We start from the raw sequence: 504,138 nt of genomic DNA on the forward strand, positions 1-504,138 counted from the left end.
AGCTGCAGTGGTCTCTTGAGGAATAGTTTGAGATGTGGCACTTATCTTTTGATGAACTAAGCACCGACAGGTTTGATTAGAGAACAGAAGGCAATAAAGATGCAGTGAGAGGTGGTTGAAGGAGGATGAACGAGGCATCTGTTGAAGTAGTGTGATGGAGTGGGGCAAGACGGAGCAGGAGAATGATAAGCAAAGTGTTTGATGGGAGTTTGGCAATGGGTAGGCATTTAGTGAGAGGGGAGCAATGAGAGGTGAACAGAGGGAGAGCAGTACAGAAGATTGAAGGCAAAGGATGAGTATAATAAGAAAGAAATGTGGCCAGAAGAAGGGGATGAGTAAATGATCAGTGGTGGGTGAGGGGCCAGAGAAGGAGGATTAAGAGACTGGAGGAGATTGATAGAACAAAAAGGACAAGTGGGGAGAGTGATAAAGAAAGAGAGGATACTGAGACCAGGAGAGACTAGAGGGAAAGACGAAGAGAGCATGAAAGAGGCAGCAACTTGCAGGTCACAGTTTAGGAGAAACAGTTTAGACTTAAGGTTAATCAAATTAACTATAATTTCCCTCTAGTTTCCCTTAATATACATTTCGCTCAAGAAAATGACAACCAAATATTTTTTCAGCCAAACAATGAGAAGTCCAGTCCTCAATCTCAGAAGCTCTACTCAGTGGGTAGCTAAGGGTAAAAATAGGCACACATTTGATGTTTGGTTGGTTCTCCTCAGGTTGTTGACTTTGTCTGGTCTTCCAATTGTTATCACACAGTAAATGTGCAGCAGTAGCCACTGTACACAACTTTAGAAGTTGTTCTTCTCCTTACTGTCTCTTTGAAACGCAATGGCGCCCTGATCTTTGTAGATCTTGTGCATGCTCATGAGAATGATTTGATATAATACATACAGGGAAACCGAAGTGTAAGGTCTGATTAGGCGCACCTGCACACCAACACAAGTACAGTCACACATGCTTGTACAGTAGATCAGGGTCCCATCTTTCCAACTTTTTACCCCATATGCAGCAACAGTGAAGGTGATACTGACAGAAGACAGTGAAGTGGAGGGAGAGGACTGTGAGATGGAGGGATGAAAAGGTGTAGCAAAGTAAGGAGAGGCTGATGGGTAGGAGTTAGGGGGCAGAGAGGTGTGTGAGTCAGAGGGAGGATATGGCGGAAGAGAGGGAAGATGGTGGCATGGAAAGATAGAGGAGGATGGGGCAGAGATTGGTAGGAGGGGAGGCCAAGCGAAAAAGGTAAGCTGGAGAGGGAATGGTGAGGAGGAGTCAAAAAGGTGAGGTGGAGAAATAGGAGGTCGATGCGCAGTAAGAGGATGGAAAGGTGGAATGAAAGCGGAAGGTGAGGCGGAAAGAGAAGGGTGAGGCGGAGTGAGCAAAGAAGGAGGGTAAGGCACACAGAAAGGAGGGCATGCCAAGGGGAAAGGAGGATGAGGTGGGAGAAAGGGAGAGGCAACGAAAAAGGAGGGTGAGGTGGTGAGAGAAGAGGGAGTGATGGGAGAAAATAGACGATGAGGTGGGCTGGAAAGCAAGAAGTGCAAGGCAAAGAGGGCAGAAGATCACATAGGTACAAAGCCCCACAAACACAGAATAAAGCGAGTTGGCAGAACCAGTACAGTAGATTCCTCACCCCCCTACAAAATTACCCTGCATGTCCCCAGCGAGCAATCAAACACCTAGAAAATGCTAGGTAACCCTATTCATCTTCCTGGCCCACCCATGCTTCTTCATGGCCCTCCCAGATCCTGAATCCTGGAAATGGGCCTGCTCCTAATTGTCATCTTGTCCGACCAGCTCCACTGTACAGTATTAGTTTTTTTAAGTGACGGATGCAATGATATGTAATATCAAAAACCAGTCAGTTTCCCAACACTGGTGCTATCCATACAATGATGCGGTTGTACATAAACATCCCACGTGCTGCAAAGAGACCACAATTTGCACAACCAAAATCTATTCTTTTTTAATTTATTAGGAATCTTCGCAAAGCGCAGGACAGTGGTATAAATCTGCCTTAGAGCAACTGAGACGGAAAGAAGAGATTATTCATGTTACTCAAGTCCAGGAGCTAACACACAACTTTCGTCATAACACTGTAAGATATACTGACGACCCCTCAGTTTGCATCACGGACCCTACCAAAAGTAAGTCTCAAGAAACCCTTTGGTTCACCTAAGAAAAACAATCATTTGGTCAACCTCCCTTTGTCTCCTGTAAAACCACCTTCTTATTTAATACAGCTCTCTCAAAGCATTCCCAAAACACTTTAGGTCCTTACACACGACCTTCCTTGTTGATGTCTGACTTTCACAAGGTCCTCAATCTTCATATCTATCTCCGCAGCACCTCACGTAGGACCAAAATGCAATTTGTTTTAATGTTGCTTCTCTCTCACCTGTCTCTACACCAGTTAATAATCTACTTCACACTTCCTAGTCTATCCAAACCACATTTGTTCCAAATTGTACCCAGCACACATTCTTACATAACCACAAAAGGTATCCTCTCTATGGTCATGTGAATTTGCAGCATACACACATTCACTAGCTCACATACATCTTACCAGTCCAAACTACTAACCTGCACCATTTGAATGCTTTCTTTCACCAAGCAACTTCACAAATGTTTCTGCCCTTTGGCTTGTGTGGGATAGAAAGATACAGGGAAAGGTTTGTTTAAACCCAAATTTCAAGTACCTTGTGAACAACATTTTATATGTTGCTAGTAGCAAGAGCGACTTTTTTTCACCAAAAGACCACAGAAGCCTGATCATGATTTTCTAACTCGCCTTCACACAAAATGTACATCCACTCTCCTACAACAATTCTTCACTAGCAACACACACCATATGCATTCCCCTAAATTATGTACTAATTGCATATCAATATCCATCACTAGCATCTTTATCATTGTTCAGGGAACTCCACATTTTGTATTTTGAGGCAGAGCTGCGAGCAGAGTGTGCAAGCCGTTGCGCCATGGTGCATGGAGTACTACGTGGGGGCACCTAACAAGGGGTGGTTGAAGAACGACCTCCAGCAGACCTGCAGATCAAAGAGGGCCTCCAGCAAGCTCCCAGCAGGGCAGCCAGCAGTCTGCTGCCGGCTCTGCAGACAGTTTGCTGAGCCCGAGGACGCTGTCCTCGACCTTGTAGGAGCAGGAACCGACCGGGAGATGAACCCCCAAAGCCAACACTCCCTTCCCCACCCTCACGCCCTCCCCCAGTGAACAGGAGTCTTTTGGGTCTTGGGAGCCCCTGGTGCCTTAGAGGGCAGAGGTTGTAGGCAGCCACTGCTAGGTGTGTGTGCCCCAGATCCCAGCAGAAGCGGCCCGGGTGTGGCTTGTGGGGGTCTGGTGAGCTTCACTCCAGCTTCTCACTTTCGCCTCCGCCCCCTCTGTGATCAACTGTGGGCCCTAAGCTCCTCCATGAGGTAACAATAACAAAGTTTACACTTCAAGTCTCCTGAAGCTTCTACCATGAAGCTGTCAGCAATACCCACCTCCACGGGACCCAAGAGAAAACCAGCAAGGATAGCTAACTCGCCTCCAGCCATCATAAGGTACACCAGGAGTACAGCCTACGTGTGTTCACCTTCTAAACTGTCATCTAAGGTGCCTTCTGGGGGAATATGATAGGCCTGCTCACCCCCAATCCTCTCTCATCCAGTGCAAAGCAAAGGTCATGGTTGTGTCCAGGGATAGGAGTTGTCTGAGCATGACACCATGGTGCTATGACAGGCTTTTAACCCTTCTTTTAACTGTCAAGGACATGAGCACCTAAAGCCAGTCACCGCAAACCCCCAAAACGTTGTAGGCATGGGGAAGCCTTGGATTAAAGCAGGAAGAGAGCAAGTAATGCAGCACAAATCCATGATCAAAGAATCTCAGGGTTTGAGTGGCTGAAGCCTGTTGGGCTGCTAACGCCCTCTGGCCCATTCTTGCCTGAGCCCACCCAAGCCAGCTGAGCTTACAGACACAGAGGAATTGACTGCTTCCTTCCTACAAAGCTTTGAGACTAAAGTAGAGAGAACACGAGAACTAACCCCTAAGCTGTTTAGAACACCGGAGGAGATAGGGTCCTCCTGCTTTGGAACGTAAGCATGTGATGGTAAGGAGGTTCTGCCGTTTACTGCCACAAAAGAAGCACAAAACACAATCGTCAAAGCTAGGATATGGCAGTCTACGAAAATTGAGCTCCAAGTAGATATAACTGCAGTCGATTGTGCAGTGCCTGGTGAACCTAGACACTAAGATCGACTCCATTGAAGAGAAAATACATAGCATACTGGCCACCAATTTGTGCTCCTGTGCAGCTATAAAAGACAAATTTGCAAAGCTGTCCGAGACGCTAGGCGCAATCGTTAAAACACTTAGAGGCAGACGGCCCTTTGGCACACTCCAGTTCGTGTGCAATCACTAATACACCTCCGGCTCTGCAAGTGGAAAGGGGATATCCTCCAGCCCAAGTTCAAACAAGCTGGATGGTGCTCTGCCCCACCAAGACTCATTGACTAATGTAGTATGGACTGATGCAAAAGACTGTCAACCACGTTCTGGCCTAACCATGAGGTTGCATGAAAAGGGGACAACAGTGACAAGAAACCATCTAGCCCTGCAGCTCAAGGGGCTTCAATGTCTAGGCGGGCCAAGATAACGCTGAGAAAGCAGCATAAAAAGGCAAAACTAAGAAATGTGGGGCAGCAGCATTCTCTCCTACCCTGCACCACACCTTGTGTATTCCCAATTTTAACCCCCAAACTGACTGGCAATAAACATCCATCTAGCATGGGTATCTCGCAGTCCTCTAAGCCTTCTTACCCTGGTAGGATCGCACAGGACTTTCATGCCCTAGGTGCAGTTTCCCTCTCTCCAGAGCCCACAAACGAACAAGCATCCAATGAAACAAAAATTAAGATGGTCGCCTGTACACAGTGTCATCCAGCAGCTGAAATAAGTTTGACACTCCACGAGCCAAGTCCTCCAGTTGAGCCCAAATGCGCACAAGCATCATTCAAGTTGAGTATAGAGCCCAGCAATCTGGTATCCCAGGTATACAAACCAAGTGCTGCACCTTCGGTGCCCCAACAAAGGCTCCCCCTCGTCAGCCTTCTTCATCTCCTTTGCTCAACAGGCAATTCACTGACTTGGTAGTGCCGGCAGTTAGCCATAATGGAAGCCGAACATCTGTTCCTCTGTGCTTGGGCTCTCCTATTCCAACTCAAAAAGCTAGATAAAACTCAGGAGAGCTCCCTGTAGCAGACAGTTTATAGTGTTTACAAGGTAGTGCTTACCCCCAAGATACCACATTCAAGGCTCACATGACATCTTAAACAGGTGCAATATGTTACGGTTATTCAAACATACCATCTTTAGCGCATATTCACTCAGAGGATTTGGAGTGGGTAGAATTTCAGAACCTGTCCGGGGACACCAATGGCAAATCAACTCAGGTGGGCTTTCTCCACCAATGCCACCAACTTGCTGTGTTCAAGGAAGCACCTGAACTGGCATAATGGGCGATAGAAAGCAATCTTCCTTGTACAGAGAAATACTTGCATGTCCTTATCCCCAAAAGGGAAGGGGGAAGTGTCAGTCCTGCGAGGCACAGACAGAAGTAACAACAGCATCAGAGCTTTCCATGCATGGCACATGGCTCCTATGGACCTTAGGATAACATGCATTGATAACCAACGGCCGTGTCTGTATGGACACTGCTGGCATTTTCTGCATGGGACACAGCCTCCACAGGCATTACTTCTAACAGCGACCTCAGACAGCCAGACAGGGGACAGTAACAGAGTGAAAGGCTGCCATCAACACCCGACAGTTATTTCTTGGAAAGTGCAGGTCTCAAGAAACGTTTGGAGGCTGAGTCAGCTCTCTCCTATCTACTCAGAAGTGACATACTCTGCCTCCAAGAGATAAGGGCTATTTACTATGTTGCTTGCTGGCTACTACGGCTTTCACCTCATGGCCACAAAACGTAATATATATGGACGTCCATCGGGTGGCCTTTCAATTTACATTAAACATGCCCAAAAGATACGGCCTTTGAAATGTCCAGTAACTCAGACTCTCTTCAAGCTCTGCTTATTAATGGTTTAAAGTTTAACTCTCAAGCCCTATAACTGCAGCCAATTGATTTCTATCCAACCCTGCCCAGTTTCAAAAGAAGGAGGCCTTATCTAGGCTAGCAAGCACGATCAAAGAGCTGCTGATCACATATGACTCAAATCAAGCCATAGTAGTAGGAGCACTTCAACTCTAGGGACGTGAATAAACTAATATCTCTATGGACCGCTAGGATAGTTTGCTCCTCTTCATGCTCTCCTTCACAATCACAGCCTCAGATCATCAGAGTCCTTAAAAAACTTGTTTCCCCCAATGGCGTATTAATCCCACGTTTAAGAACATATCTCCAATCGATTACATCTTTGTCAGCGCAGGGCTGCCTCCCATGCTCCAAAATGTTGAAGTCAATAACAGGGGCAAAAGTGACCATAGACCCCTGCAGGTAACCCTGCAGCTGGCCTCATTAAACTTGTACTCAGTACCAGCACTTCATGAATCAACAATAGAAGAGTGCTACAAGCATCTTCGCAGAATTAAATGGTTTGTCAGACTCAGTGACAAACTACTACTGTGGGTAGGGAATAGAAACGCTGCTAAGATAACAGCAAGCGCAAAAACTGTATTTTGACACTGGGAGAAACTTGCAGCGGACTTGCATCAGGGGTTGGAGAACTGGCAATGGTTTTCTCCATACAAACGCAGTATAGAGGTAGAGAGATCAGAAATCACAGTACTCAGGGCGGCTCACAAGCTGAAAGTTTGGCAGCACAAAAGAGTACATCAAAGCAGAATGGCTTAGAATCTTCACTTTAGTAAAAGACAAAAAACACTCTTTCTTGAGGCAGCGCCTCAACCACCTATGCCCAAGGAGAATCAAGTGCTGGAAAATGCCTGGATCAGCCACGTTGAAAAGCGATATACAATTGATCACGAGGTGGAAGCAGCCCCTCTTCCCGCTTCAGAGGTCTTGACTTTTTGGCCTCAGCAGAGGGCATTCCTCTCTGAAGGAGCTGTAAGAGAAGCGATTAAGATGATTAGGACTGACGTGACACCTGTTCCCAATGGGATTCCAGCAGCTGTGTTCAAAATGGCTCAAGATGTGTGTGTCCACCCTCACGCCAATTTTTAATTACATATGCCTCAGCTATGATTCCAGTCTCCTGGAGGATGCCATTCTTTTCCCCATTCATGAAAAGGGGACCATTCGATTCCAGCCAACTATCGACTGCTAATATTCCTTGACATTGAAGCCAATGCCTATCCCCGCATCCTTTTGAAGGACCTAGAAACATGGGTAAAGAAAAAAAAACATTCTTCTGCTATTTCAGTCAGGTTTTAGGCCTGAATGTTTAACAACAGACAACATTAAGACACTGGTGTACTTAGCCTCCCAGGTGGTTAGGAAGAAGCATCCCCCCTGTTTTGCTTCTTTGTCTATTACAGGACAGCCTTCAATACGGTGGAGAGGGGCAGGCTTTGGGGGGGTGGGAAGTTAACCATGTGGGGAATTCCACCTCAGCTCCTTAACGAAATCATAGCATTACATAATGGGCCAAAACAAGCCCCAATATTGTCACAGCCAGAGTTCCAACCTCCAACGGGATCAAATAGGGCTGTGTATTGGCTCCCCTTCTCTACAATCTCTATACAGCTGATTTGGTCGGTGGGCAGGGACAGGTGTGCTTGCCCATCCTGCAGTATGCAGACGACACCGTAATCATTGACCACACCAGAGCTGGGCTGCAGAGAGCTCTGAACGCACTACTGAGTTACAACCAGGTGAATCAGAGTAAAACCAAGATCATTGTTTTTGTCAAGTACTCCCACAAAAAACAATCACACTGGCAGCTGGGAGGACTAGTCTTTGACTGCTACCACCTACAACCATCTCAGAGTTTTGTTCTTTGAAGGGGCAACTTTTTAGCAGGTGCCCAGAGCAAGGCATATTAGAAAAAAGTCCTGCTTTCCCCTCAGCACGCTAGAAGAGCCAGGCTAAGATTGGAGCGGGGTCTGGGGAGTCCTGACCTTGCATGGCAGTGGGACATTATAAAGTATTACCTGAGGGTCCGACAAGCCCTAGAGTTCATGCTCAAATACCACCTTAAAGTAATCTTTGAGGAGCTGGGCTCCTCCATGGTAAGCATGGTTGGCAAAGGCAATCAGCTGCTTTAAGATCAAGGCCGACATGCTGCACACTCAAGAAATCACGTATTTAGTTTGGAAAAGCATTGTGAATAGGCAGGTGAAAATTGCCTCCTTAGAGCGGGATATCGACGGTTTCTGCGCTAGCACCCTGACCAAGGCCGTGGATGCATCCTATTCCCAGAGGAAAGCACAGCCTTGTCTTTGCCAAACTCTCTCAGCCCAGACCCGCAGTAAAATCCTTAACATGAGGTTAACCTCTTTACCAATCGTGAATTTTAACCCGATCTGGGCTTGTGGAGGGGAGACAAGCGGATGTAGATTTTGCAAATATCGTAAAGAACCACGGCACCATCTGCTGTGCTGCTGTCCTAATTTCGTTAAGGTGAGACATCATCTGCTTCTTTCTTTGTTTCGCTTTGAAGCTGTTAGGCATTGAAGGGAGGCCTCAGACTTGTGCCTTATGGAACTCTCCCCCCCCCCCCCCCCAGTTCCCTAGCTAGACTAGGGAAATTCACACACCTCATCCGACAATCACTCACTAAAACTGCTAGTTTTAGTCCTTAACTTGGTTACGTCATGTTAAGTGTGCTGCTAATCAGTCCCCCTAATTTCAAGGGCTGCACATCATGTAGTTTGTTCAGGTGCCTTTTTCTCCAGTTGGCTGATATTCTTTTAACAGCTATCTTTAATGACTGTCATGTCGATTCCTTCTCTCCTCAGTTTTAAGAACGATTAGCCCCTTAAAGCTGTTAAATTGTCGTTTTGACACTACTGCTTTTACTAATATGCGCTGGCTAAAGTAATTATTTTATGTGTTAATGATTTATATGTAATGATTTCAGTTAATCGAACGTGATTAAAATAAACTCATTACATTTTGCAAATGCAGTGCTTATTGTACGTTTATCTTGTCTCTCAAAATTCAAGCATAACCTTTCTTAATTGATTTTACCCAGAATCACAGGACGTTGAGCCGACGCTGGACTTGAACCTGACTTTCCATTTCCAAAGTGGGCACCTCTGGGCCTAACGCCACACCCACTTGCCCCTACACCCCAACAAAATACACCTTGCTTTTTGCCATTTATGGCGTAATAGTTTAGGGCTTCCTCAAGACTTGTAATCCTTTTACTTGGCCTCAAAGTGTTTTCTCAAGTATCACAAGTTAGCATGTACAGTAAGCAACAGGGAGAAGTTTTTTCAATATATATTTTGAGAATAGGTGTTTGAAATGTGCAATGAACAAAGCAAGCGTGAACACCAGAGGGAAATAGGATTTGAAACAATACGTTTACAGAGTTACAGGTCTAAGGAGGTCTCTGAGGCAACATTAATAACATAATTAAGAATTTGTAGCTTTACCTGAAATAATATATTACATTAAAGACTAGAAGTGAAACACAAATGTTGTTCTGTATATGCATTTAAAAATAATCAGTGAGGTGGGAAATCAGAGTTGGGAGGATTTGTGAACGTTAGTCAGGACAAAAAGCGTGATCTAGTATAAGATGTGGAATTGTTACTTATATGATTAGTTTTGTGTAGTTATGTTAGAGCAGTTCCTTAGATGTAAATGTTGCAGTAAATACAAGGTACTAAAGATGAGATAAAAGTCTAATGGGTAAGGCATCATTAGACTGAGACGCTTGCCTGTAAGAGTGCAAATGGTATAGGCTTTAATGCCATCAGTTTGTCTTATCACTGCTCGGTATTAGTCGTTATGCAACATGCCAGCTAAAGATATGCCTTGATTAGGTTTATTTAAACAGAGGGTGGCATAGGCCACGTGAGGAGGAGTGTTGATCATGTGAAGAGATCAGGACTTCATTTCACGCCTGGAGGGCTCTTCTGGGTCTCAAGATGTATATTAATCACCTAACCAATTTCAACTTAATTCAGAAATAGACAAATTCAGCGGGGGCTGCAGGATTATGGGGTCTCTTCATTTTATTAACCATTCTTCACCAATTGCTCAACCCCACTAGTAGCACGTGGCCTCCTAAATCCATCCTCATTGTACGCTTAGTCCAACTTCTAATCAAGTGCTCCTCAGAGCTATGTCAACTATCTTCAGATAATTCCCTTGTTTGAACAAACAGTTCTCCTCACCACACACTCCATGGGTCTAGAGCTAATGAACTTTTAAACAGGAAATATCCTTTATCAGTTTCATTCTTCTTCCTTCAGCCACTGCACTCTTAACATGGTAAGTTCAAAACCATTACAAGAAATCTCGATCTACGTGCCCTTATTTAGTGCAGCATCAACATCCACTGCCATAACAATTTCTTCCTCAGATTTCTATTGTGTCATCTCCCATCACAACACTGTGAAGCATGAAAAGCAGTCCTCCAAACAGTTCTATTAACTGGGACATATTCAATAACAGAACTGAACTTCATAGCAGGTCCTCTATCCATAGTGCAAATCATGGTGTCATCCTGCCAATCACTTAGTAGTCAACATATTCAAGACTGGCTTGTAATCGGGCTGATGCTATGCAGCATTTCCCATAAAACATCATAAAGCGTGAGGTGGTCCACCAAGCAGCCACGACTTCTCTCTCAAAGACAGAGTATTTTAATGTCAGCACTGCCTAATGCTCTTGAAGTATAAGCTGCAGTGGCTCATTTACCGCCCTGCAATGTGCACAAAACAGTTTCTAATACATTGTCACTAGGATAAGGTACTAAGAATGTCTGCCCCTTAATATCAACATTTTCCAAAGCTGGAGCATATGCTGTATATTTTTTCAACAAAACAACTCACATCTGGCATATTAACCATTAATTCGACCACATATTTATCAAGTCCTTGCATTATGTAAGGAGACTCAAGGGCAAGACTCATGGGAAACGCAATCCTGAAGTCAGATTTACCAAGCCACACAAAACTGCCTTGTGTTACTTTTCTCTGGGAACGCGTGACATGGATGGAGAGTGGGTGGTCTCACATATCCATCTGTGCTTTTTGCCACATTCCCAGATTTCCTAAAATTAGTAAACCTTGGAATTTGTCAAAACTGTATGCCTTCCCAATCAAGGCACAATGAGGAGGCACGTTCTGCAGCACACTTAAAAAAAAAAAAAAAAAAAAAAAAGCATCTAAGGATTGTTTTTGTGCAGGAAGGCATTCCTTCCTCACAAAAACAATCATGCCTGCAACACAGGCACCCTTGCCCCATGGCACAACGGTGCCTGCACTGGTGCCAGGCAGCACATAGTGGACCAGCACAATGCGAGTTGGAATGTGTTATATCTTAGTAAATATGACACATTCCTGCCCTCTCCATTTGACGCAGCACAGCAAGTTGCCTGACTTCATTACACTGCATTAAATATTGGTAAGTCTGGCTCCCTAGTGTAAATTTTGCACACTATTCCATTATTCCTACGAAGGACCCCAATTTGTCTTCATTGTTGTGCAGTAATACACCTAGCACTGCCATGACTCCTTTTAAAACAAAAATGCTCTTATGACAAGATGTGTGCCAAATAAATCACAATCCTCACCTACATTTAACTGTTGTCTCTTAGTTTTGGTAAATTAACTTCTATTCAGAATATCTATCATGGCTCACTGCCCAAGTTTGTACTTTTCGCAGTTCTCTCACTCAGCATAATCTCCACTTCGAAGAATGAGTCAACATGGTCTTTGAATCATAACACCACCTACATTGCCTTTATTAAGACAATTAAATCCACTCTGAAAGGCTTCAACAAGAACCAGGGGGCACAAAAGAGTGCAGCACAAGAAGTCACTTGATGCAAGAAGTATTTTGGTGAAGCCTGGAAACACCAAACATCCAAATCAGGGAGGCCCAGCCCTCCTCTTTCCCAGGTCAATTTCAATATCACCAGGTGGGCCCTCTTCCTACTACCCTTCGATCACAGCTTGACTTAAAGGTTGTTTCTTTCTTAAGAGACAGATTTCTGTATGGGCTACAAGGTTTTCTGCAACAAATAGAAACATCGGAGAAAGAGAAGAATTGTTGACACTACCCAAGAGTGAGAGGGAATTCCCAAAATTGATGGAGGCCCGAAGCTCTCCAAAATATTACCAATATTTTACTCATAAGCTAATTCAGCAGTATGACACATCCATATTCTCAAGTAGCAAAACACTATGTCCCCATTAGAGGTCCAGATCAGGTACTTCGGGTTGGGTTGTTCCTGCCAAGCCACCAATGGGTACTCTCTCTTGTTTATGAATGTGTAGCCCCGAGACTTCAGCAAGGCTGACCAATCCTTGCATGAGTGTGGGGATTGTTTTTTGGGGCCAGGTCAAGTACACCAAGGTGTCATAAACATACATGGACCCATGTATTGTGTTGGCCACTTGTATTCCCCCAGAGTTGCAGCTCCAGTCTCAACTAGATCACTGATCATTAAATTGCTAAGGCGAAAAATAGTGGCAACATGGGGCACCCCTGCCTGGTTCCTTTCTCTGTATTCCATCCCTGAGATATTCTACCACCCAATATGACTCTTGCAGTTGGGCATTTATACAGAAACCTTACCCCACTCAGAAAATAAGGGCCAAATCCAATTTTGGCAAGGACTTTGAACATGAACTCTGGGCTAAAGAAGTCAAATGTCTTCTCAATGTCTAGTGCCACCATGAAAGTCTTTACAGATGCCTCTAACAAGTCCACAACATGGTTTGGGCATCCAATATTCAAGAGGATGCTCTGCCCAGGAATGAAGCCACACTGGTCCTTGTGTATGAGGGCACCAAATCTGGTCACTACTCTATTGGTTAACATCCTTGCTGAAGGCCTATATGGAGGTTCACGGCAAGATAATGGTCAGTGTGATCCAGGCTCCTTCCTTACTTGATTAAGACAGTCTAATAATGATGGTTGGTTGGGTGTATATAAAAATAAATATTACTTTTCCTAGGCTGCCTAACAATTATATTTTTTCAATTGAATAACCCAAAAAAAAATGCATATCTCCTCAACCCATGAATTTGCATCTTCAGTCCTGATGAGTAAGTATTTCCCGACATGCACCTAGAATTTTTGTACAGAATGTTTTTAAGTGCATTCTAAAGCTTATGGCTTCAGTTTCTCAAAAGGACATCCTTTTCAGATTCGTAGAAGAGGTTTGAACACCATTTCCCTAATGAAATGGTGAGAAATTTATGAAATACTCAACAAGGTTTGAACGGACTAATATGTCCAGGTACAAAGGAGCAAGGACTCCAGGGACGCGCTAAAGACTTGAGAGGGACTACATATCCTAAGCTGCTTTGAGGCCGCAGGAGGTGGCCATTTTCACCTGCACCCACTTGACACCAACGAGCGCTATAAAGCGCGTGGGGGCACCTCGCTGCACGGGACGCGCTAAAGACTTGAGGGACTACATATCCCAAGCTGCTTTGAGGCCCCAGGAGGCGGCCATTTTCACCTGCACCTGCACCCACTTGACACCAAAGAGTGCTATAAAGCGCGTGGGGGCACCTCGCTGCGGGGATTTGCTAAAGACTTGAGGGACTACATATCCCAAGCAGCTTTGAGGCCCCAGGAAGCGGCCATTTTCACCTGCACCCACTTGACACCAACGAGCACTATAAAGCGCGCAGGGGCACCTCGCTGCGCGGGCCAAAGGTGGCCCCGTCCACGCCCGTCAGAGCCCGGAAGAGGCTGGGCTGGGCTGGGCCACCCCCCTAACATTGACCACTCAAGTAGGCATCATTGATCTTAGCTCTACGCGCTATTACCAATACTGTGCCATCCCGTAGGTTGCATCGTTCTATTGATACTCTATAGAACATTTTATCACCAATAACAGTCCCAAATGGGTAAAAGGAAAGCAATAGAGGCTGGGGCAGGGGTAGTGCTAAAAGCTAAGCGGAAAAGGCACAAGCATGTAGCTAGTAACTGCGTTATGGACAGAGTTGACTCTTTTGGGTGAATGCAAGGGAATTTTACCTACTCCTCAGGGAAATAACTTTAACAGTACTTGGGGGGGGGGGGGGGGGGGGGGCTATGGGAGCGCTCCCCAACCAAAAGGAGGGCTGGCCCAAAGAATATTGCAGAGAATTTTGTGAAACATGGGCAACAGGACACAGCCACTACAGGGCAGGGAGAGGGCAGGAATGTTATCACCGACACTGCTACATCTCTAGTGAACAAGCCACCACTGGGCTCTAACGATTTCATCCAGTGCAGCTAACGCTTTAACCCGTTAATTAATGCCCTAGAATCACATGATGACCTCGACCCAGGTACCAGGGTGGATGGGCTAGTAGCCACAAACACACATTTAACTCACATAAACCCACAGCACATTCAGTGTATACAAGAATTAAAAAAAGGAAGTACTAGAACTTAAGCTCATGGTTAACTCCTTAATACAGGGAGTGCAGAATTATTAGGCAAATGAGTATTTTGACCACATCATCCTCTTCATGCATGTTGTCTTACTCCAAGCTGTATAGGCTCGAAAGCCTACTACCAATTAAGCATATTAGGTGATGTGCATCTCTGTAATGAGAAGGGGTGTGGTCTAATGACATCAACACCCTATATCAGGTGTGCATAATTATTAGGCAACTTCCTTTCCTTTGGCAAAATGGGTCAAAAGAAGGACTTGACAGGCTCAGAAAAGTCAAAAATAGTGAGACATCTTGCAGAGGGATGCAGCACTCTTAAAATTGCAAAGCTTCTGAAGCGTGATCATCGAACAATCAAGCGTTTCATTCAAAATAGTCAACAGGGTCGCAAGAAGCGTGTGGAAAAACCAAGGCGCAAAATAACTGCCCATGAACTGAGAAAAGTCAAGCGTGCAGCTGCCACGATGCCACTTGCCACCAGTTTGGCCATATTTCAGAGCTGCAACATCACTGGAGTGCCCAAAAGCACAAGGTGTGCAATACTCAGAGACATGGCCAAGGTAAGAAAGGCTGAAAGACGACCACCACTGAACAAGACACACAAGCTGAAACGTCAAGACTGGGCCAAGAAATATCTCAAGACTGATTTTTCTAAGGTTTTATGGACTGATGAAATGAGAGTGAGTCTTGATGGGCCAGATGGATGGGCCCGTGGCTGGATTGGTAAAGGGCAGAGAGCTCCAGTCCGACTCAGACGCCAGCAAGGTGGAGGTGGAGTACTGGTTTGGGCTGGTATCATCAAAGATGAGCCTGTGGGGCCTTTTCGGGTTGAGGATGGAGTCAAGCTCAACTCCCAGTCCTACTGCCAGTTCCTGGAAGACACCTTCTTCAAGCAGTGGTACAGGAAGAAGTCTGCATCCTTCAAGAAAAACATGATTTTCATGCAGGACAATGCTCCATCACACGCGTCCAAGTACTCCACAGCGTGGCTGGCAAGAAAGGGTATAAAAGAAGGAAATCAAATGACATGGCCTCCTTGTTCACCTGATCTGAACCCCATTGAGAACCTGTGGTCCATCATCAAATGTGAGATTTACAAGGAGGGAAAACAGTACACCTCTCTGAACAGTGTCTGGGAGGCTGTGGTTGCTGCTGCACGCAATGTTGATGGTGAACAGATCAAAACACTGACAGAATCCATGGATGGCAGGCTTGTGAGTGTCCTTGCAAAGAAAGGTGGCTATATTGGTCACTGATTTGTTTTTGTTTTGTTTTTGAATGTCAGAAATGTATATTTGTGAATATTGAGATGTTATATTGGTTTCACTGGTAATAATAAATAATTGAAATGGGTATATATTTGTTTTTTGTTAAGTTGCCTAATAATTATGCACAGTAATAGTCACCTGCACACACAGATATCCCCCTAACATAGCTAAAACTAAAAACAAACTAAAAACTACTTCCAAAAATATTCAGCTTTGATATTAATGAGTTTTTTGGGTTCATTGAGAACATGGTTGTTCAATAATAAAATTAATCCTCAAAAATACAACTTGCCTAATAATTCTTCACTCCCTGTAGTAAAACAGTTAACTCTCTCAGATGACACGGCCACCATGAACTTTACCCAAAGCCGAACCCTAGTAGGCACTGCGAAGAATCTACCCATTTTTTCAGCACCCAGTTGTGATGGCCTCCTCACAGCCGGTGTTAAGACCAAGAACTTCCACCAGCCTCCTTTGCATAACAGCTTAGCGCAGGAAATGCACTAGACGACCATCACAAAATCCCCAAACTCGTGAGCAATTCTGTCCCAAAATACTCTGTACAGCCTGCCATTGATTGGTCTCAATCAGGAAATGTAGTTCTAATGGTCAACGTTCCCAAGTTAAACACATCGACACAAAAGGAAGGGGCCGACTATCAGAAACAAGGCAATTCACTGGATTCGCCATGTAAGAGGCTGTTGCTCTGTAATACGTGAGGACATAATTAATGTAGCAAGATGGCCTGACCCGGGAACACATTTTGACATTTTAAAACTGACACTCAAGGACGGGACCATGGTGGACAATTTGGTGGCCCCAGATGCAAGAACAAGCCCACCAGCACACTTGCGCATCCAGTTCAAATACCCTAGGCCACCCGGGCACTACGGGGATTGCCCGAGCTACTGCCTAGCAAATAATTTATCTACCCTTAGTGAGAACGATTGACTTAAAGCCTCATCTAAAATCTATGCTGAAAAACCACGCAACCAACATATATCAATCACCTCCAGGCCTGTTGCAATCCCTAACACTGCCAGTGCAAGTACTTAGTCTCCCTCTCATGACATTCCCCCAGACCTCTGATGGCTTACTGTGCAAATATGACAATACTGCATCTCTCACGTTGCAGGAATATTGCCCACCGAATCAAGAACCGATAGCTAAGCCTGCAAGCACTTCCCTCTCCAGGGCTAGGTCAGCTCCATTAGAGGAACATCACCACTCACCCCAGGTCTCACTGACCAACATTGGTATTGATCCACTTCTTCCCACTCAACCTCACCTGCCAAACCAACCTCTGGCAGCTAATTATGTAAATACCAGGCCATTAGACAGGATAGCTCCTCCACTCACTGGGGTACAACTGGTCTCATGGAACGTGGCAGGTTTGAAATCTATTCTCCCTCTTCCATCCTTTACCTCTTTTACTGAAGAACATGACATATGCCTTCTTATCAGACATGGTCAACTGATCCACCTTTTCGAACAGGCTATTCAAACTTCCACATCCCTGCCGTGCCCAGTACTAGAGGCAGGCCTTCTGGGGGCTTGACCATCTGGATCAGAACATCACTTAACTGTCATATATTACAGATACCCACCAATTCTCCCGACCTGTTAGGTCTTCGCCTATCATTCAGGCCTGACACTCTTGTGAACATCTTCAATATCTACACTTGAGGGGTCAGGGGGGGTCAAGTCTCCAAAACCCTTTGTGTCCTGGCAGCCCTCTTGCAAAACTGTCCCCGCCATCATAAAACCATTGTGGCAGGTGACCTTAATGTCACATTCGAACCTCTAGACTGGGATGACCTCAGGCCCACAGACGAGTAGGATCGAGCTTGGTCTATCCCCCACCCTGTCCATTCCACCCATCAAGAGATGGACGCAGGTCGCTGTCCAAGTCAAGCCACTGACCAGGGAATTTGGGCTCAAGGCATTAAATGGCAGAACCAAATCAGACGCCAAAGGCCATCACACATTCAACAAAACCATCCACACCAGCAGAATAGACTACTGTCTATTTGACATAAGATTATGGCCCCTAGTCATCGACATGACGATCATTGAAAGAACTGAAAATGATCATAATCCTCTCTCTGTCCATATGTTAGCTTTTGGCAACCACTCGCCCACGTTTAACTCCTCAGCAGCAGCACCCACCCGGGGTATTAGCCTGGTTAACGACAAACGACACCTAAAGTGAGACAGGGTTGCGGCTCGGCCCGCACTCATCAACGCAGCTAATAACACCCTAAAGACTAAATTAATGGACCTAGAGGTGGGTCCCGCAATCCCCTATAAGGAAATAAGTTTAAATCACACCTCATGCTTCAGGGATATCGCAGTCCACTTCTCAGTATCCACAGCCCATTATGGCAAAAGACCCAAAGGTAGGCACCGCTGGTTCAATAAAATGTGCCGGTCCCTAAAATAAGCATTTCATCCAAGCTATTAAATCCAAGGATGCCAACGCCATCCGCCTAGCTAGGAAGTCCTACAAGTCAGCAATACGCAAAGCCAAGTGTGACCAAGATGATAAGTGGTGGACAGCACTTAGCGACGCTGTGCACAAGAGGAATTGTAGTCTGTTCTGGTCCCTGGCAGCGCGAGGCCCAGAAAGCAGTGGATTGAACATTACAACCAACATCGCCCGAAAGACTGGGTAGATCATTTTAGTAGGTTGTATGACCATGATAGCCCCACTCCTGTTCACATGGACCCCTGCCTAAACTTTCTTTAGCACCCACCACTGAAGTGCCCCCGCTGTTCTCTCAGTGACATAATATATTCCCTAGGCATCATAAAATGCGGCAGGGCCCCCGGCTCGGATGGTGTTCCAGCAGACCTGTTCTCAACCGACATTGCATCCTGGTCAAGATACCTCACCATCATAGCGAACACAATAGCATCTGGGGCGCCGATCCCTGAGTCCTGGAATGGGGCTATCATTGTCTCGATCTTTAAAAAGGGCAACAGATCACTCCCCTGCAACTACAGACCAATTAGTCTGACTGTGTGCAAAAAGTATTCTGCCACTGCCTCTTGGGAAAGATCGAAGACTGAACATGATATCCTTAGTCCCCTCCAAGCCGGTTTCCAGAAACAAATATCTACCACTGACCAAGCCCTCCGGTTCCTATTTTTATACTGGAAAACAGTGCTCATTGATAAAGGGAGCCTATATGTAGCTTTTGTGGATCTAAAGTCTGCTTTTGACCTAGTACCTCGTAACAAACTATGGGACACTTTCTCCTGAATGGGAATCCCGGAGCATATCCTAGCACTATTGATACGGCTCCACAAGGACAACTACGCACGAGTCAGGTGGGACAACAAGGGGCAACTAACTGATAGAATCCATGTATCAAGGGGTGTGCGGCAAGGGTGTGTCCTTGCCCCGACCCTCTTCTCTCTGTATATCAATGAAATCGTCCCCTCCCTGCTTAGAGTGGAGGCTGACGCACCATCACTTGGCACACAAAAAATCCCTGTCTTGCTCTTTGCAGATGATACTCTCCTGATATCCAAGACCCCTAGTGGAGTAAGGAAACTCCTCACATGCTTTGAGAAATTCTGCTCAACGCGGGGACTTGAAATCAATGCCTCTAAAACGAAACTAATGACCCTCAATCCCCACAGATCTTTTAGAGGGAAGTTTACACTAGAGGGCACCACACTTGAGAAGGTGGGCATTGACTAACAACATGTCTTGGAAACCACACATAGGAAAGCAAGCTTTAAAACTAAAGCAAATAACAAGGGTACTATTAAAAAACTTTCACCTCTCGCACACAAAAACAATTCGCCCAGCAATACAGATATACGAAGCCCAGGGTGTGACCTCAGCACTTTACGGGGCTGAACTATGGGGTTATGCCAAAATCCAAGACATAACCATCGCTGAAACAACTTCCTAAGAAACCTTGTGTCCATTCCGCCAAGCACTCCACTGTTCCTCCTTTTTAAGGATCTTGGCATAAAACGCATCGGTCATAAAGCCCGCCTGTGCCCTCTCCTGTACTGGCGGCGTCTCTGGACTACCCCAGAGCTTGAAACCTTTACTGTAGCCCTGCAGGTTATTTTAAAAGCCGATCATCTTCACAGCATCTCCTGGCTACGATACATCAAGGGGTCACTTTACTCACTCAGGCTCAGTGAACTCTGAAATTCACCAACCACCTCCGCCTTTCCCTCGAAAAGCTAACTAAAGAAACTATATTGGCAAATGGCAGATCACAAAGATTTAGGGGCCGCACTTCACAATACATTATCTTGCGACTTTGTTAACTTAAGAAACATGCAAGTATGAGGCTTTTTGGGACATAATCACAGTCCAAAGAGAAAGGAAACTGTACTTTCAGCTCCGCATTGGAACGCCACCACTAAGACTTTTCACCAGCCGCTGGTCACACAAAGAATCAACCGCTTGTTCCATCATACTGTGTGAGTGTATTTTATGTTTATTCCATTTTTATAATTATATGTATTGTTACATTTATTACTTTATGTATTTATTTGTGTTTATTACTGCTATGCGCGTTTATGGCTCTTGTAACCAAAATAAAGTTCCTTTGACTTGACTTGACTCCAGGTTCATGGAGCTATCCTCAGACAAAACAGAAGCACTGTGAACCTGCAAAGGGTATTTCTGTATATTATTTCCCTGTGGAGGACCCGAAATTAAGACTTTAATGCAGTGTAATGAGAACAACATTTTTTTTTTTTTTTACCTGTACAGGTAGTTTTGTAGCTTGAAGAGTTTTCTGGATTCACATGCTGTGCATTACTCTGCCATCTAGTGTTTGGGTCCGGAAAGTTGTGTTCCAGTGTGTTTTTTTCCCCTTGGGGCGTTGTTGATCACCATTTGGTGCTTGGTCCGTCCTATGTGTGATGTCAGATAGGGACCCAGAAGTTCCTGTGCGTGGTCTCCATCTTCAGATTCCTTTTTTCTTATTTCTTCTTCCTTTTTCTATTTTTTTGGGTCCTCCCAGCTGTTTGCTTCTCATCCCATTTCCGGGGAGGTGGGTGGGTTGCATGTGAATTCAGAAATCTCTTCAAGCTGCAAAACTACTTCTACAGGTAAGAAACCATTTCGTTTGGCAGCATTATTCATTTGCTGGATTCACATTCTGTGCATTAGATTATACAGCAGTATCCCATTCTCTGGGCAGGCTGTGGTGAAATGTGGATGAGTTGGCAAATAGGTGTCACAATACCTTCTGTTCTACTTGTGCTTCCTTGTTCATTTGAATGTCCACAAAGTAGTGTTTTACAAAGGTGTGTGGCGATGCCCATGTCACTGCAGATTTCCTTGATGGGTACATTTGCCAGATAAGCCTTTCTTCCTAGTTGAGTGTGCTCTGGGTCACACAGTGAGATGGTGGCAACACTCCATCTGGTGAAGGCTGCCCTGGATACTGGGAATCCATTGGTAGCTTTGGCAAATGACACAAAAAGCTGTTTTCCCTTGAAAAATGCTTTGGTCTCCTGTAGGTAGTACATTAAAGAAAGCCCTTTGAATGTCCAAAGTGTGGAGGGCCCTTTCTATTTGTGTTTTTGGCTCCTGGAAGAAATCCAGTAGTAGTATGCTTTGATTAACATGAAACTGCGTTGCTACCTTTGGATTGTGGATTAGTTCTAAGGACCACCTTGTCTTTGTGGATCTTTAAGTATGGCTCCTGTACTGTTGCTAGTTGCAATTCTCTAACTATGTAGCGAAGTGATTGCTATCAGAAAAGCTGTCTTTAGGGTGATTGACTTTAGATCCGATATGCACATGGGTTCGAATAGTTCTGTCATCAGTTGCATTAACAACGTCTTCAGGTTCCACAAATGTGTTGGTGCTGATCTTTGTGGTGCCACTCTCTTTGATCCCTCTAGGAATCTCTTTACTACTGTGGATGTAAAGAGGCTTGGTCCTGATGTTCCCCTAGTGTATGCCACTATTGCTGCCACATGTACCTTTATTGAAGCCACTGTCTCGCAGGTGGATGAGGTATATTAGTACTGTGTCCAGGTGTGTCCTAGAGTTCATCTTAATGTTGTTTGCGCACCAATGGATGTATCTTTTCCATTTAGGTGTGTAGCATTCCTGTGTGCTTGGTTTTCTTGCTTCCCTCAGGATTTCCATTGTCCTTAGAGGTAGCTATAGGTGGCTAAATTCTATGTATTCAGGAGCCAAGCTGCTAGATTGAGTGCGTCTTGCTCTGAGCGATCTATTTCTCCATGTTGGATTATCAATAGATCCTTCACTAGTTTTAGTGGGACGATCTACCCCTGGACATCTCAAGTAGATCTGAGTACCAGGTCTGCCTTGCCCATTGTGGGGCTATGAGGATGATTTTGCCTCTCGAGAGCCTGGCCTTCTCCAGCACCCTGTAAATTAGGGTAATTGGAGGAAAAGCGTATGCAAATTTCCCCAACTAATTTATTGACAACGCATTCCCCTTTGAGCAGGGGTGTGGTAACATGGAGGCAAAATGTTGGCATTTTGGGTCTGTTGCTGTGGCGAACATGACTATGCTTGGATGACTTCTTGCTTTATTTCCCACTCATGGGAGATGTCATCTTTTCTGCTTAGTTTGTCTACTTCTGTGCTGAGTTCTCCTGGTAGGGTGAATTGATTGGAGAATTATTTGGTTCTATATTGCCTAGTACCAAGTAATAAACAGGGTCCCTAAATAGATACGGGGAGAGATCTAGGGAAACGTACCACAAGTAAGAAACATCTCTCTCCTCAATCCTACAAGAAAATCGACTTCTTTCAAATGATAACCAAACAGAGATGTCAAAATTCAAATTTAATCACAATATTAATAAATATCAAAACTTATACATCTAGTGAACTCATTCTACAACAAGACAACGCCCTATATATAGATCAGACAAACATTAGACTAAGACAGACAAGACCATACAAACACATGGACATAGACCACATACACATATTACATAACATATCAATGCAAACATAGGAACAAAATAATCTAAACACATTTCATACAACATTTACACTGTTATTCAAAACGTAATCAATATCTCAGGAATTACAAAAAAACAAAAACAAAACATATATCCAAAAACTCATAATCATGCTTCAAATGTTAAATGACTAAATTTGCTGGTAAAGATTCTTCAAAAGTTCACTGACCTTATTCAGTCCACTGTATCCTGCAAGTGAGAGACCTTTCCAACTCCCACTCTCAATTAAACATAATGAACATCCAAGTGGTCTTCAAAGTATCGTTCATTCCCATGTGCAACATCCAATTTGACAGTGAACCATCCAACTCGCCGACGTGCGTTTCGGTGGACTTGCGCAAACTATATGTACAGCTTAATTTCCGCCACCTTCCTCAGGGCAATCAATTCTTACTGGAGCATGGGATCTTCTGTCGTTCAATATCTAATGAAGCTGCTTATCAAGGTCAACAAAGACGAAGAAAACCGGCTTGTCACTTGATCATCCAATGCAAATGCAGTTGAATACTCTCCTTTTTGGAAACAGGGGTAGTCCAACTATCCAGTCCAAGTCAAATTGAATGAAATAAATTGCCGAGTGCCAAATGTCTTGGGCTAGCTTTGATAGGGTGAAGGATTTTGTTTCCCCTTGTTTGTTCAGGTAGTAAAAGGTGGTTTTGGTTGTCTGTATCAGAACTGTTCTGCCTGTCAAGTATGCTTGAAAGGCTTTTAGGGTTAGGAAGACTGTCTTCAGTTTTAGGCAGTGGGAAGCTGCCTGAAGAACGATGCCGGAACAACGAGGGTCATTGTCCACGAAAGTGGAACAACGCTTTTGTGAACAACGACCGTGTTTTTCTCTGCCTTAACCATGTATGTCTGGAACAACAAACATGCGTGGTTAAAGCAGAGGAAAACAGACTCGGGATCGGAGAGGACACGGTCAGGTAAGTGGGGCTGGGGTAGGGTTGGGGGCTAGTTTTAGGGGTGGGGGTAATTTTAGTTTTTATTGGCAGGGGTGGGGGTAATTTTAGGTTTTAGGGCTGGGGTGGGGGGGTTGCAGTAGTTTTAGGGGCGGCGTTGGGGTAGTTTAGGTTTTAGGGGCAGGGGTCAGGGTGGTTTTAGGGGCGGGGGTTGGGGTAGTTTAGGTTTTAGGGGTGGGGGGGTTGGGGTGGTTGTAGAGGCAGGGGAGGGGGGTCACGGTAAAAACAGCACAGCTTTATTCGGTTACTAGACCGTCAAAGCATAAATACAGTCAAAATATAATAAGAGCATGGTAAAAGAATAATATAGAAATACAAGAATATAAGTAAAAGTTTAAGATACTATACACATAATACTAATTCATGAAATGCTACCATTTAGAAAACTCTTATGTGCCATTCTGTCAAAAGAACTTACTAATACAAGTATAAAATATCAATAGGTTATTAAAAAGTTTAGATACTATGCATAAGGTGGGAATTCATAAAAGCTACTGTTTTATGCCATGCAGCCACAAGGAACTTGCTAACAGCGAGGAGCAAGGATTTAGATGTATTACTCCTTAAAATTCTCATCGCTACCCAATATTGGGTCACCCCTAGAGCACGACAAATGGTGCACATCCATTTGAATCGAGGAGCAGAATAGACTGAACAAAAAAAACAGAAAGTGCTCCTCGGTTTCTGGGCTACCAGAACAAGCGGGGCACAGATCAGACAAGGGAACAGCTCCTCATTTACTGGTAAGGGGTAACAGTGGAAGGCTCCCAAATCGGAAACGAGCATACAGCCCCTTCCCCTGCAAGTCAGGAATAAGGTCCAAATAAGGTTCAAAGTGAGGGATCGATTTAAAGTCCAAGAATGAGACAGTCAAACGGCCATCTAAATTGCTACTGGTTAGTTCATTCCTTACGTAAGACCAATAAGAAGTTTTCACAATAGAACTGTGTGACTTCACCAGACCCTGGGGATTTTCCCCAAAACTTGTAAATCCCAAAATGTGTAACCATTTGGACATGTGTTTGACCCATGGAATGGAAGTCACATTTGGTCTCTTCAAAAGGTCACGCAAGGAATCTCTATATATGGCAAGTTATGGTACCATCCAAATTCTCACCCAATATAGTAGTGGTTTTAGGATAATCAGATCCATTATATGTTTCAAACCCAGATATAGAAACAAAGGTTTTAGCGGGGTACTCTTTGGGCAAGCAACTAGGGCTCTGGCAAAATTATTTTCGCCAACCGATATTTTGCTGTAATCTGAAAATCTCCATATTTCCGCACCGTAAGCAGCTGCTCCCTGTGCTTTGGCTAAGTAGATTTTGATAGCAGGAGAAACAGCTTTGGACACAGAGCTTTTATAAAAGCGCAGGATAGCAGCTGCTCAGTTTTGAAGGAGCCCCACACTCTTCCCAATCTATTCCTCCCAAAGCATGCTACTAGAGATCCTTACTCCTAGGTAGTCGATAGAATTAACCCAGGTCAATACAAACCCATCTAAACCAATTTTACATCTACCCCGGGATCCTAGACCAAAGACCATAAGCCTAGTTTTGTCAACATTTAGCTCTAATCCATAATCCAGAAAAAAGGATTTAAAGTGGTCAAATAGTGTTTGGAGCCCCATCGGGGTCTTAGAAATAAGAAGAGAATCATCAGCAAAAAGTAAGATGGGTATCTTTTGGGAATTCAGTGTTGGGGCATCGTTCTGGCAAGCAAGCAATTTAGGAACTACCTTGTTGATAAAAAGAGAGAACAGCAGTGGGGCCAGAGCACATCCTTGGCGTACTCCCCTGTGGATGGGAATTTTATCTGTCAGTTCACCTTGGTCACCCCACCTCACCTGTGCATAGGTGTTTGCATGAAGTCGCCTCAGGAGTGCAACTATTTTGTAGGGTATTCTCTGCCTCAATAGTACGTACCATAACTTCTTCCTTGGGACCAAATCAAAAGCTGTTCGCAGGTCCATGAACACAACATATAAGGGTTATCAAGGACTACATACTTCCAATGCAGGAGCACCAATCTAAATACCTGGTCTATTGTGCTAATTTTTGGGCAAAAGCCCGCCTGCAAGGGCGAGAGGACTCGATTGTCATATACACATTCCATCAGTCTATCCAATAGTTGATTGGCGAATACTTTTTGTATATTGTCAATCAAACTAATTGGTCTATAATTGGCAGGTAGATTGCATTCCCCTTTTTAGGGTCGAGCCTTCGTTGCAAGCACTCGCGCATGCGTTTCGCAGCGAGACTCTTTTGTATTTAGAAAAAGGCTCTGAGCCCTGTCAACTTCACGTCAGTGTTTTTTATTGGTTGGTGGGCTTCCCTAATAAAATCTGCTTGCTTTCATTAGTCGAAAGCACGCATATGGCATGCCTTTTCCGGTGGCTAGCCCTCCTCCAGCGCAGCGACCAAGTACAGAAAATATGCGAGGCTCGCTGTTTTCCATCGGGCTCGTGGACTTTTTTTTCTCTAATTTACGAGCCCGATCTCGCTTGGCAGAAGTTGAGCGCTTTACATACTTGTTTTCACTTTTTCGTGTTATGTACATAAATGCACTTTTGCCCGATAGGTGAAAAGTCGGGTTAGGAGTTTACAACGCGATCAGCTCTAACATGAGCAAACGCGAGACCCGATGCATTGTAAATACTTGTTATATATTGGAATAATTTCAGCACCTTTCCAGGTGCCTGGGATTGCACCCCCTGCAGCAATTTTATTGGAAAGCAAATTTATATACCAGGACCATATTGTCAACTCAGATTTATATAAATCCCCTGGGATCTTATTAGGTCCTAGCGCCTTGCCAGGTTTTAAAGATTGAATTGCTTTTGTAGTCTCCTCCAGGGAAAAGTTGATAATATCCACAGATGCTTGGGGGTCCCGACTAATTCGCTTAAAGCTATCACTAGAGGTAGCTTGAGGTGAAGGGGCAGAGTCACACATGTTGCTGGTTAATGAGTCAAATGGGGTGGGATAAAGTTGGGAAGAGTGGGTCACCCAGACCTCTATTTGAATATGGTTCCTAAGTTTACTCCTGTTCCCCCTATATCTTTTAGATACCAGTTCCCAAAATAGCCTATTGTTTTTTACTTCGACTGCAATGAGCATGTGCCGCCAAACAACATCCTCCCATGACTTTTTTGCCTGCACTATTGCTTTTTTTTGTATATACATCTAGAAGAACGAACTTCACACAGGTCTTGAGTGCCAGCTTGGCCTTAGCACAGTCCGTATTGTACCATGCATTGGCTGCTGTCAACTTAGGGGATTTAGATCTAGGCTGGACATTTTTGTAAAAAATGCTCTGCAGCCTATTTAGCAATGACTCGTGTATAGTCAGAATAGGAATACTACTTACTTCGTGATCAGCATAATCCGATATCTCATCAATAAAAGCTTTGTAAATCCCTGAAAGTAGATAAGGGTTAGACATTACCTTGGGTCAACATACTCTAGTGCAATTAATAGTCTATAAAGGGGTAGGGACCTCAGACAACTGAGCGTGGGCGGACCTCCTAAATTCATCTCCACTCAGGGTAAGGAGTAGGGGATTATGGTCGCTCTCTGATCGAACATCCACCTTCATATCATTTAGCATAGGCCACAATCTAATGCCCACTATAAAGTAGTCGATGGTACTAGAGGAGATACCTCTGTTAAATGTCGGCATCATGTCTAAATCAGATGGCATGCGTCCATTACATGCCCTGAGACCATGCTTTAGACATAGTGCCGCCAACTGAGTGGCCACTCAGGATTGTGTACATAAACTAGTTTTCGTTAATTGCAGGATACCCCACAGATCGTCGTCTTCTTCCGTTAACCCGCTGCTCAATATGGATGGTTCAAAGGTGCAATTAAAGTCACCTCGGATTACCACCAGGGCTGATGGATGAAGAGAATCCAAAAATTCGGACAATTGACTTAACGTCTGGGATTCTAGGCCCCGCGATACTGTGCGGGCATAAACATTGATTGGGATAATCTTCAGGTCTGCACGAAAAGTAAGTTGGACTCCCATTAGATCCACTGAGTCTATATTTAGTAGTGAATGTTGGCAACATAGTCTCTTATTTAATAATAGCAATAGACCTCCTTTGGCACAACCCAAACCCTTAGCAGGTGGTTGAGCTGGAATGCTAAACGAAGTGAACCCTTGAATATAGGTCTGATACTCGACCCAAGTTTCTCGGACCAAACAAACATCCTGGCTGCTAATGTAAATGGACCAGTCTATATCTCCCAGTTTCTTAGCCAAACCTGCTAGATTCCATGACATCAACGATAATTTAGTTTCAATCAACTCGGTCATCAGACAGGACAGCGTCTCCCTCAGGACAAAGGACCCCGTTGGGTAACCCCGGGAGCACTTGGTAAGTGAGATTTAGTCATCAGGTTACTGAGGACAGAGGCTGGGGTTCCAGTTCTAGTTGTGGAATACAGGCAGGAGTGGAAATAAGTCTTCCCAGTGCCAGAATCAGAGGGCTGAGTAGCAAGACTAATGCCAATCCCACTCTGACGTGAACATACTTCGAAGTCTATCAGTTCCTCCACCAAAACCCTGCTGAAAAAACAAACAGAAATAAAATCATAACTTGAGCCCACAACACTATGCCTTTCCACCAAGGATATGTTGGAGCAAGGAAAGACAATTGCATCGGGTCCTAAGCCAATGAATAGTTTTGTTGGTCAAGGATTCTAAATCTTCAAAGGCACCTGCCAATAACTTTGGGACATCAATCATAAATTGTACGACCATTATGACCACGGCCCAACCTCTGATGCTGTTGTGGATAAGTTACTGTTTGGGGTTGTATGGGAGGGACCGAAGAAATTGAAGAATTTACCATCCTGTGAAGAAATGGTTGATTACCATCTCTCGTGGGTCCTACTTCTGTAGCACGGTACCGTATAGGGGCAGGAATAGAAGATCCCCGATGGTACCTAGCAATAGAGCCTTAGACATCTTGCCTCTGATCAACACTTGCATTTGCTATCTGGGGTTTAGACCCAGTACTGGAAGAGGAAAGAGTAGCAGCAGGTGAGGCCAAATCGGTCACATGTGGAAAATTGTCAATTCCTGTTACAGGCCTTATCACAGCAAAACTACCGCCACCACCTGCCTTCTGGCACAATTGCTGAAACTTGCAGCTGGAACACTCTAATAGATTATCTTTCATAAAATTCACTAAAAGTAGCAGTGCAGATTTAATCTTGTCGATTTTCTGGAGGACAGGAGTCAGATCGATAAAATTATTGGGTGGATGCGGGCCCTCAAGTGCAATAACAGTAGCAGAGGGTGCAAAAGTTGTAATATTGTCATCTACTAAAACTCCCGGATCAAGGTTTGCTGTGCTTATAATCAAGTCCTCTTCCACCGCCAAAGGCTCAAAGCGATTTGCACTGAGGATATTAGGGACCACCTTAAAAGCAGGGCTCAATGGAATGGGGAATGGTTCTGCCCCCAAAGCGGAGGCATCCTTTGTAGTTACAGGAGAACCCAAAGCTCCCCCTGAAAATCAGAGGGGTGTAAGAAGGAGGCCCCCCCCTATATCCTGGGGGGCCTTGACTTTATCAGTGTCGACGAGGGTGCAATTAGTTTGCATCCTCCCACTCTTTCCCTTGGTAAACAGATGGAATTTTCTTCCCCTTGGACGCTCTATTACCAATGCGTGGCAATTGGGAGTTGCCATGGAGGATAGCTTCGACCTCTTCAAATAATTGATTAATGGCATGGAGAGCGTTCATGTTTGCAGTAGGCCCTGAACTCATTTGGTCACTTAACTTAGTTTTGCTTTTTTTTTTACCTCACTCCGAGGAGCAGCAGTGTCAACAGCTTTCCTTGTCCCCATTTCCCCCACAAATAAAATGTTTTTTTAAACTTTCTTACTTTACAGCGATCCACAAGGGTTCATCCAGCCCAACCTCTTTCGGGAGGTGACAAGTGCAGCAGTCGGAAGCTCCTACCCAGGGACGCCAGTTAGTATTCCGACTCTCGTTGTTCGTGCTGGGAAAAATATAATCCAGGGCCCGCTAGGTGTAGCCGCTTAAGACTCAGAGGGGTTGCCCAGCCTGGCCTCTGACGGGCGTGGAGGCCCGCCCTTGGCCCGGGTGCGGCCCGCGCAGCAAAGCAGCACGGCGCATTTTCAAGCGCCTGCATCTGTAGTACGGCCGCCACCAACACCAAGTGAATCCTGGGAAAGCGAGCCCCACCAGGACGGGAGGGCACCAGGAGCAAGGGCGACCAGCAGCGCGGTGCGTTTTCAAGTGCCCGCGTCTGTAGTCCGGCCCCCGGCAACACCAAGTGACTCCTGGGACAGCAAGTCCCATCAGGAGGGGAGGGCACCAGGAGCAAGATCTACATCGATAAAAATTCTGCCTCACTTGTCAGCCTAAAAACGTTTTTTTTTTTTTTTCAAACTGCCCTTTTGGTTCCCCGTCAATTTTGACATGTTTTTGGTTCTTCCCTGTCACAACCACTTGGCCCATCTACACAAGTGAAGTATCATTTTTGAACCATACAAAGAGGGGTGGTTATGCTATTAGGTTTGCACATCCAATGTGTCCATACAATTGCCTGGGATAGTGATGTCCTGATTAAGGTGAAATTTGTTCCATGGGTGCCACACTGGTAGTTTACACCCAACCACCAAGGGTGTAGGCTGCGTTGACTGGAGAACCAATCAAACTACGATAATTGTTATGAATTGCCAGGGCACACCAAAGCAGTCTGTAAAAGTCCATGTAAATGATAGGGTAGGTCAATGAGAGTCTTGAACACGTCTTGTGAATGTTTTAGGTTTCTTCTTTCGAAAGCACGATACATCCAAGAAAACAGCCAGCATATGTTTCGTCATCTTAACTTTTTCAAGGCTATAAATGACTGTCACATGCTGGATAAATTCAGAGAAAGTTTGGAGAAATCTGAAGAGAGATGGCCATGATAAGCCTTCCATGTTTGTGCTGTGAGGGGCGAGACGTTTAACAGTTGGGGGATCACTGTAATTTTAGGGGCGGGTGGGGGATTGGGGTGGTTTTAGGGGTGGGGTGGTAGGTCACGGTAATTTTAGGGGCGGGGTTGGGTAATTTTAGGGGTGGGGATGGGGGGGGGGTCGCAGTAATTTTAGGGGCGGGTGGGGGTGGTTTTAGAGGCGGGTGGGGTTAGCGGTAATTTTAGGGGTGGGGTTGGTTTTAGGGGCGGGCTGGGGGGGTCGTGGTTATTTTAGGGGTGGGGGGCTCAGGGGAGTCGCATGCTGGAACCATGCATGCTATTCCACGCATGCCTTTACCAGGAATGCCTTTACAACTAAAAATCATTAAGGCATTCGTGGTAAAGGCATTAGTGGTAACAACGCGGTCGTTAAGGCATACGTGGTTCCAGCATGCATTGTTCCGACATACATTCCTAGGCAGTTGTGTTTCACTGCATCCGAGTCGTTCCATAGGCCCAGTACTTTTAGAAGGCAGGTGTGAGCTCCCCAGTCCTTGTGAGATGTGTCCTTTGTTATTGTCACAGTTGGAGCTGGTGTCTTGAAAGCTCTCCCTTTGCTTATGTTTGTTGTGTTCAACCACTCTATCTCCCTTTGTACTTTTGCTGTGACAACCACTAGATCCTCCCAAGCTCCATGTGGCTTGTGACCATTTGCTGCAGACCCATTCCTGGAATGTGTAATCTTGCGTGAGGGATCAGTGGTATGCATGATGCCATCATACCCATGAGCTTCATGACAGTCCTCACTGTCAGACTGACCCATCTGGTGCAGATGAGTTTGTTTCTCTATGGCTTCTACCCTCTTTTGGGCTGGCTAAACCCTTGCCCTCCTGGGGTCTACTGTGGCTCCTAGGAACACCTTTACCTGCTCTGGTTGAGGTGATGACTTCTTCCAGTTTACTGTGAACCCCAGGAGTTCTAATCTGTGCATAACCGTTTGTATGTTCCTCTTGCATTTGCTCCTTAATTGTACCTTTATTAGCCTGTCGTCCAAGTATGGATAAACATGGATTCCTTGCCTTCTTAAGTGTGCTGCAACTGCGAAAAGACCTTGGTAAAGACACTTGGTGCAGATTTCATGCCGAAAGGCAGCACTGTGAATTGGTGGTGTTCCTTGTTTAACACAGCGGTTCCCAACCTGTGGTCCGCAGACCCCCAGGGGTCCGTGACACATTCCCAGGGGGTCCGCAGGCCTGGGCCGGGAGAAAGGCACTTCTCCAGCGGAGGCCTCTAACAGTAACGTGTGTTTTTATTTGTGCAGCAATGTAAAAGCCCTCAAAGTTCAGTGTACAACCAGCAGCTTTCCAGAGAACATAAAAGTGTGAATATAACTCTTGTGATTAATGTACCTGCTGGAGCAAGATGGGAGTTTTGTCTAGTGGCAGTTTTGACTAATCTAAGGTAGCGCAGATAGTTAATATGCATGCTGCAAAGAATAGTATTTTATGTGCACAGCACAGTGGGTTACTGCTTTTGTTACAGAGATTCTTTTGTTACTATGCAGTTTATAAATTACAATCATAACATAGCAGAGTGAGCTATGAACTGCCATCAAAGAGCTGTATGCAAATTGCATGGCACAAATTAGAAAGTTTGTTTTTCCTTTTCTCATTATCCTTATGCTGCTAAAAAAAAAAAAAAGGGTTTGCTTTCGTAGAAATACATTCTTATTATTAAAGTCAACGCTAACCACTGTTATGTTCTGAAACCTGAGTTTGTGCTTTTCCAGACCAAGCCCTCTTAGAAAATGCCTACCAGTGCTGAAGACATGTAAATCCTGTACCTTGTAGTCCCCTGTAAAGTGAACCAACACCCAACAGTGGTATGAGAGGTGCTATATAACATGTGACAGAAAGGCTAAGGCGATATGAGAGGCTATTGTGGTCTTACTGCTATTCCCCACCACATTTAAATGAAAAAAGCTTTCTCAGATCTCATATACCTAAAAAATAAAAACAGAAATCGACTGGGAGATGTAGAATCTGACCTGAGGATTCAGCCTTCCTGAACAAAACCAAATATTGAAAGGTTAGTTGCCAAGATGCAGCACCAACCTTCCCATTAAAATATTTAGATTTTTGCATATTTTTTCAATATAAAATAATTATATTATTAACAATTCGAGTATTTGTTTGCTGTGAACTTGTTTATGTATTTTGTGCGAATTACTGTTTTAATGTTTGAAATGTAAATTGTGCAAATTGCTTGGGTTCCCAGGCTTCTAGTAGTGATTCAGTGGGGGTCCTCAGGAGTCAAAAGGTTGGGAACCACTGGTCTAACACAAACCGGAGGTATTTCTTGTGGCCTTGGTCCATGGAATATGTAGGTACGCATCCTTTAGGTCTAGGGTAGTTATGTAATTTCCCTCCTGCAGTAGTGGGATTACCTCCTGCAGCTTTGTCATCTTAAAGTGCTGTGTTCATATGATTTGTTATATATATTTTTTTTATATAAACCGGAGGTCAAGGATTGGCCTTAAGGTTAGATCTTGTTTTAGGACTAGGAAATATGGTGAGTATTTCCCCATCCTCCTCTCTCGTGTTGGAATGAGTTCTATGGCTCTTTAAAAGTAGTTCTTTCATTTCTGTTCTGAATTGCTTTAGTTCTCTTTTGGATGACCTCACCTATGGAGGTCTTTGTGGGGACTTTGTTTAGTTTTATGCAGTATCCGTAGAAGATAATATTTAGGATCTGTTTGTCTGTGGTGATGTTTCTTCATTCCTGGAGAAACCTCTTGATTCTGCCCCCCAATGGTGCTGTGTTGGGCGTCCTTGACCTGGGAGTCATTTGTTTGAAGATCCAGCACTCCAGGGGGATGTCCCCTTCCTCTTGCCCTTCCTCAAAAGGGCTGCTATTGTTGATAAGCCTGTGGTTGTGTGGCTTGGACGGAAGACTCTTGTTACTGGACTTGTGGCTGCCTTGTATTAAAGTATGCCCTGCTCGTGAGCCATCTGTTGGGGGTGCTCCTTTTATGCGTGTCCCTGAACTGTAAAGGCTCCATTGCTCTTGCTGTCTCATTGTCCTTTTTTATTTGTTGTAGGGTGTCATCTATTGCCTGTCCGAATAGGGCGTCCCCTGTAAAAGGCATGTTTATTATTGATGCCTGTACCTCTGGCTCGAATCCTGAGATCCTGAGCCAGGCGTGTCGCCTTAGGGTGGTACCTGTGCATATCTGTCTGCTGGCCATATCTGTCACATCTAGTGCGAACTTTAGGCATGCATTTGCGATGCCCTTCCCTTCCTGAATAATCGCCTTGGCTCTTTCCTTGTATTCCTTTGGGAGGTGTTGTATGAGGTCTGCCATCGCTGGTGTTGTAGGGGTTCATAAAGGCATTGGAGTTGGCTATTCTACATTGCATGGCAGCCTCCCTTTCAACTGTTTTTCTGACCAGGTCCAGTCTCTTACTTTCTTTTTCAGCTTGTGGACCCGTGGAGGTGGGTGCGTTGTTCCTCTTCCTCGCAGAGTTCATGATAATAGAGTCTGCAAGGATATTGCCCTTAAAATATGTAGGGTCCTGCGTGGAGTGTTTGTATTTTTTCTCCACTTTGGGAGTGAGTGCCTTTGCATTAGCTGTTTCCCTATACGCCTCCTTACCATGATCCAGGCTGCTGGGCAGCATGGGCAAGTAAAGGTTTCCCTTTTGGGGGGTGGCAATAGTGTCTCTAGGAGGAAGCATGATCCTTCCTTCTGCTCTTCTTCCAGCTGTTCCCCATAGGTGAAAGCACCAGGCTGTTGTACATGGCCAGGTCATCCGGTGGAGATGGGTAGTTCTCTATACCCTCTACGGGTGAATTGATGTTGAGATCCTGTCATGTGTCCTTAAAATGGCAGGAATTGTCCAAGCCCTGAGGGTACTTATCATCTTGCTTCAAAGAACTCTTCCTGCTCTTCCTCCTGTGGTTCTGGGGTCGCTGGTGCCTCCAGCGCCTATTCAGCCTCCTCCACTGCCGAAGTTTGAGGTTTTCAATGGGACACAGAATTTTTTCAAGGAATTGTCTAATTTGTTTTTCTCTGGATGACATCGGCCATTTCTGTTTCCAGCTTTCCCTTTTTTCGTTTGAGCTATTGTGTCTGCAGGTCTGCTTTGTCAGACGACGAAGCTTTCCTTTTAGGGGCTGTGTGCTCTGGTGTCTGCCATTCTCTCCTTTTCCTTCACATTCAGGGGCTTTCGCTGATTCTTTCGATGATGACTTTGGCACCCTTTAGTCAGGCTCTGTTTGGCTCTTTCGGTCTTTGCTGACCTTCGGTCACTGTTGTCTTTGGCGCCAAGGCTGGAATTAGGGTCCAAGCCTTTTGGCGGCTTTACCTTTTTATGGGCGAGCGCAAAGCTCTCCGTCACATTCTGTAATCTCTCTTTGGGCTTCAAACCACGCCCATGTGACGTCAGTCACTTACATTGGTTTGTGGGTTTGCCTTTAAAATCCGCTTGCTTTCATTTGTGAAAGGCATACATATTTCATGCCTTTTCCGGTGTTTAGCCCACCTACACAGCACTGGTAAACTACTAAAAACTTGCGAGTCTCGATGTTTTCAGCCTGGTGTCCGGACTACATTATCTGTTAATTTTCCACGCAGCGTGATCGCGCTGCATTTTACATAGTGCGATTGCGCTGCGTTGTTTTTTTCTTTACTACGCTAATAGCTCTAACTCGTTTCATTTGTGTTGGCTTGTTGATAGTCTGTGACTGCTTATTTACTCACAATTTGAAGAACTCTGGGGCACCCTAGTGGTTTGAAGCATAGGCCAAAACAGGAATGCTCGGGGTCACAACAGAAGGAACAAGTGACGTTCACTTTACCGGATGTTCCCAAAGCGCGTACGGGCCGTTCCATTCTTTCTTTTATCACACAGATACAACAAAGGCAAGGCAGGGAAGCCGTGAGAGACGTTGCACAGCACATGTATAGCAATTAAAGCGTTCCTCATCCGTGAGCATTTCCGAGCTCTCCCATCAGATGACTAGTACGACTATACCATATGACATGACTGCAGAGAGAGCAGGAAAAGAAAGGCGTCTGTGTTATCAAGCATACTCTATAAACATCGCTGCTAAAGTCTCAGTACCACGAAGTGTGCTAAACTTTAGTCACGGTATTGATGTCTCCAAACTTCTCAGCCATACAATGCATTTATTTTGAGTTTGTCATTCTGCGTTCACTGCGCAGTAGTTGTGCTCATGGTAAGATGCCAACCTTAAACTAAACAGAGTTTCTCCTTTACCTTTAGGTGTGACTGAGTGTAACTCGCAGTGCAACACAATTTAATTTGAAATATATGTATGCTTGCAGTGATATCACAAAGTGGTAATGGTAAATACCACACTGCAAAAGTATTTGCATGAAATATCCACGCCTGTCAATTGCTCCGCATAACCCCCAGCAGTGCATCAAGCCACCAAACTGGCAAAGGAAACTTCCAGAAATCAAGCAACATCTGACCTCACATACCATGAGGCTTGTGCTGCTCTTCTGTGCACATTGCTGGGGTGAATTAAAATCATCTTAAGAGGTATTCTGTTTGTTTTATCACATTCCTATTTTATGCACGGAGACATTAAGTGATGTGCACATTCACAGGCTAGTCACTCGACTCCAAGACTCGAACCTATTTCCCCAGCTGCAAAGTCTGAAGTTCTGCCCATAGTCACATCTCGATGCTTCATCCTCTGAGCTAAAGCCCTAAAGACTGTTTTACAGCCAGCAATGTATGTTGCTTTACGTCTCCTTTGAATCCAAAACAAACTCCTTGTAAAGTAAATGAACCGTTTTTTTTAGGGTTGAGCGCACAAGCGCTCCATCCATGTTGTAATGTCTCTTTAGGCTTTTAACCACGCCCATGTTACGCCTGTCACTTTCATTGCTTCGTGGGCTTGCCTGTTTAAATCCTCTTGATTTCATTAGTGAAAGGCATGCATACCTCATGTCTTTTCCACTCTTTAGCCCTCCTCAAGCACACCGGCTAACTACTGAAAACAAACGAGGGTCCATGTTTTCAGCATGGTTTCCGGACTACTTTATCTTTTTATCTTCTAAGCAACGCGATTGCTCTGGGTTTTACATAGCGCAATTGCGCTCAGTGTTTTGTTTTTCAATTTCAGCGTGATTGTGCTGCATTTTACATAGCACCATTGCGCTAGTTTTTTTCCTTTTAATTTGTGTGGCAAGAAAAGTCCGGTTAAGAGTTTGCAACACTAATAGCTCTAACAGCGAGCGAATGCAAGACCCGTTGCACTGCAAATGCTTGTTATTCTTGGCGTCCCTCGACCCCTTCTTCTGCACTGGACCTTCTCAGTTTGTGACTCAAAGATTTTGACGTTCGAGTCTCCCCCTCTTGCTGTTTGGGCCTCCTCCACATTCTCCTCTTTGTCACTCGAGAGGCCTAGGTGCCAGAATGACTCTGGTTTTTGGGACATGGTGTAGTGTTCTAGTCTTTGTCTGCGTCGTACCTTTAGTGTTTTCGGCAAAAATTCTGCGCAGTCCTCATCCTTGAGGTAAACTGGCAGGCAAAGGTTGCAGACCGTGTGGGGGTCCCTTTTTGCATAGTTGTGGTGGCACTTTGGGCAAATTTAAAAGGGGTATTTTCCATAGCCCTTTCTTGCCCCCTCTCTTCATTCTCAGTCAGTGGTGGGTCCGCTTTCTACCCTGGTAACCCTGATGGAGTACGCAGGTGTTTTTCTGTGGTGTCCTCCAAAGGGGCACGAGGCTGTTTCCCAGCAGCGTCCCCCAGTGGGTTGCGGCGAGGTCTCCCTTCTCCTCTTGCTGGTATTGTTGTCTCCTTCACGTAGACTTCCGAGTTTCCTTTCTTTTTCAAAAGGACCTATAAAAAAACGTATTTTTTCAAAAAGATTATCGGAGCTCCTCCATCGTGCCAACAGAGGAAAAAATAATCTGAAGATGGAAGCCACTCACAGGAACTTCCGGGCGCCATCTGGCGTCACACAGAGGACGGACCAAGCACCAAAGGAAAAGGAAAAAAAAAAAAAAAAAGACTAGAAAACAACTTTCCAGGCCCAACCTATAGATGGAAGAGTAATGCACAGCAAGTGAATCCAGTAAAGGATTCATGCTGCAAATCACAGTTGTAGGAAGTTGGCTCTGTATGTGCTATTTCAAAGTAAGGAATAGCATGCACAGAGTCCAAGGGTTCCCCTTAGAGGTAAAATAGTGGTAAAAAGAGATAATACTAATGCTCTATTTTGTGGTAGTGTGGTCGAGCAGTAGGCTTATCCAAGGAGTAGTGTTAAGCATTTGTTGTACATACACATAGACAATAAATGAGGTACACACACTCAGAGACAAATCCAGCCAATAGGTTTTGTATAGAAAAATATCTTTTCTTAGTTTATTTTAAGAACCACAGGTTCAAATTTAACATGTAATATCTTGTTTGAAAGGTATTGCAGGTAAGTACATTAGGAACTTTGAATCATTTCAATTGCATGTATACTTTTCAAGTTATTCACAAATAGCTATTTTAAAAGTGGACACAGTGCAATTTTCACAGTTCCTGGGGGAGGTAAGTTTTTGTTAGTTTTACCAGGTAAGTACGACACTTACAGGGTTCAGTTCTTGGTCCACGGTAGCCCACCGTTGGGGGTTCAGAGCAACCCCAAAGTTACCACACCAGCAGCTCAGGGCCGGTCCGGTGCAGAGTTCAAAGTGGTGCCCAAAACGCATAGGCTCCAATGGAGAGAAGGGGGTGCCCCGGTTCCAGTCTGCCAGCAGGTAAGTACCCGCGTCTTCGGGGGGCAGACCAGGGGGGTTTTGTAGGGCACCGGGGGGGGGACACAAGCCCACACAGAAATTTCACCCTCAGCGGCGCGGGGGCGGCCGGGTGCAGTGTTAGAACAAGCGTCGGGTTCGCATTGGAAGTCAATGAGAGATCAAGGGATCTCTTCAGCGCTGCAGGCAGGCAAGGGGGGGGCTTCCTCGGGGAAACCTCCACTTGGGCAAGGGAGAGGGACTCCTGGGGGTCACTTCTGCAGTGAAAGTCCGGTCCTTCAGGTCCTGGGGGCTGCGGGTGCAGGGTCTTTTCCAGGCGTCGGGACTTAGGTTTCAGAGAGTCGCGGTCAGGGGAAGCCTCGGGATTCCCTCTGCAGGCGGCGCTGTGGGGGCTCAGGGGGGACAGGTTTTGGTACTCACAGTCGTAGAGTAGTCCGGGGGTCCTCCCTGAGGTGTTGGTTCTCCACCAGCCGAGTCGGGGTCGCCGGGTGCAGTGTTGCAAGTCTCACGCTTCTTGCGGGGAGATTGCAGGGTTCTTTAAAGCTGCTCCTTTGGATAAAGTTGCAGTCTTTTTGGAGCAGGTCCGCTGTCCTCGGGAGTTTCTTGTCGTCGTCGAAGCAGGGCAGTCCTCAAAGGATTCAGAGGTCGCTGGTCCCTTTGGGAGGCGTCGCTGGAGCAGAGTTCTTTGGAAGGCAGGAGACAGGCCGGTGAGTTTCTGGAGCCAAGGCAGTTGTTGTCTTCTGGTCTTCCTCTGCAGGGGTTTTCAGCTAGGCAGTCCTTCTTCTTGTTGTTGCAGGAATCTAATTTTCTAGGGTTCAGGGTAGCCCTTAAATACTAAATTTAAGGGCGTGTTTAGGTCTGGGGGGTTAGTAGCCAATGGCTACTAGCCCTGAGGGTGGGTACACCCTCTTTGTGCCTCCTCCCAAGGGGAGGGGGTCACAATCCTAACCCTATTGGGGGAATCCTCCATCTGCAAGATGGAGGATTTCTAAAAGTTAGAGTCACCTCAGCTCAGGACACCTTAGGGGCTGTCCTGACTGGCCAGTGACTCCTCCTTGTTATTCTCATTATTTTCTCCGGCCTTGCCGCCAAAAGTGGGGGCCGGGGCCGGAGGGGGCGGGCAACTCCACTAGCTGGAGTGTCCTGCGGTGCTGTGACAAAGGGGTGAGCCTTTGAGGCTCACCGCCAGGTGTTACAGCTCCTGCCTGGGGGAGGTGTTAGCATCTCCACCCAGTGCAAGCTTTGTTACTGGCCTCAGAGTGACAAAGGCACTCTCCCCATGGGGCCAGCAACATGTCTCTAGTGTGGCAGGCTGCTGGAACTAGTCAGCCTACACAGACAGTCGGTTAAGTTTCAGGGGGCACCTCTAAGGTGGGGCGTATTTTGCAATAAAATGTACACTGGCATCAGTGTGCATTTATTGTGCTGAGAAGTTTGATACCAAACTTCCCAGTTTTCAGTGTAGCCATTATGGTGCTGTGGAGTTCGTGCAAAACAGACTCCCAGACCATATACTCTTATGGCTACCCTGCACTTACAATGTCTAAGGTTTTGCTTAGACACTGTAGGGGCACAGTGCTCATGCACTGGTACCCTCACCTATGGTATAGTGCACCCTGCCTTAGGGCTGTAAGGCCTGCTAGAGGGGTGTCTTACCTATACTGCATAGGCAGTGAGAGGCTGGCATGGCACCCTGAGGGGAGTGCCATGTCGACTTACTCATTTTGTTCTCACTAGCACACACAAGCTGGTAAGCAGTGTGTCTGTGCTGGATGAGGTGTCTCTAGGGTGGCATAATACATGCTGCAGCCCTTAGAGACCTTCCCTGGCATCAGGGCCCTTGGTACCAGAGGTACCAGTTACAAGGGACTTATCTGGGTGCCAGGGTGGGCCAATTGTGGAATCAAAAGTACAGGTTAGGGAAAGAACACTGGTGCTGGGGCCTGGTTAGCAGGCCTCAGCACACTTTCAAAGTAAAACATAGCATCAGCAAAGGCAAAAAGTCAGGGGGTAACCATGCCAAGGAGGCATTTCCTTACAACAGTGTAATCCGGCCAAAATATATGATAGAGACCACATAAACGGTGACTATCATGAAGTGCTGCTATGCATATGAAGGGGTAGCAAGGTAAACCCCACTCTCGGTCAGTCTTGCCCTGAGAGAGCTGGGATTATTAGGGGGATTCCATATGAACAGCTCAGGGAGGAGTACATTATCAATAATTCACAAACCTTTAAGTACATAGAGCTGAGATGTGCAGGCAGGTATATAGAAAGGATGCAAAATATACAGTAAATATCGACCTTGAAAAATACTGTCGGAACCCACGAAGAAGAAAGTGACTTACAGGTGTATGGGACGTAGGTAAATAACTCACTGAAATAAAAAAATAGACAAATGTGAAATGGGAAGAAGGGTTAGGTCTTCTGGCCAATGGGAGGAGGCAAAATAATCCGAAAGAGGTGACAGTTAAAGCAGGGTTTAAATTGGCGCAGTTTATTCTACTACACTGAACATATTACACCAGAGTCTGCCTCAGGACATTCAGATTTGTGCAACTGGATTGCTGCTGAGGGTTACTTTTACAAACTTGGGAGGGTGCAAAAATCAACAGGTTGTGGAGCAAAGTAAGAGAAAACCTGTCAAAATCATGCTACAAGGAACATGGGGTGAACAGTCACCCGAAATAAATAAAACAATTCTGTGATAAGACTAGTGGTCGCTAGATGAAGCACTGTCAAACTATGGGCGTGGAAAGCCAATACCCACTTTTAGAGACTGGTGTAGAAACAGGGATTGGTGCATGGCAGCGGATGAAATATACAAAACCACAGGCTGTTCCCGTAAACACTAAAAAATATGGGGAAGGTGGTGCGAACACCACACAATATGTCCACAAGAAAAACGCAGCGAGGGTGGAGATAGGAGGTGGGAAAAGCAGCCAGGAATAAACCTCCCTTCAAGGGATGACCTAATTGACATTACAATCTGCTTAAACATAACCTGTGTTACCATATTCCTACAGAAGCACTATGAATACTTGGAAGATATTATGTTACATTGTGCCTGCTGCAAAGTGTGTTTTCAAGTACGAATTGCTAAATGTATACTGTGTATGATGCTCAAGAATGTCATTCAGTTCAAATGCCCAAGTATCAGCACCAGAAATGCAAGTTATTTCAGATTTCCTGAGTAAATTGCACTTAAGTCATGAAAAAAGACACGAAATTCCAGAAGTATCAGTCATGTTTTTAATAACAAGTTTACATGTGTTTTGCTGTATTTTCCCAAAAAGACATTTTTAACAGCAGGAATAATTAGGCCATTTTCAAATGCTAATATAAAACAAGTTTTTAACACAACCCAAGACATACTTCTGGGATAAACAACTTGTAACAAGACAATGGGCATAATCTGACAGAAGTTGGCACTAAGTTTTAAAAATCAAAATGTATGGAAAGCCCTGCGAAAGCTTTAAGTTCCGTATTTCATCAAAACAAAATATCCGAACAGCCAGTCCCTGTTGCTTTTAACTCGATTCTCTTACTTCACAGAATTTCACTCCTATACTACAATGCCAACACCACCTCTCTTCCAGTCTCCACAGGACACCTAATTAGATCCAACTCTTCAATTCCACGACAACAAAATACTTGGGAATAGAAACAGTGCAGAGAAGAGCCAGACAGAAGAGCAGAGAATGCCTGAAAATACACTTCCTGTTGATTCACAGATGTACTTTCGCCCATGCCAATTACAAGATTACTTTAAAAAAAGAGACGAACAGCTTATCACAGCTGCAAGTTTGTTTCATTCACTGCTATGGCAGCACATTTAACCTCCCTCAAAATGTTTTACTATAGCCTTAGAACCCGCTGTAGCGGGATCTACCGGCTATTGGCCTTTAACAAGAGAGAGGGCCTTTAATATCCGGTAGAGCCCGCTACGGCAGGTTCTAAGGCTATTAGAACATTCTGCCATTAGAGGGCAGAATGTTCAATGTAAATAAAACAAAGGCTTCACGGAACCGGAGTGGATTAAAATTCCCTCAGACTCTGTAAGGCTTTGTTCACAGCCGTTGCTGTGAACAAAGAAGATTGGAATGTTGGTGCTCTGGGCTTTTACCGGCCAGTAAAAGCCCGGAGCACTCCATTGTTTTCAATGGAGCTGCCAACATTTCAATTAATTATTTTAAAAACACTATTCAGATTAGCATACCCTTTTCATAATGCAGATTTTAAATCTTATCTTTGCTATGATAGGTTATACTTAAGCACAGAAAATGTGCAGTACCTAATCAGGACATTCAGAGAAAGGTGGGAACCAAAGGTTGTTTTAGAGACCGGGGTTTTTGACGAAGATTGACTGCAGTTGCCGGTTCTTTCGGGGAACAGTGTTCCTGATCTACAGTCTCTACTCACTTCTCTATTAGCGATTCCAATTGTTCCTGGAGTGAGGACAGCTGTAAACAAAAGGGAGAAAATAAGATATTTCATAATCAACCTTTTTTTCTGTAAATAGTTTTAAAAGGCAAAAAGGGATGCCAGTGCTTCAAACTGTCTAAGTAAACATCACACAACCAGGCTGTTCAATTGCACAAATTCCAAAATTCCATCAGGTTTATGCCAACATACTGTCGAACGTTAGGTTTTACAACACAAAATAAAGAATAAAATAAATACTCCACTTCATTCTAAAATAGTTAATTTATTTTCTCATCCTAATATTGTTTTACTGCCATGGAGCAAAAACAAGAAAAACATTCTAGCTAAGGGGTGTAGTTGCCATGTGAGGTAACATGCAGTGACCAATGTTGCCAACAAAATACTGGCCATACCAAGGGCTTGCAAAGGTTGCAGCAAGGAGCCAGTGCACCGTAGAGTTTATCGTGTTCTCTGAGGAAGTGGCAAATACTGTGTGTGGCAATTTTAGAAACAAGTAGAATCACGTAATCCCATCTTCGAAAGAAGTCAGCCAGTTGCATACTCCAATACATGAAGACAATTCTATTACAATCTTCTTGAAGCATCGTGATCAATAGGCACTCATTCAAGAAGCCCAAGGAATCCACACCAGCCCATGTCCTGAGGGACCTCAAAGGTTAGAGGTCGAACCATGACAACATTATGAGGAAGAAGTGAATTAAACAGTGATTCACAAAGGAGTCCTCAGGGTTACATCTTACATCATAATGGAGACGGCCCTTAGTGAAACCTAGTGCACACCTTGACCACAGAACATTGAAGGTGGGGTGTCTAATAACGCAGACTCCTCCCCTACGTGGACTGCTTTGAAAATAGTGGACTAGTGACTCTGAACTACATTTTTTTAAATACAGAAACCTTTGTTTTTAAATTATTCAGGTGGAGGAAGAGATGGACTCACATCTGTTCAATTTGGAGTAATTGCACTCACTATGATTTATCACGGTCTGTTTGCTGTTGGGAGCATAGCTTTAGCACCCGTTGTCAAAAACATGCTATAGACTGGAAGTAACTTGTTAATGTGCTCTGTGGTAAACTGACAAAATACAAAAACAAAAGCCTAACTATAACATCCCTGTAACCTTCGTTTTTTTTTTTTTTTTAGTGAAGTTCTGTTTTTTGTTGTTTTTTTTAAGTAAACTAATTTTCATTACTATACGTTATTCCAACCACCACTGCGCATGGCTTTCAGCGAGGATTGGCCGAAAGGCTTGGCCTGTGGCCAACCCTTATAACCACCTAAAGCCACACTGTGCATGACCTCGGCCGAGCGCAGCGGGGGTTGGCCGTTGGTCGCAGGGCTTGGTCTGCGGCTAGTCCCTGCTGCCAACCCTTGTAACCGCCCAACCCTATACTGAGCACGGTCTTTGACCCAGTGGGTTTGTGAGGGCCTAAGAGAATATAAGTGGGTCTATGAAAGAGTTTGTGAGTGTCTGACAGTGTATGTATTAGAGTATGAGTGTGCGTCTGAATATATATATATATATATTTTTTTTTTAAATCAGCAGGGTTTGAGACTGTCACAACGTTACACAGGGTGCCGCGCTGACATTGTGACAACAAATGTTTAACCTTTTTAAACTAATAAAGGGTCCTTCAGGCACCCATAAATAATACCCATGGGGTCAGAGTACCTCTACCCTGACCCCTTCTATTGTTTTGTCCCTCAATTTCCATCCCCTGGGACTGTTGTCTTGTTCAGAAAAAGGAGGCTGCAGCTTTCTGAACAGGTTGCGGACAGCCAATCACACTATTCCTTCTCACATGTGAAGTCGCAACACTCCGCGCATGAGTCACGATGGATCTGTGCCCCTATATATACATAAATGTGTTTTCCACAAAATTACAAGAAAACCACTGAATGGATTCACACCAGATCACAAAAAGGTCGCTTTCCGGACCAGGACTTACCATTCTGCCAAATTAAATTCCGTTCAGTGGTTCAGGCGTCGTGATTGTTCAAAACCCCTATGGCAAAATTAATGGGGGAAAAGCATTTTGGGACCCCGCACCAGCCCTTTTTCTCACCCCCGCTTGACAGATCACCCCAAAACTTTCCAGACAGCAGCTCAAGTGAGCACCGTATTTTCTTTTCTATTCACTCTGCAGTTATAGTTAGGGTTAACAGAGATAGTGATTGCTTGGATTTTTGTCTCTTAATAACTGCACCCTTTTGACAAATCTCCACTAAACTTTGTAGAAGTGTTGCAGCGGTTATGTTTTCGGAGGATTGAAAGTTTTGTGGCGTTGGGTCAAGAGGGTAAAAAGAAAAAAGGGGAGGTCCCAAAACATGCTTGAAATCTAATACATTTTACACAGACTTTTGTATTTAAGGGAGCGGCAAAACAGCTGAACGGATTATAATAAAATTTCACAGCAATGTACTTTAGACTATGTAGATGATTCTTTAGGGTTGAGCCTGCGAGTGCATGCGCTAGTACATGATTCTTGCTTGTTTTGCTACTGCAAGTGATGTTATGAAGTGGTTATGAATTTATAAGGGACAGCAACTTAGTGATATATTGTAGCACAATACTACTTAAAGTAGCAAGGAAGCCTAAAAAATAAACTAGACTGCATATTTTAAGTTTCAGATTTACTACCTGAACAACTGAAAGACCCATTTATGGTCAAATGCAAATGGAAACCTAAAGAAATTACATAACAAATGGAATACATCTTAATCTATATAAGTTTTCTTTTCATGCTCTCTGGCTCAGAGGCTGAAAAAAGTGTGTAAGGAGAGCCGCTACTTTTTGAAGGTGGTGAAAAAATTGTAAATGAAAGTTATAACTATAGTTTCAAAATGTTTAAGGTTTGTGTAGTTTAAACTTTGGTTTGTATAGGGGAAAAAAGATTTCCTAGCTGTAACTAAGTTTTAACCTTTGTTTTCTCAATTTTAGGCGTAAAATGACAAGTCTTTACCACTCCACTCTGAAGAGCAGTAAAGATAGTGAAACATGTGTCAGGGATTGCTTTTATTCATTCCAGGTTGCCGTGGATGGAATTCTACCAATCCAAAGCTGTAATACTGTGCCTAGAGTGGTAAAAGGCTTTTGTCCTTTTACAGCTCAGCATGGGAGGCACTGTGCTAATCCTATGTTTAAAGACTTTGCTGTGCAAATAGCAAAATACTTTGCCCCTTTCTAGATCAGCGTGGACGGCGCTGTGCTAATCCTATGCCTGAAAGCACTGCTAGAAAAACAGGCATTTAGGTGGGCAGATTTAGAGTGTCGCTGGTGTGATACGGTGCTCTATACAAGAGCTGCTCTCCACCTAAACTTGAGAACTATCCACATGTATGTTTCTTTTTTGCTTAATTTATGTGGCACTCCAAGCCAGAAAGGGTATAGTTTTGAATATGGCAGTCAACAGTAGGTAGTTATACTTCGGACCTAGTTTCTATAGGAAAGCGTTGCTTGTTTTGCCAATAACGTGGGCACCATTTGACGCATCTTTGCAAAATTTTCGAAACTAGTAGGACAGTCAGTTCAGCTGTTATGTTGAAAGTTTCGGGATGATTCCCCATGCAATTTCCCATAGGGATTGTGAACATGACCACAGCCCGAACCACTGGACTGAATTACACCAAATTTGGCAGAAAGGTTTCTCTTGGTCCAGAAAGAGCCCTTTTTGTCATTTGGTGTCCATCCATTCAGTAGTTTTGGCGTAATTAAAGAAAAAATAAATATAGATATCTAGGTGAAGCCTAAGCACAGATCTCATGGTGAGATCCGATTGGCTGTTAGCACTTCAACCATGTAGCCATCTTGGGACCAATATACATGATAGCACACTCTTAATGATCTACAGAGCTGAAAACTAAAAACTTATATGTAGTGGGAAAAAATGCACTTCAAGGAGTATCAATCTATATCTATCGATATATATATCCATCCATCCTACTGGCAGTCACCAGTAGGTAGTTATAGTTAGGACCAAGTTTCTATATAAAAAACATTTTTTCCCCTTTCCTATATCTTTGGAGCCGCTTGACTTTACACAAAACGTAAAAAAAGAAAAAAAAAAAAGTCCCGTTAGCTGCTGCCTGGAATGCTACGGGGTGATCCGTCCGGTGGGGGCAGGGGGTGGGGACGAAGCCCACCCAGGACATAGCAGTTTGTTCTGATTTGGCAGGAAGGAAGGTCCTTATCCAGAAAGAGTGCAAAAATCCAGGGGCGGCTCCAGCTATGTCCTGGGGAGCCCACCCCCAGGACATAGCGGTTTGCTCTGACTTGGCAGCAGTTGCCACCAAGTCAGAGCAAACACTCCACTCGCAGCAAGTGAGAGCTGTTTAAACAGGCAGGGAAACCGAGGAAACAATTGCTCTCATGGAGAGGGAGCTGCATGTTTAACAGCTCCCTCTCTATGACAGCAATGCCAGGACGAGCCTTCAGGCTCCCCTGTGGTTCCCAACACACACTGGGTGCCCTGCTGCACTACCAGGATTGATGGGTGGGTCACCCGGGATAGGGTCCCAGGGGCTGAACATGGCTGGGGGAAGAGGGCCGCACGGTCTCCCTCCCACATATGCAAAAAGTAAATGGTGAGGCCCGGGCCCTGGGGGATGGGTCCCAGGGGCCGAAATAAGTTGGGGGACGGACCGTGTGGTCCCCTCTCCTAGAAAATAAATGAATATTAAAAAGCTGGGCCCCAGAGAATGGGATCCCAGGGGCCAAAAGCGGCCTGGAGAAGGAGGCCACACTACCGCCCACAAAAAAAAGAAGAAAAAAAGAAAGAAAAAGACAGGGCCGTTCTGGCTAGGATGCTCTGCTCACTTGACAGAAATTAAACCTTAACAGGACGTGCCAAACGTGGTGGAGTTTTTTTTTCTCATGCGTGGCTTGCCAAGGGCAAGTTAGCGAGCACAAGCGTGAAGTGGCGCCCCCAGCATTGTCTTCGGCCACTAGGAAGGCACTCATCAGGATTTTCTCACTGCAAATGGTCGCAGACAGTCATGATCATTTGCGGTGAGAAAGCTGACGCTCGCATAGAAAATCTACTTGAGTGGCAGCAAAATCAATTCGGGCAGCAGCACCCTCTGGTGTACCACGTGGTGCTGCTCTCGCTGATTTTTCAGCGCAGAACGAGCCCTCGAAGCTAAAAATCAGCACAAGCTATGCAAGGTGCCAATTTCCAACCAGTCACGGAACTCTGCAGAATCTCATGTAGCTCTGTAAAACTCCACAAGTGTCAACCAACCCACACTACAAATCACTTTCCAAGAGAGTGTGCAGTAACTGCACTCGAGGTAGTATTAATAAGAGATGTAAACATGTATCTCAAAAGTAGCACATGTATGTATGTTTAATTTTCAGTAACTACCAGTTATGTTATATTATTTGTTTTTCTAAAGCGCGCTATCACCTGTGAGTTTGTTAACAGCGTTGATTACACAAAGCTAGAGTTCAGGGATAGCCATTCACAATTGTAGTTACGTTTTGTTTTTTTTGTACAACAAACCATTTAAGATATCCCATTGCCTGCAAGAATTTACTACATTTCTCAGACCTGACTGATGGAGTGATGAGAAAGAAGTGTTAGAGACCTGTGTCCCAATCTCTGTGGAGACTTGAAGAGGACTATAATAGCACACTATCTCTAGGAGGAAATTAACATGACTATCATAACAATTTTTCTACAGGGACTTGAACTATATAATCACACACTATCACTGCAGGAACATGAATGTGATTATCATAAATCTTCTCTACGGGACTTCAAAATGACACGATATCTCTGTAGTGATCGGGGCACCCCGTAATCACTCATGGGTACCTGGGCATCACTATATTCACACACCAGCTATGCAGGGAATTGAGAATAAATAACCTGACACACTTCCTCAACAGGGACTTAAATAGGACTATAGTTAATTCACTATTCCTAGGGGGACTTCAGCAAGAGTTAAATCAAACACTACATCTGTGATGACCTGGGCATCAATACAATCACACACTATATCTGCATCAACTTTTGAATGACCAACAAACACTTTCTCAGCAGGAACATGACTATCAATAACACTATCTCTGCAGGGACTTGAACACAAGTTTAATGACACACTATCTCTGTGGTAACGTGGGCATCGCCATAATCACACAATATCTCTATGGTAACCTGGGCATCACTATAATCCCACACTATCTCTGCGGAAACTTGAGTATGATTAATCTAACATGCTATTTCAACAAGGACTTAACTAAGGGGAGAGGTTGTGGCATAACGGCCAGAGCTGACAAATGTGGAATCAGGATCGATTCTCGGTGTTGGCTCATCATCCTGTGATTCTTGGTTAATCACATAGGGCCTGATTTGGATATTAGCAGATGGGTTACTCCGTCACAACAGTGACGGATATCCCATCCGCTGAAATCTAAATCCCATAGAATACAATGGGATTTAGATTTCGGCTGAAGGGATATCTGTCACCATTGTGACTGAGTAACCTGTCCGTCAATATCTAAATCAGGCCCTTAATCTCCTCATGCCATGAGATTGCACCATATAAAACTGTGAAAAAACTATGACTATCATTAACAGAGTAAATCTACAAAGACTTGAACACGAGTTTAAGCACACACTGTCTCTGTGGAGATGTGGGCATCACTATAATCATACACTATCTTTATAATGACATGGGCATCACTATAACCACTCAGATGTTTGCAAGGACTTGTGAATGACTAACCTAATATATTATCTCAACAGGATATTAAATATGACTATTGCTAATGCACTAGCTCGTTGGGTGCTTCAACAAAAGTTTAATCACACACTATATCTGCAGCAACCTGGACATCCCTACAATCACACTATCTCTGTGGTGACCTGAGCATCATAACCACACACTATCTATATGGGAACCTGGACAGTACAATAATCACACACAATCGCTGCAGGGTCTTGAAAATTACTAACTTAACACAGTATCTCATCATGCACTTAACTATCAGTATCATTAACTCTATCTCTATATGGACTTGAACATATTTAATCACGTGCTATCACTGTGGTGATCTGGACATCACTATCATCAAACACTATCTTTATAGGAACCTGGGCATCACTTCAATCGCACATTATGTCTGTGAGGACTTGAGTATGATTATCATTAACACACCTTCTCAATTGGGACATAAAAAATGACACATTCTTTACAGGGACTTCAACACAAGTTTAAACACACCATCTCTGTGGTGCCCTGAGCATCACTACATTCACACTATCTCTATGGGTAGACATTACAATAATCACACACCACCTCTGCAGGGACTTGAAAATTACAAAGACAACACACTGTCCCAACAGGGACTTAACCATGAGTATCATTAACACACTACGTCTATAACTAAGTATAACTTGAGTGAAAGGTTAAACACCCACTATCTCTGTGGTGACATGGCCATTACTATAATCACACAGAAGCTCTATGGAGATCTGGGCACAGTACAATCACACACTACTTCTTTGGGGACTTGAGAATGACTAATGTTACACAGTATCTCAACAGTTACTTGTAAGGGACTTCACTATGGCTAGCGTTAACACACTGTGTGTATTGGTACCTGAGCACAAGCTTAATCACACACTATCTCTGTGGGGACCTAACCTAACACTACCTCAACAGGGATTTAAATATGACCATCATTGACACTATCTCTATGGGGAGTTAAACACAGGTTCAATACACACATCATCTCTGCAATGACCTAGGCATCACTATAATCACAACTGATCTCTATGGCAATCTGGACATCACTATAATCACACATTTTCTCATTGAGAACTTGAAAATGGCTAACCTAACACAGTATTTTAAGAGGAACTTAACTATGACTATCATTAACATACTATCTCAACAGAGACTTAAACATGACTGTCATTAACAAACTAGGTCTATAGGGATTTGAGCACAATTTTAATTACACAATGTCTCTGTGGGGACTTGAGAATGACTAACAAAATATGTTTTTTCAAGAGGGACTTAAAGATATCACTATTATTAATGCACTTTCTCCACATGGACTTGAACAGAAGATTAATCAAACAACATCTCTAGAGGAACCTGGGCACTGATATAATCACACACTGTCTGGGAGAACTTGACTATGGTTAATCTAATATACTCTCTCAAAAGGTACATACATATGGCAATCATTAATGCACTATCTCTAAGAGAACTTCAGTAGAAGTTTAAACACACACCACCTCTGCGGTGACATGAGCATCACTATAACCAGACACTACCTCTATGGGGACCTGGGCATTACCATCATCATACACCATCTCTGAGGGGAGTTGAAATAGCTAACAAAACACACTTTCTCAACAAGCAAGTAACTGTGAGTATCATTAACACACCATATCTATAGGGACTTAAGCACACGTTTAATCACATACTATCTCTGTGGTGACATGGGCCTCAATATTGTATTGTATTGTAATAGTATTTATATAGCGCTTACTACTCCTGACGAGGCGTCAAAACGCTTTTCGGCGAGTAGCACGCTACTCCGGAACCCAAAAGCAATTAGTGGTGGATTAGTATAGGGAAATAGGAGTTCAATTTTAGTATTATTATGAGTTAATTTGAGCCGCGGATATGTGAGTTTTTTATTTGGACTGACTGGAGTAATGGAGGGGTGGAGGAGGGAAGAATCCAGAAGTGTTAATTGGGAGTTTATGGTAATAGGATTTAGGCTTGGGATGAGTAAAAGGGGGGATGGAGGAGGGAAGAGTCTGTGGAATGGGTTAGAGAAATCATGAGAGCAGGGATTCATAAGTATCTAATACAACAACGTATCTAGGAGCTATGCAATGACCTATGAACATGTTAAGCATAGAATAATAATAAATGGTTTGGGAAGAAAAGGGTAAAGAAAACCTTTTATATAACAAACCACTAGAGGCGATCTAAAGCAGGAAGGTTGAACAGGAAGACATGGTCGCAGACAAGGCAGTCAATTAGCACTCACTAGTAACCACTGCCAGAACCATCTATATATCACACACTATCTCTATGGGGACCTGGACATTGTTCTAATCACACACTATCTCTTTGGGGGCTTGAGACTGACTAACCTAATACAGTTTTGCAAGAAGGACTAAAAATGACTACATTAACACGCTATCTCAACAGAGACTTAAGACTGTCATTAATGCACTATGTCTATAGGGACTTGAGCACAATTTTAATTACACACTGTTTCTATGGGTACTTGAGAATGACTAATGTAAGATGGCTTTTCAAGACAGACTTAAATATCAGTATTATAAACACACTATCTCCATAAGGGCTTGAGCAGAAGCTTAATCAAAAAGCATCTCTATGGGATCCCAGGGCACTACTATAATCATAGATTGTCTGCAGGGACTTGACTATGATGAATTTAACATACTATCTCAAAATGCACATAAATATGACTATCATTAACACACTATCCTTACAGAGACTTCAACGCAAGTTTAAATACCATCTATGTGGTGACCTGGGCATCACTATAATCACACACTATCTCTATGGGCACCTAGGCATCACTATAGTCACACACTATCTCTGAAGGGATTTGAGAATTACTAACTTAACACATTACATTAACAATGGTTTAAATATGATTTTTATTAAGACACTACCTCTACATGGACCTGAACAGAAGTTTAATCACACACTATCTCTCTGGGAACCTGGGCATCACTATAATCACAAATCTCCAAGGGAGTTGAGATGAAAGGTATGGGCCAAGGCTCACCCTCCCACAAAGCCATATACATAGACCTACCAGGAGACAAGCCCAGATAGATGCAAAGCTAACTCTCAAGGAACAGGAAAATGATTAGTTTCCAAGAAAACCCTCACCCACTAGGGTAACACCTTGGTGGCATGCTTCATCATCTGGTGCTTCCCATCAAGCTACGGAATGGGGTGTGCTGCGACCATCGGACTACATAGGAGCATTAGTTTGAGTATGATGATGCGGGAATAGGAGTGGGGGGAAGGGGGATCATGAAAAGGTTACAAATACCTGCCTCCAGGAAAAACCTATGTTTTAATACTTATTCCTGTGGCGGTATCATTAAAAATGGGGTAAATAGAATGGATAGGGTTATGCTACGAACCTGCTTTTCAAACTGATGTCTACACGTTTCATCACTATAATCACACACTATCTCTGTGGTAACCCGGGCATCACTTTATTCAGCCAGTATCTCTGTCATGACCTGGGCATCAGTTTAATCACACTCTTTCTATGCCTAACCTAACACACTGACTTAAAAGGGACGTAAATATGGCTATGATTAACACACACTCTAGCTGGGGACTTGAAGACAAGTTTAATCACACATCATCTCATCGGGGACTTGGACATCACCATAATCACACACTAGCTCTATGGGGAACTTGAACATTACTATAATCGCACACTATCTCTGTGGGGACCTGGACTTTACTATAATCACACAAATTCTCTGTGGGGACCTGGACATGACTATAATCACACACAATTTGTACAGGGATGTGAGAATGACTCACGTAATACACTATTTTAACAGGGTCTTAACTATGACTATAATTTACACATTATCGCTACAGGGACTTGAGCAAAACTTTAAAAACACACATCTCTGTGGTGATTTGGTCATTTCAATAATAATGTACTATCCCTATGTGTACCTGGGCATCACTTTAATCAGACACTATCTGCGAAAATTTGACAATGTCTAACCTAACACACTATTTCAAGAGATCCTTATATTGGATTGTCATTAACACACTATCTCTACATGGACTTGAACAAAAGTTTAATCAGACACCATCTCTTTGGTGACCTGGGCATTACTATATTCACACACCACCTCTGTGGATACTTAGGTATCACTATAATCATACACTATATCCTTGGTGACCTGGGCATCAGAATGATTACACACATCTCTGTGGTTACCACCTGTGCATCACTTTATTCACACTGTATCTCTGTGGTGACCTGGGCACCACTATAAATCACACACCATCTCTGTGGTTACTTAGGCATCACTATAATCACACACTATCTCTGTGGTAACCTGGGTATCAGTATAGTTACACATTATCTCTATGAGGACCTGGTCCGGACTATAATGACACTCTTTCTATGACTACCCTAATACACCGTCTTAAAAGGGACTTCAATATGGCTATCATGGGAACTTAAAGACAAGTTTAATCACACATTTCTGTGGGGAGTTGAACATCACTATAATCACATACTATCTCTGTGGGGACTTAAACATCACTATAGTCACACAGTATCTTCGTGGGGACTTGACCATGACTCATCACACGCTATCTCTGTGGGGACTTTGCACATGACTTTCATCAAACACTAACGCTGTGGGGACCTGGACATCATTATAATCACACACTGTGTTATCACACACCATTCCAATGTAATCATTAATATTACTGCTATCACAAACCATTCCTAATGAGAAGATGTGCTCAAGAGACAAAGGTTAATTGTCACAAAACCTCATTTGCAGGCACTGGTTAGTCCTGGGCCAGTGACTTCATTTCTAAATGCTTCAGGCCCCTTATTTCCTATCATGTGTGGGCATTCTGGAATAGGATAATGCTGGAATTATACACCTTTTAGTCTGCTTAAAATAGGACACGTTTGAAAAGCAATACTACTAAAATCCATCTGGTGATAGCAGAGGCAGATGGAGTTTCTCTTATTTGGAAAGACGATTCTGATTTTTGGACAGCACATTAAGGTAATCACAAAGTAATAAGCATACATTTATTCAATACCAAGTGATAACTATTTATTAAATTCTCACTATTTTTAACACAATATCTCAAAAACGATTTTCCCATTACTATCATCACACATCATCTCAATTTAGACACTAACATTACAGAACAATTCCAGAGAGTAAATGTAGTCTAGTGGCTAACTCGAGAAAAAACTAAACTAACTAATCCAAGTCTGGCATTGAAATTGACAACATTGTGTGAACCCTAGCATATCAATTATTTCTCCGACTGACAGTTTACTTATCACATAACAATTTGAGCACTTATTAGTGTGAAAAAAACTGGTGTCAACTACTTATCTGTGAACATGATGTAGCACTCTTTTCTTGTGAGAAATGTATTATTAGTAAAATCTATTATGTTTGTACGCTGGACTTATACAGAAATACTTTTAGGAATAGGCTACCTTGTACTTTTGTGAAGCATTTTGAAATACAAATGTAGCCATGTACCTACAAATACACTGACTCGCATATGTTAACTATGGAGCAAGTCCCCATAAGTATGGTTCTGTGCACACGATCAAATAAAAATATGTTTGCAAATTTGAAGCAGGATCTTGTAATATGATTTCTTTTTTACGTTTTTATGCTATCAATGTTTATTTATTTATTTATTTTTTTAAACCATGGGAAAGGCTAGCCCCCACAAGGCAGGTTATCACACATAATCCCCAAATCGGGTGGGGATGTGGAGGAGAGTGTGTGTGTATATATGGAAAATGCCACTTACCCAGTGTACATCTGTTCGTGGCATGTAGTGCTGCAGATTCACATGCTGTGCATATATCGCCATCTAATGTTGGGCTCGGAGTATTACAAGTTGTTTTTCTTCTAAGAAGTCTTTTTTCAAGTCACGGGATCGAGTGACTCCTCCTCTCGGTGATAGTGCGCATGGGCATCGACTCCTTTGTTAAATTGTTTTCCCGCAGGAGGGTGAAGTAAGGAGTGAAGAATTGTATATGTACAAATGTGTATATATATGGAAAATAAATGTCACTTACCCAGTGTACATCTGTTCGTGGCATTAGTCGCTGCAGATTCACATGCTGTGCACATCCCGCCATCTGGTGTTGGGCTCGGAGTGTTACAAGTTGTTTTTCTTCGAAGAAGTCTTTTCGAGTCACGAGACCGAGGGACTCCTCCCATTTCGGCTCCATTGCGCATGGGCGTCGACTCCATCTTAGATTGTTTTCCCCCGCAGAGGGTGAGGTAGGAGTTGTGTATGCTAGTAATAGTGCCCATGCAATGGAGTAATGTACATAATGTAGTTTAAAGTAATATATTTACAAATATACAGATGTTCAGGATCAACTTCTAAACGGCTACAGGCTCCCGGGGAGGCGGGTGGGCGCATGTGAATCTGCAGCGACTAATGCCACGAACAGATGTACACTGGGTAAGTGACATTTTCCGTTCGATGGCATGTGTAGCTGCAGATACACATGCTGTGCATAGACTAGTAAGCAGTTATCTCCCCAAAAGCGGTGGTTCAGCCTGTAGGAGTGGAAGTTGTTTGAAACAATGTTCGTAGTACTGCTTGGCCTACTGTGGCTTGTTGTGCCGTTAGGTAATTCTACTGTTTGATTTAAGTGGAACGGTGATATAACTTTTGGTAAAAATTTAGGATTTGTCCGTAGAACTACTTTATGCTTGTGTATTTGAATAAATGGTTCTTGTATGGTGAATGCTTGAATCTCACTTACTCTTCTTAAAGATGTGATGGCAATTAAAAATGCAACTTTCCATGTTAAGTATTGCATTTCACAAGAGTGCATGGGCTCAAAAGGTGGACCCATGAGTCGTGTTAAGACAATGTTGAGGTTCCATGAAGGAACTGGTGGTGTTCTTGGTGGTATAATTCTCTTTAGACCCTCCATAAATGCTTTTATGACTGGTATCCTAAATAGAGAAGTTGAGTGCGTAATTTGCAGGTAAGCTGAAATTGCTGTAAGATGTATCTTAATGGAAGAAAAAGCTAGCTTTGACTTTTGCAGATGTAGTAAGTATCCTACGATGTCTTTGGCACATGCGTGTAAGGGTTGAATTTGATTATTATGGCAGTAATAAACACTTATTTGCATAGCAATGTCTAGTGGTAGGTTTCCTAGCTTGTTTTATGACCTCCATACATTCATGTGTAAGGTCGAAGTGTCCGAACTCTAGGACTTCAGGAGCCAGATTGCTAGATTCAGCGATGCTGGATTTGGGTGTCTGATCTGTTGTTTGTGTTGCGTTAACAGATCTGGTATGTTTGGTAGTTTGACATGAGGCACTACTGAGAGGTCTAGTAGTGTTGTGTACCAAGGTTGTCTTGCCCATGTTGGCGCTATTAGTATGAGTTTGAGTTTGTTTTGACTCAACTTGTTTACTAGATATGGAAGGAGAGGGGGAAAAGCGTAAGCAAATATCCCTGACCAACTTATCCATAACGCATTGCCCCGAGACTGATCTTGTGGGTACCTGGATGCGAAGTTTTGGCATTTTGCGTTTTCCTTTGTTGCAAATAGATCTATTTGTGGTGTTCCCAAACTCTGGAAGTAAGTATTCAGTATTTGGGGGTGAATCTCCCATTCGTGGATCTGTTGGTGATCCCGAGAGAGATTGTCTGCTAACTGATTCTGAATTCCTGGAATAAATTGTGCTATTAGGCGAATGTGGTTGTGAATCGCCCAATGCCATATTTTCTGTGCCAGGAGACACAACTGTGTTGAGTGTGTCCCTCCCGGTTTGTTTAGGTAATACATAGTTGTCATGTTTTCTGTTTTGACAAGAATGTGTTTGTGGCTTATTATGGGTTGAAATGCTTTCAGCGCTAGAAATACTGCCAATAGTTCTAAGTGATTTATGTGAAACTGTTTTTGGTGAGTGTCCCATTGTCCTTGGATGCTGTGTTGATTGAGGTGTGCTCCCCACCCTATCATGGAGGCATCTGTCGTTATTACATATTGTGGCACTGGGTCTTGGAAAGGCCGCCCTTGGTTTAAATTTATACTGTTCCACCATTGAAGCGAGGTGTATGTTTGGCGGTCTACCAACACCAGATCTTGAATTTGACCCTGTGCCCACTGTGATGCTAGGCACTGTTGTAAGGGCCGCATGTGCAACCTTGCGTTTGGGACAATGGCTATGCATGAGGACATCATGCCTAGGAGTTTCCTCACCATTTTGACTTGTATTTTTTTATTTGGATACATGGCCTGTATTACATTGTGAAATGCCTGAACCCTTTGTGGACTTGGAGTGGCAATCCCTTTTGCTGTGTTGATTGTTGCCCCTAAGTATTGCTGTGTTTGACACGGCAGAAGGTGTGACTTTGTGTAGTTGATTGAGAAACCTAGTTTGTGGAGGGTTTCTATGACATACTTTGTGTGTTGTGAACACCTTTCTAGCGTGTTGATTTTGATTAACCAATCGTCTAGGTACGGGAACACATGTATTTGCTGCCTTCTGATATGTGCAGCTACGACTGCTAGGCACTTTGTAAAAACTCTTGGCGCAGTTGTTATTCCGAATGGCAACACCTTGAATTGGTAATGTATCCCTTGGAATACAAACCTTAAATACTTTGTGTGAAGGATGTATCAGTATATGGAAATATGCATCCTTTAGGTCTAGTGTTGTCATGTAGTCTTGTTGTTTGAGTAGTGGGATTACGTCTTGTAATGTCACCATGTGAAAGTGATCTGATTTGATGTAGGTATTTAATGTTCGGAGATCTAATATAGGTCTCCGGCTCTTGTCTTTTTTGGGTATGAGAAAGTAGAGAGAGTAAACTCCTGTTCCTTTCTGGTGTTTTGGTACTAATTCTATTGCTTCTTTTAGTAGTAATGCCTGAACTTCTAGTCCTAGAAGATCTATATGTTGTTTTGACATATTGTGTGTTTTCGTTGGGACGTTTGGAGGGAATTTGAGAAATTCTATGCAATAACCATGCTGGATAATTGCAAGTACCCAAGTGTCTGTTGTTATCTCCTCCCAATGTTTGTAAAATTGGCTTAGTCTCTCCCCCACAGGTGTTATGTGTTGGGGATGTGTGACTTGGAAGTCACTGCTTGTTTTGAGGGGTTTTGGGGCTTTGGAACTTCCCTCTATTTTTTTGGAATTGTCCCCCTCTATATTGCCCCCGAAAACTTCCCCGCTGATATTGGCTTTGATAAGTGGGCCTTGCTTGTGAGGTTGTGGCGTCTGTAGGTTGACCTCGAAATCCTCCCCTAAATTGTGTTTTGCGAAATGTGCCTCTGCTTTGTGGGGAGTAGAGTGCGCCCATGGCTTTTGCGGTATCAGTATCTTTTTTGAGTTTTTCAATAGCAGTGTCGACTTCCGGCCCAAACAACTACTGTTCATTAAAGGGCATATTCATCACGGCTTGTTGTATTTCCGGCTTGAATCTTGACATACGCAACCATGCGTGTCTCCTTATCGTTATTGCAGTATTTATTGTCCTTGCAGCCGTATCTGCTGCGTCCATTGATGACCGTATCTGATTATTGGAGATACTTTGTCCTTCTTCTACCACTTGTTGTGCCCTTTTCTGGAACTCTTTGGGAAAGTGTTCTATGAAATGCTGCATTTCGTCCCAATGAGCTCTATCGTATCTTGTCAAAAGTGCTTGTGAATTGGCAATACGCCATTGGTTTGCTGCTTGTGCTGCAACTCTTTTACCCGCAGCATCGAATTTGTGACTCCTTGTCTGGAGGTGGTGCATCTCCCGAGGTATGAGTTTGCTCTCTTGCGAGCTGCCCCAACAACCACAGAATCTGGTGTTAATTGCTGCGTAATATAAACAGGGTCTGTTGGTAGTGGCTTGTACTTCTTCTCCACCCTTGGAGTTATGGCTCTGCCTTTTACAGGATCCTGAAATATTTGTTTGGAATGTTTTATCATTCCTGGGAGCATAGGTAAGCTTTGGTATTAGCTATGAGTGGAGGAGAGTGTATTAAACAAAAAGTCATCCTCAATTGGTTCTGAATGCAAGGTGACGTTATGAAACGCAGCTGCCCTTGAGACCACCTGCGTGTAGGATGTACTGTCTTCAGGTGGCGACGGCCTCGCAGGGTAACAGTCTGGGCTGTTATCTGATACAGGAGCATCATAAAGGTCCCATGCATCAGGATCATCTTGACTCATTGCAGTATGAGTCGGGGATTGCATCAGTGGTGGAGTGGCTACCAGTGATGTGTGCATTGATGGTGGTGGAGATGGTGGTGGAGTTGTTTGTCTTGCCACCTTTGCCTGTGGCTGCTTGTCCTTTTCTTGAAAAGCAAGTCTTCTTTTCATTTTAATTGGGGGAAGAGTGCTTATCTTCCCTGTGTCTTTTTGAATGTGAAGCCTTCTTTGAGTGTAGTCTGGCTCAACAGATTCAAGTTCCTCTCCGAACTTATGTCCTTGCATTTGGGAGGACAATCCCTGTTCCTCTGTGTAGGAACCTGTTTTCGGTTCCGAGGCTGGATGTTTCGGAATCAAAATCTTTTCGGTCGCCTTTTTGGGCTCCGAGGAAACCTTCTTTATTTTCGGCGTCGTGGTGTCTTGGTGCCGAACCATTTCGGTGCCACTGTCTCGGTGCCGAATCTGCTCGGAGCCGCTGTATCGGGCCCGAGATTGTTGTGTGGCGGTATCTCGACCGGAGTCGGATGACTTCGTCACATGCATGCCCTTTTTCGGTGCCGATGATCGGTCACCTATTTTTTGGGTTAAGCCATGGCCTGTTGGCGGTGGCGTCCCCTGGGCTTTTGTTGTCTTCTCATGAGTCTTATGTTTCGACGTCTTACTCACGGTTTTTGGCGTTTCTTCTGGATCGAGCTCGTCCGAGTCCGATTTACTGGATGGGGAAGGTTTCTTCTTCCTCCTCGAAACGCCCTTGTCCTGTCGGCGCTGACGCCATCTGCAGTCTTCTCGCTCTTCGGTCTCTTAATGTCTTCCTCGACTGAAACGCTCGACAGGCTTCACAGGTATCCTCCTTGTGCTCTGGAGACAGACACAAGTTACAGACCAGATGCTGATCTGTATATGGATACTTGTTATGACATTTTGGGCAGAAGCGGAATGGGGTCAGTTCCATCAGCCTTGAAGAGACACGTGGCCGGGCCGACCAGGCCCCGACGGGGGGAATCGAAAAAACCCCGAAGGGCCACCGGAGCTCTTGCAAAGACTCACTCAAAAATAATGAAGGACAAGAAGATGCCACTGCAAACAGGCTATGGCTTAACCTGAAAACACAGTGACCAGACATCAGCACCGAAAAAGGCCTCCCAGCAGCCGAAGACATCCGACTCCGGTCGAGATACCGGCTCTGAACCATCTTGGCACCGAGAGTTCGGCACCCCTCAAGTCAAGAAGGTTTCCTCAGAGCCGAAAAAGACTGTACAAAAAGCTTCGGTGCCGAAACCTGCAGCCTCAGAGCCGAAACCAGGCTCCTATACAGAAGAGCAAGGCCTTTCAAGTCAGTTGCAAGGGCACAGATTTGAACAAGAACTGGGCATGGGAGAGCCAGACCATACCCAGAGGAGGCTGCATATACAGAAGGACACGCGGAAAATCCAAACACTTCCTCCAATAAAAATCAAGCGAAAGCTAGCATTCCAGGAAACGGAAATGCAGCCAAAAGCGAAAGTGGCTAAAGACAAACCACCACCAAGGTTCTCGCCACAGCAATCTCCATTACATTCGCCACACCTGTCCCCGGTAGCAACACCCCCAATGATGCAGTCGCCGACACACACGGGGATGACCTGGATGCATGGGACTTGTATGATGCACCGGTCTCAGACAATAGTCCCGATTGCTACCCGGCAAGACCGTCACCACCTGAGGACAGCACTGCATATATGCAGGTGGTTTCAAGGGCAGCTACATTCCATAATGCAGCAATGCATGCAGAGCCCATAGAGGACGACTTTTTGTTTTAACACCTTGGCATCCACTCACAGCTCATACCAAAGTTTGCCAATGCTGCCAGGCATGTTAAAACACGCCAAACAAGTGTTCCAAGACCCTGTAAAAGGCAGAGCCATCACGCCTAGGTTGGAGAAGAAATATAAACCTCCCCCAACGGGCCCTGTGTTTATCACACAATAATTAACTCCTGATTCGGTGGTAGTGGGAGCAGCCCGAAAGAGGGCAAACTCACAATCCTCAGGAGACGCACCACAGCCCGACAAGGAAAGTCAGAAATTCGATGCAGCAGGCAAGAGGGTGGCAGCACAGGCAGCCAATCAATGGCGGATTTCCAATTCTCAGGCTCTACTGGCTCGATACAACAGGGCACATTGGGATGAAATGCAACATCTCATTCAGCACCTTCCCAAGGAGTACCAAAAACGTGCCCAACAGGTTGTTGAGGAAGGACAAACTATTTCTAACAACCAAATAAGGTCGGCTATGGACTCAGCAGACACGGCGGCAAAGACAGTGAACACTGCAGTAACCATTCGTAGGCACGCATGGTTACGGAGTTCTGGTTTTAAGCCAGAAATCCAGCAGGCTGTGCTGAATATGCCGTTCAACCAAGAACAATTGTTTGGGCCGGAGCTGGATACGGCAAAAGAAAAACTCAAAAAGGACACAGACACGGCCAAAGCCATGAGCGTGCTCTTCTCCCCACAGAGCAGAGGCACTTTTAGAAAGCTGCACTTTAGGGGGGGGGGGTTCGTTCCCAAACCACAGAGCCTTCCACCTCACAGGTCAGACCCACATATCAGGGCCAGTATCAGAGAGGAGGTTTTCGAGGAACATATAGGGGTGGACAATTCCCAAAGACAAGAGGGAAATTCCAGAGCCCAAAAACCCTGCAAACCAAACCGTGACTTCAATGTCACAAACCCCCACCACTCAACACCGGTGGGGGGGAGACTTACCGCATATTCCCACAACTGGGAAAACATAACTATGGACGCCTGGGTCCTAGCCATTATCCAACATGGTTATTGCATAGAATTCCTACAATTGTCACCAGATGTGCCTCCAAGAGCACATAATATGTCCAAACAACACTTAGACCTGTTACAACTAGAAGTCCAAGCATTGTTACAAAAACAAGCAATAGAACTAGTACCCAATCATCAAAAGGAACAGGTGTCTACTCGCTGTATTTCCTTATTCCAAAGAAAGACAAAACACTGAGACCCATATTAGACCTCAGAACACTGAATCTTTACATCAAATCAGATCACTTTCACATGGTAACACTTCAAGACGTGATTCCCTTGTTCAAAAAACAGGACTACATGTCAACATTAGATCTCAAGGATGCATATTTCCACATACCCATTCATCCTTCCCACAGGAAATACTTAAGATTTGTAATCCAAGCTGTACATTGCCAAGTCAAAGTGTTACCATTCGGGATAACAGCCCCAAGGGTATTCACAAAATGCCTTGCAGTAGTAGCCGCTCACATCAGGAGACCGCACATGCACGTATTCCCTTACTTGGACGATTGGTTAATAAAAACCAGCACTCAATAACAGTGTCTTCTACACACACAATACATCATAGAAACCCTACACAAACTAGGGTTCTCTCTAAACTACCAAAAATCACATCTACAACCGTGTCAAATACAACAATACTTGGGAGCAACACTCGACACACAAAAAGCGATTGCCAGTCCACAAAGAGTACAAGCATTCCAAAACGTAATATTAAACACGTACCCAAATCACCACTACCAAGTGAGGTTTGTAATGAAACTTCTAGGCATGATGTCTTCATGCATAGCCATTGTCCCAAACGCAAGGCTACACATGTGGCCTTTACAACAGTGCCTAGCAACACAATGGACACAAGCACAGGGTCAACTTCAATATCTAGTGTTGATAGACCGCCAGAGACACTTCTCGCTTCAATGGTGAAATCCTATAAATTTAAACCAAGGGCGGCCATTCCAAGACCCAGTGCCTCAATACGTGATCACAACAGATGCTTCCATGATGGGGTGGGGAGCACACCTCAACCAGCACAGTATACAGGGACAATGGGATGTTCAGCAAAAACACCTGCATATAAATCATTTAGAACTGTTAGCAGTGTTTCTAGCATTGAAAACATTTCAACCACTAATAGCCCACAAACACATTCTTGTCAAAACAGACAACATGACAACAATGTATTACCTAAACAAACAAGGAGGGACACACTCATCACAACTGTGTCTCTTAGCACAAAAGATTGGGCACTGGGCGATTCACATTCGCCTAATAGCACAATACATCCCAGGGATTCAAAACCAGTTGGCCGATAATCTCAGTCGAGCTCACCAACAAACACACGAATGGGAAATTCATCCCCAGATACTAGAAACTTACTTTCTACGCTCGGGAACACCAGAAATAGACCTATTCGCAACAAAAGAAAATGAAAAATGCCAAGACTTCGCGTCCAGGTATCCACATCCTCAGTCCAAGGGCAATGCGTTATGGATGAGTTGGTCAGGGATATTTGCTTACTCTTTTTCCCCTCTCCGACTCCTTCCTTATCTGGTAAACAAACTGAGTCAAAACAGACTCAAACTAATACTAATAGCACCAACCTGGGCTCGCCAACCGTGGTACACAACACTACTAGACCTGTCAGTAGTACCTCATATCAAACTACCAAACAGACCAGATCTGTTAACTCAACACAAACAACAGATCAGACACCCGAGCCCAGCATCGCACAATCTAGCAATCTGGCTCCTGAAGTCTTAGAATTTGGACATTTAGACCTTACACTAGAATGTATGGAGGTCATTAAACAAGCTAGAAAACCTACTACAAGACATTGTTACACAAACAAATGGAAAAGATTTGTTTATTACTGCCATAATAATCCAATTCAACCACTACATGCTTCTGCAAAAAACATTGTAACCTACTTATTACACTTACAAAAAGCTAAACTAGCATTTTCTTCTATTAAAATACATCTCACAGCAATAGCTGCCTATCTGCAGATTACACATTCAACATCACTTTTTAGAATCCCAGTCATCAAAGCATTTATGGAGGGTTTAAAAAGAATCATACACTCTAACACCACCAGTCCCCTCGTGGAACCTCAATATTGTATTAACACGACATATGGGGCTACCATTTGAACCCATGCACTCTTGTGAGATGCAATACTTAACTTGGAAAGTAGCCTTCCTACTAGCTATCACATCTCTTAGAACAGTAAGCGAAATACAAGCATTTACTATACAAGAACCCTTTATACAAATACACAAACATAAAGTGGTTCTCCGTACAAATCCCAAATTCTTACCAAAAGTTATATCACCATTCCACCTAAACCAAACAGTGGAACTCCCAGTCTTTTTTCCACAACTAGACTCAGTAGCTGAAAGAGCCTTACATACGTTAGACATTAAAAGAGCACTAATGTATTACATTGATAGAACAAAACAGTTTCACAAAACAACTGTTTGTAGCCTTCCAAAAACCTCATGCAGGAAATCCAATATCCAAACAAGGCATTGCCAGATGGATAGTGAAATGTATTCAAACCTGGTATATCAAAGCAAAAAGAGATCTACCCATTACGCCAAAGGCGCACTCCACTAGGAAGAAAGGCGCTACAATGGCTTTTCTTGGAAATATACCTATCACAGAAATCTGTAAGGCAGCCACATGGTCTACGCCTCATACATTCACAAAACATTACTGTGTAGATGTGTTAACAACACAACAAGCCACAGTAGGACAGGCTGTATTACGAACATTGTTTCAGACAACTTCAACTCCTACAGGCTAAGCCACCGCTTTTGGGGAGATTACTGCTTACTAGTCTATGCACAGCATGTGTATCTGCAGCTACACATGCCATCGAACGGAAAATGTCACTTACCCAGTGTACATCTGTTCGTGGCATGGGACGCTGCAGATTCACATGCGCCCTCCCGCCTCCCCGGGAGCCTGTAGCCGTTATAAGTTGAATAAAACCTGTAAATTTTGTAAATACTTACTAGTTTTGTACACATTATGTGCATACATACTTACTCCATTGCAAGGGCACCTTTACTATATACACAACTCCTACCTCACCCTCTGCGGGGAAAACAATCTAAGATGGAGTCGATGCCGATGCGCAATGGAGCCGAAAGGGAGGAGACCCTTGGTCTCGTGACTCGAAAAGACTTCTTCGAAGGAAAACAACTTGTAACACTCCGAGCCCAACACTAGATGGCAGGATAATGCACAGCATGTGAATCTGCAGAGTGCGATGCCACGAACAGTACACTATATATATGTTCGATGGCATGTGTAGCTGCAGATACACATGCTGTGCACATCCCGCCATCTGGTGTTGGGCTCGGAGTGTTACAAGTTGTTTTTCTTCGAAGAAGTCTTTGAGTCACGAGACCGAGGGACTCCTCCCATTTCGACTCCATTGCGCATGGGCGTCGACTCCATCTTAGATTGTTTTCCCCGCAGAGGGTGAGGTAGGAGTTGTGTATGCTAGTAATAGTGCCCATGCAATGGAGTGAATACGTATGTATATAATGAATTTTACAGTAATATATTTACAAACGTACAAATGTTCAAGATATACTTCTAAACAGCTACAGGCTCCCGGGGAGGCGGGTGGGCGCATGTGAATGTGCAGCGACTAATGCCACGAACAGATGTACACTGGGTAAGTGACATTTTCCGTTCGATAGCATGTGTAGCTGCAGATACACATGCTGTGCATAGACTAGTAAGCAGTTATCTCCCCAAAAGCAGTGGTTCAGCCTGTAGGAGTTGAAGTAGTTTGAAATAATGTTCTTAGTACAGCTTGACCTACTGTTGCCTGTTGTGCAGTTAACACATCTACACAGTAGTGCTTGGTAAATGTATGAGGCGTAGACCATGTTGCTGCCTTACATATTTCGTTCATTGGAATATTTCCTAGAAAGGCCATGGTAGCACCTTTCTTTCTGGTTGAGTGCGCCTTTGGTGTAATAGGCAGCTCTCTTTTAGCTTTAAAATAGCAGGTTTGAATGCACTTAACTATCCATCTAGCAATGCCTTGTTTTGAAATTGGATTTCCTGTATGAGGTTTTTGAAAGGCAATAAATAGTTGTTTTATTTTTCGAATTAGTTTTGTTCTGTCAATGTAGTACATTAGTGCTCTTTTGATGTCTAATGTATGTAGTGCTCTTTCAGCTACAGAATCTGGCTGTGGGAAGAACACTGGTAATTCTACTGTTTGATTCAAGTGGAACGGTGAGATTACTGTTGGTAAAACTTTAGGATTTGTCCGTAGAACTACTTTATTTTTGTGTATTTGAATAAATGGTTCTTGTATGGTAAATGCTTGAATTTCACTCACTCTTCTTAGAGATGTGATGGCAATTAAAAATGCAACTTTCCACGTTAAGTATTGCATTTCACAAGAGTGCATGGGCTCAAAAGGTGGACCCATGAGTCGTGTTAAGACAATGTTGAGGTTCCATGAAGGAACTGGTGGTGTTCTTGGTGGTATAATTCTCTTTAGGCCTTCCATGAACGCTTTTATGACTGGTATCCTAAATAATGAAGTTGAATGCGTAATTTGCAGGTAAGCTGAAATTGCGGTAAGATGTATCTTTATGGAAGAGAAGGCTAGCTTTGACTTTTGTAAATGTAGTAAATACCCTACTATATCTTTTGGAGATGCGTGTAAGGGCTGAATTTGCTTATTATGGCAGTAATAAACAAATCTTTTCCACTTATTTGCATAGCAGTGGTAGGTTTCCTAGCTTCTGTTATGACCTCCATACATTCTTGTGTGAGGTGTAGGTGCCCGAATTCTAGGATTTCAGGAGCCAAATTGCTAGATTCAGCGATGCTGGATTTGGATGTCTGATCTGTTGTTTGTGTTGTGTTAACAGATCTGGTCTGTTTGGTAGTTTGACATGAGGTACTACTGAAAGGTCTAGTAGTGTTGTGTACCAAGGTTGCCTTGCCCATGTTGGTGCTATTAGTATGAGTTTGAGTTTGTTTTGACTCAACTTGTTTACTAGATATGGAAGGAGCGGGAGAGGGGGGAAAAGCGTACGCAAATATCCCTGACCAGTTCATCCATAGCGCATTGCCCTGAGACTGATGTTGTGGGTATCTGGATGCGAAGTTTTGGCCTTTTGAGTTGTTTTTTGTTGCAAATAGATCTATTTGTGGTGTACCCCAAATTTTGAAGTAATTGTTTATTATTTGGGGGTGAATCTCCCATTCGTGGATTTGTTGGTGATCCCGAGAAAGATGGTCTGCTAGTTGATTCTGAATCCCTGGAATAAATTGTGCTATTAGGCGAATGTGGTTGTGAATCGCCCAATGCCATATTTTTTGTGTGAGGAGGCACAACTGTGACGAGTGTGTCCCTCCCTGTTTGTTTAGGTAATACATTGTTGTCATGTTGTCTGTTTTGACAAGAATGTATTTGTGGGTTATTATGGGTTGAAATGCTTTTAGCGCTAGAAATACTGCTAACAGTTCTAAGTGGTTTATGTGAAACCGTCTTTGCTGTATGTTCCATTGTCCTTGGATGCTGTGTTGATTGAGGTGTGCCCCCTACCCTGTCATAGAAGCATCTGTCGTTATCACATATTGTGGCACTGAGTCTTGAAAAGGCCGCCCTTGGTTTAAATTTATACTGTTCCACCATTGAAGCAAGATGTATGTTTGGCGGTCTATCAACACCAGATCTAGAAGTTGACCCTGTGCTTGTGACCATTGTGATGCTAGGCACTGTTGTAAGGGCCGCATGTGCAGCCTTGCATTTGGGACAATGGCTATGCATGAAGACATCATGCCTAGCAGTTTCATTACCATTTTGACCTGTATCTTTTGTTTTGGATACATGGCTTGTATTACATTGTGAAATGTTTGGACTCTTTGTGGACTTGGAGTGGCAATCCCTTTTGCTGTGTTGATTGTTGTCCCTAGGTATTGCTGTGTTTGACACGGCAGAAGGTGTGACTTTGGGTAGTTGATCGAGAAACCTAGTTTGTGTAGGGTTTCTATGACATATTTTGTGTGTTGTGAACACTGTATTTGCGTGTAGGTTTTGATTAACCAATCGTCTAGGTACGGGAACACATGTATTTGCTGCCTTCTGATATGTGCAGCTACTACTGCCAGGCATTTTGTAAAACTTTTGGCGCAGTTGTTATTCCGAATGGCAACACTTTGAATTGGTAATGTATCCCTTGGAATACAAACCTTAGGTACTTTCTGTGTGAAGGATGTATTGGTATATGGAAATATGCATCCTTTAGATCCAGTGTGGTCATGTAGTCTTGTTGTTTGAGCAGTGGGATTACGTCTTGTAATGTAACCATGTGAAAGTGGTCTGATTTGATGTATGTATTTAATGTTCTGAGATCTAGTATAGGTCTTAGACTCTTGTCTTTTTTTGGGTATTAGAAAGTACAGTGAGTAAACTCCTGTGTTTAATTGTGGTTTTGGTACTAATTCTATTGCTTCTTTTTGTAGTAATGCTTGAACTTCTAATCCTAGAAGATCTATATGTTGTTTTGACATATTGTGTGTTTTCGGTGGGACGTTTGGAGGGAATTTGAGAAATTCTATGCAATAACCATGCTGGATAATTGCCAGTACCCAAGTATCTGTTGTTATCTCCTCCCAATGTTTGTAAAATTGGCTTAGTCTCCCCCCCACAGGTGTTATGTGATGGGGATGTGTGATTTGTAAGTCACTGCTTATTTTGAGGAGTTTTGGGGCTTTGGAACTTTCCTCTATTTTTCTGGAATTGTCCCACTCTATATTGGCCCCGAAAACCTCCCCGCTGATATTGGCTTTGGTAAGTGGGCCTTGTTTGTGATGTTGTGGTTTCTGTAGGTTGCCCTCGAAACCCTCCCCTAAAAGGTGTTTTGCGAAATGTGCCTCTGCTCTGCGGGGAGTAGAGTGCGCCCATGGCTTTTGCTGTATCAGTGTCTTTCTTGAGTTTATCAATAGCAGTGTCGACTTCCGGCCCAAACAACTGCTGTTCATTAAATGGCATATTTAGCACGGCTTGTTGAATTTCCGGCTTGAACCCTGACGTACGCAGCCATGCGTGCCTTCTTATTGTTATTGCAGTATTTACTGTCCTTGCAGCCGTATCTGCTGCATCAATTGAAGACCGTATCTGATTAGTAGAGATACTTTGTCCTTCTTCCACCACTTGTTGTGCTCTTTTCTGGAACTCTTTGGGTAAGTGTTCTATGAAATGTTGAATCTCATCCCAGTGAGCTCTATCGTATCTTGCCAAAAGTGCTTGTGAATTGGCAATGCGCCATTGGTTTGCTGCTTGTGCTGCAACCCTTTTGCCCGCAGCATCAAATTTGCGACTCTCCTTGTCTGGAGGTGGTGCGTCCCCCGAGGTATGAGAGTTCGCTCTCTTACGAGCTGCCCCGACAACTACTGAGTCTGGTGTTAACTGCGTTGTAATATAAACTGGATCTGTTGGCGGTGGCTTGTACTTTTTCTCCACCCTTGGAGTTATGGCTCGGCCTTTAACAGGATCCTGAAAGATTTGTTTTGAATGTTTTAGCATTCCTGGGAGCATAGGTAGGCCTTGGTATTGGCTATGAGTGGAGGATAGCGTGTTAAACAAAAAGTCATCCTCAATTGGTTCGGAATGCAAGGTGACGTTATGGAAAGCAGCTGCCCTTGCGACCACCTGTGTGTAAGATGTACTGTCCTCAGGTGGCGACGGCCTTGCAGGGTACGAGTCTGGGCTGTTGTCCGATACTGGAGCATCGTAAAGGTCCCATGCATCGGGATCATCTTGACTCATTGTAGTAACACTTGATGAGTCGGGGAGTGCATCAGTGGAGGAGTTGTTACCGGTGATGTGTGCATTGATGGTGGTGGAGTTGTTTTTCTTGCTACCTTTGCCTGTGGCTGCTTGTCCTTTTCTTGAAAGGCAAGTCTTCTTTTTATTTTAATTGGAGGAAGAGTGGTTATCTTCCCTGTGTCTTCTTGAATGTGGAGCCTTCTTTGAGTATAGTCTGGCTCTACTGCTTCAAGTTCCTCTCCGAATTTATGCTTTTGCATTTGGGAGGACAATCCTTGTTCCTGTGTATAGGAACCTGTTTTCGGCTCCGAGGCTGGTTGTTTCAGAACCGAAACTTTTTCGGACGTCTTTTTAGGCTCCGAAGAAACCTTTTTTATTTTCGGCGTGGTGGTGTCTCGGTGCCGAACTTCTTCTGTGCCGCTGTCCCAGTGGCGACATTTCTCGGAGCCGATGTCTCGGGTCCGAGATTGCTGTGTGGCGGTATCTCGACCGGAGTCGGATGACTTCGACACAAGCGTGCCCTTTTTCGGTGCCTTGGATCGGTCACCTATTTATTGGGTTAAGCCATGGCCTGTTGGCGGTGGCGTCCCCTGGGCTTTTGTTGTCTTATCGTGAGTCTTATGTTTCGACGTCTTACTCACGGTTTTCGGCATTTCTTCAGCCTCCGACTCGTGGATGGAGAAAGCTTCTTCCTCCTCGAAACGCTCTTGTCCTGTCGGCGTCAACGCCATCTGCAGTCTTCTGGCTCTTCGGTCTCTTAATGTCTTCCTCGACCAAAACGCTCGACAGGCTTCACAAGTATCTTCCTTGTGCTCTGGAGACAAGCACAAGTTACAGACCAGATGCTGATCCGTATACGGATACTTGTTATGGCATTTTGGACAGAAGCGGAATGGGGTCCGTTCCATCAGCCTTGAAGTCACACGTGGCCGGGCCGACCAGGCCCCGACGGGGGATCGAAAAAAAAAACAAAGGGCCACCGGAGCTCTTCAAAATTCGGTGTCGATCTGTTGTAACTAACCCGATACCGAACGCAAACAATACCGACGTTTTTTCCGAGATTCTAACTAACTTTCCAACCCGAAACACGGAGCGAAAAGGAACACGTCCGAACCCGATGGCGGAAAAAAAACAATCTAAGATGGAGTCGACGCCCATGCGCAATGGAGTCGAAATGGGAGGAGTCCCTCGGTCTCGTGACTCGAAAAGACCTCTTCGAAGAAAAACAACTTGTAACACTCCGAGCCCAACACCAGATGGCGGGATGTGCACAGCATGTGTATCTGCAGCTACACATGCCATCGAACATATATATATATATATATATATATATATATATATATATACACACACACACACACACACACACACACACAGAGTAAAGAAGATGTCCATGCAATGTATATGCATATTAACATAATAAAGTACTACAACGGCTACAGGCTTCCGGGGAGGAGGGAGGGCGCATGTGAATTTGCAGCACTACATGCCACAAACAGATGTACACTGGGTAAGTGCCATTTTCCGTTTGATGGCATGTGTAGCTGCAGACATACATGGCGTGCATAGACTGAAAAGCAGTCCCTCTCCCAAGTAAGCGGTTGTTAGCCTGTAGGAGTTGAAGTAGTATGAAATTGTGTTTTAAGCACTGCTTGACCAACATTTGCTTGCTTTCGAGATAACACATCCACACAGTAGTGTTTAGTAAATGTGCGCTGTGTGGACCATGTGGCTGCTTTGTATATGTCTGCCATTGGTATATTTCCCAAAAAGGCCATTAAAGCTCCTTTCTTTATAGTTGAATGTGCTTTAGGAGTTACGAATAGTTGCCTTTTAGCTTTAAGATAGCAAGTTTGAATACACATTACCATCTATCTAGCCAATCCTTGCTTGGAAATGGGATTACCCTTATGATATTGTTGGAAAGCCACAAAAAGTTGTTGAGATTTTCTAAAGTATTTTGTTCTGTCTATATAATACATGAAAGCTCTTTTAAGATAAAGGGTGTGGAGAGCTCTTTCAGCAACTGAATCTGGCTGTGGAAAGAGGACTGGCAATTCCCCTGACTGATTAATGTGAAATGGTGAAACTACTTTGGGTAAAAAATTTGGATTTGTCCTAAGTACTATTTTGTGTTTGTGTACTTGGAAGAAGGGTTCTTCTAAAGTGAATGCTTGAATTTTGCTTACTCTTCTCAAGGAAGTAATTGCTACTAGGAAAGCAACCTTCCATGAAAGAAACTGAAGAGAGCAAGAATGCATGGGTTCAAAAGGTAGACCCGTAAGTATTGTAAGCACAATGTTAAGATTCCATGCAGGAGCTGGTTGAACTATAGATGGAATAGCTCTTAAGACCTTCCATAAAAGCTTTTATGACAGGAATTCTAAACAGAGAGGTATGTTGTCTGTTTTGGGGGTAGGCTGATATTGCTGTTAAATTTATTTTAATAGATCAATATGCAAGATTTGCTCTCTGTAAATGAAGCAAATAACATACAATATCCTGTACTGATGCTATAAGTGGATAATGTTTTTAGGTTGGCAGTAATATACCAAACGTTTCCATTTATTTGTGTAGCACTGCCTGGTTGTAGGTTTACGTGCTTGCTTTAGAATGTCCATTCATTCTGGTGGAAGCTGTAGATATCCAAATTCTATGACCTCAGGAGCCAAATCGTCAGGTTGAACATACTGGGATTGGGATGCCTGCTCTGACCCGTGTTTTGAGTCAATAGGTCTGGTCTGTTTGGGAGCTTGTGATGTGGTACTACGGACAGATCCAATAGTGTTGTGTACCAATGTTGACGTGCCCACGTGGGAGCTATGAGTATCATAGTGAGGGAAGTATGACGGATCTTGTTGACCAGAAACAGAATTAACAGGAGCGGGGGGAAAAGCGTAAGCAAATATCCATGACCAATTGAACCATAGAGCATTGCCCTCGGATTGAGGGTGTGGGTATCTGGACGCATAGTTTTGGCATTTTGCGTTTTCGCTTGTTGCGAAAAGGTCTATGTTTGGTGTTCCCCACATTTGAAAGTAATGTTCAATTACTTGTGGGTAAATCTCCCATTTGTGTATTTGTTGCTGCATCCTGCTTAAGAGGTCTGCTAGCTGGTTGTGTATCCCTGGGATGTATTCCGCTATCAGATAAATGTGATTGTGAATTGCCCATTTCCAAATTGTTTGTGCTAGGAGTGACAATTGGGATGAGTGCGTCCCCCCCTGTTTTTGTAGATAATACATTGTTGTCATGTTGTCTGTCCTTTATTAAGACTTTTGTGTAAAATCTGTGGTTGGAATGCTTTGATGACTAAGAACACTGCCATCAATTCCAAGTTTTTTATGTGGTAAGTTTGCTGGATTGAGTCCCATTCTCTCTGTATTGTTAGAGTGTTGAGATGGTCTCCCCAACCTATCATTGATGCATCTGTGATGATCATGGTCTATGGCACAAGGTCCTGAAATGGCCACCCTTTTTATAAGTTAGTGTGATTCCACCATTGCAGAGATTTTTAAGTTTGGCGGTCCAACAACACTAGATCCTGTAGTTGACCCTGTGCCTGAGACCATTATTGCGAGGGACACTGTTGCAGTGATCCGATGTTTAGACATGCATTGCTATGCATGATGGCATCATTCCTGTAGGAAGTTGGCTCTGTATGCACTATTTCAAAGTAAGGAATAGTATGCACAGAGTCCAAGGGTTCCCCTTAGAGGTAAGATAGTGGCAAAAAGAGATAATACTAATGCTCTATTTTGTGGTAGTGTGGTCGAGCAGTAGGCTTATCCAAGGAGTAGTGTTAAGCATTTGTTGTACATACACATAGACAATAAATGAGGTACACACACTCAGAGACAAATCCAGCCAATAGGTTTTTATATAGAAAAATATCTTTTCTTAGTTTATTTTAAGAACCACAGGTTCAAATTCTACATGTAATATCTCATTCGAAAGGTATTGCAGGTTAGTACTTTAGGAACTTCAAATCATCAAAATTGCATGTATACTTTTCAAGTTATTGACAAATAGCTGTTTTAAAAGTGGACACTTAGTGCAATTTTCACAGTTCCTAGGGGAGGTAAGTATTTGTTAGGTTAACCAGGTAAGTAAGACACTTACAGGGCTTAGTTCTTGGTCCAAGGTAGCCCACCGTTGGGGGTTCAGAGCAACCCCAAAGTCACCACACCAGCAGCTCAGGGCCGGTCAGGTGCAGAGTTCAAAGTGGTGCCCAAAACGCATAGCCTAGAATGGAGAGAAGGGGGTGCCCCGGTTCCGGTCTGCTTGCAGGTAAGTACCCGCGTCTTCGGAGGGCAGACCAGGGGGGTTTTGTAGGGCACCGGGGGGGACACAAGTCCACACAGAAATTTCACCCTCAGCAGCGCGGGGGCGGCCGGGTGCAGTGTAGAAACAGGCGTCGGGTTCGCAATGTTAGTCTATGAGAGATCTCGGGATCTCTTCAGCGCTGCAGGCAGGCAAGGGGGGGGTTCCTCGGGGAAACCTCCACTTGGGCAAGGGAGAGGGACTCCTGGGGGTCACTTCTCCAGTGAAAGTCCGGTCCTTCAGGTCCTGGGGGCTGCGGGTGCAGGGTCTCTCCCAGGTGTCGGGACTTAGGATTCAAAGAGTCGCGGTCAGGGGAAGCCTCGGGATTCCCTCTGCAGGCGGCGCTGTGGGGGCTCAGGGGGGACAGGTTTTGGTACTCACAGTATCAGAGTAGTCCTGGGGTCCCGCCTGAGGTGTCGGATCTCCACCAGCCGGGTCGGGGTCGCCGGGTGCAGTGTTGCAAGTCTCACGCTTCTTGCGGGGAGCTTGCAGGGTTCTTTAAAGCTGCTGGAAACAAAGTTGCAGCTTTTCTTGGAGCAGGTCCGCTGTCCTCTGGAGTTTCTTGTCTTTTCGAAGCAGGGGCAGTCCTCAGAGGATGTCGAGGTCGCTGGTCCCTTTGGAAGGCGTCGCTGGAGCAGGATCTTTGGAAGGCAGGAGACAGGCCGGTGAGTTTCTGGAGCCAAGGCAGTTGTCGTCTTCTGGTCTTCCGCTGCAGGGGTTTTCAGCTGGGCAGTCCTTCTTCTTGTAGTTGCAGGAATCTAATTTTCTAGGGTTCAGGGTAGCCCTTAAATACTAAATTTAAGGAAGTGTTTAGGTCTGGGGGGTTAGTAGCCAATGGCTACTAGCCCTGAGGGTGGGTACACCCTCTTTGTGTCTCCTCCCAAGGGGAGGGGGTCACAATCCTAACCCTATTGGGGGAATCCTCCATCTGCAAGATGGAGGATTTCTAAAAGTCAGAGTCACCTCAGCTCAGGACACCTTAGGGGCTGTCCTGACTGGCCAGTGACTCCTCCTTGTTGCTTTCTTTGTTCCCTCCAGCCTTGCCGCCAAAAGTGGGGGCCGTGGCCGGAGGGGGCGGGCAACTCCACTAAGCTGGAGTGCCCTGCTGGGCTGTGACAAAGGGGTGAGCCTTTGAGGCTCACCGCCAGGTGTTACAGCTCCTGCCTGGGGGAGGTGTTAGCATCTCCACCCAGTGCAGGCTTTGTTACTGGCCTCAGAGTGACAAAGGCACTCTCCCCATGGGGCCAGCAACATGTCTCTGGTGTGGCAGGCTGCTGGAACTAGTCAGCCTACACAGACAGTCGGTTAAGTTTCAGGGGGCACCTCTAAGGTGCCCTCTGTGGTGTATGTTACAATAAAATGTACACTGGCATCAGTGTGCATTTATTGTGCTGAGAAGTTTGATACCAAACTTCCCAGTTTTCAGTGTAGCCATTATGGTGCTGTGGAGTTCGTGTTTGACAGACTCCCAGACCATATACTCTTATGGCTACCCTGCACTTACAATGTCTAAGGTTTTGTTTAGACACTGTAGGGGTACCATGCTCATGCACTGGTACCCTCACCTATGGTATAGTGCACCCTGCCTTAGGGCTGTAAGGCCTGCTAGAGGGGTGTCTTACCTATACTGCATAGGCAGTGAGAGGCTGGCATGGCACCCTGAGGGGAGTGCCATGTCGACTTACTCATTTTGTCCTCACTAGCACACACAAGCTGGCAAGCAGTGTGTCTGTGCTGAGTGAGAGGTCTCCAGGGTGGCATAAGACATGCTGCAGCCCTTAGAGACCTTCCTTGGCATCAGGGCCCTTGGTACTAGAAGTACCAGTTACAAGGGACTTATCTGAAGGCCAGGGTGTGCCAATTGTGGATACAATGGTACATTTTAGGTGAAGGAACACTGGTGCTGGGGCCTGGTTAGCAGGGTCCCAGCACACTTCTCAGTCAAGTCAGCATCAGTATCAGGCAAAAAAGTGGGGGGTAACTGCAACAGGGAGCCATTTCTTTACAATTCCCAATAGCTTCATGACCAACCTTACTGTGTAAGTTCGATTGACCTGCAATTGGGATATGAGAGTGTGAAACGCTTGGATTGGTTGTGGATTTGGGTAGGCTAATGCTGACTGAGTGCTCAGAGATGCTCCTAGATAAGGTTGAATTTGTGCTGGCTAAAGGCGAGATTTCTGGTAACTGATTCTGAACCATAATTTGTGTAGGGTATCTATTGTGTGTGTTGACCATTTCGAATGGTGCTGGCTTTTATTAACCAGTCGTCTAGATAAGGGAAGACACCTATGTACTGTCTTCTGAGGTATGCTGCAACTAATGCTAGACATTTTGTGAATACCCTTGGCGCTGTTGTTACTCCAAAGGGTAGTAGCTTGAATTGATAGTGCTTGCCTGGCATCACAAACCTTAATTGTGGTGTGCTGGATGTCTAGGAATGTGGAAGTAAGCATCTTTTAGGTCTAATGCAGTCATGTAATCTTGTTTTTGTAATAAGGGAATTACATCCTGTAAAGTAACCATGTGGAAATGGTCTGACAGGATATATGGATTTAAAGGTCTGAGATCAATAATTGGTCTGAGAGTGCCATCCTTTTTTGGTATGAGGCAGTATAGAGAATACACTCCTGTCCTTTGCTGACTGATGGGAACCATTTCTATTGCACCTTTGAGTAGAAGAGATTCAACCTCTTTTTTTAAACCAGGCAATGTGTTCTAGAGAAAGCCTGTGTGAACGGGGTGGAATGTTTGATGGAGTGGAGATCTGTTCAAGGCAATAACCATTCCGGATAATTGACAATGCCCATTGATCTGTTGTAATTTGTTGCCAGTGCAGATAGAAATACTGCAGTCTTCCTCCCACAGGCGATGTATGCTGTTTGGGGATGCAGGGCAAGTCACTGCTTTGATGAGGTTCTCTATAAGAGCCTCTGAAAGATCCCCTGGGATAATATTGTTGTCCCTGTGTAAGGAAATGCCTCCTTGGCATGGTTACCCCCTGACTTTTTTCCTTTGCTAATGCAAAGTTATGATTTGAAGGTGTGCTGGGACCCTGCTAACCAGGCCCAAGCACCAGTGTTCTTTCCCTAAAACTGTACCTTTGTCTCCACAATTGGCACAACCCTGGCACTCAGGTAAGTCCCTTGTAACTGGTACCCCTGGTACCAAGGGCCCTGATGCCAGGGAAGGTCTCTAAGGGCTGCAGCATGTCCTATGCCACCTTAGGGACCCCTCACTCAGCACATACACACTGTTACCCAGCTTGTGTGTGCTGGTGGGGAGAAAAAGACTAAGTCGACATGGCACTCTCCTCAGAGTGCCACGCCAACCTCACACTGACTGTGGCATAGGTAAGTCACCCCTCTAGCAGGCCTTACAGCCCTAAGGCAGGGTGCACTATACCACAGGTGAGGGCATTTGTGCATGAGCACTATGCCCCTACAGTATCTAAGCAAAACCTTAGATATTGTAAGTGCAGGGTAGCCATAAGAGTATATGGTCTGGGAGTCTGTCAAACACAAACTCCACAGCTCCATAATGGCTACACTGAAAACTGGGAAGTTTGGTATCAAACTTCCCAGCACAATAAATGCACACTGATGCCAGTGTGGACTTTATTGTAAAAATACACCCAGAGGGCATCTCAGAGATGCCCCCTGAAAACATACCCGACTTCCAGTGTGGGCTGACTAGTTTCTGCCAGCCTGCCACACACCAGACATGTTGCTGGCCACATGGGGAGAGTGCCTTTGTCACTCTGTGGCCAGGAACAAAGCTTGTAATGGGTGGAGGTGCTTCTCACCTCCCCCTGCAGGAACTGTAACACCTGGCGGTGAGCCTCAAAGGCTCACTTCCTTTGTTACAGCGCCACAGGGCATCCCAGCTAGTCGAGATGCCCGCTCCTCCGGCCACTGCCCCCACTTTTGGTGGCAAGGCTGGAGGAGATAATGAGGAAAACAAGGAGTCACCACTCCCTAGCCAGGACAGCCCCTAAGGTGTCCTGAGCTGAGGTGACCCTTACTTTTAGAAATCCTCCATCTTGTAGAAGGAGGATTCCTCCAATAGGATTAGGGATGTGCTTCCCTCCCCACAGGGAGGAGGCACCAAGAGGGTGTAGCCACCCTCAGGGCCAGTAGCCATTGGCTACTGCCCTCCCAGACCTAAACACACCCCTAAATTCAGTATTTAGGGGGTCCCAGAACCGAGGAAGATAGATTCCTGCAACCTAAAGAAGAAGGACTGCTAACCTGAAGTCCTGCAGTGAAGACGGAGATGACAACTGATTTGGCCCCAGCCCCACCGGCCTGTCTCCCTACTTCGAAGAAAACTGCAACAGCGACGCATCCAACAGGGTCCAGCGACCTCTGAAGCCTCAGAAGACTACCCTGCATCTAAAGAACCAAGAAGCTCCCGAGAACAGCGGCCCTGTTCAAGAAACTGCAACTTTCTGAAACAAAGAAGCAACTTTAAAAACCACGTTTCCCGCCGGAAGCGTGAAACTTTCCACTCTGCACCAGACGCCCCCGGCTCGACCTTCGGAAAACTAACACTACAGGGAGGACTCCCCTGCGACTGCGAGCCCATGAGTAGCCAGAGTTGACCCCCCTGAGCCCCCACAGCGACGCCTGCAGAGGAAATCCAGAGGCTCCCCCTGACTGCGACTGCCTCTAACAAGGAACCCAACGCGGGAACCAGCACTGCACCCGCAGCCCCCAGGACCTGAAGGAACCGAACTCCAGTGCAGGAGCGACCCCCAGGCGACCCTCTGCCTAGTCCAGGTGTTGGATACCCCGAGGAGCCCCCCCTGTGCCTGCCTGCATCGTTGAAGAGACCCCCGGGTCTCCCCATTGCTTTCAATACAAAACCCGACACCTGTTTGCACTCTGCACCCGGCCGCCTCTGTGCCGCTGAGGGTGCACTTTCTGTGCCTGCTTGTGTCCCCCCCCGGTGCCCTACAAAACCCCCCTGGTCGGCCCTCCGAGGACGCGGGTACTTACCTGCTGGCAGACTGGAACCAGGGCACCCCTGTTTCCATTGAAGCCTATGTGTTTTGGACACCACTTTGACCTCTGCACCTGACCGGCCCTGAGCTGCTGGTGTGGTAACTTTGGGGTTGCCTTGAGCCCTCAACAGTGGGCTACCTTAGACCCAACTTTGAACTCTGTAAGTGTTTTACTTACCTGTGAACTTAACAAATACTTACCTCCCCCAGGACCTTGATTTTTGCACAGTGTCCACTTTCAAAATAGCTTATTGCCATTTTTGTCAAAACTGTACATGCTATTGTGATTATTCAAAGTTCCTAGAATACCTGAATAAAATACCTTTCATTTGAAGTATTACTTGTAAAACTTGAACCTGTGGTTCTTAAAATAAACTAAGAAAATATATTTTTCTATATAAAATCCTATTGGCCTGGAATCAGTCTTTGAGGGTGTGTTCCTCATTTATTGCCTGTGTGTGTACAACAAATGCTTAACACTACCCTCTGATAAGCCTACTGCTCGACCACACTACCACAAAATAGAGCATTAGAATTATCTCTTTTTGCCACTATCTTACTGCTAAGGGGAACCCTTGGACTCTGTGCACACTATTTCTTACTTTGAAATAGTATATACAGAGCCAACTTCCTACACCCTGTTTTAGTTGAGACGTAGAGGCCTCTGAAATTTGTGGCTTAAAACCTTCTCTAAATTGAGGTTTGCGAAAGGAGCCCCGAAAAGGTGTTGTATAAAAGACTCCCATGGCCTTTGCTGTCTCAGATTCCTTTTTTAATTTACCAATCCTTGTGTCCACCTCTAGTCCAAGAGTTGCTGCTTATTAAAAGGCATGTTAAGGACTGCTTGTTGTATTTCAGGCTTAAAGCCAGAGGACCTCAGCCAAGCATGTCTTCTAATTGTGATGCTAGTGTTTATTCCCCTAGTTGCCGTATCAGCGCGTCTAGTGCTGGTCGGATCTGATTATTGGCAATGACTTGACCCTCTTCCACTACCTGCTGTGCCCTTTTCTTATGTTCCTTTGGGAGGTATTGCAAGAACACCTGCATCTCATCCCAATGTGCCCTGTCGTACCTAGATAAAAGGGTTTGGGAGTTAGCAATGCACCACTGATTTGCAGCCTGAGTTGCTACCCTTTTGCCTGCTGCATCAAATTTGCGGCTTTATCAGAGGGAGGAGCATCCCCTGTGGACTGGCTGTTTGCGCGTTTTCTGGCTGCACCAACTACAATGGAGTCTGGTGGTAACTGCTGTGAAATGAAAATTGGATCAGTTGGTGGCGGTTTATATTTTTGATCTATTCTAGGTGTTAACACCCTGGCCTTGCTGGTTCTTTAAAAATGTAATCTGCATGTTTCAGCATACCAGATAGCATTGGCAAACATTGGTACTGTTTGAGTGGAGGAAAGTGTTAAATAGAAAATCCTCTTCTAATGGCTCAGAGTGCATCTGCACACTATGACAGGCGGCTGCTCTGGAAATGACCTGATTATAGGCTGTGATATCCTCAGGTGGAGACGGTCTTGTAGAATAAAAATCAGGATCACTGAGTGGGATTGGGTCAGAGTCGTTCATATCCCATGGATCCATGTTATATTGTCCCCATGTGACGAAGCCTTAGAGTGTGTGGGTGAAGTTGGTGGTGGTGGAGAAGAGTAAAGATAAGGCAAATGTGGCGGAGAAAGCTGAACAGTCTTTGGCTTTTCCTTATGTTTAAATATTTTCGCCGGTGAAGGACCAGCCTCCAAACTCTCCTGGAATGCTAATTTCCTCTTTGTAATTGGAGAAGGAGAGGCAATAATCTTTCCAGTCTCTTTCTGGATGTGAATCCTTCTTTGTTTTTGGTCCATGGCCTCAAGAATGGGTCTAATGTCTGTGCCATCTCCCTCCTGTTCTGAAGATTAAACCTGTTTTCTGCCTCCTAATGAATGCCCCCAAATCTTGGTGGCAGTAAAAGTCATACAGGCCGAAAAAGTGATCTGCGCAGTAGGGAAAGGTGTTTTCGGCTCCGAAGATGGGCTTCAATGTTTCGACTCCGAAGAGGAGCATGGCTGTTTCAGCTCTGATGTAGTATGAAGCCGACTCGGTTCCGAAGTGGAAGCCTCCATCATTCGACTTGACGCTGAAACATTTGTGACAGTCTGTTGTTGGGAGTGAGTCTTGGCCTTTTTCGGCACCGAACCAGGGGGGGGTCGGTCGACGATTTGTTGCTTTCAGGTTGAACTATGGCTAGCAAGCAGTGGTATACCCAAGGCCTTCTGTGATTTTTCAGTTTGTTGGGAAGGGGCTGGTGTACTAACGTACTGCACCGCAGGGAGTACCTGGTTGTCCTCATCTGAATCTCGATCGGAGTCAGAGTCTCGAATGTAGACTGCCGTCTGTACCTGTTCCTCACCAAAGATGTCAGGCGTTTGCTCCCTGGACTTCGATGCCATCTCCAACTGCCTTGCTCTTTGATCTCGTAAGGACTTCTTCGATCGGAAGGACCGACACGCCTTGCAGCGCTCTTCTTCGTGGTCTGGAGAAAGGCAGAAGCTGCACACCAAATGCTGGTCAGTGTAGGGGAACTTGGCATGGCACCGAGGACAGAATCAGAATGGAGTCCGATCCATAAGCCTGTGACGCATTAGGCCCGAGAAGGGTCCGGGTGTCAGAAGGGGCGTTTAATCGAACCTGACGCTACAATTGCATCGAGTGTAGTCAGAAACCAAGTTCGAAAACTATACCGACGTTAAGACAAAGGAAAGAAAAGTTCAGATAGTATGAACCAAAAGTACCGGAGCGAGAGGGAACACGTCCGAACCCGATGGCGGAAAGAAAACAATCTAACAAAGGAGTTGATGCCCATGCGCATTTCACCGAGAGGAGTCGTCACTGGATCCTGTGCCTCAAAAAAAGCTTCTTCGAAGGAAAACAGCTTGCAACACTCCAAGCCCAACAATAGATGGTGATATATGCACAGCATGTGTATCTGCAGCTACATATGCCATCGAATATATATGGAAAATGTCACTTATCCAGTGCACATCTGTTTGTGGCATGTAGTGCTGCAGATTCACATGCTATGCATGATTCCGCCATCTAGTGTTGGGATCGGAGTGTTACAAGTTGTTTTTCCCGCAAATTGTGTAGGAAGGAGTGATCGAGGGTAAGAACATAAATGTTGTATAAAAGCAGTAAGTAAAAAAATAGATTTCCATGTAAATGTATCTACATATATACAAATACTAAAACTTACAATGACTACAGGCTTCTGGGGAGGAGGGTGCATGTGAATCTGCAGCACTGCATGCCAAGAACAGATGTACACTGGGTAAGTGACTTTTTCCGTTCGATTGTATGTGTAACTGCAGATACACATGCTATGCATAGACTACAAAGCAGTTAATCCTCCCAAAAAGTTGCAGTGGCTAGCCTGTAGGAGTTGAAGTTGTTTGAAATAATGTTCTTAAGACACCTTGGCCAACACTGGCCTGTTGCTTTGAAAATACATCTACACTAATGTTTTGTAAATGTATGAGGAGTAGACCATGTGGCAGCTTTACATATGTCTGCCATTGGTATATTTCCTAAGAATGCCATAGACGCACCTTTCTTTCTAGTAGAATGTGCTCTAGGTGTGATCAAAGTTGTCTTTTTGCCTTAATTTAACATGTTTGTATGCATTTAACAATCCATCTTGCTAATCCTGGTTTAGAGATAGGATTGCCTTTATGTGGTTGCTGAAAAGCAATGAAAAGATTTGTTTCCCTAAAATCTTTAGTTCTATCTACATAGTACATTAGAGCTCTTTTGAGGTCAAGAGTATGAAGGGCTCTTTCTGCAACTGAGTCTGGCAGTGGAAAGAAGACTGGCAATTCCACTGTTTGGTTTATGTGGAAAGGTGATTCTACTTTTGGTAGAAATTTGGGATTTGTCCTAAGTACAAGTTTATGTTTGTGCACTTGGAAAAACGGTTCTTCAAGAGTGAATGCTTGTATTTCACTAACTCTTCGCAATGAAGTAATAGCTTCTAGGAAGGCAACCTTCCATTTCAAAAATTGAATCTCACAAGAATACATGGGTTCAAAAGGTGGGCCCATGAGTCTGGTGGGTACGATATTTAGATTCCAAGTAGGAACAGGTGGTGTTCTAGATGGAATAATACGTTTTAATCCTTCCATGAAGGCTTTTATAACTGGGACTCTGAATAGAGAGGTGTGTTGAATAGTCTGCAAGTATGCAGATATTGCAGTAAGATGAATTTTAATGGATGAGAAAGCTAGATTTGATTTCTGCAAATGAAGTAGATGCATATGTAGGAAGTTGGCTCTGTATGTGCTATTTCAAAGTAAGGAATAGCATGCACAGAGTCCAAGGGTTCCCCTTAGAGGTAAAATAGTGGTAAAAAGAGATAATACTAATGCTCTATTTTGTGGTAGTGTGGTCGAGCAGTAGGCTTATCCAAGGAGTAGTGTTAAGCATTTGTTGTACATACACATAGACAATAAATGAGGTACACACACTCAGAGACAAATCCAGCCAATAGGTTTTGTTATAGAAAAATATATTTTCTTAGTTTATTTTAAGAACCACAGGTTCAAATTTTACATGTAATATCTCATTTGAAAGGTATTGCAGGTAAGTACTCTAGGAACTTTGAATCATTACTTTAGCATGTATACTTTTTACATAAAACACAATAAGCTGTTTTAAAAGTGGACAGTGCAATTTTCACAGTTCCTGGGGGAGGTAAAGTATTGTTAGATTTCACAGGTAAGTAAGTCACTTACAGGTTTCAGTTTTTGGTCCAAGGTAGCCCACCGTTGGGGGTTCAGAGCAACCCCAAAGTTATCACACCAGCAGCTCAGGGCCGGTCAGGTGCAAAGGTCAAAGAGGTGCCCAAAACACATAGGCTATAATGGAGAGAAGGGGGTGCCCCGGTTCCAGTCTGCCAACAGGTAAGTACCCGCGTCTTCGGAGGGCAGACCAGGGGGGTTTTGTAGGGCACCGGGGGGACACAAGTCAGCACAGAAAGTACACCCTCAGCAGCGCGGGGGCGGCCGGGTGCAGTGTGCAAACACGCGTCGGGTTTCCAATAGGAGTCAATGGGAGACCAAGGGGTCTCTTCAGCGATGCAGGCAGGCAAGGGGGGGGGCTCCTGGGGGTAGCCACCACCTGGGCAAGGGAGAGGGCCTCCTGGGGGTCACTCCTGCACAGAAGTTCCGTTCCTTTAGGTGCTGGGGGCTGCGGGTGCAGGGTCTTTTCCAGCCGTCGGGAAATGGGAGTTCAGACAGTCGCGGTCAGGGGGAGCCTGGGGATTCACTCTGCAGGCGTCGCTGTGGGGGCTCAGGGGGGGGACAACTTTGGTTACTCACAGTCGTAGAGTCGCCGGAGGGTCCTCCCTGAGTTGGTTGTTCTCCACCAGTCGAGTCGGGGTCGCCGGGTGCAGTGTTGCAAGTCTCACGCTTCTTGCGGGGAGTTGCAGGGGTCTTTAAATCTGCTCCTTGTAACAAAGTTGCAGTTCTTTTGGAGCAGTGCCGCTGTCCTCTGGAGTTTCTTGTCTTTTTCGAAGCAGGGCAGTCCTCGGAGGATTCAGAGGTCGCTCGTCCCTTTGGAAAGCGTCGCTGGAGCAGGTTTCTTTGGAAGGCAGGAGACAGGCCGGTAAGTCTGGGGCCAAGGCAGTTGGTGTCTTCTGTTCTTCCTCTGCAGGGGTTTTTCAGCTTAGCAGTCCTTCTTCTTGTAGTTGCAGGAATCTAAATCTTTAGGTTCAGGGAAGCCCTTAAATACTAAATTTAAGGGCGTGTTTAGGTCTGGGGGGTTAGTAGCCAATGGCTACTAGCCCTGAGGGTGAGTACACCCTCTTTGTGCCTCCTCCCAAGGGGAGGGGGTCACATCCCTAATCCTATTGGGGGAATACTCCATCTGCAAGATGGAGGATTTCTAAAAGTTAGAGTCACCTCAGCTCAGGACACCTTAGGGGCTGTACTGACTGGCCAGTGACGACTCCTTGTTGTTTTCTTTGTTTCCTCCAGCCTTGCCGCCAAAAGTGGGGGCCGCGGCCGGAGGGGGCGGGCAACTCCACTAAGCTGGAGTGTCCTGCGGTGCTGTGACAAAGGGGTGAGCCTTTGAGGCTCACCGCCAGGTGTTACAGCTCCTGCCTGGGGGAGGTGTTAGCATCTCCACCCAGTGCAGGCTTTGTTACTGGCCTCAGAGTGACAAAGGCACTCTCCCCATGGGGCCAGCAACATGTCTCTAGTGTGGCAGGCTGCTGGAACCAGTCAGCCTACACAGATAGTCGGTTAGGTTTCAGGGGGCACCTCTAAGGTGCCCTCTGGGGTGTATTGTACAATAAAATGTACACTGGCATCAGTGTGCATTTATTGTGCTGAGAAGTTTGATACCAAACTTCCCAGTTTTCAGTGTAGCCATTATGGTGCTGTGGAGTTCGTGTTTGACAGACTCCCAGACCATATACTCTTATGGCTACCCTGCACTTACAATGCCTAAGGTTTTGCTTAGACACTGTAAGGGCACAGTGCTCATGCACTGGTACCCTCACCTATGGTATAGTGCACCCTGCCTTAGGGCTGTAAGGCCTGCTAGAGGGGTGTCTTACCTATACTGCATGGGCAGTGAGGCTGGCATGGCACCCTGAGGGGAGTGCCATGTCGACTTACTCATTTTGTTCTCACTAGCACACACAAGCTGGTAAGCAGTGTGTCTGTGCTGAGTGAGGGGTCTCCAGGGTGGCATAAGACATGCTGCAGCCCTTAGAGACCTTCCCTGGCATCAGGGCCCTTGGTACCAGAGGTACCAGTTACAAGGGACTTATCTGGATGCCAGGGTGTGCCAATTGTGGAATCAAAAGTACAGGTTAGGGAAAGAACACTGGTGCTGGGGCCTGGTTAGCAGGCCTCAGCACACTTTCAATTCAAAACATAGCATCAGCAAAGGCAAAAAGTCAGGGGGTAACCATGCCAAGGAGGCATTTCCTTACAGCATACAATATCTTGTATTGATGCTGTAAGTGGATCAGTATTTTTAGATTGACAGTAGTAAACACATCTTTTCCACCTGTTAGAATAACATTGTCTAGTGGTAGGTGTACGTGCCTGCTTGAGCACCTCCATACATTCTAGTGGAAGTTTTAGGTATCCAAATTCTATGACTTCAGGAGCCAAATTGCTAAGTTGAGAGCACTGGGGTTTGGATGCCAGATTTGACCTTTGTTTTGTGTTAACAAATCCGGTCTGTTTGGAAGTTTGGAATGAGGTACTACCAACAGGTCTAGGAGTGTGGTGTACCAATGTTGTTGTGCCCACGTTGGGGCTAGGAGTATCATAGTGAGAGATTTCTGATGTAGTTTGTTGACCAGAGAGGGAAGTAGTGGGAGAGGGGGGAAAAGCGTAAGCAAATATCCCTGACCAATTGATCCACAGAGCATTGCCCTTGGATAGGGGATGTGGGTGTCTGGATGCGAAGTTTTGGCATTTTGCATTTTTGCTTGTTGAAAATAAGTCTACTTCTGATGTTCCCCACTTGTGAAAGTACTTTTGAAGTACCTGAAAGTGAATCTCCCATTTGTGGGTATTGGATGGTCCTGCTTAGGAGATCCGCCAGCTGATTGTGTATTCCTGGAATGTATTCTGCTAATAGATTAATGTGATTGTGAATTACCCATTTTCCATATTGCCTGGGCTAAAGCGGAGAGTTGAGACAAATGTGTCCCTCCTTGTTTTTTCAGGTAACACATGGGCGTCATATTGTTTTTATCAGAACAATCTTGTGGTTGAGAAGGGGTTGAAAGGTTTTTAGGGCAAGGAACACAGCTAATAATTCTAAATGGTTCATGTGAAAATGTCTGTTTCAAATCCCATTCCCCTCGAATGGTAAGGTTGTTGAGATGAGCTCCCCAACCTATTACTGATGCATCTGTTATTGTGGTCTGAGGCACATGGTTTTGAAATGACCGCCCCTTCATTAAATTGCTGAGATTCCACCATTGAAGGGATGTGTGCGTTTGGCAGTCCAACAACACTAGATGTTGCAGTTGACCCTGTGCCCGAGACCATTGTTGTGAGAGGCATTGTTGTAGTGGCCTCATATTGAGTCTTGCATGCTGTAGTATTGCTATACAAGATGCCATCATTCCTAGAGTTCTCATAATAAATCTCACAGTGTATTGTTGATTTGGCTGTATCTGTGGTATGAGATTTTGGAAACCTTGTATCCTTTTTGTATTTGGTTATGCTAGGGCTTTTTGCGTGTTTAAAATGGCACCTAGGTAAGGTTGTACCTGTGCTGGTTGAAGATGAGATTTTTGGTAGTTGAGAGTAAACCCTAGTGTATGTAGGGTCTCGATTACGTATTGAGTGTGTTGTTGGCATTGTATAAAATTGCTTGATTTTATCAACCATTCGTCTAGATATGGAAAGACATGTATGTGTTGTCTTCTTAGGTAGGCTGCTGCTACTGCTAGGCACTTTGTGAATACTCTTGGAGCTGTTGTTATGCCGAATGGTAGTACTTTGAACTGATAATATTTTCCTGCTACGACAAACCTGAGGTATTTTCTGTAAGCTGGATGGATGGGTGTATGGAAATACGCATCTTGCGGTCTAAAGCAGTCATGTAATCTTGTTTTTGTAGTAGTGGAATGACGTCCTGCAGAGTTACCATGTGAAAGTGTTCTGACAGGATGTACAGATTTAGGGATCTGAGGTCTAGGATGTGCCTGAGAGTGCCGTCCATTTTGGGAATAAGGAAGTATAGTGAGTATACTCCTGTTCCTTGTTGAGAATGTGGGACCAATTCAAATGCTTGTTTTAGTAGTAGCGATTGTACCTCTTGTTGTAATAGAAAATGGTGTTCTGGGGACAGTCTGTGGTAACGTGGAGGAATGTTTGGAGGGGTAGAAATCAATTCTAGGCAATAGTCATAGCTGATAATTGACAACACCCAATGGTCTGTGGTGATGTTTTGCCAATGAGAGTGGAATTGCTGTAGTCTTCTCCCCACAGGAGATGTGTGAGGTTGAGGGATGGTAAATAAGTCACTGTTTAGATGGTGTAGTGGCTTGTTTTGAGGTTTGGGGCTTGCCTCTGTTTCTAAAACATTGAGCTCTGTAAGACCCTCTAAATCCCCCTCTCTGGTATTGTTGCTGCTGTTGTCCTTGCTGTGTCTGGCAGGTAGAAGCCTCAGAGGATTGTGGCTTGAATCCTCCTCTAAATTGTTGCCTGCGAAAGGAGAGTCTATACAGTTTTGTGCATAATTCTCCCATTGCTTTGGCAGTATCTGAGTCTTTCCTCCGTTTTTCTATAATCGTATCAACCTCTGGGCCTAACAAATGCTTTTTATCAAAAGGAATGTTAAGTACTGCCTGCTGGATTTCTGGTTTAAAACCAGAAGAACGTAGCCATGCATGCCTTCTTATAGTAATGGCAGTATTGACACTTCTGGCTGCTGTATCTGCAGAATCAAGGGCAGACCTTATCTGATTATTGTACCCGCCTCTACAATCTGCTGTGCCCTTTTCTGATGATCCTTTGGGAGGTGCTGTAGGAGTTCTTGCATCTCGTCCCAGTGGGCTCTATCGTATCTGGCTAGCAAGGCTTGCAAATTTGCAATTCGCCATTGGTTGGCTGCCTGTGTGGCCACTCTCTTGCCAGACGCATCAATTTTCCTACTCTCCTTATCAAGGGGAGGAGCATCCCCTGAGAATTGGCTATTAGCCCTCTTTCTAGCCACACTCACTACCATTGAGTCTGGAGGAACTTGGTGTATGACATAATCGGGGTCTGTAGGAGCAGGTTTGTATTTTTTGTCCATACGGGGAGGGATTACTCTAGCCGTGACTGGCTCACTAAAAATTTGGTCTGCATGTTTAACCATTCCAGGTAACATAGGAAGGCACTGATGTCTAGAGTGGGTGGAGGATAGAGTGTTAAACAGGAAATCCTCCTCTAGGGGTTGAGTGTGCATAAGCATCCCATGGTAAGCAGCTGCCCTGGAAACAACCTGCATGTATGCAGTAGTGTCCTTTGGTGGAGAAGGCTTTGATGGTTATAAATCAGGGTCATTATCAGGACTAGGATCTGGGTCGTGTAGATCCCAAGGATCCACTGTATCCCCATGTGAATACTGTGAATGCGTTGGTGAAGGCAACGGTGGTGGGCTAGTGGGTGGAGGTGAAAAGGAAAGCTGTGGTCAATGAGGATGAGAAGTAGGGCCAGGTGCTGGCTTCTCCTGTTTATACATTTTTACTGGTGGTTGAGCCGTGTCTAATTGTCCTTGAAAAGCCAGATTCCTTTTGGTTTGCAGAGGAGGAGCACTAACTATTCTGCCAGTCTCTTTGTGGATGTGAATCCTGGGCTGTCTCGGGTCAAACCATGGCCCTCTGGCAGCGGTGTACCCAAGGCCTTTGATTTTTTTTTTTTTTTATAAGTGGGCGTAGGGGCAGATATACTCACGTGCTGTGTAGCAGTGATAGGCCTATCTTCTTCCAAATCTTGTTCGGAGTCGGTGTCTCAGATGGAGACCGCTGTCTGCGCCTGTTCTTCCTCCATGACGTCGAGATGTTCTGTACTTTTCAACACCCTCTCTAATCTTCTGGCTCTCCGATCACGCAGGGTCTTGTTGGAGCGAAACGATCGACAGGCCTCACAATAATCTTCTTTGTGATCGCGAGAAAAACACAGATTACAAACCAGGTGTTGGTCTGTGTAGGGAAATTTAGCATGGCACCGAGTGAAAAATCAAAATGGAGCCGGATCCATCAGGCTTCCAAGCGGTAGGTCAGAACAGGCCCAAGTCGGGCTCACGCGCCTACAAGGGCGAAAATTTAGATTTTAACTGTACTATCGGTTCGAGGCTAGATGGAAACGCGATCGAAACAATACCTATGAATAAGTGAGTTTTCTGAAGTTTCCTATTCAAAATCTCGTAGCGAGAGGAAACACGTCCGAACCCGACAGCGGAAAGAAAACAATCTAACAATGAGTCGATGCCCATGCGCAGTATGACCGAGAGGGGGAGTCACTCGATCCCTTGACTCCGAAAAGACTTCTTCGAAGAAAAACAACTTGTAACACTCCGAGCCCAACACTAGATAGCAGAATCACGCATAGTATGTGTATCTGCAGCTACACATGCCATCGAACACACACACACACACACACGCGCTTTTCCAAATACAATAAAGAAAAAAATAAAGTTACAGGAAATAAACTGAAGAAAAAAAAGACTACATTTAGGTTTTCCTCAGAAGTGTCTGCTTTCTTGCTGTGGACTTCAGAGAGATGCAGAACTGATAGTTTTATGTCTTGCGATGAGTAGGCATGAATCACAGCCACTAAACCACTGTGTAAGGGACCACCAGTTTCATTTTCCAATTTCTTTAGATGAATATGTTACTTACCTTCGGTAACACGTTATCTGGTAGAGACATTCTAGTTGCAGATTCCTTACCTTGTGAATTTTCCCCCAGGAGTCAGCCTGGAAACAGATTTTTGTCAAGCAGTGCCCCTGTGAGCCATTAGGCGGCGTTGATTGGCTCAACGTCCATCATCGGTGCCATATGCGCGAGTTATGACATTGCAGGTCCTATAAAGGTGCCACCCTGGCACACGGACATCAGTTTTTCACTACTTTCCATGCCAGAAGCGCAGAGCCATGAAGAACACTGACCACTGAATACTGACCATGAAAGGGAGAACCTGTCCCTAGAAATCAGTTCGCAGAGAGGGAAGGATGGGTGGGTCATATGTCTCTACCATATAAGGCGTTACCGAAGGTAAGTAACTTGTTCAACTGATAGAGACTTCTAGTTGCATGCAGATAACTTACCTTGTGAATAGATACCCAAGCAATAACATCCCTGGAGGTGGGTCTACAAAACAAGATCAAAATAGAAAGTCCTGCAAGACCGAACAGGCAAAGTACCTGCCCCTACAGACCTGAATGCCCAGGTAGCAGTGTTTGGTGAACATCTACAGGTATGCCCACGTCGCTGCCCGACAGATATCACGGACTGGAACTTAGCAAGCTAACAGTTGTCACCGCTGTTGCTCTAGTAGAATGAGCATGCAAATCTTCAGGTGGTTGCTTCTTCGCCAGTGCGCAGTAGATTTTAATACAGAGTATAACCCATTGGGAGATGGTCCGCTTCTGCACTGCTTGACCTTTCTTCGCACCCACATAATCAACAAAGACTTGATCATCCACCCGCTCTTTTGTATGGCCAAGGTACATTGCCAATGCTCTTTTTGAGTCTTTCCTCTTCCTTAGAAGGAAGTGGGGGTGCATAAAAAGTAGGCAAGATAATGGATTGGCCTACATGAAAGGGCATTCCCACTTTTGGCAGAAAAGGATGCCCTAGTGTGAAGCACCACTCAGTCAAGATAGATGGAAAGGTAGGGCGGCTTAGATGACAATGCCTGCAGCTCATTCACCCAGTGGGCAGATGTAATAGCCACCAGGCAGGCTAGTTTTAAGTGAGAAACCTGAGAGGACAACTAAGAAGAGACTCAAAAGGAGTGCACATCAGGCATGTCAGAACTAAAAATCAAATCCCACTGGAGCATAATGAATGGGGATGGAGGAAACATGAGTATGGCCTTTAAGGAACCTAGAACCAATAGGAGACTTAAAGAAGGTTGATCAAGCAACCTCAAAGACAGAAGATAAATAACCTTTGAGAATGCCCACAGCAGAGCCCTGCTGGGCCAGAGAAAGGGTAAACAGAACCTCAGAGAGAGGGGCAGAAAGGGGTTCAACTGACTTGTCTGTGCACAATGCCACAAATTTCTTCAAAAGACAGGCATATATCGTTTTGTTGGATGAACGCCTGACTGCCAAGATAATGTTACAGATTTTGGAAGGAAGGTCAAAAGCTGTCACCTGCAGCTGCTCAATTAACAAGCAAGGAGGAGGAGACTAGATAGGTTCAGGTAGAGAACCCTCCCCTGCTGCTGCAACAGAAGATCCTCCCGAAGGGGCAGTCTGATCGGAGAATTGATGGCCATGCTCAATAGCTCTTGTTACCAGACTCTTCGTGCCCAGTCCAGAGCCACAAGGGTTTCTTGGGCCTGGTTGATCATGATCTACTTAAGAACTCTGGGCAGAAGCGGTATGGGCGGGAAAGGCGTACAGGAGGCCTGAGTTCCACTCAGGGTGAAAAGCATTGTTGAGCAATTGCCACCTTGGAAACTCAATCATGCAATATGCTGACATTGCAAGTTCACTGCAGAGGCGAACAGATCTAACCAAGGCTCTTCCCACTGCTGAAAGAGACTTTGCACCAACTCCCGATGCAGACACCATTCGGGATTGATTAAGCATTGTTGGCTGTGTTTGTCTGCTCTTGGATTCATATAGCCTACCAGACGTTGAACCACAAGGGATTTTCTCTGTTCCAGCCATAGTCAGAGGCACAGAGCCTCCTGACAAAGGGTCCACGACCCTACCCCACCCTGCTTGTTGCAGTACCACATGGCAGTGGTGTTGTGCAGGAACATCTGCACTACCTTCCCTTTGAGAGAAGGAAGACATGCTTCTAATGCTAGCCCGATTGCCCAGAGTTTCAACAGGTTAATGTGGAGTCAAGACTCCACCGGAGACCAAATGCCTCTGATCTCTGCCTCTCCCACACGGCCGCACCAGCCCAGGAGTGACATCTGTCACTACTGTCAGTTCCGTGTGGGGAAGGGAGAGGGATCTGCATCTGACACAATCGTGATTCAATAGCTACCACTGCAGATCTTGCGCAGTTCCCTCCTGTAAGAAAGTACCATCTTTCTTGCAGGATTACCCCTTTTTCTGCCTGTTTGTGCATTTGGCTGTGTTCACTGGGATCCTGCTAACCAGGACCCCAATGATTATGCTCTCTCCCTTCTAATTTGGTTGCTAGAACCTTTGTAAGGAAATGCCTCCTTGGCATGGTTACCCCCTGACTTTTTGCCTTTGCTGATGCTAAGTTTTGATTTGAAAGTGTGCTGAGGCCTGCTAACCAGGCCCCAGCACCAGTGTTCTTTCCCTAACCTGTACTTTTGTTTTCACAATTGGCACACCCTGGCATCCAGGTAAGTCCCTTGTAACTGGTACCCCTGGTACCAAGGGTTCTGATGCCAGGGAAGGTCTCTAAGGGCTGCAGCATGTCTTATGCCACCCTGGGGACCCCTCACTCAGCACAGACACACTGCTTGCCAGCTTGTGTGTGCTGGTGAGGACAAAACGAGTAAGTCGACATGGCACCCCCCTCAGGGTGCCATGCCAACCTCACACTGCCTATGCAGTATAGATAAGTCACCCCTCTAGCAGGCCTTACAGCCCTAAGGCAGGGTGCACTATACCATAGGTGAGGGCACAAGTGCATGAGCACTGTGCCCCTACAGTGTCTAAGCAAAACCTTAGACATTGTAAGTGCAGGGTAGCCATAAGAGTATATGGTCTGGGAGTCTGTCATGCACGAACTCCACAGCACCATAATGGCTACATTGAAAACTTGGAAGTTTGGTATCAAACTTCTCAGCACAATAAATGCACACTGATGCCAGTGTATATTTTATTCTAACATACACCCCAGAGGGCACCTTAGAGGTGCCCCCTGAAACCTTAACCAACTACCCGTGTAGGCTGACTGGTTTTAGCAGCCTGCCACACTCAAGACATGTTGCTGGCCACATGGGGAGAGTGCCTTTGTCACTCTGTGGCTAGTAACAAAGCCTGTACTGGGTGGAGATGCTTATCACCTCCCCCTTGCAGGAACTGTAACACCTGGCTCACCCCCTTTGTTACAGCACCCCAGGGTATTCCAGCTAGTGGAGTTGCCCGCCCCCTCCGGCCACGGCCCCACTTTTGGCGGCAAGGCCAGATGAGATAATGAGAAAAACAAGGAGGAGTCACTGGCCAGTCAGGACAGCCCCTAAGGCAACCTGAGCTGAGGTGACTGACTTTTAGAAATCCTCCATCTTGCAGATGGAGGATTCCCCCAATAGGGATGGGAATGTGGCCCCCTCCCCTTGGGAGGAGGCACAAAGAGGGTGTAGCCACCCTCAGGGCTAGTAGCCATTGGCTACTGCCCTCCCAGACCTAAACACACCCCTAAATTCTGTATTTAGGGGCTCCCCAGAACCTAGGAACTCAGATTCCTGTAACCTAAGAAGAAGAGGACTGCTAAGCTGAAAAACCCTGCAGAGAAGACGGAGATACCAACTGCTTTGGCCCCAGCTCTACCAGCCTGTCTCCACCCCCTTCAAAAGACACTGCCCCAGCGACGCTTTCCCCAGGGACCAGCGACCTCTGAATCCTCAGAGGACTGCCCTGCTCTAGAAGGACCAAGAACTCCAGAGGACAGCGGCCCTGTTCATCCAAGACTGCAACTTTGTTACAAAGGAGCAACTTTAAAACAACCTGCGTTTCCCGCCGGAAGCGTGAGACTTGCTACTCTACACCCGACGCCCCCGGCTCGACTTGTGGAGAACAAACACTTCAGGGAGGACTCCCCGGTGAGTAGCCAGAGTTGCCCCCCCTGAACCCCCACAGCGACCCCTGCAGAGGGAATCCCAAGGCTCCCCCTGACCGCGACTGCCTGCTCCTCAGATCCAGACGCCTGGAAAAGACTCTGCACCCGCAGCCCCCAGGACCTGAAGGATCCGAACTCCAGTGCAGGAGTGACCCCCAGGAGGCCCTCTCCCTTGCCCGGGTGGTGGCTACCCCCAGGAGCCCCCCCTTGCCTGCATCGCTGAAGAGACCCCTTTGTCTCCCATTGATTTCAACTACAAACCCAACGCTTGTTTGCACACTGCACCCGGCCGCCCCCGTGCCGCTGAGGGTGTACTTTCTTTGCTGACTTGTATCCCCCCCAGTGCCCTACAAAAACCCCCTGGTCTGTCCTCCGAGGACGCGGGTACTTATCTGCTGGCAGACTGGAACCGGGGCACCCCCTTCTCCATTGAAGCCTATGCGTTTTGGGAACCACTTTGACCTCTGCACCTGACCGGCCCTGAGCTGCTGGTGTGGTAACTTTGGGGTTGCTCCGAACCCCCAACGGTGGGCTACCTTGGACCCAAACTTGAACCCCGTAGGTGGTTTACTTACCTGCAAAAACAAACTAACTCTTACTCCCGCCAGGAACTGTTGAAAATTGCACTGTGTCTAGTTTTAAAATAGCTATATGTGATTTATTTGACAACTGTGTATGCTATTTTGATTATTCAAAGTTCCTAAAGTACCTACCTGCAATACCTTTCATTTAAAGTATTACATGTAAAATTTGAACCTGTGGTTCTTACAATAAACTAAGAAAATATATTTTTCTATACAAAGACCTATTGGCCTGGAATTGTCTGAATGTGTGTTCCTCATTTATTGCCTGTATGTGTACAACAAATGCTTAACACTACTCCTTTGATAAGCCTACTGCTCGACCACACTACCACAAAATAGAGCATTGGTGTAGGAAGTTGGCTCTGTATGTGCTATTTCAAAGTAAGGAATAGCATGCACAGAGTCCAAGGGTTCCCCTTAGAGGTAAAATAGTGGTAAAAATAGATAATACTAATGCTCTATTTTGTGGTAGTGTGGTCGAGCAGTAGGCTTATCCAAGGAGTAGTGTTAAGCATTTGTTGTACATACACATAGACAATAAATGAGGTACACACACTCAGAGACAAATCCAGCCAATAGGTTTTTATATAGAAAAATATCTTTTCTTAGTTTATTTTAAGAACCACAGGTTCAAATTCTACATATAATATCTCATTCGAAAGGTATTGTAGGTAAGTACTTTAGGAACTTCAAATCATCAAAATTGCATGTATACTTTTCAAGTTATTGACAAATAGCTGTTTTAAAAGTGGACACTTAGTGCAATTTTCACAGTTCCTAGGGGAGGTAAGTTTTGATTAGTTTTACCAGGTAAGTAAGACACTTACAGGGTTCAGTTCTTGGTCCAAGGTAGCCCACCGTTGGGGGTTCAGAGCAACCCCAAAGTCACCACACCAGCAGCTCCGGGCCGGTCAGGTGCAGAGTTCAAAGTGGTGCCCAAAACACATAGGCTAGAATGGAGAGAAGGGGGTGCCCCGGTTCCGGTCTGCTTGCAGGTAAGTACCCGCGTCTTCGGAGGGCAGACCAGGGGGGTTTTGTAGGGCACCGGGGGGGACACGAGTCCACACAGAAATTTCACCCTCAGCGGCGCGGGGGCGGCCGGGTGCAGTGTAGAAACAAGCGTCGGGTTCGCAATGTTAGTCTATGAGAGATCTCGGGATCTCTTCAGCGCTGCAGGCAGGCAAGGGGGGGATTCCTCGGGGAAACCTCCACTTGGGCAAGGGAGAGGGACTCCTGGGGGTCACTTCTCCAGTGAAAGTCCGGTCCTTCAGGTCCTGGGGGCTGCGGGTGCAGGGTCTCTCCCAGGCGTCGGGACTTTAGGTTCAAAGAGTCGCGGTCAGGGGAAGCCTCGGGATTCCCTCTGCAGGCGGCGCTGTGGGGGCTCAGGGGGGGACAGGTTTTGGTACTCACAGTATCAGAGTAGTCCTGGGGCCCCTCCTGAGGTGTTGGATCGCCACCAGCCGAGTCGGGGTCGCCGGGTGCAGTGTTGCAAGTCTCACGCTTCTTGCGGGGAGCTTGCAGGGTTCTTTAAAGCTGCTGGAAACAAAGTTGCAGCTTTTCTTGGAGCAGGTCCGCTGTCCTCGGGAGTTTCTTGTCTTTTCGAAGCAGGGGCAGTCCTCAGAGGATGTCGAGGTCGCTGGTCCCCTTTGGAAGGCGTCGCTGGAGCAGGATCTTTGGAAGGCAGGAGACAGGCCGGTGAGTTTCTGGAGCCAAGGCAGTTGTCGTCTTCTGGTCTTCCGCTGCAGGGGTTTTCAGCTAGGCAGTCCTTCTTCTTGTAGTTGCAGGAATCTAATTTTCTAGGGTTCAGGGTAGCCCTTAAATACTAAATTTAAGGGCGTGTTTAGGTCTGGGGGGGTTAGTAGCCAATGGCTACTAGCCCTGAGGGTGGGTACACCCTCTTTGTGCCTCCTCCCAAGGGGAGGGGGTCACAATCCTAACCCTATTGGGGGAATCCTCCATCTGCAAGATGGAGGATTTCTAAAAGTTAGAGTCACCTCAGCTCAGGACACCTTAGGGGCTGTCCTGACTGGCCAGTGACTCCTCCTTGTTATTCTCATTATTTTCTCCGGCCTTGCCGCCAAAAGTGGGGCCTGGCCGGAGGGGGCGGGCAACTCCACTAGCTGGAGTGTCCTGCTGGGTTGGCACAAAGGAGGTGAGCCTTTGAGGCTCACCGCCAGGTGTGACAATTCCTGCCTGGGAGAGGTGTTAGCATCTCCACCCAGTGCAGGCTTTGTTACTGGCCTCAGAGTGACAAAGGCACTCTCCCCATGGGGCCAGCAACATGTCTCGGTTTGTGGCAGGCTGCTAAAACTAGTCAGCCTACACAGATAGTCGGTTAAGTTTCAGGGGGCACCTCTAAGGTGCCCTCTGTGGTGTATTTTACAATAAAATGTACACTGGCATCAGTGTGCATTTATTGTGCTGAGAAGTTTGATACCAAACTTCCCAGTTTTCAGTGTAGCCATTATGGTGCTGTGGAGTTCGTGTTTGACAGACTCCCAGACCATATACTCTTATGGCTACCCTGCACTTACAATGTCTAAGGTTTTGTTTAGACACTGTAGGGGTACCATGCTCATGCACTGGTACCCTCACCTATGGTATAGTGCACCCTGCCTTAGGGCTGTAAGGCCTGCTAGAGGGGTGTCTTACCTATACTGCATAGGCAGTGAGAGGCTGGCATGGCACCCTGAGGGGAGTGCCATGTCGACTTACTCGTTTTGTCCTCACTAGCACACACAAGCTGGTAAGCAGTGTGTCTGTGCTGAGTGAGAGGTCTCCAGGGTGGCATAAGACATGCTGCAGCCCTTAGAGACCTTCCTTGGCATCAGGGCCCTTGGTACTAGAAGTACCAGTTACAAGGGACTTATCTGGATGCCAGGGTCTGCCAATTGTGGATACAAAAGTACAGGTTAGGGAAAGAACACTGGTGCTGGGGCCTGGTTAGCAGGCCTCAGCACACTTTCAATTGTAAACATAGCATCAGCAAAGGCAAAAAGTCAGGGGGCAACCATGCCAAGGAGGCATTTCCTTACACAACCCCCCCCCAAACGAAAGAGGATGAGACTAACCTTTCCCAAGAGAGTCTTCATTTTCTAAGTGGAAGAACCTGGAAAGGCCATCTGCATTGGCATGGGCAGTCCCAGGTCTGTGTTCCACTATAAAGTCCATTCCCTGTAGGGAGATGGACCACCTCAACAGTTTAGGATTTTCACCTTTCATTTGCATCAGCCATTTGAGAGGTCTGTGGTCGGTTTGAACTAGGAAGTGAGTCCCAAAGAGGTATGGTCTCAGCTTCTTCAGGGACCAAACCACAGCAAAGGCCTCCCTCTCAATGGCACTCCAACGCTGCTCCCTGGGGAGTAACCTCCTGCTAATGAAAGCAACAGGCTGGTCAAGGCCATCATCATTTGTTTGGGACAACACTGCCCCTATCCCATGTTCAGAGGCATCAGTCTGCACAATGAACTGCTTAGAATAATCTGGAGCTTTGAGAACTGGTGCTGAGCACATTGCCTGTTTCAGGGTGTCAAAGGCCTGTTGGCAGTCCACAGTCCAGTTCACTTTCTTGGGCATTTTCTTGGAGGTGAGCTCAGTGAGGGCTGTCACAATGGATCCATATCCCTTCACAAACCTCCTGTAGTACCCAGTCAAGCCAAGGAATGCCCTGACTTGAGTCTGGGTTTTTGGAGCTACCCAGTCCAGAATAGTCTGGATCTTGGGTTGGAGTGGCTGAACTTGGCCTCCACCTACAAGGTGTCCCAAGTAAACCACAGTTCCCTGCCCTATCTGGCATTTGGATGCCTTGATAGAGAGGCCTGCAGATTGCAGAGCCTTCAAAACCTTCCTCAGGTGGACCAGGTGATCCTGCCAGGTGGAGCTAAAGACAGCAATATCATCAAGATAAGCTGTGCTAAAGGACTCCAAGCCAGCAAGGACTTGATTCACCAACCTTTGGAAGGTGGCAGGGGCATTCTTTAAACCAAAGGGCATAACAGTAAACTGATAATGCCCATCAGGTGTGGAGAATGCTGTCTTTTCTTTTGCTCCAGGTGCCATTTTTATTTGCCAGTACCCTGCTGTCAAGTCAAAGGTACTTAGGAATTTGGCAGCACCTAATTTATCAATGAGCTCATCAGCTCTTGGAATTGGATGAGCATCTGTCTTGGTGACAGAATTGAGCCCTCTGTAGTCCACACAAAACCTCATCTCTTTCTTTCCATCTGTGGTGTGAGGTTTGGGGACTAAGACCACTGGGCTAGCCCAGGGGCTGTCAGAGCGCTCAATGACTCCCAATTCCAGCATCTTGTGGACTTCCACCTTGATGCTTTCCTTAACATGGTCAGACTGTCTAAAGATTTTGTTCTTGACAGGCATGCTGTCTCCTGTGTCCACATCATGGGTACACAGGTGTGTCTGACCAGGGGTTAAGGAGAAGAGTTCAGGAAACTGTTGTAGGACTCTCCTACAATCAGCTTGCTGTTGGCCAGAGAGGGTGTCTGAGTAGATCACTCCATCTACTGTACCATCTTTTGGGTCTGATGACAGAAGATCAGGGAGAGGTTCACTCTCTGCCTCCTGATCCTCATCTGTTACCATCAACAGATTGACATCAGCCCTGTCGTGGAAGAGCTTAAGGCGGTTTACATGGATCACCCTTTTGGGGCTCCTGCTTGTGCCCAGGTCCACCAAGTAGGTGACCTGACTCTTCCTCTCTAGTACTGGGTAAGGGCCACTCCATTTGTCCTGGAGTGCCCTGGGAGCCACAGGCTCCAGAACCCAGACTTTCTGCCCTGGTTGGAACTCAACCAGTGCAGCCTTTTGGTCATACCAAAACTTCTGGAGCTGTTGGCTGGCCTCAAGGTTTTTGGTTGCCTTTTCCATGTACTCTGCCATTCTAGAGCGAAGGCCAAGTACATAGTCCACTATGTCCTGTTTAGGCTCATGGAGAGGTCTCTCCCAGCCTTCTTTAACAAGGGCAAGTGGTCCCCTTACAGGATGACCAAACAGAAGTTCAAAGGGTGAGAACCCTACTCCCTTCTGTGGTACCTCCCTGTAAGCGAAAAGCAGACATGGCAGGAGGACATCCCATCTCCTTTTGAGTTTTTCTGGGAGCCCCATGATCATGCCTTTTAAGGTCTTGTTGAATCTCTCAACTAAGCCATTAGTTTGTGGATGGTAAGGTGTAGTGAATTTATAAGTCACTCCACACTCATTCCACATGTGCTTTAGGTATGCTGACATGAAGTTGGTACCTCTGTCAGACACCACCTCCTTAGGGAAACCCACTCTGGTAAAGATACCAATGAGGGCCTTGGCTACTGCAGGGGCAGTAGTCGACCTAAGGGGAATAGCTTCAGGATACCTGGTAGCATGATCCACTACTACCAGGATATACATATTTCCTGAGGCTGTGGGAGGTTCCAGTGGACCAACTATGTCCACACCCACTCTTTCAAAGGGCACCCCCACCACTGGAAGTGGAATGAGGGGGGCCTTTGGGTGCCCACCTGTCTTACCACTGGCTTGACAGGTGGGGCAGGAGAGGCAAAACTCCTTAACCATGTTGGACATATTGGGCCAGTAGAAGTGGTTGACTAACCTCTCCCACGTCTTGGTTTGTCCCAAATGTCCAGCAAGGGGAATGTCATGGGCCAATGTTAGGATGAACTCTCTGAACAGCTGGGGCACTACCACTCTCCTAGTGGTACCAGGTTTGGGGTCTCTGGCCTCAGTGTACAGGAGCCCATCTTCCCAATAGACCCTATGTGTTCCATTTTTCTTGCCTTTGGACTCTTCAGCAGCTTGCTGCCTAAGGCCTTCAAGAGAGGGACAGGTTTCTTGTCCCTTACACAGCTCTTCCCTTGAGGGTCCCCCTGGGCCTAAGAGCTCAACCTGATAAGGTTCAAGTTCCAAAGGCTCAGTTCCCTCAGAGGGCAGAACTTCTTCCTGAGAAGAGAGGTTCCCTTTCTTTTGCTGTGTTGCAGTTGGTTTCCCAACTGACTTTCCTGTTCTCTTGGTAGGCTGGGCCATTTTTCCAGACTCCAGCTCTACTTTTTCACCCTGTGCCTTGCATTGTGCTCTTGTTTTCACACACACCAGTTCAGGGATACCCAGCATGGCTGCATGGGTTTTTAGCTCTACCTCAGCCCATGCTGAGGACTCCAGGTCATTTCCAAGCAGACAGTCCACTGGGATATTTGAGGAGACCACCACCTGTTTCAGGCCATTGACCCCTCCCCATTCTAAAGTAACCATTGCCATGGGATGTACTTTTCTCTGATTGTCAGCGTTGGTGACTGTGTAAGTTTTTCCAGTCAGGTATTGGCCAGGGGAAACCAGTTTCTCTGTCACCATGGTGACACTGGCACCTGTATCCCTCAGGCCCTCTATTCTAGTCCCATTAATTAAGAGTTGCTGTCTGTATTTTTGCATGTTAGGCGGCCAGACAGCTAGTGTGGCTAAATCCACCCCACCCTCAGAAACTAGAGTAGCTTCAGTGTGGACCCTGATTTGCTCTGGGCACACTGTTGATCCCACTTGGAGACTAGCCATACCAGTGTTACCTGGATGGGAGTTTGGAGTGGAACCTTTCTTGGGACAGGCCTTGTCTCCAGTTTGGTGTCCATGCTGTTTACAGCTATGACACCAGGCCTTTTTGGGATCAAAGTTTTTACCCTTGTACCCATTGTTTTGTGAAGAGGCTCTGGGCCCACCCTCCTGTGCAGGTTTTTGGGGGCCTGTAGAAGACTCTTTACTATTTTTAGTTTTGGTTGTCTCATCACCCTTCTGCTGGGGAGTCTTTGTGACCCCTTTCTTTTGGTCACCCCCTGTTGAAGTCTTGGACACCCTTGTCTTGACCCAATGGTCCGCCTTCTTTCCCAATTCTTGGGGAGAAATTGGTCCTAGGTCTACCAGATGCTGATGCAGTTTATCATTGAAACAATTACTTAACAGGTGTTCTTTCACAAATAAATTGTACAGCCCATCATAATTACTTACACCACTGCCTTGAATCCAACCATCTAGTGTTTTCACTGAGTAGTCAACAAAGTCAACCCAGGTCTGGCTCGAGGATTTTTGAGCCCCCCTGAACCTAATCCTGTACTCCTCAGTGGAGAATCCAAAGCCCTCAATCAGGGTACCCTTCATGAGGTCATAAGATTCTGCATCTTGTCCAGAGAGTGTGAGGAGTCTATCCCTACACTTTCCTGTGAACATTTCCCAAAGGAGAGCACCCCAGTGAGATCTGTTCACTTTTCTGGTTACACAAGCCCTCTCAAAAGCTGTGAACCATTTGGTGATGTCATCACCATCTTCATATTTAGTTACAATCCCTTTGGGGATTTTCAACATGTCAGGAGAATCTCTGACCCTATTTATGTTGCTGCCACCATTGATGGGTCCTAGGCCCATCTCTTGTCTTTCCCTCTCTATGGCTAGGATCTGTCTTTCCAAAGCCAATCTTTTGGCCATCCTGGCTAACTGGATGTCCTCTTCACTGGAGTTATCCTCAGTGATTTCAGAGTTGTTGGTCCCTCCTGTGAGGGAACCAGCATCTCTGACTATTATTTGTGGAGTCAGGGCTTGAGAAGCCCTGCTCTCCCTAAGTAGGACTGGAGGGGGGGAATTTCCCTCCAAGTCACTATCTTCATCCTCTGAGTTGCCATCCTCAGAGGGGTTGGCCTTTTCAAACTCTGCCAAAAGCTCCTGGAGCTGTACTTTGGTAGGTTTGGGGCCCATTGCTATTTTCTTTAGTTTACAGAGTGACCTTAGCTCTCTCATCTGTAGATGGAGGTAAGGTGTGGTGTCGAGTTCCACCACATTCACATCTGTGCTAGACATTATGCTTCTAAAAGTTGGAATACTTTTTAAGAAACTAAAACTGGTTCTAGAATCTAGTTCAAACTTTTACAAACTTTTAAACTCTAAAAGAAATGCTAAACAGGATCTAACACAAGGCCCTAGCAGGTCTTTTAAGAATTTAGAAAACTTTTCAAATTGCAAAAATCAATTTCTAATGACAATTTTGGAATTTGTCGTGTGATCAGGTATTGGCTGAGTAGTCCAGCAAATGCAAAGTCTTGTACCCCACCGCTGATCCACCAATGTAGGAAGTTGGCTCTGTATGTGCTATTTCAAAGTAAGGAATAGCATGCACAGAGTCCAAGGGTTCCCCTTAGAGGTAAAATAGTGGTAAAAATAGATAATACTAATGCTCTATTTTGTGGTAGTGTGGTCGAGCAGTAGGCTTATCCAAGGAGTAGTGTTAAGCATTTGTTGTACATACACATAGACAATAAATGAGGTACACACACTCAGAGACAAATCCAGCCAATAGGTTTTTATATAGAAAAATATCTTTTCTTAGTTTATTTTAAGAACCACAGGTTCAAATTCTACATATAATATCTCATTCGAAAGGTATTGTAGGTAAGTACTTTAGGAACTTCAAATCATCAAAATTGCATGTATACTTTTCAAGTTATTGACAAATAGCTGTTTTAAAAGTGGACACTTAGTGCAATTTTCACAGTTCCTAGGGGAGGTAAGTTTTGATTAGTTTTACCAGGTAAGTAAGACACTTACAGGGTTCAGTTCTTGGTCCAAGGTAGCCCACCGTTGGGGGTTCAGAGCAACCCCAAAGTCACCACACCAGCAGCTCCGGGCCGGTCAGGTGCAGAGTTCAAAGTGGTGCCCAAAACACATAGGCTAGAATGGAGAGAAGGGGGTGCCCCGGTTCCGGTCTGCTTGCAGGTAAGTACCCGCGTCTTCGGAGGGCAGACCAGGGGGGTTTTGTAGGGCACCGGGGGGGACACGAGTCCACACAGAAATTTCACCCTCAGCGGCGCGGGGGCGGCCGGGTGCAGTGTAGAAACAAGCGTCGGGTTCGCAATGTTAGTCTATGAGAGATCTCGGGATCTCTTCAGCGCTGCAGGCAGGCAAGGGGGGGATTCCTCGGGGAAACCTCCACTTGGGCAAGGGAGAGGGACTCCTGGGGGTCACTTCTCCAGTGAAAGTCCGGTCCTTCAGGTCCTGGGGGCTGCGGGTGCAGGGTCTCTCCCAGGCGTCGGGACTTTAGGTTCAAAGAGTCGCGGTCAGGGGAAGCCTCGGGATTCCCTCTGCAGGCGGCGCTGTGGGGGCTCAGGGGGGGACAGGTTTTGGTACTCACAGTATCAGAGTAGTCCTGGGGCCCCTCCTGAGGTGTTGGATCGCCACCAGCCGAGTCGGGGTCGCCGGGTGCAGTGTTGCAAGTCTCACGCTTCTTGCGGGGAGCTTGCAGGGTTCTTTAAAGCTGCTGGAAACAAAGTTGCAGCTTTTCTTGGAGCAGGTCCGCTGTCCTCGGGAGTTTCTTGTCTTTTCGAAGCAGGGGCAGTCCTCAGAGGATGTCGAGGTCGCTGGTCCCCTTTGGAAGGCGTCGCTGGAGCAGGATCTTTGGAAGGCAGGAGACAGGCCGGTGAGTTTCTGGAGCCAAGGCAGTTGTCGTCTTCTGGTCTTCCGCTGCAGGGGTTTTCAGCTAGGCAGTCCTTCTTCTTGTAGTTGCAGGAATCTAATTTTCTAGGGTTCAGGGTAGCCCTTAAATACTAAATTTAAGGGCGTGTTTAGGTCTGGGGGGGTTAGTAGCCAATGGCTACTAGCCCTGAGGGTGGGTACACCCTCTTTGTGCCTCCTCCCAAGGGGAGGGGGTCACAATCCTAACCCTATTGGGGGAATCCTCCATCTGCAAGATGGAGGATTTCTAAAAGTTAGAGTCACCTCAGCTCAGGACACCTTAGGGGCTGTCCTGACTGGCCAGTGACTCCTCCTTGTTATTCTCATTATTTTCTCCGGCCTTGCCGCCAAAAGTGGGGCCTGGCCGGAGGGGGCGGGCAACTCCACTAGCTGGAGTGTCCTGCTGGGTTGGCACAAAGGAGGTGAGCCTTTGAGGCTCACCGCCAGGTGTGACAATTCCTGCCTGGGAGAGGTGTTAGCATCTCCACCCAGTGCAGGCTTTGTTACTGGCCTCAGAGTGACAAAGGCACTCTCCCCATGGGGCCAGCAACATGTCTCGGTTTGTGGCAGGCTGCTAAAACTAGTCAGCCTACACAGATAGTCGGTTAAGTTTCAGGGGGCACCTCTAAGGTGCCCTCTGTGGTGTATTTTACAATAAAATGTACACTGGCATCAGTGTGCATTTATTGTGCTGAGAAGTTTGATACCAAACTTCCCAGTTTTCAGTGTAGCCATTATGGTGCTGTGGAGTTCGTGTTTGACAGACTCCCAGACCATATACTCTTATGGCTACCCTGCACTTACAATGTCTAAGGTTTTGTTTAGACACTGTAGGGGTACCATGCTCATGCACTGGTACCCTCACCTATGGTATAGTGCACCCTGCCTTAGGGCTGTAAGGCCTGCTAGAGGGGTGTCTTACCTATACTGCATAGGCAGTGAGAGGCTGGCATGGCACCCTGAGGGGAGTGCCATGTCGACTTACTCGTTTTGTCCTCACTAGCACACACAAGCTGGTAAGCAGTGTGTCTGTGCTGAGTGAGAGGTCTCCAGGGTGGCATAAGACATGCTGCAGCCCTTAGAGACCTTCCTTGGCATCAGGGCCCTTGGTACTAGAAGTACCAGTTACAAGGGACTTATCTGGATGCCAGGGTCTGCCAATTGTGGATACAAAAGTACAGGTTAGGGAAAGAACACTGGTGCTGGGGCCTGGTTAGCAGGCCTCAGCACACTTTCAATTGTAAACATAGCATCAGCAAAGGCAAAAAGTCAGGGGGCAACCATGCCAAGGAGGCATTTCCTTACAATTGGTATTATCTCTTTTTGCCACTATCTTACCTCTAAGGGGAACCCTTGGACTCTGTGCATACTATTCCTTACTTTGAAATAGTGCATACAGAGCCAACTTCCCACAACCTTTTTCACCCAACATTTTACACACTGGTACCCCTATGTAAGTCCCTAGCATATGGTACCTACGTAGCCAAAGCATTGGGGTACAAGGGAATCCCTATAGGCTGTAGCATATATTATGCCACTGTTAGAAATGGGGTCTTTGATTGGCAATCAGGTTACCCCCTGTTCAAGCAGGGACCCTCACTCTACTCAGGGTAAAGGACTCCGTTAACCCCCGCTCACCCCCTTGGTAGCTTGGCACAAGCAGGTAGGCTTAGCTTCAGAGACCAGGTGTAAAATATTTGTACCAACACACACAGTAATATAAGAAAAACACCACAAAATGACAACACAGGTTTAGAAAAATAGCCATTATTTATCATTTATACACAAGTCACGTTATGACTTTTTAAAGATTAAACTCAAAAATAACGCTTAGAAACACAAAATGATGAGGTGATAACACAGCGCCGTGACTGAGACATTCCCAACAATCCGACGCCAACGGTGCCAGGTTTGGAGTCACGCAGACCCCCCCCCAGGTACAGTATCTTAGTAAAGAGTGAAAACAAGCTGGTGCGCAAAGACATGGATCACGACGTCGCTGGATTCGAGGCGGCGTCAGTTCCGGTGCTGTGGGACAAAGGAGCAGAGGCGTCGGGTCCTTGCTGAGGAGCAGTGGAAATTAGGTGCCGTTGGTGCGAAGTGTTGAATCCGCGCACTTTAGGCGGAGTCGATATCTGGCGGTCACGACGTGGTGTGGCAACTTCCAGGGAGTCGTGGACTTCGGCGGTGCTGCAACGATGTCGGGCCTGCGAGGGTCATCGCACTCCAGCGAGGACCACAGAGTTGGTTGCAGGCAGAGTCACGGGATTCGGCAGCGGTGTCAGTCCGGAGTCATCTGAAGTCGGTTTTCTTAGATTTTCACCAGCTTTTCCTTTCAAGGGCCCAGGGACTAGATAGGGCACCACTTGTCAGGGTACGAGTCTCAGCAGAGAGCCCGGTTTTGTCACCTTTCACAGGCAGAAGCAGCAACTGCAGGATAGCCCAACAAAGCACAGTCACAGGCAGGGGCGGCACTTCTCCTCAGCTCTTCACTTCTGGAATCAAGACCAGCCTCTGCCAAGGAGATCTAATTTTCAGGGGTTTTGGGGGCTCTTATACCCCTTTCAGCCTTTGAAGTAGGCCTACTTCAAAGAAAGATCTCTTGTTTTCCTGCCTTGCCCAGGCCAGGCCCCAGACACACACCAGGGGGTTGGAGACTGTATTGTGCGAGGGCAGGCACAGCCCTTTCAGGTGTAAGTGACCACTCCTGCCCTCCTTCCTAGCACAGATGGCTCATCAGGATAGGCAGGCTACATCACAGCTCCCTTTTGTGCCACTGTCTAGAGCCTTCCTGGGCTTGAGCTGTTCAAACAGCAGGAGGGCAGAAACCTGTCTGTGGGGCAGGAGCTGCTTCAGCTGCCTGGAAAACCCTGGAAGACTAGCAGGAGCAATCCTGGGGGTCCTCTAAGGAGCCCCCAGAGTGCATGGAATCATACTTCCAATACTGGCAACAGTACTGGTGTATGATTCCAACATGTTTAATACCAAACATGCCTAGGTTCGGAGTTACCATCATGTAGCTGGACATCGGTAGTGACCTATGTCCAGTACCCAGATAAAATGGCATCCCCGCACTCATGAAGTCCATGAAAATGGCACTGGAGTTTGTGGGGGCACCTCTGCTAGTGCAAGGGTGCCCTCACACGCAGGTACTTGCACCCTGCCCTCTGGGCTAAGAAGGCGTGCCATAGGGGGTGACTAAGAGTTACCTGTGAAGTGACCTATGGTGAAAAAGGGTGCATGCACCCTTTCATGCAGGCTGCAATGGGAGGCCTGCAGAACACTTTGCATGGGCTCCCCATGGGTGGCATAATACATGCTGCAGCCCATGGGGATCCCTTGGGACCCCAATGCCCTGGTACCATATACTGGGGACCTACATGGGGGCAACGGTATGCCAAACGTGGGCTGAAAACGGTACAAGTTACCAGGTTAGAAGGGAGAGAGCATAATCACTGGGGTCCTGGTTAGTAGGATCCCAGTGAACACAGTCAAACACACGGACAACAGGCAGAAAATGGGTGTAACCATGCCAAGAAAGAGGGCACTTTCCTACAGTAGAGTAATAGGAAAATCTATGACTGCCTATTGAAAGATCACATACACATTTTTTTCTAAGTACGTAGCGTATTTTAATAAAAACAAACAATAAATGATCAATTTCTTAAGACAACATCCTCGTCCCAGGTCAACCTGTGTGAATACTGACTTTAAAAAAACAATGAAAACTACTTTAAAAAACAGAGAAAACTCCCAATATTACATAGTATAAATATATTTCAGACAGAGAGCACTTATGTAACAACCCCACAGAATGAAAGGATATTTTCAAGGACTCTATTACAGGAAAATGCAGCTGCAGATATCACAACCACTTTCACATACAAATGTGTCCTCCTGCTTAGGAAACTGAATAAATAAACTGCTTCCTCCCGCAGCTGTGGCACACTGTATGAGGTAGGTAAGCACTCAAATTGTTTTTACTAAAATTTGAATTTGAGTTACAGGGTACATACCATTTTACATTTGTAGCAAGTTTGGCTGTAGAAACACGTGCTCTATACAGATCGTAATAGCTAGAGTGTGGCTGATGAAAATGTCCAGAACAAAGCCCTTAAGACTGGCTGAACTACCAGAACCTATTGGAGGGCCAGGAGGTCCACCCAATAGTGTTTGGTAAATGTGTGTGGAGATGACTGGGTGGCCACTATGCAGATGTCAGTATGTAGGACATTGCCTAAGAAAGTCATGGTTGCTTCCTTCCTACATGTGACCTGGTTGGAACGGATGGGAATCTCAGGTAGCAGGTTTGGATGCACTTGACTAACCACCTCGCTATACCAGCCTTGGAGACTGGATGGCCTTGATGTTTTGCAGAGGCCACAAAGAGGAGATCAAAGTATCAAAATACTTTTTCTTTCTTTTTTTTTACCCCCCCCCAATAGACTATTGATTTTGAAATAAGAATTCAGCCCCTGGAGGCAGATGCACAAGTCACTCAAACATAGACTAATCACTGAGTGTGTACCCCTGCCCCACCACCCACAAATGATCCATAAAAGTAACATCTCTGAGAAGAGCACGAAGTGCCCCCCACCCTCGATCGTGCCTCATCCCATGAAAGTCCGAAGGTGGTTGTTCAGTGCTTGGCACACATGGAGGACAGGCTCCAACATAATGCCTCTGTAGTCTGCCCAAACCTTAGTGGGTTTCTTCAAAACACTTATTCTTATTGATATAGTACATGACAGTCCTTTCAACATCTAGCATGTTTAAAGCTTTTTCTGCTAACAAGGCTGGCTGCAAAAAGAAGACTGGGAGCTCTGTAGTTTGGGTAAGGTAGTAGGCACCTGAGCACCTACTCTACCACTTGCCAGTGGCCTCCAGTTCCTGTTGGTTCCAGCCCGATTAGGTTGCTGCCGTTTGAGCATATGACACCGCCGCTGCCTGGGTTTTCCTGCTAACCGTTCTTTCCACCAGCAGAAGCCCTGCCCGCCGCAGGACCTACTTAATGCAAGCCTTAGCCCGACTGTGCAATGTGTGTGCCTATTGAAGACGTGCCAACGGCAAGCCCTTTTGCACCCATCCGCAACTGTTAGCTCCAGCAACCCATGCCCCACGACCATCATATGCAAAACCAGAACCACAGCTGGAGCCAACAAATGCAGCAACTATTCCTCTACTACCCTCCGTGAAACACACCTGGAAATACTGCTGCCAAGCATCCCACAGCACCACGGTAGGACCTTTCTCCAGTACACCTGAGATGCCTACATCACCACCACACCAACTGTCTGCCATGCTCCTCAAAGTCCAATCTCTCCAGAAACACTCCACCGAAATCTGGGACCCCCTCAAAAGCAACACAACAGACCTTTTGTTCCTGACTGAAACATGACTCAACCCAGCCTTCAAACCAGACATCGCCACAGCTATCCCGCCCACCTACAAAATCATACACTAGGACTGAACTGAAACCAGGTGGAGGACTCTGCATCAACTACAAAAACAAAAAATTCACTGTACCACCTCCACGGATTTGGACACCAACCTCATGGAACACATCTACTTCAAAATACATATGTACTGCAATGCCACCCTGAAGGGAACCCTCACCTACTGGCCCCTGGGCCCCCAAGCAGAATTCTGCAACCACATCCCAGACTTCATCCTTCCCTCTCCATCAGATCAACCAACTACATCCTCCTCGGGGACCTCAAATCCCATCTGGAAGACACAACAGACCCAAACTCCATGGCTTTCCTGGACAGCCTCAGCAACCTCTGACTCACGCAGCTCCTCCAAGGCCCAGCCCACACAGAAGGAAACAACCTCAACCCTATATGAACACCCAGCAGGACACCTCCTTCATCAAAGAGCAAAGAGCAGCTAAGCAACTGGAACTCCTCTTGCGAATGAAGATGCCACCGTCCTGATGAATACCATCCACTAAGGAGCCCCTCCAGACCCACGCCCCCAATTCATAAACAACTGTAGAAGAACCATAATCTCCCCAGCGCTCACCGTTATAATAAACAGTTCCTTAACCACTGCCACCTTCTAGTCTCGTCAGAAAAATGAATTAGTCAACGCCCTATTGAAGAAACCAACAGCAGATCCCAACCCCCTCAGTAGCTACAGACCCATCTCGCTCCTGCCTTTTCTAGCTAAAGTAATGAAGAAAGCCATAAATACCCACTTCTCAGAACACCTAGAATTCAACAACTCAGACAGCTCTCAATCTGGCTTTTGACCCAAACACATCACAGAAACAACCCTCACTGCTGCCACCGATTGAATCAGAAGCATCCTTGGCTGAGGAGAAACAGCAACAAACACACTTGTAGACTTCTTTGCAGTTTTCGATAGTCTTTCCCACAACGCACGCATCAGAAATCTTCCGCACTTGGGTATCTACGGACTGGCCCCCAAGTGGATATCCTCACTCCTCAGAACCCAAGAATCTCATCTGCAGAGTCCCTCAAGGATTGGCTCAGCCCAGTACTTTTCAACATCTACATGAAGCCCCTCGTGGACATCGTCAGAGACCACGGCATCAACATAGTATCTTATGTCGATAAGATACAGCTCATCCTCTCTCCATTACCGGTTCAGCCAACACCACCAAAGCAAACGTCGACAACTGCATGACCAACGTCTCTGCTTGGATGAAAAACAACTGCCTCCACCTCAACACTGGCAAAACTGAAGTCCTAATCTTCTGCAACAATGACTCCCCTAGGATGCCTCATGGTGGCCCTTTAAACTTGGCCCCCCAGTCGCCCCTGTGGACCATGCCAAGAACCTAGAGATCATTCTGGAAACCAAACTCTCCATGAGCAGACAGATCAATGCCGTCACGTCATCATGCTTCCACATCCTGCCAATGCTTCACAAGATTTGCAAGTGGATCCCACTTAACACCAGATGAACAGTGACCAAGGCTCTTATCACAAGTAGAGTTGATTAAGGAAAAGGCCCTCTACTTCGGAATCCAAGCCCATGTTCTACACAGACTCCAAACCACCCAGAACGCCACCGCCATTTTCATCCTGAAACCTCCGTGAAATAACCACATCTCTCCACACCTCAACAATCTCCACTGGCTCACAGTCCAGGACAGAAGCAAGTTCAAACTACTCACCCACCCCTAAAATGCTCGCAGCCACTGCTTCAACTGCTACTAACCCACCAGACACATTTGATCTACGTGCCAGGAAAAAGCAGACCTCCCTTGCTTCAAGAAGGCCAGAAGTGGAGGACGCTCCTTCTCATAACCAGCAGACAAGACCTGGAACAACCTCCTGCAACACTTCAGACTCTCTCTGTCCCTCATGGTCTTCAGAAAGAACCTCTACACCTGGCTCTTCCAGACAAAACAGGCATGATCTACTTCTCTCCCCTCAGACCTGCCCTACTCAGTGCCTGGACACCCTCACGGGTGATTAGCCGTGCTGTACAAATCCACATTATATAGGGTGGAATGACGATACCACCTTGTGAAGATACTTAAGATTGGTTGTGAGAGCAACCCTATCTTTGTCTATCTGAATGAAAAGTTATTGTAAGTTGTGTGCTTGCAGTTCACTAATGCATCTGAGGGAAGTAATGGCCACAAGGAAAATGACCTTCCATAAGAGGAACTGAAGAAGGCATGAGCTTAAAAGGTTCAATGGGTGTCCCCATGAGCCTTGTGAGGATTACGTTAAGGTTCAACACAAGGGCAGGAGATATTCTGGGAGGAATGACTCTCTTAATACTCGCCATGAAAGCCTTGACTACTGGAAGACTAAATAGGGATGAATGTTACTGGTTTTGCAGACAGCCGCAAAAGCAGCTAGCGATATGTAGGTAAGGCCCGAATCCAGTAGATGTAAACGGTAGCAGATGATGTCCGGCTTTAAGAGGTACAGTTGTTTGGAAATGCAGTGAAAAGCAAACCTCTTCCAGTCTGCAAATGCTTCCAGTCAAACAGGATGTTGATGACAGACCTGCTGCTGGTCCACGGGTTTGAGCACGGAGATGCGAAGCCAAGCGTGGATTGCGAGGAGAACAATGGTGTGGATGCCTAGAGGCTGTATCTACAGCATAGAGCACCCAAGGAATGTCGGAGTTTGAGATGGTCTTGCTCTCAGACACCATCTTCTCCCCCTCTTCCTATGCTCATCTGGAAGCTGCTTTACCAGTTCCTGCATCTACTCACACTCGGAAGTATTGTAACAAGAAAGGAGCATGAAAGAGTTGGCCATCTGCCAATGCGTGGCTGAATCTACAGCTATCCTTTTGCCAGCTTCATTGACTTTCTGCTCTTCTTGTCAGGAGGCGAAACACCTGTGGCTTGGGGCAGAGGTTCTCTTACAGTCAAGTATGGGATACCACGAAGTCCGAAGCAACATGACTTTTTATGCAAATATGTTTGCTATGGGAGGGTTTGTATTTCTTCTGAACCCTAGGTGTCACTACCTTAGCTTTGAATGACTCCTTGAAGATGTCCAGGGGTTGATTTAAGCATGGGTAAAAACTGCTTGAAGCATTTGAACCTTGACTGAGTCTCCACAATGAAGTCCTCTTCTTCATGAACGAAGTGCATGTCAACCTTGTGATACGCCGCAGCCCTCTGAATAATCCCATGAGAGGTTGTGGTATAATCAGGCAAGGATGCCCTGAATGCGCAGTGTTTTATGTTGGAATCACCTGGGGTGGAGGAAGGAGTGGAGGTGATATATTATAGTCTATCCATGGGTAATCAGTGGGCTTTTGGTTTAGTCTTCCCAGGGGTAACTGATGGGCCCCTGGGTTTAAGGGCTTGTCATATGGATCAAAGGGGCTATAAAGACTAAAAAAGTATGCAGGACCCCTCAGGTGAATGCGCCAGAGGCAAAAGGCCATGGTGCTGGAGTATTTGGTGGCAGCAGAGGAGGAGAAACAAAAGGTAGAAGGCTTGTGCCCCTATCCCCTTTCAACATCAACTTGACATTTGGTGCCAACAATGTTCGACAATTGTTTGGTGGTGCCTTTAGTGCTGTTTCCAGATGTGAGCGTGAGTGTTGGATGCAGTAGAAGCATGCAAGGCTTGATGACCAGTAGTAGTAGACACCCTTGGGTGGAGCCTTGCTTGAATCCAAAGCCTTCTCTCTACCAACTGATTCCGAAGGTAGCAGCTTTTTGTGCCCATGCTGGGGGGCTCAATGCAGACTCCCTTGGGAGAAGTACTATAGCTTGGCATGAGGCTGTTTGCATCCTCCTTGCTTGGTGGCATAGGCCTTTAAGGTGGGAGGCATACTTATGACATTTGATGTGGTCTTTGTTTGTAGGTAGAGGGTCTTTGGCTCCAACAACATCGCCATCTTCCCAGTGCTCGGACATGCATGAGGAAACTGTCTCTGGACTTGGAGATGCCTAGGCTGCTGGGATACCAGATGGGCCGGCCATTTCACCTTCATCTCCATTGACAGGATCTTATTTTCCAAAGATGTCTGGAGTTTCGGAGGATGTCTGTTTGTCCATCTTGTGATGTGCCCAGTGGCTTTCCTTTTGGTACCTTAGGGTCTTGCGCAAACAGAAGACATGGAAGGGCTCACAGAAGCTGTTGCTACAGGCATTGTGATGGTCTGGTCTGACCACAGTATCTGGAGTTACACAGTGGGAAACTTTGAAAGGGGGCCATCATCCACGTCCAATCTGCCTTCTTTGGAGTTGAAGCCCAAAGGAGAACATGTGGGAGCCCTGGCATCCAGCATTGGTCATGGGACCTCCGAAAGAGTCTGGTGATGAAGTGTGGAGTAAAGTTGCTTAGGCATCGGCTGATTTTCCTGATGCACCGCGTCAAAATGCAACCGTGTGGGCCTGAAAAACATGTTGAAAATGCCACAAACTTGGAGCCCTCTCGGATGGAACCCAATAGTATGTCCAAACCGATGGTAGGGGGGAAAAATAATAATGCTAAAAAAAACATACCAAAACAAAAAAAACAACAATAGGTATTTTGGGGGGTGGGGAGGTTATATCACATGCCATTGCTTGAAAGACTTCTTTGATGAAAACCTGAAAACATCTGAGCCCAACACTAGCTGGCAGAAGTATGCACAGCATAAGCGTCTGCAACTGTACATGATAAGAAACATATTATAAGCTTAATACTCTCACCTGTTGTCTCTCATTGTCTTCTTGCTGTTTGAATTCATCCAAAACTGCTTGCAGACGAGTCTAGAAATAAAAATCATATAACAGTTTAAACATCTACATATTTCTTCCTAGAAAATAAAAGTGCATCAGCAGTGATGGTAGAAGGGGGGGGTTAGGAGCACGCTGCCTCATATGCCAGCACAGTTCGTACCTTTGCATTATGACAAATGTGGTACACAATTAGCACTTACTTCAATTTGACTGTAGTTTTTCACCAAAGTTGGTGTAAATGGTGCTGTATAGGTCTAGACAGATGCATATGTTTCTGGATTTCGTTCTTCATCAGTAGAGAGCAAAGAAATGTAATCTGGGGATTGCTGAAAATACTGCCTAAATCTTCACGTCACACAGTACCTCGCAGAGGCACGCAGGTGCATCTCCAATACTCACTAGATTTCTGGCTCAAGGGAGCCTTTTAAACAGAAGGGTGTTGGGATTAGAGGAGGCAGTGTGCTCTCTTCCCCAATTGTGAGCAGTGATGATAGCTTATTCATTTTTTTTAGAATATACTAAGCTTCTTAGGTGAGGTGGCCAACAAGAGCTGTGAAGTAAATGAACCAGCAGTTAATACTACTAGTCATGCTCTCTGGCACACTTTTACTAGATATAGTGATCAAATATAACACGTGACGTCAGAAATGGTCTAAAACAAACTGAATGACCACTGAAAACACTACCAGATAACAAGTCACACTCACTTTTAATGCTAGGTTTTCAACCTTCATGATAAGATCCTCCTGTCGTTTACGCCTCTCCTGGGTTTCCTGCAGTTTGTTTTGCAATTTCTCCACCTGCTTTTGAAACTCTTGTACTAAATTAGAAAAACAATTTGAGTTAAACTAGAACATTCTAGAATGACACTTACACATTTTCCCATTACATTCAGTAGGTAAATTGCCATTTTTAAGTCTAACGCCGGGATTTCCCACATCTCCATATAACAAGGGCATTTAACAGTAACTCCAAACAAAGGGGACGCATTTACATTTGGGACCACAAGACTATCAGACCAGACTCTTTACCACCTTGAATTTAAGAAAAGTGATCACTATACTCTTTAAAGCAGACAAAAGTCTACTTTGTGACCATCTATACAAAGTTCAGATTTTTTGTCTCAGAACTATATTCATGTAGCAGCACAGGGAGGTTAAGCACTCCTCGCTCTAGTGAAAGACTATGACTATAAGAGTATAAAGAACCTAATTCAATTTATTCACTTTAAAACATTTGTTGTTTTGGAATATCTGAAGAACTCCATAGGGAGCAAATCCAATTTAACAACTTTCTAATATTTTACACTCTGGTTACATGAAATACAAATACAGAAATAGAGCACAGATGGAGAACTACTCATTGGTGATATTTTCTAAAACCCCAAAGCAGCAAAAACATAATACATGGCATTCTAGAATGTATTCGCTTCACCACCAACCCCCTTCAGCCACCTCCCTGCTCTGCCAAGTAGCACTGTAGTGCAATCTAGCTAAGCATGACTTGTTTGAGAAACATCTACTTACCATATGAACAAAATCTAATAGTAAAGACTTATTATATTATTACAGACTGCGCAAACTGCACTGCTCTGACTGCAATCCACATGCACCAATTTGGGAAACGAAAAACATTTCTTTAATAAAAAAAGAAAATAAACAAATAGAAAGAGTCCCGAGGGCTAAAATGTGTGCTCAGAAAGAATATTAGCAAAAGGGCCTTTTTTGGTCTTTCAAAACTAGGCCACTTAAAAAAAACAAAAAAAAAACACGAGTCCATTTACAAGTTGCAGCCTGCATTAAACCTTTAGATTTCAATGAATACTAATTCTGGTGACTTTGTTAGCAAGCTGAGATATGCCTTGGTAAACTTCAACTTCATTAACAGCCTAGCTTCCTCTCCACACCCCATGTGCCTAATTCTTTGTGCTGCATTAGCTTTATTTCTGAATGCACCTTCTTATTTATTCAGTAAAAAGTCCTCCTTTGGCAGTGATCAATGGCTGTTTCAACAGGACAGTGGCCACAAACATTCAGGTTTTCAATGTATACAATGTTGTCTCTTTTCTTATAATGTGATGACGAGAACACTGAGGAAAGCAATAAGTGCAGCTAACACATTTTATTCTACTGAACTCTAAGAGAGCTACCATGTAGTACCAGGTGGAATCAGAGAAGCAAAATCCTCAAGTTCATATCTGCAAGTTTATTTGTCTCTCCCAGGTCTACAATGTACTGAACTAAGACTAAAATGGAAGACAAAAAAAAAAAAAAGCACATCACTTTGTAAGGTTTCGGCCACTGATCAAGCCCAGGAAACCAAACCGCTCCTCTACAGAGGCCAGCAAACCCGATCATATTTACTCTCTCACCTATTTTGTTTGTTCCTTCTTTCTCCCGGCGTTTTTCATCAGAATCATTCAGCTTGTCCTGACTTCTCCTCTCAAGATCTTCTTCTGTGTCCATGATATTTAGGTCTTCATCATCACGGCGGTCTCGGTCATCTTCATCACTCTCGCTGCTGCTGCTGATGTCATTAAAGATTTCTCGCAGTTCATCGTGATCTACTGTAAGAGGAAATCAAAACAATTAAAAAGAACGTAACTGTTTCCAAGATTGTTTATACTAATTTAGCTTGGGATCAACCAATGGAAGCTTCATGTCAAACAAAGTCCTCACGCGCATCCTCATGAATAGGCTTCCCTCAAGTGACAGTGTAGCGAAGTGCATACACCTAGTTCAGTTTCACTAAGATGGCATGCCTGTGTAACCTCCGTCTGCCCAGTTTGAACAACTATGCCTCTACATAGCTTAGCCTTGTTATAATCCCTCGGACAGCAGTAAATACTGAAGAACGGAACTGATTTATTTTTTTATTGCAGGTTTTTTCGGACTTTAGGAGGTGCGTATAATATGAAAACTCTATCACAACTCAGTTGTAATATTGCAAAGAGGTTGTCAGATTACAGCAGTTGTTATTCTTTTTGTGCTTTGGGTTAAAGGCTAATAAACGTCCAAACTCCATGGGCTCCAGTCTCTCATCTCACTGTGGGAGGCATGGAGAGGCGGGCAGGAATGGAACACTGACCCACTGCCTGTGTGGAGTGTTCGCTCAGAGTGAGGCAGTGGAAAGCAGTGCAGGCATTAACCTCTGTTCGCATAAAGCCTTGTTCGGCGTTCCATGACATTAAAAGGCACTCAGACTCCATATGGTCCATCAACTCCTTGGCGACTTGAATTAGTCACATCCTGTACAAGCGGGGGTAAATTAACCCTTGAAACTTTAACATGCACCTCTTACCGTCTGCTTACACTAGCAAGCCTCCCCAATCCGTCCTTCAATCTGAACCCTCCGGATCCTTTGCTTTTGAGGACGACCCACACTGATTTACTATGGATAAAGTAATTACAACAGAAGAGGGAAGAGCGGCATAATAGCCACACTCTCCATGTGAGCAGAGCGCAGCCAAAATTAAGAATGAAACGGAAAGGGTGGAATAAAGGAAGCTTCAATATACCAGCAAAGGGGAGAGGGAGAGTAAAATGAAAGCAGGAGGGCAAGAAACAGAGAGAAAGAAGGGACAAGCTGGAAGATGCAGCAATAACACACACCTCCATAACCTTCTGCACGGCCGTGCCTTGTACCTGAGGAGCTACGTCCTTGCTTGTGCCCAGACATTCCAGGTGACACGTCCAGACCCGTAAGTGAGCCATGGTTCTCGGCCTCTTTCGTCTCATCTTCAGCAATCACTTCCCAACCTGACAGCGAGTGCAGATGTGTCAAGGCAGCAAACACCATTATCAGATAAGGGAGCAGGAAGGGTGTGCTCTGGATTAGTACAACCGAAGCCTTGCATTATTTCATTTTATATCGCCGTAACATACCAGGACCTAGCTTAGAATCACAGTGAAGCTCATGGACTCCCTGGTTTTAAACTTTCACCTGCTACTGAATCCAGAAATGCTAAGACAGAAGAGACAAACACACAAAAGGACACAAGGACACTAAATTGTAGGTTCAAAGTGCGTCAAAGCTGTAGGCAAACACCGCCACATGTCTTTACCACTACCCCTTCCAATCCCATAACCATAAAGAAATACACAGTGTAAGGATACGGACGCTGACAGCTTCAGCATCGGTGCTCAGGAGTCGCTTCACCTCCTTTTCCACGTCTGGAGACTCGATATATTGGGCCAAAGGACGGAAAAGAAGCAGAATTCGGCATCAAATAGACGTCCTTCGTGGAAATGTCACTAACAACAACACATGAACATTGTAGACACTAGTACATGTAACCGCCAGTGTGTGCACGACATCCGGTGGCCACACAGTACAGGGAACTGAACCATCATCCACGCTTTGGTGTGGAAAAAGGCCCCTGGTATTTAGCTTCCTATAACACTAACAAATATATGTCTGAGCGGACAAGCATTACTGTCGGCAGTAATTCCTGTCTCCATGTGTGTGGCGGGAGAGACGGTGGAGCTAATGACCTCTCCTTCTTGATCAGACAATTCAACGCTACGGAAAACTTCTGCAATAAAGGTCTGTGCAGGTAGAATCAAGGTACACATACATGCATAGAAGGCAAAAACAGAATAAATGCATACGTAAATGGCCATTTTAGCTTAAACAAAGACTCTGAGGGCATTTGTGAACATGAATACTTTAAATATAATTAAGTTTGGGTAAATGCACCCATAAACAAGGAGATTATTCATGTAACTCGGAAATGCTAATCCACATTATTTTGCACATCTGACTGAAATTAGAGCCTCACTTTACCGTACCAATTACAGAATATTTTAATACATCTGTCATCCAAGTACTCGGTTTTCAATGATCTATACTCTTATCTCCCAATGTAGAGGCGGTCTGGTCGGCAAGTTTTTCATGCATACCCGCTCATTCCGCCTAGGTTAAATTGCAGTCACGTCAGCACCAGCTTCTTGTAAATACATGACAGGAGATGACAATGTACGCTGCATGGATTTGTAGATCTGCCTGTTCCCAAAAACACCACTCAATTCAAACCATGTTGAAGTTCGAAATATCTCTTACTGATCTGCTTCTGTCCATTCGGGTGAAATTAACTTTCTTTCCCCTCACCTTCAATATGAAGGTTTGTAGGTGGGTGGACGAAATGTTCAGATTATTGGAACAAATGCTAAGTGATTTCTCAACACTACATAGATCCACTACAGATAAAGTAACTTTAAAAAAAAAAAAACTTGAAAACGTACTTATCCACACATACATAAAGACAGAGCAGTTTGGTTGCATAAAATCAACCAGTGGCTAGTCTGGATTTAGCACCTCCTTCAGAAATCGAAGACTTTTCTGTCACCACAACTATGAATCAAGCTCAGGTCTAGCACATATAGGAGAGCTCAACTGGTAGATTTTGATGGGTGCAGTAAATTAGAGTTTTCCTCCGAATCGATCTGTTGAAATTATCACCCTATTTTCAAATTACCATAGTACTTTGAACAAAATTGTCAAATCTGCAGGTATTAACTTCACCTTTACTGATGTTATTTAACACTCCAATTTCAGAAGCCAACCTCCAGAAATCGGGTAAGCTATTGTTGGTTATCATGTTGTCTGTGTTTCTTTCTCATTGTAGCAAACATTTACCTACAGTTTTCTTGTCAGATTTTTAGAAGTGTTTTCTTTAATCTCTGTAGTGTCATCAGCAGTAAGAAATTAGTTATTTACCTGTAAGTGCAGTTATCCAGTATGTTATATTTCATAGATTCACATGCTTGAATCTCTCCCGTCTTCGAAGTGGGAGTCCCAAGGTATCCTAAAAAGCAGTACATTGCATTACAAACTCTATGGTCAGTTTGGTTATTGCTAACAGTCCTAAATTTGACAGATTATCCATGTCATTATATAAGATGGACCAAACTTGAATCACAGGCAATCAGGCGACAACACTCATAAGAGAGTGTGGGAGAGAAGAATATAACCTGAGTAAGAGGAAAAAAAGAAAGCCTCTAAGGGGAGGAGGGTGGGTCGCACGTGACTATGAAAGATACCAATACTGGATAACTGCATTTATAGGTAAGTAACAAATTTCTTATCCAGGTTTGGATCTTTCATAGATTCACATGCTTGAATCAGAGTAACAAGCAGTGTCATAACATTAAGATGGGGGTAGGGAATGGGAAAACATTGTGGTTTTCCTATCTCTCTTACTCCGAGGTACTTATACATATGAACTCTCGTCTCTTTTTTTTTCTTTGTTTAAAAAAATAAAAAAATAAATAAATAAGCATAAAAATCATAACAAAACTATGGCGAAAGCATAGACGTCGAACTTGAAGAGAAAAATCAGATTATTATTATTAATAATCTAGTTTTAAACATAAAATTCTACATTACCAAGAGGCTCACCTATACTGGAACAGGTGACTAAGAAATGCTTGGCCCACGGCCGCATCCGTCTTATGGGTTGCCTGAAGGCAATAGTGCTTCGCGAAGGAGTGGGTACCCTTCCAAGTAGCAGCACGGCATATTTGATCCAGCGACACCCCAGCAAACAGAGCCGCTGAGGTTGAAACTGCTCTTGTTGAATGCACCCTAGGTTGCCATTGTAGCGGTTTCCCTGCTGCAGAGTGGCAGAATTGAATAGTTGCCGATATACATCTAGCTATTGTCAATGAGGAACCCAGACGCCCAGGTCAATAGGAAAGTAATAATTGATCAGATCTGTGAAAAGTCTTAGTTTGCTGGAGATAAACAACTTAAGACTTCTCTTCAGATCCAATGTGTGGAGGGATTTTTCCACAGGAGATGTCAGATTAGGAACATATGTTCGGAGAATAACTGGCTGATTCAGATTAAATTGAGAAGGAACTTTAGGAATGCACTTCAGGTTTGTTTTGAGAATGACAACATCGTTTGTGAAACGCAGAAAAGGTTGTTGTACAGTGAAGGCTTGAATTTCACTGACTCTTCTGGTGGACGTGATCGCCAGAAGGAAAGCTACCTTCCAAGTGAGGAATTTAAGATCTGCTTTATGTTCGAACGGAGGCTTCATTAGTTGAGAGAGCACCACATTAAGGTGCCACTGGGGTGGCGGTAACGTTACTGGAGGAAAAACTATGAATAGACCCCTCATGAATTGCTTAATCAGACATGATGAGCAAAGAGAGGCCACATTCGAAAAATGCCTGTATGTCGAAATTGCTGCCAGATTCACCTCAACTGAAGAGTGCATAAGCCCAGACTTTGCCAATAGCTGGAGGTATGGTAGAATCTGCTCTGAAGAAGCCTCAAAAGGGTGTAGGGTATGCCACTGACACCAACAACAGAACCTTTTCCATTTCAGTCGATATGTTTTGTTTGTGCTGATTGCTCTAACGTTAGACAGTATATCTCTGCATTCTGGGTCTATTTTTAGATACTGAAACTCGTGGAATTCAGGAGCCATGCGTGCAAGTGTAGTGACATCGGATCCGGATGTAGAATCAGCTTCTGATGCATTGAAAGTAGCGCTGAGATTGGAGGAAGGCGTGCAGTTTCTGATATCAGAAGAAGCTCTGTGTATTAGTAGTGCCAGGGCCATTTGGGCGCGATTAGTATTAGGCGACAGTGTTCCCTCTTCATCTTGGCTATAACCCTGGGGATCAATGGGATGGGGGTAAAAACATAAGCAAAGATCCAGGACCATCGCATCAAAAGGGCATTCCCCCAAGCACTTGGTAGGGGATACCGACTTGCGTACAATCGGCATTTGGCATTGTTGTTCGTTGCAATTAGGTCTAGGGCTGGCTTCCCCCATGTCGCAAACATTTTGCCTAGCTGAACTTGATTCAGCTCCCATTCGTGACAATCGTTGTGGGTTCTGCTGAGCGCGTCCACTAGCGTGTTGCGCTCCTCTGGAACATGCTCGGCTGTCAGAGAAGTGTTGTGTCTTGTAAGCCAATCCCATAGTTCCTGGGCTTCTTGTGAAAGTGTTAGACGTTGTGCCTCCCTGTTTGTTTACATAATACATGCTGGTTGTGTTGTCTGTCCGTACCAGCACTTGAGAACCTTCTATCCTCGAAAGGAACGCTTGCAATGTGAAGAAAATGGCTTTGAGTTCTAGGCTGTTGATATGCATAAGCCTTTGACGATCTGACCATTTTCCCTGAACTTGGAAATGTCCTCCCAAACCTTCCATGGAGGCGTCTGTGGTAATAATAAATTGTGGGACTAACAGAATGAACGTGAGACCTTGAGAAAGACGAGACTGGCAAGTTTACCAACCCAACAACCTTATCATTTTTGGTGTTACTAGAATGCGATCTTCAAACAAACCTTGTAGTTTGTTCCACTGAACCTGCAATTCTTCTTGTAACGGTCTCATTTTGAGACGCGTATATGGCACCAGATTGATGGTGGAAGACATCATACCCAGGATCGACTTGTACGACCTCACTGAAATGGACCTTCTTTTTGATATTGTTTGTGCCAGGAATATTAGACGATGCGGACGTTCCTGCGTAAGGAAAGCTTTGTTCATCTGTTTGTTCAGAATGGCTCAGAGAAAAATCATACTCGAGCGGGCGTTGTACAGGATGTTTTGACATATTGAGCGTGAGACCCAGTTTTTTTGAAAAGCACAATACAAGCTTTTGTTGCTGCTACAATTTGTTGTTTGGTGGGTGCCTTGAGGAGCCAGTCATCCAGATATGGGAATACCTGGTGACCCTGTTGCCTCAGAGCAGCTGCTACTGGTGCTAGACACTTGGTGAATATGCGCGGAGCTGATCGGAGTCCAAAGGGTAGGACTCGGACCTGATAGTGAGTACCAGTCACTGTGAAACGGAGGTCTCTGCAATGCTTGGGATGGATGGGAATATGAAAATAAGCGTCCTCCAGGTCCAGAGATGTCATATAGTCTCCACTGTTCAGGAGGTCCAATATGTCTGAAAGAGTTATCATTCTGAAAGTTTGTTTGCGAAGGTACTTGTTGAGATGCCAAAGGTCCAGAATAGGTCTCCATTCCCCTAATTTCTTTTGCACAAGGAAAAAACGGGAATGAAATCCTCTGCCTCTCTGAGCCATAGGGACTTCTTCTATTGCTCCCTTGAGAAGCATCAACTGAACCTCCTTTTTCAATAAGTGAAGATGAGGTAAATGCGCCCCTTTCAGGGGGTGTGGTTGGTGGCCTGACAGTGCATTCTAGGGTGTGGCCGTAAGCCACGATGTCTAAAACCCATTGGTCCGAGGTGATAGACCTTCCAATTGCGCAGATATCTGGTTATGTTCGCTCCTACCTGGTGGTGGGATAGGATAGTAGCTGGTACTACTGCAGGGACATTGTTTACGACCTGTGTCTCTGGGCTGATGAGAAGATTTGATGGGCACCCTGTCTGGAAAAACCAGCAATTGTTGGTTGTCTAAACAATTGTGATGGTCTGTATTGTTGGTACAGCTGAAACTGTTGAGAACGGAAATATGATCCTCTGTAGGAGGAAGAACCACGTCCCCTTGCCCCTCGGAAAAACAGTTTCCTATATTGTAAAGAACCAAGGGACTTGGCTGTATCAGTGTCAGTTTTAATGGCAAGAAGAGCCTCATCTATATGTTTGCCAAAAAGCATGTCTCAGTCATATGCCATGTCCAAGACCTTTGTTTGTACCTCCGGGCGAAAAGAAGTGGCCTTGAACCATCCTTGGCGTCTCAGAACGGCAGCGCCTGCCAATTGCCGAAATCCGGTTGAGACTATGTCCATGGCATTATCAATAATCTCAGAAGAGGCGCGCTCCCCCTTCTGATAAATCTTATTTGCTTCTTACCTCTGCTCCTCAGGGATGAGATCCAGGAAAGGCTTAATATTGGACCACATCTGCCTGTCGTACCATGCTAAGATGGCGAAGGCATTAGCAGCTCTTACTGTAACGGCCAACATGAGTGAAAACTTTTCCAATCGTGTCAAGCGCCGACCATCCCTGTCACTGAGATAGGGGCTGCTGGATTCCTAGAACACCTCTGTGCAGCTTGTGATATCACAGAGTGTGGCAGAGCATGACCCTTGAAACATGCAGTAGCATCATCTGGAACCCTGTATTTCTTATCAATCCGTGGAAAGACAGCTGGCACAGTAGCGGGATTTCTCATGATCCTGACACCCTCCTGCCATAAATGATCGGAATTGATTGTATTGATTTTTGTGCTTGATCTTTGAAGTCGTACAAGACGCAATCAGAATGCTTGACTGTAATGGGTAAATGAAACCTCTGCTGCTCTTTCCATAATCGCGTGAAACCCCCCCAATATCTTCAGGAGGGGAGTCCGCCATAGGATACTGAGGTGGGGACGGGTTGGGATAACATAATCCTGCCATTCATCCTGTTGAGATAGTAATTCACCTTCTTCCCTAGTTTTGTCCTCCGATGTAGAAGGATCATCTCTAAGCGGAAGAACAGCATGAGGAGGTGGCATCATTCTGGGTGTCATTGGAGGTGGCATGTCAGGGAGCGGAACAAAAGTTGTTTGGCGGAGTAGATGGTGGTACTTCTGTCTGTGGTGGAAAGCGGCGTCTATAGTCCGCCAGCATGCTCTGAAGATCCTCTATAAGTGAACGAGGCATAACCGCCTGCTCCTGCGGGCGATGGTAGTCAGTATAATAGTGTTGTTCTGCATACCTTTGAGTAGGCAATAGTATCCCTTAACATGTTGAGTCTGATCGTCATAGTATTCATCTTCCTCGTCCTGATATTTCACATGGAGCTCCGAGGGACTATGAGCCTGTCCGAAAGGTCTGTCCTCATCCGAGTCCTCCATGTCTAAAAGGTGACTTGGAAGAAGAGGTGAAATGTTCGTCGCATAAGTCACAGTAGGCTTGTGGTAGGTTCTAATTTTGATGCTCGTTGACATTGTCAACGGTATCGTCGACGATGGAACTGTAGACGGCAGAAGCGTGGACGATGAAAGTGTCGACGGTGGCAACATCGACAATGGCACGGTCGACGATGGAAGCGTCACTAGAGGTGATGCATTCAATGACTCATTCAGTGAAGTCTTGACGTCTCCGAGGGCCTCGCAGACGAAATTGGCCCCAGCGTGGAGAATGTCATCTTCAACGCTGATGGTCTCGCCTACAATACAGTGACGACGGTAGTCGTTGACGATGTTGCAGTCGACGGTGACTTCGTTGTTGATGACACTGGAGATCTGTGCCCCTTTTGTTTCAGTGGCTTACAGGGGTAGCTGGAGCAGAGGAAGCTACCACTGAAGAGGGTTGCTTTTGTCTTTCACTCTTTTTGGATTCCTTAGAGTGATGATGCATTTTTAGGAACTCCTCAGAAGTTTCCTCAAGAGATCTAGCCTGAGGCTCATTTGGCACCAGGCTGGAAATTAGCTATGCAAGTAGGTGTTGCGTTACCAGGATAGTCACACCCCTAAGGTGAGCTGCCTGATGTGCTCCACAAAGAAAGGGTTCTACCATCTTGTTTTTGGTGGAACTAGGAACTCTAGGACAGGGTTATGCGCCCGTTCCCCACAGGAAGTAGTCATATAGGGTGTGTAGTCACCCCAGGGGTAAGTAGCTAATTGGCTACTACTATTCACTCACCTAAATGCCCCTAAATTGAGAATTTAGGTGAGAATTTAGGTGGCCACCTGACACAAGGAACTCAGATTAGACTGACTGTAGAAAAAAGAGGGCAAAGAAGAGCCGAGCAGCGCAAGAACTGATGATTAGCTGTGCACTTTGGCGCCAAACCCTGCCTACCTGCTCTTGTCCCGACAATCATAAAGGTCAGACTCGTCCTGCAGCTGTGCTTCCTCCATAAGCCTCGGAGGGCCACCAGCACTTTGTCAACCAGCCAGCATCTCCCTTGGAGTGGAGGTGCCACTTCCCAGCAACCTGCAGGCACCGACCACACATACTGGTTCGACAAATTGCTGACCACCGACGCTGCCCAGAAGGAGGTCACTGAGTGTCCAGAAGGGCAGCCCTGTTGACCCAGCCAGTCTGAGACGCTGTGCCCCCCCCCCCCCACCCAGAGGCACCTTGTACCAATACCCAGGGTACCGGAGCCTGATGCAAGCACCAAGGCTTATTTGTCTTCAGGCCGGAACCCCCACCACAAAAATGTACCTACCTGTCGAGGGACTTCAACAAAGGTCGGCTCCATGCCAGAAGTCGTCTTGTTGCTTTTCTTTCCCCTCTTCTGCAGGCACCACCAAGAATTGTGAGAGCCTCTATCACCAAGTGGCCTGCCAGCCAGCACCTCTGCACCCGAGCCTCACAGCCCGGGTACACATATCTTCTGCCAATGTCCTTTTGGACCAGGAGTACCCACAAGTTGAGCTCCAGTTGGGTTCCTCCAGACTTGTCCAAGTCCTCCCTTGCAGACCATGTTGTTTGACAAGTCCTTTTAAACTTTGGCAGTCCAGCAACATAGTGCTCAAGGCTACCATTGTGACCAGCACCTCTGCACCCAGACTACCCAAAACCATGTTGTAGGAAGTTGGCTCTGTATGTGCTATTTCAAAGTAAGGAATAGCATGCACAGAGTCCAAGGGTTTCCCTTAGAGGTAAGATAGTGGCAAAAAGAGATAATACTAATGCTCTATTTTGTGGTAGTGTGGTCGAGCAGTAGGCTTATCAAAGGAGTAGTGTTAAGCATTTGTTGTACATACACACAGGCAATAAATGAGGAACACACACTCAGAGACAAATCCAGCCAATAGGTTTTTGTATAGAAAAATATATTTTCTCAGTTTATTTTAAGAACCACAGGTTCAAATTCTACATGTAATATCTCATTTGAAAGGTATTGCAGGTAAGTACTTTAGGAACTTTGAATAATTACAGTAGCATATATACTTTTCACATAAAACACAAATAGCTGTTTTAAAAGTTTACACAGTGCAATTTTCACAGTTCCTGGGGGAGGTAAAGTATTGTTAGGTTTTGCAGGCAAGTACACCACCTACGGGGATAAGATTGGGGTCCAAGGTAGCCCACCGTTGGGGGTTCAGAGCAACCCCAAAGTCACCACACCAGCAGCTCAGGGCCGGTCAGATGCAGAGTTCAAAGTGGTGCCCAAAACGCATAGGCTTCAATGGAGAGAAGGGGGTGCCCCGGTTCCAGTCTGCCAGCAGGTAAGTACCCGCGTCTTCACAGGGCAGACCAGGGGGGTTTTGTAGGGCACCGGGGGGAGGGACACAAGCCCACACAAAAAGTATCCCCTCAGCAGCGCGGGGGCGGCCGGGTGCAGTGTGTAAACTAGCGTCGGGTTTCCAATGGGAGTCAATGGGAGACCAAGGGGTCTCTTCAGCGGTGCAGGCAGGCAAGGGGGGGGGTCCTCGGGGTAGCCACCACCTGAGCAAGGGAGAGGGCCTCCTGGGGGTCACTACTGCACTGGAGTTCCGATCCTTCAGGTGCTGGGGGCTGCGGGTGCAGGGTCTTTTCCAGCCGTCGGGATTTTAGAGTCAGGCAGTCGCGGTCAGGGGGAGCCTCGGGATTCCCTCTGCAGGAGTCGCTGTGGGGGCTCAGGGGGGACAACTTTGGTTACTCACAGTCTTGGAGTCGCCGGAGGGTCCTCCCTGTAGCGTTGTTTCTCCACCAGTCGAGTCGGGGTTGCCGGGTGCAGTGTTGCAAGTCTCACGCTTCTTGCGGGGATTGCAGGGGTCTTTAAATCTGCTCCTCTGTAACAAAGTTGCAGTCTTTTTGGAACAGGGCCGCTGTCCTCGGGAGTTTCTTGTTCCTCTTGAAGCAGGGCAGTCCTCTGAGGATTCAGAGGTCGCTGGTCCTGGGGAAAGCGTCGCTGGAGCAGGTTTCTTTAGAAGGCAGGAGACAGGCCGGTAGGACTGGGGCCAAAGCAGTTGGTATCTTCTTTTCTTCTTCTGCAGGGGTCTTTCAGCTCAGCAGTCCTCTTCTTCTTGTAGTTGCAGGAATCTAAATTCTTAGGTTCAGGGAAGCCCTTAAATACTAAATTTAAGGGTGTGTTTAGGTCTGGGGGGTTAGTAGCCAATGGCTACTAGCCCTGAGGGTGGGTACACCCTTTTTGTGCCTCCTCCCAAGGGGAAGGGGTCACAATCCTATCCCTATTGGGGGAATCCTCCATCTGCAAGATGGAGGATTTCTAAAAGTTAGAGCCACTTCAGCTCAGGACACCTTAGGGGCTGTCCTGACTGGCCAGTGACTCCTCCTTGTTATTCTAATTATTTCCTCTGGCCTTGCCGCCAAAAGTGGGGCCGTGGCCGGAGGGGGCAGGCAACTCCACTAGCTGGAGTGCCCTGCGGTGCTGGAACAAAGGGGGTGAGCCTTTGAGGCTCACCGCCAGGTGTTACAGCTCCTGCCTGGGGGAGGTGTTAGCATCTCCACCCAGTGCAGGCTTTGTTACTGGCCTCGGAGTGACAAAGGCACTCTCCCCATGGGGCCAGCAACATGTCTCGAGTGTGGCAGGCTGCTAGAACCAGTCAGACTACACAGGTAGTTGGTTAAAGTAACAGGTGGCACCTCTAAGGTGCACTCTGGGGTGTATTTTACAATAAAATGTACACTGGCATCAGTGTGCATTTATTGTGCTGAGAAGTTTGATACCAAACTTCCCAGTTTTCAGTGTAGCCATTATGGTGCTGTGGAATTCGTGTTTGACAGACTCCCAGACCATATACTCTTATGGCTACCCTGCACTTACAATGTCTAAGGTTTGGCTTAGACACTGTAGGGGCACAGTGCTCATGCACTGGTGCCCTCACCTATGGTATAGTGCACCCTGCCTTAGGGCTGTAAGGCCTGCTAGAGGGGTGACTTATCTATACTGCATAGGCAGTGTGAGGTTAACATGGCACCCTGAGGGGGGTGCCATGTCGACTTACTCATTTTGTCCTCACCAGCACACACAAGCTAACAAGCAGTGTGTCTGTGCTGAGTGAGGGGTCCCCAGGGTGGCATAAGATATGCTGCAGCCCTTAGAAACCTTCCATGGCATCAGGGCCCTTGGTACCAGAGGTACCAGTTACAAGGGACTTACCTGGATGCCTGGGGGTGCCAATTGTGGATACAAAAGTACAGGTTAAGGAAAGAACACTGGTGCTGGGGCCTGGTTAGCAGGCCTCAGCACACTTTCAATTCAAAACATAGCATCAGCAAAGGCAAAAAGTCAGGGGGTAACCATGCCAAGGAGGCATTTCCTTACACAACCCCCCCCCCCCCCCAAACGAAAGAGGATGAGACTAACCTTTCCCAAGAGAGTCTTCATTTTCTAAGTGGAAGAACCTGGAAAGGCCATCTGCATTGGCATGGGCAGTCCCAGGTCTGTGTTCCACTATAAAGTCCATTCCCTGTAGGGAGATGGACCACCTCAACAGTTTTGGATTTTCACCTTTCATTTGCATCAGCCATCTGAGAGGTCTGTGGTCAGTTTGAACTACAAAGTGAGTACCAAAGAGGTATGGTCTCAGCTTCTTCAGGGACCAAACCACAGCAAAGGCCTCCCTCTCAATGGCACTCCAACGCTGCTCCCTGGGGAGTAACCTCCTGCTAATGAAAGCAACAGGCTGGTCAAGGCCATCATCATTTGTTTGGGACAAAACTGCCCCTATCCCATGTTCAGAGGCATCTGTCTGCACAATGAACTGCTTGGAGTAATCTGGAGCTTTTAGAACTGGTGCTGTGCACATAGCTTGTTTCAGGGTGTCAAAGGCCTGTTGGCATTCTACAGTCCAGTTTACCTTCTTGGGCATTTTCTTGGAGGTGAGTTCTGTGAGGGCTGTCACAATGGATCCATATCCCTTCACAAACCTCCTATAGTACCCAGTTAAGCCAAGGAATGCCCTGACTTGAGTCTGGGTTTTTGGAGCTGCCCAGTCCAGAATAGTCTGGATCTTAGGCTGGAGTGGCTGAACTTGGCCTCCACCTACAAGGTGTCCCAAGTAAACCACAGTTCCCTGCCCTATCTGGCATTTGGATGCCTTGATAGAGAGGCCTGCTGATTGCAGAGCCTTCAAAACCTTCTTCAGGTGGACCAGGTGATCCTGCCAGTTGGAGCTCAAGACAGCAATATCATCAAGATAAGCTGCACTAAAGGACTCCAAGCCAGCAAGGACTTGATTCACCAACCTTTGGAAGGTGGCAGGGGCATTCTTTAAACCAAAGGGCATAACAGTGAACTGATAGTGCCCATCAGGTGTGGAGAATGCTGTCTTTTCTTTTGCTCCAGGTGCCATTTTGATTTGCCAGTACCCTGCTGTTAAGTCAAAGGTACTTAAGAATTTGGCAGCACCTAATTTGTCAATCAGCTCATCAGCTCTAGGAATGGGATGGGCATCTGTCTTGGTGACAGAGTTAAGTCCTCTGTAGTCCACACAAAACCTCATCTCTCTCTTTCCATCTTTGGTGTGAGGTTTGGGGACTAAGACCACTGGGCTAGCCCAGGGGCTGTCAGAGTGCTCAATTACTCCCAATTCCAGCATCTTGTGGACTTCCACCTTGATGCTTTCCTTAACTTGGTCAGACTGTCTGAATATTTTGTTTTTGACAGGCATGCTGTCTCCTGTGTCCACATCATGGGTACACAGGTGTGTCTGACCAGGGGTTAGGGAAAAGAGCTCAGCAAACTGCTGCAGGACCTTCCTACAGTCAGATTGCTGTTGGCTAGAGAGGGTGTCTGAATAGATCACTCCATCCACTGAGCCATCTTTAGGGTCCGAGGAGAGGAGATCAGGGAGAGGCTCACTCTCAGCTTCCTGGTCCTCATCTGTTACCATCAACAGATGATTGATATCAGCCCAGTCATGGAAGAGCTTTAGGCGGTTCACATGGATCACCCTCTTGGGGCTCCTGCTAGTGCCTAGGTCCACCAGGTAGGTGACCTGACTCTTATTCTCTAGCACTGGGTAAGGGCCACTCCATTTGTCCTGGAGTGCCCTGGGAGCCACAGGCTCCAAAACCCAGACTTTCTGCCCTGGTTGAAATTCAACCATTGCAGCCTTTTGGTCATACCAAAACTTCTGGAGCTGTTGGCTGGCCTCAAGGTTTTTACTTGCCTTTTCCATGTACTCTGCCATCCTTGAGCGAAGGCCAAGTACATAGTCCACTATGTCTTGTTTAGGCTCATGAAGAGGTCTCTCCCAGCCTTCTTTAACAAGAGCAAGTGGTCCCCTTACAGGGTGGCCAAACAGAAGTTCAAAGGGTGAGAACCCTACTCCCTTCTGAGGCACCTCTCTGTAAGCGAAAAGCAGGCATGGCAAGAGGACATCCCATCTCCTTTTGAGTTTTTCTGGGAGCCCCATGATCATGCCCTTTAATGTCTTGTTGAATCTCTCAACAAGGCCATTAGTTTGTGGACGATAGGGTGTAGTGAATTTATAAGTCACTCCACACTCATTCCACATGTGTTTCAGGTATGCTGACATGAAGGTGGTACCTCTGTCAGACACCACCTCCTTAGGGAAGCCCACTCTGGTAAAGATACCAATGAGGGCCTTGGCTACTGCAGGGGCAGTAGTCAACCTAAGGGGAATAGCTTCAGGATACCTAGTAGCATGATCCACTACTACTAGGATGTACATATTTCCTGAGGTTGTGGGAGGTTCAAGTGGACCCACTATGTCCATACCCACTCTTTCAAAGGGGACCCCCACCACTGGAAGTGGAATGAGGGGGGCCTTTGGATGTCCACCTGTCTTACCACTGGCTTGACAGGTGGTACAGGAGACACAAAACTCCTTAACTTTCTGGGACATGTTGGGCCAGTAGAAGTGGTTGACTAACCTCTCCCACGTCTTGGTTTGTCCCAAATGCCAAGCAAGGGTAATATCATGGGCTAAGGTCAGAATAAACTCTCTGAACTCCTGAGGCACTACCACTCTCCTAGTGGCACCAGGTTTGGGATCTCTTGCCTCAGTGTACAGGAGTCCATCTTCCCAATAGACCCTATGTGTTCCAGTTTTCTTGCCATTGGACTCTTCAGCAGCTTGCTGCCTAAGGCCTTCAAGAGAGGGACAGGTTTCTTGCCCCTTAAACAACTGCTCCCTTGAGGGTCCCCCTGGGCCCAAGAGCTCAACCTGATAAGGTTCCAACTCCATAGGCTCAGTTCCCTCAGAGGGCAGAACTTCTTCCTGAGAAGAGAGGTTCTCTTTTTGTTGTTGTGTTGCAGCTGGTTTCCCAGCTGGCTTTCCTTTTCTCTTGGTAGGCTGGGCCCTTTTTCCAGACTCCAGCTCTACTTTTTCACCCTGTGCCTTGCACTGTGCCCTTGTCTTGACACACACCAGTTCAGGGATACCCAGCATGGCTGCATGGGTTTTCAGTTCTACCTCAGCCCATGCGGAGGACTCCAGGTCATTTCCAAGCAAACAGTCTACTGGGATATTTGAGGAGACCACCACCTGTTTCAGGCCATTGACCCCTCCCCACTCTAAAGTTACCATAGCCATGGGATGTACTTTAGTTTGATTGTCAGCATTGGTGACTGGATAAGTTTGTCCAGTCAGGTATAGGCCAGGGGAAACCAGTTTCTCTGTCACCATAGTGACACTGGCACCTGTATCCCTCAGGCCTTCTACACTTGTCCCATTAATTAAGAGCTGCTGCCTGTATTTTTGCATGTTAGGAGGCCAGGCAGCCAGTGTGGCTAAATCCACCCCACCTTCAGAGACTAATGTAGCTTCAGTGTGACACCTGATTTGCTCTGGGCACACTGTTGATCCCACTTGGAGACTAGCCATTCCAGTGTTAGCTGGAGTGGAGTTAGAAGTGGTTGTTTTCTTGGGACAGGCCTTGTCTCCGGTTTGGTGTCCAGGCTGATTACAGCTATGACACCAGGCATTTTTGGGATCAAAGTTTTTACCCTTGTACCCAAAATTGTTTTGTGAAGAGGCTCTGGGCCCACCCTCCTGTGCAGGTTTTTGGGGGCCTGTAGAAGACTCTTTACTATTTTTGTTTTTGGTTGTCTCACCACCCTTCCCCTGGGGAGGTTTGGTGACCCCTTTCTTTTGGTCACCCCCTGTGGAAGTCTTGGACACCCTAGTCTTGACCCAATGGTCCACCTTCTTTCCCAATTCTTGGGGAGAAATTGGTCCTAGGTCTACCAGATGCTGGTGCAGTTTATCATTGAAACAATTACTTAATAGGTGTTCTTTCACAAATAAATTGTACAGCCCATCATAATTACCTACACCACTGCCTTGAATCCAACCATCTAGTGTTTTTACTGAGTAGTCTACAAAGTCAACCCAGGTCTGGATCGAGGATTTTTGAGCCCCCTGAATCTAATCCTATACTCCTCAGTGGAGAATCCAAAGCCCTCAATCAGGGTACCCTTCATGAGGTCATAAGATTCTGCATCTTTTCCAGAGAGTGTGAGGAGTCTATCCCTACACTTTCCTGTGAACATTTCCCAAAGGAGAGCACCCCAGGGAGATTTGTTCACTTTTCTGGTTACACAAGCCCCCTCAAAAGCTGTGAACCATTTGGTGATGTCATCACCATCTTCATATTTAGTTACAATCCCTTTTGGGATTTTCAACATTTCAGGAGAATCTCTGACCCTATTTAAGTTGCTGCCACCATTGATGGGTCCTAGGCCCATCTCTTGTCTTTCCCTTTCTATGGCTAGGATCTGTCTTTCCAAAGCCAATCTTTTGGCCATCCTGGCTAACTGGATGTCCTCTTCACTGGAGTTATCCTCAGTGATTTCAGGGTTGTTGGTCCCTCCTGTGAGGGAAACAGCATCTCTGACTATTATGTTTGGAGACAGGGCTTGAGAGGCCCTGTTCTCCCTAAATAGGACTGGTGGGGGGAATTTTCCTCCAAGTCACTATCTTCATCCTCTGTGTTGCCATCCTCAGAGGGGTTGGCTCTTTCAAACTCTGCCAAAAGCTCCTGGAGCTGTAGTTTGGAAGGTCTGGGGCCCATTGTTATTTTCTTTAATTTACAGAGTGACCTTAGCTCCCTCATCTTAAAATGGAGGTAAGGGGTGGTGTCGAGTTCCACCACATTCACATTTGTACTAGACATTATGCTTCTAAAAGTTGGAATACTTTTTAAGAATCTAAAACTAGTTTTAGGTTCTAATTCAAACTTTCACAACTTTTTAAACACTAAAAGAAATGCTAAACAGGGACTAGCACAAGGCCCTAGCAGGACTTTTAAGAATTTAGAAAAATAGTTCAAATTGCAAAAATCAATTTCTATTGAAAATTTTTGGAATTTGTCGTGTGATCAGGTATTGGCTGAGTAGTCCAGCAAATGCAAAGTCTTGTACCCCACCGCTGATCCACCAATGTAGGAAGTTGGCTCTGTATGTGCTATTTCAAAGTAAGGAATAGCATGCACAGAGTCCAAGGGTTCCCCTTAGAGATAAGATAGTGGCAAAAACAGATAATACTAATGCTCTATTTTGTGGTAGTGTGGTCGAGCAGTAGGCTTATAAAAGGAGTAGTGTTAAGCATTTGTTGTACATACACACAGGCAATAAATGAGAAAACACACACTCAGAGACAAATCCAGCCAATAGGTTTTTGTATAGAAAAATATATTTTCTTAGTTTATTTTAAGAACCACAGGTTCAAATTCTACATGTAATATCTCATTTGAAAGGTATTGCAGGTAAGTACTTTAGGAACTTTGAATAATTACAGTAGCATATATACTTTTCACATAAAACACAAATAGCTGTTTTAAAAGTGGACACAGTGCAATGTTCACAGTTCCTGGGGGAGGTAAAGTATTGTTAGGTTTGGCAGGTAAGTACACCACCTACGGGGTTAAGATTGGGGACAAAGGTAGCCCACCGTTGGGGGTTCAGAGCAACCCCAAAGTCCCCACACCAACAGCTCAGGGCCGGTCAGGTGCAGAGTTCAAAGTGGTGCCCAAAACGCATAGGCTTCAATGGAGAGAAGGGGGTGCCCCAGTTCCAGTCTGCCAGCAGGTAAGTACCCGTGTCTTCGGAGGGCAGACCAGGGGGGTTTTGTAGGGCACCGGGGGGGACACAAGCCCACACAAAAAGTACACCCTCAGCAGCCCGGGGGCGGCCGGGTGCAGTGTGTAAACTAGCGTCGGGTTTCCAATGGGAGTCAATGGGAGACAAAGGGGTCTCTTCAGCGGTGCAGGCAGGCAAGGGGGGGCTCCTCGGGGTAGCCACCACCTGGGCAAGGGAGAGGGCCTCCTGGGGGTCACTCCTGCACTGGAGTTCCGATCCTTCAGGTGCTGGGGGCTGTGGGTGCAGGGTCTTTTCCAGCCGTCGGGATTTTAGAGTCAGGCAGTCGCGGTCAGGGGGAGCCTCGGGATTCCCTCTGCAGGCGTCGCTGTGGGGGCTCAGGGGGGACAACTTTGGTTACTCACAGTCTTGGAGTCGCCGGAGGGTCCTCTCCCTGTAGCGTTGTTTCTCCACCAGTCGAGTCGGGGTCGCCGGGTGCAGTGTTGCAAGTCTCACGCTTCTTGCGGGGATTGCAGGGGTCTTTAAATCTGCTCCTCTGTAACAAAGTTGCAGTCTTTTTGGAACAGGGCCGCTGTCCTCTGGAGTTTCTTGTTCCTCTTGAAGCAGGGCAGTCCTCTGAGGATTCAGAGGTCGCTGGTCCTGGGGAAAGCGTCGCTTGAGCAGGTTTCTTTAGAAGGCAGGAGACAGGCCGGTAGGACTGGGGCCAAAGCAGTTGGTGTCTTCTTTTCTTCTTCTGAAGGGGTCTTTCAGCTCAGCAGTCCTCTTCTTCTTGTAGTTGCAGGAATCTAAATTCTTAGGTTCAGGGAAGCCCTTAAATACTAAATTTAAGGGTGTGTTTAGGTCTTGGGGGTTAGTAGCCAATGGCTACTAGCCCTGAGGGTGGGTACACCCTTTTTGTGCCTCCTCCCAAGGGGAGGGGATCACAATCCTATCCCTATTGGGGGAATCCTCCATCTGCAAGATGGAGGATTTCTAAAAGTTAGAGTCACTTCAGCTCAGGACATCTTAGGGGCTGTCCTGACTGGCCAGTGACTCCTCCTTGTTATTCTCATTATTTCCTCCGGCCTTGCCGCCAAAAGTGGGGCCGTGGCCGGAGGGGGCAGGAAACTCCACTAGCTGGAGTGTCCTGTGGCGCTGGAACAAAGGGGGTGATCCTTTGAGCCTCACCGCCAGGTGTTACAGCTCCTGCCTGGGGGAGGTGTTAGCATCTCCACCCAGTGCAGGCTTTGTTACTGGCCTCAGAGTGACAAAGGCACTCTTCCCATGGGGCCAGCAACATGTCTCGAGTGTGGCAGGCTGCTAAAACCAGTCAGCCTACACAGGTAGTTAGTTAAGGTTTCAGGGAGCACCTCTAAGGTGCCCTCTGGGGTGTATTTTACAATAAAATGTACACTGGCATCAGTGTGCATTTATTGTGCTGAGAAGTTTGATACCAAACTTCCCAGTTTTCAGTGTAGCCATTATGGTGCTGTGGAGTTCGTGTTTGACAGACTCCCAGACCATATACTCTTATGGCTACCCTGCACTTACAATGTCTAAGGTTTGGCTTAGACACTGTAGGGGCACAGTGCTCATGCACTGGTGCCCTCACCTATGGTATAGTGCACCCTGCCTTAGGGCTGTAAGGCCTGCTAGAGGGGTGACTTATCTATACTGCATAGGCAGTGTGAGGTTGGCATGGCACCCTGAGGGGAGTGCCATGTCGACTTACTCGTTTTGTCCTCACCAGCACACACAAGCTGGCAAGCAGTGTGTCTGTGCTGAGTGAGGGGTCCCCAGGGTGGCATAAGATATTCTGCAGCCCTTAGAGACCTTCCCTGGCATCAGGGCCCTTGGTACCAGGGGTACCAGTTACAAGGGACTTACCTGGATGCCAGGGTGTGCCAATTGTGGATACAAAAGTACAGGTTAGTGAAAGAACACTGGTGCTGGGGCCTCGTTGGCAGGTGTAGGAAGTTGGCTCTGTATGTGCAATTTGAAAGTAAGGAATAGCATGCACAGAGTCCAAGGGTTCCCCTTAGAGGTAAAATAGTGGTAAAAAGAGATAATACTAATGCTCTATTTTGTGGTAGTGTGGTCGAGCAGTAGGCTTATCCAAGGAGTAGTGTTAAGCATTTGTTGTACATACACAGACAATAAATGAGGTACACACACTCAGAGACAAATCCAGCCAATAGGTTTTGTATAGAAAAATATCTTTTCTTAGTTTATTTTAAGAACCACAGGTTCAAATTTAACATGTAATATCTTGTTTGAAAGGTATTGCAGGTAAGTACATTAGGAACTTTGAATCATTTCAATTGCATGTATACTTTTCAAGTTATTGACAAATAGCTACTTTAAAAGTGGACACTTAGTGCAATTTTCACAGTTCCTGGGGGAGGTAAGTTTTTGTTAGTTTTACCAGGTAAGTAAGACACTTACAGGGTTCAGTTCTTGGTCCAAGGTAGCCCACCGTTGGGGGTTCAGAGCAACCCCAAAGTCACCACACCAGCAGCTCAGGGCCGGTCAGGTGCATAGTTCAAAGTGGTGCCCAGAACGCATAGGCTATAATGGAGAGAAGGGGGTGCCCCGGTTCCGGTCCGCTTGCAGGCAAGTACCCGCGTCTTCGGAGGGCAGACCAGGGAGGTTTTGTAGGGCACCGGGGGGGACACAAGCCCACACAGAAATTTCACCCTCAGCAGCGCGGGGGCGGCCGGGTGCAGTGTAGAAACAAGCGTCGGGTTTGCAATGTTAGTCAATGAGAGATCAAGGGATCTCTTCAGCGCTGCAGGCAGGCAAGGGGGGGCTTCCTCGGGGAAACCTCCACTTGGGCAAGGGAGAGGGACTCCTGGGGGTCACTTCTGCAGTGAAAGTCCGGTCCTTCAGGTCCTGGGGGCTGCGGGTGCAGGGTCTTTTCCAGGCGTCGGGACTTAGGTTTCAGAGAGTCGCGGTCAGGGGAAGCCTCGGGATTCCCTCTGCAGGCGGCGCTGTGGGGGCTCAGGGGGGACAGGTTTTGGTACTCACAGTCGTAGAGTAGTCCGGGGGTCCTCCCTGAGGTGTTGGTTCTCCACCAGCCGAGTCGGGGTCGCCGGGTGCAGTGTTGCAAGTCTCACGCTTCTTGCGGGGAGTTGCAGGGTTCTTTAAAGCTGCTTCTTGAAACAAAGTTGCAGTCTTTTTGGAGCAGGTCCGCTGTCCTCGGGAGTTTCTTGTCGTCGTCGAAGCAGGGCAGTCCTCAGAGGATTCAGAGGTCGCTGGTCCCTTTGGAAGGCGTCGCTGGAGCAGAGTTCTTTGGAAGGCAGGAGACAGGCCGGTGAGTTTCTGGAGCCAAGGCAGTTGTTGTCTTCTGGTCTTCCTCTGCAGGGGTTTTCAGCTGGGCAGTCCTTCTTGTTGTTGTTGCAGGAATCTAATTTTCTAGGTTCAGGGAGAGCCCTTAAATACTAAATTTAAGGGCGTGTTTAGGTCTGGGGGGTTAGTAGCCAATGGCTACTAGCCCTGAGGGTGGGTACACCCTCTTTGTGCCTCCTCCCAAGGGGAGGGGGTCACAATCCTAACCCTATTGGGGGAATCCTCCATCTGCAAGATGGAGGATTTCAAAAAGTTAGTCACCTCAGCTCAGGACACCTTAGGGGCTGTCCTGACTGGCCAGTGACTCCTCCTTGTTGCTTTCTTTGTTCCCTCCAGCCTTGCCGCCAAAAGTGGGGGCCGTGGCCGGAGGGGGCGGGCAACTCCACTAAGCTGGAGTGCCCTGCTGGGCTGTGACAAAGGGGTGAGCCTTCGAGGCTCACCGCCAGGTGTTACAGCTCCTGCCTGGGGGAGGTGTTAGCATCTCCACCCAGTGCAGGCTTTGTTACTGGCCTCAGAGTGACAAAGGCACTCTCCCCATGGGGCCAGCAACATGTCTCTAGTGTGGCAGGCTGCTGGAACCAGTCAGCCTACACAGATAGTTGGTTAAGTTTCAGGGGGCACCTCTAAGGTGCCCTCTGGGGTGTATTTTACAATAAAATGTACACTGGCATCAGTGTGCATTTATTGTGCTGAGAAGCTTGATACCAAACTTCCCAGTTTTCAGTGTAGCCATTATGGTGCTGTGGAGTTCGTGTAAAACAGACTCCCAGACCATATACACTTATGGCTACCCTGCACTTACAATGTCTAAGGTTTTGCTTAGACACTGTAGGGGCACAGTGCTCATGCACTGGTACCCTCACCTATGGTATAGTGCACCCTGCCTTAGGGCTGTAAGGCCTGCTAGAGGGGTGTCTTACCTATACTGCATAGGCAGTGAGAGGCTGGCATGGCACCCTGAGGGGAGTGCCATGTCGACTTACTCATTTTGTTCTCACTAGCACACACAAGCTGGTAAGCAGTGGGTCTGTGCGGAGTGAGGGGTCTCTAGGGTGGCATAATACATGCTGCAGCCCTTAGAGACCTTCCCTGGCATCAGGGCCCTTGGCACCAGAGGTACCAGTTACAAGGGACTTATCTGGATGCCAGGGTGTGCCAATTGTGGAATCAATGGTACATTTTAGGTGAAAGAACACTGGTGCTGGGGCCTGGTTAGCAGGGTCCCAGCACACTTCTCAGTCAAGTCAGCATCAGTATCAGGCAAAAAGTGGGGGGTAACTGCAACAGGGAGCCATTTCTTTACAGCAGGCCTCAGCACACTTTCAATTCAAAACATAGCAGCAGCAAAGGCAAAAAGTCAGGGGGTAACCATGACAAGGAGGCATTTCCTTCAGGGGTAACCATGCCAAGGAGGCATTTCCTTACAACAACTGATTGATTTTCTTTAGCAACAACAAAACAGGAGTGTATCTGTTATTTTATAAGACCCCCCCCCCCCCTCCCCCACGATCACTACAAATCATTATCACCTCATCTTTTTAATATTTATTTACAATTGCTATTTCAATCGCTCTCTAGAAGAGAGGAAGTTCAAAAATTAAGACTACCGGTGTCTGTATTTTAAACAATCAGGGGACCATTAACGGATTGCAAAAAAAACCTATGCCATCATTACTCTGTGACAAAAGTATATAGATTAGAACTGCTTTGCCTTGAATGCCAGTGAAACCAAATTGATGATTTATGGACCCCAACATGTATTGACCAAATTATCAGACAATATAAATACTGTAGAAAGGGTTGCTAAATTTAGGCAGTAAATAAGAAACATTATGTAATAGCACTTCGGTCTGCGCTTTGGCCTGTTCTAAACGAACGATGTTAGAAATCCTGGGAGGAGTGCTAAATTCCACATTAACCATGGACCAGGCAATTACTGATGTGTTTAGCAAATGTAAGTAACATCAGAAACGCTTCAAAGAAACACACACAACTGAAGAAAGTCACTAATTTTTTACAGGCAGCAAGAAAAGCAACATGCGACTGCTAGGATTGTAGCTAGTGTTGCGAGAAGTTTTATCACCAATACAGCTAAACAAGCATTTTCAATGCAACGGGTCTCTCATTTGCTCGAGTTAGAGCTATTAGCGTTGTAAACTTCTAACCGGACTTTTCTTGCCACACAAATTAAAAGAAAAAAATAAATAAAATCGCAGCTCGATTGTGCTGAAATTGAAAATGGAAAAACCGAGCGCTATGTAAACCCCAGCGCGATTGCGCTGCGTGGAAAATAAATAGATAAAGTAGTCCGGAAAACATGCTGAAAACATCGAGCCTCGTATGTTTTTAGTAGTTTGCCGGTGCTGTGTAGGTGGGCTAAACACCGGAAAAGGCATGACGTATGCATGCCTTCACAAATAAACAAGCGGATTTTAAAAGGCAAGCCCACAAACCAATGAAAGTGACTGACGTGACATGGGCGTGGTTGGAAGCCCAAAGAGAGATTACTACAGGGGACGGAGTGCTTTGCGCTCGCCCCTAAAAAAAAAACAAATAACATGGGGGAGCAGATTCATTTGAGGTAGCAACAGTGGCTGATCAAACCTTGTGGGCAAATTGTAAAACCGATCTACCTTTTCACGTGTTGGAAGCTTCACTAGTAACTACCAATTTAACACCGTTTTTATTTTATGGTTGTGTGCTTAACCAAAATCTGAGCCTACCAGCTGTCTTATCTCCTTGCATTCAACTTCTTCTCTTGCTCTCAGTTCCAAGTTTTTAGAGGCAACAGAAAGGTGTACATGCTTTATTTAAAATTACCTCCTTGTTAAAGACCAAATGCTAGTTTCTGTTTAATCTCTTTCCGTTCATTTAGCTTTAAGGAAAGCCATCATTACTCATCTCTTTATAGGCTAATCACATGGCCTGAAATTATCTGCTTTTTGTGCTGCAGCTACATTCAAACTTGGTGTGCAAACGCATCCTGAAAATGAAATAGAGGTAAGATGAAAGTGTAACTGAGCATCACAAGAAGGGGTAAAGACACAGGCATATAAAGTTTCTGCTGTATAACCACTTTTATTGGCAAAACTGTACATGATGAGAGGAAAGCGCAGCCACAGGGGGAATTGGTCAACATGTAATGATTAATGAGAGCCACACAGCTCTTCAACTCTAGGCAGAATTAACAAGATTGATTGGCTAACATTTATAATGGTGCATTACTCTACTTAGGTCCACTTGGTGCAGATGCAAACATAGTTAACTTGCTACAGAAATAAGTACCTCTTTGAGGACCTTCAAAGGTTGTGATTGGGGCATACACATTCCTAGTGGCATCATCTTGCACAGTCAGAGATGGTGACCTTTAGTAGCAATATGGTAACATGGGATTACCAATCAGTCTGAATTATTTAAGATGTGCTACGGTGACTAGCTATAAATCTTGCCTAAGATAGGCTTGAGCATAGTTGTGACTATTTTACAACATCACACAGCACAAAACAGTATGGGGGTCATTATGACCCCGGCGGTGAGTGGTAATGTGGTGGCAGTACCGCCAACTGGCTGGCGGTACATACCTGCACATTATGAGAATGGCAGGTTGGCTGCAGCCAACCCGCCACTTCCCCACTCAGACCGCCATGCGGTAGCAGCCGCCGGGCCGGAGATGTCAATCTCCAGCCCTGCGGCCGGCAAAGTACTGCTGGTGACATTATGGGCCTGCCTACCATCATGGTTTTTGTGGAGTTAGCAACGCCCTGAAAACCATGACGATAGGTAGGCCCTACCAGTGACAGGGAATTCCTTCGCCGTCACTGGTAGGCGGCTCACCCACCCTCCCCAAATGCTCCCACTCCCCCCTCCATTCACACTCCCCCCCCCCCCTTCCGATCCCCTCACACCCCCCATACCCGCAGAGACACACCACACATTCACCCATTCACTCAGGCATACACGCATACATCCAGTCATGCTCGCACACATTCGTACACACATTCACACTGACATGCAGACACGCACTCACATTACCATTCTTACACGCATTCACACACATGCATACACCCACGCAAACACTACACACACAGAGACGCATTCACGCACACACTCACACATTCATGCACACAACCCCACACACACAAACACCCCCCATCCCCTCCCCGGTCGGAAGCTCAACTTACTTTCTTCCGGGTGGTCTTCCAGCAGGGAACGGGAAGGGGTGCTGTTACCGCCAGCAGGACACCGCAAGACCGTATCACAGGTCATAATACGGCTGGCGGCGTTCTACTGGCGTGGCTGTGCTGGTGGTAGCAGCGCCACTTTACCACCATCCACCAATAGGATCACTGCCGGATTTCCGCCCTTCTTGTGGTGGAAGTCCAGCAGTGATTGCAGTATGGCGGACGGATGGCAGCTGCGGTGACGGTCTTTTGGCGGCCGTCAACGCGGCGGTAGGCGTTTTTTTACCGCCAATGACATAATTAGGGCCTATATGTTGATAAATTCTACATGTGGGTGTAACCTAATCATATGGAATTGGTGCACACCAACATATAGAAGCTCCAACACGATTTACATTCTCTTTAAAATTTGAATTAATAAAGCTGGATCTAAGCCTCGGGTAGAATTTGAAACACAGCAGCTGTATGACTTCTGTGGATTGGATTTTCCAAATTCTGAACTACATTTGTCATCCCAGCTGCAATACTTGACATCTAGGCTGAATTGGGCCCTGGCACTCAGGGACATGTGGTTCGCAGTAACTTAGACCTCCTATACACCATGTGTATGTCTAAATTGTAGCATATTCTTGGAGGATTGTGGTTGGAAGTCTATTTAATTTCCAAAGATCACCTTTAGAGACCTCCTCACTTTTCAGAATTGTTGTGGGGTCTTACACACTTCTCAGAGTTGTAACTGGGAGCAACGATTCCCAGATGGATAAAGGGAAGTTGTGAGATCATGGGCAAGGTGTTTGAAAATTGGCCATTTATGATTTAACAATGACAGTGGAGGTATCTGGGATATAAATGAGTCCGTTTCTTGTGCTCGCTTGCATACCCAAGGAGAATAGACTCACATTGAAGGGGTTTCAGCCCAGCCCTTGCATCTACAGTTGATAAGCCTTAATCATCGGGGTCACGCAATATCTCTGTTTTAGATCATAGGCAACAAGATAAACCTGCTGTGATATTGCCTGATAAAGGCTGGTGCAAAGTATGTAATTAATGCTAGAGTAATAGCAGGAATGCCAGACTGACCAAACTTAAAATGCTGAACAGGTTATCTCACACCTTCTTTACTGCATGAAATATAACTCAACTCATTGCTGGCCTAGATGTGGACAGCTTCTTTATTACATACAGTGTGATCTTGCTATAAGATCACTGCATACTGGAAAGCAGTAGAACTTTATCTGAATAGGTGATTTAAACCAATGAATGTACTGTTGATCAAAACTGAATATTGGGCCTGAACACAAATCCCTGAAGAGAGAAAACAAGATTTAAATTTGTGGCATTTTATCTTTTGTTGCCCATGTGTGGATCTGCGATAAAATGGTTAAGCTTCATTGGCCACAGGTACATGTGGTTTTGTGATGTGTCCAAGAAGAGAGTGACCGAAGAAATCCACTTGCTGCATTCCAGAAACTGAACAACAGCTTATAAATACTTAATGCGATGGACTGAGAATTTTTGTTTCCACTTGATACAATGCTTTTGATTGTCTGTAGGTGGACGGACCACAATTGTTTGTGTCTATATTTTCTAATGTTTTATCAAGATCACTCTGCAATGACGGCAGACATTTATACACACACATCTATTTTGATATTTGAGGCAATCTGCTGAACTGAGGTACATTTCTCGCTTTACAACAATATAGGTTATTTTGTTTATATATTGTTTGAAAACCCACAAAAAAATTAAAAATGTTAAAACGTTCAAGTGTGCACTTTGCTTATCATGTAGTCTAGAACATGCACTTTTGTTGCACGATCACATTTAGACAGGAGCACCAATTACCTTTTTTTTGGCAGTTTTCCGGAACCGTCTCTTTCGGACATTCTTCAACGGTAGAGTAACTGTAACAGACAAAATGCCAGGATAAGAAGAAAGAGGACCAGTGAAAGAAGGGAACCTATGCTGAATGTAAGTGCGCCAAGACAATCCAGATTACTACGGGATTACAACGCAGCTCAAATACACAAGAGTTATTTACAATGTGATTCAGCCAAAGGAACACTGAGAGGGCCAGTACGCTATAGAGGGGTGTATCAGTGTTGCTACTAGTGTGGCATCTGGATCCACAAGCCATAGAAGCTCAACAGGAACTGCACTAGCTGCACAATCAAAAGTTTGCTCAAACAGCCCATATTTTTTGGGATCTGCCACACCGAAGACTGTCTAAATCTGTGCTATTCCAAGACAAGGTGTTGGGAAAGGGGAGGGAGATTGGAGTGCTTGAGTTATGGTCAGAGTGAGAGAGTTCTCAAGCAGGCACTGGTGTCTCAGGAGACAGGGGCCAAGGGCACCCCAATTGTGGGTGTCTTACAACCCAAACTTGGGACCTTAGGACCATCTTTTTCCTTGCAACCGGGTCAATGTGAGTCTTGGTACGCCACTGAAGTTATATCAGTCATACATCCATATACAAACATACAAGGGAAAAATAACAGGACAGAACAAGAGCCTAGTTTCTGCATTTTAAGACTAGGACAGGTTCTGAACGAAACCCAATAAACCAAGATGTATACTTTGCACAGTACAGCTAGCTGAATGATGTGAAGGCACTTTCTAGCTAAAAGGAAGACTCATGGTGTGTACAAAATGTCAAAATGTGTGGTTTGCATTCCAGGTAGGTGACTTGCCTCAAATGAGATCTTAAGAAGGAATGAGATCAAATGCTGCAGGTAGCTGATAGCCGCAGGAGTATAGCATTCACAAGGTATACGTAAAATAAAGTTCCTTTTGGTTTTCCACTGATCTCTTCAAGAGCAATGCCAAGTATACAATACATCAAATGTCAATGGTAAATGTTTTACAAAAGCTTAGACTCTGAAGGTAGTATATGTGTCTCAGCAACGCGAGGTGATCATCACAGATAAAGCTACCCTTACAAAAAAACAACTGTAAGAATATATATATGCTTCAAAGGCATTATAATAGTTTGGACAACAAGAGAAAAACATAGGGACATTAATCTTTGAACTGACTGCCATGGTTCCAGATGAATTTCTTTTCTCTGTCTTTATCCTTTTTCTTGCTGCTTTTTGGGTCCGTGTTGCCCGTTGGCTCTTCAAGAGGGGGGAAAAGCTCACCATCCAAAGTGCACACCAACATCTGGAACACATCAGCGATATTTTCAAATCTGGGGCAAGAATTAACTAACAATGTAAATCTACATTGTATCAAACTTTATCTTGCCATTAAACCTTTATAAACAGCCCTACATTAGCAGAATGTTTAACAAACTCTGGCAATGCCAATAGGGCTTGCATACGAATTACAGTGCCTTTTGTTTCACTGAGGGTTTACACACTCAAAAGACCATCATACACACACTCGGCAACTTATATTTCAATTCATGCATCCATTCACTGACTCATTCTTGCAATCACCCTATGGCACAACCGAAATAGAACACACACAAACTCAACTACCTATGCACAATACATTTCAATAATTAAGCTGAATAAAGCAGCAGGTGCCCTTCCTGTAGAGGTACTGTACATAGTTTATCTTTGTTTTGAAGTTCCCTTGGGCCCATCTACTTCCGCAGGATTCAGACTCACGAGGGAGGGAGAACTCCGAATAGCTGCCGGCAGCATGAGAAAACTGTTGCTGGCAGTCATTACAGCACTCAGTGACTTAGTCCCCTGTCCCGAAGTAAATAAAAACAAATGACAGTGTAAGGCGGTAGGGTGGGGATACCCTGCCCTCCCTAGGTCTCATGAGGGGCCCAGACAAACCCTGTTTCCCCACCCGGGTGCCATAAATGTGTCAAAGAAAAAAATAGAATAAATGAGCAATTCTTCTGCAAATCTGCGGGCCTCCTGAGGAATTCCAAAAACAAAATGGAGGCTGGGGCCTCCTTCAATTGTAGGCCCCAGAGCACGTACGTTTTTCCTCCGGCTGAAGAGGGGGGGGGGGAGGGTGGCTGTAACTGCTTCAAAAGAGGCACTAGGCACCAAAGATTGTGTGTGTGAGTTGTTTGTGCGGGGGGCATAATCTTCTATGCCATCTGTCCCCCCTGGTGGCAGATCAGCTCATTATTTTTCAGCTGATCTGCCCCCAGGGAAGCCACAATGGCATCAGGGATGTGTTATTTTTTTTTTTGTGGGGGCCTTGTTTTTTTGGCCCATAGGCACCAGGGATTTTCTTTTCGTGTGCATGTTTTTTGTGCGAGGGGGCATAATATTTTACACCGTTTCTGCCCCCCCCCTGCCCCCGGGCAGATCGGCCTAGCTTCTTTTAGGCCCATCTGCCCCGGAGACCACTAGACACCAGGGAAAACTCTTAACTGTTTGGTGGCGGGGTGTTTCTCGATTGGTGCAGTGTTTGCATTCGTGATTATAACAGTTTATTTCTCTTTTTTGTTCTCGTTCAAAGCTTTTGCTTCTTTTGTTGTGGCTCATTTTGGCAGTGGTTGACCTGCGGTTTGCGTAGCTGCATGTTTTAGGTAAGTAAATATACTCATAAGTATTGTTGCCATGCATGAATGACATTTTTGTAGGTGGTTTACTAAATGCAGGATTGTGTGTGAGATTGTCCTTAGATTTACTCACAATATTTGTGTTGTCTTATGTCTAATATGCTTTTCTTTTTTCGTTTTAGTGGGATATCATTGGTGATTGCGGAGTCTGTGCAGATTAGTTGCTGGTGAGTCTAGCCTTTTCAGGCAAGTGAGTGGTATAGTTTTTGAGTACATAACTCTTTGTAATAAAGCCACACTATTACTTATTTTAGACAGTGCTGGTTGTTGTTGGCGCATTTGTCACTTTACACTTCCGAGAAAGGATCATGGCTAGCCGCAGAGAGACTGCTCAGCAGGTTGTTGGCATGCTTTTTGAGTTGTCTTCTGACCATTATCATGAGACGGACTCTGAATCTGAGGCAGAGGAGGAAGAGAGATTCTGGCAGTGAGATTTCTGTCCAATTCTGATGAGGAAGCCACTCTCAGTGGAGATGAAGGAGGAGGACATTTATGTGCCAATGGTGCAGCAGCCAGTGGCTTAAAGACTTCCCACTGGAAGACCCGACACCTGGGTTGCCCCAAACATGGAGCAGCCACTGTTGCCTGCCTTTACTAGTCTCCCAGGGTGTAGAGTAAATACAGAAAACTTTTTGCCTGTCAATTTCTTTGAGTTGTTTATGGACAATGTATTTTTGGAAGAGATTTTTGAGCAGACTAATCTGTATGTGGAGCAGTATTTGAGGAACAACCCTGCCAGACTTAGGCCTCAGTCTAGAGCTACTCATTGGATTCCCACAAATTTGGAAGAGATGAAAAGGTTCTTGGGTTTGACTTTTTTGACGGGGTTGATAAGCAAGCAGTCACTGGCTTCTTATTTGTCAACTAGTCCCTTGATGTCAACTGCTATATTTCCTGCAATAATGGAATTCGGTATTTCCTTCTTCTCCGGATGTTGCATTTTGTTGACAATGCGTTAGCCTTGCCACGAGATCACCCCGATTGTGACTGCCTTTTTAAGATTAGGCCTGTCCTTGATCATTTTGTAGATCGCTTTTCAGAGGTCTATGTGCCAGGCAAAGAAATAAGTGTGGATGAGTCTTTGGTCCTGTTCAAGGTTTGTTTCGTTTTTAGGTAGTACATTCCCTGCAAGAGGGCACGGTATGGAATTGAAAATGGTATATGCTGTCTGAAAGTAGTACAGGATATGTTTATAATTTCCAGGTCTACACTGGTAGGGATTCCAGTATTGACCCCCCCCCAGTTGTCCGCCCACTTTTGGAGTTAGCGAGAAAACTGTGTGGGAACTTGGTAGATGTTTAACAAAGGTCACCATATGTATGTAGATAACTTCTACACTAGAGATCAGTTGTTCAGAGTGGACACTGTTGCTTGTGGCACAATCCGCTCTAACCAGAAAGGCTATTCAAGGGAGATTTTCTGTAAAAAACTTGACGGGACAGTGCAGTGCCTTGCGGAATGATGAGCTACTAGCTCTGAAATTGGTTGACAGGAGGTATGTGTACATGCTAACTATCATCCTTGATGAGTGTACCTCACCTGTGGCTATTTGGGCTCAAGTTGCTAAAGTGCGCAAACCTGTGTGGAATTTAGATTACAATAAGCACATAGATGGTGTTGATAGAGTAGATCAGAGGTTGGAACCCTACACTGCTGTTCTTAAGTCTTACATGTGGTATAACAAGTTGTCCGTCCATTTGTTCAATCTGGCGACTTTTAATGCTTTTATTGTGTTTAAGGATTGTTCCCTGAGTCAAGGATGAAATTTGTTAAATTTCAGGAGTCAGTGATAGAGAGCCTTGTTATGGGTGATAATGCAAGAGTTCCTAGAGAAGCAGTTGGGGAGGATGTGGCTAGATTGAAAGATCGCCACTTTCCTGATCAGATTCCTCCCACTCCCAAAAAAAGACTTTCCCGCTAAGAAATGTAGAGTTTGTGCCCGAAGAGGTATCTGGAGGGAAAGCAGGATGTACTGCCCGGACGGTCCTTCAAAGCCTGGGCTGTGTGCGGCACGCTGTTTCAGGAGTTACCACACACAGAAGAATTACTGGGAACTACCGTGAGCGTAAACTGCCATTTTATATTTTCATATGTTCAGTTTCACTCTTAGCATTACTGTCATGTACTCAGTTAGAGCTTTTGTGTTTGTAATTCTGTACTTATAATTAGGTAGTGGTTTCTTTATTGTTTAAAAACAAAACAAAAAAAGTGATGGTGGTGTACATGGAGTGGCGCTTGGCTGGAGGCACTCCCATCAGCTGGTGTGATTGCTGTATCAGGCATGTGGGAGTATGAAAGTGATGGGCCCTTGAATGGCGCTGTCTGTTGATGTTTTTAAACTAGACACCCCAAGGAGTCCAGGGAGGTGTGGCTTGCCTGGACCCCCCAACATTTTCTTACTCAGACTCCTCTGCAAACCTCAAAATTTGCTTAAAAAAAAAAAAAAGCATTTTTTCCTCACTTTGTTTTGTAGGCTCACCGCTCAGGCACACATTTCCTACCACCCAGCGTTCTCCTCAGTCTCCACAGTAAAATGATACCTCACTTGTGTGGGTCCCCAAAGCAGAGTCAGCCTAAAGATGTATAAAAGAAAAATATGTGCTTATCAACTCGCTGTGCTATCCCCTCAATCTCTACAGGTTTTTAGCTTTTTTCAGTTGCAGGCACCTGGGCCACCCACACGTGAGGTATCATTTTTATCAGGGGACTTGGGGGAACGCTGGGTGGAAGGAAATTTGTGGCCCTCCTCAGGTTCCAGAACTTTCTGTCACCGAAATGTGAAGAAAAAGTGTTTTTTTACAGCCATATTTTGAGCTTTGCAAATGATTCTGGGTAACATAACCTGGTGAGAGCCCCACAAGTCCCCCCCCATCATGGATTCATCTAGGTGTCTAGTTTTAAAAAAATGCGGAGGTTTGGTAGGTTTCCTTGGATGTCGGCTGAGCTAGAGGCCAAAATCCACAGATAGGCACTGCAAAAAACACGTCAGATTTCAATCTAAAAATGTGATGTGTCTATGTTGTGTTTCCTGTCGCGAGCATTAGGCCTATCCACGCAAGTGCGGTACCATTTTTATTATAATTTTTTTTTTTTTTTTTTTTTTTTTTTTTTTTTTTTTTTAATCGGGAGCATGTGGGAGCACAGAATAGCAAAACAAGTGTTATTGCCCCTTGTCTTTCTCTACATTTTTTCCTTCCAAACGTAAGACAGTGTGTAAAAAAAGACGTCTGTTTGAGAAATGCCCTGTAATTCACATTCTAATATGGGCACCCCAGAATTCAGAGATGTGCAAATAACCACTGCTTCTCAACCCCTTATCTTGTGCCCATTTTGGAAATACAAAGGTTTTCTCGATACCTATTTTTCACCCTTTATGTTTCAGCAAATGAATTGCTGTATACCCGGTATAGAATGAAAACCCACTGCAAGATGCAGCTCCTTTATTGGCCCAGGGTACCTAGGGTTCTTGATGAATCTACAAGCCCTATGTATCCCCGCAACCAGAAGAGTCCAGCAGACGTAACTGTATATTGCTTTCAAAACTCTGACATTGCAGGAATAAGTTACAGAGTAAAACGTTGAAAAAAATGGTTGTTTTTTTTCACCTTGTAAGGAAATGCCTCCTTGGCATGGTTACCCCCTGACTTTTTGCCTTTGCTGATGCTATGTTTTGAATTGAAAGTGTGCTGAGGCCTGCTAACCAGGCCCCAGCACCAGTGTTCTTTCCCTAACCTGTACTTTTGTATCCACAATTGCCACACCCTGGCATCCAGGTAAGTCCCTTGTAACTGGTACCTCTGGTACCAAGGGCCCTGATGCCAGGGAAGGTCTCTAAGGGCTGCAGGATAGCTTATGCCACCCTGGGGACACCTCACTCAGCACAGACACACTGCTTGCCAGCTTGTGTGTGCCAGTGAGAACAAAATGAGTAAGTCGACATGGCACTCCCCTCAGGGTGCCATGACAGCCTCTCACTGCCTATGCAAGTATAGATAAGTCACCCCTCTAGCAGGCCTTACAGCCCTAAGGCAGGGTGCACTATACCATAGGTGAGGGCACCAGTGCATGAGCACTGTGCCCCTACACTGTCTAAGCCAAACCTTGGACATTGTAAGTGCAGGGTAGCCATAAGAGTATATGGTCTGGGAGTCTTTCAAACACGAACTCCACAGCACCATAATGGCTACACTGAAAACTGGGAAGTTTGGTATCAAACTTCTCAGCACAATAAATGCACACTGATGCCAGTGTACATTTTATTGTGAAATACACCCCAGAGGGCACCTTAGAGGTGCCCCCTGAAACCTTAACCGACTATCTGTGTAGGCTGACTGGTTCCAGCAGCCTGCCACACTAGAGACATGTTGCTGGCCCCATGGGGAGAGTGCCTTTGTCACTCTGAGGCCAGTAACAAAGCCTGCACTGGGTGGAGATGCTAACACCTCCCCCAGGCAGGAGCTGTAACACCTGGCGGTAAGCCTCAAAGGCTCACCCCTTTGTTCCAGCACCGCAGGACACTCCAGCTAGTGGAGTTGCCCGCCCCCTCCGGCCACGGCCCCCACTTTTGGCGGCAAGGCCGGAGGAAATAATGAGAATAACAAGGAGGAGTCACTGGCCAGTCAGGACAGCCCCTAAGGTGTCCTGAGCGGAAGTGACTCTAACTTTTAGAAATCCTCCATCTTGCAGATGGAGGATTCCCCCAATAGGATTAGGGATGTGACCCCCTCCCCTTGGGAGGAGGCACAAAGAGGGTGTACCCACCCTCAGGGCTAGTAGCCATTGGCTACTAACCCCCCAGACCTAAACACGCCCTTAAATTTAGTATTTAAGGGCTTCCCTGAACCTAAGAATTTAGATTCCTGCAACTTACAAGAAGAAGAGGACTGCTGAGCTGAAAACCCCTGCAGAAGAAGAAAGAAGACACCAACTGCTTTGGCCCCAGTCCTACCGGCCTGTCTCCTGCCTTCCAAAGAAACCTGCTCCAGCGACGCTTTCCCAAGGACCAGCGACCTCTGAATCCTCAGAGGACTGCCCTGCTTCAAGAAAGACAAGAAACTCCTGAGGACAGCGGCACTGCTCCAAAAGAACTGCAACTTTGTTACAGAGGAGCAGATTTAAAGACCCCTGCAAATCCCCGCAAGAAGCGTGAGACTTGCAACACTGCACCCGGCGACCCAGACTCGACTGGTGGAGAACCAACACCTCAGGGAGGACCCTCCGGCGACTCCAAGACCGTGAGTAACCAAAGTTGTCCCCCCTGAGCCCCCACAGCGACGCCTGCAGAGGGAATCCCGAGGCTCCCCCTGATCGCAACTGCCTGACTCTAAAATCCCGACGGCTGGAAAAGACCCTGCACCCGCAGCCCCCAGCACCTGAAGGAACGGAACTTCAGTGCAGGAGTGACCCCCAGGAGGCCCCCTCCCTTGCCCAGGTGGTGGCTACCCCGAGGAGCCCCCCCCCCTTGCCTGCCTGCACCGCTGAAGAGACCTCTTCGTCTCCCATTGAAACCTACAGAGAACCAGACGCTTGTTTGCACACTGCACCCGGCCGCCCCCACGCTGCTGAGGGTGTACTTTCTGTGTGGACTTGTGTCCCCCCCCCCCCCCCCCCCCCCCCCCGGTGCCCTACAAAACCCCCCTGGTCTGCCCACCGAAGACGCGGGTACTTACCTGCTGGCAGACTGGAACCGGGGCACCCCCTTCTCTCCATTGAAGCCTATGTGTTTTGGGCACCTCTTTGACCTCTGCACCTGACCGGCCCTGAGCTGCTGGTGTGGTCATTTTGGGGTTGCTCTGAACCCCCAACGGTGGGCTACTTTGGACCCAAAACTGAGACCTGTAAGTGATTTACTTACCTGCTAAAAATAACAATACTTTACCTCCCCCAAGAACTGTGAAAATTGCACTGTTTCCACTTTTAAAACAGCTATTTGTGTTTTATGTAAAAAGCATATATGCTACTGTAATTATTCAAAGTTCCTAAAGTACTTACCTGCAATACCTTTCAAATGAGATATTACATGTAGAATTTGAACCTGTGGTTCTTAAAATAAACTAAGAAAAGATATTTTTCTATAACAAAACCTATTGGCTGGATTTGTCTCTGAGTGTGTGTTCCTCATTTATTGCCTGTGTGTATGTACAACAAATGCTTAACACTACTCCTTTGATAAGCCTACTGCTCGACCACCCTACCACAAAATAGAGCATTAGTATTATCTCTTTTTGCCACTATCTTACCTCTAAGGGGAACCCTTGGACTCTGTGCATACTATTCCTTACTTTGAAATAGTGCATACAGAGCCAACTTCCTACATTGGTGGATCAGCGGTGGGGTACAAGACTTTGCATTTGCTGGACTACTCAGCCAATACCTGATCACACGACAAATTCCAAAAATTGTCATTAGAAATTGATTTTTGCAATTTGAACTATTTTTCCAAATTCTTAAAAGTCCTGCTAGGGCCTTGTGTTAGTCCCTGGTTAGCATTTCTTTTAGTGTTTAAAAGTTTGGTAAAAGTTTGAATTAGATTCTAGAACTAGTTTTTAGATTCTTAAAAAGTATTCAAACTTTTAGAAGCATAATGTCTAGTACAGATGTGAATGTGGTGGAACTCTACACCACACCGTACCTCCATCTTAAGATGAGGGAGCTAAGGTCACTCTGTAAAATAAAGAAAATAGCAATGGGCCCCAGACCTTCCAAACTACAGCTCCAGGAGCTGTTGGCAGAGTTTGAAAAGGCCAACCCCTCTGAGGATGGCAACACAGAGGATGATGATAGTGACTTGGAGGGTGATTCCCCCCTACCAGTCCTATCTAGGGAGAACAGGGCCCCTCAAGCCCTGACTCCAAGCATAGTAGTCAGAGATGCTGGCTCCCTCACAGGAGGGACCAACCTCTCTGAAATCACTGAGGATAACTCCAGTGAAGAGGACATCCAGTTAGCCAGGATGACCAAAAGATTGGCTTTGGAAAGACAGATCCTAGCCATAGAAAGGGAAAGACAAGAGATGGGCCTAGGACCCATCAATGGTGGCAGCAACATAAATAGGGTCAGAGATTCTCCTGACATGTTGAAAATCCCTAAAGGGATTGTAACTAAATATGAAGATGGTGATGACATCACCAAATGGTTCACAGCTTTTGAGAGGGCTTGTGTAACCAGAAAAGTGAACAAATCTCACTGGGGTGCTCTCCTTTGGGAAATGTTCACAGGAAAGTGTAGGGATAGACTCCTCACACTCTCTGGAAAAGATGCAGAATCTTATGACCTCATGAAGGGTGCCCTGATTGAGGGCTTTGGATTCTCCACTGAGGAGTATAGGATTAGATTCAGGGGGGCTCAAAAATCCTCGAGACAGACCTGGGTTGACTTTGTAGACTACTCAGTAAAAACACTAGATGGTTGGATTCAAGGCAGTGGTGTAAGTAATTATGATGGGCTGTACAATTTATTTGTGAAAGAACACCTATTAAGTAATTGTTTCAATGATAAACTGCATCAGCATCTGGTAGACCTAGGACCAATTTCTCCCCAAGAATTGGGAAAGAAGGCGGACCATTGGGTCAAGACTAGGGTGTCCAAAACTTCCACAGGGGGTGACCAAAAGAAAGGGGTCACAAAACCTCCCCAGGGGAAGGGTGGTGAGACAGCCAAAAACAAAAATAGTAAAGAGTCTTCTACAGCCCCCCAAAAACCTGCACAGGAGGGTGGGCCCAGAGCCTCTTCACAAAACAATTCTGGGTACAAGGGTAAAAACTTTGATCCCAAAAAGGCCTGGTGTCGTAGCTGTAGTCAGTCTGGACACCAAACTGGAGACAAGGCCTGTCCCAAGAAAAATACCACTTCAAACTCCACTCCAGCTAACACTGGAATGACTAGTCTCCAAGTGGGATCAACAGTGTGCCCAGAGCAAATCAGGTGTCACACTGAAGCTACATTAGTCTCTGAGGGCGGGGTGGATTTAGCCACACTGGCTGCCTGGCCCCCTAACATGCAAAAATACAGGCAGCAGCTCTTAATTAATGGGACAAGTGTAGAGGGCCTGAGGGATACAGGTGCCAGTGTCACTATGGTGACAGAGAAACTGGTTTCCCCTGGCCAATACCTGACTGGACAAACCTATCCAGTCACCAATGCTGACAATCAGACTAAAGTACATCCCATGGCTATGGTAACTTTAGAGTGGGGAGGGGTCAATGGCCTGAAACAGGTGGTGGTCTCCTCAAATAGCCCAGTAGACTGTTTGCTTGGAAATGACCTGGAGTCCTCAGCTAACTGAAAACCCATGCAGCCATGCTGGGTATCCCTGAACTGGTGTGTGTCAAGACAAGGGCACAGTGCAAGGCACAGGGTGAAAAAGTAGAGCTGGAGTCTGGAAAAAGGGCCCAGCCTACCAAGAGAAAAGGAAAGCCAGCTGGGAAACCAGCTGCAACACAACAATAAAAAGAGAACCTCTATTTTCAGGAAGAAGTTCTGCCCTCTGAGGGAACTGAGCCTATGGAGTTGGAACCTTATCAGGTTGAGCTCTTGGGCCCAGGGGGACCCTCAAGGGAGCAGTTGTGTAAGGGGCAAGAAACCTGTCGCTCTCTTGAAGGCCTTAGGCAGCAAGCTGCTGAAGAGTCCAATGGCAAGAAAACTGGAAGATGGGAAGATGGACTCCTGTACACTGAGGCAAGAGATCCCAAACCTGGTGCCACTAGGAGAGTGGTAGTGCCTCAGGAGTTCAGAGAGTTTATTCTGACCTTAGCCCATGATATTCCCCTTGCTGGGCATTTGGGACAAACCAAGACGTGGGAGAGGTTAGTCAACCACTTCTACTGGCCCAACATGTCCCAGAAAGTAAAGGAGTTTTGTGTCTCCTGTACCACCTGTCAAGCCAGTGGTAAGACATGTGGACATCCAAAGGCCCCCCTCATTCCACTTCCAGTGGTGGGGGTCCCCTTTGAAAGAGTGGGTGTGGACATAGTGGGTCCACTTGAACCTCCCACAGCCTCAGGAAATATGTACATCCTAGTAGTAGTGGATCATGCTACTAGGTATCCTGAAGCTATTCCCCTTAGGTCGACTACTGCCCCTGCAGTAGCCAAGGCCCTCATTGGTATCTTCAGAGTGAGCTTCCCTAAGGAGGTGGTGTCTGACAGAGGTACCAACTTCATGTCAGCATACCTGAAACACATGTGGAATGAGTGTGGAGTGACTTATAAGTTAACTACACCATATCATCCACAAACTAATGGCCTTGTTGAGAGATTCAACAAGACATTAAAGGGCATGATCATGGGGCTCCCAGAAAAACTCAAAAGGAGATGGGATGTCCTCCTGCCATGTCTGCTTTTCGCTTACAGAGAGGTGCCTCAGAAGGGAGTAGGGTTCTCACCCTTTGAACTTCTGTTTGGCCACCCTGTAAGGGGACCACTTGCTCTTGTTAAAGAAGGCTGGGAGAGACCTCTTCATGAGCCTAAATAAGACATAGTGGACTATGTACTTGGCCTTCGCTCAAGGATGGCAGAGTACATGGAAAAGGCAAGTAAAAACCTTGAGGCCAGCCAACAGCTCCAGAAGTTTTGGTATGACCAAAAGGCTGCAATGGTTGAATTTCAACCAGGGCAGAAAGTCTGGGTTTTGGAGCCTGTGGCTCCCAGGGCACTTCAGGAGAGATGGAGTGGCCCTTACCCAATCCTAGAGAAGAAGAGTCAGGTCACCTACCTGGTGGACCTAGGCACAAGCAGGAGCCCCAAGAGGGTGATCCATGTAAACCGCCTAAAACTCTTCTGTAAGGAAATGCCTCCTTGGCATGGTTGCCCCCTGACTTTTTGCCTTTGCTGATGCTATGTTTACAATTGAAAGTGTGCTGAGGCCTGCTAACCAGGCCCCAGCACCAGTGTTCTTTCCCTAACCTGTACTTTTGTATCCACAATTGGCAGACCCTGGCATCCAGATAAGTCCCTTGTAACTGGTACTTCTAGTACCAAGGGCCCTGATGCCAAGGAAGGTCTCTAAGGGCTGCAGCATGTCTTATGCCACCCTGGAGACCTCTCACTCTGCACAGACACACTGCTTGCCAGCTTGTGTGTGCTAGTGAGGACAAAACGAGTAAGTCGACATGGCACTCCCCTCAGGGTGCCATGCCAGCCTCTCACTGCCTATGCAGTATAGGTAAGACACCCCTCTAGCAGGCCTTACAGCCCTAAGGCAGGGTGCACTATACCATAGGTGAGGGTACCAGTGCATGAGCATGGTACCCCTACAGTGTCTAAATAAAACCTTAGACATTGTAAGTGCAGGGTAGCCATAAGAGTATATGGTCTGGGAGTATGTCAAACACGAACTCCACAGCACCATAATGGCTACACTGAAAACTGGGAAGTTTGGTATCAAACTTCTCAGCACAATAAATGCACACTGATGCCAGTGTACATTTTATTGTAAAATACACCACAGAGGGCACCTTAGAGGTGCCCCCTGAAACTTAACCGACTATCTGTGTAGGCTGACTAGTTTTAGCAGCCTGCCACAAACCGAGACATGTTGCTGGCCCCATGGGGAGAGTGCCTTTGTCACTCTGAGGCCAGTAACAAAGCCTGCACTGGGTGGAGATGCTAACACCTCTCCCAGGCAGGAATTGTCACACCTGGCGGTGAGCCTCAAAGGCTCACCTCCTTTGTGCCAACCCAGCAGGACACTCCAGCTAGTGGAGTTGCCCGCCCCCTCCGGCCAGGCCCCACTTTTGGCGGCAAGGCCGGAGAAAATAATGAGAATAACAAGGAGGAGTCACTGGCCAGTCAGGACAGCCCCTAAGGTGTCCTGAGCTGAGGTGACTCTAACTTTTAGAAATCCTCCATCTTGCAGATGGAGGATTCCCCCAATAGGGTTAGGATTGTGACCCCCTCCCCTTGGGAGGAGGCACAAAGAGGGTGTACCCACCCTCAGGGCTAGTAGCCATTGGCTACTAACCCCCCAGACCTAAACACGCCCTTAAATTTAGTATTTAAGGGCTACCCTGAACCCTAGAAAATTAGATTCCTGCAACTACAAGAAGAAGGACTGCCTAGCTGAAAACCCCTGCAGCGGACGACCAGAAGACGACAACTGCCTTGGCTCCAGAAACTCACCGGCCTGTCTCCTGCCTTCCAAAGATCCTGCTCCAGCGACGCCTTCCAAAGGGACCAGCGACCTCGACATCCTCTGAGGACTGCCCCTGCTTCGAAAAGACAAGAAACTCCCGAGGACAGCGGACCTGCTCCAAAGAAAAGCTGCAACTTTGTTTCCAGCAGCTTTAAAGAACCCTGCAAGCTCCCCGCAAGAAGCGTGAGACTTGCCACACTGCACCCGGCGACCCCGACTCGGCTGGTGGCGATCCAACACCTCAGGAGGGACCCCAGGACTACTCTGATACTGTGAGTACCAAAACCTGTCCCCCCTGAGCCCCCACAGCGCCGCCTGCAGAGGGAATCCCGAGGCTTCCCCTGACCGCGACTCTTTGAACCTAAAGTCCCGACGCCTGGGAGAGACCCTGCACCCGCAGCCCCCAGGACCTGAAGGACCGGACTTTCACTGGAGGAGTGACCCCCAGGAGTCCCTCTCCCTCGCCCAAGTGGAGGTTTCCCCGAGGAATCCCCCCCTTGCCTGCCTGCAGCGCTGAAGAGATCCCTAGATCTCCCATTGACTTCCATTACAAACCCGACGCTTGTTTCTACACTGCACCCGGCCGCCCCCGCGCTGCTGAGGGTGAAATTTCTGTGTCAACTTGTGTCCCCCCCGGTGCCCTACAAAACCCCTCTGGTCTGCCCTCCGAAGACGCGGGTACTTACCTGCAAGCAGATCGGAACCGGGGCACCCCCTTCTCTCCATTCTAGCCTATGTGTTTCGGGCACCACTTTGAACTCTGCACCTGACCGGCCCTGAGCTGCTGGTGTGGTGACTTTGGGGTTGCTCTGAACCCCCAACGGTGGGCTACCTTGGACCAAGAACTGAACCCTGTAAGTGTCCTACTTACCTGGTAAAACTAACAAAAACTTACCTCCCCCAGGAACTGTGAAAATTGCACTAAGTGTCCACTTTTGAAACAGCTATTTGACAATAACTTGAAAAGTATACATGCAATTTTGATGATTTGAAGTTCCTAAAGTACTTACCTGCAATACCTTTCGAACAAGATATTACATGTTAAATTTGAACCTGTGGTTCTTAAAATAAACTAAGAAAAGATATTTTTCTATATAAAAACCTATTGGCTGGATTTGTCTCTGAGTGTGTGTACCTCATTTATTGTCTATGTGTATGTACAACAAATGCTTAACACTACTCCTTGGATAAGCCTACTGCTCGACCACACTACCACAAAATAGAGCATTAGTATTATCTATTTTTACCACTATTTTACCTCTAAGGGGAACCCTTGGACTCTGTGCATGCTATTCCTTACTTTGAAATAGCACATACAGAGCCAACTTCCTACATTGGTGGATCAGCGGTGGGGTACAAGACTTTGCATTTGCTGGACTACTCAGCCAATACCTGATCACACGACAAATTCCAAAATTGTCATTAGAAATTGATTTTTGCAATTTGAAAAGTTTTCTAAATTCTTAAAAGACCTGCTAGGGCCTTGTGTTAGATCCTGTTTAGCATTTCTTTTAGAGTTTAAAAGTTTGTAAAAGTTTGAATTAGAACCTAGAACTAGTTGTAGATTCTTAAAAAGTATCCCAACTTTTAGAAGCAAAATGTCTAGCACAGATGTGAATGTGGTGGAACTCGACACCACACCTTACCTCCATCTACAGATGAGAGAGCTAAGGTCACTCTGTAAACTAAAGAAAATAACAATGGGCCCCAAACCTACCAAAATACAGCTCCAGGAGCTTTTGGCAGAGTTTGAAAAGGCCAACCCCTCTGAGGGTGGCAACTCAGAGGAAGAGGATAGTGACTTGGAGGACAATTCCCCCCTACCAGTCCTATCTAGGGAGAACAGGGTCCCTCAAACCCTGACTCCTAAAATAATAGTCAGAGATGCTGGTTCCCTCACAGGAGAGACCAACACCTCTGAAATCACTGAGGATAGCCCCAGTGAAGAGGACATCCAGTTAGCCAGGATGGCCAAAAGATTGGCTTTGGAAAGACAGATCCTAGCCATAGAGAGGGAAAGACAAGAGATGGGCCTAGGACCCATCAATGGTGGCAGCAACATAAATAGGGTCAGAGATTCTCCTGACATGTTGAAAATCCCCAAAGGGATTGTAACTAAATATGAAGATGGTGATGACATCACCAAATGGTTCACAGCTTTTGAGAGGGCTTGTGTAACCAGAAAAGTGAACAGATCTCACTGGGGTGCTCTCCTTTGGGAAATGTTCACAGGAAAGTGTAGGGATAGACTCCTCACACTCTCTGGACAAGATGCAGAATCTTATGACCTCATGAAGGGTACCCTGATTGAGGGCTTTGGATTCTCCACTGAGGAGTACAGGATTAGGTTCAGGGGGGCTCAAAAATCCTCGAGCCAGACCTGGGTTGACTTTGTTGACTACTCAGTGAAAACACTAGATGGTTGGATTCAAGGCAGTGGTGTAAGTAATTATGATGGGCTGTACAATTTATTTGTGAAAGAACACCTGTTAAGTAATTGTTTCAATGATAAACTGCATCAGCATCTGGTAGACCTAGGACCAATTTCTCCCCAAGAATTGGGAAAGAAGGCGGACCATTGGGTCAAGACAAGGGTGTCCAAGACTTCAACAGGGGGTGACCAAAAGAAAGGGGTCACAAAGACTCCCCAGCAGAAGGGTGATGAGACAACCAAAACTAAAAATAGTAAAGAGTCTTCTACAGGCCCCCAAAAACCTGCACAGGAGGGTGGGCCCAGAGCCTCTTCACAAAACAATGGGTACAAGGGTAAAAACTTTGATCCCAAAAAGGCCTGGTGTCATAGCTGTAAACAGCATGGACACCAAACTGGAGACAAGGCCTGTCCCAAGAAAGGTTCCACTCCAAACTCCCATCCAGGTAACACTGGTATGGCTAGTCTCCAAGTGGGATCAACAGTGTGCCCAGAGCAAATCAGGGTCCACACTGAAGCTACTCTAGTTTCTGAGGGTGGGGTGGATTTAGCCACACTAGCTGTCTGGCCGCCTAACATGCAAAAATACAGACAGCAACTCTTAATTAATGGGACTAGAATAGAGGGCCTGAGGGATACAGGTGCCAGTGTCACCATGGTGACAGAGAAACTGGTTTCCCCTGGCCAATACCTGACTGGAAAAACTTACACAGTCACCAACGCTGACAATCAGAGAAAAGTACATCCCATGGCAATGGTTACTTTAGAATGGGGAGGGGTCAATGGCCTGAAACAGGTGGTGGTCTCCTCAAATATCCCAGTGGACTGTCTGCTTGGAAATGACCTGGAGTCCTCAGCATGGGCTGAGGTAGAACTAAAAACCCATGCAGCAATGCTGGGTATCCCTGAACTGGTGTGTGTGAAAACAAGAGCACAATGCAAGGCACAGGGTGAACAAGTAGAGCTGGAGTCTGGAAGAATGGCCCAGCCTACCAAGAGGAAAGGAAAGTCAGTTGGGAAACCAACTGCAACACAGCAAAAGAAAGGGAACCTCTCTTCTCAGGAAGATGTTCTGCCCTCTGAGGGAACTGAGCCTTTGGAGCTTGAACCTTACCAGGTCGAGCTCTTAGGCCCAGGGGGACCCTCAAGGGAAGAGCTGTGTAAGGGACAAGAAACCTGTCCCTCTCTTGAAGGCCTTAGGCAGCAAGCTGCTGAAGAGTCCAAAGGCAAGAAAAATGGAACACATAGGGTCTATTGGGAAGATGGGCTCCTGTACACTGAGGCCAGAGACCCCAAACCTGGTGCCACTAGGAGAGTGGTAGTGCCTCAGCTGTTCAGAGAGTTCATCCTAACATTGGCCCATGACATTCCCCTTGCTGGACATTTGGGACAAACCAAGACGTGGGAGAGGTTAGTCAACCACTTCTACTGGCCCAATATGTCCAACATGGTTAAGGAGTTTTGCCTCTCCTGCCCCACCTGTCAAGCCAGTGGTAAGACAGGTGGGCATCCAAAGGCCCCCCTCATTCCACTTCCAGTGGTGGGGGTGCCCTTTGAAAGAGTGGGTGTGGACATAGTTGGTCCACTGGAACCTCCCACAGCCTCAGGAAATATGTATATCCTGGTAGTAGTGGATCATGCTACCAGGTATCCTGAAGCTATTCCCCTTAGGTCGACTACTGCCCCTGCAGTAGCCAAGGCCCTCATTGGTATCTTTACCAGAGTGGGTTTCCCTAAGGAGGTGGTGTCCGACAGAGGTACCAACTTCATGTCAGCATACCTAAAGCACATGTGGAATGAGTGTGGAGTGACTTATAAATTCACTACACCATACCATCCACAAACTAATGGCTTGGTTGAGAGATTCAACAAGACATTAAAAGGCATGATCATGGGGCTCCCAGAAAAACTCAAAAGGAGATGGGATGTCCTCCTGCCATGTCTGCTTTTCGCTTACAGGGAGGTACCACAGAAGGGAGTAGGGTTCTCACCCTTTGAACTTCTGTTTGGTCATCCTGTAAGGGGACCACTTGCCCTTGTTAAAGAAGGCTGGGAGAGACCTCTCCATGAGCCTAAACAGGACATAGTGGACTATGTACTTGGCCTTCGCTCTAGAATGGCAGAGTACATGGAAAAGGCAACCAAAAACCTTGAGGCCAGCCAACAGCTCCAGAAGTTTTGGTATGACCAAAAGGCTGCACTGGTTGAGTTCCAACCAGGGCAGAAAGTCTGGGTTCTGGAGCCTGTGGCTCCCAGGGCACTCCAGGACAAATGGAGTGGCCCTTACCCAGTACTAGAGAGGAAGAGTCAGGTCACCTACTTGGTGGACCTGGGCACAAGCAGGAGCCCCAAGAGGGTGATCCATGTAAACCGCCTTAAGCTCTTCCACGACAGGGCTGATGTCAATCTGTTGATGGTAACAGATGAGGATCAGGAGGCAGAGAGTGAACCTCTCCCTGATCTTCTGTCATCAGACCCAAAAGATGGTACAGTAGATGGAGTGATCTACTCAGACACCCTCTCTGGCCAACAGCAAGCTGATTGTAGGAGAGTCCTACAACAGTTTCCTGAACTCTTCTCCTTAACCCCTGGTCAGACACACCTGTGTACCCATGAGGTGGACACAGGAGACAGCATGCCTGTCAAGAACAAAATCTTTAGACAGTCTGACCATGTTAAGGAAAGCATCAAGGTGGAAGTCCACAAGATGCTGGAATTGGGAGTCATTGAGCGCTCTGACAGCCCCTGGGCTAGCCCAGTGGTCTTAGTCCCCAAACCTCACACCACAGATGGAAAGAAAGAGATGAGGTTTTGTGTGGACTACAGAGGGCTCAATTCTGTCACCAAGACAGATGCTCATCCAATTCCAAGAGCTGATGAGCTCATTGATAAATTAGGTGCTGCCAAATTTCTAAGTACCTTTGACTTGACAGCAGGGTACTGGCAAATAAAAATGGCACCTGGAGCAAAAGAAAAGACAGCATTCTCCACACCTGATGGGCATTATCAGTTTACTGTTATGCCCTTTGGTTTAAAGAATGCCCCTGCCACCTTCCAAAGGTTGGTGAATCAAGTCCTTGCTGGCTTGGAGTCCTTTAGCACAGCTTATCTTGATGATATTGCTGTCTTTAGCTCCACCTGGCAGGATCACCTGGTCCACCTGAGGAAGGTTTTGAAGGCTCTGCAATCTGCAGGCCTCTCTATCAAGGCATCCAAATGCCAGATAGGGCAGGGAACTGTGGTTTACTTGGGACACCTTGTAGGTGGAGGCCAAGTTCAGCCACTCCAACCCAAGATCCAGACTATTCTGGACTGGGTAGCTCCAAAAACCCAGACTCAAGTCAGGGCATTCCTTGGCTTGACTGGGTATTACAGGAGGTTTGTGAAGGGATATGGATCCATTGTGACAGCCCTCACTGAACTCACCTCCAAGAAAATGCCCAAGAAAGTAAACTGGACTGTGGAATGCCAACAGGCCTTTGACACCCTGAAACAGGCAATGTGCTCAGCACCAGTTCTCAAAGCTCCAGATTATTCTAAGCAGTTCATTGTGCAGACTGATGCCTCTGAACATGGGATAGGGGCAGTTTTGTCCCAAACCAATGATGATGGCCTTGACCAACCTGTTGCTTTCATTAGCAGGAGGTTACTCCCCAGGGAGCAGCGTTGGAGTGCCATTGAGAGGGAGGCCTTTGCTGTGGTTTGGTCCCTGAAGAAGCTGAGACCATACCTCTTTGGGACTCACTTCCTAGTTCAAACTGACCACAGACCTCTCAAATGGCTGATGCAAATGAAAGGTGAAAATCCTAAACTGTTGAGGTGGTCCATCTCCCTACAGGGAATGGACTTTATAGTGGAACACAGACCTGGGACTGCCCATGCCAATGCAGATGGCCTTTCCAGGTTCTTCCACTTAGAAAATGAAGACTCTCTTGGGAAAGGTTAGTCTCATCCTCTTTCGTTTGGGGGGGGGTTGTGTAAGGAAATGCCTCCTTGGCATGGTTGCCCCCTGACTTTTTGCCTTTGCTGATGCTATGTTTACAATTGAAAGTGTGCTGAGGCCTGCTAACCAGGCCCCAGCACCAGTGTTCTTTCCCTAACCTGTACTTTTGTATCCACAATTGGCAGACCCTGGCATCCAGATAAGTCCCTTGTAACTGGTACTTCTAGTACCAAGGGCCCTGATGCCAAGGAAGGTCTCTAAGGGCTGCAGCATGTCTTATGCCACCCTGGAGACCTCTCACTCTGCACAGACACACTGCTTGCCAGCTTGTGTGTGCTAGTGAGGACAAAACGAGTAAGTCGACATGGCACTCCCCTCAGGGTGCCATGCCAGCCTCTCACTGCCTATGCAGTATAGGTAAGACACCCCTCTAGCAGGCCTTACAGCCCTAAGGCAGGGTGCACTATACCATAGGTGAGGGTACCAGTGCATGAGCATGGTACCCCTACAGTGTCTAAATAAAACCTTAGACATTGTAAGTGCAGGGTAGCCATAAGAGTATATGGTCTGGGAGTATGTCAAACACGAACTCCACAGCACCATAATGGCTACACTGAAAACTGGGAAGTTTGGTATCAAACTTCTCAGCACAATAAATGCACACTGATGCCAGTGTACATTTTATTGTAAAATACACCACTTAGGGCACCTTAGAGGTGCCCCCTGAAACTTAACCGACTATCTGTGTAGGCTGACTAGTTTTAGCAGCCTGCCACAAACCGAGACATGTTGCTGGCCCCATGGGGAGAGTGCCTTTGTCACTCTGAGGCCAGTAACAAAGCCTGCACTGGGTGGAGATGCTAACACCTCTCCCAGGCAGGAATTGTCACACCTGGCGGTGAGCCTCAAAGGCTCACCTCCTTTGTGCCAACCCAGCAGGACACTCCAGCTAGTGGAGTTGCCCGCCCCCTCCGGCCAGGCCCCACTTTTGGCGGCAAGGCCGGAGAAAATAATGAGAATAACAAGGAGGAGTCACTGGCCAGTCAGGACAGCCCCTAAGGTGTCCTGAGCTGAGGTGACTCTAACTTTTAGAAATCCTCCATCTTGCAGATGGAGGATTCCCCCAATAGGGTTAGGATTGTGACCCCCTCCCCTTGGGAGGAGGCACAAAGAGGGTGTACCCACCCTCAGGGCTAGTAGCCATTGGCTACTAACCCCCCAGACCTAAACACGCCCTTAAATTTAGTATTTAAGGGCTACCCTGAACCCTAGAAAATTAGATTCCTGCAACTACAAGAAGAAGGACTGCCTAGCTGAAAACCCCTGCAGCGGACGACCAGAAGACGACAACTGCCTTGGCTCCAGAAACTCACCGGCCTGTCTCCTGCCTTCCAAAGATCCTGCTCCAGCGACGCCTTCCAAAGGGACCAGCGACCTCGACATCCTCTGAGGACTGCCCCTGCTTCGAAAAGACAAGAAACTCCCGAGGACAGCGGACCTGCTCCAAAGAAAAGCTGCAACTTTGTTTCCAGCAGCTTTAAAGAACCCTGCAAGCTCCCCGCAAGAAGCGTGAGACTTGCCACACTGCACCCGGCGACCCCGACTCGGCTGGTGGCGATCCAACACCTCAGGAGGGACCCCAGGACTACTCTGATACTGTGAGTACCAAAACCTGTCCCCCCTGAGCCCCCACAGCGCCGCCTGCAGAGGGAATCCCGAGGCTTCCCCTGACCGCGACTCTTTGAACCTAAAGTCCCGACGCCTGGGAGAGACCCTGCACCCGCAGCCCCCAGGACCTGAAGGACCGGACTTTCACTGGAGGAGTGACCCCCAGGAGTCCCTCTCCCTCGCCCAAGTGGAGGTTTCCCCGAGGAATCCCCCCCTTGCCTGCCTGCAGCGCTGAAGAGATCCCTAGATCTCCCATTGACTTCCATTACAAACCCGACGCTTGTTTCTACACTGCACCCGGCCGCCCCCGCGCTGCTGAGGGTGAAATTTCTGTGTCAACTTGTGTCCCCCCCGGTGCCCTACAAAACCCCTCTGGTCTGCCCTCCGAAGACGCGGGTACTTACCTGCAAGCAGATCGGAACCGGGGCACCCCCTTCTCTCCATTCTAGCCTATGTGTTTCGGGCACCACTTTGAACTCTGCACCTGACCGGCCCTGAGCTGCTGGTGTGGTGACTTTGGGGTTGCTCTGAACCCCCAACGGTGGGCTACCTTGGACCAAGAACTGAACCCTGTAAGTGTCCTACTTACCTGGTAAAACTAACAAAAACTTACCTCCCCCAGGAACTGTGAAAATTGCACTAAGTGTCCACTTTTGAAACAGCTATTTGACAATAACTTGAAAAGTATACATGCAATTTTGATGATTTGAAGTTCCTAAAGTACTTACCTGCAATACCTTTCGAACAAGATATTACATGTTAAATTTGAACCTGTGGTTCTTAAAATAAACTAAGAAAAGATATTTTTCTATATAAAAACCTATTGGCTGGATTTGTCTCTGAGTGTGTGTACCTCATTTATTGTCTATGTGTATGTACAACAAATGCTTAACACTACTCCTTGGATAAGCCTACTGCTCGACCACACTACCACAAAATAGAGCATTAGTATTATCTATTTTTACCACTATTTTACCTCTAAGGGGAACCCTTGGACTCTGTGCATGCTATTCCTTACTTTGAAATAGCACATACAGAGCCAACTTCCTACATCTTCCATGATAGGGCTGATGTGAATCTGTTGATGGTAACAGATGAGGACCAGGAAGCTGAGAGTGAACCTCTCCCTGATCTCCTCTCATCAAACCCTAAGGATGGCTCAGTAGATGGAGTGATCTATTACACAACCTCTCTGGCCTACAGCAATCTGATTGTAGGAAGGTCATGCAACAGTTTGCTGAGCTCTTTTCCTTAACCCCTGGTCAGACACACCTGTGTACCCATGATGTGGACACAGGAGACAGCATGCCTGTCAAAAACAAAATCTTCAGACAGTCTGATCAAGTTAAGGAGAGCATCAAGGTGGAAGTCCACAAGATGCTGGAGTTGGGAGTAATTGAGCACTCTGACAGCCCCTGGGCTAGCCCAGTGGTCTTAGTCCCCAAACCTCACACCAAAGATGGAAAGAGAGAGATGAGGTTTTGTGTGGACTACAGAGGTCTCAATTCTGTCACCAAGACAGATGCCCATCCCATTCCTAGAGCTGACTGACAAATTAGGTGCTGCCAAATTCTTAAGTACCTTTGACTTAACAGCAGGGTACTGGCAAATCAAAATGGCACCTGGAGCAAAAGAGAAAACAGCATTCTCCACACCTGATGGGCATTATCAGTTTACTGTTATGCCCTTTGGTTTAAAGAATGCCCCTGCCACCTTCCAAAGGTTGGTGAATCAAGTCCTTGCTGGGTTGGAATCCTTTAGTGCAGCTTATCTTGATGATATTGCTGTCTTCAGCTCCACCTGGCAGAATCACCTGGTCCACCTGAAGAAGGTTTTGAAGGCTCTGCAATCAGCAGACCTCTCTATCAAGGCATCCAAATGCCAGATAGGGCAGGGAACTGTGGTTTACTTGGGTCACCTTGTAGGTGGAGGCCAAGTTCAGCCACTCCAGCCTAAGATCCAGACTATTCTGGACTGGGCAGCTCCAAAAACCCAGACTCAAGTCAGGGCATTCCTTGGCTTGACTGGGTACTATAGGAGGTTTGTGAAGGTATATGGATCCATTGTGACAGCCCTCACAGAACTCGCCTCCAAGAAAATGCCCAAGAAGGTAAACTGGACGGTAGAATGCCAACAGGCCTTTGACACCCTGAAACAAGCAATGTGCACAGCACCAGTTCTAAAAGCTCCAGATTACTCCAAGCAGTTCATTGTTCAGACAGATGCCTCTGAACATGGGATAGGGGCAGTTTTGTCCCAAACAAATGATGATGGCCTTGACCAGCCTGTTGCTTTCATTAGCAGGAGGTTACTCCCCAGGGAGCAGCGTTGGAGTGCCATTGAGAGGGAGGCCTTTGCTGTGGTTTGGTCCCTGAAGAAGCTGAGACCATACCTCTTTGGTAATCACTTTGTAGTTCAAACTGACCACAGACCTCTCAGATGGCTGATGCAAATGAAAGGTGAAAATCCAAAACTGTTGAGGAGGTCCATCTCCCTACAGGGAATGGATTTTATAGTGGAACACAGACCTGGGACTGCCCATGCCAATGCAGATGACCTTTCCAGGTTCTTCCACTTAGAAAATGAAGACTCTCTTGGGAAAGGTTAGTCTCATCCTCTTTCGTTTGGGGGGGTGGGGGGGGGGGGGGGTTGTGTAAGGAAATGCCTCCTTGGCATGGTTACCCCCCCTGACTTTTTGCCTTTGCTGATGCTATGTTTTGAATTGAAAGTGTGCTGAGGCCTGCTAACCAGGCCCCAGCACCAGTGTTCTTTCCCTAACCTGTACTTTTGTATCCACAATTGCCACACCCTGGTATCCAGGTAAGTCCCTTGTAACTGGTACCTCTGGTACCAAGGGCCCTGATGCCAGGGAAGGTCTCTAAGGGCTGCAGCATGTCTTATGCCACCCTGGAGACCCCTCACTCAGCACAGACACACTGCTTGCCAGCTTGTGTGTGCCAGTGAGAACAAAATGAGTAAGTCGACATGGCACTCCCCTCAGGGTGCCATGCCAGCCTCTCACTGCCTATGCAAGTATAGATAAGTCACCCCTCTAGCAGGCCTTACAGCCCTAAGGCAGGGTGCACTATACCATAGGTGAGGGCACCAGTGCATGAGCACTGTGCCCCTACAGTGTCTAAGCCAAACCTTAGACATTGTAAGTGCAGGGTAGCCATAAGAGTATATGGTCTGGGAGTCTGTCAAACACGAACTCCACAGCACCATAATGGCTACACTGAAAACTGGGAAGTTTGGTATCAAACTTCTCAGCACAATAAATGCACATTGATGCCAGTGTACATTTTATTGTGAAATACACCCCAGAGGGCACCTTAGAGGTGCCCCCTGAAACTTAACCGACTATCTGTGTAGGCTGACTGGTTCCAGCAGCCTGCCACACTAGAGACATGTTGCTGGCCCCATGGGGAGAGTGCCTTTGTCACTCTGAGGCCAGTAACAAAGCCTGCACTGGGTGGAGATGCTAACACCTCCCCCAGGCAGGAGCTGTAACACCTGGCGGTAAGCCTCAAAGGCTCACCCCTTTGTTCCAGCACCGCAGGACACTCCAGCTAGTGGAGTTGCCCGCCCCCACTTTTGGCGGCAAGGCCGGAGGAAATAATGAGAATAACAAGGAGGAGTCACAGGCCAGTCAGGACAGCCCCTAAGGTGTCCTGAGCTGAAGTGACTCTAACTTTTAGAAATCCTCCATCTTGCAGATGGAGGATTCCCCCAATAGGATTAGGGATGTGACCCCCTCCCCTTGGGAGGAGGCACAAAGAGGGTGTACCCACCCTCAGGGCTAGTAGCCATTGGCTACTAAACCCCCAGACCTAAACATGCCCTTAAATTTAGTATTTAAGGGCTTCCCTGAACCTAAGAATTTAGATTCCTGCAACTTACAAGAAGAGGACTGCTGAGCTGAAAACCCCTGCAGAAGAAGAAAGAAGACACCAACTGATTTGGCCCCAGTCCTACCGGCCTGTCTCCTGCCTTCCAAAGAAACCTGCTCCAGCGACGCTTTCCCAAGGACCAGCGACCTCTGAATCCTCAGAGGACTGCCCTGCTTCAAGAAAGACAAGAAACTCCCGAGGACAGTGGCACTGCTCCAAAAGAACTGCAACTTTGTTACAGAGGAGCAGATTTAAAGACCCCTGCAAATCCCCGCAAGAAGCGTGAGACTTGCAACACTGCACCCGGCGACCCCGACTCAACTGGTGGAGAACCAACACCTCAGGGAGGACCCTCCGGCAACTCCGAGACCGTGAGTAACCAAAGTTGTCCCCCCTGAGCCCCCACAGCGACGCCTGCAGAGGGAATCCCGAGGCTCCCCCTGACCGCGACTGCCTGACTCTAAAATCCCGACGGCTGGAAAAGACCCTGCAACCGCAGCCCCCAGCACCTGAAGGAACGGAACTTCAGTGCAGGAGTGACCCCCAGGAGGCCCTCTCCCTTGTCCAGGTGGTGGCTACCCGAAGAGCCCCCCCCTTGCCTGCCTGCACCGCTGAAGAGACCCCTTGGCCTCCCATTGAAACCTACAGAGAACCCGACACTTGTTTGCACACTGCACCCGGCCGCCCCGCACTGCTGAGGGTGTACTTTCTGTGTGCACTTGTGCCCCCCCCCCCGGTGCCCTACAAAACCCCCCTGGTCTGCCCTCCGAAGACGCAGGTACTTACCTGCTGGCAGACTGGAACCGGGGCACCCCCTTCTCTCCATTGAAGCCTATGTGTTTTGGGCACCTCTTTGACCTCTGCACCTGACCGGCCCTGAGCTGCTGGTGTGGTCATTTTGGGGTTGCTCTGAACCCCCAACGGTGGGCTACTTTGGACCCAAAACCGAGACCTGTAAGTGATTTACTTACCTGCTAAAAATAACAATACTTTACCTCCCCCAGGAACTGTGAAAATTGCACTGTGTCCACTTTTAAAATAGCTATATGTGTTTTATGTAAAATGTATATATGCTATTGTGATTATTCAAAGTTCCTAAAGTACTTACCTGCAATACCTTTCAAATGAGATATTACATGTAGAATTTGAACCTGTGGTTCTTAAAATAAACTAAGAAAATATATTTTTCTATAACAAAACCTATTGGCTGGATTTGTCTCTGAGTGTGTGTTCCTCACTTATTGCCTGTGTGTATGTACAACAAATGCTTAACACTACTCCTTTGATAAGCCTACTGCTCGACCACACTACCACAAAATAGAGCATTAGTATTATCTCTTTTTGCCACTATCTTACCTCTAAGGGGAACCCTTGGACTCTGTGCATACTATTCCTTACTTTGAAATAGTGCATACAGAGCCAACTTCCTACACACCTCAATTTCAATATTTTTCTATTACAGCTGTTATTTTCTGTAGGAAACCCTTGTAGGATCTTCACATATTACCCCTTGCTGAATTCAGAATTTTGTTTACTTTTCAGAAATGTTTAGCTTTCTGGGATCCAGCATTGGTTTCACACCCATTTCGGTCACTAACTTTCGGCCGGAGCTCGCTCCCCTGCGCCGACAGCTTCACCTTGCTGCGACGCCTCTCCCCAACCCCGCCCACGCGACCGATCGTGAGTTCGAAGCCCCCCTCCTCTTCCCTGGTGTCGAGCGTCACTGGTAAGTGTTCTACCCTGTGCTTTGTGTCTTTGCTATTTGTGCCGTCCCACTGTTTTCTGACCGATCCCTCCACCTTCTATCTTCCGCTTTACGCTGCTATTCTCTGCATCTCTGTTATGGCGCTTTCCCATTGTTCCTGCACTTTCTGTCTTCCGCTGTACTCTGCCACTCTGTGCACTGTGTTGTTGTGAATGTGCCCTCCCACTGTCTCTGACCAGATCCTCTTACCTTCAGTCTCCCGCTGTTCTCGACTACTCGGTGCAGTGTGCTCTCTGATAGTGCCTTCCCACTGTTTCTGACTGTATCCTTTTACCTTCCTGTATCTTTTTACCTTCTGCTGCTCTTTTCTGCATTGTTTTTGTACTTTTGCCTTCTTTTCCACTGTTTTTACCTCTCCGGGCCATCTCGACCCTTGTGCGATCCCCCGGCTCTGTTTACTCCCCGCCCCCTCCCACCCCCATTCGCTCTCCCGTCCCCGTCCGCCTCCCAGCTGCCCCTCCCTCCCACCTCCCCCTCTTAATGGTGGTCGCAGCGCGGCCGCGCCGTTGGCGCGCCAGAGGCAAACCCGTCTGCGCCCGGACCGCGCCCAGCGCCAGTCCCCCTGGCCCTGCCAGCCAAAATCCCCCCAGACTACACTACCACACCCTCTCTCTCCTCTTCCTCAACCCCGGAGTCCGCCCCAAGTGCTTTCAAACCACCCCCACACACACACAAGGCCCCTTCTCCTGCTGCACCTGCCTATTCTCCTGCTCCACCCCCCACGCGCCCCACACCAACACCAAACACAACAGCCCCCACACAACAACACCCGCACCCACCAACATGTCCCACAACCTACACAAGCCCCACGCCAAGGCCACCTATACCTTCAACACCACCACAAGCATCCCCGCAAACACTATCACACACCACAACAATCACACCACCCGCAACCACCTCAACTGTCTGCTACTGAACACCCGGTCCCTACACAAACATGCCTATAACTCTGGGACCTCATCACATCACTCTCACCCGACATCGTCTTCCTCACAGAAACATGGATAAACACCACATCCGAGCCAGATATAGCCATAGCCACCCCAGAAGGCTACAAACTCCAACGCAAAGACCGCCTCAACAAACCATGAGGCGGCATCGCTATCCTTCACAGAGACACCATCAAGGTCACCACCAACACCCTCAACAACGCAGAACACATGCACTTCCTCATCCACATCAACATCACCACCACCCTCAGAGGCACACTCATATACAGACCCCCTGGACCACGCCCCCCATTCTGTGACACCATCGCTGACACCATCAGCGCACACGCTCTCACCTACACAGACTACATACTCCTCGGCGACTTAAACTTCCACCTGGAAAACCCTCACGACCACAACTCCTCTTCCCTACTAGACAACCTCTCCAACCTAGGACTCAAACAACTGGTCACAGCCCCCACCCACTCAACGCAATTTTCACCTCTAGCCAACATGTCACCTAAAACCACACCACCAAACTCCAATGGACGGATCACCAATGCGTCCACTTCTCCTACAACAAACCACCCACACACCACCACCATCACACCACCCCCTACCGCATGTGGGACAAGATCCCCACGGAGCGCCTGATCTCCCAACTGACACAAACCCCCCCCCCCCAACATAACCGACCCCAACACCGCCGCACACAACCTCAACGAATGGATCACCACCTGTGCCGACAATCTTGCGCCCCTCAGAAAAAACATCACCACCTGCAATATCAACAACGCCCCATGGTTCACCACTGAACTCCACAAATCCAAACGCAAATGCCGCAAAGCAGAGAAAACCTGGAGACAAGAACCCACCACCATTAACTTTGCCACCCTCAAAACCACCACACGCATCCACCAACAACTCATACGCACCGCCAAAAGAGCACACTACAAGGAACGCATCGACAACAACTCCCAAAGTAGCAAAGAACTCTTTATCATCATCAAAGAGCTCTCCAAACCAAAAGCCAGCAACCGAGACCCTATGCACACACAAACCCTCTGCAACTCCCTCTCAGATCACTTCCACCGCAAAATCCTGGACATACACAACAGCTTCACACCACACACATCCTCCACACACACCCCCCACCCACCCAACACAAAGCTACCACACACACCCCCCAACTTACTCACCGCCTGGGCCCCCACCACTGATGAAGAAACTGAAATCACTATGAACTCCATCCACTCTGGCTCCCCCTCCGACCCATGCCCACACCGAATATACAACAGAGCCAGCCCCGCCATCGCCCCCATACTCCAAGCCACAATCAATAGCTCATTCGATGCTGCCACCTTCCCAGACCTCTGGAAACACGTGGAAGTCACTGCGCTCCTAAAAAAAAACCAAAGCCGACCCAGACGACCTCTCCAACTACCGCCCCATCTCCCTCCTCCCATTCCCAGCCAAGGTCACGGAAAAAATAATCAACTCCTGCCTATCCCACTTCCTCGAGACAAATCACACACTCAACCCTTCCCAATCTGGGTTCCGCAAGAACCACAGCACAGAAACCGCTCTCATAATATGCACTGACGAAATCAGATCCAGAGTCAACATGGGCGAGACCGTAGCACTCATACTCCTCGATCTCTCCGCAGCCTTTGACACTGTCTGCCACCACACACTCAGCACACGCCTTCACGACGCCGGAATAAGACACAAAGCCCTGGACTGGCTCACCTCCTTCCTCACCGACAGAACCCAAAAAGTCTGGCTCCCCCCCTTCCAATCCTCCGCCACCAAAATCAACTGCGGAGTCCCCCATGGCTCCTCCCTCAGCCCCACACTATTTAACATCTACATGACCCCACTAGGCAACATCATCAAACCCCACGGAATCACCATCCTCTCTTATCCTGATGACACTCAACTCACCTTCTCCCTCACCCGCTACCCGAACACTGCCAAATCCAACCTGCACTCCTCGACACCGCCGCCTGGATGACAGCCAACCACCTTAAAGTCAACTCCAACAAAACCGAAATAATCCTCTTTGGCCCACACAAAAACACTTGGGACCCCTCATGGTGGCCCACCACGCTAGGTCCCGCACCCACCCCCGCAAACCACGCATGCAACCTCGGCATCATCCTGGATTCCTCCCTCTCGATGACCCAACAAATCAACGCCCTCACCTCCTCATGTTTCAACACACTCTGCATACTGAAAAAAAACATTCAAGTGGATACCCACAGAGACCAGAAAGACAGTCACTCACGCACTCATCAGCAGCAGGCTTGACTACGGCAATGCCCTCTACGCCGGCACCACACTAAAACTCAAGCTCAAACTACAGCGAATCCAGAACTCAGCAGCACGACTCATCCTCTACCTCCCCCGACACAAGCACATCTCACCACAACTCAGATCCCTCCACTGGCTCCCCATAGACAAAGGGATCACCTTTAAGATCCTTATCCTCGCACACAAATCGCTCCACAACACCGGCCCTGCCTACCTTAACGAAAGAGTGACCTTCCACACGCCCACACGCCACCTCCGGTCCGCAACCTCTCTCTCGCCACTGTCCCTCGCATCAAACACACCACCACCGGAGGCAGATCCTTCTCCTACCTAGCCCCCAGGGCCTGGAACTCCCTCCCCACCCACCTCCGCAAGACCCAGGACCTGCTACACTTCAGGAAGAACCTTAAGACCTGGCTTTTCGAACAGTGATCTCCCTTTCCCCTACCCCTTTCCTACCCCCAGCGCCTTGAGACCCTCACGGGTGAGTAGCGCGCTCTATAAATCTCTTTGATTGATTGAAGGAGGGTGAAAGCACCAAAAAAAATAGTAAAAATGGGATATGTCACAGTAAAATGCCATAAATGTGTTGAAAAATGGGGTTTTCTGATTCAAGTCTGCCTGTTCCTGAAAGCTGGTGATTTTAGCACCGCAAACCCTTTGTTGATGTCATTTTCAGAAGAAAAAAAAAACACAAGCCTTCTTCTGCAGGCCTATTTTCCCCCTTTTGTTTAAAAAACAACGACATTTTCGCTGTATTTTGGCTAATTTATTGGTCTCCTTCAGGGTAATCCACAAAGTCTGGGTACCCTTAGAATCCCTAGGAAGTTGGGAAAAAAAAGGATGCAAATTTGGCGTGGGTAGCTTATGTGGACAAAAAGTTATGAGGGCCTAAGCGCAAACTGCCCCAAATAACCAAAAAAAAGGCCTGGTACCTGAGGGGAAAAGGCCTAGCAGCCAAGGGGTTAAAGAAAAGAACACTGATAAAGAACAAGAGCTTGGCCATACCTGGCAAACATCAGCTGTTTTGTAGAATGTCTTTTTATCAATGGTTTTCAAACTTTCCATGATACAGGGTAAGTCAACTAGTTTTGCAGCTAAAGGGACGTGGTCCACACGCACAATGCCGTGCCGCCCATCCGCTGCAGAGAAATAGGAAATTCATTATTTGTCAAAGTATATGTATCATGTATTGTGGCAAGTAAAAAAAAAAAGCTGTTCCATCAAGAGGAGACCTGTATTTGCTCAAATATTTCAGGTTGGATGTTGGCATGCTTTATACTTACAGAGACATGAATCAATAATATTTATGTTTAATTAAAAAAAATATAGAACACAAAATCTTATTAACACTGATCGTAATTAACATACTGTACATTACAGCCTGTAACACTTCTTATTCTGTTGTTATGAACCGTGATTTGTATGTGTGTAAATCTGGTGCTATGAATATTTTCCATGAGTTGATTAACGTATCTCAAAAGCATGATTTTTTGACATACATACCATGTTCGATAACTAAAGAGAAAGGAAAATATTGAGCCATACAGCAAGTGACAGCGAGGGGTGACCAGTGGTTAACTGTCCACAGTAAACATGCATTAACAGAATGACCAGGCTAACACGTAATCAACTTTATCTAGAAATCATCTCATTGTAAACATCACATAACAATATGAGGGTCCCTCATGACTGCGGAGATAAAACCGCCTTAGCGCAAGGGAAGCATCACAGAGGTTTTATTGCTCACAGTGTAATTCAATGGTGAGCCGATCTTTCAGATTCACATTTCCAGACTGCACAGCTCTTCTCACAGTGGACGCATACTCCTGAAAGAGAAGCAAAATCAAGTAAAAAAAGTAAGAGGTCATGTACCCAAAACCTAATCAGCATTACATTAATTCTATGGAGACTGTTTCAGCTCTACTATTTTATGCCAACGTGAAACGAGATCCAGTTCAACATGAACCAGGCAACATACATGTATGGTAACATTTGAGTAAGCAAAAACAACAAGTGATGGACGGAATGCTGAACATTGTCAAACACTCACCCCCAGTCATAGATCTGGGTTTAATCCATCGTTCTTTTGCTCATCATGCCACCCCAGTTTGGACCCAGCCATATGCAAATCAGTCTTGACCCTGTTCCTCATGGGAACAGTCCAGACCGAACTGCCAAGCCAGGTCCTCACTGGACCGGAAACAAGCATCCTGGGACCGGTTTCGGGGTTTCACCCCTCATCAGCCAGGCTAGCTTGAATCCAGTGGCATGGGAAGCAAGGGACCCACATCTGGGCATACCCTTCCCACTTAGGGTGACAAAGCAAAAACAACAAGTGATGGACGGAATGCTGAACATGACTGGGGGTGAGTGTTTGACAATGTTCAGCATTCCGTCCATCACTTGTTGTTTTTTGCTTTGTCGCCCTAAGTGGGAAGGGTATGCCCAGACGTGGGTCCCGTGCTTCCCATGCCACTGGATTCAAGCTAGCCTGGCTGATGAGGGGTGAAACCCCAAAACCGGTCCCAGGATGCTTGTTTCCGGTCCAGTGAGGACCTGGCTTGGCAGTTCGGTCTGGACTGTTCCCATGAGGAACAGGGTCAAGACTGATTTGCATATGGCTGGGTCCAAACTGGGGTGGCATGGTGAGCAAAAGAACGATGGATTAAACCCAGATCTATGACTGGGGGTGAGTGTTTGACAATGTTCAGCATTCCGTCCATCACTTGTTGTTTTTGCTTTGTCGCCCTAAGTGGGAAGGGTATGCCCAGACGTGGGTCCCGTGCTTCCCATGCCACTGGATTCAAGCTAGCCTGGCTGATGAGGGGTGAAACCCCAAAACCGGTCCCAGGATGCTTGTTTCCGGTCCAGTGAGGACCTGGCTTGGCAGTTCGGTCTGGACTGTTCCCATGAGGAACAGGGTCAAGACTGATTTGCATATGGCTGGGTCCAAACTGGGGTGGCATGGTGAGCAAAAGAACGATGGATTAAACCCAGATCTATGACTGGGGGTGAGTGTTTGACAATGTTCAGCATTCCGTCCATCACTTGTTGTTTTTGCTTTGTCGCCCTAAGTGGGAAGGGTATGCCTAGACGTGGGTCCCGTGCTTCCCATGCCACTGGATTCAAGCTAGCCTGGCTGATGAGGGGTGAAACCCCGAAACCGGTCCCAGGATGCTTGTTTCCGGTCCAGTGAGGACCTGGCTTGGCAGTTCGGTCTGGACTGTTCCCATGAGGAACAGGGTCAAGACTGATTTGCATATGGCTGGGTCCTAACTGGGGTGGCATGGTGAGCAAAAGAACAATGGATTAAACCCAGATCTATGACTGGGGGTGAGTGTTTGACAATGTTCAGCATTCCGTCCATCTGGTCGCCCTAAGTGGGAAGGGTATGCCCAGACGTGGGTCCCGTGCTAAGTTAATAAACACAGCCATTGTTTGACCTGGATCTTTTTGCAGGGTAATCCTCAAACCTTTAGCCTCCTTCCTCCTATTTTTTTTGACCAGTTTTTGTTGGCTTGAAGACTCAGGGCACTTCACCACTGCTAACCGGTGCTAAAGTGCATATGCTCTCTGTGTAAATTGTATTGGTCATTGGCTTTTCCATGATTGGCATATTTGGGATACAAGTCCCTATTGAGGTGCACTCGAGGTGCCCAGGGCCTGTAAATCAAATGCTATTAGTGGGCATGCAGCACTGATTGTGCCACCCACATCAGTAGCCCTGTAAACATGACACAGACCTGCCACTGTAGTGTTCGTGTGTGCAGTTTTAAACAGTCAATTCGACCCAGGCCCAAATCTTCCTTTTTACTACATTTAAGCAGTGCTTAATTTGTGTTGGTGGCTTCTGGTGCTGGGCACAAGCACTTATTTTTGAGGGCCGGCACTTATTTTTTTGCCTCAAGCATTTACTGTGAGCAAAAGACAAATATGGAAAAGATGGAGGAAGATAAAAACAAAAAAGGGTCACAAAGGGAGAAAGCAGAAAGGTGCAAGAGTGAGCTGAAGGGTCAGGGAGTGGCTGTAAATGGATTAAAGAGGCCCGAGTTGGCTTCAGGATTACGCTACCTCAGTATTCCGTGCTCTCACATTCAATTGCAGCAGCTGTGTGTTTCACAGGACAGTTTTGGGAATCGGCACGTTTTTATTTACAAATTAAGCACTACATGTAAGGCACCCCTAAGGTAGGCCGTAAGTATTCCCATGGGCAGGATGCAGTATATTTAAAAGGTAGGACATGTACTGGTATGTTTTACATGTCCCGAGACTGAAATACTGCCAAATTTGTTTTTCTTTATTGCAAGGCCTATCTCTCTCACAGGATAACATGGGGACTGTCTTTAAATATATTTTTAAGTGCAGCTTTCCGTTGGGAGCAGATAGAGATTTGGAGTTTGGGCTCTCTGAACTCACAATTCTAAAATACATCTATTGGTAAAGTTAGTTTTTAGATTGTCAGTTTGAAAACGCTACTTTTAGAAAGTAGGCATTTTCTTGCTTAATCATTCTGTGCCTCTGCCTTCCTGAGGAATCCACGTCTGAGTCAAACTGACAGTTAGGTTGTTTGTGTCGGTGTCTAGAGGGAATTCACTAAGGGAGCTGGGGTGTAGCCTGGGCCTTTTAAAAGGGACTTATCTGTGTGCCAGGGCTGTGCCAATTGTGGAGACAAAAGTACAGTTTACGGGAAAGAACACTGGTGCTGAGGCCTGGTTAGTAGGGTCCAAGCACACTTTCAATCAAAGCTGGCATCAACAAAAGGCAAAATGTTAGGGGGTAACCATGCCAACAGTGGCATTTCCCTACACTGTGTTTTCTTGCTTGTGAAGTGCCTCCTAGGGCTTGGACTGAGCTTGCCCCCTGTTATGAAGTCTCAGACCATCAAAGACTTCCTTTGGCAGGACCTGGACTCTCTTGCTGAGACTCCTACCCTGCCAAGCGGTGCCCAATCCAGTCCCTGGGCCCTTGTAAGGAGAAGCTGTTGCTGTTAGAACCATGACTGAAATCCACACACAAGGGCCCTGCGGGAAAGCACCACCTGCATCGCGGCTGGAAATCGACGGAACATCTGCTTGAGGCTGTCCAAATCAATGCATCGCAGCTCTTCATCACCGTGCACCAGGATTTCGCACTCGTCGTCACTGGGCATCAAAACCACTGTGATCCTGCGCGGACCTGAAGTTACCCGTCCGGAAATCGACACAACGCTCTTCTGCGGCAGAGAGAAACGCTGCATCGCCTACCCGACTGAAGAATCAACACACGACCTCACTTCAGAGTAAGAAATCGATGCATCGCTGACTTTTCCGATGCACGCTTGCCCGTGCGGCTTTATTTTTGATGCAACCCAGGTACTTTGTGGAAAAACAACTCGTCCATTGATTTCTATGGCTTACGACTTTTTAATTTAAATAATTCATAACTTTGCTTGTGTATGTTGGATTACTGTCATTTGTATCTTGTTTGATTTACATAAATATTGTCTACCTTTCTAAACTGGTGTTGTGTCCCTTTTGTGCTGTTTTCACTCTATTACTGTGTGTGTTGGTACAGATATTTTACACATTGCCTTTCAGATAAGCCTGACTGCTTGTGCCAATCTACCAAGGGAGTGAGCAGGGGTTGTCTGAGGAGTGCAACTCTCTTACCCTCACGATAGTGAGGGTCCCTGCTTGGACAAAGCGCAAACTGACTGCCAACCAGATACCCTATTTCTAACAGCCATCAATTTTTTCCAAGACTTAAAATCCTGCCCTAGTAATCCATTTGAGGACAAAGCAATACTAAAACAGTGATAGGAGAATGACCACAAGAAAGATGGATGATTTCTAAACTGCTCCACCACCAATCGCTTTTTTTGGGTCAACACTCTAATGCAACGAAGGTTGCACCTGGTCCAAATACCTGTGCCACTCTCCTGAATAAATAAGGATTAAGCTGTGCTCCTCAATACCCTCTCCAAAGTGACATAGCACTGCCTCGGGGTTCCAGTTCTTGCACCCCATGATTGCCCTATTGGCACAATTCTTGAGGGCAGATCAGGGAGTAATGGAGGATTTTCCGGTGGTGCTGCCATGCGCTCTCTGACAAACCGCTTGTGCCACCAACAATACCAAATCACAACTCTATGGTGGGTGATTAAACCAGAAGTGGATCCGTCAACCCAGATGTACGATCAGGTTGTGCCCTGGGGCAGTAGATATCCTGAGGGTGCTGCAGTGTTGTGTGCTCTCCAGCAAGCCGCCCTTATGCCACAGATTCCAGCTCACAAATCTCTGGCTTTCCTTGAAACCCAACATAGCAAGGTCGTCCCTGGTATAAGGTCAGCAGGAGTGGGGTGGAGGCTCATCTTTTTTTCCCCACTTAGGGCCCTCTGACTTTCACACTTCCCTCCCTCCCTCCCCCCCCCCACCCCTTCAGCTAGACCCCTTACCTTCACCACGTAAAGCTTTCTCCTGGGAGAGGAGAGCTTGGATTGGCCTCAAGTGAACTGACGTAAGTCATCTTTCCACAGGGAGCTGCCATGGATGTAAACATGAACACAATTGTTGAATTGCTGACCCCTGCTGGCAACTCAGGCACATTTGATGCATATCAAGCCCTGTCACCCACCTAACATTGACCATGTTTCATCACATATGACTGCCATTACAGGAACGCACTAGTTCCATGACTATAAACTATATGCCATTTTTGTCACTAACTGAATATCCTGCTAAAAATAATACCACCTGCTGGAAATAAGCAGTTTCTGAAGCAACCAAACACTCAGAGACTCTGAGACCAAGTCACGAAATCTAGATCCAAATCAGTAACTGTTACATTTCCAGCTTTTGCTTGGTGTTTTGCTCCCTGTGTGTCTCTAAGAAACGTTTCATGGCAAAATACTTGGATAGTACGTTCTGTCATACAAAACTTGTATTGTTACAGTCTTGAACAAGTCACTGTGGTGACTAAACACGTGTCGGCTGTTTTTTTATGTTAAAAGAACATGGACTGTTGGATCTACTATGAACTTTGTCTTGAATAAATAAGTTTGGTTTGGTTTTTCAACATATCCTACTTGGTGGATTTCATTTTGTGGACTAGTATATGAGTGTTTTGGTATATTTTTGTACTTTCTTATGGTATGATAGACCCTTTAGGTTTATGGTCAGGCACATATCTTTGGATAGCAGGGTAGTGGATACCAAGTACACACCAGCAATCATTACTCTGTTCCCTACACAAAACCCTACAACCAGCCCAATAAGGAGGTGCGATTATTATACCACTTCTACCCACTCCTCAGTTCTAGATCCAAATCAGATCGGCATCCTTATCTCACATACACGTAAGATAGTATCGCACTCTGTCCATGTCTAAACTTAAAGTGTCTAGGCAGTTATTCCCTGAAGCTCTGGCTGGCAGGAAGAGGAAAGAAAGCGATATATCATCACCTGCGACAATGTCAGAGATAACGTTTGAAGCGCTAATACAGGAACTGAAGGACATTAACACTTGTCACTACAGTTGAATCATCGAAGGCTGCCACAAACAATGAGGTAAAATCTATGCACATAGAGTTGTCCTCATTTAAGACCAAGGTCACCAAATGACAGACTAGAATCATGGCCTTGGAACAAAAGCTAAGGGAAACTCTTGATTGAGGATAGAGATCTGGAATCCACACACACAAAAAAAAAAGCAGATCTTGAAGATCGAAGCTTACAAAACAATCTACGACTCCGCAGAATCACAGACAGCAGAGACCCAGAACAGTTTCTCTCCAGTGTACTACCAAAAAAACTGGCCATTGACTCCCACCACTTGCTGGAACTCCAGTGGGCACAGTCTTCATACCAGAAAGACCGCAAGGAAGAACATCCCTACACAATTCATCATTTTCCTTCTTAGACATTATCAGGTATAAGAACCTGGCTATCTATGCAGTGTAACAATGTAGGGGTACACTATGCAGATAGTACAGGCAACCCTTATTGTCCGACAGCCGTAACCCTAAATGCTGTCTTTTGTGGTAGTGTGGGCAAACAGTTTAGGCTTATCTGAGGGTTGTGCTGAGCATTTGTTGAAATCAAAAAGTCAATAAATGAGACTCACCCTCAAGAAGAAATTAGAGCTTAATTTAGAAATACAGGGTTTGTATCTTACTTTAGAAACCAAGATCTTCAAGATCACTTTTTGAGTTAGCAATATTTCAACACTTAGAAAATACAGCTTTCAGATTTGAGACATGAGCCTCAAAAGCGGTTATGTTACCCGTGTTACAACGACTTACAGGACTGTTCTTCTGGACTTAAGGTAAGTAGGGGCCAATAACCTTATAACCACCAGCAGTTTTGGGTTACCTGTTGTTAGATCTTTCAGCTCTTGGTGTGGGTTTCCTCTTTTTGCTTCAGATCTCCTGCTTTCGATCCTGTGCTGAATTTAGTTTTTGCTGGTTTAAAGACTCTGGGCACTTTACCAATGCTGGCCAGTGTTAAAGTACAAGTGCTCTCTGTCTAAATTGGAATGGTGATTGGTTTTTCCATGACTGTCATATACGATTTACTAGTAAGCCCCTAGTAAAACACACTATGTGTTGCTAGGGCCAGTAAATCAAATGCTACAAGTGGGCCTGAAGCACTGATTGTGCCACCGAAAGGAGTAGCCATGTAAACTTGTCTCATACCTGCCATTGCAGTGTCTGTGTGTGCAGTTTTGAAATGTGAGTTCGGCCTGTCAAGTGTACCCACTTGCCAGGCCCAAACCTTCCCTTGTACTACATGAAAGTCACCCTTAAGGTAGGCCCACGGCAGCCCCATGGGCAGGGGGCAATGTATTTAAAAGGTAGGACATGTACTAGTGTTTTTTTTTTTTTTTTTTTTTACATGTCCAGACAGTAAAATACTGCTAATTTCGGTTTCCACTATTGCAAGGCCTATCTCTCCCATAGGGTAGCACGGGGATTGCATTGAAATATCTTTCAAGTGCAGTTTAGATATTGAGTTTGAGGTCTCTGAACTCACAATTTAAAAATACATATTTTGGTAAAGTTGGTTTTAGATTGCAAGTTTGAAAATGTCACTTTTGGAAAGTGGGCATTTTCTGGCTTAACCATTCTGTGCCTCTGCCTGGCTGCTGAATACATATCTGGGTCAGACTGACAGTTGGGCTGTTTGCGAATTCACTGTAGACAGTCGTACAAAGGGAGCTGAGGTGTGTCCTGCATATCCTGATGGGCCATCCTAGGCTAGAGTGGTGGGAGGAACGGACACCTACTCCTGAATAGGGCTGTACCTGCCCTCACACAATAGTCTCCAACCCCATAGAGTGTCTGGGGCCAGAACAGGGAGAGGCAGGGTCTTGTGCACTACAAAGACTTTCCTTTGAAGTTTGCCTACTTCAAAGGCAGAAATGAGTACAAGTATTGGACTGCTGACCCCACAACTTCAGAACACTTCTGGACTGAGGACATTGACAGAAAAAAGAGCTGGATGATGTAGCAGGAACTGATACTCTGACTATTGCTTTGCTGTGCTAGCCTGCTGCTTCTGTCCTAGGAGTGAAAGTACTGTACTTGGCTTTCTACATCCTCTTTTTCAATGTTCTCAGAGGGCTTGGACTGAGCTTGCCTCTTGTTGGGGACATTAAAGACTATGGCGGTCATTCCAACCCTGGCGGTCTATGACCGCCAGGGCGGAGGACCGCGGGAGCACCGCCGACAGGCCGGCGGTGCTCCAATGGGCATTCCGACCGCGGCGGTAAAGCCGCAGTCGGACCGGCAACACTGGCGGTCTCCCGCCAGTGTACCGCCGCCCATTGGAATCCTCCAAGGCGGCGCAGCTAGCTGCGCCGCCGAGGGGATTCCGACCCCCCCTACCGCCATCCAGTTCCCGGCGGTTCTCCCGCCGGGAACCGGATGGCGGTAGGGGGGGGGTCGCGGGGCCCCTGCAGTGCCCATGCCACTGGCATGGGCACTGCAGGGGCCCCCGTCAGTGGGCCCCTAAATGTATTTCACGGTCTGCTGCGCAGACAGTGAAATACGCGACGGGTGCAACTGCACCCGTCGCACAGCTTCCACTCCGCCGGCTCGATTCCGAGCCGGCTTCATCGTGGAAGCCTCTTTCCCGCTGGGCTGGCGGGCGGCCTGAAGGCGGCCGCCCGCCAGCCCAGCGGGAAAGTCAGAATTACCGCCACTGGCGGCCCCCGACAGGCCGGCGGCGACCGCCGCCGGCCAATGTCGGAATGAGGGCCTTTATCTGCCAGTGCCTAGGCTCTTCTGCTGAGTTCCCTGACTTGCCAGGTGGTGCCAAATCCAGATCCTGGGCCCTTGGAAAGTGGAAGCTGGTGACCGGAGGTAAATCCGCACACCTAGGCCATTGTGGCAGAAAAATGGGTGCAGCGCATACAAAGCAGCTGTAAAGAAATCGTTGCATCGCCTGCTTCAGGGCGAATCTGTAATTGCTGAGCATCTGGATTTTCCACACATCATCACTGGACATCATTTTCTTCAACGATGCTGCACCGCAGTAAGGAATTGACGCATCACAAACAAACTCAGTGCGAAAAGAATCCATACAACGCCCATCTAGCGTGGAAATCGTCTTCTTTGCAGCCCGCATCTTTGTTTTTGAAGCATCCAAGGTACCTTGTGTTATAACTATACAACCGCTGATTTTTTCAGGATTAAGATTCTCGTAAATCTTTAAAAATCATATACCGTTGGATTTATGTCGTTTTTATCTTGTTTTACTCAGAAAATATTGGCTATTTTTCTAACCTGGTGCCGAGTACTTTTGTAGTGTTTTCACTGTGTTACTGTGTGTACAAATACTTTACACATTGCCTCGGAGATAAGCCTGAATGCTTGTGCCAAGCTACCAAGGGGGTGAGCAGGGGTTATCTTAGGAGTATGACTACCTTATGCTGACTAGAGCAAGGGTGTTGTGTAGCCATTTTGGCTATAATTCTATACACATTATTTTAGCATACTAGGCCTGTCGTTGTGCACTTTAACATAGATATATTTTATGTGGCTTTATTATTTTAACATTAGCCACATTTGCGGTCTTGTTTTATTTTTTCTATCTAGCTGTTCTTCACCTAGGTCAGTACTAGTTCTTAAACAAAACATTTCTTTTACTCTGTGCTTTTCTCAAGGCTGCAGTAAGATAGGTTGCCAGCAAAAGTGGCACACTTTGTTTCCAATGTTCTTAGAAACATACACACTCTTTTACGTGGGGATTCTTTCTTGGAACATCAGTTGTTTCATTATAAAAACACTACTTTGACCCATGAAGGTTAGAGGGAGATTCCAGCCAGATGACCACGACTACATGCTGATTACCGATTGCTTCATTACAGCTGCTTACGTACTACAGGCCCTTGCTCATGTTTGAGGGATGATGACTCCCTAGGGGGAACCTGAAAGGCAGAATTAGAGCTTAACATGCTGCCCTCTAACATAGCTTAGGTAGGAACTCTCTCTACAAACCTTGGTGACAGTATCATTATTCTTATGTTTTACTCTCTTTGGGACGACGAAGCACAATAAGATTAAAATTGTGACAGTTATTGCAATTCATGCTTTATTACCTAAGATGCAATTACTTCAATAAAACCTTATTGAACTATACCCTACCTCTGATTGTCCTTGCATATGTGAGACTAATGTAACTGAGAGAAACGGATGAAACCTGAGTGACCACGATTCCCCTGAGGAGTCATGTCATGCGCCTGGTTGCCCCAATTATCCCTGTTCTTGGATGGGAGATGAGGCACTGCTAGTTAGCCGGAACAAACCCGGATTAGGCCGACAGGTGTCACCTGGTGCTGGATCAGACTCAATCCCCCGCAGTACAGGTGATTCTGCCACCTGAATCCAGTGGTCTCATCAGGATAGTGAGAACCTACGAGACAAGGATCCCTACTTGGCCAGGGTGTAAACTAAGAAAAGGGCTGCAAGTGGGGACTGGGTGACCAGTCCGGCTGAACCCGAAGAAGAGCTTTGTTCTTGAGGGTCTCTGGGGTCACCGTTGGATGGCTTAGACCCAGGCTGTGGGGCTCGGATACAGATGTGTTTTGTGTAGCATATCACTGGCGTGAAAGGCTCTCACTTCTCGGGGTCGACCCGGTGATAGTGGAAAACAAGACAGCAGGGCCACTCTCTGTGCTGGATCCGGAGATGCTGTCTGTAGGTCTGTCTTGGCAGTGCTGGTGTCCGGCCTGGACACTAAGCAAGTCTTGGTGCTTGCAACTGGTTGGGGTACTCTAGGTATTGCTGCAGGTAGGCTCTGAGCAGGCTCAGCGCCTCAAAGACAGGCTAGGTCGTCGGGCTGCACTCCTGGAAATTCAGGATACTCGGTCTGACGAAATGCTCCCTTGGTGAACCCAATGGTCAGCAAAATGGAGAACCAGCCAGTCGCGGTTGGTGCCTGCAGGTGCAGGGATGTGACTCCAAGGGAGATGCTGGCTGGAAGAGTGAAGTGCTGGCAGTCATCCAAGGCTATTAGCAGATGCATAGCTGCAGGGCGAGTGAGGTCATTGCAATTGTCGGGACAGGAGCAGGCAGGTTTCGCACCAAGTCCTCAGCTGGTCCACAGTTCTTGGGTCTGCAGCACTTTTGTCTTTCTCCTCTTTGTAGTCAAGCAAATATGAGTTTCTGGTGTCAGACGGCCACCTAAATACTCTATTTAGGGGTGCTTAGGGACTGTGTAGGTTAGTAGCCAACGGACTACTTACCCTTGGGGGTGATTACGCCCCCTTTATAACCACTTACATTGGGGAGTGGGCATAACCCTGTCCCAGGGTTCCTAGTTCCACCAAAAACTAAAAGATGGAACCCTTCCTCCATGGAGCACATTGGTCAGCCCACCTTAAGGGTGTGACTAGCCGGATAGTGCAACATGCCTACTAGCATAGCTAATTTTCCACCTGTCCTGGTGCCAAATGGGCCTCAGGGCAGGGAGAAGCATCTCCAAGCTCGGGTGGAGAAGCGGGGCTCTCATATCAAAGGCGGCAGGGACTTTGAAGTCTATGGCCTTGGTATGCAGATTCACTAGCCATCCTACTGGAGGAGGTGCCAACACCTTCCTCCAGAGCAGGCATTGTTTCAGGCCTCATAGTGGGTGGGCTCTCACCTCCCGGGTGTCAGAATCTCACCTGCGGTGCAGGCTGGTCAATACCAGTCAGCCAGCACACTAGAAGTAGGTTTGCAGGGGGGGCACCTCTAAGGTGTTCTCTTGGTGCATGTCGTAATAAATTAAATACTGGCATTAGTATGGATTCATTAAGACAAGGAGTTTGATACCAAACACCATAGGTTTCAGTGAAGCCATTATGTAGCTGTGTAACTCGTAATGACCAGTGCACTCCTTAAGTTGGCATCCCTGTTCACTTGTAATGTCTAGTATTCGAACTAGACAAGACATGGGCATATCTGCTCATGTAGATATGTCCTCACATAAAATATAATGCACACAGTGAGTGTACCATGTTGTGTTTTCACTCATGGTTTGCACCATGACATGCAGTCTGCAGTGGGAGTCTGCATGCAATTTGTATGGGGTCCCATAGGGTGCATAATACATGCTACTGCCCGTACGGATCATCTTTAGTACCCATGCCCTAGGTACCAGGGATACCTATTGCTAAGGACTTACAGGGGTGATCAAGTGTGAGCAAAGAACACTGGCACTACAGCCTGGTTAGCAGGTTTCTGTGCATTGTCGAAAACCAGCATCTAACAGTTCAAATGGGGATGAAAATTGGGGTAGCATCCTGCAAAAAAGCCTGGCTTCCTACAAAGCCGTTTTTCCCCACTTTGCTGGGATGACGCAGTGCCTGAAAAGCTGGCAAGGAATGCCGCTTTTGCCTAGAGAACTATTTGTCTGTGAAGAAAGATGTATATGGGACAACCACGGACATTGCTGGAGATTGCTCGCTCTCCTGGCTGATGTTATGGTGATGAGTAATGCAGCCTAAATGGTAAGAAGGTGAAGAGAGCAACTGTGAATGGGTTCAAGGGTGAGCACAGCCATTAGACTACCAAAAAAGCACGAAGAGAGAGTTGGTTTGAACGTATGGGCCAGCTCTTTCAGAAAAGAATCTCAACAGATGACTTGAAGAGGGATGGCTGGTCAGATAAGCATAGGAAGGCTGAAAAGGCAGAAAAATGATCTTTAACGGATAGCACAGCAAGTCCTTGCTGGGCTAGTGACAAACAAATGGGAGGAGAATATCAGATAACTGCACATTCAGGAGTTTTATGTTTTTGGAAAAGCAACAAACAACATAATGTTAACAGCATAGATCGGTTTGGTAGATGAAGGCCTCTCTGCCAATTTGACACCAAATGCTTCAGAATGAAGTTTGAAAGCCATTAGTTGCCTCTGTTCCATTGCCACACATGGAGGTGTAGATTGTGCAGGCTCAGATGCAAGACTCAGCTCTGCTGATGCAATAGATAAGATGGCACTACCGAAGGTGCAGCTGGACCACAGGACAGATGTAGTGGCCAGAAAGTCTGGGTACCACACACTCCTTTTCCAGACTGGAGCTACTAAGATGACTTGGGCTCGGGTCTCTCTACCTTTTTCAGTACCCTGGGCAGGAGTAGGAGGGGAGAAAAGATGTATAGTGTCTCAACCCTCAATGCAGGGAAAAGTGGCTTTGAAGAGAGGATTGCCTTAGGAACTTCAATGCACGAAACTCTGGACACTGTGCATTCTCTATGGTGGTGAATAGATTGTGCAAGGTTTGTCCCCACTGTTGGTAGACGCCCCATGCCGCCTCGAAGTGTAACCACCATTTATGATCCGCTAAGCAAAGTCAGCGGAGTTAGTCTGCCCTAGTGTTTAAAGGTCCTGCCAGGTGCTGTGCAGTCTGAGATGCTCGGAGCATTCAGTCACTACCAGACATGCAGAGGTTCCTGGCACAGAACCCACAACCTCACACCACATGCTTGTTGCAATACCACAAGGCAGTCATGTTGTCAATCAGAACCTCCAACGCTTCTCCTTTGAAGGTTGGGAGGAACACTTTCATTGCAACGCTAATCCCTGCCACTGGGTTGATGTGGAAGTAAACTTGTGGCGGAGACCAAAGTTTTCTTGGTGCTTAGCCAACTAAGACTTCATATCTCACTGCAGAGCCCTCGTGTTCCACCTAGCGTGATCCAGGATGCAGGAGGCCAAGAGGCCCAGAAATCTCACAGCCACTCTATCTTAAATCCAGGTTTAGGGTTGAAACATCGGGATCACAGTCCGAATGTCCTGGACTTGCTGAGGCAGAGAGATGGCTGGAAAGAGCAGTACAGTATCAGGGGGAAAGAAGCAAAAAAAAAATTAACTTACCACAAGCAACCAAATTCAAGTTAACCTATCCATAATTATATATATATATAGAAAATGTCACTTACCCAGTGTACATCTGGTCGTGGCATGAGACGCTGCAGATTCACATGCTGTGCATATCCCGCCATCTAGTGTTGGGCTCGGAGTGTTACAAGTTGTTTTTCTTCGAAGAAGTCTTTTCGAGTCACGAGATCGAGGGACTCCTCCCATTTCAGCTCCATTGCGCATGGGCGTCGACTCCATCTTAGATTGTTTTCCCCGCAGAGGGTGAGGTAGGAGTTGTGTATATAGTAATAATGCCCATGCAATGGAGGAAGTATGGCATCAGGGCCCTTGGTACCAGGGGTACCAGTTACAAGGGACTTACCTGGGTGCCAGGGTTGTGCCAATTGTGGAGACAATGGTACATTTTAGGTGAAAGAACACTGGTGCTGGGGCCTGGTTAGCAGGGTCCCAGCACACTTCTCAGTCAAGTCAGCATCAGTATCAGGCAAAAAGTGGGGGGTAACTGCAACAGGGAGCCATTTCTTTACAAGATCCATGTGTTGTTTGGACATGTTGTGTGTTTTTGGAGGCACATTTGGTGGTAATTGTAGGAATTCTATGCAATAGCCATGTTGGATGATGGGTAGGACCCACGAGTCCGTTGTTATTTCCTCCCAATTTTGGTAAAAATCTGTTAGTCTCCCTCCCCCCCCCACTGGTGTTATGTGTTGGGGATTTGTGACACTGAAGTCACTGTTTGTTTTGAGGGGTCTTTGGACTTTAGAACTTCCCTCTAGTCTTAGGGAACTGTCCACCTCTGTATTGTCCCCGAAAGCCTCCCCTCTGATACTGGCTCTGGTATGTGGGCCTGGTTTGTGAGGTTGAGGGTTCTGTGGTTTGGCCCCGAAACCCCCCTCTAAATTGTGTCTTCCTAAAAGTGCCTCTGCTCTGTGGGGAGTAGAGCGCGCCCATGGCCTTGGCCGTATCTGTACCTTTTTTTCAGCTTCTCGATAGCTGTGTCCACTTCCGGCCCAAACAACTGCTGTCCATTAAAAGGCATAGTAAGCACAGCCTGTTGGATTTCGGGCTTGAATCCCGAGGTGCGCAGCCATGCGTGTCTACGAATTAAGACCGCTGTATTTACAGTTCTTGCAGCTGTGTCTGCTGCGTCCATTGCTGAACGTATCTGGTTATTTGAGATACTTTGGCCCTCTTCTACCACTTGTTGTGCACGTTTTTGGAATTCTTTGGGCAGATGTTCAATAAAGTGTTGCATTTCATCCCAGTGGGCTCTGTCATATCTTGACAGCAAAGCCTGTGAATTTGCAATGCGCCATTGATTGGCTGCTTGACACCCTTTTTCCCGCAGCGTCAAACTTGCGACTTTCTTTGTCGGGTGGTGGTGCATCTCTGGAGGTGTGTGAATTCGCCCTTTTACGTGCTGCGCCTACTACTACTGAGTCCGGTGTCAGTTGCTGCGTGATGTATGTAGGGTCTGTTGGTGAAGGCTTGTACTTTTTCTTCACCCTAGGAGTGATGGCCCTGCCTTTTACGGGTTCTTGAATTACTTGCTTTGCGTGTTTCAACATTCCCGGTAGCATTGGAAGACTCTGGTACTGACTATGTGTGGACGACAGAGTATTAAATCAAAAGTCATCTTCAATAGGTTCAGCGTGCAGTGTCACGTTGTGAAAAGCAGCTGCTCTGGACACCACCTGTGTGTAAGCAGTACTGTCTTCAGGTGGTGATGGTCTTGCTGGGTAACAGTCGGGACTGTTATCTGACACAGGCGCATCATAAAGATCCCATGCATCTGGGTCGTCTTGGCTCATGCCTGTGTGCGTTGGAGACTGCACCATTGGTGGGCTAGCAATTGGTGATGATTGCGGTGAGCGTTGTGGCGACGGTGGCGGAGTTACTTGTTTTGCCACCTTTGTTTGTGGTTGTTTAGCCTTCTCTTGGAAAGCAAGTTTCCTTTTCATCCTTATAGGAGGGAGAGTTCTTATCTTCCCTGTCTCCTTTTGGATATGGAGCCTTCTCTGTGTATAATCTGGCTCCCCTGCTTCTAGCTCTTGGCCGAATTTATGGCTTTGCATTTGTGTGGAAAGCCCTTGTTCCTCGGGGTAGGAACTTGTTTTCGGCTCCGAAGCTGGACGTTTCAGTATCGAAACCTTTTCAACCATCTTTTTCAGCTCCGAAGACACTTTTTTGAGTTTCGGTGTTCCGATCTCTCGGTGCCGACTCATCTCGTGCCGGTATCTCGATGTCAAGATAGTTCTGAACCAGTGTCTCAGGCAGAGTCTTTTCTGTGCCGGTATCTCGACCGGAGTCGGATGACTTCGACACATGTGTGCCCTTTTTAAGTGCCGATGGACGGTCACCGATTTTTTGGGTTAAGCCATGGCCTGCCGGCAGTGGCGTCCCCTGGGCTTTGATGATTTTTACGTGAGTTTTGGCCGGGGCTGTTTTACTCACGGTTTTCGGCGTCTGTTCTGTTTCGGCCTCGTCCGAGTCAGCAATGGAGAAGGTTTCTTCTTCCTCCAAGTCGTGGTGTCCTGACGGCGCCGACGCCATTTGAAGCCTTCTCGCTCTCCGGTCCCTCATCGTTTTCCTCGATCGAAACGCTCGACAGGCCTCACAGGTATCCTCTTTGTGTTCGGGAGACAAACACAAATTACAGACCAAATGTTGATCTGTGTAAGGATACTTGTTGTGGCATTCGGGGCAGATGCGGAATGGGGTCTGTTCCATTAGTCTTGTAGACGCACGTGGTCGGGCCGACCAGGCCCCGCCAGGGATTCGAAAACCTGAAGGGCCACCGGAGCTCTTCAAAATTCGGTGTCGATCTGCGTTAACTAACCCGATCCCGAACGCAAACAATACCGTTGAATTTTCCGATATCTAACTAACTTTCCGAACCGAAACACGGAGCGAAGAGGAACACGTCCGAACCCGATGGCGGAAAGAAAACAATCTAAGATGGAGTCGACGCCCATGCGCAATGGAGCCGAAATGGGAGGAGTCCCTCGATCTCGTGACTCGAAAAGACTTCTTCGAAGAAAAACAACTTGTAACACTCCGAGCCCAACACTAGATGGCGGGATATGCACAGCATGTGTATCTGCAGCTACACATGCCATCGAACGAATATATATATATATATATGGAAAATGTCACTTACCCAGTGTACATCTGTTCGTGGCATTAGTCGCTGCAGATTCACATGCTGTGCACAGTCCGCCATCTGGTGTTGGGCTCGGAGTGTTACAAGTTGTTTTTCTTCGAAGAAGTCTTTGAGTCATGAGACCGAGGGACTCCTCCCATTTCGATTCCATTGCGCATGGGCGTCGACTCCATCTTAGATTGTTTTCCCCGCAGAGGGTGAGGTAGGAGTTGTGTATGTTAGTAATAGTGCCAATGCAATGGAATGAATACGTATGTACATAATAAAGGTTAAAGTAATATATTTACAAATGTACAAATGTTCAAGATCTACTTCTAAACGGCTACAGGCTCCCGGGGAGGCAGGTGGGCGCATGTGAATCTGCAGCGACTAATGCCACGAACAGATGTACACTGGGTAAGTGACATTTTCCGTTCGATGGCATGTGTAGCTGCAGATACACATGTTTTGCATAGACTAGTAAGCAGTTATCTCCCCAAAAGCGGTGGTTCAGCCTGTAGGAGTTGAAGTAGTTTGAAATAATGTTCTTAGTACAGCTTGACCTACTGTGGCTTGTTGTGCAGTTAACACATCTACACAGTAGTGCTTGGTAAATGTATGAGGCGTAGACCATGTTGCTGCCTTACCTATTTCGTTCATTGGAATATTTCCTAGAAAGGTCACGGTAGCACCTTTCTTTCTGGTTGAGTGTGCCTTTGGTGTAATAGGCAGCTCTCTCTTTGCTTTAAGATAGCAGGTTTGAATGCACTTAACTATCCATCTAGCAATGCCTTGTTTTGAAATTGGATTTCCTGTATGAGGTTTTTGAAAGGCAATAAATAGTTGTTTTGTTTTTCTAATTAGTTTTGTTCTGTCAATGTAGTACATTAGTGCTCTTTTGATGTCTAATGTATGTAGTGCTCTTTCAGCTACAGAATCTGGCTGTGGGAAGAACACTGGTAATTCTACTGTTTGATTTAAGTGGAACGGTGAGATAACCTTTGGTAAAAAGATTTGATTTGTCCTTAGAACTACTTTATTTTTATGTATTTGAATAAATGGTTCTTGTATGGTAAATGCTTGAATCTCACTCACTCTTCTTAGAGATGTGATGGCAATCAAAAATGCAACTTTCCACGTTAAGTATTGCATTTCACAAGAATGCATGGGCTCGAAAGGTGGACCCATGAGTCTTGTTAAGACAATGTTGAGGTTCCATGAAGGAACAGGTGGTGTTCTTGGTGGTATGATTCTCTTTAGGCCTTCCATAAACGCTTTAATGACTGGTATTCTAAATAGTGAAGTTGAATGAGTAATTTGCAGGTAAGCTGATATTGCGGTGAGATGTATCTTTATGGAAGAGAAGGCTAGATTTGATTTTTGCAAATGTAGTAAATATCCTACTATATCTTTTGGAGATGCATGTAATGGCTGAATTTGATTATTCTGGCAGTAATACACAAATCTTTTCCACTTATTTGCATAGCAGTGTCTAGTGGTAGGTTTCCTAGCTTGTCTTATGACCTCCATACATTCTTGTGTGAGGTCTAAGTGTCCGAATTCTAGGATTTCAGGAGCCAAATTGCTAGATTCAAAGATGCTGGATTTGGATGTCTGATCTGTTGTTTGTGTTGTGTTAACAGATCTGGTCTGTTGGGTAGTTTGACATGAGGTACTACTGAAAGGTCTAGTAGTGTTGTGTACCAAGGTTGCCTTGCCCATGTTGGTGCTATTAGTATGAGTTTGAGTTTGTTTTGACTCAACCTGTTTACTAGATATGGAAGGAGAGGGAGAGGGGGAAAAGCATACGCAAATATCCCTGACCAGTTCATCCATAGAGCATTGCCTTGGGATTGATCTTGTGGGTACCTGGATGTGAAGTTTTGGCATTTTGAGTTTTCCTTTGTTGCAAATAGATCTATTTGAGGTGTCCCCCAAATTTGAAAGTAATTGTTTATTATTTGGGGGTGAATTTCCCATTCGTGGGTTTGTTGGTGATCTCGAGAGAGATTGTCTGCCAACTGGTTCTGAATCCCTAGAATAAATTGTACTATTAGGCGAATGTGGTTGTGAATCGCCCAATGCCATATTTTTTGTGTTAGGAGGCACAACTGTGTCGAGTGTGTCCCTCCTTGTTTGTTTAGATAATACATTGTTGTCATGTTGTCTGTTTTGACAAGAATGTATTTTTGGGTTATTATGGGTTGAAATGCTTTCAGCACCAGAAATACTGCTAACAGTTCTAAGTGATTTATGTGAAACTGCCTCTGATGTATGTCCCATTGTCCTTGGATGCTGTGTTGATTGAGGTGTGCTCCCCACCCTGTCATGGAAGTATCTGTCGTTATGACGTATTGTGGCACTGGGTCTTGGAAAGGCCGCCCTCGGTTTAAATTTGTACTGTTCCACCATAGAAGCGAGATGTATGTTTGGCGGTCTATCAACACCAGATCTAGAAGTTGACCCTGTGCTTGTGACCATTGTGATGCTAGGCACTGTTGTAAGGGCCGCATGTGCAATCTTGCGTTTGGGACAATGGCTATGCATGAAGACATCATGCCTAGGAGTTTCATTACCATTCTGACTTGTATCGTTTGTGTTGGATACATGGCCTGTATTACCTTGTGAAATGTTTGAACCCTTTGTGGACTTGGAGTGGCAATCCCTTTTGCTGTGTTGATTGTCGCTCCTAAGTATTGCTGTGTTTGACACGGCAAAAGGTGTGACTTCGCATAGTTGATGGAGAAACCTAGCTTGTGAAGGGTCTGTATGACATATTTTGTGTGCTGTGAACACTGTCTTAGCGTGTTGGTTTTGATTAACCAGTCGTCTAAGTACGGGAACACATGTATTTGCTGCCTTCTGATATGTGCAGCTACTACTGCCAGGCATTTTGTAAAAACTCTTGGTGCAGTTGTTATTCCGAATGGCAACACTTTGAATTGGTAATGTATTCCTTGGAATACGAACCTTAGGTATTTCCTGTGTAAAGGATGTATTGGTATATGGAAATACGGATCTTTTAGATCTAATGTTGTCATGTAGTCTTGCTGTTTGAGCAGTGGGATTACGTCTTGTAACGTGACCATGTGAAAGTGGTCTGATTTGATGTAGGTATTTAGTGTTCTGAGATCTAGTATTGGTCTCAGAGTTTTGTCCTTTTTGGGTATTAGAAAGTACAGTGAGTAAACTCCTGTGTTTTTTGTAGATTTGGTACTAATTCTATTGCGTCCTTTTGTAGCAATGCTTGAACTTCTAGTCCTAGAAGATCTATATGTTGTTTTGACATATTGGGTGTTTTCGGTGGGACGTTTGGAGGGAATTGGAGAAATTCTATGCAATAACCATGCTGGATAATTGCTAAGACCCAAGTGTCTGTTGTTATTTCCTCCCAAAGTTTGTAAAATTGGCTTAGTCTTCCCCCCACAGGTGTTATGTGATGGGGTTGTGTGACTTGTGAGTCACTGTTTATTTTGAGGAGTTTTGGGGCCTTGGAATTTGCCTCGATTTCTTGGGAATTGGCCCCCTCTATATTGCCCCCGAAAACCTCCCCTCTGATATTGACCCTGGTAAGTAGGCCTTGTTTGTGAGGTTGTGGTTTCTGTGGGTTGACCTCGAAACCCTCCCCGAAAAGGTGTTTTCCGAAATGTGCCTCTGCTCTGCGGGGAGTAGAGTGCGCCCATGGCTTTGGCTGTATCATTGTCTTTTTTGAGTTTCTCAATGGCAGTGTCTACCTCCGGCCCAAACAATTGCTGTTCATTAAATGGCATATTGAGCACAGGTTGTTTGATTTCCGGCTTGAACCCTGAAGTGCGCAGCCATGCGTGCCTTCGTATTGTGATTGCAGTGTTTATTGTTCTTGCAGCTGTATCTGCTGCATCCATGGAAGACCGTATCTGATTATTTGAGATACTTTGTCCTTCTTCCACCACCTGTTGCGCTCTTTTTTGGAACTTCTTGGGTAAGTGTTCGATGAAATGTTGCATTTCATCCCAATGAGCTCTGTCGTATCTTGCCAAAAGTGCTTGTGAATTGGCAATACGCCATTGATTTGCTGCTTGTGCTGCAACCCTTTTTCCCGCAGCATCAAATTTGCGGCTCTCCTTGTCTGGAGGAGGTGCGTCTCCTGAGGTATGAGAGTTGGCTCTCTTACGAGCTGCCCCAACAACTACTGAGTCTGGTGTTAGTTGTGTTGTAATATAGATTGGATCTGTTGGCGGTGGCTTGTACTTTTTCTCCACCCTTGGAGTTATGGCTCTGCCTTTAACTGGATCCTGAAATATTTGTTTTGAATGTCTTAGCATTCCTGGGAGCATGGGAAGGCTTTGGTACTGGCTGTGGGTGGAGGATAGGGTGTTAAAGAGAAAGTCATCCTCAATTGGTTCAGAATGTAAGGTGACGTTGTGAAATTCGGCTGCCATGCGACCACCTGTGTGTAGGATGTACTGTCCTCAGTTGGTGACGGTTTTGTAGGATAGGAGTCTGGGCTGTTGTCAGACACTGGAGCATCGTAAAGGTCCCATGCATCGGGATCATCCGGACTCATTGTGGTATGAGCTGGTGAGTGCATCAGTGGTGGAGTTGTTGCTGGTGATGCATATGTTGATGGTGGTGGAGAAGGTGGTGGGGTTGTTTTCCTTGCCACCTTTGCCTGTGGTTGCTTGTCACTTTGTTGAAAGGCAAGTTTCCTTTTTATTTTGATTGGGGGAAGACTGGTTATCTTCCCTGTGTCCTCATGAATATGATCCTTCTTTGCGTGTAGTCAGGCTCTACAGCTTGAAGCTCCTCTCCAAATCTATGTAATTGGGAGGTTAATCCTGGTTCCTCTGTATAGGAACTAGTTTTCGGCTCCGAGGCTGGATGTTTCGGAACCGAAACCTTTTCGGAAGTCTTTTTAGGCTCCGAAGAAACCTTCTTTGTTTTCGGCGTGGTGTCTCTGTGCCGAAGTTTCTCGGAGCCGCTGTCTCGCCTCAGAGGTTGCTGTGTGGCGGTATCTCGACCGGAGTCGGATGACTTCGACACCAGCATGCCCTTTTTCGGTGCCTTGGATCGGTCACCTAGTTTTCAGGTTAAGCCATGGCCTGTTGGCAGTGGCGTCCCCTGGGCTTTTGTGGACTTCTCGTGAGTCTTGATTTTCAACGTCTTACTCACGGTTTTGGGCGGTTCTTCAGAATCCGACTCGTGGATGGAGAAAGCTTCTTCTTCCTCCTCGAAACGTTCTTGACCTGTCGGCGTGGATGCCATTTGTAGTCTCCGGGCTCTTCGGTCTCTCAGCGTCTTCCTCGACCGAAACGCTCGACAGGCTTCACAAGTATCCTCCTTGTGCTCGGGGGACAAGCACAAGTTACAGACCAGATGCTGATCCATATACGGATACTTGTTATGGCATTTTGGGCAGAAGCGGAATGGGGTCCGTTCCATCAGCCTTGAAGTCGCACGTGGCCGGGCTGACCAGGCCCTGACGGGGGATCGAAAAAACCCCGAAGGGCCACCGGAGCTCTTCAAAATTCGGTGTCGATTTGTTCTAACTAACCCGATACCGAACGCAAACAATACCGATGTTTTTTTCCGAGATTCTAACTAACTTTCCGACCCGAAACACGGAGCGAAAAGGAACACGTCCGAACCCGATGGCGGAAAAAAAACAATCTAAGATGGAGTCGACGCCCATGCGCAATGGAATCGAAATGGGAGGAGTCCCTCGGTCTCATGACTCGAAAAGACTTCTTCGAAGAAAAACAACTTGTAACACTCCGAGCCCAACACCAGATGGCAGACTGTGCACAGCATGTGTATCTGCAGCTACACATGCCATCGAACATATATATATATATATATATATATATATATACATACATACACACACACACACACACACACACACACACACACACACACATACTGCATTGGTTCAGACAGTCAAGTATATTTTTCCCATTTCTTCTGACAATTGGAAATTAATGAAGCCACAGAGAATATAAGTCAAGAAATGAGACGGGAAAAATAAAAATTAACAAATGTTATAGTGATGAAGTGGACTAATATACAAGTAAAAGCTATATGTCTACAATCAAAATATGATGAACTGATCTTTGATTATAATATACTGTATGCTGAATTACACTGTATATTATATATTTCGCATAGTTTTTATGTTTTTTTTCCATTATCTACAGAAGCAATTGAGGTATGTCTATAGTGTGATTGAGGCCTGTATGAAACTGAATTGAATACAGTATTTATGTACAACTTTTTGAATACTTTGACATGACTATTTAATGTATTGTTTTGATAAAGACGAAATTAGAAAAATATACTTGACTGTACGAGCCACGATAGTGTATGCGTGTGTATATGTATATACACACACACACACACACGCGCACACAAAAAAGAATAGAGAACTCTGGGTAGTTCCCAAGTTTAGGTGGAGAGCAGCCTGCAACACCAGCGACACTCTAGATTTGCTCACCTCAAATGTCTGTTTATCTAGCATAGTCTTTAAGAATAGGATCAGCACAGTGCTATCCACGCTGAGCTAGATAGTGACAAAGTCTTTTGCCATTTGTACAGCAAAGTCTTTAAGCATAGGTTTGACACAGTGTCAACCTTGCCGAGCTGTGAAATGACAAGCCATATATATATATATATATATATATATACACATACATACATATATACATATATATATATATAAAATTATTGATCGATTAACTTGAATTTGGTTGCTTATGGGGATTTTTCATTTTTTCGTTTTTTTGTTTGGTTGAAAGCGCACTATACCCAGGATAGCTCCAATGAAAGAGAGCAGTTTAGGTGTCAGGTGTGATTTCGGCTCATTGATGGAAAAGATCAACAATATTAGTAGGTTGGCCGTAGCCTGGAGGGGGCCTACAACCACTTGAGGCAAGCATGCCTTCAGTATCCAGTCATCGAGGTATGGGTTGACTGGTATTCCCAACTTCCGCAAATGGGCTGCGACCACCATCACTTGAGGTGAGCTGGTAAGGCCAAAAGTGACCACATAGTACTGAAAGCGCTGGTGGCCTACCTGAAACCGCAGATAAAGCCCGTGAGAACGTAGGACAGGGGATGTGAAAATGTGCGTTCTGCAAGTCTAGAGCTACCATTCAGTCTCCTGGATCCCGGTTGCCATCCAGTAAAAGGTTAGCCGACCTCCCACTGGGCAATCATGCAATGCACAGGACAAACTAAACTAGTCTTGTGGTTGCTGTAAGGAAGTGAGTTTGTTTTTGAGTGGCACATTGCCCTTGGGTCCTGAGCACTTTCCGTGGGCACCCCAGCGCCGCCCTCCAAAGCAATAGGAGGCCTGTTGTTGCTAAGATATGTAATGCCAATGTTCAAAACCCCTGACAAAGCCTCGAAAGAGACACTATTGTGGGGGTGGGGAGTGGGGGCTGGGCAGACTAAGCAAGGCCTAGAGAGCATGAGGTGGCCTAACTCTCTTTAAATCTCTCCAAGGCAGAGCCAGACTTCTTTAAAAATATAGTCTAGAGCCATCAAAGGGCATGTCCACTAGGGGCTGTTGGATATCTGAAGAAAACCCTGTCAAGCAAATCCATTAGTGCCGCTGGAGTGCAATGCTGGTTCTGACTGCCTACCCAGGCAGTCAGTAGTGTCCAGGGCTTAACAGGTTGTGTACTTTGCCACATCTCAGACATCGGAAATGAGACACTGTTGAGTCTGATGTCTTCTGGGACAGCTGGCAAGATGCCTGCCACCCTGTTTCACAATGTCTATAAGTACATACCCAGGAGGCATGAGGTATTGACCTGGTTTGGACTGTGCATACTACTGTGGCCTAAAAGGTAGGGGCTGAACTTTGGAATCCGACAAAACTATTGCATCCATGTCCAGCATCGTGGCTGGTGCCGGTGGCATTGGTAGTTGCACTGAGAACAGCATTGAAAGTTGCTCTAAGGCTGGTGCCGGCGGCACCATGCTTGAAGAGGGGCCTACCTCAGGCAAAGGTAAAGTGTTGCAGTCGGTGTAGGGGATGTATCTGTTGATGGGGTCACGACAGGCTGCCACCTTAGAATCTTTGGGCCCAAAGGCGCTACACTGGGAATCGGTGTGGTGCCAAAGATTTTCTCCCCAGCCTCTCAGAGTTTATCCACTGTTGCAGTCCGCTTGAGGGGAAGTGGGAATACTGCTGGATTCAGATCTGCAGAACGGCTCAACAGCCTTGAGTTACATGAGATTTTGTGCAGCTTTGAATGGTGCGAATGGTGGGACAAAAGAGACCCATGTTTTGACTTCCTGTGCTTTTTATGGGATGACTTCAATTTAACTTAACTCCGCAGCTCCAATTTTGAACGCTTGTGTGAGTGGCCTCAGGAACTAAAGCTCATCTGTGCCCTTGAACACAACTGGTTCTTCCGTTGGGGTTCACTGATGGCTAACTTGGTCTTACAATTCACCTTCGCGCAGCAAGAACAGGACTGAGTTGTGTGAAGTGTTGATGCAGATGACACTGGTGTCCATCACGGACATCTGTCAGTGACAGTCCCAACACGGCTTGAAACCAGTTTTTTTAGGTCCCGTATCTGCATACTTGACAAATTTGAGAGATTTTCTTGAGGGGAAAAGAGCCTGTGAAGAGACAGCACTGCTAGCTTGAGATCTGCTTTTGAAGGCGTGGAAAGAAAAGAAATTATGTCAGCATGCAGAGGATTCACACATACATGCGCCCAGATGTCACATTTGAAGTACGACTGGGCCGAAGCAGAGCCGCACAATGTCACCAACTGATGCCCGAGAGAATTGCCTTAAATTATGTGGATCCAGTCTGGCACCTGAGAAAATTCACAAGGGGAGGAATCTGTGGTTAGAAGTCTCCATCGGAAGCAGATATCAGGGCTACACAAAACTTCTGTGGAAGAGCTATTCTCATGATACACCAAGAATCAGCTACAATCTAGATGGCATGGTAATCTGTACAAAATGTATAAGGCGGGGGGATTAGAGGAGCTGTTGTAAAAATTCTCCATGACTGGCATTGGTCCCCTTATAAATTGCATGGAGCCAGGCTGTCTTCTACCTTGCAATGCTGGAGAAGTAATCATCTGATGGGAGATGCATTACTTATCTTATGGCTCTGTTCTGTGTTAGACTTATTGGGATTTGATTTGGTCACAATAGCAACCAGCCAGTGGGTTGACCTTCTCTCACACTTGCAATCCTTCATCACACTGCAGACAGAGCAGCCATTGATAACAACAGGAAGAGGTACCTGTAGCTACACTCTATATATTAAGAAAATGGAAATCCAAACCACCACTCACACCAATCACAAACTTTCCAGAAATGGACATAATTCATAGAGTCGGCAGCCACTTATTAACAGGTGGTTACAAACTAAATGACCAGACTCATGGCGTTGAAGGAATATAGGACCTACTTTTAAAGAAGTAAAGGAACCCTTGCTATGCTACTACAAACACTCAACTAAAAAAAAGCCTGTAAACTAATGGATGTTTCAGATTTCAGAGTCTATAAAATGAGCTATATATTGGATTTTGAGCTGGGCCTAGGAATGCTTCTCTTGTTGCCTACAACCTCCAGCCCTTGTCCCTATTTCCCTGCCGGACCTTTTCAACCTTTCTAAGACTTCTATCCCTGTATAAATTGATGCTTGAGCAAAGACCTTCAAGTCCTTACTGTTCTACTATTAGGTTCTAGATAGTTTGCCAGTCTCTTATATCTTAAAAAGCCTCTCATATAGACAAGTTGTAGGTTATATACTGTGAACTCAATGAAATAATTTATTAACAGAAAGCAGTGGATGGACCCCAACCTGCATTGCCAAAGTCAACAAACAGTTTTTTTCTCTGCCTCTTTTTAAATGTTTGTGCCTGTATAGTATCCCCCCTGGGTGTCTCACGGGGCAGGATACTGTTGCTTGAATGCCAGGCAAGGCCTAACTTATAGATGTCAGGTTTACCTGTCTGGTAGTTTGAGCCATGTCACGTCGGACAAAGTGAGATTTGGAGAAGGGTATCCTGATATTATCCAGGTTTTCTGCTATCATAACCTCTTATACATCAAGGGAATGAGCCATGTGCTATGAATCGCAGTTATGTATCCAAGCGATCATGACAATTGCACGCAGCTTGAGAAAGTTCTGCCACCCATGGCATCACAAGGCTTTGTGCAATATGTATTGGCCATAAATCCATAAATGTCATTCTTTCTTTTATGAAGAGCTAGTGGAGAGCTTTCATTGTTGGTCTTTTATCCATTTACACTTTAAGTTTCAGAAATGCTTTTCAATCTTTTACTGAAGTTTCGTAGTTGCAGGATTTTGTTTCTGGAAAGGCAAATACACATAGTATTGGAGAAGTCAGCCTTGAAAGTATTAAAGATTTCTCACGTTCTGTTCAATGGTTGGAGTAAAGTAGCAGGAGTAATTGCCCCAGGCAGTTCAGGTGATTATTCATGCTCAAATAGCACGAGCTGGAGTTTGAAATGTAACACCTAGAAAAACAGAATGCCATTCTTAGTCAGAATGCCCTTAAAGGGCAGTAGAAAGGCAAAACAAAAGTTTAATTAATTGCAGTAGCAGCACAGAGTGACCAGAGAAGTAAGAGTTCTACAGAAGCAAAGCAAGGATGGTGTTGTCAAAGAATACACAGAAACAGAGGCGGCACAAGAGAGAGATAGTCCTATGACAAGACAAAATATCCTCTCTTCTGAGACACGCCAAAATGCTTCACCATCTCCAGACCACCACAAGATGGAAATAAGATCAGTGCTAAAGGTGATACAGGCGTGGTGTAGATGGGACAAGAGTCAGGCAGAAAAAGGACCACGGTTCTTGAGGTTAACTGGAGGGTAACAGGGGACCCAAAAAGTGACAATAAAAGTGACAATGAAATTGCAGCGTCCAGAACAAAAATGCATTTACATATGGCTGGTGTAAATACTAGTTTTCATTTTGGGACGAGTGTGGCACTAGGGCTTCTCGGTCTGATTGATCCACACACTAAAAGTGGTCGTTGATTCACTGGTCAACTCTTCACATCACCTTCTAAGTCAAAAAAGCAAGGTTATAGTTCCATACAAAGCATTCTTGCTGGGCAGATGAGAAAGCCTCCTCCATGACTTTCAAAGCATTTACTGGGTTGATTTTTTATAAATAAAGAAACTGCATGCTTTCAACTAACCTCGCCAGCAACCTTTACGTTCAGCATGCCTACAATCTGCCATCTTTAATAGTAAATAGTCAGTGAAATACAGGACACCCATCAGCATCATCTTAGCCCTCCTCACCAGCCCATAACCCTTTCAGTTAACACTAGGCATGGAATATCTCTTACCGGAGGTAGGCGAAGTATAAACTGACTCTCCAACTCATGAGGGGCATCATCCTTGTTTTTTGACGGCTTTTCTACAGTTCAAGACATAAAGAATAACAAATTTGACTAAGGGAAGAAAACACAATGCTTATGAGAAATAATTAAAGATGAGACTATTGGAAGTGATCCGAGACAATTTTAGAAAGAAGAGTGAATCTTTGGACAAAAAGTAAAAAGAAAGGAGCATGAAGAATAGCAAGAATGATAAATTGTAGGTGGTCATGAAAATGTTAGTGATTAAAAATGATTATTAAATTAACCCCAAGAGACACAGAACATATGTTATTAACTGTCATTCGAGTGATAGTCAGGGATGCATTTTCCGCCCACTGGCCCTATTATGAGTTTCCTGCTGGACGACAATGCTGCAGTGCATCAGTTGCGATAGCACCTGTCGTGCTTTTCACTGCTTGTAATTCAGGCAGTGGAAAGCTCTCCGGGGCTGACCATGAGGGCCCTTGCACAAGTCCATGGAGCTCTACCGACACTCTGGCTCCACCAGCCTTTGTATGGCGGTGGAACCGCCATGCAAAACCCGGCAGAGAGGGGATTTGTAATCCCCAGGGCAACGCTTCTTGCAGCGCTGCCTTGGCAGATTAAGACAACCGGCACCGCCAGGCTATCGACCGGCAGGAACCTGGCGGTTCCAGTGGTCAGACCGTGGCGGCTCCTAATATGGTGGCCGGACCGCTGCTTTGGTGATGGTCCAACCACCACCACAAGTCTGCTGCTCCCAGGACTGCCAGACTCCTAATAAGGGCCTCAGGGTTCAATCCCGGATCGTTTTTACTATATCCTTACAAAGGTTAAACATGATGTACACCTGAAACTTTGCGAACAAAGTTGATGACATCTTTTGAATGCCCATCAATTTACCACAAGGAATATTTTTTCAGAATAGAGTTTTAGACATTGCACAAATTGTTCAATACATTGGATGTTCTCTAAAACTATGCATAGCAGGATTTAGCTATTTAGCTTATGAATAAGTAGAATACCTGGTAGCAGGTATAGTTCTTTATACATCCGTACTTTTAGTTGAGGTGAGAAGACCATTCTTAATTCTGTATGTACTATACACTTATTTTGATAAATCAATAAAAATGTTCAACTAAGTGCTGTGTACTAGATTAAACAACAACTAGAACAGTTGGGGAAAATATCTAATCAGATTAAGTATAGTTAAGAGTGCCAACATACCTTCTAAGTGAGGTCTGCCCATGTGACAACGTTTTCAAATTTTAAACATTCTCACAGTGATTTAAAACATATTTACTAACATAAAACTAGCATTCTTTCATTACTTTGACAGGTAAAAGTCCCGGAGACAAATAAAAGTTTAAATTGTACTCATTACTTGTGGAAGTCATCTTGTGTTTCCTTGTGCCATATAAGGTTACAGGCACTTGCTTGATTCACAAACTAAATGTAAGAGAAAAAGACAAAAAGTTAATTACAAAATTAAATCTCATGACTATGACTTCTAATTAATTCAGCTGGTGTTTGCTATATAAGTAACTTCTCTAAAATAACAAAATGCTCAGTGTGCAATAAAATATATCCCTTCCCCCCATCCCCCGATACAGTTGATGCTCCCAGAGGTGCGAAGGAATAAGCTACTCAACTTTAATAGTAAGAACTTTAATGTAAGTCTGTGCAAAAGCTAAAAACAGACGCTACTACTCAGCTTTAGGCCCTTACACCGTTTTGTGTGTGACACCTGCATGACTAATCGTAATTTCTATGAAAATTAAGCAATAAAATATCGTGATAGAACTGGATCATTGGGGTAGGCAGGTTGGGTAGATGCTTAGAACTAAGAACTAAGAACTAACGTTTGTGAAACAAGAGCGCAAGCTGAACAAAAGCTAACAAGCACTTGCAATGCAATGGGTCTCGCATTTCCTCGAGTTAGAGCTATTGGCATTGTAAATTCGTAACTGGACCTTTCTTGTCAGATATATTGGACACAGCAGTGCCTAGCTAGATGAAAAACATCTAAGATAGAAGGGAATGTTATCAATAAGCAACACGCTTAAATATAGCAGTGTGGGCTTTTTTTGGCAGTAAGAATCAGTAGAAGACATGGCAAGTGTGCTGTCCGCCAAATACCGCACTTGTGAGGCATACAGTAGAAATGACGCTTGCATGGCTTTCTCAACCAGAAAATCAAAAGTAAAACATTAGTTGGTATAAGCGAGCCTATTCAAAGCGCCATGACAGCCAAGAGCTGGGGTGCAAAGGAATGACAAAAAAGGCAAATGGCAAACACAGTCAAACATATCAGCAATCGTGCAATTATCCGTGTAACAGGGTCAGTCTGCAAGGCAGTAACAAAACCTCCCCAAGGCGAGACAAATGGAACGCATTTACCAATGATATCAAAAGATTTTTGAAAGGCAAGTCCACAAATGAATGAACGTGATTGGCGTGAGGTGGGCATGGTTAAAAGCTCGCAATACTTACAATAGGTCAAAACTCTTGTACACTCGACCTAAAAACAGTTCACCAGTAGCAATAACTTGATATAGTAATGGGATGAGGACAATTTACATTGGCATCCTGTAGGAAGTTGGCTCTGTATGTGCTATTTCAAAGTAAGGAATAGCATGCACAGAGTCCAAGGGTTCCCCTTAGAGGTAAAGTAGTGGTAAAAATAGATAATACTAATGCTCTATTTTGTGGTAGTGTGGTCGAGCAGTAGGCTTATCCAAGGAGTAGTGTTAAGCATTTGTTGTACATACACATAGACAATAAATGAGGTACACACACTCAGACAAATCCAGCCAATAGGTTTTGTATAGAAAAATATTTTTTCTTAGTTTATTTTAAGAACCACAGGTTCAAATTTAACATGTAATATCTTGTTTGAAAGGTATTGCAGGTAAGTACATTAGGAACTTTGAATCATTTCAATTGCATGTATACTTCTCAAGTTATTCACAAATAGCTATTTCAAAAGTGGACACTTAGTGCAATTTTCACAGTTCCTGGGGGAGGTAAGTTTTTGTTAGTTTTACCAGGTAAGTAAGACACTTACAGGGTTCAGTTCTTGGTCCAAGGTAGCCCACCGTTGGGGGTTCAGAGCACCCCCAAAGTTACCACACCAGCAGCTCAGGGCCGGTCAGGTGCAGAGTTCAAAGTGGTGCCCAAAACGCATAGGCTTCAATGGAGAGAAGGGGGTGCCCCGGTTCCGGTCTGCTTGCAGGTAAGTACCCACGTCTTCGGAGGGCAGACCAGGGGGGTTTTGTAGGGCACCGGGGGGGACACAAGCCCACACAGAAATTTCACCCTCAGCGGCGCGGGGGCGGCCGGGTGCAGTGTTAGAACAAGCGTCGGGTTCGCAATGGAAGTCAATGAGAGATCAAGGGATCTCTTCAGCGCTGCAGGCAGGCAAGGGGGGGCTTCCTCGGGGAAACCTCCACTTGGGCAAGGGAGAGGGACTCCTGGGGGTCACTTCTGCAGTGAAAGTCCGGTCCTTCAGGTCCTGGGGGCTGCGGGTGCAGGGTCTTTTCCAGGCGTCGGGACTTAGGTTTCAGAGAGTCGCGGTCAGGGGAAGCCTCGGGATTCCCTCTGCAGGCGGCGCTGTGGGGGCTCAGGGGGGACAGGTTTTGGTACTCACAGTCATAGAGTAGTCCGGGGGTCCTCCCTGAGGTGGTGGTTCTCCACCAGCCGAGTCGGGGTCGCCGGGTGCAGTGTTGCAAGTCTCACGCTTCTTGCGGGGAGATTGCAGGGCTCTTTAAAGCTGCTCCTTTGGATAAAGTTGCAGTCTTTTTGGAGCAGGTCCGCTGTCCTCGGGAGTTTCTTGTCGTCGTCGAAGCAGGGCAGTCCTCAGAGGATTCAGAGGTCGCTGGTCCCTTTGGAAGGCGTCGCTGGAGCAGAGTTCTTTGGAAGGCAGGAGACAGGCCGGTGAGTTTCTGGAGCCAAGGCAGTTGTTGTCTTCTGGTCTTCCTCTGCAGGGGTTTTCAGCTAGGCAGTCCTTCTTCTTGTAGTTGCAGGAATCTAATTTTCTAGGGTTCAGGGTAGCCCTTAAATACTAAATTTAAGGGCGTGTTTAGGTCTGGGGGGTTAGTAGCCAATGGCTACTAGCCCTGAGGGTGGGTACACCCTCTTTGTGCCTCCTCCCAAGGGGAGGGGGTCAAATTCCTATCCCTATTGGGGGAATCCTCCTTCTTCAAGATGGAGGATTTCTAAAAGTCAGAGGCACCTCATCTCAGGACACCTTAGGGGCTGTCCTGACTGGCCAGTGTCTCCTCCTTGTTTTTCTCATTATCTCTCCTGGACTTGCTGCCAAAAGTGGGGGCTGGGTCCAGGAGGCGGGCATCTCCACTAGCTGGAGTGCCCTGGGGCATTGTAACACGAAGCTTGAGCCTTTGAAGCTCACTGCTAGGTGTTACAGTTCCTGCAGGGGGGAGGTGTGAAGCACCTCCACCCAGAGCAGGCTTTGTTTCTGTCCTCAGAGAGCACAAAGGCTCTCACCGCATGAGGTCAGACACTCGTCTCTCAGCAGCAGGCTGGCACAGACCAGTCAGTCCTGCACTGAACAATTGGGTAAAATACAGGGGGAATCTCTAAGATGCCCTCTGTGTGCATTTTTTAATAAATCCAACACTGGCATCAGTGTGGGTTTATTATTCTGAGAAGTTTGATACTAAACTTCCCAGTATTCAGTGTAGCCATTATAGAGCTGTGGAGTTCGTTTTTGACAGACTCCCAGCCCATATACTCTTATGGCTACCCTGCACTTACAATGTCTAAGGTTTTGCTTAGACACTGTAGGGGCATAGTGCTCATGCACATATGCCCTCACCTGTGGTATAGTGCACCCTGCCTTAGGGCTGTAAGGCCTACTAGAGGGGTGACTTACCTATGCCACAGGCAGTGGGAGGTTGGCATGGCACCCTGAGGGGAGTGCCATGTCGACTTAGTCATTTTCTCCCCATCAGCACACACAAGCTCCAAGCAGTGTGTCTGTGCTGAGTGAGGGGTCCCTAGGGTGGCATAAGACATGCTGCAGCCCTTAGAGACCTTCCCTGGCATCAGGGCCCTTGGTACCAGGGGTACCAGTTACAAGGGACTTACCTAGGTGCCAGGGTTGTGCCAATTGTGGAAACCATGGTACATTTTAGGTGAAAGAACACTGGTGCTGGGGCCTGGTTAGCAGGGTCCCAGCACACTTCTCAGTCAAGTCAGCATCAGTATCAGGCAAAAAGTGGGGGGTAACTGCAACAAGGAGCCATTTCTTTACACATCCATAAACTTTAGCATCTAAAACAACAGACTTTTTTCCTTTGGTCATAACTAAGATAATAGTCTTTCCTAGCTGAATCTTCTCACAGCAAGCCATCAATTTCTGCTTGAACATTTGGAAATCTACAAAGAGAAATGCAGTTTTCTAGGCCACAGACTATTCTTAGTCATCCATTGATGAGCTATCTGGAAGAAACCAGCTATTGGACCCAAACACCCAAAAAACATGTACCCACAGAAAAAAAAAATACCTTACCAGAAAACTGCGGTTTAAACATTTAGAAACCTCTCTTTTTCCACACATCCGCAGCTTACTCCACATCTCAGAGAAAAATAATACTGGCTATGGGTGATAATTAATGTACCACCGTCACCCATTACCAGGACACGAGATCTACATTCATTTCCCTACTTTGAAATAATTGGGGTTGCTGAATTATAGTGTATATGCACCACCAATTACCCATTCAATCATCCTTGAGATGACAAGAAGAATTAGCAAATGGTGACAAAGAAACACAGTAGGGGAGTCCAGCTACTGACTGTGAAAGGTGGTCAAAGACAAAGAAAATTGAGTGACAGTAGAAAGAGGGAAAGCACAAGGCCGGGGTTAAACAAGCATTTGCAATGCAATGGGTCTTGCATTTTTTTCCTTGAGTTAGAGCTATTAGTACTGTAAATACCTAACTGGACTTTTCTTGCCACATAAATTGAAAGTGAAAAGAAAACAGCAAGCCGATCCAAAGCGCCATGGCCGCCATGAGTGTGAAGGAGAGACAAAAAGAAAAATAAGTTTGCTCGCAGTCAAACATATTGGCAATCATGAAATTATCCATATAACAGGGACATTCTGCAAGGTGGTAACAAAACCTCTCCAAGGCGGGACAAACGTAAAGCATTTACCAATGATACGAAAGGATTTTTGAGAGGGAAGCTCACAAATGAGTGAAAGTGATGGGCGTGGTTAAGAGCACACGATTCTCACAACAGGTCAAAGTGCATGCACGCTCGAACTAAAAAGGAGACAGGGGTTAGAACCCACGACCAAACTTGCCCTCCTTCACAATTTGGAATGTATTAAATAACGTGGCATATCATACAATTTTGTGTAGTATGACCAATTGCTATATAATGGAAATATACTTTTAATATTGAGAAGTTCTACTGGCCCCTGTTCTCAAAAATGGCAAATCTTATCTGCCATGATTAGAGTAAAAGGCTTTTATCACAACAAATGTGTTCAACGAGTAGTTTACATTATCAGTGCACTGTGTGATTCTTAGAATAAAAGGTTGGAGGCCTTGTAAAACCAAGAGACTAGTTCTTTGCTGCTTTCATGGAGTACCAATACTATAAACTTAATTCTTAGGAGGAGACTCTCCTCTGCATTTTAAATAGGCATGTACCCTCTGCCCTGAGAGCCCAATTGCGTGTGAAACAGGTAATCTGACTTATTATAGCACTGGCTTCATGCTAATTTAGCATGTACACAGAGGCATAGGCCTGTCCTTAGTAATGTGAGGTCCAGAACTGGTTCTGTAATCTGGAAATGTGCATCAAGTAAGACATCATAGTGGGCATTTGACACACGCCTGTGTCCTTGGTGCATCACATAAACAGGTGGTGGCAGCACACAATGTTTTGTGAATCTTGAGTGAGACAGTGTAAATTCACAGTCTCATGTGAAACCCATAAACTTATGCTGACATTCCATGTGTGTCAGAGTGCTTTTATGTGCAGTTAATGCATAGCAAATGTGTGAAAGTAGGACCTGGTATATTTTGTGAGTCTGAGTACTGAGGCCAGTGAGATCCATTTTGGATGCTCATGGCTTAGCATTGCACAAGATGGAGGAATAGGTTTCCTTCCCCTAGGTAGGGGAGTGTACTACCTGAATGTCTATGGCTGGACTGTGGAGAGCCAGACACAGTCGTGAGGGTAGGTTGAAGCAAGATTCTCCTTAGAAATTTAATGAGGGCCTTACTAGCAAGGTGCTATTGATTAGTCCTTCCTGGGTACTGCCATTTTCCAGGGACTGCATATTCTGTTGAACATGAAAACGTTTCTAGGCAGGGCTTACTCTTTTGTATGTCTCTGAATACTGCAACAGGAAGGCTGATGACAGCAGTGGGATCACACATCATTCTGTCTCTGTTTTAGATACTCCTGCAGACAGCCAGCTCCATTGGCAGCTGCTGTGAGAGCCACCCATTCACATAAAAGCTGTGTTTGAGGCTAACCTGAAAATGGCATTTGAAAGAAAACCAACCAAAACTAGTTCTGAATCTTTACAGAGTGGATTCACATCTCCTATCTGGAAAATGTATAAAAGTGGCACCAAAACCATCCCATTTTGATCCATTCCCAAGACTTTCATTGCTAAGGAATATAGTGCTACAGAGAGTACTCAAAGAGCCACTGTGCAACCATGACTAGTGCCCACCTGAGAACCAGTCTCCGGAAGGTGTTGGGACATCATCTGAAGTCTTCACTTTCTACTGGAGTAGTATGTGAAGTGTCTGCCAGCCTGCCCACTTGGAGAGAGCAGGGTGTGCCTGGCTGTGCAGGAGGTGAGACTATCTGGAAGAAGAAGCCCAGTGTGGTCCTGGCAGCGAAAGCACACATTAAAAGCAGTTTACCCCAGAGAAAAAAGCCAGGAGTGATCCAAATTCTGAAGGGGTCCTTCTAGTCGCTCTGTGCAATTTCGGAGTAAGTGGTATTAAAAGTATAAAAGCTCATGTACAAGTATTTTGCTCAGCAGTCCCCCGAGGGCTTGAAGGTCACTGCCAACAGTAGAAAGTGAGAAGCTGTGCTGCCTCTGAAGTGGCGAGTCCAGATCAGGCCGAGACCACAAATGCCAATGACAATATTATGAATGACTGGCCCAGAGGCTGCAACTGCTGAAGCTAAGCACTTCCTGCAGGCAGACAGAAGATCACCTCAGCAGAAGATTAATTCTGCTGTGTAGATGTGCTCTCACCAGTTTCATCCTTTGAACACTGTTCCAAAACAAGTCTGATTCTGTGGATCCGAGAGAAAAGGAGCCACCACTAAGAGGCCAGGAGCATCAACCGCATCTGTTGCATCACTACAACTGCAATGATAACTGGAAGACAAACATGGGGCTTAGTTCGCACCTGGGCAAAAGGCCAGTGCACAGATGAGTCTGCGCATGTGCCCGAGACTTTTGCTGCAGAGTAAAAGACATTAACTGAGTTGCACATTTGATCAGTGAGAGTATTTAACATTATCTGCACCTGTACCTGTTCGATGCCTATGTCTTTAGTGTGTTGGGGAATGTAGCCGTAGAGGGGAGCAAGGGCTCTGATAAAGGAGGATGTTGCACCTCAATGATATATGGAACTTAGATTACAATGCTGCATTACGCTACTGTGAAGTTCTGTTATACTGAGTTCTGTTGTGAAATTAAAGTACTTTTTTAATAAAAGAAAAGCATTTTGATGAACAATACATTATTGTGTCTGTGGCTGACATGTTCTGGGCACTTTCCCCAAAAACTTTCACCTGGCAAATCACATCAACTACCACGGTTAGCGCCCAATAGCCTCTGTCTGCCCAATGGCCAATCAAGCATTGTCTGACACTAACCTTATGTTATATTGGTCGAAAGGATATGGTGATTTTTAGCCTTGACATTCCCAATATCACACCTTCTCATAATTATTAATCATTACGTTTGAACCAATCAGAATGGGAACTCTTCCAAGATAAATTTTGCTTGCATTGTAGGTCACATAATGAAACATTTATGTTGCACAGAGTTTGATATCCTTGCATGCCCTAGCAATCCAAATCATAACTTAATGAATCGCCACATTGTTGTGGAGAATGTAGCTCACACAGTTTACTTTACATTAGACAATAAGTTTGTATTTTCTATTTAAGCAATCAGAATAACAGAAAAAATAAAGAAAGCATTTCTAAATGAATTCTTGAGTAGTTGCATTATATTGTCAACCTTACTTGTAGTGATATGAACTTCAATAGAAGGAAAGTTCATTAGTTGCTGCATAAAATCATTGAGAGAAGAGAGACTGCCCATCATACTCAGAGAATGTGTAAATTACAATCTCTAGTGTTGCATATTAGAGAAGGATATGAAAAATGGATTCATAGTCCTAGGGAAATGTGAGGCCATACATTCCGGTTGCCCATAGGTAGTGAAGAGGACCTTTTCATGCTTATGACACCACACAATATTTATAATAATGGGGGAAAATGGCATTGCATACTTGGGTCATCCCATAATAAACATTAAAACGGCTTATGCATAGGGAAGAAGAACCTCATATGCTTATGACATCACACAATAAACATTTAGTCTTTACATGTATAGGAAAGGGGAGGATCAAATGCTTAAGGTATCACACAAAAAAACAGCCCTGATATAGCCTTCCACGCTTATGAAAGTGGGCCAATATTATTTTAACTGCCCGTGGAAAAAGGTGCAACACGTGCTTATGACATCACACAATGAACATTATATCTCTCCATGATTAGGTTAGAAAAGTCTTGCATACTCACAACATCACACAATAAACATTATTACTGTCCAGTGACAGAGAAAAGGACCCATAAATACTGATTGTATCACACATTACACAATCTAACTGCTCATGAATGTAGAAGAGTTGCCTCTCGTGCTTTTGAAATCATTAACATACATTGTAACCGACCTTAGATAAGGAAAAGGTCCCTACGCGGCTTATGTTGTCACACAAAAAATATTCTAACTGCCCATGGTTGAGATGCAGAAACATGGCTTGCCTTATGTCTTCACAAACCAAATGTTTTAATATCTTAGGGCCAGATGTAGGAAAGAAGGAAATTGCGACTTGCAATTTGCGAGTCCGTGCGACTCGCAAATTGCAAGTCGCAATTTGCTATGCAGACACCTTCTGCAACTCGCAATGCGGTCGCAAAGACCCACCTCATTAATATTAATGATGTGGGTCGCAGTTTGCGACCCCATTGCGAGTATGGGCACTCACGGGGATGGTGGCCTGCTGGAGACAGCAGACCACCATGTCCGTGACTGCTTTTTAATAAAGCATTTTTTTTTTTTTTTCTATCTGCAGCCCGGTTTCCTTAAAGGAAAACGAGCTGCACTTAGAAAAAAAAAACGAAACCTTTAGTTTCAGTATTTTTCAGAGCAGGCAGTGGTCCATAGGACCACTACCTGCTCTGAAAAATTATTTTTGTTTCCATTCACAAAGGGGAAGGGGTCACATGGGGACCCCTTCCCGTTTGCGACTGGGTTACCATCCACTTCAAGTGGAAGGTAACTGCGATTTCATTTGCGACCGCTTTTGGATCTGACTCGCAAAATGCATTTCTGCATCGTGGAGAGGCTTTTGCGCCTCGCAAACGGCGTTTTCCACCGTTTGCGATGCGCAAATCCTTTCCTACATCTGGCCCTTAGAGAGAGACCAGAATTGAAACACTGTTGGGTTGCTTTGGTTTATAAGAATCCAACGTATAATGGTCTATATGGAGTTGTGTGGACGGAACTGCTATTATTGATGCATTGCAACATTTGTCTTTTTGGGTTGGTAGAAGAAAAGGGCAACACTGGCATTCTTTATCTACGATCTTATGACTTGGTAAAGGAGTGAGGGGATTTGTGTGGTATGCAGGTAATAGCCACTGCAAGAGTGGAATGTGGTTTCAAAGGTCTATACAGAGACTTCTTTTCAGCTAGGAATAAAGCCAGTATGTTGTATACTGTTGAGAAGATGTTACATTTGAGGCCCAGATGTGCAACACAGTCCTTCAGTTCCGGGAGAGATAATATCACTCTCTGCACACACATTTGGACCAAGAAATCGTTTAAAGCCCAAATAGCAATGAAGGGAGTGAGGTGGTATTGTAGCATAGTATTTTGTACTTGTAGACAAGAGATCAAATTAAGTGCATAAATTCAGGATTTCAAAGCTTATCTTTCGTATCTATCAAACTAAGGCTGCCACTATACAAGATCTCCTGTAACACCTTGTTGCCCAAATGAAAAGTTCATGAATAGTGTGCATTCAGCTTTTTTGGTTTTACTTAAATTTCAAACTATATGATCAACAACATTTGGAATCTACTTAACAAAACTATTAAGATAATTAAAAAAATAAAATAATAATAACCCTAAAAAAAGAATGAAACCTCCAACTAATAAATCTGAAAGTTTCAATGACCATGATAAGGCCTTAGATAAATATATTTTGATTGGAATGAGAATAGGGTGAAGTAAAAATTAATCATACACTGACCACATCTTATTTTGAAATATGTTGTATTTTTAACCCTCCTACACATCAGGGTGAACTAATGCATGTTTTCACCTGTCCATTATGTCTTGGAAAGGTGTCTTTTGGTAACTCCCTGAGCGGTAGTTTATCAGTACTTCTGGTGCCACAAGGGATTGTGGGAGCAGGGCAGCACTTTCTAGTTGACCCCAAACTGCTTATCTCTTTCTCCGAGACAAGGTATCAAGCTACTCTTTTAGAGTAGTGAGATAATGCTAAATCTGTGGGAAAATTTCGGGCATATAACCATGAGGTAACAATGTTACCCAAAAAGTGGTTTCTCCCCAGGGATTTTCTGCGGGACCTAAACGTGTGGATAACTGTTTACACTTCTTCACTAAATGTAAAGAAAACCCTTCATTGAGGCCCTTGAGGCCTAGTTCACCATTTTCTAGCATGTGCTCGCCTCTGCCGCTGAAAAAAGGTAGGTTTCTGAAGCTCAACCAAGAACAGCATACACATGAACGATTCCCGGATATAACTGTTAAAACACAGATCCCACGTCCACCATGGAGCAGGCCTCACCAGCCCATGCCTGTTGAGGTGTTCTTCGCAGGTCTTCCTACACATTAATTACAACAAAAAAAAAAATCAAGCAGTGAGCGTCTCTCTACCCAACCAAATGCTTCCTCCTTACTCACTCCAAAAACATATTATCTTTGCTAACACACAGAATGTGTACATCATCCCAAAACAAAATTGGCACTAAAAACGTGCTTGGTGCTCGACAAGAAAGTGTTGATATTCCTCGTATGCTTACCACATTACCTTCATTGCGCGTAGCATCCAAGTGATTACAGTAATTACCGCAAACAGAATTAATTAGAGAAGATTTAATCATTTCTGGATACAAAATGCATTACTCCTAAGAGTGAGGCATACTGCTAAGGAAATGTCTTCCAAGTTCTAACTGTACATTTACCGTAATATAAACAAATAACAGATTGCAAAATGGAAGAGATGAATTGCCATTTTTGTAGTACTGTGTTTATCACATCTTAGACAGACTCTCAAATGTCACAGAACTGTCACATAATTTGAATCTCACCCAACCCCTTTCCTACAAAAGCAAAAAAGTAGCAAGCCTTTCCACCAAATGTATGCTTAACTAATGACAAGTCTTTCATCTCTGGCCTATAGATATGCAAACATGAATTTAATTAAACTGTTGGCACTTACTGCAGTACTGCGATTCACTTGCTCCAAGGGCAGCACCTCCACTAAGGCGGAGGAGTGGCGCCCCATTTGTTTTTACAAAAAGGAAAAATAAAATGATAACGTACGTTACATTATCATTTTATATTTCTTTGAAGGGTGGGGCAGGGCTGGGCTGGAAGGAGTGGGGCAGAGGAGGGCTATGTGCATACAACGTGTGCATGTTCTCTACCCAGATGTATAGCACAGCCGGGCAGAGAACATGCACAGACTCCCATTCCCAGTCTGAGCGGCGAAGAAGGCCGCTCAGGCCAATCATTGGCTGGGAGCCTGTGCAGCCGGGAAGAGGACAGAGGGGACCCCAGAACCCCTGTCCCTTTGCGCCCTGTCCGGTCCCGCCCCGCCACCCCTTTTCAGTGGCAGCCTGACTGACTTCCTCCTCTTTCATACCTATAGTCCCATGCACTTTTTACCTTTGATACCCAGGTGTGTGTAAACCAAAGGGGGTGTTGCTGCTTTTACAAAGAAAAAACATTTTTTCCCCCCCGAGATTACAGTTCTTGTAAAAGGCAACATCTATAGGTTGAAATAGATTTTAAAAAATAAAAAATAAAAAAAACACATTTCTCACTGAGTTTATATAAAATAAAGGAAAAGGTTGGACCTTGAATTTTTACGCAGTTTCCACATTTTGCTGTATACTGTAAAATATCTAGGGTGACTAGAATTTTAAAGTAAAAATTGAAAGTAAAACAGTGGACCTAAGCGAGCCAATTGAAAGCGCCATTAGCATGAGCGCGATGGCGAGAGACAAAGGGAAAAAGAAGTTTGCTCACAGTCAAACATATCAGCAATCATGCAACTATGCATGTAACAGGGTCAGTCTGCAAGGCGGTAATAATAATAACCTTCCCAAGGTGGGACAAACGTAAAGCATTTACCAATGATAACAAATAATTTTTGAAAGTTGCACGCTGAACCTAAAAATGTTCAGCAGAGCAGGAAATCCAAAAGGTCACACTGCTAAAGCTCACACATTTCAAGTATTTCAACATATCCCTGCTGTAAAGAGTTTGAGGTTTCAGCTTGCAAATATGCTGTTATAAACTGTCATTACATTTTTCAATTGTAAAGCAATATTACTTAGCCACTGATGTCCGATGCCTTAAATATTATAATTACACCAACACACAGGGAGCTACTATCTGGAGCTACTAACTTGCAGCTCAACTGCACTACAAGGTGGAATATTCCCGCCCAAGCACTGAGAAACATTGGTGCTTTATTGACCAGGCAGTAGCGGCCATACACATTTGGAAACTTCCATGGCTACCAAAGGCAGACCGACCACCTGGAGCATACATATCCCTCTGTGTTGCATGCCGCTGTGGGATGAGGTGCAGACACGGAAAGATCTTTCCACTCCTATCCACCCTCAGACACTAATACTAGGGAACCCAAACATTCCTACCGCACTGTCAGGGCCCTAGCTATAACATATGGCAGGAGCAGTGCTTAATTTGTAAATAAAACAATGCCGGTGCCCAAAGCTGTCTTCTGAAGCATCCAGCTTCTGCATTTAAATATGCGAGCACAGAATACTGAGGTAGCGTGACACTAAACCCATCTCAGGCCTCTTTAATCCATTTACAGCCACTCCTTGCCCCTTCAGTTCACTTTTGCAGCTTTTAGCTTACTGCCTTTGTGACACTTTTTTGTTTTTCTCATCCTCAGTCGTTCCCATATGTGTCTTTTGCGTGCAGTAAATGCATACATAATATCTTAGTAAGGAAATTATATTTTGGGATACCTTTACTACTTAGCCTCGAATGTGGACACCTCCTGTTCGGTTAGCTGTTCTCCTACAGGGTCAACTAGCTCTACATCAACAGTTGACTTTCAAACACTGTTTGCATACCAGTAGTCATTAGATTCTCCCTGTTTGTCAAGAATCTTGGTCAGAAAAACCTCAGTGCTTCAGGCTCTCAAAAGAAAGTAGGGTTTCCTGGTCTCCCAGGTTAACCCCAACCTGACTGCAGCAAGACAATTAAGTCTTGCAATTTGGTCACAGCAGTTCAACTGTGGTTCAGATAGGACTTCTCTATGAAAAAATCAATTTGAGTTTGGCAACTGATATTTTTAGTCTGCAGAATAGCGGATCTATCTGTGAACCGGTTAATTTCAAGATTTTGTTCTACACTCGCAGAAAGAGTAAATCACATCAGCACATCACCAAAGCTCTGAGATTGTCAGACGATTTGCCTTTCCCCCCCAAACCCCTCCCATAAAATAAAATTAAAAAATTTCAACAAAAAAAAAAAAAAAAAAACAGGCCAGAGGAACACCATTCTGAGTACCTACTTGGCAACTAAACAGAACAGTTGCGCTTCGTTTGGTTGGAAGTAACCAAATTAGAATTTCTGAAAGCCTACTCATTCAGCAGTTTTGGCTGGTCGCTACCAAGAACAGTTACGAGCAGTCTGCGGCTCCTCTTATTTTTTTTGGGCAGTCTAGAGAGGTACAGGCAGCCTAAACACAATTCAATTGTCTTTTTTGTGTTTAGGCACTAAATTAGCATTTTCTTCTAGTCTAGCTGCTGGGCAGATTTTGTTCATTATTTAGTTATCCAGCAAAACAGACCTTCATAGATGGAAAAAAAAAAACTAAAACAAACAAACAAAAAATGTATATAAAAAAGGGGTAAATTCTACTCGGTTTGTATTTTAGCAAACAATGTCATTACACTCAAAAAGGATCTTGTTCAGTTTCTAACATTTATGGGATCCATTTTGCAACAGAGGACACTGGGTCCTCGCCGTTTGCATCTAATGTGAGAGAAAATATATATATATTATTTTTAAAAGCACAAAAGAATTCAGATGACATTTCGAGCTAAGTGGAAAATAACATGAAAACCGTTAAAGTGCACACTTGTGAAAAATTGAGGATTAGCAAAACTGGACTGTTTAAGGATACTTCCTGAAAGAAATGTGGGTCTGTATACCACACATATGGATAGAACGTAATTTTATGGTTTAAGTTCCAGGGATCTATGATAAGGATTGTAATGTTATGACACAGGCTAACCTGCGAAACATAAAAAATGGCGAGAAATTGAGTTGAGGAACCTAAATGAACTATGACTGATAATCTAGTCGTCAAAACAGGAGTTGTTGGTATTGGTGCCCTAGAAAACAGTTTATAAAGATATTGTTCCACAGTGTATTATTAACCCCAATGAAGGAATGTTTTTGAAAATAATGCTTTGGACTATATTTTTATGAGATTATATTTATCACACAATATTCTGGTAGCATACCTCTACATATAAGGCACGATGCCTTGACACACCTTCTCTTTCGCACGCAGCCAAGTAGGCCTTTGCATTATAGCTGAAACATGACTGAATTATTTCCGACCTACTGCTTTCTTAATGGCCAAGTTTTGGTTCTGCTGAAGTTTAAACAACGGGAACTCAGGAAGATCCAAATTGACATTATCAAAATAGTCCATCAGTGGCAATATGTGCCGACTTGATCTTCACACTAGATAACCTGGGCAGGAGCAGGAGAACTTTGCCTAACAGACATAACGTCAGAAAGCTTGAGGCATATACTTTAACTGTTGGGTGGGAGAAAGCTCTGGACACCCAGGGAATAAAACGTCAGCTGCCAGCACCAAAGGGAGTCATAGAAAAGGCGTACTTACAAATATAGCATATCTAGCAAAGTGTGTAGCTTGGCTTTAACTGAAAGATAGACCCATTCCCATTAAAGTGAAAACTACAATAGGGTTGTGGCGCCAATTCTTGTGACAATGGCATGTATGACAATTACACCAACTATGTTGATTTTGTTTCCTGATTTTTGACAACAAAGGAAGACTGCTTGGCTGTCTTACTCGGACTGGTCTGTGCTATCCAAGTGAACAGGTTTATGCAAAATTCCAGGCTAGTGTTTCCAATCTCAGATCTTTTCCACAACACATCAGGCCGATAGGTAACGACACCACACATAGCACCTAGTCTCAGTGGAGCTGTTCATTTGCACAGGTATGGGTCCGACCAAAATTGTTGAGCCTGTCTCCAATGAGTGCAAGTATCTTCCCCATGGAAATAATGAAGTACTTATATAGCATTCAAGATGCTAGAGAGGTTGTCCCCTCCTACTACAGCTCACAGAATACCTGTAACATACACAGTACACACTCAAAATGCCTCCCACAGGGCCCCTGGCACTCCTGGACCTAGACCTGCTCTGTTACTCCAACAAACCTATTCCACTCTGTCTGTTTAGAGGTTAGGTAGATCACAATTACTGCCTGTTCAAATTACCCACATACCTGCAGTGCCCTGTAGGAAAGTGCCCCTTTTGGGCATGGTCACCCACACTGCACTGGATTCCTGCTAAACAGGTCCTCAGTGCGAGTGCTCTTTCTCTAAAACAAGGTAAAAGGTCTATTTGTAAACAATTGGCACCCACTCCAGTACCTGTGTAAGTCCCCACTAAATGGTACTCCTGGTACCTAGGGCCTGGGTACTAGGGAGCGCACTTAAGTGCTACAGCATGTATTTTGCTACCTTAAAGGACCCCCCCCCCCTAAAAAACTGCACACAGCCTGCCATTGCATACTGCGTGTCATGGTGCAAGCCATGAGTGAAAACATGGCACACACACTGTGTGCCATGCTTCAGTCACTGCATCAAACTATATTTAAGTCACCCTCTACAGCAGGCCTTAGAGCCCTGAGGCAAGGTGTATTATAGTTGATGTGAGGACATATCTGCATGAGCAGGTATGCCACTGTCTAGTTCAATTACTTAGACATTGCAAGTGAACAGGGAAGTCATCTTAAGGTAAGTACTGGGCAATGGTCAGCATGGGTTACCCAGCTTCACTGAAACCTATGGTGGTTGGTAACAAACACCTCATCTTAATAAATCCAGACTGATGCCAGCCTTGGATTTATTATAGTCTGCCACCTATAACCTACTTGTTCTCTAGTGTGCTGGCTGACTGGTACCGACCATCTTGCCACCACAGACATGTTTTCTCTACCCCTGGAGGCAAAAGCCCACGCTCTTAGAAGTCAGAAACAATGCCTCCTCCACAGCTAGTTATCACCTCGTCCAGCAGGATAGCTAGTGAATCTGCTTACTAAGCCAGGGACTTCAAAGACCCTACCACCTTTAGTATACAACCCAAGCTTTCCCCAGACCTGGGAGTTGCCACAACCCTGCCCTGAGGCCCATCTGGCACCATGACAGGTGGGTAATTAGGTAGGAGTGGTGCCCTACCAGGCTAGTCACAGCCCTAAGATGGGCAGACTGATGTGCTCCATGCAAGAAGGGTTCCACCATCTTGTTTTTGGTGGAACTAGGAATTCTGGGACAGGGTTAGGTCCACTTCGAATAGGAAGTGGTCATTTAGGGGGTGTAGTCTCCCCCCGGAGAAAGTAGACCATTGGCTATTACACTGCACCCCACTAAACGCCCCTTAGTTCAGAATTTAATTGGCCCTCTGACACCAAAAGAACAGATTTGTCCGACCGTAGAAAGAAGAGGACAAAAACAAAGTCAAAGAAGCAAGAACTGTGGACTGCTGGTGGATTTTTGGCACAAAACCCTGCCTGCTTACTTGCTCCTGTCCCAACAATGGAGTCAACCTGACTCATCCTGCAGCTGTGCATTCTCTAAGAGCCTCGGAGGGCCTCCAGCACTTCACCAAGCAGTCAGCATCTCCCATGAAGTGGAGGAGCCACTTCCCTGCACCCTGCAGGTACCAACCACAACATCTTTTTCACTGTTTTGCTGACTACCAGGTCCACCGACTCAGCAGCCGCCATGGAGGAGGTCACAGAGCTCCAGCAGGACCAACATGTCTACCCACCAAGTGAGAAGACCCCAAGACATGCCTGAGCAGATGTGCAACAATACCCAGGGTACCAGTCCCCCCCAACCCCCCCCCCAGCATCCAAAGCTTATTGAAGTCCAGAATGGATTCAAACACCGCAACCAGAGACCAGCCGTCAAGGGACATCGCATTACAGAGGCCATCACAGACAATGGTCCAGCTGCTCTGGTTTTGTCCATCCTTGCAGGTCCACCAAAGAATTGTGGGTGCCTTGACGCGAGACCACCAGACGACCAAAACCAGCTGCACCCCAGGTACATGTGTTCCTTTGCTCTCATGACACTGACCGACTGAATCATCCCCTGATGGGAGCTCCCAGTCTTGTCCCCAAGTCCACGTCTGCAGCCCGTTACTGCGTAGAGCTCCTCAAAGCAAACTGCGCAGTGCACAAGGCACCCGACCCATCCACCAACTCTGCACCAGACAACTCACGGCAGGTAAAACTGAATTGCTGGTCTTTGTGACCTTGTCCCCTAACAGCCAAAGCCCTAAAGGGGACTTCTGAGAATCGACTGCTAAGACCCCATATGCAGTAATAGTACTTTATCCAAAGTTAGTCCCTTTACCGCTTCAACGTGCATCTGAGTGAATTTTTACTTACTTGCAAAAGTTGATACACTGCAACTGTACTTACCTTCTTTTGAAGTTTTTCTGGTGTTCAAGTATTCTATAAAATTAACTATATTTTTATAAACATTGGTCTCGGTTTTCTTCTTGGGTGAGTCTCACTGTGTGTACAACAAATGCTATCCTCTGATAAGTCTAAATTGCTCGCTCACCTATCACAAAAAAGAGCACTTGAGATTATCATTTTAACCCCTGTAAACAAAAAAGGGTAGTCCGGACTATTTGCAGTGTCCCCTTACATTTTGAACATTATGGAGATCACCAGCTTCCTACGTGCCCCTTGCTCACAGTCGGATATGGAGGTTCAAGCAAGCTATGTGAGGGACCCAATGCCCAGTGTGCTGGTAACTTGTAAGCAGTTGGGCTCAAGCTAAGTTACAGGCTCTAAGCAAATGCCCGAAAACTCACCCAGTCACTGACTTTGTGATATAATGCTGCATTCTGCCACCTCAGAGGTCGCTGATAGATGTTGCTTTACCTAATGTCCCAAATCTGAGATGCCAGTCTCAACATAATTAATATGGCTCTCACAGGCTGCAAATGGTGTCCCTATGTGCCAAATGCCTTTCAAGACAGTGTTCTTCTCCCCATCTCCCTCTGATCCTCACACAATCTGTCTCCTGACAATCCAAAGCTACTTCTAGGTCCTTTTGTTGTCAATGCCCTATAGCTGACACTGACACTGCATCAATAATTACTGAAGTGGCAGCTCACAGGGTGCAAAAGAGGGAACAGGTAACCAGTTATGATGGACCAAGGAGCCCAGGGCCTATCTATAATTCATACACTGGGACTCATTAAATATGGCATGATCAGCAGGAGGTGTGTGTTTCGACAATGCAAGCAACAGACAAAATGAAACTTGTCCTTCTCTAGGCTCCCTCTGCAAATTCCAGGTACTGTAGCTTTGAAAGGTGTTAAATACGTAAATTAACATACCTAAAGTCTGGTTTGTTTTCAATAGCATACACAAGGTTAGGAGGCTGCTTCAAAGCGCTAATAAACAAACAACAGAAAACAAAAGCAAACTCCTTTGATCACAGGATAAATATTTGCACTTATCTACCATGGCACACCTTCTTTAATATAGCTCAAATACACACATTAGACATAATACATGATCACTGATATTAATCTGATGAGATCAAGGCACCAAGGATAATAGTAAAACAGCGAACACATTTTTTCTTAAAAACATTTTTATTGGCATTTTAAGAACAATAATATCACTCACCATTGGTTAACATTTTTGTTTTTTGGGAGTGGAGCACTTTATATTCAAAAAAGAAAAAACAATGAACCTCGTTGTAATAGTACCAGTCGGGAGGAATCCTCTCTTCTCTCTTAAACCAGCAGGCTTTCCTAGAGCAAGAGTCAAACTAAGACAGCACATTTCTCCTATTCAATCAACAGAGGTACTCACATTTTCCACCGCTGCTGTTTTCAGGTGGAGTTGCACACTTTATATGCCCCGGTTTCACTAACTTCAAGACACTGAGCTCTCAATGTTCCCAGATGGCTGCATGAGACAGTGATAGAGGGACTCCAAGCTAACACCAATGGTACCCCAGACTTTGAGGATATTCAGAGAATTACAACCTAGCTAAAAAAAAAAACAAGAAAAAAAAAAAAAGAAACGGGTGGGGGAAAAACAAAAAGCAACAAAGAAAGGGCAAAAAAGAAAGTCTCTGTGGGGGTTGGGTCCTATATATTGTGTTTGGCAATGTGGGGTGTAGGAAACGCACACAGCTACAGTGAATATGTATCCGGGTGTGTGGCGCATAGTCTTTATGGGCTTATAAGGGGGAATGGTGGTGACTGCTGTAGGACAGTCACTCTGTGCCCGGGGCCCCCACTACATTCTATGCCCCACATAAGGGCCAGCGGAATAGGATGGTAGACAAAAGGTGCTCTTTACGTGTGGGGACCAGCCCCTGTCTCCTTCACTACACCCACACCGCTCGTCTCCCTCATACTCACTCTCATTCACATCCTCCAGGTCAGAATGAGGGTTCCAAATGGGGTGCTCCCATTTCTCCAGAACCTCTGCCCACTGTCCCGGCATAGGATGTCTCCTGACCCCCTTGGGCATCCTCCCTGCATAATATGCTCTCTTCATCTCTGGTCCATGCTCGTCTGTGCTGTCCCCAACCCACGTGTCCACAACCGGTCCAGACCAAGATCTCCACACCAGCATGATCCTACGCCTACCTAGCGCAAGTGCCAAGTCCAGAAATCTACTTGCAACTGTGTGTGCCTAGGGCACTCATCCAGCTTCCGCTTCCTACCCTCAAGAGGCAGGTGTCCACTATGCAAGGAAGGGGGCGTCCTAGTGTCCTGTGCAGACGGAGTATCACTTCAGCCTAAAACGTCTGAAGCATGTGGCAGTTCCAAAGCATGTGTTGGAAGTCTGCATCAAGCCCATCAGCAACTGGTACACTCCCGGGACTTATCCCCATAGATAACCTGCAGTCTGTGTGGGGTGAGGTAGGTCATGTGTTAGAGGTTTAATTGTATATATTTAAGTTTGGTGTTGCAGGAGACCGTCTTGGGTAAGCCATTATCCTTTCCCATTCCCAGTCTTCAACCTCTTGGCCCAGGATACCCTCCCATCTTGTCCTAAGTGCCCCTAGTGGCCGCCACCCCATCATATTCAGCGACTAGTAATACCAGGACACCAGCCGACGCGCTGAGCCCAGATTAGGGAGCTGTTGAAGCCCACAGTGTTGTGGGGGGGGAAGAGAGGGGGAACTCTCCCTGTGTTCTGTAAGTCAGCATGTGTGCGCAGCAATGCCCCATATATCAGGAACTGGCCACTGGGTAGCACGTATTGCTCCATTAGTACCTCCAGAAACTTGAGGGCACCCAACTCGAAGCATTCCCCCACTGTCTCCACTCTACCTTCAGTCCAAGTCTGGAGTTGACCCACTGTAAAATAGCTAACTGGCCTCCCATATGGTAGCCCAACCAGTGGCAACGCCAGTGCATACAATGACGCCCTTCGAATTCTTATTCTATATCTGCGCCAACAATTCAGGGCCACCTGCAGCAGGGATACTCAGCTGGGAGATCACCACATCCGCACGCAGCAAACTGGCCAAACAAAGTCCCTGGTATGGCGCCAGTCCCACAAGGTCCAAGTCACTCCTGTGGGTCTTATCAAGCCACTGGGATACCCACTGCATCTGAGCCGCTAAGTAGTACAGTTCGAAGTCTGGGACCCCCAGGCCTCCTGTAATGGGTGGATGCCGTAGCACTCCAAGGAATAACCTGTGGCGGCTCCCGTCACAGATTAACTCCCGAAGCAAAACATTTAGTCGAAGCCATGTCACTGGGAACTTAAGTGGGAGATTAGCAAAAAAGTATAGTAACCGAGGGAGCATCACCATCTTGGAGACCAATACTCGGGCCATTAATGGTAATCGTAAGGATCTCCAAAAAGTGACACAGGAGCCAAGGGAGATGAATGCTCTACCCAGGTTTCCCTCATGCATGTCTTCCAGCTGATGGTATATTTGGATACCCAAGCATTTAAAGGTCACAGGCGACCAGGCAAGCCTAGGGGATAAGTCCAGCAGTGCGGGTGTATCGCAGGGGAACAAGCAAGTATTGGTGCTGTTGACCCTCAGCCCGGAAAGCACTCCAAAGTCGCTTAGAGAGAGATAATTTGCTCGTGGGCATCTACCCGTATACCACTGCCCCTCTCCTTTCTATAGAACAGTTCTGCCAATGGTTCAATTGTCAGGGCAAATAGCAAGGGTGAGAGTGGGCAACCTTGGCGGGTGCCTCGTGAGATGTCACAAGCAGCCAAGATGGTAGTACTAGTCCTGTCTCATGCAGTCAGCTTTGTATAAAGCAGGGCAACCCATTTAACCCAGGCCTACCACACACCCAACTGGCGCATGAACTTAGTAAGGTATGCCCAACGCACTGAGGCAAAGGCCTTCAAAAGATCCACTAACATGAGCACTGTTCTCAGTAGGCTCTGGACTTCAGGGTGGCTAAGGACGTGGTACAGTCGCCTAAGACTGAAGGATGTTCTATAGTATGGGATAAAGCCATTCCGGTCTCTGTGAACCACTTCCGGCATGTAAGGAAGTAACTGGGTTGCTAATATCTTACTCAGGACTTTGAAGTCCATGTTGAGCATGGGCAGTGGGCGGTATGCTGTGACCGGCATAACCAAAAGCCCGTTTATCGGAAGAAGGATGACAGTAGCACACGATGTGGTGTTGGGGAGATGGCCCACCCTCAGGGACTCCTTGTATAGTTCCTCCAGCCATGGGGCCAAAAGGCCCACGTCTTGTACAACTCCACTGGGAGTGTCCATCTGGGCCAGGAGTCTTACCAGTGGCCATATCTATAATGGCGTGGTGCATTTCCTGGAATGTCATAGGTCCTCCCAGAGTTTCCTGCCTTTCCAGGGTCAATGTTGTGAGAGGGAGTCTGTCCAAGAGGTCTTCATGCGCATCGTCAGGGAATTCCCCTGGGTTACTATATAAAATCTCATAATACATTCTGGTCATTTATGTCCCCTGGGCAATAGAATTGTGTTCTGGTGTCTGACACTAGGTGTGTGATGGAGGCACTCCGTGGCGGATAAGCCACGCTAGCAACCTTCCCGACTTGCCTTTGTTGTTGTGCATTTTTGTTATGTATGTTCTCTAGTTGTGGCATCTCAATTTTTCTAATATGACCCGATATAGCTCTTTTGTATCTAGCAAAAGTCGATGAGTAGATGGGTCAGGTCCCAAGGAATCGTCTACTGCTTGCAGTGTGGTATCTAAATTGTGCAGTTCTGCACCGAGTTCTTTGCTGACTCCCATAGATTGTCCCCTGCAGTGGCCCCGAACAACAACCTTAAATGCCTCCCACTCCACCAGAGGAGACAACGTCATGCCCTGACTGGTGTCAAAGTATTCTATGATTGCCGTTGATAGTTTGACTCTATAACTGGGATCTTCCAGGGCTGCCAGCGCCACATCGGAATCGCCGGCCTTTGGTCTATGGGGAGGAGACCCAGAAGCAAGGGGCTGTGTTTGGAGAGGGTCCAGCCCAAGAACTCAGTGTATGTGATATATTGACACAACCTCAGCAAACATATAAGTATATCCAATCTTGTGTGGAGAGCGTATATATGTGAATGAAAGGAGTAATCTCTCTCACTGCCATGTTGCGCTCGCCAAATGTCCAATAGCTCCCAGTCCTGTAGCTAGTTCCAGAACCCTGCAGCTACTCTATGGGTAGGGGTCCCAGGCAGGGGGTGGTGGGAAGGGGCAGTGGGAGGTGGTTGTGGAGGAAATCGATGTAGGAGTACATCTGTGACACAGTTAAAATACCCTACAGCCAGCAGCCTTCCACCCACTACCGGTCCCAGTGGTGCAAACAAAGACATTTTCTCTGTGTTGGGTATGTATATACTTCCCAGTGTCACACTTTTTCCAGCAGCCTTTCTTTCACCAGTATGCAACGGCTCTCTGCATCAATCAGCAAGCTTATATTTTCAAAAGGGATTCCAGTTCTAACCCCTGAACGTGCCAGGTCATGCAGAGAAGCCCCATTTGCCCGTTAACCATAAAGTCACTTTTAACAAGGGTATACTTCAATCAACTCCCAAACTGTTCCACAGCCTCCCCTGTTGCTCTGCCCAGTAAGGATCCTCCAGAGACAAAACATAACACATTTCCCAACAGTAGACTCCCCAAACCCAGGGCCGCATGGTAACAGCCAGCCACCCAAACTTACAGGAAGCAGCATAAATAGGAATAGGTGCATTTCTACAAGACACCTAAAGTGGGTCAAGTAGGAGGGTGCAGTCAAGAAAGAAGAAGTCAATGGACGCAAGTCCGCTCAGGTCCATGTGGTACAGATTCGTAAGGGGTTCCCTGGTTAAGACCTAATTTGTGGCCAGCGGTGTGTTTGGGGACTCTCTGGTCAGCAGGGCTGGGTTCCAACAAGTGTGTTGCTGACTTCAGGGTCGCTTAAGGCACACAGCACTACTCCAAAGTTAGATAATGTTATCTACAGACTGCACGGTCGCCACTGGCTGCTCTGCCCGTGCCAGAACATATCTCTCCGATTCTCTAGGTTGTCTTTCACAAGAGACGTCTGGTTCTGACTCAGTGCATGTACACAATGCACTTTCTGCTCTGCCTCCATCTTTGTCGGTCTCCGCGGGCTGTTCCCGTTCCTGGTCCTCCAGACTTTCTTCCGTGGCCTACGTCTGTGCTCTCAAGGCGCACTGGAAGTGCTTCCAGGAAGCTCTTCATTTATTGCCATCCAAACAGCCCCACACTGTCTGTGGGTCCTCACAGAAATGGGTTTTGCCATCCAACATAACTAAGCTTTACAGGAAACAGAGAATATTATAACCATTCTTTCCTTAGTGTTTTTATTTTCACCTTCATATAACAGCCCCCCTTAGATTGCACAGCAGCCCTCTAGTCTGGAAACACCAGCTTCTTGCCATTACCAATGGTATACAGGTCATTGATGCAGGCCCGCTGCAGTAGCATATCCCTATAGTTGAGCAACCTTGCCACCACCGGACGGTGATGCCAACCAGGGGCCGGTGGTTGGGCAGGCACTCTGTACGCACGATCCAGGGTAAAAAAAAAATGCATCAGATGATTCAGGGAAACTTCATTATTCATCCAACATCTGAGGTAAGACTCCATATCGCTGCCTTCAGAGCCCTCCGGAAGTCACTCTATACGTACATTGTTCCACCAACTGTGGCCCTCAGCAGCTTCCACCCAGTGTTCTAGCATAGGCACTCTGTCAGTTGGTGCCGCCACTTGTCTAGCTAGGTCTGCTTGTGCAAGGAATACTTCCTCGAGGTCCGTGTCTACTTCAGTCACCCCGCCCGCAGGTTTATGGTGCTTTACTCTCAGCAGGCTCAGTCCCACTGATACTGCACCAATGTCCTACTGTAGAACAGACTGTCAGCTGCCACTGCCAGTATTCTGTCAAATTGTGTTTGCAGAGGTGGAGTCACACCCCAGAGTCTGTTGACTCTTCTTGCATGGCTGGCGCAGGCTCTGTCGCCGCCGTTGGAGTACTGGCCTGTTTGGCCCTAGGTTTTCCTATGGCCAACTGGCAATGCAGGGACCAACAGCCCCATCCACAGCAGTACAGTTCGGGGAAAGAAAGGCAAGGGCCAATACAGGTGTGTGTTAATAGCCGTTCTCCAGAGGTGGTCTAGTTCGACTGAAGCACTGCGTCACAATCAGAACAGTATCACCAGGGTCTTAGGGGATGACTGTGCACTGACTCATCATATGCACTAGGTATCTAATTGGCAAGAGTTCTTGCTGGGGCATCGGTTCCTCGAACTCCCATCCAGAAGACCCTGTATGTCTTTCATTCCCCTGACTGGCCAGGGTCCAAGAGTTTCTCTGCTGCATGCAGGGGCAAATCTGTGCCCACCCATTCAATGAAGGCCCTGCGCTGAGGTAGCAAAAGTTAGAGTCTGTACCCCTTCAGGTCACAGTTGTTTGGGTATAGGGCCCTGCAACCGTCAGGAGCTCTGCTGAAGGAGGTAGCTACCAATGATCACCGTTTGCAGCAGTACTAGGCTTCCTGAAAGGACTTTTCTCATATATCCCTCTCTGGTTCCAGGCTGCGGCGTTGTCCAAAGTCCAGCCTTAGCTGCGCCACTTCACTGCATGGGCCCACCAAACCAGAGAAACAATAATAGGGCACAGGCCAGGTCTTTAATGGCCCCGTTGACAGCTGCTGCTGTTCTGTTTTTTGTGGTTGTGTGTAAGACTTTTGATGCATGCCTAGTAACCCCACACTTCTGCAGGGTCACTCAGGCGCCATAGGCCAAGGCGCCTGCAAGGGATCACAGGATTGGGCGTGTGTCTCAGCCCCCACCGCCCACCCAGTCGACCTATAGGCTTGACGGTGCTGCTGGGTACCGCGGCTATGCCAACAATGAACAAATACAACTCAGGAGCACTCGATCAGCCCTGCAGGGCTAGGGGTCTAGGCCACGTGTGCGGCCCACTCTCCAACCGATCCCAGGCCCCTGGCTGTCGAGCCAGCTCTCGTACAGTACTCACCTGACACAATCGGTGCTGGGCAATTTAGCAGGAGAACACAAAGGCTGGAGCAAAGCAATTTAATTACGTGTCTGCCATCTTGGCTTGGTAGCCACACTCCAGCCCGCTTCACCCCCTCCCCCCCAAAACAGTGCACACATTTAACATAGTCTTGGGCAATATGAGATATAGATCGCTGGCAGGAGGGAAAGAGAGGGGATAAAGATAAAGTGATATATGTTGGGGTGAACACTTGTGACACCGCTTCTATGTGTTAATGTATTGCTTTATTACTTAATGCTGAAATGGCGTAAAATTTTTGTGCTTTTGAGTCTGCGTTATTGGACCAGATTGCCAAGTCTATCGTGCTAAATAGACGGACAATTACAGAAATCAAATATGATGCTGATGACATCAGTTGAATAATATAATCTTTAAGTAGGTCTGTGTGGGGGGATGAGGGAGGCTCTTAGACACTGGGGATTTAAATGATTAGCATGTGGGAGTGTATGTATTAGTGTCCTGCTTTATTCTTCAATACTTTGCTGGGATATGACATGATTTGTTTTTTCGAACAGCCAGGTGTACACCCCGACTAGTTAGTTTGGACTGTTAAAGCAGTCCTGTTATATTATAAACCCAGTAAAGAAAGATTAAAAAAAAAAAAAAAAAGCAAAAACACAGTATTTCGATTCCTTAATGCTTGTTTTATCACGTGGCAAGCATAACTGAATATTAATGGGTTATATTTTAAAAGTACCCTCATGCATCACCTCAAACATTCACTGCTGCTTTGCAAACACGCTGATAGACATAAATGTGTTAAGTGTCCATTATGAAGTCTTTCAAAAATGCCCCTTTTATGCACAGTCACCCCATTGTTTTTCAAAAATGTTCTTAAAAGATTTTAGATTCTGCACACTGGGTACAGGTGTCCAGTGCGCAGGATATGTGCCCTGAAGACAAAAATGTAAAAATTGGATAAGCCCTGATTAGAACATTTAACTCTTCTGTAAGGCCTTAATGTATGGTGTAGAAACTACACCTGTGGCATGGAAAGTTAAATGCAGGACTTACTATGGAATCTACTGGTGTGACAAGAAAAACTTGGCTTCTGTCTATTAATGTAACAGATTGCTGTCGTTTACAACTGCAGCCTGACCTGACAAAATAACCTTTTTGATAGGGGAAAATCCTTCCATTTAAATATCAATAGGCCACCCCTCCCTAGGAGACCCTAATTCTGCTATCTGGTGTTTGTGAAAAGCTAGTGAAATAGTTCAAATACCATTTTTAATATTTATTAAAAATCCAATACAATGGTTAAGTAGGAATTTTAATAAATGTTTGAGGAACATAACTTTTATAAAGTTACCTTTTTCCTGCTCGAAGCTCCTGAAGGCTAACTTGTATTAGCCTGCCAGTAGGGGCCCCATCAGTGCTTGACCTCAGTGAGGTGAGAAAACGACCCCTTTCCCCAAGCCACTGGTTATTAAACTATACAAAAATGGAAGGAGCTGCACCTGCGGTTTGAGATCTGAAATGCTAGACATGCACCCACCTGTACCCAGGACAAAGAAGCGGACTTCAAGGATCAGTTGGCTGACCTCCTGCGTGGCTAAAGAGACACAAGAAGCTGCAAGAGGCCACTTACCTAAAGTCACCAGTTGCAAATGGAAGAGCACTGGACCCTGCTGGTGGCCTCTACTAAAGTAAGTCCTAACCCATGACTGCGGTCCCGGGAGTCTTAATGATGTCCAGGAGAACATTTTTGAAACATTTTGGAATTCCCAACCTCCGGAGGACCAACACCAACTGTTCTTGTGGCAAGTCCATCCATCTTTTGTGCTATTTTCCTACACAGAGCATGCTGAATTGCTTTGCTGGAGAAATCTGAGATTCTAAAAAGAGACTAAGTTTGAAGGTAGACAAAAACCAAAAGCTGCAGCTACATGCCTATCTGACTTCAAAAGTGACCTTGCAGATATAGCCTTCTGCATTGCCCCTCTGAAGGATTTTCACTTCCCTTTCAGAGACTAAGTCAGAAGTTAACATTTTTCACTGGGATAACTGCTTGAGGCTCCATTATGGTCAGCATGTGCTCCATTGTGGTCAGCATGAAATCGAGGTTAGGTCCTGGTCAAACGTAAAGAGTGATTACTGATTGGTACTTTACATTTACATTAAAAAATCTCTAAATACCCTTACTGGAATTTTGACGTTTTGGTGCTCTTTTATTATATTTTCCTATATTCCTCAAAAATATTGAAGTGGGATTATTGTGTATTGCATTTTTTTCTTTTAAGTGTTTTAGTACTTTTAAATGCTTTACCCATTTTTCTAAATTAAAAAAAGGTCTGCTCTGTGCCATAATTACTAGGGGTTGATCTTAAGTTTAAATATTGAAACCTCCGCCAGAATGTAACAAGTTACGGACTATTCCTTCTTGTGAATTATCATCCTCCCTAACTAGTAATTCACTTTCTTATGCAATCTGTCTAAATAGATATGATAATATACATCAGGTTTAGTCTTAAAAATAGACTGATTCCCATTAAGGATGTGGGAGGCTTTTGGTATCTATACCCAAGGTGAAGTCAGATTGCTGCCCGGTATATGTTAATTAGTCCTGCAACTTCTTTTTTTGAAGGTCTTTTGTCCTGCTTTCAGGGATGGAAGGAGGGCTGTTTGGGTGTCTGACAATCGTTGGTTTGTACTACATAACATTAGCAAAGGAGTACTTAATGTATGGTCTAGCAGTCTGGAAGAGTGTAGTTCATTCTCTGTCTTTTCTATAAGACTTCATATTTAAGGGCCAGGACATTTTGCCAGTTGCACACAACACACAGTCTCCATGGAACTGCAAATAAAACTAGCGATGTTTCACACCAACAACTTGATGAACCCTGGCTCTCAGAGAAGAGGGACCTCTATATTGCCACTCCCAAGCCTTTCACAGTTGCTATGCTGATCTCAGATTAATGTTTCAGGGCTGCGAACTCACCCATATTAGCATATGAACAAACATGAAGCCTCTAATTAGTCATTTGTACTTGCAATTACTAAAGTCTCAGTAGATGGCGCATGACCGAGTAGCTTGGGTCTGCAGTTTGCTTGCATAGTCCTGATTTGGTGAAGGGTTCACAAGATCAGCAGTAAATGGACAAGAACGGCAGAACTGACTAGCCACACAGCATGCTAGGATAAGATGAGCACTCAGGCAAGATCAGATGACCATATACTTCATGAGCTGTTCCTTACTAGTTCTCCGAACAGGTTAGACCTGCCTCGTTAAGAGGGGTAACCCAACACTGCTCAGTTGACAATGTAAAGTTCAGTTGGAGCTAAAGAAGTGAAAGAAGAGATGTGATAAAAAGCAACATCGTAGGACATGTCATTAGGGCACTCAGAGGAAGGATAAAACTTTAAAAAAAAAAAAAAAAAAAAAGAAGAGAACAATATAATGTGAAGGAGGAGAGTGTTGGTATAAAAGAAGGAAAAGGGAGCTTAGGGATAAGGACAGAAAGAGCAGCAGGGGTAAATAAAGTGAGCTAGAGTGAGAGGAAAATTGCTATGTTGTCTTACCTCGTGCACTTCATAACAAAAGAAAAAGGAAGGAGAAGCGAGCTGGCAGTAGAATATCAAAATAGCCACTGGCACCAAAGTAATCAAGGAAAATGAATCCCACTGTCAGTAGGCGGGTAGAAAGAATAATCACAGGGCAGTGGTTCCTTGTTTATCGGGTCCTGATACCATTGGAATTGCTGCACTAATGATAGGTACACTCATAGGAGCAGAGCCAGGAAGGGCAGAGATGAAGGAGGGGTTGGGAAGCTAGCAGGAAGAAGCGTGAATTATAGTGGTTGCAAGCTGGCTTGAAATATGTAGCAATCATTTTTGAGAGAACAAGTACCCTAAGACATAGCTACCAAGTTTCCAGCTTGGTCATGTGTGACATTATCACGGTTTAGGAGTTCTTATGTGTAACATTCTGCACCTTATGAGTGACACCGAGTGAAACCTAATTGAGATAAAAAACAATCAGAAGGAGTACCCTGTGGCACAACATAAAGCTCTACAAGTAAGTAACATGTACTTTTTGTTCAAATATACTTACCTGCATTGAGGTAGTGCTGCTCACTGGTGGCAAACTATTATTGAATTTAAAGTTACCCGTTACTGAACATAGTACAAAGCATAACCATCTGCCTAAAAAAAAAAAACTAAAAAAATATATATATATATACAGGGAGTGCAGAATTATTAGGCAAATGAGTATTTTGACCACATCATCCTCTTTATGCATGTTGTCTTACTCCAAGCTGTATAGGCTCGAAAGCCTACTACCAATTAAGCATATTAGGTGATGTGCATCTCTGTAATGAGAAGGGGTGTGGTCTAATGACATCAACACCCTATATCAGGTGTGCATAATTATTAGGCAACTTCCTTTCCTTTGGCAAAATGGGTCAAAAGAAGGACTTGACAGGCTCAGAAAAGTCAAAAATAGTGAGATATCTTGCAGAGGGATGCAGCACTCTTAAAATTGCAAAGCTTCTGAAGCGTGATCATCGAACAATCAAGCGTTTCATTCAAAATAGTCAACAGGGTCGCAAGAAGCGTGTGGAAAAACCAAGGCGCAAAATAACTGCACATGAACTGAGAAAAGTCAAGCGTGCAGCTGCCACGATGCCACTTGCCACCAGTTTGGCCATATTTCAGAGCTGCAACATCACTGGAGTGCCCAAAAGCACAAGGTGTGCAATACACAGAGACATGGCCAAGGTAAGAAAGGCTGAAAGACGACCACCACTGAACAAGACACACAAGCTGAAACGTCAAGACTGGGCCAAGAAATATCTCAAGACTGATTTTTCTAAGGTTTTATGGACTGATGAAATGAGAGTGAGTCTTGATGGGCCAGATGGATGGGCCCGTGGCTGGATTGGTAAAGGGCAGAGAGCTCCAGTCCGACTCAGACGCCAGCAAGGTGGATGTGGAGTACTGGTTTGGGCTGGTATCATCAAAGATGAGCTTGTGGGGCCTTTTCGGGTTGAGGATGGAGTCAAGCTCAACTCCCAGTCCTACTGCCAGTTCCTGGAAGACACCTTCTTCAAGCAGTGGTACAGGAAGAAGTCTGCATCCTTCAAGAAAAACATGATTTTCATGCAGGACAATGCTCCATCACACGCGTCCAAGTACTCCACAGCGTGGCTGGCAAGAAAGGGTATAAAAGAAGGAAATCTAATGACATGGCCTCCTTGTTCACCTGATCTGAACCCCATTGAGAACCTGTGGTCCATCATCAAATGTGAGATTTACAAGGAGGGAAAACAGTACACCTCTCTGAACAGTGTCTGGGAGGCTGTGGTTGCTGCTGCACGCAATGTTGATGGTGAACAGATCAAAACACTGACAGAATCCATGGATGGCAGGCTTTTGAGTGTCCTTGCAAAGAAAGGTGGCTATATTGGTCACTGATTTGTTTTTGTTTTGTTTTTGAATGTCAGAAATGTATATTTGTGAATGTTGAGATGTTATATTGGTTTCACTGGTAATAATAAATCATTGAAATGGGTATATATTTTTTTTTGTTAAGTTGCCTAATAATTATGCACAGTAATAGTCACCTGCACACACAGATATCCCCCTAACATAGCTAAAACTAAAAACAAACTAAAAACTACTTCCAAAAATATTCAGCTTTGATATTAATGAGTTTTTTGGGTTCATTGAGAACATGGTTGTTGTTCAATAATAAAATTAATCCTCAAAAATACAACTTGCCTAATAATTCTGCACTCCCTGTATATATCATGACAGCTGTCAATCCCTCTTCTACCCTTAATCATCAAGCCGTGAGACCAACACTGGTAGACTGTCAGAGCCTTTCTCATCCCTCATCCTACTGACAAATAACTTTTGAACACCGGGTGTCTTGCAAGGAACAACTGTTAATTAGCGTACAGAAGCTCTCAAAATCGTGCAATATTGTTGCAATGCAGGATTGTCAGAAAGATTAACGAACTTCGTTAATTTGACAGGTGATGTGCGGCACTTGTCAGGACTTTGACAGTATATATGGTGCCAAATAGTTCCTCGGTGCAATTAACACCATAAATGCTTTTCATTCGAGATTCCAGAACAAGTGTCTTGCACTTTCAAGTCTCTCCATTCTCAGGGTATCCTAAAAAAAAAAAAAATACACTTATTTATACAGCATTTTTAATTAGGAAACGTGTGTGGTAATACAGTATTTAACGTTAAGGGCATGGAGTGCTAAAGGTCTTTGTGTAGACCTGGGTGGAGAGGGCCTTACTATTGACACTGGTACGTCGCTGCTGAGCTGGAAGTCTGCAGCTCGCTGTGCATCAATATTACAAGATGTAGAGAAATCGCAAGCTCGCAACAAAATGGTCATGGAGAGGAATGAAAATTAAGCCTATTTTTGGAAGTAATTCAATTTTTTTTTTTTATTACTATTATTGCGCCCTTCTGATGCCTTGGAAGCTGTCCTGCTTTTACGGAGTGCCATGCACTACACACTCTAGCTTCCTTTGTGGTAGAGGCCGCATTACATACCACGAAGCGCCTGGAGGCACATTTAACAGACTCTGCAGCCCAGGCATAGAGCAGAACCAGAGCGGGCCCATCTGCATCCATCAGAGCCCGATCGAGGAAGGGCTGGGCCCCCCATCTAACATCTTTGGTCCGTGGGTGAGCGACACCAGTGAGGGGGTTAAAAAAATCCTTGGGTGTATCGCATCCGAGGATTTTTTTTTTTTTTTTTTAAACCCTGGGAATCACAGAAGATCTTCCATGTCTCCCCCTGCCCCCTACCTGCCCCTTTGTGATGCCACTGTCTGTTTTCCCCACCGGAACAGAAAGTGGCCTTGCGGCCGCTTCCTGCTCCACTGGGGACAAAAAAAAAAAAAAAAAAAAAAAAAAGACAGGCCCAAACGGGCCTTCCCTACGTTCAAGTAAGGCCTCGTTTGAAAGGGGAGATTCTCCCCTTTCAAATGATGCCTTCCAGGAAACCCCACTAGACACCAGGGATTTCACTTGGAGAGGGGGCAGGTCCCCTCAGAAAACTATGGCACCCAAGGAAACCGTACAGCTATTAAAAATAAATATAGATCTATATAGACATATCTATGTAGATATATATATAGCGATCACTTGTCAACGCATGTGTGGTTTCCCTGGGAGCTGCGATCGGCCCGCAGGAAAACCACACCCACATATAAAAGTGATCTCTCTCTATATCTATCTATATTTGCCACCAGTTCTCTTGCAGTTGCAGCTTGCGTCTCCAAAGCAATGCACATACTTCAACTGACGCGTTTCAATCGTAGCTTTTAGGCAGCAATAAAAAAGTTAAGTAAGTCTTGTGTTTATGCTACAAAAGGATCTGACTTTTGTCTAGTGGCAGTTTTGATGCCATAAAGTAGCGCAGAAGGCTTATATTACGCCTACTGCAACAATCAAATCTGTATTTTATGTAAATAGCGGAGTAGATAATTAAAGTCAGCGATTACTTGTGGTATAATACAAATTAAATGCATGTGCAGGGGGCTATGCAGAGATGAAGGGCACTTTTGGTGGGTGGTAGTGAGGGAATCCGAGGAGGAGGTCATGGGAGTGGGAGCACCAATAATGATTGTTGGACTGGGAGCTAAAGACTGACAATTGGTATGTGACAAGGTGAAGTAAGTGTGTCTTTGAATGTCTTGAAAGAACGTGCTGATTGAGGGTAGAAGGTAAGGTGACCTCTACTGTTGCAAGCATCACACACACACACCCATCAGCAATTTTGTGACTGTCTACGTAGGCTAGTGTTTTAGAGACAGTTTTACCAGTAGCAGAGATGGCATCTCATTGTATGACTGCTGCTCAAGCCCTCACTCGGGTTATAGGAGGGCAGCTCAGACGTAGAATAAGAGACTGAGACAGCAGATACTGAGACAGCATAAGAGAGATAGGACAATGGCGCAGACTCTGGGAGTGATTTTTCAGTCGGAGGATTCCCATTCGATAATTCCGCTTCCATTGATTGTGAGGGAGGTGATGAGGACAGTCCTGCTGTCCCTTCGCAAGCACAGTCTGTGCAGCAGGACAATAGAAGGTTAGCACAACCCAGAGAGCAGGTGCATGCAGCGGCAAGCACAGAGAAAGTGCTCTCTTGGGAGCTCCCCAATTTAGTTCAGCCCCAAATTCCACTGCCCAAATCATTTTGGAGACATGAAAATTATTTATCACAAAGCAACCTGGTTTTGTAAGGCAGGTACCTGCGTTTTTGGTCCTGGGCTCGGCGGCCATATAGGGAAACCTAGCAAACCCAGATATTTATGGAAACTAGACATCCGGGGGAGTCCACAGAGGTGTGATGTGTGGATTCCCCAATATTTTCTTACCCTGCAAAGGTAAAATGTTGAATAAAAACTATTTTTTCTTGCATTTCTGTCACACAAACTACAGGAATATGCTGGGATCCACAAAAAGCTAATCCAGTTGAGTGCCTATACCTAGTGCCTGCGTCAGGAATGGATCACCCCAGGGTCAACAGTTGCCCTCATGTAAGCACTAACATTAACGGTTGTGTGATACATTCCTGACACGGGCACTAGGCCTACCCACACAAGTGAGGTACCATTTTTATCAGGAGACTTGAGGGAAAGCTGGGTGGAAGGAAATTCATGGCTACTCTCAGATTCCAGAACTTTCCATCATCGAAATGTTAGGAAAAAGTTTTTTTTTTTTTTGCCAAATATTGAGGTTTGCAAAGGATTCTGGGTAACAGAACCTGGTGAGAGCGCCACAAGTTACCCCATCCTGAGTTCCCCTAGGTGTCTGGTTTTCAAACAAGCACAGGTTTGGTAGGCTTCCCTAGGTGCCAGCACAGCTAGAGGCCAAAATCGACAGCTAGGCATTTTCCAAAAAACACGTCAAATTTCAACGTAAAAATGTGATGTGTCCATGTTGTGTTTCCTGTCGCGGGCATTAGGCCTTCCGACGCAAGTGAGGCACCATTTTTATCGGGAGACTTGGGGGAACACAGAATAGCAGAACAAGTGTTATTGCCCCTTGTCTTTCTCTACATTTTTTTCTTCCAAATGTAAGATGATTATTGAAACAGTGAGAGTGACCACAACCCTCTATGTTGCTCATTAAAGTCACTATTGATGCCCTGTAAAATGGATGACTGTCCATTTGCTTGCACACAAGAACTCAAGGTATCTCACGACAGGTGCTGCCTTAAGTGGCAGAGCGTTGCTATAAAAGCAGGGCAGGGGTATTCACTGAAACAACAGTTAGTAAACTCAGCATTGAACAAACTGAACACGCTCCCTACATGAGACAATAGTGGGGTTCATGGAGCCAATATCCATCTTGCACTCTTTGGAGGTGTATGCTCATATTTTGTTGCTTGTGGGATTAAGAAAAAAATGAAATTGATTAAGTCAAACCATTTAAGCTGGTATGATAAGCATTGTAGACTGGCAAGGTCTGACCTGATTAAATCTACTTGATCCTGGGAGGGGGGATAGAATTCCTATACTAAGGGCTTCTTATAAGGCAGCCCAGGCGAAGTCTGGGAAGGCAGTAGATGGGAAGCACTCGAAGCTGCGGGTAAGATGTGTGATCATGTCAGATGCTGGGATCTTGCTAGGGGTCCTTTGGTGTCTAAGACTTCAGCTGGTCTCCAAAGGCTTCTGGATAGATTTGAGGAATTTTGTGGAACCCGGGGCCTGATCATTAACACTAACAAGACCACATTTTTGGTTATCAACCTGCAAAAGGCATTCAAGGGCAGGAAAGTGAACACCTTTGATCATCTATGTATTAAGCTGTCAGACCATAAGTTTATCAGGTGTCTTTTTAAAAGGTACCTCCTAGCACCCTGCTTTTTCCTCTAAAATTGGATTTTGGCTGGAAGTCCATTTGGGCCAAGGGGAGATTGCGCTTACTGCTTTTCTGTAGAAATAGGATATTCACAAAACAGCTCAAGCAGTATGCAGCCATCTTTAGGGAGTTACTAAAGTGTATTAGGATGCACAAGATACCATGGCTTACGAATGGAAAGAGGATGTTACGTACCCTGGGATTCCAGTTACATTTGGGCTCAGAACACTGGGAGGAGATTTCATCCAAGACAAAATTAAAAAGACACTATTGGGCTTGGGTCCTGCAGGAGGGCCTAGTGTCGTGGGGGGGGGGGGGGGGGGGGGGGGGGGGAGATGCATTTTAACAAGTGAGTTTTAGATTTTAAGCTAACAGCTTTTTAGGACAGTATGTAGATTTTATTATGGCCCCTGGGGTAGGAGGTTGTACATTCAGTTTAGAATAGGGTCCCTTTACCAGAGGTCCTTTACAAGTAGCTGGGCAACAGATTCTGCTGTTTCACTGTTATGACAAGGCTGCAAGCAATGTAAGGAAACAGTCTTGTTTTGTTTGCACGTCGGGAATATAATAAGCCCCGCAGGACATGGATCAAACCTGTTCCCAGGACTTTAGGAACGTGCAATATCGCAATTGTACAGAGAGTTACGAGGTTGGATCTCAGAACTGTGCAGTCGCAAAATTTTGGGGGAATGTTTGGTCTATTAGCGCAACGGTGATCAAGGAATGGGAAGGGAATGAATGATGGTTATGCTGCTGATCGTTTTCTCTGCTGCTATTGAACTTTGCACTTTATTATGTATTATGCTAGATGTTTTCTTCTGAGTATTGCACGCTGTACAGTCTATTTATTGATTTGGTTTTAGTTGTTTTGTGGTCTGTTTGTCTGCTCTTTTTAAATAGTATTTTACTCTTTGATGAATTTGTATTATCTCTAGTATAATCCTTCTGAAGTTGCTGTGGTGCTCACTGCTGGCGGCGTTGAACACACCTGGGCAGGCAGGGGTGCTCTCGGTGCACAACAGCTGTTAGTCTGGCGACTGCAACTTTGTGGATGAAAAACAAAGCTGCTCTGAATCAGACACTGCGTTGTCACACGGCCAGTTGCCTTTCCAGAAAACAATAGGTAAGGCGCTGCTCCTGATCCACGTCTGGACACTGCTGGGTCCACATTGTATGTTTATGAACATGACCACGCTGCGCTGACAGGACCACACAGTATTCTTGGAGCCGCATTTGCCTTGTCACTGATAATGAATTCTATGGCAGGACCGGAGGCTTTAGATTATGCTTTCTCTTTCTTTACTGAAAGAACACGGTAGCCAATAAACATTTAAATACAATAAAAACGACATGACCTAACATTTACAGTAGTCCATATCCTGACCAATCCCAGGTCTACTGTCCATATAAATGTCTCTGCCTCTTTAGACCTTCCTCTTTCTTTGCTGCTCACAAGCAGAGATAAGTACCCAACATTTTTTATTCTCAGAAGTTTAGGCATATTTATTTGCATTGTCATTGTGACGACCGTGGAGCGAACAGCGCTTGGCATGAGGTTTTCCATCATCTTTGTATAATTCAGTTGTGCCCTTCACGCTCACTCGCCTGTTCGGTTTTGCCAGTTTTTTGGGCCGATAGCGGCGAGCGAGCAAGGGAGCGGACAGAATCACTGCCCGCGCCTCGCGGTATGTTCATGGCCTCTCTGTGAAGCTGAGCGAGCATTGGTTGGAGCGGCTAGACGTCTCTTGATTTCTACATGTGTGAGACGAGGTCCAAGGCTTGCTTCAGAGCTCGTCTGGCTGCAGCGCCTGTGGAGCTATTGGCTCATTATCCCTAAGAACGGCCAACGGGATGGGAAAATGAATTAAGGGCTTTGCAGGAGGGAATTTGGTGCAGGTGCTCCCTCCACTTTGACTTTGGGTTGTTTTTGAGAGTTTCTCTCATTTTGTAAGGAGTTTCTCCATATTAAAACCTGATAGGGCTGATTCCCCCAGTTGAACTCCTTCATTACCTCTTATAACTAGTGATATGGCGTTTTATGCAGAAGAGGATGAATTATTTCAGGAAGCGGCTGACGAGCCATATGAAAATCAAATGGAGGAAAGACTAGTACAGGCCCTGGGTCATCATGTTCAGGACTCTGTAAATTAAGCTATAATAAAATCTTTGAAACCTTTTACACAGCCCCTGGTGAGATCTGGGCAAACAGCGCTAATGGTGAGAATTCCCTCTGACACAAGGGTGACAGACAATCAAGTCCCAGATATGGGTCTTGCCCAGAGTGATTCAAGAGGACCTAGTTCTTTTGCGGAAATTTTAGCGCAGATGGCTACTTCGGTTCTAAGATACCACGAACATGAGCAGGATCTCACTGAAACCCCAGGAAGGTTGCCCACCCACGAGTTGGCGCGCCTTGAGGAATCACAATCCTCCGTTTCCCATTCTTCAGATTCCGAACGGGCCTGAGATGAACCCAAGGTGCCAGGTAAGCAGAAACGCTAATCCTATCATATTACCGAAGGGGATGGTAGTGCAAAATAATCTATTTTTTGACCCCTAGAGTATCATCCACCCTCATTCCACTGAATGAGTGCCTTCTATAGAAGTTGGGCACTATGTCCAAGAGAGGCTGCACTAAAGTTTTGACAAAGATGTACGCAACACTCTGCGCTCAGTTTTTCCCCGCCCTTTGTCACAGGCGAGGTGGCAGACGCCCCTGAATTGGACCCCAGCATGGCCACATTTCTAAAAAGGTTTGCGAAAGACCCAAAGAAAGGCCTGGATAGAGCTTGGAGAGGCTGTCAGGATAAACTATTAGATATTTCTGGGCCTATTACAAAAACTCTGGAGCTGGCGGTTCAGGCCAAAGAGGATAATATGCCATTAGACCCTAAAGCAGTCTTGGAATTGGCGGAAAGAGCAATTTGTCTCCTCGGAAATGTCAATTGTGACATGTCCACGGAGGGGTGCAAATAATTTTTAATGAGAATTGATTCAAAACTGGTACAATTGGCCTCTTAGGAGCCCGGGTCCCTTGCCAACGGTCTTTTGTTTGGGGACAAATTTGTTAAAGATCAAAGTAAATATGCCTCTGCCTTTTCCACCCTGGACAAAGCCCAGTCCTCAATGAAGAAGATGTTCAACGGTGGCCTTTTTCTCAGGGATGAGCGCCAGGCTGAGATTTCTATCAGGCCTCCTCTACATACTTGCAGAGAAGCCGCGGCTCATATCAAGCCTCTTCCGGATTTTACCCCTCCTGTAGGAGGTTGAGGACGTGCCCACCAAGGCGGTGGTAGAGGTAACTTCAACAGCCCAGATATGGCAACAGCAGGTGGGAATAATTCCCTTTTCAGAGGGGCAGGATAAAAGAGCACTTACATGCTTGGGAACAATTATCTCAAGATGTGTGGGTCATACAAACAGTAATGGTTTACAAACTAGAGTTCTATTCCCCTCTCAGGCAGATAATCATTCCTTTCCTCTACATTTTTCCCCAATCAGAGAGAAGTTTCTTAGACGATGAAATCGCTTCTCTTCTGAAGAAATGTGCAATACTAAGAACAAATCTACACCGGCAGGTTTGTCAGCACAATATTTCGCATGAAAAAATTAAATAAAAAAAAAATTTAAAAAAAGGGAGGCGGTTACCGCCTGGGTTTCAATTTAAAAGTTTTCAATTCATACATAGTTCACCACCATTTCAAGATGGAAGGCATTCATCTTTTAAACTATCTGTTGCAAGAAGGGGATTGGCTGGTCTGTTTAGATCTCAAAGATGCCTATTTAACGGTACCAGTTTTTGATACTCCTCGTCAATTCCTGCAGTTTTGTTGGCGAAACCAGTGGTTCGAGTTTGCAGTCCTTCCCTTCCATCTGTCCTCAGCCCCATGGTGTTTCACCAAACTTCGTGGCCCGTCGTCCAAGTTCCTCGGGAACGAGGTGTTCGCCTCATTTATCTAGACGACATTCTGATTATACCCCAAACCAAAGAATTAGTTCTGGTACACCTAGATTGGACCCTTCAATTTTGCAGGAGCTGGGTAGCCTGATAAATTCAGAAAAATCCATCATAGTGCCCTCACAATGTACAGAAGTTTTAGGCTTCCAAGTGGACTCTATCAAAGCGCAATTAAAACTTCTACTTGTGAAGCTGACTATAATCAAGAGAGTGTCATGGAGAGCCCTTGCTTATCCGAATATAACATTGAGGACCCTAGTGAGATTAGTAGGACTTCTGGCCTCCTATATCCAAGCAATATTTCTGGGTCCTCTGCATTACCAGGCCCTTCAACGTCTAAAGATTCTTCATCTCCGCAAAGGGCGGAGTTATTCAGAGAAGATTTCTCTGATGGACGAAGCCAAGGCAGAGGTATTTTGGTGGTTGGAGCACATGGATGCTTGGAACGGCAAAGCGATATTTGCCTCCTCTCCGCAGATAATCATAGAGTTGGATACCAGTCAATGGGGGTGGGGCGCTTGATGTGGAACAGTGGAGATGGGAGGCAGGTGGTAGCCAGAGGAACTCTCCCTTCACATCAATTGTTTATAGCTTCTAGTTGGAGCGTTTGTGATTCGCTCCCTATCTCCCCACAAAGTCAGTTGGTGCATATTATTACATATGGACAACATTTCAGCCGTGAGATACAGCAATCAATTGGACGTGACCAGATCCCACGTGTTGGCAGAGATTGCCAAGGATTTTTGGCACTTCGGTCAACAACATCGGATATCGGTGACGGCGGAATACATTCCGGGATGCTCCAATGTGGTAGCGGATTGGAACTCTCGTTTTTTGAGGAACTGCAGCGACTGGAAACTTCAGTCAGTCAGTTTTTCTAGCTCGGACGAGACACTGGAGCGAGTATGCGATAGACCTCTTTGCGTCTCAGCTCAACTCTCAGCTCCCTCGCTTTTACAGTTTGAGACCGGATCCACTAGCCATGGTGACGGACGCTTTCCTCCAGGTCTGGACAGACAATCTCTTATATGCGTTTCCCCCACTCTCCATGATTCCGAGGGTACTCTCTCAGGTGTGGAGACAAGGGATGCGGGTCATCTTGGTAACTCCTCTTTGGAGGGCCTAGTCGTGGTTCCTAGTGCAGATGTCCCTGTCTTGTGCCTCTCCGACTATTCTGCTGTTGTTCCCTTCATTACTCCAGCATCCATGACTCCTCCCTCATCCTCTGATACTACAGGGAGTATTGTCCCTCATGGCATAGAGACTTTCAGGGAACGTTGGCAAATGCCAGATGCTTCAAGAGAAGCTATCTTCTTCTTATCCTAGTCTTGGGCCCCTTCCACCCATAGGAGACATAAGGCTTACTGGAAGCAATGGGTGGGTTGGTGCAGTGAAAGGAGTATTGAACCCCTCAGGGCTCACATTAGTATGATTGTCAATTTCTTAACAGATCTGGCAACACAAGGCTTAGCTAAAAGGACCTTCAATAATTCTAGATCTGCTCTTTCAGCAGGACACACCCATATTGAAGGTAAACTGGTGGGCTAACAACCTTTGGTTTGCATGCTTTTAAGGGGCATTAGGATGGTAAAACCACCTCAACCTAAATATACAGTTTTATAGGATGTAGACATTGTGCTTAGGTTTCTGCGAAATTGGCCATGTAATGAAGACGTATCACACAATCAACTGACGGCCACAATATTGTTACGTCTTTTCATGTAGAAGAGTACTGGATGTGGGAACCCTTAATTAAACAGGCAGAGTATTTACTCCTACGGGGTTTCTTTCACCATTTCTAGACGCATAAAGACTGCTTCTAAACGTGTATCCTATCTGGCTTTTCCACATCACCCAAAACTATGTGTTGTAAAATGTTTGAAAGCTTACAAAGATTGCACTCAAGAATTTCGCAAGGATGCTTGAGGGCAATTACTAATTTCATCACATACAGAAATAGTTTTCTCCACTCATCAGCCACCATGGTTAGATGGGTCAGACGGTTGTTGACAGAAACAGGTGTAGACGTCTCCTCTTTTGGGGCACATTCTGTACAAGGGGCAATGGCCTCTAAGTCATTTGGGGTTGGTTCTCGTTTGGAGAACTTTATGAACGCTGCAGATTGGTCTTCTGATAGTACATTTAGCAACATTTTTTAATCGGAAACCTATTGTGGATGTAGCTTCTGTTGTGGTGGATCAACTTTAAACTAGTCCGAAGCCTCCGGTATTGCCTTCGCGTGGAAAGTTTTTATTCTATTGCGTCAAAATTTTTCAATTCTATTAAGGACACAGAGACAAGGATTATCCCACCCTTTTCAAGTACATATTTTAAATTTCCCATTAATCTGGTTATTAGTGATGTTATCATTGTTTGTGATTCATATATGATATCTTGTACCTAATCTGCTCTTCCCTCCCATTTTACACATTCGATATAAGACATTAGCGTTGATTCTTTTCATTAATAGGTTCCTATATCAAAAGGTGCATAGATATACAGAGATACCTTGAACACAGAGGAGGAGGGGCAGTAAACAGTACAGTTCCTGTTTGGAGTTGAAGATTTGGTTCAAATACAGGTTGTCTTGTTCTGTTACTGCAAAGAAAGAGGAAGAACTGAAGAGGTAGAGACATTTATATGGACAGTAGACCACGGATTGGTCAGGATATGGACTACTGGGAATGTTGGGTCATGTAGTTTTTGTGGTAGACGTTTATTGGCTGCTGTGTTCTTTCAGTAAAGAAAGAGAAAGCATAATCCTCGCCTCTGTGTCCTTACCAGAATTGAAAATTCTTAACGCAATAGCTAGAAAAAATATATATTTTTGTGCAGGGCGCCCTGTAGAAAAGTTCTTAATTGATGAGGTGTGATGAATCACTAAACATAAGGAACCACGATCTAGACAAGCCAACGTATTTGACTGAGGGCAAACGTTGCCAGCACAGCTCAATGCAGCTCCTTGTAGAGTGCCAGTGCCCCTCACGGGTGAGCCCAGGGCGCTATAGTATGCTTAACTAATGTATTTTAGTGCTGTGATGTGGACACCAGCATTAGAATGTGCATGTCAGAGTCCATGTAGCTGGTCTTGGTTTCGGAGGCTGAATTTCCTTGCGCAATGCAAAGGTACTGTTGATATTCGTCACTCTTGCAAGGTGTTTGTGTCTATCTTGAAATATCGATTTTTGGAGTTCTTCGATTGTAATTAACTTCTTGAACGCGTGTAGCACAAACGTGTATACAATGTTGTGCATGCAGTCTACTGTTAACGTCATGTGCATCGATCGCGTGAGTTTCAATTTGCTGGAGCTTCCGTTTGGCTGCTAGGATACCAGCGTAAACAATGCGTATCCGTTTGCTATTTAGTTTGAAAGTTTCTTGGAGCACTCACTCAGGAGAGCAGCTCATTCGTCACTTTGTTGACATTTAATTATTTGTGGTTTTTAAAAAAATTGAATTAAATCACCACTACATCTACATTTTCTTGGGCACTGTTCAAAGTTTTGGAGACTTATGAGTACTACTATAATTATTTTTGTTTTTATTTAAATAAAAAATGTAAATAAAATACTAATAATTCTTTATTCAAAAAAAAAAAAAAAAAAGAACTATGTCTTCGGCAAACATGGCACAATTGGCACAGTTTTTGCAGACTTCTGGAGAGCCAATTATTGAGTGGGAAAATTGGTTCAGAAGTTTTGATAATTATTTGTCACTGATGCTACCACGTTTGATCTGAAACAGAAGATGGTGATTTTATTTAGCAATTGGGGTCAAGAAGGTCAACACATTTTTGACAATCTACCTGAAATAGCGCCACCATTGGATTCCTCAGATACATTGAATGATTATACAGAGGGAGTTACGAGACTTACAAACAAGTTTTCACAAAAACCTTGTGTTTTATTAGAGCGTTTCAGTTTCTTCAAGCGCAGACAAGAAGGAGTCGTCGTCGTCGTCGTTTGACGAGTTGTTATCGGCACTCAGGAAATTAGCTGTTGCATGCAATTTTGGGTGTGACCTGGATACTTACATAAGAGACCAATTTGTTTTTAATTGTGCGTCTAAGAGAATCCAGGAACGTTTGCTGAGTTGCAGGGATCCAACACTTGAAGTTATTGACATTGCAAGAGGCATCAAACGCAGTATTATTTCCAGAAAGTTGATATCCAGCGAATCAAAATTGCCCAGCGTATCTTCTATTGACGTTGCTGATAATGAAGAGTTAGTGGCTAACATACATCAAAAATGTGGAAAAAAAGAAAGTTAAGAGTTCAAATGTGTTATCGCTATGGTTCAAAAGATCACTTTGCAAATAACCCTGTGTGTCCAGCGATTAACAAGTGTAATAAATGTAGTAAAGTTGGTCATTTTCAAACAGTTTGCAGACGTTTTAGGGTCCAATCTAAAGTTAATAGTATTGAGCTGGATTCAGAACTTTATATAAATGATTTGTCAAAGGTGGTGTTGACAAGAGCGTCTGAAACAAATTCCACTGTGCAAGCTAAAATTGGGGAATATCAGATAAACATGATGGTTGATTCAGGGTCTCCAATAAGTATAATTTCAGATGTGTTGTTCAATAAGATTTGGAGTAAGGTCTCTTTAATGCCTTCTGATGCTAATCCAAAGGCATTTGTAGAGTATAACATTGACATATTAGGGTTTTTCTGTGACACACATGTTTAGGCAGGTCTATTTACACGAAAATATATGTAGCAGAGAAAGGTAGGAATATTATTGGATAGAGGGATCAGGCAAATCTGGCAATCATATTGATGCCTTGGTCAGAAAATCCAACTATACTTTCTCATCCTAAAATGTGTTCTATTGAGGACCAAGATGATTATTCTGTGGAGAATACAATTGCTGCTTTTCTCAAAATATTTTCTGATGAATTTGGTAACATCAGGAAATTTGAACATTGTATAAAGTTGAAGAGCAATGCTGTTCCCATTGTACACAAAGTAAGACATGTTCCCTTAAGTGTTAGAATAGATTTGAAGAAATTATTGGCAAAACTTTGTTTGGAAGAGGTTATAAGGGATACTGATTATTCAGAATGGGTTAGTCCTGTGGTTATTGTCAAGAAAAAAAAAACAACAGGAGAGATCCGTTTAGGCATTGATTTGTGTACTTTGAACAATATACAGGCTGATTACTACCCTTTACCCAAGGTACAGGAGTTATTAGCAAATTCAGGAGGGTCCAAAATCTTTACTTGATCTTAGATCTGCTTACCATCAAATTCCTCTTGCAGCAGTCAAGCTTTAACCACTTGTATTACTCCATTTGGAGCTTATAAGTATACGTTTTTAAGGATGCCCTTTGGATTGCCTTCTGCAGCTAGTGTGTTTCAAATGTTTATGGACACTACTCTTGAAGGTATTACTGGTGTGCAAGTATTTCAGGGTGATGTACTGATTCATGCTGAAACGGTTGGTAAGCACAATTGGTTTTTAGAACAGGTTTTGAAGAAATTTGAGTGGGGGAATTACATTTTGAAAGGATAAAAGTAAATTTCAGGTGAATAGTATGGACTATTTGGGACATAGTGGATCGGAGGAAGGCACCAAACCCAAGTTGTCCTTAGTGCAGGCTATACAAGATGCCGCCCCACCAAATAAAGACACCCTATGCTAATTTTTTAGGGTTTTTTGAGTATTACTCATGTTTTATTGATGGGTATGTGATCATTGTGCAGCCATTAGAATGATTTGAAGAAAGGAAAACATTTTTTTATGGCCTGAAGAGGCGCAAAGAGCATATGAGGAGATAAAATTGTTGATTTCTTCTAAACCGATTTTGTTGCCTTTTACTCATGGAGAGCCATGTATTTTGTTTGTGGATGCTAGTTTGTTGGGTCTAGGCGTTGTACTTTCTCAAATGGTTGATCATAAAGAGCGCACTATTGCTTTTGTTTCACGGGCACTTAGTTCCACTGAAAGAAATTACAGCACAATAGAGAGGGAAGCATTGGCCTGTGTTTGGGCTGTGGAGAAAGTTAGAACTTTTTTTATGGGGAACACGTTTTGACATATTTACGGATCACAAGCCTCTGGTTTACATGTTTTTTGGAAATGGTATAGGTAAAGCTGTTGCTAGATTGGTGAGAATTTTGTCAAAGTTACATGAATATAATTTTTGTGTGAAACATCTGCCTGGAGCGAAAATTCTAGAGCAGATTGTTTATTGAGAATGCCTTCAAAAGAAGTAGGCAGTTGCAGTAGTCAGTCTGACAGAGTGTATCGTGGCACTTGATGGTGTTTGTGAGGAACATCAGATGGGCATATCTAGAAAGGAATGGTTGGAGGCTTTGGAGAGAGATGTTCTACTGAAAGAAGTTTTGAAATTTGGAGGAAAGGTTGGCCAGATGACAGAATTGGATTCACAATTGAAGCAATACCCCTACGTGGCAGATAAATTGTACATAATTCAAGGGTTTTGACCAGACATGATCTTTTGGTACCACGTATACAACTAAGGAAGCTGCTTTTCAAATTTTAACATGAAGGACACCTAGGTATTCCAGCCACTGCATGTAACATTAAACAGTTCTATTGGTGGCCTGGTTTAGATGCTCAGGTGAAGCTGTGGATTGATTAGTGTGTATGTATCTAGCGTCAGATAAGCATTGGAGAACAGATGAATCTCGTTTGCATGCTGTACCTTTACCTGATGGTCCTTGGGAGAAGGTTTCTTTGGATTTTTCAGTACCTTTTGATTTATTACCTAATGGGATGAGGTATTTCATTGTATTGATTGAAAAATAATCAAAGTGGTAATATTATGATTTTATGTCTTCAGCCGATACCAAAACTGCTATTGCGTTTCTTACCAGGATTTTTAATGTAGAGGGTCCATGGCAAGAAATTGTTACAGATAATGGGACTCATTTTCATCTGAACAGTCTTGAATCTTTCATTGAAAGCTTCAATATTATACACCTTCAATTAGCCTTGTACTCTCCTTCATCTAATGGTCAAGTGGAACCATCAATACATTTTTGAAAGAAAGTGTTCAGACCGCACTTTCTTCTGGAGTTAATGTTGCTGAATTTTTAAGGAAGAAAACTTGGAATTACTTGGCAACACCATTTAGTACTACAGGGGTGTCACCATTTACTTTATTGCTTAAACGTATTCCAAGATGCAAATTGTATCCTGATTGGATAAAACAGATTGTAACTGTTGGAAATGGGAAGAACATGAGGGATAGTGTTGTACAAAAACAAAAAAATGGAAGATAATTTTAACAAAAAACAAAGTTAAAGGTGTACATTTTGAAGATGGAGATTGGACAATAGTTAAGAAACCATACAGAACAAAGAAATATGAATCAAAGTCTATATATCCATCAAGAATTGTAAAAGTTATCTAAATGTGCAATTCAGTTACAGGATAAAGGGTGGTGGAGTAGGAGGTGCCTTATGAGCAAGCTCGGAAAATTATGATGACCAAAGAAGATGGAATTGAGAAAAATGATAACCAAACAGATAGATCATCTTGGTTTGATTCTGAGGCTGAAATGTCTGAATCTAGAAACTCAAATGTTGGAAGGGAGAACATACTTGATGATTGCTGCATATCAGGTCGGAATATTGTTGATGATGATCTGGATACTGATGTTACTAATCACAATTTGTCAGAACAATTGTTCACAAAGCATCGTATGAATGGTTCAGTACCTGTTAGGTTTAAGGATTATTAGTTGTAGAAAAAAGATTTTTTTTCCTGAACAGGGAAGGATGATGTAATATGGTTACTTATTTATTTGTATGATGTGATGTGAGCTTGCACTCCCTTTGTTTCATTGTGTCAGGCGGAATGCCATTCACCGATAGACACTGTTGGTGGTGGGTGGTATTCCTGACCTGGCCGTGGGATCCGTTATTTCTTTGAAAAAATAAACGCTGTAGGAAGTTGGCTCTGTATGCACTATTTCAAAGTAAGGAATAGTATGCACAGAGTCCAAGGGTTCCCCTTAGAGGTAAGATAGTGGCAAAAAGAGAGAATGCTAATGCTCTATTTTGTGGTAGTGTGGTCGAGCAGTAGGCTTATCAAAGGAGTAGTGTTAAGCATTTGTTGTACACACACAAGCAATAAATGAGGAACACACACTCAGAGACAATTCCAAGCCAATAGGTTTTGTATAGAAAAATATATTTTCTTAGTTTATTTTAAGAACCACAGGTTCAAATTTTACATGTAATACTTCAAATGAAAGGTATTGCAGGTAAGTACTTTAGGAACGTTGAATAATCACAATAGCATATATACTTTTCAAATAAATCACATATAGCTATTTTAAAACTAGACAGTGCAATTTTCACAGTTCCTAGGGGGAGTAAGAGTTTGTTAGTTCTTGCAGGTAAGTAAACCACCTACGGGGTTCAACTTTGGGTCCAAAGTAGCCCACCGTTGGGGGTTCAGAGCAACCCCAAAGTTACCACACCAGCAGCTCAGGGCCGGTCAGGTGCAGAAGTCAAAGAGGTGCCCAAAACGCATAGGCTTCAATGGAGAAGGGGGGTGCCCCGGTTCCAGTCTGCCAGCAGGTAAGTACCCGCGTCTTCGGAGGGCAGACCAGGGGGGTTTTGTAGGGCACCGGGGGGGGGGGGGGGGGGGGGGGGGACAAGTTAGCACAGAAAGTACACCCTCAGCGGCACCGGGGCGGCAGGGTGCAGTGTGCAAACACAAGTCGGGTTTCCAATGGAAATCAATGGGAGACCAAGGGGTCTCTTCAGCGATGCAGGCAGGCAAGGGGGGGGGGGGCTCCTCTGGGTAGCCACCACCTGGGCAAGGGAGAGGGCCTCCTGGGGGTCACTCCTGCACTGGAGTTCCGATCTTTCAGGTCTTGGGGGCTGCGGGTGCAGAGTCTTTACCAGGCGTCAGGATCTGGGAGTCACGCAGTCGCGGTCAGGGGGAGCCTCGGGATTCCCTCTGCAGGCGTCGCTGTGGGAGCTCGGGGGGGGGGGGGGGGGCAACTCTGGCTACTCACGGTCTCGCAGTTGCCGGGGAGTCCTCCCTGAAGTGTTGTTTCTCTACAAGTCGAGCCGGGGGCGTCGGGTGCAGAGTAGCAAGTCTCACGCTTACGGTTGTTCCTTTGAAACAAAGTTGCAGTCTTGGGTGAACAGGGCCACTGTTCTCGGGAGTTTCTTGGTCCTTCTAGAGCAGGGCAGTCCTCTGAGGATTCAGAGGTCGCTGGTCCCTGGGGAGAGCGTCGCTGGCGCAGTGTCTTTAGAAGGGGGGAGACAGGCCGGTAGAGCTGGGGCCAAAGCAGTTGGTGTCTCCGTCTTCTCTGCAGGTTTTTTCAGCTTAGCAGTCCTCTTCTTCTTAGGTTGCAGGAATCTGAGTTCCTAGGTTCTGGGGAGCCCCTAAATACAGTATTAAGGGGTCTGTTTAGGTCTGGGAGGGCAGTAGCCAATGGCTACTAGCCCTGAGGGTGGCTACACCCTCTTTGTGCCTCCTCCCAAGGGGAGGGGGTCACATTCCTATCCCTATTGGGGGAATCCTCCATCTGCAAGATGGAGGATTTCTAAAAGTCAGTCACCTCAGCTCAGGTTGCCTTAGGGGCTGTCCTGACTGGCCAGTGACGACTCCTTGTTTTTCTCATTATCTCCTCCGGCCTTGCCACCAAAAGTGGGGCTGTGGACGGAGGGGGCGGGCAACTCCACTAGCTGGAATGCCCTGTGGTGCTGTAACAAAGGGGGTGAGCCTTTGAGGCTCACCGCCAGGTGTTCCAGTTCCTGCAAGGGGGAGGTGATAAGCATCTCCACCCAGTACAGGCTTTGTTACTAGCCACAGAATGACAAAGGCACTCTCCCCATGTGGCCAGCAACATGTCTCGAGTGTGGCAGGCTGCTAAAACCAGTCAGCCTACACGGATAGTCGGTTAAGGTTTCAGGGGGCACCTCTAAGGTGCCCTCTGGGGTGTATGTTACAATAAAACGTACACTGGCATCAGTGTGCAATTATTGTGCTGAGAAGTTTGATACCAGACTTCCCAGTTTTCAGTGTAGCCATTATGGTGCTGTGGAGTTCGTGTTTGACAGACTCCCACACCATATACTCTTATGGCTACCCTGCACTTACAATGTTTAAGGTTTTGCTTAGACACTGTAGGGGCACAGTGCTCATGCACTGGTGCCCTCACCTATGGTATAGTACATCCTGCCTTAGGGCTGTAAGGCCTGCTAGAGGGGTGACTTATCTATACTGCATAGGCAGTGTGAGGTTGGCATGGCATGGCACGGCACCCTGAGGGGAGTGCCATGTCGACTTAATCGTTTTGTTCTCACCAGCACACACAAGCTGACAAGCAGTGTAGTGTGTCTGTGCTGAGTGAGGGGGTCCCCAGGGCGGCATAAGATAGGCTGCAGCCCTTAGAGACCTTCCCTGGCATCAGGGCCCTTGGTACCAGGGGTACCAGTTACAAGGGACTTACCTGGATGCCAGGGTGTGCCAATTGTGAAAACAAAAGTACAGGTTAGGGAAAGAACACTGGTGCTGGGGCCTGGTTGGCAGGCCTCAGCACACTTTCAAATCAAAACTTAGCATCAGCAAAGGCAAAAAGTCAGGGGGTAACCATGCCAAGGAGGCATTTCCTTACAAACGCCATTCTAAGAATACAGATTTTGGGTGGTGAAGATAAACGGTTATCACAATCAAATTCTTGTTCTGCCCATTATCACCGATATCATATATGCACATTTTAAAATAAAAACATTCTTTGGATAAGGTTCCTTCCACTGCAGGTCAAATTGTGTTTAAAATAATAGCGCTTTCTGACCTCAAAAAAGTAACCGTTAAGCCTCATCAGTTGTAACCCAGTTGTAGTTGTAACTAGCATAATGCGCTTTACAATGTAATATTATAACCTGAGACATTCCGACACATTTGCGCATTAAGTGGTCTTTAACGTACAGAAAGTCAGTGTTACATGCCTAACAAGCATGACAATGTACCATTTACTATATTTTAAAACAGAAAAATTGTGTGTGTGTGTGTGGGGGGGGGGGGGGGGGGGGGAAGGGGCAGGAACCACTTCCATCTCTGTCCCATTGCCTTGAACCTCCGCGAGCTGGGGATGGTGCTTACAGTATTAAGCACCTATCACGCTCATTTTGGTCTCGATGATGTTGTCATCCTCCTATGCGTCTCTTTCCACCCAGCCTTCCCATCAATACCGACCTGATTACAGATGCTGCAGGTCCCGCTGCTCAGATCTTGTCTGTCCTCCACAGCCACAGTTTAGTGCGCAATAACAGTGTCCACCTGACTTATCTACACTCCTACCAGCCACAACAAGCACCCTCTTAATTTGCAATTCATAACACAATAACACAGTCCGGCTCACCAGAGGAAGAGGTTAGACTTCCAGAGCAGTAAGGCGGTCTCTTCCAGCACAGAAGGGAGGGGGTAGGATACAGTCATCGTGGATGTAGTTGCTGTCTTTTTCGGGGCTGGGCATAATTTTTGTTTACCCAATTACAAGGCCAACCAGCTGAAAATACAACACATCCCTTCCCAATTCCGCCCCTTTTCCTGACAATCAGTTTCAAACTAACTTCCAGGTCCACCCCACGCCTTCGCAAGGTAAAGCTATCAGAAAGTCTTAGGAGAAGCAGAAGTGATCGATCAGGTGTTTAAGATCGCAATAAGAAGCAAGTCACACATTCAATAAATGGCCTCTTGGTTGATTAGCTAAAGATAAATCATAAGCGATACATTGCTATATACTCTATATTGCTCATACTCTCTCCCATTGATTGATACATATGGCGGGCAAGGAATTACCCGCAAATGGCCAAATTGTTAAAGGCATGCGTTTTGTGATATTCCCACAAGAAATATTAAATGCAAATTTGACGATTCAGGAAATGCTAAGTGACGAACATGTTCTTTTGAACTCGAACACATGAGATTTGCTAAAGAAAAAAAAAAAAAGGAAAAGGAAAAAAAAAGCAGTGATGCAAGTTGATTTCAGCCGCATGCAAAGAGCTACAAGTCATGTTAGATTGCCCCGGGTTCCTCAGGGTACAGTTTGGGAGTTCAGCTTAAAATGTAGAACAGGGCACTAACTGTTGCGGCGGGTGCCATAGCAAAAATGCTTGCGATGATGATGTAAACAGATTGGCATGCTCTTCCATGTGACATTCTCGCCTGTTCTGTTTCTAACTCTAAATGAGCGTGATCGAGTGCAGCAGCTGCCCCAGGAAAGAAATGCCAGTCACAATGGTAAGTAGATTCATAAGAAAAGAGCGTTTGCACATGTGCCATATAATGTATTACGTACAATTTTATTGATAGAGCGCATATTTTACCCGAACTTCTCTCAAATGTGGGACTTCAATATAGCCTTATAGACCGCCCTAACGGTCCAATCATTAAAGGCCCGCTCCAGCGTTAAAGCTGTTTAACAAGGGAGCAAAGCGAGGCTTTAATGCTGGTGTAGCCCAGCTACGGAGGGTCATAGGACTGTAGGAATATTCCGACACTAGAGGGCAGAATGTACTAATAAGTAAAACACGGGCCACAGAGAGCCACAAGGGGATTGAAATCCAAGCATCTTCCTGAGACTAACAGCCGTCAACAAAATACACTGGAATGTTGGTGGGTCTTCCACCAGCCATTAGAATCCCAGAGCACTCCATTGTTTTCAGTGGAGCTCCAAACATTTCAATGTTCTAATTACTTTTAAATAAGTATGTCAGAATGAGTGATGTACTTGGTTCATGCGTGATGGGCTCCTCCAGTTCAGGTTTTTTCTTCAAGTTCTGGGACTTGTAGTCTTGTTTATTCCATTATAAAATAGGAAACATTTATCAGTTGGTCATCACCAAGTAAAGTGTTCTGATTTGTTTTCAGAATATTAAAATAATCTTTTCATCCCACATAAGTACAAAAATGGGCTTTCCCTACTAATGAAACATATTTTGAAATGTTTGTACAGTTGACTTGTTAGCTATTTAAATGTTGTGTGATAAGAAAAATTTGACACCCTTTAGCCTTTCATTTCACTCTTTGTAAAGCAGGTCAGACAGTTCACTTTACAAAATCCTGGAGCTCTACATTCAAACAAGTAAACTGACTTCTGACCTTTCTCTGAACACAGAGCAAATGTCACAAGGTAAGAAGAAGATTTTAAGGCATTTTAATGCGCCTTCATTTTCTGAATGAACACAACACTTGTTCTTTGTCAACTCGCCAGAACAGGTGACTCAGTTCTAAATTTAGCTCGACCTGCTAGAATCTGACTCGCCATAGCAAGTAGATTTGAGGCCTGAAGGGTAAAATACTCATAACATAGCTCCAGTGATAAATATACGTTGTATGTCATCGCTTGTCAGGTGTTTGAGTAACAAAACAGTTTGAAGGAAAGTATGCTTCTTGTTCAGAGCATTACTGTAACCCACGTGGTTTCAGCAATGCTTACAGGGTTGTGTTTTATGTATGATAGCCAAATGTGTTCATCAGTTTGTGCAGTTATCCTAGTTTCACGTGTAAGTCACAAGTTCCACTCCTGATAAGGGTTCAGTGGGCTATGCATTCCCTGTAACAAATGGATGTAACACACAAAGCATATATTTGAACCCATGCACATTTTAATTTTCTTCTTTCCTTCAATTAATTTTGGTAGAAAGGTTGCTGTTTAGGTAAGTAGTAATAAGAAATTAGGTTTAAATAAATGTTTGTACTGGCTGCTATTCTAAATAGTTTCTATAAGTATGTATAACTCTACATATAGATGAATGAGAAAGTAAAAGGTTTTTTTTGTCTTTTCATATTATTGAAGTAGGCAACATGAAGATCAATACTGAGGGGCTTTTGTGTCTGATGTCCAGGTGTGAGCTCTTTGGTCTCCTGTGGTGACGGGCAGGACACAGTAACAAATGAATACTTTCTTTATTGTAGACAGCCCAGATTGTTCATTATAGTCATCCATAGATGTGTTTGAAGAACTTCTTTTACACCCTATTGGTTTGTGACAACTGGACTGTTGGTTCACTAATCCATTTGCCCTCTATTCCTGGCCATTAGTCTCGGCATGACAAAGGGAGGCTTTTAAATGTTAACTATTTTTCGTAAGAACTGACTTTTAATGAGATGTAACCTGTACTACCTTGTTACTGAGTAATTGCCTCATATCTGCTGCAAATATCTTCTTGAGCTCCATGACCTCTTTGGTGTGAATGTTTGTCACAAATTATAACTCTATCCACTTGCTACACGAATCAGTTATTACAATAAAACATAGAAAGGTGATGGGAGGAATGCTTACAGAAAGTCAAACCACTTGCACTCGCTCAGGGTAGCATTTCAACTCGCCATTCTTTAGCTCACTATGCCACCTTAGTTTGGACCCATCTGTAGGAGGCTGGACTGGCTTGTAGTGAGTACCAAGGGGTACTTACACCTTGCACCAGGCCCAGGTATCCCTTATTAGTGTATAGGGTGTCTAGCAGCTTAGGCTGATAGATAATGGTAGCTTAGCAGAGCAGCTTAGCCTGAACTAGGACACGAGTGAAGCTCCTACAGTACCACTAGTGTCACTTGCACAATATCATAAGAAAACACAATACACAGATATACTAAAAATAAAGGTACTTTATTTTTATGACAATATGCCAAAGTATCTCAGAGTGTACCCTCAGTATGAGGATAGCAAATATACACAAGATGTATGTACACAATACCAAAAATATGCAGTATAGTCTTAGAAAACAGTGCAAACAATGTATAGTTACAATAGGATGCAATGGGGACACATAGGGATAGGGGCAACACAAACCATATACTCCAAAAGTGGAATGCGAACCACGAATGGACCCCAAACCTATGTGACCTTGTAGAGGGTCGCTGGGACTATTAGAAAATAGTAAGGGTTAGAAAAATAGCCCACCCCAAGACCCTGAAAAGTGAGTGCAAAGTGCACTAAAGTTCCCCAAAGGACATAGAAGTCGTGATAGGGGAATTCTGCAGGAAAGACACAAACCAGCAATGCAACAACGATGGATTTCCAGTCGAGGGTACCTGTGGAACAAGGGGACCAAGTCCAAAAGTCACAAGCAAGTCGGAGATGGGCAGATGCCCAGTAAATGCCAGCTGTGGGTGCAAAGAAGCTGCTATTGGACAGTAGAAGCTGAGGATTCTGCAGGAACGACAAGGGCTAGAGACTTCCCCTTTGGCGGATGGATCCCCCACGCCGTGGAGAGTCGTGCAGAAGTGTTTTCCCACCGAAAGACAGCCAACAAGCCTTGCTAGCTGCAAATCGTGCGGTTAGGGTTTTTGGATGCTGCTGTGGCCCAGGAGGGACCAGGATGTCGCCAATTGCGTCTGGGGACAGAGGGGGCGTCGAGCAAGACAAGGAGCCCTCTCAGAAGCAGGCAGCACCCGCAGAAGTGCCGGAACAGGCACTACGAAGAGGAGTGAAACGGTGCTCACCCGAAGTTGCACAAAGGAGTCCCACGTCGCCGGAGGGCCACTTAGAACGTCGTGCAATGCAGGTTAGAGTGCCGTGGACCCAGGCTTGGCTGTGCACAAAGGATTTCCGCCGGAAGTGCACAGAGGCCGGAGTAGCTGCAAAAGTCGTGGTTCCCAGCAATGCAGTCTGGCGTGGGGAGGCAAAACTTGGGGAGATTTACAACAGCCATGGGGTGGCTAAGTGTGTTGTTGTGAGCATCGGTTACTTGGTACTGGTGACCAAGTAGGTGTTGTTCAGGGTGGACACAGTTGCTGGTTTCAAGGGACCTCGCTCGTCGTGCTGAGAGAAGACCCAGGGGACCGGTGATGCAGTTCTTTGGTGCCTGCGGCAGCAGGGGGAAGATTCCATCGACCCACGGGAGATTTCTTCGGAGCTTCTAGTGCAGAGAGGAGGCAGACTACCCCCACAGCATGCACCACCAGGAAAACAGTTGAGAAGGCGGCAGGATCAGCGTTACAGAGTTGCAGTAGTCGTCTTAGCTACTTTGTTGCAGTTTTGCAGGCTTCCAGCGCGGTCAGCAGTCGATTCCTTGGCAGAAGGTGAAGAGAGAGATGCAGAGGAACTCTGATGAGCTCTTGCATTCGTTATCTAAGGAATTCCCCAAAGCAGAGACCCTGAATAGCCAGAAAAGAGGGTTTGGCTACTTAGGAGAGAGGATAGGCTAGCAACACCTGAAGGAGCCTATCAGAAGGAGTCTCTGATGTCACCTGCTGGCGCTGGCCACTCAGAGCAGTCCAGAGTGCCAGCAGCACCTCTGTTTCCAAGATGGCAGAGGTCTGGAGCACACTGGAGGAGCTCTGGGCACCTCCCAGGGGAGGTGCAGGCCAAGAGAGTGGTCACTCCCCTTTCCTTTGTCCAGTTTCGCGCCAGAACAGGGCTGAGGGGTCCCTGAACTGGTGTAGACTGGCTTATGCAGAAATGGGCACCATCTGTGCCCATGAAAGCATTTCCAGAGGCTGGGGGAGGCTACTCCTCCCCTGCCTTAACACCTTTTTCCAAAGGGAGAGGGTGTAACACCCTCTCTCTGAGGAAGTCCTTTGTTCTGCCTTCCTGGGCCAAGCCTGGCTGGACCCCATGAGGGCAGAAACCTGTCTGAGGGGTTGGCAGCAGCTGCAGTGAAACCCCTGAAAAGGTAGTTTGGCAGTACCCGGGTCTGAGCTACAGACCCGTGGGATCATGGGATTGTGCCAACAATGCCAGGATGGCAGAGGGGGCAATTCCATGATCTTAGACATGTTACATGGCCATATTCGGAGTTACCACTGTGAAGCTACACATAGGTATTGACCTATGTGTAGTGCACGCGTGTAATGGTGTCCCCGCACTCACAAAGACCGGGGAATTTGCCCTGAACTATGTGGGAGCACCTTGGCTAGTGCCAGGGTGCCCACACACTAAGTAACTTTGCACCTAACCTTTACCAGGTAAAGGTTAGACATATAGGTGACTTATAAGTTACTTAAGTGCAGTGAAAATGGCTGTGAAATAATGTGTGCATTATTTCACTCAGGCTGCAGTGGCAGGCCTGTGTAGTATTGGTCAGAGCTCCCTATGGGTGGCAAAAGAAATGCTGCAGCCCATAGGGATCTCCTGGAACCCCAATACCCTGGGTACCTCAGTACCATATACTAGGGAATCATAAGGGTGTTCCAGTATGCCAATGTGAATTGGTGAAATTGGTCACTAGCCTGTTAGTGACAATTTGGAAAGAAATGAGAGAGCATAACCACTGAGGTTCTGGATAGCAGAGCCTCAGTGAGACAGTTAGTCATAACACAGGTAACACTTTCAGGCACACTTATGAGCACTGGGGCCCTGGCTGGCAGGGTCACAGTGACACATACAACTAAAACAACATATATACAGTGAAAAATGGGGGTAACATGCCAGGCAAGATGGTATTTTCCTACACCAGCTATAAGCAAATTAGTCTTGACCCTGCTGCACTGGGAACTGTCTTGCTCAAACTGCTAGACCAATAGGATTATTCCTAAAGCATCATGCTATTGTTATAACTCTGCTCCCACTTGAGGTCCGTAAGTTGTCTCATTGGTTCAAACATTTCTGAACACCTTTTGATAGATTCTGAGTAAAATGTACACATCCTTATAAAAGATACAAATTCTTCCTTGCTATTTGTTTGGGGCGATTCCATCATAGTAAAAAGCCAAAGAATGTTTATGGTGATCACCATCCTCACTAATAACGTACATTTTCATGACTTAGATTTTTTTCTTTAATTATAGTCAAACTACTGTCTTGCATTTTCCTCAAATACTTTCACACATCATGTTCTTCCGTTGAAAATCTGTAAATCAACATATCGCACTAGAAGGCTTGAACACCTTTCACATAATCTACAGTTTACCTCAACTATTCAAAGTTGTTTGTTTTTGGATTTGTTGTACTGAAAGTTAGGCCAAGGCACTTGCCTCAGGCTTATTCTGTGTGTGCCCCAAAGTGCCATAAACTGGGCACAGGCGTGGGTTGCTGGACCACCCTGTTGCTGTCATCTGTGGCTGATGAGAAGCTAGACTGCAGATTTAGAAGATGAACTGCTAGGCCAGGTCCTCCCTTAACCAGAACACAAGCAACCGAGGCAAAAGCCACAAGATTACCAGACCACAGCTGGCTTTAAAGAAGCAAGACCACAAGCCTGAAATACTTGAGTTTCAGAGCTCTTAAGATGATTGTTGGATCGTCACTGGGGAGCCTGCACCATCCTGCCCTATATGTTTTAGGTTACCCATATCAGTCCCTCCAGTCCCAGACAGTCCTGGATGTTCTGTGCCTTCACAACCCTGCTCGGACGTCTACTTCTGTCGGCTTGATTTGTCAATTTTCCACCATCTCTCTAGGCCAGAACTGCCCTAGCTGTGTCCAGAAAAGCTGGATCTATTTCATATATTCATGCTATTCACATAACGTGCATTGTTTAATAAATAATGCCAGAGTGACATTTGGGTGTGTCATTTGTCAGTAGGTTTATCTGCTGTAAGCACTTGGTGAGGACTAAAGTGAGGGAGAAGTATGCCCTAGTGACTAGAACTGTCAACCCTGAGACCAAGGTTTGAATCCCCGACTCAGCGCTTGACTCAAATTCATGTGGTTCAGGGCAAATCACTGAATCTACCAGGGTCTAAAAAAAAAAAGGTGTGAAATCTATTTGTGTAATCTTCACTTGATGTATATGACCTTGTAGATAGTCTCCAACCCCTCTTGTAATCTGTGCTCCGTTAGGTTGGAGCTATATAAATTATTAATGCATACTTACTACACTGTTTTGCTTTCACTAATGACCGAGCTGACAAAAATCTCTGAAATGCACTTCTTAGTTCAAAGAAGACATTTATTATTATTTCACCACAAGGTTCCTAAAAGGAGATTAGCTTGTTGAAAGCAAACGTGTAAAAATAGTCACAGCAATGAAAGGAAAATATACCAAAATGATTCTCCACTGCAATGTACACAGCAAATATATGTATTTATATTATACTATAATACAAAGCAAATAATGAAGTAAAAATTCATCACCGCACGGCCTGCCAAGCTCTTCATCATTCTCAAGCCAGCAAGACAATGACCATGTTCGACTGCGATAAAGAGATCCCTACCCTCATGGGACAGATATCAGGCATTCAACGTCAAGAATCCTGATTGAGGCCACTCACACCCTCTCACTGTCAGACTGGGTCTTTTTATATCTTAAAGAATCAAAAGGAGCTTTCTGGGGGGAAAAACCCTCATTTCGTAATTCAAACATGCTGGCTAGTTTAGGTCAGGGTTGAAAGAAACAGGTTGGAACTGGCCAGTCTCCCAAGGTGTCTCTCCCAAGCCTAAGTCGTTCCCTTCGGTCTTTATCATGCTGACTGACTAACTCCTCCATATTATGTACTAGCTCTTTGGTGATGTGTCCTATCTCTTCGGTGAGAAAGAGCTTGAAAACAAGCAAAGTGGTGCAACACAAAGTCAGTAGTCAAAAACACATATTTCACCACATACATGAAGGTCAGCTTTGTCTTAAAATCTACAATTCCTGTCATGAATAGTCCGGTGTGCCACAGGGCTCCGCTCTCAGCCCCACACTGTTTAATATCTATATGGCAGAAGTCGTCAAGCCATTTGGGATGTCCCTTGTCTCCTATGCGGATGATACACAGTTGGTAGTGTCATTTTCGACAAATCCCAATGGCAACGACTCAACGCTTACTTCCTGCCTTCAAGCGGTGGCAGCTTGGATGTCGCAAAGTAAGCTAAAACTTAGTGATAATAAGACTGAAGTTATGATCCTTGGACATCAGTCACAACCTAGATCTAATCCTTTGGTGCTGGAAGGTCTGGGAAATCTTCCCCCTCCTAAAATGCTTATTAAAAGTCTGGGTGTCTGGCTCGACCCCCAACTTACTATGGTTCACTCTAAATTTGTGAGTAAAAAGTTGCAGGTGGTACAGAATGCAGTGGCTCGTCTGCTTCTTAATATACCTAGATATGATTCCATAACAGCAGCAATCTCTTCTCTTTATTGGCTTCCTGTGGCACACCGGATAGAATTTATGACCCTGTGCTGTATGTACAGAGCTTTACACAAGAGAGGCCCTCTTCTTCTCAGAACATTGGCCTCCTTTTACATACCTACTAGACAACTTAAGCTGTAGATGATCTGTCTTGCCGTGATCCCTAGGGTTAAGAAGTCTAGATGGGGTGGAAGCTCTCTGGGATACCAAGGGGTCAAATGATGGAATCTATTGCCACCTAGCCTTCGCAGTTTTAACCATGAACTATCCTTTAGGAAGGCTCTTAAAACCTGGACGTTTAAAGCCTAACTTTCTGCTAACTCTAAGTGTTCTGCTATCAGCGCTGGAGGCCTTCGGATAGCCATGCGCTTTATAAATCTGCATAACATCACATAACAACCAAAGAATCTTCAGATGGCGGACATTTTGTTTTTTACATCCGTGTGCATACATGTTAGAAATGGGGTCACTAGTTGGCAGTGGTTTGGAACCTGTCCAAGTAAGGACCCTCACTCTAGTCAGGGCGGGGGAGTCACACAGCTAAGATAACCCCTGCTTACTCCTTGATAGCTTGGCACAAGCAGTCAGACTTATCTCAGAGGCAATGTGTAAAGTATTTGTACAGTAAGTAACAGTGAAAACTCCACAAAGGTTCCCCACGCCAGTTTAGGAAAATAGCCAATATTTATCTGAGTAAAACAAGACCATAACAACAAACATCCAGCATACACAAGCAAAGATACTCGTTTTTAAAGATTAAATCTCAGTAAAGCGCCTAGAAACACAATAGCTCCAACTGGGTCTATCAAAGCATTGTTGATGGAGGTGTTCCTAACAGTCGGACGCCACTGGCAGGGGAGTGCAGGCTGGTCACGGAGTCATACAGACCCCACGCACAGAACCTTTGGAAAACAATGAAACAAAAGACATTGCATGGAGAACCTTGGAAAACAGGATGTAGAAAGCTAAGTCTTGTCCTTTCACCTCCAAGACAGAAGCTGCAAGCAGCAGGCTAGCACAGCAAATCAACAGGCAGAAGGGATCTAGCTATTCTTCCTGGCAGAATGCCTTCAGTCCAGAAGTGTTCGAAGTTGTGGTCTCAGAAGCCCAATACTTTGCCTACTTCAAAGGCAGAAATGAGTAAAACTTCAAAGGAAAGTCTTTGTAGTGCACAAAACCCAAACTCCATACCTCATCTGCTCCCAATGGGAAATTACACTTAAAAGATATTTCAAGGCAATCCCCATGCTATCTTATGGGAGAGACAAACCTTGGAATAGGTGTGTACTTTTCAAAAATGCACAGGTTTGGTGTGTTTTTCCAGGTGCCGGATGAGCTAGAGGCCAAAATCCACAGCTAGGCACTTTCCAAAAAAACAAGTCATATTTAAATGTAAAAACGTGATGTGTCCATGTTGCATTTCCTATCGCGGGCATTAGGCCTACCCACACAAGTGAGGTACCATTTTTAAATCGGGAGACTTGGGGGAACACAGCATAAAAGAACAAGTGTTATTGCTAATTGTCTTTCACTACATTTATTCCTTCCCAATATAAGACTGTGTGGAAAAAAATAAAAGTCTATTTGAGAAATGCCCTGTAATTCACATGCTAGTACGGGGACCCCGGAATTCAGAGATGTGCAAATAACCACTGCTTCTCAACACCTTATCTTGTACCCATTTTGGAAATACAAAGGTTTCCTTGATACCTATTTTTCACTCTCTATATTTCACCAAATGAATTGCTGTATACAATGGAAACCCATTGCAGGGTGCAGCTCCTTTATTGGCTCCAGGTACACGGGGTTCTTGATTAACCTACAATCCCTATATATCCCCACAACTAGAAGAGTCCAGCAGAGGTAACAGTATATTGCTTTTAAAAATCTGACATCGCAGAGAAAAGTTAGAGTAAAAAATGGGGTAAAATGGCTGTTTTTTTCCCCCACCTAAATTTCAATATTCTTTTATTTTAGCTGTTAGTTTCTGTAGGAAAACCTTGAAAGATATACTCAAATGGCCCCTTGCTGAATTCAGAATTGTGTCTACTTTTTAGAAATGTTTAGCTGTCCATGACCCAGCATTGGTTTCACACCCATTTCTGTCACTAACTGGAAGGAGGTTGAAAGCACACAAAAAAAAAATAGGGTATGTCCCAGTAAAATGCCTAAATTGTGTTGAAAATCATGGTTTTCTGATTCAAGTCCGTCTGTTCCTGAAAGCTGGAAAGATGGCGATTTTAGCACTGCAAACCACTGGTTGATGCCATTTACAGGAAAAAAAAAAAACACACACACCACAAGCTTTCTTCAGCAGCCCTTTTTCCCCATTTATTTTTAAGAAAAAAACTAAATGTTAGCTGTATTTTGGCTAATTTCTTGGTCTGCTCCGGGGTAACACCCAAACTCTGGGTACCGCTAGAATACTTAGGATGTTGAAAAAAAAAAAAAAAAAAAAGGAGTTGCAAATTTAACATGGATAGCTTAGGTGGACAAACCGTTACGAAGGCCTAAGCGCAAACTGCTCCAAATAACCAAAAAAAGGCCTGGCAGCGAAGGGCTAAAAGCATTTGTATGTGACTTTGCAAAGACGAAATCTGGGGCCAAAATCTGAAGAATAATCATCTGACCAAATTAAACTGTTTAACTTTGAGTTATCCGCATTTTGACCTCCAACCACATACTTTGAGAACATTCCTCCAGAAATTAGGCACTTTTTCTCATTCCCTTGCTAATGAGAACTGTGCATGAGGTGGTTACTCGTGCAAATTTTTTAAAAAATGGTTTGCAATGTTGCCAGCACTCCTCTCAATTCTCTTCCCAATCCCCAGGACTACTCCATGGTTTATAATACATTTCTCCAGTACCCCCATACTTTTAGATAATGGTATTATAGAGCAGCATTTATATCCCATTTACTATTGCTATGTGGGGCGCTGAAGCTCTTGCACACATGAGAAGTATGGCACACCATGTATGACGTGTGGTTAGAAGGCTGTTTTTCAATCCTGTGGGGGAAGTTTTTCTATGACGATCAAGGTACGGTTATCGTGTTATGGGACGAAGCGATTAGCAGTGTGTCGTATGATGATGTGTAAGAGCTAGATGCAGTTTTATAGTTTTTAGTATGTTGTTAGCTCTGAGCAGCTCTACAGGTCCCTTTATTGTATTTCATATTCTATAGTCTACTTAGCTAGTTAATGCATGGGTTGTTAAATCTGAGAATGTGTACAGTTGTGGTACACAGCTAGCATAGTTTGAGTAAGAGCGAAGAAATGAGATCAGTCAGGGTGGGCATTTTTATTATCATCCTGGATCTGAATGTCTTTGCAAGATGTAAAGTAGCAGTCAGAATGTATGGGTATTTTGGACCTGCACTGGACTACATTAGTTATTCAAATTGTCTAGCAATGTGTGACAGCTCTTTTCAGTTACTCCAAGTCGTTTCATTTGGTGATGGCTGGTGCTGGTGATGGTGATGGACAACCTTCATAGCACATATGTGAATAAAAAATGTCCTAGGTTTCGCAACAAGAATTTTCAATTCTATTAAGGACACGGAGGCAAGGATTGTGCTTTTCTCTCTCTTTACTGTCAACACACAGCAGCCAATAGAAACACATTAAAGTAAAAACTAAATTTCATTTGGTCACAGAGCCTCGATATGAACCCCCCCCCCCCAAATCAGGGCCAGCCATCCCTTATATATCACACAATCATTAAAGTCTGTCCTCTTTCTTTGCACGACTATGCCAAGAATATAATAATGAACAAATTGCGAAGAACGCAGAAATCCCAAACCAAACAATGTCTTCCCAATAAGGAAGCTGGAACATTGCACAACCGGTGCCCAGGAATCGATTCACCCTCCTCCAGATCTAAAGATTTCCCAGACCTGTCCATCAAGTAGGTTTCTCATCTGGAAAAAGGATAATAAAGCAGTAACACCCTAAACTACTACTCCATGTCATCAAATATTGGGTGGGACAGCAAACATTTGAATCTGATATTACTGACAATACTTTGTAACATATTATAGATAATCCTTCCCTCCGAGTCCTTAATAGAATTGAAAATTCTTGTTGCAAAAGCTAGAAAATGTTTGATTCTATGTCAGGACCGGAGGCTTTGGATTATGCTAGTTTAAAGCTGAGCGATCACTTCAGAAGCCAAATCAACTATTGGTTTATGATGGAGAATTTTAAAAGTAGAATCTGATGACCAGGCAGTCGCTGTCATTATATCTTCCAACCTAGAACTGGAATTGAAAGCCTTGGAGGCCATAGCCCCACAAACAGAATGGGCCCCAAAATAGAGGCATCAATGCCTGCCTCTGGCAAAAACCATTTGACCCATCTTGCAAGAGTTGCAAAAGAAACAGGACCAAAAGTCTTTTGCAAGAAAATGTATAATTGCCCAGCCTGATCCCTTTGTAATTCTCGCGTAATATCTTCATATACCTTTAAGGAATTTACCACACATAATTTAGAGTCATCTCTAAACACCAGATAACTAATACACTTTGAGTTTGATTTTGTACGTTTAGAAATGCGAAAAGAGACTCCCGTAGGAGTAAAAACTCTACCTGTAATGTCCAAGGCGTTTACGTCAGAGACTCTCCAGCATGATATTAAACAAAGTAATATGGTCAATTTTGCTGACAATTGTTTCCTTGAAAGACCTTCACTGGCCGGCCAAGCTACCAAAAATTTCAAAATTATATTGACATTCCAAAGACATGAATATTTTGATAGAGGAGGTCAAAGCATACAAACACCACGCAGTAATTTGCAGACTAATTAATGTTCACCCACAGGTTTACCATCAATGCGAGGGTGTTTAGCTGAAATAGCTGACCTAAAATTATTCACCGTTCTGTATGCTAAACCCTGTGCCGCTACAGGAGACAAAAAAAAATTGCCATCATCTGCACTGAGGTCCCCAAGGGATCCACACCCCTCTGACCACACCAACCCAACCATCTCTTCCAGGTATATTGTTTACGTATACTAGGTCTAGTGTCTTCTGAAATTCCTGTGCCCTGAGATGAACCCCTGATATCCTCCAAGTGATGAGCAACAACTGCTCCCCCAGAATCAGAGGATGTGGACTCCCCATTGGGTCCAAAAAGAGATCCTCTAAAGGGAGGATTCGAACTTGAGCAGCACAACATAGCATCAACGCCACCTGAAACCACGACTGAGCTTACCGGCACGGGGTTATCAGAACTAATTCTGCTCTCTGAAGAATTACCTGGGATAGAACTCGAATCATGGAGAACGGGGGAAAAGGCATAAGGCAATCCTCCCGTCCAAACTTGGAGAAAGGCATCCGGGCAGAGAGTACGTGTGGAAGTTGTGCATTCAGTCGGGACGCAAACAAGTCTATCGAGCACGGACCCCAAAGCTGATTTAGAAATTGAAATATTCTGGGGTGAAGACGCCAATCGCTGGCATCCTTTAGATGTCTGGAATTCCAGTCCGCCACCACATTCACTTTCCCAGGGATATATTCTGCTGTTTTGGAACTCTGATGTTCTAGACAGAAATGCCAGAAGTCCTTTGCAATTTCCACCCACATCTGAGACAGTGTTTCCCCCAACTTGTTGATGTATCTTACCGCTGAAATGTTGTCCATCTTTAGAAGGATAAAACATTTTTATTTGAAATGGGACAAAGTCCTCACTGCAAAGGAGCCAACCAGAAGTTCCAAGCAATTGATGTGCAGTTGAAGTTCCTCTGGGGACCACCTCCCCACCCAGTCTCCATATGACCACATCTAGCTTCCCATCCCCATCTGCTGGAATCTGATTCTATGATCACTTCCGGAACAGAGGCAAAATTCACCTTGCCATTCCAAGCGTCCATATGAGTCAGCCACCATTGAAGCTCCACCTGGGCTTCCTGAGAAAGAACAATCAATTCGTAATAAGTCAGACCTCTGCGAAGGTGAAGAATTTTCAACCTCAGGAGAGCTCGACAGTGTAGTGGACCTGGGAAAATGGCCTGACTGGACGATGCTAGGAGGCCCACCAATCGTGCCAGTACCCTCAAGGAAATCGAATGAGCAGACAATGCCTTCTTCAACTCTCTTCATAGTCAGTCTCTTGGTTAAAGCTAGTTTCAGTTGAGTCAAGACGGAGTCTATCTTGAAGTCCAGGAAGTCTATATTTTGCACTGGTATTAACTGGGATTTTTCCACGTTTATTATGAACCCTAGATCCCGATGAAGTCTCATTGTTCAGGAAAGATGGAGACGAGCTTGACGCTCCTCCTGAGCCACAATGAGGATGGTGTCTAAATAAACTATCAGACGTAAACCCTTTTCTCTTAGCCATTGCATCACCGGACGCATGACCTTGGTGAAGCACCGGGGGGGGGGGGGGGGGGGGGGGGCAGAAGTAAGACTGAAAGGAAGGGTGGAAAACTCGTAACTATTCTTGATCTATAAAAACTGTTTCTTGATGGGAAAAACTGACGGGGGAGGGATCTCGGATTGCTGGGGGTCTGAATAAAACTCCAGATGATAACATGTGATTGTGTTCAGTACGAAAGCATCTTGCGTAATCAAAGTCCAGACTAATATCCCCAGAAGGTGTGACTGTTACATGTTTGAGAAGAATTTTGACTGTAATATCCTCCTCTATGGGGTCCTCTAGGATTGCAGCCATGCCAGGCCCTGTCAATACCCCTTTTCGGGTCTTTTGAATATTTCTTAAGAAAAGTCACCATGTGTAAGTCCAATTCAGGGGTCTCTGCTTCTTTCCCCTCTAGAGCTGGACGTGGACACTCTAGACCGTAACGTACTACGAATGTCTTTTTCAAAACCTTTTCTGAGACAGGATCGCACAACAGAAGCCACCTCTTGACAAGAGGTCCACTCTGAGGACGTGGGATGCACTTTATTATCTGGGTCAAACCGGAGATTTTTTGTCAGAGGGGGAGAAGGATCTGAGTTTTCGGAATGGTACGTTTTGTATTTGCGCTTTTCAGAAGGCAAATTCTCTTCAGAATCTGAAACTGAAGACTCATTAGTGGAATTGCGCGCGGAATGCAAAGTTGGTTCAGCCGCTTGACTCAGGAAAGCACTATATTCGTGGTCATTTAGCAACGAATTAATGGTGTGCTCCAAATGGTCAAAATCTGACAGGCCAGGCTCATTGACCTCAACTGGGGTGGGGTTCCCAGAGCCTGCGCCACAGCCCAAAATTAAATATAGGCTGCGCAGAAGGACGTAAACCAAAGCCTTATTTACAGTCTTGCACATGAAAAATCAAGGGCCTCCACCAGGTGTTCCTCCATGTGCTGGTCCAGAATATTCCCCGTAGTATTCATCCTCATTTACACTGCAAATATGGCCCAATATAATATCATTAGAGGTCCCAGTACACACTGTGTCAGTTACATTTGGAGTGGGGAGAGAGAGGGAGGTGGGGGCCAAAATGGTCAACAGACCCTTGCCGGTAGATGGAAAAAGTGTACAGAGGAGCCCAGCACCACTTCCCCTAGAGCAACGCTCTGTCAGTGATTATTGCAGCCCCCCCACAGGAATAGGACAGGGAGCGCCGGAGCCATAAGACTTCCTTTCACTGCTGATGACACGCCCACACACTCTAAAAACACGAGTTGTGCACATGTGCGATCGCCGTGGCAGCATGAGGACTGCTCTGCCAAGGTCATGCTTCCCCTAACGCTCATCACTGGCTTCGATCAACACAGTCGGGAGGACCGTTGTTACGGCAACGCGGTGCACGCCGTCGGAATTACACAAGAAAAAGGTGCCTGAAGGCAAATCGCTGTGCCAGATAAACAAACAACAGTAACTTCAATAAGTTTAAAAAAGATATAAGATTGATAGTACCTATCTCTGCATGAAGCAGCAAAGAAAGAGAACGGACTTTAATGACTGTCTGATATATAAGGGATGGCTGGCCCTGATTTTAGGGGATGGGCGGGGGGGTCATATTGAGGCTCTGTGACTATGGGAAATGTAGTTTTTATTTTACTGTGTTCCAATTGGCTCCTGTGTGTTGACAGTAAAGTGAGAAAAGCATAATCCGAAGCCTCCGGTCCTGACATTGCATTGAATAGATATGCTACAATATGTTGATTACCTTGGAGTAATATGAATTTAGTATTAATGTGGGCCATAACAGTTATATATGGAAAAATATATCCATATGAGGTCATAAAGGACCATAAGTCAGCCCTTTTTTTTGATAACCTCCACAATGAAAGTAGTTTGCAGGCTGAGTTGTTTGCAATTTGTGGATTCTAAGCTGAGAACTGTGCTTGAGGGTGTGACTTATCTAGGCTCTATTGCCTGTCTGCAGGTGGTGCATTTATCTAGGAAACAGTGAAGGTTTCAACCATCTTCAGAGTGTATATGCTCCTGGGTGCTTCTCATGTTGGCTGGTAGCGAGTGCTACAGCTTCGCAGCTTGTACTGAGAACGCAGTGTCTGCTACGGATTGTTTAAGTTAAGGTGGTACAATGATAAGTAGAGAAAGCCTAGAGTCCATTGTTCAGTTTGGATGTATTGCTTGAATTTATATTTTAGGTATAGTGGCCCTTTTCCTTGGGAGATAATAATGGGAAAATGTCAATCCAGAATCGCCAACATGGACCTCCTTATTAAAAACCTTGACTTCCCTAGCAACGCTAATGAATTAAGAGTTTCTGTGCTTCAAAGCAAAAGTCAGGTGCTTTACACCGGTGGTTACTGGATAACTTTGGGCATATCATCAAGAGTATTTACCTTAAAAAACAAGCAACCGATCCATATCAAGTTCAACAGTCTTGCAATCCATACCACACACCAAGCGCAATGCTGATGACCTCACCCGCACAGAAGCAAGTACAAGTGCTGCAAATCACCTCACGATGAGAGTACATATCACATTGCCTTTAATACTTGGATAGTGAAGACTGAGAATGTATCATTAATTGCTATTAATTTTCGCTCATCTTATTTGGCGCCCTTAGCTACTGCACAGAACAGCTCATACCCAACCCTGCTAAGTGCCCAGGTGAGCCAAACAACCGCTGTAGCTGATAGAAATAATTTCCGATGTTAGCACCCGGCTGGCCTGGGGTGGGCTAAAGGGAAGACTATTGAGAGAGCGTAGCTTATATAATCAATATTAACATGAAATGATTATGAACTAATGTATAATAATGCTGCACAGAAAATGTATTAATATGTTTTGCCAAACGCGTGCTTGAAATGTGCCCACGGGGAGTGCCCGCCAATATATACGGGGACTAATGAAACTGACTAATAATTATGAAAGGTTATATTAAAATGTGATTTTGTACTAATAATGAAAGGTTATATGTTAGAGTTCTGTTAATAAATCATTAGGCCTTAGCACGAGTCGGGCCTAGCTGCCCGGTTTCATATTAAATGTGTTTTTCTAACATGCAGTGTGCTGACTTGCTGAAGGACATGAACTCTTGTTTTTCCAAAGCTAGAAGATGAATGTAACTGTAGTAGATCCGTTCTCATGAAATTCGACTTGCTTAGTGTAACATTCTTGCTGAATGCAACAGTGTAGGCTACTGGCAGGTACAAGGTCACCTGAACTGGTACAGACAATGGAGCCACTGACTGAAGATGTGCAAAGGACCACAAGAGTATGAAATCATACCGGACATTCCAGCCGCTAAAGATGTCAATCATAAGGACCAATAAAATACGTGAGAACTGTTGTGGGGGGACAAATTTGATGAGATAATTTAAACTCTATTGGAGGGCGATAGTGGGGTGCAACCCCTCATACAACCAAATTTTAGGGGAATGTACAACGAAAATGGGATAAAAACCGTTGACACAAGGAAGAGAATTAGAATAGGAGACTAGGAGATAGAGGAGGGGGAGATGCTGATGCGATTTGCTATGACCCAGACACTTTGTCACTCTGCATAGAGACTTTGCTGTTTGGTTCTTAAAACCATTCTTGCCTTATATTGCCCGTTTACACTTCACCTCCTTATGAGGGAAGTGCCCCTTTACCCGACTTGCTGAATTCCTGGCTGATGGCGAATCAACTGATGTCCTGAGGACGAAGACTGAACCTGAGTGCTGACCTAATACGGAGGGTAACCATATGACAATGATATTGTGATTGTCTGTTTGCTTTTCCTTTCTAGGTACCAACTGTTTCTTCTGACAGAGACCATAGCTAGATGTTTTCTAAATTGGTGTTACCAAATTGTTTTGCACGAAGCCCAACATGCCAATGCTAATTCGATGTTAGTTAAGGGGTTCACTAAACAGACGCAAATAGACAAATGACTGAATCTATGCTTTGTTGAATAACGTGATAATAATACTCTGCTAAGGATAATCTATGTTGACGCCGTGCTATGTTCTAATATTCGTGATTCTTGCTTTGATGAAACCTTATCAGAATTGTCATATTGTGACTATGCTAATGTGTTTCTTGGTTTTGAGATTAATAAACTTGTTAGTAGAATTGTAACCAATAGGGAATAAATATCGCAAAACTCATACTAAACTGATGTGGTTATTCATGACTGCAAGGTCATGGTGGTTTCTGAGTCTTATTAATGTCTTTGACTAAATTGAATTGTCTTATTCTGGTAAATATTGATGACGTTATTGACATATTGATTGACATGCTGATTAGTTATCTTGTCCTAAGGTGTCTTCAATCAGGGTCAAAAGATTCATTGGCCTAAAACGACCCCCAAAGTGAGTAAATTAGTCATAAAGGGACGTGTTAACAATATAATGCCCAGTCCTCTATGACCCAGAGCGATCAAGCGTTCATTAACCTTTACTCCAGCTCACTAATAAAAATGTACAATCAACCGATCTAATGAAATTTCTGCATCAAATATACAGTACTCCATTTAAGCCTGTTTAATATAAATTGTTGACAGACGCAATTTTATGTGTTGGCATGTGCCTAATGCTGATTTTTATACATCTAGCACAATGATTTGTAGATATTGGTGCAAAGGGTTCAAACAAATATATGTCATGACCAAGGTTAATGTAAAACCATCACCTATGCTGGCACCTCTCGGGGTGTACTCTTTACATTCTATAGTGTGGGAGATGCTTCATCTCCGCAGGTCTGTTGCAGGAAAAGAGGAGGATGGCTGCATCTGGGAGGAACAACCTTGCCCCCCCTTAAAACATGGCTTTCCGATGTGTTCTACTGTAACAAACAACTTGAGATTAGCATTCCAACTTCCCCTAGCGATATTATGTATACATACACACACACACAAAAGTCAACTTTCTCGATTAATTGTATGAACTTGGGAGGGGGGCAATCTTTGACACTTCTCATCTCCTCGTATTCAGTAAGGAACCTATGATCAGATCGTGTTAAAATATGTTAAATAAGTAATACTACCCACATTTATCTTTTCTTGCCGTACAATTAAGTCAACCATGTCTCCTGTCGCATACTCCTAGTGGCCCTGCTCATATTAAAAAAACACACCAAAATTCCAAAATTAAGGTCTGAAAAGAGGGACTTGAACTGCAGTACGCTACACAGTGAGTACTTCTCTTGAAAAGGCCAACTGAGTAGAACAGAACCCCTTCAAATCGATATGAAACATAAATATGCGTTGTTCCAGGAAGTGTTTGTAGGGTACATAAACAGATGTTCGACCAAACCGCATACTCAGTCTCATCAGCATGCAGTCTATGTATTACCTGAATGCACATTGTCATACTACTTCTACCAACATGCTGATAAATGAAAGATCGCCCTTAAAAGCCATAACAAAGAAAATAAATGACATGACAGATGTTAATACTACCCAATGTAATGGCACTTCTGTGAATTTTTGGACTACCTCCAGTTCCTCGCCTTCCAGTGCTTTGACACAACCTCCCTCTGCGCCACCACTGCCTCCCTTCTGCCCCGCAGAACCACCCATCGCGCCCCATGCCTCTCGCTCCACTAAGACCTCCAGGACCACATGTAGCATGACCCCCTCCTCTCCGGTGCTTGTGTAGCCTTTCAGTGGTTCTTACTTGTCCTTCTCGGTACCGAAGATGGACGCAAAATACTCCGCTATCTTCCAATTCCTGCTCCGAACAGCTGCCGAAAACACAGGCACTTCCGGACCCTTGTGGCCGTCACAAAAGCGACCATACATCACTGTTGCCCATCCTCCCCTCCCTAGTTTTAGTGTGCGCGCATTGTATTCTGGGTATGACGCTTTACGCCCTTTGGTTAAAGGTTTTAGTATACCAACGTCATAAGTAACTACAAGTTACGGTACGGTATGACGCTTTACGCCCTTTGGTTAAAGGTTTTAGTATACCAACGTCATAAGTAACTACAAGTTACGGTACGGAATGCATTAGTTTGAATACGATACTTTGTAAACTGCCTTACTCCTGGCACCTGCAGTTAAGCAAAAGGGCTATCATAATTTTTTCAGTTCTTCAATTGTTTTGTATTATCTATAAGACAAAACTCACATCTTGGTGCTGCCGTAATTAAAACACGCATTGTGTGAGAAATAAGCAGAATGACCAGTAACCCCTTTTCGTCGCCAGTTAACGTTTAAGTTATTCTAACCCCTCAGTAAGATAGGTCTAACCCGCTGGTGTAGCGTCACGATGCGCGCCCCACGTCTACCCGGAAGGGACTTGTGTTTGTGCGCGTGCGCAGTAAGAAGACGCCGCTGGAGGCAGGAAGGGATCATCTAATGGTGAGTGGGATCTGATAGAAGCCCCTCCATCCCGGCTTGGTTCTCTCTGGTGGTGCGTCTGCCGTTGTACTATAATGTCATCTCCCTGAGTGTACCCAGAACTGGCCATCTTTTACTGAACCACCTAAATTTGACCCAGACTCGAGCCAAACCCTCATCACGCCCACACTGCGCATAGCAACCCAGGCGCTTCCTGTCTTTGGTCTGATTGTGCACTCGTGTCGTTGTTTTCTGAGCAGACTACCTACGGCTTATCTGGAAAATAGAATCAACTTTGCTTTTTAAATCACTGCAGGGCTCGAAAAATCATACAAATTTTACTAGAGCTGCAGGTCGGGTAACTTAAATAATCTACTCGACCTAACAGTAATGTACCTCACCTGTAAAAGGGTCTCAAATTGTGTGAGCCTAGGCAAATAGTTTACAGAGTCGCCTTTTTCTTAATTCTTACGTAGGATTACACCTTAAAATATGTGAGCTCAGCATTTCTGCAGTACAAAAAAACTTCTTTTGTCTAAGTAGACTAAAGTTAGCAGCATGCATCACAAGAATCTAGCCTAAATACCCAGGAGGTCTAGCCCAAATAACCTAGGACTTCTTTTAGTTGACTAACCACATTGCCATCAGGGCAGGAGTGTTTCAACACTCAATTTTAGTAAATATATTACTAAACGAAGATGTGGTAACATCTTGTTCTCTACACACAGTAACTTTCCAAGAAATGTCCAAAAACTCTCCCCTAACTTGCAGCTTTACTGATAAAACTAGATAGTGTATTAACAATCTGTGAAAATTGGGTTTCAGAAAACATATCTTTTATCAACATGTAAAGTATTCTGATTTGTTTTTGCCCTGTTAAAATATTTTTTCATCACACAGAAATATAAACTATTTTCACAACTACTGAAATCTATTTTGAAATGTTTGCACAGTTAACTTAGTCATTTACATGTGTGTTAGGAAAAACCTGACACACTATATCCTTTTATTTTTTTTCTAAGCAGCACGTCACACAGTTCACCTTACAAAGTCCTGGAACTCTGCAGTCAGAAGTAAAATTAATTGTAAGAAAAACTGACTTTTGACCTCTCTCTGTGAACACAGACCAAATGTGACATAAGTACAAGATTTAAAGGCAACTTTTATTTCCCCTCAACTTTTCAACTGAACAGAACACCTGTTCATTATTGACTCACCAGAAGGGACGAGTAAGTATTAAAAATAGTTCGATCTGATCAAATGAGACTCGCCAATGCGAGTGGATTTTTTCAAGCCCTCACTGAATCGTTGTTCCAATTAGGTTAAAGCTATGCAAGCATCCGAGTTAGTTTGGGACAGTGCCAAATATTGCTTGTAAAACCCCCTTTTGCTGGACCTGTGAAAATTCTCTAATCCCTTTTCCCAGAGGGATTCTTACTTGAAAGACGAGCAGAGCCAGACTGTAGAAGCACCCCCCAACCCCACCCCTTGGACTTATAAAAGTAGCATATCACATCTACCAATATAATACAGTTTCACCTCAAGCTTAAAGACAAACCAGATGAGACTTGTCATACTGCCTCTCTTAGGTGTATCAGTGGATGCAGAAATTCCACTCCTGGAAATGCCAATGTAGCCCTTCTCCTCTACCTGAGCCTGAGATTCTGCAAACCGACTGCCCTCACACTTGGTGGGCAAAACATAGAATCTGGGTGTGATCTTTGATGGGAGTCTTTAATTTCCCACTCTGATAAACATAGCCCCCACAGCTTAATTCCACCAACTACATCTGCTGAAAGTGTGCTGCTCTATATCTGTGAGATAACTGCCCCAGCCGGTATCGTGGACATATCACATAAAAGCTTATAGATTGGTCTCCCCGAAACATTGCTTTAAAAATGTGCAGTTCGCCTTTGGTTTGGCCAGAAATTACATTACCATTCCGCTTCAACCCTTAAATGCCTTCCTTTGCTCCACTTAAAAGAAAGTAGCTGTTTAAACCATCTTGCCTCATATGCAAGCAACTCTTCGCCACTTAACGTAACAGATCCAAAACTGTTGTGTTTCAACCGGGCAGAAGCTGGAAGTTCACTGAATGGTGCATACTTTAGACCTGACATTTCTGCTTATAGTGAACATAAACATAGAACTCTCCTCTTCCCAGGTTCTCCCCTACCTTTTCATTTGAGAATCGAAAATAACCTCAAGTTCAGAAGATACATAAAGGCTCGCCTTTTCACCTTGACATTTGGGTAACCTAACCAGTGCTTACTTTGAGCCGGTGGGGAACACCAGCACTTACTTTTGGTGACTGGCACTTATTTCCCCCATCAGATGTTTACAGAGTGCAAGAGCACAGGCCGGAAAGACTGAGCAAGAGGAAGATGGCAAAACCTTCACAGAGGGAGAAAGCAGGAACCTGCACAAGTGAGAAAAAGGGGCAGGAAGTTTCTGGTGGTGGATGAAGGACTACCAGCCTTGTTCGGTGCGCCGATGTTTACTTGCACTGGCCACTGGCTTCTGGCACCAGCACCATTTCTATCATAAGTTAAGCACTGCAATCCATTCTGTGACTTCACTCACCAGATGCTTTCTGCCTACTGCCCTTTCAGACATCTAAGCTTGGTCTTGGTTCTCCACTCAAGCTTTCAGGACTTTAACTCTCAAAACTGTAGTGTGTAGTTGAGGACCAAAATGAGGCCAGCTTTCTTCACATACTGGCTTCCTCTGCTGAATGATTAGTTCTCTCCACCCCATCAGTCCTAGCAATGGTACTTCAGTGCAGCGTCTCTCTCTGTCTCATGTGTACCTGTGCCCCAAAGGGCTTCGAGACCACGACTGGGTAGTTTATAGATTTTTACACCCCCCCCCCACCCCAAATGTAACATGTGAATGGGAGTTCATTAGGGTTGAATGCTTTTCCGGTTTAATAGTGTTTGATAACCACAAGGTGGTTGTACAGTAAAGGCAAATATAGGTAAGCACCAATTGCTTCTTCGAATTTATAAAGTGAAAGTGTGTATTTCTAATTGATTCCATAGTGTTAAGGAAATCTCATGGCGTTCTCATAACCCACAGATAATCTGAAGTGAGCCTTACCCGTTACTGAGAAAGAACTATGTGTGTCCTCTCCTTTTACTACCTTAATGCCAATATTTATACATATTTCCGTTCCTTGAGCTTGGGGTACCGAAGATCAAAGGTTGTCTAAAACCCCACTGCAATCAGAGGCAAATGCCCTCTATAGCCACATATTTCCCTGGACTCGTAGGTTTCCAGTTAACCTTCTGAGCCCTAAGCACCTACAAGCAGCAACTTTTTCTGAAATCACAGCGAAGCCTTACACCCAGTCCCGATCTTCCTGTCCTTAAATCCACCGAATATCCTGACTCTGCATTTAAAAAAACTACTCTGGCTTTTTTGATCCTGTGTCTAATCCTCATTTTGCTTGCAAAACCCACTGTTATTGTAGGTCCAACGAGTATCTCGCTTCGTTGAGATCACATTTCACCATATTTGTAAGACCGTATATAGGGTTTATTAAGCGTCTGCTCGCTTCGGATGTTGGATTACGAATATCACTACAATCCACAAGAATTTTAAAAATATATTCTATGCATGTGATAACCACTTGGTGACGAGCTCTACACTTGAGGCACTGTTGTTTCGTTTGTATTTGGTTCAGTTCAGTCACTTTCACGACGGTTGGAGTTAGCATGTAAGCAGTCAGGTGAACAGCTGTTAGTCACGGGTATCTGCTGCATGGCAGCTACTAACAAACACTTTTTAGAGCATGGATAAATACTCACTATACATGCGTGTTGCACATGACCTGGAATCACGTGTCATACTTTCCTATTCCCCTATTCCTAATTAGACTATCATGTTTCTATTTTCTTTTATAGTTACCCCTGACAAAGGGTTTTCCCGAAATGTTTTGGGTCTTGGATATGCCTGTTTTGAATAAGAAGATTGTTATGCAGTCGTATTGTCAAATTTTGTTTCTGCAAGTGTGGAACAACATTTGGTTTGAATCAAGACTGTTGATATCATTTCTCTTTAATAATGCGATTCAACAATTGTAAATCATTCGTTTTATTCCAAAGAATTGTTTACATTTCATCAAGAATTCGGATTGAAAACTGTTTCCATTGAAAAGCCTGAGAGGCATAGAGCTGTGCACTTTGGGCCTGGTCCACCATTTGGGGACCAGCTACTCATCAGTTATTGCATGACCACGAGGCAGAGCTCACAACATTGTTGCACGCAAAATTTTGTTTCCGTTTTAGTGCTAGTTTATTTGGATGGACATTTTATGTGCCTTAAAATGTACTTGTTCATTTGAACTGCATGCGTGCCTCTCAAAAATGGAATATTCAGGAGCGCTGTAGATCAGTATTAAGACAAATTGGCAGAACTATAAATGAGTTTTTACAGCTGAATATTATGGGAATAGAAGTGCATGTTGTGGGGGGCAGCATTGCAACATCTCTCTGTACATGATCCTATTCTGCAGAAGCAGGCAATGCCACAAATTGAGAGTGGGGTGCATTTGCAGAGAGATGTGTGTTGCTAATGCAATTGCAGTGCACTGTAGCTCAAAGCCGAGATGCACTGGCAGACATGTTTAATAACTTGTTTTTATACATTGCTTATTAACAGTGTCAGTCAGCACTGTCATGCTCAATTTATCGCTGACAGAAAGATAAAAGGCATTCTTGGCCTTGCATGGTTTTGATTTAATCACAGACGGATCACCCCAAACTCCAGTAGAGCATCTTCACAAGTACAGTAAGTTGTACACCATAGTACTGCAATAGCAAAAGGTGCTACAACCACGATTTAGGTCCGTTGGCATGGCAATTGCATAGAGTGTAGTAATAGACTGGCAGGTGATGATGCAATAGTGGGATTGGAAGGATTGAGAGTCTGAGTAAATGAATAATGGGTTTTGCAGGTAGGAACGTGGGTGCATAGGAGAGGTTCCCCACAAAGTCAGTTGTTGCATATTATTACGTATGGACAACATTTCAGCGGTGAGATACATCAGTCGATTGGACGTGACCAGATCCCTTGTGTTGGCAGAGATTGCCAAGGATTTTTGGCACTTCTGTCAACAACATTGGATATCGGTGATGGCGGGATGCATTCCAGGACGCTCATTTTTTGTGGGACTGCAGTCAGTCAGTTTTACTAGCTCTGACGAGACACTGGGGCGAGTGTGCGATAGACCTCTTTGCGTCACGGCTCAACTCTCAGCTCCCTCGCTTTTACAGTTGGAGGCTGGATCCACTAGTCCTGGGGACGGACGCTTTCCTCCAGGTCCGGACGGATAATCTCTCATATGCGTTTCCCCCACTCTCCATGATTCAGAGGTTACTCTCTCAGGTGGGGAGATCATCTTGGTAATTCCTCTTTGGAGGGCCCAGTCATGGTTCCTAGAGGCGATGTCCCTATCTTGTGCCTCTCCGACTCTTCTGCCGTTGTTCCCTTCATTACTCCAGCACCTGGGACTCCTGCACATGTGCCATATAATGTATTACGTACCATTTTATTGATAGAGCACATACTTTACCTGAACTTCTCTAAAAAGTGGGACTTCAATATAGCCTTATAGCCTGCCCTAATGTTCTATACTGGCCATTAAAGGCCCGCTCCAGCGTTAAAGCCGTTTAACAAAGGAGAAAAATGAGGCTCTAATGCTGGTGTGGCCCAGCTACGGAGGGCCATAGGGCTATAAGAATATTCTGACACTAGAGGCCAGAATCTTCTAATAAGTAAAACACGGGCCTCAGTGAACCGCGAGGGGATTGAAATCCCATCATCTTCCTGAGACCCAACAGCTGTGAACAAAATACACTGCAATGTTGGCGGGGATTCTACCAGCCATTAGAAGCCCAGAGAGCTCCATTGTTTTCAGTGGAGCTCACAACATGTCAATGTTCTAATTCATTTTAAATAAGTGTGTCGGAATATGTGATGTACTTGGTTCATGTGTGATGTGCTGCTCCAGTTCAGGTTTTTTCTTCAAGTTCTGGGACTTGTAGTCTTGTTTATTCCATTATAAAACAGGACTGTAAGTCCCAGAATTTAAAGGAAAAAACCTGTACTGGAGCAGCGCGTGAACCAAGTACATCACATATTCCGACACACTTACTTAAAAGGAATTAGAACATTGAAATGTTCTAATCGCACATGGAGCTTGGAAGCTTGGCAGCTAGGCTGATGATCATCTCAGATGTAGTAGGGTCAAAGCCAGAGATGCATTAGAGGCTGAAAAAGGCAGTGTGATAAAATTACCATTAATTTGTATTGGAGCAAAATATATGCTCTGAGGATATTACCACCACAAGACCGCTAGCCTGGGCTGGAAGGGTGCAGAAAGAGCAGAACGAAGAAGTGTGCCATCATAAGGAGCAGATTCAATAAGCTATTAATGTCATTATTTGAGAAGAGGAAGATCTAACAATAAATGATTAAGACATTTTAATTCACCTTTGACTTTTTCTGTGACTTTTATTAATGTGAAGGATTTGTAAACAGAAGAAAGTTAAAATAAAGCAATTTAAAAAAGATTCTGGGTTCCTCTTATAAAATCGGGAGTGCTGGCATGCGTGTAATGACTGTCAACTTCTAAAATGAGCTTTAATCACCAGTCCACATGTATTATTTTTCAAAATGTGTCCCCCAAAAGAATTGACCAGGAAAACGGGACAGAAAATATTTTCTGGATGATGGTAGTGGTCACCAGCATTTTATGTTAGCTCACTGGGTTATCCCACCTTAATAGATGTTTATCTAGCAGATCTAAGGCAGGCTTCGAAAAATCATAAAAATGTTACTAGACCTGCAGGTCGAGTAACCTGAATATTCTACTCGACCTAACTGAAATGTACTTTACCTATAAACTGGTCTCATTGTGTGATCCTAGGCACATATTTTATTTTACCGAACCACCTTGTTCTTCTTTGTCATATTTGCTCCATGTATAATAAGAATCTAGCTCACGCCCCAGGATTTTGCGGCATAAAATTAATTGGGATTACACAAAGTCCCAAAACAAATAGACAACTCAACACAAAGCACAAACTCCTTTTCAACTAACACAGAGGGATTTGGAACAGCAAAGAAGCCACTAGCCCCCAACAGCTAAAATGTAGTTTGCATCTGCCATCAAGAAAGCTGACCAGGCAGTGATATGCAACGCGATTTATTCATATCGGAAGCCCGACGGACGTTGGCACTTGAGTAACTTTGAAGGATCTGGTGTTGTGGGTTGTGCATTGAACTAATTGGACAGTTGACATTTTCATTGAGGGAGGTACTACTGTCACATTCACTGTTTGCCCCCAAACACAGGCCATGCCCTCCAGAACGAGGAGCACAACATCTTAATCCTCGGCCGTGCAGCGTGACGTGCGGGAGTCTTCCAATCTGAAGACACTATGCCAATGTGTCATTTGGGGGATCTCATACAGTATGCTCCAGAGTTTTGTATTGCTTCTCTGAACCTTTACCGCCAAGTCTAATATGCCACCCGCATCCCAATCTTCTGCCACCAGGTCCTCTGTCCCCATCATTGATGTGTCCTCCTGTGTAATGTCCAGGAACTCTCACCACCTGTCACTGGGTCCTAGACTAAGACCAAAGCACTGCTTTCACCACCATCCCAACGTTTTCGTCAAAGGCCTCTGGTGTGCTGACTATTTGAATCTGTGTTCATAGCTTTAAAGCAACTGCAGATGTAAAATTAGATTTTATTTTTCTGACTCCTGTGCTTTCCAGCGCTTCCTCACTTGAAATTTTTAGCTTCCGAAGTGGTTGAAAATCATAAGTTTAGCTTGTGCACGCAAAATTTGGGGTTTCCCTTCCTTGGAGGCCTAGCACCTTCAAATTTTACTGCACTTTTATAAAAAGTGCAGGCTTTTTTTTTATTTTATTTTTACAAAACTCAGATTTTTGCGATTTGTATTCCAAATTGCAAAATCCTGGAGAGTCTGCATAATGAACTGTAGTACATTTCCCAGTGAGTTACACCTTTTCCTAAAAAAATTTTTTTCCACTCAGTCAGCATATTATTTTATATGTGGCTATCTGACGGTGAAAGGCCAAAAAATCGTAAAGAATATATCTATTTTTTTAGCCTCACCTTTGACCTCACCTCCATTGCATGCAGCATCACAGTTCCCACACTTTTTTTTGTTTCACTGCACTTCGACTGCTGCCCTTTCTTTCCCTTCTTTTAATTCCACACACTTTTCTTTCCCCCTATTTCTCTCTATCCCCTCTCACTTCCTTAATTCCATGTGCGGCCTCTCATTGCCACCCCTCTCACCCGTCCCCACTTTCAATATCGGCTCACTGCCTCTTTTTCCCCTTTCACAAAAATGTCCATTCTCTCCTTTGCAGTTCCTTCCTCTCCCTTTACCTTGAAACCTCTTTCTCCTATTTCTCTGTCCTCATCCCTTCCACCTCCTTCTTTACCATCCCTCCCTCTCCAATACACTCCTTTACATACACCCATCCCTCCCTTATTAACTTCCTTCCATCTTCATTCCCCCCTCCATTCTCACACCCTCTTCAGTGTCTTCTCAGTCTCCTCCCCTTCCCTTCCTTGCTTCCCCCTTTATTATTTCTTCACCTCCTTCTTGTTTCGGTGAAAGGATATTTTGACAGAGGCAATGAGGAGCCTCATGCATTTGTCCAAATTTGTTGTTTTTGTTGTCTGCAAACAGTGCGCTTGTTGTTAGCGAGCTCTTATACATACCACGCCGCTGACAATTTGGGAGTAGAGGATCATATTTTTCAGTGGTTGCTTGGTGTCCACAAGGTATTTTAGGGAGGTGTTGCATAGACTGAGGAGTATTTAAGGTCTGTTATTTGTTGATGGTGGGGTTCATTTCTTTTTTTTTATCAAGTGTGATACTTGTGTTTTGTTGCTTTAGATTGGCCTTGGTATGAAGGTGTGAAAGTATGAAGGAGGGGCAGGATAATAAGGTATTGCTCCTTCATGACCTGCTGCACACGCTACAACTCCAGTATTGAGTTACGTTGATAGTTTAAATTAAGCGATTGTAGCCGTAGGGTGCCATCTAGTGACATGACCTTTTTTTTGTGACCAAAAAGAGAAATAGAGCCATCATCGCGCTCCTCATCTGATTGTTATTGTTTTGCGTATTGCAAAATGCTGGAGGGTCTGTATATGGGATACATGATCCCTGACTTGTTTCTTAGTTTACTAATAGCATTGCCATTGGGGTAGGGGGCAGTAGTATTTCTCAGTTCACGTTTAAACACTCACTTTTAATAAATACATTACTAAAGCATGATCTGGTAGCCCGCTGTAATTTACAGACAATACATTTCCCATTGAAATTGCTAAAAACCTTTCCACAAACTTTAAGCTTTTATGATAAAAATATATAGTGTATTAAAAAAATAATCTGTGAAAATTGCGTTTCAGAAAACATTTATCATTTGCTCATCACCAAGCGTTCCGATTTGTTTTCATCCTATTAAAATAATCTTTTCATGCCACAGAAGTACAAAAAATGGGCTATCTCTACTAATGAAACATATTTTAAAAATGTTTGTACAGTTGACTTGTTAGCTATTTAAATGTAGTGTGATAGGAAACATCTGACACTCTTTAGCCTTTCATTTCACTCTCTTTGTAAAGCAGATCAGACAGTTCACATTACAAAATCCTGGAACTCTACAGTCCAACAAGTACATTGAATTCTGACCTCCTTCTCTGAACACAGAGCAAATGTGACAAGATAAAAAGAAGATTTAAAGGCATTTTATTGCTCCTTCATTTTCTGAGTGGACAGAACACTTGTTCTTTGTCAACTGACCAGAACAGGTGACTCAGTTCTAAATTTAGCTCGACCTGTTAGAATATGACTCGCCATAGCAAGTAGATTTCTTGAGGCCTGAAGGGTAAAATACTCATAATGTAGCTTCAGTGGTTAATACACATTGTATGTCTTCTCTTGTCAGATGTTTGAGTAATAAAATAGTTTGAAGGAAATTCTGCTTCTTATTCAGAGCATTGCTGTAACACACGTCTCAGGGTTGTGTTTTATGTAAGATAGTCAAGTGTGTTTATCAGTTTGTGCAGTTATCCTTGTTTAATGTGTAAGTCACAAGTTCCACTCCTGATAAGGGTTCAGTGGGCTATGCATTCCCTGAAACAGGTGGATGTAACACGCAAAGCATATATTTGAACCCATGCACTTTTACATTTTCTTCTTTTCCTTCATCTAATTTTGATAGAAAGGTTGCTGTTTAGGTAAGTATTAGTAATAAGCAATTAGATTTAAATAAATGTTTGTACTGACTGCTATGCTAAATAGTTTCTATAAGTATGCATAACTCTACATATACATTTTTGTTTTTGTCTTTCCCGATTATTGAAGTAAGGCAACATGCAGATCAATACTGAGGGGCTTTTGTGTCTGATGCCCAGGTGTGAGATCTTTGGTCTCCTGTGGTGACGGGCACGACACAGTAACAAATGAATACTTTCTTTATTGTAGACAGCCCAGATTTGTCATTGTAGTCATCCGTAGATGTGTTTGAAGACCTTCTTTCACACCCTATTCGTTTCTGACAACTGTTTGTTTCACTAATCCATTCGCCCTCTATTCCTGGCCATTAGTCTTGGCATGACAAAGGAAGGCTTTTAAATGTTAATAGCGATTTTTCTTAAGAACTGACTTTTAATGAGATTTAAATTGTACTACATTGTTACTGAGTACTTGCCTCAGAAAACCCTCTGTTGCAAAAATCGTCTTGAGCTCCATGACCTCTTTGGTGTGAAGGTTTGTCACAAATTTTAATTCTATCCACTTGCTACAGGAATCAGTTATTACAATAAAACATACAAAGGTGATGGGAGGAATGCTTACAGAAAGCCTAACCACTTACACTCACTCAGGGTAGCATTTCAACTCGCCATTCTTTAGCTCACTATGTCACCTTAGTTTGGACCCAGCTATATGCAAATTAGTCTTGACCCTGCTCCCCTGGGAACTGTCTAGCTCAAACTGCTAGACCAATAGGATTATTCCTAAAGAATCATGCTATTGTTATAACTCTGTTCCCCCTTGAAGTCCATAAGTTTTCTCATTGGTTCAAACATTTCAGAACACCTTTTGATCCATTTTGAGTAAAATTTACACATCCTTATAAAAGATGCAAATTCTTCCTTGCTATTTGTTTAGGGTGATTCCCACATAGTAAAAGCCAAAGATGGTTTACAGTGAACACCATCCTCAATAATAACTTACTTTTTCATGACTTAGATTTTTTCTTTAGAGTCAAACTACTGTCTTGTATTTTCCTCAAATACTTTCACACAAAATGTTCTTCCGTTTAAAATCTGTAAATCACACCTTACTGGAAGGCTTGAACACCTTTCACTTAATCTACAGTTTACCCCAACTATTCAAAGTTGTCTGATTTTGGAGTTGTTGTTCTGAAAGTTAGGCCAAGGCACTTGTCTCAAGCTTATTCTGTGTGTGCCCCAAAGTGGCATAGATATTGGACCTCTGGACCCAATAAGTTAAAGGTTGAGGAGTCCTTGTATGCTTGTGTTGAGTAGACATATTACCGGCCAAACCTTTGCTGGTTGTGGCTCTGCTTCACACTGGGAATAGGCGTGGGTTCCTGGACCACCCTGTTGCTGTCATCTGTGGCTGATGAGGAGCTAGACTGCAAATTTAGAAGATGAACTGCTAGGGCAGGTCCTCCCTGAACCAGAACACAAGCAACTGAGGCAAAAGCCAAAAGATTATCAGACCACAGCTGGCTTTGAAGAATCAAGACCACACCCCTGAAAAACTTGAGTTTCGGAGCTCTTAAGATGCTTTTTGGATAATCACTGGGGAGCCTGCACCATCCTGCCCCATATGTTTAGGTTACCCGTATCCGGTCACCCCAGTCCCAGACAGTCCTGGATGTTCTGTGCCTTCACAACCCTGCTCTGACTTTTACTTCTGTTGGCTTGATTTGTCAACCCTCCACCATCGCTCTAGGACAGAATTGCCCCAGCCGTGTCCAGGTGAGCTGGATCTATTTCATATATTCATGCTATTCACATAAAGTGCATTGTTTAATAAATGATGTCAGAGTGACATTTGGGTGTGACATTTGGGTGTGGCATTTGTCAGTAGGGTTATCTGCTGTTAGCACTTGGTGAGGACTAAAGTGAGGGAGGAGATGTGCCCTAGTGGCGAGAACTGTCAGCCCTGGAACCTGAGATCCAGGTTTGAATCCCTGCCTCGGCGCTTGACTCAAATTCATGTGGTTCAGGGGAAATCGCTTAATCTCCCAGGACCTAAAAAAGGTGTGAAATCTATTTGTTTAATCCTCACTTGATATATATGACATTGTAGATAGTCTCCAACCCCTCTTGTAATTTGTGCTCCGTTAGGGGTGTGCTATATAAAATATTAATGCATACTTACTACGTGAAGGTCAGCTTTGTCTTAAAATCTACAGCCAGAGAATCTTCAGATGCCGGACATTTTGTTTTTGACATCAGTGTGCATATATGTTAGAAATGGGGTCGCTAGTTGGCAGTGGTGTGCACCCTGTCCAAGTAAGGACCCTCGCTCTCGTCAGGGTAAGAGAATCACACATCTAAAATAACCCCTGCTTACTCCTTGATAGCTTGGCACGAGCAGTCAGACTTATCTCAGAGGCAATGTGTAAAGTATTTGTACAGTACGTAACACAGTGAAAACACTACAGAAGTTCCCCACACCAGTTTAGGAAAATTGCCAATATTTATCTGAGTAAAACAAGACCATAACAACAAACTTCCATCATACACAAGCCAAGATACTAATTTTGAAAGATTAAATCTCAGTAAAGCGCCTAGAAACACAGTAGCTCCAACTGGGTCTATCACAGCATCGTTGATGGAGTCGTTCCTAACAGTCTGACGCCACAACGGTTCCTTACTGTTACCGGAGAGGTGATGTGTCAGTTCCTTACTGCGAGGCAGGGGAAGTGAGGTGTTGCTTCCTAGTGGTTGCAGGGGAGCTGATGCAGCGTTGGTTCCTTACAATCCAGTGTGGTCGATGAATCCAGCAGGTCTATACACGAGATGTTGACTTCGCGGTGTCGTGATCGCACTGCGGCGCCAGAGTTGCTGTGGCGGAGTGGGTGTTCTGGATATCAGGGACATAGCACTCAGGACTTGCACTGTGGCGGGACTTCAGAGGCGCTGCAGCAGCATCTGGCCTGCGGCATCCGTTGCAGTTGTTGTATTCAACAGGGACCACGGCCCGGGGCAGGCAGTGGTGCAGAGTCGGACAGCAGCTGTAATTCCGAAGTCACTCTAGAGTCGATGCACTTGGTTCCTTCTTGGTTGCACCAGAACTTATCCCAAGGGCCCAGGAACTTGATTTGGTACCACTTCGCGAGTCAGGACCCTTAGCAAGAGAGCCCAGGTGCTGGCAGATGAGGTTTTTGATGCCCCTGAGACTTCTAACAAGAGGCAAGCTCAGTTCAAGCCCTTGGAGAACTGTGGAAAGCAGGATGTAGAAAGCAATGTCCAGTCCTTTCACTTACAGAACAGAAGCAGCAGGCCAGCACAGCAAAGGAACAGGCAGAGTGGCAGTTCCTCCTACAGCATCTAGCTCTTCTTCCTGGCAGAATGTCCTAAGTACAGAAGTGATCTGAAGTTGTGGTCTCAGAGGGCCAATACTCATTTCTGCATTTGAAGTAGGCACACTTCAAAGGAAAGCATTCATAGTGCACAAGACTCTCTGCCTTTCCTGAACAAGCCCCAGACACACTCCAGGGGGTTGGATACTGCTTTGTGTAAGGTCAGACTCCGCCCTATTGAGGTGCAAATGTCAGCTCCTCCCACCGTGCTAGCCCAGGGAGACCCATCAGGATATGCAGGGCACACCTCAGCTCCCTTTATGTGACTGTCTAGAGTGAATTCACAACCAGCCCAACTGTCATTATGACCCAGATGTGTATTCCACAGCCAGGCAGAGAACCAGAATGGCTAAGCAAGAAAAAGCTCACTTTCTAAAAGTGGCATTTTCAAACTTACAATTTAAAAAACAACTTCACCAAAAGATGCATTTTTAATGTGAGTTCAGAGACCCCAAACTCCAGACCTCATCTGCTCCCAATGGAAAATTTCACTTAAAAGATATTTCAAGGCAATCCCCATGTTATCTTATGGGAGAGATATGCTTTGCAATAGTGGAAACCAAATTTAGCAATATTCCACTATCAGTACCTGTAAAACACACTAGTACACGTCCCACCTTTTAAATATATTGCACACTGCCCCTGGGCCTACTTTGGGCCCACTTGAGGGGGTGCCTTACATGTAGTTAAAGGGAAGGTATGGGCGTGGCTAGTGGGTGCACTTGCCAGATCGAACTGACAGTTAAAACTGCCCACACAGACATTGTGATGTTAAGTCTGAGACAGGTTTACAGGGCTACTCATGGATGGCACAATCATTGCTGCAGGCCCACTAGTAACATTTGATTTACAGGCCCTGGGCACACATAGTGCACTTTACTAGGGATTTACTGGTAAATCAAATATGCCAGTCATGGGTAAACCAATTACCAATACAATTTAGAAAGCGAGCACTTGCACTTTAGCATTGGTCAGCGGTGGTAAAGTGCCCAGAGCCTTAAAGCCAGAAAAAAACAAATTCAGCACAAGATAAAAAAAACAGAAGGCCAGAAGCCAAATAGACAGGGGAAACCCTGCAGAAAGGACCATTTCCAACAATGTAATTGGCCAAACAGGAGACTTAGCAGCCCTGAGACTCCCCTACGTTGTATGGTATTGCTACCTAGTCTCTGGTCTGACTGCCCTCATACAAAGCAAGATAGGGAATCCCTACAAGTAGAAGTAAAATGTGGATATGGACCATGCAGTCAGGGTCGTAGGGTGTTGGGAGGGGCGTTATTATTGTCATCCCATATATGAGTGCCATTGTGAGATGTAAAGAAGCAGTCAGCTTGTATAGATATTTGGGACCTGCAGTGGTTAACTATATTAAAGTTCTCCGCATTGTCCAGCAGTGTGTGACAGATGTCTCCAGTTATTCAATACCAAAATGTGTATACACAGTTGCAAGGTTTAACATATGAGGCTACTTATAATACTCCCCCAATGCTTTCTGATAAAATGCAAAAATGTGCACAAGTTTGAAACAAGATTGCGGATTCTGTGCTTTCAAAATAAAATGTTAAAAAAAAAAAATGCAACTAGGAAAAAACATTTTGATAAACTACTGTGAAATTGTAGGTGCCGTTTCTTTGAAGAATCATTTAGTAAAATGTGTTGATGCATGCTAGTATTTCCCCAAAATTTGTTCATAATGGAAACATCAATGTAACGAGTTTCAGCAAGATTATGGGAAACATGAAAATAAACAAGCATTGGCAAAGCCAATAGTTCTAACATTGGTTTTGTCAATGCATATCTTGTTTTGGCATGGTTTTGAAAAACTTTATTGCTGTGGGACCATCATAACAAACATTGGGTAAAATATTTTTTGTCCCCAAAATCACACATTGCCACAGTAGTTCCTGGCACAAACAAAACAACTTTTTGCCAATATGCTCCTGGTGAACGAGCAGAATGCTGTCACTTATAGTGAAGCCAGCCGATATATAGAGACATAGAATTTTAATACAAACCAAAGATCTTGGATAAACAATGAGGGGCACAATTCTTAATGAAATTACAAAGTGCACCCATGGTAAATGTCCTTGCATTAGTGCAGATTTAGGGCTTTCATAAATTCACTAGCGTTTACCAAAGTAGACCAGGAATTTGTACGCCTAGAAAATATTTGTAAACGCCATTTTAGCAGGGGAAAATATGCATGTGTAGATCTGTTGAGCGTGTACAAGTTCAGTTTCCGTCCAACCACTTTTCCCCAACCCTGGAGAAAGTTTTACTTTTGCCCTTGTCAGCAGTAAATTTCCAACCTTTATCATTGTTGGTAAAGATTAGAGAAGAGTTGACAGATAGCCCTAAAACATGGAAGTTAGTAGGTTTGCCCAAACTCAAAAGTCCTTTACAACTCTGGAGCTATTGCATGCCCCTATCTCCAGCCCCAGAATTAAGTACCTTTCACTGTTATTGTGCTTACTTGTACTTTGTTCAAGGCCACGGTATATTATCATTTAGTTTTGTGGGGCCCGTTTCATGCCTAGTGGTGTGCATGCCATGCAGGCGTCAGAGTGTGGATTTACCTCCTTTTTCCATGGGGTGGTGCCCGTCATGTGGGCATCTTATTGTGGGCTTAACTTCCTTTTCTTCCAATTTAGGAGCGTGCATGGCCTTCTATATATGCTGGCAGTCGCCGACGCTGGTGTTTAAGACGAAGCTGGATAAGCCGGTTCCACGCAACAGACGTAGACCCTCTACTAATTTTTATGAAGACTGCATGCACACTTATACCGCGATCTCTGCAGAGCATGGACATTCAGATTTGGAAGCATTGTAGCAGCTCTCCTTCATGCTACTGTTATTATCGGTCCTCTTTGCTCACCAGTGATGGCCTGTTGCAGCTGATTCTGCTCAGGGTTGTATAAATTTACTTGAGGCTCAGTCTAGAGTGTTGTCATCAGTTGGCTCCCTCCACTCTCAATATACTGATTGTACTTAACCTGTCTGGGGGCAGTACATGCCCTTCCCAGCTTTTGACAGTGTTGTTTGGTGCAATATGGCCCATATGAGGCTGACATGGAGGCCTTTCATGAAGGACCAGATGACAATCTGGAACAAGGCTTACTAGACACTTAGGACTGTAGTGTCCAACACTGTCAGTAAAGCCCTGGCACAGTCTCTGGGGCCTTTTACGCAACAATTACGCAGCTATACTCTGCAGCAAAGATGGGTCCTTCCGATCCCTTCAACTGAGGATAACACTGCTCCCCGCTCACAAATCAGGCAAGGCGAAATCTAAAGCGACTAGGCGGCCTCATTCAGATGCCTTTGAGAAACTGTCAGACACCTTGGTAGGTGAACATGACTACAGCACACTTAACATAAGAGTATCCTCAGGCTCCTTTATGGACACAGATTTGACCTTGACCTTGCCCCAGCCCAGCGATAGTGCCTAGGGCCAAGGAAAAGGATACAGTCTGATAGCCCGAGTGGAACCCCGGTGTTCTCTAAGGCCTTAAAAGTTTGAACCCAGTGACATTGCCCACCACAGGTCTTCTATTTTGGTTCCCCTGCAAGAGATGTCAGAATACATGCAAGCGCACATTAAACAGAGCTTCGCCAAAAGATATCAGGGCCATGCTTTGTGCAGAGTACCCTGGACCGGTCCTTCCTGGCAAAGTTGTAGAGACTCCGGAAGTTGACCCTGCAGTGGTCACCTTTATGAAGAAATGCACTAAAGACCCAAAGAAGGGTATGGATAGAGCTTTGCGTAACAGCCAAGACTAACTGATGGAAATGTCTGATCCCCTGACAAAAATCCTTGAGCTTGCCTGTCAAGCAAAAGACTCTGCCACTCCCATAAGTCCAGACTTCCTAGTTGGTTGGGCTGTATGTCAGGGAATGCCAATTGTGCTGTTTTGACGGAATGCAGACAATCTGTTCTAATGTGTATTGGCCCTTGTCGAATGATTTTGCCTCTTTGGAGGCCGGCCCGTAGTAGAAAGCCTTCTCTTCGGGTGGGAGGGGAGAATTTGTGAAAGACTGGCTACCTACAGCACACTGGATACAGCACAGTAGTCCCTTAAAAAAGTTTTTAGGCAGACCCTTGTTAGCAGGGCCAGATGATTCAGGTGGCGCTCATCAGACTGTGGCTTCTATCAAGGCTCCCATTGACAGTATTCACCCCATGCCGGAGAGGATGGGGTGACGCCACTTCTGGCACTATGTTTGTTCTCTCTTGATCACAAGGAGACAGAAACTGTTTCCGTATAGGAACCATGGTGGAGCACAGGGAGCAAACCAGGAGTCTGGAGTTACAGGTGAGTTATTCTCCTTTCCAAAGTGATTTTGGGGGGGTGGGAATTACTTATTTCTTCATAACTGGTGGCTTATGACACAAGACCTGTGGGTGCTCGAGTCAGTTCAGGGGTTCAGATCTGTGATTTCAGCTGGGCACCTTCCAGATGAAGGGAAACCTATCAGCAAACTTCATTTAGTATGCAAACTCGTGAGGTATTAGAATGTCAAAACCTCAGCAACGGAGGTATTCAGTTTTATGGGATGTAAATATAGTTCTCAAATTTCTGGACGACTAGCTAGACAACAAATATCTTTCCTGCAAACAACTTTGAGCTAAGCTCACAATGTTGGTATGGTTGATTTTGTTCAAAAGTGTTTCAGATGTCCGGGCTGTAGATCTTTCTGGTAGAGTATTCTCTCCAAAAGGCTATCCTTTTCTGTTACTAGGCAAACAAAATCAAATCTAAGATTAATCTTGTATCTTGCTTTTTTGAATAATGCAAAATTGTGTGTGGTACAATTTCTCAAAGCATATGAAATATGTACTAGCAAAATTAGACTGGACCAGAGGGGTCAGCTGTCTATCACTTTGCAAAAGCCCCATAAACCTGTGGTGGTGGCTATTTTGGTCCAGACGGATGTGTTGGCTTTTAGCAGAAGCATGTATAGATATTTCTACTTTTGGTGCTCATTCAGCTAGAGGAGCCATGGCGTCTAAGTCGTAAACCATAAGTTCCTGGTTAGATGACATCATGAAGGCTGCAAATTGGTCATCCCAAAACATGTTGAAGATCTACTATTATAAGCATATTGTCGATGTTGTGTTAGTTGTGGTGCCATAGCTTTAAACAAGCATAATCTGAGCCTCTGGTCCTGACATAGAATAACAAAATCTTCTAGCTTTCGCAATGAGAATTTTCCATTCTATTAAAGACATGGAGGCGAGGATTAACCCACCCCGGCATGTTTACATATGGATGCAAGTTAGTTCTAATTTATTGGCATTGCATGATTCCATAATGTGAATTGCATTGTTATGTTTGACCATCCTTTACTGTGATTTTACTTGCGTGCCTACTTGGCGGGAACAGGTTTATTATGGCTTTCTATTCTTTATGTACAGGAAATAAGCAGAAGAAGATTTACAGAGGCAGAAGTCTGTTCCTGCCTGGTAGGTTTGCGGCCTGCTCTCGAGATGCGATGTTAATTTAGGGTGACCACCCGTCCGTAAATTTCACGGACTGTCCGTAATTTCGCCCTGCTGTCCGTTGTCCGTGATGAAAGCTTTAAAGGACGGCATTTGTTCGTAATTTTAGCCTTTCACCTAAAGGGCAACAGGGGCAGGTCAAAATTACGGGCAGAGGAGTTTCCCCAGCTGGGCTGGAAGGCAGGGGGTCTCCTGTGCTCTGAGGGAGGGAGGGGCAGACAGATAAGAAAAGGCCTTCTTGCCAGGGGGTCTCCTTCCCTAAAGACATGCAAATGTGGGCAACTGGTAAATCTGAAAATACAAAGGGGCTTGAAAACCTGCATTGACTTTACTAAAAGGAGTCACTTGAAGTTTTCTGGTGGCAAAGATATTTCTTTCAGAGAGGTATTGTAATGGTGTTCCAAGGTGAACTGTGGAGTGTTATACATTTTTTTATCACTAGGTATAAACTGTATATTATTCAAATCTGTATTTGAGAAGCACTTTTTTTTTATTGAACCAAGATGTATTTGCGCATTATGTAGCAGCCTTTATTATGATGTAATTGTATTTTTCACAGTTCTTTCAGGTACCTCGGTACCTCATAGTACTAACAAACATTGGCAAAGCCAATAGGTCTCATCTACGAAAGAGTTATTGGCTTTGCTAATGTGTTTTAGCTATTAGCCATGTTAAACACTAGAGTAGCTGCTGTTCAGCATGGCATAAAGCTAGTGGCATAGTGGTGTGGAGTGGAGTAGAGTAGCATAGGAGCAGTGGCGTAGAGCCCAGTGGTGCAAAGTACAGTGCAGTGGGGTACAGTGCAGTTGTTTAGAGTGTGTTAGCGTAGAGTGCAGTGGTTTAGAATGCAGTGGCATGGGACAGAGTAGAGTGGCATAGAGTGCAGTGGAGTAGAGTGGCATACAATAGAGTAGCAGAGAGAGCAGTAGTGTAGAGTGGTGCAGTGGCATAGATTGCAGAGTAGACTCACATTGCAGGGAGTGCAGTGGTGTAGTGTAGAGTGGTGCAGAATAGGGCAAAGTGCTGTAGAGTGGAGTGATGCAGAGTAGAGTGGCTAGAATGCAGTAGTACATAGTACATTGGTGTATAGTACGGTGGTGGAGAGTGCAACACTGCAGAGTAGAGTGTCAGTGCAGTGATGTAGAGTGGAGTAGAGTGGCACAGAGCAGTGGCGTAGAGTACAGTGGTACAGAGTAGAGGGCAGTGGCGTACAGTGCAGTTGTTTAGAGTGCATTGGCGCAGAGTGCAGTGGCATAGAGTGGCATGGGGTAGAGTTACATAGAGTGCAGTGGAGTAGAGTGGCATACAATAGAGTAGCAGAGAGTGCAGTAATGCAGAGTGGTGCAGTGCCATAGAGTGCAGAGTAGACTCATGTGGCATAGAGTGTAGTGGTGTAGAGTGGTGCAGAGTGGAGTATTGTAGAGTGGTGTAGAGTAGAGTATAGTGCCTAGAGTGCAGTGGCATAGAGTAGAGTACAGGCGCCGGGAAACCTCCGGGTAGCTGTGCACTATATAAATTCAATAAATAAATAAATAAAATAGAGTGGTGTAGAGTGCAGAGTTGCAGAGTAGAGTGTCAGTGCAGTGGTGTAGAGTGGTACAGAGAACACTGGCATAGAGTGCAGTGGCATAAAGTAGATTATTTCACAGTAGAGTGAGGTGGCTTAGAGTGGAGAAGTGCAGTTAGAGTGGAGTTGCATAAAGTGGCATAGAGTGTGATGGCATAGAGGAAAGTAGTGTAGAGTGCTGTGGCATAGAGTGCAGAGGTGCAGAGTAGATTAGAATGATGTACAGTGTATTTATGTAGAGTGCAGGGGCATAGAGTTGAGTGTTACAGAGTAAAGTGCATTAGCATAGAGTGTATTACCTTAGAGTGCAGTGGCGTACAGTGCAGCGTTGCAGAGAGTGGAGTTGTGGGGATTAGATTGGGGTTGCCTAGACTCGAGTGGTATGGCGTGCAGACGAGCAGAGCACAGTGGTGTAGAGAGGCGCAAAGTGCGGTGGCTTAGAGTAGAGTAGTACAGAGTAGAGTAGAGAGGCATAGTGTGAAGTAGCATAGAGAGCAGTGGCCTAACCCCAGTATCCAGCAAGATTGTTGCATAAATCCTCTCACTTTTGAAGTCAGAGAAAGGAAAGGAAATACTAAGTTCCCACCGAAGACAGAGCCTGACATTTGACTTTGTTCTTTGAATGCACAGCAAATATGATAAGATAAGAACAAGATTTACAGGCCTGTTTACAGAAAGGGAGCACTCAACAGGATACTGTAAATAAGGTTTTTGCAAGGGAAGGGACGAATTCAAGCTGCATAGCCTAAAACAAATAAAGCCAGCAAATTGAAAGCAACAAATTGTGAGTTACAAACCACAAGGCCAATGGCAAGCAACGGGCAGAATGCATTCACAAGGAAGCACTATGAATTTACTTAAAGTGACAGCTGTGGGATACTTTGTGGGGAAAGTCTAGTATTTTAGTCCATATCTTGCAGAGGTTTGGATACATCAATCACCCAGGTAGTATGACAAGAAGACCTGGAGTGGTTTCCATGTTGCAGGATAGGTCTGTACACCCATTCTATCAGTTTGCCACCATTTCCTATGGTACAGAGCTTCTGGCACACCTCTTGTAGGGTTAGTGCTAGGTAGCCAACATGAAATAGGACATTTAATGATTATTTAAGGTGGTTGTAAGTAAGGAGTTGACCGGGGGGAAGATGGTAGTCTGCCACAAGGGTTTGGAAATTTAGTAGCTCACTGTTCAGAAACAAAGTCCCCAATTTTAAGACACCTGCAACATGCCACTGATGGAGTTGCTCTGAGCACAGCCATCCTGTGCGAGTGAGAAGGCTTAGCAAAGGTAGTGCAGGAGCATAGGGTTTCTTCGTGTTAGTGAGTTTACAGGTTCTGGCAAGGCAAGAGAAAACCATGCATGATAACCCCGGATGGTGATCCATAGAATGGTCAGTAGGAAACGATGAGCAGTGCATTAAGCCTTCCTTAAAAGTCTTTACTGGTAAACCCCATCTCATGCAGGGAGATGGGCAGAAAGCCAGTGAGCCACCCATTGGACATCTGCAGCTGAGTGGAAAGAGCTCCCGATGGCGCTGCAGCGACCAAATCAGATGTGTGGCCTGTCTGAAGAAGGAATGAAGGACGAGCAGGGGAAGGTTTGCTAAATAATACTATCATTGGGGTAGCACACCATCTTCGCTAGTGCCACATGGCCTCTACAGAAAGCAGAAGAGAAGACCAAAAAGCAAACTGGGCTTGGAGGGACCGTTCGCTCTGCCGAGATTTTCTTCCTGGAAATCAGTGTAAGAATGGTAGATATTAATCACTAGGTATCAAAAGGTAACTGGTTCCCAGTTCAATCTGAGATCTAATTGTGTATGAAGGCGAAAACAGTGCCATATGTTAAAGAAACACTAATTAAATTTTAAAATTTGTAAATTTTGTTTGTGCAATTTACATCCCAAATATTTTGAAGATTCTATGTGTACTTGACACTTAGGGATAACCCAGATCTCTAGTTTGGCTTTTGCTCAATTTCAAAACCATATAAAGACATGGACTAATTGGGCAATTGCCTTGCACAACCTTGCAAGGGGTCTGGCCCCTGCTCACCCTTCACAAGCACTAACAGCGAACCATTGCACCAGAAGAGTTTGCCAAGGTGGATGGGTGTTGATTGTTCAACCACTTGACAGTGCACCTTCTGTTCTGCTCCTGTTTGCAGACAACTCCCCAGGTACCCAATACCTTCAAATAGTCTTGGTGGACCCATCTTGTCTGAGTTTAGGAATTGTCCCACGTTGTTCTTCTCTTCTTTATTTAGCCAGTTGTCAGCAACAACCCTTTGAATTACTTGCCGTGGATCTCCCATTTGATCTCGATTTCATCCTACTCTTTTATTATCTTTGATTGGTAGACCCGGCCTCCCATTTCTGAGATAAATGTAGAGTCCCAAACATACACTCTAGTGCAGTGAGACTACAGACAAGTTATGGGTACATCACATCCTGTCATTAGGTGTGAGACTGTCACCCACACCATCTGCCCTGCCTCTTTAAAAAAAATTAGGTTGAAAGTCCATGGGCGGTTGGGGTAAGCGAGATGTTTTTGTTCAATTTGTTTAAACTAGCATAAGGTTAATTACCTTAATGTTTCCCAAACTGTTTGCCAGGGGTTTTGAAATGTTCAGAAACATAATCAAAATTTTGCTGTTACTTTCTCTTCAGGAAAGATTGGGTAGGGGTGATGGTCTTGCAGTGAAGAGCATTAATTTACTACTGAACAAGGACGTAATGTGACACCTGAATGTAGCACACAGGGAGGCAATCACAGAAGGTCCACAGTGAATAAATAGTGCTATGTTAAAAAAGAGTACATAAATGCACTGACAACATAGTGAGGCATGGCCTCTCTTGCGTGTGTCTGTAAAACTGAAGTTTGTTCTTGAGTTTTTGTCCTGAATTTTGACCCATTGTCCTGAATTTTTTACAGTCCTGTCCAGAATTTGCCTCAATGCCACGTGGTCACCCTATGTTCATTCCATGCCCACATGGAAGTTGCCGATGTTGTGAAAAGGTCGACCCTGGTTTGGGCTTTCGGACTTGGCTCAGTTAAAATGAATTATGGTTCAGTATTTGCAGAGATGTTGTTTTTTTCTGTTACGTTGGCAAAGAAAGAGGTTCCAAAATGGTGGTGAAGGCTGTTAGCTTTGTAGTGATTGGAGCATGTGATGGATGATATGATTATACTGTTCATGGGAAATGTAGTTTAAGTTATTTTCTTGGTTGTAATTGGCTGATGTACAAAAATGCAGTAAAGATAGAGAAGCATAATCCTCACCTTCATGTCCTTAATAGACTTGAAAATTCATATTACGGAAGCTATAACATTTTTTATTCGTCAACAGTTTTTTGGCTTCCATTTAAGCACGGGAAAGCCATTTTAACAAAATCTTTCTTTCTGCCTTTCAGGGTGGAAGAAATTGTGAATAACATATGCAATGCTTCACTCAGTAGAACAGAAGTCTACGTGTATACGCCAGCTCTGATAAAGGTGAGTCTTTTATTCTGCAGAGTCCAGCTGTGTTAAAACGTACCTTCAACTTCATTCTCTGTTCACACCTTAGGGCTTTCAAGAGCACTTATTTTCAACAAGAAACCACCTCACGAACATTGTTGTGCCTTACACGTTCTTTTGTGTCCGTCCATTAACCACTTATACATTTAATATATCTGACCTTTAAAACAGCTACTAAATGTTTGGGATTTTTTTATTCTCTACGTGCCGTTTTGAAATCACTGCTGCTTTCTAATACAGTGAATTAATGTGTGTGCATAGTGAAACATAACGCGGTATGGCAAAAATAAATGTGCACTGTTTTGCTTGCATTTAAATGTATGGGGTTTTTGTCTCTTGATGTGCTCATAAAGCTTTCATCGAGGTATTAATTGGGAATATAAAATCATTGAGCTCAAAATTCTCACCTTTTTAATATTTAAAAAGAGCAGTTATTTCCTGAAGGGTGACCTTTTTAACTTCTGCAAAGCCCTTCGAGGTATGCTGTGCACCCAGCTCGGTATCTCTAGTAGTTCTTACTTACTGGGTGTTATTTAAGTCCCTGTCTCCTCTGTTTATGGGAGTGTGTTGCAGTACCTGTGAGTGACCATATGTGGTTCTTGACTTTCTCATAGGCAGGGTTGGTGTATGTCTAATATTGTTTTACTACCTTAGTGCTGTAGTAACTTTAGAAGTATAATTTGTGAATAGCAATGTCCTTAGCCTTTTGTGGGAGGGTGTTTATAATAGTCCAACCCTCTCTAAACCCTGCCTTACTTTCAGTAAATGTTACCGATTTTCCCCACCACTCCCCCCTACCCTTCTCACATTTACTACTGGTATTGAACTCAGATGTTTGGAGCTCTCCCCACAGAAAAGGTAGGCAAAGTTGAGAAGGAAATTTCCACTCGTAGGTTTGCGAAAAGTATTTTGTAGTAAGTGGTACTACTTTATATACTACCAAATGTGGTTTATAAATCCGTCCCAGTATCTGACTTAATGAATTTAGGAAAAGAAGAGCTGTTATTCCATTTACAAAAAGTGGTCAAAAATTGTGCTCCGTTTTTGTTGCAAATTTACTATGATTTTGCAAACACAGCTCATTTTCCACTGTGGCTTGGCTCTTTTCCCTGGAATCAAGTTATGTCTGGTGCGTTTCAGCTCCTTGTGCAGGCAGGTAGGACTTCCTTTTCTCTGTAGGTCGAGCAGCACAGCGCCACCAGAGGCTTTCCCAGATTTGGGCCCAGTTAGGAAGGAGATGGGCAACAACACTGATGTTCCACTCTTGGCTAGATTTCTTCTCTCCTGATGCTGGTCCTTCCTCTTTGTCAAGCTGAATAGAATATTGAGGGATAGGGGCAGTTCTCATACTCTACTGGTGGCCAGTGCAGTATGGTTTCAGCCAAAAGGGAGTGGGCAGTTTTGTATCAATCCTGTCCTTGGCTTAACCTCTGAATGTCTTTAACATCTGGTTCTCTTGTAAAGCACTGTGATGCCCTTAGTCTATGTCCGAGCTATGTAAAGCTGCATAAAATAAAGAGTGCTACCCAGAAATGTTGGTATAAAGGGAGGACTACCAGTGTGCATGCCAGGTTGTCAACTTCAGTGGGGAAACACACAGGAATGTCCAGAAAATGTAAAAGGATAGACCAGTACAGCTTCACCAGGCTATGTAGAGATTTTCATCCCACAAGACAATTTACTAACCAACATTAAGCACTTAAAAGTCAATGCTTGTAGCTTTTATACTACCAAAAAAAAATAACTATACATTATATAATCTCTCCTTCTAAAACCGTGATCTAAGTTCACATTGTAATGTTCAGACCCGTATACAGATTGTGCATCATAAGTGCTGTTATGAAGGGGACACGAGTGAACTAATTTAAAGAGGAACGCTAGTAATCGTGCATAGATTGATTTAAACATGTCTGTAAATCTGATTATCATGTTTTTCTTTGCCCCTGAAATGTATTTTGTGTATTACGTGCCTTTTCACCTTGTCTCTTTTATATATTTGTCCATTTAGAATATCCATTTGGGTTGCATAGTTTAATTGCAGAGTTATTATTTTAGGTTGACATGTCCTCAGCAGCTTGAAACTGCACTGTTGAGTCTGTATTTTGTCTCCAGGAATCTTGTGTAGTCAATTATACTAATGATCCGATGGTTTGCAATTTTGTCTAGATTACTCTTTTTTTTATCTTAAAACAGATATGTGGTGGTTACTTAGTACACATCTACTTCTTTAATAGATTTTCTCTGTGGTCCTTCATATCTATAACTCTTAGACAGGTATTACATTGCATATGCTTTAAAGTGTTATCGAAGCTCAGTCCGACTCTGCCTTGCACCTCTACTCTGCCTCCTACCGAATGTCATACTAAGATAATTTCCCACGGAGTCTCTGTGTGCCTACCCCAACCTTTAGTGTGTGCCTGGATTTATGAATAAACACTTCCCAAAAAATGTGCAAAAAGTTAAAGCTGGTAGTAGTATATCATTGAAGATGGGGAGTGGTTCTAATTCAGTATTTGACACTGTTGAGCATGTCATATTCCAACAGTTCAGTGGTATCATTCTTTTCTTACTGGCCATACTGCCTTTTACAGCAGAGCCCAGGGTTATTTCTTGTGGTGTACTCCAGGGATTCATTCTCTACTCACTCTATTTTTTTAACATCTACATGACACCTCTGGCATTGCTACTCTGCAAATTTGAGGTGCCGTTTTACTTCTACACTGATGAAATGCAGCTTAAATTTAATGAGCGTCAGCAGAAGTAATTTGGTCCATATAGCCCAACCCCACAGATCAACCTCACTGACACGGATGCAGAGTTATGGCAGTGGATGTCTACCAACTTTCTCAAGAAGAACCTGGCTAAGACTGAACTGTTGATCACTAAAAATAGCATGGCCGAACTTGATGCTGTAATTTGGCCTGACACTATTAGCCGGTGACCCCACCCTGTTAAGTCAGTGCTCAGTTTGGGTATCCATATAGATACAGAGATACTTCTAGAGCACCAATTGGCACCAGTGGCAAAAGGTTGCTTCTGGCAGTTAAAGCCTACTGAGATCCCGAACCAAGACCATCTGCGATGGTGCTTTTGCAATAATGGCTGCTAAAGAATGGAACAAGCTCCCCAACAATATTCAGGAAATTTCTCAATTACTTACCTGGAGCAAGGCATTAAAAACATCTCTTCAAGCTACTTTAATCACCTTCTTCCCACATTATAGAATCCTCATGTCACTGATATCATTTTCCATTATATGTTTTCATTCGACCTCTTTTTTTTTTTTTTTCTTTCTTCTAGCATCATCAAGCTTTAGTGAGCATGTGCTCAATAAATAACAATTGTGTATACTGCATTTCAAAGTCGACACAAGTTGGTAGGTAGGTGATACGGATATTGATTGTAAAGGCATATGGTGTACGCAGTTGTACCAGAGAGGGAAAATGAATAGTTCTGCTACAAATCAAATCAACACATGTCCTAACATTCGACACTATGCACAGACATTGCAACGTCTTGGTATTTCATTACCTTTTATTGTACAAGAAACCTTTTGAGTTTAGTGACAACTATTTCTTTTTGTCTGTTTGTGTTACAATAACCTGTCTTTCCTTAACCCTAGTTGTGCAGTCAGTCATGGAGGCCGTCGCCACTAACCATGACTTCTACATTGGGCTGGCCTTGGCTATAAGCTCGAGCATATTCATAGGAGGAAGCTTCATCCTGAAGAAGAAAGGGCTTCTTAAGCTGTCAGGGAGGGGCTCTGTCAGAGCAGGTATGCAATAATTGCTGATATTTTGTACACGATTTAGTTGATAAAGTTTACAAATTAACAGCTTTTGTCTCGTCCTTGGCAGTATGTAGTCTGAAAGGGCCTGCCATTTGGATCACCGTTTTATTCTCAACTGACATTATCAATGGCAAAATCTATGGTTACTTTGAAAATTAGTGAATGACTTCTACTCCTACCTATACAATTTATTAAACTGTTTAATACTGAATATTTGAGTGTCTGTTTGTTTGTGCCACATTGGGGAACTCATCAGTTTCTGTATTTCATTCCCGAATGCACTATTTGCATGCCTAATTGTCACTCATTTGCTTGCTTCTTATTCAGTGGAGTTCATTGTCCCAGTGTATCTGTATTGTATTGCCTTTTCACCATCTCTCTGACTGGCTCGGTTCTGTCCTTCTACTTTTCGCTATTAGGATTTTTTTTCTTTTGCTCAAGTACTTTTTTTTATTGTTTTTTGATAATGCTGCACAACGTCAGGAAAAAGCCTTGTTCAGTAGAGTATCACCAAAAGGCATTTTTAAGCCACGAGATCCAAAAGGCGAGACCTACTGGCTTTGTCAATGGTTTTTATCAGTAGGACATTTACCCCATTATGTTTTATGATTCGAACGTACCACTGAGGACCTACAGCTGTTTTAAAGGAGTCACCTGTGCAGCCATGTTTCCCTCGCATCTTTCTTAAATGATAACATACCTGTTCGATGCTAGAGTGGGTGAGGGCAGTGTTGACTATAGTATTTTCCTCTTGCTTTATGACACCCTTAAACAATGGCGTCTGGTTCAGTCAGCATAGACAAATCCAAAAGGTCTGTCTAATAATGCTGCAACGCATGTAAACATAGGCATACACCAATGCAGTTTATCACTAAAAAGCTTGCCATATTAGCTTTGCCTCTACTGGGAAAATACAATCGCTTTTTCTGTATAATGGTTACAGGGCACAAAGAGTTCAATGGGGCAGACAACATGATGATTAAGTTGACTTTTCAGGTGTAATATTGTCCATGCATTCCAATGGAAGCACTTCCTGGAAGTTGCAATGGCACATCAAATAGCTAATCGCATGAGGCGAGAAAGTAATACTTCACTGGATGGAGCCAAAGCCCATTCTGTGTATTTTAGATACTCGGTTACCATACCTTTGCATGCAGGTATGTTGCCAAGGTAGACCTAAACAATTCTTAATGGTGGGAAAGGACGTTTCTATGTGCGGTCATGAGTTTGTGCTTTTTTTGGCTACAGGTGCTTGTAGAATGTTCCTTTGAGTGAACAGTTATAGTAAGTTAGTTACCTTGGACCTTGTCTCCAATGTCTGCTTAAAATACAACAAACAACTTACAATTCTGAGACATTGTCTCAGACCCTGTGCAGTGGTCCGCCTTTTGGCTAGGTTTGCTCTATGGAAATTCTATATACATACATACATACACTGAATAACAGCTAGAGAGGGATTATTATTTTTTCCCTTATATATTTTGCATAGCGCACCTGCATGTTGCTTCACTGCTTTTTTTATACCACTGCATTGTTTAAAAAGTGGTCAGTGAACAGCTGATCTGTAAGGAGATAGTGCGCAGTAAATCTTAGTCTAAGGGAGCGAATCCCCCCCTGAACAAAACTATCAGGGTTGGCTTATTATTCATGTTGCTATCAGTCCCTAATACACATGTTGAGAGGGATGGGGGTGGTGCCTCCATCGATAACCTAGTGAGAGTATCCTTTTGTAATCAGCCCAGGGGCTGCATGATTCTCACATTTTTATGAATGAACCATCACTATAGCTACATTACACACCTAATGGTCAGGTCCTGCACTAGACGGGCAGGGCCGCTGCTGTTCAGTCCTTTTCAGTTTAATGAGGAATCCTTTATTTTATGGTTACACAAACCTTTCACTGAAGAACCTGCATTATTCTTTATTAATCATAGATCAACAGTTTTGAGACCGTTCTAATCCCCTTTTAATGCGAGTACCTTGTTTTATTGATCTAGCTCCACAAGGTGACCTCTGTGCGGTCTTTTGCCAATGAGACTGAAAATGTTTTTCCTTTCCCTGTGCGCCACAGTATTATTTTAATTAGTTATGCCTGGACGCTGTTGAGACTCACAACTACATGATCTGCATTTGAGAGAAAGCAGTACAAGCCTCTGCTTTTGTAATGTTTTCATGTGGTGCTAGTCTGTCCACTTCAGTTAGTGAAGGTAGCATAAGATTTTTCAGAGAACTCTACATTATTGAAACATTCACATGAAAACAAGTCAGTAGAGTTCCTTGTAGTAAACTGCAAATAGTGTGGCACTCCTTTTCCCTATTTGTTGCATCCTGTTCATTCTCCATGAACCCCCATACATTCTGACTTTGCATCTCTTCGACTAATAAGTCACCACCGAGTGACATATAGGGGGTGATTCTGACTTTGGAGGAGTGTTAATCCGTCCCAAAAGTGACGGATATACCACCAGCCGTATTACGAGTTCCATAGGATATAATGGACTCGTAATACGGCTGGTAGTAAATCCGTCACTTTTCCGTCACTTTTGGGACGGATTAACACCTCCTCCAAAGTCAGAATCACCCCCATAGTCTCCTTCTTCCCGTCTGATTATCATTCAATTTTGAGTCTGATTTCTTGCAATTGGGGTTGTGTAACCACCAAGTTCTTTAGTTTACCATGTTGTTTTCAATTTCTTTCTTTTCATAGTTTTTGTTTAGCCTAGCCTACCTGAAAGGGGATTATCGTTTTTGACACTCTTTCGTGGAGGACAGATGCGTTGTTTGCCTCCTCAATGGCAGCTTTAGCAAAAAAACTCGCTGGCTATTCTAGGGCTAACTGACTAACCCTTTAGCTGAAACCAGGCCGTCGGACGTCTTTTTCAAGCCTAGGTTCCGGAGACAGCTGGTTAAGCATGTTACAAATATTTACTCCCACCCGTTCTCTCTCAGCTAAGTGTGTGAGGCTTATACAGGGAATGAAATTCGGAAGGAGGTGATTTACAGAAATGGGCGTAACTGTAATACATGCATAGGCAGTGGCGCATCACAACTCCATACTCTAAGCACATGCACTGCAGAATAGCATGTAGGTGGAAGGTTTGATGTAGAAATCAAATGAGGTGGAACAATTGTGCACAAAGGAAATATGAGCCATCCCGGGAGATATCCAGTCGGCAACTTGTTCACCTCCCAAAATGAATTCATGGCTACAAGCTCTGGAGAGGATGAACTCTTGACGAGGTGCTTGCCAACCTAGACTTCTAAAATGAAAATCAGCAAGCAGGCACTCTTTTCCCCTTACGTCCAGGGGCATTACAACAACCACCAGCTCATCATAGCAGATGAGGGATAACTCCTTAAAACATAGATTTGTTGATGTTTAAATCTCTTGATGGTAAGAATATTCAGAGTCTGGTATTTTTTTTAGGGGGGTGGGGTGAGAGACTCATGTAGAAGTTTGGATGTTAACAGTCATGATTGCTCTTATTAAAACAAAGATAAAGTTCGTTTATATGTGTGCAAAACCACAGAAAGCCTTATTGAGGCTCAAACTCCTGGTTGAGTCTGCAATTCACATGTGCATGTGTTTTGCTCAAATATAGTGTTACTTTTCCATGAGTGTTTAAACCACAATAAAATGCCATAGAGGGAACTGTATATTCTTGAAGAAGAATTGGCGATTGGATAAGAAAACAAGTGAAGATATTGGATTTTCAGAAAGGTGTAGCTTGATGACTGACAGTACATTTGAAGAAAAGGATAAATGGCTAAAACTCCTAAAGGAACATAATATTAACTTATTATTAAGGGGCAGCGTAATAGACTTTTCAAATATAACTCCTGATAGACTGTTCGACTATCTCCTTCTAAAAGCTACAGGAAGAACTATATTTTATACCAAAAAATTTAAAATAAATATGCAAAGTTTGAGGAGAGAAAAGTGAAAGTTCTACATACAATTCACATTCTAACATTGTAGATAGACAAGAGATGAAAACTCTTGTATAGGATGGAGCCATTGATATTAAATAGCAGCACTCTAGTGTGGCCCAAAGTTTATTACTATTGAAGTAATACTTCATTTTTACATTTCCTTTGTTTTCGCTTTCAGGTCAGGGTGGTCATGCTTACCTGCGCGAGTGGTTATGGTGGGCCGGGCTTCTATCCAGTAAGTATATCAGTTGCAATTAACGGTTCTCTAGTTTGAATTTAATTTGACTAATGATTGTGGGAAGCATAAATGGAATACTTTGGTTCCTGTACAAGAGCTAATGAGCAACTAGTCATTTTTAGGTCGAGCATAGCAGGCGCAAGTGCTGCTTTTCCAATGTGTTATCTATTTGGGCTTTTAATTACGCCCACCTCACGGCCATCACTATCACTTGTTCATGGGCTTACCCTTCAAAAATCTTCTGTTATCATTGGTAAATGCTTTACGTTTGTCCCTCCTTGGGGCGGTTTGGTTACTGCCTTGGTCATCGACCCTGTTACATGGCTAATAGCACTTGCCGATATGGTTGACTGCGAGTAAACGTCTTTTTCCTTTTGTGTCTCTCCTTCACGCTCATGCTGTGGTGATTCGAATATGCTTGCTTATGTGAAACTGTTTTACTTTGTATTTTCAATTTATGTGGCAAGAAAAAAGTCTGGTTAGGAGTTTACAATGCTAATATCTAACTATAGCAAATGCGAGACCCATTGCATTGCATTGCAAATGCTTTTTTGAATCCCTACATATTGGAATTGCGATATGTGTAAAATAGCCTGTGATGCTTTCTTATCCCCTTCAGACCAAGACTATTATGAAGTACAAATGCCAACTGTCATACCTACAACCCGTTACCCATGCCGTTGGTTCTCCTTTGTCTCCTGCTCACTGAAAACTAGAGCTCTGTCAACCTTTTTTTTACATCAGAAAAGCCGGTCGATATTTTCCTTTACCCATGCTCATTTATAGATGCACTGCAGGGACTGTCCATTGGGGTCATTTAATCAGGTGTGGTTAGTATTGATTCCATTATCACCACCCTCTTACACTCCATCCTCGTCATCCTTTCTGACTCCACCAGGCCTTTGTTTTATTTGTAGATGTTTTTAATGTGATGGTGGGGACTCTTATCACAGTCAGTGCAACAACACTCCTTTGTTTTGCGAAGAGTTGAAACAGATTTTGAATTTCATTATCACCTTGTCCACATTCACATATGTATAAAGCCTTACAAAACCCTTTGGAGCATGATCTTCTTGACCAGAAACCCTACACTATTGTACACCATAGCACCATATGAAAGAATGTGGAGCGCACTTATTAGAAATGGGGTCTCTAATTGGCAGTCAGGGTAGGGATCCTTACCCTGGTAAGGGAGTCACACAACTAAGAAAACCCCTACTCACCCCCTTTGGTAGCTTGGCACAAGTAGTCAGGCTTATCTCAGAGGCAATGTGCAGAGTATTTGTACATTCTCACAGTAACGCAGTGAAAACACCACAAAAGTACTCAACACCAGTTTAGAAAAAAAGCCAATATTTATCTGAGCAATACCAGACCAAAACGACAAAAATCCAACATACACAAGTAGAGATATCACTTTTTAAATATTTAAATAAGTCTTAATCCTGAAAAGTCTGTGATTATATATCCTTATAACGAACAGTACCTTGGATGAGTCAAAAACAAAGATGATGCGGGCCGCAAAGGAGGTGATGCAATGGAAAAGCAAGAGAGGCGTCGAATATTTTCACGCTGAATGGGCAATGTGTGGATTCTTTTCCTACCTGATTATGTGTTGATTCTTTTCCCACCCGGCTGGCGATGGGTGGTTTCTTTCCCTCCGAACCAGCGATGTGGAGCAACATCAATGAAGGAAAAATGACACCCAGGGACGATGCGTAGAAAATCCCGACACACAACAATGATGGTTCTGCGCTGAAGCAGGCAATTTGTTGATTTCACAGCCGCAAGACAGGCTGCTTTTTCTGCTGCAATGGCTTGGGTGTGTGGATTTTCACTTGGGTTACCAGCTTCCCCTTCTAAGGGCCCAGGGACTGGATTTGGCACCTTTCGACAGAAGAGCCCAGGCACTGGCAGATGAATTCTTTGATGTCAGTGAGACTTCAAAACAGGAGGCAAGCTCAGTACAAGCCCTTGGAGAACCTTGGACAGCAGGATGTAGAAAGCAAAGTCCAGTCCTTTCACTCCCGGGATGCAAGCAGCAGGCCAGCAAAGCAACAGGCACAGTGGCAGTTCCTCCTACAGCATCCAGCTCTTCATCCTGGCAGAATGTCCTCAGTCCCGGAGTGTTCTAAAATTGTGGGGTCAGCAGTCCGCTACTTATTCTCATTTCTGCCCTTGAAGTAGGGAGACTTCAAAGGAAAGTCTTTGTAGTGCACAAGACCCTGACTTGCGCTGTCCTAGCCCCAGATACACTTCAGGGAGTTTGATACTGCTTTGTTTAAGGACAGGCTCTGCCCAATTCAGGTGCAAGTGTCAGCTCCTCCTCCCTCCTCTCTAGCCAAGGAAGACCCATCAGGATATGCAGGGCACACCTCAGCTCCCTTTGTGTGACTGTCTAGAGTGAATTCACAACCAGCCCAACTGTCATTCTGACCCAGATGTGTATTCCACAGCCAGGCAGAAGACCAGAATGGCTAAGCAAGAAAAAGCTCACTTTCTAAATGTAGCATTTTCAAAATAACAATTTGAAAAACAACTTCACCAAAAGATGTATTTTTAAATTGTGAGTTCAGAGACCCCAAACTCCACATCTCTATCTGTTCCCAATGGGAAACTGCACTTCAAAGATATTTCAAGGCAATACCGATGTTATCCTATGGGACAGATAGGCCTTGCAATAGTCAAAACTAGTTTAGCAGTATTTCACTATCAGGACATGTAAAACACATCAGTCCATATCCTACCTTTTAAATACACTGCACCCTGCCCATGGGGCTGCCGTGGGCCTACCTTGGGGGTAACATACCTGTAGTAAAAGGGTAGGGTTTGGCCTGGAAAGTGGGTACACTTGTCAGGTCGAACATGCAGTACAAAACTGCACACACAGACACTGCAGTAGCAGATCTGAGACATGTTTACAGGGCTACTCATGTGGGAGTCACAATCAGTGCTGGGTGCCCACTAGTAGCATTTGATTTACAGGTCCTGGGCACACACAGTGCACTTTACTAGGTACTTACTAGTAAATCGTATGTGCCAATCATGGAGAAACCAATCCCCAATACAATTTAAATAGAGAGCATTTGCACTTTAGCTCTGGTCAGCAGTGAAGTACCCCAGAGTCTTAAAGCCAATAAAAAACGTTCAGAAAAAAAGAGGAGGAAGAATGCAAAAGTTTTGGGATAACCCTGCAAAAAGGGCCATTTCCAACAGCACTCATTTGCATCTTTGGCATCTCACTGGTTTAACTGAGAATGTTATATTCTATTTCCATTTTTATTTAGAAGATACTTTATTAGTCAAGTACCGGACCGTAAATAGAAATGCAACATGTAGGGTATTTGTATAAGTCATGTGTTCTTTTGTTCTTTTACACTGAATACTAGGATCCACAGCTGAAATGTTATCCTTGCACAGTCGGGTGCAAGTTGCAATGTGAAGCTATTGTAGTAACTCTGGATCTGTTTGAATTGCAAACATGTGTTTTATTAAATTCTGTAAATTATGCTGCAAACATGTAGATCAGTAATTCTCAACCTTTTGTCACCACTTTATCATTACTGGAACCCCCTCCCCCCCCACCCCCCAAATCATTATTGGAATCCAAGAACCCCATGCTGAGTCATTACTGGAGTGCAGGGGTCCCTGGCCTAAACACTGTTGATGATTTGAACTGCAAAACAATACTAAAAAAAACATACAGAAACAAGCAGTCAAGCAAATAATAACCTATTTTATTTAATATGCAACCAAATAAAAATGTAATGGGAAGGTTGTAGCTTTTCTAAATTACATTGTAGCCTCTCATCATCCATACTATATTCTATTTGATGGACCTGCACTGCTCCCATGAATCAATCGGACAATACTAATTTAATTTTTAGCCAAATTCCTTGATACTTACAGTACGTTTTAAACTTTTCAAGTGTACATTTAGCCACATGATTTATTAATCTGTTAATATTAATTTTCTCAGCAGTCACGGACCTCCAAAGGTCCCCTGACCATAGGTTGAGAATCACAGATGTAGATTAGATGTTAAGCGCAGCAAATTGTACACTTATACAGAAAAAGCTGCTGCCATTTAATAATGTTCTTCCAGCAGCCATGTTCTGTCTGTGTAACAGAACACATCAGAACTGTGAGGAACTTGTCTCTGGCCACTCTGGTATGGAATTTCCCATGCTTCGTCTTCTGCATTCTTGCAGTTCAAACCAGTTGTTCAAGGGGAACTTTTTGACAGATAAAGTGGCCTGTGTGGATAAGAGAATGGTTGGGTTAACCTTTTTCAGTTTTATTTTGAAGAAATCTGCCCTTCTGCATATTTTTCCCATTTATCCCAGGAACAACGGATCTTCAGTATCCCAGCTCCTAAAGTTGCTGGGATAGTAGGTCAATAAAGGTATAAATATGGGGCGCGGGGTTGGCCCTATAACAAATACTGGCATAGCAGACTGCTGCCCCGATTTTCACCGGAAGACTGCCAGCAGATTGTGTAATGGTTTGTGTAGGAGGCTTGACTTCTCAATTAAGGGGTGACGGTGGTGCAGCCACGAACAAACATCAGTCACAATGAGAGATGGCAAATGCTGGGTAGGTTGCAGGTCTTTTCACCTATTTTAAGTCCCCAGCCCAGAAAGGGGAGGTGAAAACGCTTCTCCTCTCTAGTATTTGGGACAGGGTAGGGGTTTTGGAATGGGAATATTCACATTCACGGGATCAGGACTCCATAGGGATAAATCCTCCCTTCTTCCCTTCCAGGCAAGGGAATTCCCGCTGAGATATTCAACTTGCCTTTCACCTAGAGCAAGAACACTAAAGCTTCTGTAAATATGTATTCAGATTTGTTGTAATGAAAGAGTAAATCACCTCTACTCCACCTACTCGGTCACAAGCTTCCACTTATTTTAACATCTCCGTCTGTACATATGATTTGTCATGGTGAAACTGACCATCTCTTTTTTTTAATCTGGCCCTGGACTGATTTCCTAATGAGAATAATTCAACCATATGAAACCTTTTAAGTCCTCAAAATGGCCATAATAACTGAATCTATCTGCTCCAGCATATTAAAGTTCACAAGAGGACAATAGTGCATCAAATCGCTATAGTCAAGGACAAACCTAAGTCTGGACCACTAAAAGCTTTAACCTGTTAATGCTGCACCATCTAAAAATGAGGCCGTGAACCTAATTTGCTTAGTTACTGGGGTCCATTCATTCATAAATCTGTTATATACTAAAACCATCCGTCTTTAATTTGGAAGGATAGACAGGACTGTTGAGTGAGCTCTGGCCATTGTGATCTTAAGTAAAGGACTGGCAAGTGCCCACTAAAACTGTGTTGTCCTTTTTAGGGTCTGTGACTTTTGTTGCCATGTTTGTTTTTCTATTTAAATTCTCACATAACTATCACTGCATCTCATTTGTCATACATCATGATTTTTTCCTTACAGTTTAATGTTGATCTTCATTTACTTTTATCCCATTTGACCTTTATGGCAAATGCCTTCGATTTACTAGCAGTTTTTGTGATTACTTGTCAGTGGCATGCAAGTATGTCAGTGTAGTTTTCCAAAAGAAACTGGTGGTGGTGGGGGGGGGCAAGTTAATAAGACCGATAATAAAAAGCTAAATAAATGATGACAATGTTTGTGAGGGAAAGCTACCTGCACCAGTAATACACAGTTTGTTGAATCATAAAGTCTGTAAAAGATATTCCATGTTCTAGTATATTTGCTTTACTTTGATACACATGCATACATGAGAGGTTTACGAAGTGTCCATCAAGACTCTTCTCGGTGCTTTGAAGCTACTTGTATTGACTGTTCTCTCCTTGCAGTGGCAGCTGGAGAGGCCGCAAACTTTGCTGCATATATTTTTGCCCCCGCCACACTGGTCACTCCTTTGGGTGCACTGAGTGTATTAGTCAGGTAAGTCTGTGGTGTGACTTTCACCATCTTTGTGTCTTGTACTTTTAGAAGCGTTTCATACTGTTTTATGGCATTCCATTCCCAAATAGTATACACAGCTGTGGCCTCTCTCGTATCCTTTCCTCTCAACATCATTAGCTCATGAACTAGAATCATTTGCAACTCTTCTTTTATCACTTCATTCGCCCTCTACCCACTTACACCGCCATAATGGCCTACTCATTTCTAACCACCGTAATGTAATTAACAATCTAGACGTGAAAACACTAGACTGTTACAACAACCTCTTGTCTGTCTTTCCTACTATCAGTGTGTTCTGTGTCTCTTGTACCATACCAGCCACCTCCTTTTTTCTCTCAGTTTTTTGTGCCTGTAGAAAACAGTGATGAGATAGTTCCTCACCTTGGTGGTGAAATCCATCTCATTTCGCTCAGGCGATCCCCTTAAAGTTCCTTATCCTATCATTATTCTCCCTGAGCAGTCCTGAAGATAGATCTTTCACTCTTGCTCTTATGGCACTATGCACTAAAATGCCTTCCCATTGTAATTGGAGCCGACCGCATTACAACTGCATAACAAAAAATCCAATCCCCTTCACCTGGAAGTTTCTCCACACTTCTGTCCTCAACTGCACTCACACTGAAGCAAAACTCGACCTTCTATAAAAGATTTTAATAGCAGAACTTTTGTCAATATGTACCGTGGTGTAATGTCCACTTTCCTGTTCGCTCTCTCCTCCTCCCACTGTAGTTTCTGTGTAGCCTTCTAGAATGGTTCTGTAATACAGCCCCATTGTTTGTCATTGAAATATAGACATTAAAATGCAACATTATCAGCCGTACATAGAAAAATAGGTGAAAGAAATCAAACCACAACAAAGCTGTGTATGCGTTGGTGTGAATTTCCTTCTAGACGCTGTCTTAGGAAAACAAACAATAAAAAAAACATTAATTCAGCCTGTGCATCAGTATATACACCTTTAAATATGGCATTCACACAAAATTTACAACAGTGTAATAACTATTTCATCATACAAATACTTTGTAGCAGGAACAATCATTTTGGGGAATTGCAAATAATTGAAGCAATACAAACACACCTATAGTTATTGTTCGCACTAGACATTAGTTCTTCAGAACACCACTTTCACATATAATAGTTATGAAGGATAAATGCTAGATCAGCATTTGTTGAGCTGAGGAAATTCATGCTGTAATCTGTGATACACAAATTCAGTTTTTATTTCTGAAAGATGGTTGCCTAGCACAGTCTGGTACCCCCAAGAGACAGGATAATCCTTGTACACAGGTTACAATTCAAAGGGGTAGGAGTAAGCAGTTTTCTCTGAGAACTAGTCACTAAAAGTGCCCACTTCTATTAGTTAAGAAGGGGCTAGATGTGACTTGATGTATTTAACCTGGAAGGTGTCTGAAATGTCGCCTGTTAGATGCAGTCATGCTTATTGCATACCAAAGTATGTTGTCTATTTGCCTAACTGTATAGTTGGAAAATCTTGCAAGTGAATCTTTAACACTCCATTGTACAGGCCCATCAGTCATCAGCTGTGGGTTGCTGAAAAAAATAGAGCCCTAACTATTCAGTAGACACTCCTCACATGACGTGTGGCCCCAAAATATTATGACTCCCTTGAAAAGGAAAATACCATATCTTTTTTCTATTGAAAATTGTCCCCTCATATCACCTGATCATAAAGGTATTATCTTTCAGTATTCTTTACCTATGTCCTAGAATAACAAAACAGCATCTCCTTGTACTGCATCAATAAAACAGGAGAGGCTAGGTAAAGCTCTAAGGAATAAATACTGTGGAGATTGATGGAAGTATTTGCTATGTATTTTACAGATTTGCTTGACTTCCTTTAAGAGAACTCCACATATGCAATGACCTTGTCTCCAGTTGGTCACGAACAATTCTGTCTCAAATAAATTGTTGGTCTATACCAGCATTAAAACATAGGACAGAAAACTGCAAGGTAAATGGAGAAAAACCTTTTGTGAATAGATAACATTTGTTTAAAAAATATAATTACAGACCTTATGACAAGTTAGTTGGAAAACAAAAGCAAGAATTCTTGCAACAGAAAGTGTTGCAACCAATTGCAAGGGCTACACTTACTGCTATCATTGGAATCCTTAGCGCCAGGCATCCCTTTTCCCCTCAAATGAAATGTGAAGACACAAATCTTTCATGACAAAATGAATACTAGAAGGAAGAATTGAAAAACATCTCAAACAGCATTTATAAATACATTGCTGTTCACCCCACAGTCCAGTGACCATTTTTAGACCTTCACATTCAGAATGGCATTGAAGAATGAAGTAGAGAGGCTACTTTCAGAACCTTAGGAACTGAAACTGGGATAGAGTCTCAACTTGTATTGACTCCTATGCTCTTCACTAAGGCATTTGCTCGATATATTTTCAAATTAGTGAAAGCCTCAAATGTTGAGGCGATTTAACCTTTGCCTCTCGAACATGTTGCAAACACACTGCTCCTTAAATTTTTTTTACCTCCAGATGATTCAGCAAATTATCGCAGTCCTGTGGACCTGTCCAAGTGTGCACTATTTCTCGATCGCAAACCATTGGTTTTAGGACACATCAAGTCAAGCAGACGTTCCTGCTGGGTGTGCCAAATGAGCTACTTCCCACTGCACATGAAGGAGTGGGTGGAATTCTCCTCCTCCCGGACCTTTCAGTGGCCTCTGATACTGAAAAGCTATACAACCACCTTAAGGGAACCATAGCTCGCTTTCATGTCAGATCCCTATAATTATTTTCATGGAAAATGCAATATAGTTCAATAAACAGGGCCCTTTTGATTTTAACAGCACATGAACAACATATGGGGTGTCACAAGACTCTCCACTTTGCCCAGTAATATTCATTGTTTATGTTAGACCCTTGATTGACATCTTGCAGGGCCAACATCTCCTCTTCAATTCCTATGTTGGTGACACCGAGACGAGTGGAAGGAGAACCTATAGTCCTGTAAGGGTAAATAGTTGATATACTTCTCCATTGAGATTAAAACTAACATTTGTGAACCCTAGTTTTTATTTTATGAATGGCTCTTCATGAAGAAAAACAGACATAGTAAGAATATCTTTATTCATGCTGCTTAGTTGAGGAAAGTTATTAATTAATAAACTCAGAAAGGGGCAGAATGTTTTGGTGTTCTTACTGTAGCAGGGAAGATATTCAAGACACATTAATCTGGTGAGGCTCTCCCTACTGGACAAGCAAAGCTATAAAATCAGCATTAAAGACCTACCATAAAAAATGTTGTGCTGCATTCTATATGAATAAAATGGCCTCTGCCCTAATACACTCTTTCAGGTAGTTAAAACTCTCACTCTGACCCTGCTACCATCACACCAATTGCCCTCATCACAACTTCAGTGTGATGAATCAGCCTACTTTTTTAAGAAAAGGGGCAGACATCCAGGCTGCTTTCCACATCACAGGTGAGGTAGCAGTCAGGTAGCCCTCCCTAACGTAGCCCGTATGTTGTATATGTTTCAACCCTTAGATGTGCCCTCTTTTACAGCTTCTTGCATCCACTAAATCAAGCTCGCCACTGGATCCTTGCAGTACTTAGTAAGCTCTTCCACACTGCCCTGAAGCAACTTATCCAACTGTTAAATTTGTCACTGTAAGAGGGCATTGTTCCCAAACCTTGGAAAATAGCCCTGGTTATCCCTCTGTTGAAAACACCATTTAAGAATAGATAACATTTGTTTAAAAAATATAATTACAGACCTTATGACAAGTTAGTTGGAAAACAAAAGCAACAATTCTTGCAACAGAAAGTGTTGCAACCAATTGTAAGTGCTCTCCTTTGTATAGTACACTTACTGCTATCATTGGAATCCATAGAGCCATGCATCCCTCTTCCCCCCCCCCCCCCCCAATGAAATGTGAAGACACAAATCTTTCATGACAAAATGAATACTAGAAGGAAGAATTGAAAAACATCTCAAACAGCATTTATAAATACATTGCTGTTCACCCCACAGTCCAGTGACCATTTTTAGACCTTCACATTCAGAATGGCATTGAAGAATGAAGTAGAGAGGCTACTTTCAGAACCTTAGGAACTGAAACTGGGATAGAGTCTCAACTTGTATTGACTCCTATGCTCTTCACTAAGGCATTTGCTCGATCTATTATCAAATTAGTGAATGCCACATTTGTTGAGGCGATTTAACCTTTGCCTCAGGTAGCCCTCCCTAACTTAGCCAGTATGTTGTATATGTTTTAACCCTTAGATGTGCCATTTTTTACGGCTTATTGCATCCACTAAATCAAGCTCGCCACTGGATCCCTGCAGTACTTAGTAAGCTCTTCCACACTGCCCTGAAGCAGCTTATCCAACTGTTAAATTAGTCACTGTAAGAGGGCTTTGTTCCTAAACCTTGGAAAATAGCCCTGGTTATCCCTCTGTTGAAAAAAACAAATCTGGATCCATTTACCTGGTCAAATTACAGACCCATATATCTTTTACCCATTTTGGCCAAAGTGTTGGAGAAACATGTGAACCAGCAATTCATAGCTCACGCGGAACTACTCAAGCCTTAACAATCTGGGTGAGGAGCAGGGCATAGCACTGAATCAACCCTTCTCTGTTACCGAATTCCTGAGGTACAAGTTAGATCAGGGTGGGGCGGCTGCACTGAACCTTTTAGACCCCAGTGCATAATTTGATACTGTAAATCATACCACACTCCTACAAAGATTAGAGGTAATGGAAGTTTGGGACACTGCCCTATTCTGGCTAAAATGCTTCCAGCAAGAGTGTACCTTTCAGGTGCTGACACACCAACAGATATCACATTTTCAACCGTTAGCCTCAGATGTACCTCAGGGATTAACTTTGAGCCCACTTCTCTAACTTATATGTAAGACCATTAGCAGAGATAGTGGAAAATGTAATCTTAGGCTTTTCTCTTATACGGATGATACACCTATTGTGGTATCTTTGTCCTCCAAGGACAATCGGAATGCGTATGCCCTCAACACTTGTCTTTCCCTAGTCCTGTTATGGATAAACGACAATTCCCTGAAATTAAATGGGAAGAAGACGGAGGGGTCTGATGGGGCGCAATCTCCCTAACCTGTGGGGACATCACATGTGGCCTATGACTATGGGCAATCTCCCCAGCCATGTGCCAGTCGTAAAGAGTCTGGCTGGATGACACACTTTCCATGAGCCATCAGATCAGCAAGGTGGCAGCCACGTTCTCTGGCATTTTGAAATCGCTTAGGAAGATTCTCAACTATCTCCCTCTGCCTGGAGAACCATAATCCAGACCCTGGTTTCTATTTTAATGGCATGTGCAATTTAAGGCTGTATGCTATTTGCACAAATGCTTATCTAACACCGGACCACTATCTCAGTTCCTTAATTTCCTGTACTCACCTGCCCACTTGCTGCAGTCTAGCCATCTTAGGCTGCCTGTAACCCCCAGAATTTCAAAATCACGCTTGGGAGTGGGGGGGGTTACTCTCCTCTTTTCGCAAATTGCTTAAAACCTGGACATCTTAACCCCCTGATCCCTCTTAATTTTCCTTCTCCATAGGCAGCATTCTGGACTGACCTATTATCTGTGATGAGCCTAGCACTGGGAAACCTTTTCTAGGTAGCAATGAGCTTTAAAAAGCATGCATAATAAAAATAGTAATAATAATATTGCAATTAGAGTTATGTCCTGACCACACTGACTCCAGGACTGGACTCTCATGAACACTACATATTGCCCTGTTTCTCTATGTGCACTGTTGTGAAAGAACCTGATACCTTTTTCTATAGAAGATTCCTAAATTATATTTTCATAACAAATATGTTTCAGTTGATATAGCAAATGACTAAAACGTCAACTAATACAAGTTGTGTGCAGATTTCACACTGATCTGAAGGTTTCTCTGTGAAATAGTTAGTGACATTTGTGCTGGGATTAAAATAAACACAAGACAAGAGTTTTGTAGCTCAGAAAGGGACGAAATGTTCAGTATTGCTACATTATCAACCCTTCCGACGTTCAGGAATCAGAATTTGGTTAGTATTTCTGTGGGTGGCCTCCTCCCAGTACAACCTTTGAATAAGCCCATTTGTTTGTTACCTTGACCTCTTGAAATAAAAAAATAAAAAGAATGTTGTCAGACTCTTATTCTTACACATTAAAGATCACACAAACCTGCATTTGCGGTTGAATGGACAGTTGGCTTCTCGAGCTCCAAATCGTCATCCCATTCTTATGTGAGTCAACATTTAAACACTCAATGTACATTTTGTTTTGTGTTTATAAGGATGCATGGGAGTACATTGAAGGAAAGTATGCAGGCCCATTATATGGAATCTGTATCCCACAAGCATGCATGCTTTTGTTGAGTACAAACTGTTTTATTTTTTGTAGTGCTGTTTTGTCATCCTACTTTCTGAATGAGCGACTTAACATTCATGGGAAGATTGGCTGTGTGCTGAGCGTCTTGGGCTCCACGGTGATGGTAATCCATGCACCGCAGGAAGAAGAGGTGTCTACTCTCCAGGAGATGGCAGAGAAACTTAAAGATCCAGGTGCCTCAAACATTCTTTTTTTCCTTTTCCATTTTGCTAGTAAGAAATTGATTAAGGTGTTTCTCCAACACATCAAGATGCAGTAACTTGGAGCCACAGAATTAAAGATAGCATACAATTACTGTGGCAGCTCTTGACATTATTCCGATAGTTGGCAATTGGTTGCTGGTACAGTGCTTGGGTTAAAAATATAAAATGAACTATATATTACCTGCTGGTGGTCACCAGTAGGTAGTTATAGTTAGGACCTAGTTTCTATAGGAAAAGTGTTTTTTGTTTTGCTAATAACTTTGGTGCCATTTAAGTAATCTTCACAAAATTTTCAAGACTAGTGTCATGGTCACTTCAGCTGCTGCCTCCAAAGTTTTGCGGTGATCCGTAAGAGGGGGGGGGGGGGGGGGGGGGGCGGGTTTAGTGGCAAGAAAAAGAGGGGGCGGGGTTCTCACAAAACACGTTTTTCCCATGCAGTTTCCCATAGGGATTTTAGACAAAATTATAGCCCGAACCATTGAATGTAATTACACCAAGTTTGGCAAAAAAAAAAAAGCTAGATCTTGCTCCAGAAAGAGCCCTTTTTGTGATTTGGTGTAAATTTGTTCAGTAGATTTGGAGATATTAAAGGAAAAAGAAAATAGATAAAGGGACACGTATCCTACGTGGATCTGTCAGATGTCATGCTGAGATGTGACTGGCTGTCAACACTTTAACTAGGAAGTGTTGGCAGCCAGCTTGGGACTGTGACTCAGCTGAGTCCCAGGAAAAAAACTTTTAAAAAAAAAGAAAACAAACACAAAAACAGAAGGTGACATGATAGGAATACATCGACTCCCTAGGCCTGTTGGTGGGGCCCCACAGGAACCCAGCTGTGGCCCAATTGCTTTTTTTTTTTAATCTGTGCAAAACGTAACAAATGGCAAGCATAGTCTCCCAGGCCTGTTTTTTCATTTGCCTCCCCAGGTGGGCCAAGTTCATTATAGTATTATTATTATTGGGGGGGGTGTGCGATGTTAGCCCCAGGGCCCACCCCCTCCCCAGTGCCCAGCTAAATTCCCCGTAAGGCTACGATCATCCCTGTTGACCCTGGCTCCCAGGATCTGGCCATGCAAATTGAAAAGGAGGGGGGCCCCACAGACCCCCTCCCCTCCTGGAGCCAATAATGGCTCTGGTGACCCCATCTCCCAGTGCCAGCTACCTAAGAGCTCACCCTAGGGACATGTTAGCTTTCGCTTGGCGGGATCAATTTAAAGTTCCCGCCAAGCAGCTAGTAAGCCCTCTCCCAGCAGATAGGAGCAGGAAAACTGCTCCCATCCGCTAGGAGCGGATTTTTCATCCGTTTCCCTTCCGCTGTGGAAAACAAAATTGCTCTTACCCACAGGAAGCAGCATTTTAACCTGCTTGCAAGCAGGAGCGAAGCTGGCTCCTGCATGGGGTATTGAGGCTCCCCGTGGCCTTCAACAAACAGCAAATGGGTGCCCTAGGTGGGCACGAGGGTGCCCATCATGTACAGGCCAGGCCCTGTGGATGGGGCCCCGGGGCCAATTTTGGCCTGGGGGGAGCTATGTACACCCTCTCAATTTAGTGTGTGGGCTGCCCCTGGGGAATGGGGTCCCTGGGGCCAATACTGGCCTGGGGACGGAGGCTGTGTGCCCCCTCCTGATTTACATCTTGGCCAGGACTCCACCATTGATCAGATGGGGCTGCATGCCCCCTCCCCCTTATTAGTAAGGCCAGGGCCACGCAGGTAGGGTCTCTGTGGCCAAAATTGGCCTGGGGAGCTTGCCGCCTTCCCCTTTCTATATGTTAAGTGGGTGCCCTGGGTGGGCTCTAAGGCATCCACCATTTACTTTACGTACCGGCCAGGCCCCTGAGGACTAAATAGAGCCTGGGGGAGGTGGGCCACATACACCTCCCCCCAACGCCCGCCCTCTTGGTGGCCTTAAAAAATAGAGCCCGGGGAGGAGGCTGCATGCTCCCCACCCCGACTGACTGCCTTTGGGGAGTTGACGACAGGACCTCGCTGCAGGCCAGGACCAGGGGCCAACCCCCTGCTGCACATGGCTGAGGGCTGTGCATGGTGTGGAGTTGAATAAACAGGCCAGACCCTGCGGCCAAGCCCCCGCCGCACACAGCCAAAGGCCATGTGTGGCATGGGGTTAATTGCATGTGGTGATCGCATGCCAGGCTCAGCAGCCAACCCCCCGATGAGCATGGTTCAAGTACATGCATGGCATAGGGTTGGCTGCATGTGGTTGGCCATGCACGGTGGGGTTGGATTAATGTATGGCAATTAAATATTAGTGAACGTTAAAAAAAAATAAAAAGTACAAATTCACTGAAGAAGAAAAAAAACAAAGGTTACAGAGATGTTACAGTTGGGAAACAGAATTTGAAAAAACGTAGAAATTCACAAAAAAATCCAAAGGTTACAGGGACAAAACCATTAAAATTCAGCAGCTATAGTTAAAGTTTTCTAAAGTAACTATAATTTGTGCCCTAAGGTAAAAATAACTTACGCCCTCCAAAGGCACTGTTAATTACCCCACATATTACAACACTCATCATATCTTCTAGGAAATCATTGATAATATCTCAGCAACATTTGCTATAAAATTATTGATGAGAAAACTGTGCATGGTGGGGGGCGTGAGTTATAGTTACCTTAGGGCATGAGTTATAGTTTTAACAAGCTTTGGTCGCAGCAAAGATCCCCTACCTTGGGTATTGGTGCTAATGGGCTTGTGGAGGTCCTGGAATCCTCAGGCTTGGCAGGAGGACGGATCTGAACTCCAGGAGTATGCTGACCTTCTTCTTGGGAGCTACTGCTTGGTGGACGGAGTTGACAGCAGCTTCTTTAAACCAGATTTCACGGTCGGTGGCTGCAGGGGAGTAGCTCCTCTACTCCAAGGGAGATGCTAATCTCCTCTTCAATTCAATCTTCTTATTACTGAGCTGTTTAAAAAGCTAGGAACAAACATAAAAGTAGAACTCAACCTGTTTCACTTTAACCCCTTGGGTGCCATGGACATAACGGTTACGTCCTTGGCAGCACCGCTCGGGTGCTTAGGATGTAACCGTTGCATCCTGCACCCGACCCAAAGGGAGAGCGCTAGCGCTCCCACATGGGCTTCCCACCCCTTTCCCCTGGGCAGGGATGGAAGGGGGTAAAAGTCTTTCAACTCTCCCCCCCACACACTAAAAGATCTTATCCCAACGCCAAGCAAGAGGACATTTGATTATTTTGGGTTTTGGTTTTACATTTGTGCCATGAGAGCTTGGCTAACTCTCAAAATTGTCCTACTTGGAAGGGTGAGGGCTGCACTTTTTGGACTTTGGGAGGCTGCTACATAGAAAAATCTACGAAATCTAGACACATCTGAAAACTAAACATCAGGGTGAGTCCAGGGTGGTGTGCTTCACATGCACCCGCACCATTTTCTTACCCACAATGCACTTCAAATCTCCAACTTTGCTTGAAATCACTCTTTTCCCCCACATTTTGTGATAGGACCTTGTGGAATCTGCAGAAATCCACAAAATTCCTACCATCCAGCATTGTTGCATCTATACATTCTGCCACACTTGTCAGCCTAAAAACGCTTTTTTTTTTTCTTCAAACTGCCCCTTTGGGCCCGCTTTGGTTTCCCCTCAATCTCAACATGTTTTTGGCTCTTCCCTGTCACAAGCACTTGGCCCACCTGGGCCAAGTGCGCTATCATTTTTACCTGAAGACTTAGGGGGAACGTTGGGTGGTAGGAAATTTGTCCTGGTGCTCTGTGATCTTTTAGCTAAATTTGAGGTTTGCTGAGGATTCTGGGTAAAAAACGCGGAGGGCTCCCTCAGGTGTATAGTTTTCATAAATGTCTGGGTTTGGTAGGTTTCCCTAGATGGCTGCTGATGTAGTGTCCATGTAGTGTTTTGGGGCATTTCCTGTCGCGGGCACTAGACCTACCCACACAAGTGAGGTACCATTTTACCTGGAGATGTGGGGGAATGCTGGGTAGTAGGACGTTTGTGGCTCCCCTCAGATTCCAGAACTTTGCAGCACCAAAATGTGAGGACATTTTTTTTTGCCAAATTTTGAGGTTTGCTAAGGATTCTAGGTAACAGACCTTGGTGAGAGCACCACAAGTTACCCCATCCTGGGTTCCCCCAGGTGTCTAGTTTTCAGAAATGTCCAGGTTGGCTAGGTTTTCCTAGGTGCCGGCTGAGCTAGAGGCCAAAATCCACAGCTAGGCACTTTGCAAAAAACAGGTCAGTTTTCTTTGGGGAAAACGTGATGTGTCCATGTTGTGTTTTGGGGCATTTCCTATCACGGGCACTAGGCCTACCCACACAAGTGAGGTACCATTTTTATTGGGATACTTGGGGGGAATGCTGGTTGGAAAGAAATTTGTGACTCCTCTCAGATTCCTGCACTCTCTTTCACCAAAAAGTGTTTTTTTGCCACATTTTGAGGTTTGCAAAGGATTCTGAGTCACCCCATCCTGGATTCCCCTAGGTGTCTAGTTTTCAAAAATGTGTAGGTTTCCCTAGGTGCTGGCTGAGCTAGAGGCCATAATCCACCGCTAGGCACTTTAAAAAAAACAACAAAAAAACACGTTGGATTTCAATGCAAAAACGCAATGTGTTGATGTTGCGTTCCCTGTCGCAGAGATTAGGCTTACCCACACAAGTGAGGTTCCATTTTTATCAGGATACTTGGGGGAACACAGAATAGAAGAACAAGTGTTCTTGTCCCTTGTCTTTCTCTTCATTATTTCCTTCCAAATGTAAGTGTGTGTAAAAAAGACGTCTATTAGAGAAATGCCCTGTAATTCAGATACTAATATGGGGACCCCAGAATTCAGAGATGTGCAAATAACCACTGCTTCTCAACACCTTATCTTGTGCCCATTTTGAAAATACAAAGGTTTCCTTGATACCTATTTGTGACTCTTTATATTTCACCAAATGAATTGCTGTATACCCAGTTGCAATAAAAACCCATTGCAAAGTGCAGCGCCTTTATTGGCTCTGGATACCTAGTGTTCTTGATGGAACCTACAAGCCCTATACATCCTCACAACTAGAGGAGTCCAGTAGATGTAATGCTATACTGCTTTAAAAAACCTGCCATAGCTGGAAAAAGTTGTAGAAGAAACGTGGACAGAAATGGTTCTTTTTTTTCACCCCAATTTCAATATTTTTTTTTTATTTTAGCTGTTATCTTCTGTAGGAAAGCCTTAAAGGATCTACACAAATAACCCCTTACTGAATTCAGAATGTTGTCTACTTTTCAGAAATGTTCAGCTGACTGGGATCCAGCATTGGTTTCACACCCATTTCTGTCACTAACTGGAAGGTGGCTGAAAGCACAAAAAATAGTAAAAATGGAGCATGTCCCAGTAAAATGCCAAAATTGTTTTGAAAAATGTGGTTTTCTGATTCAAGTCTGCCTGTTTCTTAAAGCTGGAAAGATGGTGATTTTAGTACAGCAAACCGTTTGTTGATGCCATTTTCAGGGGAAAAACCCCACAGGCTTTCTTCTGCAGCCCCTTTTTCCCTTTTGTTTTTATTTTAACAGATTTTTAGCTGTATTTTGGCTAATTTCTTGGTCTCCTCCAGATGAACCCAAAACTCTGTGTACCTCTAGAATCCCTAGGATGTTTGGTGACACAAATTTGGCATGGGTAGCTTATGTAGACAAAACGTTATGAGGGCCTAAGTGCCAACTGCCCCAAAGAGCCCAAAAAAACTGTTTGGCACCTGAGGGGAAAAGGCCTGGCAGTGAAGGGGTTACTAACTATTTTTTTTTGTAATCTCCTGTAGAAAGGCGGGAGCAGTATAAGGTTAGCCTCTGTGTCTTTAATAAAATCCAGATTCTCTCATCTGTGCTTTTAGAAAAATCTACATTTTATGTCAAAACCGAAGACTACTAGTATGAATGTTCAAAGATCCTCCAAGCAGCACAAGACCTAGGCTCAACTGGTTTCAAATACACATTTTCAAAACAGATGCCCCAGACCAATCCACAGGTTTCAGTATATTCTCTAAACAACCTCCCCCAAAAGACGTTTTTGTTGCCATTTTCCCGTAAATAAATGGACTTTGGATTTCAACATATTCACACCAGACTCCTACATTGCCATACAAACAAACCTTGCAATTGTGGTTTTTGAAACTGTTTTCACATAAGAAATTACCATTTGATTATCACCTTCCTTTGAGAATTCACTCCTAATCTCGTACTGCCTCAAACAAGGCACCACATACAATTTTAGATGTGTTTTAAAATAAGGATGACAAATTGAAGAAGGCATAGTCTTTGGTCTTCCAGGAACATAAGTCTTATTATTTACAACTAAAGCATGAACGTTCAGCACCCTTCTAGAACACACCATACATATTAAAGTCACAAGTTTCAAACTTAATTACTTCACACTCAAGTACTTCGGTGGCTTAGTCTCAAAATAACTGAACACCAGAGTCTCAAATCAAAGAGAATCATCTCTCACCTTTGGTAGTCCTTTTAACCTATTGCCGTTCACTAACCTGCAAGCCAAAGATGTTTTTTCTCAACTTGACCATCTACTAAATGATGGCCACAAGCTATTGCAGATCTATAACAATTAATAGTTCTATAACAAAGATCTTTGCTATAAAGAAGATAGAAAACCTGTTAATTCCACTGCAGATACTTTAAATGGATCAAATTATTTTTGCATGCACAAACCTGTCCAAACCTTCCTTGCACTTCTCTGTCTCTTCCTAGTGCCCAGGATTGAGTAATCTTCTAGTCGCCTTCAAAAGTCCTGTGAATTCTGAGGATTCCCTAACGTCTTCCATACAAAAAAAAAGTTCAATACTTTTGACACAGCTATAGAACCAGAAACCAAGGCTGACCTACCCCAAAAAAAAAAAAGTTACCAAAATCAACTTGCATCTCTTCATTCTCACCTTCATCAAAGCCCTCTCAATCCTTGATAATGGTGGGAAGGCATAACCCTTCAGAAACGTTAAGCTCTGCAAAAAAGCATCCACTGCATCTGCTTTTGGGTCTGGTCTCCAACTGCGGTAACAAAGCTGGTTTGCGAACTGTAATGCAAAAAGGTCCATCGGTAGGGGACCCCCAAACTTTCTGAATTCTCCTTAACACTAAAACATTCAACTTCCAAGCACTGCAATCCTTGAAATCACAGGAATTGTAGCCCGCTACCACATTCTCCTGACCAGGCAAATATTACGCTCTGACTGTAATATTGTGTTCCAAAAAATAGCTCCAAAACCCCAAGGCCAGCTCTGGTAACTTATTTGACCTTGTTCCTCCCAAATAACTTATATAACAAACTGCTAAAATATTGTCCATCGTTAACAGACTGCCCTCTTCTCTTCTTTCTGTGAAAAGAGCTGGAGTGCAAAGAGACCTATTTCAGGAAGTTCAAAAAATGAACAAATATAGTGAATGTCCATCTCATAAACAACAACAGAAGATCCAGTAAGGGGTTATAACCCTCCTCTTGACACGTGTCAAGAGGAGGGTTGTAACCCCATCCTGGATCTTCTGTTGGGATTCACACCAAAGACTTGAGGTCCAACAGTAATGAAACATTCTTAACCAAGTGCAGTTCCATGAATTAGAACTGGTTATTATATATTTGCACTTCCAATAAAAAACTTTTTCTCGCTCTCAAATATCAAGATACAAGACTACTGATCTGTCAAGGTGCACCAATAAAAAGAGGAAGGACTGCTTTCTTTGTGAGGTTATATATGTTAGATTGGTTCTATTTTGGAATTTTTTTTAATTTGGAGCTTTTGAAGTGTGCTGCTTCGAGTGGCAATAAAGACTTTAGGCCTTGAAATAAAATGTGCAGTTTTTCACTGTCACTTCTGAACAGATTGCAAGATCTGTAGAATGAAAACACAGCGAGAGATTGCCATGACCAACATTAATAAATGTATCTTTTTTTCTTCCTAGGTTTCATTGTGTTTGCCGTATGCATTTTGGTTAGCTGCAGTCTCCTGATTTTTGTGGCTGGCCCGCGCATTGGCCACAGCAACGTCCTGGTGTATGTTTTGATTTGCTCTGCCATTGGCTCTCTCTCAGTGTCTTGCGTAAAGGGACTTGGTATTGCAATAAAGGAGCTGTTTGCTGGGGAACCAGTGCTGAAGGAGCCTCTGGGCTGGGTGCTTTTACTATGCCTTGTGGTCTGTGTTAGCGTTCAAATCAACTACCTCAACAAAGCACTGGACATCTTCAATACGTCTGTTGTCACACCTATTTACTATGTTCTCTTCACCACCGCAGTCATGACCTGCTCTGCTATCCTGTTTAAAGAGTGGCAGCAAATGACAATTGACAATATCATCGGCACAGTCAGTGGATTCCTAACTATTGTTTTTGGTGTTTTCCTTCTCCATGCCTATAGAGACATTCCCTTCACTCCTGACCTGTTGCCCCTCTTTCTAAAGCCAGGTGCAAACAGTCCAAAAGCATCTGTGAGAGGAGAACATGGATACTATCAGTCACATGCAGAGAAGCCTCTTTTAGGTTCGGAGGGTGGCACTGTAGCCTTCCCAGGGTCGGATGACGAAGATGGAACAGGCGGAGTTTAAAATGTAACTACTTACTTTTCCTATTGAAAATGCATTGAGATTTTTTTTTTTTATTTATTCACTTTTTTATTCTTTTAGAAGACCATTTTTCCATGGTCAAGTATTGAAGTGCAGATATCATCAAAACTATAGTTTCATTCAGTGCACTTCTTTTACAGAGACGTCATATCAGGTGGAAGTTACACTGGAAAAGTGCATGCTGAGTTTAGTAGATCTCTTTATACATTTATCAGATTCTTTCTGTAGTCAGCAGACCACAGTTGTTGCATCTTACAAACCATCCTGCTCCTACAGTAGCAACAAACACAGATCATTCATACAGTTTTCCTATTCTTGATTTGTCTTCAAACTAATTATCCAAGGCAAAAGGAGGGACACCACTACATGAGAACTAAGCTTACTAAAAGTAATAACTTTCTGATTTGTGTTGATATTTGTTTGAAAATCAACAGTAATACATAGTTCAGAGTATTTATTAGCATTTAGAAAATATGCATGTGATGCAAGTGAGCACCAGAAAGAACATTAAGAAAGAATGGCATATTAACTGTTTTTTCTATCTGGGATCAAAAGTTTTAATTTAAAAAGTGAGTTACTAGAAAACGTATATCAGAAGTCACACAGAAGCAATGCATTGTACACCATAGATGATGTATTGCAGGGGTCTCTATTCACTACATAAAAATGTAAGTTCGGTAACTGTATATGGAATACTTCAGTAGAGAATGAATCCCATATACATAGTTCGATAAGGTGAAGTTAAGGGGGATTTTCAGTATTTCCAAAAATAAAGAGCAGGGAGGAGAGTGCTCCTTGTTCACTTCCAGGACAATTATATGGGATCCATTGGCGTTCCAGAATATTTACTGCGCATTGTGCTATTTGTAAACACAGTTGTTAAACACATAGTATCTCTTTGCAGATATATTTTAACCAGAGCCTACTGATTTAGCAAGTCTTAGTAGTTTTACTACATATTTTAAGTTTTTTTTTTTTTTTTTTACTGGGGTTTATCTTGGTTATTCTGAACAAAATATATTTTGTAAAATTAAAAAAAAAATAATAATCCAGAATCCTCTTCAGTATTATTTTTAGGAATGTGCCAAGTAGCACATATTGGTTTTTAGTTTTTTTTAATGGTTCACTAGAATTATTTTGGCATGTTATAGCTCTGAGCAGTTTTTCGTCCAAACTAGGTTGAACATGAACAAAATATGCAGTCTCAATAGTATGCTAAGCAGGAGTTTTATTTATTAGAGAGTGCACTAGTACACAGAGACCAGCTCATTACCACTTAGGGCCTCATTACGACCTTGGCGGAGGGGATTACTCTGTCCCAAACTTGACAGATATCCCACCCGGTGTATTAAAAGTTCCATTATATTCTATGGAACTTGTAAAACAGCAGATGAGATATCCGTCACGTTTGGGACGGAGTAATCCCCTCTGCCAAGTTTGTAATCAGGCCCTGAATTTGATTGTCATATTAATTTGTTCAACTAATTTATCATCAATATGCCCCCACCACTGTAGACCTTGCGGCAGCTCTCACCGTATCGTGACACCCACAACCATTATAAAGAGTTTGTGAATCGTTTTGCCAGCTCTACTTGATTGAACAGTGTTAAATATCTTGCAGGCTCTCCACTTAGTGCTTCTCTTTTTCTCAAAAACAGATCAGTGCTTTATAAATAACTCCCCCTTCAAAAACTAGGTGCTGCAGTGTACCTGGGTACTCTGCAAGAGCAGGAAAGTTAGTAAGTTGGATGCTTTTGTAGATTGTACAAATGTTTTCATAAACATTTTGTCAAAAAAATGGCCTCATTCATGTTTTCAATAATACGCAAATCGGGAAAAATTTAATTGCATTATTTTAAAGATGGTCTTTTATATTAATATGTGCTATTTTCCTCTAGGTGAGGAAGTTGTGAATTGTAATCTTTAGATTATCTAAAGTGCTCTGGGCTCTATGTAACAATTTACAGGTGAAATGTGAACACCATAAATGCCTTAGTAATCTTTATCTTTCTTAGGGCACATTTGTAATATTAAATAGCTTATCTGTGTGATTTTATTGCTAATCTGCAGCCCTAGAAACTACTTGTTTTGTTTGTTTGTTTGTTTTTAGTATTCCAAGGTGCATAAAATGAGCACAGAAATGATGTCACAGCAAGTGCCTTAGTATTGTTCAGTATGTTTGGTTGTGCAAGGACCTGTTCTATCTTGCAAACGACTCCTTGTCCTGGCACACATGCAGACCTCTAGCACCTAGGCGAGTGAATCCTTTGTAATTTTTATGTCAACGATGTAGCAGTCCTATGACTGTCTCTGTAAAATGAGAAGTAACACACTAGCCAACAAAGACTAAGCATCTTGTGAGTTTTTGGTCACAGAGGGATGCGTCATAAAACTTGCTATTGTGCACACCTAGAATTGGTAATTCTCGCAGAAATGCAGGAATAAAAGCATGCTCAGGAAAACTTCTACAGGTGGTGGTTCTTCTATGAGGAGTCATTGTTTGGGGAAGGACAGATGCATATTTCATTAATCTAACTGGGTGGCGAATACAAAATATTAAGCATTAAAACACTTATTTCATGGATCACAGTAATCATAATTCCGATAAAATATTTGTTTGCACCCAAAGTGGGATGCGACTGCTGCACAAATATTACAGCAATTAAAAGTGGCAAAATGTGTGGACAGAGCTGCAACAGTCCTGTTTTTTTTTTTACAGCTCTGCACAGTGAGAAAAATTGTGGTCTTACCGAACTGTCTCCTGTGCTGATCTGACACACTATGGCATTGTAATACAGAACCTGGGTGTAAAATAATCTCTGCACTATTGGTAGTTCCTCCAGTGGCATTACCACCCATTTTTTGCTGCAGACGGAGAAATGTGTAGTTAAATGATACGTAAATGGGGCTGATATTCACAAATCTACAATGTCCCACTGAGCTTTGTTATTAGGATATGTTTTCAAGGGCTTGAACGAAATCGATGTTTACACTAAATTGCCACTTAACATGCACTACCGAGTTAAAGCAGAGACTGCTAGGTGAGTAATTAAGAAGAAAAAAACCTCCAGTAAAGTATGAGGAGAGCAGCTTGTCTGCTGGGGAACTTGTAGTTTTGCACAAATTTATGAAAAGAACACTGGGAGGGGAAGGAGAGTGAATACTTGTTTTTTACGTAAGGAGTTAAATGAAATAACTGTCACTAATGTTTGTTCACAAAGGATTCCCAGCACAGGTCCTTGATATCACTGAACTTGCACAAATAACTAAACTATTTTTTAAATAAATGTTATTGAACTCAGACATGCTTCCGTATCTTATTGTTTTCACTTTACTAATGGGATTAGTGTGCTGTTAATATTTGAAAAAGTCTGCCTGCCTACATGTGCCCAAAGGGGCATTTAGTTCTGCCATGAAAGGAATATTTTCACCTGAATGTTCTTCATTCAGTGCTCCTCCCATCTCCTGTGTACTGCATGAAGACTTTTTCCCCATAGTTACATTTTACTTCTAGAACTTCAAATCCAGCACAGGTTTTGGGCCATCTGGTCAAACGCCTCACCTTACTTTTGTTAGAGCAGCTTTTAGTCTGCTGCATAGTTATTGCACTGTTATATCTCTGCACTGAAATTCAACCCAGCAATGAATCTGGTTAAAGATTGGTTTGTCCTGGGCAAGATTTCTATAATGTTGCTACTTAAGTACAGATGGTGGTGCATTTACAAAGAGTCTTCAATGCGTCTTTGAAGGAGCCAGGTCTAATGGACTGGTAACCACAGTGCCACATAAAACATGTAGTCACACGAACAATAAGCAAATATGAAAACAGTATTTCCAAGCAGGCATGATAGAAGCTCAATTGGGTAGTTTTCTTTAATAATAATAATAAGAAAGTCTCAATAGTGGGCAATGGAAACAATCTTATTTTTATTTCAGATGCAAACTTACACCCACATACCTGACTACTTCCGGATTGTCTTTTTCATTAGCTCGTGGTACCTGGACATTATTGCAAAGAAGTCTCATCTACATAATTAATGTTTACAACTATTTTTTCTTTTTGATTGGCAAGCTATCAGTCCCTCATGGGCCTTCTTGCAACTCTGGGGCCTGCTGACTTGTCCCAGAATTTTCTGACCACAACACCACATACTCTCCAACACACAGAGACATACTTGGAGCGTTTATGTGCACAGCATCACTTGCACTTTTGTGCGATTCATTTATGAACTGTTTTTGGCTGTGTGCTGGTATTTTTGGAATTTCACATCAACAGCTGTTCTGAGACAGCAGAACAGAAGTAGGCCTTTTTGTTTTCCCCTTCAGACCAGTCTATCTATAGGCCAGTTCTTTAAGGCTTGTTCTCAGGATCAGCAAAGGTATCAGAAGGCTGTTCCTCTGCTCCACTAAATTGACTGAGTTGGCTCCAATTAGGCACCGTCCCTTAGGTGTAAGTGGCTTTGGGCTTGACCGGAGGTAGCAAAATGGCCTTACACCAGGGTCTATGCTGAGGTGTCTAACTGACTCCATGAAGATTGTAAGTGGACTTAGTTGACCTTTTCTGGTCTCTGTGTTTTTGGCTCAGAGTTCAGGGAGTATGTTTCAGATTTTTGTTGAAGTTAAACTGCATGTAGATCAAGGTAACCTCATCATGGTAATCTTTTCACCTGTATGCTGCATAAAGGTGCCCCATTTGCCCCACTGGCTCTATGTAAGATCTGTCCGGTCCCCACTAACAGCAATCAGTACTTTCTGTTCCAGCCCGAGAAAGAAGGGTGATAGGCACGTTTTATGTATGTATATCTGTTTTCAAATGTATTGTGCCCCTGTGGAAATTGAGTCCAGGGTAAATGGGAGCCTGTGGTGGACATTGGGAATGGTAAATAAATTGGCCCCTTTCCTCCAGGCTGTCCTTCTTTTGGACATGAAAACTTGTATGCCCAGCGATCTAGGACTCATCCTTTAGTTAGCTGGGTGAACAGTGGAAGTTACAGCCACATGTTAGTAGTCTAGAACATCTGTCATACAACATAATCTGAGCTCCCATTCCCCCCATGTTATGCTTGCCACTGCCTAATATGGTACTGACTGTCCCCTCCCCTCCACAAGAGCTTGGGAAGATGCACTCTGCCAAGAGGACGGCAACTATTACTTTTACTCTCACGTACTCACAGACTATCTCCAAGTACCTTTCCTTTCTTCACTCATAGCAGGAGTTTATGTCTGACATACAACCTTTAGACCATACAAATGTGGAAATGGCCTGGGAGATAGGACGAGAAGAACCACTGTAGGGAGAACAATGGAGGACGAGGCTCAGTATGTTTAGGGGCTAGGTCCTTAAATCAGAGATGGCAAAGAAAATCACCGACTATTTCAGCATCAGCACCCAATCAGTAGGCATCTTCAAGGTGAAGGGAATAGCCAATGGCAATGGAGAGTAGAATGCTATGAAGAGGAGACTGCTGGAATACAGACTTCAAGATAGGCTAAAAGACATGGAAGAAACAAACAAGTAAAAACCTACCTGGAAGAACAAATGGCATCTGGCCATGGTAAGGGGACATCAAATGATGTGCAGAACTAACAGGCCAGAAACATCTGTATTATGCTTGGATCCAACATTTGTTTAGGGTGTATCAACAGGCCAAAACACCTTCTGACATAGAACTCACACGGTACAAGGGCATTTCACGAGCAAGTTAAGCAGGTGGCTTTTCGAGAACATTTTAAGGCCCAAAGACCCAACCCCCCACCACCCCCACCCCCTCCGAGGACGTTCAGGGTTACATAAAGGATGGCACACGTATACCGTTCTGAGAAAATCAGAGCTTCACTAGACTAGTCAAGAGACGTAGCAGAAATAAAGGGACTCTAAAATCTATACATCTGAATAAGGCACCAGAGCTTGATGTATTCTCCTTTCCTTCTCTTCTCTGAAACATCCCTATTCCAGTGGGGTAGGGGGACACACCTTCAAGCAGGCATGAAGCCTGAGCCTCTCCATGTGAGGGAAATGTGTCACAAACCTAATCCTGAGAAGCTCCGCGGTTGCACTCCTTAAGATTAATAGTCCTTTTAAATACCCATGTAAACATGTTAACCAAAATTTTAATGAGTAGAAGCCTGTTCCCAGACCTGATAGGCCATAATCAAGTCACTTTTATGAAAAAGAGACACAACAGTGATGAGAGGCGACTTGTGCATTGGTTGGAGAAGGTACAAGAGCAATCTCACATTGATCCTGGCATCCCAGAATGCACAGAGGGTCTCTGACCCAGTGAGCTTAGGGCTCCTCAGAATATAACAAACAATTACAAGAATACCATTCGGAGGCAACGAACACAAGCAGTTTATTTACGGATGTGTTACTGCCACTAGCGGACCCCTAGAGCTCACTCCCACTAGTGCTGGAAGAGCCCAATGGGTTTGAAACGATATTGGCCTTTAAAGTTAATATGCAGAAATCAGCCATACTAAGGGTAACAGTCCTAGAAGGATAGGTTGAGAATGGACAAAAGCTGACACCCCACAGGTGAAAATATCACTCGATCAGCTGTCTAAGAATGTGGTCAACTACAAGACCGGAGGACCAGAGACGCGCCAACTGACCTAGCCTTCTGAAAGATATGAAGACATATGCCAATGACCACCTCATATATCCTGGCGAGGACGCATAAATGTCCTTAGAGCTCATATATTGCCCCAGGTTCAATATGTTTGTCAATCACTTTCCTTCCAGGAACCATTCCAGTAACCAACACAAAGGCATTTCTGATGCACTTAATGGCTTTTATATGACAGGGGAGAAGGAATCTCTATGGATGAAGAATTTCATGGTAACCTCTGAGGGAGGTGGTGGACTAGGCTGAACTGATCTCTTTCAGTATTACAGAGCAGCGCACCTATGCCTTATCGTAGAGTGAGCAACCAGGGAAACTGCATTGGCTTGGAAATTCCTTACATCACAAACCAAACTTCACACTAGCTTTGAAGGACACAATGCTTTCCTTGGGTGAGAGGAGGGATAATGTGGCACCCTGGTGATTCTTTCCCACCAGGGGAAAATTAAGGCATTCCGTGAATGTAAGTCAAACAGCACCATCCCAGAAATGGACAGGCTCCAATATTACCAGCTTAAACATTGGGTGCATGACCCAGCCAAAGCAACAGCAGCCCCAGGGACCTCACACAGTTCAGGAAACTAGTGAAGACACATGGGGGGACAGGTGAGAAGGAGACTTGCAGGGAGACATATCGGAAGAGGAGTGAGAGACCCTCTGGTTAGATATTCCTAGAACATCCAAAAATATCATTCAAAATATTCCTCACAGACAAACAGCATACAATGGAATATGACACCAATGCGTCCGAACCAAATTTACCCCTTGACACCAGAACTTTACTAGCAGTGTACGGAAGACTATGAAACCTTACTTCACATATCGTGGTAATGCGTGACAATATAGATACTTTGGAACAAAGTCCTTTGTCATATCATGTGGGTACTGGTGTTTCAGGTGCAGATAGACCCAGCAATTACCATCCTGGACATTTTATAGGGAATCACCTTCCATGAGTGGGCATTACTTTCCCACATTAATAGCTGAGAAACAAATGGCCATTTACTGGACAAAGGAAAGCCACCATGCATAGCACTGAGTTACCAGGCGTTGGCGCGAATTGGCAGTGGAGAAAATGCCAAGCAGCATTAATTCTTCAGAACATGTCCTACCTTCAAATTCTCCATACAGTGGCATCTGCCGATACAATACTTTTCCATACTGAAATATCTACACTTTTTTTCCTACAAGACAGAGTGCTTCAGTAGTTATCTGACTACTAGAAGAGTTAGAAGCAGGGACCAAATACAAGAGGTGGGGTGGTTAGTGCAGACCACTAGGCAAGTACGTAACCCTGATGAGAAGAGGAATGACAACATGGGAAACTAAACGAAACAATGGACACTTACCACTTTTTTCTTTGTTTCTTCTGTGGTATTGATTCTTAGAGTAAGCCTATCTCGTACCTATGTATGGGGGTAGGGTGGTTAGTTTAATTTATTTTTGTTTACCTACCTGGTGCTACAGTATACCTTAATTATGACATGCTATAAGTCTATAGGCTTGGTTGAGGTGAACTGAAATTGTGTTTTGGTCTGAAAATGAATAAACCGAATATAATGGAGAAAAAAAACAAAAATACAAGTCTGATAGCTAAACAAGAGTTACTGTTTGATATTTTTCTGATTTTCGTCACCTAATTTAACCAACCTATCAAAAATGAGAGAAGGTGCTCGCATTCAAGTCAAGCCACATCCTAACCTTCGGGAAAGCCTTTATGAAACATCACAAAAAATGCCCCCAGTAGCACAACTTACATTATTTTATCTCTGTCCTCTTATGAGGCTCCAGAGTTTTCATATTGCTGGTGTCATTATCCACTGGGCTCTCCATCCTTTTAAAGCAGCTTCTGTGGGTGGGTGCGAAGGAAATGTTTCCTAAAGAAGTTGTAAGTAGTCAAGTAACTGATGTAAGAAAAACATTCTCAACTCTCCAGGTTAAACAATAATCAGCTTCTCCCTACAGCAGGAATGGTTCATTTTAGACCATAAGTAGTGTATTGCTCTAACGGAAAAAAATTATAAATAAAATAGAAAAATCGATATTGTGATAAAGCAATTATCAGGTGCCACTGAATTACTGAAAACGGGCATCACAGAAATGAAAAAGTAGTTTATGGAAAAGGATCCCATCTTATGTGAGAATATTTAACTTGACTTTCAGTGCTTTAATAAAAACGCAGCCTGTTGCCAGGTTAGTGGATGTTAGCCCACAATTAGGAATACAGCAACAAGGATAGCTGAAGTGCATTTAGTCACAATATTTTCAGGAACAGAGCGTCGGCCATAGAGAATATGCACGAATGTGTATCACACTGCTCCCACTTTTTACGTGTGTGCTTATACTTGGGTTCCATCCAAGTTTCAACTCCTATTTTGTTTTACTTAGATGCCTTGAATTTAGGTCTGATTTTAATGCTTTTCCACAACAATACACATCATTGCAAAGCATCTGGCAGCACTCCAAGAAGACGGAGATCCTTTTAGGTTTCAGTTACCTATGCACTTTTTTAATTACTATTTCAAGTTTGGCATTTAAAATCACTGAACTACATTCACTTTAAAGGCTGAACGTGAAGAGAGACCAATTCACATTGCAAGTGAAACGAGGGAAGGACAGCAGTCAGCACCGTTCTGGCTTTTGTACTATAGCTGTCCTACTGCTGTCATACACAGTGTAGTTTCTCTTCACAAGAGAAGCTGGCGGAAGACAGGTCTCAGGAGGTCCATCAGTGTGCCCATTGTCAGTCCGTTAAGCTCTCAGAGAATGCCATCTTAGATTTCTGTGTCTGCTCCAGTCTATTTAAAATGAACTGACTGGTATCGATGAATCGCTCCACACAGTTCACAAAGCATGCCTCTGCTCGGCTGTCTAGTTTTGGTCCCGGTTTTTCCATGCACTTGTCCTGTTCAAAGGAAAACAAAAAACAATCAGACTTTTTTTCCAGTCCTTCTGGATTCATCCCTAGTCAAAGAATGCATTCAAATTAGTTGGAACAAACACTGTATAAGACTATACAATCCCTTACACAAAAGCAGAAGCACCGTAAGTCTGTACCGAGGCCCTCTGAGATATTGTGAACTTCAGGAACTGTTTAGAGTCTATATTTCTACTGAAAGAGGTAGTTTGTATCTATAAACTATGCAAACATAGTAATGGTTGGTGGTCTTGAAATCCCCGTGTTGAGCCAGTGTGCATCAAGAGAGTGCATCCTAAACTCATCTCATATCGTCACCCATCACTGATTGCCTGAATCAATCCAAGACTGAGTGGAGCACAACCCACAATCAGTGTAGAACTAAAGGACATCCTCTATTTTAGCACCGCAACCAGCTGATCGGACACACTTACAGCCCGACTCCTTTGGCCTTTAGCCTCCTCATGTTCCTGCTCATGTGTTTGGTTGGACAACGGCTTGTCTACCAAAATGCAAATAAATCAGCTTATAAAATTTCACAATTACTACCTCACCCTGTTCTGAGATCTCAAGCCATTCCTGCCTTTTCATCCCAAAACATCTGTGTAAAGAGGAGAGACAACTGACCATGCAAACTGCCTCTATCATGGTCTCACTGACAGCCCCACAAATAACGTACAAACTACACAAAATGGCAAGGCTCCTATCTAACTTGAAAGCACCTTACTCGGACTGCAAAGCACTGAGACTACTACACTAGCTTCTCGTTTCCCCAAAGACTTTGCTTGGTACGCATGTACACATACAGGGAGAAAAGAAGATAAGTTGACATCGACCTTTAGAAATGTATGTAAAACGTGGCTAGAAAGAGCCATTACTTAAAAGAACTACTGCTCTATGTTTAAAAACCAAACAAAAAAAGGGAGAAAAATATTTTCTATAGAAATCACCCAACATGCATCTAAAATGAGGTTTAAGGTATTGTTTTCTGTTCCCGTATGGAAGATTTTGGGTTGTAAGGGAATCCTTTTGATGAATTAGAGCACTGAAGATCTACTCCACCTTCTATGTAATAAATATACCTGTTTGCATTAGACGAATTAAATACTTGTTTGCAGCAACTACTGAAGACTAGAGATGCTTCTATTGTTTTTCGACCTTTTTCCAACTGAAGGCGTGTAACTGCAATGTGTATAAATCTGTCTACCAAAGAATAATAAATTAAGTGAAACATTGCAACGGGCCCGTTCGTCTTGCATATGTGCTAAACATCTGAACGTTTTACTTCAATGGATAAATATTTTTAGCTAGTTGTTTTTGTGTTAATGAATAATGTAATGTGTGGTTAAAAACCAATGCTAACAAATTTGTGTATTACCTGCATATCGTATGTCAAACCGTTACAATAAATATATATATATATATATATATATATATATATATATATATATATATATATATATATATGTTCGATGGCATGTGTAGCTGCAGATACACATGCTGTGCACAGTCCGCCATCTGGTGTTGGGCTCGGAGTGTTACAAGTTGTTTTTCTTCGAAGAAGTCTTTTCGAGTCACGAGACCGAGGGACTCCTCCCATTTCGATTCCATTGCGCATGGGCGTCGACTCCATCTTAGATTGTTTTTTTTCCGACATTGGGTTCGGACGTGTTCCTTTTCGCTCCGTGTTTCGGGTCGGAAAGTTAGTTAGAATCTCGGAAAAAAACGTCGGTATTGTTGCGTTCGGTATCGGGTTAGTTAGAACAAATCGACACCGAATTTTGAAGAGCTCCGGTGGCCCTTCGGGGTAATTTCGATCCCCCGTCGGGGCCTGGTCGGCCCGACCACGTGCGACTTCAAGGCTGATGGAACGGACCCCATTCCGCTTCTGTCCAAAATGCCATAACAAGTATCCGTATACGGATCAGTATCTGGTCTGTAACTTGTGCTTGTCCCCCGAGCACAAGGAGGATACTTGTGAAGCCTGTCGAGCGTTTCGGTCGAGGAAGACGCTGAGAGACCGAAGAGCCAGGAGATTACAAATGGCGTCCACGCCGACAGGTCAACAACGGTTCGAGGAGGAAGAAGAAGCTTTCTCCATCCACGAGTCGGATTCAGAGGAACTCGACGCCGAAGAAACAACCACAACCGTGAGTAAGACATCGAAAATCAGGACTCACGAAAAGTCCACAAAAGCCCAGGGGACGCCACCGCCAACAGGCCATGGCTTAACCCAAAAACTAGGTGACCGACCCAAGGCACCAAAAAAGGGCATGCTGGTGTCGAAGTCATCCAACTCCGGTCGAGATACCGCCACGCAGCAACCTCGGAGCCGAGACAGCGGCTCTGAGAAACTTCGGCACAGAGACAGCAGCACCGAAGAGATTCGGCACCGAGACACCGCGCCGAAACAAAAGAAAGTTTCTTCGGAGCCTAAAAAGACTTCCGAAAAGGTTTCGGAGCCGAAAACTAGTTCCTATACAGAGGAACAAGGATTAACCACCCAATTACATAGATTTGGAGAGGAGCTTCAAGCTGTAGAGCCTGACTACACGCAAAGAAGGCTTCATATTCATGAGGACACAGGGAAGATAACCACTCTTCCCCCAATCAAGATAAAAAGGAAACTTGCCTTTCAACAAGGGGACAAGCCACCACAAGCAAAGGTGGCAAGGAAAACAACCCCACCACCTTCTCCACCACCACCAACACATGCATCACCAGCAACAACTCCACCACTGATGCACTCACCAGCTCATACCACAATGAGTCAGGATGATCCCGATGCATGGGACCTTTACGATGCTCCAGTGTCTGACAACAGCCCAGACTCCTATCCTTCAAAACCGTCACCACCTGAGGACAGTACATCCTACACACAGGTGGTCGCAAGGGCAGCCGAATTTCACAACGTCACCTTACATTCGGAACCTATTGAGGATGACTTTCTCTTTAACACCCTATCCTCCACCCATAGCCAGTACCAAAGCCTTCCCATGCTCCCAGGAATGCTAAGACATTCAAAACAAATATTTCAAGATCCAGTTAAAGGCAGAGCCATAACTCCAAGGGTGGAGAAAAAATACAAGCCACCGCCAACAGATCCAATCTATATTACAACACAACGAACACCAGACTCAGTAGTTGTCTGGGCAGCTCGTAAGAGAGCCAACTCTCATACCTCAGGAGACGCACCACCTCCAGACAAGGAGAGCCGCAAATTTGATGCTGTGGGGAAAAGGGTTGCAGCACAAGCAGCAAATCAATGGCGTATTGCCAATTCACAGGCACTTTTGGCAAGATACGACAGAGCTCATTGGGATGAAATGCAACATTTCATCGAACACTTACCCAAGGAGTTCCAAAAAAGAGCACAACAGGTGGTGGAAGAGGGACAAAGTATCTCAAATAATCAGATACGGTCTTCCATGGATGCAGCGGATACAGCTGCAAGGACAATAAACACGGCAGTCACAATACGAAGGCACGCATGGCTGCGCACTTCAGGGTTCAAGCCGGATATCCAACAAGCAGTGCTCAATATGCCATTTAATGAACAGCAATTGTTTGGGCCGGAGGTAGACACTGCCATCGAGAAACTCAAAAAAGACACCGATACAGCCAAAGCCATGGGCGCACTCTACTCCCCGCAGAGCAGAGGCACATTTAGAAAAACACCTTTTCGGGGAGGGTTTCGAGGTCAATCCACAGAAACCACAGCCACACAAACAAGACCTACTTACCAGGGTCAATATCAGAGGGGAGGTTTTCGGGGGCAGTATAGAGGGTGCCAATTCCCCCCCAAAAAAATCGAGGAAAATTCCAAGGCCCAAAAACTCCTCAAAATAAACAGTGACTCACAAGTCACACAACCCCATCACATAACACCTGTGGGGGGAAGACTAAGCCAATTTTACAAACTTTGGGAGGAAATAACAACAGACACTTGGGTCTTAGCAATTATCCAGCATGGTTATTGCATAGAATTTCTCAAATTCCCTCCAAACATCCCACCGAAAACGCACAATATGTCAAAACAACATATAGATCTTCTAGGACTAGAAGTTCAAGGATTGCTACAGAAGGACGCAATAGAATTAGTACCAAACCTACAAAAAAAACACAGGAGTTTACTTACTGTACTTTCTAATACCCAAAAAGGACAAAACTCTGAGACCAATACTAGATCTCAGAACACTAAATACCTACATCAAATCAGACCACTTTCACATGGTCACGTTACAAGACGTAATCCCACTGCTCAAACAGCAAGACTACATGACAACATTAGATCTAAAAGATGCGTATTTCCATATACCAATACATCCTTCACACAGGAAATACCTAAAGTTCGTATTCCAAGGAATACATTACCAATGCAAAGTGTTGCCATTCGTAATAACAACTGCGCCAAGAGTTTTTACAAAATGCCTGGCAGTAGTAGCTGCACATATCAGAAGGCAGCAAATACATGTGTTCCCGTACTTAGACGACTGGTTAATCAAAACCAACACGCTAAAACAGTGTTCACAGCACACAAAATATGTCATACAGACCCTTCATAAGCTAGGTTTCTCCATCAACTACGTGAAGTCACACCTTTTGCCGTGTCAAACACAGCAATACTTAGGAGCGACAATCAACACAGCAAAAGGGATTGCCACTCCAAGTCCACAAAGGGTTCAAACATTTCACAAGGTAATACAAGCCATGTATCCAACACAAAGGATACAAGTCAGAATGATAATGAAACTCCTAGGCATGATGTCTTCATGCATAGCCATTGTCCCAAACGCAAGATTGCACATGCGGCCATTACAACAGTGCCTAGCATCACAATGGTCACAAGCACAGGGTCAACTTCTAGATCTGGTGTTGATAGACCGCCAAACATACATCTCGCTTCTATGGTGGAACAGTACAAATTTAAACCAAGGGCGGCCTTTCCAAGACCCAGTGCCACAATACGTCATAACGACAGATGCTTCTATGACAGGGTGGGGAGCACACCTCAATCAACACAGCATCCAAGGACAATGGGACATACATCAAAGGCAGTTTCACATAAATCACTTAGAACTGTTAGCAGTATTTCTGGCGCCCAAAGCATTTCAACCCATAATAGCACAAAAATACATTCTTGTCAAAACAGACATGACAACAATGTATTATCTAAACAAACAAGGAGGGACACACTCGACACAGTTGTGCCTCCTAACACAAAAAATATGGCATTGGGCGATTCACAACCACATTCGCCTAATAGCACAATTTATTCCAGGGATTCAGAACCAGTTGGCAGACAATCTCTCTCGAGATCACCAACAAACCCACGAATGGGAAATTCACCCCCAAATACTAAACAATTACTTTCAAATTTGGGGGACACCTCAAATAGATCTATTTGCAACAAAGAAAAACTCAAAATGCCAAAACTTCGCATCCAGGTACCCACAAGATCAATCCCAAGGCAATGCTCTATGGATGAACTGGTCAGGGATATTTGCTTACGCTTTTCCCCCTCTCCCTCTCCTTCCATATCTAGTAAACAAGTTGAGTCAAAACAAACTCAAACTCATACTAATAGCACCAACATGGGCAAGGCAACCTTGGTACACAACACTACTAGACCTTTCAGTAGTACCTCATGTCAAACTACCCAACAGACCAGATCTGTTAACACAACACAAACAACAGATCAGACATCCAAATCCAGCATCTTTGAATCTAGCAATATGGCTCCTGAAATCCTAGAATTCGGACACTTAAACCTCACACAAGAATGTATGGAGGTCATAAAACAAGCTAGGGAACCTACCACTAGACACTGCTATGCAAATAAGTGGAAAAGATTTGTGTATTACTGCCAAAATAATCAAATTCAGCCATTACATGCATCTCCAAAAGATATAGTAGGATATTTACTACATTTGCAACAATCAAATCTAGCTTTCTCTTCCATAAAGATACATCTCACCGCAATATCAGCTTACCTGCAAATTACTCATTCAACTTCACTATTTAGAATACCAGTCATTAAAGCGTTTATGGAAGGCCTAAGGAGAATCATACCACCAAGAACACCACCTATTCCTTCATGGAACCTCAACATTGTCTTAACAAGACTCATGGGTCCACCTTTCGAGCCCATGCATTCTTGTGAAATGCAATACCTAACGTGGAAAGTTGCATTTTTGATTGCCATCACATCTCTAAGAAGAGTGAGTGAGATTCAAGCATTTACCATACAAGAACCATTTATTCAAATACATAAAAATAAAGTAGTTCTAAGGACAAATCCAAAATTTCTACCAAAGGTTATCTCACCGTTCCACTTAAATCAAACAATAGAATTACCAGTGTTCTTCCCACAGCCAGATTCTGTAGCTGAAAGAGCACTACATACACTAGACATCAAAAGAGCACTAATGTACTACATTGACAGGACAAAACTAATTAGAAAAACGAAACAACTATTTAGTGCCTTTCAAAAACCTCATACAGGAAATCCAATTTCAAAACAAGGCATTGCTAGGTGGATAGTTAAGTGTATTCAAACCTGCTATCTTAAAGCAAAGAGAGAGCTGCCTATTACACCAAAGCCACACTCAACCAGAAAGAAAGGTGCTACCATGGCCTTTCTAGGAAATATTCCAATGAACGAAATATGTAAGGCAGCAACATGGTCTACGCCTCATACATTTACCAAGCACTACTGTGTAGATGTGTTAACTACACAACAAGCCACAGTAGGTTAGGCTGTACTAAGAACATTATTTCAAACAACTTCAACTCCTACAGGCTGAACCACCGCTTTTGGGGAGATAACTGCTTACTAGTCTATGCACAGCATGTGTATCTGCAGCTACACATGCCATCGAACGGAAAATGTCACTTACCCAGTGTACATCTGTTCGTGGCATTAGTCGCTGCAGATTCACATGCGCCCACCCGCCTCCCCGGGAGCCTGTAGCTGTTTAGAAGTAGATCTTGAACATTTGTAAATATATTACTTTAACCTTTATTATGTACATACGTATTCATTCCATTGCATGGGCACTATTACCAACATACACAACTCCTACCTCACCCTCTGCGGGGAAAACAATCTAAGATGGAGTCGACGCCCATGCGCAATGGAATCGAAATGGGAGGAGTCCCTCGGTCTCGTGACTTGAAAAGACTTCTTCGAAGAAAAACAACTTGTAACACTCCGAGCCCAACACCAGATGGCGGACTGTGCACAGCATGGGAATCTGCAGCGACTAATGCCACGAACAGATGTACACTGGGTAAGTGACATTTTTCATATATATATATATATATATATATATATATATATATATATATATATATATATATATTTTTTTTTTTTTAACTTATCATGAAGTGTTTTTCCGACATATTGTAAAGTTCTTAAAGAGAATTCAAACATTCTCTTATATCCAAAACTCTAAGTCATCACAATTGCACAGAAAGTCCAGATGTTGGACCCAGTGTGCTTATGACACTCCAGGTGTAAGAGGCTGCATATGCATGGCGTAAAGATCGAGGTGCACTGCCTGACTTGCCCTCCAGGGTGAACTAAATGATTCTGCCTGCAGGCTACATCCCCAGCCTTCAGACACCCAGCCTGGGGAGAGCTAATGTCTGTACCACGAGAATAGGTAGAGGGAGATGCAACTTCTAGGAAACTGCTAGGGAAAGCAGACCCAGACATTTCCTGCAATCAGAGTGACTTTCATCTGTGATAACACCGGTGTTAAATCTAGTTTACAGTGCTATCGGTATTGCCTAGCCCCTCCTGTTAGTGCAGCCACAAGTGATCACAAATGGCCTTTTTTCTGGACTGTTAAACAATGAACTGAGAAGACAAGCTTTGATTATCTTTTAGGTAGTATTCTGAAATTCAGGAAAAGCGCTCTCTCTCTAGTAGGAGTATACATTGTTCACTTAAAAATGGTGAAGTTTTTAAAATTCTCCAGGATTTAAAGAATATTCACATTTAGATGACAGAATTTGTTTGCCTCATACTCTGTCACTTTAACAAACGGAGTAAACACATACAAGAAGCATTGACAATGCGAATAGGCCTGGCCTATAAATGAAAGTGCATCTTCAGTCATTGATGGATTTAGGCATTTAATAAGTCATCATACAGATTAATCAACACCCATTTCTACAGATATCTCCAATTTAGACAAACCATGACAGTCTACCTCACTGCGGGGAGGAGATTACAGATTTTTAACCCGCTAGAGATAAAAAATAAAATTACATGTATATTTAAAATGTTTATAATAAATATAACTGATAGTTTCTCCCAACTCTGAAAAGCATGATAAAGGGAGATCAGGCTTTTGGATGAGGAGGAGGAATTGGCCTTTGCTCTGACGACCCCTCAAGAGACAACAATCTCTAGTAGCTACCAGCTAACAGAGTTTAAATATTTTCATAGAATATACCTTACTCCCAAAGGTTATGGCACAGCCCTGACCCCAATAACATCAGATGTCAGGGTGAGATTCGGGATTTCTTGCACTCCTTTCATTTTGGGATGGGATTTCGCACCCAACTCAGGCTGTTTGTGGACGCCCATGGGGCTTATTTTCAGGCTGGCACAGAGCATAAGTTGTGCCAGTGGTTTCCGGTATGCAGCACTGGCACCTATTTAACAGGGCCGGTACTATAACATTCTTTTACGTGGGCAAGGGTGGTGTGGATAAGTTTTCAAAAATAAATGCACGCGGCTGGACAGCTGTAATCCCATAAAAGTCATCTTCCAAACTGCTCTCATTTTCAGCCATTCGTCACTATGCATAATTATAGCTAGGGGCTCACTCACTGAATATTACACCGAAGCCTAACACTGTCTCCCCAGCTAAGCTGGCACTACCGCAGGGCCCACAGTGCCACTTTCCTCTCAGAAGCTGAAATCACCACCTGCTGCCAAGAGGTAAGAAGTTGGGGTGGGAAGGGAAGAAGGCGAATGAACGCCAGTGTGGCTTCTTTTTCCAATTAGAAATAATGCCTGAACCTTGGACCGCTTGTTGCCCTGCCTAGTAGGGTTCAGAGGTGTCACCTGAGACACTCACTCGCACTCTGTTGCCAGGTGCTGAGCTGAATGGAAAAGTTGGAATGGACTTCAGTCTAACTATGCCAGTGAGTGCCTCTCTTTCTGCCAATGCCCAGACTGGGACCAGTTCAAGAAGCTAGCAGGTGGGCATGCTCCAGTGCAGCATGTGCGCCCCATTCAGCTCATGCTCCCCGGTCTCTTAATAGTACTGTGATCAGCTCCAATCTCAATACTGAACAATGGCTGGCAGAGAAGCAAAATACGTAGCAACACACCCGGTGACACTTCTGTGTGTATACAGATGCTGAATCAGAGACATATCCATTGGGGGTTTTATCTGAGCTCTGCAGAGCCGAGACCTACAAAACTCAGAACTGTGTAAAGCACACAAATAGGTAGCGTTGTTGTACAAGTTCGTACCCTCATTCACGGTTTCCCACTGCCTGCAGCTCTTACTCCCTTTCCTGAACCTACAGGTTCCATCTCTCCAGACACAAGCAACAGGATTTAAAGTTCCAAAAGGCTTATGCAGCTCTATAAACTTCTAATACGCACCTGGTAAACTCCTCCTCCTCTCTTGGATCCTATGTGGGGTGACCAGAAGACTCCATATTACCGGGACACCCCTTTTCAATTTATGGACTTTGCTTTTTACATGTCATTGTTATCAGCTGTTTTTGTTTAATTGGCTCAAGCAAAATCAAAAATGGCAAAGACTCCCAGAATGCACTAATATATCAAAGCAAAGTCCATTAATAGAAAACTAGTGTCATAATGACACTGAAACATTTGGTCACCCTAATCCAGTCATTCTCCCTCCCTACATGTTCCTCAAGCAACTGTACGTTTTTTTTTTAATTTAATAACCAACTCATGTAACACATCTTCCTTCCCTCAGCACCTTAAACTGCTTTGTTCATTCCCTTGGGCCCTTGTAGTTCTCCCTCCTTACAGGCATTTGCAGTTTGCACCAGTGTGATCCTGCTGTACCTTCAGGCTCCTTCAAACTAGACTTCCTTCCGACTCCAGCGCACCCCCTTCCTTCATGTTCCAAAGTATTCAATACCTCCATTCATTTTAAGAGTCATCTTACTAACACACTATTATGAAAGTGACTTTCTGTCGGTAGCTGTTTTTCACTAGTCACTAATTATACTGTTTCTTGGTCGACCACAAGTAAAACGGCAAAAGTTAAACTTAAAGTCCCAGGATGCTTGGTCCTGTCAGATACGAATGAGACCTGCTTAGTTACCCTAATAGTGTACAGACAGTGCACAGCTTTGTTTGGGTCCCGTCCTTATTAATTACTGGTTGTCTGCATCTCCTCATTTCAGGACATGGTACACTACTGATGAGTAACTGAACTGCAGCAGCATCTCTACTAGTGTCTGAGGTGGGCTTCTCTGGTAGCTTTGTGGGATGCTTACTTTTAAAAATGAAGCCAGGCAGGGAGTGACAAAGTCAATCCCCTAACTGTCATAAGGACCCCCATGTTCTGTGCTTAATGTGAGTCGTTAGTTGCAGGGGGTGGTGGTCACTAGCACTCATTTTTAGGGACTAGGACAGATGCAACGAGAGAGAAAGGCAGAAAAGGGGTAAAGAAGGAGGAAGAGAGAGACTGGAAAAGAGGGACAAAGGAAGTAAGCAAGGGTGAAAAGAACCTGAAAAAGTTAAATGAACGGAGTGTGGGGTGGTCGCTGAATCAAATGTTAACTCCGCATTCAGCAGCGCTGGTAAAACGATAAAGCTTTTAGCCTCGACATTTATTTTTATTTTACAAATTTAAGTACTAGGCTGGCATTTCTGACGATCCTGGAGGACGAGTGTTACACACAGGCTGAAATTACTCTTCTTAGTCTCCTCCTTATCTTGTGAAACAGGCATCTAGCCAGTGCCTAGTTTGTAAATAAAAAGGTGCCAGTACTCAAACAGGGGTGTGGAATTTATTAAAATATCTACTTGTCCAGGGGACAGGTTGCTTCTCAAATCTACTTGTCCTGTAAAAAGATCTACTTGTCCCTTTGGTGCCATGTAGTGTGGCGACAAATTATGGCAGCAATCTCATTATGTAAGAGCTCTGATAATAGCCTCTCTGATTATGCCAGGGCTACTACCATAGTAGGGCTTGAATACTTGCAGTTTCAATCCCCACTGTAGCAATTTCCTTATTTTGCCACCTTTCTGCAGATCTGCATACTGGGGCTGGAGGAAGCAGTAAGCAATAGTTCCAGGGCTGGAATGCCTTTGAGTCTGCAAACCTACTAACATGCATGTTTTAAAGATTTTCACCAGCTTCTCTCTAATATTTTCCCATAATAAGAAAGGTTGGACATTTACTCCTGACAATGGCAGAATTAGAACTTCTTCCAGGGTTGGAAAGAAAGTGGCTGGAGGGAAAATGAACTTGCAAATGCTCAATAGATTTTCACATGAGCAAATCTACACATCGTATTTACCCATGCTAAAATACAGTTTACAAATATTTTATAGGGGTACGACATATACCATGGGTGCACTTTTGTGACTTTCTTTAAGAATTTGGGGCCACATGTAGGTAGGTTCAGATTTGCGAGTCGTAAATCCGAATGTAGGATGGTGTTCCTGACACTATCTGGGATTCGCAAGGGCTTCGCAAATGCCCACCTCATGAATAATCATGAGGTGGGTCGCAATTTGCGACCCCCTTGCGAATGGCGGCCCTCACAGGGATGGTGGCCTGCTGGAGACAGCAGACCACCATGTCTGTGACTGCTTTTCAATAAAGCATTTTTTTTTTTTTGTATTGCAGCCCGTTTTCCTTAAAGGAAAACGAGATGCATTACAAAAACGAAAAATGAAACGTTTTTGTTTCATTTTTTCAGAGCAGGCAGTGGTCCACAGGACATGTTTACAGTGACATTCACTTTTGCGAAAGTGTTAGCACCCATTTGAAATGGGTGCAAACTGCGATTGGTTTGCGCCCGCGTTCGCGGTCACAAAACAATCCTACATTGCACTGCGAGTCGCAATTAGGAAGGGGACACCCCTTCCTAATTGCGAGTCGCAAACCCGTTTTGCGATTCGGTAACCAGGTTAAAAAGCTACCTACATGTGGGTTTTGGTCCCTAATTAGGTCTGGTGTTAACAAAGACATTTTGTTTTTATTAAACTTCTATTCCTCTCTCTTTCGGCTGGCTTTACTGTGAGTGATCGCATTCTGCTCTTCCACAAGGAGCATATTGGCACACAAAGTAGTTTTGTTCAGTGTCAGGAACTACAGTGGCAATCAGTGACGTAACGAAACTGGAGGGTGCCCCTTTGCAAAGAACATGGAGGAGCCCCCTCTCCAGACTCACTCGGGGCAGGTGCTGTGCTGAAGGGGCCCCCTGGAGGGCGGCTGCGGGGCCTTTGTTATGCCACTGGTGGCAACGTGTGCTTTTAGAGTTCAAAAACCTTTTGGGGGGGTTTTGCCAGTGTTTGTTACAATGTTGAGGGCCTGGTAGGTCCCACAACAATAAAGTGTTACAAAAGCCATGTCAAAACAAGACAAATTGATGAAACTAAAAGACTTATAACAATATGTCAGATCAGTTGGCTTTGTCAGTGTTTGTTTATTTTCATGCTTCCCATAATCGTGTTGAAAATGGTTACACTGATTTTCCATTCGAAATATTTTTGGGAAATACTAGCATGCATCAACACATTTTACTAAATGACACTTCATTTGCATCTAATCAGAGAGCATTCTGGGAGCATTATACTTGGCCTCATAGCCTAAACTTTTCAAACATGTGTATACACGTTTGTTTTTTTTGTACTGGAACCAACGTCAGTAGTGAAGTGTGACCTTAAAACATTTATTTACAGCACTCACCCTAATAATGAAGGCTTTCAAATAATGAACCATAAATACAAGTTCCAACAGCATTATCCTTTGGAAACACATTACCTCAACTGCAGAGAGTTCCACTCTCTGTAAACTGGCAGCCAAAGGGTTTGTGCTGCAGAGGGTTGGGCCTACTTGTCCCAAGGACAAAGTAAACATAAAAACTTGTTGCCCTTGACCCCAAACAAGATGTCCCGGGCGTCGGGCGATAGGAATTCCACATCCCTGTCAAAGCCCTCCTCTTGAACACGCGGCTGCTGCAATTAAATGTGGGAACACGTATAATGAGGCGGTGTAATCCTGAAGCCAGAAGCCACCTCGGGCCTCTTCAATTTATATAAAGCCACTCCCTGCCCCCTCCCTCAGCTCACCCTGGCAGCTTTTTGTTTTCTCCCACTGTGACACTTTTTCGTTTTTCTCTTCCTCCGTCTTTCTCATATGTCTCTTTTGCTCGCAGCAAATGCTTGAGGCAGAAGAATAAGTCCCGGCCCTCACAAATAAGTGCCGGTGCTCAGCACCGGATACAATAAGCACAAATTAAGCACTGCACCTAGCCCAACATTGGAAGAGTCCACCCCTCCAATCGAGTAATCAAAAGTTGAAAAGGGACCTAGACACATGAAGCATTTTGGAACTCCTGATCTGAGGCGAGTGGATGTCACCAGAAGCAACACAAAAACATTTGAAGACACTGCCAAGCTGCATGCAGTCATGAATGAAAGTACAGTGTAAATCACACTTGCGCAGACACCAATGTGTGCACCTATTTGATTCTGCAACAATTAATACAGAGCAAATCTCAAAGAGGGTAACCAACACTAAATTATTTGCCCACAAAAGCAATTTGTGAGATTTCACATAACAAAAAAATATGACTGCATGTTTTAACAAGGTACAATAACAAGCTCCACTTAAAGGCCAACTAGCTTTAACATATGTGTTTCAAAATAAGTAAGTCAGAACTACTGACTGACTGAATGTATTTAACAAATTAGGCCTATGGTAATTAAAATAGATTTTCCAACTAACCAATCAGGACCTTAGTTTTTATCACTGTTTTGCCATCATAATCAACTCAGACCTACTGTATTGAGCATATGTTTTCTCACAAGGCAACGAACAGCTAAACTGTAATAAACTTATCAGACTTGTGAAACTGGCCATAACTTTTCAGAGTGAACCAATCAGGTCTGTAGCCTTTATCTTTGGATTGTCATTAAAACCAACCTAGGCCCACTATATGGCCAAGAGGGGATAACCAACATCAAACACATTACCTACTACAGTAATTTGCGACATTCCATGAAAGGAAATACCTCTGCAGGCTTTAATTCAAAGTAATAACGATCTACCCTCAAATGCATGTTGACTTTGACATATGCAAATATGTCAGGGCTACTTTTAGTGTAGATTTTCATAATAAACAGATCAGGCCTAAAACCCAGATCACTGCTTTGCCAGCATAACTTTCAGCCTTTTTTTTAGCACTAGCTTTTTCTGCAAGGCAAAATGGGCACCATAAGCACTCTTTGCAGTGGAAGCACACAACATCTACACAATCAAATGCTGTACTAAAAAATGTGGGTGGAATCGAAGCCCGTCCATCTAGAGTACTTTTGAAAGTTATTTTTTGTTGATATCATCGGGTAATGGGCCCACTGTTGAGTCAGACCTAGAGCACTGATGCCTTATTTACAGTGGTGCTTTAAAGCTGTTCGAAATATGTCTACCATTAGGCTTTTCATAATGTTTCATCGTGGAATTTAGCTTGGTTCTAAGAGCTTCCAATCTTTACCAAATAGATACAGAATCTAAACAGATGAATTAAGTAATTTTCCAAGTTACATACACTGTGGTCCAGTGGGGAAGGCAAGTTTATGACCTGATTCTGAATACCTGCAGTAGCCATATTAACTTCTACTATGCTGCTTCTCCTCTCAAGGTCCACTAAAGCCTAATTTTCCTCCCTTATAAATCAGTATTTGTAAAGCGCGGCTACTCACCCGTGAGGGTCTCAAGGCACTGAGGGGAAGTGCCTCATCCAAAGAGCCACATCTTGAGGTTCTTCCTGAAGATGGTGGGCGACGGGCTTTGTCTGAGGTGCGGGGGGAGGTTGTTTCAGCTCTCCACTGCAGTGTAAGTAAAAGATAGTCCTCTGGCGGTGGTTTTGCGGATGCGAGGGACAGTGGCCAGGACCATCTGGGCAGAGCAGAAGGATCTGGCGGGGTTGTGAAAGGAAACACAGTGGTTCAGGTAGGCTGGTCCTGTGTTGTGTATGGCCTTGTATGTGTAGGTGAGAAGATTTAAGGTGATTCGCTTCTCGACTGGTAGCCAGTGGAGGGCCCTATGGTGTTTGGAGATGTTTTCAGCGAGGGTGGTCCAGTATGAGTCTGGCTGCGGCGTTCTGGATGAATTTAAGTTTTTTGATGTTCCAAGCTGAGGTGCCGTGGTAGAGGGCGTTGCCATAGTCAAGCTTACTCATGACTATGGCGTGGGTGACTGTCCTGCGACAATCTGCTGGGATCCATCTGAAGATCTTCCGGAGTTTATCGCCTCCTCCTGCTGGCACACACTCCAGAGTTTGGCTGGCAGGTCATGGATAGGGAGGAGTTGAGGATGATTCTTAAATTGCGGGTATGCCTGGTCAGTGTGGGGGGGGGGTGAACAGTGCTGAGGGCCTCCAGGAGTCGTCCCAAGTCGAGGTGGTGTTTCCGAAGATGATGAGCTCCTTCTTGTAGGAGTTGAGCTTGAGGTAGCTCTTGCATATCCAGGTGGCAACGGTTTCCATTCCAGAGTGGAAATTCCTTCTGCCCGTGTCTTCAGTGAGGGAAATAATGAGTTGGGTGTAATCGGCATATGGCACGATGTTCGAACCGTGGTTTCTGACAATGGCAGCAAGATGGGCCATGTATATGTTGAACAGTGTAGGACTCAGTGAGGATCCTTGGGGGAACTTCCCCAGTTGACTCCTGTGAGTATGGAGGTGTAAGGCGGGAATCTGACCCTCTGCGTCCTACCGGAGAGGAAGGAGTGGATCCATTCCAGTGCCCTTCCATGGATCCCTATGTCGTGAAGTCTGGTGCGCAGAGTGCTGTGGGAGACTGTGTTGAAAGCTGCTGAGAGGTCAAGGAGTATGAGTGCTGAGGTGTGGCTACGATCTAGGAGTAATCAGATGTCAGTGGCTGCCAGGAGTGCCGTCTCTGTGCTATGACTGCTGCAGAAGCAGGACTGGGAGCTGTCCAGGGAGTTGTTGGCCTCAATGAAATTCCATAGTTGTGCGTTGATTGCTTTCTCTAGTACTTTGGCGGTGTAGAATAGCAGCGCGATGGGCTGAAAATTCTTTAATTCTGATGGGTCGCCCGAAGGTTTCTTCAAGAGGGTGTATTTTCAGGCCTCAGGGAAGGTGCCCATACTGATGGAGCAGTTGATAGTGTTACGAAGCTCGGGGTGGTGGATGCGCTGGCTCTGATGTATATGTGGTGCGGGCAGGGGTCCGAGGGGGGCTCCGGAGTGGGTGCTGTTCATGATGTTGACTGTTTCATTGATGTTTGGGGGGGGGAGGGAGGAGGGAGGTCAGTCGCAGGCTCTGGTGCCAGGAAGCTGTCGTAGATATGCTGGATCTTGTGGTGGGAAAAAGGAGGCAATTTGGTCACAGAGGTCCTGTGACGGGGGTGGATACAGGTGGCTTCACGGGGTTGATGTGTGAACTCGTTGATGACAGAGAAGAGTTCCTTTGAGTTGTGTGTGGAGGAGTTGATGCACTCCCGGAGTGCGTCCTTCCTTGCGTTCTTGATTTTCCGTTGGTGGGCGGCAGTTGCGGATCTGAATGAGATGAGGCCTTCGCTAGATTGGCTGTTCCTCCATTATTCTCTCTAAACGTCTCCGGGTACACTTTGATTCTTGGAGTTCGGTGGTGAACCAGCTGGCCTTCTTAGCCATGCGTCTGGCCGATGTCAGCCACAGAGGGTCTAGAATGTTGGCACATTGAGTGATCCATGTGTTGAGATTGCACGCTGCTGTGGTGGTGTCATCAGAGGGGGGATTTGGCGAGAGAGGGGGGTGATTTGGCGAGCGATGAGCTGAGTTGCTCGTTGGTGGTGATGTTCTATTTCCTGTGGAGGGTCCTGGAGGTGCAGGTGCAGCGATTGTGAAGTGTATGCGGCGGTGGTTGGTCCAGTCTGGGGTGGAGATGGTATCGATGGTGATCCGGTCGCTTAAGGCAAAGATGGGGTCCAGTGTGTGTCCTGCGACGTGTGTGGGTGTGGAGACCAGCTGTTTGAGGGTTTCGAGTAGAGCAGTGGTGCTTGGGTTGGTGCTGTCCTCGAGGTGGAAGTTCAGTTCGCCGAGGAGGAGAGAGTCGACTGACGCCAGGGCCTGGGGAGTAGCGATGTCTAAGACGTCGTCTATGAAATCTGGGTGTGGGCTGGGTGGCCTGTACACCAGGGTGCCGCGGATGGAGGAGTTGTGGTTGGAGTGGACCAGGAAGTGAAGGTGTTCCATGGTGGTGCAGTGATCATCTTGTACAGCCTTGACACGTAGTGAGAGCTTGAATACGATGGCGAGTCCTTCACCTGGGCGTAAGGGCCGGTCCCTCCTTAGGATGCTGTAACAGTCGGGAATGGTGATGGCAATGTCTGGACCCGAGGTGGGGTTGGTGAGGAAGGCGATGTCCAGTCGGGTGGTGTCGATCAGGTCCCAGAGTTTGGTGGTATGTGTTTGGAGGGAGCGGATGTTCAGGAGCAGGCAGTTGATGGAGTTGTGGAGGTTGTTGGTATCTTTGTGTGCGGAGAGTACCTTTGGTTTGTTGGGGTTGGTGCTGAAGTTGCAGTTCCTGCATGTGAAAGGTCCATGGGTGTCCTTGGGGCAGATGGTGCAGCAGTTGTTGAGACATCCGGTGTCGAGGCGGAGGAGGGTCTCAGAGTCGTAACGGAGGCAGTCCAGAGGGTGGTTTAATGGAGATCCAGCGTTCCTGTTGCTGGTCGCAGTCCAGGCCCTAAGGTGTCCTGAGCTGAGGCGACCCCTTCCTTAAAAGAATCCTCCATCTTGCTTTGGAGGATTTAGCCCAATAGGATTAGGGATGTGCCCTCCTTCCCCTCCCCCCCCAAGGGAGGAGGCACATGGAGGGTGTAGTCATCCTCAGGAACAGTACCCATTAGCTACTGCCCTACAGCTCTTAAACACACCCCTAAGTCTAGTATTTAGGGGCGACCCTGAACCCAGGAAATCTGATTCCTGACGACCTAACAAGAAGAAGGACTGCTGACCTGAAAACCCCACAGAGAAGACAGACGACAACTGCTTTGGCCCCAGCCTTACCGGCCTGTCTCTAGATTCAGAGAACTTGCAACAGCGACACATCCAGCAGGACCAGCGACCTCTGCTGACTCAGAGGACTGCCCTGCAACCCAAAGGACCAAGAAACTCCAGTGGATAGCGGCTCTGTCCAAAGCAACAAGAAGAAACCATCTTTAAAGGGACTCTCACCTCACTCCAGAAGCGTGAGTCCCCAACACTCTTGCACCCGACGCCCCCAGCCTGTGTCCAGAGAAAACAACACTGCAGCAAGGATCCCCAGGTGACTCCCACGACGTGGCCACCCTGAGACAACCTCCCTGCACCCCCATGGCAACACCTGCAGAGAGAATCCAGAGGGTCCCCCAGACCGCGACTGCCCAGTAACAAACAACCTGGAGCCTGGAAGAAGCACTGCACCTGCAGCCCACAGGCCCGAGAGGAAACAACTACTGGTGCAGGAGTGACCAGCAGGCTGCCCTCATCTTTGGCCAGTCAGTGGCTGGCCCGAGAAGCCCCCCTGTGCCATGCCTCCATCACCAGATTGACCCCCTGGGTCCCTCTGTTGAAACCAATACAAAACCTGACACCTACTTTGCACACTACACCCGGCCGCCCCGTGCCACTGAGGGTATATTTTGTGTGCCTGTTTGGGGACCCCCCCCAGTGCTCTACAAAAACCCCTTGGTCTGCTCCCCAAGGACGCAGGTACTTACCTGCTAGCAGACTGGAACCGGAACACCCCTAGTCTCCATAGGCGCCTATGTTATTTGGGCCCCTTTTCGACCTCTGCACCTGACTGGCCCTGTGTTGCTGGTGCTGGGTGTTATGGGTAGACTTGAACCCCCAACAGTGGGCTTCCCATGCCCCAGACACTGAACCTGTAAGTGCTTTACTGACCTGATAAACTAACTTGTACTTACCTCCCCAAGGAACTGTGTTCACTTTTAAAATAGCTTATTGCCATTTTATGCCAAACTGTGAACATTACTATTTTCATTCAAAATTCTATATTTACCTATGCTAAGTACATTACAATTTATGTACTTACTTGAATTCTGAATCTTGTGGTTCTAAAATAAATTAAGAAAATAATATTTTTCTATATAAAAACCTATTGGCCTAGAGTTAAGTCTTTGAGTGTGTGTTCCAATTTATTGCCTGTGTGTGTACAACAAATGCTTAACACTACCCTCTGATAAGCCTACTGCTCGACCACACTACCACAAATAGAGCATTAGTATTATCAATTATTGCCACTATCAGCCTTTATGGGGAACCCCTGGACTCTGTGCTCACTATCTCTCATTTTGAGATAGTATATGCAGAGCCAACTTTCTACACTTTTCACACCTGTTCTTTCTGAACGTATTTCATAATGCTAATACGGTGCTTTCCACTAGAAATCTTATTAAAAGCCTTTCGTCTCACCGAAGAATTGTACTCAAATATACTATCCATGATCGCTCTTTGAAATACCTATAAAAATACCACAGTCTTGGAACGGGGTTATTATTCGGGCACTGATGGCAAACGTTTTCACAATTTAAACATTCTGTTGCTAGTAGTTTGTTCATAGATGTGGTGCAATTTAGCCTTTGGTGCTGTGACGAACAAAACGGCAGTAAAAGTGTCATCCATGTATATAGTTGGAGTGATATCAGACACCATTTGAGCACCCGTAGTGTTACACGGTTGTTTCCCTTCATTCACTGATGCTCAAGGTAATGTAGAGATTAAGAATTGTACATTGAAAATCTGGAATTATTTTCCGAAATGAACACTGCCCTTAGCGTCCCTGAGACGAGGGGCAATAAGGAGAGACCAGGAATAACAAATTACAAGTCAGCTGAAGCCGCAACTACCACTAGTTAACACAGTTTGATGTCCATGCGTGCAGTTGAACCACCATGGATAAGCGAGGTTATTGGTTCCATGTTTTTGGGTTTTTATTTAATGCACTACTTGGCCACATATTGTACTGAAAATTACTTCCAGTGACATGCAGGGTACCACGAAAGTGGCGGGAGACCTCACGTGTAATTTTTGACAACGGCTCGGAAGGTGGCTATTAATACAAACTATTATTATTAATATTATAAATAGGTCCCCTATTGTCTCCGAAATGTGGTTCTATGTGCACCACTGGTAAGGTTCTCCATGCCTGGGGTAATGACAGACAAGTCAGGGGTATTGACCTCTAGCAATCCGGCTTTGGGTAGTAACGTGATAAGTAGCAGGCGTGACTGCAAGGATCGTGCAGCAGTCACGCCAACTCGTCACTGCCGATTCTGAAATAAACAAATAGATACAAAGTTGGTACTTTAAAGGTCACTGTAGTCCCACCAAAACCATATTACAACTATGAATGTCAATTGGAAAAGTATCCATCGAGTGTTGGTGAATGTTGGCATATTACTTTTAGTGAGAGCGTGACAGTCAAATTGAAGAACATGAGCGGTGTCGGCAAAGGCATTAATTACCCAGCAAAGCTCAGTCATCTGATGCACCAGTAGCTGGAAACGCTGCTTCTGCGTCTCCACCTCGATAAAGCGCTGTAGCTGCGGGTCCGCAGTGGCGCCGCCCAGGCTGGAATCCATCCTTCGTATCCCGCTCACCGATCGTGCCTTAGCCTGACCTTCGTTCTCTTACCGGAACCGGAAGGGTCTCCAAGCCCCCACTTTCTCTTTACCACCAATGGCTCATTGACTGAAAGAGACTCTTCCATGGGTAGTCAGGACAAATCCCATCTCACATTGCAGAGCAGCATGACATAGAAGAAGGACAAAAACAGCATTCAGTCCTCCAAAGAATGGAAGCTCCAACCGTGCGGCCATCTTGACACAGAACATGTACCGTGTCGTATGTAACGGCCCAGCTGCTTTGGAAACTGAACGCAAAACTACCCTTTTCCTCCAGAATAAAAAAAAAGCACCTTCATAGTTCGTACTACAGGTAGTTACGTAAATCAAATAATAAGCTACATTTGCTTTATAAGATGAGGTTTGTAGAGGTAATCACATTCACAGTAAACATTTGCCTATTGTACTGTCTTTGATACCATGCGCGTTAGACAGAAATAAAAACATTTCTAGCTATCATGTCAAGAATTTTAAAATCATTTAGGGACACGAAGGAGAGGATCAAAAATGTTCTAGCTTTCGCGACAAGAAATTTCAATTCTATTAATAACCCCTTCTGTGCCGCGGACGTAATGGTTACGTTCCACAGCACAGTGCTCATGTGCCAAGGACGTAACCATTACGTCCTGGGCACTGAGCTCAGAGGGAGCGGGACTCCCTCTGTGGGCTTCCCTCCCACCCCCCCCAAGGTGCAGGGATGGAAGGGGAAGCCCTTCCCCTTCCACCCCCGCTCCCCCCTGTAATGACGTCAGCGCGCGATCGCTCACTGAGATCATTACAGGGTGCTGGTCGCACTGGAAGCCATTTGCTTCCAGTGCGAGTAGAGAGAAACAGGTGAGTTTCTCCTCCGGCGGGTGGGGGGTTTGGAACAAAGAGGCAGCGGGGGAAAGGAAAGGCTTTTCCTTTCCCTCAGTGTCTCTTTGAGCATTCCTGCTGCCCGATCGCACTGCGATCGGGCAGCAGGAATGCCCACTAGACGCCAGGGATTTTTTTTGTGTGTGTATATTTCTAATGTTTTGCGTCGGGGAGCGGCCCCTTGGGCAAGGGTCGCTCCCACTTGGGGGAATGTTTGTTGTGGCCATTTCGACCTATTAGTTTTAGGCCGAGATTTTTTTATTTTTTTTATTTATCTAATGTTTTGCGTCAGGGAGCGCCCCCTTGGGCAAGGGTCGCTCCCATTTGGGGGAATGTTTGTTGTGGCCATTTCTGCCCCCCTTGGGGGCAGATCTGCCTATTATTTGTAGGTCGATCTGCCCCCAAGGGGGGCAGAATCCACTAGACGCCAGGGATGTATTTATTTATTTATTCATCTAATGTTTTGCGTCGGGGAGGGCCCCTTGGGCAAGGGTCGCTCCCATTTTGGGGGCATGTTACCTGTGGCCATTTCTGCCCCCCTTGGGGGCAGATCAGCCTATTAATTTTAGGCTGATCTGCCCCCAAGGGGGCAGAAACCACTAGAACGTCAGGGATTTTTTTGTGTATGTTTATTTATGTGGGGGTGTCCCCTTGGGCAAGGGGCGCCCCCTGCCCCCCAAGGGGGGCATTGAACTGTTGGCCATTTCTGCCCAATCGGCCTATTATTTTTAGGCTGATCTGCCCCCAAGGGGGGCAGAAACCACTAGAACACCAGGGATTTTTTTGTGTATGTTTATTTATGTGGGGGGTATCCCCTTGGGCAAGGGGGGCATTGAACTGTTGGCCATTTCTGTCCCCCTTGGGGGCAGATCGGCCTATTATTTTTAGGCTGAAACCATTTGTGTATGTTTATTTATGTTGGGGGTATCCCCTTGGGCAAGGGGTGCCCCCCCTGGGGGGGCATTGAACTGTTGGCCATTTCTGCCCCCCTTGGGGGCAGATCGGCCTATTATTTTTAGGCTGATCTGCCCCCAAGGGGGGCAGAAACCACTAGAACGCCAGGGATTTTTTTCTATGTTTATTTATGTGGGGGGGGCGTCCCCTTGGGCAAGGGAGGCATTGAGCTGTTGCCCATTTTTGCCCCCCTTGGGGGCAGATGGGCCTATTTTAGTTTAGGCCCATCGGCCCCCAAGGGGGGTGCGGAGAAGCCACTTAGGCACCAGGGATAGTGTGTGTGTGTTTTTTTGTTTTGTTTGGGGGGTGGCCCTTGGGCAAGGGTCGCTCCCCATGGGGACACACTACTAAATGTATTTTCTGCCCTCCTTGGGGCAGATAGGCCTATTTTCTAGTAGGCCCATCTGCCCTAATGGCAGAATCCACTTAGGCACCAATTTCTAAATGCTTGATGGTTGGGTGTTTGTCAATTGACGAAGTATTTGCATTTGTGATTAAAAAAACAATTATCTTTTTTGTTCTAGTTCAAAGCTTTTGCTTTTTTTGCTGTGGCTCCTTGCAGTTTTGGCGGTGGTTAGCCTGCAGTTTGTATAGTTGCATGTTTTAGGTAAGTAAAAACAATTTACTCCAAAGGAGTATTGTTGCCATGCCTGAATGACATGTTTGTAGGTGGTGTACTAAATGCAGGTTTATGTGTGAAATTGTCCTTAGATTTGTGCACAATGATATTTGTGTCGTCTTATTTCTAATTTGCTTTTCTTTCTTTCCTTTTAGTGGGATATCATTGGTGATTGCTGCGTCTGTGCAGAGTAGTTGCTGGTGAGTCAAGCTTTTTCAGGCAAGAGAGCGGGATAGTTTTTGAGTTTATAACTCTTACTGATAAAGCTACACTTTATTTCTTATCTTACACAGTGCTGGTTGTTGGTGGTGCATTTGTCCAGTTAATTTTCATAGGAAAGATCATGGCTAGCCGCAGGATGACCGCTCAGCAAGTGGTTGGTATGCTTTTTGAGTCATTGTCTGATCATGATTATGAGACGGACTCTGCATCTGAGGCAGAGGAAGAAGTGAGAGATTCTGGCAGTGAAGTTTCTGTCGGAGAGGAATCTTCTGATGAGGAAGCCACAGTCAGTGCAGATGAAGGGCCTGTTTTAGAGAGGGACACTGATGTGCCATTAGTGCAGCAACCTGGGGCTGAAAGGTTTCCCGTTAGAAGACCGGAACTCTGGGTTGCCCCAAACATTAAGCAGCCAGAGTTGCCTGCCTTTACTGGTCTCCCGGGGTGTAGAGTCAATACAGAGAACTTTTTGCCTGTCAGTTTCTTTGAGTTATTTGTGGATGATGTGTTTTTGGAAGAGATTGTTGAGCAGACTAATTTGTATGCGGAGCAGTATTTGAGGGACAACGCTGCTAGACTTAGGCCACACTAAGTATAGAGCTACCCAGTGGATTCCCACAAATTTGGAGGAGATGAAAAGGTTTTGGGGCTTGACTCTTTTGAGGGGGTTGATAAGGAAGCCATCACTGGCTTCTTATTGGTCTACTAGTCCCTTGATGGCAACAGCTATATTTCCTGCAACCATGAGTCATAATCAGTGTTTGCTTCTTCTTAGGATGCTGCATTTTGTTGACAATGCATTAACCTTGCCACAAGATCACCCTGATTCTGACCGTCTTTTTAAGATTAGGCCTGTTCTTGATCATTTTGTAGATCGGTTTTCAGAGGTCTATGTTCCAGGCAAAGAAATAGCTGTGTACTAGTCTTTGGTCCTCTTCAAGGGTCGTTTGGTTTTTAGGCAGTACTTTCCTAGCAAGAGGGCACAATATGGAATTAAATTGTATATGCTGTCTGAAAGTAGTACAGGATATGTGTATAGTTTCCGTGTCTACACTGGTAGGGATTCCAGTATTGACCCCCCTGCTTGTCCTCCTACTTTTGGAGCTACTGAGAAAATTGTGTGGGAACTTGGTAGACGACTGTTCAACAAAGGTCACCATTTGTATGTAGATAACTTCTACACTGGAGTGCAGTTGTTGAAGGAATTGTTTAGAGTGGACACTGTTGCTTGTGGCACAATTCGTTGTAACCGGAAAGGCTATCCAAGGGAGCTTATCTGTAAAAAACTTGAGAGGGGCCAATGCAGTGCCTTGCGGAATGATGAGCTGCTAGCTTTGAAATTTTCAGACAGGAGGGATATCTACATGCTAAGTACCATCTATAATGAGAGTACTTCCCCTGTGACGGTTTGGGGCCAGGTTGCTGAAGTGTGCAAACCTGTGTGCATTTTAGATTATAATAAGCACATGGGAGGTGTAGCTAGAGTTGATCAGAGGTTGGAACCTTATACTGCTATTCGTAAGTCTTACATTTGGTATAAGAAGTTAGCAAGTCACCTCTTCCACTTAGCAACTTTTAATGCTTTTATTGTGTTTAAGGATCGGTCTCCAGAGTCAAAGATGACATTTGTGAAATTTCAGGAGTCAGTGATACAGAGCCTTATTGTGGTGGAACAGGCCAGAGTTCCTAGGTGGAGGATGTGGCTAGAATGAAAGATCGCCACTTTGCTGAGCACATTCCTCCCACACCCAAAAAAGAGTTTCCAGCTAAGAAATGTAGAGTGTGTTTTAGAAGAGGTATCCAGATGGAGACTCAAATGTACTGCCCAGATTGTCCTTCAAAGCCTGGGCTGTGTGTGGGTGGTTGTTTCAAGAATTACCACACCCCAAAGAATGACTGGGAACAACCATGAGTGTAAACTGCCTGTTTTTTATTTTCATGTGTTCAGTTTCATGGTTGGCATTTCTGTCATGTACTTAGTTAGAGCTTTTGTGTTTGTAGTTTTGTAATTATTTCTAATTAGTTAGTGGTTTCTTTGTTTAAAAAAAAAAAGTGATGCCATTGTGTGTGGAGTGGCGCTTGGCTGACGGTGTACATATTGACTTGCTGTTTCCTACAGCAACACACTGCCAGCCAAACGCCAGTCTACACACTCCCATCAGTTGGTGTGATTGCTGTATCAGGCATGTGGGCGTATGTAAGAGATGGGCCCTTGAGAGGGGCTGTCTGTCGATACAAGTGTTGTAATGTGCTGGGCCCGTGGCTGGTGGCGTGAATGGTCTTGTGCATGTCATAAAGCAGTTGGTGCCTTGCCGTGGCTTTACAGCTCATGAGCTGTAAGTCATTGGTTCAGTTTTTTGACCTTTCAGTTATTAACAGTGCATTTCATTTTTGTGAAATCTCTTATTAATAACATTTGATCCACTGAACCATCACTCACCCTCGTGCCATATCCAACCAGTATGTGTGGTAAAAATGACAAAACCTGCTCCGCTGTAATCAGGCGTCGCAGCACACCTGTGACACACTATGGGTCTTGGGTGGGACCCCGATGATGAAGCATGCCACCAACGTGGTTGGTGGGTGAGGGGTCTTTTTAACATAACCTAAGTGTGTTTCTTTTCACAATTTTAGTGTTTGGAACATCACATAAGTATGTGGACACACCAAAATGATCTATTGCAAAACTACCTGTGTTTGGGGGGGCACCTATGTTTTTGGTCCCGGGTGTGGCCTTCATCTAGGTAAACGTACCAAACCCAGACATGTTTTAAAAATAGACACCCCAAGGAGTCCAAGGAGGTATGGCTTGCCTGGATCCCCAACATTTTCTTAACAGACCCCTCGGCAAACCTCCAAATTTGCATAAAAATCATATTTTCCTCACTTTTCTTTGTAGGATCACCGTTGCAGCACAAATTTCCTACCATCCAGCGTTCCCCTCAGTCCCCCAAGTAAAATGATACTTCACTTGCATGGGTCCCCAAAGCAGAGTCAGCCTAAAAGATGTATAAAAAAAAAAAAATGTGCTTATCAACTTGCTGTGCTAACCCCTCAATCTCTACAAGTTTTTGGCCTTTTTCTGTTGCAGGCACCTGGCCCACCCACACAAGTGAGGTACCATTTTTATTGGGAGGCTTAGGGGAACGCTGGGTGGAAGAAATTTTGTGGCTCCTCTCAGATTCCAAAACTTTCTGTCACCGAAATTAGAGGAAAAGGTGTTTATTTTTACCAAATCTTGAGGTTTGCAAAGGATTCTGGGTAACAGAACCTGGTCAGAGCCACACAAGTCACCCCATCTTGGATTCCCCTAGGTGTCTAGTTTTCAAAACTGCGCAGGTTTGCTATGTTTCCCCAGGTGACGGCTGAGATAGAGGCCAAAATCCACAGCAAGGCACTTTGCAAAAAAACAGCTCTGTTTTCTTTGTAAAAATGTGATGTGTCCACGTTGTGTTTTGGGGCTTATTCTGTCGCGGGCGCTAGGCCTACCCCCACAAGTGAGGTACCATTTTTATCAGGAGACTTGGGGGAACGCTGGGTGGAAGGAAATTTGTGGCTCCTCTCAGATGCCAGAACTTTCTGTCACCGAAATGAAAGGAAAAAGTGTTTTTTTGGGCAAATTTTGAGGTTTGAAAAGGATTCTGGGTAACAGAAGCTGGTCAGAGCCGCACAAGTCACCCCATCTTGGATTCCCCTAGGTGTCTAGTATTCAAAACTGCGCAGGTCTGCTAGGTTTCCCTAGGTGCCGGCTGAGTTAGAGGCCAAAATCCACAGCTAGGCACTTTGCAAAAAACAGCTCTGTTTTCTTTGTGGAAATGTGATGTGTCCACGTTGTGTTTTGGGGCATTTCCTTTCGCGGGCGCTTGGCCTACCCACACAATTGAGGTACCATTTGTATCGGGAGACTTGGAGGAACACTGGGTGGAAGGAAATTTGTGGCTCCTCTCAAATTCCAGAACTTTCTGTCACCGAAATGAGAGGAAAAAGTGTTTTTTTGGCCAAATTTTGAGGTTTGAAAAGGATTCTGGGTAACAGAAGCTGGTCAGAGCCGCACAAGTCACCCCATCTTGGATTCCCATTAGGTGTCTAGTTTTCAAAAATGCGCAGGTTTGCTATGTTTCCCCAGGTGCCGGCTGAGCTAGAGGCCAAAATCCACATCTAGGCACTTTGCAAAAAACAGCTCTGTTTTCTTTGTGAAAATGTGACGTGTCCACGTTGTGTTTTGGGGCCCTTCCTATCGCGGGCGCTTGGCCTACCCCCACAAGTGAGGTACCATTTTTATCAGGAGACTTGGGGGAATGCTAGGTGGATGGAAATTTGTGGCTCCTCTCTGATTCCAGAACTTTCTGTCACCGAAATGAGAGGAAAAGGTGTTTTGTGGCCAGATTTTGAGGTTTGAAAAGGATTCTGGGTAACAGAACCTGGTCAGAGCCGCACAAGTCACCCCATCTTGGATTCCCATTAGGTGTCTAGTTTTCAAAAATGCGCAGGTTTGCTATGTTTCCCCAGGTGCCGGCTGAGCTAGAGGCCAAAATCCACAGCTAGGTACTTTGCAAAAAACAGCTCTGTTTTCTTTGTGAAAATGTGATGTGTCCACATTGTGTTTTGGGGCTCTTCCTGTCGCGGGCGCTTGGCCTACCCCCACAAGTGAGGTACCATTTTTATCGGGAGACATGGGGGAAGACAGAATAGCAAAACAAGTGTTATTGCCCCTTGTCTTTCTCTACATTTTTTCCTTCCAAATGTAAGACAGTGTGTAAAAAACACGTCTATTTGAGAAATGCCCTGTAATTCACATGGCAGTATAGGCACCCCGGAATTCAGAGATGTGCAAATAACCACTGCTTCTGAATACCTTACTTTGTGCCCATTTCTGACATACAAAGGTTTCCTTCATACCTATTTTTCACTCTTTATATTTCGGCAAATGAATTGTTGTATACCCGGTATACAATAAAAACCCATTGGAATGTGCAGCTCACTTGTTGGCTCTGGGTACCTAGGGTTCTTGATGAACCTACAAGCCCTATATATCCCCGCAACAAGAAGAGTCCAGCTGACGTAACAGTATATTGCTTTAAAAAATCTGACATCGCAGGAAAAAGTTGCAGAGTAAAACGTGGAGAAAAATGGCTGTTTTTTTCACCTCAGTTTCAATATTTTTTTATTTCAGCTGTTATTTTCTGTAGGAAACACTTGCAGGATCTACACAAATGACCCCTTGATGAATTCAGAATTTTGTCTACTTTTCAGAAATGTTTAGCTTTCTGGGATCCAGCGATGGTTTCTCACAGTGAGAAAGTAGCCTCTTTCTAGCCTTGTTACCCCCACTTTTGGCCTGTTTGTGAGTGTACGTCAGGGTGTTTTCCCTGTCTCACTGGGATCCTGCTAGCCAGGGCCCAGTGCTCATAGTGAAAACCCTATGGGGGTTATTCTAACTTTGGAGGAGTGTTAATCCGTCCCAAAAGTGACGGTAAAGTGACGGATATACCACCAGCCGTATTACGAGTTCCATAGGATATAATGGACTCGTAATACGGCTGGTGGTAAATCCGTCACTTTTCCGTCACTTTTGGGATGGACTAACACCTCCTCCAAAGTTAGAATAACCCCCTATGTTTTCAGTATGTTTGTTATGTGTCACTGGGACCCTGCTAGCCAGGACCCCAGTGCTCATACGTTTGTGACCTATATGTATGTGTTCCCTGTGTGATGCCTAACTGTCTCACTGAGGCTCTGCTAACCAGAACCTCAGTGGTTATGCTCTCTCTTTACAAATTGTCACTAACAGGCTAGTGACCAATTATACCAATTCACATTGGCATACTGGAACACCCTTATAATTCCCTAGTATATGGTACTGAGGTACCCAGGTTATTGGGGTTCCAGGAGATCCATATGGGCTGCAGCATTTCTTTTGCCACCCATAGGGAGCTCTGACAATTCTTACACAGGCCTGCCACTGCAGCCTGAGTGAAATAACGTCCACGTTATTTCACAGCCATTTACCACTGCACTTAAGTAACTTATAAGTCACCTATATGTCTAACCTTGGACAGAGTTGCTGAGTTCCAGGGACCACGCTCGTCGTGCTGAGAGGGTACCCAGAGGACCGGTGATGCAGTCTTTTGGTGCCTGTGGTTGCAGGGGGAACATTCAGTCGACCCACAGGAGATTTCTTCAGAGCTTCTAGTGCAGAGAGGAGGCAGACTACCCCCACAGCATGCACCACCAGGAAAGCAGTTGAGAAGGCGGCTGGATCAGCGATACAAGGTTGCAGTAGTCGTCTTTGCTACTTTGTTGCGGTTTTGCAGGCGTCCAGAGCAGTCAGCGATGTACTTTCACCTCAGGGAGTACAGCTTTGCCAGCTGATGGTTCCCTTGGACCAGGTGCCACCCCAGGAGAGGTTTCTCCCACCACAGGAATGGTATCCTGAATGGCAGGGTGGTTAGGGGATTCTGTGATACCCTTTTTACCTGTTGTTGGAGAGGGATCCTGAGTTTTCAGGCCTTCTCTCCTTTGCTTTTTCATTTCAGTAGAAATGAGAGGGAACAATTCCTCAGGGATTCCCAGCATGGCTGCATGGGTATAAAACTCTACATCAGCCCAACCTGAGGCCTCTAGGTCATTACCTAAGAGACAGTCTACAGGTAAGCTAGGTGACACTACCACCTGCTTAGGGCCAGTAACTCCACCCCAACTAAGCTGAACTATAGCTAAGGGAAGAAACTTAGTGGAGTTATGGACATCAGTAACCTTATACTGTTGTCCAATGATGTGTTGTTCAGGAGCCTCAAGGTTTTCAGTCACCAAAGTGATACTGGCACCTGTGTCCCTGTAGGCCTGGGCCTCAACACCATTTATTGAAACTGTCTGCCTGTACTTATCCATTATAAGGGGACAAGCAGCCAGTGTGGCAAGGCCAATGCCACTAGGTGTGACAGAAACTGTCTTGGGACTGACTACCCCAGTTTCTATGATGGACCCATAAGTGAACCCAACTACACCCTTAGTTTGACTGTTGCCAGCAGTCCCACCACTAGTACCACTACTGCTAGGGGCACTAGAGCTTGATGTATTAGTGGTGGTAGGCTCAGGGGGTTTACCTGGACAGGACATATCCCCTGGCCTATGGCCTCTATTTTTACACACAAAGCACCAAGGCTTTTTAAATTGTGTAGGTTGTGAAGAAGCGGAAGAATTTGTTTTATACCCACCCCCTGAAGAGTGTTTAGGATTTGAAGAAGGATCTTTGGTTTTACCCTTATCCCCATGCTTATCCTTAGATTTCTCACCATCTTTCTTCTTGCCATCCTTGTCACCACCTGTATGAACTTTTCTGTTCACTCTTGTTCTGACCCATTTGTCTGCCTTCTTTCCCAATTCTTGGGGAGAGGTCAGATCTGAGTCCACTAGATATTGGTGCAACAAATCAGACACACAGTTATTAAGAATATGCTCTCTCAGGATTAAGTTATACAGGCTTTCATAGTCAGAAACTTTACTGCCATGTAACCACCCCTCCAAGGCCTTCACTGAATGGTCAACAAAGTCTACTCAGTCTTGTGAAGACTCCTTTTTGGTTTCTCTGAACTTGATCCTGTACTGTTCAGTGGTGAAGCCATAACCATCTAGGAGTGCATTCTTTAAAACTGTAAAATTATTGGCATCACTTTCCTTCACAGTAAGGAGCCTATCCCTACCCTTTCCACTGAAGGATAGCCATAGGATAGCAGCCCACTGCCTTTGAGGGACCCCCTGTACAACACAGGCCCTCTCAAGTGCAGCAAACCACTTGTTAATGTCATCCCCCTCCTTGTAAGGGGGAACTATCTTGTGCAGATTCCTAGAATCATGCTCCTTTACAGGATTACTATCTGTAATACTGCTGCTGCCACCATGGGGTCCAAACCCCAACCTCTGTCTTTCTTTTTCTAAGTCAAATGCTTCCCTGTCTAGATCCAGCTGTTGCTTTTTAAGCTTCAGCCTGGACTCTTCCACTCTCAATCTATTGAGTTCCCTTTCTAACACTCTGTCATCAGGGTGGGTGGGTTGGGCATGCCTAGACACAGAAGAATGATGTGAATGAACAGAGAGAGACCTGTCCCTAACAGATGGCACTCTAACAACCTGGCCTACGGGAGTGACATCCCTAGTGTGATGAGAGCTCACATTAGTACCAGCCCTGCTAGGTGGCATGCTAAGGGGCAGGTTGGGAAGGTTCTCATCTAACACTTTTGCTAGGCTACCCCAGAATCAGAGTGTGAACCATCAGCTAATCTGTCACCTGATGTGCCACCTAAGGCCTTATCATTTTCAATGAGCATATTAACCAACAATTCTCTAGAGGGATTCTTCCCGACCCCTAAACCTCTATCAATGCAGAGACTCCTTGCACCTTTCCAGCTAAGGTGGTCATAAGCAGTGCTGGCCAGATCAAGAGTAGGACCTGTACCAGACATGATAGAAAAAGGTTTAAGGGACAGAAAAAGAAAGAGAAAGTTTCAGAACTTTTTAAGGAAACAGATTTTTTTTTTCAACTTTTTAGAACTTTTTGAAAGTTTTAGAGGTACTTTTCAGCACTTAGCAATAGAGTAAGAGAAGAAAAGCTAAACTTTTTGGTTAGGTGTACATACAGTGAACTTGTTTTGTATATTTTTCTCTTATGAAAAGTACAAAATGACAAAGTGGTAAGTAGTTGCAAGTACTTATCCCACCGCTGCACAACCAATGTAGGAGGCTGGCCTGGTTTGTAGTGGGTACCAAGGGGTACTTACACTCTGCACCAGGTCCAGGTGTCCCTTATTAGTGTAGAAGAGGTGTCTAGCAGCTTTGGCTGATAGAAAAGGGTAGCTTAGCAGAGCAGCTTAGGCTGAACTAGGAGACATGCAAAGCTCCCACTGTACCACTAGTGTCATATGCACAATCTCATAAGAAAACACAATACACAGATATACTAAAAATAAAGGTACTTTATTTTTATGACAATATGCCAAAAGTATCTCAGTGAGTACCCTCAGTATGAGGATAGCAAATATACACAAGATATATGTACACAATACCAAAATTATGCAGTAATAGCAATAGAAAGCAATGCAAGCAATGTACAGTCACAATAGATTGCAATGAGAGCACATAGGTATAGGGGCAACACAAACCATATACTCTAGAAGTGGAATGCGAACCACGAATGGACCCCAAACCTATGTGAGCTTGTAGAGGGTCGCTGTGACTGTAAGAAAACAGTGAGGGTTAGAAAAATATCCCACCCCAAGACCCTGAAAAGTGAGTGCAAAGTGCACCTAAGTTCCCCAGAGAGCACAGAAGTCGTGATAGGGGAATTCTGCAAGGAAGACCAACACCAGCAATGCAACAACAATGGATTTCCAGACGAGAGTACCTGTGGAACAAGGGGACCAAGTCCAAGAGTCACACTCAAGTCGGGAGTGGGCAGATGCCCAGGAAATGCCAGCTGAGGGTGCAAAGAAGCTGCCACCGGATGGTAGAAGCTGTGGTTTCTGCAAGAACGAAGAGGACTAGGAACTTCCCCTTTGGAGGATGGATGTCCCACGCCGTGAAGAAGCTTGCAGAGGTATTCCCTCGCAGAAAGACCGCAAACAACCCTTGCTCGCTGCAAGGGTCGCGGTTAGGGTTTTTGGATGCTGCTGTGGCCCAGGAGGGTACAGGATGTGGCCAATTGCGTGAGGAGACAGAGGGGGCGCCCAGCAAAACAAGGAGCCCACTCACAAGCAAACAGCACCCGCAGAAGTGCAGGAACAGGCACTATGAAGAAGAGTGAACCGGAGCTCACCCGAAGTCACAAAAGAAGGTCCCACGACGCCGGAGGACAACTCAGGAGGTCGTGCACTGCAGGTTAGAGTGTCGGGGACCCAGGCTTGGCTGTGCACAAAGGAAATCCTGCAAGAGTGCACAGGAGCCGGAGCAGCTGCAAATCACGCGGTACCCAGCAATGCAGTCTAGCGTGGTGAGGCAAGGACTTACCTCCACCAAACTTGGACTGAATAGGCACTGGACTGTGGGAGTCACTTGGACAGAGTTGCTGAGTTCCAGGGACCACGCTCGTTGTGTTGAGAGGGGACCCAGAGGACCGGTGATGCAGTCTTTTGGTGCCTGCGGTTGCAGGGGGAAGATTCCGTCGACCCACGGGAGATTTCTTCGGAGCTTCTAGTGCAGAGAGGAGGCAGACTACCCCCACAGCATGCACCACCAGGAAAGCAGTCGAGAAGGCGGCTGGATCAGTGATGCAAGGTTGCAGTAGTCGTCTTTGCTACTTTGTTGCGGTTTTGCAGGCGTCTAGAGCAGTCAGCGGTCGATTCCTTGGCAGAAGGTGAAGAGAGAGATGCAGAGGAACTCTGATGAGCTCTTGCATTCGTTATCTAAAGAATTCCCCAAAGCAGAGACCCTAAATAGCCAGAAAAGGAGGTTTGGCTACTTAGGAAGGAGGATAGGCTAGCAACACAGGTAAGAGTCTATCAGAAGGAGTCTCTGACATCACCTGCTGGCACTGGCCACTCAGAGCAGTCCAGTGTGCCAGCAGCACCTCTGTTTCCAAGATGGCAGAGGTCTGGAGCACACTGGAGGAGCTCTGTGCACGTCCCAGGGGAGGTGCAGGTCAGGGGAGTGGTCACTCCCCTTTCCTTTGTCCAGTTTCGCGCCAGAGCAGGGCTATGGGATCCCTGAACCGGTGTAGACTGGCTTATGCAGAGATGGGCACCATCTGTGCCCATCAAAGCATTTCCAGAGGCTGGGGGAGGCTACTCCTCCCTAGCCCTGACACCTTTTTCCAAAGGGAGAGGGTATAACACCCTCTCTCTGAGGAAGTCCTTTGTTCTGCCTTCCTGGGCCAAGCTTGGCTGGACCCCAGGAGGGCAGAAACCTGTCTAAGGGGTTGGCAGCAGCAGGATCTGCAGTGAAACCCCGGGAGAGGTAGTTTGGCAGTACCCGGGTCTGTGCTAGAGACTCGGGGGATCATGGAATTGTCGCCCCAATGCCAAAATGGCAATGGGATGACAATTCCATGATCTTAGACATGTTACATGGCCATGTTCGGAGTTACCATTGTGACGCTGTACATAGGTAGTGACCTATGTACAGTGCACGCGTGTAATGGTGTCCCCGCACTCACAGAGTCCGAGAATTTGCCCTGAACAATGTGGGGGCACCTTGGCTAGTGCCAGGGTGCCCACACACTAAGTAACTTAGCACCCAACCTTTACCAGGTAAAGGTTAGACATATAGGTGACTTATAAGTTACTTAAGTGCAGTGGTAAATGGCTGTGAAATAACGTGGACGTTATTTCACTCAGGCTGCAGTGGCAGGCCTGTGTAAGAATTGTCAGAGCTCCCTATGGGTGGCAAAAGAAATGCTGCAGCCCATATGAATCTCCTGGAACCCCAATACCCTGGGTACCCCAGTACCATATACTAGGGAATTATAAGGGTGTTCCAGTATGCCAATGTGAATTGGTACAATTGTTCACTAGCCTGTTAGTGACAATTTGTAAAGAGAGAGCATAACCACTGAGGTTCTGGTTAGCAGAGCCTCAGTGAGACAGTTAGGCATCACACAGGGAACACATACATATAGGTCACAAACTTATGAGCACTGGGGTCCTGGCTAGCAGGGTCCCAGTGACACATAACAAACATACTGAAAACATAGGGTTTTCACTATGAGCACTGGGCCCTGGCTAGCAGGATCCCAGTGAGACAGTGACAACACCCTGACATACAGTCACAAACAGGCCAAAAGTGGGGGTAACAAGGCTAGAAAGAGGCTACTTTCTCACACTCACACATTTTGGTCACTAACTGGAAGGAGGCTGAAAGCACAAAAATAGTAAAAATGGGGTATGTCCCAGTAAAATGTCAAAATTGTGTTGAAAAATGGGGTTTTCTCATTCAAGTCTGCCTGTTCTTGAAAGCTGCGAAGATGGTGATCTTACCACCGCAAACCCTTTGTTGATGCCATTTTCAGGGAAAAAACCATGAGCCTTCTTTTGCAGCCCTTTTTTCCCATTTGGTCTCCTTCAGGGGAACCGCCAAAGTCTGGGTACCACTAGAATCCCTAGGATGTTGGAAAAAAGGACGCAAATTTGGCATGGGTAGCTTATGTGAACAAAAAGGTATGCGGGCCTAAGCACGAACTGCCCCAAATAGCCAAAAAAAGGCTCGGCACAGGAGGGGAAAAGGGGTGGCAGCGAAGGTGTTAAGGACACGGAGGCGAGGATTATACTTTTCTCCCTCTTTACTTTCAACACACAGCAGCCAATAGAAAACACATTAAAAATAAAACTTCATTTCCCATATTTACATAGCCTCACTATGACCCCCCAATCAGGATCAGCCATCCCTTATATAACACATAGGGGGTGATTCTCACCCTGGCGGGCGGCGGAGGCCGCCCACCAGAGTTCCCCCCTCCAAAATACCGCTCCGCGGTCGAAAGACCGCTGAGGGTATTTTGGGTTTTGCACTGGGCTGGCGGGCGACCGCCAAAAGGCCGCCCGCCAGCCCAGTGCAAAACACCCTTCCCACGAGGACGCCGGCTCAGAATTGAGCCGGCGGAGTGGGAAGGTGCGACGGGTGCAGTTGCACCCGTTGCGAATTTCAGTGTCTGTAAAGCAGACACTGAAATTCTTTTTGGGGCCCTCTTACGGGGGCCCCTGCAGTGCCCATGCCATTGGCATGGGCACTGCAGGGGCCCCCAGGGGCCCCACGACACCCCATACCGCCATCCTGTTCCTGGCAGGAGAACCGCAAGGAACAGGATGGCGGTATGGGGTGTCAGAATCCTCCATGGCGGCGCAGCTTGCTGCGCCGCCATGGAGGATTCATTTGGGCAGCGGAAAACCGGCGGGAGACCGCCGGTTTTCCACTTCTGACCGCGGCTGAACCGCCGCGGTCAGAATGCCCAGCGGGGCACCGCCAGCCTGTTGGCGGTGCCCCCGTCATTTTAGCCCTGGCGGTCTTGGACCGCCAGGGTTAGAATGACCCCCAAAGTCTTTAAAGTCTGTCCTCTTTCTTTGTACGTGCAAGCGCGCCTGGTCCTTAGTAAATTTACAAGGGGTCGCTTATATGTCGATGAACCTTTTGAATCGCATGGAGTATCCTAGTCATGCAGTGACCATCGGGGACAACAATAATTAACATAAACTACCATTAATAAAACATCTTTCTCATGAATAACCACAACTCGATAAAGAGTTAAACAATTTTTATTTCCCTATTGATTACAATTCTAAATCATCCATTAGCTCAACCCTTATTCAATCTACTCAATTATTATTTAGTTAATGAAAAACATCATCACATAATTTGAAGAAAACCATATGCGTAAATGCACCTACAAATGCCAAGAATACCAGCATTAATATCAGAGTTCAGCAAATGGCTCGTCAGTCAATTGTCACTGTCAACGTAACCCTTAACATCCTACCTAACCAAGATTAGCATCAGCATGTGGGCCTTCATGCAAAAACATTTTGGAGAAAAGCATTAATTTGGAAAAGATCTATGTAAGTGAGAATTCTATAATCAGCACAGTTGGTACCTAGGAGAAAAGGCACAATTTGTCAGTCACATTTTCATAGCTACCTATCCAGGATGGATCAGCAACAAGTCAATCTTCGTCTTCAGGTCATCAATTAGTCATCCACGCATCAGGCTCACAGAATATGAGCCCAACGACAGAACCTCAGACAGCGTCTCCTAACGTCATCAATTCTCTCCTCGCATCTGAAGTTTTAGCCCCTTGTCATGACTTTTTATTAGGGTCTCACAGTCCATCCCCCTAATTCCTAATTGGTCAGTCAGTCAGCAGATATGACTTTAACCTATAGTATTTGTTTACCAAAGCGACCAATTTCTATATCAGTCAATTCACAAGATGCGGATTGGTCCGCTATACAATGTCCTCATCATCCGGCTCTTCAGGTATCAAAATTGTTGCATGTTCCTCTTCAGTCAGTGCCTTAATTGTTCAAGTCCTGGGAAAGTACATTTAGCCTACTCTATACATAATTGTATCAAATTGTCTTCATCATCTCCTGTCCGCCGGTACATTGCAGAAAATTCTAGCTTAGCAACCTTACCATTGGGTGAGTCAAGGACGGGTCATAGCTTCTCCAAACGCAATTATTATTTCTGCTGTCAGTGTGCAAGGCCCAGGAAGACTAGGCCTTAAATTCAGCTAAGTTAACATTACAAATTAAAGTAAAACATAGGTTATACATTTCATTATGACATATTACTACATTTTTCACATATATTTTCATTATTTCATACAATTCCAGTTATATTAGTACAATCTCGTACACATGGCTGACATGCCTCGAGGGCACATTTTCAAACGTGCACATTATTTTCTCTACGATTAATTTCTCTACACATTTTTCATTATTAAGCACATAAACATTATTAATAATTTTCTTAATTAGCATATCTGCTTCAACACATGCCATGCCAAGGTGAACAGAATAATGAACCAATTGTCATGAACACTGAAATCCTACCAAACAATGTCTTCCCAAACAAGGAAGCTGGAAGATTGCAGAACGGTGAAAGGAACAAATCTTCCTCCTCTAGATCTGCAGAAGATTGCCCAAACGAGTCCATCAAGTAGGCTTCTCATCTAGAAAAGATAGTAAAGTGGTAATCTTCTAAACTACCGATCCATGTAAACGAATATCAGGTGGGACAACAAACATTTCAATCTGATATTAATGACTATACTTTGCAACATAATCTAAATACCCAGGGCGGGATAATCCTCGCCTCCGTGTCCTTAATAGAATTGAATTTTTTTTGTCGAGAAAGCTAGAATTTTTTGATTCTAGGTCAGGATCGGAGGCTTCGGATTATGCTAGTTTAAAACTGAGCAATCACTCCAGAATCTACATCAACAACCGGTTTATGATAGAACAATTTAAAAGTAGAATCTGTTGAACAGTCTGCTGCTGCCATGATATCTTCCAACCTAGAACCTGAATTGAAAGCTTTGCAAGCCATAGCCCCACAAACAGAATGAGCTCCAAATATAGAGGTATCAATGCCTGCTTCTTGCAACAACCATCTGACCCATTTCGCAAGTCGGGGAGGAAAAAGGACCAAAGGGCTTTTGCAAGGAAATCAATAATTGCCCAGCTACATCCCTTCGCAATTCTCTAGTAAAATCTCCATACACCTTTAGGCAATTTATCACACATAAGTTATCTCTAAACGCCGGATAACTAATACATTTTGAATTAGATTTTGTATGCTTAGAAATGCGAAAAGAGACAACCGTAGGAGTAAAAACTCTACCTATGATGTCCAAGGCTTTTACGTGAGAGACTCTCCTGCATGAAATTAGACAAAGTAACATGGTAAATTTTGCTGACAATCGCTTCCTTGAAAGACCTTTATTGGCCGGCCAAGCCACCAAAAACTTCAAAATAATATTGACATCCCAAAGAGTCGAATATTTTGGAAGAGGAGGACGAAGCATACGAACACCACGCAATAACTTACAGACTAACGGTTGTTCACCCACTAGTTTACCATCAACGTGAGGGTGTTTAGCTGAAATGGCAGATTAAATTATTCACCGTTCTGTGTGCTAGATCTTGAACCGGAATATGCAACAAACAATTTGCTATTATCTGCACTGAGGCCCCAAAGGGATCCACACCCCTCTGACTGCACCAATCCAACCATCTCCTCCGGGCAAAGGCATATTATTTATGCGTACTAGGTGCCAATGATTGAGAAAGGAAAAATCCAGTGTCTTCCGAAATTCCTGTGCCCTGAGATGATCCCCCGATATCCTCCAAGCCCTGAGCAACAACTGTTGCTCCAAAATCAGAGGATGTGGACTCCCTATTAGGCCCACTAAAAGATCCTCTAAAGGGAGGATTCGAACTGGAGCAGCACAACATAGCGTCAACACCACCAAAAACTACGACTGAGCTTTCCAACACTGGGTTATCAGAACTAATTCTGCTCTCTGACAAATTACTTGGGAGAGAACTCGGTGAATCATGGAAAATGGGGGAAAGGAATAATGCAATCCTCCCGTCCAAACTTGGAGAAAGGCATCTGAGCATTCAGATCCGGTCTCCAACTGTAAAATAGTGGAAGGTGTGTATTCAGCCGCGACACAAACAGGTCTATGGAGCACGGACCCCAAAGCTGATTCAGAAATTAAAATATTCTGGGGTGAAGATGCCAATCGCTAGCCTCCCTCAGATACCTGGAATTCCAGTCCGCGACCACATTCACTTTCCCCGGGATATATTCCACCGTTATGGGTATCTGATGTGCTAGACAAAACTGCCAGAAGTCTTTTGCAATTTCCGCCAACATCTGAGACTGTGTTCCCCCCAGTTTGTTAAACAAGCGGCTGCTGCAATTAAAAGTGCGAGCACAAAACACTGAGGCAGCGTAATCCTGAAGCCACCTCAGTCCTCTTCAATCCATTTAAAGCCACCCCCTACCCTTTCAGCTCACTCCTGCTTTTCCCCTTTCTGACACTTTTTTGTTTTTTTCTTCCTCCGTCTTTCCCATTTGTGTCTTTTGCTCGTAGTAAATGCTTGAGACAGAAAACTAAGCCCCGGCCCTCAGAAATAAGTGCTGGTGCTCCGCACTGGAAACAACAAGCACAAATTAAGCACTGCCGTCCCCCCGTCTCCATCTGACCACATCTTGCTACCCAGCCCCATCTGCTGGTATCTGATTCTATGATCACTTCTGGAACTGAGACAAAAATCGCCTTGCCATTCAAGCGTCCATATGAGTCAGCCACCATTGAAGCTCCATCCGGGTTTCTTGAGAAAGAACAATCAGTTTGGAGTAAGTCAAACCCTTTGAAGGTGAAGAATCTTCAACCTCTGGAGAGCACTATAGTGAAGAGGACCTGGGAAAATGGCCTGAATGGACGATGCCCACCAATCGGGCTAGTACCCCCAAGGAAATTGAATGAGCAGACAATGCTTTGTTCAACTCCTTCTTTACAGATAGTCTCTTGGTTAAAGGAAGTTTCAGCAGAGTCAAGACAGAGTCTATCCTGAAGCCCAGGAAGTCTATATTTTGTAGTGGTTTTAACTGGGATTTCTACACGTAAACAGTTAGCTGCGAAACGTACGATTCTTCTTGGTCTAATTTCCTGTTGTAGGATATGGGATGTTAAAGCGTTGGACTTAGCAGGTAGAGTATTTACTCCTTTGGGAATATCTTTTACTATTTCCAAAAGAATGAAAATAGATTCTACATAAGTTTGTTATCCTGTTTTTCCACATCATAAAAAATTGTGTGTGGTTCAATGTTTAAAAGTGTATGAAGAATCCAATCGGGAAGTTCGCAGGGACCTCCAGGGTCAACTACTCATTTCATTACAAAAACCTTTTGGTCCGGTGTCATCAGCTACATTAGCTCGATGGGTTAGATGGTTAATTACCGAAGCTGGTATTGATACCTCCAGTCTTGGAGCTCATTCAGTCAGAGGAGCTATGGCTTCTAAGGCTTTTTCAACAGGTTCTCGCTTAGAGGACATCATTGGCACCGGCTAATTGGTCAACCAACTCTTCTTTTAAAGTTTACCACAAACCTATTGTTGATGTTGCTTCAGTTATAGTATATCAACTTTGAACTAGCATAATCCAAAGCCTCCGGTCCTGAAAAAGAATACAAAATGTTCTAGCTATCGCGTCAAGAATTTTCAATTCTATTAAAGACACGGAGGCGAGGATTATCCAACCCCTTTTAGACAACATTAAAAAAAAAATTATGAAAATTATTTTCTGTTACTAACTGAAATGATATAGCATTATGTCAAAATTGTATGTATATAATTTGAGCTCCACCCGTTAGTCTAAGTTTGAAAACTGTTTTTAGTGCTATTTTATTTCATCCTCTATTTAGATGGAGATAAGAATTCGTGAGTTGCGAGGATCAATCCTGATTTTTCTACAAGTTGACGTCCTGTTGGTTCCACTTCCAGATGTTGCAGTTCCGTATTCGTGCGATTCATGACGCTATGTTGGACTTCATTGTGCAAAGAAAGAGAAAGGACTTTATATGTGAGGGCTATCTTTGATTGGACAGTGTTATGGACTACATGGGATCTTGGGATACGTAGTTTTCTGTTGATTGTGTTTTTCCTTGGCTAATGTGAGTTTGAACAGTAAAGAGAGAGAAGCATAATTCTATGTCAGTACTGGAGGCTTCGGATTATGCTTTTCTCTCTCTTTACTGTCAACACACAGTAGCCAATAGAAAACACTTTAAAAATAAAACTACATTTCCCATGATCACATAACCTCACTATGACCCCCCAATCAGGATCAGCCATCCCTTATATAACACATAGGTGGTCATTCTGACCCTGGCGGTCTTTGACCGCCAGGGCGGAGGACCGCGGGAGCACCGCCGACAGGCCGGCGGTGCTCCAATGGGGATTCCGACCGCGGCGGTAAAGCCGCGGTCGGACCGGCACCACTGGCGGGGTCCCGCCAGTGTACCGCCGCCCCATTGAATCCTCCGCGGCGGCGCAGCTTGCTGCACCGCCGCGGGGATTCCGACCCCCCCTACCGTCATCCAGATCCCGGCGGTCCGGCGGTAGGGGGGGTCGCGGGGCCCCTGGGGGCCCCTGCAGTGCCCATGCCACTGGCATGGGCATTGCAGGGGCCCCCGTAAGAGGGCCCCTACATGTATTTCACTGTCTGCTGCGCAGACAGTGAAATACGCGACGGGTGCAACTGCACCCGTCGCACAGCTTCCACTCCGCCGGCTCGATTCCGAGCCGGCTTCATCGTGGAAGCCTCTTTCCCGCTGGGCTGGCGGGCGGTCTGAAGGCGACCGCCCGCCAGCCCAGCGGGAAAGTCAGAATTACCGCCGCGGTCTTTCGACCGCGGAACGGTAATCTGACGGCGGGACTTTGGCGGGCGGCCTCCGCCGCCCGCCAAGGTCAGAATGAGGGCCTTAGTCAGTAAAGTCTGTCCTCTTTCTTTTCTGCTTCACGCTGAGATAAGTACTCCCAATCTTTTATTGTATTTTGTCAAACGTTATTGAATTGACTGTTGTTTTTCACTATAAGCATGGCGATTTGCCTTCACTTGCCCTTCCGCTTGTTTTTTGTTCGGCGGCATGTGCTGCTTTGCCGTGGTAGCGGTCCTTCCGACCGTGACGGCCGAAGCCGGTGAGGAGCCTTAGGGGAAGCCCGGCCTGTGCAGAGCAGTCCTCTTTCTGTCGCCGTCATCGCGCATGCGCACAACTCAGGTTTTTTTCGAGCTTGTGAGTGTGCGATCAGCACTGGCAGTAAAGGCCATTCCTGTTGCTCCGGCACTCCCCGTCTTACGCCTGTGAGGGGCTGCAATAATACCTGACAGAGCTTGGCTTTAGGGGAAAGTTGTGCTGGGCTACTCTGTTCCCCTCTATTCATTTGGTTTACCAGCAAAGGTCTCCTTAACCTTTTTGACACCAGAGTCTTCCCCACCTTTTTTTAATTGAAGCAGTGCGTACGGGGACCTCTAACATTGATTATTACACTGCAAACATGGCCCAATATAATGAAGATGAATATTATGGGGACTATATTGGACAGCCTGACTAGCACATGGAGGAACGCCTGGTAGAAGCCCTAGATTTTCATGTGCAAGACTCAGCAAATAAAGCTTTGGTAAAGGCCTTATGTCCTTTTGCGTAGCCTATATTTAATTTTAGTCTCAGGCGTTTTGTCGCAGGCTTGGGGAACCCCACTCCAGTTGAGGTCAATTTAAATGAGCCTGGCCAGTCAGATTTGGACCCTTTGGAGTACATCATTAACTCGGTGTTAAATGATCACAAATATAGCGCCTTCCTTTGTCAAGGGGCTGATCCAAGTTCACAGTCAGCATACAATTCTACTGATGAATCTTCAGCTTCGGATTCATTACAGGGCCAAGCTTTCATAAAACGTAAAACTACATCCAAATCTAAAAACACTGAATATTTTGGTTTAGGAGGATTAACCATCCTGATACCACGCAACAGCTTACAAACTAATGGATGTTCACCTATAGATTTACCATCAATATCGGGATGACCTGCTGATATAGCTGACCTAAAATTATTAATCGTTCTATAAACCTTGGGATGCTAAGTCTGAAAGGAAATTCACAATTATACTAACGTCGCCCCCTCCAAGGAATTGACACTCTGTTCATGACACCAACTAGTCCATCTCTTCCAAGAAGATTTGTACTGTTCTTGAGTAGAGGGAGCCCAGGATTGGGACAGGAAGAAAAAAGCGTTGTAGGAAACACCCAGTACTTGCCAATATTTCCTGAAATTCTCTGTGCCATGAGGGACAACTGCCCCGTCACTATTAGCGGATGAGGTAATCCTGCTGGGTCCAACAAAAGAGATCGAAATGCAGGGATACAAATCATAAGGGCAGAAGAGAGTTCCATCTCCACTGGGAACCATGGCTGAGCTTTCCAAAGCAGAGTCACAAGGACCGATTCCGCTGATTGTCTCCACACCTTAGATAGTACTCTCTGAATCATGGCAAACGGGGGAAAGGCATATAGCAGACCCATCTCCCATGACTGAAGAAAAGTGTCTGACCCCATTGCCAGAGGGTCCGGCCTCCAAATGAAGAACCGAGGCAGTTGTGTGTTCAGTCGCGAGGCAAAAAGATCGATGAAACACGGACCCCATAACAGATTGATTTTGGAGAATATCTGAGGGTTCAACTTCCAGTTGCTGCCATCCCTCAGGAAACGGGAGTTTCAGTCCGCAATCAGGTTTGACTTGCCCGGAACATACACTGCTACAACCGAGATCTGATGTTGTAGACAGTACTCCCAAAATTCTTTGGCTATCATCACCAGCACTTGTTATCTGGTTCCCCCCAGATGGTTTATGTATCGAACTGCCGAAACATTGTCCAAGCACAGAAAACTTGCATTCCGAGGTGATAGCGAGCGGATCACAAGTGATCCTGACAAGATTTCCAGGCAATTGATATGGAGCAATTTCTCCTGAGTGGACCATCCCATCTTCCCCCTGTCATCACTGAGCCGCAACGGGCTCCCCAACCCCAAAGGCCGGCATCTGACTCTATCACAAGTTCTGGAGAGGCTGAAAAAATTGCCCTGCCATTCCAGGCATCCATATGATGTAACCACCAAGAGATCTCTGCTTTGGCCTCGTCTGAAAGCTAGATCTGCTCGGAATAAGATAGGCCCCTGCAAAGGTGTAGAATTTTCAAGTGTTGAAGGGCTCGATTATGGAGAGGCCCTGGGAAAATCGTCTGAATGGAAGGGTCCAGAAGGCCTACCAGGCGAGCTAACGTCCTCAATGATATATTCGGAGAGGCAAGGGCTCTCCTCAATTAATTCTTCATCGAAATCCTCTTAGAAAGAGGCAACAGAAGTTGTGCGTTGATGGAACTATTTGGCAGCCTAAAAATTCTATATTCTGAGAGGGAGTCAATAGAGACTTTTCCAAATTGATGAGAAGACCTAAGTCCTGCAGAAGGTTGATAGTACATGACAGATGTGTCAGAAGAACTGCTTTGGATTGGGCCATGAGTAGGATGTCGTCCAGGTAAATATTCAGACAAAAACCTCTCTCTCTGAGGGATTGCACCACTGGTCTTAAGAGCTTGGTAAAACACCGCGGGCAGATGACAGGCCGAATGGGAGGACAGTAAACTCGTAACATTGGTCTCTCCAAAGAAATTGGAGGAATCTGCGATGTGGGCCGAATCTCGGGATGGTTAGATAAGCGTCCTTGAGGTCTAATCATACAAGAAAATCTTTCTCTTGGAGCAAGTCTCTTAAAAGATGGATACCTTCTACCTTGAAATGACAATATACAATCCAAGAATAGAAGTCCTTGAGATTGAGAACCAGGCGAGAACCTCTGCCTTTCTTCTGTACTAGAAAAATGGGACTGATAAACCCGAGAGGGCGTGGATTGGCTTTGACTTTAGTTTGTTTGTGAAGCAAAGTGGAAACTTCTAGATCTATGAAAGAGCTCTCTTCTCGGAAAAAAACAATTGGACTGTTGGGGTGTTGGATAGAATTCTAATCTGAACCCTTGAACGGTTGGCAAGATCCAAGGATCTGGAGAGGGAGTCTCCTAGTAACTTAAACAATATCTTATTTTGCCCCCCAAGATTACCTCTGAAAAGGGAATAATTCTCACCTGTGGTATTTTCGGAAGTGGTGGATCTGCCTCAGTTAACGCCTCAGTAGCCACGTCCATAGCCTCTTCGAGATCTGGAGGGATAGAATCCCCCAGAGGTGGAACCTCTTCCTCTGTGCACAAAACCTCCCAAGGCCTGATGGAATCCACGGCCCGGCGAACGACCTCTGAATCGCACATCCCTGGCAAAAAGGCCACCACTAAACATCTTCCTTATGAATGATTGAGCTTTGTCCAAGGCTGAAAGGGTGGCCACATATTTTCCCAAATCTTTAATAAACTTGTCCCTGAACAACATTCCGTTTGATAACGTGCCTGCCTCATTGGGGGCCAACTCTGCCAGTTTAGGGACAATCCGCATGAGGAAGGACCGTCTCCTCTCATTAGAAATATCAGAGTTTGCATTGCCAAGCTAACATATGGCTCTTTGAGACCATTGCAATATAGTGTCTGGGTCTAAAGGAGTATTGGACTCCTTAGCTAGTACCACCAGTTCGAGGATCTTTGTAATAGGACCAGATATGTCCAACAACTTGTCCTGGCATCCTTTCCAGGCTCTGCCCAAACCCTTCTTGGGGTCTTTGGTGAACTTTTTAATAAAAGTTGCCAGATTTTGATCTAGCTCCACAGTATCTGCAACTTTCCTTAGAAGTGAGGGGTGTGGACATTTGGAGTGTAGAGTGCTATGCACGTCGCGGTCGAAACCTTTACGGATCCTGTCCTGTACATAGTGTGCTACTGCAACACAAGGATTCCATTCGGTAGACCTTGGGTGGAAGATGGACTCAGGATCAAAGGATAAGGTCTTTTGGGTCTGACTGTCCTCATCGTGGTTATGAGATTTGCGGTTGCGTTTACGTTTCGGGTTGTTTGCAAACTCTGAGGAATGAGAGGACTCAGACTCTGCAGTCTCTAAAGTATTTGTAGACTGTCTAGGAAAAGACGCCGCACCTTACAAGGAGAAGAAAGGGTCATATTTGTGGTCTTTAGGCACTGACGCAGCCATCTGAGCAAGAACCTCTGCCAAAGATGTTGGAACCACAGAGGCTGTCTGGGCAAAGCCCACATCTGGTGCCAGATCATCTCTGGACATATCTATCATAAGGGAATGTTCCTCTTAATTCACGCTGGCCATACCGGACTAGAGGATGGGTAAAAGGTTTCAAGAACTTTATCACAGCCTGGTTTACTGAGTCCTGCACATGGGTGCCCAGGGCTTCCACAAGTCTTTCCTCCATTCCAAATACTTCATGTGTGTCAGGATTTTCCTGATAATACTCCTCTTCGTCGGCGTAGTACGCCATCTGTTAATTACTGAGAGGAGAGGAGGAGTTCACGGGGGAGGGTCACTCTGCAGGTAAAATAATATTTGGCACAAAGTGCTTCCAAAAATCACTCTTTCTAGTAATGAGTGGAGGTGAGCACCTGTAAACCCCTAGGGCAAGGTCCTACCACATTTAAGCACCCCGTTGGGCGTTCAGGGACTAATGCCGTATTTCAAAGCTCGCGCTGCGCTCTGCGACACGATCGGAAATGAGAGGTGAATTCTCAGCGAATGCGCGAGTTGCCAAAAAGAGGACAAAGTCCTCTACCTCCGACCACTGCTAGAGTGCACGGGAGCCTCACACTGTGCCCACAAGCTCCCTGGGGGAGAAATCAAAAGGCAAACAAATGATTAAAGGTCCGGAGACCCAGCATCGTTTCACCGGTTGCGCGTCACCGTAGTAACATAGAGCGCACAATCGGAAAGAAAACACCATAGAGCACAGCGGAAGGCCAAGTTCACGTCCCGCTCCCACTCCACAGAACTGTTAGGATACAAACAATCATACATCAGTAGGGAAGAAGAAGGACACTTATCTTGTGCTGTGAGCAGCAGATAAAGAGGAAGGACTTTGTTAATGGTGACCTTTATATGTGAGGGCTATCTGTGATTGGACAGTGTTATGGACTACATGGGATCTTGGGAAACGTAGTTTTCTGTTGATTGTGTTTTTCATTGGCTGCTGTGAGTTTAAACAATAAAAAGAGAGAAGCATAATCCGAAGTTTCCGGTCCTGAAATAGAATTACTGATCTGATAGGAGGTGTTACCCTGTGGTTATCAAAGTTATGACACAATGCTTAGAGAATGTAAAAGCTTGTTGAGGAATGTAGACATCTATAGAGCTCAAGTGGTTGTTGTATGCATAGGAAATTAACAGCAACTAAGATACACTGTTGTCCAGAAAAGAAGACTTGTTCTTGACAGCCAGGATTATGAAGTTCCAACTGACCTAATGACATTTACACAGTTCTACTGAATAACATTAATACCAGCATAATACCATCTCCCCCCTAAACAAAGAAAAATAGCTAACATCTACAACAAAGCAAAATAACTAGTATCTAATATAATCTTTGAATTTAACTGGAGTATTTCTAATTCTATAACTCTTACCAAGATTTCTGTTCACAGAAGTCTCATCTTTTTCTTGTAAGTTGATGTAATGTTCAGAAGCTGCAAAGAACCCACATTCCCAAAATGGTTCTCCTTGTCAGATAAAACATCCCAATAATAACAATCAGTCTTATCATGATGTCTGTTTTCATAATTCTCACTTCTTAGCTTTTTCCTGATAATATTAGCTTGTTCACATGTAACTTTCACTAAGACATTCTTGTTTCACCATCATTTGCCTTGCAGCAAAACAGCTCTTCTAGTGACTTTTTCAACTTTGACAGGCTCTGAAAAATTTGATTCACATTTGTTTATTTGCATATTTATTTTAAACTAAAACCCATTCACCAGGTTTCACCTCTAGATCCCATAAATTTTTCACTTTATTGAAATATTTCTTGCATGCTCCTCACATGCATACACATTTATTCCAAATCAACACAATCATCACTAGGTTCTGTCATATCATCCAACCACAAGAGCATTAGAGCTAGAACAGGGTTTCTTCCCCTTAACAGGACAAAAGGTGCAACCCCAGTGGTACTATGGGGTGTGGCATTATAAGACCAGACATTTTGCTGTAAATACTCAGAAACATTACGATTTTTAGCAATGGCCATCTGCAGTCCTTCTTTCAACAGACAGCTCTTTCAATTAGTCCATTCAAAGAAGGACTGTAAAGGAGTACTTCATAATGTTTTACAGAATGTCTTTAAAGAAAATCTGTAATTTCATCAGGCACAACATGTGCCCCATTATCTGTAGCAACTTCCCTAAATGGACGTTCAACCTGAAACAAACACTTCAAAAACTTCGTAACAGTACTGGAATCAGCAGACCTGACAAAAGCAAAATTCAACCACTTGGCAAAATCAATGGCTACTATCATATATCTGTTCTCATTCTTCAACATGTTAAAAGGTCCAGCAAAATCTTAACCAATCTTTTCCCATGGATTATTGGGCTATTCCGTAAAATGCAAAGGATTAGTATTCACTTTCCAATGTTTATCTGAACATAAACATTCAGCACACTTATCAATATAACATTTAACTTGCATGTCTATACCAGGCCACCAGTAATGCTGTTCAATATTTTTCACAGTGGCTGAAATGTCCAAATGTTCCAGATGTGCTAGTGAAATTATACCATGTTTTTGCCTTAGCAAAATGGTGTAGACCTTGAAAATGCCCCACTTTTTTGCAAAAATTACATCTCTTTCCTCGGGCTGGACATGATCGATTATTCCCCAAATGTGTCTTTGAACAACATCTATAGCAGTAACCAGAATTTGTTTTTCAAAACTTTTGCTTTTTTGCCCTTATTGGTTACAGCATTAATTTCCATATCATCACTATGCAATGCAGCACCAACATGAACAGGAGACTTAATATCCTCTGTTAAAATTTTAGAAGAAATAAGGGAGCGTTCTGTACTTTTCGCTGTGTTCATGACTTCACCTAAGAAAGAATTCTTACATGTCAATATTCGTTCCTGAATTGTTTTGTTATAACAATTGAAAACCAATTGATCACGTGAATACATATCAATATTCAAACCAAATTCACATTTAGCAACAAGAACTCTTAGAACTGTCAAAAAAAGTCAATGTTTTCATCCGTGAGTTGTTTTCTTTTGAAAAAAATGTGTCTTTCTAACATATCTGTTGGTTCATTAGAATATTGTTTCGCCCTCACATGTAGTAGCTTCTATAGAGGGCATCACAGGATTCGTCACCAAGTGGCGCAACAATAGATGGTAAGTTATCGAAAACTTCTTGTCCAGTTTCCCCTAAATGATTAAACAAAAAAGCAGCTCTATGTGTAGCATTGTACTTAGAGGCATCAATCGCTACCAAATAATTTTCCAAAATGTGTAACCACTTTCTCCACGAAACTGGCGGTGTCCCAGGCCTTTGCAGAAATGGTGGAGGTTGTATACAAGCTTGAGATGCAGCCTTGGTAAATGTATGTTAAAAATGTTTATAGTTCTCAAAATAAAGATTGTAACAATAATGACAAAAGAAAGGGTGTGCCTGTCACCTTGGTAACAGGCAAGTTGCTAGAGAAATGGTGTGCCTGTCACCGTGAACTTAATGTAACCAAATCTCAATTTAAATATGTAAAACGAAGTGTGCACATCATTGTGGAAATATACAAACGATAACCACAGGTTGATAATTAAAACGAGGTATGCATATCACCATAAATGCATGCACTAAACAGCATGAGATCAACGTCTGTAAATGAAGATGTGCCCAAGATCCAAATATGGCCACCAAAACCAAAATGAAAATTTCTAGAGGAAGTGGAGGTTTAAATGTGAGCGTAAAATGAGTAAGCTTCTACCGCTGGTGGAGGTTGTGTTTTGGACGTCAAGTCTAAGCGTGCGTCTGAACGTGTGTCTGAGCGTGCGTATGAACAGTGACGTACAAAGCAGACTTGCAGAGCAGAAAGAGAGCCATTGATGCACAAGGAATTCAAGTGTGATTCAAACAACAACAACAAAAATGAAAAATACGAAGACAAGTGATTCGCTGCTTGAAATATATGACACAATGACATAGATATACGCACAGTGAAAGTCGCATCCAATAAAAGACTAAACGAGTCAATTGTTAAAATGTAGCGGCAGCAAAAGCGATCCAACACAAAGTCCACTTGTATACCTCTAAACACTGTTTTAGTTGCTCTTTATTTCCTGCGCATACAACAGTATTATAGTCATTTGCATGCTCCTGGGCTTGAGAAGACACTACAACTGGCAACAAGTAGGGGATATGTGCCCCGAAGAAACAAAGCTGCTCTCCTTGAGAGTTTGCTAAAGTGCAGGAAACTGCATTGCGTGCTATGTGCACCTTGTAGCCTCCTCCCCAGCCCAGAAGCATGTCAATGAATGTGCCACACACAAAGCTCTGTAACAGATGTCTTTATTCTTCAGCATACTATCCTCTCATTGCGTCATAACTTTTAGAACCACATCTGAACACCTCCCATCCAATTACATAATTCCTGTCTAGAGTCCAACTAGAACCTCCAGGACCCTAGCGCACTTCATATCAAAGAGACTAAATTTCTCCCCTTGTAAAAGTACAAACAACATCAGCATCATATTTCCACAAGGAGCAGTCGAGGCACTCACAATGCCAGATTGAATGGTTTGAGGCAGTTGAGATGGATCGTCATCGGGCATCGATGGCATAGGCTTACAAGTGCAACCTGGACGTTCAGGCATGGACGCCTTGCTTGCGATCTTCGGCACTGACCAACTTTGAGGTAGATGGTTAAAGCATCACGGGTTCCGTGTGATGGATTTTCCGGGATGATGCGATGTCACCATGTGCCCTTTTTAAGTCACCACCCTCAAACCGAGTGTCTATTTTACGCTTCTGTTGCTGTTTGACCGGTACCAAGGCCGGTCCTAGGATTTTTGGGGCAAAAAATAGGAGGCCCCCTGTAATTTGCATGTGATGTGTCATCACAGGGCAATTCATCTTCGTTTGCATCGATGAAGTGACTTGCAAAATGCAACTTATCAGTGTAATGGATAAGAACACAAATACCCCAAATAAATCAAGCCCATATATTTTAAAGCTGTGTTAGTGGATTACATTTGTCAAACTGGATGGAAATGCTTGGCACAGCTCTCACGAAAATGGGTATCTTTACTCCAGTGTTCATTGTCCAGTGTTAACCGATTACATTTACCTCTCTTTAGGCAATCTAAGGTGTACGGAGGTGAGTTACTCAAGAATCAAATTATTTAAGTGCTGTAGTGAAGGGGTAGTGGGCACTCGAGCACAGAATGGATCTCAGCCAGGACCACAGTTGTCATGGAACACAAAAAGCAGCTTGGTGCTGTTTTCTTGACTGAAGACCACCTTATAGTTGTTATGTGTTTAAAGATAGACTCAGCAGACACAGGAATGTGATGGTGAAGGGAGATATGGAAAACATTAATAATTCCTGGTGAAGGATGGAGCAGACAAGAAGCTTGAGAATGGTTGATGTAGGAATGGAGCATGCAGACATTGTGTGGTGTAAGGATGCAGCAGGAGGAGATTAGGTGGTGTAGGGATGCAGCAGGAAGAGGTTGGGAGGTGTAGGGATGGAGCAGGCACAGTCTGGGTGGTGTTGGGACGGAGCTAATGTTGCTAAGGAGAGCAGCTAAAAGAGCATGGGAATACATGAGGCGGGTAGTTCTGGGTTTTCCTGTCACTAGAGAAACAGGGCGGCAAGTGAAAAAGAACATCTACCAGCAAATACCTGCCACCCCGGCCTTATAGCGATCACAGAGCACTGTGAAGCCCAAAGGATGGAGACCACTCCCCAAGCCCTTCCAGCAATGAGCTTGCATTGCAAGGCCCAGGGGAGGGGGCCAGCCCTGCCAAATATCACTCATTACAGGTTAGATGCATGCATGTGCTAGTCTTAACTTTATTTCTGCACTGAAATAGTTTGTCACACAATTCACAAAGTTCATATAGCTCTGCAGCAGTTCATGATTTTGCACTACAAATTAGCAGTTATTTGCCAGTTTGAGCTTGGAGAAGACAGGCAGCATTTAACTGCAACTTGTGTGTGGAGCCCTGCTGGATGGTGTCAGATTGAGGAAAGGTAGGTACTGTGTTATATAGCTTATAAACAACAAGGCATGTAGTAGCTGAGAGACTCCATTTAAAGGAGATATGTTGTGCAGAGTTGAAAGGATCTGCTGCAAAGAATAGTTCTGGCCAAGAGGAGGACACAGCCCAAAGATAAAGGCTAACTCACTCAATCCTCTTCATCTCCTTGCATTCTGGTACTTTTAGTTCTACATTTTAATAGCAGAGATTACTACATGTGTCACATGTAAAAAAAGACTGGAAGTGTTGTACATGCCCGATGGATGGTCTCTTCAGATCTTGACATCTATTCACATCAACACACACAATCATTTTCAGACCCTTAAGTAGTTTAATCAATAATTGTTTGCAAAAATTAAAGTATTATTCTGTGTACTTGTGTAGTTGTTTACTAGTTCACTGAGCAGCACAATCAGGTACCAGGGTTCTGAGGTGTGGCACATGGAAGGGCTCATTACTGAAGAAGAAAAGCATACGTTGGGTACAGGAGCCCACAGGTAACTCATCATAACAAGATAGCAGTGGTATGCCCCACTCAGAAAAAAGAAGCAGACTGGTATATAGCATGGCAAAGTTTTCCAGATAAAATGTTCGTAAGTTGAGCATTTTTATGTGTGATGCATTCTAGACCTTTACGTTAAAAAGTATGTGTCTCTGTAACTAGCAACAATACAAAAAATAAATTTGTAGCACCGCTCATAATAGTGCCACATTTAATTCCACTCATATGCCATAAAGATATCCCCCATAACCATACTGCAATTATGGAAGTGTGACACACATGCAGTTGGACACTTGGGGGGCCTTCTTCTAAGCACAGCAGACGTGATCCAGCGCTGTGTGGCCCAGAAGAAGGAGCTCCTTTCCTTGGGCTTTCCAGCAATGGTGTAATGCTATAAGGCCAGATGAGGGCTTGCTCGCTCCCCATGTGTGCTGAACCATGCCTGTGAGGCTTAGTGATCCTATGCTAGGATTGCCACCTGACCATTATTTTACTAGCATGGCCAGTATTTTTATATCCATGCTTGCAAATAACTTGAAAAAAACAGTGAAATCTGGTATTTTTTCCATTTTGCAATATAAACAGCAGCACAAAAAGAAAACACTTGTAAGATATTTGTATGTTGTCTAAAGTTATTTGCAAATGATTATAAAAGCAAGTAAATTGATTAATTGTTCTGACACAAACAAATAACAATGATTTTACACATATTCTTTTCCACCTGGCAGAGTTTGGTCCCTCCAGAGAAGTAAAATGTAAACAAATGACTGGTATTTTCTGTGAGAAATTTAGCAACTCTCAGCGCTGTGTGGCCCTGGGGCATCGAACCACAGTGTAGCACTACAAGGTCTAACCAAGAGGCACTCTTCTCTGGACATCATAATGCTGGATGAGGCTTGATTAAGGAGGGCTCCCTCCACTAGGCTTGCCATGGTGCCACGTTTCTTTAACCCCTAGGGTGCCTTGGACGAGGTGATCTCGTCCAAGGCACCGGTTCCTGGGTGCCTTGGATCAGATCACCTCGTCCTGCACCCGGGAACTGGGGGGAGCGCTAGCGCTCCCCCCATGTGCACCCCACCCACCACCCCCAAGGCCGGGATGGAAGGGGAAGCCTTTCCCCTTCCACACCCCATCCCCCCTGTGACGTCAGCGTGCATCCGCCAACAGGCAGGCGGTCAAAAAAATGGAATTCTGACCTTGGCGGGAACCGCCAACACAGGCCGCCACTTTAACACTCCGACCGCCACAGCGGAACAGACAAACAGCGCGGCGGTCACCGCCAACAGGCAGGCGGCAGACAATGTACCGCCCACCCTATCACAACTCACCAATCCGCCACCTTTTCCGGGGCGGGAGCCCCGCCGATAAAAACACGGCGGAAACAGACTACGAACGGGAAAACGCTCACCTCTACACACTCCACGAGGAAGGAGGACAGCATGGAACCCGAATTAAACATCCTACCAGCAATTGTTTACCTGCTCATCTACCACGAGTACGAACTCCGGCGCAAAAGACAACGGTGAGTACTGCACCTACGACACAGGGGAGGGGGGAGGACGAAAGGTTACGGGCACACACATACGCCCCCCCCTCCTCCAACTATCAACACACCAATGCAGAGCAACAACTGAGTGACACCCCCAATCCCCCCTGAAAAATGCAAAGACATAATAAAAATGTTAATTTAAATTTATGTAAAAATTAGGTTCATGGAAGTCATGGAAAATTATCGATATGAAATATAAAAGCAAAAAGAATGAACAGTGCGAAAGCTATGTACATAGTCAATAAGTCCTGCTCAGTTGCCAAATATCCACAGTCCGTGGGCCAATGTCCAGCAAACACATGGGCAAAGCCCACACAGGAGACCTGATTCCGTTGGAGAGAACACTGCTGGGGCATCAGATGATAAAACTACAGGCACCTCAGGGGGAAGGGAAGGGGGGGCACCTCAGCCACATGAGTCCACGACGCCAGAACCACGAAGGGGCCACCATGCCCACTGTGCCATCCTGGGGAGTGCAAAGCCACAGTCTCTCAAGTCTCTACAGTGGGTGGGTTGCCCACTGTTCAATCCTGGGGAGTGCAAAGCCACAGTCTCTCAAGTCTCTACAGTGGGTGGGTTGCCCACTCTGCCATCCTGGGGAGTGCAAAGCCACAGTCTCTCAAGTCTCTACAGTGGGTGGGTTGGCCACTGTTCAATCCTGGGGAGTGCAAAGCCACAGTCTCTCAAGTCTCTACAGTGGGTGGGTTGCCCACTCTGCCATCCTGGGGAGTGCAAAGCCACAGTCTCTCAAGTCTCTACAGTAGGTGGGTTGCCCACTCTGCCATCCTGGGGAGTGCAAAGCCACAGTCCATCGGATGGATACCCGACTCCATTGGTATTGGAGGAGGCAGGGTGCCCAGAGTGCAGCTTGAACACCAGCGCGACACAGAACCGGCACTGTCAATGGGCCAGCGGTGCTTGAGAGGAAGGGCCCAACGGAGCGGTGCTTGAGAGGAAGGGCCCAGCGGAGCGGTGCTTGAAATGAAGGGCCCAGCAGAGCAGTTCAGAGACGGCGGTGGCCAGCGGAGCGGTGCTTGAGACGGCGGGGCCCAGCGGAGCGATGCTTGACAGGAAGGGCCCAGCGGAGCGGGCGGAGCGGTGCTTGAGACGGCGGGGCCCAGCGGAGCGGTGCTTGACAGGAAGGGCCCAGCGGAGCAGTGCTTGAGACGGCGGGGCCCAGCGGAGCGGTGCTTGACAGGAAGGGCCCAGCGGAGCGGTGCTTGAGACGGCGGGGCCCAGCGGAGCGGTGCTTGACAGGAAGGGCCCAGCGGAGCGGTGTTGAGACGGCGGGGCCCAGCGGAGCGGTGCTTGAGACGGCGGGGCCCAGCGGAGCGGTGCTTTACAGGAAGGGCCCAGCGGAGCGGTGCTTGAGACGGCGGGGCCCAGCGGAGCGGTGCTTGACAGGAAGGGCCCAGCGGAGCGGTGCTTGAGACGGCGGGGCCCAGCGGAGCGGTGCTTGACAGGAAGGGCCCAGCGGAGCGGTGCTTGAGACGGCGGGGCCCAGCGGAGCGGTGCTTGACGGGAAGGGCCCAGCGGAGCGGTGCTTGAGACGGCGGGGCCCAGCGGAGCGGTGCTTGAGACGGCGGGGCCCAGCGGAGCGGTGCTTGACAGGAAGGGCCCAGCGGAGCGGTGCTTGAGATGGCGGGCCCTGTTCAGCGGTGCCTTTCTGCACGGCGGGGCCCTGTTCAGCGGTGCCTTTCTGCACGGCGGGGCCCTGTTCAGCGGTGCCTTTCTTCACGGCGGGGCCCTGTTGACCGGTGCCTGTCTTGTCTTTCAAGGGAGCCAGACCTGGCCAGGACTCCCTGCTTAGTCGCCCTCCGACCGTGCAGTTGCTGGACCCTCCTGTGACGGAGTCCTGGGCCCGTGGGTGTCCTCCGTCACACCCGGGATGGGGCTTGTGGGGCCCTCCTGGTCCGCGCCCCTGCTGGCTGACTTCTCCGCCCTGCTGCCCTTGCCCTCCTTCGATGAGGCTCTCTGGCCCTTGCCTCCCCTTGATGTTGTGGCAGGTGACGGCCCACGAATTTGCTCCTTGGTGGCAGCCATGTCAGCCTTCTCGCGGCGCCCTTTGGCTTTTCGGGTTCTCTTTCCAGGGGGTGGGCTGGCAGTCCCCTTGCTGCTGGCCGATGTATCCGTACTGGGAAAAGGTGGACTCCAAAACCCGTGCACAATGGTCAGACTTGATGCAGGGCTGGTGGTGGCTGAGGTGCTCTTCGGACTCTTACCAGATGGAGGGGGTGGGTCAGGTGGTGCAAAGAGGTTAACTTTGGAGAGGAAAAGTTTTTTAGGAGCAATGGGAAGGGTAGGTGCAGTGGGAATGGGAGTGGAGGAAGAGGATGTGGTTGTAGGAGAGTCAGGTGTGCTGTCTTTGGGTGCAGGTGCTTGTGACGTAGGCTGTGGTGAGGTGTTTGGCTGTTGGGTGGGTGGCTGCCTGCGTTTGTGTGGTTTGGAAGAGGGGGTGACAGACACAGTGGGAGAGGACACAGGGGACGTGTAAATGGCAGTGGGGGTGGTGACTGCACGTGGGCGGACTGTACTGGAGGGTGTGCTGGTGATGGAAGTACTAGCTGATGATGGTGTGCATGCAGGTGTGAGTGGAGACGTCACAGGGAGGGAGGAGGGAGACGAGGAGGAGGGGGACACAGAGGTGGTAGTGACTGTTGCCATGTCTGCATCTGGATGTTGCTTGGGTGAATGCTTGTGGGATCTGTGGTGCTTATGTCTGGATGAGCTGGCCTTGGGTGTTGAGGTGTGTGCAGGCTGGTCAGATGGTGTGGATGGGATAGGCTGAGGAACAGGAGACTGGGAGAGGGTGGAGGCAGTTAGAAGAGGGAGGCTGGAAACAGGGACAATGGCTGCCGTCAGTGCTGAGGCCAGAGCATTGAACGATCGTTGATGGGCAGCCTGACCCGAATGAATGCCCTCCAGGTATGCATTGCTCCGATGCACCTCCCTTTCTACCCCCTGGATGGCATTCAAAAGGGTAGACTGCCCAACAATGATGGTCTGTAGGAGGTCAATGACCTCCTCACTGAGGGCAGCAGGGGTAACTGGGGCAGGGCCTGAGGTGCCTGGGGCGAAGGAGATGCCCGCCTTCTTGGGCGAGCGGGCACGGAGCGAAGGGTGAGGGGCTGCTGGGAGGGCGGAGCTGGTGCGCTGGGTGGCGGCTGTACCTGTTGAGGCGGGGGGCACGGATGTTGCCGCCACCGCTAGGGAGCTCCCTTCCGAGGACGTGTCGGTGTCGCTGACGTCTCCACGGGTCCCCGTTGTGGAGCTCCCCTCGCCCTCCGTATCACTGGTGACCTCGGTGTCTGTAGCATGGACCACCGGGGCCATGTGAGTTGCAGCTCCCTCGTGCTCCGATGCCAATTCTCCTCCGCCTGATGATGCTAATGCACACATGCACAAGAAGATAAAGAAAAAGGGTGGGGGGAGAAATAAAGACAGGTTGAGTGCATGCATTGCCAACACCGTTGTCGGAGAGGACAGACACAGGAGCCTCCTGCACTACGCCGCGCAATCGGGGTACACTACTCAGTACTTGTGACTAGGCCTACAGGTCTATGGACAACAAATGCACACATGGATGATGCTGAACCATGGATTGCTGTACTTGGCACCCTACAGAGGTGGGGGGCAGGGGCACAGGGCCATGCCTAAAGGAGGGGACTACACTACAGAAAGCGCCCTGGCCTAATGTCACCCACAGCCCTCCTCCCCCACCCATACACCTCCACTGCGAGCTAATATAGCAGAACGTGCTGATACTCACCCCCTTGTGTCTGCTGTGATGTCCTCACGCGCCCATCCAAATCGGGGTAGGCCACCGCCAGGATCCGGGACATCACGGGGGTCAAGGTACGACTGGCACCCCTCCTACGTTGGGAGGCCATCCCCAGCAGTGACTCGGCAGTCTTCCTGGTCCCGCGGCGGATGTCCTCCCACCTCTTTCGGCAGTGGGTGCCCCATCTGTTGTGGACCCCCAGGGCCCGGACGTCCTTGGCGATGGCATGCCAAATGTCGACTTTCTGATGGGCGCTGACCTATTTGACATGCACAGGGTGGGAAAGGAAAAATCATCATATTTCTGCATGTTAGATGTGATTGCCCCCCTCCCCAACCTTGCCATGTGGCACATGTCTCATCTGTCGTGCCTTGCACTCCTCATTCGCTCCCCTCCCTCGGGGTCCTGAAGGCCAGGTTTAGGTGCCTGCATATGACAGGTGGATCCCTAATGTACTCACCAAAGAAGGTGTGCCATATCATCGTGGCCTGCTGTATGCTTCACAATCTTGCATTGCGACGCCGGGTGCCTTTCCTGCAGGAGGATGGTCCAGATGGTGGTGTTGTAGCAGCTGTGGATCCTGTGGAGAGTGAAGAGGAGGAAGACGACGGGGACGACACGGACAACAGGGACACAGTTATACAACAGTATTTTCAGTAGCACACAGGTAAGAATCACCCACGCCATTTTACATTTACTCCTGGCCTCCTGCATCTCTACTTTCTGTGTTTCACCCCAGTTCCTTTTAACTGATTTGTGATTTTCCCTTCCCTTTTCAGAGCTGTATGACCCACTGCGTGACTTCTGCTTTGTTTGCCCATGGACTTAAGCGTTTTGACATTGGTATGTTGTCATCACAATGTAACTGAACATTATTGCACCGTTATGTGTAATACATTTGTTAAGAATACAAGCAGACTCCTGATTTTTTAAGTGCAATAAGGGATTTATTTCAAGTGCTACATATAGGTACATGATAGTAAAATGGTGATGGGTGGGGGTGGAGTAATGTCCATGGCAGAGTCCAGTTCTCAGTCTGACAGGTGCATTGTCCATATGCCTGTGGAAGGATGGAGCAGGGGCTGTTTAAGGTTGGACAGGGTGACAATGTGGGACAGTGGGATGACATCAGGGGGTATCTCATTCTGGCGGGGGTCTTGCAATCCTACTCTGTCTTCTTGTGTGATCTCAGGATCCGCTTGCGGGGTGGTTGTTCTTCAGCAGGAGGTGGGGTTCTGGTGGCCTGTTGTTGTGTGGGGGCCTCCTGTCCACTAGCGCTGGCGGAGGTGGTAGGCTGTTCCTGGTCCTGGCTAGTGACAGGGGCCCTTTGTGGTGCCACATGGTCCCGCAATGTGGTGACTATCTGGTTGAGGGCCAGGACGATGGTCCCCATTGCGGAACCGATGTTCCTGAGTTCGTCTCTGAACCCCATGTACCGTTCCTCCTGCTGTTCCTGGATCTCCTGGAACCTGGCCAGTACCGTCGCCATCGTCTCCTGGGAGTGGTGGTATGCTCCCATGATGGTGGTGAGGGCCTCTTGGAGAGTGGGTTCCCTGGGCCTGTCCCCCCCCTGTCGCACAGCAGCCCTCCCAGTTCCCCTGTTTCCCCGGGCCTCTGTCCCCTGGACGGTGTGGCCACTACCACTGCCCCCAGGTCCCTGTTGTTGGGGTGGTGGGTCAACCTGGGTGCCCTGTAGTGGCGGACACACCGCTGATTGACGCGTCCTGGAGACAGAGGCATGGGCCCGCTGGATGGGAGCTGTGCTGGTATTGCCAGAGGGGGTTAGGTCTGCTGTGGCCTGTGGCTGTGTGTGGGGAACCGACTGTCCAGAGGTCCCCGATGGTCCGGACTGGTCATCAGGTTCTAGGTCGACAGAGCTGCTGTCATCACTGGGGGCCTGTTCTGGGGGTGGGATGGACAAATCTGGACCCTCCTGGCCGGTGTGTTGGCATTCGGGCCCTGCAGGGGTAAAAGAGTATGGTTATTGCTTCTGTGTGTGCCATGGCGTGCGATTTGTGGGTGCCCTTGTCCCCCAGTGCTGGCAGTCCCTTGTGGGAGGAGTTGTGAGGGTGGTTTGTGGGGGGGGGATGGGTATGTGCAGTGGTCATGCTTAGGTGATGGGTGTCCATGGTTTGTGTTGGCATTCAGGGATTGGTGTTGGTTTGGGTGGGTTGTGCTGGTGAGACATTGGCAGGGAGGATGTGTGCTGGGGGGTTGGGGGTGAGGGTGGGGGTGTGGGTTGGCATGCTGGTGGTTGGGGGGGGTGAAGTAGTTGAGATTAGACTTACCAGAGTCCATTCCTCCGCCTACTCCAGCGAGGCCCTCAGGATGCAGGATGTTCAAGACCTCTTGCTCCCATGCTGTGAATTCGGGTGGAGTGGGTGGGGGTCCGCCGCCAGTCTTCTGCACAGCGATGTTGTGTCTTGACACCATCGACCGCACCTTCCCCCGTAGGTCGTTCCAGCGCTTTCGGATGTCTTCCCGATTTCTGGGATGCTGTCCCACAGCGTTGACCCTGTCGACGATCCTTTGCCATAGCTCTGCCTTCCTGGCTATTGTGGTGTGCTGCACCTGTGTGCCGAAGAGCTGGGGCTCTACCCTGATTATTTCCTCCACCATGACCCTGAGTTCTTGGTCCGAGAACCTGGGGTGTCTTTGGGGTGCCATGGGGTGGTGTGGATGAGGTGTGGGGTGGTGTTTGTGGTGATGTGAGTGGTGGTGTGTGTTGTTTTGTGCGTAGATGTGGTGTGGGTGTTGATGTTGGGTTCCTGTGTGTGTTGTGGTTTGCGTTCCCTGTGCTCTCTCTCTGTGTATTGCGCCTTGTCTCTGATTTTCGATTTGTGGGGGTTTGTGGGTGATGTGGGTGTGTGTTTTATATGGTGATGGGTGTGTGGGAGTGGTGTGTATATGTGTATCAGGTGTGTGTGTTTCAAATTGTCCAATGTGGTTGTGTTTTGTAAGGGTGTGTGTATTTTGACCGCGGCGGTGTGTACCGCCAATGGAATACCGCGGTTGAAAGACCGCCGCGTGGATTCGTGGGTCGTAATGGCATGGGCGTGTTTGTGTTGGCGTGACGGTGGAGGTTTCGTCATCTCCAGTTTATCGCTGACCGCTGATGAGGCGGCCTTCCGTGGATGTCGGGTTTTTGGCGGTTTGGCAGTTGTGGGTCAGAATGACCGTGGCGGTTTACCGCGGCCGCGGCGGTATAATGGCGGGCTTCTGACCGGCGGTAAGAGCCTTTTACCGCCGAGGTCAGAATGACCCCCATAATGTGCTACTGGTGAACATTGAGCAACTAATATGCGCAGTGGTGAAACACAAAGTCATTGATCAAACACAATTAATAGCATTACATTCCACCCTATGACCAATGATTTTTTGTTTACATACCTCTTATTTCAAACAAAAACAAAAACATCAACACAAAAAAAACATTATAAGCAAATCAGATTTGAATGATAAAAGCAATCACTGTAAAGCAATGAACCTTTCACATCAGATACATCTACACAGAAACAACTGAAACTTATATACTTGGGATAATAGTGTCTCTAAAACAACAAGTTGATGTAGCATGAGTTCTACTCATGTAAAGGTGCACGGTCCACCTGAAAGGTTTGCTGGAATGTAAGCGAGTCAGAGTTCCACATGAAAAACACAGACAGTTAACTGTTAAGGTTGCTTAGTTCCAGTGGAAGAACGTAATCAAACAAGTTGAACTTGAACTGAAGGCGCCAGTTCCGCAAAATCGATCCATGTGGTTTGTACTTTGATCAATCAGGTTCAGGTTGGGGGTTCGGTCCCTCCCCTGACCCCTCACGCACACACCCGAAGGGACACCACACAGCACACTCATGGTCAGTGGCGAAACGTGGTAGGATCTGCAAAAGAAAAAAGGATGACTTATCTTGCAAATAACATTTGTCATCTGAAATGTGCCCTTCCTCTTCCTTTCCTTGTTTTATAATCAGCAGGACGTTTTTGGGGCCCTTTGTTATGATTTCTGCATGTTCTGGAGGGTCACTTGGGGCTTCAACCCACACCTCAGTACTGAGGTTTTTATCTGCTGCACCACAGCTTCCCTTTCCTTGCACTGTCAGAAGGGCTGGGGCAGACTCCTTCTTTACCAAACCTCCATTCACTGCTCTTTTGACAAGTTGGGCCATTCTGTCTCCAATTTGTATGAATGAATCATATTCTTTTCTAGTTATCAGGATAATTTTGATTTCTCCTTGGTAATCTGCAGCAATCACTCCCCCTAAAACCGGATCAATTTGCCATATCTGTCCTGGTAACATTCCTCTCTCCAACTGATCTTTGACTGTTTGTGGGACAGATTGCTCTTGTGCGTGCTGCACAGTTTTTATCAAATCTAGTGGAATGTGCATCTCTCTTATCTCTGCCCACCTGTAAGTGGCTTTTTCTCCCAGCTGTCCACATTTCTGGTGCACCCACTTAGCCATCCCCACTAAGTCAGAATTCTGGGTGGACACTTCAGACTCTGAATGTGTCTCTTTAACATCTGCAAGGGAATTGAACCAGTTAGGTACAAGCCATGTGGAAAACCAAACGGCTAAACCATTGGCAATGAACCAAGAATCAGTGTAAAAATGACACATCTCAAGCAGCTCTTGCTTTAAAGTCTGACACACATTGTACAACGCTGTTCCTTCTCCTGTGCTAGAAAACCACTTTTCAGTCAATTAATCATTAGTCAAAAAACATGCTTGTTATCCTCAGGGGACACAAATTCAAATGATGCACTAAATTTCACTGGTGACTCTTTTACCTGTAGTACTCCCTGCACCCTCTCCACATCCTGAAAAGGGGCTTGTGACACCTGTTCATGTAGGGCTGCAGTGACTCTAGCCCTGTCTTACATGTACCAGATCCAGTGTATGATACTAGCCTCCTGTGCCTGTCCTAAACTGTGAGATTTAGGTGAACTCATCACCCACTGAGAACAAGTCAAAAGCATACTCCAAAGTTCCAGGGGCAATCTTGTCCTCCCCTGTTCCTGATTTACATGTAAATCAGTGTTTCCCTCTTGCACTGTGCAGAAACCTAAAGTCTGAATTATTTCATTTGCCAAATCAAAAGCACACAGCTGCTTATGTTTTTTTCTAGTTACTTCATACCAAAGTGTTAAGATTTCACTCAGGTGAGGGCTATACTGTTTCTAAAAATCAAACAAGCTCATGAAACTCGGTGTCTTTTGCTTAGTGCAAACAGTAAGAAACTCTAAAATATTTTGTTTTACTTGTGCCAGTAACTGCACATTTTGTGGCAGTACCTCTGCCGTGTCCGAATTAATTTTACTTTGTAAATAACATTCTGAGCTCTGTTCTCAGTGTTATCTGTTAAGGAATGCTCTTCAACTGCTGAAAACTGTGGGGTGTTTTGCGCTATGCTCTGCTTACACTGAGGCTCAGACTGTCTCGCAGCTGTCTTAACCCCCTCATTACTGGAATGGGAAAAGCCAGATTCTTCTAAAACAGCGGTTTTATAGATTTCACCATTATCTTGCATTAATGTGTTCTGGCTAGTTTGCTCACGTAAATTCTTATTTTCATGTTCCAACTGCCTACATCTCTCCTGCACTTTTCTGTAAGCAGATAAAAGTATCCAAACCCTTCTGTCAAAAACAAAAGGAACATCATTTCTTTCAAAAGGCACATTTTCTAAATATGCTTTATCACAGCACTCATCCCAAGACTCACACAGTCCTGATAAACAAGAAAACATGTTTCTCACAGCACCATAAGGCAGTTTAACTTCACATGCATTTTCAAACATGGTCTGCCGTGGTTCTGTAATTCTCTAAACAACAAAAAACAATTACACTTTTAAATCGTGCACTTCAAAATTCCAATTCGACTCCCAAAACTGACGACTACGCCAAAATGTTCTGCTTTCCTGCTCTTATCTTATAACCGAGCTTACAGAACCTCTCTGGAATGCACTTCTGAGTTTAAAGAAGACATTTATTGTTATTATTATTTCACCGCAAGGTTCTTGAGAGACGAAATTAGTAGATTGGCAGCACATGTTCAAAAGTAGTCGCAGCAATGAAAGCAAAATATATCAAAGTACTTCTCAGTTGCAATATACACAGCAAATACATGTGATTATATTATAGCATAACTTCAAAGCAAAGCATAAAAGTCAAAATTCATCACCGTAGGGCCTATAGCTCATCTTCATCTTTCTGGGGCCTGAAAGTTGATGACTCCGGTCAACTGCGAGAAATAAATTTTCTACCCAAACGGGAGACAGGCAACTGATGTCTAGCTCCTGTCTGAAGTCAAAGCAGAACTAACTCTGCCGTTGCCCAGAGCCATCGTTCCAAAAACGTCCCCCCTCCTCTCAGACTCGGAAAAACTACGTAAGCATTTGGAGACTGGCCAGATCTCCTAGACTTCTCCTCTTCCCAAGGCTGAGCCGAAAGGAAAACACCAAATGTACTCTCTCTTATCTGCTATAGTCTGGTGTGAAGAACACAGCTTGGTCTACCATGTGGAAAAACACAGCTTGGAAAAACACAGCTCATCTGCAATGTCTCAACTGCAGTGTCTAACCCCACGTTAAAGCCAATAGGCAGCTAACCTAAATATCAAATGTAATGTCTAATGTCATGTCAAAGCCAATAGGCTGCTAACCCAAATATCAAATGTAATGTCTAATGCCATGTCAAAGCCAATAGGCAGCTAAACTGAACAAAACATATAGGGGGTCATTATGACCCTGGCGGAAGGCAGAGAAGTGGTGGTAAGACCGCCAACAGGCTGGCGGTCTTTTTTTTTGTATTATAACCATGGCGGTTACCGCCATGGTCATCCGCCGCTTCTCCGTTCCGCCCCCCGGGAGGAGACGAACGCTGGACTGGAGACCTGGGTCTCCAGCCCAGCGGCCGTCACTATACCGCCAGCGGTATTTGGACCCGGCTGACCGCCATGGATTTCATGCGGTTTGAAACCGCAATGGAATCCATGGCGGTGAGCACTATCAGTGCCAGGGAACTCCTTCCCTGACACTGATAGGGGTCTCCCCCGCCCCCCGCCTCCCACCCACACCCTGACTCCCTCCCCTACCCCCCCACCACCCCTGCCACCCCCCAAAGGTGGCAGGACCCCCCTCCCCACCCCGACCCTCAACATAACATCACTCATGCACACACGACATGCACGCAGGCACCACCAACACACATACACGCACACACACCGACATACATGCCAACATCCACACACACAGTCAGACACGCACACCCACATTCAAACATACACACACACACATCCATACAGACATACCCACAGACATACACGCACTCATTCCCAAACACACAACACCCTTCAAGCATACACGCACTCACACACCCCCTCCACATACACACACGCACACCCCCATGCACGCACACAACACACAACATCCCTGTCCCCCTCCCCTCACAGACGATCGACTTACCTGGTCCGACGATCCTCCGGGAGGGGACGGGAGCCATGGGGGCTGGTCCGCCGACACCACACCGTCAACAGAACACCGCCACGCCGAATCACAGGCTGTGATTCGCTGGGCGGTGTTCTGTTGGCGTGGCGGTGGAGGTGGAGCAACCTCCACTTCCCCGCCTCCCGCCAGTATGGCTGTTGGCATCTCTCCATCCGTAAAAGGACGGAGAGCTGGCAACGGTCATAATAGGCCGAGCGGCAAACCGCCACCAGCGGTCTTCCGCACAGCGGTCCCTCAGCGGTCTGGGAAAAAGACTGCCGAGGTCAAAATGACCCCCATAATGTGCTACTGGTGAACATTGAGCAACCAATATGTGCAGTGATGAAACACAAAGTCATTGGTCAAACACAATTAATAGCATCACAAGGACCTACACTGCAAGTGCTGCTGTGACCTCAGTCTGGAAGCGACGATGGCTCATGTGTCTGGGGAAAGGGCCCCTGCCTTCACTTCGGAGGAGTTGGAGAAGTTAGTGGATGGGGCCCTCCCCCAGTATACACTACTCTACGGTCCTCCAGACAAGAAGGTGAATACAATGTGAGCATGCTGTATGGGCAATGCCTGTTTGGAGTGGTGTGGATGGAAGATACGGGAAGGGGAACTGAGGCCTCCATGAGCAGACGGTGAGTGTATGTGCGTCAGAGCAAGGTTGGGAACGTGGGTCAATGACTGTGACGGTCTGGACAGTTAAAGATTTTCCTTTTTTCCCTCTACTATTCCTTTAGGTCAGCGTCCACCAGAAGAAGGATATTTGGCGTGCCATCGCCAAGGACGTCTGGACCCTGGGGGTCCACCACAGACAGAGCACCCACTGCCGTAAAAGAGAGGAGGACATTCGCCGCTGGAGCAAGAAGACAGCGGAGGCCCAGTTAGGGATGGCCTCCCAGTGTGGGAGGGGTGCCCGTCGCACCATGACCCCCCCTGATGTACCGGATCCTGGCAGTGGCCTATCCGGAGTTGGATGGGCACTTGAGGGCATCGGAGCAGCCACAAGGGGGTGAGTACAGTCACATCCATCTGACTCTGCGCGCATTAAGAGGTGTCTGGGTGGGGGAGGTGGGCTGTGGGTTCCCCTAGGCCAAGGCGAGTTTTGTAGGCAAGATCCCTTCGTGAGGCAGGCTATGTGGCACCCCAACCCCACCAGTGGTAAGAGCCAACTACACCTAGTCAGATTCCTGTGACTTCCATGTGTGCAGCAATCGGGCATAGGCCTTGTACCGCATGTCCCTGTGATCAATTAGGGAACTCTAAGTGCATGGCGTAATGCAGAGGGCTGCTGTGTCTGTAGTGTCCGCCAACGGTAGTGGTATTGCATGCACTGAACATGCCTTTCTTCTGTCTTCCCTCCCCCCTTTTTATGGTGTCCCTGTTCTTGTGTGCATTAGCATCATCAGGCGGAGGAGCAGTGGCACAGGAGCAGGAAGGAGCTGCATTCCACATGGCCCTGGAGGGTGAGACAACGGAGTCAGAAGCCACCAGTGGGACGGAGGGCGAGGGGAGCTCCACGGCAGGGACCAGAGGTGACATCAGCGACAGCTACTCTTCCTCTGATGAGAGCTCCCTTGTGGTGGCGCGTCCCTCTGTGCCCCCAGCATCAACAGGTACAGCCGCCACCCCCCCCTACCAGGACCGTCCTCCCAGCAGCCCTTCATCGTGTGTCCCGTGGCCGCTCACCCAGGAGGGTGGGCATCTCCTTCGCCCCATGCACCTCAGGCCCTGCCCCAGTCAGCCTTGCTGCCCTCTGTGAGGAGGCTATTGACCTCCTGAGATCCCTCACTGTTGGACAGTCTACCATTCTGAATGCCATCCAGGGTGTAGAGAGGCAGTTGCAACAAACAATTGCATACCTGGAGGGCATTCATTCTGGTTAGGCAGCCCGACAGCGAGCATTTCAGACTCTGGCCTCAGCACTGATGGCAGCCATTGTCCCTGTGTCCAGCCTCCCCCCTCCAACCTCCTCCACCCAGACCCAATCCCCTGTACCTCAGCCTATCCCAAGCACACCATCAGACCAGCATGCACACACCTAAACACACAAGAGTGGCTCAGGCAAACATAAGCACCACACATCCCACAGGCACTCACACAAGCATCATACCCATGCAGACATACCAACATCCACTGCCTCCACTGTGTCCCCCTCCTCCACGTCTCCCTCCTCTCTCCCTGTCTCATCTCCACTCACACCTGCATGCACTACATCTTCAGCCACTACCTCCATCACCAGCACGCCCATCACCACACACTGCTCACGTGCCCTCACCACCCCCACTACCATTCACACATCCCCTTTGTCCTCTCCCAGTGTGTCTGTGAGCCATCCTCTCAAAGTACACAAACGCAGTCACACACCTATCCAACAGCCATCCTCCTCACAACAGCCTCCAGCCCATGCACCTTCACCCAAAGTCAGCAAACGTACACCTCCTACAACCACTACCTCTTCCTCCACTCCCAAACCCACTCCATCTGCCTGTCCCAGTGTGTCTAAAAAGCTTTTCCTGTCTACTATTGACCTCTTCCATGCACCTCTCCGCCATCCGTCCCCTAGGGCCCGCCTTTCCAGGTCCCAACCCAGCACCTCAGCCACCACATCACCGGGCACAGTGGTGCCAGCAACTGCAGGCTTTTGGAGTGCGCCAAGCATCAGGGCTGCCAGTGTTCCACGGAGCGAGGGAAAGGACATTCAGCCACCTCCAAAAGTAAAGAAATTGCCCACATCCCGGGGGAGAAGGCGAAAACACCTGCCACCAAGGGCTCAGGCAAAACAAAAGTGGATAGTGGAAAGACAGCTGCTCCACCATCCAAGGTGGGGAAGGGCCAGAAAATCAAAGGCAGGTCCACGTCGACATCAACCTGTACGGCGGACAAGACCGCCACCAGCACCGCCACCTGCACCGCCACCAGCACCACAGTCACTGAGCCCGCAAACAGCACCGCAGTCACTGAGCCCGCCACCAGCACTGCCGCCACAAAGACCGGCACCAGCACTGCCGCCACAAAGATCTGCACCAGCACCGCCGCCACAAAGACCGCCGCCAGCACCGATGCCACAAAGACCGCCGCCAGCACCAATGCCACAGAGCCCGCCGCCAGCACCGATGCCACAGAGCCCGCCGCCAGCACCGATGCCACTGACACTGCCGCCAGCGGCCCGCGACATCCTGAGCCAGTGGCACTAACGCAGACATGGCTGCCATCCACAGTGGTCAGTCGTACGAGGCTGGTGGTCAGTTCCAGGAGTCTGGGCAGCTTGCATGTTGCACCACCGTCAGTGGAGTCTCACATCCACTATCTCAGTCCTTGGCAGGATGAGGCACTCTGGGCACAAAGCCCCCTCGAGAGCCAGTGGAGAGATACATCCACTACCTCAGTCCTTGGCAGGATGAAGCACTCTGGGCACAAAGCCCCCTCCAGAACCAGTGGAGAAAAGCATCCACTACCTCAGTCCTTGGCAGGATGAAGCACTCTGGGCACAAAGCCCCCTCCAGAACCAGTGGAGAGATACATCCACTACCTCAGTCCTTGGCAGGATGAAGCACTTTGGGCACAAAGCCCCCTCCAGAACCAGTGGAGAAAGGCATCTACTTGAGAGACTGTGGCTTGGCACTCCCCAGGATAAAGCAGTGGGCAAACCACCCACTGTTAAGACTTGTGAGACTGTGGATTTGCACTCCCCAGGATACAGCAATGGGCAAACAACCCACTGTAAAGACTTGTGAGACTGTGGCTTTGCACTCCCCAGGATACAGCAGTGGGCAAACCACCCACTGTAAAGACTTGTGAGACTGTGGCTTTGCACTCCCCAGGATACAGCAGTGGGCATGGAGCCCCCTCGTTGAGCTGGCGTTGTGCATTTATCTGGCTGAGGTGCCCCCCCTTCCCTTCCCCCTGAGGTGCCTGTTTCATTTCGATCTGATGGCCCTGCAGTGTTCTCTCCGTTTGAAGTCTGGTATTGAGTGTGGGTCTCGCCCATGCTTTTTAGGCCCAGTGGTCCAAGGACTATGAATGGTGCACTATCCGGACTTGTGTAGTTGGTGTACATCATTGTATATATTGCATTTAAAGTTTTGACTAATGGATTTTTATTTATTACACTCGTTCAACTCATTTCCTTTTGTCCTTGCGTTGTTCCTGGGGGTGAGGGGGAATGTAATGTTGCAGCATGTATTTGTGTGTATGTTGTTGTGGGTGAGGGTGAGGGTGGGGGTTTTGCGTGTTGCATGTGTGTGTCACTCTCTTTTCCCTCCCCCCTCCCATGTGTTGTAGGTGCAGTACTCACCGTGGTCGTCGCGGCCGTCTTTCGTGCTCCTGGTAGAGGAGCAGGAATACCATCGCAGGGAGTATTTAGAGTTCTGGCTCCATGGCGTCCTGGTTCCTCGTAGGGTATGGAGAGGTGAGTGTTTTCACTTCCAAGTCCTGTTTCTGCTGTGTTTTTGTTCGCGTAGGTTCCGCCCCGGAAAAGGTGGCGGATTGGCCTCTCATAATAGTGTGGGTGGTACATTGTCTTCCGCCTGTCTGTTGGTGGTGACCGCCGCAGTGTTTGTTTGTACCGCCGTGGCGGTCGGAGTGTTAAAGTGGCTGTCTATGTTGGTTGTTTCCGCCATGGTCGTGATTCCATTTTTTTTACCGCTGGCCTGTTGGAGGTGTTACCGCCGCTTTAACACCAACCGCCAGGGTTGTAATGAGGGCAATAATGTCCGTTATATATAAAAAGCAACAAAAAAATGTGTCTTGAATCCTTATCTAGCACTACTAAAATATGCTTCATTCCTGTGTTAGTTTGGTTTACTGCATTTTAGTGCACATTTGATTTCTATTGTTTGGCAATTTAGTGCACTGAAAAAAAAACAGTCTCTAAAAAGGTATTTACTTACCATTCATTGACCTCATTATCACAGTTTTTTTTCTGCCTTGCAATTCAGCACTGTGTTTGCTGCTTTCTCTTCTGGGGTGGGCAGAGAAAACTAGATGTGGCTAAGTGGGGTACCTTTTAGCCATCAAACAATGATACCTAGCAACTTGCAAGCATAAGTGTAAAAAATCCTTTTTAAAACATGCGTCTTTGGGAATGGACCAAGGCCAGCTTGTGTGTTAACAATTAAATGTTCAATTATGATGTGCATGCTTCCCTTTTTACGCATCACTTTATATGTTTAAACAAAACATTTATTTGGTGTTACTCATAGAGGTCTGTAGCAAGACACATTGTCGATCCATTTGTTGTGAGCCTACAGTCCAGTTGCAAAGCTTTGCAAACGACTCAGATCTATACAGAGGAAACACTGGTCATTCTAGTCAGCATGGGAAGAAGAGTACTTGTTTGTTGAATGGCCATAAGAGGAAGTAACTTGTTTGCTTTGCTCAGAGAAAGTAAATGTTCTTATGAGATATAACCTGGAACAGCACTACAAAACTCAACATGCAGGATATGCTGAGTCCTTCCCATTGCACTCAAAACTGTGTTTGGCAAAAGTGGCATAGTTAAACCAATTATCAGCTAAAGCTCCTCCTTTGCCAGATGAAGGAATCCGAGGCTGTTACAGAAGCATCATTCAAAATATGCTACTTGCATGCAAAACATATGAAACCATTCACAGAGGCAGAGCTAGTGAAGAAATATTTCCTTTCAGCAGCCAGAATTTCATTTGAAAATGTTAGCGTATCTGACCTTATTTGGATTCTTATCTTTAATTTATAAGGGGACTCGTTAGAGGCTCGATGGACCTTTTGACTAATCTTATAGTAAGTCCCACCACAAGACCCAATTTCAATACAAATCATCAACAAATATCAAAATACAATATCAATAATCTTTGGAGTCTGTAATCTCACACACCACGGCCCTCATTCTGACCTTGGCGGGCGGCGGAGGCCGCCCGCCAAAGTCCCGCCGTCAGGTTACCGTTCCGCGGTCGAAAGACCGCGGCGGTAATTCTGACTTTCCCGCTGGGCTGGCGGGCGGTCGCCTTCAGACCGCCAGCCAGCCCAGCGGGAAAGAGGCTTCCACGATGAAGCCGGCTCGGAATCGAGCCGGCGGAGTGGAAGCTGTGCGACGGGTGCAGTTGCACCCGTCGCGTATTTCACTGTCTGCGCAGCAGACAGTGAAATACATGTAGGGGCCCTCTTACGGGGGCCCCTGCAATGCCCATGCCAGTGGCATGGGCACTGCAGGGGCCCCCAGGGGCCCCGCGACCCCCCCTACCGCCATCCGGATCTCGGCGGTCCGACCGCCGGGATCTGGATGGCGGTAGGGGGGGTCGGAATCCCCGCGGCGGTGCAGCAAGCTGCGCCGCCGCGGAGGATTCAATGGGGCGGCGGTACACTGGCGGGACCCCGCCAGTGGTGCCGGTCCGACCGCGGCTTTACCGCCGCGGTCGGAATCCCCATTGGAGCACCGCCGGCCTGTCGGCGGTGCTCCCGCGGTCCTCCGCCCTGGCGGTCAAAGACCGCCAGGGTCAGAATGACCACCCATGTCCCATTTGGCCATGAATAAACCACACCTTTATGTAAAAGTTAGAATGCTTATTTCCCTATATTAACAATGCTAATATCATATAACTTAGTATTAAAATCAAATGGTATACATACACAAAATAACACTGGTTGACCAAACCTTCTAAAGAATCTCAATTTAACTAATGTATGGATTACTACTCACTCAAGAATTACAGTCAACAGCAAGAACAATTGTGCAATAGAAACAGCATACAACTAGAGTCAGCAACTGAGTAACATCATTTTTTTTTAAAATTAATAGCGACCTATTAGCCTTGTAGGATCTTCCCTCACTAACCCTTCTGATTAGAATAGCATGTTTGGACTTCATGCAAAACAATTTACGTCAACATAAATTTGGAAAACATCTAGCTATGGCTCTATCAAAGTAGCAGTTGTTACCTAGAAACAAAAAGGAAAACTTGCAACAAGAGCAATAGCATTTTGTTATACCTCTCCTCAGTATGGATCAGCAAGCTGAGATTATCTTCTTCAGTTGGACATCTGTTCGGTCAGCATCAGCAACGGACCATGAAAGGGAATGGTTCAGAACCAGGGACACTAAGCTGCCTGAACCAATTGGAAAGCAATGTCTAAGGATCAGCATTTAGCATCAGAAGTTTAAGCAATAGTTAAAGATAGAAATAAAGTCATCAGGAACTGTACAGCTCCTCAGACAGGATAGAACAAGAGCAAAGATGAGAATGATCAAAATGGCGCGCTTCTCCTCTATGTGGTTAAAATCGTCTAAAACACATCCCACATTGCCATTGGTCAAAGAATCATACGTTTACTTTTAGTCCAATGAAGGTAAAACTTCAAATCTAAGAAATAACTTAGCTGTCTTTCACTTGTCGATGATTGGCTCTTCTTTTCCTGTTCCCATCATCAGGCTCATCAGGTAACAGTTTTGTATCCTTCTGTACTCCAGTCAGTGCATCCATTGTTAGCTCCTGGGAACATCGCTTTCTCACACACTAAACTATACAATGTAACAGTAACTAGTACAAGACATTCTAGCAAGCAGTTCTCATGAGAAAAGAAAGACATCTGATAGCGTTTGGTCAACTCAGTGAAAAACAATTCACGTATTAATTTCTTCAGGTGAACATTTCTCACAGCATTATCTGAACAGTGCAGCTTAACATAAGTCTGTGCAGACTAGGCCCAAGACCTTGCTAACTTAAGGCCTACAATTAATAAAGCAAATACAGAATAAGTTATCATTAATATAACATAGTACTATATTATGAGTACATCAATTTGTAGTAATAAGTATTTAATAAGAACACTTTGTGATTACTGACTGCCACTCCAGTAGGCACATTTTCCAAGTCGCATATTATTTTCTATATTAAGTCAGATTCTATGCAGATTCAAAATACATGACTATTTATTAGTAAAAATTCCCCAAGCTGCAATAATGCAAATCACAATAATCAATATCCCTTGTATTCTTTTCACTATTATCCCTTTTCCTAGGTTGCCAAGCCAATTTCCCACAGAAGCAAATCCTTTGCCAACCTCTTCCCAAACTCCTGGTTCTTTCAACTCTTTCAAATCAGCCTTATCATTAATCAGAGTGTTAATAAGGCTTCTAATTTATTTTCTATTGTTAGGAATATGTGAGCAACAATGTTGCAAGTTCAGCATTTTACAAACTCTTCCGTCCTTTGCTAAAAGCATGTCTAATGCAAGGCGATTCTGAAGAATCATAGATCATACCGCAGCCATTTCTATATCCATTGGGATCATGGCTCTTGAAAACGTTGTCAGCATGTTATCCACAATAGTAGACAACTTTTGAATTTTAACTGAATTCAAAATAACTCCTACTGAAGGAATTATTGCCCTAAATATGTCTTCAACTATGCCAGAATATGATTCTCACTTTTGTCCAACATTATGTAATTCAGTCAGTTTAGGTAATTTACTCAGGTCCTCAAGTTGAAAAATCTTTGAGAAAACTATGCTCAAGTAACACGTGCCGTACCATCCTCTTGATAATACGCATTTGGTCCACAGATGTCCACAGATGTAATAAACTCCTGGAATTGCTGGATCCTGTCGATTCAACATGAACGTCCATTTACTCTGAAACAAAAATACGTCTGCATTCACTAATTCCCACAAACAACGTATCAATTCTAGATTTAGGCCTACATACACAAAGCTTTACTAAGTGTTGTGCAGCAAAATTAACCTTCCTTGTCTTTATGTCACTAGATACATAATCATTTCTAAATGTCCTTTTCTCTAAGCCCCTTTCTAATTTCTCCTTTAATGCTTTTCTCCTATCATCTGTCTGATCTAAGAAGCTCTTTTCTATTGATGTAAGCAAGCATGTCAAATTGTTGCAGTGTGCGTAAACAGTGCCAAATGTCAATGTTGGTTCAAAGAATCCTTTCACTAATTCTATCGTGTTTTCCTTAGCTACTCTACTCAGATACTTAATTATAGGGACAAACGAAAACACAACATCGTAATTGGAATAGAAATACTGCATAAACTCTTGGTTATAGAATCTTGTTATTAGCAGACTACAACTTATTCCATAAGTAAGGGGCAAACTATGCTAAGTAACTCCTTCCTCGACTGATGAAGGAATGTGCATGCAAACATAACAATCTCTCATATCTATCATCTCAACATACTCATTTAATAAGCGATAGAAAACATTAAAATAAAGTTCTCCTTGGGTATTATCTACGTGCAAATACTTCTCAACTATCCTAAACCTATCTACTTCTGTGAGTGCAGTAGTTGTCTCTAAAGCTGAGGTATGGTTGGCCACACTCTTACCAAGAAGAGTCACACTCACAATCAATGCCAGACGCAATATCATGCATACAATCGCCAAACCAATACCCATGTATTTACAGCACCTATTCTTCCTACCCTGTTGGCTATGGTTACTCATGATCTGTAAAGAATCAGAAAGTGGAAGAGAAAAGTAATAACCATGCAGCAAAAATCACAAACAAATCTTCAATCTTCTTTTGCAATTATTTACAGCTTTCAGTCTTTCTTCCAGGACCTTTTGTCAAAAGTAGATAGCTTGTCAAAATCAGTTTAGCAGCTTGTCAAATCAGGTTATCAAAAGTCTTTTCTAGTTACTTTCAGTAGTCTCTCATGTGCTTTTCTCAGTTTACAGTTCCCAACAGGCCAGTTCATTGATTTCCTTCAAATGCCAAACTATTGACCTGGGATGTCTTGATCAAAACAAAAAGACAAAAATTCACTCTGCCGTTCACTTGTCCTTGCATATTCCCATTCAGGACCAGTGTACCTTTGACTTGCAATTCACTTTCTTTTCAATCTTACATCTCCATTTAATTCTCCATTACTCAAATCTTCTCTCCTTGTCATGTCTACTTCTTCCTCAATCCTTGTCACTGTGATTGCTTCTTTTATCTTTGCTTGTGTCTTCGACCACTTATCTCCTTTCAGTGGACCTTTCGTTAATGCTCTTTTCAGTGTCGGACTTGTAGTTTCTCTTTGTTCTGCAGGATTGTCTTTTGACATACCTGTGACTGGTTCAGGAGGAGTCAGACCACATTGGCCTTCATCTGCCTCAACTCCTTCCCCCTCGGCATCTGTTGTTTGCTGTATTTGTCTTTCACAACCATTTACTTCTGGGAGAGCTCTCCTCTGACTAGACTCTCCTGCTACCTCAGTTGAGGTTGGTTCACTGTCACTCTTCTGTAAGTCTTCTCCTTCATTTCTCACAGGAGTGTTTGTACTGGATGCGGTCCGTTCAGATTCAGTCTCTGATTCTCCTTCTCCCCTCTCCAATTCTGGAGTTGATCTGGACATTGTTGATACTCTCAACAACTCCTCTTAATTGTCCAACGGACGCAGTACTCTCCTCGTATGGCTTGTGTGGATCCAGTTAGGAATTCCAGCGCACTTCACAGCTGTAGTAGTGATCAGCACTACTTGGTAAGGACATTTCCACCGAGGCTCCAAACACGTCTTCCTCACATGATTTCTGATCACAACCCAGTCACCTGCTCTCAGGTTGTGTCCTTGATCTTGAGACGGTTGCAGTGTGGAAGCTTTCACCTGATGAGAGAAAGAGCGAACCACATCAGCCAGACCTTTGCAGTAGTCCAATACCATATCATCTCTCATGTTCTCACAGGAGTGTTTGTACTGGATGCAGTCTGTTCAGATTTAGGGCCTCATTACGACCCTGGCGGGCGGCGGAGGCCGCCCGCCAGGATGGCGCCCTCCAAAATACCGCGCCGCGGTCAAAAGACCGCGGCGGGTATTACAAGTTTTCCCCTGGGCTGGCGGGCGGTTGCTGAAAAACCGCCCGCCAGCCCAGGGGAAAACGACCTTCCCACGAGGATGCCGGCTCGTAATCGAGCCGGCGGAGTGGGAAGGTGCGACGGGTGCAGTGGCACCCGTTGCGTATTTCAGTGTCTGCAAGGCAGACACTGAAATACTTTGCGGGCCCTCTTACGGGGGCCCCTGCCGTGCCCATGCCGTTGGCATGGGCACGGCAGGGGCCCCCAGGGGCCCGCGACCCCCCCTACCGCCATCCTGTTCATGGCGGCTTTCCCGCCATGAACAGGATGGCGGTAGGGGGGGTCAGAATCCTCATGGCTGCGGAGCGCGCTCCGCAGCCATGGAGGATTCACACGAGCAGCGGAAAGTCAGCGGGAGACCGCTGACTTTCCGCTTCTGACCGCGGCTGAACCGCCGCGGTCAGAATGCTCGTTGGAGCACCGGCAGCCTGTTGGCGGTGCTCCCGTGGTCGGTGGCCCTGGCGGCCACCGGCCGCCAGGGTCAGAATGACCCTCTTAGTCTCTGATTCTCCTTCTCCCCTCTCCAATTCTGGAGTTGGTCTGGACATTGTTGATACTCTAAACAACTCCTTTTCATTGTCCAACGGACACAGTACTCTCGTCGTATGGCTTGCGTGGATCCAGTTTGGAACTCCAGCACACCTCACAGCTGTAGAAGTAATCAGCACTACTTGGTAAGGACCCTTCCACCAAGGCTCCAAACATGTCTTCCTCACGTGCTTTCTGATCACAACCCAATCACCTGCTCTCAGGTTGTGTCATTGATCTTGAGACGGTTGCAGCGTGGAAGCTTTCACATTATGAGAAAAAGAGCGAACCACATCAGCCAGGCCTTTGCAGTAGTACCACACCATATCATCTGTCATGTTCATAAGAGCATGGAACCGCTGGAAAACTCATCACTCTGCCCATCTGGATCTCATGCTGTGACAGTCCTGTTTTCCTGCCGGGTGTGTTTCTCATTGTCATCAGAACTAACAGCAGTGCATCCGGCCATTTCAGATTCGTGGATGCACACATTTTCACCATTCTTGATTTCAAGTTACCATTCGTCTGCTCCACAAGTCCTGAGGCTTCAGGATGGTAACTACAATGCAACTTCCGCTCAATGTTTAAAGCTGAACATAGTAATTTAATTACTTCATTGTTATAGTGACTTTCTCTATCTGATTCTAAAGAGGCTGGAAACCCCAAACGTGGTATCAGTTCCCCAAGCAGTAACTTTGCTACTCTAAGGATGCCATTTCTTCATGTAGGGTCAGCTTTAATCCAATGACGAAAGATGCAAACAGTCACCAACACATGTCTCAATCATCCACATACAGGCATGTCAATGAAATCCATCTGCATTGTGCTAAATGGACCTCCCACTCTTCCAATGTGGCTCAAATTGACCACTGTCCCCTTACCCACGTTCATCTGTTGACAGATGGCGCATCAGTGGCAAACTGCTTTGGCAACCTGTCTAAACTTTGGATTGAACCAGTACTGCTTGAACGTTCAAATCATAGCTTCCCTCTAAACATGTTCTTTAACATGATAATATCTAGCCATTTGAGTCAACAAACTATTAGGCAGGATCACTTATCCCTCCGCTGAAATCCAAACATCGTCTCCACGTTGAACACATTTTAACTTTACCCAACTCTTTCTCTTATCTTTGTCAAAGTTATCTTGCAATGCTTTCCATTCTTCCAAGTTATCTATAACATGCAATGCATAACTTGGGCACATTTTGTCTTCATCACATAACAGTTCCCATTTATCTCTGAACGATGTACAGTTCAATGCGCAAAACCTTGTGACTTGATCCGTATACTCATTAACAAAAAATCTTGTGATTTTAGGTGTGCACTGCATTTCACCATGGCAATCTTCTCAGGCATTTGAATAGCTTGTAACAACTCATTAATTCTTTCACCATTTCTGACTGGTAACCCAGAAGAGGTCAAGAAACCTCTCTGTGACCACAGCTGGCCAGAATCATGGTCTATTCCAAATCCATACTGTCTGTCCGTATAGATGGCAACTTTAAGCTGTGCAGAAACATGGCATGCTCTAGTAATGGCTACCAGTTCCGACACTTGTGCAGAATATACTCCTCGAAGCCAGGACGCTTCCAGTATACCAGAAATTGTGCACACAGCACACAGCACATCCTGCTCTCTGTGTTCCCATGTTGTCACTTAAACAGGAACCATCAACAAAAACAATTCAGTAATTTTCCTCCAATACGCTATCTCTAATATCAGGTCTCGGTTTTGTGCACAAATCTGTTACTTCCAGACAGCCATGTTCAACTTCATTCAATTTGTCAACTTCAATATTCTCTTTTGGGAGTAAGGTTGCTGAATTAAGCACTGTACACCTTTTCAGTGACACATTTGGGGGCCCCAAGATGATTGTTTCATAACGAGTCAGCCTGGCACCTATAAGGTACCGTGTTTTGGTTTGGGTAAGTAAAACATCAATGGAGTGAGGGACCATGATGGTTAAAGGATGTCCCATCACAATGCCCTCACTCTGAGTGAGGCTCAGTCCAACAGCTGCTACTGAACGAAGACAGCCTAGTAAAGCTGCTACAGCTGGGTCCAAAGTAGCTGAAAAATATGCTACTGGGCGGTTTACACCACCATGGACTTGAGTCAAGACAGATAAAGAACATGCATCACGCTCATGACAGAACAGCATGAAGGGTTTTGTGTAGTCAGGCATTCCCAAAGCCAGGGCTTTGCACAGACTTTCTCTCAACTTTGAAAATGCTTTTATACAGGTTTGATCTATCACTAAGGGATCAGTGACTTCCTTGTGAGTCAGCTTCTGCAATGGCTTCGAAATGACTGAAATCCAATGGCGACAATAGCATAGCATTCCCAAAAACATCCTGACATCGCTCTGGGTTTCTGGGGGATTCATCTGCAATATGGCTGTGACCCTTTCTCTGGAGATTTTCCTAGTTCTTTATTCAGTCAGGTGACCCACATATTTCACTTCTTTCTGACAGTACTGTAATTTCGCTGGGGACACTTTGGCCCTCATTATGAACATGGAGGTAAACACCGCTCCGACGGCTGTGGCGATAACAACCGCCAACAGTCTGGCGGTCTGGACTGCCAAATTATGAAGCACCTTAAAAACAGGCAGCCTGAGAACCGCTCACCACCAGCAGAGGAGTGCCAACAACAACGGCAGAGCCCGCCCATCAAATAATGAAGCACTAGACCGCCGTCAGTTCCGGGGCAGGACCCACTGTCATGCAAAGCCAGGCGGAAACAAACCAAATAAAAGGAAACACTCACCGGAGGCACACACAACACGCCGAAGAAGAAATGGATAGAAAGTTGCAAATCATGCCAGCCCTGCTCTTCGCTCCACGACCGAGACCGCCGACGAAGCAGACAATGGTAACTACCGCAACCTACTAAACAAGGAAAGAAAGGGCTCAGTTACATACCCACCCACTCCACCCACCCCGCAACACACCCACAATGCTTCACAACAGCACACGCCATACACCCCACAGCAAGAAGTACTTACCCGACACAAGGCAAATCAAACCTGCCCACAGTACACACATGTGCCCAGCACCCACAACCAAAGAAACAATGAACCACGGATCCTGAGGGTGCCAAAAACAACACTGGCCACCCAAATTTTAATTCAGCTCAATGAGCAACAGAAGTACAACATAAGGCCAATGGCCAGTCCATAGTTCGCATCCAAGCACCTCAGGGAACAGAGGCAGGATGTGGTAGGGGTGGGGACTTACGACTGGGAGGGGGGCTTGTCTATACCTTTTGGAGGTGGAGGGGGCTTGGGTCTGGACCTTGAAGCTGGTGGAGCGGACTTGGCCTGGGGTGCAGCAGATGTTCCAGGGCCAGCACAGGATCTCTTGCTCACAGGGAAGGTAGCACGGGAATGGGCAGGGCGGATGGGGGGCTGTGACGTGGGAGGAGTGGACAGGGAAAGGAGGTGGGCACGTTTAGGAACGAGACGGAGTGAGCCAGTGGGTTCGAATAGGTCAACACAGGATAGGAAACATTTTTTAGGGGCAGTCGGGGTGGACCTGGAGGAAGGTGTGGGATTGGTGGTAGAGGGAGTTGTTGTAACAGGTGTAGGTGTGTGTGACGTGGGTGCAGGTGACTGTACAGTATGCTGAGGTATGGTGGATGTCTGTTGGGTGGGTGTTATGGTGTGTTTGAGTGTTTTGGGAGGTGGGGGGAGGACACAGTGGGACAAGACAGGCTGCCAGTGTACATGGATGTTTTGTGGGTGTCTGCAAGTTTAGTGAGTGTGCTGCATGTGTCAACTAAAGTCGTTGTGGTGAGTGCAGGTGTGGTGTCTGGGGTGCATGTATGGATGTCTGATTTTGTGGTGACTGCAAGAATAGGGTCAGCAACATTGAATGAGGGCGCAGTGCCTGTGAATGTGCTTGTAGAGTGGACAGACAGGGCGGCGGAAGATGTGGACACACTGGAGGAAGTGGATGTTGGTGTGTGTGCCTGTGTATGTTGGTTGTGTGTATGCCTGTGTTGGGAAGTGTGGTGCTTGTGTTTTGAAGTGTGCTTCTTGTGTTTTGAGGTGTGTGCCTGCGTGTCAGAATGTGTTCTTGGGATGGGTGAATGGAGTGGGGTGCTGGAAGGGGTAGAGGTGGTTGGAGGGGGGATGGAATGACCAGGGACACTGGCTGCTGTCAAAGAGGAAGCCAGAGCCTGAAAAGATCTCTGTAGGCCAGACATGGTACTGTGAATGCCATCCAGGTAGGCATTGGTCTGCTGCACTTCTGATGCTAGCCCCTGGATGGCATTGACAATGGTTGTCTGCCCTACAAAGATGGTTCTCAGGAGGTCAATAGCCTCCTCCATGAGGGCAGCAGGGCTGACTGGGGCAGGGGAGAAGGTGCCTGGGGCGAAGGAGACGCCCACCCTTCTGGGTGAGCGGGCACAGGCAACTCGGTGGGGAACAAATGGGAGGGCGGTGATGGTATGGGGGTGGCAGAAGATGACACAGAATGGGTGGGCCCACTAGGGTCCACCAAAGCCAGTGAGCTCCTATTGGAGGAGGTATCAGAGTCACTACCTCGAGTGGTAGTTGCCTCCCCATGGTACTCCCCTCGCCCTCCAACCCACTGGTCCCCTTGGCGTCGGACAACTCTGCCTCCGTGGAACCGTGGGCCTCTGCATCCCCACTCGCCGGTGCCTCAGCTCCCTTACCAGATGATGCTGATGTTCACAGACAACACAAGAGAACAGGGATGGGGAGACAAAACAGGAGAGACAATTGTAAATAGCTGAATTGAGGTACATACGTGGTTCACACATACACCCACCCTGCAAATATTCCACCAGGCAGCACCTACCGCTATACACAAGGCTATGCCCCTGACTAGTGGCCACAACCCTGCTCTATAGCCATTCCCTACAGCACTGAAAGACGTGAAGTACCGCAGACCTGACAGTTCCAACCCTACTCCCCACGGGGGCCATTATGTAAAAGGACATCAGTCAGAGTCCCTACCACTAGACAGCATACATACCATAGCACACTCACACATCCATCAAGGAGGCATACGATGGTTCATGTACTCACCCCCTTGTGTCTTCTGTGCAGCCTTCAAGTGCCCATCCAGGTCCGGATACGCCACCGCCAGAATGCGTGGCATAAGGGGGGGTCAGTGGCCGACGGGCACCCCTTCCTTGTTGGGAGGACTTCCCCAGCTGGGCCTCTCTGGTCTTCCTCATCCAGCTCCGCAGGTCCTCTCACCGCTTCCTGCAATGGGTGCTCTGCCGGTTGTAGACCCCCAGGGTCCGCACCTCCCTGGCGATGGCCTGCCACAGTCCCCTTTTCTGATGGCTTCTGACATATATGGGACACACAGAAAAACTAACACAGAGGTCAGACAATGGCCATTACATACAGCTGGCTATACGTCCACTATGGGATGGACATTTACAACAGCATAACAGCACACACACACGCAGCATGTCAGGAACCCAGGACTGTACAGCGTCAAACATGCACACATGCTTACAGCCATCTACCACCATTACACACATCCATACCCCCAATCCACCTACTCACCTGTACCTCTGGTCGACCGTAGAGATTGGCATACAGAGGCAGGACCCCATCCACGAGCTTCTCCAATTCCTCGCTGGTGAAGGCCAGGGCCCTTTCCCCTGCCACAGGCGCCATTTCCATGACAAGAGGCAGGACACAGCAGCACACTCAGTGGAGTACCAGCGTGTGCAAATTCCGGGAGTCAAATGAAGTTGGGGTGACAAGTTAGTGTACGCACCGCGGCGGTTTGCACCGCCGGCGGGGATCATGATACACTAAGAATCCCCATTGACAACCATGTTAACCAATGAATGGTCACACGGCGGTGAACACCGCCTTATGCTATTATGTCAACCGCTAGCGGTATGAGGTCACTTCCACTACAACATTTCTGGATTACAGGGGGCAGACATTTTGGCCTTTACTACGCAGTTATTAAATCCTCATATTCCCCATACAGGCCCTATTGTCCCCAATCCCCATGAGCATTAACAAACATACATTTACTCACCACAACAGTCCTGATGTATCATTGAGGACATGTTACTCCAATTTCACACCAACTATGCATATGTGTCGTCGACTTGTATGCCAGCAGTGCTGAATAGGAAACCTTATGGGCAGATGTATGTGTGTTCCCTGACATGTGTTCTCAACCCCTCCTAGGTCCAGACCCTTGTGGCGAGGGAGGGCCCCATCGGTGTACAGACCACTTGTTGATTTGAGGACCATGGTTGAGCGTCACATCATTATCAATTACAGACTCAACCATGCTACTATTCATGAACTTTGTGCATTACTGGATCCAGCACTGAGACCGGCTGATCGGAATCAGAATGCCATCCCAACTGAAGTGCAGGTGCTCTCTGCACTCCATTTCCTGGCCACAGGCTCATTTCAGGTGACTGTGGGCATGGGTTCAGGTTTTTCACAGCCAATGTTTAGCACTATACTGTCCAGATTCCTAAATGCATTTGTACGACACCTGCAGCCCTATGTGAGGTTTCCCCAAAGTGCTGACCTCCCTGCCATCAAGTTGGACTTCTATGCCTGTGCCAACATTCCCCATGTGATAGGTGCCATTGATGGCACCCACATAGCTCTCATCCCCCCAAGAGTCAGTGAACAGGTGTACAGAAACAGGAAGAACTTTCACTCCATGAACATTCAATTGGTGTGTACTGTAGACCAGTACATCTAACATGTGAATGCCATGTTCCCTGGATCAGTCCATGATTCCTTTGTGTTGAAGAGCAGTAGTGTGCCACACAAGATTGAACAACTACAAGGGGACAGAGGATGGATCATAGGTAAGTGTGGTGTCTGACACTTTTTTGCACATAGCAGACAGCTAGGCTGTCAGTGACAGTTCAGATTTGCCCACTTTTGCAGGTGATTCTGGCTACCCCAACATGCGTTGGCTCCTGACACCAGTGAAGAATCCTAGGACAGATGCAGAGAGGAATTACAGTGAGGCCCATGGACGTACTAGGAGGGTGATAAAGCGCACAATAGGTCTCCTGAAGGCTAGATTCCATTGCCTCCATATTTCTGGGGATCCCTGGCCTATGAGCCTGATAAGGTGTATAGAATAGTGGTGGCCTGCTACATGCTGCACAACATGGCTGTGAGGAAATCTATCCCCCTCTTGGAGGAGGTGGGTGCTGTATTTCCAGACCAGCTTCCTCAGGGAGGGGATCAGAGTGATGGTGATGATGAGGAGGGGGAAGATGTACATTCCAGGTACCAACTGATACAACTTTACTTCCAGTAAATATGTGGGACTATTCAATGATGTTGCTGTCTGTGCAGCATACTGTCAGTGTGCCTTCTCCTCTATGGGAGTGTTGGGTCTATAGACATTGTCACTGTGACCAGTTTTGCATGGGACATGTATCTTTATTTGACAATTCTGTTGGCACAACCACATGTTATGCGTAGGGTGCAATTCCTGCAACTCAGATTAGAATAAATGATTTCAAAGACTATTACATCCACACTTCCATTTGTTTCAACATAATGACAGGGGACATTGACATTGGTGAACAGGTGTTTTATGTGGTGCAGGGATGACATTGTGCCGTTTACAGTGATGGGGGTGGGCTACTGGTAGATGTCCATATTGGCTACATGGTCACAGCATTTGTTGGCAGTGGTGGTATGTCCATCTATCATTTACAGTTTTTGGGGTTGTTATTACACGGTGCGGACGGTGGTTCAGTGGTACACTTGGAGGACAGTTCTTTTCAGAGTCACTTCTTTGAGGGGGCCTTGGTCTTGGCAGGTGTTCCTGTACCATATCTGGGCCTGAGGGACCATTTGGGTGCATGGTGTTGGCCTGTATGGGTTGAGATGCAGGTCTCCTGTGTGTCCTGAGATGGTGGCACAAGTCCAGTTGCTGCAGCTGATGTTGTTGGCCGGTCTGTATCTTGGCCTGTAGTAGGGGCTTCCTGGTCTGTGGGGGTCTCAGGCTGGGTTGGGACTAAGTGCAGCAGTGCACCTGCTATGGTGGCCATGGTGGCACTGTGCAGTTTCCACTGCTCCAGGGCCTCTTGGTGGTGTGCTACCTGCATCCCTTGACTCTGGTCCAGGGTGGAAACAATCTGGGTCAGTCTGTCCTGGGTATGGTGGTATGCTCCCAGGACCTCAGTTATCACACCTTGGGCTGCAGCATCCATCCTGTGGCCTCCCCCCTGGGCCACTGATGCCTTACCACTGGGCCTAGCCCCCTGTGCCTGTGTCCCCTGCACAGGTCTGGTGGTACCACTTGTACTGGGGCCATCGTCTTCCTGCCTGTTGGTAGGGGGTGACTGTGGCCTCTATCCATGTGTTCCACTGGTCTGTGGCCTGGATACTCAGGTGTGGGGACAGTTGCCCTGGGCTGATGTTGTTGGCTGCGTGGTAGGGGTGTCAGTGGTGTCCTGGGTGGAGCTGCTGGATGATGACAGTCCTGGACTGCGTGAGGGGCCAGGGTGATCCTCATTGTCCAGGTTTCCCTCTCCAGTGTCCTGGGTGGTGCCCCTGTCTCCCTGTGGGGCACTGCCAATCCTTGTCCTGTCCATCAGGGTTGCATGGCTGGTGGTGCCTGTTAGAGGGAATGGACACGTCTGTTACAGTTGCATGATAGGATGGGGTGCACAGGGCTGGGCTGTTTTGTGCAGGTTTTACACTTTGGGGCCATGCAGGGTGCCTTTGTGAGGTTGGCATTGCATTTTGCTTAGGATGTGGAGGTGCATTGTGGGTGTTGTAGTGCATTTGTGATTCCTTGCAGGGGTGGGTGGCTGTGCACAGGGGGAGGGATGTGGGCCTGTTAGTGGGTTTGTGGGCATGCAGGATGACTGGATGTTGTGATTGTGGCCTGGGTGGGTAGTGGTCCTGGTGGCTGTTGGAAGGGCGGGGTGGTGCATGCATTACAGGTGTGATGGATATGGAGTAATTGTAGATGACTTACCCGAGTCCATTTCTCAAGTGAGTCCAGTGAGGCCCTTCAGGTGCAGGATGGCCAGTACCTTTTCCTCCCAATCAGTGTAGTCAGGTGGTGTTGGTGGAGGTCCTCCCCCAGTCTTCTGGACTGCAATGTTGTGCTGGGATACCATAGACCTCACCTTCCCGTGCAGGTCGTTCCATCTCTTGCGGATGTCCTCCCTCGTGCGTGAATGGTGCCCGACTGCATTGACCTGGTTCACTATTGTCTGCCATAACTCTTCCTGCCGATGGGTGTGTGCTGGACCTGTGCCCCGAATAATTGTGGCTGGACCTTCAGTATCTCGTCCACCATGGTCCTTAGCTCCCTTTCTGTGAAGCGTGGGTGTTTGGGGGGTGCCATGGTGTGTGTTATGAGTGGTGTGTTATGTGGATCTAGGTGAGGGTGCTGTTGTGTGGTTGGGTGTATGTATCATGTATTGTGGCATTCAGTGTCTGCTTCTGGAGTTCTCTATATCAGTTGTCCGAATGTTGTTGCAAAGGATTGTCGGGTGTGTCTGTGAGTGTTTTATAGTGTTGTGGATGTGTGTCAGGTGTGTGAGTTTCAGACTTGCCAATGTGTGAAATTCTTACTGTTGGGTCCCATTGCTGGCCGTGGCGGCCTGTACCGCCATTGGTCTTTCGACTTCCACTGACCGCTGCAGTAATTTGTTCATCATTATTTGGAGGGTGGGGTGTTTGTGTGCTCGCCGTTGGAGAGGTCGGAGGTCCTGCATTTCCACCAACAAGGTCCTGGCGGTGACTGGTGGCTGGGACTTTTTTGTCGGATTCCGATTTTTGCATCTTTATATGGCGGGTTTGTGTTTACCACCAATGGTGGTCTTCTGTTCACCGTCACCACGACAGCCGATGGTGTTTACCGCTGTGTTCCTAATAAGGGCCTTTATGTCCATTCTTCCCTAAATGATGCAGTAAGGCAATAGAATCATACTTGCATGCTTTTCAAGATCTGGTTGAAAAAAGAAGGTGACTCTGAAAACCCTTGAGGAATTCGACACCAGCAGTAGACTCAATCCAAAAAATTGAAGCAGATTTTTTTTTTACTATCCTCATGAGGAGGTACAGAAAAGAATGCTTGTGACAGGTCTATTACGGTGAACCATTCAGCATCGCATGGGAACTGAAATAAAATCACTGCTGGATTTGGCACTACGGGACAACATTTAATTGCAATAATGTTTACTTTCTGCAAATCCTGAAAATTCAGAATTTCCCACAGAGCTTTCACCCTCCGATTATCAATGAATTACATGAACTGCTCAACATTTCTTTCAAAATTCTGCAATTATGGGTGCAATCCCTTCAATTGTGTCCTGCGTCATATGGTATTGAGGAATCTGGGGGAAAAATCACATTTGGCTTGACTGGGACCTTAACTGGCTCAACTCCTTTTATTAGGCAAATGTCTTTTCCTGTAAGTCAGAAAGAAGATCTCTCACTGTGAAAACGGGAAAGAAGCTAATCAAAGGGTAGTCCTCATTTACTGTCACAATCAGTTTCTGGGTTAGGATCATCTTCATCATCACTGGTTGCCTGAATTTCGATTCCATCGTTCGAGCAAGTAATTGAACATCTCGTTTTGCACAACAAGTCCCTTCCTAGTAAGGATACCGGAGTCACAAACTCCTAACTTGTGTGATCCTTCAAAGTTGTCAATTTTTACCTGAACTGGTTCTGCAATTGGTTTGGTCAAATATTGATTTGGACTACTACAATCTGCATTGTCTTCTCTGAAAGTGTCAGGCTTGGAACGTCTGCAGTTCTTACTGTAGAGTGTGTAGCCCCTTTGTCAACCAAAATTGAGACCTTGTGACCCATTACCTTTCCCTTAACATAGACCTTTCTGATCTATCTCTAGTTAAGCTGCTAAAACACATTCCTCTTCATCTGAACTCTCACTCACCCAGTCAACATTTATTCCATCCTCACTGTGTAACGGTAATTGGTGCACTGTGCTATTACTCTGATTAAACCTTTGACGTGTGACCTGCTGAGGAAGCATCACATGCTGCTGTTCCATTGGGGCTTGAGGTATTTGAATTTGCTGTCTATGTACCATTTGAACTTGAGGTTGCATTTGCCATGATTGGGGCATCTGCAAACGTGGCATTTGCATCTGTTGCACAGGCTGAAAACTTTGCATCTGATTCACATTGCTTTGAAAATTTGGATTGTGACCTCTCATTCACAGTCCTCTCATGTTCTGAAAAGAATTGATATAGCTCGTTTGCTGAGCAGCACCTTCCTGTACTAATGTCGGACACTCCCATTTCCAATGTCCGAGCCCTCCGCAAACGTGACATGGCAACAATCTCTTCATTCCTTGGACATCATTCTAAACCACCACAGTATTCAAATCAGGACTACGGTTCACATTTCCAGTTCCACCACGAACTCTAGCTTGATTCTGAAACATCATATTTCCCTGCTGTTGCGGAAAACTTCTCTGCATCCCTGTTTGTGCCGCTTTAATCTGCATCACCATTGCCTTTTCTTTCAACTTTCTCTGCTTCAGCTCAACCTCGTCACTACAGTACTTTGCATATTACAATACTTCATCAATGGGCTTTGCTTGCCAGCAAATAAAATGACTCTTCATCATCTGGCTAATTTCAGGTCTCAATCCTTCAACAAATCTGAACACAAAATGAATCATGTCTTTCGGCTCAATTGTTTCTGTGCCACTGTAATGCTTGAATGCCTGCAACAATCTCTAGTAATAGGCATGGATTGACTCTTCCGTTTCCTGGGCTGTCCTGTCTATTCTCTGCCAGTCAATATTCTTGGGTGAAATTCTCGTTTTCATAAATTCATTCACCTTATAGTAATAATTCATTACGTCACTAGATGGTGCACCTTTTACTAGATCTCTCTGAGGTTCAGTTGTGGGCCAATCTACGCTCCTTTTGCATTCAACCGATAAGTCTGCTGGGACTACTATCTCTAACAGGGTGTTGAAATCCTTCTACAGATATTTGGCGAGTTTCAAAAACCTGTCTGTCTGCTGATACCATTCTACTGGCTTCTCTCTCAACCTGGGATAATCATTTGTAAATGACAGAATGTCACTTCTGCTCCAAGGGACATGGACAATATTCCCTCCTGGAATCTCCCCCATTGGTAGAATGTTTACTGGGTCCTCAACCTGCCACACATTTGCAGTAAGATTTGCAGAATCCCTTTTCTTCTGGTCTCTTTTCTTCACCCATCTGCCTTCCCATTTGTCTAATGCTCCACATGTTTGAATGCTCTGAATTAATTCCTTAAGGTGAATTTTCATTCCCAGGATTCTCATGTTTTCAAAATCCTATGAATCAAAATCTAATCTGTAACTCCTCTTCAAGTGCTTCATTTTCTTAACCTTTATGTCACATTTCTCTGCTAGGTCTGTTAATTCCTGATGTACTATTTCTGCTTTGTTAGTAATCAGGCTGCACATGTAACACAACTCATTTTCCATGAATGTGACATTTCTGTCTAATCCAGCTGTTCCCTTAGTCTTCTGCCTCTAGTCTAAGCCTGATCAAATTCAGGACACTTCCTCCACTAGGATATCCTTGAGTGCTACTCAACCTCTCTAACCATTTAGTCAACTGCTGAGCTGTCAAACCTTGTAATGTAACATTGTTGTGAGTTACACTTGGCACCTGCTGTAATGTTAGGTTAGGAGTTTCTGGTGTCACCATTCTTGGATCTGGACCTATGTATGATCTTACCTCATTATTTGGAGGAGTCTTAAAAGGACTTAAGTTAATTAACGGACCTGTTCCATCAAATGTTGGTCTCATGGGAGTTATCATTCTCGCATGTGCATTATATGTATCCCTTTCTATACTCGGGTTCAGAGTTTTCTGCTCACTGTTCTTATTATTTCCCTGGGCTAACAACTGTATGACTGGACCTATGGTAACTGGTACTGAGACTGCATCTGGACTTGGTCTGACACTTGAGTCTCGTGAGTGCATTATTCCTGTATTTTAATTTGTCGAAGTGGATATTCCTGTCTGTGATCCTGTTGAGTAGGTGTACCTCAGGATCTTCTGTATCGGGACATCAAATTCGGGGTTGACTCTATCTGGACCAATGTTGGCTTCTGGTAAACCTTTCTTGTCTGCTTTATCACGTTTGTTGCAGTATCTATAATAGGTACATCAAGGTAAATTCTGGAATATTTATTTGCGGTATAGGCCTTTGAATTGCAGAAGTAACTGGAGCATTATGACTAACCCGTATCTGGCTCTGGGTCGATTCAACTGATATCGGGGCTGTGGGATCTACCCTGGTGCTTGAACTTCTCTCATGTTCTGCATATGACAGAGACCGATTGCTCAATAACTGTAAAATAAATCCATCGTCATCTGACTCTTCATTGTGTGTCAAAGACTTCCTAGACTCTGTACATGTCTGCTCTTTATCATTAGGAGAATACAAATCCTTCTTTCTGGTGCTCTTTCTAGCTTTATTTTCATTCTCTTGTGTAATTGCAGGAAACAACTTAATGGCCTGTAAAGTCTCAGTTCTCTAAAATTTCTGATCACTTTCCCATCTAGCCTTTGCTAGTGTCTTCTAATCTTTTCTCATTCTTCTCTCAAATTTCAGTTGCTGTTGCTGTCTAGCCACTAGTTCCCAAATTGCTAATGCTTCAAACTGTGCTGGTCTGGGAGGAGGTTTCAAATCATACAGTACTCTCCTCAAATTCTCTAAGCTCCTCAGATTAAATGTTCCATGGGCAGGAAATGCTAAACTCCCATCTTCCTCTGTCACTTTGAACCATTGTTTCATCCAAAGACATGATGCCAGACCCTGCTCTTCGAATACAATATAGGCGGGTGTACCTTCTGGTGGTGTAATTTCTCCTATTCTTGTTGGAATATACTCATCCCCCCTTAGGGCAATCTTTAAAGCTTTGAAAAATGTCATCTATGATAATTTATGCTACTTTCAATCAAATCAGGACGTGACTTTCAATCCCCAAATCCTTTTCACCGACCTTCTCAATCAATTGCACTTCACAGTTGTCCGCCAATCCACGCACGGCCCTTCTCACTAACCGACCTATCCCAGCGTGGCTCTAATGATGTCACACTCACACGTACAGCAGCTGACAAAGTCTTTCGACTAGTCCTCCTCAACTCAAATTCTCACAAAACTAATGCAAAATTATTGCGAGCACCAAAAAAAATCAAAAACCCAATTTGGCTGTTTACTACAGGTAGGGTAACTTAATTGCTTCAGAAACCTTACGGATTTTTCACTGATGGACTTTCGCTCTAGCAGCTACTTTTTCTTCCTCAGTTTCCCTGACTCTCAAGCAAAATTCAAACCGCTAGTTTTACTTTCAACTGATGCATGGCTCTGTCCTAGTGCACAAAGGACTCTTCAAATCTCAGTCGAAAACCTTTTACTCAATTTAACACCGACTCTCAAGTTTGTCAACCAAGCCCAATTGACCTATTAAACTAGACAAATTACAACAATAAACCAAGTGTCTCATACACTATTCAATACTCTGGAGTCTTAGAACACACAGGATCCATATACCAACAACCACGTGGACAATCTTTGAGCACAAAGCGCTACACACATGCGAAGTTTGACGACTTCCCTACTCCCACACTTTGGAGTACGCAAACTCCTTCAACAACTTCATTTGGAGTACACAAACTCCCTAAGTCCTCACAAACATCACAATTCACTTGTGATTTGCTTAAGCTGTGCAAGATCAAAACCTATCTCATTCACACTGTCACTAGAATGCCGAGAACATCCTCAAGCAAGCATTGTCAAGCTCCAAGATTCTGGGAAAGCCATTCTAAGTTCTTAGGAACACATTTTCTCTCCACTTTGTATCATCAAATCTGAAAATCTTAACTTTACCAATTTTTACTCACCAAATCTGTGAATTATATTTGATCTCTTAAGGGAATTTTTCACCCAACTCCTTTACCATTCTCTAAAGAGGAAAAAGGACGTTATGCTGGACTTTTAAGGAAAGAAACCATCCTACCCTGCTAACATTTCTAGAGAGTTAAAGTCATAACCTTTCTTTTATGATCGCCTCCTACTGCAACACTACCATGTGGAAAAATCTCCTACTCTGCTGCCATTTCTGGAAAACAAAAAGGATCTTATGATAGGCTCTTAGGAAGATTGACCTTCCTGCTCTGCTATATTTTTAAGTGGCCTCTTAAGGAGACATAACCATTTTACTTTTCTACCTATCTCTAAACTTCATGTTGACCTGTTAAGGAGGCAAACCATGCAAGGGACCTTGTGATGGGCTCTTAAGAAGGCAAACCATGCAAGGGACCTCATGATGGAGTCTTAAGGAGGCAAAGCATCCTACTCTGCTACCATTTCTGTTAGCGCGCCTGACCTTATTTGGCTTCTTATCTTTAATTTATAAGGGGACATGTTAGAGAATCGATGGACCTTCTGACTACGCTTAGAGTAAGGCCTACTACAAGACTTAATTTCAATACAAATCATCAACAAATATCAACCAACAATATCAATAATCTTTGGAGTCAGCAATCTCACACACCATGACCATTTTGGCCATGAATAACCACACCTTTATGTAAAAGTTAGGATGTTTATTCCCCTATATTAAAAATGCTAATATCACGTAACTTAGGGCCATATGTACAAACACTTTTTCCCATAGACACAGAATGGGTAAAAACCTTTGCTGCATCTGGCCCTTAGTCTCAGAATCAAATGGTATACATACAAAACAACACTGGTTGGCCAAACCTTCTAGAGAATCTCAATTTAACTAATGCATGGAGTACAACTCACTCAAGAGTTACAGATTAAGTCAATAGCAAGAACAACTGCGCAATAGAAATAGCATACATCTAGAGCCAGCAACTAAGTAACATCATTTGTTTTAATTAATAGCAACCTATTAGCCTTTTAGGGTCTTCCCTCACTAACCCTTCTGATTAGAATAGCATGTTTGGACTTCATGCAAAACAATTTACGTCAACATAAATTTGGAAAACATCTAGCTATGGCTCCATCAAAGCAGAGGTTGGTACCTAGGAACAAAAAGGCAAACTTACAACAAGAACAATAGCATTTTGTTATACCTCTCCTCAGTATGGATCAGCAAGCTGAGATTATCTTCACCAGTTGGACATCTGTTCGGCCAGCATCAGCAATGGAACATGAAAGAGAATGATTCAGAACCAGGGACACTAAGCTACCTGAACCATTTGGAAAGCAATGTCTAAGGGATCAGCATTCAGCATCAGAAGTTTAAGCAATAGTTAAAGATGAAAATAAAGTCATCAGGAACTGTTCAGCTCCTCAGACAGGATAGAACAAGCGCAAAGATGAGAATGATCAAAATGGCGTGCTTCTCCTCTGTGTGGTTGGGCTAAGTTAAAATCATCTAGAACACTCCCCAAGTTGCCATTGGTCAAAGAGTCGTACGTTTGCTTTTAGTCCAATGGAGGTAGAACTTCAAATCTAAGATATAACTAAGCTGTCTTTCACATGTCGATGATTGGCTCCTCTTCTCCTGTTCCCTTCGTCAGACTCGTCAGGTAAACATTTTGGATCCTTGTGTACTCCAGTCAGTGCATCCATTGTTAGCTGCTGGGAACATCGCTTTCTCACAAGCTAAACTATAAAATGTAACAGTAACTAGTACAAGACATTCTAGCAAGCAGTTCTCATGAGAAAAGAAAGACATCTGCTAGCGTTTGGTCAACTCAGTGAAAAACAATTCACGTAGTAATTTTTTCAGGCGAACATTTCTCACAGCATTATCTGAACAGTGCAGCTTAATATGAAACTGTGCAGAGTAAGCCTTTGACCACGCTTAATTAAGGCCTACAATTAATAAAGCGAATACACAATAAGTAATCATTAATATAACATACTACTACATTAATCTAAACATGAGCACATCCATTTGTATTAATAAGCATTTAATAAGGATACTTTGTGATTACTGACGGCCACTCACGTGGGCACATTTTCCAAGTCGCACATTATTTTCTATATTAAGTCAAATTCTATGCAGATTCATAATTCAAAATACATTAATATTTATTAGTAAAAAATTCAGCGTTCACAAAACTAAAGCAACAAAGCCAGCATTTTAAAAGAAATTGGTGCATTACACCTATCGGATTCTACATGTGCACGCAGAATAGAGGCAATGAGTGAAAACATCCAGAAGAAGGTGATCAAAGCAGTCAGAGTCACCATTGTTCAGCATTGCCATGGATAAGTCCACAGATGTAGGCAATGTGGCCCAGTTATTAGTTTAAAGGAACTCCTATGCCTTGCACCACTGCAAGGGCATACAAGAGGAGAAGCTATACTGGACAGCATCTGCAACTACCTTGAAAACACCTCACATACCATTGGACCCTCTTGTCAGCATCACAACAGATGGAGCTGCTTCCATGATAGGCCATGACAGAGGCTTTGTATCTCTGCTTAGAAAGAAGCTCACCTGACAGACTGGTATAGACACCACTGCATTATTCATTAAGAAGTTTTGTGCTTAAAATTAAAAGATGGAGAACTGAATAACGTCCTAAAACTTGCAGTGAAAATTATTAATTGTATTCATGCCAACGCCCTTAACCGTAGGCTTTTTAAAGCTATGCTGCAGGATTCCGAAGCTGAATATACAGACCTCTTGATGCACACTAAAGTGGGATGGCTAAGCAAAGGGAATGTTGTGGTGCTGTTCATCGCTTTGCTTCCTGAAACTGAACACTTTGTAAACAGTGGCGGTCAATCATTCCCATAACTAAAGGATGTGGAATGGCTTATAATGCTCCATTTTCTTTCAGATCTATTCTCACGTCGTAATGCTTTCAATATGATGCTGCAAGGCAAATAACATCATAGTGAATGGTATTTACTCATTTGAAAGTAAGCTTGCGCTACTCAAAGAACAGCTGGATTGCTGACTTTACCAACTTCAAAAAACCATTGGCTGGGACTCAGAGGTTTCCAAATGCACACGTAATACTGCCAACACTAATCCTTGGTGCATGTCTTGAGAACATTTCTGGGGGGATCAAAAGCTGCTTTTCTCAATTCAGAGCCCTTACCCTTCTGTTTAGGCTGGTTGAAAACCCCTGGATGGTGAGTGCACAAAATTTTTATGTTGTTGAACTTATTGGCTTGAAAAGGGTGCAAACACAAATGGAGCTGATACACATGCAGCACAATTCAGCTCTCGAAGCATCTTTTTTGGGCAGACAACAGAAGAATTCTCATAAGGCCTCTAGTTTCAGACATAGGGGGTCATTCCGACCCCAGCGGGCGCCGCCCGCCGGGCGGAAACCGCCCAAACACCGTACCGCGGTCAAATGACCGCGGCGGTGATTCTAACTTTCCCGCTGGGCCGGCGGGCGATCTCAAGAAGATCGCCCGCCGGCCCAGCGGGAAAGCACATGCAAAGAGGAAGCCGGCTCCGAATGGAGCCGGCGGATTTGCAGGGGTGCGACGGGTGCAGTGGCACCCGTCGCTATTTTCAGTGTCTGCAAAGCAGACATTGAAAATCATTATGGGGCCCTGCTAGGGGGCCCCTGCACTGCCCATGCCAGTGGCATGGGCAGTGCAGGGGCCCCCAGGGGCCCCATGACACCCGTTCCCGCCAGCCTCTTCCTGGCGGTGTAAACCACCAGGAACAGGCTGGTGGGAAGGCCATGGAGGATTCCTCCAGCCGGGGGAAATCCGGCGGGAAACCGCCGGACCCGGCTGGGCGACCGCGGCTTCACAGCCGCAGTCGGAATACCTGGTGAAGCACCGCCAGCCTGTTGGCGGTGCTTCATCCGGCCTCCACCCTGGCGGTCTATGACCGCCAGGGTCGTAATGAGGCCCATAGTACCAGATTACAGGACACTAATAGGAGACATGAAGTGTAAAATAAGGGTCTGCTTTAAGGGCACCTAGCTCCTTCTTGTGACACATCAGCATTATTTTTATGACGCTAATGTGGACCAACAAGGCCAAAATCGATGCACCGAATTTACAAAGTGGCACAATACATGCATTGCACCACCTTATAACCCTTTGGGTTACATTATGCCTGCGTCAGGCATGATGTATGCAAAGGGGGCGTTCCCCCATTAGGGAAGCCGAAAAAATGGCACAAAGAAATCTAAACGATTTCAGGAGAAAAAAAGGTAATCAGTGCCAATTTAGTTCCAGAAGTTAATTAGCTGAATCATAAAAGTCCTTCCAGATCCAATTAGCCTAGCTAGATTCATGTGTAACCATCCAGGTTCAGTCTTTTACTGTGATCTTCAATCCTAAACTCTACAAATGAGCAGGGAGAGGGTTAATCCCCTTATGATTTTGTTGCTTCATACCTGGAAGTGGCCAGCATGTAAATTCAATATCAAACAACAATTTGGAGTTAAATGTAGAGCTCATTAGGCTTCACAATAAAGACCGACTAGGATTAAAATGAAAACCATGAAGCTAAAGACATTAAAGAAAGCAAAATCAATAGCAAAGTGTCAGTCAGTTAATCATTTGTCATATTAAAACATGAAGCTAAGAATAAAACATACATAGCAACAGACTTGATTCAAGTTGGAGACTCTTGATTTTTAAAGTCAAAAGAGGCTTTAATTTAGTTTTCTCCTGCCTGAAATTAGCCCTACTTTAACCCCTTCGCTGCCAGGCCTTTCCCCCTCAGGTGCCAGGCCTTTTTTTGTCTATTTGGAGCACTTCGCGCCTAGGCCCTTATAACTTTTTGCTCACATAAGCTACTCCCGCCAAATTTGGGTCCTTTTTTCCCAACATTCTAGGGATTCTAGAGGTACCCAGAGTTGTGGGTTCCCCTGAAGGAGACCAAGAAATTCGCCAAAATACAGCATTTTTTTTTTAAATGGGCATCAACAAAGGGCTTGCGGTGCTAAAATCCCCAGCTTCCCAGGTTTAAGGAACAGGCAGACTTGAATCAGAAAACCCAATTTTTCAACACAATTGGGGCATTTTACTGGGACAATGCCCATTTTTACTATTTTTTGTGATTTCAGCCTCCTTCCAGTTAGTGACAGAAATGGGTGTGAAACCAATGCTGGATCCCAGAAAGCTAAACATTTCCGAAAAGTAGACAAAATTCTGAATTCAGCATGGGGCAATTTGTGCAGATCCTACAAGGTTTTCCTACAGAAAATAACAGCTGAAATAAAAAAATATTGAAATTGAGTTGACAAAACATCAATTTTTCTCAACGTTTTACTCTGTAACGTTTTCCTGCAATGTCAGATTTTTGAAAGCAATATACTGTAACATCTGCTGGACTCTTTTGGTTGCGGGAATGTATAGGGCTTGTAGGTTCATCAAGAACCCTAGGTAACCAGAGCCAATAAATGAGCTGCACCTTGCAATGGTTTTTCATTCTATAATAGGTATACAGCAATTCATTTGCTGAAATATAAAGAGTGAAAAATAGGTATTGTTGGGCGTGGCCCTTGTGGCAGGTTCATCCCCTGACTTTTTGCCTAATTCCTCCTATTGTTTCTGACCTCTCGCTCTTGGCTTTAGGACTCTGAGCACTTTATTACTGCTGATCAGTGCTAAAGTGCAGGTGCTCTCCCATCTAAAGTTGGTATGATTGGCTTATTAATATACCTGTAAGTCCCTTGTACAGTGGTATCTCTATACCCAGGGCCTGTAAATTAAATGCTACTAGTGGGCCTGCACCCACTGAAGTAGCCTTTCAAACCTGTCTCAGGCCTGCTACTACAGGGCCTGTGTGTGCAGTTTTCTGCCACACGGACCTGGCATCTAAATTTACTTGCCAGACCCAGAACTCCCATTTATCTACATGTAAGTCACCCCTAAGGTAGGCCCTAGCTAGCCCTATGGGCAGGGTGCTATTTATGTAGAAGGCAGGACATGTGCCAGGTTGCGTGGCCTGTCCTGATAGTGACAAATAGCCTAACTTGGTGTCTCACTGCTGTGAGTCCTGCCTTCTTATAGGATTGGATTAGAAATGCTTTGCTTTATATGTAGGGGATAGTGTCTGATTTATGAGGGGTAGCGTAGGTATGTTTGGTATGGTTGTAATGGTGGTAAGAAATGCTGCTTACTGGTGTAGGTGTATTTTTTATAACTATTACAGAAATGCCACTTCTAGAAAGTGAGCATTTCTCTGTGCTTATGACTCTGGTGTTTTGCAGCTTGACTCCAATCCACGTCGGGGCAGAGTGACAGTTGGGCTTTGTGCATACTTTTCAGACAGCCTGTACACAGGGAGGGTGGAGGTGTCACAGAGGTGCATCTGCATAGTGAATAGTCCTTCTGGGCTGAGGGAAGAGAGAAGGGAGAGGCGGGGCACACCTGCATTTGCCAAGGCTGTGCCCTGGCCTCATACAATAGGGTTGTTTACCCCCAACTGATGTTTGGAGCCCATGCTGGAGGAGAGAGGGGGCACTCCCTGAACCAGTTGTAACTGGTTGGAATCTCCCCTTCCTTTGTAACACACTGTAAAAGTGAGTATAAGTATAGGGGAATTTTCCCCACAATTTGGAAACTCTTGGAACTTACCTGGAACTGGACACAGACTACAGGAACCACCACAGACCTCTGCTGCTGTGCTGACCTGTGACCTGCAGGGTCACTAGGAGGAACTGCCACTGACTGCACCCCTTCGTGCTGGCCTGCTGCTGAGCCTTACCACCTGTGCTCTTTTCTTGCTGTGGCCCCTGATCCCTACAACTCTACCAGAAACACATGAGGATCCCTTCTCCTGTCCTGTTATAGCACCTTGAGAGTGTTTTTCAAGGAGGCTGTACAGCGCCCTGCCTTCCGAGAGAGGCCGGGGGTGCGCTGTGGCTGTAATTTGTTGTGCGCTTTTTTAAATTGCGTTACTCCTGCCGATTTCACCGCTGGAACCCGGCTCATTTACCCAATTGCGAGGGATGCACTATCCCTGATGCCCCTGGGGCACAGGCAGGCACCTACTCTGGTGCCTGCCCTCTGTTACCACCCGTCCTCCTTCTCGGCCTCCAGTGATCACAGGCCCCAGGAGGGGCCCGGTCCTCATAACTGGACGGGTGGGGTGAAAGTCTCCTTGGAGGCTACTCGTGCCACCGGGCTGGTTTTCTTTGGGCATTATTGTGCCCCCCCTCTGTGTGGAAGGGCCAGTGGAGGCCCAGGGGGGCCCTAGAGATCGTGGGCCCCAGGAGGGGCCCGATACAAAACGGAGGAGGTGCATGGTGCCACCTCCTTCCCCATTGTTTTGCTGAACTTTGGCCCCTCCTTGTGAGGGCCGGTTGAGGCCCGGGGGGGGCCCTCTAGATCACGTGTCGCAGGAGTGGCCTGTAATAAAGTTGGAGGGGGTGTGTGTCGTCTCCCTCCTCCCCCAAGTCATCTAATTGGCCCCAGAGGGAGCGTACGGAGCACCAGGGGTCCCACTTCATTCTTCCTGCCACTGGAGTGCATCAGCATCATAAAACAGGTACTTTTAAAGGACATTATAGGCCACCAGTTTCTTAAATGAACATTACCAATCTATATGTTGCCTACCTATTTTTATGCTGTTTCATATAGGTTTTGCATATATGTGCTGATGTTCCTTTTATGGGCATGGCATGCTAATATGTTTTATTGACTTGCCATGTGTTTTATAATGCTCTTGGTACAGGTATTTATGATAATTTAATGACAAGTGCATGGGTTCAGTAACTTGATTCCTGACTACTGCTTATGTTGCAGAATACTAAGTAACCTGTGTGTTATATGTGACCACTGGTGGTTTTACAGAGTAACTAATGTGTAACATTCTGACAACTGCTAAGGTAGCAGGATATTACTGATATGTTGTTTTTGGTCTAATAATTGCGTTGTGTACAATACAGTATATTTTCATATAACGTGCTTCCTTTGTGGTGGTGATAGTGTGTCACATGTGTTGTGCAAACGCTATACACATTGCCTTAGGGATAAGCCTGACTGCTCATGCCAAGCTACCAAGGGGGTGAGCAGGGGTTATCTTGGACATGTAACTCCCTTGCCCTGGCTAGAGTGGGTGGGTTCTGCCTGGCTTAGGTGCATACCCTAGCCAACCAGAAACCCCATTTCTAACAGGTATCAATAAAACCTTCATAATTCCAAAATGGGCACAAGATAAGGTGTTGTGAAGCAGCGGTTATTTGCACATCTCTGAATTCCGGGATGCCCATACTAGCATGTGAATTACAGGGCATTTCTCAAATAGATGTCTTTTTTACACACTGTCTTACATTTGGAAGGAAAACAGTGTAGAGAATGACAAGGGGCAATAACACTTGTTTTGCTATTCTGTGTTTCCCCAAGTCTCCCGATAAAAATGATACCTCACTTGTGTGGGTAGGCCTAATTAATGCTTGCGACAGGAAACGCAACATGGACACATCACATTTTTACATTTAGATCTGACGTGGTTTTTGCAAAGTGTCTAGCTGTAGATTTTGGCCTCTAGCTCAGCCGGCACCTAGGGAAACCTACCAAACCTGATTTTTTGTAAAACTAGACACCTACGGAAATCCAAGATGGGGTGACTTGTGGGGCGGGCTCTCACCAGGTTCTGCTACCCAGAAACCTTTGCAAACCTCAAAATGTGGCCAAAAAACACTTTTTCCTCACATTTCGGTGACAGAAAGTTCTGGAATCTGGGAGGAGACACAAATTTCCTTCCACCCAGCATTCCCCCAAGTCTCCCAATAAAAATGGTACCTCACTTGTGTGGGTTGGCCTTGTGCCCGCAAAAGGAAATGCCCCAAAATCACTGTGTGGACACATCAAAATGATAAAATATTAAACTACCTGTTTTTGCGGGGAGGTCCTGCGTTTTTGGTCCTGGGCTCAGCAGCCATATAGGGAAACCTACGAAACCCAAACATTTCTGACAACTAGACACCAGAGGAAATCCACGGAAGTGTGACTTGCGTGGATCCCCCAATGTTTTCTTACCCAGAATCCTCAGCAAACCTCAAATTTAGCTAAAAAAGTCACATTTTCCCACATTTTTGTGTGGGATCACTGCAACGGGACACATTTCCTACCACCCAACATTCCCCTCAGTCTCCCAGTAAAAATGACATATCGCTTGTGTAGGTGGGCCAAGTGCCTGTGACAGGGAAGAGCCAAAAACATGTCGAAATTGAGGGGGAACCAAAGCTTTTACAAAAAGGGCAGTTTGAAAAAAAATAATATTAGGCTGACAAGTGGGGCAACATTTTTATCGGTATAGATGAGACAATGCTGGGTGGTAGGAATTTTGTGGATTCCTGCAGATTCCGGAAGGTTCCATCACAAAAATGTGGAAAAAATGTGTGATTTCCAGCAAAGTTGGAGGTTTGCAGGGCATTGTGGGTAAGAAAATGGTGCGAGGTGCATGTGAAGCACACCACCCTGGACTCACCCAGATGTTTAGTTTTCAGATGTGTCTAGGTCTTGGGGATTTTTCTACATGGCAGCGTCCCAAAGTCCAAAAAGTGCAACCCTCACTATTCCAAGTGGGACGATTTTGAGAGTTAGCCAAGCTCTCATGGCCCAAATGTAAAACCGAAACCCAAAATAATCAAATGTCCTCTTGCTTGCATTGGGATAAGATGTTTTAGTGTGTGGGGGGAGAGCTGAAAGACTGTTACCCCCTTCAGTTGGGGTGGGTACTTAACCATGCACATACTGGTTGGTAGCCACCACAACACTTTTTTTTAAATTCCTTGGCATCTAGTAGACTTTCTGTCCCCCTGGGGTGTGGATCAGGAGTAATTGCCTCATCTTCCCACTGGTGGGTAGAAAAACCTTGCCCCCATTTATTTGGGGTGGGGATATGGCCATACCCCCACCCTCTTATTTTGAAAACAAAATCTTCCCTGGTCTCTGGTGGGCTTTCTGCCCACCTTGGGGGCATATGGGCCTTCAAAAAATAGGCCGATCTACCCCAAATGGGGGCAGATATGGCCAACAGTAATGTGCCCCCATGGGGAGCGACCTTTGCCAAAGGGGCTGCCCCCCAAACAAAACACACACACACACATACACACACACCAATCCCTGGTGCCTATGTGGTTTTCAGCCCCCTCCCGCAGATCCGCCTAATAGAAATAGGCCGATCTGCCCCCAAAGGGAGCAGAAGTGGCCTAAAATAAATTTTACCCTCCCAGAGGGGAGACCCTTGCCTAAGGGGTGGCTCCCCTGATGTGAAACTGACATCAACACACAAAAATCCCTGGTTTCTAGTGGTTTCTGCCCCCCTTGGGGGCAGACTGGCATAATACAGATAGGCCAATCTGCCCTTAAGCGGGGCAGAAAGGGCCTAAGGGGTCACTCTCCACATATAAAAATAAAAACACAAATAAAAAAAAACAAGATCCCTGGTGTCTAGGGGTTTCTGCCCCCCCCCGGGGGCAGTTCGGCCTAATTATAATACGCCAATCTGCCAGTGGGGGCAGAAAAGGCCTAGAAATATTTTGCCCCCCTTGGGGAGCGCCCCTTGCCCAAGAGGCCGCTCCCCTTATGTAGAAATATATATAAAAAAAATCTGTGGTGACTAGTGGCATTTCTGCCCCCCTTGGGCCTAACAGGTTGCTCCCCACATACAAAAAAAATATAAACAACAAAAATATATATATCCCTGGTGTCTAGAGGGGGGGGCAGAAAAAACTAAAAATAATTTGCCCCCCTGAGGAGCGGCCCTTGCCCAAGGGTCCACTCCCCTTATGACATAAACAAAACAAAAAAAATCCCTGGTGTCTAGTGGCATTTCTGTTGCCCGATTGCATTGCGGTCGGCCAGCAGAAATACTGAGAGAGACATGAAAGGAGAGGAAAGGCCTTTCCTCTCCTTTCATGCCTCTCTCGCCCCCTCCACGTGATCAGCTTCCAGCGCGGAGGTGTAGGCCTCTGATGAAAAGACGACACTGGGATCAGGAGGCAAAGGGGTGGAAGGGGAAGAGATTCTCCTTCCATCCCTGCCCAGGGGAGGGGGGTGCTTGGCCACTGGGGGGAGCGCTAGCACTACCCCTTGGGGCCCATAGTAGGATGAGCTGGTCTCGTCCTTGGCACCGGGCAACCTTTGCCGAGGGCTCGCCCTGGGCACCCAAGGGGTTAATACAAGTCAATGTAGAAAATCAGTCCTTCTGATCATTTTTTTGAAAATCTTCCTCTTTCATCTCTCCAAATGTTGGCAAGTATGATAAGATGCAAATATTAAAATAAGAGAATAATAGAGTTCAGCAAATAGGTCATAAATTAGAGATCAGACCAACAGAGTGTCGCCTGCTCAAAAAAAGGGGGAAGAGAACCAAACGCCCTCTGGGTGAAGCCCATTTTATTGGGTGGGACATGAAAGAGTCAATACATTTGTTTTGTATGTGCACAGGTCTAAGTATCCCAGTAAATCATATTACAGAAAGAACAATACAGTATCACATGTGTCAGCTCCGCCCCTCAGACTTTTAAATTACAATTTCCATCCCTGGTGCTCCTGTGACACCTTATAGTTAGCACAAATTCTGCTACAAGACAATGGGGGTCATTCCGACCCTGGCGGTCCATGACTGCCAGGGCCGGGGACCGCGGAAGCACCGCCAACAGGCTGGCGGTGCTTCCTGGGCCATTCTGACCGCGGCGGTAAAGCCGCGGTCAGAAAAGGGGAACCAGCGGTTTCCCAACGGTTTACCCCTGGCCCAGGGAATCCTCCCGCCGCCATGGGGATTCCGACCCCCTTCCCGCCATCCCGTTCCTGGCGGTTTTTACCGCCAGGAACAGGATGGCGGGAACGGGTGTCGTGGGGCCCCTGGGGGCCCCTGCACTGCCCATGCCACTGGCATGGGCAGTGCAGGGGCCCCCTAACAGGGCCCCATAATGATTTTCAGTGTCTGCTTTGCAGACACTGAAAATCGCGACGGGTGCCACTGCACCCGTCGCACCCCAGCAACTCCGCCGGCTCCATTCGGAGCCGGCTTCATCGTTGCTGGGTCTTTCCCGCTGGGCCGGCGGGCGGCCTTTTGGCGGTCGCCCGCCGGCCCAGCGGGAAAGCCAGAATGGCCGCCGCGGTCTTTTGCCCGCAGTGCGGTCATTCGGCGGTGACCGCATGGCGGGCAGCGTGGTCAGAATGACCGCCATTGTCAAGTTCTCATAAGAATCATAGGTGGTCATTACAACACTGGTGGTAAAAGCCGCTTACCGCCGTGCAGAAGACCGCCAACACACCGCCGCGGCAGCGGAATTCCACCACGGTCATTATGACCCACAGCTCGGAATCCGCCAAAATTGAGACACCCACACAAGTCCGCCACACCAAAGGTCAGTGATAAACTGACGATCACAAAACCTCCACTGTCATGCCGACAGAAATACGCCCACACTATCACAACCCATGAATCCACGCGGCGGTCTTTCAACCGCGGTATTCCATTGGCGGTACACACCGCCACGCTCAAAATACACACACTTTTACAAAACACTATCAAATTGGACAAAACAAAATACACACACCTGATACACATACACACACTACTCCCACACGCCCAATACAATATAAAACACCCACCCACATCACCCACAAACCCCTACGACCACAATTGCGACAGAAGGCCAGAGAGAGACACTACAATCTACAACCAAGCATCCACAGGCACACAATACCATCACCCACATAACATCCACGCACCTCACACAACACACCACTAAATATCACCCCACATATCACAACACACACCACCCCACACATCACCCACACCACCCCATGGCACGGCAAAGACACCCCAGGTTCTCTGAGGAGGAGCTCAGGGTCATGGTGGAGGAAATCATCCGGGTAGAGCCAAAGCTATTCGGATCACAGGTGCAGCACACCTCCATAGCTAGGAAGATGGAGGTATGGCGAACAATAGTGGACAGGGTCAACGCAGTGGGACAGCACCCAAGAAATAGGGATGACATCAGGAAGAGGTGGAACGACCTACGGGGAAGGAGCGTTCCATGGTATCAAGACACCACCTTGTGGTTCAGAGGACTGGCGGCGGACCCCCACCTCCTCCCCCACAACTAACAACATGGGAGGAGCAAGTCTTGGCTATTCTGCATCCTGAGGGCCTCGAAGGAGTAGCTGGAGGAATGGTCTCTGGTAAGTCAAACCTTAACTCCTCCATCCCCCACCCTACCTATCACCTACCCCCACCATGGTCCTCACCCCATCACTCCTACTCCTCACAAATGTCCCAATATCACAAACCACACATACCAACACCAAGCCCTGCATGCAACAACAAAGCATGGACACCCATCACCAATGCATGGCCACTGCACATACCCATACACCCCCCTAAACCATCATCACACAGGGTCCCACACAGGAATGCAAGCACTGGCGTACACGGTCACCCACCCATTGCACACCATGGTACACCCAGATGCAATAATCATGCTTTTACACCCCTGCAGGACCCCTACCCAACGTCACCGCACAGGAGGGTCAATACATGTCCACACCACCAACAGAAGAGGCCCACAGTGATGACAGCAGCTCTGTCCAACTGGATCTAGACAACCATCCCGGCCCATCTGGGACCTCGGGACAGTCGGTTCCCCTCACACTGGCACAGGCCACTACAGAACTTGCCCCCTCTGGAAACACCAGCACAGCACCCACCCAGCGGGCCCATACCTCTGTCCCCAGGACACGTCAAGCAGCAGTGTGTCCACCACTACAGGTACAGGGAACCCAGGCTAACCCACCACCCGACAACAACAGGGACCTGGGGGCAGTGGCAGTGGGCACACCGCTCAGGGGACAGAGGCCCAGGGAAACAGGGGAACTGGGAGGGCTGCTGTGCAACAGGGGGAGGACAGGCCCAGGGAACCCACTCTCCACAAGGCCCTCTCCAACATCATGGGAGCGTACCATCATTCCCAGGAGACGATTGCAACGGTACTGGCCAAGTTTCAGGAGACCCAGCGGCTGCAGGAGAAACAGTATTTGGGCTTCAGGGAGGAACTCAGATCCATCAATTCCACCCTGGGAACCATCGTAGGGGTGCTGAAGGAAGTCCTCAACACCAGGAGGGACACTGTGGCACAACAAGGGGCCCCTGAAACTAGCCTGGACGATGAACTGCCCACCACCTCTGCCGGCACTAGTGGACAGGAGGCACCGCCACAGGTCCACCACACCAGCACCCCAACCCCTGCAGAGGGAGAACCACCCCGCAAACGGTCCCTGAGATCCAGGACAAAGACAGAGAACGAAGCCAAGACCCCCGCCAAGAAATGAGACCGCCCTGAATGTCATCCTTTTGTCCCACCTTGTCACCCTGTCCATCCCCAAACTGCCCCAGCTCCACTTCCTATGCCCCTTTGGACAATGCACCTGTGAGACTAATAGACTGGACTCTGCCATGGACATTCCTCCACCGTCACCCCTCACCATTTTACAACCCCCTCCAATATTGAGCACTTAAATAAACACCCTTAAAGCACAAAACAATCTGGAGTCTGTATGTGATTTCGAAATAGTGTATTAGCAATTACAGTGACAAAATGCTCTTTCAATTGTAATGTCAACATACCTATGTCACACAGGTCTAGTCCATGAGGAAACAAAGCAGATGTCACACAGTGGGACCCACATCTGGGAAATCATAAGGGAAAGGGACAACTCAGTGACCATACACTGAGTGAAAAGGACACACAGTAGAGAGGTAGTAGTGTTAAAGTACATGTAGTAGGCAGTGTTGTCTTCTTACCTGTGTCTCACTGGAAGTATTACAGGATCACAGAGTTCCTGTTGTCGATGTCCTCTTCTTCTGCTTCCTCGTCTTCGCTGTACACAGGCTCCACAGCTGCCACAACACCTCCATCTGGACCATCCTACTGCAGAAAAGGCACCTGCCGTCGCAAAGCTAAGTTGTGAATCATACAGCAGGCCACGATGATCTGGCCCACCATCTTTGGTGAGTAGAATAGGGAACCACCTGTCATATGGAGGCACTGGAAACTGGCCTTCAGGAGGCCAAAGGTCCGCTCTATAATCCTCCTAGTTCGCCCATGGGCCTCATTGTAGCGTTCCTCTGCCCTTGTCCTGGGATTCCTCACTGGGGTCAGTAGCCATGACAGGTTGGGGTAGCCAGAGTCACCTACAAATGGCGAGGGACAACTGTTAGACACACACTAACCTGTAGGGATATCCCCAGACCCAGACAACTATTCCCACTGATTTTGTTCCAGGTGCTCACCTAATAGCCACACACGATGCCTCTGGAGTTGCCCCATCACATAAGGGATGCTGCTATTCCGCAAGATGTAAGCGTCATGCACTGAGCCAGTGAATTTGGCATTCACATGGTAGATGTACTGGTCGGGCAAACACACCATCTGCACATTCATCGAATGGTAACTCTTTCGGTTTCTGTACACCTGTTCACTCCTGCGGGGGGGACCAAGGCCACATGTGTCCCATCAATGGCACCTATGATGTTGGGGATATGTCCAAGGGCATAGAAGTCACCTTTCACTGTAGGCAAATCCTCCACCCGAGGGAACACGATGTAGCTCTGCATGTGTTTCAGCAGGGCAGACAACACTCTGGACAACACGTTGGAAAACATGGGCTGGGACATCCCTGATGCTATGGCCACTGTATTTTGAAAAGACCCACTTGCAAGGAAATGGAGTACTGACAGCACCTGCACTTGAGGGATCCTGTGGGATGGCGGATAGCTGACATCAGGTCTGGCTCCAACTGGGCACACAGTTCCAGGATTGTGGCACGATCAAGCCTGTAGGTGATGATTACATGTCTTTCCTCCATTGTCGACAGGTCCACCAGCGGTCTGTACACCAGAGGATGCCGCCATCTCCTCACATGTCCCAGCGGACGGTGCCTATGAAGGACAACAGCGAGCACAGAGTCAACCAACTCAGAGGTACGTAAACACAGCTTACTCAGAAAACCATTCATACCCGATTTTTGCCTGTATGAGTGTTGAGCCAAGGCCTAGGTATGTGTGACGCAGTTAAAAATAAAGCCATGTGGGCCCCTGAAATGGCGGCTGCCTGACCTGTAAAGTGGGACCATGGGATGTGAGGTAACTGCGCTGGCGTTGTACACCGTCGTGGTAGGCGGTCGAAAATCGCAGCGCAATTCTGCATTGGTTAACTTTGGACCCTGTGGGTCCCAGGAGCCAATGACGATGTACACCGGCGGTGACGGTATGTACCGCCGTGGACGTGACCGCCATTTTCTATCTGTTCAATCACTCAATACCTGATCATCGACAGGAGAGGACCTACACTGCAAGTGCTGCTGTGACCTCAGTCTGGAAGAGACAATGGCTAATGCGTCTGGGGAAAGGGCCCCTGCCTTCAGCACGGAGGAGTTGGAGAAACTCGTGGATGGGGTCCTCCCCCAGTACACGCTACTCTACGGTCCTCCAGTCATACAGATAAGTACACTGTGAGCTTGCTGTATGGGCAATGCCTGTGTGGAGTGGTGTGGATGAAAGATGGGGGGGAGAATGATGCTCACATGAAACGAAAGTGAGTGCATGTGCCACATGGCAAGGATAGGGATGCGGGCCAATGTCTGTGACGGTGCAGTTGGTAATAACTTCTCTTTTTCCTCTGTACAATTCATATAGGTCAGCGTCCACCAGAAGAAGGATATTTGGAAAAGATGGGAGGACATTCGCCGCTGGAGGAAGAAGACGGTGGAGGCCCAGCTGGGGATGGGCTCCCAACGTGGGAGGGGTGCCTGTCGCACCATGATCCCCCTGATGTTCAGGATCCTGGCGATGGTGTACCCGGAGTTGGATGGGCGCTTGAGGGCATCACAGCAGCAACAAGGGGGTGAGTACACTCTCATTCTGCTGATTCAGCACGCAGTGGAGGGGTCTGGGTGGGGGAGGTGGGCTGTGGGTTTCCCTAGGCCAGGGCGAGTGTGCTAGTTAAGTCCTCTTTTTCAGGCAGACCCTGTGGCACCTCAACCCACCTGGGTACAGTGCCAACTACACCTAGTCAGGCTCCTGTGACATCCATGTGTGCAGATATCGGCCATAGCCTTGTAGACCATGTCCCAGGGATTGAATAGTGGACCCCAAGTGCGCGGCGTAGTGCAGGGGGCTTCTGTGTCTGTCGTGTCCGCCAACAGTATCGGTAATGCATGCACTCAACTTGTCTTTCTTCTGTCTTCCCCCCCTTTTTGTGGTCTCCCTGTACATGTGTGCATTAGCATCATCAGGCGGAGGAGCAGTGGCACCAGAGCAGGAGAGAGCTGCATCCCACATGGCCCTGGAGGGCGACACTACGGAGTCTGATTTCACCAGTGGGACGGAGGGTGAGGGGAGCTCCACGGCGGGGACAGGAGCTGACACCAGCGATATGGACTCCTCCTCTGATGGGAGCTCCCTTGTGATGGTGGCCCCATCTCTGCACTCCGCATCTACAGGTACAGCCGCCGCCCCCCCTCCAGCACCGCCCTCCCAGCAGCCCCTCAGCCTTTGCCCCGTGCCCGCTCACCCCGGAGGGTGGCATCTCGTTCGCCCCAGGCACCTCAGCCCCTGCCCCAGTCACCCCTGCTGCCCTCGGTAAGGAGGCCATTGACCTCCTCAGGTCCCTCACTGTTGGGCAGTCTTTTGAATGCCATCCAGGGTGTAGAGAGACAGTTGCAACAAACCAATGCATTCCTGGAGGGCATTCATTCTGGTCAGGCAGCCCTTCAGCGAGCTTTTCAGACTCTGGCCTCAGCACTGATGGCAGCCCTTGTCCATGTCTCTAGCCTCCCCCCTCCAACTTCCTCCACCCAGACCCAATTCCCTGTAACTCAGCCTACCCCAGGCACACCATCAGGACAGCATGCACACACCTCAACACACAAAGGAAGCTCTGGCAAACATAAGCACCACACATCCCACAGGCACTCACGCAAGCATCACACACATGCAGACATAGCAACATCCACTGCCTCCACTGTGTCCCCCTCCTCCTCGTCTTCCTCCTCCCTCCCAGTCTCGTCTCCACTCACACCTGAAGGCACTACATCTACAGCCACTACTTCCATCAGCAGCACACCCACCACCACACCCCGCTCACGTGCGGTCACCACCCCCACTACCATTCACACATCCCCTGTGTCCTCTCCCAGTGTGTCTGTGACGCCACCTCCCAAGGTACACAAACGCAGGCACACACCCACCCAACAGCCATCCACCTCACGACAGCCCCCAGCGCATGCACCTTCACCCAAAGTCACCAAAAGTACACCTCCTACAACCACAACCTCTTCCTCCACTCCCAAACCCTCTCCAGCTACCCGTCACAGTGTTCCTAAGAAACCTTTCCTGTCCACCCTTGACCTCTTTCCCTCCCCTCCCTCACCCTGTCGGTCTCCTAGGGCCCGACTCTCCAGGTCCCACCCTGGCACCTCAGCCACAACATCGGCGGGACCAGCGGTGCCAGTAGTCACCGGATTCTGGAGTACACCAGGCAGCAGGGCAGCCAGTTTGGCAAGGAGCCACAGCATGGACAGTCCCCCACCTGTCAAGCATCAAAAGTTGGCCGGTGCCCGGCGGGAAAGGGGGAAGGCAACAGCCAGCAAAGCCGCTCCCAGGGGTACAGGTGGGAGTGTGGAGTCAGCAGCGACACCTTCCAAGGTGGGGAAGGGGCACAAGAAACCCGGCAAGTCTGGGAAGATCGGAGAGGACCGCCATCGGCCATCGGCCCCGCTGCTCAGGAGGCGACTGCCAGCAGCCCCGCTGGCCCAGACAGGACCGCGACAAGCACCGCTGCCCAGGAAGCGACCGCCAGCAGCCCTGGCACCTCAGCCACAACATCGGCGGGACCAGCGGTGCCAGTAGTCATCGGATTCTGGAGTACACCAGGCAGCAGGGCAGCCAGTTTGTCAAGGAGCCACAGCATGGACAGTCCCCCACCTGTCAAGCATCAAAAGTTGGCCAGTGCCCGGCGGGAAAGGGGGAAGGCAACAGCCAGCAAAGCCGCTCCCAGGGGTACAGGTGGGAGTGTGGAGTCAGCAGCGACACCTTCCAAGGTGGGGAAGGGGCACAAGAAACCCGGCAAGTCTGGGAAGATCGGAGAGGACCGCCATCGGCCATCGGCCCCGCTGCTCAGGAGGCGACTGCCAGCAGCCCCGCTGGCCCAGACAGGACCGCGACAAGCACCGCTGCCCAGGAAGCGACCGCCAGCAGCCCTGCTGGCCCAGACAGGACCGCCAGCAGCAGCCCCACTGCCCAAGACAGGACCGCCACAAGCACCGCTGCCAAAGACAGGACCACCAGCAGCTGAAGCGCTGCCCAAGACAGGGCCGCCACAAGCACCGCTGCCAAGGACACCGTCGCCACAAGCACCGCTGCCAAGGGCACCGCCGCCACAAGCACCGCTGCCAAGGACACCGCCTCCACAAGCACCGCAGGCCCATGAGCGCCAAAAGCACTGACGCTACTGAGGCCGCCACATGCAGGATGAAGCACTCTGGGCACCAAGCCCCCTCCAGAACCAGTGGAGACTTGCATCCACTACCTCTGTCCTTGGCAGGATGAAGCACTCTGTGCACCAAGCCCCATCAAGAACCAGTTGAGTATCACATCCACTGCCTCTGTCCTTGGCAGGATGAAGCACTCTGGGCACCAAGCCCCTTCCAGACCCAGTGGAGACTGTAATCCACTTGAGAGACTGTGGCTTTGCACTCCCCAGGGTTGAACAGTGGGCAAACCACCCACTGTAGAGACTTTAGAGACTGTGGCTTTGCACTCCCCAGGATTGAACAGTGAGCAAACCACCCACTGTGGAGACTTGAGGGACTGTGGCTTTGCACTCCCCAGGATTGAACAGTGGGCAAAACACCCACTGTAGAGACTTGAGAGACTGTGGCTTTGCACTCCCCAGGACTGAACTGTGGGCATGGGGCCCCCTCATGGATTTGGCATTGTGCACTCAACCGGCTGAGGTGCCCACCCTTTCCCTTCCCCCTGAGGTGCCTGTTTTATTTCTTTCTGATGCCCCTGCAGTGTTCTCTTCGTCATGTTCGGGTATCTTGTGTGGGCCTCGCCCATGCAGTGTGGGCCCAGTGGTCCACGGACTTTAAGGGTGGAGTACCCTGGACTAATATTCTTGGTGTATATATTTATTTTATTTATTTATTTATTTATTTTATAGATTTGTAGAGCGCATGGCTACCCGGGGGCATCCCAGCGCTAAAGTACACCATGAATGTCGGAAGAGCCAGAGGAAGCAGATTAACTGGGAAAGAGAATGGTTTTCAACTTCCTCCTAAACAGAAGTTCAGAGGATTCCTGACGGCATTCAAAGGGCAGGGCATTCCAGAGCCGAGCAGCCCTGATGGAGAACGAATTACCTCCCCATGATCTCTTGACCGAAGGGATGTGAACCTGTCGAGAAGAACGAGATCTAAAAGGTCTAAGGGGCGATTAAGAAAGATCCGTTTTCTAAGGGAAAGGGGACCCTTATTGTGTAAGGCTCTGTGAACAAGACACAGAGCTTTAAACTGAATGCGCTGCTTAATCAGGAGCCAATGAAGAGCTGCAAGTGCTGGTTTAGCAGAAAGATGCCTTGGGGTATTCATGAGAAGTCTAGCTGCCGCGTTCTGCGTAACCTGCAGCCTCTTTATTACATAATCTGGAGAACTAAGATATAGAGAGTTCCCGTAGTCGAGGCGGGAGAGAACTAGGGCTTGTACAAGAATTCTTCTGGCAGCGAATGGCAGAAGTCCAAGAATCTTCCTGACACTTCTATTTAAGCCGAAGCAGATCGAGGAGATTCTTTTAGCTTGTGGCTCCATAGTTAAGCGTGGGTCAAGCAGAAAGCTGAGGCTTTTTACTTGTGTTATTGGAGGAGCCAGGCTGTTAAAAGCCTCAGAGTACATAGCCAGAGGGGCAGTAGGGGCGCCATTACCTATAATCATTCCCTCTGATTTGCTGTCATTAAATTTCAGTTTCGACAGGGTCATCCAGTCCCCAATATCTCTCATGCAGTCGGCCAGGTTGGCAGAGGGGGAGTCCCTACTACTAGAGAGGGAAACCACCAATTGTGTGTCATCAGCATAAGTGACCATAGAGAGGTTATAAGGAGCAACTACTGTGGCCAAGGATGACAGATAGATGTTAAACAAGGTGGGGCTTAAAGATGAACCCTGCGGGACTCCACAAGATAGAGACCTGACGTCAGATAAAAAAGAGCGATCCAAAACTTGAAAGGATCTTCCCGTGAGGAAGGAGGAGAGCCAGGCAAGGGCTGGACCTCCTAACCCTATCTTGGAAAGTCTGTCAAGGAGAAGAGTATGATTGACAGTGTCAAATGCTGCATTAAGATCAAGGAGGATAATAGCAGCATGACCACCTTGATCTAGAAGTTGCCGAGCAGATTCAGTTACAGTAAGGAGTGCCGATTCTGTACTGTGATGGGTTCTGAAACCCATTTGAGAAGGATGTAAATGATCGTGGCTCTCAAGATGCCTGGTCAATTGCAGGTTCACGTGCTTCTCCAGAATTTTTGCCAATATAGGAAGAAGGGCAATGGGTCGATAGTTCTCCAAGACAGAGGGATCCAGCTTAGGTTTTTTTAAGAGAGGCTTTATGATTGCATGTTTGAGGGAACTGGGAAGAATACCAGCGGACAAGGAATTATCTCTGTCAAAGGACCAACAACATCTGCTGCTTTCAAAAGAATAGAAGGAGGGGCCGGGTCCAAGGGAGAACCCGATTTGATATTAGCAAGAAAATTCCCAATCAGAGTACCTGTGAGGGGGGAAAAATTGGTTAACTGGGTCATACCCGTAGGAGAATTCATCTCCTGCCCCATGAGATTATTCTGAGAGGGAGATGGAGGAAAACCAGAGTATATCTTGTTAATCTTGTCTTGAAGGTGAGCCGCTAATACATTACTATGCATAATAGAAGCTTCCACGGGGGGCGGCATAGGGGGTATAGTGAGCTCCTTAAAGATCTGAAAGATTTCTTTCTGAGAAGTGGACGAATTCTCTACTCTACTGCTGTAATATAGAGCTTGTGTTGTCTTAATATTATGATGGTAAGATCTAATAGCTGATCTATAGGCTTCTTTAGCAGAAGAATTATAATCTTTTCTCACCCATGCAGTGTGGGCCCAGTGGTCCACGGACTTTAAGGGTGGAATACACTGGACTAATATTCTTGGTGTATATATTTGTAAATAGTGTATGTATATTATTTGACTACTGAATTTTAATATATTACAATCGTTCACCTCATTTCCTTTTGTCTTTGCATTCTTCCGGGGGCTTTGGGGGGTGTAACTGTAATGTATTATGCTGTATTAGTGTGTGTGTTGTCGTGGGTGAGGGTGGGGGTGTTGCGTGTTGCGTGTGTGTGTCACTGTTTTTTCCCTCCCCCTCCACTGTGTCATAGGTGCAGTACTCACTGTGGTCTTTGCCGCCGGCGTTCGTGCTCCTGGTAGAGGAGCAAGACGATAAAGGCTGGTAAAATGTGGAGCTCTGGTTCCATGGCGTCCTGGTTTCTCGTGGGGTGTGCAGAGGTGAGCGTTTTCCCTTCGAAGTCCTGTTTCCGCTGTGTTTTTGTTTGCGGTGAATCCGCCCCAGAAAAGGTGGCAGATTGGTAGGTTGTGATAGTGTGGGGGGTACATTGTCTCCCCCCTGTCTGTTGGCGGTGACCGGCGCGCTGTTTGTTTGTACCACCGTGGCGGTCGGAGTGTTAAAGTGGCTGTTTTGTTGGCGGTTTCCACCACGGTCGTAATTCTATTTTCTTTTCCGCCGGCCTGTTGGCGGTCTTACCGCCGCTTTAACACCGACCACCAGGGTTGTAATGACCCCCATAATGTGGTCCCAATAGGTGAGATCTTGCAAACATATCCCCTTTGCTAACACAGCATAAAAATGAAGCTTGAGAACAAAGCATTGCTTTGAATATGAGGGAATGTGCTCAAAACATTGTTCCTATTCTGTGCTGAGTACATAATTTGGGAGGACAGAAAGAATACTGTGTGTAGGAAAAAGATGCCGACAGGCAGCAACAATCACTTTGAAGTCAAGGCCTACATTATTCATGTCAAAATGAGCACAGCTTCAAAGAAGAATATCTCAAACTTACTATGTGGTAATTACGTTGTGTTAATAGAATTATGCATTTTCTTTAACACCAATACACCAATAACAACTAAACCACTGTCTCAGAAACATAAAAATAAATTACATGAATGTAGGATGCTGGCTCTCTATGTAGTGCACTAACTTGAAGTACACTGCGGAGAGAGTCCAGCGGATCCCCAATTCGTTTTTGCAGAGACAAAAGTAGATAGGACTAATGCTCTATTTTGCGGTAGTGTGGCAAAGCTGTTAGGCTTATCAGAGGGTAGTGCTAAGCATTTGTTGTACTCACAGAAGAAATAAATGAGATGCACACTCAAAGAATAAATCAGAGATCAATTTAGAAAAACAACAATCCGTTTTATATGTTTCAAACCCAAGAACTTGTTAATCAGGTATGGAGACTTTTAAGGATACATATTTTACAAGTTCAGAAATCAACACAGTGCAATTTTCAGAGATCTCTCAATTTTATTCTATGAAGGAAAAACAATTTTCAGCAAACACAGGGTTAACAATGACTTATGAGGTCGAGCTCAGGGAGAAAAGGCAAGTACTGGGCACTGATCAGAACCTCAGCAACAGGTTACACCGGGTGGCTCTGGGTCAGGCCGGTTGCTGAGGCGCAGTAAGGCGCCGGGTGGCCAATGGTTTTATCTGGGAGTTGGACCTCATGACAAACAGGCTGCAGTCTCTGGCTAGGAAGCTAGTCAGGGACAACAAGCAGGTAGGTAGCAGTCTTGGGGTGCTCGGGGATGTAGGCACACCTTTGTTCCTCTTCTCCTGTGCCCAGGGGCGACGGATGCAGGGGTGTCTTTAGGCGTCGGGTTTTCTCATCTGGGAGCACTTGTGGTCAGGAAGTCTGATGAGTTGAGGCATCAGGCATTATTGGGGAGTCTGGCAGGGGTGGACCCAGTGAGGGCTCGAGCTCTTAGGAGGCAGGGGACGTTGTTGGCACCAGTGACCCTCCTCAGATGGGGTCAGGGGCGATGGGTGCAGTAGTTGCTGGAGGTGTTCATTTTTCTCAAACCACAAGACTGCGGAGAGGGGGCCTGCGTGCAACTGTGCAGTTTTGGGAAAAGAGATCTGGCAATGGGGACCTGGTTAGCAGGGATCCACGTCACTAACAGTCAAAGCCACATCAGAATCCAGGCAAAAAGTGGGGGCTAACCATGTCAAAAAGGTGCTTTCTTACATGATCTCGCCCCCCCAAATGAAAGAGGATGAAACTAACCTTCCCCTAGAAAGGCCAACTTCATTGGTATGGTCAATCCCAGGCCTGTGTTCCACTGTGAAGTCCATTCCCTGTAGGGAGATTAACCACCTTAGCAGTTTTGAGTTTTCACCTTTCATCTGCTTTGGCCATCTGAGAGGCCTGTGGTCAGTGCGAACAAGGAAGTGAAAGCCAAACAAGTATAGGCTCAACTTCTTAAGGGACCAAACCGCTGCGAAGGTTTCTCTCTCAATGGCACTCCAACACCGATCTCTAGAGAGTAACCTCCTGCTAATGAAAGCAAAAGGCTTGCCATGGCCAGAATCAATGATTTGGGACAGGACTGCTCCTATCCCTTGTTCAGAGGCATGTGTCTACACTATGAACTGCTTGGTGTAAGCTGGAGCTTTAAGAATAGGTGCTGAGCACATTGCTTCTTTCAGGGCGTCAAAGGCCTTTTGACAGCTCACTGTCCAGTTTATTTTCTTAAGCATTTTCTTGGAGGTCAGTTCTGTGAGAGGGACCGCAATGGAGCCATACCCCTTTGCAAACCTCCTATAGTATTTCTTCAAGCTAAGGAATGCCCTTACTTGAGTCTGGGTTGTTAGAGCTACCCAGTCCAGAATTATCTGGATCTTGGCTTGCGGTAGTTGAACTTGGCTTCCAACTTCAAGGTGACCCAAGTATACAACCTGGCCCTGCTCTATCTGGCACTTGCTTGTCTTGATAGTGTGGCCTGCCCTTTTCAGAGCATCAATGACCTTCCCCAGGTGGATCAGGCGATCCTGTCAGGTAGAGTTAAAGACAGCAATCTCATCTAGATATGCTGCAGTAAAGTCTTCTAACCCAGCCAGGACTTTTCTCACCAAAATTTGGATGGCGGCAGGGGCATTCTTTAGTCCAAAGGACATAACTGATAATGCCCATCAGGAGTGGAGAATGCATATTTATTTTTGCCCCAGAGGTCAGACCTATCTGCCAGATCCTGATGTGAGATCAAAAATACTGAGACATTTGGCTGCCCCTAACCTGTCAAATAGTTCATCAGCCCTCGTAATGGGGTGAGCATCGGTTTTGTTGCAGCATTGAGACCCCTATAGTCTACACAAAACCCCCTCTGCTGTTGGACCGTGAGGGTATCTGAAAAGACCACTCCCTCAACTGAGCCATGTTTTGGGTTGATGGAGAGGAGATCAGGGAGAGGTTCACTCTCTGCTTCCTGTCCCTTAAAAGTGACCACGGGCATGGTCATCTCAGCTCTGTCATAATAGGGTTTCAGGTGATTTACATGGATAACCCTTCTGGGGCTCCTGCAAGAGCCAAAGTCCACCAGGTAGGTGACTTTCCCATCTCTTTCTAGCATGCGGTAGGATCCACTCCATTTATCCTGGAGGGCCCTAGGAGCCACAGGCTCCAACACCCACACCTTCTTCCCTGGTTGGAACTCCACCAGTTCAGCCTTCTGCTCATGCCAGACCTTCAGGAGCTCTTGGCTAGCCTCAAGATTTTTGGAAGCTTTTTCCATGTACTCAGCCATCCTTGAACGAAGGCCAAGCACATAGTCCATTATGTCTTGCTGAGACTCTCTGAGGGATCTCACCCATCCCATCTCTGCAAGATAAAGTGGTCCCCTTACAGAATGCCCAAACAAAAGCTCAAAGGAGAAAAACCTACTCCTTTCTTTGGCACTTCTCTGTAAGCAAAAATTAGACATGGAAGTAGACATCCCATCTCCTTCTTAGTTTTTCAGGGGGAAACATCCTGAACAACTAGGTCTAAACTACTACTTGCCTGAACCACTACTGCTAAACAACTAAAAAGTCTCTACAACTAAGTACTGAACAACTACTGTCTAAACAACAATTGTGCCTGAATAACAATTGCCTGAACAACAAATTTTAAGGTAAGGTTTTCTTTTTGTTTTTTTATGGTTTATTAGCTGTTTAGAATATATATATATTCATTAGTTGTTCAGGCAATTGTTATTCAGGCACAATTGCTGTTTACACACAGGACGGTCATCAGAAGGGGGTTTGGGTATGGAGGGTGAGAGAGTGGTTGTCTGATGTGTATGTGTGGGTGTCGTGGGTGCATTATCGGCTCCACTCCTTCCGCCTGGAACGATTCCTGGTGGCCCACTGCACTGGGAAACGCCCCGCTCCCACGGACCACGCATGCAATCTGGGCATTATCCTGAACTCCTTTCAATCCATGACCGCCAAGTCACATTGTGGAGCTGCTTCGTTATCTCCATTCAGGCACTAATGCTAATGTGAGGTTTGGGCTGCATGGTGAAAGTACGGAGCTGTTTGAATTAAATAGGGGCATGCGACAGGGGTGTGTTTTGGCCCCTACCCTTTTCTTGTTAAATACAAATGGTCTGTTCAATTGTTTAGCTGAAAAATGTAAGGACGCTCCTAAAATTAATGGCAAGAGTATTCCTGTATTGATATATGCAGATGATGTGGTTCTTATGGCCCACACTATGAGCGGTCTACGTGAGGCAGTTAAAGCATATGAAACTTTCATGACATCCTTAGACTTGGAGATAAACTGTAGTAAATCACATTTTATGGTCTATGGTAAACCTCTAAGCAAGGTGGGTGCGCTAAAATTAAAGGAACAGGTAATTGGAAAGGTGGAGGATTTTCCCTATCTTGGTGTGATTTTTGATGATGAGGGCACCTGGAAATCCTATATTGCCAAAAGAGGGAGGCTCTTTAACTCCACTGTAGGTGCCATGTTTGAATTCTCTGCCAGGGTAGGTAACAAACCTATAAAGCCCCTGCTTGAGGTATACAGGCGCAAATGTCTTCCAGTATTGTTGTATGGGGCCCCACTCTGGTGCTACATGGAAAATAGGGCCCCTGTGACTGAGGAAAACCGTTTTTGTAGAAGGCTATTAGGGGTGGGAAAAACACTTCTGGATTTTGTTTGCATGTTGAGCTGGAACTGGATATTATAGAAGACACCATTAAATTAGCTCCCATTTTATTGTGGATTTCAATTTGGACGAATACATTTGTGTCCCTTAGCAGGGAAATCCTGCTGGATTGTCTGCGATGCGATCACGCTAAGGAAATTCCCTGGTTGGCTTATGTAAGAAACGTAGCTAATGCATTTGGACGTTTAGACATCTTTGATGCACCAGAGGGTCTATCCAGCACGGAGAACAGGTTGGCAAACGGGAATTTTGTAAAAATGGCAATGGCCAAGAGGGAGGAGGTGGAGCTAAGGAAGAAATCAGTGAGGGATTTTAATATGATAAAAATGAATGGGCCCAGAGACCTATCTCTTGGAGGTTAAAAACGTATGGGAAAGGACCTTCATTACGCAATTTCGTTTGGGGGTGATTAGAACTAACCTGTGTTTCCTGTTAGGGCAGTTTGACCAGAACACCATAAAAGTGTGTCCGTGTGATGGTGTTTCCCCGCAGACCCTTATACATTTTACTATATTTTGTGAGCTATATGCACCATTTAGGAAACGTTATTTAGTCCCCCTTTTGAGGGATAGGGGTTTTGTGCAATACCGTCCAGCTTTTATTTGGTTATGTATGACTTCTGATGCTTTGGTGTGGCGAGGGATTGGTTCCTTCTTAAAGAGAACTATAACTCGGCGGAACAGTGTACATTTTTTTTTTTTATAACCAAATTCTATTGTTTTCAAAGAATTATGGCAACAACCTTTTAGCACAGGTACAACCGAACAATTCAATTATAATACATTTACTGTGTACATGTTTTTCTTTTCCTTTCGGGGGAAGGCATAGGTAGTTCCTTGATCACGCTCAGTGAGGAGGAGGAGGGCGGCTCGGTCTAATCTATGACAGTGTTCCGAGCCATGGGCCCCATATTTTTTCATATTTCCGGGGACATCCTCTCGATTCGTATATTTGTTTCTCTTGGATTGCGCACCAGTCTACACCCTTTCTCCATTTCTGCAGGGATGGGCCAGCAGGCGATGTCCACGCCGTGGCTATGTCTCTTTTGGCCACCAGCAGAGCCGGTCCGATGAATGCTCGGTTGGTTCGTGATCTTAGTCCCTCCTCCATGATTCCCAGTAGTACCATGGAGGCGGAGAGTTGGAGTTTTGTCCCTATTGTCTTGTTTAGTTCGTTTAGCACCTTTTCCCAGTAGATCTGCAGCGTCGGACAAGACCAGACCATATGGAAGAAGTCTGCGTGTTCCATGTCGCAGCGGGGGCAGCGGCTGTTTGGCCATATTCCCGCCAGTGAAAGCCTTTTGGGTGCCAAGTATGCTTTGTGTAGGTAGTAAAATTGTATGGTGCGTAGTTTTGCTGATATGGCTAGGGTTTTGGGGGCTTCTAAAGCTTCTGCCCATTCCGAGTCTTCTAAAGCCCCGGTCCAGGTCTCCCACCCCGCCCTCATCGAACTTGCGTCTCCTGGTGTATTGTTAGTCAGCATTCTATAGAGTTGTGATATCCCTTTCCCTCCCATGTTTCCCATTAGTGTTTTGGCTTCAAGGGGGTTAAATTCCGGTAGTGGGTTCTTGGGGAGTTGCGCTCCTATGGCATGTCTGAGTTGAAGGTATTTAAAAAATTGTGTTCGGGATAGTTGGAACTCTGTCTGTAGTTCCTGAAAGGATTTAAGCGTTTCTCCCTTCCATATGTCTCCCACCAGTGAAATCCCCAGTTTATCCCATTCTGCGAATCCCTCCAGTGTGGCGGTGGCGTTCATCCATTTCCCTCTCCACAGCGGGGTCTGTAGGGTGAGTACTGCATTCCATTTGGTGTGTCTCAGTGCAGCCCGCCATGCCAGGAGGGCGGCTCTAGTTGTCCCACCCATACATTGGGGAAGAGGTGTACCGTACAGCGCATCCAAGATGCGTGGGAAGCCTAGAGTGTTCAGTTCCATTTGGTATGCTGGGTCTGACCACCCTCCGTTGAACCAGTCATGTATTGTTAAAATCTGTGTCGCCAAATAGTATAGGTATGGGGCAGACATCCCCAGGCCTCCCTCGTGCGTTCCCTTCTTGTAGTATTTTGTGGCTACCCGGTGTCTGTTCCCGCCCCAGAGGAATTGTAGTGTCGCTGTTTCTAGAGTTCGAAACCATGAACGTGGGATGGGGAGGGGGAAGTCCTGAAAGGCATATATTAATCTGGGTAGAATCATCATTTACAGTGTACATTTTTAATCATGGCTTAGAGTTTATATACATTTTTATCTTACTATGGAACCATCAATTTGAACAATTAAGCAGATATGACCACAACACACAGCACATATATAGTTGTATAATCCAAAAGTAGATTAAGGTAATACACATATTATAATGAATGGTATAGTCCTCTTCTTGGTGCTCCAGAGCGATGTTTAATTGGATCAAAAGTTGTGTACCAGTGAGTACAGCCAGTTAAGCACAGCCAACACGTGTTTCGTCACACAGTGACTTTTTCAAGGCTGTAAAGAATATACCGTACACAGATATTAGCTTCACATTATTAAAAAGAAACAGCATATTTATAGCCAAAATTGGACATATGAGAATACAGACATGAAAGAGGGCCACAAATTGGTAAACCAAGAAAAGACATAATAGTAGGTAACCAAACATGAGTTTATCAAGGAAGATTAGTAAGCGTGGAAGAGCGTGAAACAGTGGGTAATGTGCCACATACCAGTGTAGCCAAAACATGGACCACCAAAGTGTTTCGAGAAAATTAGCGTAATGTAGTATAAGTGAACCAATAAAGAAGAGCCACATGTATCGAGTGTAACACTGTAACCGAGAGAGTGTAGAGACATAATTGAAGTTGGAGAAAATCCACACCTACCGAGACTATCAATGAGAAATCAAGTATCAGCCAGAAGAGATGAAGGGATGGAGAAAAGGAAAGCCCAAAAAACAGAGATAAGGTAAGTAACCCTTGACGAGATGGTATAAAGAGAACACAGGGAGGGCGGTGCTGATAAGGGGGGTGGCAGACAAGGATGGTGCTGGGATGGTCCCAGATGGGTCTACCACCACCAGGGAGCATCCATTGGAGGAGGAATCAGAAGATGTAGTGGTCGATCCGTTCTCTCCTGTGGTACTACCCTTGCCCTCCGTCCCACTGGTCATCTCAGCTCCACTCGTGTCAGCCTCCTGGGTCCCATGGGCTGCAGATTCCCCACTCGCCGGTGCCCCTTCTCCTTCACCAGATGATGCTGATACACACATAGACAGGGGAGGACAGGTAAGGAGGGAGAGAGAGAGAGAGAGAGAGACAGGGTACAGTCGGTCAATGCAAGCACAAGAGTAACACAGGGTAGAACATCAGCATTTGATTTCATGCCACAATACGTTATGCCCACACCTGCACATCTAACAAGTAGGGTACACCATGGGGGAAACCACAACAATGAACATGTCAACCGTTGATGGTCTGACTGATGCAAACATGTACATGAGGAGTGGCATACCCACCACACCTATCCAGTACCTGCCCACTACCCATGGCCGTTGAGACAACCATGTAATGGACTGCACACCCAACAGAATCCTGCACAGATAGTTGGCAGACCTACTTGACTATTGTCAAGTAGCACTGTGACCACTTGGCACACCCTACCCCACTACACATGCCAGCTGATTGAGGTCCCTGGATCCACCCCTGGCACAGTGGTTGAAAAGGACTAATCACAATGGCCTCACACCCCAGGTCCAATCATCCTGTTGCCATGAGCTGGCAAGCACATCTAGCTAGTAGTTGGCCACACAGTTTCAACACTGGAGTAGTCTGCCCCGCTACCACTGACTGCATTGCATTGCCCACACCTGTGATGCCAATCCTGCCCAGATGGACACTACTCATAGTGGACACCATTGTAACAAGCACCAATGCCACAGCTACCCAATGGTGCCCACCCAGAGCCACTATGGCAACACATGTAGCAAGTGAGAGTGAGTACTTACCCCCACGTGACTGCTGTGCTGCCCTCAGGTGCCCATCCACCCCAGGGTAGCCCACCGCCAATATGCAGGCCATTAGGGGGGGTTCAGAGTCCGCCGGGCACCCCTCCCTCACTGGGAGGATGTCACAAACTGGGCCAACGCACTCTTCCAGGCCCAGCGTCTCAGGTCCTCCCACCACTTTCTGCAGTGGGTTATGAAAATTATATTGCTGGGAAATGTATTGTAGAGAGTTTAAATTTTGTGCTTAAATATTTGACATATTATTTATTACTTTTAAATTGAATTATATGACTTTCAAATAGTATTTTGTTTATTTTTAAATGTTGTTCATTTTATGTTTTATTTTATATTTTTACGTTTAATTTTGAGTATTTCTGGCTATTGTATATGTGTATTGTAAGTTACATTATTTCATTTGTATTCTTATTTAGAATGTAAAAATATGTATTTTCATGCAGGAATATTAAATGTTAAACATGGAGGGGCCAATTAGGAGTTTGATGGATGGAAACACCTCTCTGCCAAACTCCTGATGGGTGGTCACCGCCGTGCGGGTGACCTTCCCGCCGGCCCCATTACGACTTTCCCACTGGGCTGACCGGCAGAAACCAAGTTGTGGTAGCATTGTCGCTGGCTCATAATGGAGCCGGCAGCAATGCTGCTGCACATAGGGGGCACCGGCACTCTCGAAATGTGCACAGCAGACAGGGCACATTTTGAGAGTGCTGGGCAGGGGGCCACGGGCATGGGCATTGCAGGGGCCCTCCTGAGGCCCCTGCACCCATTCTCCGTCAGTCTTTTCATGGTAGTGGTAATGTTGTGAAAAGGCTGGCAGAGAACAAGGTTGTAATCAGCAGGGTGGCCCTGACTGTAACCTGCAATGCCGTCATCCCTTTGGGATCTGAGATCCTGGAGGGGACTGCAGTAGCTTGGCAGGTCTGCGCGCCAACATCGTAATGTGGCAGTCAGACCGCGACAGCTGTGGTGGTCCAACTGCCACCGGAAGCTGCCTCATAATCAGGTCCAACAACCTTCCCGCAATGGCTTAAATTAGAGGGGGAAAAGTAAATGTATTCCTTGTAGTGTCCAACAAAATGTTTAACAATGGAGTGTGATTAGTAAATCAAACACCTTTAGTGTGCAACACCTTCCTCAAAATGGTTTACATTGAAGTGGGAATAGAAAATGTAACCATTTCAGTGTCCAACATCTTCCTCAAAATGGTTTACATTGGGGTGGAAATAGAAAATTGAACACTGTTAGGGCCCAATACCTTCCCTAAAATGGTTTAGAATGCCTAATTAATTACCAGCAATATTGTTTTACTCTTAGTACTATTTCACCTTGACCCAGTCATTACTAGTGAGTGATATCCAATCAGAGGCAGGAAATTCTTGCTTACCCCACCACCCTCCAGCTAAGTCTATGATACTCCAGTCTTACCTCAGCACTTGAGGGTTTCTTCCCCTTCATGGCAGGTTGTGCGTGTTCCTTAGCCTTCAGCGCAGGAGTCAAGGGCTTCTTCCCCTTCATGGCAGGAGGTGCAGGCCCCTTCCCCTTCTTGGCAGGAGGTGTGGGATCCTTAACCTTCCTGGCTGGTGGAGTGGGAACCTTCACTGACTTGCCACCACGACTAAGTGGTCCCACCACTGTCTGCGTGGGCTGTTTGGCTGAGGAGCTGGGCTGGGATGTTAGGACCCTGCTCTTACAGGCAGGACAGGGGGAGGATGAGGGAAGAGGTCAAGTTAGGCAAGGAAAAGCTTCTTGGGGATGGTGGGGCAGGAGGAGAGATGAGAGTGGAGGTTGAGGGAGTGGTTGTAGGAGGTGTATGTCTGCTGGATTTGGATGCAGGTGCATGGGCAGTGTGCTGATGTGAGGTGGATGACTGTTGGGTGTGTGAGTGCTTGCGTTTGTGCCCTTCAAGGGGGGACAGACAGGGTGGGAGAGGACACAGGAGACACACGCATTGATGTTGTGGAGGGGTCTGCTAGTGAGGTGTATGTGCTGCTTGGTGTGGTGATGCTGTGGTGGATGTTGATGCAGTGCATGCAGGTGTGAGTGTGGACGGGATTGTGAGGGAGTGGAGGAGGAGAAGAAGGGGGAGGCAGTGGAGGCAGTGGATGTGGTTGTGTCTGCAACTGTCTGGTGTTTGCGTGAGTGCTTGTGAAATGAAGTGTGGTGCCTGTGTTTGACTGTACCACTCTTGAGTGTTGTCTTGTGTGCATGCTCGGCTGTATGTGTGCACGGGATGGGTTGGGGTTGTAGATACTGGGACTGGGAAGTGGTAGTTGGAGGGGGAACGGTAGGAACAGGGACAATGGCTGACATCAGAGAGGAGGCCAGAGCCTGAATCAATCTCTGTTGGGCCGCCAATCCTCTGTGGATGCCCTCCAGGAATGCATTGCTGCATCTGGGATGCCAGCCCCTGGATGGCATTCACAATGGTTGGCTGCCCTACAGAGATGGATCTCAGGAGGTCAATGGCCTCCTCACTCACGGCAGCAGGGCTCACTGGGTCAGGGCCTGACATGCCTGGGGCAAAGGAGATGCCCACCCTTCTGGGTAAGCAGGCACAGGCGACTCGCTGGGGGGCTACTGGGAGGGGGGTGCTGGTATGGGGGTGGCGACTGTACCTACAGTTGCCGTAGTCACAGAGGTGTCCGCCACCACCAGGGAGCTTCCTTCAGAGGAGGTATCTGAGTCAGTGTTGTCACCTCCTGTCTCTGCAGCTGTGCTCCCCTCGCCCTCCGTCCCACTAGTTCCCTTGGTATCGGTGGACTCTGCCTCCTGGGTCCTGTGGGATGCAGCTCCCTCTGTCACTGGTGCCCCTGCTCCTCTGCCAGATGATGCTAATGCACACATGGACAGGATGACAGAAGAGAAAAGGGGGGAAGAGAGAAAATAAAAACACTGGGTCAATTACTGCACCAACACCACAGTTGGCATACACAGCACCAGGCTTGAGCACTATGCATTGCACTTCCAGTGATTTGGCTAGATGCCACGGCAAGATGAGGGCCACACACCGCCAACTGCACCCCTCCTCGGGCCCACAAAGCCCCGACTGACATGGAATGCTAACAAGCTAGGTTACATGCATTTGCCATACACACATTACCCCAGACTTGAATCACACTGCAATATCTGGCCTGGCCTTAGGGGCACCCACTAACTTACATCTACCACCTAGATCCCATGCCACCTGGCAATTATGTTATTAAAACCCACTGTACTCACCCCCTTGTGGCTGCTATGATTCCCTCAAGTGCCCATCCAGCTCTAGGTAGGCCACCACCGGTTTGCAGGCCATCAGGGGGGGTCAGGTTCCAACGGGCACTCCTTTGTCGTTGGAAGGCCATCCCAGCTGGGCCTCCATGGTCTTCTGTGCCCAGCGTCTCAGGTCCTCCCACCGTTTCCGACAGTGGGTGCTCCGCCTGCCATAGACCCCCAGGGTCCACACATCCTTGGCAATGGCACACCATGATCCCTTCTTTTGATGGGCGCTGACCTGCAGAGGTAATACAGACAGGAGAACACCATTAACCATACAATCCAGTCTGTCACACATATGACCCACCAATTCCATTTCCGTCACCATTGGCACACACATCGGCCGGCGCACACCATGTACACCACTACAAGACATTCCCCCATGACACAATGCTTGCACACACATCTCCATACATCCTTCATACATGCATCATGCCCAAGGTGTACTCACTTGTTGGTCTGGAGGCCCATACAGCAGTCCGTACTGGGATAGGATTCCATCCACCAATCGCTCCAACTCCTCCGAAGTGAAGGCAGGGGCCCTTTCACCGATCACACAGGTCATGGTAGCTTCCAGACACAGGTCACAGTAGCACACGCAGAGTAGGTGTTCTCCTGCTGAAGGTCAGGAAACAAGTGAGGAATTAGATAGAAAATGGCAGTCACTTCTGCGGCGGTGTACACAGTCACCACCAGCGCAGATCCCCATTGGCCACTGTACTCCATAGAGCCCCATCTTATCCAATGAGGAATTGCACGGCGGTGCAAGACCACCTTCTGCCATGACGCCCAATGTCAGCGGATTTACCTCACTTCCACCTGTCCCTACATACAGGAAAGGCGGTTACCATTTCATGGTGGCAGACAACGGTCATGTCAACCTTAACTGTGTCACAGCCTAGATTAGCACATACCTCGCCATTCCCATTGTCCCATCACATAAATGCACTATGTACACTGAGGTTGTTGTTCTATTGTTCAGATTGTGACAGCCTACTCACTCTTATCTCCCTTAGATACCTTCTGCTCCGGATAAATAGGAGGAGGAGACATACCCCCGTGTACAGACCCCTTGTGGACTTGGCTACACTGGAGGAAAGGCACATAATACTCACCTATAGACTGGACAGGGCAACAATCAGAGCTGTGTGCCCAATTGGTTGCAGACCTGATATCTGCTATCCGTCATCCAACTGGGATGCCCCCACTTGTGCAAGTGCTATCATTGCTCCATTTCCTGGCAACAGGTTCTTTCCAAGTGACAGTGGGCTTGGCAGCAGGAATGTCACAGCCAATGTTCTCAATCATACTGGCAGGAGTTTTATCTGCCCTGGTGAAAAACGTGCAGCTACATAGCTTTCCTCCAGGTGAAAGATTTGGCCACGGTAAAGGCCTGATTGTACGCAATGGGACTTATCCCCAATATTTTTGGGGCCATTGACGGAAAACATATTGGGTGTTTCCCCACCCTGCCAGAATGAGCAGGTTTTCAGGAATCGTAAGAGTTTCCACTCACTGAATGTGCAAATGGTGTGCCTAGCGGACTAGTACATCTCCCACATCAATGCTAAGTATTCCGGGTCAGTGACTGACGCCTTTGTTCTGAGGAATAGCAGCATCCCAGATATGATGGCCCAGCTACAGAGGCACAGGGTGTGACTAATAGTTGAGCAATGGTATCCACCCACTGTACGTTAGTGTATGCCTTCAGGTGTCATCCCTATAGCATTGTGTGAGGCTAAATGTTGTCCCTCAATACTTGCAGGTGACTCTGGCTACCAAACCTATTGTGGCTGCTGACTCCTATGAGGAATGCCAGGACTTGGTAGAGAAGTTACCAAGGACTGAATGATTCAATTTAATCAGTGCCCATCCGCAGCTCCCGATGTGACTGAGGTACTATTTTGTTCTTTTTAACATCCTCTGCCCTGGAAAGAGAAGTCATGTAAGTGGCAAAAACGTGTGCAGAAGGACAAACAAAAATTGCAAAGATTTATTTGATAGTTAACTTTCTTTTATTTTGCCAAGACTTTCTCACTTTGTACTCATGTTTTGTTTAGTTTTTTGCTTGCGGGCACTGTTCTTAAATGAGGACGATTATCTTGTTCTAAATATTGCACAGCAACATTATTTCTTTGCTATGTGAAATATCTGAAATTATGTTTTAACTCATATAGCCTCATTACGACGTTGGGATGACTGCCACTGTGTCGTCTGCCAAAAGACCACCATGTTGGTGGTAATCCGACTGCCGTATTATGACTCACATTGTGAAGACTGCCAAAAAACAGCCAAAATTCTAAAACTGCCAGGACACAGGACGGAAAAGAGGCAATCCCACCACCAGCACCGCCAGCCCGACAAAAATCCACCCACCAGATTACAAGCCACAAGTCTCCGCAGCCGTTCTTCCATGGCGGAAAACCATTGGCGGTGCGAACCATGGCGGTCTCAACTCACTCCAGTCAGAACAAACAATGGCCACACCACATTGGATAGTTTGAATACCCCAAACCTGACACACATCCATACACCTGACACACCTACTCACTGCACTACATAACACACCCCTACACAGCCTACACTCCTTTGCAAACAGAACTCCATTCAGATAGTCAGAGAAGGCAAAAATATAGAGATAACACTCTGGCACCGAAGGTACACATACACATCTCACTCACCAAACACCCCACATCAGCACAGTTATCACAATACACACATCACTAGCACACACATTCCACTACAACCATCTCCCACTCACAGTGCAGCACCCACACCTCACCTATTACCCAACACTTCACCCTTACACTCACCCAACACCCCCACCTGTCTATACAACCACTATCATGTCCCCACAAAAACACCCACATTTCACAGATGACGAGTTGACGGTCATGGTGGATGAAATTGTCAAGGTAGAGCCACAACTGTTTGAAGCACAGGTCCAACAAACATTGACTGCCAGGAAAATGGACCTGTGGCAAAGGATAGTCGACAGGGTCAATTCTGTAGCCAGTCATCCATGCACAAGGGACGACACCAAGAAGATGCGGACAGCCTATGGGGGAAGGTCCGTTCCATGGCATCCAGGCACCAGATAGCCATGCAGAAGACTGACGGCGGGTCCCCACCACCTCCCCCACAGTTCACATCATGGGTGGAGAAGGTCATGACATTCTGCATCCTGAGGGCCTAACTGTAATACCTGGGGGGCTGGAGTCTGGTAAGTACTCACAACATTGATGTCCCACAATTGACTAGTCCTGCGTGCTTCCTCTCCACCCAATCCCACCCTTATTAACTAATTGTGCCAGTACACATCTCGCCTAATCACTTAATGCCCCTCTCTTGAATGCCACCTCTCCACTCAGCCCAACTGCCCTCACAGGTCTTGGCAATGGCAAGTTGACTACAGACTGATCAGATCACTACGACTCCCAGAATGCACTAATCCATCATTGTGAAAATCTGGTTTGTAACATCACATTTCATGCATGTATGACTAATGTACTGGCTACACCAACTAGATTGTTCTACTGAGGACCAGTACATGAGAATGCAGCAATGCAATGGCACACACACATTAGCAACCAAAGCAAAACACATCTACAGCTCAGTGACCATTCACAATGGCCACAGATCACAGATGCCAAACCTGAAATAGACGGACCTCGCTTGAAAAGTAAGATGGCAGACTCCATGTACATGCACAACATCTAGTTACAGGACAATTTCCTGCATACTCTCATACTGTGTACCTACTAGGACACCATGGTACATTGTACAGCTCTAAATTGAGACAACTAGCAAGCCTTACTTCACTAAGTAACAGAGCTGAACAGTCATGTCATATAACAGACATAATCAGATTGCACCTGCACCAAAACCTGTACCCAATTAGTATGACAGCTCACAACATGGATTAAGGAAAACAAGTCACAGAGTCATATATACAACTAAGGTATGCTGTGCAGCATCTGTCAATGTCATTGCAGGGAATCATGTAAAGCCACTGTCTGCATCACACAAATAAGCAACCAAGCACACATTGTAACCTGAACTCTGTGTCTCAGTAACTCCACAGGTAACCTTGCCACTGACACCATGGAGACGATACCTGAGACTGTCAGTCCCCCTCAGGATGAAGGCCCCAGTGAGGACAACACCTTTGGATATCTGGACACTGACGAACAACTTGGCCCATCTGGGACACCTGGTCAGTCTACGACTCTCAGCCTTACTCTGTCCACCTCAACCCCTCCCAATCCCAATTGCATCGATCTCACAGGCAATCATTCACCCCTAAACCTGTTTGCCAAGGACTGTTCAATCTATTGTGTGCCCCAGAGTACAGGGACCTGAGTCTAACCTTGACACCCCTGACAATGATGGACCTGCAACCACTGGAGTGGGTACACTGTGCCTGGGGCACAGGCACGTGGGGGTAGGGTGCGTGGGAGGGATACTGTGGGCCAGAGGATGGGGCCTCAAAGAGACACAACTGACCAGGAAGCCATCTCCCAAATCTTGGGAACATACCAAAGTTCCCAAGACAGGATGGGCCAAATCATCACCGTTTTGAGGGAAAATCAAAGGCTATAGAGGGAACACCACCAGGAAGTCATGCAGCATTTGCAGGCACAAAATGCGAACATGGCTACCATTGCAGGAGTGCTAAAGGACATCAATACCACCCCGATGACCTTCTTCACACAACATCAGGCCCCTTCCACCAGCAATGTTACATCTGCCCCTTCTACATCTGTGGCAGCTAATGGAATGGAGCACCTGCCAGGGAAACCTCATTCCTCAGGCATCCCTCCCTCTGTATCTGAAGAACCTCCCCCAACAAATGTGGATGTCCACCCAGACATCCAGCTGGAGCAGATGCCAAGACCAAGCCCACTGCTAGGAAGTGAACCTCTCCTGATTTGTCCCCCTTGCATGCCACAGATACACCATGTTGACTGTACAGAAACCAAACTCCATTTTCCCATGGTACAAGGACACTGGACTTGTGTAACCAACTGGTGTAGCAGCTACCCTGATGAATACGTCAACCATGGCTTGACTCATCACATTTATTTTCATTTATGCACTTTAATGGTTACTGATAGTCGTTTGATATGCACAATAAATCACACTTAAACACAGCTACTGTGTATGTTTCTTTTATAATATATGTACAATAGCCATATTTGCCAACTTTGGTCTGGTCATGCCCCCCCATATTAAACAGGCAGTGTAATGGTCATCAGACGGAGGCTTCCTCAGTAGGAGACACATTACAACAGAAATGTCACATGACAGAGGTCAGAGAGTATGAAATCTAGGTCAACACAATTGTATAGGCAGTATTCCAATCTGCAAATACAGCATGACAGAGAGTACCATCATGTTGTAATCCATGGTGTCATAAAATGCACATATACAGGTTATAGAAGTCAGGCTCATGGTAAACTACATACAAAGCAAGGGCACACATATAGGTCATCTATATCACCAGGTAGAAACTATTCACATACCTATACCATAGCTACAAATTAACATATCCCATGGAACACACAAAGAACACGACAGAGGAACCCAGTACTCAAAACATACACTAAGATAGGCCTGTTGGAGTGTGTCTTTAAAAAAGCAATATTAACATGAAAAGCTTGCAAAATATTGTGTGGTAAAGCTGCATAGAAAAGGTGTTAACGTAGAAAATAATGCACACGTTTGAAATGTGCCCACGGGGAGTGGCTACCAATGTATACAAAGACTAATGAAAGTTGCTAAATTGAATTAACTATGCACTAATGTTTTTGAATTTGTATTAGCGTAACATAACTAGAGTTATATATAATAAGAGTTTGCTTATTCATTAATAGGCCTTAGCTTAGCGAGGGTCTGGGCCTAGTTGCCTGGTCTCATATTAAACTGTATTGTAATGTGCTGTTTTCCTGAAGGACACAAAGCTGTACTTTTCTAGAATGTATGTGTGTGTAGCCGTAGTAAATTCTTTCTCATGAGAACCGACTTGTTCAAGAAGACGTTCTTGCTGAATGTAACGGTGTAATTCGTAACAGGTGCAAGGTTACTAGAGTAGGGGAAAACAATGGACACACTAACTGGAGCGCAAAGTATATTAACTTTTCTTACCTGACATTTTAACTGATGAAGACGTCAATAACATGGACCAATCCTCGACATGAGAACTGTGGTTTGTGGAAAATTCTGGCAAAATGCATGAAGGATTATTGGACAGAGATAATGATGCACCAATTATTATCCAATGAGGAGTTAAGGGCAAATTAGACAGATTTGATTTAACCGCACAACCCAAGGAGAAAGGGGGCCATTCTTTTGAGACTTTGCCGTTTATTCTTTCTGTTGCCTTAAACCATCTTATACCCGTCCTTACCTGATACTTACTTCTCCTCCATTTGAGGGAAGATCCTATTCCTTAGCTATGCTATATTTAGACTTTGCACCGTCCTATCTCTGCTGAGGATGAATCAACTGATGTCCTGAGGATGAAGACTGAAGCTGTTTGCTGATCTGTTGGATTGGTAATTATCTGATGCAAAATTGTAATTGTCGTTTGCCTTTTCTTTCTAGGTACCAACTGCTATTTTGACAGAGGCCATAGTTTAGATGTTTTCCAAATTCGTGTTTGCTAAATGTTTTGCATGAAGCCCAACATGCTAATGTTAATTAGAGGTTAGTTAAGCTGTTCACTAATACCCTACGCAAATAGACAAATGACTGAGTTCTTGCTTTGTTGAATCATGTACTACTGAGGCTTTGCTAAGTTGCTTCTTATTGATGACGTGTTAATACTGAATGAATATTCTCTATGCATTGATTATTTGCGTTCAAATTACAAATCTGTAGAGTTACTAATGAGATGAATTGCTAATGAGATTAACAGAGATGACCTTAGATTGTAACTAATAGGGAAATAAATATCCTAACACTTAACTAAATTGGTGTGGTTATTCATGACTGAAAGGCCATGATGTGATCAACTCATTGATTCTTACCAAATGTTATTGATTGGGTTCCTTATTAGTTATTGAAAGTATTGATTGGTTTATTGATCTATTGGTTTGTGATGCCAAAGAGACATCTCGTACTGGGAAGTCCCCGAACGTGGTCCAAAGGTCCGTTGACCTAAACGCATCTCCTTGTAAGTTTACTTATCAAGCCTCTGAGCTGCTAGCAGGCCCCATAAATGTAGAATTTGTCAGTCACCTATGTCAGCATACAGTGACATGTACCTTGGACAGCACAGTTATAACACAAACACAGCTAGGTCCCATGGCGATCACAAAGTACTCCACACATTGTGAAGCGAGTGTCCATGAACCAACCCTCACACATGTGCCACAAACTTCACTTGACATGTCATACACCATTTTAGATCTTCTGCAACCACACAGGTAAAATAAAAGGACTAGGCATCACTGAAACTAAACTCATGTAAGCAGGTATCTGTCAGTTACACCTCTCATGTCTGTCAGCAATCACCATTGGCTATTGACAATTAATACCTCAATGCTAGGCTGCAGAGCCAAACAAGACATACATAAATCAGTGAGTGGAAGGAAGAGAGTATAGGAGATTGCACAAAACATACCTCAAATCCGAGACATCATAACCAGAAGTGTATGTTAGCATCTGTTGTAACAATACATGAACAAGCAGAACATGCTGTACTGTACACATTACAATCCATCAGTCTGCATCCACAAATCACACATAGGCATTGGAGCTCATGACACCCACACTGCTGAAGCAAGAACGGAGGCGTAACGGCAGCCATCTACTTCAAGTTATACACATTCATCACAACAGAAGGTCCACTTCACATGCCTGAATGTCAGTTGAAGTATTGATTGATAAGATTTGCCCTAGAGTCACTTGCTCCTTCTTCCTTCTTCCTTCATAACTTGCCATATCAGCATTTCCAACCACTGGCCCAGCTGCCTCAATAGTATCTGATGTCTCAGGGCTAGATTGTGGCGCATACAGCAGGCAATGATAATTTGGTAAACCTTGTGGGGCAAGTACAGAATAGCTCCTCCTGATAGGTCCAGACACCTGAATCTTGCCTTCAGGAGCCTAAATGTTTGCTCTATTACACTCCTTGTCCTCCTGTGGGCCTCATTGTAATGGAGTTCCCCTGGCCTGGTTGGGTACCTCACTGGTGTCAACAGCCAAGCGAATAACCTGTGAACACAATGGTTGAATAACTGAAAAATGTATGTGATATTGGCCATATTGTGATGACAGGAGACATAACTCACAAACACACTCTACAACGGAAACTTACCAATCAGCCAGGCCCTCTCTGTTTGGAGTTGTGCCATTAGCTGTGGGACATTGCTGTTCTGCATGATGTAGGAATCATGCACAGGTCCTGGATACTTGGCTGTGACTTGTGAGATGTACTGGTCTGCCAGACACACCACCTGAATGTTGATTGAATGGTAGTTCTTCTTGTTCCTATACACCTGTCTATTAGCACCAGGAGGGACCATGGCTACATGGGTGCCATCAATGGCTCCTACCACATGCAGAATGCGCCCCATCTCATAAAAGCCTGCCTTCACATAGGCCAAATCTGCTTGGTGGGGAGACCTGATGTAGCTGTCCAGGTGTCTCAACAATGCACACAGTACATCCTTCAAAACCAGACTGAACATGGGCTGAGACATCCCTGCTGTTAAAGCCACTGTATTCTGAAAGGAGCCTGTGGCCAGGAAATGTAGCACTGACAAGACCTGAACAATGGGAGGTATTCCATAGGGATTGCGAATTGCATGCATCAGATCTGGCTCCAACTGAGTACAAAGATCTATGATGGTACGACGATTAAGGCAATATGTCTGGATAAAATGCCTTTCCTCCATGGTGTCCAGGTCAACGAGTTGACGGTAAACTGGTGGTTGTCTTACTCTCCTCATGGCTGCATAACTATGTTGAGAGAAATGAAAGTACAATGAGTTATGCAGTATGCACACATCATTTACACTTTGTTTATTACCTCACACCTAACATCTGTAGAGGATGCATAGCACATCTGACACATACAGTATAGCCCATAGATATGCATTGATTTCACCCTCCTTGGTGCACATTGGCAAGTATTACAATGGAATTGTACATATGATACTAATGTTGAGGATATGTGTGTAAGACTTAGCTGTCCTGCGGTACTCACACATATGTCTTTGAATAGATCAATATCTTCCCCTAGATTATGAACCTCTGATTAGCTGTACAAAGTTATCATCATATTTATTCACTTAACATAACTTTTACTTCACATTTGCACAGTATGTTACACAAACATGATGCCAGTACATACAGAGATACAGCATTTTAGGGGGGTAAGTGTGTAACGCAGATTAGTATGCACTTCCTTCAACTAAAAGATCACAAAATGGCAGGCGCCTGACTTACTGTACTGGACTGGTGGAAGTGACCTAAGTCCGCCTGTGGAAGTCGCCATGGTGATAGGCGGTCGCACCTGCTGTGTAACTTTGCCATTGGTAAACTTTGCTGCCTTTGGTAGACTTGGGCCAATGGTGATGTCCGCCGGTGGTGAGGGTCATGTATGTGGCGGCTGTGATCGCCATTTTCTGCACTACTGGTCACTTGACTCCTGACACTGTTGACAGCAAGACCTTCATGATGTGAGCTGCTGTGTACTGCCTCTGAGAGCCATCATGCTGAGTCCTGCAGGTGATAGGGCCCCTGACTTCACTCCAGAAGAGCTTGAGAGGCTAGTGGAGGAGGTCCCAGCCCTGTATGGACAGCTATATGGGGCACCAGAAGAGCAGGTGAATCCAATATCCTAGCCATGTGTGATAGGTGTTCTGTGTGATGTTGCTTCAGGCATGTAAACTTGTGAGGGTTTTGATGCATGCAGATGGCATGATGTGAAGGCGTGTGTGCAGAAATGATGGGTACGTGTGCCTACTTGTTGTGACTGATGTGTATTGACCACACCTATTGGTATGGCGCATGTGTACATGACTTTCTCATTTTGTCTGTGTCATCCATACAGGTGAACGCCCAACAGAAGATGGGGATTTTGGGTCCCATTGCCAAGCAAGTGCAGACCCTGGGGATCCACAGTCAGCAGAGCCCCCATTGCAGAAAGCAGTGGGAGGACCTGAGACGCTGGGCCCGGAAGACCGATGAGGCCCAGCTGGGGTTGTCCTCCCAACGAGGGAGGGGTGCCCCTCAGACCCTGAGCCCCCGAATGGACCGCATTTTGGCAGTGGCTCACCCTGAGGCGGATGGGCGTTTGAGGGCAGCACAGCGGCCACAAGGGGGTAAGTACTGACTGACTCAATGTACTTTACTCTGGTAGTTAGGTGTTTGCTGTCACAAATTAGCAGCTGTGACACTGTAGAAGGTGCGACATGTATGTTGACTACTGAGAATACATAGTACTCAAGTTATCAGACTAAAAGATGGACATTTGCCCTTAGGGTTGCGCATGTGTACTTTTAAATCACCTGTGTCAAGCAATTTCTGTGACAGCATGTGGAGATGCACAATTGACAGTGCCACATGATTGACTCTATCCAGCCATATATCTGTACATAAACTGATCATACCCTTCTAGTATTTCCTGGTCCATTATTCTGATTATACGAATATGTAGCTCTAAGGTGTAGAACCACTCCCAACTGTGAAGATCAGCTGTATTTGCTACATAGTACCTGACAATCAATCAATCAATCAAAGAATCAGTCATTTGTAGAGCGCGCTACTCACCCGCTAGGGTCTCAAGGCGCTGAGGGTTGGGGTGGGGGGCGGGAAAGGTGCTACTGCTCGAACAGCCAGGTCTTGAGGCATTTCCTTAAGGTCAGCAGGTCCTGGGTCTGTCATAGGTAAACGGGGAGGGAGTTCCAGGTCTTGGCAGCAAGGTGGGAGAACGATCTGCCGCTGGCTGTAGTTCGGTGGATGCGAGGAACAGTGGTGAGGGCGAGGTTGGCGAAGCGGAGTTGACGGTTGGCAGTGTAGAAGGTGAGACGCTCGTTGAGGTAGACAGGGCCGGCGTTGTGGAGTGCTTTGTAAGCGTGGGTGAGGAGTTGGAAGGGGATCCTCTTGTTGATGGGGAACCACTGTAGATCTCTCAGGTGGGCTAAGATGTGGTTGCGGCATGGGATGTCGAGGATGAGGTGTGCAGAGGTGTTCTGTATACGTTGCAGTATTTTTCTGGAGCTTGGCCGTAGTTCCCACGTAGAGAGCATTGCCGTAGTCCAGTCTGCTGCTGACGAGGGATTGGGTGACCATCCTTCTGGTTTCGGTGGGGATCCACCAGATGATCTTGCAGAGGGTGTTGAAGCAGGAAGATGAGACTGAGTTGACTTGCTGGGTCATGGCGAGCGATGAGTCTAGGATGAATCCTAAGTTGCGTGTGTAGTTGGTGGGCGTCAGTGCGGTTCCTAGGGTGGCCGGCCACCAGGAGTTGTCCCATGTGGACTGGTTGGAGCTGAGATGAGGATCTACGTCTTGTCTGAGTTCAGTTTCAGGTGGCTGCTCTCCATCCAGTTGGCGATGGCCTTTATTCCGTTGTGGACGTTGGTTTTGGCAGTGGCGGGGTCCTTGGTGAGTGAGAGGTTCAGCTGGGTGTCATTGGCATAGGAGATGATGTTGAGGTTATGGGATTGGACGATGTTGGCGAGCGGTGCCATGTAGATGTTAAAAAGGGTTGGGCTGAGTGAGGATCCTTGGGGAACGCCGCAGATGGTCTTGGTGGCTTCAGAAAGGAACGGGGGAGGCGGACTCTTTGGGTTCTGCTGTATTTGTTACACATTTGTTACAGGGCCTAGGTACCTTTTGTCGTGGTACATGTTTTGACTTCATGGGAGGACGGCATCTCATTCAGTAAATAGGTGTGGCCAATATTGGACTGTTTATATGGGTTTGTGGAGGTGTCCCCATTGTCCCTTCATATTCATACAATGGAGTATGTGAAGGTTGTAACGAAAGGACATCCAACTATGGGTGTCTGATTTTGTCTATTTGGCCTTACCATGCATTTCCATGCCATTGAAATGTGGGCAAATCCTTTTTATTCTAAAGCCTTTGTTTTAGAGGAGGAACTTGCTTAGGCTGCCCTACTCTTTGACAATGTGCAATGTCCATGCTATATGTGACAATGTCCTACCAATATGATATTAGCTGCCCAAATCATGTTACAATTGTTTCTTGCGGGCAGATCTTGTTTTTGGTTGCAACAATCATTGCTACCCTTAGCCTAGCTAATGTGGGCAGTTTGGACAGGAATTGGTTTTTACTCACCTTGTATTTCAGGAAGTTATGGTTTAGCTGTACTATCATCCATTATACAGGTGTTGTTGTTGTGGGATATGTTGTCAGTGCAATGGCAGTCATATATGTCAATGTGTACATCATGTGTTCATGTCTTTTCAGTGGGATATGTGTGTTGCCTGAACTTAGCTACTGGAAATCATATCAGGAATGGTGTGACTGAAGTTGGTGTACTCATTTTGTCATGTCATGGCTCTGTATCTGCATATTAGGTGGAATGTAATGTGCCCTATCAGGAAGTAGTAGGCTGCCCTTTGTTTAGTTGTTGTAACACTGCTCTGCATGATAGTCAGTGATTGTCTTGTGTGCTAGGTAGGCCACTGTAGCTGTACATGAATGAATGGTGTGATATGGAGTATCTGTGAATAGTGACTGCAGCTATTCCTCTAGGATTTGGTACATGAAGTGACATAGCTGTACTGCAGATATGAAATTTAAAAATGTGATGGCACCTGTATCGGACTGCCATATGTTGTGTCTTCATCAGAGATTGTATCCATTGTGTCATATATGTGTAGAGTGACTGTAATGGCAGGTGATTGCTAGGCATGTGATTGCAATGGCAGGTGCTGTGTCATTTGTGAATAGAGTTGTCTTTACTTGCATGGAACATGACTTATGGACATGGACTGGTCAGGTGTTGATCCTGAACATGCTTGATATGGTGTTTTCAGTCAACTGCATTTCCTAAAGGTGATAAGATTATGGAGAGTAATGACCTGGATTAGGATGGAATATCAGCTTTAGCCAGGTCATGGTGAGCATGCTGACATAGGTTTACAGGTGATTTGATAGAATGCTCCAGTTGTGCTACCTTACAAGGATGATGATGTTGGTGAGAGAGATGACATTTAGGGGTGGATAGTAGTAACATGTTTTGACATAATGTAGGATATATGGGAGTCCTTAGCTAGGAGATGTGTCCCTACAGTTGTCCATGTTGTAATGTGTGTATGTGAAGGATGTGATGACCCTCTCTATCTTTCCCTCCCTCTCTCTCTCTCCCTCTGTTTGAGTGCATCCGCAGGTGAAGGAGACGGGGCACAGGCGTGTGGGGATGCTGCTGGCCATGGGACCCGGACTGCTGATACAACCGGCAGCAAAGGACCCAGTGGCCCGGAGGGCGAGGGGAGAGCTATAGGGAGACTGAATCCAGCACACCATCTTCGGAATCCTCCTCCAGTGGACACTTCCTGGTGGTGGCGGTCCCATCTCAGACCACCCCAGCACCATGTTTGTCTGCCACCCCCCTTACCACTACCACCTACCCTGTAGCTCCCCACTCAGTTGTATGTGCCTGCTCAACAAAGAAGATGGGCGCGTCCTTTGCTGCAGGCACCTCTGCCTCTGCCCCTGCCCCTGCCCCTGTCAGCCCCGCTGCACCCAGTGAGGAGGCCACTGACCTTCTGAGGTTGACCTCTGTGGGTCACTGGACCCTTGTGAATGCCATCCAGAGCAACTCATGTTCAGCAGAGTAATCCGTTCCTGGAGGGCATTCACGGTGCATCGGCTGGCCTACAGAGATCCTTTCAGACTCTGGCATCCACACTGACGGCAGCCAGTCACCCTTGGTCTTCCGTCTCCCCTCCACCTTCCTCTTCCTCTTCCCAATCCCAAACCACTCAAATCCAAATAATCCACCCCACTCCAGTCTGCCCAACTCGAGTCCACCGCACTGCACCAATCCAGCCCAATCCACCCATTCATATCCCTTCAACCCCACTCCAATCCAATCCACTGCAAGCCAATTCACCCCACCCTACTCCAGTCCAATCCAACCACCCATCAAACTACAATCCATCCAATCCAGTCCTGTCCACTTTAATCCATCCCACTCTAGTCCAATCCAGTCCACCTTAATCCACCTCACTCCAATTCACCCCCACTCAAAACCACCTTAGTCCACCTCACTATAATCAAATCCACGCCCCCACTCCAGTACACTCACTCATGATCCACCCCACTCAAATCCAGTCTACTCAAATCCAATGCAATCCAGTCCACTCCACCTCAGTCCAATCTACCCAATCCAATCCACTTCAATCCAATCCACCCCACTCCAAAACGTCAACCCCGCCCCACTTCAATCCACCCACTCCAATCCCCACCCCACTCCAATCCCCCACCCCAATCCAATCCACCTCAATCCAATCCACACCACCCTGATCGAATCCACGCCACCCAACCCCAATCCAATGCACACCACTGCACTACAATACAATATACCCCAATCCAGTTGACTGCAATCCACCCCACTCAATCCAATCCACCTCACTCCAGTCCAATCCCCCCAACTGCAACTCAGTTCTCTCCAATCCACCTTGTCCCAGGCCAGTCCATTCCACCTCACTCCATTCCATTCCATTCCACCCCAAACCAATCCAATCCAATCCACACCACTCAGTCCATTTCACATCACTCCAATCCACTCCACTCCAATCCAATCCACTCCTATCCAGCTCACTCTAATCAGATCAACCCACCGCACCCCAACCTACTCCAGTCCACTTCACCCTAATCCAACCACCCTCCCCATTTAAATCCACTCTACTCCAATTCAGTCTACCCTATCCAGTCTAAACCACTCTAATTCAAACCACCCCACTGCAGTCCAATCCACCCCACGCAGTCTAATCCACCCAACTCTAATCTACCACAACCCACTCCAATCCACCCAATCCCCTTTAATCCACCCCACACTAGTCCAATTCACCCCACTCTAGTCCAATCAAACCCTCTCTAGTCCAACCCACCCAACTCCAATCCACACTACTCTGATCAAATCCCACCCTCCAATCCACCCAATCCTAGTTCTGTCACTCCAATCCAATACACCCACCCCAATCCATTTTAATCCATACCACTTTAATCCACCCCACTCCACTCCACTCCACCCCAATCCAATCCACCTCATACCATTTCAATCCACCTCACTCAAATCCAACCCACCCCACCCCACCCAGTCCATGTACTCCAATCCACCCTACTCAATACACACAATCCACCCCACTCTAGTCCAATCTAGACCACCCCACTATACTCCAGTCCAATCCACCCCACTACCTCAATCCCTTCCAACCCACTCCACCCTATTCCACCCCACTCCACTCCAAACCACCCTACTCTAATCCACCCCACCACAGTCCTATCACCCAATCCAATCTAAACCACCCCATTCCTGTCCACCCAATCCAATCCACCTCACCCCATTTGAATCCATCACACTCAAATCTAATCCACTCCATCCAGTGTACTTACTTCAATCCACCCTACTCAATCCATCCCACTCTACCGAATCCAATCCACCCCACAACCTCAATCCTCTCCAACCCACTCTACCCTATTCCATCCCACTCCACTATATGGCATTCCACTCTACTACACTGCAGTCTGCAACACATTCTACCACTGAACAACTGAACACTACTCCTCTCTATTCAAGTCTATGGCACTGCACTTCCCAATCTCCACTCTACGATGCTCTACACCACACAAATCCACTCAATGACACTCTACAACACTCCACACCACCTACTTTTAGCCATGCTGAGCAGCAACCACACTGGTGTACAACATAGTAAAAACACATTGCCAAAGCCAATAGCTCTTCCATAGGCGAGACCAAGCGGCTTTACCAATGCTTTTTTAGTTTTAGGGGTTGCTAGGGTTTTAGATTTAGGTTTAACTTGTAGGAGGTGTTTCATTTTTATACCTGTGTTTATTTTACTCACTTTAAAAGTGCCTTTGACTAGGTTTACAAGCTTGAAGTTGGGTTTTTGGTATGAAATGCTTCGAGGTCACCTCTCATCGTGCTGGAAGCTTCCTTCTAGCGCGATGCAGAAGAGAAATCCGCTCGGGAGGAGGGGTCAGGCAGAGACATCGAAAGAAAGGAAAGGCAGCAGAAATGCCCATTAGACACCAGGGAGTTTTTTTATTTGTATTTACATATGAAGGGGAGCGAACCCTTGGGCAAGGGTTACCCCCGAGGGGCATTTAACTATTAGGCCTTCTTTGCACCCCCGGGGGCAGATCAGCCTATATTGATTCGGCCGATCTGCCCCCGGGGAGGGCAGAAGGCACTGGACACCAGGGATTTTTTAAAATTTGTTTACATTGATAAGGGGAGCGATCCCTTAGGAAAGGGTCGCTTCCCTAGGGGGCAAGTATATTTTAAGTCATTTCTGAACCCCTTGAGGGCAGAAACCACTAGGCACCAGGGATTTTTTTTTTTTTTACAGATGGGGAGTGGCCCCTTAGGCAAGGGTTGTTCCCCTGGGGGGCAAATTTATTTCAGGCCATTTCTGCCCACCTCTGGGGCAAATCGGCCTATTTTTCTTAAATCAATCTGCCCCCAGGGGGGCAGAAACCACTATATACCAGGGTTTTTTTTTGTACCAATTTCACGCAAGGGGAGTGACCCCTTAGGCAAGGGTTGCTCCCCTGGGGGTCAAATTTATTTTAGGCCATTTCTGCCCCCCTTGGGGGCAGATTGGCCTAGTTTTGTAAGGCTCATCTGCCCCCCAGGGGGGCAGAAACCCAACCAGACACCAGGAAAGAATTTGTTTAAAAAAAACAGGGTGCGGGTATAGCCATACCCCGCGGCACCCCCTACCGCCATCCTGTTCCTGGCGGGAGACCCGCCAGGAACAGGATGGCGGTAGGGGGTGTCAGAATCCCCATGGCTGCGGAGCGCGCTCCGCAGCCATGGAGGATTCACAAGGGCAGTGGTAAACCGGCGGGAGACCGCCGGTTTACCCTTTCTGGCCGCGGCTGAACAGCCGCGGTCAGAATGCCCTCGGGAGCACCGCCAGCCTGTTGGCGGTGCTCCCGTGGTCGGTGACCCTGGCGGTCACCGGCCGCCAGGGTCAGAATGACCCCCAAAGTTGTTCTGCCCAATGGTGGGCAGATGGGGCAATTACCCCTGATCCACTCCCCGGGGGGGGGAGGGACAGAAAGCCTACTAGATGCCAGGGAATTAAAAACAAATAGTGGGGTGGTGGCTACCAACAAGTATGGGCATGGTTATGCCCCCACCCCAAGTGAAGGGGGTAACAGTCTTTCAGCTCTCCCCTGCACACTAAAACATGTTATCCCACAGCAAGCAAGAGGACATTTGATTATTTGGGGTTTTGGTTTTACATTTGGGCCATGAGAACTTGGCTAACTCTCAAAATCGTCCCAATTGGAATGGTGAACGCTGCACTTTTTGGACTTTGGGAAGCTGCCATGTAGAAAAATCCACAACATTTTGAGGTTTGCAAAAGGTTCTGGGTAACAGAACCTTGTGAGTGGATTTACCTAGGTGTCTAGTTTAAAAAAATGTATAGGTTTGGTAGGTTTCCTTAGGTGCCATCTGAGCTAGAGGTCAAATTCCACAGCTAGGCACTTTGCAAAAAACAGCTCTGTTTTTTTTGGGAAAATGTGATATGTCCATGTTGCGTTTCCTGTCGCAGGCAGTAGGCCTACCCACGCAAATGAGGTACCATGTTTATCAGGAGACTTGGGGGAACACAGAATAGCAAAACAATTGCTACTGCCCCTTATCTTTCTCTAAATTTTTTCCTTCCAAATGTAAGACAGTGTGTAAAAAAGACGTGAAATTGAGAAATTCCCTGTAATTCTCATGCTAGTATGGGCACCCCGCAATTCAGAGATGTGCAAATAACCACTGCTTCTGAATACCTTATTTTGTGCCCATTTCTGACATACAAAGGTTTCCTTCATACCTATTTTTCACTCTTTATATTTCGGCAAATGAATTGTTGTATACCCGGTATACAATAAAAACCCATTGCAAGGTGCAGCTCACTTGTTGGCGCTGGGTACCTAGGGTTCTTGATGAACCTACAAGCCCTATATATCCCCGCAACCAGAAGCACCCAATAGAGGTAATGGTGTATTGCTTTCACAAATCTGACATCGCAGGAAAAAGTTACTGAGTAAAACATTGAGAAAAATTGCAGTTTTTTTTACTTCAATCTCAATATTGTTTTTATTTCAGCTGTTATTTTCCATAGGAAAACCTAGTAGGATCTACACAAATGACCCCTTGCTGAATTCAGAATTTTATCTACTTTTCAGAAATGTTTTGCTTTCCAGAATTCACCATTGGTTTCATGCACATTTCTGTCACTAACTGGAAGAGGGCTAAAAGCACAAAATATAGTAAAAAATGGGGCATGTCTCGGTAAAATGCCAAAATTGTGTTGAAAAATGTAGTTTTCTGATTCAAGTCTGCCTGTTCCTGAAAGCTGGGAAGATGGTGATTTTAGCACCACAGTAAAAACCACAAGTCTTCTTCTTCAGCCCTTTCTTCCCATTTTCTTTTAAAAAACGAACATTTTCTCTGGAATTTGGCCAATTTCCTGGTCTCCCTCAGATAGTGTGTATAAAGATATTTTGTGTTTCGATATTTGTGTCTTTGGTTGTTAAGACAGATATTTGTGAAAGCCATATTTTTGGCATTTATATTTGTGTTATTTTTGGTTAAGTATAGGATGGTGATATTTTTGTGCTCAATATTATTTTGTCGATATTTTGGTGAGTCGATATTGTTTTCCACAATATTGTGTCGTGGTACGAGCCAGAAGATGTTGAGGCAATCTGAATCTTGAGAAATTAATTTCAGTCTTGGGGCATCAGCATTAATAGGGTGCCTACACAAAAGTACTTCTTTTTACCAAATCGCTGCATTCAAATGTAGAGGTGGTACCTTGCTCCAGAACCACGACTGTATGTAATCTGAAGGGCCACAGGCAGTGCTTAATTTGTAAATAAAAAGGTTCCGGTCCCCAAAGCCCTCTGCTAAAACACACGGCTGCAGCAATTAAATGTTTGAACACGGAATACTAAGGCAGCGTAATCCTGAAGCCATCTCGGGCCTCTTCAACCCATATAAAGTCAATCCCTGCCCCTTCAGCTCTCACTTGCAGCTTTCTACTTTCTCCCTTTGTGACACATTTTCGTTTTTCTCTTCCTCTGTCTGTCCAATATGTGTCTTTTGCTCACAGCAAATGCTTGAGGCAGAAGAATAAGCCCGGGCCCTCAAACATAAGTGCCGGTGCTCAGCACCGGAAACAACAAGCACAAATTAAGCACTGTCCACAGGGTTGTCTATTTCCACTTAGGAAGACTCAGATATGCTACAAATCTATTGCACTAGGAATCTTGGAAGAAAATGCATTTCATAGCTATTATAGCCAAGCAAAGGGTACTATCAAGCGCATGGTGTGGGTTGCCCTATGATTATGCTAGCATTAATGCTATCTGTAATAATAATGGACCACCATCCTAACACCTCATGATCACAAGTCAGGAAATTATTGTTTTAGGACTAACAGGCTTAGCCTAGGCTTTTGGGTACAAGGATTGAGGATGTACAATTTTCATATACCATTCAGTTTGTAGTAACAATTGCAGATTTGTTTTTGTACCTGCGTGAAGCACAGTAAAACCTTATCCTTATTGCACATTTACACATATTTGTTATTCCATGCTGTGCAATGCACGCTTAACCTAACTGTTCTAGAAAGCGTGGCCTCGTTCTGAAGTTGAAACAATGAACGAGAAGTGCAGAAAGAAGTGAAGTCAGACGTTTTACCCTCACTTAGTGCAACTCATTTTCGCCACAAGAAGAGCTTGGCACCTGGTCATTATTGCCTATTTGTAGTTTCCATTTTACCATGTGTTCTTCCCTCAATTCGTCTACATTGAGATAACGTTTATACATGTAGAGCCGAAATGTATAGATTTTAGCATGTATGCTTCTTCCTTCCAGGGACCAAACCTCTGGTCCATTGATGTGGTGATCTGCACTTAGCATAGATGCTTCCTGACTATTTTGCATTAAACATGTGTTAGGTTCTAGGAGCTTTCCAGAATGGCTGTTATCTTTTACAGAACCTGGTGATTGTGTGGCGAGAAATGTCTTCCCTTGGTGAAGAAAGGACAATCACATGGCTGGACTTCACACTACAAATCCAGGTGCCAGAGGTAAGGGAAATATTTCTCCGGGGGGACTGGGGTGGAGCACGGCTCACCTCCGGATCTGGGGATTTTGCTGAACAGTGTAAACATGTTGAAGTAAAATCAGGTGTAGTCTAATCATGTTAATCGTATTGCTGCATGTGTCCTTTGCATATATTGTTTCTTACTGTCTGTGATGTGCTAAGGTTCTCCAAATATGTTGTCTGGGTAAAAGACAACAGTATAATTGACAGGATGGGTAGGTAGAAATGGGAGGGGTCACATAGCAAGGACAGTGTGTGTGCCATCCATGGCTTAGAGTGAGCAGGCATTAGAAATAATGTGGAAATAGGGAAGAAAGTTTGAGCGCCACGACCTGATGGACAGACCCTTGAAGGATGAATGTGTGTTAGAAGAATGCCCTCTGATCCACTCACCTCGCTCTATTGCTAGCCCCTCTGAGTGCACAACCGAAGGTCAGCTGAATGCAATGGGATCTTTTGGTGTGAGTGCATGATACCTTTTCTTCTTCCCTTTGCAAGATCAGTTACAAAACTATTGAGGGATCCCTTCTCCCCACTTTCTGTTTCCTTCCCCCACCCACCGCAGGATGAGCTGCCGGAAAAGGGCTAGTTTCTTGTTTACAGTGCATGGATGATGGCGCAATGATGGTAGCAGAGCAATGTAAAACAAAGGGAACCCCCACTGAAAGAGACTCCAGCACATGCTATCTACCACCAGTTTGGTATAGTCCCTAGTAAATTTCGAAAACAATGAGACTGGGAAGACATTCTTTCCTGAACGTGGTACTTTCAATCTAGCTAATTTAAGGAGCTTGCAAAAGAAGATGAAATATCCTAAAAATGAGAGTGGCTGAACAATGGTCTGCGTTTTTACACTAGCATGAGGAAGCCAACAAACACGAATTCCAAGTCCATGGTATGAAACAGACCCAGGAGAAACTGGAATATCAAGTAAGCCATCCTGGAGACGAAGTTAGAGCTTGCCTTCTACTGCTCTGTCTCCTCCCTATTTATTTCTCCAGATCACTGAACCGCAAGATAAAGAGAAGGAGAGCAAGGACACAAAGTGGAGGATTTGCTGGATGTTCTCAATATTACGGCTGTTGGAGCTGGGAATGCGACTGTGGATATACACGGAAACAGAGCAACACCAACGTGAGTGCTGGTGGATGGAGCACAAGGAGGTAACGTGCAACCGAGTGCTGCGATGCAGGCAACTGACAGTAGAGAGCCAAAGAGAAGCACAAAAATAACTAGAGACGTTGCAGAATTCACTACTGTAGAGCGGTTTAGAATCAGAGTGCGTTCAGTCCCAGCTGGGTGTAGAGATCACTGCCGATGCAGCCCCATCATTACCCAAGATAGTTTAGGAAGGTCAGCAGACCAATTGCCTACAAACAGGTGATGGAAAGAACCTAGGCCTCCTCTCACTCTAGCAATGCAGACACTTTTTTCATTTAAAAAAAACATATTTCATTGGTTTTATTGCGAACAAGGACTTAGACAGTCAGCAGTGACACAGGGCAGATTAAGTGAAATTTGACATGAAGCAATTTCAAAGTGAGCATATACAACAGGATCAATATAGAGTTACATTTCAGAAGAGATTTCAAAATAAGTAATTGCAGTAGTCTGTATCTCCATGTGTCAGCAACATGTAATTCTACTGTTTGAGTCAAAAACGAATAACTAATATCTTCCCCTCCTTCCTGCCAGCCCAACCACCAATATAGTCAATCTCCCAACATAAGTAGGTCAACCTAAAACGGAGAGCTACAGGTGCCATTTTCAGAATATGGTTCAACTGCTGAACGCCAAGGGAAAATGGATTATGAATACCCACTAGTCATCGCTCTCGAGTTTGATAACGCGTCCAGCCCTTATAAATTACCTGTATCTGGACACGTTGGAGGTCGGTGAACCTTTAAGCCGAGTTAGGCTCTCCTCATCCTAGAATAGTCGGATCACTTAAACCAATAATCAATGACTATTGTAATCGATAGCCAAAATATTAGGAATCAATAACAGTTGGTAATTCGACGCACCATGACCTTTCAGTCATGAATAACCACACCAGTTTATTAAAAGTTAGTGAGTTTATTTCTCTATATTAACAAAGCTAAAACAATATATATGAGTCTCAAAATCAAATGATATATGTATACGAACATTACTAGCTGTCCATAACGGCGGAAGAAACGCAATTTATGCAACATCTGAATTATTTTACATTAAGTTACGGAAATGCAAATCACTAATATGAGTAATTGAACTTGACTAATTGCATACATCGGTCAGTATAACAAGATTTCAATTCATCATGGTGCATCAAGTGAATACCTCGACTAACCTCTAATTAGCATTGGCATGTGGGACTTCATGCAAAACGAATTTAGTCAACACAAATTTGGAAAACTTCTAGCTTGGGCCCTATCAAAATAGCAGGTGGTACCTAAAAGGAAAAAAAACACAATGCATACTACAGTTATCCTTTCATAATTACCAAATACAATCAGCGTACAAGGAAAATCTTCGTCCTTCTGGTACCGGTTCGGTCAGCATGGGGCAGATCTGAAAGGGGCAGAATTAAGGGCAATTTCAGTTGCAGCAGCAAGGAGAATGGGGCAAAGTTACTGCATGGACAAGACGGGGCAATTTTAAAGTTAAAGTCTCTAGGGTGAGAATTCTCAAAGTCTCTTTCTCTGGAATAGAGAAAAGGGCATCAAGCTGTCGTCCAAGATGGCGTCTGGCATTTAGCTTCAAAGATGGCTTCAAGGAAAAATGGCTGACTTCTCTTTGTCCGTGGGTTTAAGTAAGAAACATTCCAAATTCAGCAGGGTCTTCCGTTGGAGGGTTCATAGGGTGGCTTCAATTTGACCAATGGAAAATGTCTTTCTCCTAGTACTCATTTATGCATACATTGTCCTTGGAGCCTTGGAACACAAGTTGCAACATGATTTGCCAAATATTTCGATATCAGTACTCTTATTGTCCGCACCTGCAGAGACTAACCTTGGATCAAAGGGGATGAAACTTGCCCAGCACGAAACCTTGGAGATAAGTATGTTAGTCATCCCTACTGGAAAAATACAACCTTAAAGTAAAATATTCATTTTATTAGTTCAAGGAAAAGCCACGCAGTTAGAATTTTGAGACCAAGCAACTTAGGCCAGAGCCTCTACTACATTTAAGCTAAACACACACAGTTTCAATAAGAAATCATGGCACACATTTGCAATTATAACGGATTACTACAATTTTTCAGTTCTTCATGATTAATTAAGCTTGTTTATAATAATGGCGAACTACTCCGTGGGCACAATTGCCACATACATTATTTTTCTTTGCTAAAATCACACTACCTTATACGATTTTGTTACATGATATATGAATATTTAGTAGTCCTTCTTATTCTGCGTCATCAATCCCTCCTCTGATGACTAATTATGTCATCACATCAAATCTTCCAACAAATCTAATTCCATTAAAATTCTGTTTTAGTAATTTGGCAATTCAGTCAATTCCCTCTTTCTTTTGGTTCCCTTTGATTTTTATCTGTATATTTCTACCATTTTGTTTTCTATTTTCTCTTCTCTTCTTCTTTTGTTCCTTGTTTTCAATATTTTAATAGCTTTCCATATTCCCCAAATACCTAATAAAAAAATTAATACTATTAATATTCCTTTTACTATTTTCAGTAATAATCCATTCCAAATGTTGCTGAGCCAATTTCCCACAGAAGCAAATCCTTTTCCAACCTTTTCTCATACTCCTGGTTCTTTCAATTCTTTCAAATCTGTACTTTTGTTAGTTAAATTTGTAAGCATTTTTCTAATTTGCCCGCTGTTGTCCGGAATATAAGTACAACAGTGACGTGTACCAAGCATTTTGCAAACGCCGCCATCCTTTGCTAAAAGAATGTCTAAGGCAAGCCGAGTTTGAAGAGTCATAGCTCTTTCTGCAGCAAGTTCAGCATCCATCAGGATTATAGCTCCTGAGAATTTTGTCAGCATGTTATCCACAATAGTAGACAACTTTCGTATTTTAATTGAATTCAATATGACTCCCACTGAAGGAATCACTGCTCCAAATATATCTCCTACCACACCAGAAGCTGTCTTTCTCTTCTGAACATGATGTGATTCAGACAGCCTTGGAAATTTCTTTAAGTCGTCCAGTTGATAAACCTTTGGGAATACTATTCCCAAATAACATCTCCCATACCATCCTTTAGAAAGGCGATAATAGGCATTAAGTCCACAAATATAATTACCCCTGGAATAACTGTGTTTTGTCCATTCAGCATGAACGTCCATTTAGGTTGAAACAAAAATGTATGTTTACATTCACTCGTTCCCACAAAGACTGTGTCATAATATGATTTATGTCTATGTACACAAAATCTCCCTATGTGTAATGTATCTAAAGCTATTTTCCCTTGTGTCTTTATCGCGGCAAAAGCATAGTTATCTACAGATGTCCTCTTGTGTAATTCCCTTTCTAATTTCTCCTTCACCTCTTTTCTCCTGTCGTCAGTGTGATCTAAGTAGCTTATCTCCATCGGTGAAAGCAAGCATGTAAGGTTTTCTCTGTGGGCGTGAGCTGTGTGAAAAGGTGACAATGACTCAAAGAAACCCCTCATCAATTTTATATAATAATCTCTTCCTACTTTACTCAGGTACTCGATTATGGGGATATATGCAAATGTAACATCCTGATTGGAATAAAAATAGTGAATATACTCCTGGCCATAAAATCTGGTCATTATTAAACTATATGTAATCCCATACGCAAGAGGCATGCTATGATATGTCACCCCTTCCACTACTGAGGTAGGTATTTGTGTGCATACATAACAATCTTTCGCATCCATTGTCTCAACAAGCGATAGAAAACATTGGACGAAAGTTCTTTCTTGTCATGCAAATGCCTTTCATCTTGTTCGAGTTTCTTCAAAGGTGTTAGTTTAGTAATAGGTTTAGAAGTAGAAGCATCATTCGCCTCCCTCTCATTCTTTCCATGCATTCCAAGAACTATTGCTACAATGATTAGTACACATGCAGTTATAAGACCTATACACACGTATTTACAACACTTCATTTATGTCCCTGTGTAGTGTAGCCTGTCATGATCTATATAGAATCAGAAAGTTGAAGACACTTTATCAAATCGGATTTGCAGATACACACACGTATTTACAACACTTCATTTTATGTTCCTGTGTAGTGTAGCCTGTCATGGTCTATATAGAATCAGAAAGTTGAAGACACTTTATCAAATCGGATTTGCAGATATATATATATCTGCAAATCCGATTTGATAAAGTGTCTTCAACTTTCTGATTCTATATAGGAACTTTCTGGAACACTTTATCAAATCGGATTTGCAGATATATATATATCTGCAAATCCGATTTGATAAAGTGTCTTCAACTTTCTGATTCTATATAGATCATGACAGGCTACACTACACAGGGACATAAAATGAAGTGTTGTAAATACGTGTGTATAGGTCTAATAACTGCATGTGTACTAATCATTGTAGCAATAGTTCTTGGAATGCTTGGAATCCTTAAAGGAAAACGAGCTGCACTTAAAAAAATATCCGAAACTTTTAGTTTCGGTATTTTTTCAGGGCAGGTAGTGGTCCGTTGGACCACTACCTGCCCCGAAAAAATAATTTGTGGTCCATTCACAAAGGGGAGGGGGTCCCATGGGGACCCCTTCCAATTTGCGAGTGGGTTACCATCCACTTCAAGTGGATGGTAACTGCGACACCATTTGTGACCGCATATGCGGTCGCAAATGGTATTGCATACCACTGCGAATCGCAAATAGGAAGGGAACACCCCTTCATATTTGCGATTCGGAAATGCATTTTGCGAGTCGGTCCCGACTCGCAAAATGCATTTCTGCATAGGAAACACGCATTTGCGAGTCGCAAACGGCAAATTTTGTCGTTTGCGAGTCGCAATGTGTTTCCTACATCTGGCCCTTAGTCTCTTATCGGTTAGCAGCTTTGTCTCAAAATTGGTCTCAAAGTCAATCCAGTTTTAGCAATGTCTTAGCCGGTTTCAAAAGGTCAATCAGGTTGTTAATGTCTTATTTGGTAATGTTCATGGAATTTTTGCTTCTCAAGTGCCAAAGTGAAGTTCTGCTTCTTCGTTCTCAAGACTGAGAGATTGGAATTCGTCCGACCAATCGTTAGTGGCTATGTCTGCCCACTCCGAACCAGAATATCTTCTGCTCGGTATTCTTTTCCTTTTCAATTTTGCGTCTCGTTTTGATTCTCTCTCACTGGTACTTTCTTCCTTGGCCGGGTCTTTCTCTTCACTTGGTGTTGCTATTGCGACAGGCACTTCTTTTCTTTTCTCTTTCAACTTTGGCCCTTTACCTTCATTTGATAATTCTTTAGTCCTTAATTTCACTGGCGATATGCTTTGTCTCGTTTCGCACTGTTTTCACCTGAGGGACCTGCAACCGGTTCTGGATGATGTTGAACGATTTCACCCTGTCCCGCCTCCTTTTCTTCCCCTAGGAGATTAATCAGGTTTTCTTTTTCTTTTCCAGTATCGTCTGTTTCTGGGAAAGCCCTCCTCTGATCAGGCTCTCCTGCTTCTTCACCTGTCGCAGGCTCTTTGTCACTCTCAGGATCTTCGTCACTTTCTGATGTTTCTCCTCCGTTCTCCTCAAATGGATCAGCTATTTCTTCCTCAGAAAATATCTCTCCCTCCTCTATTTCTGCTTGTTCACCTCCAGGTTCTGTTTCAGTGCCTGGTACTTTCTTGTCAGTCATTGACGATTTCAGCGCTTCAACTTCCTCTTCTGTGGGGCACATCACCCTTTTCGTGTGACTGGCGTGAATCCAGTTGGGAACTCCCACACACTTCACAGCGGTAGTAGTCGTCAGAATCACTTGGAAAGGTCCTTTCCAACGGGGTTCCAGGCACGACTTCCTCACGTGCTTCTTTATCACGACCCAGTCACCTGCTTTCAGGGCGTGTCCTGGACCTTGGATCAGTGGCAAGGTGGTTGCCTCAACCTGGTGAGAAAAAGAGCGCACCACATCAGCTAGACCTTTGCAGTAGTCCAACACCATATCATCTGTAATATTCAAAAGAGCATTTGCAGGAACTGCTGGAAGCCTCATGGCTCTGCCCATGAGGATCTCATGCGGGGACAGTCCAGTCTTTCTATCAGGGGTGTTTCTCATTGACATTAACACCAAGGGCAATGCGTCAGGCCATTTCAAGTTTGTTGATGCACATATTTTCGCCATCCTCGATTTCAAAGTGCCATTCATTTGCTCCACTAGTCCTGATGCTTCAGGGCGGTAGCTACAGTGCAATTTTTGCTCAATGTTCAGCGCTGCACACAGTAATTTTATTACTTCGTTATTGAAGTGACTTCCCCTATCTGATTCTAAGGAGATCGGGAATCCGAAACGTGGTATTAGTTCTCTCAAGAGTAGTTTTGCAACTGTAAGGCTGTCATTTCGACGTGTGGGGTATGCTTCAATCCAGTGACTAAAAATGCACACAATCACCAACACATATTTCAAGCCTCCATGCACAGGCATCTCAATAAAATCCATTTGCATCGTGCTGAATTGGCCTCCCGCTCTTCCAATGTGGCTCAAATTTACTACTGTTGCCTTCCCTGCGTTCATTTGCTGGCAAATGACGCAACAATGGCAAACTGCTTCAGCAACTTGACGGAATTTGGGATTAAACCAGTCAATTTTGAATAGTCTAACCATAGCATCCCTTCCAAGATGGGCTTGTCCATGGTACAACCTGGCCAACTGTGTCAAAAGACTGTTTGGCAGAACCAATCTGACTTCACTTGAAACCCACAAATCATCTAGTTTCTTTACGCATTGTGATTTGGTCCATGAGAGTTTCTCATCTTCACTAACATCGTTCTGTAGGGACTTCAATTCATCGATTGTATCTACAACCTTTAGAGCGAAAGCTTCACTTGGTTCACTTGGTTCAAGTTCTGGCTCATTTATCAAGTTCCATTCGTCTCTGAGCAATATACAGTTCAATGCGCAAAACCTTGCGACTTGATCTGCATACCCATTTCCCAAAGAAACATAGTCTTGTGATTTTGAGTGTGCACTGCATTTTACCACTGCTACTTCTCCTGGTAACTGGATAGCATGCAACAATTCTCTTATTATTTCACCATTTTTCACTGGTGATCCTGAAGAGGTCATGAAGCCTCTTTGTGACCACAACTGTCCAAAGTCATGCACTATTCCAAATCTGTACTGACTGTCAGTGTAAATGGTGACTTTCATTAATGCAGAAAGTTGACAAGCTCTAGTAAGTGCTACCAGTTCTGCTACTTGTGCAGAGTAAACTCCTTGAAGCCAAGATGCTTCCAGAACACCTGTTATTGTACATACAGCATATCCTGCTTTCAATATTCCCAATGCATCTCTTAAACATGAACCATCAACAAAAATAACTTGATCATTTTCTTTCAATCGGGTGTCTTTGATGTCAGGTCTTGGCTTTGTGCAAAATTCAGTCACCTGAAGACAGTCGTGCTCAATGTCTTCAGCGTTCTCAATTTCGTCATTTTCACTGGGAAACAAGGTTGCTGGATTCAACGTAGTGCACCTTTTCAGCTGCACATTAGGTGAAACCAAAATTATTGTCTCGTACCTTGTAAGCCTAGCACCGGTCATGTGCTGCGTTCGGGAACGTGTCAAAAGTATCTTGACTGAGTGAGGGACCATGACTGTTAAAGGATGTCCCATCACTATTCCTTCACTCTGATTTAAGCTGATACCAACTGCTGCTATGGCACGCAAGCACCCTGGCAGTGCTGCTGCGACCGGATCCAAAGTAGCTGAAAAATATGCTACTGGCCTGTTTACGCCACCATGGGCTTGAGTCAAGACAGACAAGGAACATGCATCACGTTCATGACAAAACAATGTAAAAGGCTTTGTGTAATCAGGCATACCTAAAGCTGGAGCCCTGCACATGCATTCCTTTAATTCAATGAAAGCATCCATCTCATCTCTCCTCAGCTCTATTTCATCCAGCGCATCTTTCTGGGTCAGTTTCAGCAAAGGTTTGGCTAGAGTTGAGAAATTGGGAATCCATTGGCGACAGTAGCTCACCATTCCCAAAAACGTTCTCACCTCTCTTCTCGTCTTTGGTGGACTCATTTGAAGTATGCTTGTTATTCTCTCTTTCATAATTCTTCTCGACCCTTTCTCTATTTGGTGACCCAAATATTTCACTTTCTTCTGGCAGAACTGTAATTTTGAAGGGAACACTTTGTGTCCGTTCCTTCCCAAATGGTTCAATAGGGCAATGGTATTAGCTGTACAGTCACTTTCTGTCTTGGATGCGATCAGCAAATCGTCAATGTACTGTACCAAGGTTGATTCAAATGGTAATTCCAATGATTCCAAATCTTTCTTTAGAATCTGATTGAAAATTGATGGTGACTCCGAAAACCCTTGAGGAATTCGACACCAACTGTAGACTCTGTCTAGGAATTTGAAACAAAAGAGAAATTGTCCGTACTCATGAAGAGGCACAGAAAAGAATGCTTGTGACAAATCGATGACTGAGAACCACTCAGCATCACAGGGAATTTGAAACATTATCACAGCTGGATTTGGTACTACGGGACAACACTTGACTATTATGTCATTTATTTTCCTCAAATCCTGAACAATCCGGACCTTTCCACTCTGTTTTATTAGTCCCATGATTGGTGAATTACATGGACTACTTAGCACTTCTTTCAGTACTCCCTGTTTCACAAACTCATCAATGAGTTGGGCAACTTTCATGAGGGTGTCTTGCGCCATATGGTATTGTGGGGTCTGGGGAAAATTTACATTGGGTTTTACGGTCACTTTCACTGGTTCTACTCCTTTGACCAATCCCACTTCTTTCCCTGTCATATCCCACACTTCTTTTCCAACTGTTTCCTGTAACTCAGCAGGAATATCTGCTTCAGTGAGCATTGGATAAAGAGTAATCAAGGGATACTCTTCATCGACAGTTTCAACTGCGTCCCCTCCTACACTGTCCTCTTCTTCCCCATCACTGTTTGTCTGAATTTTAATCCCATCATTTGAACACATAATCGAACATCCCAATTTACACAATAAGTCTCTCCCTAATAGTGATATCGGGCTTGAGTCGCACACAACAAATTTATGTGACCCTTGATAGTTACCAATTCTGACTTGCACTGGATCTGTGATTGGGTTTGTCAGGTACCTATTTGCTACTCCCACTACTTGAACTGTTCTCCCTGAAAGTGGCAAGTTTGGTACTTCGATGCTTCTAACTGTAGAGCGTGCAGCTCCGGTGTCAACCAAGAACGAAACACGGTGACCCATAACTTTTCCTTCCACATACGGACCCTTTTGATCAACTTCCAAGGATGCTGCTAGCATACAATTTCCCTCTTCATCTGAACTTTCACTCTCCCACGCATTGTTTATTCCATTCTCACTGTGTAACGGGAATTGGTGTACTGTCTCATTTTGATTCATCCCTTGACCCGCGACCTGTTGAGGAAGCATTACTTGTTGCTGATTCATTGGTGCTAAGGGTATTTGCATTTGCTGATTAGGTACCATAGGGAACTGCTGTTGCATTGGCTGCAACTGTGCCATTTGTGCACAGGGCATTTGCACCTGCTGCGGTTGTATGGGTTGTAAACCCTGCATCTGATTTATATTATTTTGAAAATTTGGATTTGGACTCCTCAATTGCGGTCCTCTCATATTCTGAAATGCATTGGCATCATTGTTTTGCTGACCTACACCTTCCTGCATCATCATTGGGCACTCCCGTTTCCAATGCCCGACGATTCCGCCTGTGTGACATGGCATCACCTTCTTCATTGCCTGTATACCATTCGTAATCACAACAGTATTTAAATCAGGACCATTATTCACAAAACCTCCTCGGCCTCTGCCTCTCATTTGTGGCTGAAACATAGCATTTCCCTGCTGTTGCTGCTGCAGCAACTGTTGTTGGAACCCTTGCAAACCTTGCAAACCTGTCTGAGCTGCTCTAAGCTGCATCACCATCACCTTTTTTTTCAACCTTTTCTGCTTTGTCTCAATCTCATCACTGCAGTATTTTGCATAGTTCAACACCTCATCAATCGACTTTGACTGCCAACAAATCAAATGCATTTTAATCATCTGGCTGATCTCGGGTCTCAACCCTTCCACAAATCTGAACACAAAATGGAGCATGTCCTTTGCCTCGATCGTTTCCGTGCCACTGTCATTTTTAAACGCTTTCAACAATCTCTCATAATACGCATGTATTGACTCTTTAACTTCTTGTGCCGTTCTATCAATCCTCTGCCAATCCACACTTTTCGACGCAACCTTTGTTTTCAAGTGCTCAATCACCTTATGGTATAAACTCATTACCGTTGGAGATGGTGTACCTGTGTCCCTGTCCCTTTCTGGTTCACTTGTTGGCCAGCCTAGAGCCCTTTTACAATCTTCTCACAAATCTGCCGGAACCACAATTTCGAATAGGGTTTTCAGGTCTTCCCAAAGACATTTTGCGAGTTTCACAAATCTATTTGTTTGTTGATACCATTCAATCGGTTTCTCTCTTAATTTATGGAAATCGTCCGTAAAGGATTGAATATCGCATCTGTGCCACGGTACATGTACAGGTTTTCCCCCTGCTGTTTCTCTCATTGGCAACATGGTTATCAGGCCGTCATTCTGTTGTGCTTTTTCATTCCGATCTGGGGTACTCTCTTTCTTTTTGTCCTTTGTCTTAACCCATCTACTTTCCCACTTGTCTAAACATCTCCAAACCTGCGCGCTCTGCAGTATCTCCTTAAGGTGTGTTTTCATCCCTGCGGATCTCATGTGTTCGAAGTCTTTCGTCTCAAAGTCTAACCTGTAACTTCTGCTCAAGTGTTTAGTCTTACCTATATCGATTTTGTTTCTGTCTGCAATTTCTTGTAACTTCTTGTGTATGCTGCTCACTTCTCTTGTAATCCTAGGGCACATGTATCTCAGCTCTTCTTCTGTGTATGATTCTAACCTGTTCAGACCCATCGTTCCCTCTACTAGTTCATCTGCTTCATGCCCAATCTTATTTTATTCAGGTATTCCTCTCCCTTCCCGCTGGATGTACTCTGTGGGGAGTTCAAACTGTAGAACCATTGTGTTAGCTGTTGTGAGTTCAACCCCATCAATGTAGCACTTACATCAACTGCCACTGATGGTTGCTGCAATGTTTCAGTTTTTGAAGTCAATGGTACTAATAGTGGTGGATTTGACCTTACCACAGTCGACGGAGCACAAATTGGAATTGGACTAAATCCCGACAAGGACCCAGATCCATTTGGCAGTGTTGCTATCGGAGTCATTTCTGGAGTGTTTTCTATGCATCTTCTCCCTGTCTCACTTTGTGTGATTACCCCCTGATCGCATACGTTTGGGTTTGCCTGTATATACAATGGCACTGGTGGACCTACAGTGATAGGCAGAGATATTGCATCTGGATTCTGTCTGTTCCCTGAATTCTGTGGCATGTTAATCCCCACATTATGGTTCATCATTGCTGGTATACCTAACTGGCTCTCTGTTACTCGAGTGTACCTCAGCACTTCTTGTACCTGCTTTTGAGGCATCAAAACTTGTGTCGATTCGGCTTGTATCAATGTTGGTCTTTGATAATTCTGTCCTCCCTGCGCCATTAAATCAGAAGTTGTTTCCAGATTGTGCTCATCACAGCAGCGCCTTTGAACCTGCGGCTGATAATTATCGACAGGATTCAATTTAGGCACGTCAGGATATATCCTCTGTATTTGCGGTATTTGAAAAAGGGCATATCGGAACTTCTCTGCCTCTGTGATATTCTCAAATTCGGTGTCATATTACCTTGTATTGGTTCTGGAGGGGCAGTACTAATGCGTGAGCCTTTTTCGCTTTCCACATATGGTGGCGGGGATCATTTAGCAATTGTATAATGAACTCCTCATCGTCTGACTCATCTGATCTTTTCGAATTTCTGTTGTTTTCTCTATCTCTCGACTGACTCCTGTTTGTTTTATAGGTAGCTTTCCTTCCTTCCGTCTCTGCTTCATCAGTAATTGCTGGAAACAATTTAATTCCCTGCAGTACGTCTGATCTCCAAACCTTTTGTGTACTATCCCATCTAGCATCCGCTAGTGTCTTTTCTACTTTTCTTATTCTTGTCTCAAATTTCTTTTGTTGTTGGTTTCTAGCTATTAGCTCCCAAATTGCTAATGCCTCAAACTGTGCTGGTCTTGGAGGCACTTTCATGTCATATAGCGCGAATCTTAAATTTCCCAAAACCCTTAGATTAAACGACCCATGGATAGGGAACGATACACTTCCATGCTTTTCTGTTAATTTGCACCATTGCTTTAACCAAAGACATGGTGCGATACCCTTTTCTTCAATTACGATATAAGCTGGTGTACCCTCAGGCGGTGTTTCTTCTCCTACTTTTGCTTTAATATATACATCTCCCCTCATGGCACTCTTAAATGCTTTGAAAAATTTCATCTTTCCGTCTTTTATTTTACTAAAATATGTAATCAATAAGTGACTTAAATTCCC

The 504,138-nt window shown here is 45.5% G+C and overlaps 3 protein-coding genes across 6 annotated transcripts; 1 reads left to right on the forward strand and 2 right to left on the reverse strand.

The window, feature by feature from the left end:
• Nucleotides 1-41,745: 41,745 nt before the first annotated feature.
• Nucleotides 41,746-280,255, reverse strand: TAF7L (TATA-box binding protein associated factor 7 like). 3 transcript variants are annotated; one of them, XM_069213409.1, is made up of 13 exons: nucleotides 280,237-280,255; nucleotides 207,835-207,899; nucleotides 206,439-206,509; nucleotides 178,364-178,442; nucleotides 177,622-177,755; nucleotides 147,046-147,172; nucleotides 145,855-145,914; nucleotides 119,727-119,804; nucleotides 119,223-119,369; nucleotides 117,983-118,177; nucleotides 116,319-116,431; nucleotides 115,582-115,641; nucleotides 41,746-42,970 (listed from the first exon to the last, which is right to left on the reverse strand). In XM_069213409.1, the coding sequence occupies exons 2-13, from the start codon at nucleotides 207,845-207,847 to the stop codon at nucleotides 42,926-42,928; spliced, it is 1,122 nt and encodes a 373-aa protein (XP_069069510.1). In that variant the 5' UTR covers nucleotides 207,848-207,899; nucleotides 280,237-280,255; the 3' UTR covers nucleotides 41,746-42,925. The 3 variants fall into 3 exon arrangements, with proteins under 3 accessions (XP_069069510.1, XP_069069500.1, XP_069069493.1); XM_069213399.1 differs by having other exon boundaries at nucleotides 280,115-280,250; XM_069213392.1 differs by lacking the exon at nucleotides 280,237-280,255 and adding an exon at nucleotides 279,662-280,029.
• LOC138265580 (magnesium transporter NIPA2-like) lies at nucleotides 280,247-336,999 on the forward strand. Of its 2 annotated transcripts, none has more exons than XM_069213422.1 (7): nucleotides 280,247-280,347; nucleotides 304,487-304,568; nucleotides 308,215-308,367; nucleotides 312,494-312,550; nucleotides 318,398-318,488; nucleotides 324,925-325,085; nucleotides 333,043-336,999. In XM_069213422.1, exons 3-7 carry the CDS (start codon nucleotides 308,229-308,231, stop codon nucleotides 333,678-333,680), a joined length of 1,086 nt encoding a protein of 361 aa, XP_069069523.1. In that variant the 5' UTR covers nucleotides 280,247-280,347; nucleotides 304,487-304,568; nucleotides 308,215-308,228; the 3' UTR covers nucleotides 333,681-336,999. The 2 variants fall into 2 exon arrangements, with proteins under 2 accessions (XP_069069523.1, XP_069069534.1); XM_069213433.1 differs by lacking the exon at nucleotides 280,247-280,347 and adding an exon at nucleotides 280,362-280,399.
• A 5,802-nt stretch (nucleotides 337,000-342,801) lies between these two features.
• Nucleotides 342,802-364,179, reverse strand: TIMM8A (translocase of inner mitochondrial membrane 8A). The gene is made up of 2 exons (XM_069213446.1): nucleotides 363,955-364,179; nucleotides 342,802-343,226 (listed from the first exon to the last, which is right to left on the reverse strand). Exons 1-2 carry the CDS (start codon nucleotides 364,069-364,071, stop codon nucleotides 343,065-343,067), a joined length of 279 nt encoding a protein of 92 aa, XP_069069547.1. The 5' UTR covers nucleotides 364,072-364,179; the 3' UTR covers nucleotides 342,802-343,064.
• Between the last annotated feature and the right edge of the window lie 139,959 nt (nucleotides 364,180-504,138).

The sequence above is a fragment of the Pleurodeles waltl genome, chromosome 2_1, assembly GCF_031143425.1.
Source record: "Pleurodeles waltl isolate 20211129_DDA chromosome 2_1, aPleWal1.hap1.20221129, whole genome shotgun sequence".
Classification (NCBI taxonomy): Eukaryota; Metazoa; Chordata; class Amphibia; order Caudata; family Salamandridae; genus Pleurodeles; species Pleurodeles waltl.

Excerpts from the sequence above, each read along its gene's own strand:
- TAF7L (XM_069213409.1), bottom strand. Across the intron at positions 147,173-177,621 it reads AAACAGCTGATGTTTGCCAG|ATGTTGGTGTGCACTTTGGA; the intron begins GTATGGCCAAGC and ends GATGTGTTCCAG. Across the intron at positions 118,178-119,222 it reads CCGTGCAGAAGGTTATGGAG|TAGATCACGATGAACTGCGA; the intron begins GTGTGTGTTATT and ends TTCCTCTTACAG.
- LOC138265580 (XM_069213422.1), top strand. The coding sequence starts at position 308,229 with ATGGAGGCCGTCGCCACTAACCATGACTTCTACATTGGGCTGGCCTTG. Across the intron at positions 308,368-312,493 it reads GAGGGGCTCTGTCAGAGCAG|GTCAGGGTGGTCATGCTTAC; the intron begins GTATGCAATAAT and ends TTTCGCTTTCAG. Across the intron at positions 312,551-318,397 it reads GTGGGCCGGGCTTCTATCCA|TGGCAGCTGGAGAGGCCGCA; the intron begins GTAAGTATATCA and ends CTCTCCTTGCAG.
- TIMM8A (XM_069213446.1), bottom strand. The coding sequence starts at position 364,071 with ATGGATTCCAGCCTGGGCGGCGCCACTGCGGACCCGCAGCTACAGCGC. Across the intron at positions 343,227-363,954 it reads AGATGACTGAGCTTTGCTGG|GACAAGTGCATGGAAAAACC; the intron begins GTAATTAATGCC and ends TCCTTTGAACAG.